General features: G+C 46.6%; 1 protein-coding gene across 8 annotated transcripts; it reads right to left on the reverse strand.

Moving 5' to 3' along the window:
• Positions 1–110,698: 110,698 nt before the first annotated feature.
• Positions 110,699–408,761, reverse strand: FLI1 (Fli-1 proto-oncogene, ETS transcription factor). Of its 8 annotated transcripts, XM_069614173.1 has the most exons (10): positions 408,524–408,761; positions 405,895–405,967; positions 207,182–207,393; positions 174,329–174,471; positions 171,016–171,219; positions 164,201–164,269; positions 122,947–123,012; positions 121,481–121,543; positions 117,428–117,475; positions 110,699–116,668 (listed from the first exon to the last, which is right to left on the reverse strand). In XM_069614173.1, the coding sequence occupies exons 2-10, from the start codon at positions 405,931–405,933 to the stop codon at positions 116,139–116,141; spliced, it is 1,374 nt and encodes a 457-aa protein (XP_069470274.1). In that variant the 5' UTR covers positions 405,934–405,967; positions 408,524–408,761; the 3' UTR covers positions 110,699–116,138. The 8 variants fall into 8 exon arrangements, with proteins under 8 accessions (XP_069470274.1, XP_069470280.1, XP_069470281.1 ...); XM_069614179.1 differs by lacking the exon at positions 408,524–408,761 and having other exon boundaries at positions 207,223–207,393; XM_069614180.1 differs by lacking the exons at positions 405,895–405,967; positions 408,524–408,761 and adding an exon at positions 351,272–351,292 and having other exon boundaries at positions 207,223–207,393.
• Between the last annotated feature and the right edge of the window lie 167,955 nt (positions 408,762–576,716).

Genomic DNA, 576,716 nt, shown 5'->3' on the forward strand with positions numbered 1-576,716 from the left:
TTTATTCTTTTCTTAAGTCAGAGTTAGAGGAAATGGGCCACGTCTCCAGGTCCTCCCACACCTGCAATCCCAATAATTGACCTACTTAAATCCTAGATTTAATATCCGGGGAATACGCCTGGGTCACGAGCGGACCATTTACATGAACCCACAAGCAACAGCGAACTTCCCTTATTTGCCGCCAGCCACTTACTTATGCTCCATTAGGCTTCCGTTGACGCCCTCATTTTACACTTGGCATTGTCTGATTCAGAAACTCCTGCAGTTGCCGGGAGGGGAGGTAGCTCCCATTGTTTGTGCAGTGCTTGACAGTGCTAAAACTAACTTCTCCCTCTCCTGTCTCAACGTCTGCCAGGCCATTGCAAACTGTAGCGCGCATCTCTGCACCCAAAGATCTTCATAGAAACAGTTTTAAAGTTCCCCTCTCGCTGCCCTGTACACCCACTGGGTACCCACATTCTGGCTCACTGCTCATGTCAGAGAGCACCTCAGGACTCCCAGTGCAGCCCTTAAAATCATATTCAGTGAAACCTTTAAGCTGTCTGCCCCAAAGCTTTTTCCCTTGACAGTTATCTCACACAAATATGGCAGACTCTTAGTCCTGGAATTGTTTGAGTTTGTGGTCTGGTCTCATGAGATTCTTGGTGATACACAAACAGGTGGATTTAATACAGCTTCCATGTGTGTGTGGTTCGTCATCCCCCGTAAAAGAAGCTAACTGTTGTCTTAGTAGCAAGTTGCCAAAATATCTAAAAATAATGACCAGGTTTCATTAGGCTTTGAAATAATATATACTATTAGAGGCAAACTGTGCACACATCCTCATTTTTAGGTTTGGTCGATCATTGTAAACTTCTTCGCATGAGGTCATTCTGGCCTCAGATCACCGCAAACTTCTTTGCATGATCCGGGAGTGCTCCACAGTGAGGTCATTCTGGCCTCAGATCATCGCAAACTTCTTTGCATGATCCGGGAGTGCTCCACAGTGAGGTCATTCTGGCTTCAGATCATCGCAAACATCTTCGCATGATCTGGGAGTGCTCCACAGCGAGGTCATTCTGGCTTCAGATCATCGCAAATTTCTTCGCATGATCCGGGAGTGCTCCACAGCGAGGTCATTCTGGCCTCAGATCATCGCAAACTTCTTCGCATGATCCGGGAGTGCACTACAGTGAGGTCATTCTGGCCTCAGATCATCGCAAACTTCTTTGCATGATCCAAACTTCTTTGCATGATCCGGGAGTGCTCCACAGCGAGGTAATTCTGGCCTCAGATCATCGCAAACTTCTTTGCATGATCCGGGAGTGCTCCACAGTGAGGTCATTCTGGCCTCAGATCATCGCAAACTTCTTCGCATGATCCGGGAGTGCTCCACAGTGAGGTCATTCTGGCCTCAGATCATCGCAAACTTCTTCAAATGATCCGGGAGTGCTCCACAGTGAGGTCATTCTGGCCTCAGATCATCGCAAACTTCTTCGCATGATCCGGGAGTGCTCCACAGTGAGGTCATTCGGGCCTCAGATCATCGCAAACTTCTTCGCATGATCCGGGAGTGCTCCACAGTGAGGTCATTCTGGCAGGAGGTCACTGTGACTATGAACCCCGTGTTAATGACAGACCTTGATTTTGACTTTCAAAGTGTGATTTTGGAGGAGAATGTTATTTTCGGAAGATTTGAGTTATCCACAAACGTGTGGGTTTTTTAGAGCTGGCCTTTTTGCTAAGAAAAGTATACTGAGAGATTGGAAAAGGGTTGTATTTCCCTCTAAGTCAGCCTGGATCGAAGGCCTATGTAAAACATCTGTGGGAGAGGGTGATTCTGTGTAGGCCGAGGACAATGAATGTATCTGAAGGAAGCTGGGGGAGGCTTTTAGAATTGGTGTGATTTCTGGAGACATCCTGTGTGCGTCTGTCCTGCTTGTTTGTTGTGTTCTATTCTAAATAAGCTAATGAAGATGTGAATAGAATATAAACCTAAGTCCTAGGATTTGTACCGGAAGGGCAGTACCAATGTTTGGATTGTGTTGATTTCAGAGTTCATATCAGTGGTATTCTTTTCTGACCGGTTTTGTGTTGATTTTGAGTTGCTCTCTCACTCTTAGCCTTTAGTTGTTGGCTAAAGTCTTCCCGCTTCAGTGTTACACCAGGAAACCTGTTGGCGTTTGTTCTTGGCCACTCTGTACTTTTCCTTTACATGACTGTGTCCCACCTGAGATATGCAAAGTGGGCGGCTTGATCCCCTGGGTCAGAAGAAAAAAAAAAAACATTGGAGCTGAGAGTGCGCAGGGTTTGGTTTTCCACTTCTGTCTCTATATCTGACTCAACAATTGTTATTTTTATGTGTCTTGATTTCTGCTATGAGCAAGACGCCATCTTTGCTATGACATCGATCGGTTCGAGGTCAGACCAGGAAACCCTATACGTTGACTTGATCTTGTTTCCTGGAAAGGTGCTGCTTTGGTTCATATAATTAAAATCTGAGCATGCCATTCTATTAGTGTTTGCCAATGATTTGAGAATCTCAGATTCTTTACCTGAGGATTATGCAATCGTTTGCCTGAAGACCCACACACCGTCAGCGCGGCATCTTGGAGAGGCTGGGCCATGCCGATGCTGCAAATGATCCTTTGTGTTTCGCCATTGAGTTGCTGAGAGCTTAGCAATTGCCTTGTGACTTGAATGAGACCACAATTCAGTTATCAAAGAATTCACCGGTGTCTAGAATTGCGTTGTATATTGTTACAATGTTAGGAGCCCATATGTACTCTGTGTTTACCCCTTGGTGTTTGCATGCCACACTTTGGGTGTCAAATGAAGTCTTCGGCAGCCCTTCTCTTTGGTCATGTGGGACATTGAACTGGTCTAACAGAGTTACCAACATCTACCCAAAGGCACAACGCCCTGAAGAGAACGATTCATAATACTTGGACCCCCGCTTGTGTCGAAGAGATGCTCCTCAATAGGTTCCCAAATTGCTATGGGTTGGGGCATGACACAGATGTTTGTGCTTGTGAGCTTTGGGTAATAATCAAAATAGAAATATCTCTTTGGTCTAAGGAAGCAGAGTAAGGATTTCTGCTGCAGCATGTTGCTATTGGGCTGCCTTAAGGAAAACTTGCAGAGTCAAATTGTTCTACTGGCAACATGTTGGTGGGGAGTGCCTGGCCTTGGGTGTGTGCTTCTGCTCGTCCTGACCCCAATACATGTGTGTGTTCGAAGCTCAGCCCAATGCCATTGATGGCAGGATTAGGTTAGTCACAGCCACCCCAATTTCCTGCTCTTGTGCAGGAGCTGAGGCCATGTCTGATGAACTGACACTGGGTCCTTAGTCCCCTGCCAGAACGTCCCCCTTCTCACTTCTCTGCTTTCTGCTAGATACCCTGCTGCCTTTCTTTGCCCCACATGCCAGAACTGGAGCTGCTGGTCACCCCGGGGGCTTCGTGCTCGGGGCCTTCAATACCACTGATTAGTACCTGGATACTGACAAGAGGATAATCGGTGAAGGAATAAGTCTTAACTGTTCAAGGTTATTTGGTTTCAGTACCAAGGGAGAAAGGGGTTGTAATGTCACTAGGCGTAGAACCAGGGGGACAGAACCACAATTGACCTGGTGCTTGAGAGGATCTTGATGCTTGACAGCGTCAAGTCTGTTCTACACAGAAGCTCAGGGTCAAGAAATGTTGTCTCTGTGCTGGTTGGTGGATCTGGAATGCTCGTCAAGGCATCTCAGATGGCTTTAGCGACTACAGCATGGCAACAGTCAACGGTGTGGCCAGTTGCAGCTCGAGGGGCTTAACCGCCTTGAAAATGTCCCGAAAAATTGGATGCTGGTTGATGCTTGTCGATGCACTCCTCATAGCTACTTCAGGGCTTGTGTCGTTCTTTAAGGCGGACGGCCCAAAGCCGAGGAGAGTGTTTCCAGGCAACAGCTTGTCATTTGGTCAGAGGCTCTCTGGCACTTCTCACCTAGGAAGCTTGCTCGCAAAACCTAGAAGGGCACATTGTGTGCTGGCTGGGTACTGGTTCTGGATCTGCTGGGTGGGCCCTTTGAGGTTGGTATCCCCCGTGTTGCCTGAGAGATGTTTAGGGGAGGGATCTTGCTTCCCTTTTGGAAATCCTGGCTGTTCTGTGTCCCCACCAACAATGTTCTGTTATGTGTGAAGTCATAACCAGAGCTCTTTGCAACAGGAAAGGGAAGGGGTAAAAACATGTACCACTAAGTCCCACCGATCTTCCTGTTTGTTGTGGATCAAAGTGTCTCTCTGCTTAATTGAGCTCTCTGTGGCTCCTGATCAAAGGACAGGTCTCCCTTGATGTTTGTGGAGAGAACAGACTTTCTGTCTCTTTCAATTCACATACTTCTTCCCTCTGAAAGGGGGTCCCCCTGCAGGGGTTGCGTACTGTAAACAGTTGTCTCAGACAGGAAATGAACTGCTCTTCATACAGAGAGGTGGGAGTTAGCTTCAAGCTGACACAATGCATATCAAAGAGATGTTGGTTTCCTGTCCCCTTTTTTTAGTTCTGCGATCAGGCCTCCCGCAGGCCTGTTTCAATTAACTCTCATCAGTATGCGCTGCCACCAGCAGAACTTTGACAATAGTCAAGTTGTATCCATGAAGCCTTTGATATTTAATTAGGCTGGCTATAGCAGGAGGAAGGTGTTTCCTTCCCCCTTGATGAGATGCTTTGATGTATACGTGGCAGTCACATTCCAGCTGAACATGACAGGAAGACTGCGCCTGTAGGCTGTGTCCCCCCATAGTACACTTGTCTATGGGCCTCATTATGAGTGTGGTGGAAAGGCAACAATGGCGCCGGTAGTGCTACCAGCGCCGTTGTTACCTCTACACCACACTAACGAGTTCTGATCGCGGGTGCCGGACTGCACGCCTGGTCTGACCAGGTGTGCATACCGGCACCCGCGAGCAGAACTCATGATTGCACCACCACCATTATTAACGGTGCCGGTGCAACCATGCTCCCCACCCCCATTCTGCCCTCTAGGGCAGAATGGGGATCGGGAGGCAGGCCATAACGGCACCCACGAATGGGCAATTACCAGGTCCGCCAAACTCGGCATGACCTGGTTATTGCCCATTCGCGGGTGCTGGAAAAAAAACAACTCCGGCGGCAGCTGTGCACTTAATAAGGACTCGGCTACCGCCAGAGTTGTAGTGAGGGCATATGTGTTTGTTGTGCGGCAAGCATAGGAACATGTGTGCAGATTAGCCCACACATCATTACAAAATTTCAAAAAGCCCGGGCGAGCGCACACTCTCCGTGCGGATGGTCGAATTTCTTCTCCCGATCCCTGGTGGTCATTTTATTTGCCTTTTTTTCTCGAGTTGAGACAGGCAGGTAGGGAGGAAAGGAAGACCAGCAGCATTAACGCCCACCCTGTGCTTTGCTGCACAGATGGTTGTCACACTGTCCCTCAGAGCATACAGCATGCAAAGATCCCATTGTAGCTTATGGAAACCACGGTGTATTATTCTGTATAGTAGCATTGTAGTGTATTGTGCCATGGCACTGAGCAGAGTCAGACGGTGAGAGGAGTGGCTGCCATCCACTTCCGCCAGCAGCCTCCCTATCCGCTCCTCTTACAGGCATAGTAAATATCCACCATGTTTGTGACATTTCTGAAAAGAATTCTGAACAATGCATTGGTGCTTTTTTGGTCACAAAGTCACCACTTCTGTGGGCACACATTGATAGATATAATAGAGGAGAATACACCATTATTGTGAGCATGAACGCTCATTAGCGTCGCTCAAGTTGAATATTCGCAGTTCCGTTCGCTCACTGGCTACCATTACAATGATCGCGTGTCCTTATTAGTGAGCAAACCCACTGTTGTTACATTACGCATAGGAGGCGCGATTGATCAGCAGTTCGTATCCAAATGTACCGTTACATTTGGTGCAAATTGAAATGAATTTTGGAATCAACTTGATTATTGCTATTTGCACAATAGTATCCGTACTTCGAAGACAAGCACTCCAGCACACCCGATCAGAAACGTGTTTGTTATGGATCACAAAAAGCAAAATGTTGAGCACATATTGACTATCATTTTGCTCATCAAACGGCCAGGTGTATATATGCAGTTCAATCAACAATTTGTTATCGGCACGCAGCAGTTGCAGGAGAAATGCACACTTTTCCAGGAACCGGGCCCTTAATCATTTTACACACGAATTTTAGGAAAATTCCAGTCAATGATCAAGCCAAGTTTAAAATCTATATAGTAAAACACTGTAAACGCATATATAAAGGGAAAGAAAGTGTTAGGGAGAATTCTCATTTATGGCTAATTTCCCTCACCTAGTGAGTCCCTCAGCAGCTTTGCTGGATTTCCCATCTTACATGTTTTACCATGTGTATTTCTACTTTTTGTGTGATCTTGTGCTCTGGAGCCACACCACTCCATGAGCACCACTTTTGTGTGCGTTACACAGCACCTTCAGTGCAGTGACACAGGGTTGTCTTCGAGACTTCCCACTGACTAAATTTTTCTGGGGCTGACTACTGTCCCCCAGAAACATGTAAAGTTACCATTAACTTTATGTAGTCTTTTTGAATCACTACCCAGTGCACCCCATCTTACATGGAGTATTGGAAAAGGTTAATTCCTACTCCTTTTTGTCTGTGCCTCTTGGAGCTTTGTTTTGCTCTCTTAACATTAAGACTTGGCTGGTGGCAGTGTTATCTACCCTAACTTTCCTACCGCGATTATACTATATAACGTGATACTGTTTTAGGCTATTATATTAGCCTCGAACTTAAACCCGCTTGACCAAATACTTTTTATTTTGGCTCCGGCCGGGTTTAGTCGCCATTTCTTTTTGTTAAGGTCCTTCTTGTGTTTTACTTTTCACGCCAAGCCATGTTTGCCTTCTTTGTTCACCGACTTTTGGCGGGCTTCTGTCCAGAAGCCCTCCTTTGGTGTCTGGGTGTCTAAGGTGGGCTGAATGTGAGGGAGGGGTTTAGTGACCCCCTGCAGAGGGTCTCCTTGGAGACCCAAGTTGCACTTTTTGTCGATTGGCTGAGGTGGTTGTCCGGGCCGGACAACCCTCCTGCTGATTGATTGACAGCCAGGCTGTGTGAATGGGTGATTTTGGCATAAAAGGCAGGACTCTTGGGCTGGAAGTCAGAGTCGCCACTGGAACTGCAAAGAACCGAAGACAAGCGGAGAAGAAGACGGCTGCTGCAACTCCCGAGTCCCGGTGAAGCCCTGCTGCAGTCCTGAGCTATCTACCCTTTAACGACCAGATAAGATCCAGTCCGGAGACTTCTTCCCTTGAGCCTGGTGTGGTCAACCAGCTCATCTTCCACTGCCAGAGGATCCTCTTCGTGGTTGAAAACTTTGCACATTGTTGTAGTAGTCCGGATAGCCATCTGAAGAGACTCTCCTGTTTTAAATGAGCGCACCTTTTATTCACCGTCGTTTCGCTGCTGCTGGCCTCATCCCTGGGTAGTGCTGATCGCTCCAGACGTCCTCCTTCTTGTCTCCACAACTGAAGCTCCAGGAACCGTGAGTCTGCAGGAAACTACCAGGAACAACTGCTGTGGCACCAGCTTTCTTCAACGAATAAGGTACTGTGTCCGAGGAATTGGGGTGAAACCTCCTTCCTCACCAAAGGCTTCTCCTTTTATCCTTCCCTCTTATAACTTTTGCTTCCCCTTTGTGACAATATCTAAGTACTCCTGGAAATCTTGAAATGTACTAACCGTGTGATCCTCGGCAACAGGAATCCTGTTAAACTTGATACTGGCGCAGGCCTATTGACTTTTACTCACTGGTAGGAAAGTGCCCTCTGATTCGATCTGCCTTGACAAAAGTATTGCCTATGATTATTATCCCCAATTTTCGTGTGTGAATTCATGTGCTAAGTGTGTTCGACTACGGTTACATTTCTTCCCGCGGGTACGCTTATCTCTAGTAAGACCGAACTGTCATTACTGTAAAAAAGTGATCGCATGTGTACTCCCGGTAACATCTTTGTTTCCCAACACCGGTCTGTCAAATCCTAAGGTACTTACCTTGAATTGTTCTGCACAAGAGGAATTGGTTGTGTGTAGTATATTTGAAGTGTGGTTTTATTTTACTAGAAGTGAAGTGTTTTGTGAACAGATGGTTTAAAAATAAATATTCTTATATTTTTTAACCAGAAACCTTGAGTCAGTGTTTGTTTGAGTCACAGTAATTGTAGTCCTTTGTGTAATCTCTACTACTGCTCATTTGCTCTTGAGATAAGTCTGGCTGCTCAGCCATTGCTACCACTCTTTCTGTGTAGTACATGCTTGTACCAAAGATGAAATTGTATTACCTCTTGTAGTCTTAATTGTGTGCAGTGGTCCCTAATGGCACTGCACAGGATTCTGCCTAACAGAAAGAAAAACAATGAAGGAAAAAGTCGGGGTGGAAGAGGATTGGTCAGGATTTCACAGTCACTCATTAAAGTGGTTTTAGTGCCACTCCCCACAGGATGGAGGAAATCGTTCTCTTGACATAGTTCTAACCTGTCAGGCTCTCCAGAGATTAGTCAATGATTTGGAAGGCACTAGAGGAGCGGAGGGACTTTTGTCAGAGGTCTACATTTCCTGAATATTTCATAATACCTCATCTTTCTGGGCAGGATTGTCCATTTCAATCTACTGGCTGCTCCTTCCCATACACAAAAACACCTGTGATTTTCAGGAGTGTCCCTCTCCCCAGCAGGGAATTTAAGCGGGCCATAGTGTGACAACATTCCACATGTAAACTGTGGCTCAGTGATGAATATTTTGCTCAAGGTATAACTACCTTCCCTGTGCTTCCTTAGCCACAAAATATACCGGCAGCTTGGGGCTGATGGCTGCCTGGGTCCGCACCCAAGTTCAACCATTTACCAAAAGAGCAACTTGGCTTTTGATACAGGGTTCCGGCTTCCTACATCAATTGTTTGCACACTTCCAGTTTCAGAAACCAGGTTTTTGCAGCCTTGATTTGAGAGGCTACCTCCTTTCCCTCAAGTTTAACCAACATTTGCAGGTGGGACATGTAAACAGACCTTTCACTTGCTGTCGATCATTTTCATAGTGCACCCATATCACACATTTTCAGCAAGTCCAACACCTTTCCTATGAGAACATTTGGAAATAAAATAAGTTCCCACCCAAAGGAGGCCCAGGGTGCAGAGGCCTACTGGGACATCTCTAGAGTCTCCTATAGGCCAGTCCACCACTGCCCAGGGTGCAGAGGCCTAAGGGGAAATCTCCAGAGTCTGCTATAGGCAAGTCCAGCCCAGAGACTCCTATAGGCCAGTCCAGCCCAGCCCAGGGTGCAAAGGCCTACCAGGAAATCTCCAGAGTCTCCTATAGGCCAGTCCAGCCCTGTCCAGGGTACAGAGGCCTACCAGGAAATCTCCAGAGTCTCCTGTAGGTGACTCCAGCCCAGAGTCTCCTATAGGCCAGTCCAGCCCTGCCCAAGGTGCAGAGGCCTACCTGGAAATCTCCAGATTCACCTATAGGCCAGTCCACCCCAGCCCAAGGTGCAGAGGCCTACTGGGAAATCTCCAGAGTCTCGTATAGGCCAGTCCAACCCTGGATGCGGGCCATGATTTCACTCATATTTTGAGCCATTAAGGCCGTTGCCCATTATTTGAGGAGTGAAGCAAGCATTTCTGTAAGCAAATGATAATATGATGACTGTGTCTTGCCTATGAATACTGACCTACCATTCCCATCTGAAATGGCCCACATTTTAATTCAAGAGATGTTAAGCACAGATAACACAATGGGCATGATCTGCGAAACGTTTTTCAATGGAATTGCAACATTGTAAACCAGGCGTAGTGTGACCTAATTTTAATTGAACACTACTTTAATCACACAGGTGTTAATTATGTTATACTTAAGTCTACCATCACCTGTGTCAGTAAGTAAACACACATTTATCTCGGATTAATATTATCAATGACCGAAAATTAGCAACGTTTTGGATACGTTCATGGCCATTTTTTCGAATGCTAATTCGCACTTACTGAGGACACATGGCAGCATTGCTGTGGCCATTATTTCTTAGCATGACCTGGCCATGCAATTAACCATTATTAAGGACCGTTTCCAAGCATCATTTCGGTGGTATACAGACAATTGCTGGGGGCACAATCTACACGATTTTCATTGGTTTAAATTGACACGCTTACCGGGCACCAATCGACCATAATGTGCGGGTGTACATGGATCCTAAAAGTGTATATATATATATATATATATATATATATATATATATATATATATATATATATATATATATATATATATATATATATATATATATATATATATATATATATATATATATATATTGGTAATTACTTATAGTGCACATTAAGAAATCATTCTTGCATACACATGGTTTTATTTTAGAGACCAACTGACCTTTGTTCTTGACAATAACTGGACATTACGAATGAATTCATCAATATTTTGTCACAATCTTACCATGAATTTTGTATGGTGAGTATGTTATGAACAATGAGTTCTATCGCTCACTGACGAGTAGTATGGGAACCGCATGAGCATCACTTCGGCCTTCTGGCATCCACATAGTGCTTTATACTCATTTTGTATTGGATTGGCTGAACACTGACCTACATTTTGGGTCTACTGTTGTAAAAGTTGCAACCTTTGAACCCGCCATAGCTCGATATTGGGTTGCCATGTAGCGTCTTCTTTCCACCAGTAGAGCTGATCTCTAGTATTTAGTATTTATTTTATTTATATAGCGCACCAGGCCACAGGGCATCCTACCAGGCCACCCACCAGGTCACAGCCTATCTCAAGCTAGACATTGCCATGAATGACACCAAGGAACTCCTCTGGACTCCTGTGGGATCCACCAGTATTACGCCGATCCCGATCTGTCATTTCAGCTTGACCATCAAACCAACATGGAGTGGTCATGATATCTTGACCATAATACAGCCATTTTCTGTTGGTGCTAGGAGGCCTGCAAAGCATTTGATGATTCGGGGAGTCGGGAATTTGTCAAAAATCCAAGTGCCTGGATTAGGGCAATACAGCAGACGATAATCCTTTCCCGGGTAGATTAGGGGGCCTATGCAGCAACATGAGTGTGTCGTATTAGCTCCCAGACCATCTCTGCTATTATATAACTACATTGTTTATATCCCCTGCCCAAATGCCACCCTCATCAGACACTGTGCCACGGGGTAATGGCCTCATTACATGAAGTACCTAATTTAGCGTCTGCTATTGGGGATGCTAAGAGATATTGTGCAACTTTCTCACAAGTATATACATCATCCTTGCTGTATAGATTGAGGGATACTTGTGAAACCTACAGGATTTCCATGGGTTTCATCCTATATGACGCCACCAGTTGTGCGTATTTTGAGTCGTCGTTGCTTTAATCTCGAGTATCATGCTCTACCCTATGTTTGTGTTGTTTTAATGCAAATCACTTCTTGCACATGTGTACTAGCCAGGGTACCTGCACGTGCTTTAAACCTCTGGGGGTTTTGTGGTCCTGATCTGCTGATCCTGAATCCCTCGAGTTGTGTTGTATTACAAATTGTTTTAATCCTGCCACTGTTTACTATAGTTGGAGAGATTTTGATATATAATTGCAAATCACGTAGCAGGCTTTAAAGGTGGTCTTCCAAGCAGAGGAGAGTATAGCCGAGGTACGGCGACTCTCGGAAACCCCTTAAACTCTATCGATTGACTCTTTCAATACACTCTCAATAAAGTGCGTATCTGCCAGGCGTGCTCCGTGTTCCAAGGAAAGATCATTGAAAAATTGACACAAGTAGATTCCAGTCCCATGATTTCAAGCTTTACCGGTGGATCTCAGCATTATAAATCTGGTTGTTAAGAACAAGTCCACCTGTGATTTAAGCACAAACATATATCCCCTGGCATGTTTACAACGCTGGGTCTGTGGTGTCGCCAGTGTTTATGTGTTCCGAGGACGAGTCCTCTGTTTATTACCATTAATCAGTGGGCTGCGACCCACGTGTAGGAAGGGGCGGAGCTACCGCCAGAAAGTCAGTTCGAGGCTGATGACCATGAAGTAAAGAAGTGTTGCACCCCAGCTCCTGTGTCAGTGTATCCTTGTATGAATGAGGGTGGCTGACTAGCAGCGTGGGGAGGTCCACTTGCGAGATACTACATTGGCGACGAAGCGGACACGTATCTTCCACCGTGCCCGCCACCTCAGGTCCAAAGCGCTCGTGGTGAGCAGTGAGGCACCACTGGAGCCGCAGGACATCATCCGGTCGAGGGTTCCCGGAGGCAGCGGGTTGATGCGAGAAGGCTCCCTGCCGTCGAAACAAGCCCCAGCGCAAACTCAACCAGGGCTCCAACGCGCACATCCCACGCGGGTGGAGCAGCTACAGCGGCTCCCCGCGTATCATCCGTCCGGGCGGGGGAGGAAGGGAAAACCTTTCCCGCCAACGGCAACGACGCCGGTAGGCGCATCCAATCACCTGCAGGTGGAGCAGCGGCTCCCTGTTCACATCTCCGGGCGGCTAAGGAGTACTGACCCTCCCGCCAACAGCCATGGCGAAAAACAACACTGAGAAGAGCGGCAGGGACACGGCCTCCCGAGTTGGCTCCACAAGGATAAGAAGGGTAAGATCAAAAACCCCAACGCGCACACGGCTCCAGGGCGCACCACAAAAGCTAGGCCCCACAGGCCCGTCAACACGTGGCACAGAGCCCCTCACCCCCTGGCATCCCCAGAACGGCTGTGCACAGGACAGCAGGCCTTGCGAGCCGCACAGCTAGTAGAGCGTCAAAAGATCAGCCCATGAGTGGATCGGAAGGGGAGTCACTGACAATCCCAGTGACTCCAGCTAGACCAGAACCCAGAAAGATGACAGACAGCCTTTCAGCCCAACTGCCAGCAAATTTTGACCTCACTGACACAGGCACCCTCGGATCAAGATGGAAAAGGTGGTTGAGGGACTTCGAAGTATGCCTAAAAGCGGCCAGACCACTAGAGGATGAGCAAAAACGAAAACCTCTTAATCCATGCGGTAGGATCTAACGTGCGAGACATCGTTGACGAAATATCTGAAAACACCATAGACTCCTACGCCAAACTAAAGACAATGCTCATGGAATACTTCACGCCCCACACAAATGTGGACTATGAACGGCATGTATTCCACACCACCAAGCAAATCAGAGGAGAAACCATAGACGCATTCGTCATGAGGTTAAGAGCAAAAATGAAGTACTGTGATTTCAACAACTACTCAAACGAGGAGGCCTTCAGGTCGCAGATCATAGTGGGGTGCGAAAGCGCCGACTTTCGAAAACGACTACTTCAACAGCCGACCGAGAAACCTAGAAGAAATCCTACAGCTGGCACGATCAGATGCTGTCCTCGCAGCGCAAGTAGAGGGCCTGAAGGAAATAAAAATCACACATGGTAAGCGGGAAAGCCTCAACAAGTTAGAAGGAACAGCGAGAGCCAACAGCGATCCGTTCTGCTAACGGTGTGGACACGAGTACCCCCATGAAGGAACGTGCCCCGCCATGGGCCAAACATGCTCCGCATGCGGTGGTGACAACCACTACAAGGCCGTGTGTTTGATATTCCGCAGCAAGATGAGAGGGGCAGGAAAAAGCGGGAAACCCACAACAGAACTGGAGCAAAACCCGCCCACGCTGCACCACCGGACTGCACACCAACCCCACGAACAAGGACGTCACAGACACTATGACGAACAACCGGAAAGAAGACTAGAAAGAAAAAACTGGAGGGAGAGCAAAACCACCCCATCCAGGACAAGAAGAAGACCCAGGAGATATATACGGTGCCTCATAGAACAGTCACAATCGGACAGCGTGTCAAGTGCGTCATCAGAAGAGAGAGCCCGCCAACCGGAGAAACACCAAGAAGCACCACGGAAAAAGGGGTATTTATACGCCCTTGGAAACAACACGGCAAAGGAACACAGCCCAATACTACGAATACAAATCAATCAAACTGCTGCTGAATTTTTGATAGATATGGGGGCAACCGTGAACGTAATCAGTGAGGAAGTTTATGAAAGCATACCAAACGCCCCTTGCCTATAACCGGCAAGAGCTCTCATCTACCCATACAGCTCAAAAACACCCCTGGCATGCAAGGGATTCTTCATGGCATCATGCCGATACAAGGAACATGAGAAAAGCATCCCCATGCATGTACTAGAGGCTGCCACCAAGAGCGGGTGCATACTAAGCTATCAAGCAGCCAAAGAGATGAGACTCATCCACATACTATACCGCCTCATGGTGCATAAATATTTAGACCCGACAGCAAGCATTGACCAAGTTTTCCCACCATTATTCAAAGGCCTTGGAAAACTGAAAAACAGACAGATCGAACTCCACATCAATGCCAGTGTCCCACCAGTGGCACAACACTACAGGGGCATCCCCATAAACATTCAAAAGCAAGTCGAGAATTAACTGACCAAATTGCTCGAAGCAGATATCATTGAGCCAGCAGAAGGTCCCACACCATGGGTCTCCCCTATAGTACCGGTGCCCAAAAGAGACTCCCCCGACATCCGGATATGTGTAGACATGAGGAGACCAAACGAAGCCATCCTGAGAGAACGTCATCAAGCCCCATGAATGACAGACATGGTGCATCTATTAACTGGAGCAACAGTATTCTCCAAATTGGGCCTAAACAAAGGCTACCACCAGCTGGATCTCTGCAAGAGCTCCCGCTACATAACGACTTTTGCCACCCACCTAGGTTTATTCCGTTACAAACGGCTCAGTTTTGGGGTATCCTGCGCGGCGGAAATATTCCAAGCTGAAATACACAATGTCATTAAACACGTACCCAACTGTTTGAACTATAGCAACGACATCTTGGTCTTCGGCCAGACTCAAGAGCAACACAATGACACACTAATGAGAGTCTGCATGGCCCTAGAAGAAGCCCGGCTCACTTTAAACAAGGAGAAGTGCAAGTTTCGCAAAAGGACACTCCGATTCTTTGGGCACATATTTTCAGAAAAGGGCATGACGCCAGATCCGGAGAAAGTTAGCGCACTCCGAGAAGCTGAGCCACCCACCACGACCTCAGACCTCAGATCCTTCCTAGGACTTGCAAGCTATTGCAGGAGGTACATACAAGACTTTGTGTACATCAGGGAACCGCCCAGAGCCCTCACCAAGTTAAACACTGAGTTTGTCTGGTCACCTAAATGCCAAGAGGCCTTCCAAATAATCAAAGACCGCATCTACGACGCCCGAAACATGGCATACTTTGACCCAAAGAAAACCACGGAACTCATCGTTGACGCCAGTCCCGTCGGCCTAGGTGCCATTCTCACACAACTGGACGACAGAGAAGGAAGTGGGAAGCACATAGTATCCTATGCCAGTCGAAGCCTCTCCAAAACTGAGCAAGACTGCTCTCAGGCAGAGAAGGAAGGACTAGCGGTTGTCTGGGCCTGCGAGCACTTTCACCTCTTCCTGTATGGAAAGCTTTTTGTAGTAGTAACAGACCACTAGGCACTCATATTCATCTATGGCAACCCTCAGGCGAAGATGCCACCAAGAATAGCCAGGTGGGCCCTGCGGTTACAGGACTATCAGTTTACCATCACACACAGGCCGGGGAAAGAACAGAACTCTGCAGATTTTCTCTCCCGTCATCCAAGAGAAAAGTGCGGACCAGAACCGTCCATAGCTGATCAATACATAAGATACGTCATCCACAGCAGCACACCACAAGGGCTTGACATGGATCAGATAGCACGTGAATCGAATACTGACCAAGGAATTCAAGTAATACTAAGATGCCTAGAAACAGGGCGGTGGAAGCATGCAAAGCAGATCCGTGAAACAATGACTGGTGACACAAGAGAAGACGTCACTTGCCTCCTAGCCGTAAGAGAAGAACTTGCGAAGTCGGAGGAAGGACTACTGTTAAAAGGAACCAAGGGGCATTGTATCCACAAAAAGGATGCTAAGACAAAGACTATGGTTCCCCCATCTAGACACCTCAGTAGAAGAACTACTGCAGAACTGCCCAACGTGTGCACTCGTGAAGCCACATTCATCACCTGAACCCCTAAGCTGCTGGAAGGTACATGGGAGGAAATAGCCATCGACCATTATGGGCCCATGGAAGCGGGTGAATACATACTGGTAGCTGTGGACGAATATTCAAGATACCCCGACTTGCAGATGGTTCCATCCACCTCCGCACATCACACCATCCCAGCCCTTGATCGGATGTTTGCAACCTACGAAATACCCAAGATAGTCAAGTCCGACAACGGACCTCCATTCACTGGACAAGATTTCCAAAGATTCGCCAAATATATGGGTTTTCGCCACAGAAAGGTGACACCCTTATGGTCACAGGTAAACGGAACAGTAGAACGTTTCATGAGTAACATCAAAAGCACAACACAAATCGCGCGCCTCACCGGAGAACCTGTCGAGAAGCTACTATGCCAACTCATGCGAGACTACAGAAACACCCCACACAGCACCACTGGGAAGTCACCATCCGAGGTGATGTTTGGGCGAACCATCAGAATGCGGCTGCCACATGTGGCCGCTGAGGAAGATCAGTACGAGAACGTCACTGAAATGAGAGAGAAAGACACGCTCACGAAAGAGAACATGAAGAGAGCTGCCGATGCAACTCGCAGGGCCAATAGAAGTGACCTGGCACCAGGGGACCTGGTAGTGGTCCGACAACCTCAACAGCGCAAAAACGTAGCTCCATTTAATGAAGAACCACTCATCATCATCAAGAAAAAGGGATCACTCATCACCGCAGAAGGAGACCGCAGGGTCATAACAAGAAACTCATCTCACTTCAGAAGGATGCCCGATACCACAGGTTCAGGCAACACAAACATGAATGACACGTTATCGCAATGGGACGCCCCCTATGAAGGAGACAGCGAAGCCTCCGAGGGCGACATAGCACCAGAAACACGGACAGACCTATTGGCGAAAGTGGATTGTCGACCACAGAGAACAAGAAAGAAACCACATCGCCTCATTGAAGAAATGAACTGAATGCACGACTAAATGTTTAGTAAGGGGAGGGTGTGGTGTCGCCAGTGTTTATGTGTTCCGAGGACGAGTCCTCTGTTTACTACCATTAATCAGTGTGCTGCGACCCACGTGTAGGAAGGGGCAGGACTACCGCCAGAAAGTCAGTTCAAGGCTGACGACCATTGAGTGAAGAAGTGTTGCACCCCAGCTCCTGTGTCGGTGTATCCTTGTATGAATGAGGAAGTCCAAAATCTCCCACAAGATCTAAAATAATGTGTCTACTTAAATTCGGTTTAGTGTGTTTGGATGCAAATGTGTGTAAACCAGGAATTCAGATTACAGTAAAATCCCTCAAACTGTTCATGGTTATTACCATTTTGCCATTTCCCCATACAATTGTGTGTGATTGTGAACTCATCTTCGTTTGTGCCACACATAGAGGCAATCTGCACTTATTTTCACACTTCCAATAGTGACTATATCACCCATGACCTGCCAGTGATCACATTACCCGCCTTTTCCGATTTTAGATCCCCCGAGCTTCTCCAAAATTAAGGCTCCTTGCATGCTAGAATCCCAGACAGGAAAAGAACATGTCATAAAAGGCACACATGTCCTTGTAAGGACTATGCAGCAGCTGAAAACATACAACATGTGCAGGCATGGATTGCGACTCTGCGGTGTCGTCTGTTTTCCCCCATGTCCTGCAGCCTGTTGACATTGACACCTTTCTTTTGATCCCAGCATCTCAGGAAACGTTTGTTAGACCTTCCCCTTTCTGTCCCTCTCACCACTCCTCTCGCCTGGAGTGATCACTTTCTCCATTCCTCCCATCTCACCCTCTCTACCCCACAGGCTAAGCCACTTCCATCATTGCCACCCACCTTCTCGGTCATCCGACCCATGAAGCGCGTGTCAATTGAGGCTTTTGCCACCACTTTCTCTCACCCCTCTTCCCCCTTTGGCTGACTCTCATCCTGACACAGCCCTCTCACGCTCCACTCTGCTATATCTGATACTCTTGATGCTCTTGCCCCTGTCATGAGGATCTGACTGAAGCCCAAAGCCAAGTTTAACTCCTGGTACGACTCAGATCTTGTCACCCTTAAACGCAATTGCAGGGTGGCCGAAAGGAAATGGCGTGCTTCATGTACATCCTCTGACAAACTGGCCTGCCGCCTGCTCCAAAGGCAATACCGGCTCTCTGTCCTCACCAAGATGAGAGCTCATATCCAAGCCCACGTCTCAGCGGCATCTAACAACTCGGCTGAACTCTTTAAAATCTGCAAGGAACTGGCCAACCCTGCTGCAGTCTCTACCTCTCCTGTACCTTCCCAGGGCCTCTGCACAGCACTGGCTTCTCACTTCATCTCTAAAACTCAGGACATCCTGTCATCACTCTCCTCCTCCCCCCTCCCTCCCTATACTCCCTGCTGCAGCCACCCCTCCTCGACACCCTTCCTCCCTCCTTCTCTGCCTTTCCCCTGTTCGCCGCAGACAAGGTTTCTAGACAAGTCTGATCTATGAAAGTCTCATCAAAACAGATTCACCCCTGTTCCTCCAAAACCATCAAGGACCACATTGACACCCTGGCTCCTGCCCTGGCTGACTTCTGCAGCCACTCCTTCGCCACTGCAGTCTTACCATCCCCCCTGAAGCACTCCCTTATGCACTCTCTTCTTAAGAAACCCAATCCGATCCCTCCTGCCCGGCTAACTATCGCCCATTCTCCATCACTCCCTTCCTGGGCAAGCTCCTGGAGAAACTGGCCACCTCGCAGCTTAATCTCCACACTGAATCTGTTGGTTGTCCTCACGAGCTGCTAGAAGCATGGAAACTGCTTTCCTGAACATCGGTGAAGATCTGCTCTCCAACCTTGACTCTAACACCCCCTGCGCCCTCATCTTGCTTGATCTCTCTTCTGCCTTTGACACTGTCAACCATGCCATCCTGCTCAACCGTCTCTGTGATAACCTGGGTATCACTGGTCAGGCTCTGGCGTGGCTGACTTCCTTCCCCTCTGACCGACCCTCTCAGGTCTGACTTGGGTCCTTCCTCTCTGCTATCTTTTTCTCTACCTCTGGTGTCCACCAGGGGTCTAACCTCTCTCCCTGGCTGTTCAACCAATACCTGGCATTTCTTGCCCACTGCATTGCCGCTCTCTGCACCAACTTTCAGTGCTATGCGGATGACACTCTGCTCATTTTTAGGCTACCTTTGGCCACTTCTTCTCCGTCCCTCATCTCTGACTGTCTGTCTGCTATAAAGGAATGGTGTGCCGAGAATGACCTCTGCGTTAATTCCAGTAAGACTGAGATTCTCCTCATCGGCACACCAACTCCCTCCTTTCTTATAGCTCTCTGGCCAGCCTCTCATAGCCCTCTTCCTGCTACCACCTGCAAGGCTAAAAACCTTGGGGTAATCTTCGACTCCACACTCTCCTTCCTGCCTCACATCTCTGATGCCTCTAAGAAGTCACACTACCAGCTGCACCTCCTCAGAGGTATTCTTCATTTCCTCTCCTTCCCCCATAAGCTCACTGTCTCCAGAGCTCTGGTTCTCTCTAGGTTGGACTATTGCAACAGCCTCTTTCTAAATCTGCCTGCTTCTACTCTACGCCTTCTGCAACTCATCCAGAACAGGACTGCAAAACTTGTCCTTGGCCTCAAGCCCAGGGATCGTATCTCTCCAGGACTGAAATACCTGCACTGGCTCCCAGTGGCTGCGAGGATTAAGTTCAAAACCCTCTGCATCATCCACAAGGCCTTCTGGGGCCAGGGGCCTCAATACCTTCCACTCTCTCTTCCTAACTATCTTCCCTCTCGAGCTCTTCGCTCATCAGCCTCCAACTACCTCAGGGTCAGTCGCTTCTACAAGCAACATGTTGGTGGTAGATCTCGCTCTTCAGCTGGGGCCTCCCCCTGGAACAGCCTCCCTGCCTCCCTGAAACTTGAGGAGAACCATCTTCGGTTGGAAGCACCTTAAAACCTTCATCTTTGCTTCTGCCTTCTCTCCCCCTCTCCCCTGCTGAAGTCCTGGCTGATACTGAGACTGCACTGGTTACCCGGCCACCCATCTGATCTCGAGCCCAAGCCCTGCCAGTTGCACGTCTGCACTGCCTCCTTGGCAATTCTTGCACCTGGGGACTGTTTTCTGCATCCCTACAGTCCCCCCACCAGCACTTCTGTCTGCACTCACCCTGCACTTGCCACCAGCTGTCCTTTCTTTTATTTATCTTCTTATTATTTTATTTCCCATGTACTGCACTTTCCCCTGCCCCCGCATTTTTCTTTTTTTCCCCTTCCCTTGCACTTTCGTGATCTGAATGTCACTTGGCCTAGTAAGATCGTTGTCTGTCTTCCCTCTGTTCCCCCTCCCTTGCCTCCTAGCACCTTGAAACACTGGCCTATAGGCACGTTATAAATGCCATATCATATCATATCACAATCCCATGTCCCTCCCCTATGCCGCAAGATGAAACCGTGGCAGTGTCCTGCACAAATACATGTGACCTCACTTTTAGCAGAAACTACAGACTCCCCCTAACTCCAAGTAACTTATAGGGTGTCAATAATTTCAGGGCAAAACATGTAACCTAAGGCATCCTCAATTAATGTTGCATGGTGGTATCTTGCGCTTGTCTGTACACCCAGAGTGTAGTGCATTGCCTGGCCCGCGGATAGGCCCCTGACACCCTGACTTGGTTAGCACTAGCAGAGGCAGCTTTTAGTGCCGGGGGGGGGGGGTAGAGGGTAGATAATAGGGTGCTAGAGGGAGGCTGGGGGCACACTAGGCACCAGGGAAGAGATATGGGGTTGGCTGACCCCTCTGGCCCCTCCAGCTCTGCCACTGTTGGATAGGAGATGCATTTGGATCTACGCGTAGTGGAGGGTGCTGCTTACCTCTCTTTAAGATGTTTGTAGATCACAAAATATACCTCTCTACGGTCATGCTGCAATGCCCCAATTCCCACCCAAGACTCAAAGAAGGTGACATACCACTCCACGGTCATGCTGCGATGCATCAATTCCCACCCTAGACTCAAAGAAGGTGACATACCACTCCACGGTCATGCTGCGATGCTTCGCTTCCCACTCTAGACTCAGAGAGGGTGATATACCACTCCGTGGTCATGCTGCAATGCCTCGTGACCCACCCTAGACTCAGAGAGGGTGATATACCACTCTGTGGTCATGCTGCAATGCCTCGTGTCCCACCCTAGACTCAAAGAAGGTGATATACCACTCCACGGTCATGGTGCGATGCCTCGTTTTTTGCCCTAGACTCAGAGAGAGTGATAAACCACTCTGTGGTGATGCTGCAATGCCTCCCTTCCGACCCTAGACTCAGAGAGGGTGATAAACCATTCTGCAGTGATGCTGCGATGACTCGCTTCCCATCCTGGTCTCAGAGAGAGTGATATACCACTCTGCTGTGAAGCTGCGATGCCTCGCCTCCCACCCTGGACTCAGAGAGGATGAAATACCACTCTGGTTTCATGCAGCAATGATTCTCTTCCCACCGTAGGATCAGTAATCTCAAATGTTATCCCAGGATATACCAGTCCGCAGTCATGCTGAAATGCCTCGCTTTGCACCCGTCCCTCAGAGGGGGTGATCTCTACTGTGGTTCCAGAGTGTGCCTTACCTGATGTTTATTTCATACCTAGACCACATTAGCTATATGCAATGCAAGGGGCCACATGCTGGTTTTCAGGGTCCGCCAAGGTGCATCTGACCTGAAACCATCCTTTCCATGGATGAAACTTTCCTGTAGCTGAAGGAGAAGTTAAGACTTCCTTCTGCTCACCCATCAAGGATTGTTGTCTATGCCTTCTCTTCCCTGAGTGGTCGACATCGAGCTCCCACCAGAGAGAGCTGCTCCTTGGAATTGCGGCTCACTGTCCCACTTAAAGCATAGGGCTGAAAAGCACTTAGTCATGTTGTATTCGGTTATGTTGATTTATATCGCACATCACTTCCATTTGCGTGGTCTCCAGGTGCTTACATGTTTCTGTAAAAAAAGTGCATAGGGTTGGTTAATAGAGAGGAGAGGGTAGGATAGAGTGTGTGCTCATCTGTGGATGCATGCAAAAACAGGAGAAACTGGCGTTTGTGCATCTGCGCTTTCTAGGTCTGCTAAGTTATGTATACCAGGCATCTTGTGTCCAAAAGGGTAGCATCTAGTGTCCGAGTTGTTTGTTGTCTGCAGGTATTAGGTTTGTGGTATGATTAGAGAGGGGTGTGTGGTTTACCAGTTTTTGGTGGCTTGTTTCCCTAGCCCGCTGGGCGTGTGTGGTTTGTGTGAAGTTTGAGGGTGCGGAAAAGTGAAGGGTGGTGGTAAGTTGGTTTTGGATGATCTTTGGGTTTTCGGTAGTTTTATTGTTGGTTCTTCGTCTGTATTCTCCCGTGATTTCTTTGGTGCTGGTGTATGGATTGTTGAGAAACATCTCAATTAAATCTAAACAGGTAAATCAGTACGATTCTAGTGTGGCTACATTGAAAAGCAGCGTTAACCACATGATTAGAATTCCACTGTGGCTTAATTCATAGCAGGGAGACCAAGTCAGTACAGTTCTAGTACAGCTAGATTCAACAGCAGCGTTAACTAAATCAGTACAATTCTAGTGCGGCTAAGTTCAAAAACTGCAGGAATCATCCATATTTGATTTGCTTTGCATGGCCGTGATCTAGTCAGGTTACTTCCGGAGCCTAGGAGCAGGTTCAGAACATGGCCAGGTTACTGATGGATAACAGCCGGGTGATAGCTGCAGCAGTTGCTGTCATGGAGTGTGGCCTTAAGCTCCCGTGCTAATGAGACAAGACTGGCACCGTGTATTAATGCGAGATTCCTCTTTGTGGGAAGAAATTGGCCATTATTTGTGGTGAGGATGGTAGGTTGGCAGAGGGGAGGCTGAGCAGAGAAGCTGCAGGAAGGGTGGAGTGAGTGCTGAATTCATGCACACGACTAACAGAGGATTAAGAGGTGGGACATTATGTCTGCCCTGGAGTGACCGAGGACAAAGAAAGACCAAGCGTGGTGGATACGGAGTCAAGTCCAATTAACTTTGAAATTGAAAGGACCACGGTCTCTGCTGCAGGTTCCCAGTTTGTGGCTCTCGGAAGGACCAGGGTCACTGCTACAGGTTCCCAGTTTGTGGCTCTCGGAAGGACCAGGGTCTCTGCGGCAAGTTCCCAGCTTGCGGCTCTCGGAAGGACCAGGGTCTCTGCTGCAGGTTCCCAGCTTGCGGCTCTCGGAAGGACCAGGATCCCTGCTGCAGGTTCCCAGCTTGCAGCTCTCGGAAGGACCAGGGTCTCTGCTGCAGGTTCCCAGCTTGCAGCTCTCGGAAGGACCAGGGTCTCTGCTGCAGGTTCCCAGCTTGCGGCTCTCAGAAGGACCAGGGTCTCTGCGGCAGGTTCCCAGATTGTGGCTCTCGTAAGGACCAGGGTCTCTGCTGCAGGTTCCCAGTTTATGGCTCTCAGAAGGACTAGGGTCTCTGCTGCAGGTTCCCAGTTTGCGGCTCTTTGAAGGACCAGGGTCTCTGCTGCAGGTTCCCAGTTTGCGGCTCTCGAAAGGACCAGGGTCTCTGAGGCATGTTCCCAGTTTGCGGCTCTCAGAAGGACCAGGGTCTCTACCAGGGTCTCTGCTGCAGGTTCCCAGCTTGCGGCTCTCGGAAGGACCAGGGTCTCTGCTGCAGGTTCCCAGCATGCAGCTCTCGGAAGGACCAGGGTCTCTGCTGCAGGTTCCCAGCAAGCGGCTCTCGGAAGGACCAGGATCTCTGCTGCAGGTTCCCAGCTTGCGGCCCTCGGAAGGACCAGGGTCTCTGTGGCAGGTTCCCAGATTGCGGCTCTCAGAAGGACCAGGGTCTCTGCTGCAGGTTCCCAGTTTACGGCTCTCGGAAGGACCAGGGTCTCTGCTGCAGGTTCCCAGTTTGCGGCTCTCGGAAGGACCAGGGTCTCTGCTGCAGGTTCCCAGCTTGCGGTTCTCGGAAAGACCAGGGTCTCTGCTGCAGGTTCCCAGCTTGCGGCTCTCGGAAGGAACAGGGTCTCTGCTGCAGGTTCCTAGTTTGCGGCTCTCGGAAGGACCAGGGTCTCTGCTGCAGGTTCCCAGCTTGCGGCTCTCGGAAGGACCATGGTCTCTGCTGCAGGTTCCCAGCTTGCAGCTCTCGGAAGGACCAGGGTCTCTGCTGCAGGTTCCCAGCTTGCAGCTCTCGGAAGGACCAGGGTCTCTGCTGCAGGTTCCCAGCTTGCGGCTCTCGAAAGGACCAGGGTCTCTGCGGCAGGTTCCCAGATTGTGGCTCTCGTAAGGACCAGGGTCTCTGCTGCAGGTTCCCAGTTTATGGCTCTCAGAAGGACTAGGGTCTCTGCTGCAGGTTCCCAGTTTGCGGCTCTTGGAAGGACCAGGGTCTCTGCTGCAGGTTCCCAGTTTATGGCTCTCAGAAGGACTAGGGTCTCTGCTGCAGGTTCCCAGTTTGCGGCTCTTGGAAGGACCAGGGTCTCTGCTGCAGGTTCCCAGTTTGCGGCTCTCGAAAGGACCAGGGTCTCTGAGGCATGTTCCCAGTTTGCGGCTCTCGGAAGGACCAGGGTCTCTGCTGCAGGTTCCCAGCATGCAGCTCTCGGAAGGACCAGGGTCTCTGCTGCAGGTTCCCAGCTTGCGGCTCTCGGAAGGACCAGGATCTCTGCTGCAGGTTCCCAGCTTGCGGCCCTCGGAAGGACCAGGGTCTCTGCGGCAGGTTCCCAGCATGCGGCTCTCGGAAGGACCAGGGTCTCTGCTGCAGGTTCCCAGCTTCCGGCTCTCGGAAGGAACAAGATCTCTGCTGCAGGTTCCCAGCATGTGGCTCTCGGAAGGACCAGGGTCTCTGCAGCAGGTTCCCAGCATGCGGCTCTCGGAAGGACCAGGGTCTCTGCTGCAGGTTCCCAGCATGCGGCTCTTGGAAGGACCAGGGTCTCTGCTGCAGGTTCCCAGTTTGCGGCTCTCGGAAGGACCAGGGTCTCTGCTGCAGGATCCCAGTTTGCGGCTCTCGGAAGGACCAAGGTCTCTGCGGCAGGTTCCCAGCTTGCGGGTCTCGGAAGGACCAGGGTCTCTGCTGCAGGTTCCCAGCTTGGGGCTCTCGGAAGGACCAGGGTCTCTGCTGCAGAATCCCAGTTTGCGGCTCTCAGAAGGACGAGGGTCTCTGCTGCAGGTTCCCAGCTTGCGGCTCTCGGAAGGATCAGGGTCTCTCCTGCAGGTTCCCAGCTTGCGGCTCTCAGAAGGACCAGGGTCTCTGCTGCAGGTTCCCAGCTTGCGGCTCTCAGAAGGACCAGGGTCTCTGCTGCAGGTTCCCAGCTTGGGGCTCTCGAAAGGACCAGGGTCTCTGCTGCAGGATCCCAGCTTGCGGCTCTCGGAAGGACGAGGGTCTCTGCTGCAGGTTCCCAGCTTGCGGCTCTCGGAAGGACCAGGGTCTCTGCTGCAGGTTCCCAGTTTGTGGCTCTCGGAAGGACCAGGGTCTCTGCGGCAGGTTCCCAGCATGCGGCTCTCGGAAGGACCAGGGTCTCTGCGGCAGGTTCCCAGCATGCGGCTCTCAGAAGGACATGGGTCTCTGCTGCAGGATCCCAGTTTTCGGCTCTCAGAAGGACGAGGGTCTCTGCTGCAGGTTACCAGCTTGTGGCTTTCGGAAGGACCATGGTCTCTGCTGCAGGTCCCCAGTTTGCGGCTCTCGGAAGGACCAGGGTCTCTGCTGCAGGTTCCCAGCATGCAGCTCTCGGAAGGACTAGGGTCTCTGCTGCAGGTTCCCAGCTTGCGGCTCCCGGAAGGACCAGGGTCCCCGCTGCAGGTTCCCAGTTTGCGGCTCTTGGAAGGACCAGGGTCTCTGCGGCAGGTTCCCAGCATGTGGCTCTAGGAAGGACCAGGGTCTCTGCTGCAGGTTCCCAGCTTGCAGCTCTCGGAAGGACCAGGGTCTCTGCTGCAGGTTCCCAGCTTGTAGCTCTCAGAATGACCAGAGTCTCCGCTGCAGGTTCCCAGCATGCGGCTCTCGGAAGGACATGGGTCTCTGCTGCAGGTTCCCAGTTTGTGGTTCTCAGAAGGCCAGAGTCTCTGCGGCAGGTTCCCAGCTTGCGGCTCTCGGAAGGACCAGGGTCTCTGCGGCAGATTCCCAGCATGCGGCTCACTTGAGGACACAGACATGGTCTTCTGTGATGGCGTTCAGCTAATATTGCTTTCCTTTTCAAATGGAGTGTTGATGAGGGGGAGAACGAGTGTTCACTAAGACGTCTTACAGCCCTAGCGAGCGCAGGTGGAGATTCTGGGCACACTGCCACCCAACCTGGCCTGAATAATCAAGCAAAAGGGACCAGGAAGGATGGCATTGCCTCTCTCACTAAGTGGCATGAAAGGAAGAGTAGTGATGAAACCACCTAACCTTATAATAAGTCACTGGCCTTACCTGATATGGATATGATATCCTGATTCGATAAAAGTGTACATTGGCCAGCTTTAGGCACTCAAGCAAGACAAAATAACAAAAACAACTGCCTGCGGAAAACAAACAGATTCACACAAGGCTTGCATTCACAATTGGAAACGTGACTGCACCCCATAAAATTCAGTTGAGTCCCACAATAAATTCAGTCCAGTTGTACAAATATCTCCCCCACCTTTTCCTTCTCATGCCTTCCTGTGCATTTTATCTGTCCTTTGTCCTCATCCCAACTGTCTACCCGACTTTGCTCCACTTTACCACTACTGAATGTTCCGTCATACTCCTCCCTTTGCCTCCTTCACAGGCAAAAGCGCATCGACACCATGACCTATGGCAGGAGGCACTATACAAATACAAGACAACAGAACATAATACAAAGAGAAAGGCTTTTCAATGCAACACAGGAAGCACTGTCTCGCTCACACATACACAGGGAAATGTTTAGGCTTCACAAACGCGTGGAAAAATAAAAGGGGAATGTTTTTTAAAATAATAATGTTGTAGAAATGGTATGGACTTAGACATGATGTTCTATTTATTTCTTTTTTTCGGGTTTGACTTAAAACTGTTACTTTTTTTTGTTTTAAAGGCAAGGGTGACAAATTGTCACAAAAATTTGGTAGGACAAACACAGCCAAATGGAAAAGTTTAAAATCAAAAACCTTTAATATATTTGGAATAAAATATTTATATGTATAATAAACATATTTGGGTGTGTATAGTTTTTAGGTTGTTAAAAGCTGAGGAATAGAAAACACAGAAGTAACTCAAAAACTCCCAGGAAAAAAACTACCAAAGTCCACCAAAACTCCTATTAACTCAAAGTTAAGAGTCTGTTCCTTGTGTCACTACTTTTACATCGAAGCAAAACCAACGAAAGAAAAGCAAAAGTGAGCTGGGCCTTTCAAAGGACCACCGAACCTCCCAGGACCGCCTGCAGAATCTTCCCAGAGATCACATCATTCTGATTGGCTGCTCAAGGTGGACCCGCCCGCCAGTGGGAGCGATATCTTGGCTGCCATTGAATCCTCGGGTGGCAATCTAATCCCTGTCCGTCTGATTGGCAAATTCGCACAGTCAAAATTGTGCTCAGTTTTTGAAAGAAGGCAGTGCCTTGGCCTGTTCTGTTAATTTGTACTGAGGACATTCACATTTCATAAAAACGAACACTACTCAGGTGGACGAAAACATTTCCGATCTAAGATCCAATTTAGAGTAGAATCGTTAACAATATTATATTACATAGCTGAAAGGTACGGAAAAGCAGGCTAAGCAAACGTTGCGTTCACAAATTCTAAAAGTGGCCAATAGAGGGCGAAGTCGCCTCACAGAACAAAAATACGTTTATAAAGTATTCCCTAGTACAGCGTAGAATAAAGTGACTGTGCTCCGCCTTGCTCCTTGCGTATTAATAATATCAGGTGTTAGTCAGTGCCTCATGCCAGATTGCACCAGCTTCTAAACTCTCTAATACAAGTTGCTACTATTACCCAATTTAATGGATATTAGTACCCAGCGGAAGACGATGTGGAAGCTTCTCAGCCAATGAGAAGGCTGGGAACGGGGGAATTACCAGCAGTAATCCCCCCCGCTCCGAGACGCCTCCCGGCTGGAGGCCGCCATGTGTTCGGGCAACAAGGTTTGTGTGGTTCCGCTCCCAGTCTCCCCTCTCTCCTCCGCCATACCCAGAATTCCCTCCGCCCCCTCAACCCCCACTTACCTTCTTTAAAGTCCATTTCAGGAGCAGAGGTGCTGGGAACACTTCTGTCCCCAGCATGTCCGCTCCCGATCTGTGACAGGACAGCATGGAAAGGAAAAAGGGACTACACGTAGTCCCTACTCTCCTTTCCATAGCGGTCATTTTTTTGTTGTTTATTTTTTTTAATGGGGGCCATTGAAAGAGAGAAGGGACTACATGTAGTCCCTTTTCCGATTTCCATGGTGGTCATTTTTTAAAACTTTTTTCAATGGCAACTATTGAAAGGGAAAAAGGACTTTATTTTCCCATCCCCAGTGGCCATTTTTTAAAGTTTTCTTTTTCTTTTCCGAAACACCGAAGCGTTTTGGAACAGAAACAAAAATGCTTTTAATACCCCGGTCTTATGGGCTGGGGCACTAATAGCAATAAGCCCCTCATGGGGGGGGGCATTACCACTTCAAGTAATGCCCCAGGGCCTTCCGTAAGGCCCTTGCTTTGCTCCAGCCTGAAGTGGTAGTGCCCTCCTGGTCTGGGCCAATTGCTTAAAACATTTTGTTAGGCAGAATCCTGTGCAGTGCCCTTAGGAACCACTACACACAATTAAGACTACAGGTGGAGGGGGGGGCGCTGTTGAGCAGCCAAGCAAGATGGCCGCTTAGCGCCGGAGCTCCGTCACGGCACACCTAAATCCTTGCTCCACTAGCGCTAATCTAATCCGTTGCGGCACAGAAAGCTAGCGATTCGTACAGCGGCGCTGCCCGCTCCACACTCCTGGAATCCAGAGGCGAAACGGTGCCCGAAACCCGAACTGGTGCAGACTGGGGCCGGCCGAGGCCTCTGATCGCTGATCGCCGCTGGAGGAGCTGTGTCGCCGCGGGGCCCCGGTGCCGCTGACTGTGGGCTCGCCGCCCCGGGAGCTACCTGGAGTGCCTGCCATCGGGAGGAGCTGTGGCCTCCGGTCCGCCCGCGCCACCGCCTGCTGCCGCCGGCGGGGGGCCCCCGCGGGGGAGGCCGGCCCCGCCTCGGCTGTGTCGTGCTCCTGATCGCCGCGGCTGTCGTCGCCTGGCGGGCCCGCGCTGGACAGGGCGGCGATCCTCTGGCCCTGCGGGGAGGGGCGGATCGCTCGCCCGCTCTCACTGCTAAGGGAGCCTGACATCCCGAGGACACCGTTGCTGGGCCCTCCGTCCCCCCCCGAGCCAGCCGCAAGGATCGCTGGAGGCGCTGCTGTGGCTGCAGGCCGCGCCGGACACAACGCTTCTGGAGGCCCCAGGGTAAGTGCTTGGCGCTGCCCTTCCTGACGCCTCCTGGGAGGAAAAACATAGTCTACTCCACCTGGGGGTCCTCCTCACCTCCTTCTGGGCTCGGGCCCCACCTGCCTTCCACACTCCCTGGACGTCCGGGGCCTCTGCCCCCCCACCGAACACAACGCTTCTGGAGGCCCCGGGGTAAGTGCTTGGCGCTGCCCTCCCTGACGCCTCCTGGGAGGGAAAACAGTCTACTCCACCTGGGGGTCTTTCTGGGCTCGGCCCCACCTGCCTTCCACACTCCGAATCCGGGGCCGGACCTGATACCTGGCAGCCGCGCAAATCACCTGGGCTCCCGGGACGTCCGGGGCCTCTGCCCCCCCACCGAACCCTACCATCCCACACCTCCTTGCACGCTATCACCCGCCCCCCCATCCTCCGGGCGCACGGGTGGCCCCCCTGTGCCTGCGGTCCGGTCATTGCCTCATCCACCGACCCCACGCCCGCTGCCCATCCCTGACCCGGCCGGAGCCGCTGGAACCTACCTGCCACAACAATGTCCAACAGGGCGCGGGGCGCCAACAAAGCGGGCGCAATGGACAAATTCACCAAACCAGCCCATCGGGCAGACCAGGCGTCCTCCTCTGCGACACAGGAAGATGGCGAGGCACTCCCGGATCCCCCCCAGCCTAACCTCACTACCATGATGGAGTCCATGGCCAAAAACTTTGCTTCCTTCCATGAGAAGCTGGACGATATCAATGCTAATGTCGCCTCCCTGCGCGCCCAAATTGACCAGCACGGGTCCAGGCTCACGGAAACAGAACAGCGGATAGGGACCAATGAGGACCACATTCATACCCTCCAGACCACGGTCTCAGAGCTCGTCCGGGACATGAAACAGGTCAAGGCCAAGAACGACGACCTCGAATCGAGATCACGGCGTAATAACATCCGAATAGTGGGGGTTCCCGAATCCGCACTCAAGGGCCACATGGAGACCGCGGTTGAGCAGCTCATCAAGGACCTCCTAGGCGACCCTGCGCTCTCCCCGTTCTTCACTGTTGAAAGAGCACACCGCTCCCTGGCACCCCGCCCTAAGCCTGGAGACTTCCCCAGGCCTATCATCGCTAAACTACTCAGCTACAAAGACAGGGACCATATCCTCCGCTTGGCCAGGGAGAGGGGCGAACTAAGGTTGGAATCCCAAGTCATCAGAATCTTCCCTGACTTCTCGGTGGGAGTCCAGATGGAGCGACGCCGATTCAGTGAGGTCAAGAAGATGTTAAGAGACAGGAAAATTGAATACTCCATGCTGTTCCCGGCCCGCTTGAAATTTATCCACCGCAACAAGACCTACTTTTTCACGGTCCCGGATGAGGCCGTCAAGTTCATCGAGGCTCAGGTCCCCCTGGTGAACCCACCTGAAGAACGGATGGATGGCGACTGACGCCGGCCTCCGGGGCTCCTCCCCTGACCCTGGGCGGAGATCGAGGCCTTGCAAATATTTCCCAGCCCGGGGTGCCGCCTCCCTGTGCTTCATGACCCCATGATCAACCCAGGTCTCTCCCCCGGGGTCGGGGCCGCACCGCTGCCCATGGACCCACAATGGACTTCACGTCGCCCTTGTTATACTTAATCTGCGGTTATCCGTTACCTGTAACCTCCATTTGAAGTGGTTAATAATGCTGGTGAGAATATACATGTCGACATATTGCATTATAGGTGTGCCCGACGGCAGCAGCAGCCCCCACTGCAGCTGCAAGGCCGTTGATGGCAATTAAGTTGTGCACGAGCCCCCGTTGGGCTTCTTTCCAGGCGTTGCCAAGTTGGGGATGGCACGCAGTTTTGCTTCAGGGTGGTTGCCTACACACTGCTGGGTATTGCTGGGCAGTGAGGGTGGGGGGTGGGAAAGTTGGGGTATGCTGTTTTCAAAAAGGCGGGTCGGTCGGGACCGGTGCGACAGGGCGGCAGGCCTGCTGCACTACAGTGCTTCATTTTAAGCTCAAAATGAGAATACACGCCTGGGATGTCCACTAACTCATTACCATGGCTATCAGAATACTGACATGGAATGTACGTGGGCTGACCAACTTCACTAAATCTCGCAGGATCACGGCCTATGCGCAGAGGCATGGAGTCAAGGTTCTCCTGCTGCAGGAGACTCACGCTAAGAAACTCCTGGCCTCGAACCTCGCACAATCTTGGGGCCCCAACAGGTACTATACCCAGTACTCCACACAATCCAGAGGCGTACTCACTCTCATCCATAAATCAATAAGATTCACGCTTCACACATCCCACATCGATCCCGAGGGCAGGTTCGTGATACTACATTGCTCATTGGCCGGCGAAGAATGCCTGCTTGTGAACTCATACGCTCCCAATATTGATTCTCCCGATTTCATGGACACGGTGCACGGCATTCTCATGAAATATGTTGAGGTTCCCATTGTGTGGGGGGGTGACATGAACCTCATCCTCGACACAGCCCTAGACAGGACAACCACGGCCAAGAGACCGGTAGCCCGAGCGGCCAAGCGGTTGCTGACCCACATGAGCTCCCTGAAACTGCACGATGTGTGGAGAACACTCCACCCCCGGGAAAGGGACTACACCTTTTACTCCACGGTACACGATAGCTCCTCTAGAATAGACTTATTCCTCCTGTCTAGCAGCCGGATGGGTAGGGTGTCCGAGGTCAAGATCCTAGCGCGTACACTCTCCGACCATTCCCCCGTGCTGCTCGAGATCCAGCTGGGCTTCACTGCGGGGACCCGCCCCGCATGGCGTTTCAAGTCCAACGCCCTATTAGACATAGTCTTTAAGGCAGAAATACTGGCTGACATAAACCTATTCTTTGAAACCAATAAGGCCCTCGACACGTCCGCTGGGACCCGCTGGGAGGCCTTCAAAGCCTACATCAGGGGAATGTGCATTGCCAAAGAAGCCGGGGTCCTCAAGTCCATCAGACAGGCCTTAAGCCGCTCCGAATCCAAGCTCAAAACTCTGGAGCGGGACTATGCCGCTAGGCCAGCACCCGCTACCCTAGCAAAAATTAGGACGGAACTGGAACTATTTGAGACACATGCCCTTAGTGAAGTGCGATACCATACCCGCCCTGCGGCTGCCCGCAGATACGGCGAGGCAGACAGGCCTGGCAGAACTCTGGCCAGGCTGGCCCGGGCCGAGAGAGGCGGGACTCGTATAGATAGCATTCTTGACAGTACGGGGTCCAGACAATGGGCAGACCAAGCTATCCTTGACACGTTCGCCCACTTTTATGCCACCCTGTACGGCCCCCAGCCAGAGCACACGACCCGTGACCTAGATGACCTTTTGGAATCCATCCCTATGACCCTGATCTCCCAAGACACCAGGGAACTCCTAGACGCCCCGTTCTCACTAGAGGAGATAGTCCAGGTGATCTCAGATCTCCCTAAGGGCAAAGCCCCTGGCCCCGACGGACTCACTGCTGAGTTCTACCAGGAACACGTAGCCATACTAGCGTCACCACTACACGAGGTCTGGATCGAATCACTCCGCTCACACTCCCTCCCCCCCTCCCTAAGAGAAGCACTGATCACTGTCCTCCCCAAGCCAGGGAAACCCCCAGACGAATGCGGCTCCTACAGACCCCTGTCCCTTATCAATACTGATATGAAGATCTTTGCCAAAGTAATCGCCAACAGATTCCTTCCACTAATGCCCCACCTAGTCCACGCCGACCAGAGTGGATTTGTCCCGGGCCGCTCTACAGCACTTAACATCCGGCGCCTATTTAATGTAATGTCAAGAGTCGACCCAAACGCGGATGCTGTGGCAGTCACACTAGACGCCCAAAAGGCGTTTGATATGGTCTCGTGGCAATACCTGTGGGCTGTCTTGGTGAAAATGGGAATTGGGCCGAACATGATCGCCTACATTCAGCTGTTATACACGGGACCGTCAGCTAGGGTACTAATCAACTCCGTCCCCTCTCCCCCCTTCGCGCTGCATAGGGGCACCCGACAGGGCTGCCCATTCTCCCCCATCCTTTTCGCACTCGCCATAGAACCTATGGCCGATCATGTCAGGAACCGTCACACTAATAAGGGCGTCCGCTTGCAAGACACACCGGAAATCATCTCGCTGTACGCGGACGATGTCCTCCTCTACGTCAGACAACCCTCCACACACCTGGACCCTATCATCCGAGACATAACCAAAATAGGCACCTATTCGGGCTTCGCTATCAACTACTCGAAATCCGAAATTTTCCCCTTAACTGCGACAACCCAGCAACCGACCTGCGAGTTCCCGCTGCGCTGGTCCCCGTCTGGGATTAAGTACCTCGGGGTTCAGGTGTCAAGGGATGCAGCCTCCCTGCTGGCGGACAACTACAATGCAGCGGCGCTGCTTGTTGAGACCAAGATGCTTAGGTGGCGCAGCCTCCCTCTGTCTCTAGCTGGGAGACTCTCCCTCATAAAGATGATCGCGGTACCCAAGCTACTCTACATATTTGTAAATGTGCCGATTTGGCCTGGCAAGCAGTATTTCAAAAAGCTCCACGCGTCCTTTGCCCAATTCCTCTGGTACTCGGGGGCGGTCCGTAAAAAGTGGCAACACATGACCCTCCCGTACGAGAAGGGTGGCTTTACTGCCCCCGACCTAGCGCTTTACTGGAACGCCGCGCAGGCCCAGCATGCTACCCACTGGTACACACACCCCGACCCGCCCCCACACGTCAAATTGGAAAAGATGGCGGGAGACGGCATCCACATTATGACCCTGCTACTGCACCATGGCTACCGCGCGGATGCCCCTTGGGACCCAGTAGCATCCACGATTAGGGCATGGAATAACATCCTCTCCCCGGGCCTACTACGGCGTCCGTACTATAAGTGGCTTCCCCTATGGCAATTCCCTGGCCTAACCCCCACGCATGACCGACACCTCTCCCAGCGATGGGAGAACCTGGGGTACCGCGCCCTAACAGACCTGTACCATGAGGGCTCATTCATTACCCCCCTAACACTACGCCCCGGGCACTCCGGCTCCGCTCTCGACCTATTACAGTATTACAGACTGAGGGCAGCGGTTCGGACAATGTGGCCCTCCTTCCCAGAGGAGCCCCCTGACACGCCTGAACTCCTGTACATTGCGAACTCCGCAGGTGGTAGGGGGTTAGTATCCTCCCTGTATAAGATGCAGATGGGGAAAATAGAGAATGCCTCCCAGGCGCCACGGGAGTCGTGGGCCAGAGAGCTCGAAACTGAGATAACTGATGAGATGTGGGGTGGGATGTGTGCACTCACGCGGAAGGTATCACTCAGCGCCAGGTTCCGCTGCATCCAATACAAGCTACTCAACAGACTCTACTACACCCCGTACAGAGTGGCAAAATTTACGCTTAGTTCGACACACAAATGCCCGAAATGCGAATCGAACGCAGCGGACCACGCGCACATGTTTTGGTCCTGCGTCGCGCTGCACAAGTTCTGGAGGGAGGTGACACAGGCGCTCACTGAGATAATAGATGCCCCGGTAGAGATGGACCCACTGGCCTTGCTATTCGGCATGTGGACGGGAGAGAATGTGATGAGAGTGTCGAGGTTCTTGAATGTCAGCGTTATGGTTGCCAAACGATGCATATTACAATGTTGGAAGCGCCGCACCCCCCCTACCCTCAACATGTGGCTGAACGCCCTCGCGTGGGTACAAACATGCGAGGAGGGGTACATCGGCACCCTGCCAGCTCCATCCCGACCTCCAAATATATGGATCGAATTCTGTAGCTACCTTAATGGTAAGGATGGTACCGAACAAACACTAGCCCCTTCCCCGGCACCACTTGACTCCTCCTGACATGCAACATAGGAGTACGAATCTGTCTTCTACGTAATATGCTTGCCCTACTACAAATGTACATCTTTCGCTATCACTATTGCACTGTTTTGTGATGCTGTAATACTGTTTTTTTCGGTTGTTCTCACTTACGAGATAAATGTACTGTACCTGTCTTGACCACCTGCCAATAAACAGAAGTTTAAAAAAAGACTACAGGTGGAGATACAAGTTTTACCTTTGGTACAAGCCTGTACTACTATCTCATAGCGGTAGCAGTGGCGGAGCAGCCAGGCTTATCTTAAGAGTATATGAGCAGTAGCAGAGATTACAATAAGGGACCACAACTACTGTGACTCAAGCAAACACTGACTCAAGGTTTCAGGTAGAAAAATGTAAGTACATTTATTTTTAAACCATTCGTTACAAACACAACACTTCTATTAAACTTCAATAAAAACCACGTTAAATATACTACAACTAACCAATTCACTTTGTATAGTAGGTCTCAAGGTAAGTACCCTGTGTTAGAATGAACCGGTGTTAGGCACAAACCACGTCACCGCGAATACGATTGCGATCACTTTTTGACAGGTCGGTCTACTAAAAAAATGCGTATCCGTGCCATGAATTGCTACCGGGGCAAAAACACACTTAGCACCTGAGATACCCAGAGGGAGTTGGAGGCAAAAATCACAGGCAATATTTTGGTTAGGCAGGCAGAATCAAGAAACACTCAGAGACAGGAGTTCAAAAGTCAAAGGGCCGGAGCCAGGGTCGAAAGACACCGGGGCCAGTTGCCGAAGATCACACAGTCAGACAGTTCACGATTCAACACAGCCAAAAGTACTTCTATATTGTCAATGTTCGGAAGCATAAGTTATAAGAAGGAGGAAAGACAAGGGCAAGCCTTGAAAAATGAAGAAAAGGGATTCACCCAGTTTCCTCAACAGAACACAGTACCTTGTTCCAATGGTGCAGCTGGTGCCCTGGCAGTTGTTCCTGTTGGTTTCCCGCAGACCCACGATTCATGGAGCTTCGTCAAGAAGGAGGACGTCTGAAGGGGGTCTGCACCACACAGGGATGAAGCCGGCAGCAGCGACACGTAATAAAAGGTGCACTCCTTAAAAACAGGAGAGGCTCTTCTGGTGGCTATCCGGACCACTACAGCAGTGTGCAGCGATTTCGACCACGGAAGAGGATCCTGTGGCTGTAGAAGATGAGCTGGTTATCACCACCAAGCTCAAGGGAAGAAGACTCCGGACTGGATCTTCTCTGAGTCGTTGAAGGGCAGATGGCTCAGGACTGCAGCAGGGCTTCACCGGGACGGGGTAGTTGCAGCAGCCGTTGTTCTCTCCGCTTCTCTTTGGTTCCTTGTAGTTCCAGTGGCGACTCTCTGACTTCTAGCCCAAGGGACCTGCCTTTCATGCGAAAAACCCCCATTCACGCAGCCTGGATGTCAAACACCCAGCAGGGGGGTTGTTCAGCCCGGACAACTACCCTGGCCAATCATGACAAAGTGAGACTTGGGTTTCCTAGGATACCCTGTGCAGGGGGGTGACTACACCCCTCCCTCACATTCAGCCCACCTAGACACCCAGGCGCCTTGAGGAGGGCTTCTGAGCAGAAGCCCGCCAAAAGACAGTGAACAAACAAGGCAAACCTAGTTTGCCGCACAAAGTAAAACACAAGAAGGACTTTAACAAAAAGAAATGGTGAATAAACCCAACCGGAGCCAAAAGAAAGACAATTTGGTGAAGCGAGTTTATGTTCGAGGCTAATATAATAGCCAAGAACAGAACCACGTTTATCTAATATAATCGTGGTAGAAAGGTTGTAGATACCACTGCCACCAGTCAGGTCTAAATGTTAAAAGAGCGAAACAATGTTCTCGGAGGTACAGATAAAAAGGGATACGAGTTAACCCTTTCCAGTACTCCATGGAAGATGGGGTGTACTAGATCTGTGGCAGATTGACTAAGTAAAGTTAATGGTAACTTTACCGTTTTCTGGGGGACAGTAGTCGCCTCAGAAATGGAGTCGAGGGAAGTCTCAAAGACAACTCTGTGTTACTGCACTGAAGGTGCTGTGTAACACACAAAGGAGTGGGGCTACTGAAGTGGTGTACTCCAGATTCCACAATCACAAAAACAGTCAAAATACACATGGCAAAATACAGGTAAGAGTGGGGGAAAAGCTCACACTCTTACCAGGTTAAAAAAAAAGAAACTCCAGAAATCCAGCAAAGCTGCTGAGGGACTCACTAGGTAAGGAAAGTTAGCCATTGAATGAGAATTCTCCCTAACACTCACCCCCCCCCCCCCCCCCCAGACTAAGGAACAGGAGGATTTAATCCCCTTCTGGATGGATCCCATACCTCTAGTCGGTGATAAACATCCTAGAGAGACCATCAGCGTTTTGATGGTGACTTCCTGCTCTGTGCTCAATGGAAAAATCAAACCCTTGCAGGCAGATTGACCATCTGAGTAGTTTGGGGTTTTCCCCTTTCATTTGCATCAGCCATCTCAAGGGTTGGTGGTCAGTCTGAATAATGAAGGTAGAACCATATAAATATGGCCTAAACCTCTTCAGTGACCACACAATAGCAAAACAATTACGTTCTATTGTTGCCCACCTTGTCTCAGGATCCTTTAACTTCCTGCTGATGAAGCAAATGGGATGTTCCCTACCTTTCTCATCCAGTTGACTAAGGACTCCACCTATACCTAAATTAGAAGCATCAGTTTGTACAATTAAGGGCTGGTGGTAGTCAGGGGCTCTTAGGACTGGAGCTTGACAAAGGGCTTTCTTTAGACCTTCAAAGGCTTGATTGCACTCCTCATTCCACCTGACCTTTTTAGGAAATTTGGGAGAGGCGATGACATTCAAGGGAGAAGCTATGGTCCCATAGTTCTCAATAAAGTTCCTGTAATACCCAGTGAGACATAGGAAGGCTCGCACTTGGGTTTGAGTAGTAGAGGTGGCCCAGTTTTGTACAGCTTGTACTTTGCTACGCAATGGCCTTATTGCACCTCCTCCTACCTCATGTCCAAGGTAGACCACTATACTCTGACCAATATGACACTTACTTGCCTTTATGGTCAGATGGGCCTGATCAAGAGCCTGCAATACATAACCTAGGTGTTCAATATGTTTTTTCCATGTACGGCTGAACACTGCAATGCCATCCAAGTATGCCATGCAGAAGTCCTCCACCCCATTCAGAACTTGATTGGCCATCCTCTGAAATGTAGCAGGTGCATTCTTTAATCCAAAAGGTATTACCTTAAATTGGTAGAGGCCAGCTGGGGTGGAGAATGCAGTTTTCTCCTTGGCATGGTCTGTCAGGGCTGTTTGCCAATAGCCTGACGTTAGGTCAAATGTGCTGAGGTACTTGGATGCACCAAGCTTGTCCACCAGCTCATCTTTCCTTGGCAAAGGATGGGCATCAGTCTTAGTGACTGCATTTAGAGCTCTATAGTCCACACAGAATCTCAACTCCTTGGATCCTGCCTTTGGTACAAGCACAACTGGGCTAGACCATGGGCTAGTAGAGGTCTCTATAACCCCGAGATCAAAAATCTTGTTGACCTCATTCCTTATGTGGGTCCTTACATTGTCTGACATCCTGTACCCCTGATTCTGACAGGCAAACAGACACCATTGAGGATATCATGCTGGCACCAAGGGGTCAACCCTGGTGATAGTGAGAACAGGGAGGCAAACTGATTTAACAGTAATTTGCGCTCATCCTGCTGGTCAGATGTAAGATTGGAAGAGAGATTAACTCCTTCCACTTGTTCATCTAAAGGTAAGCCTTTGAGGAGGTCAGGTAGAGGTTCACTCTCCTCCTCCTCCTCCTGAGCTGAAGCTAGGAGCAAGGCCCCTATGTCAGTTCTAGAGACATAAGCCTTTAAACGGTTGGTGTGAAAGACTCTAGGAGCCTCCTTAGGATTGCCTAAGTCCACCAGATAGTTCACCTCTCCAAGTTTACTCACAACTTTGAAGGGTCCTATCCATTTGTCCTGCAAGGTCCTCTGCCATGTGGGGACCATAACTAGAACAAGCTGGTCTTGAGTAAACTCAACCATGTTAGTCTTCTGGTCATGCCAATGTTTGACCAGAGCTTGACCAGCCTTCAAGTTATCACTTGCCTCTGCCAACATGTTTGACATTCTCCTCTGGAGACCTATCGCATAGTCAGTCACTCTGACTGGCTTGGGGGAAGGAGCACTCTCCAACCTCTCCTTAATCAGGGCCAATGAACCTCTGACTGGATGGCCATAGAGAAGTTCGAAGGGACTGTAACCTACTCCCTCCTGAGGGACTTCTCTATATGCAAAGAGAAGGCATGGCAGTAGAAGGGGTTCTTCTAAAGCACCTATCATGCTCTTCATAGTTCTGTTAAACCTCTCCACCAATCCATTGGTTTGGGGATGGTAGGCAGTAGAGAACTTGTAGGTGACTCCACAGGTTTTGCACATGGCTTGCATGTAGTGGGACATAACATTTTATCCCCTGTCTGATATCACCTCCTTAGGAAAACCTACTCTGGTAAAAATACCAAGTAGGGCCTTAGCCACAGCCGGAGCCATAATAATCCTCATAGGTATGGCTTCAGGAAACCTAGTGGCATGATCCACTACAACCAGGATAAACCTGTTACCTGAAGATGTGGGAGGGTCAAGGGGACCAACAATGTCAATCCCTACCCTCTCAAAAGGAACTCCCACCACTGGGAGAGGCACCAGGGGTGCCACGTTCTTGGCTCCACTCTTGCCAGAGGTTTGGCAAGTGTGGCAGCTCCTGCAGAATTTGTCTACTTCTGAACCCATTTTAGGCCAGTAGAAGTAAAGAGAGAGGCTTTCCCTGGTCTTCTTAAAACCTAAGTGACCAGCCAAAGGTACCTCAGGAGCTAACTGCAGAAACTAGAGTCGGTTCACTAGAGGTACTACAAGTCTTTTGCAGGGGTTGACTCAGTCGGTTCACTGTAGAAGAGGCCATCTTCACAGTGCAACCGATACTTCCTAGGCTCTGTCTCATTGAGCTGAGAAGCTGCCTGTAGATGAAGACCTTCAAGAGTAGGACACTCTCTTTGTCCTCTGCTGAAGTCTGCCATGTTGGGTCCACCTTCTGACAGTAAAGACTGCAGCTCAGGGTGGTCAACAGGGCCAAGATCTCTAGCCAGAGTAAGATCTTCTTCTAGATCTGATTCCTCAGTATCTAGTTGAACCATACAGGGTTGAACCTCACACTCAGCCTCGGCTGGTGCTGGAGTCACAGAGGTGACTTTGGACAATCTTGGGGATGTCCTTCTGGGCACAGGAGTGCTTGCTGGTTTCTTGCTGGCAGACTTGGGGGTTTCCCCTTGGTCTCTTTCTGTCTTGCAATAGCAGTAAGTAAGTCCTGTGGACTTGGGGTGATAGTTTCCTCTATCATGTCCCCGGGAGAGCCTCTCAAGGTTCTCTCCCTTGCAGACCTTGTGAGCTCCTGCTTCCTTCTGCTGGGGGGCCTGGGGGTACTAGACACAACTCCAAGAGTTTTAAGGTCATTACCAAACAGGACCCTCCCAGGTCCATTATTTTGCACACTTACAGGTATTCTGACAGTCATGTCATTACACTAGATGAGAGCTGGTAACTGGGGAACAATTTGCACAGGGCCTCCAGCTAACTTGATTAAGTGTTTGGGTGCCTTAGCAACATCCTCCACCTTGCAAAAAACATTCATCAACCAGAGTTATGCTGTTTCCAGTGTCTCTGATGGCAGGGGTCTCCTGACCATTCACAAGAACACTATCTTTGTAATACTCTTTAGTATTATCTGGGATTGAGTTATAGACATCTAAGTTCTGTTGTTCCCAAAGACCCAAGGACACTAAAGAAACACTAGCTAAGACTCTCATGGGCTCATCAGGTAGTAGCTTTAAGTGTCCACTGGCTATAGGTACTTCATCCACCTGGGAGAAGGCTGAGGACACAGTGTTGATCCCTGAAGGTTTACCCTTACACCTGGGATCTCCTTTCACATGGCCAGGTAACCCACAAACAAAGCATTTTCCAAATGCTCTCTGGAATGGGGGTTTGTTCTGACCTCCATCTGGTGTGGAACCAGGTGGTACACTAGCCTGATTCCGTTTTCCTGGTGGCTTACCCTGGTTATGTTTGGGGCCCTCTTTTGGATTGGGATTATTGGAATTATCTTTGTTGTCTTTCTTTGGCTGTTTCCCCTCATCCTTTTTCTGAGTAGCCCCAGAATCCTTGTGAGTAGCCCTGTTGGCAACCCACAAGTCAGCAGCCTTAGCTAGCTTCTTAGGATATATCTCCTTTGAATCAGCCAAGTGCTGTCTAAGCTCAGGAGAGCAGACATCAAAAATAGACTCCAACATTACAAGATTCCTCAAACCTTCATAAGTGTTCACTTTGTAACCCTTAACCCAACCATCTAAGTTCTTCAAATATTCACACACCCAGGTAGCCCAAGGGGTACCATCATGCTTTTTGAGGGTTCTAAACCTCTTAAGATACTGGGAAGGGGTCTTCCCAAACCTAGCTATTAATGCTAGTTTCACACACTCATAATCGAGTTTATCCTCCTCCCCCAACTCAATTACAGCATCACTTGCAACAGGGAGGAGCCTAGAGAAAAGCCAAAGAATCAACTGATTCCCTGAGATACCTTGAATCCCATGATTGTACTCAAACATTGCTAACCAATCCAAAATATCAAGTTTAGTCTCATACATACCAATCATTTCCTTTGGCTTACGGGGCCTCTTAGGGCTGGAAGACCTAGAAGACTCTGGGAGAGAAACATTTTCCAAAGACAATTTCTTCATTTCTAGAGCATGAGCCATCTCCATTTCTCTGAGTCTGAATTCTTGGTGTTTCATGACAGTTTTTGCTTCAATACGTTTCACTTCTAATTCAAGTCTCATTTTATCTAGTGCAATAAACTCAGGAGTGAGTGTAGGACCAGTGGGGGTCCCTGTGGTCAGAGGTTGTGGTTGCTGAGCAGGCAAGGGGTTGGTAGGAACTCCCAACAAAGGGTTATCTACCTCTTCTTCAACACTCTCAGAATCAGAAGGGTAAGTCCTTCTGACCCACTCTCCAGACTTTGTTTTCCCAATAACTTAGCAACCAGTTCAGATTTTTTTTTCCTTTACCAGAGAGTCTCCTCTCCCTACACATGGTTCTCAAAACCTCAGCAGTGTAGTTGGAGAGACCCTCTTCAGTGTAGCTTTCCATATTTGACATGATTTCTCAGTTAATAGAATGAGTGGTGTTTAGCCTTGTGGTTAGTTGAACCCAAGCATAGCAGCGCTCTAAGTGTAATTACTATACTTCCAAATCCTCACCGCTGTACACCAGTGTTAGGCAGAAACCTGCGCAGTGCCCTCAGGGACCACTACACACAATTAAGACTACAAGTGGTTTTGGTACAAGCCTGTACTACACTGTTAAAGTGGTAGCAGTAGCGGAGCAGCCAGACTTATCTCAAGAGTAAATGAGCAGTAGCAGAGATTACACAAAGGGACCACAATAACTGTGACTCAAGCAAACACTGACTCAAGGTTTCAGGTAAAAGATATAAGTACATTTATTTAAAACCATCTGTTCATAAAACACTTCACTTCTATAAATTCAAAACCACACGTAAAATACACCACACACAACCAATTCCACTTGTTCCAGTAAATTCAAGGTAAGTACATTAGGATTTGACAGACCGGTGTTATGAGACTAACGCATACCCGGATATAGAAATGCTCACAAAGTTAAAACACTCTTTGTATTTTAGAATTTTAAACAAGGGAAAAGGGGATAAAATCACAGGCAATACAAGGGAATTGGAGGACTTGTTCAAAGATACAGATTAAAGTCAATAGGCCTGCACCAGTGTCAATGTAGCAGGTGCTCAGTTGCTGAGGATCACACGTTGAACAGTTCGAGATTCAAGATGCCAAGAGTACTTAGATATTGTCAGATGGAAGGAAAAGTTATAAGAGGGAGGGAAGAAAGTATAAATCTTCGTGGAGGAAAAGGGTTCACCACGATTCTGGATGGTCAGTCGGAGAGAGCGACCAAATGTGCACAGTACCTTATTCCGTTGGAGAAAAACTGGTGCCACGGCAGTTGTTCCTGGTAGTTCCTGCAGACTCACGGTTCCTGCGGCTTCAGTCGTGGGGACAAGAAGGCGGACATCTGGAGCGATCTGCACTACCCTGGGATGAGGCAGCAGCAGCGAGAAAGACAACGATAAATAAAAGGTGTGCTCCTTTATATCAGGAGAGGGCTCTTCTGATGGCTATCCAGTCCACTGCAGCACAGCAGCGATTTCGACCAAGGAGAGGATGCTCTGACTGAAGAAAGGGTGAGCTGGTTCATCCCACCAGGCTCAAGGGAAGAAGACTCTGGACTCGATCTTCTCTTGTCGTTGAAGGGTAGATAGCTCAGGGCTTCAGCAGGGCTTCACCGGGATCTGGGATTGCAGCAGCCGTCCTCTTTCCGCTTCTCTTCGGTTCCTTGCAGTTCCAGTGGTGACTCTGCCTTCTAGTTTAAGAGTCCTGCCTTTTTTGCAAAAATCACTATTCACACAGCCTGGCTGTCAATCACTCAGCAGGGGGGTTGTACAGCCCAGACAACCACCTCAGCCAATTGACACAAAGTGTGACTTGGGTCTGCAAGGAGGCCCTGTGCAGGGGGGACTACACCCCTCCCTCACATTCAGCCCACCTAGACACTCAGACGCCAAAGGAGAGCTTCTGTTCAGATGCCTGCCAAAGGTCAGCGAACAAAGGAGGCAAACCTGGTTTGCCGCGTAAAGAAAGACCCAAGAAGGATGTTAACAAAAAGAAATGGTGATTAAACCCAACCGGAGCCAAAATAAAAAGTATTTGGGCAAGCGGGTTTAAAGTTCGAGGCTACTAAAATAGCCTAAAACATTACCACGTTATTAATATAACTGCGGTAGGAAAATTAGGGTAGGTACCACTGCTACTAGCCAAGTCTTAATGTTAAGGGAGCAAAACAATGCTCCAAGAGGCACAGACAAAAAGGGCTAAGAATGAACCCTTTGCAATACTCCATATAAGATGGGGTGTACTGGATCCGTGGTTAAAAGTGACTATGTAAAGTTAATGGCAACTTTACCCTTTTCTGGGGTACATTAGTCACCCCCAGAAAATGGAGTAGGTGGGAAGCCTAAGAGACAACCCTGTGTTACTGACTGAAGGTGCTGTGTAACACACAAAGGAGTGGGGCTACTGAAGTGGTGTACTCCAGAGTCCACAATCACAAAAACAGTCATAATAGACATGGCAAAACACAGGTAAGAGTGGGGAAAAAGCTCACACTCTTACCAGGTAAAAAGATAAACTCCAGAAATCCAGCAAATCTGCTGAGGCACTCACTAGGTAAGGGGAATTAGCCATTGAATGAGAATTCTCCCTAACAGGAAGCTAACTCCGAAGGAGGTATGACTGATCCAATTCAATATTCAGAGGGTTCTGATTTGTCAGTCATGATGGGTATATTTAACAGACTGATGCTGTCGGAACTGGGAAAACAGACAGCAGCAATTATGACCCTATCTGCTGAACTGGGGCAACTACCCTTCAGATTAAGTGACACACTCACTAAAGTACTCAAGGCTGTGCCAAAGACACTCCCTATGGAAGAGAGGACCTCTAACCTAGATAAGGAGAAGAGTGGGTTAGGACATTTTTTACCAACTGATGAGATAATAGTAATACCTACAACGTAAGAAGAGGATAGCGACCTGTCAGTAATAGATGCTGACTGGAAGAACATCATCCCACGTGAGAAGGGAAAACTTGCTAGTAATGGGAATACGGCTCAAAAACAGGTGGCTAATGATAATTTTGAATTCAAAATGTCTCAAAGACAGGGTTAAAAATTAGCCAAAATGAACAAAAAAATAACAATGAGGCCCTTAAATAATCATCTAGAAAATTTATGAGGGATCATGATTACAAACATACCATCCGAGAAGCAGCGGAGTTAAGTTTGATGCCTGAAATGATAGGTGTAAAATCAAAGACTAACATCACCAAAAACAATGAGCTTTCAGATCTTAAAGAAATGAACGATCTAGAGCTACAGAATGTATTTTCTGAGAGGGGCTTAGCTCTCTGAGATGTAATGAAAAAGAAAAGGGAAGGTATGTTTGAAATTTTCAAAAGCACAGTTCTGATACATAACAACTGTGCAATACCGAACCCCAACTTTGAAAGGGGGTTGAACAGTGATGTTGATCCTTTGGTGACCTCTGTTATGACTACAAGAAAGACTGATGCTTCTGCCAAGGCAGATGGAATTAGGGACCAGTTGACTAATTGTGTCGGAATTACTGTTAACACGGGACTTGGCCATTCAGACTGGAAAGCCCACAAGGGCATGATGGGGCCCAACTTGTTCAATGAATCCGACCTTGTACTGCTAAATACTATAAACCACGAGGTACCATCACTTAAGTAAGCAAACGAGGTACACGAAGGGTCTGATAAGGCTGCCCGAGAAACCAATGAAAAGGACTTTTGTCAACTTATTCTCAAGGTGCGCAAGAACAACTTCCCAATAGAGTACAGTTATGTTATGTTATTTTGCACTTATATAGCGCCTTATATACCATTGGTATGGTCTGAAGGCGCTGGTAGATTGAACGCCCTTGGGAACCGGAGTTCAGATCAGTAGAGAGAGTAGGGAGAGTCAAAAGTTGCGTGTGAGCACCATATATGTGTGCAGTTCGTGCGGTACTCGTGTACTAGCTGCTTTTTATCGGTAGGTGTGGTGGTTGAGAGATCAGGAGAATGTGTTCATTCTGGCAGGATTTATCCGGAACGGATGTGGCTGCGTTAGACCTGAGGAAAACGCCTGGCTGGGGATGTGAGACCAGCAGTGTTTACATAGAATGATGTGGAGTAAGCGGCGGATCTTTGTATGAGAACAGTTGTACCGAATGGTGTCATAGTATCTCTGTGTTCTAGTTGAGTGGTGATGTAAAGGAGAGAGTAAGCGTGGTGGTGTGATATGATGGGTTATATGCTTTTCAATGTGCAAACTTCTAAATGCAACTTTCCCAGAGAGGCTACTCGGCGAACTTCTAAGTACAATTTTCCACACAGAGGCTATTGGGTACACTTCTAAATTCAATTTATCAGAGAGGCTATGTGGCACACTTCTAAATGTAACTCTCACAGAGGCTATTCGGTACACTTCTAAATGCAATTTTCACAGAGCGTCTACTGGGCACACTTCTAAATTGAAGTTTCCAGAGAAGCTATTGGGCAAACTTCTAAATGCAACTTTCCAGAGTGTCTATTGGATACACTTCTATAATCAACTTTCACAGATGCTATTGGTAGCACTTCTAAATGCAACTTTCACAGCGTGGCTATTGGGCATACTTCTAAATGCAGCTTTCACAGAGGATATTGGGGCCATATCTAAATTCAATTTTCCACAGAGAGGCTATTGGGTGCAATATTAAAATCAGTTTTCCAGCGAGGCTATTGGGAACATTTCTAAATTCAATTTACCAGAGGGGCTAGTGGGCACACTTCTAAGTGTAACTTTCACAGAGTGGTTATTGGGAACACTACTAAATTCACAGCGAGCTTATTGGGCACACTTCTAAGTGCAACTTTCCAGAGTGTCTATTGGGCACACTTCTAAATGCAATTTTTACAGAGGATCTTGGACACATTTCTAAATTCCATTTACCAGAGAGGCTATTGGGCACATTTCTAAATGCAACTTTCACATGCTAACCTTCACAATTCCATCTAGATGCGAAGCAGGCCAATATTCACAATTCCATCTAGGAATGGACATGCTAACTTTCACAATTCCGTCTAGGTGCGGACATGTTAACATTTACAATTCCATCTAAGAGTGAACATGCTAACATTCACAATTCCATCTAAGAGTGGACATGCTAACATTCATAATTCTATCTAAGAGTGGACATGCTAACATTTCACAATTCCATCTAGGTGTGGACATGCTAACATTCGCAATTCCATCTAAGAGTGTACATGCTAACATTCATAATTCCATCTAAGAGTGGACATGCTAACATTCATAATTCCATCTAAGAGTGGACATGCTAACATTCACAATTCCATCTAAGAGTGGACATGCTAACATTCACAATTCCAACTGAGAGTGCACATGCTAACATTTCACAATTCCATCTAGGTGTGGACATGCTAACATTCACAATTCCATCTAAGAGTGGACATGCTAACATTCATAATTCCATCTAAGAGTGGACATGCTAATATTTCACAATTCCATCTAGGTGCGGACATGCTAACATTCACAATTCCATCTAAGAGTGGACATGCTAACATTCACAATTCCATCTAAAAGTGGACATGCTAACATTTCTCAATTCCATCTAGGTGCGGACATGCTAATATTATGGCAGTCTATGTTATTTGGAGGTAAGATAGAGTGGCATGGGCTTTCTGGAGTGGAGTGATTGCTCTACTCCCCACCCATCCCACACTCACGGTTTTGGTGGTGTCTGTTAGCCGCTGGCTTCCTTGGCGTCCCCTGCGGACACCTGCAGACACATCTTGGAGCCGCCAATAATGGAGCCGCCCTTGGCCTTGGGGCCCTAAGACGCAGGGCTGCAAAGGGAGAAGGGCTGCCCTGGGGGGACCGGTGATAAGGCTGGGGGGACCAATGACAGCGGTGCTGGGTGGGTCAGGAGATGGGAGGGGAGGGGAGGAGAGCCAGGATTGGAGGAAGCCAGTGAGCGCCTGCAGCGCGGGTCGCTAGACCCCAAACACGGACGCAACAGGGACACGCTCGGGAAGGTTTGCAGCAACTCCGACCTTCTTCCGCACCCACTACCCTGGCCACCCGCCATGGGCAACCCACCGACACCCTCCAACACAGTGAAAAATCTTGGATGCACCCTGAACACCGACCTGACACTCTCGCACCAAGTCAACAATGTCTCAAAATCCTGCCAAAGTGGTCACAGCTTCTAAGTGCAATTGGGTACACTTACTTCTAAATTCAACTTTCTCAGACAGGTTATTGGGTGCACATTTAAATCTACTCATAAATGTATAGATTAGAGATTCCAAGTGCAAATATGCTACAGCTATGATTGGATTACAGTGGTAATGCTTTGTTAGATGCATGGTTGGGTAGTATGGCGTGAGGTGATTGCCTCAGGCCCTGCCCTTCCCACACTTACTTATTGTTGGCTTCTTGCTTCTCCTGCGGAAACCTGCAGATACGGTCAGGAGCTGTCTCTGTATGAGCTGCCCTTTGTCCCAGGGTCCTTAGTCGCAGGGGGCTGCCGGGCAGAGGGCTGCCCTGGGAGGGTTTGTAATGGCTGGTGACTCAGGGCCTGCAAGCCAATCAGGGCACGGCCTGCACAGGGCTGGCCACTCAGCCAGTCACAGAGGTGGTGGGCGGGCTGGGAGGCGGGAGGGATGAGAATCAGGAAGTGGGAGCAGGGTGGGAAGGCAGGGGGAAACGACTGAAAAAGGGCCTGTGGCTGGGGGACACACGGGGCAAAAGCACAACAAAGGCACACGGATGCCTGCAGCCACGAGATTCACTCACCCACGCTCAGCTACAAAAAAAAAAAAAAGATCGTTTGGACAGACTTGGAGAGTGCAAGCCTCCCAGCTTGCAGATGGCCATGGTGTGGAGTTGTTGCTGAAAAGCCCGAAGAGCTTTGAGCATTACCAAGAGCTTCAGGAAGTTGATGGGTCTTTGGGCAGGAGCAAGTGTCCACTGTGTGGTGGAGGTAGTGCACCCCCCAACCGGTGAGTGAGGCATCTGTAGTTAAGATCACTTGGGCAAGTGGAGCTTCAAAAAGGCTTTCCTTTATGTCCTTGGACCACCAACGAAGAGCCTGAAACAGGGTTGTGTGATGCATTTGACTATCCACCTTGAGATAGTGGACTTAGAGACAAGATCCCCCTTCTCTGCCAGCTGCCACAAATGAAAAGTTGGTTAGTTTTCCTCGGTGGTTTTGTTCTTTCCAGGTAAAACGTGTGTAGGCTCCTTTCGGCAAAGTTAGTGGGGTTTTGAAAGAAAGTGGGCAGTTCCATTGATTGGTCCACGTGGAACTTGGAAATAAATGTAGGCACAAATCGAGGGGGAATGTGCAGAACCACCTCATCTCTGAAGTGTAACGAAAGGGTCTATTACTGAAAGGGCCTGTAGTTCACTAACCTTTCTAATAGAAGCGATAGTCACTAGGAAAGCCGTTTTATAGGTAAGGTCTTTTAGACTTTCCTTGTGCATAGGCTTAAAAGGGGGCCCCACGAGTCTAGTCAGCCTATCCAGGAGCTGGGTTTGAAATGGGGGGATGAATCCTCTTAACCCCTTCCATGAAAGCCTGGATAACTGGTATTTTCCACCATGACACCTTCTGCTGTGACAGTGTAGGCTGAGAGCAGCTAGTTGAACCTTTAGGGAATTAAAAACTAGGCCCGAATCCAGTAAGTAGGTCAGGTACAATACAATACGAGTAGGAGAGCAGTCAATGGGATTGATGCCCTTGGCAATACACCAGATAATAGCGTCTCCATTTACTGGAATAGCAGTATTGAGTTTTCTCTCTTCCCAGAGTATGTCCCTACATCTCTAAGGGAGTTGAAGGTGTCCGAACTCTATGACCTCAGGAGCTAGGCCGCCAAGTTCAGAGTTTGAGGGCATGGGTGCAGGGTCTCTCCCTTGTCCTGGGACATGTTGTACGGGCAGGGCAGTTTCATCGGAAGGGAGGGACATTTCCATCAGATGATGGCTCCTGGTGCATCTTGTGCACGATCTTGTGTAGTAAGGGAGTATGGGGGGAGTGGGGGCGAGGGGAGCGTAAACAAAGTAAACACATTTCCCTGCTGACCATGTTATCCAGAGCCCGTTCCCCTTGGAGCGGCTCTGTGGGCACCTGGAGGCGTAATATTGCCATTGAGCGTTCTCCAGAGTTGCAAACAAGTCAATCTCTGGGAAACCCCATTCTGTGAAAACAGAGACTACCTTTGTGTGATCGCCATTCGTAACTTGATAGACTTGATAGACTCATCGCCCCCCAACTAAGACATCAGAACGACTTTAGATAAAAACATAAGTAAGGAAACGGATGGGACAGGGAGAAATGGTCACCACGTGAATGTGAACGAATGAGGTGGTGGTAGGGATCAAATGGATTTAACACATCAGGATGCAGATTTGAGACAGCCAGTTCCCCCCGAGATACCTGGGTTAATTAGTAGATCGCTATTTAACGATACGGGTAGCATATCTTTGAATAGACCCTACATTTTATCGATATTTGCAACTATTCCGGAGCTAAGTTTAGTTACATTTACAGACATACTGTTAGTCAACTTCATACACAAATTTTGGTATGACTTTGTATGTCTGGTCATACCCTCTCCCTTGGTGAGGTCTCTTCTCTTGAAAGAGGCTGAAAAATTGCAATGTAGAGGTTTTGATATTTTTGAACAGAAGTTTACTATACACAATGCTCAAACATCTGCACCGAGGCCAATCCAATATGATAGGGGCCATCAAGAATTAAACTCAGAAAGGTCTAACGCAAAAACTGAATCCAACCTTGATAAACAAGACTGGAGGTGGCTGGCCATGTCCTCATGGGAGTCTATTGACTCGTTGCAACAGCTGGTTAAGCCCCTCTAGCTCCCGCAACAGCTTAAAAATTGATAGTTGGAATTTGAGAGGATGTTTTAATTTAATGCATAATGAGAAACAGATGTCTGACTTGGCACAGTTTGATTTTATTCTTATACAAGAAACATGGTCAACGGTTCAATTGTGTTGGGAAGGCTTTAGTATGTCATCAATTTGTGCACATGGTGTGAATAAGGGCCGCCCGAAAGGTGGTCTCATTAAAGCGGCTAAAGATTCTAATTACTTGATCAAAGTGGGAGTATGGTGCTTTTCCCATCACTTTCTTGTGGCAATTTACCTGGTGGGGTCTAATGCAGAGCGCTTTGCCTTACTTATTGCAAATGTATATTGGAATCTTAGCGAAAATTCGGATCAACAACTAATGAAAGAATTGAGTGATTTGGGTTTCTATATTGAAGTATGGTTACAAGAGAGCCCCGGAGGGGAGCTTGTCATTGCTGGGGATATGAATGCTGACTGTTTTAGCGACCGTCTGTTTGGGAATGTTATTCTTTCCAATATTGTTACAGAGGTCAAACTGGGGGGAAATTCAAAATTGGGTGGGAGAATATGGACACATTTGCAGAGGTTTGCGGTCTGGATTTGCTACATAATGACCATTATACTTGGAAAGCAAGGGGTCATGAATCAATTTTTGATGACATTTTGTTTTCTTGAGTCCTGTCGAAGTGAATCAAAAAATTTGAAATTAAGGAATCTAAGACTAGTGATCATTGCATGCTTACCATTGAAATGTCTGTAAATGTTCAAAGATCTATTAGAAATGTTTACAGTCAAGGTCTGCTGACTAATTTTAATGGTAAAGGAATCAAATGGACTCAGAAAAAAATGTTCAATTTATAGCTACTATGGTGAAATATTATGATACATGTCCTATTGTCAACGGGTGGACCACTACTCGGCCCGGAACCTTACACATTATATAGCCAACTCTATATCAAAGTTGGAGAAATGTACACGTAAAGACACAAGCCGAAACAAATCACACAATCATCATACTGATCCCGAAGATCATGATCGCAAATGTTTGCTGAGAAAAGAACTTAGACTTACACATAATTGGGGCTACCACCGTCTAGTATCTTGATACTGAAAAAGAAAATCAAACAAAGGTATAAAAACTGGATAATTCATCATAGAGGATGTCGCAATATTAAAATCCTTATGGGGTCCTAACTCCTCAAACTTTTGGAAGTTAATTAATGAGTTAGAAAGACCCCATAAGGACTCAACCTTGAATCCTATTAACGAAGAAATATGGCGGGGCCCCTCCTCCAAACTTTATTTGAACAACAAGACGAGAGAGGCAGCCAAGACCAATGTGAGACCAAATTGGTCATAGGAGTTTTCTATGCAAGACATTGTGGGCCTTATTAAAAGATTTAAAAATTCAGGACCCCCCGGGCGCGAATAATCTATCAAATAAATTATTGAAGCTCGATCTAGCCATATGGGCTAGAATTTTGTACTTACTATTTGAAACTATATTACACTGTAAACAAATCCCACAATCGTGGAGGGTCTCGATAGTCATACCAGTGTTTAAAAAAGGCTCCCGCCTCTGTCCGGCTAGTTATAGGCCGATTGCCATAGCAGATCCTGAGTCCAAACTGTTTGCCTCTCTAGGTTTACTAGATAGACTAAGATGGATCTTGGAAAAGCATATTCTAGATCTTAAGCAAATTGGATTTAAAAAGAACATTGGCACTGCCTGTGGTGGTTTAATCCTAAAGTCCATAATTGCTAAATCAATGAAAATGGGAGCAAGGCCTACCTTTGTGACATCGATGGATCCGAGTACTACCTTCGACCTAGTAGAAAGAATACTTTATGGCAATTGCTAAGAGATCTTGATATGCCCATCCGTTTACTCGATATAGTTATGGCTTTGTATTATGACAACAGGGTGAAGGTTCGACTTAATTCCGAGGGTCAGCTTTCTAAAGAATTCAAAATACCGAATGGTCTCCATCAGGGCTGCATGTTTCCCCCCACCCTCTTTAATTTATATGTGAGTGGTGCAGACACTGCCTTGACTAATAAGGGTTTAGTTAGCCCGAAACTGAATAATGTTTGTTTGTCATGGATGGCCTACGCGGATAACTTCCTATTGATGGATAACACGAAGGTAGGTCTCCATAGATTATTAAAAGCATTGTACTTAGCCTATCACTCAAAATAAATCTAACTAAAACAGTAATTGTTTGTTTTGGGAGACTGAACAAGCGAGACAGTTATTTTTCCTGGTCATGTGGAGACAAAGTGATCAAAGCTCAAACTGCTTTGAAGTATTTAGGTTATTACTTTTCTGGGGTTGATTCTAAAACTCTTATTAAGAGCCAGCTTAAATTAAAAGCGGAAGTCGCAATTAGAAAAATGAGTGCTATTGAAACAAAATGTTGGAATTTTTCTATGGTGCCCCTTAGAGAAATTTACATAACATAAGTTATACCCCGACTAGTATATGGCATGGAATTGTATTCAAATGAACTGTAGGAGTACTTGAAGTATTTAGAAGGCAATATCTGGAGTTCACTATTATTATTTCTACGAAAATCTATTCCGTTTGAATTGATAAAGTGCGAATTTGGCTTACAATAATTTTGGACGTATGCCACCTGGAAACTAATGTGTTTATGGAGAAAATGCAAAATGGCAGACGAAGGCAATTTATATGCACATGCTGAGAAGGATTCTACTAATCCTTTCATATATACTCTGCATTTGGAAACGATGCAATGACTTGGTGAATTTGGTATGTCTGCTATATCTACGCGTAATAAACCTGAAAAAAATCAAAGAAAGCCTTATGGGCTTTGACTGGCAGAAAACTACTAATAGAATCTCAGAATCCAAACTGAATAAACATGCATGCTCAACATGGAAATGGTACCCGGTTATGGAAAGGTACTTAAAGAAATGTCCTTCGAAGAGTGTATGCAATGATTATATGCGCTTTCGATTAAATGTGATCCAAACAAACGAAATTAAGAGTATCAGAAATTGAAACTCTGTGGGTTGGGTATGGTGCAGATTCTGTAAGACGGAGGGGGACGGAGGGGGACGGAGGGGGACGGAGGGGGACGGAGGGGGACGGAGGGGGACGGAGGGGGTAGTGGAATCTCTGCGCATATCCTCCTTCAATGTCCTGCACTGAAGTCTCATAGGATTAGGTATTTTGCGCAATATGTACGTACAATAGAAAATGCAAATAGAGAATGTATATGGAATAGAATGCTGCATGACAGTACTGCCAACCTAAACATACGTGTAAGTTTGTGACTTATGTTAATTATTTGAATGCGAGTAACTATCTTTTCTTCTCTGCATACTTTGGTATTACTTTCATTATCATCACTGTTTCTGAGATTCGGTAATGCTCTTGAGGTTGTTTTTTCGTGATATCTTTGCGATTTATGTTTGTTATTTGACTGTTTGACCTTGGGAAATATGCAAATCTTTAATTTTACAAATATTACGTAATTTAATGGAGTTTTGTTTGCTTGAGTTCTTTCGAATCAACATTAATGTTCCTTTGACCGGGTAAAGTTTTATAAATGTCTTCCTTTATGTGTTCTTTTTATGTTCAATATATTCCTTTTGTGTTTTTGTATTTTGTATCAATAGGCAAGACTGTTTATGTTGTTTGTGGAATGTTCTTTATACTTATTTTTGTAAAGATTTACAATAAACGAAAACAAATAAATACAAAATAAAAAAATGGGATCTAAGCGCTGACTGCGTTTTGAACCCATGCTGCTTGGCGTTGTTTTGTTTCCAAGCCAAGCTCGCTGCCCGTGAGCTAGCCTCGCAACTCATTCATGAACACTTCAGTAAAGCAGCCAGGTGGCACACAACACAGAACCATGACACAATTGTACTGGCAACGCAATAATTCTACTCAGGCCCTTGGCGCCGTCACTATGTGTGCCACCTAGAAGACGCAGAGGCATGTACAGCTTGTACCAAAGCGCAGAATGGGGCCACGCACGTTGACAGAGGTGGCAGAACGGCTGGTGAGGGGGGTGTGCCTATTCAGCGGGGGCCTCCTGCCAACCACTTCACACACAAGGACCCACCCTGCCGCACCATCACTGGCAGAGGGACGGGAAGACAGTTAATTATGTTTGTATAATATCTGGGTCTCCAGCAAAGGGGGGCTAGTCTAGAAGTTCCCTGGGGTTCTCCCACAGGAACAGGCTCTCCTCCGCGTGCTCACAAACAGGAAGAAATGAAGCATTGGTTCGGCTGGTTGGCATTTCCAATCCGCGTACTCTGGCGCCCCCTGCCGTACACGAGGTAGACCAGCATTGGAGTGTCTGAATGTATGTAAATGTGACGTGTCACTGGTGGCTTCAGGCGGGAACTGGAGGGAGAGCGGCATTGTTCTGCTTCTTTCCGCAGGAGATGGGCATGGCGTTCCTGCTTTCTGCCAGCCGTGTGGAGCGTTTGGTGGTGTGTGTGTGTGTGTGTATCCTGTTGCAGTTCACTACTTTGTATGCCACACGATGCACAGCACCTGGAATGTTTTGGTGGCAGCAAATCCATACCTGCCTACATTTGAAAATCAAAATTCCTGAGATGTATGCCCCGCCCACAAGCACACAAGACTCCGCCTATTTGCACAGGGCTCTGCACACACGCCCCGCCCACCTCTCAAAAAGGTAAAATTGGTTGTTGTAGCCTTCATTTTACTTGCTATAGCATTGAATGAATGATTTTCAGTGCTATGGAAACACATTGTGTATAGGCGCTATATAAATAAACTATTATATCAAAATGAACGCGGCGCCGCCGCCGTAATAATAGTGTTTTCCATCCAATGACATGGATTGAAAGCAATATTATTACGGCGGTCGGGGGTCGCATTGAGGGAGAAAAAATAATGAATGCTGGCCGCCAGCAGCGGCCACATACAGTGGTGCAGGCAGTGGGCACGAACATTTTGCGCCGTTCCCGAGTCCCACCCACTTCTCCACCCGATTGGCTACCAGTGGCAGCCAATCAGGTGGAGAATATGACGGGACCGGAAAGAATGTCAAAATTCCTGAGATTCAAGGGAGTTTTCCAGAGGCCCGGAGGAATGCTTAAAATTCCAGAGTCTCCGGAAATATTCCGGAGGTTATGCAGGTGCAAATCCCCTCATCCTTCTGTTATACTTGACAAGCAGTGGCAAATTCCTGCCACTGCATCAATCAGCCCAAATCTAAAAAGGCGTAATTTGGTGAGCGATACAGGTTTGGTGGAACCCCATGACGACTTACCGTGTATTCAAGCATGTACCTATGACACATCACATGTATTCCTAAAGAAGAACGCCTTGATACCTGCCCCGGCAGCTAAAGCCTTCTCTGAAATCTCAAGACAAACCCTATTGATCTGCCACATAAAACCACAACAGTGTAGGACCGGTGATGCCACTTCCAGCAATGCCAGAGTTCTGCAACCTTTGTCTCTCTTGATGTTTTGGACTGCAACTCCCATCAGCGCCAACCAGCATAGCCAATGCTGCGGGATAATGGGAGTTGTAGGCTAAAGCATTTTTAGGGGTGATTCTTCGCTAATCCTGCTGCGGTAGAAGAGTGTGCAGTCGATATGACTCCCAAATCTCTGAAGAGGAGTCAGACAATTCCCTTTAGGAAGCAGTTGGTAATGGCATGTTTTTTGGGGGTGCTTTGTTCCCCCTTTTTTAGAAGTTGCAGTGAATGCTATGGAAATAATACTATTCTAGAATGCCTTTATCACTCTCCTGCTGAAACAATGCTGATCTCGTGATTGGATGCACAGGGGAAGAGGGGATTTGGAATTCTATTTGTGTGCCATATGCATATTACGGCAAGTGGATTTTATGGGTTTCCAAGTGTCTCTCCGAGGGATTCAACATATTGGCTAAACAGGAGTGGAGGTCGGGAAGACCCTTGAGGAACTCTGTCTGTGGAAGGAGTGGGATTTGATCGATAGAAGGGCGTGGAGAAGTATGTCCTGCCAGTGAGGAAAGAGGCGAAGCAGTCCAGGACGCTGCCTGCGAGTTTCACCCTGTTTGATAGGATATTTAGGCGACTGGTGGGGTCGATGATGTTGAAAGTTGCAGAGAGGTCGAGAGGGACTAGCAGGGCTGTGTGTCTGTTGTCAGTGATATCGTGGAGGTCATCCGGATGCAAAGTGTCACAGTCTTTGTGGTGATTGGAAGCGATAGAGGAGGTTATTGGTGATAATGTGTTGTTGGAGTTGGCTTGAGAGGAAGCCATCCATGATTCTGGCGAGGTCCGTCAGGATAGTGATGGGACTGTAGTTTTCAGGGAATGTTGGGTCGAGTGATGGTTTCTTCAGGAGAAGGGAGAAGTCTCCGTTTTTCAGTTCTGTGGGGAATTTGCCAGGTGCGAGACCCGAGTTGATAATGCCAATCTAGTGTGAAGCAGTTAGATAGGGCCTAAGGTGGGCACACGTCATCCAGGATGGGTGCTGGTTTTGTTTTTTGCTCCGAGGGTGATGAGGGTGTCTTGGTTCATGGAGTGGAAAGTGTCCCATGAGTTGGAGGGGTTAGGGGTGTGGATGGAAGAAGTACGTTGGAGGAGAGGGCTATGTGATGATGTATGTTTTGGAGTTTAACTTGTCCTGGAGGGAGTTGCATACTGAGGTGGATGAAGGCAATGCTGGGATAGATGGTGGTTTGGGAGTGACATGTGATGTTTAAAAGGTTTCTCTGTGTGATTGGGTGCATGTACTATGCTTAACCCTCCAGTTATCCTATAATGTAGATAAAACAGGATCAGTCTCCTAAAAGCCTTTCAAAAAGAGTGCTTTGAACGTGTTGTTTTCTCTTTGATGTTGGCTGTGATGCACAAGCAGCACTTTGTCCCTTTAGGAGGACTTGTAAGACCTTTTGCAAGGCTTTCCTGGCAAAACCGACTGTTCTCTTCCCAACTCTAGAATGTGGCTTCCCTAAACAGTGGCAGCATACCTCATCACAGTGAGGGACCAGAGTGGAAGTCCCTCTGGCACCCGGTACTATGTTGGGGTGTAGACTACACCAGCGCTTGTGCTACCTCACAAATGAACGCATCCTAGCCAGGATAAGAAGATCTTTGGTACAACATGGAAGCTATGATATGATATGATCTTATCATATCACATCATATCAAGCATGGGTACTTCCACACTTCTATTTGAAAGAGAATGCAAGTAGGGAGACGTCCAGTCACCCTTTAATGAAGGGGGTGGTCCCATCACCAAAGACCACTATTGATGTTATGTTAGTGGGATTTACAGCACACACTGCTGCCTTTTGCATGGTCGCCAGGCAACCTGCTGGGTCCGAACATAAAAGAGGGGTTGGTTTGTTGGTGGCAAGAAAGGAAGAGTGAACAAGTGCTCTTGCTAGTTTCAGTTTGGAAAAATGGGTTTGTATGTGCGAGTTTTCTTCTAGGTGGTCTGGGTTGGTGGGCGTGCATGGCGTTTGTGTCCATATGGGACGCCTTGTGTGCCCATGGCATAAGAATGCATTAGTGCGTTGAGATTGTGTGTGTTAATGGAGGCGGTGTGGAGGTCTGCTGTTTGCTGTCAGTGTGGTGGGGTGTTATAAGAGTTGTGTTTGCATGGCATTGTTGGTTTGTGTGTGCTATGTTTGCAGGACTATCAAGGGTTTTAGTGTGGGTTAGTGGAGGAAAAGAGTGCGATCCTCATTGCATCTTGTTAAGTCACAGTTGTGCAGGGAGCGTGTTGGGAGTATGAAACCCAGTGTGCCATGGTCAGCTATGTGTGGGTTCTTTTGCCACTGTCCTGTCGCTTGCGGGTTACCTTTGCATATTAAACTGAGATAATAGGGACACCAGCCCTGCAGGTAAGCAGCGTGACCACCGGCCATGTTTACTCCTGAAAAACGGGCAAATGCCCGCAACACAGGGTGTAGAAATGATCCCCAACGAGCTTCCGCTCACACAGTGTTATGCCTACGTTAAGATCAGCGATACCGTCCCAATAGCCCCACGGGAAGGAGCACACGTGCCATTACTGCGTGACATGAAAATGAACTTTAAGATACACATGCAACTTTTATTTACATGAAGCACTGTGCAGAAAGAAGTACGGGTGGCAAAAAGATATGTGTTTTAGAGTTAAAGGGGGTCATTAACCAATCAAGTAGACTGCTACAACAAGTAAGAGTGCAGGAGCACCGCAAAGGACCGATCCCCATGGGTGACACTTCCATGGCAAATGGAAGAGTCGATCAAGGCTAGCTAGGGTTGGAGGGAAGGTGGGGGAAACAACTGGAGAAAAAGAAAGTCTCCCTTTGGAAACAGTGGCGCTGCACTGCCGCCCCTCTGCCTGCCAGGATGTGTGCGCCCACCTCAGGTTTCTGATCGATCAGAGATATTGGGCAGCAATTGCTAATGATTGCACCGACTTTTAATAGTATCTGAACTGCAGCCATGAGAGCTTTGCTAAAGGAAATGTAAACTCTACCCAGAGGACCAAAGAGATGTTAGAATGGGAATATACTCCAACCTTTTTCCAAAATCTTATGGACTCCTAAAACCGTATGGGCCGGGACCTCTACCCGCCTGTGTGGTCTTCTGTGCCCTGGTGATTTCATCTAGTGGCCAGTCTGTCCTAGCTGGCTCTGAGTTTGCGGAACAAGGCTTTGTGGTCAATATGAGGCGACTTATGGAACACAGCTTTAAAGTGGAGTGATTAATCGCGCTATTCATCACCAAGTTTATTCTGATTGAAACCAGTGCTTGCACTCAATCTACTTAACATGTTATAATAGTTTAAAAACACAATGGGGGTCGTGTTCATTTGAGGAGTAAATGCACACGGGGGGGGGGCTGCCTCCATTTGCATACAGCAGAACAGTGAGGCGTGAAAAAAAATGCAAAATCGCCTTTCTGCTAATTTTTCCACTATTTTGGTGGAAAGAGTACATGCTTTTCAGCAGTTGCAGGAAGAATTTTCCATGGATTCCTATGAAAACCACCTGCTTTTACAAGGTGGTTATTTCGGGTGGATTCCATGGGAATCCATAGCATTACCGCCAGCATGAAAGTCCATGCTGGAAACACATGGGGCCTCATTACTGGTTTGGAGGTAATAGCTCCATGGCTGCCTCCAAACCGGGCTCCTTTACCGAGTTCCTGCAATGAGGAATAACCGGGTCATTCCTCCTTGCAGGAACCCATCCCCATTCCCATTTGAGCCCCCATAGGGCTCAATGGGAATGGGGAGGGAGGTAATAACGGGCAGATTACATCTGGCCCGTTATTGCCTCCCTCTTCCCCTTGCGGGACCCGGAAAGCACGCCTGGTTTTATCAGGCGTCTGATCCGGGTCCCGCGATGGTAACTATGTAATCAGCCCTGACGGAATGAAGGGGGACGGTCCCGTAATGGCCCCCTTCATTCCGTCAGCGCAAACCTTATAATGAGGCCCATTGTGTCTGCCCGCTCCAATCATCCACCTGTCAAAGGCACAAAAAGGACACTGACCACAAAAAGTGTTTTCTGCCACTTTCTAGGATCCGTTTCACCTGCAAAGTGACCCCCAATATGTTACCGGCAGAAAATGCCCAGACGTATCCCCACCCCCTAGTCCGCAACTCACTTGTGTAGTGTGCTCCCTGCTTTTCCCTCAACGTATTTCACTCTTAAAGGGCCTGAATCATGGATTATTTTGCACTGTGCAAAGTGACTTTTCACTGCCAACAAACATCCTGATTCATGGAGCAGCGCAAAGTGTATTTTTGCAGTGCAAATTCATTTTGCACCAGTGAAAAGTCACTTTGCAGAGCGGAAATAACCCCATGAATCGGGCCCTTTGTGTGGTCTTGGCCTTGTCTGAATAGTAAATCCTCACAGAGTAGTTACTGCCAGGATAAACGGTGCCCTCCCCGGGAGAGAGTTGGTATTACATTCATATTGAGCTATTTGCTGAAACTGCAGAAGCAAGGAACACCTCACCTACTGATTTACATACCTGATGTTTTGTTGTGGATAATACAACGAATGATTAAAAATCAAACGTCAAATAAAGCTTGGAATAAAATACAATATATGTATAGATATAGAACACAGGGTAAAAAATCCTATTATAAAGCATTAGAAGGGGCTAGGATCAGAGTTTGCCAATTACATAGGCTCAGTAGCTAAGATCAGAGTTTGCCAATTACATAGGCTCAGTAGCTAGGATCAGAGTTTGCCAATTACATAGGCTCAGTAGCTAGGATCAGAGTGTGCCAGTTACATAGGCTCAGTAGCTAGGATCAGAGTGTGCCAATTACATAGGCTCAGTAGCTAGGATCAGAGTGTGCCAATAACATAGGCTCAGTAGTTAGGATCAGAGTGTGCCAGTTACATAGGCTCAGTAGTTAGGATCAGAGTGTGCCAATTACATAGGCTCAGTAGCTAGGATCAGAGTGTGCCAGTTACATAGGCTCAGTAGCTAGGATCAGAGTGTGCCAATTACATAGGCTCAGTAGCTAGGATCAGAGTGTGCCAGTTACATAGGCTCAGTAGTTAGGATCAGAGTGTGCCAATTACATAGGCTCAGTAGTTAGGATCAGAGTTTGCCAGTTGCATAAGCTCAGTAGCTAGGATCAGACTTTGCCAGTTACAAAGGCTCAGTAGCTAGGATCAGAGTTTGCCAATCAAACAGACTCAGTAGCAGTCACTGTAATACGTATATGCTAATGTGAGCAAAGATGTGTTGTGGAGTTTAGACACCGCACCATAAATAAATGGGGTCCAGATGCGGGAGCTTCATTTGCAAATCTTCAGTGATCCAAGCTCTGAACTGGCCAAGACCAGTATCCGCTAGAATGATCACACAGGCACATAATGTGGGCGAAATAAAACATGATCCTAAGCCGAGCGCATTTGCAGAACTTGACCACTTGGGAGTCCCACGCGCCAAGGATGAAACCACAAACTGGACTATGACAGTCAAGCTGTTCCAGCTCCCACATTTCCCTGTTATTTACATGTTTTTCTTTGTGCAAAAAGGATTTGCGCTATTATTCAACCTTGCAATAGTGAAAATCATCGATTCTTGCAATGCTCTTTTGCACCAGGACAGTATTTGCCAACTTTCTTTGGCGCAAGTGATGACGGTCCTCGTGGTTCGTTGGGATTGCGTAACAATATTTCATTTGATTTGTTGATGGTTTTTGTTGCTAGGGAAAGGAGGGGGTTCTGGGAATTGCTTCCTTGGTCAGAGCCTTTAGAGGGTGGGATGAAGTTACATGTCCCTCCTGGCTTCAGAAATAGAGTGGAAAGGCGAGGGCTCAGGCAGGTTCCCTTAATTAGGACTGCCGGCATCCTGCGCATGCGCCCGGCTAAATGCTTTTCAAATTGTAGAGGCCCTCACGAGGACCTGTATTTTAGGTGTGCATACTTGTCCTTTATTAGTTTACTTTCATTTTGTGCCGGGGACAACCCGAGAGAATCCTGGAGCAGAATCCTGCGGGCCCTTCTCCATGTGCGATTCAAAGTCACCCTGCTTTCAAAGAGTCTTCTCCTCTGGGCCGTGAATCCATCTCAGGAACCCGGCAACATCGCTAGAGGCCTCCTCTAGTCATGGTTAGGGTGCTTTAACATCAATGAGGGGGCCAAGGTGTTCTACTGTGGGTTAACATCATTGAGTTTCTTTGGGCAGGGGTTGCCTCCCCCACCCTCCTTAAATGGGTTACCTGTATTATAGCTGAAGGAGTCCTACACTAATGACCAGGTGGGCTTTGATGTCATAGTTTAGGCGATGTCTGACCCATGCTCACCGATGCGAGGAAAGCCTCAGTCTGCATTTCCCCCTCCACATAGGCAGGTGTTGGTGCAGTGGCCCAATCTCTTCCTCCCAAGCCATTTACTAGGGGCCTGTGACGAATCAACTTCCTGGGGAACCAGTGGGCCAGGGATGAATATCGGTTTCTAAAACCATCAATCAGCCCCACCTCTCTAGTACACCAGGGGCCAGATTACAGAAACTTTGCATCAGTGCAAGGGCAAAGTTGCCCGGTATTAGCACTAGGGCAAGCCTATTTTTTAAAACAGTGGCACACACTACAAAACTACTGCACCATGACAAGGGCAGTTTGGCATATTAAAAGCACGAGGGAAAAAATTGCCCTAGAGCAAAATAATTAAATGTTTGATGCATTTGTGCACCAGGGCAAAGTTTGCCCTAGTGCTAATACCATTCTGTATTAGCCCTAGGGCAAACTTTGCCCTGCTGCAAAAATGCAGTAGAAATGCATCTTTTTTTGAACTAGGGCAATTTTTGCCCTGGTGCTTTTAATATGCCAAACTGCCCTTGTCATGGTGCAGTAGTTTTGTAGTGTGTGCCACTGTTTTAAAAAATAGGGCAAACCTTGCCCTAGTGCTAATACCGAGCAATTTTGTTCTTGCCTTGGCGCAAAGTTTCTGTAATCTGGCTCCAGAAGGGATCTGAACAGATTTGAAACACAAGCACATTATAAACCTCCTTGTCCAATGTTGGTAACGTGGATGGAACGGCAGACTTATCTCCGCAAGGTAATGGATTGCTGGTTAGTTGCAACACAGCAAAAATACAATGATTATCCAATGATAAAGGGAATGTCCAGACAAGGTTGTATACACGTATCTACTGTATTATTATCACACCAGAAAATTTTAGCACACTACAAAATATACCCACCCTTTAAAGGAATGCAAAGGACAGGCAGTTTCAAAGAGGTGTGGGGCTGATTGACGGATTAGAAACCGATATTCATCCCTGGACCACTGGTGCCCCGGAAGTTGATTTGTCAGATTGGTGGCAGGCGGTCAGATCAAGTTGGAGCCTTGCACACAGCTTAGTCACCCGAAAAATAATAGTACTGTTGCAGCCAACGTTAAGACACTGCTCGGTATTTGTAATAATCATGGATCTTGACATAGCGACTCTGAAAGGCATGAGGAAGGATGTCCGGCATTCTCCTGCCTTTCCCACAGCATTAAGGTTAATAAACCTGAGTTGCTGACCAGCCTCCAAGCTTGGGCAGAAGCGAGTGCAGTTGAGGCGAAAACCCAGGCCTCTGCACAGTCTCTGGTCCAGTAATTGTCCCAGCTGTTAACGATGTAGTGGCTAGAAAGATCCTGTTGGAGGAGAGGACATTAGAGCTGGAGGAACAAAAACAGTGGGACACGGTCGCAATGGAGCGGGATAGGGCCACCATAGAGTTGCACAGACTGGCACTCGACGAGAAAAAGGAGGCCAATAGATACACTGTTAGCGAGAGCAGCTGTAGTGTCTCAAACTAGGGTGCCTGGGATAAACAATGGCGCCACATATCAAAGACTTAGTGCAGGCTTACAAGGTGGGGAGGGATATTTTTGAATGGTGTGAAGTGCTCAAGCTTTCTTTTCAGCTACAGGAGGTGGTGCAGGTACTGCGGGGTGCAGCCCCGATGAGTCACTTACCGACACCAGGGACTGATGGAATTCTTCAGTTAACTCCAGAAGAAAGTCCCGTTTATGAGAGCATGATGGCGGCCCTCCTCAGGACATTCTGCAAAACCCCATAACAGTATCCCAAGAGCTTTAGAAACCTCAGAAAGAAAAGCCGCAGACATTTGAAGCATTCTCACACTTGTCATTGACATATCTGAGCGGGTGGGTGGCTGGTAAAAAAGTTGACACATTTAAAGGGATGTAAAATGTGATTGTGTGTGAGCATGTATTGAAGAATTGTGAGGTTGACCTAGACCAGAATCTTGTGGACAAGACTAGCATGGACCCTAGGGAGTTTGCAAAGGCTGCCGACAGGCTTGTGAGTACTTGAATCCAGAAAAAGGCTCAGACGAGCACACCCAAGTCAGAAGAGAGATCTTTGGGCAAAAAAGTTAACACTGAAGGGAATGACAAAGGTCCAACCCAATCCTTTTCAAAGCCAGGTCCCTAACAGAATGATTGGAAAACCCAAAACTTTAGTTCAGCCCTACACCCTGAAAAGAAAAGCACAGGCATCCCTAACACTGCCACACCTGAGTTCTCACCATCCAAAGGTCGTTTTGTGTGTAAGGTGCTGGGCCATATGAAAGGGGATCCTGCTTGCAAGGGCTTACCCAAGAAAGACATAGTGAAAGTTGGCCTTGTGGAGGAGGCCATCTGTTGGGGAGAATCCCAGGTATGCCAGAAGGCCACTGGAAGGTCGCAGACTTGGAGGGCCCAACGCCATGCCCCAGGATACACAGAGGACTCAGTCAACGGCAAGTTCAAACTGCGATTTATTACAGACAAAACCAACAGGGATCAGCACAGGAACATAGAATCATTCATGCACATCTCGCAATTCCTCGGCTCGAAGGCTGTTTTTTACTCCCACATGGCATCAGCACTTCGTCACAACCTGGGCCCTTCTCCAGAAAACCTATCGGGCCAAGTGATTGGGTAATGAGCATTCTATAACCTATACAGGGCACGACAGATGTTATTCTACTGGCCCTCTCATGTCAGGTGGCTTGCCTGTCTCTGCCCCAAAATCCAACTTACTACATTGTTGCAGAGTGGTGGACCTACCATTGGTTCTTGCCCATTGCTACCCACCCCTAGGGTACTAAACTATGATTGGCTAGAGCTGACGTCCCAGGACTGGGACCCGAAATGGTTCTCAGCTCATTGTGTACCTTTTTAAGGTGATGAGAATGATTATGTGTCTGTATTGTAATTTGTGTGCATCACCTTTGCCTTATGAGTATATTCTCCTATCCAGCGCAACACTTGTTGCATACTGTTGCATACGTGTTGCAGTCTGTGTCTGGCTGCCTGGGACCGGCTATCCTTTCCCAATGCTGGTCACTGCCCATTGTCTGTTTCAGCCATGTCACGTGTTTAGAGACCACAAGCTGCAGCTCTGAATTATGAGGGTTTATTCGTATTTTCTGCAACTGGTCCCTTTGTCATCTTGGGATTGGAATGCCATCCGTATCTCTTGACCTTGGCTGCGGGTCCTATCTCACACGTCTTGCTCTCTATCCAGCCTGAATCAGCTGAACTCATCTCTTGCTCAGACGCCTGAGGCCTGCTGTCATTTTCCTAATTCTTATAATGCGGTTTCTACAGTGTCCATGCTATACTACATTTTCCATAGGTTAGTCACGCTTGACTCTGTCAGGTTCCATAGGTGCTCCTGTGGTTCCATAGGGTTATTCACGTTGAAGCATCTGCAAGTTTTGCTCAGGATCTCTTACGCCTTGCAGTTTCTGCATTGCTGCATTTGGCTATTGGTAATCATAATAAAAGTAATGACAGTATGTATATACATCTGTCCCCTAACTATACAACTGTATGCTTGTATTCTTCATGTATTCGAGTGTGTGTTTGTGTCCCAAAGTGTGGATGGCTTGTGTGCTTCATGTCTAACGCTGCTATGTCGTGGTGTCTCTATCTACATCAGCAACATGGCTTCTTAGTGCTCTAATCCAGGCTTTCCATATAGGTGTCTCTGAACATGGCCTGTAGGTCCTTCATCCACACACAGATAGATCTGTACCGCTCCGGGTCTGTATGGCTGGTTGAGGGGATATCCCTCAACGTATTTATCAATCATAGGTCTATTAGGAATTAGTTCAAAATAGAACAGATGATTGCTGTGTTTCCTGGCTTTTCGTCTGGTCATGAATTTAGACTCCCTCTTCACATCATTAGTGTGGGCCTCCTAGAGGAAGACTTCCCAATAGGCCAAAGAGTGGCCGAATATTCATTGGTTACCCCAACAGGGAATGGTACCGGATCTCCAGAAGGGATCCCAGTTCCCAATAATACCAAACTATGTTTAGAACATGTGCATACCAAGGAACACAACACCCTTGCAGCCACAGATACTGTGGCTAGCCTCACTGCGGTAAGAAGGTTGGTGATTCCCTAAAGCCACAGAAAGTTCCCTTTGATTTGGCTCACCAAATTCCTTAAGCGAGTCACTTGGGGGTAACTGAGACATCAGACCGGTTGTCTGAGCACTTTGACTGGCTGCAGTTTGGGGTAAAAGTTAAGAAATGTGCCTGGTCCTGACCAACCTGTCAGGCTTTTTCGCAAGTCAGGTGGTGCTGCAAATGTCCCCTTAATTCCACTACGCAGGGTTGGGCAGCATTTTGAAAGAATAGGCATGGATATTGTGGGTCATTTGGATCCCACAAACCAGCTCAGGGAACAGACACATCTAGGTGGTGGTAGATCATAACACAAGATACCCTGAGGCTGTCCCTCTGAGGAGCATCAAAGCCCCATGGTTGTGAAGGCTCTGATTGGGATATTCTCCAGTGGTGAATTCTCCAAGAATATTTTTTCTGACAGTGGATCAAAATTCATATCCGTGTATATGAAGGCCATGTGCACCAGACAGTCTGTCGCTGTTTACTGGGACAGTTTGCCGGTCTGTTTTCACTGACTCCAGGTCACGCAGATTGGTGAACCCATGATGTGGACACTGGAGACAGTAAGCCAGTTAAGAACAGGATACACCGGATGTCCTATATGGTCAGGGACACCATCAAGGAGGATGTTTCTAAGATGTTGTCCCTAGGTGTGAAAGAGCCATCTCAAAGCCCTTGGGCTAGCCCAGTTGTACTGGTCCCTAAAAAGACCAGCGGTGGGAAGACAGATGTTTGCTTTTGTGTGGACTACAGGGGGCTAATTTCTGTGACAAAGACAAGATGCTCACCCCATTCCTTGGGTAGATGAGCTCATTGACATGCTCAGCGCTGCCAAGTACATCAGTACCCTTGACCTCATGATAGGTTACTGGCAGGTTGGCTTGACAATGGCCTGGGAGAGAGGTCAGCATTCTCAAGGCCAGAAGGACCTTATCAGTTTACTGTGATGCCCTTTGGATTTAAGAATGCCCCCACAACATTTCATCTGATATTTAACTAGGTTTTGTCTGGTCTGGAAAACTTTAGTGTTGCCTATTTAGATGACATTGCAGTGTTCAGCCACAACTGGCAGGATCATGTATGCAACCTGAAACAAGTGCTTCAAGCGCTGCAGAATTCTGGCCTTACTATCAAGGTCACAAAGTGCCAGATAGCGCAGGGCACAGTGGCCTACTTGGGCCACCTGGTCGGTGGAGCTAAGAAACAACCTCTCAAAGTGAAGGTACAGGCTGGGAAGGAGTGGGACATCCCCACCACACAGATGCAGGTGAGAGCCTTTCTAGGTCTCACCGGATACTACCGGTCGTTCATCAGAGGGTATGGGACCATTTCCATGCCCCTGAATGATATAACGTCCAAGAAGATGCCAAAGAAGGAAACTTGCACCTCCTCCTGTCAAACCTCCTTCCAGGATTTAAAAGATGGCTTGTGCAGGGCCTCAGTTACGAAAGTGCCAGACTGTGGTCAGGAGTTCATTATCCAGACAGATTCCTGTGATTTTGGCATTGAAGTGGTGTTAGTGCAGTTGAACTCTCAAGGGGTAGAGAAACCTGTTACCTACCATTGACAGGCGATTGATAAAAAGGGGAAGGAACTGGGGCACCACTGAAAAAGAGGCTTATGCGGTAGTGTGTGCCATAAAGAAGCTTAAACCCTACATCTTTGGGTCAAACTTTACGTTCCAGACTGACAACCGGCCTCTGTGATGGCTAATGGCCATGTAAGGGGAGAACCCTAAGCTTTTGCGTTGGGCCATATCCCTACAGGGATCATGAGCCTAAGCTATTAAGCCGCGTTAAGGGTTCACTTGCAAGAAATCTTACAAATACCACATGGTAGACAGCAAGACTAAAGAGAAAGTGGAAGGTGGGGTAGATAAGGATTAAAGTAAAGAAGTTACTTAAATGTTTTGCAGAACAACAGAGATAAGACATAAGAAGAGAGGGTAAGGTACTGAAGAATGTAAGGAATGAGGAAATAAATCATTAGCTCGAAGACGGATACCGTTTTTTTCCCCCTGGTTTTTACAACCAGGAGGAGCACGTTAGCCCGAGCACTAGCAATGCCTCTCCCCAATCACCGGTTAATGAACCCGGGGTGGTGGAAGTAGAAGGTGACAAGGGGGAGGTGGAGGGAACTGATGGTCAAATGATTGAAGTTTTGCAGGAAACAGAAGCGGTGGGAGGGGAAGGAGTGGCGGGTCACTCACAGTCGTTATATGAAGAGGAAGGGGAGGGGGCCAAGCATTTGTCGTGTGGAAATGAGGAATTGAGAGAAGGGGGAAGGGTTTGGGAGAGCAGTACAATTATTTGTTAGATACCCCTCCGATATTCTCAAAAGGGGTAATATCCCAAATGGCAAGATTGGTGAAACCAATTGAGTTGGGGGAGGGGGATGAGATAGAGGTTGAAGAGGATGGGCAATATCTGAGTAATGGGAATTCAGATACAAAGTTGATACTATTGACATTGTTGGAAATGAGATCTTGGGTAAAGAAGGAACTAAAAGAACAAACAGGTTGCCTAAAACGTATTATGGAAAGGTTGATGAAAATAGAGCAAGTGATCAAATATGAAAGCAGGGACAAGTTTGAGGGGATGAAACATGGGAAGGGGAGGGTTAAAGGAGTAGAGAGTCTTTGGAAGGAGAAATGGAAGTAGGAGAGGAAGGTGATGGGGAGGTGATTGTGGTGCATGATGAAGGACATGAAAAGATAAGGAAAGAACGGGAAGATGAAGAACCCCTTTGCACCGTGGTATCAAAACATTCAAGGAAAAGGGAAAAAAGGAAAATGAGAGTGTTAAAGGCTGCAGAACTAACAAATGCAAAGGCCTCATCTCTTAAGTTTCTAGGCTAAGGGGAGGACTAAAGGGGGGTTTCAATAACAGCAGAGCCGTTGTTGGGTGGGGGGGGGGGGCTTAGGGGGCTAGAGCCCTGAGTCTTTTGGTTGTAGCCCCGCATAGAGTCTCGGGATCTACAACCAAAAGGCTAGCTAGCTGGGAGTCCTGACAATCCCGACATCATTGTATCCCCAGATCTTTTCCAGACCTAGCAACACCCCTGAACCGCAGTAAAGAATGGGAAGGGAAGGGATTACAAAGAAACTTAATAATGGAGTTTCCATTTTATTAATTAACGTATACAGGACGTGTAATCTTAATTTGCAAAAAGTGATTGATAAATGAAACCAGAAAATGGAAGAATGGTATTCTGCAAATGAGGGCGCTGAAGTGATTTTATCAGGAGACCTGAATGCTAGTTGCAATTTGGAAGATACAGAGAGAATGAACTGTCTGATGATTGACTATGAACACATAACAAGAGGTATGAAAAAAAACAAGAGGAAGAGGTTTGTGGCTTAATTTTGCATAAACATGGGGGCTGATCCGTTTACAGAATGAGAGACCAGCATGGGCGGCAAGGAGATTATCGTCGGAAATAGATTACATATTTGTGTCAGGCAATCTGTTTTCTTTTTTTTTTTTTTGCATTTTTATTTTCAAAAATGTAAACAATAACAAGATACGTAGACAATTGCAAAACAATCTGTTTTTGAGATACAAACATATGAAATTCAACAAACAGAAGTCAGTGACTATGCACAACTAAGTGTTGACATGGAGTGGGGTCCTAACTGTACAATTTTGGACTGTAACTTGAGAGATTTATGGGTTAATAATACCGACCGGTAACCGAGTGAGATGGTCACATAAGAAAGTGAGTAGATGTAATTCTATCATGCTGAGGGAATTCGACTCAAGCCCCTTGGAAGAGAAAGTGGAAAGATACTCCATAAGGGGGTTGCCAGAGTATCTAAAACCTCTTGTTGGGGAAACGATGATGGAAGGAAAGAAAAATGTTCAATTTATGTAAAAAAAAACAGGCATTTGTTTAATATAGAAGTAAAGGAAAGAAAAAAATGCATTGCATAGAGAGATAAGAAAAATCCACAAAGTTAAAGGGAATGAGTTGAATGAAGGAGAGACTATCTGGCTATTAAGACAAACGTACAAAAATTGGTGGACGTTTGAAAGTGTAAGACAGGTTCAGGTGGATGGAGAAAGAATTCTAGAAAGCATTACCGGTAGAAATTCAAGGTCTTTCAGGGAGCTAATTAATAAATTAGTGGAAAAAAATGGTTATCAGTAAGTTAACCGATAAGCGAGGGGATCTGGCTTCAATACTTAGAAGAGAGCTTCAAATGCAATGAGGATAGATATGATATTGGGGAACTGGACCAAGGGTGGTTATTAGACATATCTATGAATCACATTGAAGCAAAAATTAAGCAATCCAGCACATCTAGAGTGGCAGGGCCTAATAAACGAACCAATACAATACTAGAGCAAAACTTGGGGTTGTGGGCTAAAATTCTACGGATTGAGTTTAGTAATATATTGGACACACATAACACTCCGGATTCAAGGAAAAGAGCATATATGGTTCCAACTTTTAAGAAGGGTTCGAGATTGTTATCATACAATTATCGAATCATCTCAATAATGGACTTTGATGCTAAAATGTTTATTTCAATTGTGATGGAACACATAGAGGAATGGAGTCCGACCAATCATATACTAGACAATAGGCAAATGGGCTTCTGGAAAGACATGGCACAGATTGTGGGGGATTATTGGTGAGCTGTCTGCAGAATTTGGCCTGGTCCTCAACAAACTATGTCATATATTTGGCCTCAATCGACTTAAGCAAAGCTTTTGACACAGTTAACAGGAATCTATTGTGGAAGAAATTGTATCGTTATATATCTACACAAAGCTTCAATTGTACAGATTAGATTACATTCTGAAGGCCTCTTGACAAGGGAATGTAAAATGGGACATGGAATACAAGGGTGCATCTTCGGGCCCACACTATATAATCTTTATGTTTCGGATGTCAGCGGAGTTTTAGAGAACAATACTTTGGCTTCCCCCAAAATTGGTGCATTAAATGTAAGTTGGCCAGCGTATGCCAATTTTTTTGCTTATAGACGCCACGCCGGTGGGTCTCCAAAGTCTAATTGCAGCGTTTGGGGATTATATGTCATCTATGGAATTGAAGATCAATCCAGCTAAAACAGTAATAATGAGATAGGCCAAAGGGAAGAAAAACAGGCTACGAAAACTAAATTGGACCTGGGATAATAGTGTGCTGGAAGAAAAAGACAATTTGCAATTTCTAGGGTATCCCAATGTGGCACGATATAGAAAAATATTTTACAAAAACGACTTAAAATCCAAAGCAAGGACTGGCCACCAGGGGGCATGCGGATGTGGTCTGACTTTGCGTGAGCTCTGCTACTTTGGGTCCCTAGGAGGGATTGAGCCCCCACCTTGACGACCCCCCGAAGATTCTACACCGGTGTGCCGCCAGCTGTGGACCCCCCCCCTCCGGTCGGTAGAAAACCTGATCGAAAACGACCCCTGCAAACCTGAGATATACGTCCTTCAAAAAGATGTCACACATAACGTCTCCGCTGCCCGCTCGCAGGAAACTGCGCAATGGTCAGAGGCAGACCCTGGGCCTGACGAACGAAGAAAGCCTGAAAGAATCTGAACCCCGGCCACGGAATTCATACTCCCGACGACGTTCCTTGACACAAAGGGGACGTGACAGCCTCGGTCGAGTCAGCGGATCTTCCGAAGAGCGTGATCGGACTAGGCCTTGAGACAGCGCTGAGCGGGGGATACGGTAGGCCCATCCCAGCTACCCCATGAACAACGTGTGGTGCGCCATCACCGCGCAGCGGCAGTTCGGGCCTCTCTCACCCCAAATGTTTACCCCCACACCTCGCACAAGAGAAAAACATCCCCAAAAGGTCGGCTGACCCGGACACCGCTTAAAGGGCAACCCGGGTGACCCATATCAATTACTGTGCCGCCCATGCCCTGGGCATATCAACAAAGGCACCAGGGACACCCCTCCCAACACCTAACGAACTTCCCGAGACCACCGACGTCGGAGTGCAGAGAGTTGGGCCCCCGACCCAGTGGCGTGTGCCTCCTCTGCCCCGACCCCATCTCCCCGTCGAACAGCACCTGTGACACCACAGAACTTCGGGAGAAGCAATGGACATAAGGGAGAAACTAGCTACATTCTCCTACGTCTCGACTCCTGCCGAAAATTGTGACCATACCATGGCAAACCAAAATACCTCGGGGAGTGAATCAGCAGCTACCAAAGGGGACATTGCCGCCTTGCTGGGCGAAATAAAGAATATGGGTGCCAGCATTGGCTCCAAAATTGACAAGATCACCCAACGCCTAGATACCATGGAGGAGAGGCTCGAAGGGGTCGAGAAAGAAGTGCACCTTGCCAAAAAGAATTCCTATGATGAACGGATCTGTAACTCAAACTCTAGCATGAGAGAGCTCTTCTCCATACTGAAAGAATTAGAGTCACCAATAGCCACACCAGACTTAGTTACCAAGGATAAGACTTGGACCGCAGACATACAAAATGCGCTAGCAAATAAAATTAATACACTTCAAACCAAAATACAACAAAAAAAAGACATGCTCAATCTACAGTATTCCCCAAACACCTCAACACATAGTGACTCACCCGAGGCAAACAACAAATTTCACTTCTCCAAAACTTCCCCACTAGAAGTAGAAAAAATTATTCTCTCACTCAAACTGTCCAACTGTAAGGGCGACATCTGTCCAGCACAGTTAATAAAAGATGCTGCCAGAGACCTTTCACCATTCACTTAAAAATAAATTAATGCCTCCTTCACATCAGGCACTATCCCTGCTAATTTAAAACACTCCTGGGTGCTCCCACTTCTCAAAAATCAGACCTTAGATCCACTCATCCCGACCAACTATCCCCCCATTACCACTGTGCAATTCCTCCTCAAAATACTGGATAAAGCCGCCTATATCCAGATACAAAAACACCTTGACCTGCACAGGCTCTTAGGAACTAGACAATCTGGCTTCCGCCCACCGCATGGAACGGAGACTGCCCTAATCGATTTAAAGACGCAGATCGATGAGCTGAGAGATGGAGGGGGAACAGCACTCCTGCTCTTACTCGATCTCTCAGCCGCATTCGATTTGGTCGATCATAAGGTCCTTTGCAGGCACCTGGACTCTGCTGTCCACTTCTCTCCTGAGGCCATCAAGTGGCTAGAATCTTTCCTTAGCGAAAGAACAATGAGTGTATTTTCCCCATCGGCTGCAGCTGATCCTACCCCCATATTATGTGGCGTTCCCCAGGGATCCTGTGTCTCGCCAATCTTATACAATATCTTCACCAAACCCTTGTTCGACGATTTGGACCTTCTGGGTATCACCTACACCAACTATGCAGATGATACACAGATTCTCCTCCCACTTTCTGGGGATCATAAGAAGGACTTGGAGTGGGTGTATAGGGTATATCTCGTTGTTCAAGCATGGATGGCCACCCATGGCTTGTGCTTGAACGACGACAAGACGGAGCTGATCATCTTGGGAACACACACAAATACCAAAAAACTAGGCCAGGAATTCTCCTCCTTTAATATCGATGGAAATACCATTAGGGTCTCCAAGGAAGTAAAAACCGTTGGCTTCTACTTGGATTCCACACTTTCATTCGATAAACAGCTTAAATCCCTGGCCTCCACCACCGCCTACACCTGCAAACTGATAAGAGCAGGTAAGCCTTTCCTATCCAACAATAGCTGCATGATCCTGGCCAGAGCACTTATTCTCTCCAGGATCGACTACTGCAATGCCCTTTACAGTGGTGCCAATAAATCAACCATCCAGAAACTACAAACGCTCCAAAACAACGCCTTGCGAGCAGCGCTTGGCATAAACAAAAGAGCTCACATTTCCGCCACCAGACGCCAATACAACTGGCTATCTACAAACCATAAAATACAATTAAAAATGATCTCCCTAACTCACAAATCTCTCAATGCCGCCCCAAGCTACCTCATGAACAAAATACAAAAGAAAACCTCTATCAGACCAACCAGAGCTACCAACACCAACTGTCTAGTAGTACCTAGATTTAAACTAACCACGATTGGTGCCAATAGCTTCCCTGTGAAGGCTGCTAAAACTTGGAATCTACTACCAAACAACTTAAGAGTAGACCAACCTTACCCACTATTTAGAAGGAACGCCATCCAACATTTCATCTCCAACGACCACTAGTCACCGGTCCACCCTAGTCCCAGGTATGACACTGGTCCTTCCTCTCTCTCCTGCTGAACTATGTATAATTTGTATATTATTACTGTATCTTGTATAATTTGCATAATTTTTTTTTCTGTATCTTGCATAATTTGTAACTTTGTAAGCTTCGCATTATTCTACCTGCTGCGCCCTTCTACCTACGGGTCTGGAGCGCATTAGAAATAAAATAAACAAACAAACAAAACAAACAATCAAGCGTCCATAGACACCCTGGAAGCACAACTCGACCAGTGGATGACCGAACCGGAGCAACGAGAGGAGAGCTTCAAACTCAAGCTTGATGACTTGGAAAACCGGGAGAGGCGGAACAACCTGAGGATTTTTGGAATCCCGGAACGAGAAGGGGAGACGGAGAGCGATCTGAAGAACACCCTGCATGACATCATCAAACTCTTAGTTGCCGATGACGCGGTTGATGAACCTAAGACAGAGAGGATACACAGAGCCGGAGGGCCTCCAGGCGGACCAAGATCTGTCCTTGCTCGATTTCACCACTTTCAGGACAAAACACGGATCCTCAAGAAAGCAAGAAGCAGCGATTCAATTACCCTCCAAGGATCCCAAATCTAGATATACCAGGACCTATCATCCATGACCCTGGCACTCCGATGCATGTGCGGGACTATCACCAAACATCTGAAGGAAAAGAACATAAGATACAGGTGGGACTACCCCTTCTCTCTGTCCTTCGAATACAATGGAAACAAAATCAAGCTAAGCTCAGAAGGGGAGATCAAGGCGTACATCTCTGACCTCCTTAGACCGAGCGCAGAGGTACACAATCAGGGAGACCCACGTCGAGAAGAAAGAGGATGGCGTATACAGGGCCCCAGAAGGAAACGTGTCAAGGGATCGAGGAAATTTCGGAGAGGTAATACTCCCCCAGGGAGAGAGAACCGATGAACTGCAACACTGGTAAAATGACATATATTCTAATACATATGTCCATGGCCTGAACTGTGTAAGGATGTATAGGCTCAAAACAGACTCGAGCCATGTAACCGAAGGAGGGAGGTGAAAGGGGGCTCAATCAAGATTATGATGTTATAATAATCTTGGGGACCCGAAGTGACGGTCCCTATAGGTGGTTCGATGCAGGACCAGTGTCTTTATCTGGGTCTGCACGGACGCCGTCAATGTGGGAAGGGTGGAGGGTGGGGGGGCTGGGCAGACAAGAAATGTACAGAGGATGAAGCATTATCGGCAATACAAAGGATCACTCAAGACGACGTGAGTCCTTGTGAACAATATATCTACTTGACACGGGTCACGAATCCACAACCGAAATACTCTGATAATGGCACCAATTGAAGAGCTGAAGGGTAGGGAGTCCCTAAGGATAGGAACACTTAACGTGAAAGGCCTCAACTCGCCGACCAAGAGATCACTAGTGGCAAGGGAATCCCGTAGATCTCAAATAGACATTATCCTTCTACAAGAGACAAAGTTTGCCAAGGGGGAGGAGAGAGGCATACTAGGAAAAAGAGGGGGAAAATAATTCTGGGGCTCGGGCCCACTCAGGAAGGGAGGAGTTGGAATCCTAATCAAGAAAGGAATCAATTTCGAAGTAGATAAGCCCTGGTCCGATGTAAGCGGGCGTGCCCTCCTGATATCTGGGACAATCGCAAAGGTTAAAGTAACAGAAGCAGTAATATACTCCCCCAACGCAGAACAAGCCAAGTTCCTAGAAAAGACAATACCCAAAATAATGTTAGAAGCATCCGGCCAAGTTGTTCTCGGAGGAGACTTTAATCAATGGGCAGACCCGACCAAAGACTGGGAACCAGGCAACCCGAGATAAGAAACCAAACGAGAAGTGATCGCACTGGGCTTTCCGACATAATGGAGATATATGACCTACAAGATGTGTGGAGAATTAAACATCCTAATGAAAGAGGCTACACATTTTACTCCAATCCGCACAAAACATTCACCAGGATTGATTACTTGTACCTCACCAAGGACCTCCTTGACACCACAACGCTATCAGAAATAATTCTGATAACATGGTCAGACCATGACATGGTCCTGTCAGATATAAGATGGGCAGACTTACCCGTTTCAGGAGGGAAGTGGCGCTGTAATGAAAGCCTGTTGAAAGATACAGTATTTAAAATTGAAATGGCAACTGAAATTGAGGAATACTTCAAACTAAACAACAATGTGGAAGTCTCCAAGCAGACAATATGGGAGGCGGTTAAAGCCACCTGGAGAGGCATCCTGATACGAGAAGCATCTACCAAAAAAAGAGAGAGAAAGATCATTGAGCACATACTTAGGTCAGAAATATGCCAACTAGAAAGCGAGAACAGGGAACACCTGGGCACGGGCTGCGACATCAACATAGCACAACGTAAAAGGGAGGAACTAAGACTATTGGAGCACAAACAAATTGTGCGCAAACTTCGATTCCTCAAACAGAAATTCTATGAGAAGGGGGACAAGGCCGACGCACTATTGGCAGCCAGACTCAGAGAACAAAGGGCGGAGCAAAAAGTGAAAGAGATAATTGAATAAAACCCTATGACCCCCCCCAACCCTCCACACGATCCCAGAGAGTTTTGCCAACTTCTACGAGGCGTTGTACACCTCGGAAGTGACTCCAGGACAATCAGTTACAGATCACTATCTCTCCCAGAAAGACATGCCCAAAATGTCGTACCCTGAAACTGAGCTCTTAGAATCCCCGATATCTGAACCTGAGGTCCAAGAGGCAATTAAAAGACTAACTGTAGGCAAATCCCCAGGAGAGGACGGCTATACCGCTGGGTTTTATAAAACCTTCAGCGACCAGCTAACACCATTCTTGACGGAGCTCTTTAACGAGATATTAGAAACAAGGACAGCCCCCGACTCCTTTACGAAGGCGCTCATAACAGTGATCCCAAAGGAGGGAAGGAACCCCAAACATTGTGGTTCATACCACCCAATTTCATTGCTCAATTCAGATGCCAAAATTTACACCAGGGTACTAGCCGCCCGATTGGAAGTACTGATCCCTCACCTCATACACAATGACCAAGTCGGATTTATATTGGGTAGGCAAGGGGCCGACACCATGCACAAAACTCTCCATCTCATCCACTCATCACCAGAACTACCAGGTGACCCTGCCCTACTGTCAATAGACACAGAAAAAGCCTTTGATAGAGTGGAGTGGGAATTCCTGAGGGCAGTCCTTCGCAAGGTGGGGATAGGGCCGAGATTTAGGAAAGGAATAGAAGCAGTATACACATCCCCAAAGGCATCTATCTCTGTTAATGGGGAATATTCCAGATGGTTTGATATGGGCCGTGGTACTAGACAGTGGTGCCCCCTCTCTGCAATACTTTTTGCGCTCTCCCTAGAACCCCTGGCCCAAAAGATACGATCCGACTCTAGAATAGAAGGCATGCGATTGGGAACGAAAGAATATGAGATAGCACTCTATGCTGATGACATACTTTTACACATTACCAACCCCTCTGTATCTGTCCCTCATGCTCTCCAACTATTAGAAGAATATGGCAAACTCTCTGGGTTTAAGGTGAACAAGACTAAATCAATATTGTTCCCTTTGCAAGGAACGGAAGAGGAAAACGAAACCAAGTTCTTGCCATTAGGCCTCAAACTCGAACACTCTGCATTTAAATACTTAGGCATCCAGATCACTAAAAACATAACAGAACTATACAAAGCTAACTTCCCTTCCCTCCTCCAGAGCTTCTCGGCCGATCTATATAGGTGGGACAAACTCACGATCTCGTGGTTAGGACGGATAAACACCATTAAAATGGTATGCCTCTGCCGATTTCTGTACCCTTTCCAGATGTTACCTATCGAGATACCAAATGCGTTTTTTGAAGAGGCCAAAAAACTTATGCTTATGTTCCTCTGGCAGGGAAATAAGGCGAGGATTGCATACGACACTCTGACACTTTCCAAAGAAAAAGGAGGAGTAGGTCTCCCCGACCTGCGAGAATACTACAAAGCCTCACAACTACATATACTTATCCCTCACCTACGTGATCACAACCACCTCCAATGGGTCCACATGGACAATCATTACTTCTCGCCGGCCACTGTGTCAGAATGGCTATGGACCCCTCACAAAACAATACAATGGAAAATTAAGGGCCACCCGATACTGAGTACCATCTGGAACATCTGGCAACCAAGCAAAGCAATGAACAAGGTCACCACTTGGCCGTCCCCACTTAGCCACTTATGGTCCCCTGGCATAAACGATCACATACCCGAAGTTGGAAGATTCCAATCCTGGTACAAGGCGGGACTCGAAAGGGTAGGGCAACTTCAGAAGAAGGACAATTTCATAACCCTTCCAGACCTAACTGAAGCTTAGGGATAGGCCCATTATCCACCTTCTAATACATCCAGATAAAAGGAGTCCTCACAAAATCTGCATGGAAGGGAAAGCTGCAGAGAGAACTCACCCCATTCGAACAACTTTTGGATTCTAAGTCTGAAATGAAGGGTTTGATATCTGCAATGTACAAAGAACTTATCGAAGCAGAGACCGGGTCCACGGAACATCTCAGAAGCAGATGGGGGAAAAACTTTGGAGAGGAGATAGATCCAGACAATGGGAAATGATGTGCAAAAACGCATCCAAAACATCCTTATCCAGTCAATATAAATCAAACGCCATTAAACTCCTACATAGATGGCAATACGACCCACTCAAATTGTCCAAGATTTTTAAGACTCTGAGCCCAAAATTTTGGCGAGAATGTGGAGAAACAGCCAACTATAGGCACATGTGGTGGAGCTGCCCACGCATTAAGGTATTCTGGGAGGAAGTCCTGGCATGGATCAAAGACATAGACGGCATACAAGGAGACGTTGATCCACGTTTGGTTCTCTTCGGAATGGAAAAAGACGAGGATGAATGGACTAGGCTCAGGGGTCTTGCCCCACACCTATTACTAGCAGCCAGTGCACTGCAAGTAACAAAATGGAAATTCAAAAAGATTCCAAGTAAGAAGGAATGGATCAATTTGTCAACCAACATTTATACAATGGAATTGATCACGGCATCCCTACACAACAAAGCGTCGCAATGCGAGATCTTATGGTCAGAATTTCGAGGCAGAGACGACAGACTCCCAACCCGAGGACACTACAGGATCTTAGTTGTACCAAGAATCTCCAAAACTCTCAATACAGGACAGTTATGACCCAAGAATCAAGGAAACCTCACAATAGTGAACTGAACATTACTCGCTATGAACATGTCAACAGAGAAAAGATGCTTCAATGATGTTTGCCCAATCATGGGGAGGGAGATGGCAGGGTATGGGGTATTTTATAATGACTGTTACTACTAGAGATCGGAAACAAACACAAGGACGATCAATTGTATAATGAGACTCTAGTTTTGTTCTTTTGATGTTACAATATGCTAACAGAGTTGTAACAAGTGAAATGTTCAAATCTTTTGTTAATTTTTTGTTTCTCTTTTAATTTTTGTTTCAAATCAATAAAACCAAATTAAAAAAAAAATCCAAAGTAAGGGTAATGTTAAAGCAAATGAAGCAAATTGATCAGAATTCTGGGAAATTCTTGCTAATACCACATAGGCAATTCTATAAGAGCAAAGCTCTTCCTAGTATCTGCTATGGGCTAGAATTTTGGCCAGAATAAATGGAGGCGGAATATAGGAGAATTGAAGGTACGATATGATGATCTATTCTCTATTTTTTGCCCAAATGTGTGCCGCTGCAGGTAATTCGGCATGAGGTTTGCAATCTATTGTCAGTTTAGTTGCCTGAAAAAAACGACACCTGTTGAGAAAGGGGTCTCTTTATGAACTGCTGGGAACAAATGACACAACGGGCTTCGTGAGGGGCTAAGGGAAGAGTGTGGGATTATTCTGTGAAATCTGGGATCATCCCTGGACATATTGAAAACAAATCAAACTAAGGTAAAAAAAATAATAGGTGCATGGATTGGGAGAGGAATAGATTAGAGCTATTGGACTGTTGGAAATATGCTCAAGTAGCGTCACCCCAAAAAACTCCAGGCACAATGGAATCCTACCTGTATACATTCCCAAGTAAGAAGGTGAAAATGGCGTTCATGAGGTCTAGATTTAATGTTTTGAAAACAAATGAATTAAATGCCATCTGTAATCAGAATGACAGAGTAAATGGTATGTGCAGACCCTGCAAAAACCCACGGGAAATTGAATCAGTATTCCATTTATTGTGTTGTACCCTGAACTCTTGTCTAATAGGATGACACATTTTTAAAAATGTGTAAATACGGAATGGTTTGAAAGATATCAGTTTTGGTTAACCTTGTTACATGGGGTCTCTATGTCATTGAAATTAAGAGTTTTAGCATTTGTAAAATATTTTTGTAAAATAGAGTAGGATTAAGTTAATGGTGTTATGGTATATGGTTGTGATTAGATGGTTTGTTTTGCTATTGTGGATGTAATGCACTTGTATATATTTGTAAATATTTTGAAAATATTGTATTGTTTTTATGGTTCTTCTATTGTTTGTAAAGTTTTTTTTATAAACCTTATACAAATAAATAAATAAAAGAAGATCCCTACAGGGACTTGATATGGACATCCAGCACAGTCCTGGTGCCCAGCATGGAAATGCAGATGGCCTCAGCCGGTACATTCACCTTGATAACGAACCAGAACTTCATTATGGGGGTTGTTCACATGTTGAGGCTGGGGGGGGCATTTGATGAATTCCTCACACGGCCATCTTTGGTCTCTCCAACTTGTGCTCTTTGGTGTCATGCAGCACCACCCCACTTTGCTCCTCCTTTTGCCTGTGATCTCCCTGCCTCTCTGGGGGCTTCGTCCCCCTCTACCCGCCAACTCCAAGGTCAACACAGAATTTCACATTCCGCAGGAACTCAAGCCCTGATGTTGAAGCTTCCATTGCATTATTCTCTTCCTGCTCCACTCAGATTTTTCAACCTCCGAGTTTGGCCCAAAGTCTCTTGGCCCAAAAGGACTGCATCCAAAGGACTAGATTGTTTGCCCTCCTCCTCCTCAAGCCCCAGCTTTTGCCTCCACAGTCTCCATCTTATGCTCCTCATGCACCCCCCCCCCTATGCATGCTCTAACTCAAACTCCCTCCGTCCATCCTTAATTTCAAACATTCTCTTCTGGTTAAATTCCTCAACCTCTCACATGAACATTAAGGAATATTCCAGCTCCGAATCTTCTTCCCCAACACTTCCAACACATGAAAGGTCATGTAGCCTTTGATCTCAATGTCCGAAAAACATAACACGTGACAATGACAGACACAGGGATTAATGCAAGACTTGCATAAGAGGAAAGGGTTCTCGGAGCACACAAACAGTAGGGCAGGTTACTGACTAAAGACGTATCTGGGTCGTGCAAAGGCTTATAAACACACACATAGAAATGTATTAAACTTCTTTTGAAAAAGGAGCAGAGGAAGTAAAAGAGGAAATGTATAGTGTTTTATATGTTTGGGGTAAATTAAAGGGGAGAAGAACAAAGGAAAGTACAAGAGGGCCTTTTAAAACATGTAGAAGGGATTAAGGGATAGCTAACATACACACAAACAGACACGTGTGATGAAACAGGGCTCAAGAAACATCAAATTACAACTATGGACTATGAATGGACAATGGGGTACACACTGATCAGCAAATACCACAATCTAAAACTTCTCCCAAGCCCTTCAAAACTCTCTTAAAATTGGCAAACACATTCCAATATTCCTCCTATTTGTGAGCCTGGCCTGGCCACTGCTCATTCAGTAGCCAAACAAACCCAGAGAGAAAGCAAGAAGCAGCCGGGCCTTGTAAGCTTTTCAAACACGTGTTTTATTAATTGGCTCAAGGACTCTGATTGGCTGGTCAGAAGAGTGAAGTGCTTCCTGATTGGACCGTGGGACTCAAACTCAACCCTGACTCCTTAGGAGGTGTTCCACCCTTCAAAACACTGTGGGTGGGTTGAACCCTATAGGAAAAGCTTGGATTCCTAAGTGGAACATTTTGAGAAATTCAAGCATCATTAACAGCCAGCGTTTTGGTTCAGTCCATCCTACATTTAAGTTTTGCCTTTTTGTATCCCATATGTATAGCATCACTGCCAATTGCAGTTACTAAAATGGTAGTGGAATTTAAGACTCCCCATCATCCTGATGATATTATAAAATATCTCTCTCTCTCTCTCTCTCTCTCTCTCTGAGACCATTGGAGAGGGTTGTTTTCTTTTCTTTATTTTTGTCTGGAGGAAGGGAGAAGAAAGCCTTGAAACACTTGTGTATAGACGCGTTATAAATGCCTTATCATATCATTTCTTAGGGGTCACTAGCAAGGGTGGTCTGCTGGGTTTCTGGAGGACTTGAAAGGGGCTAGCCTGTAAGCCCACTGGGAAGGACTTGAGAGTGAGATCCTGCGCAGGTCATAGTGAGATCCGGACCTGTGTGAAGCCTAGTAGGTTGGCTGAGAAGAGGAGCAGGCAAAAAGACCCACTAATGAGGTAGGCAGTTAGTGCTACCCAGCACCCCCATGCAGAAGCTACCTCTACACATGGGAGTGGGGTGGCCGGGGCAGCCATTATGTGAGCGAGATCAATCTGAGGGCAGTCTGCGGCCAACACTGCATGGGAAGACTCCACGGTGAGTCTCGGTAATGGGCCACTGTGAAGGCAGAGAATGGAACAGTAAGTGAAAAGGCCTGGCAGCCATGGTTGGTAGGGTGATTGGCCACCCAGGATCCTAGCATGACTGGGTGGATTGCTGCAATAAGGAGCTGCCCCTGCCAAACAGATAATAGCAGGGACAGGGACGATCAGGAGAGGTTGGTGGTGGAGTGCACCGATCCTCAGCCATGTGTGAGCAGAGCATTCTGGGTGAGGGTCAAAGTCCTGGACTGTGCTGTCGGGCATCCCGGCCGAAGGGAAGAACAGGCAAGCGTGCAGGCTTCAGGACTAACCAACCAGAGAAAGTGAAGTGGACGTGGAGGGGCTGCACAACCTTTTGAAACATTGGAGTGAAATTGTCCTAATGGCCGAAAGCAGTTGCCTGAGCAAAGGTAACAAACAATCTGTGGTTTACTTTACAATTTCCAGAATTTAGTTAAAATATTTCTTCTAGGTGCTTAATAACACTAGTCCCTTGGTAGCTCGCATTTAGGGAATGTTAGTCTGGTTCAGAGGGGTGCCAACGGAGGCACGGGCTGATTTAATATAGCATATGTTATATTCTGGATGGAGGATAATCGTCATCAAAAAATGTTATTCACCCTATTAAGCCTATTCAGGCATCAAAGTGCATCCTGGGCGTTATTACATCAATTTGCGGAAAAAGGAAAAACAAAATAATGAAAGAAGCAGAGCCCTCCTTGAGTGCAACCGGACAGATCTCTATCAAAGATTCAATACCACCAACCCCATCACCTCGGGCCCAAGGGAGTAAGGTACGCCCCAGAAAGAGGTCTGTTACTATTGGGATCACCAGGGAGGGACGCAAGGTCAAAGTTGGGGGAAGAGCTGGCTATAATCTCACTACTTCGGGTCCGCCCATGGCAATTACATTTTTTCAGAAAATCCCTTGCCATGTGATCATCCCTAAAGACCAGTTCGACCGAGTCAAAATCAGTCAAAATCAGTAGACAATTTCTTGGTCAGACACAACAACACTGTCCCCTACAGAGTGCATCCAGTGAAGGCATTTGTGCAAAAGGATGTCCCTTGGTTCTCTTCTATGAATAGGTAATGTTGGGACCCCATGGAGGAACAGCATGGAGCTTCTAAGCCCTTCATGGGCCTATTGCCTATGCAGAGACCTCCCGGGGCAAGGGTTTCATGCATTACTTACCCTCCCCACTGGGCGCTTGGGTTCCCAGGACCCTCAGGGCAAGGTTCGCCAATGGTGGGGGCTCAATCAGGGTAGAGAACTTAACAGGCTCTCTCGGCATGTTTAGAATTGGAGGTCGGTCCGCTTCTGGTTGTCTCTTCGTAGTTGGGATGATGGGGGCACCAGAGGGAAGGGGGAGACTAGTGTCAACAGCTGGACCCAGGCCCCCGTACCCATCCCCTGGTGGGCCCTCTCCAGCCCTCACCATCCCTCCCTCCCCGCTTGGCCCCCGTCATCAGAGAGCACATGTTGACAGGAGAAACGTGCATATTGTTAGGTGCTGTAGGTGATGAGGTTGGCAGGCATTGATTTCCTTGGGTAGGTGGCTTAGATACCCAGAGTGAGCTTAAACGTAGGAAGGAGCTTTCCCCTGAGAGTACTGCTGACATGGACTCTCTCCAGGTACTGCAAGGAGGACTGAACTGCTTTCCCTCACAAGATCCATCCTAGCCCAGGTCCATTGGATCCACTGCCAAGGGGACAGAAGGAGACGGAAGGTGGGCTGCCTCAGCTGCCTCAGCAGCAGCCGGTGCCATCCATGGATCTGGAATCAGACGGGTAGTACCAGTGCCAGGCCTTGGTAGCAGACCATGAGGTGACTAGGCTGAAGCTGGCACCTGAGATGAGGCCGAGGGATCACAACCTCCGGTGAGTTTGGCTATGCCCAAAATGATCCTCTCACAGCCATTTCCCTGGGTGTCAAGAAGATCAGCGGTTGCCACACGATCAAGACACCCTCCAGGGGTTAGTAGATTAACATTGGGCACATGTTCAGCTAGGAATATGCTGGGCTGTGTGGAATCGGGCAGGGCGTTCAAAACAGGTCCTAGGGTAATTCCAGGTGGTCATGGGAGGGGCTCCCCTTGAAGGCTATGGGTGCTGAGGTTCTCGAATGCTGGCTCCCCATTTCCCCCCCCTGTCCCCCTGGGTCACAGATGATGTCAGTCATCAGTTGGGTGAGTGCTCCATCCACGTTAGAACCCGCAAAGCGAATTCCACTTCCCTGGCATTTCCCCAGCACTGTGCTTGGCAGCACCCCCTTTCCTTCAGCCCGCTATAAGTTTGCGATTAACCTTAAAGTCAGAGGTGCCTTGCAGATTGGATAGAAGGACAGATACAGAGAGAAAGAGCGGGGGGAGGGGAAAGGCGGTCCTCCCCTTCTGCTGCTCCAGCCATGTCTATAGCAGTGTCCCGGGCCAAGCAGACCATCCCATACAATGGAAATCAATTGAAACCAGGGGGCTCAACTCCCACATGTTTATCTCACCTCACGATCGGCCAAATCCGTCGGGCACTCTGTGGTCTGCTGCACTTTTCCTGTTGGAGCTCCACTGGTGAGTCGCAAACACCCAGGTGGGGGCAAACACCCATGCCCTTTGCTCCCGCGGGATTACACCCTTGTGAGTGAAGCCAGCTGTTTTTGTCCTGTTTGGGGCGGGGCTTTGACGCTGGCAATATGGCCAGTGAAGAGAGACTCCAAAGGCTCCCCAGGCAGAAGCAAACACCCGCACCCTTTCCTCCCGCTGGCTTACACCCTCGCGGGTGAAGCCTGCTGTATTTGTCTTGTGGGCGTGGCTTCAGCACCAGCAATGTGGCCAGTGAAGAGGGACTCGAAGGGTTCCCCAGGCGGGAGCAAACACCCGTGCCCTTTCCTCCCACGGGCTTACCGGATAATGTCTTATGGATCTTCGTTTGTATTGGACACTCCAGTTATAGTTTGGCATAAATATTAGCAAGTTATCTTCAAGTAACACCAATTTTTAGTGAATGACAAGGGTGCAGGTGTTTTTCGTTTCTGCAGTAGCTTCAGGTCTATGCTGCCCACCACGGCTACTAGCAGACTCGCTCTGGGAATAAAAAGACCCAGACAAGGGCGTGGGTGTTCGCAGTTGCTGTAGTTCCCGCAGTATCAGCAACAGCAGCCATTGAAGAGTCAGGCAGGGCACGTGCAGCTAGTCGGAGATCATTGTAGCCATGGAGCAATAACTAAGCATGGGGTTGACTTTTTAGCCAGGAGTAGGTTTAATGCTGGACTTCCTCTCTCCCCTTTCTCCTTTTCACTTCCTTGATTGACTTGGAGCGATCCCCTTCCCCTTGCACTAGGTCACCTTGTGTGATCTTGATGCAGGGGTGTTGCTAGGTCTGGAAAAGATCAGGGGCTCAGCTAATGTCAACACTGCCGGGACTCGGGGCTGGCTAGTCTTTTGGTTGTAGTCCCTGTGCTTCTATCTAGGGCTACAACTGAAAGACCCGGGGCTATAGCCCCCTAAGCCCCCTCCTAGAAACACATCTGTCTTGATGGTCTATGTCCGTCCTGCATCCAGCTCACTGCAATAATAGGGGTGAAAGGAAGGCGACCCCCCCTCCCGCTCCCCTGGAGAAAATGCAAAGAAGCTGGCAATCGGCTTTTCTGCATCATTGGTCATGAAAACCCCTCGCTGAAGGAGATTGTGTTCCCAATTCTGAGCTCGGGGGAAAAGTAGTGTTGAAAGCTGGCATTCTCCCATCCACTTACCTGCACCACCATTCTGAGGCGGGTGAAAGGGTTGGAGGGGAGCTGTCCTGTTTTCCAGCAGAAAACACTGCTAGAATCTATCCTTGAGAGGGCAGCGTGTGCACCAGTGGCAGGCCAAGAATTTAAAAAGTCTTATACAGTAATTCATAGAATTCAGCGCACAAGTGGCGCACGCGGCTGGCGCACAGTGTGCACATGCGACTTTCTGCGCCAGCCGCGTGCGCTAAAATCCATTTCTGTGCACAGCGTATTCATGGATTTTAGCTTCCAAAACCAGCCGTGGCGCAGAGTGGCGCAGTGACCCTGCAGCAGCGCCAGTTACGCCCCCAACCCCTCCCCGTGCACCATGCACAACGCACAAATCCTGTACATGGCGAACAGGCCTGAACCACGAAAACGCCAGTAAAACTCCCCGCGCACCCCTCCGAATACATGTTCACCCCGGCGCTGGGAGTTTCCCAGACGATTGGCCCTGTGCAAGTGGGTTACGTGTGTTACTGGGGTGCGCTGGAACTTTCACGCGCGATTTGCCCTGTGCGAGCGGGTTACTTGTATTACTGGGGTGCGCAGGAACTTTCACACGCGATTAGCCCTGTGCGAGCAGGTTACGTGTATTACTGGGGGGGCGGGAATTTTTACACGCGATTGGTCCGGTGCGAGCGGGGTACGTGTGTTACTGGGGTGCGTGGGAACTTTCACAAGCGATTGGCCCTGTGTGAACGGGGTACGTGTATTACTCTGGTGCACGGGAACTTTCACACGCGATTGGCCCTGTGCGAGCGGGGTACGTGTGTTACTGGGGTGCGCTGGAACTTTCACACGCGATTGGCCCTGTGCGAGCGGGGTACGTGTGTTACTGGGCTGTGCGGGAACTTTCACACGCAATTGGCCCTGTGCGAGTTTGGTATGTGTGTTACTAGGGTGCGTGGGAACTTTCACACGCGATTGGCCCTGTGTGAGCGGGGTACGTGTGTTACTGGGGTGCGTGGGAACTTTCTCACGCGATTGGCCCTGTGCGAGCGGGTTACGTGTGTTACTGGGGTGTGTAGGAACTTTCACACGCGATTTGCCCTGTGCGAGTGGGGTACGTGTGTTACTGGGGTGCGCAGGAACTTTCACACGCGAATTTGCTGTCAGAGCGGGTTACGTGTATCCAGTGTGGTGCGCGGGGAGTCCTACACGTGAAATGGCAGTGTGGGTCCTCCTAGGTGTCCCCTCTACCCCCTCCACGGCCCCTGCAGGCAGCCCACACCACAGGGGACTACCCTGCACCCCTGGACGTGTCCCGCAGGCAGCCCGTCCCCCATGGCCATGACCCCCAGCCAAGCCATATGTCACCTTGCAATATGATCACCAACTCATGTCCCCCTGCACCTCCACGCCCCATCAGTGAGGGGCACCTGCCAGCAGGCCCCCACATATGTCCCCCTGCACCCCCACCCTCCATCAGTGAAGGTCACCTGCCAGTAGGCCCCCACTCATGTCCCAAACATGTCCCCCTGAACCCCCGCCCCCCATCAGTGAGGGGCACCTGCCAGCAGGCCCCCACACATGTCCCCCTGCACCCCCACCCCATCAGTGAGGGGCACCTGCCAGCAGGCCCCCCCTCATGTCCCCCTGCACCCCAACCCCCATCGGTGAGGGGCACCTGCCAGCAGGCCCCCGCGCATGTCCCATACATGTCCCCCTGCACCCCCACCCCCCATCAGTGAGGCACACCTGCCAGCAGTCCCCCACTCATGTCCCCCCCTACATGAAATAATGATGCACAATCATGGCCCAATTCTACACCAAAATACCACACCACGCCACCCCATTACTGAGATGCAATGATTTCCCAATGAAACCCACACTGACATGCCCATCTCAAGACACAAACCAAAAGTCAACTATGTACATCAACACATGTCTGTCACACACACGCACTCGTTGGCATTGATTGTGTAAACCCACATTTTCACATGCATTAACCCAATGAGCAAATCCCACACATGGAACAAACATTTTGAAAATGTATTATGTACAAAAATAATTCAATAAAATGAAAGCATAACAAAATAGTAAACATGAAATGAAAAGAATGTGCAAAAGAAGAGTAAATGAATAGTATAACCAATACAAAGAAATCCAAAAGAAAAATAGTCCAAACTCTCCCTCCACCAACGCAAATCCAAAGGAAACGTTAAAAAAAATCCATTGATCCATGGTGAAATCAAAAGAAAAAGTTCAAAATAATACATTGTCCAACTATGTACAATCCATTGTCCAAAAGAAAAATCCATTAATACATGTACAAAATCAAAATCAATCCAATTTCCAACTATGTACAATCACATTTCCAAGGGTCCATGAGCCCAACAAAACAAATGAAACCTATCTAATAACCTACCTAACAAAAAAACTATTTACTTAAGTGTGGGGCATAGTCTAAAAGCCCCAAAATAAAGAAAAAGAAGGAAACCTAACACTATAAACTATCTACTATGGCGACGGGCAAGTCCTGCGGCTCACTCAGTGATGTTTTCGGCCAGGGCATCATCCAACTCCATGTCTATTTGCTGGAGGCGGGCCTCTGTCCTGGCCCCGAGGTCTCGCAGGGAGGCACTCATGGCCTGTTCAAACTCCCTGCGAGTTGCCTCGAGGCATTCTGCCCGCCTCAACGCCCGACGCATGGGGAACTCCGCCCTGACCATGGTGAGCCGCGCCTCTTCCGCCCGAAGCCGTTCCGCACCTATACACTGGCCCAACCGCAGCCACACGGAAGACACATCCATTCCAGGATTCTCCTGCCCACTGGCCGATGCCTGCCCCCCTGATGTTGATGGCCCGAGCCATCATTGCTCCCACCTAGAGCCTGCTGCTGTTGCTGCTGTCCATGTGCCCTGTCCGATGATGCCTGCACATCCTCCATCTGCTGGTCTCCAGTTGTTGGGCTGTCCACCCCTGCTGGACCTCTGACTCCCGACTGTGGCAGGGATGGGATCTCCACCAAGCTGGCTGTCTTGGTCAGGCCAGGTCCACATGGCGCCCTGGTGGAATCTGGGCCGGAAGACGGCCGGGAGAACGACTGGCGCATAGTCTCCACAGAGGAGGAGAGGTCTAGGAACCCACCAACCAGGGCCCCTCCCAACAGTGCCACTCGCGATGCTGCTGTTCATGATGGCGTGCGTTCTCCGCCCAGGAAGAACGCACGTCATCACGAATGTCACGCGTGCGCAACGCGACACCAATCAGGACGGAGCCCATACGTTCATTGGACCCAGCGTCCGCAGGTAGGGGAGAGGCAGATGACATGGCACTCTCCCCTACCTGCGGACAGGCCTGGGACGGGGCATCAATGCCGGTGCATGGTGGTGCAGTCACAAGGTCAAGGACAGGGACATGCACAGGCCCCTCCACGGTGACCTGTGCTGCCTCCTGACCCTGGCCCTGCACTGCACCACTTGCACCAGTGGTACTATCCCCACCAGGCCCCATGTGCGGCTCAGTAGCAGGCTCCTCCTCCTCTGTGGAGACCACCAACCTGGATGTTTCCGTACCATCTTCCGCCATTGCAAGCCCCTGTGGGGGCTCACCCGGCCCTTCCGCCACAGCCGTAGTGGCAGACGCAGCACCAGCCCTCTCGCTCCCAGATGATGGCAAGTCCTGGGAGGGTGGCTGGGCCTTGCGTCGCCGCCCAGTGGAGGCATCGCCGCCACTTGGCTCCACAGCACCGTCTCCGCCCTCTTCTTCACTTGACGCTGCGTAGAGGCAGACATAGAACATAAGCATCAGGGTACAGTACAATATTCGCCTAGACAGGAATCAATAACACATGAGTGGCAGTGTCTAACGTCACTTCCATCCGGTCCCTCCACAACACATGGGTGAATGTACGCAACACACATGCATGAACAGTCACGTTGTCTGCAATCAACATCATCATCACTGTACAAGGGTCTCTATTAATCCAAATGTTGCCTTCAAACTCAGATGCATCATGGCTCACACTGATCCCATGCACACACATCACCGGAGGGTCATGCATCATGCCTTGTACACCACAGACACATTGGATAGACACAGTGCATGCAACGGTGACCACACTGCATGAGTGAATGTACACATCATCACGGAAATGTGTCATGAATCCATGGCGTATCAAAGTCACAGACACACTTCTCAGACACACACACATGTGCACCATACATGTACATGACAGCAGCACCCATCCCTCACACCCCCACCATGTGCAAGAACAGACCCTGGCATGCTTTCATGTGTGCATTTGCCATACAGCTCCCCATGTTGCATTGGAACTCATGCACCAACCATGTGGTTCGCACATTACTGGTCTCACATGCATGAACATGATGTCCCTGCACACACACATCCATACATGGCCCATGTCACATATACAGGCAAGTATCAGACTACCAGCACACTGCAACATGCCTTGTCTCACACAACAATGCTTAGCCACTTACCGCTCAAATCCAGATGGGTCTTCCTCCGAAGGATCTGGGCGTTGAACGCTGGGCATACGTGTTCCAGGACCCTCATTTGATGTCACCCATGATGACCCGGCCCCCCTCTGCGAGGCACCGTGCTTTGTGGAGGGTCCTGGACCTGAAGTCCTCCCAGCACTTCTTGACGTGCTTGATGTCGCGGGTTGCCACCCCCTCCGCATTGATGGCAACCACTACGTCGTCCCAGATCCTCTCCCATCCTTCCTTGTTGGCGCGTGATGTTCCGGAGAGGGCATCATACTGCCCCAGGACATGCTCCACCAGGACACCAACTTCCTTCACACTGAAGCTGGTGGCCTCTGCCTCTCTGGCTGGGGGTCGCCGGTGGTCTCAGATGGTGTTTGACCCGACATGGCGACCCCCACGGCAGGCGTGGGTGGGCAACTGGGTCCTGGGGCTGGGCAGGAGCGATGGTATCCCAGTCAGGAGTCTTCTGTTCCAGCAGGAGTGGACACAGCAACTGGAACCCTGGCTGATGTGCAGGCACCAAATACCAGGGCACGTGGGCAGCAGGCAGGCAGGCAGCAGCAAATGGCAGGTGGGAGCATGCTCGGGGCTCTGGGGGGCAGTAATTCGGCCTTCTGGGCAGGAGCGTGGTCTTCCGTGTGTTGTTGCGTGGCCAGCTTGATACGGAGTGATTTAGCATGTGAAAATCTTGCACGTCAGCGTGTAATTCGAGGAAAGGCCCTTTGCGTGTGAGAGTGTCAGCACACATACGCGGTTTCGTTGGACCAAAGGCCCTTAGCGCATAAGCGCTTCTGTGATGTGACGTGCGCGGGCGTTTCCCTCGTGACGTGGGCATAGTGGTTCAGCGCGCATGAAAAAACTGCACGTCGGCGTGTGAATGCGTGTAATCCGAGGAAAGGGACTACGCGCGTAAGTGACATGACGCGGGCGGGCGTTTCCATCAACACAGGTGCATGTTCATTGTACACGTCCAAAAACTGCACGTCCGAGTGTCAGCTCGTGTAATTGGAGGAAAGGGCCTTAGCGCGTACACGCGTAAGTGAGGCTGTACCTGTGGGCCGCTTTAAAAGGTATGTGTAGGACCCCATTTCCTTGTACGTGCTTTTCGTGGAGAGCGAGTGGGTGAATTCTGTACTTCTTGTCGGTTCACACGCGATTACTTGACAGCGTTTCAAGTTCGTACTCCCTGTTACCTCTGATAGCGTTCATTTTTTTTGTTGGGCATGTTTCCTCAAACAGCGTTCACTTCTTCTTTTGTCCTGTCTCCTCAGACAGTGTGCAATTCTTCTTTTGGCGGGGGTGTTGCCAACGCGCACACGCACTTTTTTTCACATTCTTTTTCCAAGCAGACGGTGAGCTGCGCACGCATTTAGCAACTGTGCTTTCCCCGTGTGTCACGTACCCCTTCAGAGGTCATTGTAGGCTGCGTGTAACACGCGTACTCTTATTTTTGTGTTTCTGGGTGCCACAGCATAGTGCGGGTTCATTTTTCCACGTACGTGGTCTACGAGGGTTTGCGTGCACGTTACTTTTTGTTTTTGGGGTGCCTGTGCATTGCGTGACCCATCATCTTCCCCCAGGGGTAACACACAGACAGCCTTGCTACAGCACTAGGATACGAATTCCATCTAGGACCCTACCCCTTTCGCCCCCAATTGCCCAGGACAATTGTTTACTGCAACTCCCATATGCACAACAACATCAGTGCCATGGTTGGGAGGCGACCAAGCGGTAAGGGAGGCAAAGGTGGCCGACCTCCAAAAGGTGGGCGTGGTGGGCGCGGTAGGGGACATGGCGAGGATTTGCAGGGTGCCCCTAGACCCCCATGTGTGGAGGACCAATCAGGGACACCCAAGCTCCCCCACCATGGTTGAGGAAAATGTGGCTGACACCATCCCAGCTCAGCCCTTGTTGGACCAGCCCATTGTGGCACATGACCCGGCACAGGATGACTCCCAGGCTGACTTTCAGGTCAGCAAGTCTAAGCCACATGTGCCGGTGCAAGTTGGTGTCACTGGGGCAGCGATGTCATCTGCTGCCCCAAGTAGGCAGGGTGGGGAGGCTGCAGGGGCAGCTGACGCTCTATCCACCCCAGCTCTGAGTCTCCCAGCCGGGACAGTGTCCATCAAACTGGTGGTCCAGTGGTCCATCAAACTGACATTGCCCCTGCCAACATCACACTTCAGCCAATGCCTGCACCAAGACCTATGGTCATTGTGCCTTCGCACACTCCCAGTACCCAGTCCACCTACGCTTCTGCCCCTACTGACCAGAGTGGCGCAAGCCACTCAGGCTCTGCTCCACCTTTGAAAAAGAGGAAGAAGGGTGCTGTGGCACTACAGGCTGAGACCGTAGACATGGCTACACAGTCCGGCACGTCAAGGAAGCCTAGCTTTAATGACGCCGAACTTGATGCACTTGTGACTTATGTGTCGGCACATAGCCGCGAAATGGTGGTGACTGCAGGGTGCAAGACCACACCTGGTCAATGTAGGGCACACTGGCAGACCATCGCGGAGCGCATAAGTGCCCTTGGATTTGTGAGGCGCACAACTGATGATTGCTACAGGCGATGGAATGACCTGAAACGCAGAACAAAGAACAAGCTGGCCACAAATCATGCCACTACTCTGGATACTGGCGGTGGGTCTCCACCAGAGGACAACAAACTCACTGAACATGAGTCTGTTGCTGGGACCTTCGTCACAGAGGAACAGATCCAAGGCGTGGGAGACCTACCTGATTACGACACATTGTCCGGTGAGTGCCCATGCATGTGTGTGTAATCCATGTGTATGTTGTTTGGCTGACGTGTTCTGATTGAGTGCCAGGTGAGGGTGTGTACTCCTGAGTGTAATGGGTCACCCATGTGCTTCCTCCAATCCATTCATGTGCCTTTGATTTGGGTATGACAGTATCCCTTCTGCCCACAGTAGTCAATTAGCCCCACATTACTGCTGTTGCACTTGAACTATCATCTTGCAACAACATTGTTCTGATTTTTTCTGTGTTCATTCAGGCTGATTGTTTAGATTATCCCATTTTTCATATGCTTTTTTCATCCCTAATGCCACATATGTGACATGCTTCTGTCATTGTTTACACCCCACATTGTGCAACTTTAGTTACCTGGTTATGTGAATGTTTAAACCATTCAGGGGGAGGGAGTATTGGCCTGCTGAAATTTATTTTTAGGGCCTTTTTGCATGTGGAACATGATAGTTGTTTCCTGTCATGTTGAAGTGACCAACCATTGATGTGTACATCTGCCTACAATCACTGTCTTATTGTACACTGGATGTGTTGCAGTGTGCAGTACATGCATATTTTGCAACACTATTCTGCATTAATCTTCTCATCATGTCCATGTGGCATGGATGTGTGACAGTACTTATTCACTGACATATCGCTGTAGTTGTCTAATTTAGCATGTCTACGCTACATGACATCTGTGTGTTGGCATGTGTCATGTATGTGTATTGGACATGCCACTCACAGGCTGATGTGTGATGCCAGTGCTACATGACACGCTGCAAATGTGTTTCTTTTCCATCTTGGTGTCATCATTGTCTGCCTTTTTGACTCCCCTTCAAAATCATTGACAGTGCATGCATGCCAGGGTTATAGTCATGTGGGACATGTGTAGACCATGTACAGGATCTCTGTCTTGTCAGGCCTATGTGTGTGCTATGGTGCTCATGCCTGTTTCCATTTCTTGTATTTCATGTTTTTGCAGGTGACGACGCACTTGATGCTGGTGAGGTTCAGGAGATGGTGCAGACCCAGGAAGATTCTCAGCCACGACCAGGCACCAGTGAGGGACGTGGTGTGGTGGTGGGTGAAAACACTTTGGTACTGCAGACCATACTGTCGAGGGGTGCCTCTGGGTGCAGCTCCTCAGACCTCTATTCAGGTGCTGAGTCAGATGATGAGACTTATGTGCTGTCGCAGGTCACTGCTTCTGGCAGGGATTCTGTTCTGTCCAACCCACCTGCACCAGGGGTAGAACCGTCTATGGGGATGTCAGTGTTGGTAGGTCCGCCTTTGGCGGTTACAGATGCAGGGTCACACTCCACAGTATCTGATCCTGTTCCTGGGCCAGCAGATCAGAGGGGGAATGCAGTCCTGCAGCCTCAGGCAGTGCCAGCACAGCAAGGTGCAGATCGCCTTGCCTCGATCAGGTGTGGTGCCCGCCGACGCGGTGGCCGTGCGCCACCAGGCAATACTGTATGGGAAAACTCCATGTACGGTATGTCAACCCAACAGGAAGTATCAGTAGAAATGATGGCTCAGGCAATGGAGAGGGTGGCCACTTCCATTATCCCCCCTGAAAGGCAGATGGAGCAACAACAGCAGGCAACAGACTCCATTTGCCAATCACACAGGGAAGACATGTTAGCGTCCAACAGGGACCGACGGGCGGCACTGGAGACTCTGCGCAAATCCATATTAATAGAGTCACAGGGCCACAGGGAAGCCCTGAGGGTGGAACTCCATAACCTCAGGCAGAGTCTGCTTGAACTTGAGGTTTTCCGAAATGTTAGGGCTGGAGCAGCACACGTTCGCTCTCAGCTGAGCTGCAGGCAACACGTGAGGAGATCCGGGCATCCCGCGAGGCCATGCGTGCAGAAGTGCAGGCAACCCGTGACATGCTGCATGGGGATCTCCGCACTTTAATCCTCCAGAATCAGACCTTCCAGACCCGCATGCTTGCTGCCATGGAGGACCATACCAGGGCTTTGCCTGGGCTGCCTCCCATAGTGCCATCACCTCCTGATGCAGCAGCAGAGGGTGAAGAGAGCGACAGCAGTTCTCCCACAATGGCATAGCCGTGCAGGCCATGAGCGCATGGAGGTATTTATTTTTAGCAACATACACACAGGTGGGTGTTGGTGTGCACCCTGTCCTCAAACCTCCTGGGTGGCCTCAGCCCCCTCTGGCCCCCACATGGCCATTTTTGATTTTTCTTTTTTACAGTTTGTTGCCTTGTGTGGCTCCCGTGGGCATCCACTGTATTCCGGCTGGGCACATGCAGGCTTGTCCTGAGTTTGGGTTAGATGCTTGGGTTCGTGACACACGCACCCCTCCTGCTTCCCGTTTCCATGGGCTTGCAAAGGGTGTGACCAAGTGACAGTGACTTACACAGTGACATTGGGCTCCCATGAGCTGTGTGGGCAGTCTGTAGTCAATACTGTGTGTGCATCCCTAGTGGGTATTGTTGTTGTATTGTACACTGCATGGTGTATTGATATGTGCTTGTGCATCCATGTCTTCCTCCTAATTTGCAGGTTCCTTCCTCATGTCTTCACAAGGCCGTCTCCTTTGCAGATGGAGTTCATGTTGTATGCAGTACACTGACACATTTGCGTGGCAGCAACACTCTTCAGTTGGAAGGGGCCGATGTGCTGGCTTATTCTGGTTGTAAGACTACCACTACTTTGACTTAGTACTGTCATGTTTTTGCAATGTTTCATGGTGTGTTGCTGTATTGTGTTGATGGTAAGTATTTGTTCATGTGTGCTGTTTGTTATTGATTACTGGGAGCATATTGTCTGTGGGCAGTTTCCATTTGGGACAGTGCACTTTGTGACACTTGTGTCAGGTCTTGTGCATTGCTTTGTTTGCTTTCACATTGCATGACATGCCATGGTGTGTTGGGTGGCGGAGCTGGGGAGGGGTTGGGTGACATGGCGCTATTTTCATGTTGTATTTTGCAAGGGGTTAGTCATTCATGCAGCATAAATGTGTGTTTTTTTTTGTGACACAGCATTGGTTGTCTTTCGGCAGGTAGGGATGCACACAATGTAACAATTCCAGGTGACCAATCTCAGGCTGGTATGGTTGTGACAGTTGACTGTCCCTTATGTCATCATCATTGATTGTCAGCAGGTATGTGCCAGGGCTGTGTGCACTCCACAGGGGTGTGATTTTAGGTGAAGTAATTAGCCACCAGCTGCGTACGGGCTGCCTCACCACGTTCCCTTTACCCTCCTATGCGCAGCAGCTGTGCTTGTGGGTGGGGGTGTGGGGGCACCACCATGTCCACCGGCAGGCCCCGGCATGTTTCAACGTTGTGCAGGACACATGCTTCCACTATGATCCTGCACACTACTGGGGGCGCGTATAGCAGCTGCCCACCAGAGTGGTCAAGGGAGCGAAAGCGTGACTTGAGCACTCCGAATGTGCGCTCCAATATGCCCCGGGTTGCAATATGAGCTGTGTTGTATCTTACCTCGGGTGGTGTGAGGTTCCGAATTGGCATCATCATGTGGGTGCTCAGTGGGTAGGCACTGTTCCCTGGGGAGGTGATGATGGGTATCATTAGTGGGGTTGTGACATTACTCAGTATCTGACATGCATGCATGTGCAGGGGCATTTATACTCACCAAGCAGCCATGTATCGCCATGCCGACCAGCTTCTAGGTCCCGGTTTAGGGTTGACATTCTGTAAATGAAACTGTCATGGGTGGACCCTGGATAATTGGCATATACTGAGGTGATGATTCCCTTGGCATCACATACTACCTGCACGTTGATGGAATGCCAGTGCTTGCGGTTTCTGTAGATGTGCTCAGTTGCCCTGGGAGGACGTAGAGCCACATGGGTGCAGTCAATGGCACCAAGCACTTTGGGGAAGTGTGCCACCCTGTAAAAATCATGGACGACAGCCTGCCTTTCTGCAGGTGTTCTGGGCAGGTATATGTGCCTGCAGACTGATGGGCGTGCAGTCATGATGGCCAACACCTGGTGCAGGCAGCGTGACTTCGTGGCCTGTAAGACCCCCCCACTATGACAGTTGTCTGCTGAAATGAACCAGTGGCCAAGAAGTGCAGTACATTGAGCACCTTTTCCAAGGGGCTCAGCGCTTGGGAGCACAGGGTGGGTGATGTGAGGTCATCCTCCCACTCACTCACCAGGTCGAGTATTATGAGAGGTGGAAACCTGTACCTCCCATGCACCTGGTCATCAGGCATCCCAAAAGGGCTGGTTCTGGGTGTAAAATTCTGGGCCTGACTATCCTCCTCCTCCTCCTGCGGTATCCCACGACCACTGCTGCGAGGAACGGTATATTCATCTTGGCGTCTGAGCTTGTTTGTTGTTTTCGCGCACTTTTATGCTGCGCGAGTCCACGTACGCCTGCTTCCTGCTGGCGTACGTGTTTCCGGATTAGCGTGTCTTTTTTGGCGCACGCGTTAGCCCCGTTCGATTCCATGAATACGTGTTGTAGGCGCGCGTGTGGGAGTTCCGCGCATTTTCCTCCTGTACTTCCCCCGTGACGCCTACATTTTCACGCGTTGTTCCCCATTCTGCGTTTTACACCCCGTGTTACGCCTACTTTTGTTGTGTGCGCTTCGCTATGTGCCCTTTCGCTGTGCGCGTAGCGCACACTGTTTGAAGACGTGTGCGCCAGCATGCGCCACGCAGGATTTTAGTGCACATCCATGGATTTACACTCGCACAAACTTCCATGAATCGCTGTGCGCGGTATTCGCTGCGATTTTCGCACTTGCGCTGCGATTCGCACGCTTGCGCATGAATTTTCAGCGCACATTAATTCCATGAATCGGCCTGTTAACCTTTTCTCATTTATGAAAGCGTCTTTGAGCTTTTAGTAAATCAAATCAAAAGTGGTGCTGCCATCTGGCCGGGATTATAAGAGAAAAATATGTGCAGTGGATGTCAGCGGCACCTCAGAGTTGCTGTATGTTAACTCTTTTTTTACATGCAAAACCATCCTCTCGCAGCCCCTTCTTTACTGACGATTGCTAGGGCTGATTTCACATTATAATCAGAAGCCTGAAAACATGTGGGGCTCGGATGCCAGAGTGACACATTCCCTTGTTACCAGAATTTGGTGCGTGTAAGAAAAATGGACCAAGCATTTAAACTTTTACATGCATCTCAGGATAGTCACCTGAATCGCTGCTTAGGGATTTTTATGATAATTAAGAAATAAGCTCCGAGTGGGGGGGGGGCATTACCGCTTCAAGTAATGCCCCGCAGCCCATAGTTACAGGCCTGAGCGAAGCGAGGGGCTTATTGCTGTTAGTATCCCTGCACGTTGTACCGGGATACTACGTTTGTAAGTTGCATTTAACAATAAAAAAAAAAAAGATGTCAGTCACTGATCGGGGAAAAAGGACTATATGTAGTCCCTTATCCCTTTGCATGGCTGCCTTGCTGAGGTCAGGGCTGCACCGAGAACCCTACTGTTCCTGGCACAGCCAAAGGACATGGACACAGAAGATAACTGGGAGGAGGATGCCTTTTGTGTGGAAAAGGGAGCTGGGCGCTGGGATGTGGGAGCGTGGGGTAGCACACTCACCTGCAGAACCTGGTGAGGGAACATGACGGCCCCCCACTCTGAGGAGGTTAGGAGCAGGGACTGTACCTCCTGATAAAGCCCCCGCTCTGAGTCTAGTCATTGGTTGGGAGGCCGCCACTCCCACACTCCCACCCTGGTACTAATAGTGTTCTAACTGCACTGCTCCAATCGGAAGGCAGTTAACAGTGTGGGGGGGGGGGGTGTTTATTAACTAGCATAACAAGGATGATGAGGGGTACACAGCATTGTGTCCGAAAGGTGACTCAATCTTGGGTGAAACTTATCTGGAAGTGGGCTTCATCAAACACAACTTCCTTTTACACCTTGGGGGACTCTCCTAAACGATGAAAACCTCCTAGTTTTATTCTGAGCGTGTTATTTACAAGCTCTGCATATGCCGCAAGTGCATGGAATGCTCAATCCTCCGAATCACATTCTAGTGGGAGAAGCACCTATGCATCAATATTCTAGCCCACCCAATCTGCATTTCAACGCTACCGTCAGTTCCTCACCAGACGATAATGCTGAGCTTCAGTTCATTGTGCCCTGAGTATAGAATGTTATGTTACATTATTGAACCACACACCACAGTTATTTTCATGATCTCCAATTCATGGGTACTAACACTACCTACCTCTACTTGTAATCTGGCGGTAAGACCGCCGGACCAACTGACGGTAACGGTAATTTTGTTTGGTGATATCTCTGCAGCTTTACTGCTGAGATACCACCAAACTAGTAATGCGGCCCGAGGTGTTGTGCTTAGCTGTTGGTGCTTGTAGAACAAAGAGAAACTGGTGCCTTGGTGGGTATTTTTCCGTGGTGCAGAGTGATTTGAGCACTGGAGGTGTTTTGTGTCATCATCACCATCAATCAGCATGCCTTTATTTGACAGAACGTCATAAAAACAATACATCAAATACGTCATCACAAATGTATACTTAGAACCATGACCACATTACCAGGCATTTAGCTACTGGTTATATTGTGACCTCATCGCCCATCACTCCACATAAAAGCATAGCCTATACCAATGGAAAATATACAGACCCTGATGAATGTCCCGCAGAGTAAAGACGGCACAGGACAGAAACTTGTATAGGTAGAGCCTTGATAAGAGCAGTGGAAACATTGATCATTGGATCTAAGCTATGATTACAGGATTTAAATATCGCATGAAGTCAATATCCTTGCTTCATGTGTGATATGTAGGATTGAATTATTAGATGTATATAAAATGTATTGAACATCATTGGTTTATTGAATATATCATGATTTTTAATATTATTAAATACGTGTGATAAATGATGTAATAAAATTGAGCATTTATTTTTTGCAATGTATTTGGGGTATAGGTCTACATTTGTTTCAAAGACATACCTTAGGTCTTTTCCAATGTATCAGAGTGATTCACACAATTACTAGAGCTTTCATTTTGTTTAGTGATATTGTATACTCCACAGGGTAGGAAGGCTAGTTGTCCCCACTTGTGGGATTCGCCGGTTGAGAATAATGTGCCCATACATATTCATTGAAACTGCAGCAATATTTGCCAGTATTACCATGTAAAAGGCTGCTCCTGATAGCTTTCACAGTACAAAATGCTGTGCCACAGTATGCATGCTGTATGGGTGCGCAGCACGAGTGAATGTGAGAGTGGGTGAGCAGCATGAGTGTTTGTGAGAGTGGACGAAGAATGATTGATGGATGCTGTATGAATGCTGCTGCGTGTGTTTGAACGTGAGAGTGAATGGAGACTAAATTATGGTGTGTGATTGTGATGTGTGTGTGTAATGACCTGGGAGCAGGCCTCCTGGTTGTGTGGGGGGGTGTTAGGCGGAATGGAAGTGGGTGGGCAGAAGGACATCAGCTCTTACTGTGCCCGAAAACAGCTTCCTGTTACTCTGCCATATTTAACAATATTCCGTCTGTCCTGCTAGTTGAAGTTTATACCCAGTTTTGCACAATGAACCACATTGCAAGACACAGTCCTGCTGAAAGTCTACCTGAACAAGTAACAGGTTCAGGAGCATTCGGGTGGTTATTGAAGTAGAACAAAGCCATTTGCTCAGATCCATGTAATAATGTCACCGTAAAAAAGTCATCAGGTTCTGGTGACTTTTTCCTGGCCACCAAAATTCTTGCCCTAAATATTCTATGAAGGGGATAATTATATATTATTACCTCCAGTACTAGAACATTTGAGGAAAGTGTTTGATAGCTTGGAGGGTGCATCAGTGATGCATTTTATTTTTAAAGTCGCCAAACTGGTGACTTTTTTCATGGCAAAATTATGACCTGATAACATTTGGCACGAAGAAAGGCAGTTGTCATATTGTGTGACTCCAGAAAAAGCAATATCCATTGCTAAAGTGTAGTGCTTAGAGGGAGCCTTTTAGCACTGTATTTCAAACTGCTAGGAAATGTTTACAAATGTAACTGTGCAAGCACATAGATAATGTATATCATATACACAGCCCACTGGGTTGGTATTTACTAAAGTGGAGTTAAGTCTGAACACATCATCAAAAGCCAATTAACAAGATCTATCTATCTATCTATCTATCTATCTATCTATCTATCTATCTATCTATCTATCTATCTATCTATCTATCTGTGTGTCTCTGTCTATCTGTCTATCTATATATCTGTTGGTTGGTCTGTCTGTCTATCTATCATCTATCTGCCTGCATATCTATCTATCTATCTATCTATCTATCTATCTATCTATCTATCTATCTATCTATCTATCTATCTATCTATCTATCTGTGTGTCTCTGTCTATCTGTCTATCTATATATCTGTTGGTTGGTCTGTCTGTCTATCTATCATCTATCTGCCTGTCTATCTATCTATCTATCTATCTATCTATCTATCTATCTATCTATCTGTCTGTCTGTCTGTCTGTCTGTCTGTCTGTCTGTCTATCTGCCAGTCTGTTTGTCTGTTTGTCTGTCTATCTATCTATCTATCTATCTATCTATCTATCTATCTATCTATCTATCTATCTATCTATCTATCTATCTGTTGGTCAGACTGTCTGTCTATCTATCTACACACTTACCTATCTATCTGCCTATCTATCTATCTATCTATCTATCTATCTATCTATCTATCTATCTATCTATCTATCTATCTGTCTATCTATGTGTTGGTCAGACTGTCTGTCTATCTATCTACACACTTACCTATCTATCTGCCTATCTATCTATCTATCTATCTATCTATCTATCTATCTATCTATCTATCTATCTATCTATCTATCTGTCTGTCTGTCTGTCTGTCTGTCTGTCTGTCTGTCTGTCTGTCTGTCTATCTATCTACATACCTACCTATCTATCTGCCTACATATCTATCTATCTATCTATCTATCTATCTATCTATCTATCTATCTATCTATCTATCTATATCTATCCTTATACAATTCCCCACTGCTGCATCAATCAGCACAAAATTTGGCATAGTTACCTCTTGTGACCTTCCGGACATTACTGTTACCTGACATTTGTACACCACATCCCTTTCCCGGATTACAGCATTTCACGCATGAGACGGTTTGCCTGAAATTGGTGAAACATCAATGTGGTCGTAGAAGGAGCGGACAAAGCTCATTTTAAGCGTTTTGATGCAAGGAATAGAACTCAAATCGAAAACCACGTTTCAAGGCCCTAGGATGCACCGTTTCTGAGATATTTGCACCACAGCGCATTGCACCGCACAACGGTGAGGCGGCAGATGGGGAGAGTGCACAGAAGGTCCCAGTGAATTGGAACAGCGCCATACAGGATCATTGATTTTCAACAATTGATGAGTGTTATCATGTTTGCCGATAGACCCCGTGCAGAGTATGGGTACTTTTTGCTAGCAGATTTTTTATGTTGATGTCCCATTTACCTTGTTCAGACAGCGTCAGAGGCTTCAGTGTTGCTGACATGGGTCAAGCCAATTGGACAGAAGGCTGAATCATTTCGCTCGGGCAGAGCAGAGCACAACACATGCACGTGTGTTGAGAACACATGCGAATTGGTGATTGTTGAGAAATGGCGGGGCTAACTTGGTGCTGAGAAGCATTGCAGACTCGGTGGATTGCTTGATCTCGAGGTTTGTCAAGGAGCGATAAACCAGCAGAGCTCTAAGGATCTTCCTGGACAGCAATAGCCTGCGCTATGGCTCTGGATTTTAATTGCGTGACAGACTACATTGCATGCCTGAGAGTGAGGGCAGTCGGAGTGGCATCCGCGTGAGTGCGAGATAATACATCCATCAATTGAAATGGAGCATGTCACTTGAACACTGAGATGGTCTCACACATGTTATAATGTTTGTAAGGTCACAGCCAGTGGGTTTGAAACAGAACTATTTCAACCTGTTTGTGTGTGATTTGTTAGAATATGGTCTCTGCCCAGAATGTGGGACAGACTGACCTAGCTCGAATGATCGAGTAACCTACTGTGTGTTAGAGATTAGGGGCCTGGTTTACGGAAATATTTCTGTGGAAAATCAGATATTTGCGTGCCAATCTGGGTGCAAACCCCCATTTGCTGATTCATGTAACCGAATGCGCAAGACTTTTCCGGGACTTGTGAGAATTCCACGCAGTCCCAACATGTCTCTGCGATTGGAGAACCGCCTTGCGCAAGTCACCACTCAGAGCGTAGGTGTGGCATGCAGAGAGGGCGGAGAAGGGGGCGGAACACCGAAAATGGGGAAGAACATGTGAAAAAGTGGGCGTTACAAGGACGGCCAGCAGGCCATCCATCGTACGCCCACTATTGCGTGGAAGAAAATGTATTCAGGGATCCGACCGCACAGCCTCCCGGCAGGGAAATGGACATGCAAAGCCCTCATAGTATCCGCCACCCGGAGGCTGACGTACAGACACTTGCGCATAGGAATCACTGTGCACAGGTAGGATCAGGTGTCAGATTTAGGGGTGCGTGCATGCAGCTGTTGTTCCGATCTAATTTAGGGGTGCTTGTACGCAGTGTAGCAGGGTGCAAGAATGGTTTATGGGGGTTTGCATGTATATTTTCAGTCTTACCTGAGTAGCGATACATTTTTCGCATGTTGTCGGGTGCCAGTCACAGTTACGAGGGACCTTGCCAATGGTCCCCAAGATGCAGGCCTGCTTGCGTGGGACCGCACGCACTATTTTGTGGGTGCATGTATTTGCTCCCGGGGAGCAGGCAAAGGTGGCTGTTTATGGCTGTTTTTGATTTGCGTGGAGTGGTGTCGGGGGAGTTCTGGCCGCAACTTGCGTATACGGTTATTTTGCGTGAACAATTCTATGAATATGCAGAGCGCACAGAAAATTTTCTGCGCAAACGGTCACGCGGTGATGTTCTCAGTGCTCCTGCAGTGCAGGATTTCAGCACACTTTTCCATGAATAGGGCCCTAGATGTTGAGCTCCTTTTATTCATAGAAATTGGCAATTGTATTGACATGTGTGGAAGCTTCGGGAAATAGAGCACATCTAGGCTAACCTTCACTAGGTCGGTCACAGCTAGGGTGCTAGGGAATGTGCCACTCAGAGCTAGGGTCCTAGTGAATGTGCCACTCAGAGCTAGGGTCCTAGTGAATGTTGTGGGTCTAGAGTACATACTCTAGTTGTAACTTAGCAAAGAGACACTGGGGGTCATTCCGAGTTTGGAGGTAAGGGGTTACCGGTAAGGATGCCAGTGCCTGTAACCCCTTACCTCCGTATTCCGAGGTCCATGGGCCAGGGCTGGAGTGCTTCATGCCACTATGGGCCAGGGCTGGATTGCTTCATGCCACTATGGGCCAGGGCTGGAGTGCTTCATGTCACTATGGGCCAGGGCTGGAGTGCTTCATGCCACTATGGGCCAGGGCTGGAGTGCTTCATGCCACTATGGGCCAGGGCTGGAGTGCTTCATGCCACTATGGGCCAGGGCTGGAGTGCTTCATGCCACTATGGGCAGGGCTGGAGTGCTTCATGCCACTATGGGCCAGGGCTGGAGTGCTTCATGTCACTATGGGCCAGGGCTGGAGTGCTTCATGCCACTATGGGCCAGGGCTGGAGTGCTTCATGCCACTATGGGCCAGGGCTGGATTGCTTCATGTCACTATGGGCCAGGGCTGGAGTGCTTCATGCCACTATGGGCCAGGGCTGGAGTGCTTCATGCCACTATGGGCCAGGGCTGGATTGCTTCATGCCACTATGGGCCAGGGCTGGAGTGCTTCATGCCACTATGGGCAGGGCTGGAGTGCTTCATGCCACTATGGGCCAGGGCTGGATTGCTTCATGCCACTATGGGCCAGGGCTGGAGTGCTTCATGCCACTATGGGCAGGGCTGGAGTGCTTCATGTCACTATGGGCCAGGGCTGGAGTGCTTCATGCCACTATGGGCCAGGGCTGGAGTGCTTCATGCCACTATGGGCCAGGGCTGGATTGCTTCATGTCACTATGGGCCAGGGCTGGAGTGCTTCATGCCACTATGGGCCAGGGCTGGAGTGCTTCATGCCACTATGGGCCAGGGCTGGATTGCTTCATGCCACTATGGGCCAGGGCTGGAGTGCTTCATGCCACTATGGGCAGGGCTGGAGTGCTTCATGCCACTATGGGCCAGGGCTGGATTGCTTCATGCCACTATGGGCCAGGGCTGGAGTGCTTCATGCCACTATGGGCCAGGGCAGGGCTGGAGTGCTTCATGCCACTATGGGCCAGGGCTGGATTGCTTCATACCACTATGGGCCAGGGCTGGAGTGCTTAATGCCACTATGGGCCAGGGCTGGATTGCTTCATGCCACTATGGGCCAGGGCTGGATTGCTTCATGCCACTATGGGCCAGGGCTGGATTGCTTCATGCCACTATGGGCCAGGGCTGGAGTGCATCATGCCACTATGGGCCAGGGCAGGGCTGGAGTGCTTCATGCCACTATGGACCAGGGCTGGAGTGAAAGATGGATCTTGAGATTTCTTTTTTAAGAACGTTTGAGAGCCTTTTAGAATTAGAAGTATTTTAGTGCATAATATTTTCTGAACACAATGTTCTACTGTATGTGGTCCATTGATTAACAAAGCTTCCACTATCGGTGTAGGGGGGAGGGCGTGTCTGCCACCGGTGTGCATTCACCAGTAGACGAAGTTACATGTGTAGACCTATAACTGAGGTCTCTTGAAATGCCAGTGCTTTCTTGGCAATGGCAGATCTGCCGGCAATAGTGAATGCCAACACAGAGTGCAACAGGAAGGGCCTTGGGTACGATACAGAGGGGCATAAGGAACAGTCAGACTCAAGTGGTAGCGGGGCCGCTGAGCGTGATGCGTGGCTCTGTGTAACTATCACAGGGTGTTTGGTACTGAAGTCACTTGGAGTTATCAAAACCCTTTCCATTTCTTAAAGGCAAAGCAACAAAAACCACCCCCGGCCCCTTGCTCTTGTAAATAATACCCTCTTCCCCCAGGGCATTTAGACATCTCTGGAAGGTGCTAATGTGTGTAAAATGTGGTAGGAACATTACAAATTTATCTGGGGTGACATTAGATAACCGCCCCTCCATTCACTACTTTATTCATTTCAGTCTGTCAATATATGCAATATTTAAAAAATGGAGAAGAGATGAGGGAATTGACAAACAAAACAGACAGACAGACAGCAGCAGAAAAACGATTTTCCAGCAATGATCAGCCCGTCAGCATCAGACTCACCCCACACTCCTAAAATTCAGAAAATAACTCAAGACCCACCTGTTCAAGGAGTCTCTCCTCTTCAATACCTAGGCAAACACGTTGCCCCTCCTGACTTGCTAGACACTGCACGTCCCTCTTCTCCCCGCCACACAGTACAGCAGTAACGTCCTCTGTGTCCCTCTGTATCCTTCCTGCCCACTATACATCTGTTCTGTTATTACCTCTGAAAAGTGCTCCAAAAGTGCTGCGCTCCGTTATGTATCTGTATTGTTGTATACCTCTTAAAAGTGCTCCGTTATGCATCTGTACTGTTATACCTCTGTAAAGCACTCTGTTATGCATCTGTACTGTTGTATACCAATGTAAAGTGCTCCGCTAAATATCTGTACTGTTTTACACCTCTATAAAGCACTCCGTTATGCATCTGTACTGTTGTATAACTCTGTAAAGCGCTCCATTATGCATCTGTACTGCTGTAAAGTGCTCCGTTATGCACCTGTATTGTACAACTCTGTAAAGCGCTCTGTTATGCATCTGTACTGTTGTATACCTCTAAAGCACTCTGTTATGCATCTGTACAGTTATACACCTCTGTAAAGTGCTCCGTTATGCATCTGTACTGTTTTACACCTCTATAAAGCACTCCGTTATGCATCTGTACTGTTGTATACCTCTGTAAAGTGCTCCATTATGCATCTGTACTGCTGTAAAGTGCTCCGTTATGCACCTGTATTGTACAACTCTGTAAAGCGCTCTGTTATGCATCTGTACTGTTGTATACCTCTAAAGCACTCTGTTATGCATCTGTACAGTTATACACCTCTGTGAAGCGCTCTGTTATGCATCTGTAGTGTTGTACACCTCTGTAAAGTGCTCCATTATGCATCTGTACTGTTGTATACCTCTGTAAAGCACTCCATTATGCATCTGTACTGCTGTAAAGTGCTCCGTTATGCACCTGTATTGTACAACTCTGTAAAGCGCTTTTTTATGCATCTGTACTGTTGTATACCTCTAAAGCACTCTGTTATGCATCTGTACTGTTGTATACCTCTGTAAAGCGCTCCGTTATGCATCTGTACTGTTATACCTCTGTAAAGCACTCTGTTATGCATCTGTACTGTTGTACACCTCTGTAAAGTGCTCCATTATGCATCTGTACTGTTGTACACCTGTTGTACACCTCTGTAAAGTGCTCCATTATGCATCTGTACTTTTGTACAGCTCTTTAAAGCGTTCAGTTGCTTCTTGGAGCTAGGGTCTAGCTTAATAAATACAATAATTATAAGTATAGAATGAAATAGTAAAGGTCAATATTACAATCACTGCAGATGATAACAGAAAACAATTATCCGAGTTATCCGAGGAGGTTTGGCTTCACATCTCTAGGTAGGCTTGCCATGTATAATTATAATTGGCTATTTATAAATGCGCTTAATACCCAGAGGTTTCTAAGCATGGTGTTGCCCCTGAGCTATCCTCCCGAGACATTTAAGAAACACGTGAGGCACTAAGAACACCCTGTCAACCTGTCAGAATACATTTGCCTGAACAACTTAGAAATCAATAAAGAGAAAACTAAGATAATGGCCTTTGAAAAATCGACAAAAAGAAATGAAACTCTGAATTGGAATCTGGAAGGCGTGCAAATCGAAAAAAGTCCACAAATTTAAATATCTAGGAGTAACGCTAGACAGCTCACGATCTGAATCTAGAATTCAACACATCCTATGGGAAAAAACTCGACACCTTACTTCTCAAGCTCGAATGATGGACAACAAATGTGCCCGGTTTTCCCTTTTCCTGGCTTTAAAATTCTGCAAAGCAAAGGTGGCTCCTTCATTAGCCTACAGGGGGAGATGTAGTGCCAAACATCTCAAGTTAATTATGGCAAAAGCTGGAAGGCTACTTTTGGAGGTAGGTTTTAAATGTTCCCAAATCAACTTTGACTCCAGCAAAAAGAAGGGAGTTGGGTCTGCTGTCACTCTGCGCCCAGTTACCTAAGGGTTCGGTGTGCATTGCCAAATAAATAAACAAACAAACAATCAAACAAACTGAAAGCTACAGTAGAGTCAAGTGGCACGCTGCTCTTCAGAAAAACTCTGTCACCGGAAAGTCCACCGTTGTATTGTTTGATCAACAACGAAATGAAAGGCGATGCTACAAAATGTTGACCAAATGGGCCAACACAAAAAAGGCTCAGTTGGCTTCTCTACAGTGTACCGAGGAAGACCTTACCCAGAACCCTCAAAGGGTCAAAAAGAAAATGGAGGAGCTGGATTGGATCCTGACTCAAGAACTAGCGGGGAAAAAAAGCTCTACGGCCACCTCCCTTCGTTTACAAAAAAAAACAAAATCAGACAAATTCCCAAACAAAACTCTAAGACACGTCTTCCTGAGAGCACGCCTCAACCTACTGACTACAAATGAAATCTTGTTGATCAGAGGCCTTTCTAACACTAGCGTATGCAGATTATGCAGCGATCACACGCAAAAAGAGACTGTAAGACACCTACTTATGTCATGTTCAGCAACCCGACCTCTTAGAAATGCTTACTTAAAGCAGCTGACATCTCCCTTTACCCTATGTGAGGAAGAAACTTGGTGGACCCGCCTGATGAGTGGGGAGAAGACAGCATGGACAATTGCGACAGCAAACATTTTACAAAACGCCCTGGGAGAAATTGAGAAGCTTAAGAATTATTCATAACAACCAACGTTGATGTTATCCATGGACTTAACACTTCTCCTCTACTTTGTACATTTTAGAAGATTCACACTGTTTTGTATTGAAAGAAACAACACCCATCTTGTAAAAAATCTTTAATTGATTCACACAAGTAAATAAAAAAAATGGGGTTATTTGAAGGACAGACCTAAAAGGCAGAAAGGCAACGTTGTTCGGATGTTGTAGCCCAGCTGACACTGGGTGCGATTGAAATGTTGGTACCCTAAGAATGCCAAGCAAGGGAGGTGGCCACACTCTGTCCCTCTGCGATTTCTGATGCAGCAGGAGAATGCTTCTATTAATCGAGTGGGGTGAGCGACCTCTAGTGGTCAGTGGCAGCGCAAGAGCACCTCACCTGTTCATGCGCAGGGCTTCCAGGCAGGTGTTTCACTTCGGGTTGAATGGGCCCTCGCTGTATAATTCCAGTTTAATGAATGGGATAATGATGAAATATTATACAATATTTTCTTCCACAAGGATCTACTGAAAAGGGTGCCGCCATTTTAGTTGCAATTTCAATGTTTCGCAAAATACCAGTGAGAAACGCTACAGACGAGTGGGTTAAGTCAAACTCATCTCTGCCTCCCAAATAATAAATAATAATTATAATATGAAATTTCTATATAGCATTACGTGGCAGATTCCTACCACTTCTAAGCACTGCAATAACACGTGCTTTATTACCCAACTTACAGATGTTCCGTGTTTTGGATCTCGGCTGGATAAAGCGCTGCCGAGATTTTAACCTGTGACCTCCACGCTGGCCAATTGCAGGCTTCCTTATAAAAATGTCTCTGGATACATTCAATGTTGAGGACGCCTTCACTGCGGAGTCGCCAGCACATTTGTTCGCCTGCTTGGAATCCCACTACACGTAGCCTAAGGGCATCAACCAACTGCCCTCTACCAACCCGATGCCAAGAATGCCCACATATCTTCCAGATAAAAAAAAAAAACATTTATTTGGTCAAATTTTTTCCATTTTTTTACAAGATATCTCCCCTACAGCGTGTCACTTTGAAACAATACAACTTAAAAAACATTTCTGAAAGATTACTTGCAAAATTATATATATTTAATACCCAAAAAGTACATTGCATATATATATATATATATATATATATATATATATATATATATATATATATATATATATATAGTAGCACAACGATTTTATTTTTTTTTTAATTATTGCAATAATGTTACATATAGACAACCTGCAAGCACCAGAAGGCGATGAGGATTTCCAAGTCTGAAGCAGCAGTGCCTCCACTTTAAAAGTATTCCACACAATGTCTTAGGCCTATAACACGCCACTGCATTTTAAGAAGCTTTAATACAAAACCCATGGAACATATTTTCCTCGCATAGACATCATGGGGTTGATTGAATTATGACATAGCTGCCTCCCGTTTCCCTATATAATGAAAAGATGGGGTGTTGGTTATTTAAGACTTTGTGACCTCTTTAGTGTGAGTGCAGGGCAGTCACAGTGATCATTCACTCCTTGGCCCCTCTAGACTACTTCTTCCATGGGGAGCGAAGTCAAAATGCAGCATGGGTGCCATTCAGAGGGTGCAGCATTGTATAGTATCAGTGTGTGTGCCTGCCCCATCCACCCTGGAATGTGCCTGTAGCAATTTCACTTGGGAATGCGGGTGGGTGCAGTGGTCGCGCAGCCTCAGTGCAGAGCACAGTTACACCACACATGTGATTCTTGGCTTCCTTCTCAAATATTATAGAAGGTTGACATTCGTGGGATGCGGAAAGTGTAATGCTGGCAGACACAGTTCCCACCAGGCCTTCCTGATGCCCATACAGGGTTAATAGAGTTCATTATTCACCATGAAGATAACATCAACATGGGCAAACTTTGGCCTATGAGATGGGCAAGAAGGCCGCCTAAAGAAAACTGTGGTAACCAAAGCAATACTTAGCTGCACCACCAGACTATGATTGTTTGGAAAAGTGGCACCTCATGGGGCCATCCACACACCCCACACAGGCAGCTTTTGAAACTTGATGAAAGATGGTGTTGCTGTTTTTTAAGAAAAAGGGAAAAGGAAGACACATGGCTCAAGTTGCGGGCAGAGGTTTTGGCCCAAAATTCGATCCTTCATATAACTCTGGCACCACCTGAGCACTTAGAATTTCAAAATATCTGTAGGTGCAATAGTTTCGAGAACATCCGTACACTGGTCTAAGATCAAATATCAAAAATCATAAAATTGAGAGAACCCTGCACCCCACATTAAAGATCATTTAACTTCTTAGCACTTTTTACACGTAGAGATCCACAGGAAATTGATCTGAAACCGGCGCGCGAGTGAAGATGTTGCACCGGTTGAGGAATATTGTTATTTGATGGAGGAGAGCGTTTTCAATGGTGATTCCCTCCTGAAGATGGTCCTCAAACGACCCAAAATGCCGTGCAGGAGAGTATGCCTGCATCTTAACTTTGTTGATGCAAAGGTTGAATTTTGTTAAAGAATACTGAATTTTTTGAAATTTGAAAACGAGCCATGGATCAAATACAATTCATAAAAATATAATACAAATATCAGAATAATTTTTATTGTAGAGTGTGGTTTTCTGTCAGTATATTTCTATTCTGACATCATATTTCATATTTACAATGACTTCCTGGTACCCCTTCTACCAGAGAACAACGCGTCAAGAACACTAGTCATTAACCAGCAAAATGGGTTGACTTTCCAATTACTGAATGTTTCTGCGGCCACAATCTGCAACTGCCTGCCAAATTACAATGGCAGAACTTGGATGGGGTGGCGCGTATCCCTTTTTGTTGCGCGTTCTACTCATTTGTTTGTTGATATTGAATGACTGCAGTAAAGCATCTGTCATATTAACATCGGTACAACATCCATAACGGCACCTGAAACATTCTCCCCAATGTTTCAAAAATGATTAATGGGGCTATGATATTGATAATGACTGAGTATGCTATCACACGTTTTAGCTTTTCATACAGCTGTATATAACAGGTGTTGCCCTTGTCTGATGAAATCATGCTAAGTTTATCAACCTCAGGATTAAGAAAGGCGGAGTCAGCCTAGACAAGATTCGGTTCTGTTATCCGTAGGCACATTTCAGATCATCTCAGAAATCACCTAACTGAATGCTTTTCTGACTGATGTGGTTTTTAAGGCTTTTTCTGCGATCCACCAACCAAGTTCCATTCCTTGTAGATCCAGTTTTATGATAGTAAAATATTATATAGAATATGTGTACACGCCTGATGCATTTGAATTAGGGACATTTTGGTGGTCTGCATAATAAAACCAGATACCGACTACATTTTCAAAGTCTGTCCATCACCGGTGTAGTGATAGTGATAATCAGAAAGGTGGTCCAGAAGCGTGATATTGAGAAACCATTGTGTAGTGTGAACACCCAGGACGCAGTGCACAGTTTCAACCGATGGCTTTGTGCAGATTCAGATAAATAGTCCTGTCTCAGAGGCAAAGCGATTTATCGAGTGTCGATGGGTGGGAAAGGGGGACATCCTGCATAATATAGTGCCCCATTTTCTCATCATCTGAAACAGAGAAGACAGGGGAATGAGGAGTGGGCTCAGACCGTGAATAAAGGGCATGCCTGAGTGGTTTTAACATTATGCTATAAGACTGCATTGGTGTTGAGGTCCTCACGTGTGCGGTCTTTCTGTAATCTGAACTGAAGCTGCCTCTTGTCCTATCTCGGGCACATGTATGTGTATGCAGTGCTGCCTCAGCAGAGATTGAAGTTCAAGACTCATGTTTATTTCTCCAATAAGGGCTGGTTCAGCTTTCCCCTTCTGGAGCAGCCAATCCCTGGCCGCCCTCGAAACAAGCGTGCTCATTGTAATGGCGGCTTTCATACGTCTCCCCCTTTCCAAGAGGTAATGGGTTGCGACCTCCCTGGCACTCGCATAAACTGTTGACTGATTTCTGGAGACCACCTGGGTCGGCTACATCTTATATAAAAATCTGCTCCTAAATTCCAGTGCTAGCATTCCTAAAAAAAAAGAAAGGAGCAAGAAATAAATATACAATCCTGTACACAAAAAGCAAACACGGAAATAAGCCAGAGCCGTTCAGATGACTCTGCCGTATGCACTAAGACACAAGTGTGGTATAGCTTTAAAGGGCAGAACAAGACGTAACATCTCTCTTTTATTTCCTTCCACTGGTACTAGCTGAAGTCAAAGTACAATGTATGTAGCCCAAATGTACAGACTGAACAAGCAAGATGTACAAATTATATATTTTTTAAAACAAACAAAAAAAAAACGGTTCTGATAGTTAAAGCTGCATTTGTGACCGAGGTCAACTCGTTTAAGTGTCTTTTTCATATTGTAAGATATAGGAAAATAAATCTGCTTAATTTATACAGTAACTTGCTCTGTGATTGGCTGACCCTTGTTGATGGTCTAACAAACGCGCAGCGTTCGCGAATCATTACATTACAAAAGTGTGCATTCTTTTCAGGCTTTTACAAATGTTCTGGAGCCCTAGGTAGTGTCCTTTTATCCCTTGCTTGATATACTATGAAGGAGTTTGGGGTCTTGAAGCGGCTACACAACGTTGATCCTCGGACATGGGTAGAACGAAAGCATGGAGAAGGCAGGTACTGCAGACACCTGTGACTGGTGTCTGCTAAAACACGATTGTCATGCTCCTAATCTTAGTCATGTGGGGTAGACTGTGGGACTCTACAAAATCGTACACCACCTGGATGGGATCAGCTGAGGTCCTGCCTCACTGTGCCATGCACTTGGCATGGGACAGTCTAGCAAAACCGTGGTGCGTAGAGACTTTTCTCCATGTTTGCCCAAGAAACCTCTGGGAAACCTCTAATGCGTCTTACATTGTAAAAGGCAGAACTCACCAATAATAGCCCACAGATAGAATGGTGTCTTGTACTTCCGGAAACACTCTTTAAGGCTGCAGCTATATTGTGTTAATGAAGAAGACGATCAAGGCCAAGACCCTTTTGAGTTCAATGAAATCAATGCATGATATTCCAGTAGAGTCAAAACCCTCTCGACCCTGACCCCTCCACCCCACCATTCCAGTTCCCTTTTAGCTGCTTCAACTTAATGTTACATGTCAACATGAGAAGCACACAGAGCACCAGGCTATTCTTGAAATCACCTTCATCGTTCTCATGCAATCCACAGCTGTTCCCACACAATACTGAGAAATATTGTGTAAGCCAAAATGATAATAGTTGTTTTTTGAGTTTGTAAACACATGTTTACAAGGAATTCAAGGAGCAATAACAAGGAAACTTTAGAGACTTTGAACGAAACATTAACATGGTCTCTCTGCTGCCTTGCAATGGTCCATTTCCTTCTGCTGCACAACTGGATTTTAGAAACAAGAGTTTTATCAAAAATGTATCAAAATCCAGTTTATATCTGCTGCTTTTCAAAGGCCACACTTCCAGCGAAGGTCCATAGGGCATTCGGAAGTAAAGGATACCCAACTAGTCTTCAAGGCCATTGGCTTTAAGAGTTTAATAGTAACTGCCCAAATGTGAAGGCACATGGGTGTTCGGGTGTCGCGGGACATTGGGATTTTGGTAGATGTTTCCAGTTGGCGAGTTCCAATAGGGTGACGCAGCTCCAAAGAAGCTGGAGGACGTCACTGGCATAGATGGAGGGTGTGACTGCACAAAGTTCATCTTCTGCTGGTGAGCATGGTAGGAGGGCACGTACGACAGCTCTGAAGGGTATTTGTACATGGACGATTCAGTTGGGTGTGGCTGAAGAGCCTGGGCGATGCCGTGGAAGTCAAACTTGTAGGCATACCTCTTGCCATGGACTTTGGTCATAATGTTTTTGTCGTAGTAATATCTCAGAGCTCGGCTCAGCTTGTCGTAATTCATGTTGGGTTTGCTCTTGCGCTCCCCCCACCGCCGCGCCACCTCATCAGGGTCTGTCATTTTGAATTCCCCGTTGGTGCCCTCCCATGTAATGCAGCTGGCATTGCAACTGTCCGATAGCAACTCTAGGAGAAACTGCCAGAGCTGAATCTGCCCGCTTCCTGCAAGAGGAAAAGAAGATTTTAAGAAAATCCAATATCACCAAAGAGAGGAAAAATACAGGAAGCTGAGAGAAAGGGGCTAGCGGGGACCAAATCAACTGCAGAGGAGCTATGGTTAGTTGGAGAAGCAGAGTTAACTTCAATTAAAGGCAACATCACAGATAAACAATGATTGATGTTTTCTTCAGGTCTTTGCCTATAATATGATACTGTCTACAGGGTTGTTCAACTCCATTCTCGAGGTCTGGATCCATGTCAGATTTTCAGGATATCCCTCATTAATATTCACGAGATACATTTGCATACAATGGTTCTAAATATATGCACATTTTTGCACACGAATATTAATGAGGGATATCCTGAAAACCTGTCAGGTTTCCAGCCCTCGAGGCCTGGAGTTGGACCACCGTGGTTCTAGAAGGTCCTTATTATGCTGGCATCGTAGTGCCACCATGCTTCAAAGATAAATAGCAACTCACAGATCTTAGTGATACGTTTAATATTTTGGCAAATAGATATTAACTGGAGGAGGGTGCAATGGGTCCCACTGGTTTCTCAACATCACGCCCTTGATGTCGCATCACAGACTGTCGATGGGTTCCCCCACTGTAGTTTCGGTAATGTGCTAAAAGCAGGGACAGTGTGCAGACACTGTGTCGGCCCTTTCCCCACTTTTGCACAGCTTTACAGTATTGATTCCTGTAACCTACTATTAAGATTTAATACAACCTGTGCTCTTGGCTTAAATGTTGGTCTTACCTGGGTTTGCTAACCGGCTGCTCGTTGGCCCCAAAATCTGATAAGGATCTATGAAAAAGTAAGAGAACATTTTGTAAGTAAAAAAACCATTTCTTTATGGACAAACTATGATGTCCTATAACAAATGTATCCATTTAGAATCACTATAGCCTTGTTTATACTAGTTAATTACACCAGATGAATGCTGGCTATTTTCATTCCAAAGTGTGGATATCATTAAATGCATACATGCAAAGAGATTTGATAGAATATGTTTCTACAAGACAGAAGGCCAAAGGGTGAGATGCACAAAGGTGACCAAATGCATGTATAAGATACAACAAGTGCAGGTTCCTCCTGAAGGTATAACAGGTGCAAATTCCTCCAGAGGTTGCAACAGGTGTAACTTACTCCTGAAGTTACATTAGGTGAAATTTACTCCTAAAGTTACAGCAGGTGCACCTTCTTCCTGAAGTTACAACATGTGTACGTTCCTCCTGAAGTTACAACAAGTGCAAGTTCCTCCTGAAGTTACAAAAGGTGAAAGTTCCTCAGAAGTTACAACAGGTGTAAGTTACTCCTGAAGTTACCGTAGGTGCAAGTTACTCTTAAAGTTACAACAGGTGCAAGTTCATCCTGACGTTACAACAGGTGGAAGTTCCTCCTGAAATTACACCAGGTGTACGTTACTCCTAAGTGTGGTCATAACTTCCTAGTGGATAAAGTAGTCACAAATAACCATGTCCGAGACACGGGCAACTTAATCCTGTTGGAACATGCATGTGAAATGGCTTGAATTCAAAAATAAGGCATACTTACATCTGAACATGAGGGCTCACGTGCACATAATGTATGCAGTGAGTAGCTTAACTGTGTAAACACACGCAACGTTATAAAGTTTGAGTTGCTTTTTCCTTTTAGCTGCACGTGACTTTCCCGAGAGTAGTGTCAGTAACTGGTGCCCTTTTACATACTACTGGCACTACTGGCACCTACTCCTGAGTAAGTCAATGACGCAGTTAAGCTCTCAGGGAGTGTATTTGCAAATGTTTGGCAACAGCATCAAACCCACCCATTCCATCATGGCTGCCAGTGGAGAGAAGCGCATGCTCCAAGCAGAGTTTGACCAATAGAAAGTGCCTCTTTCCTGTTATCAAAATGGTGAACTTTTTAGACTCGCCGGCCAAGTGCTCCCAGCAAGCTTTGCAGCGGAATACTTCTGGGAGACTCTGCTTGGGACAGATAGGTCGTACTATGCCTGCGAATGTGCTGATTAGCACATGGAAAATGTACGTCAGTGTTTTTCCAGCAGAGCGACTGGCGCAACATTCGGGATGCCTGAACTGAACTCAGCGTGTCTTCCAGCTAGGAGGACAAATCCTCTCTGGCACCATTGCCCAGCCTAAATCAACCGGCTTGGGAACAGTGTGACCCTCCCCATCACGCCACCATTTATCAATCCACGAGGGAGGGGGCGGAGGTCTCCACATGGCCCCGCTGTTATCGGCACTGCCTGGCCATGTGCTTCCCATCCCCTGAAAGAAACTGGCCTGGTCTAGCCGAGACCTCGCGAGATCACCTTTTCCCAGCAGCTGTGTTGTGATGGGAGGTGGGGAGAGCATTCATTTTCAGAGTACTGTCCCATAAAATGACTGTAATTCTGTTCTGTAGTATTAATCACGAACAACCTGCAAAGTGTGTCTGCGAATGGGTGATGATCTCAATTGGAGGAGTGAATTCTTTGGGCAAGAAGAGCTTTATAGCTCACAGAGACCTTTACTGTCAGTGTGGTGCTGGATATGGAAAAAAAGTGGTATTTTACATGCCATATGTTTATAAAAATAGCACCTAATAGCACCTAAATAGGAGTTGCGATTGCATGATAGTTTTTTTTTTCCTTTGCGTGCACTGTGAGTACTGCACAGGGTAAATATGGGGTATTCCCCCATGCAGCACGCCGTATGCAGAACATGAGCTATCTCGTGCAATTCCAACTTATAATAAGGTGGTACTTAAAAGAAAGGTATTTAAAGGAGAATGTACTGTTACATCAGACATCTATTTTATATCTATATCTATTTGTTTATTAAGCGCCAAAAATCTGTGGGCATCAGGGCGCTAACACAGCAAACAATGAAGGACAAAGAGCAGACCAACAAATACTATGGGGGAGGGGGAGAATAGCGCCCCCTATGCAACCTTCCTAAGCAAATAGCAATGTTTTCAAACCTTTCCTAAATACGAGATGATTCTTTCAGTTTGCATGTTTCTGGGGAGCTTATTCCAGGCCTGGGCCATCAAAATGGGAAAGGAGCGTCCAATCCCTTTGGTTCTCTTGACCCGGGGGATCCAGGGCTCAGTGAATTGCAGGGCCGTAAAGCACGGGCTGGTGTATGTACTTCCAGTTTATCCTTTAAGTAGGAGGGTGCATTTCCAAAGAAGCATGTGCTAGGGTGAGTATCTTAAACTGAACCCTCTCCGCAACTGGGAGCCAGTGAAGTTCACCCCATCTTGCCGGTCAATGTTAATCGAACCGCCTCATTCTGGATCCTCTGTAATCTACGCAGGCATTCCTTGCTTGCCATTCCAAACAAGGAATTGCAGTAATCATCTACGCAGGCATTCCTTGCTTGCCCCTCCAAACAAGGAATTGCAGTAATCATCTACGCAGGCATTCCTTGCTTGCCCCTCCAAACAAGGAATTGCAGTAATCATCTACCCAGGCATTCCTTGCTTGCCTCTCCAAACAAGGAATTGCAGTAATCATCTACCCAGACATTCCTTGCTTGCCATTCCAAACAAGGAATTGCAGTAATTATCTACCCAGGCATTCCTTGCTTGCCTCTTCAAACAAGGAATTGCAGTAATCAAGCTTGACTAGGACAATGGCTCGGACCAGCTTTTTACTTTTTTGGGGCTAACCAGGGGGCAAATCTGTCTCAAAACCCCTAGGTAATAGAGTTCTTGACCACATAATTTACATGGGGATCGGTATTAAGCGATGCTTCCATGTAAATATCCAGAGTTTTTACTTCATCCACCATGGCGATACAGCCACCGTCTACACCAAAACTCTTATAGGCCGGATCCAACACTTCTCTGGCCTGTTTCGACCCATAAACCATGTTTTGGTGACATTTAAGCAAATGCTGTTCGGCTACACCTGCCGTCTTCCCGCTAAACATGGAGTCCAGACTTCTCAATTATACAGAATCCAAAACATAAGCCCACACGCCGAGGGCCGCAAGTCTCAACCTTACTTTGCATTGTTTAAAGTAGGAGACAAATGACATCACAGCCCGTGGTAGGATGGTGATGACATCAGAAGTCGAGATAACAGTTCAAGGCAGAAGGCCGATGAAACCACTGTTCAAGGTTAGGGGCCACCCCTAAAGATAAGGGGCGCTCAGCAACTTGCACACCCTAAGAGTAGGAAAGCTAGACATAGCTGCCTGTCCTGCTGCTTCCACCCACACAGCTGCCTGTGGAAGAAACTGCAATTATTACTGCCTGATCTGAACAGGTAACAGGGTATCTTCTAATGTGCATGAACAAATAACTGCAAAGCCATATTTATAACAAAAAAATTTCTGTTTTACAGTTAAAAGATTTTTTTTTTCTTTATGAAGTGGGGCCACTAGGAGTAGGGCCCACTTTTTTACTCTCTAAAAACATCATTTTACTCCCCGCTTTGGAAATTAGAGAGGAAAATACTCCCACTTCAAAATCTTATCTGGAGTGCTTTTCGTGGCAAAGGGCAACACGCGTCAGCATCGGGTCTCATCTGGTCCTGTGTCAGTGTTGGAAGCTCATGACATCACAGGACGGTGTAGGGGGTTCATGATGTCACAGTGTAAGGTGCATGTCATGCAAGAGGCCTATCGGGGTAGGTGGGAGATGACAGCACGGTTCAGTGGAACATGGCCACGGCAGAAGCGTTTAGCGTTGGGGTTTCATGACATCACAGACAGAGTACTTGATGATTGTCACAGTTTAGGGCAGGGTGCTCCGGGTGGGTTGGCCAGTTCATGACATCACACGGTTTTATGGCAACACTGCCCAGAAAGGGCTTACCTGGTTGGGGCCGCTGCTGCTCTGGTGTCTTGTTCACATTTTGTGCGACTCCCAGCGGGGGGCCTGTGGGGAAAAAAGACTAAAGATTAGCATTTCTGTCTTTAGAGTGAAACGGGATACACAGATAAGCCGAGGCTGCAGAAAATGTGCAACAATGTATCATGCGCATTGCCCTTCTCTGCTGGACGATACAGAAGGCTTAGGGCCTGATTCATGGAATTTTTAGTGTGGTGCAAAGTCACTTTGCACTGGTTCAAAGTGATTTGCACTGCCAACATACATGCTATGCTATGTCACTTGTTAAGGGCCTGCTATTTCACATATTAAGGGCCTGATTCGTGGAATTTTTAGTGTGGTGCAAAGTCAATTTTCAACTGGTGCAAAGTGACTTTGCACTGGCAACAAACACCCTGATTCACCGAATGGTGCAAAGTGTTTTTTTGCAGTGCACAGTCACTTTGCACCAGTTCAAAGTCCCTTTAGTTTGCACCGCGCTAAAAATTCCATCAGCATGGTTGGTAGGGGCATCAGTGGAGCATGGCATTGTGCCAGTATGTCATGGCATAGTGCAGAGTTGCTCCATTTAATCCCACCCTGTACATGTTTCCATTTGGGTAAACCAATTTGCGGGAATTAAACATTTTTTGGAGAAAGATAGTATACGAAACCTCGTCCCCAGGTTCCACGCCCAGCAAGTGACCAACTAGAGCACGTCTCCCAGTGCAGTGACAAGCATCCCGCAAACTAACATAGGAGAACTGACCGCAAGAATAAAAGAAACAGGCTACAAAAAACAAGAACCCAAAATCCAATGGGAACAGGCCATTAAAACATGTTTCCAAAGGATCAAGTGTTCATACAGGGATCAACTTTCTATTGGTTTACTTGCATTGATCCATCCAACAGAAGCCATAAGGACATTGGCTGCAAGGCAGAGATCTGACTGCAGCTTCCATTATCATCTGACTTTTTAAGCAGGAGAGTAGACAGAGGCGTTAGACATCAATCGCCAAGAAGGATCTTAGAAGGCCCTTCCCTTGGGACAGATGCACATTTCCAGTCTTTGAACGGCTTCTAGCCGCTACCTTCCATTCTATGTTCTGTTCTCTGCTGCACTTCTGCTCATTCCGCTCCATCTCCATCATTAAGTTGGCTTGGGCGCGGCTGTGGGTGATCTCCATGTTTCAGGAGTCGGGTTTCTCCTGCGGTGGCTCAGGTACTCCGGACTCAGAGGCAAGAGACATTTTCCGTCAGTTGTGATGTCAAGCACACGCTGCTCTGCACCCTGATGAGGCCTTTGGGGTAAAAGTGGCAATGGACTGCCTAGCGATAGGCAAACATGAAATCCCACCGTCGTCATCGAGGCTGCCACTCCCCCTGTCCTCTGCCACTCCCCTCGTCCCACGTGACCCCCTCATGCACAGAGATGGTCCTCCTTTGCAAACAAGGTTGAAGCGATGACTTACTTTTAGGGACCGCGGGGGGCATGCTATTTCCCCATCCGGATCTCCTTCCGGTGTCATACGAGGGATCTGTCAAGAGCAAGAGTAGACACATGTGAGACTGGGGCTTCTAATGAACACAACCTGAATCTTATGAAGGAACACATTTAAGACTCAATAACAACATATCTTATTGGCTGAGCGCCCTATGAGGCGAGATTATTGTCCTTGGGAGCAGTGGGGGTCCTAGGAGGTGTAGACTTTATAGACTAAGGACATTACATCCTAGGTGATTGGGCAGTTGGTTAAGGATACACGTCTCTGTGATCACGTCACCAATAGTCCAGGCAGAAACTCCAGTGGGCCTTTTAAAGATTGCATGCTTTTATTTATTTGTTGTTGGTAGGCGCCTGCTGTGAAGACGCTTGTTTTGTAGCGACCCCAAGGGAAAGGGGGAGGGGAAGTGAACACATCGTTCACCATCCCAGGTCATTAATATCTGGTAAGTGTGCGGGGTGGGGGATGGAGCCGTGAGAAAAACACATCTTACAGGCGTGTGCGTTAGCCGAGTTCATTATTTCAAAAAGGTTCCTCTTTTGTTGCCGTCTGCTATCAAGGGGGCCTGGAAGTGCTTCCGGTGGTAAGCCAGGTTTGTGGGGTTCAGGGCTGGAAGAAGAGCATTACATACACGCTTAACAGAGGTCAGAGTTCATACACTGAAAAGGCCTGGCAGGGCTTCAGCTGGTGAGTGGGGATAGTCTGGGTCTGATGGTTCGAGGATTGGGGTACCCCTCGTTGGGGCCCATAGAGGTCAAAGGGCATTCTCTCAGTGGGGTTCTAAGTGCATTGTGCTTGCTGATTACTACTTGATATAAAAATCTGATTAAAATGGCACTTGTGTATTGGACCCAGTAACATAAAAGTACACATGTCGGGGTTTTCATTCTCGTTATTGGAATGAAAACGATGCCTTCTTTCCAGTCTTCTTCTTATGCACAGAACACGAGTTTAGTCCATAGAATGGCCCGGAAATGGGAGACCCAGCAACAGGGTTTAGTGGTGGCCATATTGGAATCAGTACCTTCCCAACACTGCAAAGCAAAGTCCATTAAGAGAACACTAGGAACGGGAAGGTCTTTTTTTTTTTAAGTACGATGTTTAGAATTATATGTAGAAGCGGATATGGCTGGAAAAGTGAATCTATTGGCAGGAGCCCTCTTCGATGTTGACATGTCCCTGACTGTGTGATGTAGTTGAATTACGCAAGCACACATTTCATGAACTGATAATTATCCTGACACCGTTAATGTCGAGCTCTCCCAACATCTGCCTTTAATACAATCTCCCTCTTTGTGCGTGGAATAATAACACCACATTTCAATTAATCACTTCTCGTTGGATTCCCACTTCTAAGTGTTTTAATAATAGTTTTTATAATGACCAAAATGAATGGTTCTCATATGAGCAACCTCTGAAGGCTAAAAGGCTGATGTTTGTGGTTTCTCATAGTCAATTCCTAAATTTAGCTTTTTACAAAAAACATCACAATATTTTACATATTTAAGCATAGAACATCATTTTAGGGAAACGTCAGGAGTGTTATTTGTAATCATTTACATGGTAGGAACACCCCTTTCCCCTTGTTTTTTAGTAATTATTTGGTTTGCCATATTTGCTTTCATGGGAAAAGCAGGAGCTGTGGATCCTTAAATGTAGTCTGAAGAGCAGCTCTATCTGCTACGCGTTACCGGGGCGGACATCTTAGAATATGCAAAGAAATAATAACCAAAATGAGCCCTTTCTGCTCTAGAAGCAAGCCCAGCTTCCGTCGAGGAACATGAAAATGTCCCAGTTCCCCTAATTCCCAGCCCTGAAAGAGGAGGTCAGGTGCTTCTTCAGCTCTTCTCTTCAGTGTTAAATACTTTCCAAAAAGGCAAAAACGTGGACTTGAAAAGGGTGCGGCGCTGCGCAGAGATGAGGGCCTCATTACAAGGTGTGCAGTGTGGGGGAAGTGCAGCTAAAAGTGCTGGTAATTCAGTGACCGCAAAACTACAGGTTTGCTGGTGGAGGTCACTGATTTACCCCTAGCCAAGAACTGGAGGTAAAACAGGAACTGTTGGCAGAAAACTGCTGGTATTACCGGCCCTGAAATAGCGGGGCCGATAATACCTGCAATGGGGTGACCAGATAAAAAAAAGAAAAAACGGGATGGGTCATAGACATAGATGTAGGACTACAACAAAAAAGTAGTCCTACTTCTATGTGTCTGGCCTGTTGCGAGGGGCGTGGAGGGGGTGTGCTCACAGGCGCACGCCTCTCATTGGAGGAGAGTGCTGTGGAGGGGAAGGGGGCGGAAATGGCGTGAAAAGCGTTCAAGCCCTTATTTACATGCAGGAAGAGTCGTGCCAGGACCTGATTTCAGGATTTCGAAATTGAGAAATTGGGTCCCAGCAAAAACCAGGACGATAGCCAGCCAGCCTTCCAGTCCCTGGACGGGGTTTGGAAAATGAAAAAAAACTCCTGGGCCCCCATGATGTAGGGTGATTTCCTCGGACTGTCCAGGGAAAACCGCGACGTCTGGTCACACTACCTCTATTCCCCTCCATGGAATGGGTATTTACAGTCCTTTCCACCTGTAATATCCCAGAAATGTCAGGATATCAGGTGTCGGTAATGGTAGTTCAGTTTGCCGGTATCCCGCTGGAATTACCGGCGGGATACCGCCAAACTTATTGTGAAGCCAACAGATAGCATACATACAGATCGTGCTCAGTCTGAAGCAGCGAAGGAAAAAGGAAACTCAGCTTATAGGAAGAAGTCTGGCCTCCAGCCTGGCTTTATAAGGCTGGGTGGTATGACAACTGCCAGGGGGCTGCCAGCTGTAACACTGCAGATGTTTTGGACTGTCACTCTTGTGATCTCTCACCATGGCCTGGACTCAAACTTTGCGCTTGTCACTAGGTATTGGCCTGTGATCATTGCAACACAGCAAGCAACGTATGGCTTACTGTATGCATGTGGAGAACCGAGGTGGCAAGTAACATGTTATACCTGACTAGCAGCGTGCAACCTGACATTTTTACACATGGACTATGTTGTCTTGGGTTGATGGGAGTTGTAGTCCAAAACATCCTGAGAGTCTAAGGTTGCAAAGACACCGCAAATATCATATGGGAGAAATAACTACATGAGAAGTGGCTTGTTTTGATTTATATGTCTCTAGCACGGGCATACGTGGCAGTTTCAGAGGAGAGCCAGCCAACACCAGGTCCATTCATGACCAGAAGCAAGCAATCCTTGAACAACAACCTGCGCTGCCAATGATGCACATGACAACAGTACAACATGCAACTAAACTGCATTAAGGAAATGTCATGTTATGCTTGACATGTGCAATGCCTTTGCACTACCCCATGCCTCTTCAAATAGACTTTCATGTATTGTGTATTTAGTGAACTTGTAACCGTTCATTTCTTCTTTCAATCCATTGTTTTCTGTATCCAGTGTTTCACACCCAAATTGTACATTTTTTGTATGAAAAAAGTTTAATGTTTCACCAAGTGCATTGTTCACACTCTCATTGTCCCGGGAGGATAGCTCAGTGGCAACGTGCTCTTCTTGGAAACAAGACGACACAAAGCAGCAAAGGTTCGATCCCGGGTCCGCACTTAGAAACCTCTAGGTGTTAAGCGCGTTATAAATACGCAACTAAGAGACTTATTCCTGTAACAGCGCCTCGATGGCCCTGGGCTGTTTGAGTGCTTTAAATATTCAAATAAATGTATAAATGTGCTCTCTCCCAATGCCTCAACACACATGTACACTCTCCCCCCGAGCTTCATGAGATCCTCATATGATTCCTATGCTTGATATGTTTCTGTTTTCTGCAGAGGCAGTCATCGGACATGAATTAACTGAGCATCACACATGTGCCTGTATCGGGGAACAGGGGAAGCGATACACTGTGTGCCACTCAGATTAAAAAAGAAACATTAAAAAAGGGCTTTGTCAATTTTTGGTTTGGTATTAACTTGCAATTAAGGGGCTGGTTTCGGAGGTGCATATGTGCTGGGCTGATTTTTGCTGCGCTGTTTTGGTGTGTTTTTTTCAACAAATTCTGTTTGCACTAACCTACCTTCCTTTCTTTCTTTCTTTCTTTCTTTCTTTCTTTCTTTCTTTCTTTCTTTCTTTCTTTCTTTCTTTCTTTCTTTCTTTCTTTCTTTCTTTCTTTCTTTCCTCAATCTCTTTCTTTTATCAACATGCTTTTCCAGTTTTCTATTTAATATGCTATTTTTTCACGGTCCCTCTTTCTGTGTTTTCCTTCTTTCCCTTCCCTAATGTTCTCTTCACTCTATCGTTCTGACCCTAGAGTTCTTCCCAGCTTCTTTGATTTGGTTCTAGCATTCTCTTCAGAAAGGAACAAATGGGAAGCATCAATTGGAAAGAAAGAAAGAAAGAAAGAAAGAAAGAAAGAAAGAAAGAAAGAAAGAAAGAAAGAAAGAAAGAAAGAAAGAAAGAAAGAAAGACATGAGTGTAATGAAGGAGAGAAGGGCCGGCACAGACTGTGGGCGATGGGCTCGGTCCACAGTGTGTCTCACCTTGACCTTCCGTATCCTCCACGTGAAGTGCTCTTTACAAAAGAAATTCTGCTCTAAATAACCCAGTGAACAGTCAGTGGCGTGCGTTATGCTGCACGTATTTACTGACTGCCAAAATGTCTACTCCTCTTAAACCCGGTGTGAGATTGGCCATTGGTGTTTTAACGTCTATTTTTGGCAGACATCCAGCTCTATTTTCCATAGTGTTAACAAAACCACACCTAAAAGCGCCTTGACATGGAGTGGAGGGCGTTGGGCAGATTTGGGCGCTTCGGGGGCAGCAGCAGATGTGGAATTGCATATTTTTAGAAACGTCAAGGTAGGGCGCGCCAGGGACTGGGGCCAAATGTCTCTGCAGGAAAAGTGATCAGGCTGGGGGCGGGGGGAGAGCAGCGCCTCTGCGACTGTTCAAAGGCAGAGTTACGGTTAGGCTCTGTGGGGCAGGTCTACAAAGCTTGGAAGCAGACCACCTCCACCCCCTCGCTCTGAACCAGAGTCAAGACCAGCAGAGGGCACGCACAAGGGAGAGAGGAAGCCGCTATGAAGCCCGGCGCAGCACCATCTCAATCGCCATCTTGCCACAGGGACATCATTTGTGGGTTGCTATGGGTTGCAACTGCGACGCCTGAGGTCTCCCTTGCAACCCTGTGGTCTCCCTTGCAACCCCTAACAAAAATTAAAATGAGGAAAATAACTTCTTTATTTATATAAGCTCCTGGGCTGTGGCCAGCACCATGTGGCCCTTTGGTTCTGGAGTGGCTGGCTTTCTTGTTCAGGCTCTTCATAAAAACGGGGTTACACAAGTGTAGCACTTTGAGTAGTGACCCTAAATAAGAAAGAATAGGAATAAAAAATAATGTGTCTTTCTGGAATTCTATACAATAATTGCTAGACTCATTAAAGGTTTATTTCAGGTGCAATACAGGGGATGAGTCACTGATTTAGTAAGTTCTTAAACACCTCAACTCAGCCTTTCATCCTTCTGATGTTGATAAACGAGTACCAACACAGGTTGGGTGATGTTGTATGTATATTTGTTCTATATAAAGCGCTTAAGCGTAAGTGCTATATAATAACACATCATTATCATTTGGCCTTGGTCGTCTGCTTGCTTTCACAGTAATTTTGTAATATGGGCCTATATGCACTGATCTTAAGGATAGGAATGGTGATCCATTCTTGTATGAAATGTATATTGCCTTATAGTGATCGTAACCATATTTTTCGTAGTGTACTTAGGAACAATGCTATGTGATTCTCCTTCCTGTTTTGTCAAGGGGTGAAAGGTCGTGTTCATCACTTCTGTGATGTCACTACAGGGTTGGTTTAAAGGTCATCACTTCCTGTGATGCTATCAGACGTCAAGGGTCGTGTGATGTCACTTCCGCTACCCCTGGTATTTAGGTGAAATAACGTCCCTGTCTTGCCGCCTAGATCTATGGTGCTGGTGATTGGCTGTTGGCCAGGAACGGGGAATGTTGCCCTAACTGTGTGGCCGAGTAATGTATTTAGGCCGTAATCCTTTCACTGGTGGACATACTGGGCACTTGGGTTTATTGGCTTGAATGTAGCGAGGGCCTTTAACGAGAGTGGCCTACTATGTCCGTCCCAGTATGAACTGTCAACAAAGAGATTATTCTCATCAACACCCTGGGTGATTGACTGCAATGATAGTGGCACTTTTTGGAGGGCAAAAAAACAGTTGGTGCAGAGCACGAGCTCTTCCACAATGTTATATTATGCGTCAACAATAAGAAAACAAAAGCAGAAATAACAGGGCTGACATGGAAATGGCAGAGACGGAGTTTGGGGTGGGGGGGGAGCCCAGTGAGAGAGCTTCAAAGCGGGCAGTGCTGCTACGGACGCGGTCTGAGGCGCATTACCCAGATATGTACTGTCGCACATCTATGACGTGAATTACAGAAGCGTCATTCCGGAACGGCCACAGGCCTTCTAGAACATGAGCCCGTGCAAGGTAAAGTAGGCCTGGGTGGTCCCAGCTCGCAGTGCTGCAGCAGTGGCGCGTCAGAGCTGCATCGACAGCAGGTGCAAGCAACCTGCAGCTCTTCAGGGGCTTTGGCCGACGATGATCCTACATAATCCCTCGCCGCTGACTATGCTAGCTAAGGCTGATGGGAGTTGTGGTCCAAAGCATCTGACAAGATGCAGTTTCACAACCCCTAATTTACAGGGTCCGTTTGGGGCAGGGCGCAGTTCCTGCATCCTGCACGGGTGCTGATGTGCAGAGCAGGTAAGTCCTGCACCCCTTAATGAGAGTTGAACATAAGTACCTCTTTTTTGAAAATACATAAACCCTCCCTCCCCTGTACCTCTAGTAAGCAACCCTGGGATACACCCATCTCAAGCTCTGACGGGCACGCTGAGCCCGCGCTTCCGTAGCCACTATCTGCAAAGGTTCCGTACCCTTTTCTGGAGCTGAACTGGGAAAACGTGCATCCCATGTTATTCTCAATGTAAACCGAAGTGGCTATTAGTCAATGCACACAATTATGCAAACTGGGGAAAACATGCAATCCCCCCTATTCGAACCCAAGGAATTACAGGTAACCAACAATATTGGACACAGTATTACACCAGACAACTCCTGCTTTACACCATCAACAATGAGAGCAATATTCAATGAGCATTTGTTACTCCCATTGTCACCAGCTTAGCAGCCCCATTGCACCCCACCCCCCCCCGTGCCCCGTCAAAACAGCTTCCGTGCAGCGAGATGTTTTTACAGATCCAGCCTAATACACTCAAAAGAAACCACACACCGAGTTTCACTTTCTTAAGTGGAGAGCATACCGCAAAAACGGTATTATTGTGCACTCTGTTTATATCCCACCAACGGGGTGTGATTTAGCGTAAACAACGTTTTTAAATGTGAGTTGTGATGCATGGCAACTTATTCACTTGTGGGCCGGCACAATCGTTCCACAAATAGTCCTCCGGCATGGTGTTTGTGTGAGTTCTCCATTTCTCTGACTACCGCAACCCCTAGCAGCCCCCTCCCCCCTCCCCCGTCCCCCCCTCCCGCCACCCGCCCTGGATCTCTCGCTTGCAGAAGTGGTTACTGAGAAAGTGTCCCAGAGAAGCTGTCAGGCCGCAATGGGCGAGCTGGAGTCGTGCTGCGGTCGGCAACTGGCGGGCCCCGCGCCCCCAGCGGACCCTGGCTTCCTGCCTCCGCGCAGTTCACAGACAACGGCTCTTTGTTCCGAGCCATCGGCAGGAAAACACGGCGGGCCGCTCCTGCGCGGGGTCAGATGGAACGCAGACAAAACACGGGCTCTGGAATCTCAAACGACAACAGAGTGGAAAAGCGAGAGTGAGTGTGTGGTGCTGCACTCTGGAAGAGCGTTGTCTACTGCTAGCATGGGCGTAATTTTAGGGGGGGACAGGGGTGTTTGCTCTCCCCCCCCCAACTTTCATGGCACACCATTTTGTCCCCATTCATTTGGCTGGGGCATCTTTTCTTCAGATGTCATGTCCCCCCCCCCAACTTTTTCAGCAAAGTTACTCCACTGACTGCTAGGCCCCGCTGGCGGGACTGTTACCATCCATCTCTGCAACGGTTGCTTAAGTACCTGTTTTAGGGCAACTGGCGGGACTGTTACCATCCATCTCTGCAACGGTTGCTTAAGTACCTGTTTCAGGGCAACGCGCAATGGCGCTCATTCTAAGTCTGGTTGTTGTTAGAATGACCCACTTTTTACCGCTCTCCGCCTATGTCTTTGCAGTAACCACAATAAACAGCATGACCCGTTACTGGACTCTGAGTTACACCTAAACAAGGGGTGTATAACCTGCGGCACTCCGGGTCTTGTGGACCGCAGCTCCCCTGAACCCCTGCCATTGACTAAGCAAGCTAGGAATCATGGGAGTTGTAGTTCAAAACATCTGAAGATCCAAAGGTTGCAGAGTCGTACTCCAAGCACGTGTAATGTGGTAATTGGAAAACAATGTCCAGGGATAGAGTTACAACTTGAAGCCCTTGTGAAGCTGCATCTGATGCGGCTGGGACTCTATAGTTCACCCGCTCACAACACTCCCAGCTCCTGGTCTTGTTAAAAGTGATATTTGGAGTGTTTCGAGGTTGAAGCTATAACTGGGCTGTACATTCAAGCAGAAGGCCCCACTTTAGGAACTGTGTATATCAGAGAAACAGTTGAAAGCTACCTAGAATCACACAGATCCATTTTATCAAGATTCTCAGAGATGCTTCTAGAATATTCTTCCCCGGTGTGGCCTCTAGTTTCATTACAGAGTTAAGCCTCTGGGTCAAGGATCTCCCAGGACCAATAATCAGTGGAGCATTCAATTATTGGCCTTAATCTCTGCATGCCTAACACCAACATCTGGCAGACGGTCACCCATTAGCACCCTTGGCGGGTGCAGCAGCCAGCCATTTTGCTCCAAACCCGGGCTGAATCCAACGCTGCAAGCCCGGGTTCAGAGCAACCTGAGTGGTCACTGCACACACCCTTCACCCGGCACTGCTGTTTTCCCTCCTGCCCTGCCTCCCATCCCCAAAATACAGCTCTGCAACACCCACCCTCCACATCCAACTCCCCTTGCCGGAAAAGGGCTCCTCTGCCGGTGCCGCGACGTCTGCCTGGCTTCCTGATCAAACCATGGAAATGGAAGAGGGGCTCCGTGCGGACTGCTGCCTTACGTTTCCATAGCAATTCTGACTCTCCCCAGCCACTGCTGTGAACTAAGCAACGCTGGCGTTTTCCTTTTCTTTACAGTTGCTGTTAGCGCCTCGAGGGGGTGCTAATAGCAGTAATAACGTGTTCTGCTGTCTTCACCGGCCCAATAACGGCACCAGGGCCCCATGTTATGGACCTTGCTTCGCTCGGGCGTAGAACTTGGGCCACAGGCTTTTACTGGCTGGTGAATCCCGCAGAACACATTATTGCTTAATCAGAGCCCGATTGAGGGGCTTTCACTAATACCCTTCCCCCTGCAGACCCCCAGTATTTTGTCAGCTCTGGTTGAAGGTGGTTCCAGAGGCTTTGATTTGGGTCTTCGTGAGGAGGGTATCCCCTTGCATCTCCCACTGAAAGGTTCCTAACACCCTCTGAGGCCAACGATGCTCGTGAAGGTGAAATTTCAGCGCAAACTTGATTCACGATAAAGCACAAATGCAAACTGCCCCCGAGGTAAAGCACTTTGAGGTGGGCACATGTGGGAGATGAAGGAGAAGTGGAACTCGTGTGTCCGTGACTTCTGTTTCGGTAGCACAATGGCACGTGCTGCCCTGGGGATCTCCTGTGCGGTCTCTGAGTCAGGACATCTCTACAGTAAAGATGGGTTTATGCTGACTTCTAGGAAATGTTATCATTTCTCTTGCTCTCCGACTTTTTACTATTTTTATTTTGCTTTATAAGTGCAGGACACATAAACCTTTGATCTTGTTACAAAGCCTCACAGTTTTTTATATGCAAAGAGCTGTACAATAGTTTGAACCCCTGGATGTATGTCAGAGCCTGGAAAATGCCTACCTAATATCTGTACTCATGTCAAAACTGTCGGCCGAAACAATGATTTTTTTTTTTTCAAAAACAGGACTTCAGTGCAAGTAACATATCTGAGGAAACACATACTGCATGCAAATCAAGTGGCTGGAGGCACACTTGGTTAAGACGAAGGTATTACACAAGGGCCTAGTTGCAGCTGCAAATAAGCCATTAACTCTGAGTAGACTGCTTAGAAATAACATTGGCAGGCCAAAGTGCGGTGTCCTGCTTGATAGAGCTACTTCAAACAGATTCCAGGAGGGTGTCTTTTGGGCTGAGAGAGGCATACATTGGGTGGGAAAGGCCATAGAGATGTGCATGGCCGTGTGTGATTTGAAAGCTAAACAATGGCAGAAGCTGTCTGTCCATCTGCATATCCCATCTCCCATCTAGCAATATTACATTGCAATAGTTTTGCTCAAAGGTAGCCAGAACTAAAATTAAAATAATTCAAAAGTAAATAGATGTGTCTTTGCCTTACTCAGGAATGCACTGTTAGGGTGACTAGACGTCCTGGTTTTCCCGGGACAGTCCTGGGAAATCGCCCAGGGAGTTTTTTTAATTTTACAAACCCATCCCGGGCTTGCAAGGGTGGGCGTTTTTTGCTGGAACCCGTTTTCGAAATCCCCAAATCGGGTGCCGGTGGGTCTCTGACTGCACGGATGGGCGAGTGAAATGCTTTTCACGCCCCCATTTCCTCCCCTTCCCTTACCCGGCGCTCTCCTTCAATGAGAGGTGTGTGCCTGTGGACACACCTTCTCCCTTCCCCCCTGCCCCTGCGACTGGCCAACAACATAGAAGTAGGACTACTATTTTATTTGTATTTACTTTAGTCTTACCTCTATGTCTATGGTCTGTCCCTGATTTTTATCTGGTCACCCTATGCACTGTGCAATTGTGTGTTCATTCGACATGTTTGAGTAGGGGTAATGGTCCTCCGGTAACCTGCTCTGCATGTGCCCTTTGGTTCTCTGAACATGGCGTGTGCTTTCGGGGCCCTTCTCAGAGCTGCCGCTTGGAATCTTCCCGAAAGATCTCCAGGACCAGAACTGCCTCAAGTGCTATTGCAGGAGCAAGAGTCACCAGAAGTAACGGGCCTCGATGGAACACTGAAAAGGCAGCACCTCCTAAGTGAAGGCAGAAAGCGCTTAAACACTTCATTCATCCATGGCGCGCTTTTCCAAGCACCTACGTCACGAGGAAGTGAGTGGGTAGAGTCCAATGCCCAGTGTGTGGTGTTTTGGGGGGTCACGGAGTCTCGGAATTCACTCTCGTCTAAGGAAGGTGGGAGAAGCACGTGTTGTTCACTGGATAGCTCCTGTGTGGAGCACTACTCTCAGGCGCAGAGCCAAGCTGCACTTTACATTTTCAAATCACAGCTGGGTCGACTCAGACCTTCATCTTTGAACGGTCGCTAAGTGAAGTCACATTCAATGAGCTATTGGCACATGGAAGTCATTATTCACCTCCTCTAGGCCAATCAGAATATTGAGAATGCAGTCAATAACTATTGAAATGGACTGCATTCCAATCATTCTGATTTCAGAAGCAGACAGGACGACAACTGAAAGCAATTACGCACACGCAAGATACAGCAATGCAATGTCCAAGCAAGATTTCCTTCAATAAAGCGCTCGCTCGCTGTATCTTTTTTTCACAGCACTGTCAATGTGCCAAGCAACATCTAATTGAAATAATCAAAGTGAAAGCCAAACGATGGGCATACGCTTTTAGTTTCACAGGGATGCACCCAATGTGTGCTCATGGTAAAACCGTTCCAGCTCAAAGCTTACACTCTTAATGTGCACCCTAGAAAGAGAACCTAGACTCGATTTAGAAACGATCAAAATACCATGTCATATTTGACCATGCTCTATTTTTTTAGGGTTGTGGGAGTTATGGGCTTGAGTATCTGGGGGCTGTGTCCTGCTCACCACTGCTCTGTGCCCACGACACGGACCACAAAGAAACACACCCGTGCACAGAATACAGGTTCTTCTGAACTGCACTGCACCAACAGAGCCGCAAAGCGAACTTCTATGTTCCCTCTCTCTTCACTAACCCAACAGTCCATCCCCCCTCCCCACCTTTCAAATCTGCCAGAGCGCCGGGAGACCATGTACAGCGCTGCGGTGCGCGTACCTAACATAACCACTCCGAAACATAGCGCCATTTCCTGGGTGTGCTAATAGCACCCTAGCGTCATTGGAAGGTGTCATTAACACTCTGCATGGTGACCTCTGCCTTTTCATTGGGCCATATCTAGGAAGGTGGGTCATTATACCTTGATAATGGCCCACCCCTCATTCTATGAAGCTATATGAATATATCGCATAGAAGCGGGAGGAACCCCACATCACACACAATCTAAACACCTGATGTTATTAGACGGGAAAGGCATAGCACGCAGTGCTCTGTAGACACACCTACCCGTGTAACTTTCAGCATGGTCCAGGAGCACGATGATACAAGCCCTGAATGCACAGTGGTATCGTGGTGGGTAACATGGATCACGCGTGTTGTATGGGCTGGTGCTGCATGCTGTAGTGACGCTTGAAAGAGAACATGGGGCCTGCGAGGCAGGGGCCCCAGAGCCCTCAGTCTGCACTCTCAGCAGGCAGACTCCACCTGCTCCGGTTACAACAGACACCGCGTCTGTGAAAGACACCCATTCAGTCCAAAATAACCCTCTGGATACACAAGGCATGCTATTTCCATGCCTAAAATAACAGGTCATGCCTCCAGCGCATGAGCTCATCAGCCCTCTACTGCGCTCGCATGTTGCTCGCGGTGCCGCAGCTAACTGGAGCTGCACAGACTTACCGACCCATTCACTCATTGGCCCCCTAAAGGTGGTGACATTGCCCAGGGTGTGCGCTTGTGCCAGTGACAGCTGTGGCAACACGAGGGCCTTCGCGAGGCAGTGCATGTGCACAGCTGTATTTCACATCCCACGAGATCACCGGGGAACCTACGTGTGGGTCTATAGATCATAAGTTACTCAAAATGTTCTTCACATTTCAACTGGCCGATGCTGCCACAAGTCTTGGAATTTTCCAAAAACAACACGTTACGACACAAGCTGAATCTATCCTCGTGGCTATAATCAGGAGATCACCATTGCCAAAGTGGGGCATTCAAAGTGATGTAAACATGCTCAAGAAAAAACCTGCCACAAACAAAACAAACACAGGGACCTATGATCGAACCAAAACCATCCAATTACACATCTCCTACTCATCGGCCAAATACTAGACAGGCAGAAAGCGAAAAGCCACATAAGCACAGAGGGTGCTTTCTCTGCAGGAAATGGGGACAGAAAGATGCAGAGAGCCTTAAAAGAAATCAAGATGGTGGAATCCTTCTCTCACCCCCTGACCCTCCCTGGCTACTCTAACTCTGCCCCCCCCATGCCTGCTGACTTTAAAAGGACTCCAGTGGTGACCACTATGGTGTCAGAGTGGCTTTTGTTGTGACTCAGTGATGCGTTTGAAGCACTGGTTCCCAAGAGACCTCCCGTGGGGAGTTTCTGTGCCTTGGAGGAAGGTGTTGCCCTTCCTCTGGGAAATCAAAAGAGGCAGCAGCCTGGTCATTTTTCCACATGGCAGTAGTGGAGACAGTCTGACCATATACTAATTCACATCAGTCCTGTCATAGCTGGCCCTCCCTTAGGAGCTGCCACTAGCGTTATATAAAATGTCTGTCGCTGTATAATTGTGTGTACTTATTAGTCACCACGCCACAGCTATGCATGGTTTATTGATATTCATGGCATCAGAGTAGTAAAGGCATACAATTAATATCATTTAGATCAGAGGTGCAGAAAAAAGAAGAAAAAAACACCTGTGCCTGCAGGACCTTTTTGTTCCAGCAGCATTCTGGAATCTACATGTGACCTATCAACCTGATCTGTGTCACCACAGAGCTGGGGCTGTAGATGTCTGGGGATTGGTTACCACAAAAGCATGTGCACTATACTTTTGAAAGAGGGGGTCTGATTAGCAGACCTAACTTCAGAACACATCATTTTATATTAAGAAAGATCAGTAAGGACTTTAGCACCATGCAGATGGTAATTGTGTCCCACTTGATATTACTGCACCATCAGCCATCCACAAGTGTGCAAGATGTGCTGATGTCGAAACCGGGCTACAACAGATGAAGTCACAGCTGTTAATTATCCCAATAAGCCAATCCCTTGCACCTGAAATCCAACCACAGATCAAATTCTAGGGATGTTTCTTACTCCCTCTTTTATTGAAATGCCGAACCAATGCCCTGGTCAGGGTAAAATGGAGCAAAAGGAAAGCTTTATGAACAATCTTGACTCCTCCACGAACAAATGAACCATCTTTCCAGAAGGTGCCCTTGTTTTGACAAAACGGGTTTATACCTTCGTAATGGGCCATAGTTTGTCACTCCCAAAATATTAAAATAATTGAATCAAATCCAAACAGTCCTTAACGGGTCATAAGCGACTATGCATCTTAAACACATCTGCCTGCTGGGACTAATCGACCTCTCTGACGCTTTCGACACAGTAGACCAGCATGCGCTCACGGACACCTTACATCAGCGCATGGGGATCAGCAACCTTGTTCTACGCTGGTTCAAGCCCTACCTCGCCAACCGCCAGCAGTTTGTTCACATGGACTACTCTAGGTCGCCAATGCTGCCCATCACCTGTGGAGTCCTATAGGGTTCCACCCTCTCTGCAGTGATCTTCAATCTATACATGGAGCTGCTGGGAGCCCTCCTAGCCACACACAACATCCAAATTCACCAATACGCAACCGACACTAAGCTGACCCTCATGATCAACTCCAGTAATGAGATCCGCAGGCTCAAAACCAGGCTCTCACTGATTGAGTCTTGGATATCCAGTGCATACATGAAGCTCAACCCCTCCATGACCGAATTTGTACTCCTCACCAACAACACCGAACCCCCAGACATACAGACCTGGCCAGAACTCTGGGGGCTTCACACCCAAGCTCGCCTCCTGTGCCAAGTCCCTCATGTTCCACATCGACAAACACCTCTCCTTCAAGACACACAGCTAAGAAAACTCAGAAAGCTTGGTATCATCTCTCCCTCCTGAGAATATTCAAGCCCATCCTCCCTCCGGACAGCTTTAGATCCACTGTTTAAGCACTGGTCCTATCCCACCTGGATGGGGGCAATTCCCTCCTTAAATACCACCTGTTATCCTCTCTTGCACCCATGAGAAGTAGCATACACCGGACTACATGCATTAGCAAGGGTCTATGCAGATACAACCACATCACCCCGGACCTCATCGACCTTTACTGGCTCCTACTGCACACCATATCAGCTTCAAGTCTTGCTGCAGCATCTATAAGGCAGTTGCCCTCAAGTCACGCATCTACCTCGGGGAGAAACACAGCATCTCCGGTGGACAGCGCACCACCAGAAGCCAGGACATGTGCATGCTTGAAATCCGCCACTGCAAAAAGGAAAGGACCGGAAAGCAAGACTTCTCTGCCTACTCCCCATGACTATGGAACCTCCTTTCTGCCAGCATCAAACTTACTACTACAATTCAAAAAAGAACTCACGAGCCACCTCTTCAAGAAGTTTCTCCTCCTCAACACCTAGGCCATCACGTCACCCGCATGATGCCAACTGGCTTGCTAGACTCTCCTCCACGCCACCCAGTACAGTTCTATCCTCCTCTGTGTCCTTCTGCTTCCTTCTCCCCGCTGTCTATCTGTTCTGTTGTTACCTCTGAAAAGCGCTCATTATACATCTGTACTGTTGTACACCTCTGTTAAGCGCTTGTTGCTTCTCGAAGCTAGGTCCACGCTCAATAAATAGTATAATAATAAAATAAAGAAATAATAATAAACAGGGGCCGAGACAAATCAGAAGCCAATGCCCCACTCTGCTGAACATTGATCAATCCAAAACATCTTGAGTGCTTGATTGGTGCTCAAAGATTTCTGGAACAAATCACCCCTCTGCATGAAAACAGGTCCAGGGATCCCCCCTCGATCTACGAAATTAACAGAGATCACCAAAAAGGGAGCAAGTTTGGTGAAATAATGTTAAAAGCAAAAGGTTCAACAACCTCACACTCAGATTCAGAGAAGGCTGCCTGAGAATTAAGAGGCCTAGGTTTAGCAAGTCCACAGAACTCCCAGGAAATCCAATCCAGGACTTTGCACCCAGAGGAGCAAAAGTTCAAAACCCACCCTGATTCTCAATCGCCCGTGGTACTTCACAGCTTTCCACTCTATAAGACAGGCCATACAAGGCAGTTCGTGGCGGTAATAAGTAGAATGACGTGTGATTTTCCGCTCCCCTCTGCATGGTGTCAATACAGGAAGGATTAAAAGCCTGACCACCCCATGCCAAACATATACTCAGCTTGGGGTACAACGAATAGAGATGCCCGGGCAAATCGGAATCACTCAAAAAGCCAGCAAACAAAAATCCAGAATGGGAGATTTGGCTGAATTTCAGCCGTTCCAATATTGACCAAATCCCCCATTTGGTGTAAAGGGCTGCGGGAGTGTCCCCTGCAGCCCCTGTTTACTATATTGTGAATGGGGGTTGTGGGGGTGTCCCCTGCAGCCGATCATAAAAAGCAAAAAAAAAGGAAAGGACCCCGCGGCGCCAGTTCACGATCACAGAAGTGAAAGGGAAGAGACGTCAAAGGGACACAGCTAGTCGATGGCACAAAGCAAAGTGCTGCCGCAAGGTAAGTAGGGGTGTGGGTGTGGCCACGTTGGAAATGTTCAGGGGAGAAAAGACCGAAGGTTATTTTCGGAAAAAGAATCTTGGGTCTTTACTCCCTTCAACATTTCTGTCACAGGCTTCCAACCCGATCTGGCAAATTTGCCACCAAACTGCTAAGCATTCCCAAGCACACGCCTGAGCGCCCCACGCATCCAAAATTACCTTGTGTACTAATTCACAACTCTCAAAATCTGCCTTGCCAACACAACCCAGTAACCCCAACAGTTAAAAGAACACACACCCCTGCTCTCTTTGGCAGAACTCAGGTCCACCTGCAGGACTAAATTGCACCTGCGCTCTCACAAAGCCTACTTCCATGCAGAGTCTCTGCCTGTCTGTGTTTGTAGCATCTATTTGCCGCTTTCCCATCTTCTTATACCCCCTCACACATGTTCTCTGGTCAGTCACCTAAGGTCTGGATGCCCCTGCGTGGGGGCTACTCCACGGACAAGTCAGAATGCTCTGAAACTACTACACTGGTGATTTGCCACAACACTAGATACCTGTTAATGAAACCTAAAGGGGAGGCAATAACTATTTTTCTCTTGCACGCCTTCTTTTAAATGCACGATATATGTCTTTTTCAACGCATTCTCCCTTGTTGGCAATGGGGATGTGCCAATCCTTCAACCTGTTCTTTGCAGAATACTTGCATTTTAGTCCTCACAGTGAAATGGGGCAAGACACCAGTTAATATAACAAGTCCAGAGACCCATTATCGCCACAGAAATCTGCTGCCATGTCCTAATAGCAATATATGAATTGCTTATTAGTACCCCTTCAGGGGGCAAGGGGGCTATGTAGCAGACTCCCAGCTAATCAGGTGGATGGGCACAGGGCCCTTACCTCCTCAGAAGCGGAGGCCGCCATCTTCCCCATTGGGTAAGCAGGTACGACCGTACCACGCTCCCTTCCTTCTCCATCCCCAAATTCTCACATCTCTCACACATCTGCACCTAACCTACCTTGCGCTCCCATGACCCCTACCAGCGCAGCTCCGTCATGGCAATGACCACCATGGAAGGAGAAAAGGGACTACATGTAATTTTCTTCTCACTAATTCATGGCGGCAATCTTTGTTTGTAGTGTTTGTTTTAGGTTGAGAAATGGCAACCGTGCTATTTCTCAACTCAAACCCTCCCCCCAACTATTAGCATCCATGTAAGCATGCCAGGATGCTTAGAGCAGTAAAGCCTGAGTGGGGCGGCTTTACCGGGACAGGCCGGGCTTCTAACTGGCCCGAGTATTACCTTGCCCGGTAAAGTCCAGGCCTGTCAGGGTATATTGCTGAAGTAACAGCCCCCCACCACCCCGGAGGCCACTAAATTCTCCTATTTTGCTTCAGCACTGGATCACAGACCAATGCACCTCACAGGGGCCTCTCTCTTGTGAGGTCATAGGCCAGCCTTCAGTCGGTGGATAGGCGTTTCTCCGAGGTAACTTTTTTATCTGGTGCACTAGGCATGTTTGGGACACATACACAACTACACCAAAGCAGAAAGGGGCACATATAGAACTACACTAGTACAGGGAGTAGATGATGCAGAAATACCGAAGCGGACACGTGCAGTGTTACACGCGTGCATATGGGGATATTAGGGCATGTTTGGGACACATACAGAACTACACCAAAGCAAAAAGGGCACAGCTAGAACTACACTAGTACAGGAAGGAGCTGATGCAGAAATACAGAAGCGGTCACAGTGCTACACGATTCACTGTGAATTTATTGCAGAAATACCAGTGACATACAATTACAAAGTGTAATAAATATTGCATGAAAACATATTGACATGCCTTTTACAGTGCATGTTGTATAAATACCGATTTTCGGGGGTGGGGGACCCTCCGATCCTCACTTACCTCTTCTACCCCTAAACTCTCCTAGTCTTCCTCCCCTTTATCCCAATTTGAACCTATATTATTTCTGCGTTTAGGTATTTTCTACCCACTCGGTTATTTCTTGCAATATATTTTCTTCTTCATTCTTTATTATTTACTGCAATATTATCACTGGATACCGTGCTCCGTGTGTGCATATAGTGACACTAGTGAAAGTTTGGGACACAAACAGAACTCCATCAATGCAGAAAGAGGCACAGGTAGAACTACACTAGTGCAGGGAGGAGCTGATGCAGAAATAGAGCAGCAGACGGATGCAGCGCTCCAAATGTGCATATAAGGACACTAGTGCGCATTTGGGTCACATACACAACTACACCAAAGCAGAAATGGGCACAGCTAGAACTACACTAGTACAGGGTGGAGCTGATGCAGAAATATAGAAGCAGACACATGCAGTGCTACATGTGTGTATATAGGGACAATAGTGTATGTTTGGGACACATACAGAACTACACTGATGCAGAAAGGGGCACAGGTAGATCTACACTAATACAGGGAGGAGCTGATGCATTAATACAGAACTGGACACTTGCAGTGCTACATTCATCCCGGGAGGATAGCTCAGCGGCAGCGTGCGCGTCTTGGAAGCAATAGGACACGAAGCAACACAGGTTCGATCCCCGGTCCGCGCTTAGAAACCTCTGGGTGTTTAAGCACGTTATAAATACGTAACTAAGACAAAAAAAACACACAATTACGCAACTAAGAAAAACAAACTATTCCTGTAACAGCGCATCGATGCCTGCGGGCTGTGTGAGCGCTTTATAAATGTAAAATAAATAAATGTGTCCATATAAGGACACTAGTGCACATTTGGGACACATACAGAACAATAACAGTGATGTACTATTACAAAGTGTAATACATATTGCATGACAAAATATTGAAATGCCTTATACAGTGCATATTATAAACAAAAAAAAACTATTTGGGGGTGGGGGTGGGGGTGGGAGCCTCTCCTACTCCTAAACACTCCTTGTCTCCACCCCCTTTATCCCAATTGTAACGTTTGGGACACATAAACAACTGCACAAAGCAGAAAGTGGCACAGGTAGCACTAAACTAGTACAGGGAGGACCTGATGCAGAAATAGAGAAGCAGACACATGCAGTTCTACACGTGTCCATACAAGGACACTAGTGCATGTTTGGAACACATACAGAACAAAACCAAAGCAGAAAGGGGCACAGGTAGAAGGACACTAGTGCAGGGAGGAGCTGATGCAGAAATACAGAAGCGGACACATGCAGTGTTACACATGTGCATATAGGGACATGTGTAGCAGAACTGCACAATTACTGCATGTTTGGGAGACATACCGAAGACCGGAGACATACCGGAGACATACCGAAATACACCAAAGCAGAAAGGGGCACAGGTAGAACTACACTAGTACAGGGAGGACCTGATGCAGAAATACAGGAGCGGATACATGCAGTGCTACGCGGTTCACTGTGATTTAATTGCAGAAACAACAGTGACATACAAAGTGTAAGAAACATTGCATGGAAAAATATTGAAATGCCTTTTACAGTGCACATTGTAAAAATACCTATTTTCAGGGGGGGTTCTCCGGTCCCCCCTTAACTCTCCTTCTCCTAAACTCTCCTTGTCTCTCTCCTCTTTATCTCCATTTGACCTTAAATCTGTTTTTTACAACTAAAACCCACCCTTCTCATTACATATTCTTTTCTTTATTTCCATATTGTTTCTGCTTTTAGATATTTTTTACCCATTCTGTTATTTCTTGTAATATTTTTTCATCTTTTATAAATTAATTCTTTATTATTTCCTGCAATATTATCACTGTATGCCAGGCTACACGTGTGCATATAGGGATAATCGTACACGTTTGGGATACATGCAAAACTACACCACAGCAGAATGGGCACAGGCAGAACTACACTAGTACAGGGAGCAGATGATACAGACATACAGAAGGGGACACATGCAGTGCTACACGTGTGCATATGAGGACACTAGTGCATGCTTGGGAAATATATATAACTACAAACATGTAGATAGGGATAGATGTAGAACCAGACACGTGCAGATAGGGGCAACGTGTCTGTAATGTGCCCACGCTAATCTTTAATCTGTAATTATGTATATAGCTGTATGTTCTGAATACTTTGCATTGTACCTATAGTTTGAATTTATGTATGTTTGCTATGTAACCTGTCTAAGTTGCGCCCTGATGCCTCCGGGCCCGAGGGAGCGCGCTACAAATAAAAACAATACAATACAATAGGTCCAGATGCAGGTACAGACAGAGCTACTCAAGTACAGATAGGGACAGAAGCAGAACTGCACAATTACAGCAAGACGCAGATGCAGAACCAGACAAGTGCAGACAGGGTCGTTGGCAGAGTAGCGGGCAGAGAGAGAATTACTCAAGTACAGATGGGAGCAGGTGCAGATCACTACTCAGGGTAGTGGGAGACGCAGAACTACACACGTGCACATAGGGTCATGGGTGAAGATAGGAGCACACAGAGAGCTACGCATGTAAAGATGGGGGCAGAAGTCCCCAAGACAGAGGCAGATTAAAAACTAGGCAATCACAGATAGGGCAGGTGCTGGGCGGAATTGCATCGGTTTACATCAAAGCAGATACGGAATTGCAGGAGACAGGCGGGGGGCGGGGCCCGAGTGCAGGCGGCGAGTTACACGCAGACATGAGTGATCTTGGCCCTGCCATATAACACGTCTGTTGCCACATTGCTTGCCAAGGCCTGTAGGGGCGCAGCACCCCAGACACCCCCAGTCACCCAGACGTGCTCCATTAGTGTTCATGCTGCCTGCCCCATTCTTCAGCTAGTGCCTGGGAGATGGCTGGCAGGACTCAACGAGCACCTCAAGTGGAAGCCCCCATTCTCCGCCTGACAAAGGGTGCAGCTGCGAAGTGCAGCTTTAATGAGATGCGCGGCCTTTGAAGGTAAAGGCAGACGCGTTGTTTAAAAGGTGACCCAAACCCCTACCCCGGCCCCCAGGACTGAAGTGTTGCTTTAAAAGTGCAACGAAACAAAGCACAACGCGCAGGCAAGTGGGGTTTATTGCGGTCTTTGATACAGAAGATGGTAGCACCCCTTCAGCACTCGTTTCCGAGCCCTGCCATGTGGGGGCCCATTAAAGACCCCATCCCGCCAATCAGACTCCCAATTTGCGAAGCAAGGCTTGGCACGTCATAGCACTTCATGTATTCACTGTGCTCTCCCGGCGCGCCTCATTATAATAACACCATTCAGTAAGGGGTCTGTCCAGATAGGGCCCAGGACGGCAGCGTGCATTAACCACTCCCTCTCACGCGACCATTCTATTCCTCAGCCTCCATGTCTCCATCCCACCTCCTTCCCTCAATGTCATCGCGCATATACCAGAACATCCTGCAGTAAAAGATGGCGCGGGTCTATAGCTCAGCATATCAGCACAAATTACTGTACAACATGTCAACATCATATCATTTCATATGTCTGCACCACCACGGTAAAACATGGCAGAGGCGTGTAGCTCGGCATATAATCACAAATGACTGTACGGCACGGGACAAGCGTATCATTGCATATATCAGCACACACTGCTGTAAAACACGGCATAGGCACACACATTTAGATAGCGGCATGCACCGCTGTAGAACACAGCACAAGCACCCAACTTTAGACAGCAGCTTGCACTGCTGTAGAACACAGCACAAGCACCCAACTTTAGACAGCAGCATGCACTGCTGTAGAACACAGCACAAGCACCCAACTTTAGACAGCAGCATGCACCGCTGTAGAACACAGCACAGGCACACGACTTTAGACAGCAGCATGCACCGTTGTAGAACACAGCATAAGCACCCAACTTTAGACAGCAGCTTGCACTGCTGTAGAACACAGCACAGGCACACGACTTTAGACAGCAGCATGCACCGCTGTAGAACACGGCACAGGCACATGTGTTTAGACAGCATCATGCACCTTTGTAGAACATAGCACAGGCACCCAACTTTAAATTAGCATCATGCACCGCTGGAGAACATGATATAGACACACAACTTTAGATAGTAGTATGCAGCGGAATAGAACACGGCACAGGTACACAACTTGAGACAGCATCATGCACCGCTGGAGAACACGGCACAGGCACACAATTTTAGATAACAGCATGCACCGCTGTAGAACACGGCACAGGCGCACACATTCAGACAGCACCATTCACCGCTGTAGAACATGGCACAGGCACACAACTTCAGATCAGCAGGATACACCTCTGAAGAACACAGCACAGGCACACAACTTCAGATCAGCAGGATGCACCTCTGAAGAACACAGCACAGGCACACAACTTTAGACAGCAGCATGCACAGCTGTAGAACACGGAACAGGTACACAACTTTAGCAGCAGCTTGCACTGTTATAGAACACAGCGCAGGCACACGACTTTAGATCAGCAGCATGCAGCTCTCTAGAACGCGGCACAGCTGCACAACTTTAGACAGCTGCATGCACTGCTGTAGAACATGGCACAGGCACACAACTTTAGACAGCAGCATGCACCATTGTAGAAAACAGCAAAAGCACCCAACTTTAAATCACCATCATGCACTGCTGTACAACACAACATAGACACAAAACTTTAGATAGCAGCATGCACCACTGTAGAACATGGCATAGGCACACACATTTAGATAGCAGCATGCACCGCTGTAGAACATGGCGCAGGCACACAACTTTAGACAGCAACATGCACCATTGTAGAACACAGCACAGGCACCCAACTTTAAATCAGCATCATGCACTGATGTACAACACAACATAGACACAAAACTTTAGATAGCAGCATGCACCACTTTAGAACATGGCACAGGAACAAACATTTAGATAGCAGCATGCACCGCTGTAGAACACGGCACAGGCACACAACTTCAGATCAGCAGGATGCACCTCTGAAGAACACAGCACAGGCACACAACTTTAGACAGCAGCATGAACAGCTGTAGAACACGGAACAGGTACACAACTTTAGACAACAGCTTGCACTGTTATAGAACACAGCACAGGCACACGACTTTAGATCAGCAGCATGCAGCTCTCTAGAACGCGGCACAGCTGCACAACTTTAGATCAACAGCATGCACGTCTGTAGAACACTGCACAAAGGGAGTAATGGGCCGTAAAATGTCACTAAGGGTGCTGTAGGAGTTCTTGGTGCTCAACAGGGTTGAGTTGGTTTCAGGGCACTTTGCAGCTTCTGCAACAGAGATCAAGATGGGAGACAGCTGTGGATATCTGGCGGCAGGCAGTTCGGCGAGCGTAGATGGATGGATGGCTGCAGGCTGGACTGCACGATCAGCTCAGGGTCAGGAATCGCTGTCTCTGGGCTGGGCGGTGGTTCTGAAGCATTGATCAAGGTGTCTCGGATGGCTTTAGGGTCTGCGGTGCAAAAACAGTCAGCAGTGCAGTCGTTTGGAGCTTTAGAGGCTCGACTGGATTAAACATGTCCTTTAAGGCGAATGTCAGTAGCTGCTTGTTGATGCACTCTCCTAGCTTCATCACTGGGCTCGTGTCGTCCTTTAAGGCGGACGGCCCAAAGCTGAGGAGAGTGTTGCAGGCAGCTGCCTTGTCCTTGGTTTGGTTCAGAGACTCTCTGGAACTTCCCACCTAGGAAGCTTGCTGCAGACCTGAGCAGGGCACTCTGTGGGCTGGCTGGGTACTGGTTCTGGAGCTGCTGGTGGGCCCTCTGGATTCAGTATCTCCCTCTGTTCCCTGGGAGATGTTTAGGGGAGGGATATTGTTTCCCACTTGGAGGTCCTGGCCTTCCTTCGCTGGCGGAAGATGTAAGTCAGACTGTACCTTCAGCCAGGGTCCAAGGCTGAGGGCTTCTTTTTATTCCTTGCAAAGTTTTCAGATGATCTGCTCAAAAGAGGGGGTTTACCCTCTTGTAATCCTTGGGCCCCACCAACAATCTCCTGTATGCGCGAGGTCATAACCAGAGTGCTTGTAACAGAAAAGTTAAAGGGGTGAAGACATATAAAGCTAAGTCCCACCCATCTTCCCGTCTGTTGTGGATCAAAGGCTCTCTCCGGTTAATGGAGCTCACTCTGGTTCGTGATTAAAGCAGGAGGTCTCCCTTGATGCTCCAGTGAGGCCGGATTGTTTGGATCTGTCAAACCATATTCTCGTACCTTCTGAATGGGGTCCCCCAGTGGGGATGACTACTGTAAACACAGAGACCCAGGCATGACATTTCACTGTAAATCGATACTAAGGGCGGGAGCTGGCTTCGGGTTGACACAGTGCATGTGAAGGTTGTATACTAATTGACCTTTTCATAATTGCCCTCAGGAGGATTGACCTCGGGAGAATTGACCTAATTTAGAAGGTCAATTAGGACATATATGCGGGGGGAAACCCCCTACAACTCCCCATCCAAACCCCTTATATTATTTATAATCCAAAACCAACCCAATACATATATAAAATAACTAAAACAATATAAAGGTCAATTGTGCAGAAGGTCAATTAGGACTACTATAATTAGATCAATTGTGTGAAAGGTAAATTGTAAAATGTCAATTTGGGAAATACCCATATAAAAGGTTGTTGGGGTTTCCTGTCTCCTTTGTTAGCCTCTGCAGCCAGGCCCCACATGGGCCTGTTTGAATTAACTCCGATTAGTATGCAAATGCTGCCACCAGCTGCAAGGCTCAACACAAGTAAAGGGCGGACCCGTGGAGCCTGGGTTAGTTAATTAGGATGGCCATGGCAGGGAGAAGGTTTGGCCCTCCTCTTTCTTAGATGACAGGATGTACTCCTGGCTGTCATATCCCAACTAAATATGACTGCAGGGACTGCACCTGTAGAGTGTATCCACCCAGAGTACACAGGTCTATGGGTATGTCGGGCTGTGAGCATAGGAAAATGTGTGCAGATTAATGCTGTGCCTTCTTCTGTAGGATGACACTGCCCAGTTTAATTGGATGGTACATTATATGCAGCATGAACCGGAGGATAGCTCAGTGGGCAACGTGCTCGACACAGAGCACCACAGGTTCGATCCCGGGGTCCGCGCTTAGAAACCCCTGGGTATTTTGCGCGTTATAAATAACATATCATATCATAGCCGTCACATGAAGCAAGGGAGGGTAGGGCTTTTAGTGAGGATCCTCTGAGTCCTACTAATGGAATTCTCTATGTTTGAATCTGAATCTCTCCACAAGAGAAGCCTGAAGAGGGCGGGCAGAGCATACACACAGATCCAGGAATTGTGTTGTGTTGTTCTCTAGGCTCCAAATAAGTCAGAACGTCTAGCAATGACAACACGACTCAAGACAGGTGAGGTCCTAGCTACTGAAAGAACCACCCCTTTCCCTCGGAGGCCACCCATCCTTTGCAACATTTTTCTCTGCTGTGCCGCCACATACCACCGCAGAGTCGCATCAAGCAAAAGGTGTAAAAGCACCACATTAATACATGCGTCGAATCATGGCTACTAATGTCATGTGACTCAGGCAAATGGGCTGAACGAGTAGGGTTTTGGCATCTCAGACATCCTCAGACCCTTGACTTGGGCCATTAATGGATGTGCCAGCCCACCCGACAGGTTATAGCGGCTAAGCATATAAGGCAAAAGACATGACACCATCATATCTCTGTGCACGTCAGAACACTGCGCTGTAATCCGTGGCTCGGAAATAAACGCTTCTGTGGCCGCACACCGCTGTGAACTATAGCACAGCCCTTTAAGTGGGAATACAGTATCAGCACCCCCTGACGTATATATATTATAGAATACCACTGGCACACGAGTTGAAACACCAACACAAACCCTGCTGTAAACAATGCACGGTGTCATATACGGCGCAGGAATACACATCCTTGCTTCTTATCAAACATTGTCACTGTTGCTGGCGCTTTGATATGTTCTTTATTCGCATAGACTGGCTGGGGGGGGCAGTGGGGGAGAAGCTCTGATGAAAGGACTAAGGGAGGGCAGGAGGAGAGGGTGGTTTCAATGATTGGGAGTCATGATGTGAAAAGGAGTGGACGGGGTCAGAGGCATTGTAAATATATGGAGTGGTAGTCTGGGGGGGAGGGCACTAAGGCACAGCCAAGAAGACAGCTAGACACAGAGATGGGGATGATGGGGACGGGGTGGGGTTTAAAAAAAGTCTGGCGAGAGAGAAGAAAAAAAAGACAATGGAAAGAGGGAAAAGAGGTGGAGAGAGTGCGAGATACAGAGAGAAGAAGTGAGGGGGAGAGAAGGGGAAGTGGGCGGAGGGGACAGGGAAAGAGAGTGAGAAAGGGAGACGGGGGAGCGAGAGAGAGAGAAAGAGAGACAGGAGAAAGTAAGACAGAGAGACATAGCTAGAGAGAGAGGCGCGAGAGGGAGAGAAAGAGAGACAGGAGACAGTAAGAGAGACATAGCTAGAGAGAGATGCGAGAGGGAGAGAAAGAGAGACAGGAGAAAGTAAGAGAGACATAGCTAGAAAGAGAGACACGAGAGGGAGAGAAAGAGAGACAGGAGAAAGTAAGACAGAGACATAGCTAGAGAGAGAGGCGCGAGAGGGAGAGAAAGAGAGACAGGAGAAAGTAATAGAGACATACCTAGAGAGAGATGCGAGAGGGAGAGAAAGAGAGACAGGAGAAAGAGAGACATAGCTAGAAAGAGAGACGCGAGAGGGAGAGAAAGAGAGACAGGAGAAAGTAAGACATAGCTAGAAAGAGAGACGCGAGAGGGAGAGAAAGAGAGACAGGAGAAAGTAAGAGAGAGACATAGCTAGAGAGAGAGGCGCGAGAGGGAGAGAAAGAGAGACAGGAGAAAGAGAGAATAGCTAGAGAGAGATGCGAGAGGGAGAGAAAGAGAGACAGGAGACAGTAAGAGAGACATAACTAGAGAGAGAGATGCGAGAGGGAGAGAAAGAGAGACAGGAGAAAGTAAGGGAGACATAGCTAGAAAGAGAGATGCGAGAGGGAGAGAAAGAGAGACAGGAGAAAGTAAGACAGAGACATAGCTAGAGAGAGAGGCGCGAGAGGGAGAGAAAGAGAGACAGGAGAAAGTAAGAGAGACATAGCTAGAGAGAGATGCGAGAGGGAGAGAAAGAGAGACAGGAGAAAGTAAGAGAGACATAGCTAGAAAGAGAGACACGAGAGGGAGAGAAAGAGAGACAGGAGAAAGTAAGACAGAGACATAGCTAGAGAGAGAGGCGCGAGAGGGAGAGAAAGAGAGACAGGAGAAAGTAAGAGAGACATAGCTAGAGAGAGATGCGAGAGGGAGAGAAAGAGAGACAGGAGAAAGAGAGGCATAGCTAGAAAGAGAGACGCGAGAGGGAGAGAAAGAGAGACAGGAGAAAGTAAGACAGAGACATAGCTAGAGAGAGAGGCGCGAGAGGGAGAGAAAGAGAGACAGGAGAAAGTAAGAGAGAGACATAGCTAGAGAGAGAGGCGCGAGAGGGAGAGAAAGAGAGACAGGAGAAAGTAAGAGAGAATAGCTAGAGAGAGATGCGAGAGGGAGAGAAAGAGAGACAGGAGAAAGTAAGAGAGACATAGCTAGAGAGAGAGATGCGAGAGGGAGAGAAAGAGAGACAGGAGAAAGTAAGGGAGACATAGCTAGAAAGAGAGACACGAGAGGGAGAGAAAGAGAGACAGGAGAAAGTAAGACAGAAACATAGCTAGAGAGAGAGGCGCGAGAGGGAGAGAAAGAGAGACAGGAGAAAGTAAGAGAGACATAGCTAGAGAGAGATGCGAGAGGGAGAGAAAGAGAGACCGGAGAAAGTAAGGGAGACATAGCTAGAAAGAGAGACGCGAGAGGGAGAGCAAGAGAGACAGGAGAAAGTAAGGGAGACATAGCTAGCAAGAGAGACGCGAGAGGGAGAGAAAGAGAGACAGGAGAAAGAAAGAGAGACAGGAGAAAGTAAGAGAGACATAGCTAGAGAGTGAGATGAGAGAGGGAGAGAAAGAGAGACAGGAGAAAGTAAGGGAGACATAGCTAGAAAGAGAGACGCAAGAGGGAGAGAAAGAGAGACAGGCGAAAGTAAGAGAGACAGGAGACAGTAAGAGAGACATAGCTAGAGAGAGATACGCGAGAGGGAGAGAAAGAGAGACAGGAGAAAGTAAGGAAGACATAGCTAGAAAGAGAGACGCGAGAGGGAGAGAAAGAGAGACAGGAGAAAGTAAGGGAGACATAACTAGAAAGAGAGACGCGAGAGGGAGAGAAAGAGAGACAGGAGAAAGTAAGAGAGGCATAGCTAGAAAGAGAGATGCGGGAGGAAGAGAAAGAGAGACAGGAGAAAAAAGAGAGACAGGAGAAAGTAAGAGAGACATAGCTAAAGAGAAAGATGCAAGAGGGAGAGAAAGAGAGACAGGAGAAAGTAAGGGAGATCTAGCTAGAAAGAGAGACGCGAGAGGGAGAGAAAGAGATACAGGGGAAAGTAAGAGAGACAGGAGACAGTAAGAGAGACATAGCTAGAGAGAGAAACGCGAGAGGGAGAGAAAGAGAGACAAGAGAAAGTAAGAGAGACATAGCTAGAAAGAGAGACGCGAGAGGGAGAGAAAGAGAGACAGTAGAAAGTAAGGGAGACATAGCTAGAAAGAGAGACGCGAGAGGGAGAGAAAGAGAGACAGGAGAAAGTAAGAGAGACATAGCTAGAAAGAGAGACGCGAGAGGGAGAGAAAGAGAGACAGGAGAAAGAAAGAGAGACAGGAGAAAGTAAGAGAGACATAGCTAGAGAGAGAGACGCAAGAGGGAGAGAAAGAGAGAACGGAGAATGTAAGGGAGACATAGCTAGAAAGAGAGACGTGAGACGGAGAGAAAGAGAGACATGAGAAAGTAAGAGAGACAGGAGACAGTAAGAGAGACAAAGCTAGAGAGAGAGATGCGAGAGGGATAGAAAGAGAGACAGGAGAAAGTAAGGGAGACATAGCTAGAAAGAGAGATGCGAGAGGGAGAGAAAGAGAGACAGGAGAAAGAGAGACAGGAGAAAGTAAGAGAGACATAGCTAGAGAGAGACGCGAGAGGGAGAGAAAGAGAGACAGGAGAAAGTAAGAGAGACATAGCTAGAGAGAGAGGCGCGAGAGGGAGAGAAAGAGAGACAGGAGAAAGTAAGAGAGACATAGCTAGAAAGAGAGACGCGAGAGGGAGAGAAAGAGAGAAAGGAGAAAGTAAGAGAGACATAGCTAGAGAGAGAGACGTGAGAGGGAGAGAAAGAGAGACGGGAGAAAGTAAGAGAGACATAGCTAGAAAGAGAGACGGGAGAGGGAGAGAAAAAGAGACAGGAGAAAGAAAGAGAGACAGGAGAAAGTAAGTGAGACATAGCTAGAAAGAGAGATGCGAGAGGGAGAGAAAGAGAGACAGAAGAAAGAAAGAGAGACAGGAGAAAGTAAGAGAGACATAGCTAGAGAGAGAGATGCGAGAGGGAGAGAAAGAGAGACAGGAGAAAGTTAGAGAGACATAGCTAGAAAGAGAGACGCAAGAGGGAGAGAAAGAGAGACAGGAGAAAGAAAGAGAGACAGGAGAAAGTCAGAGAGACATAGCTAGAGAGAGAGACGTGAGAGGGAGAGAAAGAGAGACAGGAGAAAGTAAGAGAGACATAGCTAGAAAGAGATATTCGAGAGGGAGAGAAAGAGAGACAGGAGAAAGTAAGAGAGACATAGCTAGAGAGAGAGACACGAGAGGGAGAGAAAGAGAGACAGGAGAAAGTAAGAGAGACAGGAGACAGTTAGAGAGACATAGCTAGAGAGAGATACGCGAGAGGGAGAGAAAGAGAGACAGGAGAAAGTAAGGGAGACATAGCTAGAAAGAGAGACGCGAGAGGGAGAGAAAGAGAAACAGGAGAAAGTAAGGGAGGCATAGCTAGAAAGAGAGACACGAGAGGGAGAGAAAGGGAGACAGGAGAAAGTAAGAGAGGCATAGCTAGAAAGAGAGACACGAGAGGGAGAGAAAGAGAGACAGGAGAAAGAAAGAGAGACAGGAGAAAGTAAGAGAGACATAGCTAGAAAGAGAGACACGAGAGGGAGCGAAAGAGAGACAGGAGAAAGAAAGAGAGACAGGAGACAGTAAGAGAGACATAGCTAGAGAGAGAGATGCGAGAGGGAGAGAAAGAGAGACAGGAGAAAGTAAGGGAGACATAGCTAGAAAGAGAGACACGAGAGGGAGAGAAAGAGAGACAGGAGAAAGTAAGACAGAGACATAGCTAGAGAGAGAGGCACGAGAGGGAGAGAAAGAGAGACAGGAGAAAGTAAGAGAGACATAGCTAGAGAGAGATGCGAGAGGGAGAGAAAGAGAGACAGGAGAAAGTAAGAGAGACATAGCTAGAAAGAGAGACACGAGAGGGAGAGAAAGAGAGACAGGAGAAAGTAAGACAGAGACATAGCTAGAGAGAGAGGCGCGAGAGGGAGAGAAAGAGAGACAGGAGAAAGTAATAGAGACATAGCTAGAGAGAGATGCGAGAGGGAGAGAAAGAGAGACAGGAGAAAGAGAGACATAGCTAGAAAGAGAGACGCGAGAGGGAGAGAAAGAGAGACAGGAGAAAGTAAGACAGAGACATAGCTAGAGAGAGAGGCGCGAGAGGGAGAGAAAGAGAGACAGGAGAAAGTAAGAGAGAGACATAGCTAGAGAGAGAGGCGTGAGAGGGAGAGAAAGAGAGACAGGAGAAGAGAGAATAGCTAGAGAGAGATGCGAGAGGGAGAGAAAGAGAGACAGGAGACAGTAAGAGAGACATAGCTAGAGAGAGAGATGCGAGAGGGAGAGAAAGAGAGACAGGAGAAAGTAAGGGAGACATAGCTAGAAAGAGAGATGCGAGAGGGAGAGAAAGAGAGACAGGAGAAAGTAAGACAGAGACATAGCTAGAGAGAGAGGCGTGAGAGGGAGAGAAAGAGAGACAGGAGAAAGTAAGAGAGACATAGCTAGAGAGAGATGCGAGAGGGAGAGAAAGAGAGACAGGAGAAAGTAAGAGAGACATAGCTAGAAAGAGAGACACGAGAGGGAGAGAAAGAGAGACAGGAGAAAGTAAGACAGAGACATAGCTAGAGAGAGAGGCGCGAGAGGGAGAGAAAGAGAGACAGGAGAAAGTAAGAGAGACATAGATAGAGAGAGATGCGAGAGGGAGAGAAAGAGAGACAGGAGAAAGAGAGGCATAGCTAGAAAGAGAGACGCGAGAGGGAGAGAAAGAGAGACAGGAGAAATTAAGACAGAGACATAGCTAGAGAGAGAGGCGCGAGAGGGAGAGAAAGAGAGACAGGAGAAAGTAAGAGAGAGACATAGTTAGAGAGAGAGGCGCGAGAGGGAGAGAAAGAGAGACAGGAGAAAGTAAGAGAGAATAGCTAGAGAGAGATGCGAGAGGGAGAGAAAGAGAGACAGGAGAAAGTAAGAGAGACATAGCTAGAGAGAGAGATGTGAGAGGGAGAGAAAGAGAGACAGGAGAAAGTAAGGGAGACATAGCTAGAAAGAGAGACACGAGAGGGAGAGAAAGAGAGACAGGAGAAAGTAAGACAGAAACATAGCTAGAGAGAGAGGCGCGAGAGGGAGAGAAAGAGAGACAGGAGAAAGTAAGAGAGACATAGCTAGAGAGAGATGCAAGAGGGAGAGAAAGAGATACCGGAGAAAGTAAGGGAGACATAGCTAGAAAGAGAGACGCGAGAGGGAGTGCAAGAGAGACAGGAGAAAGTAAGGGAGACATAGCTAGCAAGAGAGACGCGAGAGGGAGAGAAAGAGAGACAGGAGAAAGAAAGAGAGACAGGAGAAAGTAAGAGAGACATAGCTAGAGAGTGAGACGAGAGAGGGAGAGAAAGAGAGACAGGAGAAAGTAAGGGAGACATAGCTAGAAAGAGAGACGCAAGAGGGAGAGAAAGAGAGACAGGCGAAAGTAAGAGAGACAGGAGACAGTAAGAGAGACATAGCTAGAGAGAGACGCGAGAGGGAGAGAAAGAGAGACAGGAGAAAGTAAGAGAGACATAGCTAGAGAGAGAGGCGCGAGAGGGAGAGAAAGAGAGACAGGAGAAAGTAAGAGAGACATAGCTAGAAAGAGAGACGCGAGAGGGAGAGAAAGAGAGAAAGGAGAAAGTAAGAGAGACATAGCTAGAGAGAGAGACGTGAGAGGGAGAGAAAGAGAGACGGGAGAAAGTAAGGGAGACATAGCTAGAAAGAGAGATGCGAGAGGGAGAGAAAGAGAGACAGGAGAAAGAGAGAATAGCTAGAGAGAGATGCGAGAGGGAGAGAAAGAGAGACAGGAGACAGTAAGAGAGACATAGCTAGAGAGAGAGATGCGAGAGAGAGAGAAAGAGAGACAGGAGAAAGAAAGAGAGACAGGAGAAAGTAAGAGAGACATAGCTAGAGAGTGAGACGAGAGAGGGAGAGAAAGAGAGACAGGAGAAAGTAAGGGAGACATAGCTAGAAAGAGAGACGCAAGAGGGAGAGAAAGAGAGACAGGCGAAAGTAAGAGAGACAGGAGACAGTAAGAGAGACATAGCTAGAGAGAGAAACGCGAGAGGGAGAGAAAGAGAGACAAGAGAAAGTAAGAGAGACATAGCTAGAAAGAGAGACGCGAGAGGGAGAGAAAGAGAGACAGTAGAAAGTAAGGGAGACATAGCTAGAAAGAGAGACGCGAGAGGGAGAGAAAGAGAGACAGGAGAAAGTAAGAGAGACATAGCTAGAAAGAGAGACGCGAGAGGGAGAGAAAGAGAGACAGGAGAAAGAAAGAGAGACAGGAGAAAGTAAGAGAGACATAGCTAGAGAGAGAGACGCAAGAGGGAGAGAAAGAGAGAACGGAGAATGTAAGGGAGACATAGCTAGAAAGAGAGACGTGAGACGGAGAGAAAGAGAGACATGAGAAAGTAAGAGAGACAGGAGACAGTAAGAGAGACAAAGCTAGAGAGAGAGATGCGAGAGGGATAGAAAGAGAGACAGGAGAAAGTAAGGGAGACATAGCTAGAAAGAGAGATGCGAGAGGGAGAGAAAGAGAGACAGGAGAAAGAGAGACAGGAGAAAGTAAGAGAGACATAGCTAGAGAGAGACGCGAGAGGGAGAGAAAGAGAGACAGGAGAAAGTAAGAGAGACATAGCTAGAGAGAGAGGCGCGAGAGGGAGAGAAAGAGAGACAGGAGAAAGTAAGAGAGACATAGCTAGAAAGAGAGACGCGAGAGGGAGAGAAAGAGAGAAAGGAGAAAGTAAGAGAGACATAGCTAGAGAGAGAGACGTGAGAGGGAGAGAAAGAGAGACGGGAGAAAGTAAGAGAGACATAGCTAGAAAGAGAGACGGGAGAGGGAGAGAAAAAGAGACAGGAGAAAGAAAGAGAGACAGGAGAAAGTAAGTGAGACATAGCTAGAAAGAGAGATGCGAGAGGGAGAGAAAGAGAGACAGAAGAAAGAAAGAGAGACAGGAGAAAGTAAGAGAGACATAGCTAGAGAGAGAGATGCGAGAGGGAGAGAAAGAGAGACAGGAGAAAGTTAGAGAGACATAGCTAGAAAGAGAGACGCAAGAGGGAGAGAAAGAGAGACAGGAGAAAGAAAGAGAGACAGGAGAAAGTCAGAGAGACATAGCTAGAGAGAGAGACGTGAGAGGGAGAGAAAGAGAGACAGGAGAAAGTAAGAGAGACATAGCTAGAAAGAGATATTCGAGAGGGAGAGAAAGAGAGACAGGAGAAAGTAAGAGAGACATAGCTAGAGAGAGAGACACGAGAGGGAGAGAAAGAGAGACAGGAGAAAGTAAGAGAGACAGGAGACAGTTAGAGAGACATAGCTAGAGAGAGATACGCGAGAGGGAGAGAAAGAGAGACAGGAGAAAGTAAGGGAGACATAGCTAGAAAGAGAGACGCGAGAGGGAGAGAAAGAGAAACAGGAGAAAGTAAGGGAGGCATAGCTAGAAAGAGAGACACGAGAGGGAGAGAAAGGGAGACAGGAGAAAGTAAGAGAGGCATAGCTAGAAAGAGAGACACGAGAGGGAGAGAAAGAGAGACAGGAGAAAGAAAGAGAGACAGGAGAAAGTAAGAGAGACATAGCTAGAAAGAGAGACACGAGAGGGAGCGAAAGAGAGACAGGAGAAAGAAAGAGAGACAGGAGACAGTAAGAGAGACATAGCTAGAGAGAGAGATGCGAGAGGGAGAGAAAGAGAGACAGGAGAAAGTAAGGGAGACATAGCTAGAAAGAGAGACACGAGAGGGAGAGAAAGAGAGACAGGAGAAAGTAAGACAGAGACATAGCTAGAGAGAGAGGCACGAGAGGGAGAGAAAGAGAGACAGGAGAAAGTAAGAGAGACATAGCTAGAGAGAGATGCGAGAGGGAGAGAAAGAGAGACAGGAGAAAGTAAGAGAGACATAGCTAGAAAGAGAGACACGAGAGGGAGAGAAAGAGAGACAGGAGAAAGTAAGACAGAGACATAGCTAGAGAGAGAGGCGCGAGAGGGAGAGAAAGAGAGACAGGAGAAAGTAATAGAGACATAGCTAGAGAGAGATGCGAGAGGGAGAGAAAGAGAGACAGGAGAAAGAGAGACATAGCTAGAAAGAGAGACGCGAGAGGGAGAGAAAGAGAGACAGGAGAAAGTAAGACAGAGACATAGCTAGAGAGAGAGGCGCGAGAGGGAGAGAAAGAGAGACAGGAGAAAGTAAGAGAGAGACATAGCTAGAGAGAGAGGCGCGAGAGGGAGAGAAAGAGAGACAGGAGAAGAGAGAATAGCTAGAGAGAGATGCGAGAGGGAGAGAAAGAGAGACAGGAGACAGTAAGAGAGACATAGCTAGAGAGAGAGATGCGAGAGGGAGAGAAAGAGAGACAGGAGAAAGTAAGGGAGACATAGCTAGAAAGAGAGATGCGAGAGGGAGAGAAAGAGAGACAGGAGAAAGTAAGACAGAGACATAGCTAGAGAGAGAGGCGCGAGAGGGAGAGAAAGAGAGACAGGAGAAAGTAAGAGAGACATAGCTAGAGAGAGATGCGAGAGGGAGAGAAAGAGAGACAGGAGAAAGTAAGAGAGACATAGCTAGAAAGAGAGACACGAGAGGGAGAGAAATAGAGACAGGAGAAAGTAAGACAGAGACATAGCTAGAGAGAGAGGCGCGAGAGGGAGAGAAAGAGAGACAGGAGAAAGTAAGAGAGACATAGCTAGAGAGAGATGCGAGAGGGAGAGAAAGAGAGACAGGAGAAAGAGAGGCATAGCTAGAAAGAGAGACGCGAGAGGGAGAGAAAGAGAGACAGGAGAAATTAAGACAGAGACATAGCTAGAGAGAGAGGCGCGAGAGGGAGAGAAAGAGAGACAGGAGAAAGTAAGAGAGAGACATAGCTAGAGAGAGAGGCGCGAGAGGGAGAGAAAGAGAGACAGGAGAAAGTAAGAGAGGATAGCTAGAGAGAGATGCGAGAGGGAGAGAAAGAGAGACAGGAGAAAGTAAGAGAGACATAGCTAGAGAGAGAGATGTGAGAGGGAGAGAAAGAGAGACAGGAGAAAGTAAGGGAGACATAGCTAGAAAGAGAGACACGAGAGGGAGAGAAAGAGAGACAGGAGAAAGTAAGACAGAAACATAGCTAGAGAGAGAGGCGCGAGAGGGAGAGAAAGAGAGACAGGAGAAAGTAAGAGAGACATAGCTAGAGAGAGATGCAAGAGGGAGAGAAAGAGATACCGGAGAAAGTAAGGGAGACATAGCTAGAAAGAGAGACGCGAGAGGGAGTGCAAGAGAGACAGGAGAAAGTAAGGGAGACATAGCTAGCAAGAGAGACGCGAGAGGGAGAGAAAGAGAGACAGGAGAAAGAAAGAGAGACAGGAGAAAGTAAGAGAGACATAGCTAGAGAGTGAGACGAGAGAGGGAGAGAAAGAGAGACAGGAGAAAGTAAGGGAGACATAGCTAGAAAGAGAGACGCAAGAGGGAGAGAAAGAGAGACAGGCGAAAGTAAGAGAGACAGGAGACAGTAAGAGAGACATAGCTAGAGAGAGACGCGAGAGGGAGAGAAAGAGAGACAGGAGAAAGTAAGAGAGACATAGCTAGAGAGAGAGGCGCGAGAGGGAGAGAAAGAGAGACAGGAGAAAGTAAGAGAGACATAGCTAGAAAGAGAGACGCGAGAGGGAGAGAAAGAGAGAAAGGAGAAAGTAAGAGAGACATAGCTAGAGAGAGAGACGTGAGAGGGAGAGAAAGAGAGACGGGAGAAAGTAAGGGAGACATAGCTAGAAAGAGAGATGCGAGAGGGAGAGAAAGAGAGACAGGAGAAAGAGAGAATAGCTAGAGAGAGATGCGAGAGGGAGAGAAAGAGAGACAGGAGACAGTAAGAGAGACATAGCTAGAGAGAGAGATGCGAGAGAGAGAGAAAGAGAGACAGGAGAAAGTAAGGGAGACATAGCTAGAAAGAGAGATGCGAGAGGGAGAGAAAGAGAGACAGGAGAAAGTAAGACAGAGACATAGCTAGAGAGAGAGGCGCGAGAGGGAGAGAAAGAGAGACAGGAGAAAGTAAGAGAGACATAGCTAGAGAGAGATGCGAGAGGGAGAGAAAGAGAGACAGGAGAAAGTAAGAGAGACATAGCTAGAAAGAGAGACACGAGAGGGAGAGAAAGAGAGACAGGAGAAAGTAAGACAGAGACATAGCTAGAGAGAGAGGCGCGAGAGGGAGAGAAAGAGAGACAGGAGAAAGTAAGAGAGACATAGCTAGAGAGAGATGCGAGAGGGAGAGAAAGAGAGACAGGAGAAAGAGAGGCATAGCTAGAAAGAGAGACGCGAGAGGGAGAGAAAGAGAGACAGGAGAAAGTAAGACAGAGACATAGCTAGAGAGAGAGGCGCGAGAGGGAGAGAAAGAGAGACAGGAGAAAGTAAGAGAGAGACATAGCTAGAGAGAGAGGCGCGAGAGGGAGAGAAAGAGAGACAGGAGAAAGTAAGAGAGAATAGCTAGAGAGAGATGCGAGAGGGAGAGAAAGAGAGACAGGAGAAAGTAAGAGAGACATAGCTAGAGAGAGAGATGTGAGAGGGAGAGAAAGAGAGACAGGAGAAAGTAAGGGAGACATAGCTAGAAAGAGAGACACGAGAGGGAGAGAAAGAGAGACAGGAGAAAGTAAGACAGAAACATAGCTAGAGAGAGAGGCGCGAGAGGGAGAGAAAGAGAGACAGGAGAAAGTAAGAGAGACATAGCTAGAGAGAGATGCGAGAGGGAGAGAAAGAGAGACCGGAGAAAGTAAGGGAGACATAGCTAGAAAGAGAGACGCGAGAGGGAGTGCAAGAGAGACAGGAGAAAGTAAGGGAGACATAGCTAGCAAGAGAGACGCGAGAGGGAGAGAAAGAGAGACAGGAGAAAGAAAGAGAGACAGGAGAAAGTAAGAGAGACATAGCTAGAGAGTGAGACGAGAGAGGGAGAGAAAGAGAGACAGGAGAAAGTAAGGGAGACATAGCTAGAAAGAGAGACGCAAGAGGGAGAGAAAGAGAGACAGGCGAAAGTAAGAGAGACAGGAGACAGTAAGAGAGACATAGCTAGAGAGAGATACGCGAGAGGGAGAGAAAGAGAGACAGGAGAAAGTAAGGAAGACATAGCTAGAAAGAGAGACGCAAGAGGGAGAGAAAGAGAGACAGGAGAAAGTAAGGGAGACATAGCTAGAAAGAGAGACGCGAGAGGGAGAGAAAGAGAGACAGGAGAAAGTAAGAGAGACATAGCTAGAAAGAGAGATGCGGGAGGAAGAGAAAGAGAGACAGGAGAAAAAAGAGAGACAGGAGAAAGTAAGAGAGACATAGCTAAAGAGAAAGATGCAAGAGGGAGAGAAAGAGAGACAGGAGAAAGTAAGGGAGATCTAGCTAGAAAGAGAGACGCGAGAGGGAGAGAAAGAGATACAGGGGAAAGTAAGAGAGACAGGAGACAGTAAGAGAGACATAGCTAGAGAGAGAAACGCGAGAGGGAGAGAAAGAGAGACAAGAGAAAGTAAGAGAGACATAGCTAGAAAGAGAGACGCGAGAGGGAGAGAAAGAGAGACAGTAGAAAGTAAGGGAGACATAGCTAGAAAGAGAGACGCGAGAGGGAGAGAAAGAGAGACAGGAGAAAGTAAGAGAGACATAGCTAGAAAGAGAGACGCGAGAGGGAGAGAAAGAGAGACAGGAGAAAGAAAGAGAGACAGGAGAAAGTAAGAGAGACATAGCTAGAGAGAGAGACGCAAGAGGGAGAGAAAGAGAGAACGGAGAATGTAAGGGAGACATAGCTAGAAAGAGAGAGGTGAGACGGAGAGAAAGAGAGACATGAGAAAGTAAGAGAGACAGGAGACAGTAAGAGAGACAAAGCTAGAGAGAGAGATGCGAGAGGGATAGAAAGAGAGACAGGAGAAAGTAAGGGAGACATAGCTAGAAAGAGAGATGCGAGAGGGAGAGAAAGAGAGACAGGAGAAAGAGAGACAGGAGAAAGTAAGAGAGACATAGCTAGAGAGAGACGCGAGAGGGAGAGAAAGAGAGACAGGAGAAAGTAAGAGAGACATAGCTAGAGAGAGAGGCGCGAGAGGGAGAGAAAGAGAGACAGGAGAAAGTAAGAGAGACATAGCTAGAAAGAGAGACGCGAGAGGGAGAGAAAGAGAGAAAGGAGAAAGTAAGAGAGACATAGCTAGAGAGAGAGACGTGAGAGGGAGAGAAAGAGAGACGGGAGAAAGTAAGAGAGACATAGCTAGAAAGAGAGAGGGGAGAGGGAGAGAAAGAGAGAGAGGAGAAAGAAAGAGAGACAGGAGAAAGTAAGTGAGACATAGCTAGAAAGAGAGATGCGAGAGGGAGAGAAAGAGAGACAGAAGAAAGAAAGAGAGACAGGAGAAAGTAAGAGAGACATAGCTAGAGAGAGAGATGCGAGAGGGAGAGAAAGAGAGACAGGAGAAAGTTAGAGAGACATAGCTAGAAAGAGAGACGCAAGAGGGAGAGAAAGAGAGACAGGAGAAAGAAAGAGAGACAGGAGAAAGTCAGAGAGACATAGCTAGAGAGAGAGACGCAAGAGGGAGAGAAAGAGAGACAGGAGAAAGTAAGAGAGACATAGCTAGAAAGAGATACTCGAGAGGGAGAGAAAGAGAGACAGGAGAAAGTAAGAGAGACATAGCTAGAGAGAGAGACACGAGAGGGAGAGAAAGAGAGACAGGAGAAAGTAAGAGAGACAGGAGACAGTTAGAGAGACATAGCTAGAGAGAGATACGCGAGAGGGAGAGAAAGAGAGACAGGAGAAAGTAAGGGAGACATAGCTAGAAAGAGAGACACGAGAGGGAGAGAAAGGGAGACAGGAGAAAGTAAGAGAGGCATAGCTAGAAAGAGAGACACGAGAGGGAGAGAAAGAGAGACAGGAGAAAGAAAGAGAGACATAGCTAGAGAGAGAGACGCGAGAGGGAGAGAAAGAGAGACAGGAGAAAGTAAGGGAGACAGGAGAAAGTAAGAGAGACATAGCTAGAATGAGAGATGCGAGAGGGAGAGAAAGAGAGACAGGAGAAAGAAAGTGAGACAGGAGAAAGAAAGAGAGACATAGCTAGAGAGAAAGACACAAGAGGGAGAGAAAGAGAGACAGGAGAAAGTAAGGGAGACATAGCTAGAAAGAGAGACACGAGAGGGAGAGAAAGGGAGACAGGAGAAAGTAAGAGAGACATAGCTAGAGAGAAAGACACAAGAGGGAGAGAAAGAGAGACAGGAGAAAGTAAGGGAGAAATAGCTAGAAAGAGAGACGCGAGAGGGAGGGAAAGAGAGAAAGGAGAAAGTAAGAGAGACAGGAGAAAGTAAGAGAGACATAGCTAGAAAGAGAGAAAGAGAGGGATAGAAAGAGAGACGGGAGAAAGTAAGAGAGACATAGCTAGAGAGAGAGACGCGAGAGGGAGCGAAAGAGAGACAGGAGATAGTAAGAGAGACAGGAGAAAGTAAGAGAGACATAGCTAGAGAGAGAGACGCGAGAGGGAGAGAAAGAGAGACAGGAGAAAGTAAGGGAGACAGGAGAAAGTAAGAGAGACATAGCTAGAATGAGAGATGCGAGAGGGAGAGAAAGAGAGACAGGAGAAAGAAAGTGAGACAGGAGAAAGAAAGAAAGACATAGCTAGAAAGAGAGACGTGAGAGGGAGAGAAAGAGAGACAGGAGAAAGTAAGAGAGACATAGCTAGAGAGAGAGACGCGAGAGGGAGAGAAAGAGAGACAGGAGAAAGTAAGAGAGACATAGCTAGAGAGAGAGGGGCAAGACGGAGAGAAAGAGAGACATGAGGATGTAAGAGAGACATAGCTTGAGAGAGAGACGCGAGAGGGAGAGAAAGAGAAAGAGAGACAGGAGAAAGTAACAGACATAGCTAGAGAGAGAGACGCGAGAGGGAGAGAAAGAGAGACAGGAGAAAGTAACAGACATAGCTAGAGAGAGAGACGCGAGAGGGAGAGAAAGAGAGACAGGAGAAAGTAAGAGAGACATAGCTAGAAAGAGAGACGCGAGAGGGAGAGAAAGAGAGAAAGGAGAAAGAAAGAGAATCATAGCCAGAGAGAGAGACGCGAGATGGAGAGAAAGAGCGACCAGAGAGATTGACAAAGGGAGAGAGAGGGAGAGAGAGGCCAGGGCACAGAGTTACATTGACTTACCTTCTTTGGAATTCAGGCGTGATGATTGGTCGGTGTGAGATGGCGTGCTGTAACCCAACGACGAGCTACCTGTGGAGGCGGGAGGACAGACACACCATCACACACATGATACTGAGCTCATATCGTTCAATACAATTCACCGTGTATTTATTTTCTGGACAGTTCTGATGATTCCAGCATCACTCAATGCATGCGCATACCGGTGTGTACGGAGTCCTGCAAAGATTGCGCACAGGTGTGCGCAGCAGCAATTCCAAATCAAGTGATGCAGGACCCGGGCTGGTAAGGGAGGTGGGGGGGGCAGGTATGGTGTGCGTGGCAGAGGATTCACAGTCTGAGGGGAGACTGAACGGTGGCGGAGGCTGTTGCCGAGGGGAGGGTTGGGTTGTGGGCCAGGGATCCGGCGAGGTACAAGAAGACGGCGTTCAGTGTGAAAACCGCTGAGAGAGATAATGCACGAGCTGTCATTCATTTGGAATTCCTGCAGAAATAGAAATGGGCAGTGACATGGAGCAGCATTGAAAAGGCAGCCTAGCGGGTGTGCACGCCACCACATTATCACAATGCAAAAATGGGGCCTAGCCCCTGTCCCGACGTATGTATTTATTTATTTAGTTTAACTGGTATAAGGCGCCACTCACCCGTAGGTGTCAGGGCGCACTTGATGGGAGTTTTACAGCAGACAGGTGGTATCAAGACTCCAGTGGCTTTTTTTATAAGGTTAAATAGTCCCCGATCATTTGGTAGGGCGTGCTACTTCTCAGGGAACCAATCGAGTCAGAGCAGCAGGAGATATGTGAGCTTTCGCCTTCGGTCAAGACACTAAAAATGCTCTGGACTGTCAGACATTGGGGAAATCCAGAGGACTAGATCATGTGATCTAACCTTTGAACCTTTGGCGTGTTTAGTTGCCATTTAAGATACGCCATGCAGTAAATGAGCAGGCTTCTTTTCAGGAGAGTATTTCAAGAAAGGTGACCGAGATGATGCAGCCAATATTTGTAATCAATATTTTTTGTAAGATATATACCACGATTTTACTAAATCATCTAGACACTTGGGTGGAAGCGAAACACATTCTGACCTCCTTAAAAGCTACTTTTTGTAGAACAGTGGGAAGAGTAGGTCACATCTTCTGCTTGGAATTGTTGGTACAAAAACATGTGACCCTGAAACCAGAATCACTACATTTCTTGCTCGTGGATTTTAAAACTTTGTCCGATACTGTGCATCAGTCAGTGTCATGCACCAGCCTTTATTCATTAAAGGTGCCTGTTCCTCTGTTCAGGGCCATGCGGGGGTGAGGCGGGTGGGGATCACAGCCCATTCAAGGTGGACGTTAGAGTCTGATTCGGCTCTGTCCTCTTACCTTTGCTGTTTCACTATATTGTTATTGTTATTTGGCATTTATATAGCGTCCTATATGTCATTGTATGACCTCAAAGCGCTTGTGGGTTGAACGCCCTTAGGGACCGCAGTCCAGGTCAATCAATGGAGCAGGATAGAAAACAGTGCTTGGGTGCACTCAATATGTGTGCAGTCAGTGTGATTGTGTTATGGTGGCTGCATACTAACACTAGGTGCGGTGGTAATGAGAGATCAGTCGAATTTGTGCAGTCAGGTGGTTGTTCTTCGAGACTGCATTCTGGCGGCATTAGGCCTTAGTAGGACTTTCTTAAAGATGTGATCAATAACATTTACAATCTTAAGGCAACAGCTCCCAAACTGAACAATACATACATCAGCACGCTACTGTATGGCCGATGAAATCACATCAATATCAAAGACCCAGTTGAAGACAGTTTCGTCTTCTCTATAAGCTGTGCGACCACAGAGGACTTGTTATTAATGCTAAGTAAAGTTACTGCAGGTTTGTCATCACAAAGGCCGAGCCATGTCTGGGGACGCTTGCGGTCTCGTGCAGAAGGGATGTGAGCAAGCACATCCCCTTGGGGTGAGGCCAAGCCTGATTTGCATATGGTCTTTGGCCTTTCTGTAATGGCCTGGCAGTGGCAGGTGAAGAGCGATGCTCTGGAAGGTTACCCAGGGTGATGCCAGAGGTAAAGCTTAAAGCTTCCAGCCATCACCACTTTGCCAAGCCCGACCAGCACGCCTGCTGCTGGCAATGTACAGAAGATGAAATACATTTCCTGTTTTTATGTCCACCGTATTTGCCCTCAGAAAAATCTGCCGAAAACCATTTTTTGTGAAATGTAATGAGAACCAATCAAAGTGTTTTAATCATTTTTTCTATCGATTGATGTTGATGACCATGAGCTGTTTTTCAATATCTTTTCTTTTTTAATTGTATCGGCATTTATCAATGAATGACGATTGCTCCGAAAGCATATTTTTAGAAATATCTGGAATGCCTCTGTTTTCTTTTGAATTTTAGTTTTTTTTTTGTTTAAAGATAAACTGAGTAGGGATGTACATGTTGAATTCTTTCTTATGTTTAAGCATGTATTGTAAGATTCATGAATGTTTCTGTTTATATTGCCATTTAGTCTTTTTTCTCTCTCTACTATAACTTAATGCATTGTGGTATTCATTGGCCGGGATGCGCACTTTTATAGCAGAAATAAAGCTTTGATTGCTTTATAGCTGTATCTGGGACTACGCCTTGGGGAAAGGATTCTCCCCACAGACAATATTTGCAGGTATACCTTTGGGTTACGAGAGCCTTTCGATGATTAGATAATTATTTGAATGCATTTATTTGTGATGTTTTAGAAAATACTTTACTGTGGTTTTTGTTTACGCATGTATCCCGATCAATGAGCATGCCAGCTGAAGTGCCAATCAACAGGCACTTTTGGGAGAAGAGGAGCGCTAGTCCCACCCCCCCTCCGCATCTGGTAATAGTGTGTTTGAATTTTTTTCACACCCCCCTTTGCTTTTGTTAGTTTCCCTTATTGTCTTTCCAGATGTGAGTGGTGTGAAGACCGCCATCGCCTTTTAAACCAGAGGAAGATGGCAAGAATTCGAGTCTGAGAGGCCACCGATGGATTTAACTTGCCAGCGCAGCACAGAGCAGGTGCTGTGCACTTTGGATCCCTGGATGTTTGGACTACAATTTCCATCAGACCTAGCCAGCACAGTCTATGGTGTGGAAACATGGGAGTCATAGTGCAAAACGTCCCGAGGGTCGCAGGTTACAGATACCTCCTGTAGAAGGACTGGGAGGTGGGGAATCCCAGAAGCCTCAGTCAAAAGGCCAGCTTCAATTCTGTGCTGTAGTCCATTTGTCTTTCTGCTAAGGGTTTATGCAAGTGGGGAAATTATTTAACACATTTGGGGCCCTGGATCCTTTTAGGGTTCACAGCCTTACCCTAACATACTGGGGAGTGCCACAAATTAAGAGAGTCAAGGAATCTTTTCGAAGCCTAAGTCATCAGACTGCTGAATTTGTGGACCCTCCAAACATATGACTATTGGTACAGCTCACACGTGACCATATAAAGATTCACCTAAGCTTGGTTGAGCGTTTCTTCATCCTGTTACACTCAATTCATTACACCATGGTTTGAATATATCTGGATGGCTGCCACTCTGCCAATTCCACCTGCTCTGGTCTCTCAAAAGCTAGAAGTCCTGTTCCACTTCTATACAGCAACTCGTAGGGATGGATATTCTCCACTTAGATCTGCCTGATAAGGACAGTGGTGAAGATGAAAAACATATAAAGGAGGATCCCACAAGCACTGGGTGGGGGCGGAGTTTGGAGGAGGGGGCGGAGTTCTGAGGAAGCAGAGTTCAGAGGAGGCGGAGCTGGCAGTTGAACTCCGCTTAAAGGAAATGTTCAAAATAATAGTTTTAAAATGGTGCACTTTCTTTCATGCTGCTTCTTTCTAATAACTACGCTGGCAAAGTATAAAAGGTGCTCACCTTTTAAACCCAGCCATCTATAGTAAAATATTGCCAGGAAAAAATAAAATATACACATATGAGACATGTGCTTTAATGACAATTTTATGTGGTCTTGTGGGTAAGCGTCAACACTGGGAACGTGACAACATGAGTTAAACCCTGGTAGCGAAACACTTGAGCAAGCTTGTCAGCCTCAAAAACACCCAAGGAGTGTTGCGTCTGCCCTCTGAAAAAAAGCGACACTGTTCACCAACATGTATCCTTTTCTTGTGCCCTGAAAAGCAGCACAGGGCCACAGTCAGGAAAAATAACTGCTCCGGTTTCCAGGACTGCAAACTCTCTTGCCACATCCTGGGCAAACATTCATGGCTCACTTGCACTCTCATCATCTCCCCTCCTCATCTCCCTGTTTGGCTTTCAACAATACTATGCTTTATAAAGATGGCTTGAAAAAGGGATGCAAGTGGGCTGGGGCCTGTGAAGAGGGGTGTGAGGGAGCTGGGGCCTAGAAAATAGGTGTGTCTGGGCTGTGGTGCAAGAAAAGAGGTGCAAGGGGGCCAGAGGTCGAGATAAGAGGTGCGAGGGGGCCGGGGTCCTCGACAAGAGTTGCAATGGGCCTGAGGGCCAAGAAAAGGAGTGAGGGGGATGGGGGCTGAGAAAAGAGGTGCACGAGGTCTGGGGTCCTAGAAAAGAGGTGCACGAGGTCTGGGTCCTAGAAAAGAGGTGCAAGTGGTCTGGGGTCCTAGAAAAGAGGTGCAAGAGGTCTGGAGTCATAGAAAAGAGGTGTGAGGGGGCTGGGGTCCTAGAAAAGAGGTGTGAGGGGGCTGTGGTCCAAGGCCGGGGTCCTAGACAAGAGTGCAATGGGCCGGAGGGCCAAGAAAAAGAGTGAGGGGGATGGGGGCTGAGAAAAAGGGTGCAAGAGGTCTGGGAGCCAAGAAATGTGGTGTAAGGGGTCCAGGAAAAGAGGTGCAAGAGGTCTGGGGTCCAGGAAAAGAGGTGCAAGAGGCCTGGGGTCCAGGAAAAGAGGTGCACGAGGTCTGGGGTCCTAGAAAAGAGGTGTGAGGGGGCTGTGGTGCAAGACAAGAGGTGCAAGGGGGCCAGAGGTCGAGATAAGAGGTGCGAGGGGGCCAGAGGTCGAGATAAGAGGTGCGAGGGGGCCGGGGTCCTCGACAAGAGATGCAATGGGCCTGAGGGCCAAGAAAAGGAATGAGGGGTATGGGGGCTGAGAAAAGAGGTGCACGAGGTCTGGGGGTCCTAGAAAAGAGGTGCACGAGGTCTGGGGTCCTATAAAAGAGGTGCAAGTGGTCTGGGATCCTAGAAAAGAGGTGCAAGAGGTCTGGGGTCCTAGAAAAGAGGTGTGAGGAGGCTGGGGTCCGAGAAAAGGAGTGAGAGGGGGCTGGGGCCGAGAAAAGGAGTGAGAGGGGGCTGGGGTTCGAGAAAAGGAGTGAGAGGGGGCTGGGGCTGAGAAAAGAGGTGCAAGGGGGCAGGAGGTCGAGATAAGAGGTGCGAGAGGGCCGGGGTCCTAGACAAGAGTTGCAATGGGCTTGAGGGCCAAGAAAAGGAGTGAGGGGTATGGGGGCTGAGAAAAGAGGTGCACGAGGTGTGGGGTCCTAGAAAAGAGGTGCATGAGGTCTGGGGTCCTAGAAAAGAGGTGCAAGTGGTCTGGGGTCCTAGAAAAGAGGTGCAAGAGGTCTGGGGTCCTAGAAAAGAGGTGTGAGGGGGCTGAGGTTCAAGAAAAGGAGTGAGAGGGGGATGTGGCCGAGAAAAGGAGTGAGAGGGGGCTGGGGTTCGAGAAAAGGAGTCAGAGGGGGCTGGGGCTGAGAAAAGAGGTGCAAGGGGGCCAGAGGTCGAGATAAGAGGTGCGAGAGGGCCGGGGTCCTAGATAAGAGTTGCAATGGGCCTGAGGGCCAAGAAAAGGAGTGAGGGGTATGGGGGCTGAGAAAAGAGGTGCACGAGGTCTGGGGTCCTAGAAAAGAGGTGCACGAGGTCTGGGGTCCTAGAAAAGAGGTGCAAGAGGTCCGGGGTCCTAGAAAAGAGGTGCACGAAGTCTGAGGTCCTAGAAAAGAAGTGTGAGGGGACTGGAGTCCAAGATGAGAAGTGTGAGGGGGCTGGGGTCCTAGAAAAGAAGTGTGAGGGGGCTTGGGGTCCGAGAAAAGCGGTGCGAGAGGTCTGGGGTCCTAGAAAACAGGTGTGAGGGGGCTGGGGTCCTAGAAAAGAGGTGTGAGGGGCCTGGGGTCCTAGAAAATAGGTGTGAGGGGGCTGGGGTCCTAGAAAAGAGGTGTGAGGGTGCTGGTGTCCTAGAAAAGAAGTGCAAGGTGGCTGGGATCATAGAAAAGGGGTGAGACGGGGGTCTGACCTGAGAAGAGTGGTTTAAGGGGGCTGGGGCCTAGAAATGATGCGCAGGGCGGCTGGGGTCCTAGAAGAGAGGTGGAAGGGGCCAACAAAAGAGGTTCAAGGTAGCTGGGGGTCGAGAAAAGGAGAGAGGCTGCCTGACTTCCTGTTGCTCCGTCCAAGCCAATCAGTGAGTGGCTGGGGCAGGATAGGAAGTCAGGCCAACACACTCCTTTTGTGTGTTTTTTAAGGAGGTTGTCAGACAGCTGGAGGGGCTCATGGCTGGCCACTTCTTTGGGCAGCCACTGACCCGAGATGAGGGGCCTGCCCGACCCCCTCCGTGCTTGCCCACCTCTAAGGCCAGGGCTGAGGTAGGTCGGGTCTGAGATCCGGGGAGACATATGGTTGCCAGATCTCAGCAAGATCCAGCCCATTGACCAGCGATGGCTAAGGAGCACTTTGGATCACACATATCTATGGAGTTATGGGATCATCTTACTGTATGACAGATCATAATACATTTATTCGAAAGGGAAGTCCATGTTTTTACAATAAATGCTTGAAGTGAAGTGCAGCGATTGATCACAATCCCAAAGGAACAGTGAGGAACTTACTTTCCCTGAGGTAATTGAGGTGCGATAGCAGGACTTCGGTGTTGTAGAGGGAGGTGGTCCGCAGGAAGTCCTCCTTGTGCAGTTTGCAGAGTTCCTTGCCATCCATGCTCTGGAAGAGGGCTGCATCAATGTCGATGAGGCCATATTCCTTGATCGCCCACTCCAGCCACTGCCGCACGTGCTCCTGGCTCCACAAGGTTGGATCTGAGGGAAGGAACCAGACACAAGAGCTAGTGACCCAGAGCAGGATTCTGTACTAATAACCAACCTACTCCCCCAATCCACCTTTCTACACCAATGTGACCAATGAAGGAAAAGTATCCCAGAAGTGGAGATGTGGCCTAAAGCCAAAAATGTAATTGAGAGAATTTGGAAGAAACAAAAATGAAACTTAACAGTTTCAGGTGAGTGAGCGACAATATTTTGAGAGTGCACTTAAAACGTTGCAATGACACTTGTTGTACATGGCACCAGCACATCGCAATGATGATCCTTAAATGGGTTAGAAAGTTTGGTTCATGTAAACTGAATAGACACTTTAGAAAAGAGATGGGATTTCTGTTCTGACAATCTCATACAAGGCTTGGCTCTAGGTGCTGCTGTTACAGTATTACCCATATCTTTGAAGATTTCACTCTTCAGTCATTGTAGGAAATATCTAATTTCTAGGCCACAAACATGGTAAATATATCACACCCATGAACTATAGGATCCAGCAGAAATAATGCAAAGGTTTTAGATTACATCTCAAAGAGCTATATTGAATTATACAACCTGAGCATCGTGCAGGAATGATTTTAGAAAATCAGTCTATTTACATGGTTTGGCATTTTAGAACGTGAAGGAATCCACATCGTAAATCTGTTACAAAAAGGAAACAGTTAAATGGAAGAGAGAAAGGCGGGGCTAGATAGCAGATGGAGGGTGCAATCTTGCGCCGCTCATGGAACCCTGAGACCTCATCATTGCTGAGGAGTGGCTCACTGGATGTGCTAACCCAAGTCCTCATCCTATCCCGTTGGGTACTAATCCACTCATACTTCTATATTGCAGCTTTAGTAAGGTTTGTGGTGTTCCACCCTAAGCACTGGGTTCACCACTGTGCAGATGAGTACAATGTACCTTTGCAATGCACCGTATGCAAACAACCAATATGAATGTTGGGTGCTGGGCTGGCAGGATTGCAGTGATGACCACTACTCAGAGGTTGAGTTAAACATCAATAAGATGAAAGAGGTGATCAAAGGGGCGACCACAGGTCAGGTGAGTAAGAAATGTGGCGGGTCCAACCATTGTGGACGTGTGGTTCTCCAATAAATGACTCACTCTGTATTCTTTAGTTAGAAACGCCTATCTGCAGTCGGCCTGGCTCACCTTCAGAGAGGTGCGTATCATATCCTTGTATACTCATTGATTAGTGTCCTCTCTCCCAACCTCTTCATTTTTCACTTTGATTTTTAATGATTTTGAAGAAAACATAACACTACTGGTTCCTTGAGCAAGGAACCAAAGGCAGTTTTTTTTTTCTTTTTCTTTTCGTTTTGGCTATTATATGGCACTTTACTTCTACTTATACAATTAAACCTATTGATATGGTAGTACAGATAGAAAGAAGATGGAGGAGGGACACAATCAATGTGCATTTTTGATTTTTTATTCACCTGCTAAGTTCCCCTTACCGTTCTCTTCCCTATGACTAGTCACACCCACCTCCTACCCGCCAGCCCAAACACACTCTCCTGAAACAATGGGCTTTTATGGGGCTGACATTGTTACTTCGAATAGACATCTGAAAGTAAATGTTTTAATTGCAGCTGTAAACTAGCTCCTTGTGTAATGAAAATGGCTTAACCATGTGTTCTTTCAGCCACTTGATTTTTAAGCAACATGCATGTCTTCACATACTTGTGAATGGAGGATAGCACAGGGGCAACATGCTGGTCTTGAAAGAAAAAACACGCAAATCAACAAAGGTTTGAATCCAGGATCCATGCTTAGAAACCAAACTCAGGTATGGTCTTTGGCACGTTATAAAATAAATATATATATATATATATATATATACAAGCAAACAAGCATTGACAAAGCCAGATGTTTTGTCTCTATTACAGGCAATAGAGTACCATTTGCCAGACATTGACATCATGTACCAATGTACTTACAACATTTACCATCTGTTGCCATTTGATGGCCAGACAGTACCATTAAGGCACAGGGCGGCCAATGCCTATCCCACGATGATCCAAAAGCCAAACCTATTGGCTTTTCCAGTTCATTTTTACCTTTGCCTCTAAATTCACTGTGCCAGACGAACACCTACACAAAATGGTACGACGTCATTCCATCAACAGTCGTTTTTCCGGCGGGTGTTACAAAAACACTTTGCCGAAAAAACTAATCGAAATTTCGAGGGGGGAGTGGGCAGAAAAGCGATTTGCGGGGTTGGGAACAATTAAACACAGGTGGGGGAAGACGGGTTTGGGGGGAACCCATCCAATAGAATGTAAACAATATTTCGATTGCTTTGTTTGGCAAAAGTTGTTGGTAAAAACACCTGTCGTAAAAATCACTGTCGATGATATGACATAGAAGCCACAAAATGGAATGACTGTCTTACAATATTGTAAATAAACGGTCAACTAAATAAGCTAAGCGGTCTGAAACCCTCATCCACACGCACCATCATTGTGCCTCTTCTTGGCTCCTCCTACCCCGTCCTTGCGGCATTCTGACCCTCCAGCATTTCCTTATCAAATATGCTTATCACACTAAAACAATTAACACTATCTTTAATGCATCCTGCTGCCCAATGATTCCCAAATTCATGCACTAGTCACTTAATCGCTATCGCAACAGACAAGACCTTATATTACCCACAATGCACTCCAGCAAGATCTTCCAGAAAGCACATCGACAGGCATTCAGTCAGTGTCCTTCCATCTGCACTGACTCCTCTATGGCTAACTAGGCCCACTCCCCTCCAATGGTGAAGGCAAGGAAATGCATGGTGTGATGGCTGCCTTCCCCACTAGGGTGCGCTCCAGGAAGGGTGGGATTCTGTTCAGAGCACCTGATTTAACAATGACTCTGAAAAACACAACTTTTGCAGGATTTGTACATAGAAAGTTGGCAAACAATGGCAAACATAGGCCCATCTAAGGCACGATGGATGGTTGTGAAACGTGGGCTTGCTGCTGGTGTCTATTACAAGAGACACAACTTTGAAACATCATCACTGAGTTTGATCCCTCCTCACTGTCCGCATGAGGGGGAAGGAGGTTACATGCATGGTCCGTTCACAGGCAGCTCTTACCTGCTGGGACTATGACCCTTCGCTCATTGGTGGTCATGTTGGGAGGAGGCGGCCCGTTCTTCTCATCCATGTAGCTGTTGTAGGCCAGCGGGTTCGAATCCAGTTTGTTGCATTTATTCAAACTGCAGTCGACTGGGGACTCCCTTTAATAGGGGCAGAGGAGAAACAGGGTTCAATACGTTTTGATGAAACGGGCGGAAAGAAGAAAACAACTGAGGAAGGTGGAAGAGAAACGACGATGAAAAAGCGAAGTAGTAAAGGTGACCTTGAGAGCCGTGGGTTTAGGGGTGCTAGGACAGATTCAGAGAAACAGAAACATGAGCAAAGGTAGAGGCAACGTGTAGAAAAAATCACGCGACAGAGAGAGAGCGTGACAAAGAGCGAGAGAGAGACAGAGAGAGAGAGAACCAGGCAGTGAGACAGATAGAAAGCGGGACAGACAGAGGCAGAGGGTGAGAAAATGAAAGAGAGAGAGAGAGGGAAAGAGAGAGAGAGAGAGAGAACCAGAGAGTGAGACAGATAGAAAGCGGGACAGACGGAGACAGAGGGTGAGAAAGTGAGAGACAGAGAGCGAGAGAGAGAAAAGGTGAGAGAGGGAGAGAGAGAAAGAGAGAGAAGGTGAGAGAGGGAGAGATAAAGTGAGATAGAGAAAGAGAGAGAGAGAAAAGAGAGAGAAGGTGAGGGAGAGAGAGGACCAGGCAGTGAGAAAGATAGAAAGCAGGACAGACAGAGGCAGAGGGTGAGAAAATAAAAGAGAGAGAGAGAGAGGGAAAGAGAGAGAGAGAGAGAACCAGAGAGTGAGACGGATAGAAAGCGGGACAGACAGAGGCAGAGGGTGAGAAAATAAAAGAGAGAGAGAGAGAGAGGGGGAAAGAGAGAGAGAGATAGAGAACCAGAGAGTAAGACAGACAGAAAGCGGGACGGACGGAGGCAGAGGGTGAGAAAGTGAGAGACAGAGAGCGAGAGAGAGAGAAAAGCTGAGAGGGATAGAGAAAGTTAGAGAGAGAAAGAGAGAGGAGGTGAGAGAGAGAGAGCTAAAGTGAGAGAGAGAGAGAGAGAGAGAGAGAGAGAAGGTGAGAGAGGGTGAGAGAGAAAAGCGAGAGAGAGGGAGAGAGAGAGCGTGACAAAGAGCGAGAGAGAGACAGAGAGAGAGAGAACCAGGCAGTGAGACAGATAGAAAGCGGGACAGACAGAGGCAGAGGGTGAGAAAATGAAAGAGAGAGAGAGAGGGAAAGAGAGAGAGAGAGCGAGAACCAGAGAGTAAGACAGACAGAAAGCGGGACGGACGGAGGCAGAGGGTGAGAAAATGAAAGAGAGAGAGAGAGGGAAAGAGAGAGAGAGAGAGAGAACCAGAGAGTGAGACAGATAGAAAGCGGGACAGACGGAGACAGAGGGTGAGAAAGTGAGAGACAGAGAGCGAGAGAGAGAGAAAAGGTGAGAGGGATAGAGAAAGTTAGAGAGAGAAAGAGAGAGAGAGAAAGAGAGAGGAGGTGAGAGAGAGAGAGCTAAAGTGAGAGAGAGAGAGAGAGAGAGAGAGAGAAGGTGAGAGAAGGTGAGAGAGGGTGAGAGAGAAAAGCGAGAGAGAGGGAGAGAGAGAGAGCGTGACAAAGAGCGAGGGAGAGACAAAGAGAGAGAGAGAGAGAGAGAGAGAGAACAAGGCAGTGAGACAGATAGAAAGCGGGACAGACAGAGGCAGAGGGTGAGAAAATGAAAGAGAGAGGGAAAAAGAGATAGAGAGAGAGAACCAGGGAGTGAGACAGATAGAAAGCGGGACAGACAGAGGCAGAGGGTGAGAAAATGAAAGAGAGGGAAAGAGAGAGAGAGAGAACCAGAGAGTGAGACAGATAGAAAGCGGGACAGACGGAGACAGAGGGTGAGAAAGTGAGAGACAGAGAGCAAGAGAGAGAAAAGGTGAGAGAGGGAGAGAGAGAAAGAGAGAGATAGAGAGAGAGAAGGTGAGAGAGGGAGAGAGAAAGTGAGATAGAGAAAGAGAGAGAGAGAAAAGAGAGAGAAGGTGAGAGAGGGTGAGAGAGAAAAAGCAAGAGAGAGAGAGAGAGAGAAAGAGGGAGAACCAGGGAGTGAGACAGATAGAAAGCGGGACAGACGGAGGCAGGGGGTGAGAAAGTGAGAGACAGAGAGAGAGAGAAAGAGAAAGAAGGTGAGAGAGGGAGAGAGAAAGAGCGAGAGAGAGAAGGAGAGAGAGAAAGAGGTGAGAAAGTGTTTGAGACAAAGTGAGAAAAATAGGAAAGTGTGGGATACATATGAAGAAAAGATAAACCAGATTATTCGAGGAACACAAAAATACAATTTCCATTCACACAGCAATTGGAGTGGCGGCCCATCTAGCGAAATACAAGGAACCTGGGACCACCCCAACTACATCTAGACACAGAGAAGGGGAAACAGCGATCGGACACCCACTGGGAGCCCAGCCACATGGTATACATGGAAGGGGCACCTGAGCAGATTATTAGGATAGAACAAGTACCCCAAAGCCCAGACAGGTGATGACCAAATACAGGGCCCGTGCCCACAGTCTGGACATTGCGCGAGGTGCCACAAGCATTCGGGGAAGGCAGAGCGAGGCCAGATCCGCCAGAACGGGCTGGTGGAAGCAACCCACACTTCACGCCACACTCCTCCAAATACGAGAAGACAAGCGCAAGATGCTAGGAGAAATTCTTCAGAACGATGAGGGGTTTCTATAAGCTCAAACAATTTGCAAAACACCAACATCCCTTCAGGATAAAATCCAAGGACAGTAAAAAAAAACTTAAAAAAAACATTGAGCTACCCGGAAACATGAAAGGTCACCAGAAACTGGAGATCCCAAGCATTATGAATTGCAGAGAAGCATGGTGAATACAGGGATGTCATTTCACCAAAATGCCGGGGGTACCGGAAGTGACATCACATGACCCTTGCCCTCTGATGACATCACAAGATTTGATGTAATTTGACCCCACCCCGAAGTGACATCATGGGGAGCGATGGAACACAACCGCTTACCCTTTGACAAGACAAGAAGTGGTTACACATAGCATTGTTTCTAAGTAAACTATGAAAAATATGGTTACAATATCAATGCAACGTGATATGCATTTCATACAATAATGGATCACCATATGTATCAGCAGAAAAAAAACATGCTATAACTGCAACTTGTGAAAAGCAAAATACATAGTCTGAAATGGATGCTTATTCTACTCTAAGTGCTTTTTGGAGGATTGTGTCTGCATTGTGAATTTGAGGTGTTTAAGAACAGACTAAATCAGGGACTCACCGCCTGAAGTGTACGTGAAATAAACCTTTAATGATTCTAGCAATTTTTGTTTAGAATTCCAGAAAGACACGTTATTTGTTATTCCTATTTGTTCTTATTTAGGGTCACTGCTCAAAGAGTTACACTTGTGGAACCCCCTGATTTTTTAAAGAAGCATGAACAAGAAAGCCAGCCACTCCAGAAACTAATGAGCCACATGGCATTGGCCACAGCCCAGGAGCTTCAATTTGTAAAAAAAAATACAAATAAAAAGAAAGATACTTTTTTTTTTTTTTTAGGGGTAGCAAGGGAGACCACAGGGCTAGCAAGGGAGACTACAGAGGGGCCGCAACTGCGACCCCTGCTGACCCCTAAATGACGTCCCGGGAATCTGCCAGCCGGGGCAGCGCATGCATCTTCACGAGGCGTGCCGCAAAAGCATAATCCCAATGGAGTGGACTGAAACAAAACCAGTAGAGGGAGAAGAAAGATCAAGGGACGTGATCTACAGCGCATGCATGGCAAGTTACCCTCGGAGCGAAAGAGGGAGAGAAAGTGCGAGAGAGGGAGGGAGAGATGAAGAGTGAGGGGGAGAAAAAAAAGGGGGAGAGAAAGAGAGGGGGGAGAGAGAGACAGAGGGGAAGGGAGAGAGAGAGAGATAGAGATGGAGAGTAAGGGGGAGAGAGAAAGAGGGGGAGGGAGACTCAGAAAGATAGAAAGCGAGAGAGAGAAAGAGGGAGAAGGAGGGAGAGATGAAGAGTGAGGGGGAGAGGGAAAGAGGGGGGAGAGAGAGACTCAGAGATATAGAAAGCGAGATAGAGAACGAGAGAGGAAGCGAAAGAGAAAGCAACAGAGAGAGAGAGGGAGAGAGATGGAGAAGGGAGATAGAGATGGAAAGAGATGAAGAGAGAGAGATGAAGAGGGGGAGAGAGAGAGAGAGAGACTCAGAGAGATGGAAAGTGAGAAAGAGATAGAAGGAGAGGGTGGGAGAGAGAGGGACAGAGGTAGAGAGAGGGGGAGAGAGAGAGAGAGAGAGGCTGAAAGAGAGAGAGGAGAGAAAGGGGGTGAGAGAGAGGGAGAGAGGCGGAGAGAGGGCGAGAGATACTGAAAGAGAGAGAGAGGGTAGAGGGGGAAAGCGAGAGAGAATGAGAGAGAACGAGAGAGAGAGCATGTTATAGAGAGAGAGAGGGGAAGGGAGAAACAGAGAGAGAGAGAAACATACAGAGAGAGAGAGGAGAGAGAGGGGAGAGAGAGGGGGAGAGGTAGATAGAGAGGGAAAGAGATGAACAGAGGGAGAGAGAGAACGAGAGAGAGAACGGGAGAGAAAGAATGCGAGAACAAAAGAGAGGGGGAGGCAGGCAGGGAGGGGTAGAGAGACAGGGAGAGGGATAGAGATGAAGAGACAGGGAGATAGAGGTCGAGAGAAAAGAGAGTGGGAGAGAGAAGGAGAGGGAGGGGAGAGAGAACACAAGAGAGAGGGAGGGGGAGGGAAAGAGGGAGGTTAGAATGGGAGAGAAAAAAGGGAAAGAGGTGAAGAGAAAGGGAGAGAGAGGGAGGGGAGAGTGACAGAGGGGGAAAAGGGGTGGGAGAGAGACAGAGAGAGAGAGATGGGGAGAGAGAGAGCGAGAGGGGTAGACAGGGAGAAGAGGAAAGAGAAATTGAGAGAGAGGATGAGAGAGGGAGAGAGAGAGGGGGAGACATAGAGAGAAAGAGAGAGAGAGAGGGGGAGAAAACAAGGGAAAGAGATGAAGAGCGAGGAGAGAGAGAGGAGGGAGAGAGCACAGAGATAAATTGGGAGAGAGAGGATGAGCGAGGGAGAGGGAAAGAGAACTAGAAAGAGGGCGAGAGAGAAAACGAGAGAAAGGTAGGGGGAGAGCGGAGGGGAGAAAGAGTGTGTGAGAAAGAGAGAGAAATGGTGGCGGGAGAGAGAGAGAGGGGGGCAGAGAGGGTGATAGAGAGGAAGAGGGAGAGAGAGAGAGGGAACGAGAGAGGAAAACGGGAGAGAGAGAAAAGGCAAGAAAGATAGCGATAGAGGGAGGGAGGGGGGACAGAGGGGGAGAGGGAAGAGAGAGAGAGTGAGAACGAGAGAGGGGAGATAGCAAACGAGAGAGAGTGAAAAAGAGAGGGGAGAGAAAGAGGGAGGGAAAGAGGGGGAGAGAGATACAGAGACGTAAAGAGACGGGGGGGGGTTTGATGGAGCTTCTTGGAATATGGGGATGGGTGAGGGAGAAAGATTGGAGAGGCACAAGTGAATTGGGCGTCAGAACTCGATTACTAAACGGGTCGTTGCAAGAGATAAACAGCGAGAAACTGCACAGAAGCGAAGAAGTGACACACGGCATATGAGAGTGTTCCTGCGTGAAAACATCACAGGGAAATGTAAAGAAAGAAAGAGAATGGGAAAGACACACATGAAGTGGGATATTATAAGAGAGAGGGGGTCAGAGAGCATATCAAGAGTGGGCGTGGCGAAGAGAAGGAAGAAAGAGGAAATGGCTATGGGGGAGCAATAATTCGTCACACATGACGCAGACAGAGATTACTTTGTAAACTGGGAAATCAAGAAAGCTTTAGCGAGAGGCCAACGAAAGGTGAATGGGCAAGAATGGCTGCTGAAAGACAAAGCAGAGTCAGAATGAAAGAAGATGGAGGAATGAGGGCAAAGATGGGTGCACCCAGAAAAGCACCAGCAGATGAGCAGGACTGAGGTGCGAGAGAAGCAATAACCCCTCCGAGAAAAGGGCAAAAGCAGGCTTGCTCAAACTGTCTCTCAAACACAGCTGCGAGTGCCCAGCAGCCCTTCCAAGTGAGCGCTGCTCGAGGGCCTCAAAGCACTACAGGACACCAGCAACGCCCCTTCTTGCCCCTGCCAGTCTCACAGCTGAACAACTTCAGAGCGGAATTCATGTATGTAGGGTTCAGCGGGAAAAACAAAAACCTGTCGCATACCCGTTTGACAATCCTACGAGCTTCCATACCAACCGCCCATATATGAAATGGCGCTTATAAATACGGCAAGTGAAAGGAAGTGGTGGGGAGGGGAAGCGAAGGTAGCACGGGGGCGTTTGGCAGGGGCCTCCCCCCATTAAGAAACAGCAAAAAAATATATAAACAAATTGTCTATTTGGCTCATTTCCAAGGAGTTTTAAAATAAATAAATAAAAAAGGCCATCACACATTTGATGTCGTTTGTTCATATGGCTCAACACGCGACTGATAAACCAGGTTCACTTGGGCCCTGTCATGCGTGGAACGGAAATGGTGCTAGCAAGAAGGGGTGCACAGAGAGAAGGCACGAGAAGCATCCATTATGAAATAGAAAAAAAATGAATACAAGCACACGATCGGGCAATTCATAATCATCGTTGTACTTCTACAGCTTGGGAAATGGAGTTGGCAAAACAAGCGGCATAACAGAGGAACTTCAAAGGAATAACCAGTTACTTTACAAAATGCCAGCAAGACTTCCCGGTAAGATGGGTTAGCGGGTAAGCACTCGTTGCTGTGATCTGTGTTTGATCTGCAGGTCGCAGTTTCAAATCCAGGCAAGGTCAACTCAGCTTTTCATACGTCCGAGGTCAGATAAAGGAGTCCATATTTCAATTGGGTGATAACAGCGATATATGGAAATATGTCCTGTGTAAAGCGCTTTAGATTAAAGCACTATATAAAACACAAGTTATTATTATGATTCGCGACGGTGGGCTGACATCAACTCCTTCCTCTTCTTGTTCCACCCCTGGTCCCCTTCCCTGCCGCCCTTCCCCCCTCATCCAGAGAGGATGACTAGGAAGAAAATGCAAGGAATTGCCTTTTTTGTGCTTAAAAAAATGCACTCTGAAGTCAACTCTGGGTGACTCCGGCGATGAACGCTCTGCCGGGACATCAAAAGTTCACCCGTAATTCCTTCCTCATGTCCTACTGGGGGCAGTGAAGAAGGAGGTGTCTGCGTCAAAATGCAGGTTTCCGTAAGTACAACTTTTTTTTTTTCAGATCTGATCTTTTCTGGGCAGAGACCCAAAAACAGCCTTTATATCCCTGAAATGGTTAACATCAAATGCTCTCACGATAAAGATGCGATAAACACTGGCGGGGGATGGGCAGCAGCAGTGAAACGCGTTCTAGACGGTCTCAGCTTGAACCCATTTACACTGATGCTCTGATCCTGAGAAAATTCCTATTTCAAATCATAAGATTTGGCGTGTTCGGAACAAGCGTGTGGTTTCAGTACATTGCAAAGCAGGCAGGTTATCAGAAGACCGCAATAGAGGTGTGAGGAATTCAAAACTCTGCACGGGGAGTGTGTGCTCGCCTGGGCTTTTTTGATTTTTTGATAATGAAAATGAATGATGGGAGATCAACCTCTGAAAATGTGTGAGGCCATTCTGCGTATATTTTCTATGCTCACTGCACCAAACGCATAGTCACGCGTACTCCAGGAGGACACAGCCTACAGTTGCCGCCCCTCCCCTGTCATGTTCAGCTGCAATGTGACAGTCACGGGTACATCAAAGCATCTCAAGAAGGGGGAAGGCACACCTTCCTCTGGCCATGGGCAGCCTCATTAAAATACTAAAGGCTAGATGGATCTCCTTTCCTATTGTTTAGTTCGGCTTGTGGCAGTGCATACTAATGGCAGATAATGGAGGCAAGCCTGGTGAAGAGGGCTTGGTTACCAACAGGCAACAGGAAAGGTGGGGCTAACACCCCTTTGATATGCAATGTGTCAACTTGAAGCTAGTTCCCACCCCTCTGTATAAAAGGCAGTGAAATGCATGTCTGGGTCCACTATTTACCATAGGCAAACCACTGTAGAGCGGAACCCTTTCAGAGGGGAGAAGTATGCGATTTGAGGGAGACAGGAAGCCTGCTTTCATCACAAACTTAGAAGGAAACCTGCGCTTTAATCAAGAGTCACAGAGGGCTCAGTTAATCAGAGCTACTTTGATCTACAACAGACAGGAAGATGGGTTGGACTTAGGTACATGTTGTCACCCCCTTACCTTTCCTGTTGCAGAGCACTCTGGTCCTGACCTCATGCATTACAGAAGATTGTTGGTGGGGCCCAGGATTGATTGATTGAGGTAGGATTCGCCTGCTGTCACGCTCACCTGATTCCCACGGAGGCGCAGGTCTGGCTTCGAGTGCTGATGCTTCTTCAATGGTGAAGCGCAGGACTCTGAAGATGGACAGGAAGGGCCCCTCTACTCTGGCTTTTCTGGCTCGCTGGAATATTCCCCTGTGCATGAAAAGAAGTATTACCTACTGACGGAATAATGCTCAAGCCTCCCATTCCCTTCCAACCCTCCACGATACCCTTCCACGATTCCCCATGAAGTCTCACCTTAGGGTCTGGAAGGATGAGTTCTCCATCCTGCTTCTGATGCAGGGGCGCGTTGAAACCCAGTTACTTCACTGGATTGAGGTTTGATGGGAGTTCAAATAAGCTTCACTATTCAGGTAAGGCGCTGTAAGAGTTCTGTAGCAAGTTCAAAAGTTCAAGCTTAATAATAATGTTCATTGTCTTATTGCAGCAAGCGCTAATGCTTATGTCTTTTTCCCCTTAGGGGCCGGGGTTCGGAATGCCGGAGATATGGCGCCGACCCGAAGTGAAACGTGCAGTTCCAGTAAATGACAGGTAAGTTCTGGATGAGCGTTCAGGTAATGTCTTTGCATTCGCTCATTCAATGTCTTTGTCTTTTTTCCCCATAGGGGCCGGGGTCTGGAATGCCAGGAAACGGCAGGACCCGAAATGAAATGGGAATGACCCAACAGGTAAGTCCTAGAAGGAAACTGAGCTTTTCCTATTTCCCTTCCTTCTCTCACCTTGTTTTCTGGTCTTTTTCTCTCTAGGCTCTGGGAAATGGGTGCGGATCCGGATGATCGCTGCTGAAGATGGAGGCGCCCAGGAAAGGTGAGTGAAATGCAGCGCTGCAGCGATCGAAGCAAAATGCTTTTAAAATGATGTCTTCCCTTTCAGGATCGTCGGTGTGATGTCTCCGTGATGCAGCTTTAGCAGGTAAGGTCTTCTTTCTCACCAATTCTCTCTTATCTCCCTTTGCAGGTGACCCAGGATGCTGACAGGCATGGCTGAAGTCCAGATTCAGGAGCTGACACGGTGAGTGTCCAGCTGCGAGGAGCAGAACAACGCGAAGCGTGAGTTGCTGATCGGGCGTGGTTTAAATAGCTTTGGAAGAAGTTCCAGGTATGTATCCTTCCACCGATCAGGTATGTATCCTTCCCCGACCACACCCTGGTGGAAAGTAGTCCCACAGGTAAAGTAGTTCCATTCAGGCCTCAAGAGGGCCTGGATGTAGCAGCATGGTCTGCATCAGGTAAGTGCACATTAAAACACTTGAACACATGTCTAGCTTTATGAGCCTGGCGCCTAAGGCGCCAGGACAGGGGTCCAACATGAGCCTGGCGCCTAAGGCGCCAGGACTGTGTCCAAAGGGCCCCAGCTTGGGCCCGCTGGCACTTCCCTGGGGGGAATGATGCCTGCCTCTGGGGTTGCTGGGTCGGACCTGGCTCCTTGGAGGTAGGCATCATGACAGTACCCCCCCTCAAGGCCCCTCCCAAGGTTGTTCCCTCCGGGGGTTTTGGCTTGTTCGGAAATCTCTGGTGGAACCTTTGTATTAATCGAGGTGCGTGAACATGGTTACTAGGCTCCCACGATCTCTCCTGAGGTCCATATCCCTTCCAGTCATCAAGATAGAAGAGTTTTGACTTTAACACCTTGGAGTCTAAAATGTCTTTAACTTCGAATTCTAATTCCCCTTCAATTTGAACTGGGTCTGGAGGCTTGGACAGTCGGGTCCCTGGTTGTACTGGCTTCAAAAGTGAAGCATGAAAAACTGGATGAATACGCATGTTAGACAGTAAATCCAGTTTAAAGGCCACGGGATTGATTATAGCCTTGATGGGATAAGGTCCTATGAATCTGGGATTGAAGGTTTGCGGGCCCTTGAGGGGTAAATGTTTCGTTGCTAGCCATACCTGGTCTCCTACTTGGTAAGGAGGAGTTTTACTTCGGTGCAAATCAGCGTTTTCTTTATACTTTTTCTTGGCTTGCTGTAAATGAGTTGCAGCTTCTTTGAAGGCTCGGGTTATTGTGGAATGCAGATGATTTACTGCGGGCATTTCCAGGGTCAGAGGTGGATCTAGGTCAGAGGTCCGAGGATGGTGACCATACAAAGTATAAAAAGGAGTTTGTCCGGTTCCAGAATGCACTGAATTGTTGTATGCGTATTCTGCGATCCAAAGGATGTTTTTCCAATTTAACCCAGATTGGTGTAACATGCACCGAAGATATTGCTCGAGAGTCTGATTGGTTCTCTCGGTTTGTCCGTCGGTCTGGAGGTGGTGGCTGGTGGATAACCGCACATCTATTTGTGCTAGTTGGCAACACTTCTTCCAAAAATGGGAGATAAATTGACTTCCACGATCCGAGACTAATATGGAAGGGAAACCATGTATGCGAACTATATTCTCCAGAAATTCCTTGGCCAAGGTGGAAGCTGAAGGCAAACCTTTTAAAGGGATAAAGTGGGCCATTTTGGAGAAGAGATCCACAATTACAAGGATAGTGTTGTAACCAGCACAAGGAGGCAGGTCAGTTATAAAGTCCATTGACAAGGTGTGCCATGGTGCCGGTGGAATATCCAAGGGTTGAAGTAGGCCGGCTGGCCTTTTCTTTTGACCCTTGTTTTGGGCGCAAATTCTGCAAGACAATACAAAAGACTTTATGTCTTTTCTCCAAGAAGGCCACCAGAAGTGGCGTTTGATTTTTTCCTCCGTTTTAGCGATACCAGGGTGTCCTTCCATTAATGATTCATGATGATGGGAAATAACAAGTTCTTGCAATTATTTACTTGGCAGAAACAACCGCTCCTGGAAGTACGGTAAATCATCCTTAACGGTGTAATGAGGACCCTTTTGACTCCATTCCAGTAAGGCTGAAGAGTCTAGAAGTTGTTTTACTTGCGTTTGGATGTCCTCAATAGTTTGCAATGAAGTTAGGCCTAAGATTCTTTGTTCAGGTATGATTGGCACAGGTTCTAAACTCGAATTGGGTTCTTCCATGCCAATCCGGGATAAGGCGTCCGCTTTACCATTCTTGCAGCCAGGGCGATAGGTAATTACAAAATCAAATTCCGCAAAGAATAGAGCCCATCGGAGTTGTCGTGAAGATTGAGCTTTGGCCGTCTTTAAATACTGTAAATTTCTGTGGTCCGTAATTACGGTGATGGTGTGTCTTGCCCCGAAAAGGTAGTGACGCCAAGCCTTGAAAGCAGATTTAATAGCCAGTAACTCTTTGTCGGTAATTGCGTAGTTGATTTCAGGAGGAGAAAATTTCCTGGACCAAAAGGCCAAAGGGTGTAGTTGGTTAGTTTCTGGGTCTCTTTGCGACAGGACAGCTCCCATGGCCGAACTGGATGCGTCGGTTTCCACAATGTAAGGGAGATCTGGGTGCGGGTGCTTCAATACAGGTGCAGAGGTGAATTTGGTTTTCAGGTCCTGAAAGGCTTGTTCGGCCTCAAGAGTCCATTCAAAGCATTTGTTTTTCTTTAGGAGAGCTGTGATGGGTTGGACTGTTCGGGAAAATTCCGGGATGAATCTTCGATAGAAATTGGCGAAGCCGAGCATGCTCTGAACTCCCTTCACCGAGCTAGGAGATGGCCATTTGAGGATGGCGTCCACCTTTCGCGAGTCCATTCGGACTCCTTGAGGTGTCAGGATGAATCCGAGAAACTCAACTTCTGTGGTATGAAAAACGCATTTTTCGAGCTTTGCAAATAGTCTGTGCTGGCGCAATTTCTCAAGAACTGCCCTAACATGTTTTCTGTGATCGGATTCTGAAGAGGAGTACACCAGGATGTCGTCAATATAAACAATGACACAGACATCGATAAGTTCCCGAAGAACATCATTCATAAAGTACTGAAAGGCGGCAGGTGCATTGCACAAACCGAAGGGCATCACTTGATATTGGAAGAGCCCAAATTTGGTGCGGAATGCAGTCTTCCATTCGTCGCCTTCTTTTATACGCACCAGGTGATAAGCTCCTCGGAGATCTAACTTGGTGTACACACAAGCGTCTTTCACCTGGTCGATAAGCTCAGGGATCAGGGGCAGAGGATAACGATTCTTAATCATTATTTGATTTAGGGCGCGATAGTCTATACATGTTCTAAGGTCGCCCTCTTTTTTCGGCACGAAGAACAGAGCTGAGGAGACAGGAGACTTGGACGGGCGAATAAAACCATTGGCTAGGTACTGATCTAAATACTGACGCAAATGCAGGTTCTCAGGTTCCGTAAGAGCATAAATCCTACTACAAGGTAGTTGAGCATTGGGTACCAGATCGATTTGGCAATCATAAGACCGATGGGGAGGTAACGTGTTAGCCTGTTCCTTCTGAAAAACGTCTTGGAATTCTTGGTATTCTGACGGTAGCTGTACAGGGGTGGAAGTTGCTGAGGCCAGACCCATAACTGGATTTCTTGGATAACAAGTTGGGTCACAATCAGGAAAACTTATCTTCTTTGCTCGCCAGTCAATTCTGGGATTATGTGTTTCTAACCAAGGAATTCCAAGAATTACTTGAAATTGTGGGGCCTTGATCACATCAAACACGATTGCATCCCGATGTCCATCCTGACCCACCAGTGTCATTTCAACAGTGGAATGCGTTACAGGCCCTGAGGCTATTTCGGTTCCATCTACTGTAGTAATGACATCTTGGGTTACTTTCGGGCGGAGAGGGAGCTTAATCCTGGAAGCCAATTCACGGTCTATGTAATTTCCAATAGCTCCACTGTCGATGTATGCTTTTATAGCATGCAACTGCTGAGGCTGTTTTGGGTCCACGAGCACCATTGGCATGACAAAATGCGAGGTCAAAGAGTTTGTTTTCAAGCTCGGCAAGCGGACCCCTACGCTTGTCGGGCTAGGTCGTTTCCCGAATCAGGTGTCAATAAATCGTTATCAGTGGCTCCAACCACCTTCTAAGTGGTTTAACCGGACAATTTCGAAGAAAGTGACCGGAAGTCCCGCAATACAGACAAAGTTGCATTTGCCACCTTCTCTCTCGTTCCTTCTGCGTTAATGGTCCTTTAACACCGCCGATTTGCATAGGTTCGGATACGTCGGTACTCTTGGAGTTAGCGTGGGTTTTGATCGGTACTCGGGTTTCATACTTGAACCGATCTGCTTTTCTATTTTGAAGTCTGTGATCAAGTTGAACCACCAAGTCTATGTAGTCTGCGCAGACCTGGGGTGGATCTACTATCTGAGCTAGAACATCCCTAAGCTCTCCGCGCAGGCCTCGATGAAACAATGTGATCCTTTTGTTTTCTGGCCATCCAGTTTCCACAACCAGTCTATTAAAGGTGGCAACGTAGGACAGGAGATCCTGATTACCTTGTCATAAGGATAGCAGTTCGTTATCAAGGGCCTGTCCTTGAGAGTGTCGAGCAAACAATCTTTCCATGCTGGCCTGGAAGCCGTGAAAATCCTGGAGAATGGGATCATCCTGATTTACCAATGGAATAGACCAATCGGCAGCACTGCCACTGAGGTAAGATAGTATAAAGGCTACCTTGGTCTGGTCGTTAGGGAAGGCCCCGGGTCTGCATAGAAAGTGTAAACGACATTGGTTCATAAAGACGGCATATTTCTTGGGATCCCCCGCAAAACGTTCAGGCGGGGCTAAAGGCATGTGTCCAGGTAGATTTATTTGTACCGGGTTATTCAAACCCATTGATGTGGAAGTACCTCCGGAATTAGGTAAAGGAGTGTGCCCTCCCTGGGCCTGTAATAACCTTTTGACCAGGTCATCTGTTCTTTCCTTGGATAGGATCAGTTCTCTTTTGAGAGCGTTAGTCTCCTGGCGGGCTGAGTGCACTTCTGCCCGTAATTCCCCCAAAAGCTGGGCATGCTGATCTGTCTCGGAAGTCTCCATAGCGCCCGGGTGGGAAATTGTGGGTTGGCTTCGCGTTCTGTCACGCTCACCTCATTCCCACGGAGGCGGAGGTCTGGCTTCGAGTGCTGATGCTTCTTCAATGGTGAAGCGCAGGACTCTGAAGATGGACAGGAAGGGCCCCTCTACTCTGGCTTTTCTGGCTCGCTGGAATATTCCCCTGTGTGTGAAAAGGAGTATTACCTACTGACGGAATAATGCTCAAGCCTCCCACTCCCTTCCAACCCTCCACGATACCCTTCCACAATTCCCCGTGAAGTCTCACCTTAGGGTCTGGAAGGATGAGTTCTCCATCCTGCTTCTGATGCAGGGGCGCGTTGAAACCCAGTTACTTCACTGGATTGAGGTTTGATGGGAGTTCAAAATAAGCTTGACTATTCAGGTGAGGCGCTGTAAGAGTTCTGTTGCAAGTTCAAAAGTTCAAGCTTAATAATAATGTTCATTGAGTTATTGCAGCAAGCGCTAATGCTTATGTCTTTTTCCCCTTAGGGGCCGGGGTTCGGAATGCCGGAGATATGGCGCCGACCCGAAGTGAAACGTGCAGTTCCAGTAAATGACAGGTAAGTTCTGGATGAGCGTTCAGGTAATGTCTTTGCATTCGCTCATTCAATGTCTTTGTCTTTTTTCCCCATAGGGGCCGGGGTCCGGAATGCCAGGAAGCGGCAGGACCCGAAATGAAATGGAAATGACCCAACAGGTAAGTCTTAGAAGGAAACTGAGCTTTTCCTATTTCCCTTCCTTCTCTCACCTTGTTTTCTTGTCTTTTTCTCTCTAGGCTCTGGGAAGTTGCTGCGGATCCGGATGATCGCTGCTGAAGATGGAGGCGCCCAGGAAAGGTGAGTGAAATGCAGCGCTGCAGCAATCGAAGCGAAATGCTTTTAAAATGATGTCTTCCCTTTCAGGATCGTCGGTGTGATGTCTCCGTGATGCAGCTTTAGCAGGTAAGGTCTTCTTTCTCACCAATTCTCTCTTATCTCCCTTTGCAGGTGACCCAGGATGCTGACAGGCGTGGCTGAAGTCCAGATGCAGGAGCTGACACGGTGAGTGTCCAGCTGCGAGGAGCAGAACAACGCGAAGCGTGAGTTGCTGATCGGGCGTGGTTTAAATATCTTTGGAAGAAGTTCCAGGTATGTATCCTTCCACCAATCAGGTATGTATCCTTCCCCGACCACACCCAGGTGGAAAGTAGTCCCACAGGTAAAGTAGTTCCATTCATGCCTCAAGAGGGCCTGGATGTAGCAGCATGGTCTGCATCAGGTAAGTGCACATTAAAACACTTGAACACATGTCTAGCTTTATGAGCCTGGCGCCTAAGGCGCCAGGACAGGGATCCAACATGAGCCTGGCGCCTAAGGCGCCAGGACTGTGTCCAAAGGGCCCCAGCTTGGGCCCGCTGGCACTTCCCTGGGGGGAATGATGCCTGCCTCTGGGGTTACTGGGTCGGACCTGGCTCCTTGGAGGTAGGCATCATGACACCTGCACCAATCGCCAGGACTCATTTGGCTTTAAAAAAGGGCTGAACCCTCAGTTAGGAGATCATCAGACGACTTTGAAAGGAGTAAGAAGAGGACTCATTTGGACCCGGGCTGAAGGTACAGTCTACCTTATATCTTCTTCCAGTGAAGGAAGGCCAGGATTTCCAAGAGGAAAGCAAAATCTCTCCCCTAAACATCTGCCAGAGAACCCGTCCAGCAACTCCAGAACCAGCACACAGCGTGCCCTGCTAAATTCTGCCAGCAAGCTTCTTAGGTGGGAAGTGACAGAGAGTATCTGAACTAAGGACTAGGCTGCAGCCTGCAAAAACTCTCCTGAAGTTTGGGCCGTCCGCCTTGAAAGGATGTCACAAGCCCCGTGAAGAAGCTAGGAGGAGTGCCACACAAGCATTGACCAGCGTCCGTCTTTTAAGGACCTTTTCGAGACCATCAAGTCCTCGAACCGCAATGGGCTGCACCGCTGACTTTGTCATGCCCCAGTCACCAGAGCCGTCTGAGACGCCTTGACCAGCATTCCCAATCCACCAACCAGCACAGAGACAATGATTATTGACCCTGAGCCACCGTATAGGTCATCCTACAGCCGTCAACCAGCCTCGCTTGCCGAACCGCCTGCCACCTGATACCCGCAGCTGCCTCCCATCTCGAACTCTGTTTTAGAAGCTGCCAAGCACCCTGGAACCGCCTCGATGCTGTCGAGCATCAAAAACCTCTTAAGCACCAGGTACATTGTGGTTCTGCCCCCCTGGTCCTTCTCCGAAGGTCCCTCCAGACAGTTGCGAAGCTTTGCCCCTTGGTGCTGAAACCAAATAACCTTCAATAATAAGAGTGATCACTTTGCCAACTATCCTCCTGTCAGTATCCAGAGTGCATCCCCTTTTCTTTGTGAAACTGCCTGTCCTCTGTGATCCTTTACATGGTGGGGTGTTTTTTGTAGTGTTGCTAGAACTGTCTGTTGTGATAATAATAAAGTAGATATATTTACACAACCTTTACTGGACAGTCCCATTTATCATTGGGTAGTAATTGTATTTTTCGCTGTGTTACAACTAAACAACGATCCACGACCTTGCAGAAATAAGCCTGAAGTTCCATCCAAGTTTCCAAAATTGGACATGGAGATTTATAATTGACGGGTGTTCCAGTCTGTTGGGATCCCTTCTGGTGTACTAGAGGTGTGGGGCTGATTGATGGTTTTGAAACTGATATTCATCCGTGGACCAGTGGTTCCCCGGATGTTGATTCATCACAAGAGGTCCATTTGCCCTTAAAATGTACACAGTTCTACCTAACTTTGCAATCTAACCTAAATGTCAAATGCCAGCATTTTAATCACTGCAAATTCTCAATTTCAATCACCCTCCCTCCCAGAATGCCACAACCATCCAGAGAGGGTTTTTTGGAATCTCTCAGTGGTACCTCTCATTTCCTTTCTTCTACCACAAGAGGCAAAGTATTTGCTCGCCAAACACGAGGCTCCACGGTTCTGGATTTTCAATGGACCTCAAACCTTGAAACTTTCCAAGGAAGTATTTTGCTGAGGAACATGGGCGCTCCCTCGACCCCGCCGGGCTTCGCTCTGATCTGCAAGCGCTCGCTTGTCGAGACAGTGCGACGGTTAGAGCTGCACTCTGGGGTCTTCCTGCTCCCTTCTCTTCCACCTGCAGACACTGTTCTCGGCTCCACACGAAGCTTCCTTTTGGTTCTAGAAAATGCGATCCCCTTTCTCTTATTCGGGTACAGTTTCACCGCTTACCTCGTTCTTTCTGCATTCTATTTAAAATGTGCTGCATCACCTTGAATGGTGCTTACCTAACATCCACCTAAATAATTGGCCAACAAATGGCACATTTCTTGTGTTGGGACTTCCTAGTGCCCATTGTCCAATAGTGGCACAGCCTTTCCTGCTCCCACCCCTAAATTCCAGAATTCTCTCGGTTTCCACTGCTCTCCGGGCCTTTATTGGATTCAATTAGCTATTATAACGTATTACTTTAGATTGACATGTCCCATCTATTATGTTTGCCTTCCTAATTAGTCTCATTTATCTTTTTTGTTTTCTTTGAGTTCTTTTTAACTTTTTTCTCGTCCCTGTTTCTATTTGTGTTATGTAAAAGTCAAAGAGATATTGCATCGTGGACGGGGGGTCATTAGTTTGGCTTTGCAGTGTTGCGCGCCTGTCTGTGTCATACACAATTTACTTGATGTGTAAGCGCCATACAAATGTACAATAAAATAAATAAATTACATTTGCCGCACAGGTCCGGTAGTGACATACCACAATTCCTTAACTGCCAGACTATTATGCAAGTCTATGCAAAAAGGACACGCGTACTCGTCCCTGGCACTTAAGCGGTTAATATATGCCAAGGCTAGCAAGAGTAAGATGGGTGAGTCGGGGTGCCCTGAGGTGGTGCTGGAAACTATTACTGTGGCTAGTTGTGCTGGCATGGGCTGCAGGCGGGCAGTGCGTGTATTGGCTGCCGCAGCATTGGACAGGAGTCAGGTATGGTGTTCCTTGCATCCCCCTGTGTGTGGGGGGCGATACCCCTCTGGCAGAGTCCCACCGAACTCTTGGTTTGACTGTATGATTTACGTAGTTGTAAGGGTATCAATAGGTTGTGCATGCCAGGGGTGATGCATGCCATGTGCACCATGCGTGAGGCATGCGTTAAGCATGCGTGGCAGTCACTGCAGCTCCTACAGAGAGTAAAAGTGAATTGGAGATTTCTTAATGTTAACATACATGTGAGGTGTTAGAGACGTTCAAAACTAAACTGCAGAGGAGTCATGCGATCCAGGGTTCACACTGTACAGTGGATTGTGCTAGCTGAACATCACTGCAACGTGTGTGTGTGTGTGCAGTCCCCTTTCTGTTGGGGTTCCCCTGCTCCCCTCTCTGTAAGCACTTACAAAAGCTTTGCAAGATATGTGTGTAATTGAACATTTCCTGATACGGGGTAAGAACTGACCACCTTTACGCTGTCTTCTTCTTTGTGCGTATCTTGAGCTATATCAAGTTACACCTCTCATCTTTTTCATCATTATAATATCACATTTCTTAATAGTTTGTATTTTTTATTGGAAACTGTACTTTTGATATATTGTGCAGGTTATATTACTAAACAGTGCCTGCTGCCTTTGTTGGCAGAGGGCCCATTCACAATGTTATAAATGACTACATAACAAGAGGCAGGCTGTGCTCATAGAAACCCTGCATGTATGAGTCTGTAGTCAAACCACCATGGCTGATGTGCCATAGAAGTGTCACAGCACAGCATTTGTGTCACAGGGATGTTACTGCACAGTTCCGTGTGATAAATATGAGAATATTACTGCACAGGTAGTGAAAGTTGTAGAATTATTGCTACAGGCAGCTTTGTCTATCTTTATGCGAGTGACTACAAAGGAGGGGCGGGGGTTAACCAGTTCATTAATTTATTTATTAATTGACCTGTTTTGTATAGTGCTACAAATTACCTTCCAGAGACTTCATAGCACGCATCTGCTTTGTTGACTTATCAGGGTGGATGTCTATCATCATTTGTTGAATGACTTTCTGATTGGCCCGTGGATTATGTCACCTAGTGTTTAAGGAGGATCCTCCAATTGCTGGGGCAGAGTCCTTCAGCCGAGGGTGGGGTGAAAGTGGGGCGTTGGTTCCCCTTCTGCCAGAGGTGTAGAGAGGGTAGGGCTTGATAGGGCACAGCCCACCCAAAAGCTGTATGCCCACTCAGCATCGCTGTGTGGGAATTTACAGATGTTTAAGTCACTGTGGTGGTTCCAACTACATTAGCTTCAGGCCCCACTTGCAAGTCAATCCTGGCTATGTCTCTGCTTCCTGCAAAACTAAGATATAGAACAAACTACCGGTCCCACCAGAAGGCAGCAATGTCAGCCCTCCACTAGTCTTATGTGTGTGTTGACATACGTCTCTTGACAGCTCATGGTAGCTCAGTTTGGATACAAATGGCGAAGTAGGGCTCTGGTAGCATCCACAGGAAATCGGACCAAACACCTTTCTACTCACTCATTTCAGCACACACTGCTACTAACAGTCAGGCTCCACAGGCAGGAAACCTGGGTGGAACTAAGGGCAGCCCAAATGAGGATGGGGTTTGAACTCTGCCTCCTCTTGGAATACCGACCTCACTCAACCAATCTGTCTGAAAGCTCTTGAGGCCTTCTAGGCTTTTGGTGCTGGCTTCCAAGGAGTGGGAGTCTGGGCTTGAAGAGGGGGACCAAAACATTGTCCCTGCTGTACCTATCCTGCTCTCAGCCCGTCGACAGAGAAATGAGAGATGTACATCAGTCAATACCCCCTCCTCCCCTTCATCGATGATGTAACACATGTGTGAGAGATGCTATTCACTCAGACAGCCATTCAGACTGTATCGTGACACGAGCCTGAACTCTATAGAGCAAGTCAACTGACTGCAGCCCCATCGAGCTGCTGATGTCACGACTAACTTCATGACATAGATGGGTCAGACATCAAGCACATATGCATTCCTTCACGAAGCTACACAGACATGTTAGTTTATTGCTGATAGACACAAAGCATATGCTTATGACCCACATGGGAATGAAGACAGACACGCACATACGTTTCGCCAAGCAGAAAACCACAATACGCATACAAGTACATATGGACATCTTGCTGAAGCTCAATGCAGCTAACATGGACAGCCATGCAAATAAAGATGGACGACATAGGCACATTGCAGTGAATGGGAGAGGCTTTGAGAATTCGAGACACAGAGAAAGCTGATAGGCTGATCCGGCTGAATCCGACAAAGCAGGCTTCCCGTGCAATTACGTGCACCAATAGCCAAGGACACAGTGGGAAGGAACATTCCCAGATAAGCAGAAACAATAGGGCACCTGCAAGAAGGTAACGCAGAAAACCCTCATAATTACAGAAAAAAGCGAGCCATTTCGTGGTCCTTGCACACTTGACCTGAACATGGTGGACATTGCCTATTCATTCGAGCTAAGTAGAGATTGCTCCTCCAACTGGACTAAATACAGGGAGATACAAATGTAGCAAAGGTTCAAAGACAAATGTTCCATTTCACGGCACAGGAGATTGGGAAGGTAACTTATTGGGAACATACAGTATCTTCGGAGTCATTCCCACTTCCTTGAGTATTACACATGGCCTGCGTCCAAGGCTCCAAAGCTGAGAAGACCCTGAATGTCCAATCCCTATTCACCTTCTCCGATGAGTCTATACAACGTTGCACTGGCTAACCACCTTTCACTAACCTGTAACTTTGTATTTGATACTTTTTGGAGGTGGTCTCAGGAGAAGTTACCAGATATGGTTACCCAAGGGGTGCACTAACACATATAGAAAACTTTATATAGTTCACCTTACTAACCTATCCCGGTGCACATTCGGTTTTTGGGATGTAACTGCATTTGTGACATCATTAGTGAATAAAACCAGCTGACAACCGCCTAGACACTGAGAGTGAGCATGGAGAATTTCACGTTGTTCATATTGCAATACCTGTTATTTGAATGCGTTACAAAGACAGTTGAACTTTGCTCGATGGCTGGGTCTTCCGTTCTTGGTGCAGGCGATTTCCACGGCCTAGTTCCTCTTGCCTTTACATCGGGAGGCTGCTAATAGTCCCGGAACTGCTTTTACAAGCTCTTCTGGGAGCAGCGTGATGTGCACAACACAGCCCTTTCTACAATTCTCTTCCTGGACCCCACTTACTTTATCTTCTTAAAAGCAGGCAGATAGCCGATTGAGGAATTTTTGTGTTGCCATTTTATTTATTTAAATTTAATGTTGTTACGTGTTATCATCATTTTTGCAAAGCAACCTGTGTACCTATGTGGGTTAGGTGTTGCAAAGATTTCAGATTTAAGGTTGTATATTAACCCATAGATTAAAGAGAAAACAGATTTTTCTCTTCTAAGTTGTTTTCTTCGGCAAGCAATGCAAATCCCCTCACCGCCACGCCTCCACAACTGCACAAGGTAATCGATTAGTAATGATGTTGGTTGGGAGGAATGGTGCTTACTAAATTTAAGAATGTTGACTAAGGAAATCATATAATCATTGGGAATACTTGGATTTCAAAAAATAAAGATTACCGAGCGTTGAGTGGTCTGTGAATTATTAGGTTTCACTGGAATCTTCAACAAGACATTTGGTGATCAGTATCCTGGCCTTTTGGTATGATCAAGTTGGGCGCTCTGTGTAGAGACACCAACATTTTTCATCAATGGCGAGTAGGATTTGAAATGGTCCTACAGGGTCAGAAAATGTCCCGATGACAGTAGATGTGTCCCTCGCTGGTAATGTTGATTTTCACATGTGGGTAGTTCATAGGACTCGCTGGAGGGATGAGTGTCCTCATATAGAAACAAGAGTTGTGTGTGGGCTGGAGGAATGGTCAATGACCTGGCCATTTCCAGTCTTAGCTTTTCCAAGACACATCAGCGAAGCGACGTAATGTTGAGGGAGATCTCAAGTCAAGCTCAAAAGTCAAGAGAAAGGAAAAGAGCCCAGCAGGACATTTTGACGAGCGTTCAAGATTTGGCCGATGAGGTCTTAGACGGGTTTAACACCGAGCTGTACGTGTGCAACACAATGATCATCTAATTTGCACCCTCAAGACATCATGATATTTTCTCTGGAGCTGGTCCGACCCTTGATCTTTGCAATACTGATGAGCGTTAAGCAGTGGTTGCAGAAGAGACACTGAATGGAGGAGTGTGCCTTCTTTTCTGTCAGGTTTGTACCAGATGTGATGGACATATGGTGCGCAGAGTTTGATTGCAGCTTACATGTCGGCTTGCGTGGTCTTCTTCTTGGACTGACCTTTCAGATGTCCAATCGTACAATGTAGCGGCCAACAGAACCATGTGGCGACTCTATATCCAACCCTGTCTTTCAGTCTCGAGGGGCAGAATGTGTCATTACCACACCAGATGGCCTTTCATGGTCAGATTACACGCGGCCTATTTACCCTACAATTAGAGTTTCTAGGAACGAGCTGACAGGCGTGATCCATAATGCGAAGAGCAGCCAGTCCCTCCTCATTGAGTAAGTGTCACTCTTTGCGAGTGACACTTATGTCTGTTGATCATAAAACATCCATCATCATATTTTCCTTTCCTAACGAATCCCGGCATTAATTATATAAGATGCTGCCCAAACAAACACACACACACACAAGCAGAAACACACACACACACACACACACACACACCCTTAGTCACACACATTCACACACACGCACAAACGTATGTGCACACACACACACACACAACTTGTGAAATGGCTCGCCAGCGAGGCAGGTGGAGGTTTCTACGTAGGTGAGTCAAGAGGCAGCTGGGACCACTTGAGAGCTATCAGGGCGAGGACAAGTGTATTGCTCAGCCTGCCTGCGTCCTGGCTTCACCTGCGCTGAAGTGTGTGTTTCTGCCCCGCGTTGAGGGCATAAGTGGTGTGCTCAGAAGGAGTTGACAGCAGAGGCAGGTGACAAGTGGAGCCTGGAACCAGCTTCCTCAGTGCCTTCTCGTGTTCCAATGGGGAGAAATGCCACACGTGTTTCATCACTTGGATAACACAAAAGGTGAAACCTGGTAATTAGAATATAGAAACTGGAGGTGGGGTCAGCTTCTGTGATTAGAGGAGATCAGCCAAGCCTTTGCTAAGGGTCTTTCAAAGAATTATAATGCACAAAATCAATTAATTCATTAATACAAACCCTCCAACATACATGAAGCAGCTGCTGCCCCAGGGAAAAAGCTTCAAAGCCCTGTAACTAGTCAGTGTTATCCCAACTCCGTTGTATTTTAAGCAGCAACCTTGATGTCCGTGATCTTCAACACCAGGATATGCCTTTAAATCATTTTGTAAAAAAGAAAAATAAATATGGCAATATTACACAAAACCGTGCCTTATGTCTGTTTCCATGAGCAGGAATGAGGGCCAGGGACATTCCAGCCCTTTTAAATGCATGCTATGCTCTGTGCATGCATTGCACACTTTCAATATGCATCACTCGCATAAGATTAGGGGCCGGATACAAGCAGTTAACAAGCTAGGGTGTCTGCTGGCTGAGCTCCTGTAAAGTCAAACTAAAGCTTCATTTCTTGTGGAGACTTCCAGGCCTCACTGCCACCCACAAAGTGCTTTCCTGGAATTGGAAAAAACACACTTCAATGAAACTATGATAGTACGATCTTCCAAGTAAGTCTGAGGTCGTCATTTCCTGCACTCGGGGTGACATCAGAGGCCACGTGGCAAAGAGACTGCGTGGGCGAGAGTATGAGGACACATCTGACACGGCTCCAAAGTCCCAAGTTTGTGTCCGCAGTTGTCATCCTTTCTGCTTCTAAGACCTCGGATTCCTTCACTGCTCTGGCAGGCCTCGCATTAAACCCTGTTCGTGAATTTATGGATCTGGGGATTTTGAAGGTTTCTCGTGAAAGTGTGACCTTGTTCTTCCACGATTCCTTATTGGAAACTAAGATGAATACATCTCTGAATCCCAGTTGGGAGTCAAGCCCATTCCAGAGGCCCCTGCCGTAACGGTGACACAAGCGCTGCCCAAAGCAGAGGAAAGCCCAGCCCTGCTCCCTAGCCATGCCCAGGCTCCTTGGAAGTAAGCTGCTCTGGACCACGGCCTCTCTCGTGGCTGCTCTGGAACCAGGGCCCTGACACAAGAGGTGAAGGACACCCTGTAGGTGCCAGCCAGGCTCCTTGGATTGGGAGATCATCAAAAGGACTCAACTAACTTGTACGTAGGGGCCGCTGGATTTTGACTAACAGCGACCAGAAAGCTCAAGAGCACTTCCAATCCTGTCTGCAATGTTTTGGGTCGCATTAGAGCAACATTCCACGCCCTTAGAAACAACACAGAACCCTTTGCTTTAAGCACTTCACGACTTCAAACTGCTATTCTGCACCTTCAAGCTGGCTCAACACTCACACTAGCAGTTTTCTTTGCCGCATCGAATTGAACGCCGGTCCACTGCTGTAGAAACCTTCCACTCACCGCATCTTGAGCAACACATTCAACCAACAGAACCTCACCCTGACTCGAACGTTGGTTTGAACCTCTTGAAGCCACTGTGGCTGTCACATGCTGACTTGACACAGCGGTAGCATTGTCTCAAACTGACTTGACCGCCGATCCAAAACCCTTGGACCTTTCGAACTGCACCATATCGAACTCTGACTCAAACTGCACAGGCCTCTGTATCAATGCTGACTCTATGCCGACTCGCTACCAAGATCAATGGGACTCGTCAGTTCTCAAACCCAGTTCAACCACAAGGAAAGCAAAGAGAAGCCAATGTGGGGCTGTTGAGCCACCCAAAAGCATGAACGAGCTACTGTTAAGAGGCCTTGTCCCACGTGTTCACTTTATGGATCACAGTGACTTATAAACCCCGCCCACCCATGTTTAATCCTTTTTTGACAGACATATCTTTTGGCCAGTGACATTGCTGCAACTGCTTCCTTATCACCCATTAGTGCTATTCTATACTGCATCTGCATGTTCTGTGTTCTCTACACAGGGCTGTTTTTTATTTTTTGTTAGTGTTTTTGGTTAGTTGTTTGCATTTTTGATTGTTGAATTAAAGTATATATATTTGTATAGAACCTTGATTTGACATTCTTTTATTTTGCAGTGTTTGTACCATTGCTGTTTGGGTTGTGACTATTATCACTTTGCACACCTCCCGAGAGTATAGACTGCCCTTCGCCCACATTGCCACAAAAGGTGAAGAAGGTATACCCATTGAACTGTTTCTGTTTCACTTTTGTGATTTGGATCACTTCTGGTTTATTAATAGTGTGCACTTGTGAAAAATCTACTTCCAGGGCACCAGTGGTCCAGGGATGAATATCGGTTTCTAAACCATCAATCAGCCCCCCCACCTCTAGTACACCAGAAGGGATCTGAACAGATTGGAAACACAAGCAAATTATAAACCTCCTTGTCCAATTTTGGTAACGTGGACGGAACGGCAGGCCTATCTCTGTAAGGTCGTGGATCGTTGCTTAGCTGCAACACAGCAAAAATACAATTATTACCAAATGCTAAAAGTGACTGTCCAGTCAAGTTTGTATACAAATATCGACTTTATTATTATCACAACAGTTCTAGCACACTACAAAATACAACCCACCATGTAAAGGAATGCGGAGGACGGATTCAAGAAGGAAAAGGGATGCACTCTGGTTACTGACAGGAGGGTAGTCAGTAAAGTCTTTAATCAAAATCGTTCAAGGATACTTGGTTTCAACACAAAGGTATCAATGGGTCTAAAATGTTCCTATGGCGCTTCGCCAAAGGACCAGGGGGACAGAACCATAATATACCTTGTGCTTGTAGAAGTCCTGGGTGCTGGACAGCGTTGCATCGCTTTGCATCTACTGCAACAGAGTTCAAGATGGGAGACAGCTGCCGGTATCAGGTGGCAGGAAGTTCGGCAAGCAAGGCTAGACAGAGAGCTGCAGGCTGGCCTACACAGCGCCTCAGGGTCAGGAATCGTTGCCTCAGTACTGGGCGGCTGGTCTGAGGCACTGGTCAAGGCATCTCGGACGGATTTAGGGACTGCGAGCTTAACAACAGTCAGCTGTGCCGTCGGTTGCACCACGTGGGGCTCGGCAAGCTCAAAAATGTCCTTTGAGGTGGACGCTGGTTGATGCTTGTCGATGTACTCCTCCTAGTTTCTTCACTGGGCTTGTGTCGTCCTTTAAGGCGGACAGCCCAAAGCTGAGAAGTGTGTTGCTGGCAACGGCTTTGTCCTTGGTTTGGCTCAGAGACTCTGTGGCACTGCCCACCTAGGAAGCTTGCTGCAGAGCCTAGCAGGGCATGCTGTGTGCTGGCTGGGTACTGTTTCTGGAGCTGCTGGAGGGTTCTCTGGATTCAGTATCTCCCTCTGTTCCCTGGGAGATGTTTAGGGGAGGGATCTTGCTTTTCTCTTGGAAAGGGTTACTCCAACATGATTCTCACCCCTAAGACACGAAGGGTCCATGCTGGGGGGTCAAGCGTTCCCATAATGGCTGCTACACATTCGAATGCCCTTCCTCCTCATCTCAGATTGATTGAGTTTCAACAAGCATTCCACAAAGCAATCAAAACAAAGCTTTTTGTATGAATTTCTGTGGTAGATGACTGACCTCTATGTAAAACCCATGTATGCACCTGTTTCATTTGTAATCATGCCTGTTACGAAGAGACCTCTTTGGTCACCTGTAAACCGCTTAATCAAAATCTCTTAAAAAAATGTCATGTAACAGCGCCTCAATTCTTCTGGGCTGTAAGTGAGCTATACAAATACAAATAAATAAATAAAATAAATGCTGGCCTTCCTTCACTGGTGGAACCTGTAAGGCAGACTGCACCTTCATCCAGGGTCCAAATTATTTCTTCTTGTTACTCCTTGCGAAGTCTTCAGATGATCTGCCAAAATAGGGCCTCAAATCTCTTTAAAGGCAAATGGGCCCCAGGGATTGGTGTAGGCTAAGTCTTAATTAATGAACCAATCCTGGGTCCCCACCAACAGTCTCCTTTATGCGTGAAGTCATAACCAGAGTGCTTTGAAACAGAAAACGTAAACGGGTTAAAACATGTAATAGTAAGTGCCACCCATCTTCCTGTCTGTTGTGTATCAAAGGTTCTCTCTGGTTAATTGAGCTCTCTGTGGTTCCTGATTAAAGCGGCAGCTGTGGCAAGACCAGGCTTTTGATCATCGCCACCAAACCACATCTCGTACCTTCTGAATAGGGTTCCCCTGCAGGGATGACCACTGTTAAATATATAGTCCCAGAAATGACAGGTCATTGCCCATGATACTGAGAGGTGGGGGCTGGCTTCAGGTTGACACTGTGCATATCAAAGGTTGTTGGGGTTTTCCTATCCTTTGTTAGTATTAACTCTGATCAGTACACAAAGCTGCCACCATCTGCAGAGGGTAAACAAACAGACAGGGTGGTTCCATGGAGGATTTATTAGTTAATTTGGCTAGCCATCGCAGGAGGAAGGTTTTGCCTTCCCAATTTTGAGATGCCTGATGTACTCTTGGCTGTCATATTCCAACTAAATATGATGGGGACGTCGCCTATCGGCTTTGTCCACCCAGATTATGCAGATCTATGTGTATGTCGTGCAGTGAGCATAGGGAAAAGTGTGTGGATTAACCCCACACATTTTCCAGAGGTTGATCTACCATCATTCAATTTCATTTAAAGTTTCAAAAAAGCACAGGCGACCGCACACCCATCATGCAGATGGTGGTATTCCTCACGCTGACTGAGTAGGCGACTTAGCTGCTACTCATCCATGCATACTCCTGCACAACATTAGTCCTTTCATCACAAGTCCACACAGAACCTCACAGCACCTTCCATTGCATGGGGGAGGCAGGGACCAGAAAGGTTTTAACACTGTGGTTCAATTTGTTCAGGCACTCCTCCTCTTAATCTCATAAAGTAGGGCGTGCTAGCAAAATTAACCCTTACAAACAACAATAAAGGGGACTCTCACATTACAGATGGACATGTATTTCAAATTCACATCACACCCAGGGCCGGAGATTAAACCACACATTATACCCATGCAAGGAGAATAACAGTCATATTAACCAAGACTAGGAGAATTCATCTCAAATTACACCCAGGCCAGGAGAATACAATTCACATTAGACCCAGGCCTGGGGAATACATCTCTCATTAGCACCGTCGCAGGGAGAGCCAGTCAATCAGATGAAAGCCTGCGTTCCATGCTGCCTGACGGCCAGCTCCCCCACCACGATCTTACCTCCCATCATCTGTCACCTTTATTTTTTGTATTTTTCATTTACCAACGCCCCCCTACTTACCTTACAGCCACTCCTTCCACTTGGCTCGCTCAGGCTGCCATGGAAAGGGAAGAGGCGTTCTGTATGGAGCCCCACCTTCCCTTTCTATGGTGGCCATCTTAAGACAGTATTTTCAGTCATTGACCGGGACGCATGAGGCGTACCGTTCAGTGACTGAAGATATTTTTTTTTAGCACCACAGGTTACCGTTTTCGTAGCCTGGGGTGCTAATGGATTTAAGCCCCCATTTGAATTGCTGGAATGGGGGTAATGGCCGGACCCCTGGTTAATGGCCCTCGCCATTAACTTGGGCTGCTGGGCCGTTACCCCCCCGTTCCAGCTCTTGGAACAGGGGCTTAATGCCACATTAAACCCATCGAAGGAGAATGTAATTCATATTCGACTGCGTCCTGGAGAACAAATCTCACTTTAAACCCAGGCCAGGAGAATAACTCTCACATTACACCTGGGCCAGCAGAAGTCATCTCACGTTAAAAAAGCCCAGGCAAGGGGAATACATGTCATTTTATAACAAGGCAAGGAGAATACATCTTACATCACAACCAAGCCACGGGAATAAAAATCACTTTACACCCAAGCCATGAGAATAAATGTTACATTATATCCAGGCCACGGGAATATCACTGATATTACACCCAGGCCAGGAAAATACATTTCACATGCCTCCCAGGCCAGGGCAACACATCATCTCCATTACACACAGACTAGGAACATTAATCTTACATTACACCAAGACCAGGAAAATACCCCCACATTACACCAAGGCCAGAGAACAAATGTCACATGACCCCCTTGCCAGGAGAAGGTAACGTAAATGATGCCAAGGCTAGGAGAAGAAACCTCAAATTACACCCTGGCCAGGAGAATATATTTCACATTACACCCTGGCTAGGAGAGGAAATCTCACGTTACAGCATGGTGAGAGAATAAATCTCACTTTACACCCTGGCCAGACAATAAATCTCACATCATAGTCAGCCCAGGAGAAGAAATCTCACATTACACCTTGGCCAGGAGAAGACATCTCATATTACACCCAAGCTAGGAGAATACATCTCAAATTACATCGTGGCCAGAGAATACATCTTACATTACACCCTGGCCAGAGAATAAATGTCACATTATACCCAGGATAGTATAAGACATATCACATTACACCCTTGCAAGGAGAAGAAAACTCACAGTATACCCTGGTCACGAGAACAAATCTCACATCATACTCAGGCCAGGAGAATACATCTCACATTACACCCTGGTCAGAGAATAAATCTCACTTTACACCCTGGCCAGAAAATAAATCTCACATCATACTCAGGCCAGGAAAATAAACCTCACATTACACCTTGGCTAGGAGAATAAATCTCACATTCCACCCACGCCAGGAGAATACATCTTACATTACACCCTGGCCAGAGAATAAATCCCACATTATACCCAGGATAGTATAAGACATATCACATTCAACCCTTGCAGGGAGAAGAAAACTCACAGTATACCCTGGTCACGAGAACAAATCTCACATCATACTCAGGCCAGGAGAATACATCTCACATTACACCATGGCCTGTAGAAGAAATTTTACGTAAAGCCCAGGCATGGGGAATACATATCACGTTATACCCAGGCCAGGAGAATACCACTCACATTACATCGAGGCCAGGAGAATACATCTCTCATTACACCCAAGCCATTTAATTTAAATCACATTACATCCAGGCAATGAGAATAAATGTTACATTATACCCAGGCCATGGGGATATCACTGATATTACACCCAGGCCAGGGAAATACATTTCACATTATATCCATGTCAGGAATGTCAACCTTACGTTACACCCAGGCTGAGCGAATAATCCTTACATTTACACACAAGGTAGGAGATTATGCCTCTCCTTACATCCAGGCCAGGAGAACAAATGTCAACGTACCCTCAGGCCATGTGACTACCACTCACATAACACCCAGCAACATAAATTCCACATTACACCCGAGCCAGGAGAATACAAGAATCACATCATACCCAGGTCAGGAGAACAACAAGGAATGACATTTCAGCCAGGTCAGGACAATCAATATCACATCAGTCCCAGGCCGGAAAAAAGAGATCACATCACAGCAAGAAATGAGAGACATCCAGGTGAGGAGAACAGACATCAACTTACACCGCGACGATGAGAGCAACGTGTGCAGGTTATCTCGAGGAAGGAAGCAGGAGGGAAATTGCATGAATGGGATGAGTTATGAAATGATAGGAGGCATACAGAGACTTAAGCAAAGACAAAGGAGAGAATTCCAAGGAAGATGGTGGGGGGCTAGAATGTGGGAGAAGGTGGGGATGGAGTAGAAGGAAGGAAGAAACACGAAACAGGTGACAGATGAATGGAGGGAGTGTTCTGATCGAGAGGGCAAGAGTGAAGAAGAGCACGTGGAAACAGTGAGGAGGGGAACAACATCCCAAAACGCATAGAGGGCAGACATAAGGAATAAAGCAATGGATGAAGAAAACAAGGAGGGAGCGCAATCTGAACGATTCATTGATGCATTCAGTGAAGGGCCGAGGAAAGGGCTAAATAAGGGCATGCAATGAAGGGCTGAGGAAAGAGCACATACAAGATAAAGCCATACAATGAAGGTTGAGGAAAGGGCACATAGAAGATGGGGCCATGCAAAGAAGGGCTGAGAAAAGGGGACATACAAGATAGGGCCATGCAATGAAGGGCCGAGGAAAGGGCTAAATAAGGGCATGCAATGAAGGGCTGAGGAAAGAGCACATACAAGATGGGGCCATGCAATCAAGGGGTGAGGAAAGGGCACATACAAGATAGGGCATGCAATCAAGGGCTGAGGAAAGGGCACAAACAAGATAAGGCCATATAATGAAGGACTTAGAAAGGGCACATAGAAGATGGGGCCAGGCAAAGAAGGGCTGAGAAAAGGGGACATACAAGATAGGGCCATGCAATGAAGGGCTGTCGAAAGGGCACAAACAAGATAAGGTCATGCAATGAAGGGCCGGGGATAGGGCACATACAAGTTAAGACCATACAATAAAGGGTTGAGGAAAGGAAACAATAAGGGAATGCAATGAACGTCTGGGGAAAGGGCAAGATAAGAGAATAAAATCAAGGGGTGAGGAAAGGGCAAGATAAGGGCATGCCAGGAAGAGCTGAAAAAAGGGTGCATGCGAGATAAGGGCATGCGATGAAAGGCTGGGGAAAGCGGAAGGAAAGGGAATGCAATGAAAGACAGAGGAAGGGGCAAGATAAGGGAATGCATTCAAGGGCTGAGGGGAGGGCACAATGAAGACAAAGCCATGCAATAAAAGACTGAGGAAAGGGGGCGAGATAAGGGCATGCAATGAAGGGTAGAAGAAAGGGCAAGATAAGGGAATGTAATCAAGGGATGAGGAAAAGGCACACTAAGGTCATGCAATGAAAGGCACAGGAAAGGGCAAGATAAGGGCATACGGGCAAGATAAGGGCATACTATGAAGGGCTGAGGAAAGGGCAAGATAAGAGAATGCAATGAAGGCCTGAGGAAAGGGCAAGCAATGCAGTGGTGAGGAAAGGGCAAGGTAAGGGAATGCAATTTGGGGCTGAGGAAAGGGCAACCCAAGGGCATGCAATGAAGGGCTGAGTAAATGGCACAATAAGGGAATGCAATCAAGGGATGAGGAGAGGGCAAGATAAGAGAATGCAATGAAGGGCTGAGTAAAGTGTTAATGGGGAATAAGGGCATTCAATGAAGGGTTGATGCAAGGGCAAGAAAAGGAAATGTGATGAAGGGCTGTGCAAAGGGTGCATGGAAGACAAAGTCATGAAATGAAGGGCTGAGAAAATGGTGGATAAGGGCATGCAATCAAGGGATGAGGAAAGAGCAAGATAAGGGAATGCAATCAAGGGATGAGGAAAGCGTGCATGGAAGATAAGGGCATGCAATCAAGGGCAGATGAAAGGGCAAGACAAGGGAATGCAATGAAAGGTTAAGGAAAGGGCAACATTATGGAATGCAATTAAAGGTTGAGGAAAGAGCAAGATTATGGAATGCAATTAAAGGTTGAGGAAAGAGCAAGATTATGGAATGCAGTGAAGGGCTGAGGAAAGGGCACATGGAAGAAAATGGCAGAAGCAAAGGGCTAAGGAAAGGGCAAGGTAAGGGAATGCAATGAAGGGCAGAGGAAAGGGTTTATGGAAGAGAAGGGCAAACACAAAGGACAGAAGCGTGCATCAGTGCCTAGGACTTCACATCCCTACCTGGATCCATTCATGTGGTCATACTCCCTCTTGATATTCACCCGAGCAGGCTGATTGATCCACTCTTGCTGAGGGGGCAAAGGGGCAATCTTATGAGGGTGCCCATAGTCAGGGTTCCCCGAAGCAGTCATGTCAGTCTTCGGAATGTGGGCTGCTGCTCCGTATGTGGAGTCGAAGAGTGACTGGTCGTCACTCACCACCGACAGCGCCTCCTGGGAAAAAAGAGAAAGAGGCAAACAGAAAGACATTAGCGCCATAGGCTCTCTTCTGGTGACATCATGTCTCCAAGAAGCTGCAAACAAGCTACTCCAGAAAGGGAGAAGGGAGGAGAGAAGAGAGAAAGAAGGCCAGAGACAGAGAGAGACAGGGGAAGAAAGGGGAGGTCGGGAGGGGGCGAGTGAGAGAGCTACAGAGTGAGGGAAAGAGAGGGAGACAGAGACAGAAAGAGTGTGCACGTAAGAGAAATACAGAGAGGGAGAGAGAGAGGGTGATGAGGGAGAGGAAGAGAGAGGGACAGAGAGAGAGAGAGAGAGAAAGAGAGGGGGAGGCATTGTAGGAGAGAAAGAGTGTGTGTGTGAGCAAGAGAAAACAGAGAGAAAGAGTGGAGAGAGAGTAAGAGAGGGTGGGAGCAAGAGGAATACAAGAATACAAAGAGAGAGAGAAGAGAAAAAGGGGAGAGACAAGAGAGAGTGAGGTAATGTGTATGTGTCTGAAAGTGAGAGAGAGAGAGAGAGAAAGAGAGAGAAAGAGAGAGAGAGGGGGATGAGGGAGATAAGGGGGAGACCTAGGCAAACTTGAAAGAACATATCATAAATGACCAAGTTGAAGTTAAAAGGTTAAGAATTGGTGTGTCACCAAAATAAACAAACTGAAAATAGTTGTTATAGACCTGACTAGGAAAATATTTTCGGTCCAGAAGGAGCTCAAGGTAATCAGGACTGCATTATACACGAATGTTGCAACTACCCCCGCTTAGGGAGGCACACAGGACTGGTAAAGGCCCACCAGTCAGATCCTAGCTAGAAGCTATGTACCGTGGGGGCGATTGCTATTCGCACCCATTCATCAGGGTTGCAAACCGTTTTGTTCTTCTTCTTTTCGGGAGACGAGCTATGCACGTGTTGTATAAGCCCAATATCCTGTAAAAAAAAAGAACAGTGAGCAGAAACAGGACGTAGTCCCCTTTCTATCTCTATTGCAGTGCTAGCCACGGGAACGAGCTCCAGGACTGGTGTACAAAGTTCCATTCCAGCAGGCAAGTGGGGAGTGAGGTGGACGAATAGTGTGTGATGTCTTGGAGGGGTAAGAGGGAGGTTGGGGGCGTAGGGAGGCAACAGGGAGAGGCTCCCTGTGGCCCCCTCATATTCAAGATGGCTGCACCCTTGGAAGAATCTCAGGAGAATGTGGATGTACCATGTGTGTTCGCGCCCTCATTTCCAACCATCGGATTTTGTGAGCTCCCTTTGCTGGGTGCGAATGTACAACCAGAGTTTCGATCTTTAAGATCATAATTACAAGAAACTAAATAGTGGTAAAATGGTTAAATGAAAAGATCCCTAAAATAAGAGAAACAATTAGCAGTGTTCATTAAGTTACAAAAGACCCGCCTCAGAACTAGATGAAAAAAAGGGAGAATGCCAAAGATCAACATTTAGACGAGACAATGGCTCAGCAAGAAGACCTTGCAGAAAAAAGGGGGCCAGTGGCAACAAAGCAAAACCCCCAAGAGGTACTGGGGAAAATCTCAGAAATGGCAGAATAAAGACACTCAGAATAAGACAGAACAAGGAAGATATCTTTACTAAGAGAGACTGAAGATGGAGCCCAAAAAGGGCATAAAACCCAGGACACAAAAACAGGATGAAATGCACCACCCATGGAGCAGCGCTGCACAAATCGAGAGACCCATCAAGCCATGAGATGGAATGGTGCACAGTCCTGTCTTAGACTTCTCTGGGAGGTATTCAGATGGATATATATAATCCAGAGGGGAAAAGCCTGGAAAGTCTCACATCGAAACATTGACAAGGCAAACTACATCATCACCGAACCCACAACTGAGAACCCAGAAGAGATACTCACAGAGGCAAAGATGATCTGTTCAATGAAGAAACAAGATCATTGAAGCAACACAGGTCTTGCTTGGATTAACTTGGAGCCACCACTCAACAAGCGAGAAACTCCTTTCTGCCCTCCTTTCAAGACTTGGCAAAGATATTGATGATATCAACAGGAACTTAGCCGGGGGTCTGCTCCAAAATCGCTGACCCAAGGCTAGTGTAGCATCTGCAAATAAACGGTGGCAAATAACTTGGAAATATGGTCGCCTCAACAACATGGGACTGAGATAATCCATAGAGAAACTTGCAGGCACAGAGAGAGAATGCCAAACACCAGGATGGGCCCAGAACCCCAATGATATGCACAGTACACCCCAATACAGAACCAATCATTAGACCCTGATGCCACCAAGAAGAGCAGACTGACAGATGGCAGAGAAGCTGAGCATGGTACAACAGGGTGTAGGGGGGCTGAAAGGAAGTGGAGGGCTTCGGGTGCATCCTCTGATAAACTGACCTGCTGCCTGCTCCAAAGGCCATACACACTCTCTGTCCTCTCGAAGAAGATAGTCTATATCCAATCCTACATCTCTGCAGCCTCTAACAACACAGCCAAACTCTTTAAAACATGCAAGGAGCTGGTTAATCCTTCCAGTCTCCACCTCTCCTTTTTCCTACCAGGCCCTCTGTAAGGCGCTGCCCCCCTCATTTCACCACTAAACTCAAGACATCCAATCCTCACTCTCCTCTTCCTCTCTCTCTACTTCACACAGGTCCCCTCTGGCTGCCTCTCCCTGTCCTCCTTTTTCCTCCTTCTCACCGACAACACATGATAATGTTTCTACACAAGTCCGATCTATGAAAGTGTTGTCTAAAGATGTGCTCTCCTGCTCTTCCAGAACCAGCAAGGACCACATTGCCACCCTCGCTCCAGCCTTGGCCGATTTCTGCATTCTTTCGCTATTGGATCTCTCCCCTCTCTCCTCAGGCACTCCCTTGTGCATGCCCTCCTCAAAAAGCTTTCTGCCGACCTACCTGTCTGGCAAACCATCGCCCAATTTCTATCACTCCTTTTCTGTGGAAACGTACTCTCCACACTAAATCTGTTGGTTGTCTCCATGACCATCAGTCTGGCTTCAGAGCTGCCAGAAGCACGGAAACTGCTCTCCTGAACACCCATAAAGACCTGCTCTCAAATCTTGACTCCAGCTTTCCGTCCGTCCTCATCCTCCTTGACCTTTCCTCTGCCTTTGGCACAGTCAATCATGCCACCCACATCAATCGACTCTGTGAGAACCTGGGCATCATGGATCAGGCCCTGGCTTGGCTGACCTCCTTCCTCCTGGACCGACACTCCCAGGTCCAACTTGCGTCCTTTGTCTCCACCACCACTCTCTCCACATGTGATATCCCTCAGGGCTCTATCCGCTCACCCTGGCTCTTCAATGTCTATCTGGCCCCTTTGGCCCGCTTGATCTCCACCTTCTCCGCTAACTTTCAGTGTTATGTGGAAGACACTCAGCTCTCTTTCAGGCTTCCCTCGGCTTCCTCGCCTCCCTCACTCATTCCTGACTCTCTATCTGCAATTCAGGACTGGTGCACCTCCAACGATCTTTGCCTCAATGCCAGTAAGGCTGAGATCCTTCTCATTGAGAGCCCTACTCCCGCTTTCCCTTTTTCACTCTGGCTGCCCTCCTTGGGCTCTCTACCTTTGCCTTCATGTGAGGTAAAAAACCTTTGTGTCATCTTCAACTCCACTCTCTCCGTCTTTCCTCACATCACAGACCTCTCTAAGAAGTCTGACTTCCAACTGCACTTCCTCCGAGGTATTCTACCTTTTCTCACTTTCCCCCAGAGGCTCACTGTCTCCAGAGCTCTGGTCCTCTCCAGGCTGGACTACGGCAACAGCCTCTTTCTCAATCTGCCCAACTCTACCCTCCGCCCTCTGTAACTAATCCAGAACATGACTGCAAGACTTATCCTTGGCCTCAAGCACAGTGACCGATTCTCTCTAGCCCTGAAATCTCTCCACTGACTACAGGCGGATACAAGGATGAAGTTCAAGACCCTCTGCATCATCCACAAGGCTTTTGGGGGCTGGGGCCCGCACTAAATCCAACTCTCTCTTTCAAAATACCTTCCTTCTCGAGACTTTTGCTCAGCTACCTCCAACTCTTTCAGGGTCAAATGCTTCTCCAAGTAGAGAATGGGTGGCAGATCTCTCTCTTCTGCATGTGCCTCCATCTGGAATGGCCTTCCTGCCCCTCTCAGACTTGAGCCATACCTTCTAAAGTTCTGGAAACAGCTGAAGACCCTCCTTTTCTCCTTTGCAGTTTTAACAGTGCAAGATGGTGGTGTGAGTTATCGTTGTTTAGCTTATCCTAACTGGAGAATTTCTGAGGTTTTTCAGGTTTACTTGTGACCATAACGTCCCTTTAACAAAGATTTTTCATTGAATACATATATTGTTACGCATGAAATAAATCAGTGTAACATGGCCATGCATCTTGCTAAACTCTGCACTAATGAAGATTTAGAATCAAGGGCTCATCTAGAATTTGCTGTTTCAGTCAATCAAGTGCAAGGACTGGGGGTGTTATTTGTTGATATGATTCTTGCGTCCGTTGTTAAATCAGAGTGAATTGTGTGTGTCATGAGGCTCTTTCACTATTGAATTCCCCTGGCCACAGGTGTAGGCACAGCACTGCACACTTCAGGCCCTCGGATTTATAATGTATTCTTAATGGTAAGACTTCTAAAAAAGTGTGCAATATTTTCATTACACAATCTAATGCAATATTGCTGTATTTCTGCGTTATGCAGCACACATGTAAACAAGTAAAGAATCCAATTAGTGAGTGCAATATCTATCATGATCTAATGATGTCTGTGCATTGGAGACTGGGGATGTAGCCGGCCTCACTTGCGCAGGCATGAGGCCTGAGTCCCAGGCTCTTCTCTTCTGAAATTCTGCACTCATCCAAGTCCTGAGGCTGCCTGAATGTGTATATATGGCTCATAGTTACCAACAATTTAATATAAGGCTAAGTGTTGTGAGAAATAAAAGGAGCACCAGGCCCAGTGTGCATTATGCACTTCATAATTAAAGCATGTAACTGGTGTAGCACAGGCAAATCTGTCAAATGCAACGATCAGTGGCCATTCTCATGCTTCCAACATGCTCTTGCATATTATGCAGTGGAGCGGTGAGCCCCCATTGGTGCTATTTGACTCCTTCCCCTTTCTAATTGGCATATTTAGAAAGAGTTCAGGATGTGTTTACCAGACTGCACATCTTAGAATGATAGGCAATATGTAAAAGTAAGGCAGGTGTAACATTTTTATTTTTACTAGAATATATGCTCAAAGTGCCCATTAGAAATGAACATTGTACATGTTCAAAAAAGAGACATCTTGCAATGTTATTACACTTAAATACTTTCCCTTTTTAATACATTCTTTGGCACAAATATGCACCATTTTCTGCTTAAACATATCTATCTTTCTTGGAAAACGTCACACTTTGTTGAAAACAATATATTGTATATTGTATTTCTGTGAGCACCGTGGCAATGATTAATGTTGAGTTCTGGCCACCAACTGGCTGGTACTGTTGCTGAGCCCACACATTTGAAAGTATGCACACAGTAATATTCAACAATAACATAGAAAATAAAATTGAATGGTAGGCCTTGCAGCCTGGTCCTCTGATCCCTTACAAGGTCTGTCAGAACCCAGGGAGGTGAGAGAGGCTTCAGGGGCGGGGGAAGGGGGGTGTTGGGGGTTGCCATCCCCTGTATGGGATCAGGTTCCAAAATTGCATTTAATGTTTGTGCCTACTTGTACAGACATGTGGGTTTTAGAACGTTGTGAGGCAATCATTGGCCAACATGCCACATGGAAGACTGCCTTGGTGCCCACAGAAGAGACATGCCATGGCTGTGATTCTGAGCGCCACTCTCTCCGGTATGGAAGGACCTTTTGGGAGATGGAGTGGGGTGAAGCTCTGCATAAGCCTTCTCATGTGCAAATAGTTCTTTAGGTCGGCAGAGCAGCATCTCGAAGCTGCCCCGGGGTTCCAGATTGTCTTAGTTTTCCGGGGAAGGGGTCATGGCATTTCCCCATCCTCACAATAACTACATCTAATTCCTCGGTTTCTTTTAATTAATGGGTACCACCAGACACATACACCTGTAGTCCTTTTTTGAAAAATTCTCTGGATTATTTTTCTATAATAGAACCCTGTAGCTATCAGACATATTTAATGGTGTGTATACTCCATCATAGGATGAAGTACAGATATTCCTATTAGTTTCTTGATATCAAATATTTATTTATATAAGGTGATGATGGGGAAAGTGCAGGGTCGATTACAGAGGAAGACTTGTGATGACCGCCTAACTAAACATTCTTTTCACGCTATATATGGATGTAAGGTTTCGTCTTATCGCAGTTACTACTGTACCTGCTATTTATTTTGTTTACAGAAGAGCACTGCCAGTGGTAATAGCCACCAGTACTAGTCACTTCACAATATCAATGAATGTGAGTGTAAACATCCGAGAGGTCATTATATACCTAATGCACACATGTTATGTTTGAAGATATACCCCACGAACAGTTATTAATAGGTGTTCTTTTTGATTTTAGATATAACACATTTAAACAAAAAAAAGATCATTTTATCATCGGGACCAAGTAGACACGCGGGCTATTTCACTCCTGGGACCTCCAAAATAAGAATTCGGAGCAGATGTTCATGTTTCTGCAGAAACAGAAAATTGATTTGGACAACGAATGTATTGTCATTTGTAGAAACCTTGTACACTATAGTATTTTCTGAGCATGGGGTCTCTTTATGTGCTGTAATTAGGTGCACACTGCGCGCAGTATTAAACTATAGGTTTTAAAGAAATCCTTGAGGTTGGTTGGAGTTTATGGGCCTCTTCACGGGTCGGGTGCCCACCCTGCCGGTGCTACCGGCGGGTTGCTGCTGGACCCGTAAAAAATGACCAGCGCCTGACTTCCCGGTGCCATCGGGCTATTCAGAGTCCGGTGGCCGGGAAGTCAGGTGCCAGTCATTTTGTTAGTCCCCGTTCCCATGGAGTACCTTACGACTCCATGCGAATGGGGACATGGGAGCATCGGCCCCGTTAACAACGGCGCCGGTGCTCCTCTGCGAGCGGGTGCCGTTCTGCCCGGCAGATCTGACCATGGCGGTCGGGACAGCACCCGCCCGCAGAGTTGTAGCGTGCCAGTCTGGAAACAACGGTTTCGGTGGGCTTCCCAGCACCTGTGTTTCCGGACCAGCCCCGTTGTAATGAGGCACAATGTATCTCATGGATTTTTATATGTGTGACAAGAAGAGTGTGTTATATATTTGTAATATAGATGTTAAACAAATGAAACCCTCTTTATCATTTATTTATTTATTGAACATTTGTATGGCGCCTATAGAGCAAAAAGTGTTTCCAGGCACCACAAGGCAAACGGGTGGGGGGGCAGGGGAGAAAATAACAATGGTCCTACTAGGCCTGGTGACATTCGGATCGTGCAAGTGCAGTAACGGGAAGTGCAGAGGATCAGGGCGAAGGGATGGGATAGGGAGAAGGAAAGAGGGAGAAGTGCAAGAGGGAGCCCCAGGGGCTGAGAAAGTGCTGAGGGGGGCCCAGGTGGGGAAGTGCTTGGGGAAACCAGCGATGGGTGTCAACAAGTGGGAGGGAAGGGGGTGGACCAGACTCAGTAGGCTAGTCAGGAGGGGGGCCCGATGGCAAGTGCTGGTACAGGGGGTGAGTGGGAAGACGGGCTCTCTTTTAATAGGTGACACTATGTGATTGTTAACAGTGTTCCTCTGCCTCCTTTGGAGGGCACAGCTATGTATTTTTCCAGTTTTAGGAGGCACACACTGATTTCTCGGTTACCTATAGTGTGTAGGGGAACTTAATATACTTAAACCCTGGACAGGACAAGACACACAACAGGCAGTAGTCAGAGGGGAGTGGCAGTGTACTGGGACTTACATGCTGTATGTACAGGGATGGGGCAGACAGGGAGGAGTAGGAGGGATGTGCCGTTGAGTTAAGAGAGCAGCTTCTAGGCACAGGGGGCAGAGCTTCAGTGTGGACTTGAAGGAGTGGATGATAATCATCTTCTCACTTGTATAGCGCAAACAAATCACTAGAGGCATCGAGGCGCTAAACTATAGTAGTGTTTTGATGTGGGAGAGGCGAGCATTCTAGTGCTGAGGAGCAAGGAAGTTGAAGGATCAAAAGCGAGATGATGAGGAGGGTATTCAGGAGAGCCTGACATAAAAAAGGGCATTGAAGAGGATGGTGCAGGGAGGAGAGTAGCAAGACATAGTGTGTGCCTGGTGGGGGGAGGGTGGAGCAGCAGCGAGGCCCTGTATGGATTTAAAGACAAGCAATGGGAATGTGAAGGGGGACCGGCTTCTCATGCAGAGCCAGCGTACATAAGGACCGGGCTCGGTAGTGAGAGTAGGGGTGGGTGATCATGGGGGTGGGGGAGGGTGCAGTGAAGCCGCATATTTTGCGCGGTTGGGAGAGGGAAGGCTAAGCCGTAGGTCAGCACACTAGTCAGGCTCAAGGGTTTGTAAGCGAGTTTTGCCACAGTGGTAGAATGGAGCGAGGCCTGCCCTGATGCTCAGCACATTCACCCTGCCACTGCAGGACGTGGAGGAAATCAAGTGGTGGGGGCTGAGATGGGTTAGGCCAAAATAACGGAGGCCAAAAGGACCGAGTTACAAAAGTCTGGCCCCCATTTGTTTGCATATGTATATGTGTGGGGGTAAATATAATACAAATTGCATAGGCATAAGGTGGAGGGGCTATGGGGGGTCTCCCCCCACACATATATATGCGATCAAATGGAAGAAAAAAGAAAAAAATGGACCTTTGTTAGTCAGACTTTTCAACTCGGTCATTTCACGCAGATCCGGCTGAGATCACTGTCACAAAGGACCCCAAGTGTGCAGACCAGAGAGGAAGCACTGAGCAGACCAGAGGGACATGAGAAAGGTGAAAGGAGGAGGGGGGGGGGGCATTGGAGAGTGTGAGGTAAATGACTTCAGACTTTGAGAAGTTCAGCATCAGACACCAAATTGCCACACAACAGCGAATTGCTGAGAGGCAGTCGGACATGCATGTGGAGTGGCCAAGAGGGAGAGTGGAGAAACAGATGAAGACTTGAAGATATGAGAACCCCATAGAGGGGGTGATCTGGCTAAGAGAGGAACAGCAAATGGTAAAGAGCTAAAACAGAGCCTTGGGGGGTCCCCGGCAGGAAGGAAGGTTAGGTCAGTGGTGGCATGTTCTGCACGATGGAGAACATACGATGGGAGTGATAGGAGGTGACCAAGTGGAGAGCTGTATCCTGAATAGCAGGGTCAGCAGAGATGTGAAGGAGGCCATGGCAAAGGCAGCAGGTCGGTCAAGAGGGATTAGCCCAGAGGAGAGCGTCTAATGGTGAAGGAATTGGAGCGAGGAGTGAGTCCAGCTTCAGTAGAATCTCACTGCAGAAGCTTAACTGAAGAAGCTCGTAGAGTTTGTTAGTGTCAAGGTCTGTGGAGGTCCCGCTAAAGTCAAGCCTTTTGACGGATTTTAGAATAGTGAGGAAGGAGGGATACAAGGCGTTGGCTCAGATGATGTGGACTCAGGAAGGAAAGACTTCAAGAGAAAGGAACAAGAAACCTGGAGGGAGGGAGGATGGAGGAGTTTAGAGGTGGACATGTGTTGGCCATCTGTGGTGCAAACCAGTCAACATGTCCACAAGAAGAGTTGGTAGTCCCCAGGATGGGATCAAGATCGGTGGAAGAAGTTGGGGCAAAGGCTGGTGTGTGGGAAGTGACGGGGATAGACGTGGAGACAGGATAGGAGAATGGTGAGACTACCCTGAATGTTATAGACACTGTAAGAAACCTATTGGCCATGTCTTTATTACAAAGTGAAGAGGAGACAGCACACGGTCACCAAGGAGCTAGAGTGGTTTGGAGTCTACCTTACATCTTTTACCAGTGAAGGAAGGCCAGGAGTTCCAAGAGGGAAGTAAGATCCCTCCCCTAACCATCTCCCAGGGAACAGAGGGAGATACCAGACACAGAGGACCCGTCCAGCAGCTCCAGAACTAGTACCCACCCAGCACACAGCGTACCCTGCTAGGATCCGACAGCAAGCTTCCTAGGTGGGAAGTGCCAGAGAGTCTCTGGACAAAGGACACGGCCATTGTCTGCTAACCCCATCCTGATATTTGGGGCATCCACCTTGAAAGGATATGAGCCCTGCGAAGAAGGTAAGAGGAGTGCCACTCAAACATCATCCAGTGTCCATCTTTTTAAGGACAATTTTGAGACAGTCGAGTCCTCGAACCGCATCCAGCTGCACCTCTGACTGTTGTCATGCCACAGTCACCAGAGCCGTCTGAGACGCCTCGACCAGCGTTCCAGATCCACCAACCATAACAGAGACACTGATTCTTGGCCCTGAGCCGTCACACCAGACAACCTGCAGACATCCATCCAGCCTCACTTGCCAAACTGCCTGCTGACCGGTACCGTAGCTGTCTCCCACCACTAACTATGTCTCGTGGGCTGCAAAGCACCCTGGAACCGCCTCAATGCTGTTGAGTACCAAGAACTTCTTCAGCACTAAGTACATTGTGGTTCTGGCCCTGGTCCTTCTCTGAAGACCCTTAGAGACTGTTACGACGCCTTTCCTCTTTGGTGCTGAAACAAAATAACCTTGAACTATAAAACTGATTACTTTACCAACTACCCTCCTGTCAGTATCCAGAGTGCATCCCTTTCCTTCGTGAAACGGTCTGTCCTCTGTGTTCCTTTACAGTGGGGGTTGTAATTGTAGTGTGCTAAAACTGTCTGTTGTAGTGATAATAAAGTCAATACTTTTACACAACCTTTACTGGACAATCCCTTTTACAATTCGGCAATAATTGAATTTTTCGCTGTGTTGCAACTAACCAACGATCCACGACCTTGTGGAGCTAAGTCTGCCGTTCTGTCCACGGTACCAAAATTGGACAAGGAGGTTTATAATTCACTTGCATTCCCATCTATTCGGATCCCTTCTGGTGTAATAGAGGTGTGGGGCTGATTGATGGTTAAGAAACCGATATTCATCTCTGGACCACTGGTGCCCCGGAAGTTGATTTGTCACACCCATGCATGTACATATCCGAGGTCTGGAGACAGTGAGTGCTACGTGAATTCACCAAACAGGTGAAGCATTACTAGTCCCTTTGTAGGTCACTAGTGATCATTTCAGAAGTTACTAGCATGTTCTGGTGCTTCAGTGGTATGTTCCAGGACATATTGATTGAATTAAGTGTCACAATTCACTGTGTAATTAATTCCACAATGGCAATGCTTGGTCAATCCGTACTTTAAAATCCACATTCTTGCCACTAGATGGCAGGGTTGCTCAATGGTTTGTTCATGCCAGAGTTGGAAGTGGAAGCTCATCAACCAGGGGTCTAATGATTTGACTCAACCCTGGGCTGCATGCTAGCAAAGGAGTCGGGATAGGATATACCGCCACCTAGTCTTTTTCAGGCGGTAATCCATACTTTTCTTTCTGAAGGTCCCAATATCTGTTATCGGCCTCTGCCTTGAAATATACCTTTTTGGGCCTAAGACCAGCCCGCTGGGCACACTAAGAGGGATGGGAGAAAGCCTGTTGTACCATTAAACACTATGGGCCCCATTCATGGAATTATCTTTGCAGAAAATCGTGACTTTGTGCACCAAACCACGCGTGAAATCCCATCTGTCGATTCTGAAATTAGCTCGGCAGGACTTTTTTGCACTTTGCGTGGACTTCACGCAGGCTCTGCATATTACAGCTAGAGGCCGAGTGCCTTGCGCGAGACACCACGCAGAGCATGGGCGTGGCTTGTGCAGAGGTCAGGGTAGGGGCGAAACGTGGAAAATGAGGAAGAACAAGGGAAATGTGGGTGTTATGAAGGACGGCTCGCAGGCAATCCATCACATGCCACTATTGCATGGAAAGATACCTATTCAGGGATCAGACCGCGCAACCTCTCGGCAGGGAAATGGCCACACAAAGCACTCATCCGATCCACCACCCCAAAGCCGGCATACAGACACTTGTGCATGCGAATCACTGCGCAGCAGTAAGATCGGGTGTTGGATTTAGCTGTGTGTCTATGCAGCCAGGGTTCCAAACTAACTTAGGGGTGCGCGTACACAGTGTAGTGCGAGCAGGAATGGTTTACCGGGATCCACACACAGATTTTCCAAGTTTTACCCGAGTTACGTTAAATTGTACACGAGTTGTCGGGGTGCCGGTATCAGTAGGGGGGACTCCGCACAGGGTCCCCGAGATGCAGGCCCACTTGCGGGGGACCCCATGCACTGTTTGAAGGATGCATGTATTCACGCCCGGGGAAGCACACAAAGATAGCTGTTCAGGCTGTTTTTACTTTGCATGTGGGCGTTCCGGCCACGACTTGCGTATACGGTTACTTTCCGCAGAAAATTCCGTGAATGCACGGGCGCACATTTTTTATTCTGCGCACAGGCTCACGCAGTGTCATTCTCGGCGTGCAGTCTGTGTGCTATAAATGCACACTTTTCCATGAATCGACCCCTATGACTCAAATTTTTACAAAAAATGTTAAACTCTGGAATGTATTTGCAATGTGTCAGAAAGTGGGCATGTTGTCGCTATAGAATTTCTTAGTAATATCAGATAATCTGGCTTTCGATCTTCCACTGGCACTTTTCGTATCTACCCTTGTATCTATAAAAACATAAATGCGGTAAATTCCACAAGGAAATGACATGATTATTTATTGAACAATATGGGCGGAATGCTTAAAAAATATCTTTATTTTTGGCTACCCAGTGGTTGTAACAACATTAGAGAAAGCCAATTTCTTGACACTAATTACACAAATGTGCATAGCGACCATGCGTGCATATGGTTGTTAGGAAAAGGTACTTCAAGTTAAGTAAAAAAAGGAAGGGAAAAAGGAAAAAAAGCAAAGGGAGAAGAGGGAAGTGTAAGGGTGTGTTCAAACAGTGGTATAGGGGTTGAAACCACATTGATAAATTTGAAAAGGAAAAATAGTCAATGAAAATAGGCCATTCAGAATCCTGCCCTAAAACCTTAGGTAGGTGACTGTAAGGTATGTCTCTGGCATCGTCGGGTCATGCAAAGATGAGTTTGCACAGGTGTGCTTCTGCATGTGGCTTCAACAGGATGTAATCAAGCATTTACAATGACCACATGTGTGTTTCTAAAGCCTGTCTGGCACCACAGTTTTACGTGTGCGCCTCAATAGCTGCTCCATTCTGTGAACCCTGTTCTACCTACCTTACTGTATTCACCAACCGAACTGGTCTCAAGGCAACTGGCAGAGGTTAATACTGATTGGCGTTTAACATACATCTTAATATCTAGATTCAAATGGGGTGAGCAAGACTTAAGCCATCGGGGCGCACTGAACCCAGAGAGAAGTCTCTGGCAAGCACCTTGAAAAGAAGGTTCTCACAAGTCAAGACATGTTTGCAGCTCAACGCTCACTCTGAAGACCTCTCTGTGTGCTGGCAGCATCTCTAGGTGCTATTTTGTGTGCATGTCCACTTCCAGAAGGAACAATACTTCATTCTGATTTCCTCGGATGTTGCATTCTGTGTTGGTGGATTCAAGAGCTTGTGAGAACTTTAGGGGCCAACGGGCAGTGTTCGGTTCTCCCAAGTTACTTTGAACCCCACACTAATGTAATCTGTACCTTTCCTTATAGACCGGTTGCGATCTGTACTCCTTTAATTAACATTCTGATTTTATTTCCATTAATTATTTTACTATGCGCTAGCAGCCCGAAAGCTGTCAAAGTGCAGCGATTCCAAAAATCAGATAGGCGGACCGACTCTAGAACGGCTGAACTTTAATCAAGTCTATGCACCTAAGGGCTTAAGGGAAGACATTCAATTTAATTTCTTAAGGTAATCAAATCGTTGATATGTCAAACCTCCTCTTGCAGGACGCTCCAGTGTTTGGCCGCCAATACTCTGAATGAGCGGCCTAAAGCCCATGACCGTTTAAGATCGGGAATGACCATGATGCATTTGGTTTTAGGGCTTAGACAGGAAGCTGGAAAGCAACATTCAAAGCACATGCGGATATAGACATGGGTGAAGTCATATATGGCCAAATGGACCACGATATGGGCTGATGCCAAGGGGCCACTGCCTCTGCTCCGGCGGCAGCTGAATTCCACGCCTGAAGCTGCTCAGGATGTGTTGCAAGGCTCCACGGAAGAGTGTCTCGCAATAATCAAACTTCATGTCAATAATTCCATACTCTCTGATGGCACAATGTTATTTTGAACTCAAAGGTCTAAGGGCCTGATTCACTGAATTATCTGCGCAGAAAATCACAACTTTGTGTGCCAAACTGCGTGCAAAATCCCATTGGTCGATTCATGTTATCAACTGCGCTGCACTTATTTGTACTTTGCGGTGACGTGGCGCAGGCTCGGCACGTCACTGCGAGAGGCCAAGTGCCTTGCTCGAGACACCATGCAGAGCATGAGCGTGTCTTGTGCAGAGGGCAGGGTAGCGGGCGGAACACGGAAAATGAGGAAGAACAAGGCAAAATGTGGGCGTTACGAGGGACAGCCCGCAGGCAGTCCGTTGCTCGCCCACTATAGCGTGGAACGATATGCATTAATGGATCTGAACGTGCAACCTCTCTGTGAGGAAATGGCAACACAAAGCCCTCATACTATCTGGTGCCAGAAGGCAGGCGTACAGACACTTGCGCATAGCATTCACTGCACAGAGGTAAGATCGGGTGTCGGATTTAGGGATGCGTGTATGCAGCCGTGGTTCTGATCTTAATTAGGGGTGCACATGTGCAGTGTAGCAGGGTGCAGGAACGGTTTATGGGGGTTCACACTCAGATTTTCTGAATTTTCCCTGAGTTGAATAGTGTATGTATTTGTCCCTGGGGAGCATGCAAAGGTAGCTGTTATGGCTGTTTTTGCTTTGAGTGGGGGCGTGTTAGAGGGTTGCGGCTGCAACTTGTGTATACGGTTACTTGACGCAAACAATTCCATGGATCTGCAGAGCAGGCAGAATAATTTCTGAGCGCATGTTCTACTGTCATTCTTGGTGCACGGCCTTTGCAGGTTAAATGCACACTTTTCCATGAATCGGGCCCTTAATTGATGCAAAACACTCAATGATCGTTAAGGTGGATGTGTTGTTAAACTGAGAGATCATAGAAAGAGAAGAGTCCAGGAAGACAGCAAGTGGGGGCCATCCCTAGAATAGAGGGGGTTTCATCAGTGATTGAGAAATTAGGTTATTAAAAGTTGGCATGAAGACAGGGATGCCTGGTTGAAATGATTAGAAGCCCAGCTTTGGATGAATTAAGGAGAGCCAGTACTTTTCCATTCAAACTTCGATTCTGCTAAAAAGCTTTTGCAGCTTTAGGCTATCATCTCTCAGCACAGTTCCAGCAGAAAGACAATGGGGTGCCATCATCGTGGTTATGGATCCCCCCAACTTGCTCTATAGGGAGATCACGAAAACGCGAGAAGCAGAAAGTGCTACTTTCCTTTTCGACTCCTATCTACAACTCATTTTTCCACCAATGGCCCGGATCAAAGTGAATTATGGAAACATAACACATCATTAATGAGGATTTCACAGGGCCTTATCTTAAGTTAATTTTCCACTGAGGAGCAAATTAATTCTGGGCAACAGCCCTCAGGGTCCAAACGCACCATGTATATTGAGCCAGGCACACATGTTACATGTGATGAAAACATCCTGCAAATGAAAGAGTAATACATTCTACGGCATCCCAAAAATGTATCCCTCAAACATGGGCAGCGGCACTGTAACAAATAATTCTCCCAATCACTACGTCACCTCATTGGCACACATTGTCCTTTTTCCATCTTTACTGTGGACGGTGGGATACATCTTGCTGTGAAAAACCTCTTGGCTTCATTATTGGTTCCTTTCAAGGACCCAAGTTACAATAATTACATTCCCCACTATAAAAGCACATGTGGTGTGGTGACATATGGTGTTATATGCCGACCCTAAATGCAAACTCAGAGGTGACCTTTCGACTGGTTGGTTCAGTAAGCACGAGGCGCCCACATAATGAAGGGAGGGTGCACTGTCACCCCTAGGATGGAACAGCACCACCTCAATGTAAGTTGTCCCGGAGGCATCACCGATATCAGAATTGGCAAAGCTTTCACTAAGAGAGGCATGATAGAGCAAGGTGCTTAGTTGCCAAGTGACCTCGAGACGTGTGTGACATCTTCATCTAATCCTCAGGTGTTTCTGCATCAGTGGTGATAATGCCAGATCAGGGGAGTTGCTAGGTCTGGAAAAGACCTGGGGCTAAGCTGATGTCGGAACTGTTGGGACTGGGGGCTAGCTAGTCTTTTGGCTGTAGCTCCTGAGATTCTATCCGGGGCTACAACCAAAAGATCAGGGGCTATAGCCCCTTAGCCACCCCCTAGCAACGCCCCTGTGCCAGATGGTAGCAGCCCTCCCGCGGCCCTCGCCCTCGGCTTGCCCACACTGAGCCCCCGTTTGATGGGCGCAGTTTTTTACTGCTTCCTGTATTTTAATGCACTTCCGGTTCCCCTGTCTTGTAGCACCCTTTTCTATTTCTTGCTTTTTGTAATTACATCAACCGGGTCTCTCTGGTGCTGCAAATGCTCAGATCTCTATCACCCTGTTTCCGGTCGACTATGGGGTGCTCCACAATGACACTGTTGCACTTTGCACTTGGTTGCTATGCAAGACTGGCGGAAGGTGGCAGGGGGTCAGTTGGCATCCATGAAGGTGGACGTTTCTTTACCCAGCAGCCTCCTCTATAACTTGCCGATTGCACAACACCTCACGGCACGTGGCTGGGCCCAGTGTGGAGGAAATGTTTCACGAGGCATCGCCTCATTGCAATAACGAGGACCTGTGTGTGTCCTTCTAACAGTGTTTACAAAGACGATACACACTAGGGACTGCTTGCGCATGTTTTGCACATCTGTGTGACAGACAAACTGAGGTTGGTATGCAAATGGCATTCCATTGTAATGGCACACATATGTGAAAATGGAGCACGCAGTCACTGGTTTCTAACCACAATGACGCGAGACATGATGTTTGCCTTTTTGCAATGGACGGATAGAGTTTGGAGTTTGCGTTCAAATGTTTTACTCTGGGGATGGATATTGCTTCCTGGTTGCGGCGTAAGGCACAGTCACAGCTTTGTGACATATGGCGACGGAAGAGTAAGGTGGCAGTCCTGTCCTACATGCAGAGAGGGACTGGCCCTGATTCACAAAAGGGTGTATGCATGAAGTACAACAGGCATGTTGCGTGTGCCATGAAACTCCAAACACAAACTGAGGTCAATATTGAACCAGTACAAGTGCAATTATCACCAGGAGAAAAATAGGTCTAATGCAAAAAAATATTCTTTCAATGCATTTTTGCACTAGTGCAAAAGACTGCAACAAATGCAAACGTTTCCCTCACTCGTGTTTTTTTTGTTTTTGCGCTAGGGCACCTGTAGTGGTGCAAAGTCTCTGTAACAGTTTCCCTGACACATACACGCACAGGTGTGCACACAGGCTTTGAGACTGTACTTTTGGCCTTATTCTCAAGGTGTTTTCTAATGGAGTTTTTCCCATTGGAAAACGCTTTTGTAATTCAGGCCCATAGAGCAAAAGTCACCTTAGCGAAGCACACCCTGCCGGCTGTTTCGTCTACATCTGCCCTTCCTCAGGTGAGGCATCGCGTAAAGCATAACTGAGAGGGGGGCTTAGTAGACCCCTGCTTCCTGCGCCCCATAAGGAAACCATCAAACAAATCCTATGAAACACGAGGGCTGGTCATTATTTTTCACATGTCCAGCCTTAAAACTATAGGAGAAACACAGAGCATTGACGGTACCTGTCCCTTGACGGCCCATCACTGCCCATGCGCACCCCGCACCCTCGGCGACCAGCCTCCACCCACATGTGTGACACGTATGCTGTGGGAGGGGAGGTGCTGCAGGGGCTCTGGTCTCAAGGCTCTCTTCTTCAGCACTATATCATAACATTCTCACAAAAGTCTCCAAGACAGCAGCTGGAATAATAAAATGCTTCTTCTTAGAATATTTAAGGGGCGGGGCTAAGGTTAGGTAAGAGCCAATCCTTGAAGAGGAGGGGTGGGAGCTCCTGACTGATCTGTAGAAGCGATGGGGAGAGTCTGATGTTGACTGGGAGGATCGCGAGAAGAGTGCTGCATGATTTCAGGATGAGTGCCACCGCAGGGTGTGCAGCACCACTGCCTTCAGAAATTGCCCTGTGGATTTTTGCATATCATGAGTCTGAGCGTCTTGCTTGGATTTTTTCTACTTCCAATGGACCATCAAAAAACACTAAGGAAATAAAGAAATCCGGGAGATAGACATGTACTGGCTTCTACATGTCAACTTTAAAAGCCCAGGTCCATCCAATACACGATCGAGCTCTAGAGGAATTACCTGTGATCAGGGTCCTGGTGCACACTTTATGCACCTGTGATCAGGTTACCAGTGAACACCTCATGCACCTGTGATCACTTCATGCACCTGTGATCAGGGTCCCGGTGCACACCTCATGCACCTGTGATCACTTCATGCACCTGTGATCAGGGTCCTGGTTCTCACCTCATGCACCTGGGATCAGGGTCTCGGTGCACACCTCATGCACCTGGGATCAGGGTCCTGGTTCTCACCTCATGCACCTGGGATCAGGATCCCGGTGCAAACCTCATGCCCCTGTAATCAGGGTCCCAGTGCAAACTTCATACACCTGTGATCAGGGTCCAAGTGAACTCTTCATGCACCTGTGATCAGGGTCCTGGTGCACACTTCATGCACCTGTGATCAGGGTCCTAGTTCTCACCTCATGCACCTGGGATCAGGGTCCTGGTTCTCACCTCATGCACCTGGGATCAGGATCCTGGTGCAAACCTCATGCACCTGTGATCAGGGTCCAAGTGAACTCTTCATGCACCTGTGATCAGGGTCCTGGTTCTCACCTCATGCACCTGGGATCAGGGTCCCAGTGCACACTTCATGCACCTGTGATCAGGGTCCGAGGTCTCACCTCATGCTCCTGGGATAAGGGTCCTGGTTCTCACCTCATGCAACTGGGATCAGGGTCCCGGTGCATACCTCATGCACCCGGGATCAGGGTCCCGGTGCGCACCTCATGCACCTGGGATCAGGGTCCCGGTTCTCACCTCATGCACCTGGGATCAGGGTCCCGGTGCACACTTCATGCACCTGTGATCAGGGTCCCAGTTCTCACCTCATGCACCTGGGATCAGGGTCCTGGTTCTCACCTCATGCACCTGGGATCAGGGTCCCGGTGCACACTTCATGCACCTGTGATCATGGTCCAAGTGAACACTTCATGCACCTGTGATCAGGGTCCTGGTTCTCATCTCATGCACCCGGGATCAGGGTCCTGGTTCTGACCTCATGCACCTGGGATCAGGTTCCTGGTTGCGACCTCATGCACCTGTGATCAGGGTCCCGGTGCACACTTCATGCACCTGTGATCAGGGTCCCGGTGCACACTTCATGCACCTGTGATCAGGGTCCCGGTGCACACTTCATGCACCTGTGATCAGGGTCCCGGTGCACACTTCATGCACCTGGGATCAGGGTCCTGGTCTCACCTCATGCACCTGTGATCAGGGTCCTGGTTCTCACCTCATGCACCTGGGATGAGGGTCCCGGTTCTCACCTCATGCACCTGGGATCAGTTTCCTGGTGCACACCTCATGCACCCGGGATCAGGGTTGCGGTGCACACCTCATGCCACTGTAATCAGGATCCCGGTGCAAACTTCATGCACCTGTAATCAGGGTCCTGGATCTCACCTCATGCACCTGGGATCAGGGTCCCGGTGCACACCTCATGCACCTGGGATCAGGGTCCAAGTGAACACCTCATGCATCTGGGATCAGGGTCCTGGTTCTCACCTCATGCACCTGGGATCAGGGTCCAAGTGAACACCTCATGCACCTGGGATCAGGGTCCTGGTTCTCACCTCATGCCCCTGGGATCAGGGTCCCGGTAAACACCTCATGCACCTGGGATCAGGGTCCAAGTGAACACCTCATGCACCTGGGATCAGGGTCCTGGTTCTCACCTCATGCACCTGGGATCATGGTCCCGGTGCACACCTCATGCACCTGTGATCAGGTTCCAAGTGAACACCTCATGCACCTGGGATCAGGGTCCTGGTTCTCACCTCATGCACCTGGGATCAGGGTCCAAGTGAACACCTCATGCACCTTGGATCAGGGTCCTGGTTCTCACCTCATGCACCTGGGATCAGGGTCCAAGTGAACACCTCATGACCTGGGATCAGGGTCCTGGTTCTCACCTCATGCCCCTGTAATCAGGATCCCGGTGCAAACTTCATGCACCTGTGATCAGGGTCCCGGTTCTCACCTCATGCACCTGGGATCAGGGTCCCGGTTCTCACCTCATGCACCTGGGATCAGGGTCCCGGTTCTCACTTCATGCACCTTTGATCAGGGTCCTGGTTCTCACCTCATGCACCTGGGATCAGGGTCCCGGTGCACACTTCATGCACCTGGGATCAGGGTCCCGGTGCACACCTCATGCACCTGGGATCAGGGTTCCGGTGCACACTTCATGCACCTGGGGTCAGGGTCCCGGTTCTCACCTCATGCACCTGGGATCAGGGTCCCGGTTCTCACCTCATGCACCTGGGATCAGGGTCCCGGTTCTCACCTCATGCACCTGGGATCAGGGTCCCGGTTCTCACCTCATGCACCTGGGACCAGGCTCCTGGTTCTCACCTCATGCACCTGGGATCAGGGTCCCGGTTCTCACCTCATGCACCTGGGATCAGGGTCCCGGTGCACACTTCATTCCATGTATGGCACTTTCAGACAGCCCTGGCATTGTGCCTGAGAAGGCTTGCCTTCATGGGCTGTTTAGTTTCACTTTTTCCATTCTATGGACAACTCTACCTGGCAGAAACGATCACCAGCTACAGCTGCATCCAACGCAAGACGGGGAACAAGCTAGGAAGCCACCCTGTGTCTGTAGCAGGTTGTCAACCTGGGCCCCTCCACCCTGCACTTCGGCAAAGACCTGGAGACCGTTTCCCTTCCAATGACATCTCGCCAATCCCTGATTGCTTCACTCATCCCTACTTCTCCCGGTCCCCATCTCTGCATCTCCCGAGCTTCGCCCCCCTGCACCCTTAGCTGTGACCCCCTGTCTGCTTCCGCTATGAACAGTGCTCTATTGCTCCACAGCTAGGCTTACACTTTATACAACCTATACATATATACATGCATACATAGGCATGTGCCAGATAGACTCAGCAAGCCAAGTGCGGCTGGCGAAACATCCTGCTTCCTGATGCCGCGTGGCTGTGATCGTTTGGCAAATGTAGCTCCAGTCATCAGCCTCCTCCCCAGCTATGCTTTTTACACCACCCCCTGCAGTCTCTCAGAGCCTTCCCTGTTTATTTCCCATCCACCATCTCCAAGCCTCAGTTTGAAGCCTGTCTTGCTGCTTCGTGAGGCATTAAGATGTGCACAATTTGCTAATGTTGAGCCTCCGGTGGACCTTGGGCAAGGGCCACCTCTCCTTTGCTCCCAGTGTGAGTGCTACTTCCCCTCGTGGTTCACCTTAACCTCCCCTCCCTTGTCCCTGTCCCTTCACCCCTGGAAGGAAATATCATGCCAGCAGTGAGACGAAAGGGCTACTGCTTTGCAAGACTACAGGAATGAGCAGGGACCAAAGTGCCTACCCAGGCCCACACTACTTCTAAACCAGCAGTGATCCCAATGATAAAGGTGAAGAAAGGCACAGCATGAATGCCACACCTCCACTGCCTTCTACTGGAGCACAGGCAGAGGGCTGGCTATGCTCTTCAGAAGGCATGTGAGCTAGCACAGAGGCTTTCAAGACAATAGTACTGCGCTACCAACATAAAAGAAGTAGCCAATCAAGGCTCTATAAAAGTATAACATTCAAGTAAACTAAACATAAACACAACTCAGAACCACAGTAGTAACCCACCCCTGTAAAGGAAAACAGGAAGGCAAGGCAGGCAAGGGGGCAGGACCACGCCAAGTAACGTTGGTTCTTGGTCTGGGGGCTCAAGGGTGCTGAGCCAACCTAATCTGTGTTGCTAGAGGCAGTGATTTGGCGTTGGGTTGGTGAGCTGGTTGGCTGGGTCCTACACACACTATCATTCAAGCAGCAGCGGCACGTGGCACGAAAAAAGCATGGGGCAGGCTATGTATGGGTGTGAGTAACTCACAAGCAGTTTGAGGCAAGAACCAGGGGCTGGTGCTGTTCCCCAACTTCTGGGTTGCTGGGAGACCCATTCCAGTGTCTCCACGGATAAGATGAATGGTCTGCCTTCTAGCCCAGGAATTTGCCAGAGAGCTCTTGAGGGCCTGCTTCCACCCAGCCTTCACCTAAAGTGGTCGCCAGGGGTGGCTGAGGAAAGGAACTCGCTTCCTTCTTGGAGCTGATACTCTTAGCTTTGTGGCAGAGGACTCCGGAATAGACAGTACTTCCAACCATGTTCCAGAGAATGCTTCTTCTTCTAATCAGTGTCCAATGATTAATCGACTCATGGGAGGGCCTAACCTTTATATAGGAACAATGCTACATTGGATCACCTATCACCCGTCCAGAGCATCCCACTGTGTTGCCCTTTTCTCCCCCTCCCCTGCCTCACCCGCTCCTCCTGCTCCATCTCCCCCTCCATGTTATTGGCCCCACTATTAATGGCCGCAGAGCAAATTTGGAGATTCCATGACCTCAGCTGCAATTGTCAACTGACTCCTTCCTGGGTCAGGGGTCTTTTTAGGAGCTAGTTTACAATAGCAGTAGCTGCTGACAGGGACCAGTCATTTCTGAGGAGGTACCGCAGAGAAGTCCAGTATTTGAGGGTCCTGAAGCAAAGACAAACGTGCTATTCCAGCTGATGGCCATACTTCAATACACCTTCAACTTGGACTATTTATTGCTGGGCCCTCAACTCTGGCTCGGGCCCGCAGGCAGCTTCTCCCATGTATCGCAGACAGCTTCTCCCATGTATTACTTATCCATGGGTTTTATCTCCCATAGACAATATAGCTCAGTTACTAGCAGCACCCGGAGTGGAGCGTTCATGTCTAGCCATCTGATCAGAATGTGGGCCTTCGAGGAAGCATTCTCTATTCTACTTCTCTCTTTTTCTCCTCCACTCAGAACCATCTCAACTCTCCCCATCCCTATCATCTCTTCTCCTTGACACCACCTCTCTTCTCGTTCCACCACTCTCGCTATTCCTAAAACCTACTCCAAACCTAACTTCCACTAAACTTTCTCGCCTTGCATCTACCCGCAGTGCCTCTTTATTTCTCAGACTCCTTGCTCTGCTTCTACATCCCAAGCTCTCTCTCTATTGCTCTTTGGAATGCACGGCCTGTCTGCAATAAAACCTCCTTTATGTCTGACTTCTTCGATTCTAATTCTCGTTTTCTTGACTGCATTACCTTTACTGAAACCCGCATCTCTCCCTCTGACTCTGCAACCCTTGATGCCCTTCATGACCCTGCCTACACCTTCAATCCCTCTACCAGCCCCACTGGCAGGGGCGGGGGTGGTATAGGACTGTTTTCATCCTCCAAACTTCCTATTTCTCCCACTCTCCTATCTCCCGCTAATTATCCCTCATTCAAAATCACTATCTCCACAATAACTTCCTCCTATGGCATATATATATTATTGCACTCTACTGGCCACCCGGTCTTGTAGGTCAATTCTTTGACCACATCTCCCAACTAATTGACTCTCTTCCTCCTGATGCCCACCTCATTGTCACTGGTGATTCAAATCCCTTCCCTTTTTGCTACTCTATACGCTGACTTTAACTCACTTCTACATAAACACCCACTCTCCTGTGTCCACTCTCTGCCCACCGAATCAAATGAAAACTCCCTTGACCTTTCTCTCTTCTCATCACATATCTCTGCCTCTAATATCTCCACAGCTCCTTCTTTTTTTGATTACTCTATCGTTTTATCCTCAATCTACACTCCTGCTTCTTCCTCACTCTCTCCACCTACTACTACTATTCCATGTCCTCATTCACCCCATCCCTCAATCTGAAGTTGCCTTCCTCCTTTCAAAAACTCATCCCACTGCCTCTCCCTCTGACCCCATTCCCACCTCCCTCATCCCTAAAATCTACCCCGTCCTCATACCATATCTTACCTCCTTTTTCAACATCTGTTTATCCACATCCTCCTTCCCCACTCCTTTCAAGCACGCTACCATCATACCCATTCTCAAAAAACCTTCAGCTAATCCCCTTCTTGCCTCCAGCTATCGCCCCATCTCTCTTCTTCCCTTCCTATCTAAACTTCTTGAGCGCATTGTCTATTCTCAACTTTCCACCTTCATCTCCAACCATTCTCTCCTCCCCTCCACCCAATCTGGCTTCCGCCCTCACCACTCCACGGAAACCGCTCTCATCTCTGTCCACAACTCTCTCCTTTCTGCCCGCTACTCCAAGCATTCCTCTATCCTTATCCTCCTTGACCTCTCTGCTGCCTTTGATACCGTTGACCATCCTCTACTCCTTAGCTCTCTCTATTCTTCTGGCCTTAAAGACTCTGTACTTAATTGGCTCTCCTCCTATCTTTCTAACGCTCCTTCTCAGTCTTCTGGGGTGGCCACACCTCCCCTAGCTTTCCTCTCAACCACGGTGTTCTCCAAGGTTCTGTCCTTGGCCCGTTTCTCTTCTCTCTCTAAATTTCCTTCTTGGCTCCCATTATCTCCTCCTTTGGTGTTTCACACCATTTCTTTGCTGACAATACCATGCTCTTCCTCTCTTTCTCCTCCTTCTCTCCTGACATCCACCATAAGCTTTCCTCTTGCCTCTCTGCTATTAAATCTTGGATGTCCTCTCACTTCCTTAATCTTAATTCTGACAAAACCGAAATCCTGTTCTTCCCAGCCAACACTCTTCCTGCTCCCTCCCATACTCCTTTTCTTCTCTTCCCCCCATCCCAACTCCCCTTCTTTCCCAACGCCCGCAACCTACGTCTCCACATTGACCCCCACCTCTCCCTCTCTCGCCACATTTCTCTCACTGCCAGATCTTGCCGTTTCCACCTCCATAACATTCGTAAAGTTCGCCCCTTTCTAGCCTTTCACGCTACTAAACTCTTCGTCACCTCCCTTATCTTCTCCTGACTCTTCTACTGCTCCATTCTTTTCTTTGGACTCCCCTCCTCTCACCTCTCCCCACTCAAATCCATCTGCCACTCTGCCATCCGCTCCCTCTGCCTTCTCTCTCCTCATGATTCCATCTCCTCTTCTCTCAACTCACTAGGCTGGTTCTCTTTTCACTCACAGCTTAAATTTAATTTCCTCTATCTAGTCTTCAAATCCCTCTATGCCCTTGCCCCCCTCTACCTATCCTCCCTTCTCACTTTTTATACTCCTTCTCATTCACTCCGTTCTGCGGATCTCTTTCTTCTCTCTCCTCCTCCTCCACCCTGTGCCCCTTCCTGCTTCCGCTCCTTCTAACTTCTCGCTCCTTTCCATTAGAACCGCCTATCCCTCCCCATCCGCTCTATTACCTCCTACCCCTCATTCCGCACTTCTCTAAAATCCTATCTCTTCCACTCACCCCCCTAGCTTCATTTTTTCCTCTCTCACTACTGCCGCTACCTCTTCCCACTCCTCCCACCCCCTCCCTCACTTAGCCCCTCTCCTTCAGCACCTTTCCTATCAATGATGTAAATTGTTCCTTGTACTGTTCTCTGGTTCAGATTCAATTGCCATGCATTGCTTGTCGTATTATGCTTGTTCCTCTTGTTAAGCGCTTTGGATTAAAGCACTATATAAATAAAAATAAATACAAATACTACAACTATTACTATGCGCAGGTTTCCCTCTTCCAAACTGCCCGGCTAACTCTCTAACCAACACTACTCTCTCTCATCCGACGCTGAACTCACCTGCCCATTCACTGATAAACCCTTCACTTACTTTAACAGTACTTTTTATGCTCCCTTCTCCTCTCACTACCTTCTTACTACACTCACTCCTAAATCCTCACCTCCATAGGCCGGGATTACACCACCTATCTGCACCTTGAAAACATCAATGCAGAGAAAGCTTCACACAAAGGCCAAGACACTCCTCTGATCTCCAACTCTATCTCATTGCTCTTCAAAACTATTCCCCTATTCTCGACTCTGCCAAACATGGCTTCTATATCTCTCTCATTTCATCTCAATGTTCCCAACCTAGGTGCCTCCGAAAGATCTATCAATTCAATTCTCTCACCTCCTAAACCCACCTCCATCTCCTCTACTCCTTCTACATATGAGCTTGCTCTGTACCTAACTCCCAGAATGTCTACCATTCACAACACCCTCACTATTTACCTTCTATCCTCTCCTCCTGCTCACGTTTCTCCACTCCTACCCCTCTCTCCCACTACTATGTCTTCTTTTGCCCCCACCAACCTTGATGAGATTGCTTGCCTACTCCTCAAGGCTAACCCGTCCTGTACCCCCACCAACCCACTGTCCCAGCACAAGGTGAAGCACATGGCTACCAGTGTTGCTCCACATCTTGCTTCCGTCTTTAACTCATCTCACGGGAGGAAAGCTCAAAGGCAACGTGCTTGCCTTGGAAGCAAGACGACACAAAGCAACACAGGTTTGATCCCCGGGTCTGCGCTTAGAACCCTCTGGGTGTTAAGCGCATTATAAATAACCTACTATATCATATCTCTGTGGACAATGCCACTTTTCCCTCATCCTATATGATAGCTACTGTATTTCTTCTCCTTAAGAAACTTGGTTGAAATCCTAAAGGTCCTGCCAACCTTAGCCCTGCCTCTCGTCTACACACTATTCCAAAATCCTAGTGCAAGTAGTATTCAATTGACTCACTGAGTTCCTTAATACTCACAATCTCTGTGACCCTCTTCAATCTGGCTTCGGACCTCTGTGTTCTACTGCAATAGCTTAGCTCAATGTCAGCAACTTCATCTCCTCCTCTCTGACTGCAAACCTTTCATTTATTCTTATTCTTCTTGACCTCTCTGCTGTCTTCAACACTGTCAACCATTCTGACCTTCTCTCTACATTATCTCTTCTTGGCATCAGAGATAAAACCTTCACTTGGTTTGCATCATACCTTGCCCCTCGACACATTCAGGTATCCAGGACCAGCCTTATATCCCTGATTTACCGCCCTTACGGCTGGAGCTTCCCAAAGGTCTGTCCATGGTCCACTTCTCAATCACTCATGCTCAAATGAACTCAGACTGAAGTTCTCTACTCCCAGCCAAACAGACCACCTCTTACTCACCCCTCTTCTTCTCTCCTGGCTACCTTCCTTACTCTGCTTCTGCTCGTAGCCTTGATGTCATCTTCGACCCTTCACACAACTTCTCACTCTTAATCTGCCACTGAAGCCAGACTCAACTTCCTCAACATAAGAAACATCTGTCATTGTCTTCCTTTCAATACTGCCTAATCTCCTGCTTAGTCCTTTCTAGATCTGACTGTGTCAGACTCCTCTATGGCCTTCCCAACTATATCTTTTCACCTCTGGACAAATTCCTCAACTTCGCGGTCTCCACACTTTACAACCTGTCTCGCTTTATCTCTAGCTCCTCTGCCCATCACCAGATTGGCTGGCTATCCATGAAACAAAAGGCTATGTATAAATTTCTACTCATCATCTTCAAAACTGTCCAAGGACTCGCCCCATCCTATATATCTTCTCATTTTAGTCCCTACTCTCCTTCTCGCTCGTTAAGATCCTTCTCGGCTCAGCTCCTTGCCACCACTCAAGCCCCCTGCGCTCCCTCTCGTGTCCGCTCTCTCTCTCTCATCACTCCCCTACTCTAGAATGCTGGATAGTTCTTCCTCTCTCTGTCCATAGTGCTACAACTCTACCACTATTTACACACCTCAAAGATCTCCTTCTTGAAGAACCTGTTTCCATGCCTTCTACACTACTGCACCACCCTAATTTCCTCTCTTCTTACCCTTTATGGACAAGCGCACAGCATTTTTACATCACCCCGCCATCCTTAATTCAGCACTTCCTCCACCATCCCGTTCCTGTGTCCTTCTGACCTGCCCTCATCCCTGGTTTATGATTCCACCTTCCCCTGCAACATCTGGTCTTCAAGTCACATTCTCTCACCCCATTGAAAAGGACCTGTGTCCACCGCTCTGTTAGCGATGGTAAATTCTGCACGTGTTTTTGGGTCAAAAATGCATTGCTTTCCTACCCTGTGATTAAAAAAAAATATATATATATATATATATATATATGCTCCCTCTATTTAACTTTTACTGGCTACTCTGCATCGGCTCAGGCACTCTCAGCTCCCCTTTTAGCTTTGGGGATCTGGGGTTCATGGAAATAACAAGGGCCTAGAGACCCCTACCGTACCAGGAATATGTCATTTACTTATACTCCATAGGATAGCAGAGGGGTAACGTGCTCGCCTCGCCTTGGAAACAAGACGACACAGAGCACCACAGGTTCGATCCCCGGGTCCGTGCTTAGAAATCTCTGGGTATTAAGCGCGTTATAAACAACCTATCACATCATTTGCTTGCAGACTGCCTTGGGATCATTTTTCTGGAACCGGAGAACGCATTCTGGCAGAACTCCCCCATTCAAGTTCCGAGGTTGTGGGATTGTCAGAGTGATGTGAGTGGGCCAAGAGAGGCGGGGCTAAGTGTAGGATAATGTAGGAGGTTCAGGATGTTGGCTGCTTTGAACTAACTGTTGTAGTTATGGTAAGTTGCTGGGTAGAGAGCGGCTTTGGGCATATTTCACCCGGGCGGTCGACCCGGGCGCCACTCAAGTGAAATGTGCCCGGTCTTGTGCTGGCGCTAGGTATTCCATCATGGGAGCGGGGTGCTTTTTATTACAATAGGGTGCTGCTGCTAACCCAGCATAGGGGATGTGGCTACCAAGAAGAAACTTTCCCTGCCAGGCTTTGGCCGGGCTACGCCCCAGGCACAGCTTTGAACTGACCCTGGCGGTGCAGGGAACCTAACCCACAATACTGCACTGCCATGGGGTTTGGCACAGATGGCAACACTGCAGTCTGCTTCCTCTGGCATTCCCCAGCACCCTCTGCCGCATCAGGCCCCTGGGCGGGAATTAATTTGGGCGGTAATGCCCTCCAGAGAGGTCCAACAATAACAGCACAGCCTGAAGACGCCCAGATAGCGCTCCCCAATCTCTCTTCAGATATGTGCGCGAGGCGCGCAAAATCTATGCGCGGCCTATCCCAGGAGGACAGGGGTTACCAGATAGTGTCCCGTGCAGAGACCAGTGCAGGGCTTATCTGGAAGGTGCACTCGTGGGCCGGCCCTGGCAAACGCCTGCAATCTCGAGGTGCAGGAGTTTACTCGGGGTGCTTGTGTCCGGACGGATGCGTTGTAAGAAACCCGGATTGTGCAAAGCCTCCTGCCACGCCCCCAGAGGGCAGGCCAGCGCATGCGAATGTGCTTAAAAGGGATAGCATTTGCAAATCAGAGGTGCTCTTCAATGACTAGTGTTCTGCAGGCGTACAGGGATGAGCAGTGTCTAGAAGGACTTCTCAGCACCACACCTCAGCAGAGCCCGCGTGACCCCATTCATGAAGGTCAACCGTGCACAGCCTGGCGGTCGTTCGGCACGCGATTAGCTGGTTCTAGGGTGGGCACTTCGTCCTGATGGCGGAACTTTGCACTGTCCCTAACCTTAATTGGGGTTGTGCATTATTTGTGATATGCAACTTCTTTTTCCAAAATTACTCAAAGCACCAGTGTTGTCAGTGTGCCCTTCCGTCTGGCTGAGATGCCCCCCGCCTCCCCGGCCCCGGCAGAGAAGCGTATGTCTTTCCTGTACCAGAGGAAGGGGCGCCGATTCCCCTTCCCCTTACCAGCTCTTGCGAGATGCCCCTAGCTTTCACCAAAGAAATACCCCTTAGATGGCATGAAAGCCAGACTGCACCACTCTCGCCCCCTCTCCCCCCCCTCTCCCGCTAATTTTCCTAACAAGCCGCGGCCCCGATGCCACGCATGTGAGCACTGGAGGACACTACACGGAAACACATCCTTGCAACATGCCACGACCCAGCTCGGCGCCACGACAGTTCCTCGTCTTTAAGAACTTTCATTTCATGCAAAGAATTCAGGAAGCCGGATCATAACTCATAATCCGCGCGCTCAACTCTATTCAGATGCCATGACCCCCTCCCACACCACGATTTAAGGAGGAGAAGCGTTTCCGTCGCAATACATGTGTGTATGTCACGATTCTCTACTCACCGTCTGGTTAGCAACACTGCATAGTGCACAATCGAGACCCCGCCTCTTTCACAGTTCTCATTAGAGGTCGTGACCCTGGAGTGGGCAACTAAGGGTACTTTTGATAAGAGAGGAAAGGAAGGAAGGAAGGAAGGAAGGAAGGAAGGAAGGAAGGAAGGAAGGAAGGAAGGAAGGAAGGAAGGAAGGAAGGAAGGAAGGAAGGAAGGAAGGAAGGAAGGAAGGAAGGAAGGAAGGAAGGAAGGAAGGAAGGAAGGAAGGAAGGAAGGAAGGAAGGAAGGAAGGAAGGAAGGAAGGGAGGGAGGGAGGGAGGGAGGGAGGGAGGGAGGGAGGGAGGGAGGGAGGGAGGGAGGGAGGGAGGGAGGGAGGGAGGGAGGGAGGGAGGGAGGAATGAGGGCCCACTGAAGAGCGAAAGGGAGGGAGGATAGTTATCATTTGGTCTTGAGCACGAGTTTCATCAAATTGTACATAAGAATGTCTTTCTTACCACCTAACGAAATTCCTGGCATTCTGATTTGCTGACTATAAAGCTTTGTTATTTTGTCATGTGTAATAACATGTAAATACAGTTGATGTCAGGGCAAATGGGACACGCGTAGCAACTTGCACAGGCCACAGGCATGTTCTACGATTCACGCTATAAACACTTTCTCGGCAACCTTCACTGGACTATGTTCCCGGCGAATTCTGATTTTTTGCTTTCTTATATGTTGTTTGGTTTAGTCAGCTATGGTGTTGTATCGATGCCCAGATTGCCATGGGTAGAGTTAAATCATTTTCCAAATAAAATACATTTCCACTTGCGACTTTCCAGTTTTCAATTTTTATATTTTCTTGGGTACAATTAAGATTTAGCCTTGCCACAATTCCGCTTGTCACTTGTCCACTGGCGCCGGTGTAGAAGATTGAAAGTGACAAGCGGATCACTTCAAAAAGTGACAAGCGGATTACTTCAAAAAGTGACAGGATCACTTCAAAAAGTGACAAGGGGATCATTTCAAAAAGTGACAAGCGGATCACTTCAAAAAGTGACAAGCGGATCACCACACACAAAAATTAAGGGTTAATACACGAAAAGGAAATAGAAGTAAAGTCAAAGGAAGCGCCTAAAAATAAATGATTGAATTGTGGCAAGGCTAAATCTTCATTGGCACTCAAGAAAATATAAAAATTGAAAACTGGAAAGTCGCAAGTGGAAATGTATTTTATTTGGAAAATGATGTTCTACGATTCAGTGTCACGGGCTGGCGGCTTCGCGGGGCTGCTGTGTGGGCGGTGGGCTTCTTTAGAAGGACCTCAATATTGAGCCGGTGGTGAGTTAGTTCAGTGGGTTCAGTGAGCGTGTCGTCCATCACAGCTCTTTCTGTCATCAAAGTGCTAGTCACAGGTCCAAATCCTGACTGCGCGCCTGTGGTTGATTAAAGGACAGCCAATGAACTGTGCGTTAGGGAGACGAACATTTAAGCAGGCGCAGATGAGAGAGGGCGTGAGTTGCACGTTTCTTATTATTCGATCTTTAAGAGGAAGGTCTCGTGCCTTGACCCTACAGGGGTGAGTGACCCTTCAGACAGGCCCCGTTTCCCATATATAAATAGCATTACATGGCATTGCCTCCATGATGGGAAGGCAAGACCCTTGTGGGGGAACGTGTCCTGGTCACGTGTCTCCATGAAGAGGGAGGCGAGAGCATGGAGCGAGGCCAGTCTTTACCACGCCCCCCCCCCCCAATGCACACTACAACACACAAGGTGATCTCTTGGCAGCGCCCCCGCCCCTCAGTGAGAGCAGAGGCCTGCCAGGCGGCCCTATTAAGCGTCTGATGCCCACATCTGCCCGCCAGACTCCTCTCTTGGGCTGGTCGTCACTCCGCCCCAGTGACATCCTAGCGGTTCTGGGGGAACACAAAGGCTCCCATTCAGCGGGGAAACACGTCTCCTCCTGCAACGCGTTACAACAACATCCTCAAAAGCAGTGTCCCCTGGGGCAGCTGGGAGCGATCCGTCACCAGGAAGCTGACACTGACAGGCGGCAAGGGCTGGGGAAGCGTCAGTCACATCATCATGATGGAAGAAGCCGGACAACTCCGCCACAGTCCTGCCCATGCCTGCCTTTCAGCTGCACGCCTCCCCCCAGAGACTCGCAATTAAATACTATCCTCTAACCCCCTGCCATGCTCTAACACAAGACACCTACCTCTGCCTAGCGGACACAAAGAACCAAGAGGCACGCTCAGCAAGTCTAATGAATTATAAGGCCATGAGCAAAATATAGCACAGGGAGTTCCCGTTCAAGCGAACAGGTACATTAACAATTACTATAGCTTGAGAAAGTGCGTTAAAGAGCCAATCTTTCGTACATTCACAGCCCGAGAAGGCTGAATTACTGGTGGAGTGAGGTGCCACGCTGGGTGGCGTTATACATGCATAGAAGCAGGGAAAGGCTGAATGACTGGTAGAGTGAGGTGCCACGCTGGGTGGCGTTATACATGCATAGAAGCAGGGAAAGGCTGAATGACTGGTAGAGTGAGGTGCCACGCTGGGTGGCGTTATACATGCATAGAAGCAGGGAAAGGCTGAATGACTGGTAGAGTGAGGTGCCACGCTGGGTGGCGTTATACACTGGGCGGAAAGGCTGAATGACTGGTAGAGTGAGGTGCCGCGCTGGGTGGCGTTATACATGCACAGAAGCAGGGAAAGGCTGAATGACTGGTAGAGTGAGGTGCCACGCTGGGTGGCGTTATACATGCACAGAAGCAGGGAAAGGCTGAATGACTGGTAGAGTGAGGTGCCGCGCTGGCTGGCGTTATACATGCACAGAAGCAGGGAAAGGCTGAATGACTGGTAGAGTGAGGTGCCACGCTGGGTGGCGTTATACATGCACAGAAGCAGGGAAAGGCTGAATGACTGGTAGAGTGAGGTGCCGCGCTGGGTGGCGTTATACATGCACAGAAGCAGGGAAAGGCTGAATGACTGGTAGAGTGAGGTGCCACGCTGGGTGGCGTTATACATGCACAGAAGCAGGGAAAGGCTGAATGACTGGTAGAGTGAGGTGCCACGCTGGGTGGCGTTATACACTGGGCGGAAAGGCTGAATGACTGGTAGAGTGAGGTGCCGCGCTGGGTGGCGTTATACATGCATAGAAGCAGGGAAAGGCTGAATGACTGGTAGAGTGAGGTGCCACGCTGGGTGGCGTTATACACTGGGCGGAAAGGCTGAATGACTGGTAGAGTGAGGTGCCGCGCTGGGTGGCGTTATACATGCATAGAAGCAGGGAAAGGCTGAATGACTGGTAGAGTGAGGTGCCACGCTGGGTGGCGTTATACACTGGGCGGAAAGGCTGAATGACTGGTAGAGTGAGGTGCCGCGCTGGGTGGCGTTATACATGCATAGAAGCAGGGAAAGGCTGAATGACTGGTAGAGTGAGGTGCCACGCTGGGTGGCGTTATACACTGGGCGGAAAGGCTGAATGACTGGTAGAGTGAGGTGCCGCGCTGGGTGGCGTTATACATGCACAGAAGCAGGGAAAGGCTGAATGGCTGGTAGAGTGAGGTGCCACGCTGGGTGGCGTTATACATGCACAGAAGCAGGGAAAGGCTGAATGACTGGTAGATTGAGGTGCCACGCTGGGTGGCGTTATACATGCACAGAAGCAGGGAAAGGCTGAATGACTGGTAGAGTGAGGTGCCACGCTGGCTGGCGTTATACATGCACAGAAGCAGGGAAAGGCTGAATGACTGGTAGAGTGAGGTGCCACGCTGGGTGGCGTTATACATGCACAGAAGCAGGGAAAGGCTGAATGACTGGTAGAGTGAGGTGCCACGCTGGGTGGCGTTATACATGCACAGAAGCAGGGAAAGGCTGAATGACTGGTAGAGTGAGGTGCCACGCTGGGTGGCGTTATACATGCACAGAAGCAGGGAAAGGCTGAATGACTAGTAGAGTGAGGTGCCACGCTGGGTGGCGTTATACATGCATAGAAGCAGGGAAAGGTTGAAGGAGGGAAGGAGGCCAAGCAGACTTTAGATCCAGTCTACACACGCAAGTCTCTCTTAGAGGAGGGGGCCTGTCAGGAAACTGGGAACTGTCACTGTGGCACAATGACTACTGCCCTGCAGGAGTACAAGGTTGAGTAGTGGTAAACCTCCTACTCAGCCCCCCACTACTACTAAAGTAGCATTGACCCCAGTCAGAAAGGTGAAACAGACACAGCTCGATGTGTATTCCTTCTACACCTTGGGCCTCATTACGACCCAGGCGGTAATCTTCCGTCATTATCGCCATGGCATAATGAGCGTTTACGCCGTGGGCCGATGGCGTAAAGAGCGCCACATTATGACCCATCGCGCACGAGCGTTATGCCATGGCGGTAATGCAATTAACGCCATGGCGGAAAAGGCCCCTACCGGCATCGTAAAGCGAGCAAGGCGCACTTCCGCCACCGTAAGTAGCGGCCACCGTAATTAGCGGCCACCGTAATTAGCGACCACCGTAATTAGCGGCCACCGTAATTTGCAGTGCCCGTAAAAAGCAGGACCGGAAATAGCGTCATCGCGCCGGAACGGGAAACAGCACGTCGGCCATCTTTAAAAACATAATCCATTGCCATCCTACCGAACAACACCAGATCCAACCCTGACACATGTCCCAACCAATCACCCACCCATCCAACTACCCAAAAATGCCTAAAGCTGTTAAGAAGGCATGTGACCGCCAGCGCCAGGAAAGATTCAGCTAGGAGGAACTCTGCATGCTTGCGGGGACCCTGCAAGACAACACAGCTGTCATTTTCTCCCCTGAAATGACCAGGACAACGATAGGGAAAAAGAAGGCCATCTGGGTCCTGGTGGCCGAGCGCGTCAGCGCGGTGGGGACCGTACCCCGCACCCCACAGCAGTGCAGGAAGCGCTGGGACGACCTCCGCATACGGGTCAGAGCGGTCATCTCTGCGAACCGCAACCTTGCAATGGGTACCGGTGGAGGGTCGGAATCCCCACTAAAACTCCAACCGTGGGAGGAGATTTGTGCAACCACGATTGGCATGGAAGCCATTGAAGGCGTCGGAGGGATGGAAAGGGGAGCTCCGACATCAGGCGATGAAGGTAGGTGCCTCAAACAAGACATGCCATAGTCACTGCAGTCCATTCATGTGTAGCACAAGGTTGCCCTAGAGTGTAAATGCAACACATTTCCACACTGCCCCTAGCCACATGCGAGCACCACCCTGTATACACTGCTGGCACCCGCATACCTGCATCCACATTCCACACTAAAAGGAGACAACCTGCATGGCCCTGCCTGAAATCTGCCTCATCTACTGACCAGAATAATGTCTATCATTGTCATTCCAAAGTCCGCAGACCCATCAATAACGCCCTCCCTCCTTTGCTCCACCACAGGCACAGATTCACACCCCGAGGACCAGGACACCCCTGCGACGAAGAGAGCCAAGAAGTCCAATTATACCGTCCCCGCACCCTCGACCTCAGCTGCAGTGAGGCAGACCCCACAACAAGCAGGACCCACTGCAAGCATACCGGACGTCCCACCGGCAACCACCCCTGTAGTCAGCAGGCCAGCAGCAGCTGCTCCACCTCTACCAAAATTGCCTGCCACAGAAGGCACCGGGTCAGCGGCCAGCAGCAACATGGGTGAGACAGCTGCAATAGCTGTATGTTCAGACTCAGACATTGAGGAGCACGAAGTCAGAAGCCCCACTGACCTACTACATTCCCCCTGTTTGTCAGACGCCAGCCCCCATGAGGATCACACACAAGGGCACACAGAGGTAGAGGAGTGGCCTTCTACCCCATGCCCAGTCCTCAGTCCACAGGAGGGGAGCAGCCCCTCCATCACACCACCAGCACTGTCCATGGGCCAGCAGGGGCAGCAGTCCCTCGAGGACATCACAGAACGGCAGCAACAACTGTCCACGATGCTGGCTGAGCATGCCGCGGAATGTGTGGGGGCTAGGGCAACCATTGAAAAGGCCACGGAGACCCTAAGGGCCGAAGTTGCGCAGAGCACTGCCACCCTGAGGGATGCCATGCAGGCCATGTCCAGGGACATCTGTGCTGAACTTGCCGGCTTGCGTCGTGCGCTCACTGAGCTCACCCACACCCTACAGGACGTGCATGCACGGGGGCAGGCAGGGACATCCTCCACTGCCAGTTCTGCACAGAGCAGCCCCGTCCGACGTTCTGGACGTAACCTGCGCTCCACAGCTAGGGGTGCCCCGGGGGCCGGGAGAGGGGGCTTGTAACAGCCTGTGCCCACTGTCACAGGCATCTGTTGACACCTACATGGGGTGTGTTGGGGTGTGCAGGGGGGAGGGGGGAGGGGGTGTGTTGAGGTGTGCAGGGGGGAGGGGGGAGGGGGTGTGTTGGGGTGTGCAGGGGGGAGGGGGGAGGGGGTGTGTTGGGGTGTTCAGGGGGGAGGGGGGAAGTGGTGTGTTGGGGTGTGCAGGGGGGAGGGGGGAGGGGGTGTGTCACGACATTTCATAGTTTAAATACACTTTTTTCTTTCCCAAAATGAAATGTGTGGACATTTTCATTGCGTATGTGTGCTTTATTGGTGTACACTCCACAGTGTGCATGTCCTAGAGACACACAGTGCCCCAAGTGCAGTCTCCATGTGATACACACCAGCCGTGTGTGCTAGAAGCAGTGGTCGATGATACTTTGGCGCATTGCACGCCCCTCCTGTGTGTCGCCTCCTCCATGGGGTTCCGCCCCATCTGCACCCTCCTCATCCTCATCGTCAGGTGGTTGCAGTTCTGCGTCAGGGGGCAGGGGCACATTCCGTCTGACGCACATATTGTGTAGCATGACACATGCCATGACGATCTTTGCCACCTTCTCATGGCGGTACAGGAGTGCCCCACCAGACTTGCTGAGGCTTCGGAACTGTGCCTTCAATAGGCCGAATGTCTGCTCTATGACCACACGGATACGTGTATGTGCACGGTTGAAGTCCTCCTCGTGCTGGTTCTGCGGGTTCCGGACTGGTGTAGGGAGCCACCTCTTCAGGGGATAGCCTGCATCACCTGTATGTAGGCGAGAATGTATGTATCAGTCATGACGTCTGATCAAGAACATGATGTTGGGCAAGACCAAACAACTAATGATATTTTTGTTAACCATGGTCCTGTTCACTTAGGCACAGGTGGAAAAGCTGGTCTGATGCAGGGAAGGAGGGAGGGGAGGGCAACCAGCACAATGATGTGGGGGAGTGCGAGAGGGGAATTAAATCTCGGATTCTTAAATCTAAGCAGCTAGCCGTCACAAGTGCAGAGATTGAGGCATCGGAATAGTCATGTAATTTTTATTTTAGCATTGATAACTGGAAGGTTCCTTGCAAAAGGGTGGTTGCCCAGAGGGTGGGTGAGGTGATATCAAAATATCACTAAAATATGCACTGTCCCACTTGTTATGGGATGGGAAAACCCATGTTGTTGTGGGGTTTTCTCTCAATTACATGCAGTAACCCCTGTTGGTATTGGGGGTATCATAAAATGTTGTGGTGAGGCCACAACAGGTGAGGTCGACCGGTTTCGATGGTTCAAGGGTGATTACCGACCATCTTCTTCAGGACAAGATCGATTTTCATATGCTGCTGAGTAGCGACTGTCCTCTTAGTAGGGCAGCAATAACAGGCTGCAAAGGGATCCTGCAAAGAAGGGTTTAGCCTCCTCAGTGGGCAATTATTGTTTAAACTCCGTGCTGGCTGCCATCTCCAGGCTCGCGTGAATGCAATGATTGCTGTTTTGCGTAGAGTGGGGGAACGTGCACGAGTAAGACGCAGGCGTTGGTGCGCTGCTGCGTGTTGGCAACGTGCAGCAGGTTTTGTGGGTTTATAAATGGCTCTACCCTGTGCGCACATCTGTGTGTATGAATGTGATTACAAGTTACTTAAACGAGCCTTGCTGTGGGTGGGCAGCAAGCTTCTATGCAGCTAACGATATAAGCTGAGTGGAGCACTTCGGGACAAGGCAGAATGTATACTAAAGGGAAAGCTAAAGTGGCGCAGGGATACTCAGGAGATGGCAGCCAGCACGGAGTTTAAACAATAATTGCCCACTGAGGAGGCTAAACCCTTCTTTGCAGGATCCCTTTGCAGCCTGTTATTGCTGCCCTACTAAGAGGACAGTCGCTACTCAGCAGCATATGAAAATCGATCTTGTCCTGAAGAAGATGGTCGGTAATCACCCTTGAACCATCGAAACCGGTCGACCTCACCTGTTGTGGCCTCACCACAACATTTTATGATACCCCCAATACCAACAGGGGTTACTGCATGTAATTGAGAGAAAACCCCACAACAACATGGGTTTTCCCATCCCATAACAAGTGGGACAGTGCATATTTTAGTGATATTTTGATATCACCTCACCCACCCTCTGGGCAACCACCCTTTTGCAAGGAACCTTCCAGTTATCAATGCTAAAATAAAAATTACATGACTATTCCGATGCCTCAATCTCTGCACTTGTGACGGCTAGCTGCTTAGATTTAAGAATCCGAGATTTAATTCCCCTCTCGCACTCCCCCACATCATTGTGCTGGTTGCCCTCCCCTCCCTCCTTCCCTGCATCAGACCAGCTTTTCCACCTGTGCCTAAGTGAACAGGACCATGGTTAACAAAAATATCATTAGTTGTTTGGTCTTGCCCTCACCGGCAAGTTGATGAATCTTTTTCCCCAGAAAACCGTTCCCTGTGTATCAGTATTTCCCTACGGTTTGGGAAGGCAATTGCCACTCTGGCTCTTCGAGCCTTAATTTACCCTGTTGTTTTTTTCAAGAACATGATGTGCCACCATGGCTTGCATCCAACTGTTACTTTGGCTCACTTCTACATGCACTAATTGATTCACACAATGCAACCAGTATATGCTCATGGCTCCCATGGCCTGTTTTGCATGCCAACACCCAATGTATGCAGAGGGGTGGAGTGCATTGTGAGTGCCCATCCTCTGTCTCCGTTCTCTGTGTTACTCACAGCCAGGTGGAGTATGCATCATTCCCCCCCCCTTCAGCCAGGTGGAGTATGCATCACCCCCCCCTTTCAGCCAGGTGGAGTATGCATCACCCCCCCCCCTTTCAGCCGGGTGGAGTATGCATCATCCGCCCCCTTTCAGCCAGGTGGAGTATGCATCATTCCCCCCCCCTTTCAGCCAGGTGGAGTATGCATCACCCCCCCCCCTTTCAGCCAGGTGGAGTATGCATCACCCCCCCCCCTTTCAGCCAGGTGGAGTATGCATCACCCCCCCTTTCAGCCAGGTTGAGTATGCATCATTCCCCCCCTCCCTATCAGCCAGGTGGAGTATGCATCATCCCCCCCTATCAGCCAGGTGGAGTATGCATCATCCCCCCCCCTATCAGCCAGGTGGAGTATGCATCACCCCCCCCCTTTCAGCCAGGTGGAGTATGCATCATTCCCCCCCCCCCTTTCAGCCAGGTGGAGTATGCATCATTCCCCCCCCCCTTTCAGCCAGGTGGAGTATGCATCATTCCCCCCCCCCCCTATCAGCCAGGTGGAGTATGCATCGGTACGTCATTCACCTGCCCACTTCCATGACATTGGACTCACCGAGTAGCCAGGATCTTGGGCCTGCATGTCGCTCCATGTAGCGTGGTAATGTGGAGTTTCTCAGGACCATAGAATCATGGGTTGATCCGGGGAATCGGGCACAACAATGTGTGATAATCTTGTTGGAGTCACAGAACATTTGCACGTTGATTGAGTGGAACTGTTTCCGGTTGCGGTACGGTACCTCCATGGCACGTGGAACCACCAATTCCACAAGGGTGCAGTCGATGGCACCAATGCAACCGGGTATGCCGGCTAGTGCATGGAAACCCACTTTGGTGTTTGCAATGTCCTGGGCAGTCCGTGGTAATGAGATGTGGTCGTCTGTGTGCTTGAGGAGGGCATCGAGCACTTGGATGAGTGTTCGTGAGAATAATGGTTGTGAAATGCCATGCAAGTGCCCCACTGTGTGCTGGTAGGTGCCTGTGGCCAGGAAGTGGAGTACAGACACTACCTTCAGTAGGGGGGGGATGGCGGTTGGAGTGTTTATCATGCTGACGATGTCGTTGTGTATCATGTCTACGATGGCCGTGATGGTGTCCCGGTCCAAACGGTACAGGGTGTGGATCTGCTCAGCAGTGAGGTTGAATGGATTGGCTCTGATGCGTGGGATTGGGGGCTGCCTGTGTGGTGGCACTGGTTGTGCTGGTGGGGCTTGCTGGGCCTGCCTTGCCCTCCTTCTCCTCCTGCGTCTCCTCTGTGCTGCCTGTTGTTGTTGTTGCTGTTGTAGCACATGCATTGCTATCAGGTCCTCCAGCCCCAACATTGCTAGTCGTATTGGTATCATTGTGGAGTGTGACTGGGTGTGGGAAGGGGTGGGGTGTGCTCTTTTTGTACTTCCTGAGTCTGTATTGCCTTCACCTGTGCTGTTTCTGTGCACCTGTGGCAGCTGCATTCACTTTACATGGCCCTTTACGGTTGGTTCGCGATGGCGTAATTAGCACCATGGCGGTAAGGTACTTAACGGGCTGGGTGATGGCGTTAGGTGCATGTCCGCTTGGGTCGGCATTTGCGTACCTTTCCGCCATGGCGCTAAGTACGGTGTGGCCGGTCGCGTGCGCGCACACTTAGCGCAGTTAGCGGCAGCGTTAACTACGATGCCGCTAATGGCATCGTAGTTAACGGTTACGGGTCATGATCGGACCTGGCGGAAAACGATGGCGGTAACCATTTACCGCCATTGTTTTTCACTTAGCGCCAGGGTCGTAATGAGGCCCCTTGTGTGCTAATGTGGGCCGAGGGCAGGCTATGCTCTCAGGAGTGTGACTTGATAACAGAAGTGCCCAAACAGCAAACGTGCGCAGACTTCAAAATAAGAGACTGTGCGATCAAGATTCTATTAAATTAGGGACTTTTAAGTAATTTAGCATTTATCTAGCAATACGAACCCTCAGGTATCTGAGCCCTGCTTATTATTACCTACGGTGTGTGGTGCTCATTTATCGACCTTGGAAGGATGAAAGGTTGAGTTTGGCCCTGCCGGGATTCGAATCTGCGTCAGCAGGCTCTGCACGGATATCAAAGCAGGTGCTCTACTCGCTGTGCTATCTGACCGGCTGACCAACCTGACTATACAATACAAACACATATGGTTAGGCAGACAAAACAGGCAGAAACCCACCCCTGCAAGAGTACGCAGAAGATGTAGAACTTGTACAGAATAGCACCCTGGGTACTTCGGCAGGGGTGATCAGGTAAGAATTGCTGCAAAATTTAGGAGTGCGGCCCACACCGATGGCTATTTAGCCTAGGTCCTTTCTTTTTCAAGAATTGCTGCAATGCCACTGTTTAAAGCATATGTCTTTAAAGAAAAAAAATTAAAAACCGGACGTATAAATGACTATGGTCCCCAAAAGTGCACCAGGAGGACTGTGTTCTTTACAGTACCCCATTCTTCTCTTTGGGGGCTCAATGGCATTGAGCAATGCTTCTTAGAGCTTCCCAAGGTGCTGATTCAGGGTTAGGCTGCTGAGCTGCTCGACTGGATCCAACCCATGGTGCGGTCCAATCAGCAAGGACACGTGGCTTGTGGACGCTCCAGACAGGCAGGCAATGCCTGGGTCGAAGGCCGCTCACAAGTGGTTAATTGTGGGAATCAGGGGCCAGAACTGTGCCTTGATTTCTGGGTTGCCGGGAAGTCCACTCCAGGGTCTCCAGGGACAACGTGGGTACTTATGGTCTGCATTCCCGCTCCACCGAACGTGTCTGGCACCTGCAAGGGATCCTTCACCTCATTTGAACAGGTGCATGCTTTCAGTGCAGCCTGCAGAAATGCCTTGGTACAGCCATAGTCACTCCCACTGTTCCCTGGGGATGTTAGGGGACAAAGCTCCTCTCCTCTGCCTTGGATACCTTCTGTCTTCACCTGAATGGCAGAAGTCTTTGGCAAAGGTGCCCATAAATGTGTCCTTCTTCTTCTCCTGGTGGTCCAACGATTAATCAAGAATGGAGTGGAAAACCCCTTCCTTAAAAAAGAAAGATTATCCTGGGGATTGGGAAAAAGCAAATCTCTTGTAAGGGGTTCAATCTCCAGCTGAAATATGTGACCCTTCACTTATTTCATCATACCCAGAGTGGAATGTCCTACAAGAAATGTAGGGGACACGAAGGGAAAGCATAATGAGCGGACCCCTTCAAAGCACCAGTTTTCCTTCTCTGGCTAGTCTAACACTGCTCCCTCCCCATGTCTGAGAACTTCTAAGGCCCTCTACGGTGCAGCACTACAGTGTGAGGCTGACCTCTGTGATGTGAGAGCCTCTTTTAAACAGCGTTCCCAGGAGATATCCTGGTGAGAGCTCCTGTGCATGAGGGGAGGTGTAACCATCCCTTCAGGGAATCAAAGGAAGACAACATCCTGGCCATTGTCTCACTGGGAGCAGCATAGACACCCAAGCTAGCTATGAATACACATTGCATTGACATCACTGACCTGGGCTCACAGGTCTGACAAATGTATGATGTCAAATTGTTGTGACTTTAGTAATTGTGTGCTCTTCTAAGTCATCGCACCATAACTAGGTTTGGCTTATTCTTAGAGATGACCCTTCCACCAGACTGATAAGGCAACAATGATTACATTTTAGTTCATAAGTGCAGAAGTTACAATGCTACCTCTGTCTGCAGTGATTTGTGTCACAGCAGCTGTCAGGATGCATATGTGACCTTTGAACATGCCCTATGCCACTTGAGAGTAAGGGCTGCAGATATTAGGGTGCTGGTGCAACAAAGGTGCATGGATGGACTATGGTTTTGGCATGGAGCTTTATGAAAGGTTTTCTGATTAACAAACTCCCCCTTCAGAAACAGAATTACCTGCATCATTGTATTTATTAGTAATAATAAAAAAGATTAGGCTTTCACACCCTTACAGATGGTAATCCATCACATTCCTATAAAGGGCGATAGCCTCAGGCAGCATTAATTCAGGCCTTTCAAGAAGGAGCTTGGTGTGGAGAGGGCATATGGGTGTAATGCTGTTTCGTGTGCCCACCATACATTTCTTGCAATGTCAGTCCAATGTCCACCATAGTACTGGGATTTTCCCATCGCAACTTAACCAACTCTGCACTTGTTGTGCTCCAAATAAATATTTTAGCAGAATAGACCCAGACTCCAATTTACAAAATGCCTTTTCAATCCTCCAGTTTTGTAAAAGGATACACACCAGAGTACTTTTGGGTAAATCGTGAGCTGGTTCATTTTCCTGGATACTGTATATGATCGAATCACTCCAGAAACCATCTCCACATCAGCTGGTTCATATCAGGCTTCCGTTGAAAGCTGTAAAGGTCTTATGTGGAGTTCTCGTGCCAGGGGCATCTAATCCCAAAATAGCATGGCCTAGTGGCACCTCTGAGAGTCTGGCAAATCAACCGGTTAGTCCTCTGTGTAGTCGCCAAGGGCTCTGGGATCAGTGTCTTTCCAGGACCACCTTCTGATACTAATGGAGCATGGATAAGCAGAGCCTACCAAACTCTAGCAAATACACCGGTTAGTCTTCTGTGTAGTCGCCAAAGGCTCTGGGATCAGTGTCTTTCCAGGACCACCTTCTGATACTAATGGAGCATGGATAAGCAGAGCCTACCAAACTCTAGCAAATACACTGGTTAGTCTTCAGTGCAGTCATCAAAGGCTCTGGGGCTCATCATCTCTCTGGGACCACCCTCAGATGCTAGCTGAGCATGGCTTAGCTGAGCCTACTAAACTCTAGCAAATACACTGGTTAGTCTTCAGTGCAGTCACCAAAGGCTCTGGGGCTCATCATCTCTCTGGGACCACCCTCAGATGCTAGCTGAGCATGGCTTAGCTGAGCCTACTAAACTCTAGCAAATACACTGCTTAGTCTTCAGTGCAGTCACCAAAGGCTCTGGGGCTCATCATCTCTCTGGGACCACCCTCAGATGCTAGCTGAGCATGGCTTAGCTGAGCCTACTAAACTCTAGCAAATACACTGGTTAGTCTTCAGTGCAGTCACCAAAGGCTCTGGGGCTCATCATCTCTCTGGGACCACCCTCTGATGCTAGCTGAGCATGGCTTAGCTGAGCCTACTAAACTCTAGCAAATACACTGCTTAGTCTTCAGTGCAGTCACCAAAGGCTCTGGGGCTCATCATCTCTCTGGGACCACCCTCTGATGCTAGCTGAGCATGGCTTAGCTGATCCTACTAAACTCTAGCAAATACACTGCTTAGTCTTCAAAATAATCACCCAGGAGTCTGGGTCAACATTTTTCCAGATCAGTAGGCTTGCAGCCCTACCGTAATGCCTTTTGGAATGAGCAAGCCATGTGAGCTATCAGAGGCTTCTGGAAACATCCACGAGCTTGCCTGTTTCTTCATTTGGAAAATAATCCTTCTCTAGTTCACCCACCACCCCAGGTCTTCATCACATCCCTCCCACCATTTCATTTCTCAGAGCCCATGCTCTCCACTCACTCATAACATCTATAAAGCACTCTATGGTCTGGCCTTGATCAATAATAATAATAATAATAATAATAATAATAATAATAATAATAATAATAATAATAATAATATCAATAATAAAAGATTGCTACTTCTACAACAAGTAACATGACTAGTACTAAAATACGAATACCACTAATATTACTAATAATAATGGTGGTTACATTACTAGTACTACAAATGATAATAATAACACACATCATCAACATACAGTATTATTACAACTAATACTACCACAAATAAGAAAACTATTACTACAACCACCACTATTTTAATATGTCCAGATGTTATTATTTGTACTATTATTATTATTATTATTATTATTATTATTATTATTATTATTATTATTATTATTATTATTATTGGTAATAATCCAATATTATATTATTGATGGACCTGGGAGTATAGCTCAGGGGAAAATACAATGCAGAGCAACACAGGTTTGAATCCCAGACCTGAGCGTAGAGACTAGTCTCCAGTATTAAGCGTGTTATAAAATATTAATCAATTTACTAACAATAACACCAGTGTTAATAATAAAAAGTAGTAGTCATAAATACTTCTCCTTTAACTTCTACTGCTTCGCATACTTTTAATATTACTACTAGCACTGCTTCTACGACTACTAGTACTACTACTAATAGTAACACTACTACAGCTAATAATAATACTGTTGTTTCTACACCAACAACGAATAATAATAACAATAATAATACTAATAATAATATAATGTTATTACATCTATTACTACTATACATGAATAACACTATCAATACAACTGCCCATTATCTGACCTAAATCCTATAATTAGTGCTATTATCATTATTAGTGTCATTATTATTATTAATAATAATATTATTGTTTTTGTTGTATAATATTGTTAATACCGACACCAATAATAATGACACTAATAATAACAATATGTTTGTATTCCAACTATTAATACTATATAATATTAACATTATTTGTGCAACCACCCACAGCTAATAGTTATCCTGCGAAATCCTGGAATCATTATTATTATTATTATTATACTAATTATTATAATAATTATAGTACTGCATATAACAATAATGGCACATTGTGTTTTCCTTTTTCTTACATCTCTTTGATTAGGTGCAATGGATGACGTGTGGCGTAGAGTGTGAATATTTGTGTTTGAAACTAAGTGACTAGAGTTCTAATTTCCAGTTAGCACACTCTACTAAATAGTGCGACCCTTTAAAAATAGGGTCTCCCAAGGATCAGTCCCACTACCTGCAAAGATGACTGCACTCAAAGGCAGCCGACCCCAAATCTGTCCCACCATATCGGTTTCAACAGTCTTCTCCACACATGTGTCTGCTAAGTAAATGCACAGGCATGCACACATAAAAGAATGTATACACACCCACATACATATATGCATGCATGCATACTATATACGGGAACGGGATGTAAATCTCTGTAAAGCACTAAGTGATATTTTAGCATCAAGCCCCCGGTATCAGAACTCCCAGGCCGGCACATACTACACAAGCGCACCCACTTCACTCAAATCAATGCAGAAGGGTCCTTCTCTCTTTTAAAATACATAACTTTATTCTCAGAGCCCCATGAAACGCTTCCGGCTGGCTGTGCGCACTATACCTTCACATGCATACATGTACATAGATACATGTGTGCACCGTAGTTTCAGATTTGCTGTTTTAGAGTCCGACCAATAAGCAGATTTGCCCTTCCGTGTTAAATAGTTGGACGAATGCGAAAATGCTCACATGTTCAGGCCGCTCAGCTTTTTCTGTGTGCATTGGCGAAGGTGGGTCAACCACTGTGCCCTTATGCCACTTTAAGCTGGCACGAGTGAACTGTGCAGAGGCCAGCCCTTAATTTGTAGGCGGCAGTATTCTTGGGAAATCTTTCAGGCCAGTGTAGTCAGGGTAGAGATTATTCGGTCGGGCACAGAGCATAGGATAAGCAGGGTCAATGAGCATGATCAACGCCTACCATCAAGTCAACCATCTGACACTAACTCAAAGATTACAAGTCCAGGTGGCAATAGATGGTTCTGCCATAAATAGAACCACCAACTAACTAGATGGTCTGTAAAACCAAGATTATTCTCTTAGGGGATCCCAGCCACGGCAACACCTCCATTCCACTGGCCATCCTTCATGGTTACGGTACAGACCCCATCGGACAAGATGAAGAATCTTGGTATTATGTCCAACAGCCAACTCTCTACAACCACAAATAGACTTGTTAGCCCAAAATTCACATTTCCAGCTCCACGTCCTTAAGAACATTGGCCCCTAATGAAATGATATAACAATATCGACGTGAGCAGAGCCTTTGTCCTCTCTTGCTTAGCCTACTGCACTATTCCCTATTTAGGACTAAACAGAACCCAACTAAACCAACTGCAACTTATCCAAGATAAAGCAGCTACTCATGTGTTGGCCCTCAAGCTCTAGAACCGCGTCTCACAAGGCCATACAAACCCTCAACCGGCCCTTCTTGCAAAGAGAATAACGCAAACAGCCTGCTGTATTATTTTCCAAATCCTGCAGAACTTTGCTCCTAAATACCCAAAATCATACACAAAAGCAGATAAACTGCAAGACCACGAAGATCATCACAGCTTAACAAACCTAACACACCCATGATCAAAAGACAAACACAGAGGGAAACCCCTCACAGAATTGGGTCCAACATTCTGGAACAACCTCCCCACAACCCTGAAAACAGAATACACCTTCAAGAGGTTCAAAAGACATGTGAACATCCAGCTCCATGAACAGAAGATTTAACTCTGACAAGCCCCCGTACATTAACCAAATAACTATCCCTCCCCCAATGATTCCCATACATGACTCTAGCAGACTAACACTGGATGTTTGAGAGTTTGAAGGCTGCAGACAACATGGTTCCTTGGTATCTTGAGTAGCGCCTTTCATTTCCTAGATCTCGAAGTGTGGAGTTGACTACATGGCTCCTTAGAGTCTACAGGGTGTTACGTTTTCGAGAGTTAAAAGGCTAGAACAGACAGCATGACTCATTACAACCTTCAGTAGTAGACTGGATTTCCGAGAGCATGGCTGTTTAGAACTTTCCCTATATTGTGTTTTCGAGAGCTGGAGGGCCAGAGTAGGCAACAAGTCTTGGAACCTAAAAGAGTGAGTTGAGTCTTTGTGAACTCAAGGGCCAGAATAGACTATATGGCTCCTTGGAGCCTTCAGCAGTCGGTTCCTTCTTAAGCAGCTCGAAGGCCAGAGTCGTGTACACGACTCCTGACGACTTTCCTTAGCAGATTGAGTGTCCTAGGTCTCAAAGGCCAGAGTAGACCCCATAGCACCTTGTAACCTCCAGTGGGCTATGTCTTTGGGAGTTTCAAGGCCCGAGGAGACTACATGGCTCCTTGCAACCTTCACTAGTGGGTTAAGTCTTCGAAAGCTCAGAGTAGGCATTGGCCACATTGCTCCTTGCAACCTTCATTAGTGGGTTAAGTCTTCGAAAGCTCAGAGCAGGCATTGGCCACAGGGCTCCTTGCAACCTTCACTAGTGGGTTAAATCTTCGAAAGCTCAGAGCAGGCATTGGCCACATGGCTCCTTGTAACCTTCACTAGTGGGTTAAGTCTTCGAAAGCTCAGAGCAGGCATTGGCTATATGGTTCTTTGCAACCTTCACTAGCGGATTAAGTCTTTAAAAGCTCAGAGCAGGCATTGGGTACATGGCTCCTTGGAGCCTCCTATGTGTTGCGTCAACTTCACAGTCTCTTTTTAGATCTCAACTAAGGCACAATGGACATCATTTTGAATTTGCGCATTGACTCCATAAAGCTTGGATATCTGATTCGGAGACGTTACTTTTAGCTAACAATACTTGATTTCTCTTCAGCTGTAGTCTGACCCCTACCCCGGAACTGGTAATTGCACTTTAGTTGAGAGCTGAATAATCAGAGGTCAATGTTGTAGGCGCTTGGATGCGTCAGTTGTGGAGTGCATTTTGGGAAAGGGTCGCACTTACAAGTCGTCTAGCGTAAGCAGACAATTGCGAGCCAGTGGTTTGGCTTGCATCCAAGAGACAGAGCGGAAGCAACGCCAGTGACTGCGTCAGAGTTTAAGCATGCACCAGGAGTATTTAAAAAATACAGAATATTCAAAGGTCCAAGCAGGAAGCCAGTGATACTAATAGTCTTAGTGTATTGCATTACCAAATGTGCGCATTCAGATACAGTGATGTAAATGGCCGATTCGTGTTCAGGGGCGCCATTTAGGCATCGCCAGGGGTCGCAATTGCGACCACTGAGGTCTCCCTTGCTACCCCCTTTTTTTTTTTTTTTTTTTATTACAAATTGAACTCCTGGGCTATGGCAAATGCCATGTGGGTCTTTGTTTCTGGAGTGGCTGGCTTTCTTGTTGAGGCTTCTTAACAAAAAAAAAAAAACAAAAGAGAGGGTTCCACAAGTTTATGACTTTGAGCATTGACCCTAAATAAGAAGGAATAGGAGTAACAAATAGTTTGTCTTTCTGGAATTCTATACAGTAATTGTTAGACTCATTAAAGTTTTATTTTAGGCAAACTTCAGGTGGTGAGTTACCGATTTAGTATGTTCTTAAACACCTCAAATTCACAATGCAGGCAAAATACTCCAAAAAGCATTAAGAGTAGACTAAGCATTCATTTCGGACTATGCATTTTGCTTTTTACAATTTACATTTATAGAATGTGATCCATTCTTGTGTGACATGTTTATCACGTTACAGTGATATTGTAACCATTTTTTTCACAGTGTACTTAGGAACAATGCTATGTGATGACACTTTCTGTTTTGTCAAGGGGTAAAAGGTCGCTTCTTGTGATGTCACTTTGGGGTGGGATCAAACTACATCACTTCCTGTCATGTCATCAGAAATCAAGAGGCATGTGATTTCACTTCCGCAACCACAGGCATTTTGGTGAAATGATGTCCCTGATTGTGTTGCAATTAAATCACTTTATACTGAAAATCAGTATTGACTGAGGATGACCCTCACAGACACACAAAATGTTCCTCACGACACCCTCACACTTTCACTGGCTCTGCTTCAGACCTCCTTGTAATGTTATCATTTAAAAACTCGGATCATTTAATCTATAGGTCTGCAACCTTTAGCTCCCTGTATGTTTTGGACTACATTTACCATCAGCCCTATCAAGCATAGTCAACTGTGATGGATCATGAGAATTGTAGTCCAGAGCTTTGGTTGCCGATCCCCAGTGTTTTAATCCAATTTGTCACGGTTATTTTGATGTGCTTTTAAGTATATACATTTGCCTGATTGTGCAAACTAGAAATTGTAATTGTACTGCTTGCATTCACTTTAGAAGAGGAAACCGAAAGAGTCCCTAGTCACTTTCTAGAAAGAAATCTCTCTATTGCCGTTCCATAGATTATGCTACAAATGTTCTAGATTGATAGTGTGATGGCTGGTGAAAATGGAAGAAGGAACAGAGTGAACGACGCCAATGGCTCTGCGCTCTCAGAGCACTGTCAGTTTAGGATCTCAGAACACTTTCCTGCATTGGGTGCTATTTCTGGAGATTATTCAGAATTCTGCCTTTCGTGCATATATGAAAGTGTCACATACAGCACTGGCACAGCGTGGTTTCTATGGTGATTCCAAGAGGATCAATTCTGTCCTATCTCTTCTCACCTCTGGTGGAGTGGAGTGCTCCTCTCCCCCAGATGTCATCCATTTTCTCACCACACCACGATATATCCATGTAAGTCTCTGGCTTTTGTTTGGTGAATTGTTTCTAATCCGTGTGTAACCCTTGGCCCAAATGTGGCCTGGTTAGGTAAAGGCTCCATACTCTATGGACATTTGAAATAAAAAAAAATAAAAAAAACAATGAAAAAATCCCACTATCCATTTTTGTGATATTTTAATATATTTATTGCATGTGTAAATGTATATTCACTTTGATACAGCACTTACCTTGCAGAAGGAATCTACCACTCGCTTTAGGGGAGTTCGCGGGGAATGGAGAGGGTAACCTCTCAGGTAGCCAAGTGCAGTGGACTGGGTCTGGCGCCCAGAAGAAGAACTTATTGAAACGGTAAAATAGAGGGGGAGAGTGAGAAGGAAGGAGAAAGTACGAGCAGGGCACACTTTCCTTTGGGGGACTCCCACCTCCAGCAAAGAAGACATTGGGTACCAAAGTGCCAGTAAGCAAGTGGGTAAGAAGGAGGGCCCCATGCGCACAGACAGTTGAACCCCTTTGGACAGTGGCAGAATGCAGGTGCCAGGGGGTGGACTGATAGTGACATATATGATTATAATCAAAGATCCACCCGTAGATTGGGAGAAGGATGTGTTGGGAACAGCCGGTTCCCTGATCATCCGCAGAGGGTGGACTTCAGCCTACGGTCAGCTATGTGGATTGGGATGCCCTGGTATTAAGGGGCATCTATATGCACAGGGTGCTCAGAGGGTGTGGCCTGAAATGAGGGCACTGCTGTTACTATGGGCCAGTTAATCTATATATATATTGAAGAAGAAGTCCTGACTGACTGACGAACACATCAACGCCCAGCTCAAACCGTTTAACCTATGAACGTGACGTTTGGACGGTAGATTCTTTTCATGACGTAGGCACTGTTGTGGGCTGCCTCCGGTCTCCGGGGCAGCCCACAGATGCTGTCGGGATCACGCGACTGGATACCCACACCGGCGGGCAACCGGCGAATCCTGAGTAAGGTGGCACCCTACGTCGCCCGGAACACCAAGCGCAATGTCAGGAGTGCGGGGGTGTCACCCCCTCTCACAAGCAGCCGCAGCTCCGAGGGCACTCGGGCCGCGCTGCACACACATTGCCCGACCAGGGGCAGTCCTCAGACACAAGGAACACAGACACGAGTTGCCACTTCCTGGGGCTCTGCTGCTCTGCCCTCCCAGCGCCAGCAGGGCCCCTTTTATTAAATGGGCACATGGGCGTCATGACGCAGTCATGGCGCTCACGTTGCCAAACAACTAGACCCCCACACAACATCCCTCCTTTATTATAAACAAACAAAATCAAATAACACCCCACCACAAAACTTTGGTGCATTCCAGTCAGCGCACCACCTAACAGCTACTAAAACTCAAACATATTTGACACTGCAAAACAAACAGGTGTGTTCCAGTCCTCACAACATGGGGCAAGCCTCTAACGGGCCCCTCCAACTCAGAAAATCCCGGGATCAATCTGGCCCCCGGCGCCGCTGCAGGACAAGAAGAATACATTCTATTCGTACTCCTCTTCCCCCATATCATACAGTGCTTCTCGGGGACTCTCCGCCACCTGGACCGCCGCCACCTTGGGGGTCTTTCTTCCCTTCGCCTCACTCCCACCTGATGCCCCCACCATGCCGGCTGGGGCTGGAGCGAGACATACTCGTGCGAAGTGATCTCCTTTCCTGCACCTCCCACAGATTTGTCCTATCACCGGGCAGTCCTGCGGGTGTGGAAGATCCAACCCACATTGATGACACATTGTGGCATTGGGGTCTCTCTTCGGCCAGTCTCCCCTCCTCATCACTCTTCCTCCTGGCCACCTGCCAACAGCCGCCACCTCCTCAACCTTCACCCGCTGCATGGGGGCCTCCATCTTTAGGTGGTGTCTAGAGGAGTCCATGACCGAGGCCCGCACCTCCGCCAGTTCCTGGGCCCGGCCAAGCTCCAGTATTTGATCGAGGGTCTGCGCTGGGTCCCTCAGAACCTGTTTGCGCAGTTTGGTGGAGCTGCAGCCATAGATGATTTGCGCCCGTATCTCATCCTCCTCGAAATTCCCCAGGTCACAGGACAGTGCAATACCGCGCAGCTTCCCATGGAATGCATCAAGGCTTTCTCCTTCCTCCTCCCTCGCACACCTCATCCTGAACCTTTCATAGTCCCTGTTGATCATGGGTCTGAAGTACTCGTTCAGGGCTGCGACAGCTGCGCCGTACGATTGATCTCGGGGCCTTAATGTCTTGAATAGTCTCTGGACGGCCAGCCCGGCAGAGTACAGGGGTGTCGGGCGTTTGGCTGTGTCTTTGATCTCCATTGCAGCGAAGTACAACTCCAGGTTCTCCACCCAGGCCACCCACCGGGCCCCCAGGCTTGCCGGCGCATCCAGGACATCAAAATGGGGTATTGGTGCCAGCTGTCCCCGACATAATCCTTCGTCGTCCGACATGCTGGGTACGGGTGAGGACGTCATGTGCAAATCACCTGTGTTGATGGGCGCCTGCCGTGGCTGGTAACACGCAGGGTGCCCCCACCACAATGTTCACCCCTCTTAGTGCCCATGTTCTTCCTGCCCAGGGGCGCACGAGCACTCCAGGTGGAGCCGCAACCCCTCGGGCCCTATTGGGTACTACTGTGGGGGTTTGGACGACACCCCTCTTCTCTGTCCATGGGGCTGGGCCAGCGCTGGGGCCACGCCCCTTACTTGTTGTTAGCCGCCGCTGGGCCAGGCCCCTTTCCGGAGCAACCTCCGGTGTGTTCTCCGGCCAGGTATTAGAAAAAAAAGGGTTTTTTTTGTAAAAAAAAAAATGTCTTCCTTCCCTTGGTCCGGATGTTGATTGGGACCCCCGTTCACTGTGGACCATGGCAGGCTCCTCCCCAACGCGGCCCTGATGCCGGAATGTTTCCCCCATACCCCACGGGTGAGGCGGAGATGTAACACCGCCCCGCTCCTTTTGTTCGGGGCCTCAGAGAGGGCACGCCCCTTTTCCGGGCTGATTTCTAGTGTCTCTTCCGCCTGGGGCACACGTTGCTGGACTTCGCCCCACCCCCTTTCTTTGTTCAGGGGCCGGGGACTTGCGCTTCTCCGCCACAGTGTTTTTCTTCCACCGCCGGGCCCGGGTCTGCATGGGCTACGCCCACCGCCCTTTCTTCAGGGCTGCGACGATCCTCCGCGGGCACCAGGCGACCTGTGCCGTTCAGCAGCGCCAGGTCCCTCGGCCAACTGTCACGCGGCGACCACCCAACACGTGGGTTCCTCGCCTCGCCTCCACCGCACCAGCGCCGGAATCTCCTGCGGGCTCGCACTCCGACGTGCACATGCAGCGAGTCCTCCTCGTCGCCAGTGTTGTGGGCTGCCTCCGGTCTCCGGGGCAGCCCACAGATGCTGTCGGGATCACCCGACTGGATACCCACACCGGTGGGCAACCGGCAAATCCTCAGTAGGGTGGAACCCTACGGCGCCCAGAACACCGAGCGCAATGTCAGTAGTGCGGGGGTCACCCCCGCTCACAAGCAGCTGCGGCTCCGAGGGCACTCGGACCGCGCTGCACACACAATGCCCCGACCAGGGGCAGGCCTCAGACACAAGGAACACAGACACGAGTTGCCACTTCTTGGGGCTCTGCTGCTCTGCCCTCGCATCGCCAGCAGGGCCCCTTTTATTAAATGGGCACCTGGGCGTCATGACGCAGTCACGGCGCTCACGTTGCCAAACAACTAGACCCCCACACAACAGGCACCCACTAAGGAAGGATTTTCTGAAATTCAATCCTTAAGGGGGTAAAATGTGGGGGGGAGGGAGTCCATGTTCATACCACGTATACCTCTTATACCTTCAGAATATCTGTTTCAATTCAAAAGACTTCAGTTCCCCTTAAAGGTTTGTTTCGGCCATGACTATCAACAAATCTCAGGGGAAGACTTGAAAGGTAGCGGGGATTGACCGAAGGGAAGACTGCTTCTTGCATGGGCAGTTTTACGTGGCCTGTTCCAGAGAGAGCTCACCCAACTCTCTGGTAATCCTAGCACCTGAAGGGAGAACCACTAATGTAGCTTACAAAGAAGTACTCAAATAGTCTTTTTTAGTAGGTTGCAGATGCCAAATAAGTAATTTTCATTTTATTGTCTGTTTCATTGTCTGTTTGTAATTACAACACAAAAACATTTCTGGACGCACAGCAATGGAACACATATCTTTGTTTTGTAACCAATATGCCCCGACTAAGGTCTGCAAGGAACATTGCTTATTACGTTAAGACATCAACCTGTACATTATATTTTGTACAGTTTAAACAAAAAACTCATGTGTCTTTTGAAAACAATTGTAGCAAATCCCCAAAACCACGCGGGCGAATCCACGAGCAACAGCTAGCGTGTTATGATATAATTGCCCACGGGACTCAGAATACCCCTTCATTCGATATATTTCCTGAAATAGTAGAAGGGTGTTAGGAAGTCAGGCTTGTAGCCCATCTCCTGGTAACCATGCGGGTCTATTGCAGGTCGCTTAAAATACTATTCTATCGACAGCGAGTCTGGGGGTGGGAATAGGTTGTGCTGCTCCCGCCCTGTCCGGGTGGCCATGGCCAAGTCAATTTCTAATTCTGATCTAAATTTGGGAGGGCCGTCTTTGTCATGACAGGATACATACGTGTTGCCAAAGGTCTTGCACGGCAGAGGACTAAGAGCAATGCCCCATACTGCATTTCCACAATTATCGGCTGACACCCGGCTGCTGTGTCTGCAAGACCCCACTGAGCTGCAGTTTCAGAGTCACTGCAACCTAACCCTTCTGCACATGCGCATTTAGACATGGCGTGTAGAGAGGGCTTGCCTGTTGGGACCTTTAGCTCCGCCCTCGGCCTGTCTTATGGTGGGATAACAAAAAGGGGGCTGACAGGAAGTGCAGAAGGAAGGCCTACCGTGCAGCACTCTTTCCTGCGGGTGCATGTGGCCTGTGTCCATGAGTCCACTGTTTGCATGATACACTAGTCAAGTGTTAAAAGTGCGTGTCTTTGGACAGCGTGTGTCTTCTCGCTGTGCACCAAAGAGTGTGCAGCGGGTATTCTGTCTATGTAGCGGAGAGAGGCACATAAGGGACACATCAAAGCGAAAGGCAGCACAGCTCTGACATATTGGCTTCCTCAGCATTTTGTTATTTGCTTTTTGTGTCCAGTGGTTTTTGACAACACCAGCAGTGATCACAAAAGTTCTGCTCTGGCACGTGCTACAAGACGTATGGGCAGAATTATACAAACCTTGGAGGCTTGGGGATGAGAGAATCGTTTATTAGTTTTTTTGTTAAAAAAATATATAGAATAGTTATGTTTATATCAGAGGGAGATATGCTAACAGGAGGAACACATTGGGTCTCATTCCGAGGTTGGCGGTAAGGGGTTAACGGCGCCAGTAAGGGTGCCGGTTCCCTTTACCCCTTACCGCGCATTACGAGGTCCTTTAGCGGGTCCCGCTAAGGGTGGCTGGCTTTACCAGGCGCCCTTAGTGGGAGCTGCTAAAGGACCAGGGAGCTAATAACGGGCCCGTTATTAATGGGCCCGTCCCCATTCCCATCGAGACCTATGGGGGCTCGAATGGGAATGGGGATGGGATCCCTGAATGGGGAAATACTGGGTCCTCCAAGGTTGGAATGGCCTGGTATTTCCCCATTCAGGACACCCGGACCCGGTATGCGGTAAGGGGGTAGCCATGGCGCTAATAGCACCATGGCTACCGCCATACTCGTAATGACCCCATTGTCTGCTAACTTCTCCCATTCATGCAGTAAAAAAAAAAACAACACAAAAAAAACTCAATTGGCGAATCTAGGGTGCGTGTATAATTCCTGTAGAACCTCAAGCGAAAGGAGCAGTAAACAGAAACAGGGCGCAGACAGATTGGCTGTTAAGAAAGCGGCCACATCTGGCAATCTTGTGTGTACAGGGTGGCATAGAGTAGCAACACATGGGCCAGCACCCTGCAGATCTCCTGCTATGTAGGACTACAACTCCCATGATCCCTCCCCATTGTGTTGGGTTGGGCTGGTATGAGCTGTAGTTCAAAACATCTGGAAAGCCAGGTTTTGCAGTCCTCTGCTTTAACATAATTCATACCTGCATTTAAGGGTGACCACCCTGTGGGAATTCTCCAAGTATGTATATATTTCAGAATGAGAAACCATATGAGGAACTTGTTGGGGGATATCAACTCCCAGGCCCCTGCACCCTATATTTCCTTTGTAGTTCAAATGACGTGTTTCTGAAGTGATAAACAAAGACATGAGTCCCTCTGCTCTGTTTCCCTAAGAAAATATCACTTGTCTTCACCCTTGTTCATGCCCCACAAGAAGTCCACTTGATACTGAATTACTGTTGTATCCAACACAAAGTTTTATTTTTGAGTGATGATCATGTATTGTAATGCACCCTCTGTGATAACACGTGTTTCGGCATACACTATGCTTTTGTCAAATGAGGGCAAATCTCAAAATGAACCCCAGTTCTTTTCCATTTTTCTCATCTTATTTATGTTTTTAGAGCATAGGCTTGGCCTCGTCATGGGTTAAATCCCTCCGGTATCCATGGGCCCATGGTACCACGGTAGCGCTGCCCACATTGAATTGTGCACATGTAAAAGTGCTGAATTTAAAAGCAAGTGGGGAATTAACAGTTAAGCCACAGAGTACAGGGAGTAAACACTGTGACTGTACAAAGTTGTGGAGCTAAATTATATTTCTCATCAGTGGCAACTGCAGTGCAACTGCTAAGTCCATTATATTTACAGGTTATTTAACTATAATCCCCAATGATGTACCACCTTTCAACGAACATGGCAGAACAAGTTGAATCAAGATGGCAGGCAGCCACACAGGTACATTTTACAGGAAACATCTCTACAGTTAATAAAAATGCTTCTACCTCTTCTACTTCTTTGTCAGTAGGACTGGCTACACAACAAAAAATGGACAAACTAAATAAACAAAAAAAATGAGATGTGAGTAAGTTGTGGGAAGCCATGACAGTACAAACTTACATAGAAGCAAGCAGAATTCCTAGAGATGTCAGAATCCTCACAATACCAACATATGCAGATGCTGATCCTGCTCTGCTTGAAGAATGGCCAGAACATACCAATGGTTGTTCATTTGGTATGATGTCAACATTGGTCAAATCTGCAAAAAAAACGGATCGAGGAAAATTGATCACAGAGATCGAAACAATGGAAGAACAACTCTTCAATTCCTCAGAAGGGGATGAACATAAAAAGCGAATGGGGAGATTGGAAGAAAATCTAGAGAGGGTTGAAGGTGAAAGTAGGCTACGCAAGCAACAAAGGTTCCAACAGCACATAGAGGATTATGACCAGGGCCAAATCTACACCTTTGCCAAAAGAATTGCTGATGCCATCAAACAAAGACTAAATAAAACTAGCCCAGCCCCCTATACCAGTATTGTCTTCAGAAGACCCCACCAGTTCTGAAGTCGAATCCACTGACAGTGAAGCAAGGCCAGTGCGTTTAAAATTCTTGGAGGAGTTCAAACTCCTCATATGGACAACAGGATAGAGAGAAAAGCAAGGGGCAGATCACCCAAAAGAGGAAGAGGAAATATAACAAGAAAATCACAAAAAGAGTCAAACGATCTACTGCAAGACCAAACATCAAATCTCATGACTCGATTTGAGAGCGGCCAAAGAACCGGGCCAAGAGGGCAATGGCAGAAGACCTACAAAGCCAAAATGATCAATGTATCGCATAGGACTATCACATCGACAGAACAGTCTGTGTTATGTTTGGGACTTTCTTTGTCACCTGTGGCCCCCTTCGACTATACAGAATTGAGGACAGACCTTTTCAAATTTGTGAGAAAGCTGAAACTGGCTAAATTTCATATCACAAAAATTGACAAAGGATTATCCAAATCTCGAATTGAGAGGAAACAAGTTTGGCCCCTATCAGTGGGATATTTAACAGCACTTACTTGTTTGGATAGTCTTCAAAATGATGACTTGGAAATCTCTATCTGAGTGCAGAGAATATGCTGGAAAGATATGAGATACATAGTGACTTAAATACAGAAAGTCAACTAAAATCTAAATCTACATTTTGTCCCAATATCATAAACAAAAGCACAACATTCTATTCACAATGACAGCTAGCATTCTGGAACTGTTTTTTCTGTATAACAGTTTTAAAGTAGTCAATAATACAAGTATATCTGAACTATACAGAAAAGCTACAGCATCCAATTCCATACTGCACGCTCATAGACATCATCCCAAAGCACTAAAATCGAGCATACCTCATGGTGAACTATTAAGAGCCAAACAAATCTGTTCTAATAATTTAATCTTTAAAGTTACAGCTAAAATGATAGGTAATTGATTTTTAGCAAGCAGGTATTCCCATAAAACAATAGACCAAGAATATCAGAAAACGGAATATAAAACAAGACAGAATCTGCTTAACCCCCAAGTGAAATCAGTCAATAAATCTAAAACCATCAGGTTTATTACACAATTCAACGCACAGGCTTCTAAATTCAAGCAGATTTATAGGAAACACTGGTCTATTTTGAAAAATGATAAAGATCTAATCAAAATCCTGGCAATTAATCATCAGATAACATTTTCCAAAGCTCCATCCTTAAAGGATAAACGGGCACCTAGTGTGTTACTACAAGATCCAGTGCACGATTTGTGGCCTAGGCCCAGTAATCCGGCATTATGCAAAGGTGTTGTGCCTTGCAATAAATGCAAGATTTGCATTTTAGCCCAGTGGATTAAAACTGGTAAATTTGGTAATCATCAAACATGCTACATAAAAGAAATGATCACATGTACAACTAATGTTGTAGTCTATTACTTAGACTGACCTTGCAAAATGAGTTATATAGGTTCCACTACGGTTACTTTGAAATTAAGGATACTCCAACATTATACCGAAATCAAAACCTTAGACACCAACTATCCACTGGCAGTTCATTTCATAGCAATCATAAAAGTGAAGTCAACCTCACGAGATTTGGAGCATTGGCAAACATGAAGACACAGATTTGTAAAGGTGACAGGGAAAACAAATGGAGATGTCTAGAATCTAGGCTAATCACCAAGATGGAAACTTTAACACACGAAGGCCTTAAAAGAGATGCGGAACTGCATGTGTTTTTGAAACAATATCTCTTTGAACTTTTTGTTAAATGTAACTTAGTAGGTTTGTTTACATGTGTTTCATGTCACTCTCTAATCAGAGAATCTTGCAGTCACTATCAATTATCTATTCTTTACTGCATAAAATAGATACAACCTTTAAGGTCTTTCTATATGTGGAGATTATAAAACGTAGAGCAAACTGGGGCTGGAATTCAATAAGAAAAATGTAATTCCAATATGTGTGTGTAGCCTCTAATGTGTAGATTCATTGGTCAACTCAGTTGGGCAGTCATTGTGACTGCACATCCAGCACATATTCATCAATAATATACTGATCCTCTGTGATATATACAATTAGATCTATTGATATGTTTGGCAACAGATAGCTAAGCACACAGCTATCTGCAATAATTGCTATTTAGAACTTCTCAAGCTGAATGAAAATGAAATCCACCAAGAATGCAATACAACGCTGAATGAAAATGATATCCACTAAGGATGCAATACAATGGGGAATGAAAACGATATCTACTAAGGATGCAATACAACGCTGAATGAAAATGATATCCACTAAGGATGCAATGCAATGGGGAATGAAAACGATATCTACTAAGGATGCAATACAACGCTGAATGAAAATGATATCCACTGAAGATACAATACAACAGTGAATTAAAATGATATCCACCAAGGATGCAATACAATGGGGAATGAAAGTTATATCCACTGAGGATGCAATACAACAGTGAATGAAAATGATATCCACTAAGGATGTGATACAATGCTGAATGAAAATGATATCCACTAATGATGCAATACAACAGTGAATGAAAATGATATCCACTGAGGATGTAATACAACGATAAACTGATTGTACATCTACTGGATGTGACTGTAATTATTAGACATGATAGACATGCTGTTGAAACTGTATGGGGGCAGTCCTACATTTCTGATATACTTATAGATAACACACATTCGGAGATATGAATAAAAGCTCGATACAAAATGTTTGTAATGTTTACATGCATTGTGTTAATAATAGGCATCTATACCTGCTGCTGTTTGATCGTAGTTGCTTCGAACACCAGAAAATGTTGAATGTTTAAGCATTCACAGTGTTTTTAATCATTTTTGCACTAAACTCTTCACTCAGCCAAAAAGATATTATGTTTGTAAAATGGAACTCCTTGAAAAAAAAGCAGTCACATATAATAATAGATTCAGTATATATGGCATAAAGTGAGACATATTATTTTAAAAGCAATTGAAACTTCCATTCAGTTCAGTACATCACGGAACCAGGCCAAGATGGTCGCCATGCTTTTATGACTCCTCCAATAGTCTGCTATTTAGAAACATGTGACTAACATGTGACTTGTACAAAGTTTTGGAGGTTAATGATATTTCTCCATCAGTGGAAACTGCAATGCAACTCCTACGTCCATTATATTTATGGGAAGATAAATACAAAGTACCACTGTATGCACTGCCCAAATTGAATTGTGCACATGTGTAAGTGCTGAATTTAAAAGCAAGTGGGGAATTAACAGTTAAGCCACAGAGTACAGGGAGTAAACACTGTGACTGTATGGGTTATTTAACTATAATCCCCAGTGATGTACCACCTTTCAATGAACATGGCAGAGCAAGTTGAAGCAAGACGGCAGGCAGCCGCACAGGTGCATTTTAGAGGAGACATCACTACAGTTAATAAAGAGGCTTCTACTTCTTCTACCTCTTTGTGAGTAGGACTGGCTACACAACAAAAAATAGACAAACTAGAGAAACTCAAAAAATGAGATGTGAGTAAGTTGTGGGAAGCCATGACACTACAAACTTACTTAGAAGCAAGGAGAATTCCTAGAGAGCTTAGAATCCTGAGAATACCGACACATGAAGATGCGAACCCCTCTGCTTGAAGAATAGTCAGAACATACCAATGGTTGTTAATTTGGTATGATGCCAACATGTGACTGCCTTTGAAATGCAGGGACTACTGTTCTAAATATAGACACTGAGTCTTTGCTTGTAGACAATAGCCTGCGGATGTCCCTTACGTGATGACATGCGTTGCCAATTTTTACCCATTTCCATGGGTGTTTTAAATTGTTTGTGTCCATGTGGGTATTGATGAACTTGGTTATTCAGCCTTTTGTTACTCATAAATAAACTTGTTTTGCACTTTCTTAATTGGAGTGCCGGGTTTCTCATTTTTCAACTTACATGATTCCCTGCTATCTTTGAGGGATGGCAAAGCAGTTGGACTCTGTGTATGTACTTACTCTATAACCCTTGGCACCCCCGGCTATGCAGAAGGCTGGGCGCTGAAGAGGACTTAAGCAGTTTTTGGGGGGGTATATAGATTGATTTTCAGCCAAAGCCGCCATAACTTAATAATACAATTAAAATAAATGAAATAAAAAGAGGAACATGTTATACCAATTTGAGCCAAGTTCAGCTCCAAAGTGTTCATTGCTATCAATGTATCAACTCTGAAATGATGAAAGGCTGAGTTGGCTGTGCATGCCTTTGAGTCTGAGATTTTACAGTGAGATCACAGATCTCGGTAACCTTTAACTCATCAGCCTCGCTAGCAGGAAACTTTAGATGCATTGGTTTTAATATGTTAAAAGATGTGCCCCTGCAGGCATGTGGAATTACTTTGGCAACACTGTCATGATGCCCGCACCCGGGGAGCCGGTTCAAGCCCTGCGTCCCCGAAAGCGGACATCCAGTCCTCAAGGAAGGACCCAGCAACCCCATATAGGGGCCCTTTGGACAGTGTCCTGGCGCCTATGGCGCCAGGCTCATAAGACATCAGCCCTGGCGCCATAGGCGCCAGGCTCATTATGGGAGTGATTGGGTGCACTTACCTGATGCAGACCATGCTGCAGAATCCCGGCCTCCTTGAGGCCTGAAAGGAACTACTTTACCTGTGGGACTAATTTACCATCCGGGCGTGGTCGGGGAAGGATACATACCTGATTGGAGGAAGGATACATACCTGGAACTTCTTCCAAGACTATTTAAACCCCACCCGAACAGCCACACGTGCTTCGCGTTGTTCTGCATCTAGCAGCTGGACGCTCGCCGTGTCTGCCCCTGCATCCTGACTTCTGCCACGCCTGCCAGCATCCTGGATCACCTGCAAAGGAAGAGAAGAAGAGAACAGAAGAAGGAAAATTCCTTACCTGCTAAATCCGCATCCCGGAGACATCTCGCCGGCAATCCTGAAAAGGAAGACTTTTATTTAAAAGTTCATCGCGTCGATCGCTGCAGCGCCGCATTCCACTCACCTTTACAGGGCACCTCCATGTTCAGCAGCGATCATCCGGAATCGCAGTCACACCCCAGTGCCTAGGGAGAAAAAGACCAGAACAAAAGGTGAGAGAGAGAAGGGAATAAGGAAAGCTAAATCTCCATGTCAAGAGTTACCTGTTGATTCATTCCCTCTTCATTTCGGGTCCGCGCCGCATCCTGGCATTTCCGGACCCCGGCCCCTAAGGGAAAAAAAAAAAGACATCAGCGTTAATGAGCGAATGAAAAGACATTACCAAAAAACGCTCATTAAAGACTTACCTGATTTCTCCAAGGATTTCACCTCTCATCTCGGGTCGGTGCCTGTTCCCCGGCATTCCGTACCCCGGCCCCTATGGGGAAAAAGACACTAGCATTAGTACATTAATGCATGGACACAAGGGGAACCTCTTATCAAAAAACTTACCTGGAAGCCAAGCAAGTTTAGTTCTCACCAATCCGAAAATCCAGTGAAGTAACTGGATACCAACGCGCCCCTGCATCAGAAGCAGGATGGAGAGCTCATCCTTCCAGACCCTAAGGTGAGACGCTACGAGGAATCACAGAAGGGTTTCGAGGAGGGTGAGAGGGGAAAGTGGCAGGCCGATTGCATTACCCCGCAGACAGTTAATCCCCTATTTTCGCCTACAGAAGGATACTTCTGCGAGCCAGACAAGCCAGATTTGGGGGTCCGGTCCAGTCCGTCTTCCGAACCCTGCGCATCACCTTAGAAGAGGTCACAGCAGCGCGAACCAGGCCAGCGCCTCCGTGGGAGTCAGGTGAGCGTTACAAACACCAGATCATTTGAAAGATCCAGAGCAGGGACTGAAATCTGCAGCTCTCCACACGTTTTGGACTATGACTCCCATGATCCCTCACCATTGGCAATGTTGGCTGGGGCTGAAGGAAGTTGTAATATTACACATCTGTAGAGCCAAGGGATGCTCACCGCTGATCTAGAATAGAAGATGTTGACAATTGGATATTGCTAAAGCTTCGATACAGGTGCCACTTGGCGTTTGAAGAACCGCGTATGACTCGGCACGCCTCTTAGAGGGCGGTGAAGGCTCTGGGTGAAGGAATGAATGGGGAAGGGTCAGTGATGGGGGAATTATCTACGTTGGATGCTGGTTTATAAGCATTTAATAGCTGGTTCGCTGGCTCTCAGTATCACCACTCACCACCAACGTAACGTTATGGTGTAAGATCATTCTTTAATATTGCGATGAATCACCACTGCAGTAGCTTCAACTTGCTGAATCCATGTCTGAAGTGGATTATTCCTCTGCCCAAGATCACACACCGTAGTCTGCTTGGAAGGGTCGCATGAACAATGGTGAAGAGGGAGGATAAGTAGGGATGGAGTTAGGCAGGGCTAAACGCTTACTTTAGTGTGGCTGCGTGTTCACCCATTATATATGGGCTTTCTACTATAGAGAAGTGACACGGAAGAGTATGCTCGGAGCTAATATAGGTGCTGGGATTTCCAGGCCGTTATGGGGTGTTATAAGCTGGAGCTTGTGAAGTGTTGGGCTAGTATGGGACCGTTCTGGGCGTGCCCGGCATGTGGTGTAGGCTTAGCATACCTGCTCTGTCCATGTGTGGCACTGCAGGTCCATTCCTGAAGGATAATTCTGGGGCTGCCAAACTAAGGTAGACAGCAGCCTGTAGTGCAATTAAGCAGAGTCTCCAGCCTAAAGCCAAAGGCATGGGGTTCCAGTTCATTTTGTGGCAAAGATTTTTTAAAAAAAAACCTTATTTCAGTTTTGCCACAAATTATTTTTAACAAAAAGAAATCAAATGGCACGAATCAAATCTATTTCCTATTAAAATAATTTGGAAATAATGTATTCTACAGGCAACTGGCGTAAATTCTTCGTGAGGGGCAGGAGGAGACGTCTACAGTTTTTGCCGTCACCAAACGTGAAACACCTACCTAGATTTTTGATAGACACTTTTCCAACTAATACCACATGGCACAGAAGCACAGCCTGATCCTTACTGTAGGAGGCGAGGGTGTAGGGTGAGGGGTACACTACCCCATGGCCAATTTTAAAGCAAGGTGACAATCCCGCTTTATTCCTGAAAGCATAGACCCCATAGGTTATTATTGGAAGGAAGCAAGACTTATTAAGCACCCTTCTTCAAAGCAGCATGCTTCCTGGTTTCACAAGGAGATGATCAAACTTTCTATGTTAATGTTATGGAAAGGGACTCTTGGGAAGGGAGGGAGACAGGTCAAGCTTCCGACTTGGAAGGTAGAGCGACAGGAACCAGCTTCGTATTCGAACTGCACAGGGACACAGGTGACTTGCTTAGTGACCCGGGAGGGAGACTGGCTCAGCTTCTACTGCAAGTGGACATGGCGACTGGTCCAATTTGCTAGTAGAAGGGGGTAAAGAGTTGCCCTTCATCCCACCGAGAGTCCCTTTTATCCTGCCCAGATTCTCATCACTAGTGTGCCCTGTTCCTTACTACAATGTGAAGTGGTCTGTGCCCGCTGTTCTCAACTAGAGAGCGACACAGGCGGCTTAGACTCTGACAAGTACTCAGGGGACTGGCAGAGTGCTCTATACCTGGATGAATAGCACACATTGCAATGAAGGCAGGAGGCTGCCTGTGTCCAAACACCACTGAAGAGTAGGCTGACCAGATAAAAAAAATAAAAAAAACGGGACAGGCCATAGACATAGAAGTAGGACTAAAGTAAACACAAATAATAAAAACCGGGACGTCTGGTCACCCTACGAGGCTAGCATATATGTAGTCTTAACAGGGCTGTACCCCGAGTCAGGTAAACTGGTCGACAGGCAGGGGCATCTACAGGGAAGTGGCACAGTGAGACTGCTGCCAACTCTGCTCAGGTAACTTAGAGAAGGGCCAAACTCATGCGCAGAGTAGCAGGGGGACAGGAGGGCACTACACCAAGGTACTCAATTCCAACTGTCTGCCTGATTAGAGAGGCGGTCCTAAGCAGAAACACTTGGGAATGTGCTGGTCCCTATTTGACCCCATGGGAGCCATCTCCCACATTCTGCGGCACAGTGTCCTTCTCTGGATCTGACTGTTTTCTGCTGGAAAGTTTATACACATTTAGACTCAATAAAAAGTAAAGACCTTGACTCAATCTTAAAACCAGCAGTCCATGCCCACCTCTTGTGTTTATAATTGCATTTATGTTGGTAAATGATCAGAATTACAACAAACAGCACTTGCCTCTATTAAACAGTAATAGGAGCAGGTGACTTCATTACACATATATAGCCCAGAGAATAGGTTGCAGACCTCCCGAGCTACCCCATGGAAGGCATGAGATGCAATGTGACTCCTGGCTTTGAGCCCCCCCTCACCCCATAACTTTGCATTGTGGTACTTGTAGTTCTGAGGCGACCTTAAATGTCAGGAACGCAAGGACATCCCAGTTGTGATGGGACACCATCGAAGCTTTGTTTCTGCATATTTCTGAAAAACAAACGTAAATAAGCAGCACTCCCAAGGGATTAACAGCGAGTCCACCCCTTGTTCTCAGCTGTTCAGACTATTAGGATGCTTGGGAGGGAGGGAAGGAGAAGCACGCGGCGTGTGTTGCTCAGCGTAAATACAGTCTGAAGCCATGGACCCATCCTACTCTTTGTCCCATCTCCCTCACTCTCCGGGCTGTAAGATGGGGTGGAGGGGAGGGTGAGTGGTACTACTTCCCTGTGATGGCGCGTTGGCTGGGTGATGAAACACTGCAATTTAAGAATGCCACCCGCACCGGCCCACCTATAGAGAAGCCAGAGGTTGGCACCAGGGATGTTGCTAGGTCTGGAAAAGATCAGGGGCTACGCTAATGTCGGGACTGGCGGGATTCGGGGCTAGCTATATCCTTTTGGTTGTAGCCCCTGAGCTTCTATCTGGGGCTACAACCAAAAGACCCGGGGCTATAGCCCCCTCAGCAACGCCTCTGGTTGGCACCCAGGGCAGGCTACTGTTTCATGTCTCGCAACTATGCACAAAACATCGCCCGCTCATCCCAAACTAAGGGGGCAGAAGAAGGATGGGGCGTAGGGTGGGGTGTCTGCAGCATATGGAATTCCCAAGGAGGATGGGGCGTCACAGCACCCGGAAATTCCCAAGGTGGATGGGGCGTCACAGCACTCGGAAATTCAAAGGAAGGATGGGGCGTCTGCAGCATATGGAATTCCCAAGGAAGGATGGGGCGTCTGCAGCATATGGAATTCCCAGGGAGGATGGTGCGTCACAGCACCCGAAAATTCCATGGAAGGATGGGGCGTCTGCAGCATATGGAATTTCCAAGGAAGGCTGGGGCGTCTGCAGCATCTGTGGCATCTGCAGCATATGGAATTCCCAAGGAAGAATGGGTCGTCTGCAGCATATGGAATTTCCAAGGAAGGCAGGGGCGTCTGCAGCATATGGAATTTCCAAGGAAGGCAGGGGCGTCTGCAGAATTTGGAATTCCAGACTATGCAACCACAAAACCCAGGCCCAAAGCCAGGCCTCCCCACCCATTGAACCTGGGCTACGTGCTCTTGCTGAAGAGTCCTCATTGCGGTTCCCCAGAACCAGTTCAGTGGCCTGCTTCAAGGAGCTTAGTGGCAGGCCCATAGAGGTTCAGTGGGGGCCTGCAGGAGCTACTGCAGGAGTTGAGTTGGGGACCACTAAGACCTGCGCTGGGTGCTTGCATGAGTGGGCTAATGGACGTGCAGAGGGTCCCTTTGGTGTCTGTAGCCACTCAGCAGTCTACCTGCAGAATCTCAGAGCAGTCCCTGCAGGAGTTCATGGTAGTCCCTGCAGAAGCTCAGGGCAATGCCTGCGGGAGTTCAAGGTAGTGCCCACAGAAGTTTAGGGTAATCCATGCGGGAGTTCAAGGTAGTCCCTGCAGAAACTCAGTGCAATCCCTGCATGAGTTCATGGTAGTGCCTCAAGAAGCTCGGGGCAATTCCTGCCGGCGTTCAAGGTAGTGCCCTCAGAAGCTCAGGGTAATCCCTGCATGAGTTCAAGGTAGTCCGCTCAGAAATTCAAGGCAATCCCTGCAGGCGTTTAAGGTATTCCCCACAGAAGCTCGGTGCAATCCCTGCAGGAGGTCAAGTTAGTGCCTGCAGAAGCTTGGTGCAATCCCGGCAGGTGTTCAAGGTAGTCCGCCCAGAAGTTTAAGGCAATCCCTGCAGGCGTTCAAGGTATTCCCCACAGAAGCTCAGGGCAATCCCTGCAGGAGTTCAAGGTAGTCCGCCCAGAAGTTCAGGGCAATCCCTGCAGGAGTTCATGTTAGTCCCTGCAGAAGCTCGGTGCAATCCCTGCAGGAGGTCAAGGTAGTGCCTGCAGAAGTTTAGTGCAATCCCTACAGGAGTTCTAGGTAGTCCCTGCAAGAGCATAGTGCAATCGCTGCAGCAGTTCCAGATAGTCCCTGCAGAAGCTCAAAGCAATCCCTGCAGCTGTTCAGGGTAGTGCCTGCAGAAGCTTAGTGCACTCTCTCTGGGAGATCCAGAAAGTTCCTGCAGAATCTAAATGCAATTCCTGCATGAGTTCCAGGCAGTGCATGCAGAAGCTCAATGCATTCCCTGAAGGAGTTCCAGCTAGTCCCTGCAGTAGCGTAGTGCACTCCCTTTGGGAGTTCCAGGAGTCCCTGCAGAAGCTTAGTGCAATCCCTGCGGGAGTTCCAGTTAGTCCCTGCAGAAACTTAGTGCACTACTACATGAGTTCAAGGTAGTGCCTGCAGAAGCTCAGTGCAATCCCTGCAGGAGTTCCAGGTAGTCCCTGCAGAAACTTAGTGCACTCCCTGCATGAGTTCCAGGTAATGCCTGCAAAAGGTCAATTCCAATCCTGCAGGAGTTCCAGGTAGTCCATGCGGAAGCTTAGTGCACTCCTTTTGGGAGTTCCAGGAGTCCCTACAGAAGCTTAGTGCACTCCCTTCAGGAGTTCCCGGTAGTTCCTGCGGCAGCCCTGTGTTGCAACTACAGGTGCTCATCCCTATTCCTTCAAGAGGTCACGGTGGTACCTAAAGAACATCTGGTGCTGTCTGCAGAAGCTCCATTGTCCACCAGCAGGAGCTACATGGACCCACAGGTACCTGCAGAAGCTGCGCTGAATGCCCGCAGGAGATCAGTGGTGTGTCTCGAGGACCTCCATTAGATGTCTGGAGGAACAAGGGGTGGGAACTGTTGGAGGGCCTTATTTGGTTGCAAGTGGCCTGCAGGCTACCTACAGGAACCCTGTGGGCTGCATGCTTAAGACAACTGAGATGTCACGAGGAGGTCGCAAATTGACTAGTTTAATGACTAAACACAGCTCAACTGCACTCGCGCTGCAAAGATTGGGCAGGAGCATGCCTCGATTTCCAACCATTTTAGTCATTTCAAAGAGTTTGTGGGGAGAGCGAGAATTAAATGGGTTGAGATAAAGTTGCGGGACACGTGGGAGAGGAAGTGAAAAGCGAAAGCAGCTATAGCACAATATTCCCTCCACTATGCTACACGGCGCAGTGGCCTCCGGCTGGCTGCTGATGTCACAGCCTGAGGTTTGTCTGTGCTGCCCTCCAGATGGGAGTCTTCAAGTCGGCCATTCACAGCTGCTGCGCAGAATCATAACAGGAAGTGCGGCCCAGTATTTATAGAGCAGGGCCGTTTCTTTCCAGGGGTAACGGCAGGCAGAGGAGCGGCGAGTGGAGTGCAGGGGGCGCGCCGCTGACACACTGGGTCTGAGTCATGCGCGCATTCTGTCAGAGAAACCTCCAAGTGGCCACGCAAGTGGGTGTGCTGATTTACAAAACAAAACTACATGCGCAAACAGCATCTGCGGCAGGAGTGGCCGGCTGGCGCACCCCCAACCACGCCCCCGCGGGCCCTGCTTCACAGAGGGAGGGGGTGAAGGAAGCAGAGGGAGGTGTCCCCTATTGGAGGCCAAGAGCAGGGCAAACTCCTTTTCAGCCCCCAAACACAAACTCACAAGTTTGGCAACAGTACTTCTATTTTCCTTAACATTCGGGCCCTGTGAGGCAGAGGAGCAGATAGTCAAATGGCCTTGACAGTGGTGAACCCTCTATACTTAACTGAGGGAGTGGGCGGAGCCTACTATGACTCCTTGTGGGAATTCAGGACAAACATTCTCACGCATAGCACGTAAGGGGGGAATGATGGCCGGGCAGTGAGAATGTGTGTTATGTTATGTTAAAAGGCTTCTATATGGCACCAAACCACAGCAGTAGCAGCATCTGAGCACCAGGGCTTAATCATGGAGTGGCGTACTGCGCCCTCGCCACGTAGGGTGACCAGACGTCCTGGTTTTCCCAGGACAGTCTGGGGCAATCGCCCTCTGTCCCGGGGTTCAGAGAGTTTTTTCTTTCATAAACCACGTCCCGGGATTGGATGGGCGGGTGGCTGCAGTCCCGTTTTTTGCCGGGAACCGATTCAGAAGTTAAGATATGGCAGGCCCTGGCGCGACTTCCTGTGCGTGAAGGCTTTTCACGCCCCCTTGCCTCCCCTTCCCATCACAGGCCGCTCTCCCCCAATGAGAGGCTTGTGCCTGTGAACAACCCCCTGCAACAGGCCAGTGACATAGAAGTAGGATTTATCGGAGTCCTGTTTGTGTTTTCTGTAGTCCTACTTCTTTGTCTATGGCCTGTCCTGTTTTTTTATCTGGTCACCCTCTCGCCAGGGATATCCTTAGTCTATTGGAGGAAAGAAAATGAGCGAGGGGAAGATGGACGGGAAAGTGGGAAAAGATGCTGCAAGCACAGGGAGTGGGGGATGCACAGGGCGGGGGAGATGCTTTGTGATCGCATGGATGTAAGTCAGTCCGGTTACGTGGAGAATAGTCTGCACAGAAGCAGAATGTGAGAGCAAGGAGCCACACTGACTGCCCAAATGTGGTCATTTGGGAATTAGCCAGAAGTGCGCTTCGATGCCTTCAGCATGCAGGCATGAACAGTGTAAAATAGTGATAGGCCTCGCCATCTGGGGCGGGCACGGCCAGTAATAGCCTGCTAGCCGAGCCAGGTAGGCCTGAGTGCAGCGTGGGTCTCGCGAGCTGCCTCGGCTGTTAAAACCCCTGTGCAACACAGAACGGGGAGATCGTCCGTGTTATTATCCGGGGCTAAAAGTATTTTTGGGATGGAAATTGCAGCTGTGTGGAAAGTGCGTGACCAATATCGCTTTTAAAAGAATTAACGCCATAGGAAAGAGCAAAGGGACTAATCATCACTTCAAAGTCACTTTGAACTATGCAAAAAAATCCATGAATCGGGCCCTTAGACACCACGTGCAGTTGCACTTTCACTCCTATGCAATGGATCTGTGCATGCATAGCCACTGTAACGCAGACTATGCAGACGAACTCTACTACACACTCAGACCCCTGTGCAGTTACAACTCTATATCACATACCCGTATCTCCACTTGATTTCGACTTTCTCTTACATCTGGCCTGTACCTTACCATCAGTAAAGAACTCTTACTCTCTGCAGGGGCTGCACTGGCTGCCGTGCATGTCCCTAATGGCTGGCATGCAGAGTGTCCATTGGCTGCAATGCATGTCCCTAATGGCTGCCGTGCATGTCCCTAATGGCTGGCATGCAGAGTGCCTATTGGCTGCAATGCATGTCCCTAATGACAGCCATGCATGTCCTAATGGCTGCAATGCATGTCCCTAATGGCTTCCGTGCATGTCCCTAATGGCTGGCATGCAGAGTCCCTAATGGCTGCAATGCAGACTCCATCTGCTGCATCACCCCTCCCACGCACCACCTGGCAGGAACCCATGGCTCGACCAGTGATCCATGGGGTGGCGCCGTGGCAGTGTCTAAAAACTTCTCTTGAGCCATGGCACTCCCAGGGCTCCCTTAGCCACCCACAGATATGCACCAGAGGCAATTCCTCGTTTGGCAAATCAGAAGCTTGCAAATGCACCCTAGACGATGTAGCTGAGAATTACAGGGGTCGAGGTCGATTTAAAAGCCGAGAAAGGAATGCGTTTTGGGCAGTCGTCCTCTGCAGAAGCTGTCCACACGCGAGTATATGGTCCATGGTTTGCACGCTTTATACAGAGAGGGCGACTGTTGTGACACAAGGATTGCATGCTCAGCAGGTGTGCACGCTTAACTCACTGTCACAGACATATCGGTCAAACATAACCTCTGATCATTTTTATGTTTCCCAAAATGCTGTTTGATTTTATGGAAATCAGCCAACAGCCCACATTGGTACTGTCTGTCCCCCACCCTTTCATGCATTTGAATTATTTAGAGGTTGGGTGAAATCGATTATATACTGAGTGAGGGGTGATTAATTTATAGGCTAGACAGCAATTTATTTCCAAACAGAGCAAACAAGAGGTGTATTTACAAGGTGCAGACTGGGTGCAAACAAGTCTCCCTGAGACCTCGTTAAGAGACCCACAATCAGCATTTGCGAGGCCTCATGCTGTATTGTATGGGTTGGGAGGCCCTTGCCTAAGCCTCCTGCCCCCCTTTCCCATGTGAGCCATGCTCAGCACTCAGACCATGCCCTGTTGTTAGCACCCCCCGCCCCTCGCCCGTCAATCTCTCATCCCACTTCTATCACCGCAGACGCGTCTAAATCTAAGTAACCCTACCCCCCCCCCCCTGTACCCAGGATGGTGTCTGTTGGGCGGGTGTTGATCAGCTCCTACGTAAGAATGCAGCTAGTGCAGTTCATTCAAGAGCTCTGGCCAACACACTACCTGGCATCTCACAAACTTCTTGCCTCACATCCTAGCGCTGAGCTTTCTAGCTGCAGCTGCAAACTTGCAGCGCTATTTTGGGGCACCTCCCTTACCCGCGTGCCTTCCTGCTAGTCATACATACAGACAATCAGTATTATTAAAAGAACCTTTAAACCAGACACCAGACTGAGGTCAGTCGTCTTGCCTGGCCCGGGACTGCAGTTTTGCACTAGGACACACAGTGTTGCACTAGAATCCTGCAGTTTTGCACTAGGATAGAGCAGTGTTGCACTAGAATCCTGCAGTTTTGCACTAGGATACAGCACTTTTGCACTAGGATAAAGCAGTGTTGCACTAGGATCCTGCAGTTTTGCACTAGGATACAGCAGTGTTGCACTAGCGTCCTGTAGTTTTGCACTGGGATGCAGCAGTGTTGCACTAGGATACAACGGTGTTGCACTAGGATCCTGCAGTTGTGCACTAGGATACAGCAGTGTTGCACTGGGATCCTGCAATGTTGCACTAGGATACAGCAGTTTTGCACAAGGATCCTGCAGTTGTGCACTAGGATATAGAAGTGTTGTATTAGAATCCTGCAGTTTTGCACTAGGTTACAGCAGTGTTGCACTAGGATCCTGCAATTTCGCACTAGGATACAGCAGTGTTGCACTAGGATACAGCAGTTTTGCACTAGGATACAGCAGTTTTGCACTGGGATGCAGCAGTGTTGCACTAGGATCCTGCAGTTTTGCACTAGGATCCTGCAGTTTTGCAGTAGGATAAAGCAGTGTTGCACTAGGATGCTGCAGTTTTGCACTAGGATACAGCAGTGTTGCACTAGGATCCTGCGGTTTCGCACTAGATACAGCACCACAGAGTTATGTCCTTCACAGCTGTGCACCAGAGAACTCATTGTACTGCGGTCGTCACATAAAGGGCCATGGTTGTGGCAGGAGGACTGGGTTCTAGAGGGAAGGGATGGTGGCAGGTGGCCATGGTGGGTGATGTCTGATTCCCACAGTGGCAGCATGGAGTGGTGGCCAGCGACATTGGCAAGAGCTGTTGCGGCATGGTAGTCCAGCCAAAGGGTGATCGTGGCAGCGCTAGGGCGTGGTGGCGCCACAATGGGAAATGATATGGTGGCAAGCAGTGGACTGCTGAATGGTGACGATTACCACGTTATGCTGCGTTACCAGGATTTACCCAGCACCCCACCCCACTGCCATGTGCCTGATCTCTTGCCGTTCTGGCGGATTTGAAAGGGGGGGGGCAGTGATATGGTAGCAATATGTGGATGTAATGTGATCCTGGTGAACCGGTGTGATGGGCTAATGGTGCGCATGAGTAGTGCAGGCTGTGGCTCCAGTGACGTTTCTGGGTGATGGCAAGGGACAGGGTTGAGAATTTAGCAGTGTTAAGGCGATTATTTTTTTTAACAAAAAAGCGATTTTGACAAATACTTGCAAGGCAGTGTGTAACAAAATGGGCTGCACGCCAGACCAAAAAAAAAATACATTAAAAGAGTATCTTTGTTTTAAATCAGAATAAAAAACAAAACATCAGCAACACGCGACACAGAGGATTGGCTGACAGCCGCTGGGGGGTGGGGGGGCTCTTTGTGCCCCTTTGCGTTCCCACCATCTGGATTCATCACCTTTGTTATCCCTTTAAAGTGCTATTCCTCATCAGTTTCTTAAAGTGTCCAATACATATTATGGGAGCAAGACTGTAGTCTTTCTTCTCTTTCTATATAGCTGTCATTACCATCGCCCAGAGCCTCTCTGAAAGTCTTTCTTCAGAATCAATCGCATTACAACGAGCGATCAATACTGCTGTTTCATTTATTGTAGGACATCATCACCTTCTAAGGTTCATGCAATGGTCACAACTTTAAAACAGCAAAGCACACCATGGTTTTAACTAGGTGTGATGTTCGGGTGTTCTTATTGACGTAAACAATGTACACTGTGCAACAGTACAAGAAGCCAATTCCAATTTGATAAGTAAGTTTACAATTCCCAAATTCTAAAACCTATGCACTGTGCACAGTGATATTTGATTCCGATTTAAATTTGAAACACATCAGCGTGCACCATTACTGGAATTAAATGCCACGTGCCAAGCATCTAATGTGTTCTAGGCCTTGTAGTATTTCATAGTACAATTGCATAACATGCCGCACTGTAAAAGGGCTTAAAGTGCGCAGCGCTGCTTACGTTCTCCAACATGTAATCCATTCTGGACTCAATTCCAACATGTACTTTGATTCATCTGAAAACATGTATAAGGCCCAGACATTAAATGTTGTATTTAGTGATGACATAGAACACAGAAGCCGCACAATGCTGCAGTTGGGCCTATCTGGATCCCAGGCCCAGACATTAGATTTTGTATTTAGTGATGACATAGAACACAGAAGCCGCACAATGCTGCAGTTGGGCCTATCTGGATCCCAGGCCCAGACATTATATTTTGTATTTAGTGATGACATAGAACACAGAAGCCGCACAATGCTGCCGTTGGGCCTATCTGGATCCCAGGCCCAGACATTAGATTTTGTATTTAGTGATGACACCGAACACAGAAGCCGCACAATGCTGCAGTTGGGCCTATCTGGATCCCAGGCCCAGACATTAGATATTGTATTTGGTAATGACACAGAAGCTGCACCAACTAACCAGATTCCACTGGCGACAAGAATACTGCCACCCGGAGCTCACCTATAACCCTGAATGCTCCAAGATTTATGACACTAGGGGAATGTGCTTAACCACAAAACCATGGGACAAAACAATACCTACATGGCACCCCAAGAAATACCTATCTAACTGTGCCACCAACAAATTGGACAACATAACAACCCGTGTCATAACAAAACACCCAAATCCAACTCCAATTCCACTCCTCCCTCTACAAACACAACAATGAGGAACCCAATGCAGTCTAATAAGGGCTAACTTCTCCCATAAACAGAACTGAAAATACCTTCGAGAAACAAAAACAATAACCTAAGCACTTAAACCTGTTCCAAGCTGCGCCTTGGAACCTAGGACCTGCCACGACCCAGCGTTCAAACAGACAAACTACCTAACACGCCAAACACTCAGTGCACAAACAACCTTCCGCCCTAGTCTGCCCCCTAGGACACCAGGGCTGCCACCCCCGGGCACGAACCCAGCTCAACAAGAGCAACAACAAGTACACCTTCCAAGATCAGTCCACAATAGCACCCCCACAGGGCACCCCAACACAACAAGAACACTTTGGAAAAACAACCACCCTAAACCAACACAACACGACTATACCTCAACCTAGGACCCCTAGTCCAGCCAACTGCACAACCGCAGCACACTCACTAACTCCACGGACCCCTGGTCCAGCCAACTGCAAAACCGCAGTTCAACCACTAACACACGGACCCCTGGTCCAGCCAACTGCTAAACCGCAGCACACTCACTACCACCACGGACCCGTGGTCCAGCCAAATGCACAACCGCAGCACACTCACACACACCACGGACCCCTGGTCCATCCAACTGCACCACCGCAGCACACTCACTAACACCATGGACCCCTAGTCCAGCCAATTGTGTGACCGCAGGACACACCACACCACCACTGAGGACACCAAGTCACCACCACCTACACCAACGCTGGACGCCAGAATATTATTAAAGACCCCAGTCCAACACACTTCATGCAATTTTCACCTCACATACATATGCACACCTGCAATACAAGATAGGTGGGCATAGACACAGAACTTTGGCATACAGAACTTTGGCATAACTGCGCAAATACCAAGACATAAGTACCCAAAAACGTGCATAATAATTTGTCACATAAAAATCCTTTTGGCACAAAAATAAAATGCTGTCTTTAGTAAGGCATTTCAACCCGCGAGTGCCCCCACCCACGAGTCCGTCCAAACCCCAAAGCGCAAAACCTGACCTGCAAGAAAGCATCGTTAGGCATTTAACACTTTCCTTTAGCACATTATGTTGAGTAAAAAACCACAGGTCTTTACAGGTGAGTACCCCCACACACGAGTCCAAAACCCCAAAAGTTCAGTCCACCTGCAAGAAATGTATATTTCACAAGAAAACACAATGCAATTTATGGCATATTAATGCAGCATACTCAAACAACACCTCACCAGCACATGAAATTGCAATCTATAAACACGACACAAAACCACAGATCCAAACACACTCATACACATTTTTCAGCGCGCGCATCCACTCACTCACACGGGCCCATGCAACACGCAGACACACTACACCCATACACAGCCGGCAACTAAACATATGAATCTCACTAGTGAACAATGTTCTCCATGAACAGAAACTTTCTCCTCCTCGCAGCGGACCACAGTGATTCAAAACTCGACTTCTCCCGGGCCCGCGCAGCACCACAGCTCCAATCACAGGGCGCAGGCAACTCCTCCACTGTACCTGCCCTGATGGACCTGCAGTGTAAAACATCCTCCTTGCCGCGTTTCTTTAACACGAGATCCATACACCCAACACAGATCATGCAGGTGTCCACATTACACACATCTGTGTTGTCGTCAACGTCCCTTACAGGGTAAAACCCGCGCTCCACCAATGCGCATATGCAGATGTCCCTGTTACCCCAGACATAACTTTTGGGGAGCGCCTGCGGCTGCCTTCCTCCGACCGGAAGTGTTGTTTCAGCACATACACTGCGCTCACCACTAGCAGCGTAAAGCAAACCATCTTTGTGTTCCAGCGGCCCACGCTGGAACGCACGTTGCAACAAAGGCAGCGCATTAACAACTACACATTTGGTCACGCCCCCATGAACTCGTCTGCCTTCCAGCTTGTCTCGCTGCGCAAATGACCAAGGTTCACAATGTAGCACTTCCTGATGATACGTTACGTCACCATTGTCTCTGCAGACGCGCAACAAAGGCAACGCGTTAACAACTACATGTTTGGTCACGCCCCCATGAACGCGTCTGCCTTCCAGCTTGTCTCGCTGCGGACATGATCAACGTTCGCAATGTAGCACTTCCTGATGATACATTACGTTACCATTGTCTCTGCAGACACCGCAGGGCTCGCATCTCCTGCACTCCTCCATCTGACAACACGTTTGGGGGTTCACTACTACGGAGAGCGCAAGACCAGCACCCATGGACTCAGGCACCACCGGCTGCTCTCCGGGCCCCAGACGGGTGAGGTCCCCAACTGCCCGCATACCAGCTGGACCACCCGGCCTCCAACCAGCACGCAGGGACACGCTCACCTCCTTGTGTTGCAATGCTCACGAACTGCCCAGAGAGGTACACTGTCTGCAGCACAGCCTATGCGTCAAAAGCCTCCTCGTACAAACGTTCCTCCGCTTCTTGTGGACACTCCTCAGCCAGCATCTAGCAGATCCTGAACACCGATCGGAGCTGGCTAAGAGCGCAGCCCGATGCTCCGGGGCTCAACAGCTGGAACACAAGAAATACCCAAAGAGGCACCGCACACCGACCAATGTGCCGAACAAAACCTGCAGCACCCACCGTCCACTGGGATCTGGGGGTCCCTAGAGTTGCTGTGCCAACCTGCAATGCACACCGACCTGTGTGCCGACTGGGCTCCTCAACTCAGCACCACCCTGTCTGCTGAAAAGGATACATGGCCCAGTCAAAACAACTCTGGGCCCTAAACCTGCTGACGACTTCTTCATCGGACATGGGTTCAATGGAGGGCAATGTTTCCTGGATCTGGACTGTCCCCTCCGCAACAGCATCCCACCTTCGTTGCCAGTGTAGTAACTAGGTACCTGAAGCAACACCCGAACCAGCAGGTAAATTACAAGTAGGTTTATTGTAGTATAGTTGCCAGGAACAACATTGGCATGTCCCCTCAAGCCAGCATATCTCTCAACTGTAAAACATAGAACCCAGCTTCAGAGCATAACATCCCAACACTCCACTCACTCTGACATCACGACATTCCATGTAACAGTGATGTCACCACCTCACCTAAGATACACATTACAACAGATTGCTTGGATTGCATTGCTTTGATTGTATTGCTAGGACTGAATTGTGTGGATTGGATTGCTTGGACTGGACTGCTTGGATTGATTGGACTGGATTGCTTGGATTGTATTGCTTGGACTGGATTGCTTGGACTGGATTGCTTGGACTGGATTGCTTGGATTTTATTGCTTGGACTGGATTGCTTGGACTGGATTGCTTGGATTGGTTTCTCATACACTCAAAAGTGACCCAAAAATATTACTCTGTCACAGTTCTCTTGTATAGGTCATCTGGGAAGAGTGGTAGATCCGTAGTTTGGGTTTGTCTTGGATTACCTCTGAGGTAAACTGTATAGCTTGTTGTTAGTAACACCTATTACTACTTTGGCTACAAGCAGCAGGAGTCTGGCATGAAGCGCTGTAAAAACTTGGTATTATGATGTAAACTCACAGGCTTCCAAGATGTGTATTACTGATCGCTTTCCAAAAGTCGGAGAGTAACCATAACTTCTCCAAAGTGAAAAGTAAACACATTATATTAATTTAAATAAGATTGTAGATACACATGATCAGGAAAATCGGTGCATAGTAGGATGTGGCCAGGCTTATTAATGGAAATGTATTGAACACCAGCGAGCAGTTGTGGTGCTAAACCACAGGAAAATTCCTTGCCACTGGTACAGTGTTCAGGCCATAATATAGATAATAAAACGTAGAGTATTGTTGCTGACCTGTCATCACTACTCATGAGTGATGTTAAGTTCTGTTATTTTACACAGCTTCATATTCCACTTCAGATAGGGTGATCAGATTTCCAAAAGAAAAAAAACGGGAAAGGTCACTGACATAGATGTAGGACTACGGGTTTGGTGGTGATAAACACAAAAGAAGGAATAAAATGCAAACAGGACGCCGATAAAATTTGTAGTCCTCCTTTTATGTCGGTGGCATGTCTCTTTCATGTTGGGGGCACTGAATCCTGATTGGAAGAGAGAGTATCTGTAGGATTGGATTTTGCAATCATGTGTTATCTTATGTTAGGTTATGTTGATTTATACCGCGCACCGCTACCACCCAAGAGCAGTCTCCAGTCGCTGAGTGTGGCAAAAAACTAGAACACTCTCCACCCGAACCCACAAATCCCAGGACAGGGTTTTTAAACTGAAAAAAGCCTCAGGACTCCAGGATGGAGGGGCAAATACCAAAACAGTCCCGGCAAAACGGGGACGTCTGGTCACCCTAACTTTAGAGCTACTAGCATGGTTTCTTGGTGCTCTAGCAGATCTAAACATGTGTGGAGAGTGTTTATTAGTGGGTAAATGCATGACGTTTTGCTGTTGTGTTGATTCACGTAGATTTGGTCCTGTGTGTGGGCCTGTGTATTGGTGATGAGAGCACCCGAGGCACATGTGTCCAGAGGGGAGCATCTTGTGCCCGTAGCGTGGGGGTGTGTAGGTTGGATCTGAGATATAAGCGTTGGAGAAGTGTGTTGTTCTGATGTTTGGTATGGGTTGGAAGGGCTGTGAATTTTCCAGGTATTGGCTGAGTTGGTATGCACAGTTTTAGGAATCATAGAATGTGAGTGTTCTAGTGTTAGGAGCAGGCAGTGGAGACCCTGGGGGGCATTTCAAGCATCAATCTGCTAGAGATGCACCTCAGGTAGGGTAATTATGTGGGAAAGTCCTGAGGCATCCGGGTATTCTTGCCAAAGGACAGTGTGCAATGCTTGGTCGTGGAACGTGAGTGGCAGTAGCGTTCCACATTTGCACAGGAGTGCATTGTGGGAAATGTTTTTTTAGAATATGTAGAAAATCCAAATCCCCATACTCAGCCCAGCCCTGTCTGCTGGTCCCTCTTCGGGTGCATCATCCACAAGGGGTGCCCTGAGGCTTAACAACAGTGCACGTTAACAGGGCCAATGTACAAGGATTTGGGACTTATAGGGCTTATGTTATTTTATGCCATGCTAAAACACATTTATGCTGTGCTCATCACAATGCTAGTGGTTTTACTCTGTAAAACCTTCTGCAAAAGGTGCGTATTGCGCCCCCCACCTGGGGAGCACCAGACCGTGGTCTGTGGAAGAAAGGAGAAGTGGTGTAGTCATATGTCCATTACCAATACCCAGGATACATTGAGAGAGATCAACTCTCAACTGGATCAATTCGGAACCGCGACTCTGAACAAGAAAACAAAAAAGGGACTAAGGACACCAGAGAGTTCACGGTGGAAAATGTTTACCCATATTTATCCGAAAACGACTTGGAGGGTAGGAATTATGATACGCGCTCCTCCACATCTGAGAGGGGCAGAACATGACGCCGGATGGTTACATTTTCGGACATATAATTCAGATTTCATGGGTGAAGAGTCACCAGACTTTAGTAACAGGCTTGGACTGGCTTATAGGGCATTAGGCCCATGGCCGAACCAAAAACACAAAATACTGACCTGGGTCCCTTTTTTTAGTCAAAGCGGGACACGTTTTTGGCCAATATGGGCCAGTTTGATGAGTTACTTCATTATGCAGCCATCACGTTTAAATTCTGCCTCTAGCCTTTGCAAAGTGGACATACCAATGACAACAAAGGACACACAACAATGCCAACAGTGACATATGACACAATCACAGGGGAGTTGCTAGGTCTGGAAAAGACCCGGGGCTAAGCTGATGTCGGAACTGTTGGGACTGGGGGCTAGCTAGTCTTTTGGCTGTAGCTCCTGAGATTCTATCCGGGGCTACAACCAAAAGATCAGGGGCTATAGCCCCCTTGCCCCCCCAGCAACGCCCCTGCACAATCAGCAAAAAGTCTTCCACGCCCTCACCTGTTCGTTAACAATTCTCTCTTTCCTTAAATATTGAACCCTTATATTTAAAGAAAATCCCCCGTAGTACCCCCTATCACCTCGGCCTCCTCGCCCTGGGGGGAGACGATGGAGGGGGGGAAGCAGACGAATGACACCCACATCCAAATGAAAAACGCCTTTGAAACATAACCTTACACCCCCACCCGCCATTAATTATTATTTGATATTTTGTGCTGTAAGGTCCCAAGATCTGACAAACTAATAAAAGAAATTGATTTCACTTATTTTTTAGGGATGTTAGATCTATTTTTAGATTATCTCATCTTCATCTCATTCTTCAGTTATTTTATATATGTATGTAATTTATAAAGCAGAAACCTGGCTGGAAAGCAACAGAGCGCTGTACATGGAGGACGCATCCAGGGGGTTACAAGTAGGGTGCGGGGGTGGCAGAGGAACTGGGAGAGTATGGGACGGTGGGATTATTTTAGGATTGTGATAGTCATGCCAGCAGATGAAGATGATTGATTAGAGTATTATAAACCCTACTCCACAGGCACACTTCTCAGCAGAACATTCTTAACACCCCCATAGATGGCTTCTGCTATGTGGGCCACTGTAATGTTGTTTTCTCTTTGTCTCCAATGCCTCTTAAAGAACGACAGCATGTTGAGGCATTATGACGCCCTCTGGGGGATTTGGGCATATCATTCCCTCAGTCCTTTCCTGCAAAGGGCAATGGTGAAGAACCATGGGGCGTGTAGTTCCCCACGGGTCGTGTGTAACCTCGTGTGTAGACACCTACCAGTGGGAAGAGCAATAAGCAGTCTGGATCGACATGTTGGTGTTTTGTTGCTACACAGTCTCACGTGTCTGTTTGTTGTGTGACAGTGACAGTGGCAGAAAGTACTCACATGACAAGGCTCTACACATACTCTTGCTAGAAATCCGTTGCAAAATTGTTACACTGAGCCTCCAGCGCCAAACACGCCAGCATCGGCACGGTGTGGTGATGTTTGGTCGCAAGGTGTCCAAGTGCAGTGGGCCTCTGCATTCAGAGGATTTTGGGAAGGAGTCTCCTTTCCGTTGCAGGCCTCTGCATTCAGAGGATTCTGGGAAGGAGTCTCCTTTCCTTTTCAGGCCTCTGCATTCAGAGAATTCTGGGAAGGAGTCTCTTTTCCTTTGCAGGTCTCTACATCCAGAGGATTCTGGGAAGAGGTCTCCTTTCCGTTGCAGGTCTCTACATCCAGAGGATTCTGGGAAGTGTTCTCCTTTCCGTTGCAGGACTCTGCATCCAGAGGATTCTGGGAAGGAATCCCCTTTCCGTTGCAGGCCTCTGCATTCAGAGGATTCTGGGAAGGAGTCTCCTTTACGTTGCAGGCCTCTGCATTCAGAGGATTCTGGGAAGGAGTCTCCTTTCCCCTGCAGGCCTCTGCACGCAGAGGATTCTGGGGAGGAGTCTCCTTTCCGTTGCAGGCCTCTGCATTTATAGGATTCTGGGAAGGAGTCTCCTGTTCTTGCAGGCTTCTGAATTTCGAGGATTCTGGGAAGGAGTCTCCTTTCTGTTGCAGGACTCTGCATTTAGAGGATTCTGGGAAGGCGTCTCCTTTCCGTTGCAGGCCTCTGCATTCAGAAGATTCTGGGAAGGAGTCTCTTTTCCATTGCAGGTCTCTGCATTCAGAGGATTCTGGGAAGGAGTCTCCTGTTCTTGCAGGCTTCTGAATTTAGAGGATTCTGGGAAGGAGTCTCATTTCTGTTGCAGGCCTCTGCATTTAGAGGATTCTGGGAAGGCGTCTCCTTTCCGTTGCAGGTCTCTGCATTCAGGGGATTCTGGGAAGGAGCCTCCTTTCCCATGCAGGCCTCTGCACGCAGAGGATTCTGGGAAGGAGTCTCCTTTCCGTTGCAGGCCTCTGCATTTATAGGATTCTGGGAAGGAGTCTCCTTTGCTTGCAGGCTTCTGAATTTAGAGGATTCTGGGAAGGAGTCTCCTTTCTGTTGCAGGCCTCTGCATGTAGAGGATTCTGGGAAGGCGTCTTCTTTCTGTTGCAGGCCTCTGCATTCAGAAGATTCTGGGAAGGAGTCTCTTTTTCATTGCAGGCCTCTGCATCCAGAGGATTCTGGGAAGAAGTCTCCTTTCCGTTGCAGGTCTCTGCATTCAGGGGATTCTGGGAAGGAGTCTCCTTTCCGTTTCAGGTCTCTGCATTCAGAGGACTCTGGGAAGGAGTTTCCTTTCCTTTGCAGTCCTCTGCACGCAGAGGATTCTGGGAAGGTGTCTCCTTTCCCCTGCAGGCCTCTGCACGCAGAGGATTCTGGGAAGGAGTCTCCTTTCCCCTGCAGGCCTCTGCATTCAGAGGATTCTGGGACTGAGTCTCCTTTCCGTTGCAGGCTTCTGAATTTAGAGGATTCTGGGAAGGAGTCTCCTTTCTGTTGCAGGCCTCTGCATTTAGAGGATTCTGGGAAGGTGTCTCCTGTCCTTGCAGGCTTCTGAATTTAGAGGATTCTGGGAAGGAGTCGCCTTTCTGTTGCAGGCCTCTGCATTTATAGGATTCTGGGAAGGAGTCTCCTGTCCTTGCAGGCTTCTGAATTTAGAGGATTCTGGGAAGGAGTCTCCTTTCTGTTGCAGGCCTCTGCATTTATAGGATTCTGGGAAGGAGTCTCCTGTCCTTGCAGACTTCTGAATTTAGAGGATTCTGGGAAGGCGTCTCCTGTCCTTGCAGGCCTCTGAATTCAGATCATTCTGGGAAGGAGTCTCCTGTCCATTGCAGGCCTCTGAATTCAGATCATTCTGGGAAGGAGTCTGCTTTCCGTTGCAGACCTCTGCACGCAGAGGATTCTGGGAAGAAGTCTCCTTTCCGTTGCAGACCTCTGCACGCAGAGGATTCTGGGAAGGAGTCTCCTTTCCCTTGCAGTCCTCTGCATTCAGAGGATTCTGGGACGAAGGGCCTCATTACACGGATGGCGGAGAACCATGGCGCTATTAGCGCCATGGTTCATGCCGGTAAAATACCGGCACCGCCTTGGTGGAAAGGGGAATTACCGCCCCATTCCAAGGTTGGCGGGGCGGTAATTCCCCCTTCCACCATTGCCCTTCCCCATTCCCATTTTTGGCCCATAGGGCTCAATGGGAATGGGGAAGGCGCTAATTACGGTACCGCAAGTTGCGTTACCGTAATTAGCTCCCTAGGTCCCTTTGCAGGTTGGTTTTTAACGCCTGCAAAAAGCAGGCGTTAAATTCTCCAACCCGCAAAGGGACCTCGTAGTAAGGCGGTAAGGATTTACTGGTACCGGTGAATCCTTACCGCCATCCGTGTAATGAGGCCCCAAGTCTCCTTTCCCTATCAGTCCATGTTTGTGGATATTTTAGATGACCAGGTAGAGCAGCAGCGTCTCTGAACCTTCTCGTGCCTAGTGCTCATTTTCAAACCCTGCTGCCCTTCTGCCCTCTCACCTTTCTCTAAGGCTGCTGTGCTGGGCATATCAAAGGGCTTACATTGCACAAAGACCTGCTCGGATATTCTCCTCAGACATGGCACAGAGAGCCAAGCATCCTCGTGGGAGGGTTACAGGCAGCGTCGAGCAAACCAGATGCCTCCCGATCATTCTGGGTTGCAGAGTCCTCGCTTTGGTGCTTCACACTTGCTGGGTTCCATGTTATCTGGCTTGGTGAAGCATTTGCCCCCTTGGCCACTTCCCACTGCTGTCACCCAAGCAACCGGAAGCACAAGTCTGCTTAGGAGACACTTGCCTGGCATTTCCACCTGCAAGGCTCTGGGGACCTGGATCGGATTGACAACCCCGGGTACAGCAGAGAGGCCTCGTGCATGGTTGGGCTACGGCGCCTGTCCCTGCGTACAGCAGAGAGGCCTCGTGCATGGTTGGGCTACAGCGCCTGTCGCTGCGTACAGCAGAGAGGCCTCGTGCATGTTTGGGCTACGGCGCCTGTCCATGCGTACAGCAGAGAGGCCTCGTGCATGGTTGGGCTACAGCGCCTGTCCCTGCGTACAGCAGAGAGGCCTCGTGCATGGTTGAGGTCCTCGTGAAAGGACTCCAGCGCCTGTCCCTGGGTACAGCAGAGAGGCCTCGTGCATGGTTGGGCTACGGCGCCTGTCCCTGCGTACAGCAGAGAGGCCTCGTGCATGGTTGGGCTAGAGCGCCTGTCCCTGCGTACAGCAGAGAGGCCTTGTGCATGGTTGAGGTCCTCGTAAAAGGGCTAAAGCGCCAGTCCCCGGGTACAGCAGAGAGGCCTCGTGCATGGTTGGGCTACAGCACCTGTCCCTGGGTACAGCAGAGTGGCCTTGTGCATGGTTGAGGTCCTTGTGAAAGGGCTCCAACGCCTGTCCCTGGGTACAGCAGAGAGGCCTCGTGCATGGTTGAGGTTCTCGTAAAAGGGCTAAAGCGCCAGTCCCCGGGTACAGCAGAGGGGCCTCGTGCATGGTTGAGGTCCTCGTGAAAGGGCTACGGCGCCTGTCCCTGGGTACAGCAGAGAGGCCTCGTGCATGGTTGAGGTCCTCGTGAAAGGTCTACGGCGCCTGTCCCTGGGTACAGCAGAGGGCCTCGTGCATGGTTGAGGTCCTTGTGAAAGGGCTCCAACGCCTGTCCCTGGGTACAGCAGAGAGGCCTCGTGCATGGTTGGGCTACAGCGCCTGTCCCTGCGTACAGCAGAGAGGCCTCGTGCATGGTTGAGGTCCTCGTGAAAGGGCTACGGCGCTGTCCCTGCGTACAGCAGAGTGGCCTTGTGCATGGTTGAGGTCCTCGTGAAAGGACTCCAGCGCCAGTCCCCGGGTACAGCAGAGAGGCCTCGTGCATGGTTGAGGTCCTCGTGAAAGGGCTACGGCGCTGTCCCTGGGTACAGCAGAGAGGCCTCGTGCATGGTTGAGGTCCTCGTAAAAGGGCTAAAGCGCCAGTCCCCGGGTACAGCAGAGGGGCCTCGTGCATGGTTGAGGTCCTCGTGAAAGGGCTAAAGCGCCAGTCCCTGGGTACAGCAGAGGGGCCTCGTGCATGGTTGAGGTCCTCGTGAAAGGGCTACGGCGCTGTCCCTGGGTACAGCAGAGAGACCTCGTGCATGGTTGAGGTCCTCGTGAAAGGGCTACGGCGCTGTCCCTGGGTACTGCAGAGAGGCCTCGTGCATGGTTGGGCTACAGCGCCTGTCCTTGCGTACAGCAGAGTGGCCTTGTGTATGGTTGAGGTCCTCGTGAAAGGGCTACGGCGCTGTCCCTGGGTACAGCAGAGTGGCCTTGTGCATGGTTGAGGTCCTCGTGAAAGGGCTACGGCGCTGTCCCTGGGTACAGCAGAGAGGCCTCGTGCATGGTTGAGGTCCTCGTGAAAGGGCTACGGCGCTGTCCCTGGGTACAGCAGAGAGGCCTCGTGCATGGTTGAGGTCCTCGTGAAAGGGCTACGGCGCCTGTCCCTGGGTACAGCAGAGAGGCCTCGTGCATGGTTGAGGTCCTCGTGAAAGGGCTACAGCGCCTGTCCCTGCGTACAGCAGAGAGGCCTCGTGCATGGTTGGGCTACAGCGCCTGTCCCTGCGTACAGCAGAGTAGCCTTGTGCATGGTTGGGCTAAAGCGCCTGTCCCTGGGTACAGCAGAGAGGCGTCGTGCATGGTTGAGGTCCTCGTGAAAGGGCTACGGCGCTGTCCCTGGGTACAGCAGAGAGGCCTCGTGCATGGTTGAGGTCCTCGTGAAAGGACTCCAGCGCCAGTCCCCGGGTACAGCAGAGAGGCCTCGTGCATGGTTGAGGTCCTCGTGAAAGGGCTACGGCGCTGTCCCTGGGTACAGCAGAGAGGCCTCGTGCATGGTTGAGGTCCTCGTAAAAGGGCTAAAGCGTCAGTCCCCGGGTACAGCAGAGGGGCCTCGTGCATGGTTAAGGTCCTCGTGAAAGGGCTAAAGCGCCAGTCCCCGGGTACAGCAGAGGGGCCTCGTGCATGGTTGAGGTCCTCGTGAAAGGGCTACGGCGCTGTCCCTGGGTACAGCAGAGAGGCCTCGTGCATGGTTGAGGTCCTCGTGAAAGGGCTACGGCGCTGTCCCTGGGAACAGCAGAGAGGCCTCGTGCATGGTTGGGCTACAGCGCCTGTCCCTGCGTACAGCAGAGTGGCCTTGTGCATGGTTGAGGTCCTCGTGAAAGGGCTACGGCGCTGTCCCTGGGTACAGCAGAGTGGCCTTGTGCATGGTTGAGGTCCTCGTGAAAGGGCTACGGCGCTGTCCCTGGGTACAGCAGAGAGGCCTCGTGCATGGTTGAGGTCCTCGTGAAAGGGCTACGGCGCTGTCCCTGGGTACAGCAGAGAGGCCTCGTGCATGGTTGAGGTCCTCGTGAAAGGGCCACGGCGCCTGTCCCTGGGTACAGCAGAGAGGCCTCGTGCATGGTTGAGGTCCTCGTGAAAGGGCTACGGCGCTGTCCCTGGGTACAGCAGAGAGGCCTCGTGCATGGTTGAGGTCCTCGTGAAAGGGCTACGGCGCTGTCCCTGCGTACAGCAGAGAGGCCTCGTGCATGGTTGGGCTACAGCGCCTGTCCCTGCGTACAGCAGAGTGGCATTGTGCATGGTTGAGGTCCTCGTGAAAGGGCTACGGCGCTGTCCCTGGGTACAGCAGAGTGGCCTTGTGCATGGTTGAGGTAAACGTGAAAGGGCTACGGCGCTGTCCCTGGGTACAGCAGAGAGGCCTCGTGCATGGTTGAGGTCCTCGTGAAAGGGCTACGGCGCCTGTCCCTGGGTACAGCAGAGAGGCCTCGTGCATGGTTGAGGTCCTCGTGAAAGGGCTACGGCGCTGTCCCTGGGTACAGCAGAGAGGCCTCGTGCATGGTTGAGGTCCTCGTGAAAGGGCTCCGGCGCTGTCCCTGGGTACAGCAGAGAGGCCTCGTGCATGGTTGGGCTACAGCGCCTGTCCCTGTGTACAGCAGAGTGGCCTTGTGCATGGTTGAGGTCCTCGTGAAAGGGCTACGGTGCTGTCCCTGGGTACAGCAGAGTGGCCTTGTGCATGGTTGAGGTCCTCGTGAAAGGGCTACAGCGCTGTCCCTGGGTACAGCAGAGAGGCCTCGTGCATGGTTGAGGTCCTCGTGAAAGGGCTACGGCGCTGTCCCTGGGTACAGCAGAGAGGCCTCGTGCATGGTTGAGGTCCTCGTGAAAGGGCTACGGCGCCTGTCCCTGGGTACAGCAGAGAGGCCTCGTGCATGGTTGAGGTCCTCGTGAAAGGGCTACGGCGCTGTCCCTGGGTACTGCAGAGAGGCCTTGTGCATGGTTGAGGTCCTCGTGAAAGGGCTACGGCGCTGTCCCTGGGTACAGCAGAGAGGCCTTGTGCATGGTTGGGCTACAGCGCCTGTCCCTGTGTACAGCAGAGTGGCCTTGTGCATGGTTGAGGTCCTCGTAAAAGGGCTAAATCGCCAGTCCCCGGGTACAGCAGAGGGGCCTCGTGCATGGTTGAGGTCCTTGTAAAAGGGTTACGGCGCTGTCCCTGGGTACAGCAGAGAGGCCTCGTGCATGGTTGAGGTCCTCGTGAAAAGGCTACGGCGCTGTCCCTGGGTACAGCAGAGAGGCCTCGTGCATGGTTGAGGTCCTCGTGAAAGGGCTACGGCGCCTGTCCCTGGGTACAGCAGAGAGGCCTCGTGCATGGTTGAGGTCCTCGTGAAAGGGCTACGGCGCTGTCCCTGGGTACAGCAGAGAGGCCTCGTGCATGGTTGAGGTCCTCGTGAAAGGGCTACGGCGCTGTCCCTGGGTACAGCAGAGAGGCCTCGTGCATGGTTGGGCTACAGCGCCTGTCCCTGCGTACAGCAGAGTGGCCTTGTGCATGGTTGAGGTCCTCGTAAAAGGGCTAAAGCGCCAGTCCCCGGGTACAGCAGAGGGGCCTCGTGCATGGTTGAGGTCCTTGTAAAAGGGTTACGGCGCCTGTCCCTGGGTACAGCAGAGAGGCCTCGTGCATGGTTGAGGTCCTCGGGGCTACGGCGCCTGTCCCTGGGTACAGCAGAGAGGCCTCGTGCATGGTTGAGGTCCTTGTGAAAGGGCTCCAACGCCTGTCCCTGGGTACAGCAGAGAGGCCTCGTGCATGGTTGAGGTCCTCGTAAAAGGGCTAAAGCGCCAGTCCCCGGGTACAGCAGAGGGGCCTCGTGCATGGTTGAGGTCATCGTGAAAGGGCTACAGCGCCTGTCCCTGCGTACAGCAGAGTGGCCTTGTAAATGGTTGAGGTCCTCGTGAAAGGACTCCAGCGCCTGTCCCTGGGTACAGAAGAGAGGCCTCGTGCATGGTTGAGGTCCTCGTGAAAGGGCAACAGCGCCTGTCCCTGCGTACAGCAGAGTGGCCTTGTGCATGGTTGAGGTCCTCGTGAAAGGACTCCAGCGCCTGTCCCTGGGTACAGCAGAGAGGCCTCGTGCATGGTTGGGGTCCTCGTGAAAGGGCTACGGTGCCTGTCCCTGGGTACAGCAGAGAGGCCTCGTGCATGGTTGAGGTCCTTGTGAAAGGGCTCCAACGCCTGTCCCTGGGCACAGCAGAGAGGCCTCGTGCATGGTTGGGCTACAGCGCCTGTCCCTGCGTACAGCAGAGTGGCCTCGTGCATGGTTGAGGTCCTCGTGAAAGGGCTACGGCGCTGTCCCTGGGTACAGCAGAGAGGCCTCGTGCATGGTTGAGGTCCTCGTGAAAGGGCTACGGCGCTGTCCCTGGGTACAGCAGAGAGGCCTCGTGCATGGTTGGGCTACAGCGCCTGTCCCTGCGTACAGCAGAGTGGCCTTGTGCATGGTTTAGGTCCTCGTGAAAGGGCTACGGCGCTGTCCCTGGGTACAGCAGAGAAGCCTCGTTCATGGTTGAGGTCCTCGCGAAAGTGCTACGGCGCTGTCCCTGGGTACAGCAGAGAGGCCTCGTGCATGGTTGGGCTACAGCACCTCTCCCTGCGTACAGCAGAGTGGCCTCGTGCATGGTTGAGGTCCTCGTGAAAGGGCTACGGCGCTGTCCCTGGGTACAGCAGAGAGGCCTCGTGCATGGTTGGGCTACAGCGCCTCTCCCTGCGTACAGCAGAGTGGCCTCGTGCATGGTTGAGGTCCTCGTGAAAGGGCTACGGCGCCTGTCCCTGGGTACAGCAGAAAGGCCTCGTGCATGGTTGAGGTCCTCGTGAAAGGGCTACGGCGCTGTCCCTGGGTACAGCAGAGAGGCCTCGTGCATGGTTGAGGTCCTCGTGAAAGGGCTACGGCGCTGTCCCTAGGTACAGCAGAGAGGCCTCGTGCATGGTTGGGCTACAGCGCCTGTCCCTGCGTACAGCAGAGTGGCCTTGTGCATGGTTGAGGTCCTCGTAAAAGGGCTAAAGCGCCAGTCCCCGGGTACAGCAGAGGGGCCTCGTGCATGGTTGAGGTCCTTGTAAAAGGGTTACGGTGCCTGTCCCTGGGTACAGCAGAGAGGCCTCGTGCATGGTTGAGGTCCTCGTGAAAGGGCTACGGCGCCTGTCCCTGGGTACAGCAGAGAGGCCTCGTGCATGGTTGAGGTCCTTGTGAAAGGGCTCCAACGCCTGTCCCTGGGTACAGCAGAGAGGACTCGTGCATGGTTGAGGTCCTCGTAAAAGGGCTAAAGCGCCAGTCCCCGGGTACAGCAGAGGGGCCTCGTGCATGGTTGAGGTCATCGTGAAAGGGCTACAGCGCCTGTCCCTGCGTACAGCAGAGTGGCCTTGTAAATGGTTGAGGTCCTCGTGAAAGGACTCCAGCGCCTGTCCCTGGGTACAGCAGAGAGGCCTCGTGCATGGTTGAGGTCCTCGTGAAAGGGCTACAGCGCCTGTCCCTGCGTACAGCAGAGTGGCCTTGTGCATGGTTGAGGTCCTCGTGAAAGGACTCCAGCGCCTGTCCCTGGGTACAGCAGAGAGGCCTCGTGCATGGTTGAGGTCCTCGTGAAAGGGCTACGGCGCCTGTCCCTGTGTACAGCAGAGAGGCCTCGTGCATGGTTGAGGTCCTTGTGAAAGGGCTCCAACGCCTGTCCCTGGGTACAGCAGAGAGGCCTCGTGCATGGTTGGGCTACAGCGCCTGTCCCTGCGTACAGCAGAGTGGCCTCGTGCATGGTTGAGGTCCTCGTGAAAGGGCTACGGCGCTGTCCCTGGGTACAGCAGAGAGGCCTCGTGCATGGTTGAGGTCCTCGTGAAAGGGCTACGGCGCTGTCCCTGGGTACAGCAGAGAGGCCTCGTGCATGGTTGGGCTACAGCGCCTCTCCCTGCGTACAGCAGAGTGGCCTCGTGCATGGTTGAGGTCCTCGTGAAAGGGCTACGGCGCTGTCCCTGGGTACAGCAGAGAGGCCTCGTGCATGGTTGGGCTACAGCGCCTGTCCCTGCGTACAGCAGAGTGGCCTTGTGCATGGTTTAGGTCCTCGTAAAAGGGCTACAGCGCCTGTCCCTGCGTACAGCAGAGAGGCCTCGTGCATGGTTGAGGTCCTCGTGAAAGGGCTACGGCGCCTGTCCCTGGGTACAGCAGAGAGGCCTCGTGCATGGTTGAGGTCCTTGTGAAAGGGCTCCAACGCCTGTCCCTGGGTACAGCAGAGAGGCCTCGTGCATGGTTGAGGTCCTCGTAAAAGGGCTAAAGCGCCAGTCCCCGGCTACAGCAGAGGGGCCTCGTGCATGGTTGAGGTCATCGTGAAAGGGCTACAGCGCCTGTCCCTGCATACAGCAGAGTGGCCTTGTGCATGGTTGAGGTCCTTGTGAAAGGACTCCAGCGCCTGTCCCTGGGTACAGCAGAGAGGCCTCGTGCATGGTTGAGGTCCTTGTGAAAGGGCTACGGTGCCTGTCCCTGGGTACAGCAGAGAGGCCTCGTGCATGGTTGAGGTCTTCGTGAAAGGGCTATGGTGCCTGTCCCTGGGTACAGCAGAGAGGCCTCGTGCATGGTTGAGGTCCTCGTGAAAGGGCTATGGCGCCTGTCCCTGGGTACAGCAGAGAGGCCTCGTGCATGGTTGAGGTCCTTGTAAAAGGGCTACGGCGCCTGTCTCTGGGTACAGCAGGGAGGCCTCGTGCATGGTTGAGGTCCTCGTGAAAGGGCTACGGCGCCATTTCCCGGGTACAGCAGAGAGGCCTCGTGCATGGCCCTGATTCCTGTTTGTTTACAGTCCCCCAGTTATAGCTACCTTACCCCTCCCTCCTTCACTAACACCCCTGTTTGAGAGGGTGAAAGAGACTGGCAGCCCATGCAGCCACCAGCCTTCAGACCACCGCACCTCGCTTGTCCACATTGAAGGGTCAGCACCCTTGCTTCCACTTTAGACTAACCACATAGGCAGAGTGGGGCTAGGAGTCCTTTTTAAATTTGACTTGGTGATCCAGGCATCGCTGCATTTTGTTAAAGGGTGGGAGCGGGGACAGGCATCTATCTCCACGACTCCATCCTCCAGCAGTGTCTGCGCACCTGAATTCACAGTGGGCACAGTACATGCAAACCCTAAGCAAAAGAAGTAGAGGAGCACCGCTCCCGACCGCTCCCGCCCACTTCGACCACTGCACGCCTCCCGGTTTGCATTGTAGCATCTGCTTATTTTGGCATTTGTGAATGGCGACGTGCGACAGCTAAGTCATTGCAGTGAACGGAACTCATCGGTGTAAAACGTGAACCATGTAAGTGTGAATATCAGAAGGGAGAGAGGGAAGGAGGGAGGGAGGAAGGGATCGAGGGAGGGAGGAAGGGAAGGAGGGAGAGAGGAAGGGGGCGAGGAAGGGAGCGAGGGAGGGAGGGAAGAAGGAAAATAAACAGTTCAGTTCAATCTAGCTTTATTCGACGTTAATCTTTATCAATATATAGGCAGTCTGTATTTGAAATATTGGCCAATCGTATGAAAACGAGCCGTATAACCAAATGCAGTATGACTTTGATTAGGAGAAATGTGGCAATATTAATATAACTATGAAACTGTTTTAACTCCTGGGTTTTACACTTCATAGCATGTTGTCCTACTACTGCGTCTACGCCACTACTACTAGGCCGCAGGTGGTGTGTGCTGACTGTGCTTCCTGCACTCAGGTTCTCGTGCTGCGGCCTTGTGTGCTCTCAGTAGTTCGCCTGATCTCTCCTTCCCCCTGTACCTCACATTGTGAATATGTAGAAAGTAAAAACTCAAAAACCGCCTCCACAGGCGACGCCCATCGTAACAGGAGTCTTGTGCAATCTGAGGGTGTGGGCCGGCGCCTTCAAGAAGCCTTCAAAGGTGGGCCCACAGGTGCTATGGCTGGGTTGATGCCATTGGCCAATATTCAGTGCTGGTCATTGGGCCGGCTCTCGGCAGATCCGAGATCCGGCACCAGATATGGAGCCGGATCTCGGGATCCGGCCAGAATCAGCCGCCTAAAACCATGAACCGCGATAGAATAGTAAAAAAAAAACGCATGCGGCGGCTTTTTACCGCCGGCTTTGGCACTGGTGAGTAATGCACAATGATTGCTCCATGTACAACTGATTGTACATGTAGCAAGCATTGTGCATTACACGCCAGTGCCAAAAGCGAGCATTGTGCATTACACACCAGTGCCAAAAGCGAGCATTGTGCATTACACGCCAGTGCCAAAAGCGAGCATTGTGCATTACACACCAGTGCCAAAAGCGAGCATTGTGCATTACACACCAGTGCCAAAGCCGGCGGTAAAAAGCAATGCTGCCGTCGCGGCCGTTTTTTTTTACGAATTCCAGGCCACGCCCCCTCGGGCCCCGCCCTCCGCCCTCCCACTCAAACTCCTCCGCCCTTGTGTTGTGGGACTCCCCCACCACATTGTTTCCATTTCCACCAGTGCCAAAATCACGGTCACTCACCCAGCAAGTCATTGTCAGTTTTGTTTTACATACAAAGATTAAATATTAGCAACCTGCCCTGTGAGGCCTCGTACACACTATAGTTTTGAGGCACTCGCCTTAAAAAGGCAACATTACTGTGGTTTCAATCATAGCAACCTGCTGAGTTATCTTGCGCCTTGCAGAACACTAACCCGGCCGTCTTGCCTTGTGTCTAGGCCGGTCGGAGGCTCCCAGCGAGGGCCCCACTGGTGCGTGCAACAGCAGCTGCTGCTTTCCTGAGGTTGTGGTCTGTGGCTTGAGTAGTGTTTGTCACATGACTTGAAGGCGGTTCCTTTCCTCAACAGAAAAACAGGGCCGAGCGACGGAGAAAGCAGAGTCAGAGCAAAGGCCGAAAGAAAAGGAGAGTAGTGCGAGATAACAGGAGGTGGAAGAAAAGGCAGCCGCAGCGGGAGAGAAAGGTCCAGCATGAGAGGCGATAGAGGACTTGCCTGCAGTTTAGTGTGTTGGTTCTCACCCGGTGACCTTCCCCTCATACACACAGGATTTGATAGCGTATTAATACCCAGAGGTTTCTAAGCGCAGACCCAGGGATCGAACCCGTTTTCTCCGCCATGTCTTGCTTCCAAGGCGAGCACGTTGCCCCTGAGCTATCCTCCCGAGAGAAAGGGCACTCAATGTCCAGGTTGCAGGGTACTTTAGCTGGTGCAACACCCAGCGTGTTGAGTATATGTACACATCTGTGTGTCGCTTGCATGTCACAGGTTCTACCTTTTCCCACCAATCGCGACAGAAATGGCCCTGACTATACCAAGCAGTAGTGTTATGAACTAAGCTCACCCTTTCCATCGAGGCGGTGGCGGGCCTCTTGAACAGATACAGGGAGTAGTGTCATAGACACCAGTGTTTTTCGAGCGCTATGTTCTAGAGAGCAGTGATATTGGGCAAGCAAAAGAAGCGGGTGCCCACCACTGTAGGATGAGGCCAAAGGGTGTGCTTTGCAAGGAGGCCACCATTACTGCAACGGGCGAGTTTAACGTCTTCCCTTCAGGCATTAGCAACGTTTTCCTACCTTCTGCACAGCGCAGAAAGGCTCAGTATCCGAGTCCAGCATCCAGGAAGGGATGTCTTCTGCAGTCTAGAAGTCTGCATGCAGGTGCCATGCCAGAAGATGGGTAACCCCCATTTCACCTAGTGCTGAAAACAGGCAGGCTCTTGGATGCCAGGCAAACACTGCCCTTTGTAGCAGATCCTGCCATGCGTAGGCACTAAGGCCAATGACGTAGGTTCTACCAATATGCAAGATGAGGCAGGGGCCGGGCCCTGGGCAGGAGACTTCATCTTCCATCTTGTATCTGCTGCGAGCGCTACTTGGAAAGCAAAGCTAGAGTCAACGAGAAGGGGTATCACACGCACTGCAATGGAAATGTACATTGTTGTAAAAAGATTTTTTATGACACCCCTGATACTGGGAGTTGGGTTGTTTCTAAGAGAGAACAACATTGGAAAAGAAGGGAACCGACGCTCTCCTCCCTTACAGCAAACCACACATCTAATAGACCTACGCGTATAGGACATAAAGCATCACATAGGAAGTCAATCCTAAACCCCTATGAAAACCTTTCTGCATAATTACTCCACGGCTGCTCTGGACGAGGCTTCACAGAGTGCAAGGCGTGGCAGCTGAAAAGCTCAACCACTGCACAGCTTGGACTTCTCTGGTGTGTAACTGCTGTTTCCTCGGGTGGCGATGATATCGAGCATCTGAAGTAATGACATGATGATGACAATGGCAGGGATGGTAATGGTGGTGAGGGGATGCTGTTGATGATGACTATGATGATGATGATGGTGTTGATGATGATGGTTGTGGGATGGTACCAATGCTGCTGATGATGATGATGATGATGATGGAGGTGATGGTGGTGGTTCTGATGATGGTGGTATGTGGGTGCTGCTGATGATGCATCTGATGACAATGGTGATGGTGCTGATGATGATGATAGTAATGATGATGGTGCTGATTCAGGTAGTGATGATGATGATGCTTGTGGGGTGGTGCCAATGCTGCTGTTTCTGATGTTAATGATGGAGGTGCTGGTGATGATGGTGGTGGTATGTGGTTGCTGCTGCTGATGATGATGATGATGACGCGATGGTGCTGATGATGATGGTGGGGGTAATTATGGTGTTGGTGGTGTTGATGATGATGGTTGTGGGATGGTACCAATGCTGATGATGATTATGATGATGGATGTGACGGTGGTGGTTCTGATGATGGTGGTATGTGGGTGCTGCTGATGATGATGACGATGACGCGATGGTGCTGATGATGATGGTGGTGGTAATGATGGTGTTGGTGCTGCTGATGATGATGATGATGACGCGATGGTACTGATGATGATGGTGGTGGTATGTGGTTGCTGCTGCTGATGATGATGACGCGATGGTGCTGATGATGATGGTGGTGGTAATGATGGTGTTGGTGCTGCTGCTGATGATGGTGGTGGTAATGATGATGATGGTGGTGGTGCTGATGATGATGATGGTGCTGGTAATGATAGTGTGCTGCTTCTGATGTTAATGATGGTGGTGCTGATGATGATGGTGGTGGTAATGATAGTGGTGGTGGTGCTGATGATGGTGGTGGTGGTAATGATAGTGGTGGTCGTGCTGATGATTATGATGGTGGTAATGATAGTGGTGGTGGTGCTGATGATGATGGTGGTGGTAATGATAGTGGTGGTGGTGCTGATGATGGTGGTGGTGGTAATGATAGTGGTGGTGGTGCTGATGATGATGGTAATGATGGTGCTGGTGGTGGTGCTGATGATGATGATGGTGGTGGTAATGATGGTGCTGGTGGTGGTGCTGATGATGATGATGGTGGTAATGATAGTGGTGGTGGTGCTGATGATGATGGTGGTGGTAATGATAGTGGTGGTGGTGCTGATGATGGTGGTGGTGGTAATGATAGTGGTTGTGGTGCTGATGATGATGGTAATGATGGTGTTGCAGGTGGTGCTGATGATGATGATGGTGGTGGTAATGATGGTGCTGGTGGTGGTGCTGATGATGATGATGGTGGTGGTAATGATGGTGGTGGTGGTGCTGATGATTATGATGGTGGTAATGATAGTGGTGGTGCTGATGATGGTGGTGGTGGTAATGATAGTGGTGGTGGTGCTGATGATGATGGTAATGATGGTGTTGCAGGTGGTGCTGATGATGATGATGGTGGTGGTAATGATGGTGCTGGTGGTGCTGATGATGATGATGATGATGATGATGATGATGGTGCTGGTGGTGGTGCTGATGATGATGATGGTGGTGGTAATGATGGTGCTGGTGGTGGTGCTGATGATGTTGATGGTGGTGCTAATGATGGTGCTGGTGGTGGTGCTGATGATGTTGATGGTGGTGCTAATGATGGTGCTGGTGGTGCTGACGATGATGATGATGATGATGGTGATTATGCTCTACACATCTAAGCAAATGAAAGTGCTTTCGCGATAGCAAGGTCCTCTCTTGGGGGTTTCAGAGAAATGCCAGTCATGCAGAAATAAACCTACACGTTGCTCTGGGATTAGCACTTAGTCACATTATCTGCCTGCACACATAACTACTCATGTGTGCAGTCTCTTCAGCCAATCAGACCTAAGCATACGAATACTAGTAGCCGCCGACCTCATCAGCAACGTAGAACTCATCTCCTTTCCATGCTCTGCATTTTTGTAGCCACTAAAGTTGGGCAGTGCAAGGCCTCTAATAACTCACGCAAGTGGATGCTGTGAAGATACAGAACTTGGCAAAACGCTGCTGCCTTTATGCTGTTTGTGTTTGGACAAAGGGTGCGCCTTCCTTTCAGAGCAATATCCCATGTTTTAAGAACCCTACTTCCTCTGCCTCTTTCTACGTCTTCATATCATCTTCACATATGGCACACATGGAGGTGAGCAGCACATACACTATCCACGCAAAGCGACACACGTGCTAGGCCACCCTCATCATCAATGCCTGCCAAAGTGAATGGAGGCTGCTGGGTGCAGACCTGGAATGTGAACACAGAAAACAGATATGTTACCCCGTTTCCTCGGTTGTTCTCTAAGTTGGTTTTCCGCAGATGAAAGGTCACATAAATGGCGCCTTATCTCCCGCGCCTGTCCGTCTCAGATCCCGGGACACCAGGACAGGATCTTGTGGAGGCCGGCAGCCTTGAGCTTCTCTCTGTTCTGTCACAGGAACCAGGAAGTAGAGCAGGAAGCCACAGGGAAGGAAACAGGAAGACGCGCATGCTTAGATAAAAGGAGTCCGTGTGAGGCAGGCTCCGGTGTTTGCTTGAAATAACACGAGCTATTATTCAGAAATAAATGTGGATACAGAATAGTTGTCACGTGTGCCTCTCCCCATGGTCTCTGTTTTAGCATGATAGGATGTTTTGACTCTTCATTTCCTCAAAGAATATTGGATATTATTGCAAACAATACAAAGGCTGATGGAAAAATGCGGAAAGAAAGAGAGAGAGAGAGAGAGAGAGAAAGAAGGAAAGAAAGAAAGAAAGAAAGAAGGAAAGAAAGAAAGAAAGAAAGAAAGAAAGAAAGAAAGAAAGAAAGAAAGAAAGAAAGAAAGAAAGAAAGAAAGAAAGAAAGAAAGAAAGAAAGAAAGAAAGAAAGAAAGAAAGAAAGAAAGAAAGAAAGAAAGAAAGAAAGAGCAACATTGACCAACACGATTAAATAGCCTAAAGTTTGACTGGTGAATTATATCAAATAGAGAAGAAAAGCAACTAAGGGCCTGATTCATGGAAAGTGGCTTTGCACTTCCAACATGATTCACAGAGTGGTGCAACATGAGTGTGCACTGGTGCAAAAGTAGTGCAAAGTCACTGCAAAAATACACTTTGTACCGCTCTGTGAATCAGGGTGTTTGTTGGCAATGCAAAGTGATTTTCTAAAAGTTCTTAAAGTTCCATGAATCAGGCCCAAAGTGTGTACATTCTGGGAAAGAATAGCCACAGAGCTATACGTGCAGTCACAGAGACCAAGAGAGGGCTAGAGAGGTTCTCTCTTTTCATTTCTTGTGTTCTGCTTTTACAACACCCCTGCACTTATATTAATATTGAAAACATTTCGAAATCGAAAGAAAGAAACTAAAAGATAACAATATAACAAGGGGTTAAATTATTGTAGATGAATCACGTGAAAGACTCTCACTGTGAAGCCGCCTAGCGGTGTAACATTTTTGTTTACATTAAAAATAGAGAAATACGAGTGTGCGCATTACTGTTTTTATTTAAGAACCTTCTGCATTTTACGCGGCAGTTTAGCAACTTGGTGATCGTCGGCTAACCGGTCCACCTATGAAAGAGGAAACGTTTGCTATGACGGAACCCTGAATTTCCGTCACTCTGTCAGAGCAAGCATTGGCAAAGCACACTTGCCCTCCCCAACCCTCGACCAACAGCGTGCAGTGGCTCTGCACCAAATGTCTGAGTGTGGGGGGCAAGGGGAAGAGGAATAATCCAGAAAAGGAACATTTCGGGGACCAAATATTTAAACGGAATGTCCACACATGCCCTCAATGTCAGCTTTGGCAGTTAGGTAGATATTGGCATCGGAAGTGAAGAGGGGCCCACACTTTGCCTGAGGGGGTGTTTGACTTTTTACCCAGACATTGAACTTTCATTGCCATGCTACTCCCTTTCCATTCCACCTACCCCACACCCCATCCAAAACACATGCACGCCACCTGGGATCTCTTTCCGCTAGCTCTGTGCTTTTAAGGCTGTGCACATGTTATTGCTTAGCAGCCTGCTGAGAGGTGATGCCTTCATTGCAGCTGTAAACCAGCTCCCGGTGTAATAGACGTGCCCTAATCAGAGATGCATTCAGTAGTTTGATTTGTAGGCATTTTCTGTGCTCCAGCATCTGTACATGGAACTCAATTCCTGCTAAAATTAAGCATTGACAAAGCCTACAGTTCAGCAATTCTGCAAACATTAGATCGATATTTGCCAGGCACTGCTATAATGTACCCAGATACTAACACCATTTGCCACTTGGTGCCGTGCCAGTTCCTGCCAATGGTTCTCCGAATCCTACAAAAAGAGCAAATCTGCTGGCTTTGCCAATGCTTGTTTCCTTTGAACAACTGTTGGAAATGATCCACAGCAATAATGTTAATCTTTTGCAATTGAGAGTGAGTGATCGCTCTTGTGCAAGTTCTCAGGGATCACCTTAGATCACAGTGGCACCCCGTTCTGTGAGAGATCTCAGAGCGTGACCTTTCGCCTCCTTGTACTCCCCTGGAGAAAGCCTGCAAGTTATCCATGATGCTGCCATTGAGTCATCAGCCCATTGCCCACTGTGATATGAGTCTTTATGATATGAACACTTTGGCTACAGGAAAACTGTAACAAATCCTGAAAAGATGGTGCCTCCAATTATCTGAGAGGTCTGAGGCAGAACCAGTCATGTTTCAAGACTCTTTGGTGCTTGGATGGGTTTCCCTAAATCTTCTCCAATACATTGTCGCCAGTGGTTCATCAAGTCCTACAATGCATTAATAGGCAAGAGTTGTAATTGTATGTCCTTTTTTTTACTCGTTTTCTGGAGAAACACATGAACTGCACATTCTCAATGTGAGGAATTCGACCATCCGTACGGGGAGTGTTCCCTCGCCTGGGCTTCTAGATTTATAAAAATGAAATTGAATGATGGGAGATCAACCTCTGAAAATGTGTGAGGCCATTCCGCACGCATTTTCCCTGCTCACGGCACCAAACGCATAGTCACATGTACTCTAGGAGGACACAGCCTACATGTCCCATCCTCCCCTGTCATGTTCAGCTGCAATGTGACTGCCACGGGTACATCAAAGCATCTCAAGAAGTGGGAAGGCACACCTTCCTCCGCCATGGGCAGCTTAATTAAAATATCAAAGGCCTAGTTTGGCTGGTGGCAGTGCATACTAATGAGAAATAAATAAAGCAAGCCTGTAAAGGGGATTGTTCGCAGGACTGTCAACAAGAAGGTGAGGCTAACACCTCTTTGATATGCAATGTGTCAACTTGAAGCTAGTTCGCACCCCTCTGTATGAAGGACAGTGAATGGCATGTCTGGGTCCACTTGTACCGTAGGCAACCCCTGCAGAGTGGACCCCTTTCAGAGTGAGAAGTATGCAATTTAAGGGAGACAGGAAGTCTTCTCTCATTACAAACTTCAAGGAGACCTGTGCTTTGATCAAGAGTCACAGAGGGCTCATTTGACAAGATATACACTTTGATCTACAACAGACAGGAAGAGGGGTGGGAGTATATGTTGTCACCCCTTACCTTTCCTGTTGCAGAGCACTCTGATTCTGACCTCACCCATAACAGAAAATAGTTGGTGGGGACCCAGGATTGGTTCATTAAGGTAGGCTTAGCCTGCACCAATCACTGGGCCCATTTGGCTTTAAAAGAGGGCTGAACTCCGCACTTAGCAGATTGTCTGAAGGCTTCACCAGAAGCAGGTAAGACGAAATCAGCATTGGACCCTGGTTGAAGATACAGTCTACCGTACATCTTCAGCCAGTGAAAAACGGCCAGGATTTCCAAGAGCGGAGCAAGATCCCTCCCCTAAACATCTCCCAGTGAACAGAGGGAGATACCGGACTCAGAGGACCCATCAAGCAGCTCCAGAACCTGTACCCAGCCAGCACACAGGGTGCCATGCTAGGTTCTGCCAGAAAACTTCCTAGGTGGGAAGTGCCAGAGAGTCTCTGGACAAAGGACAAGGCCGTTGCCTGAAAAACTCTCCTCAGTTGTGGGCCATCCACCTTGAAAGGATGCCAAAAGCCCTGCGAAGAAGCTAGGAGGAGTGCCAGACAAGCATCAACCAGCATCCATCTTTAAAGGACAGTTTTGAGGCTATCGAGCCCTCGTACCGCGACAGGCTGTACCGTTGACTGTTGTCACGCTGTAGTCACTAACGTCATCCGAGATACCTCGATCAGCGTTCCAGATTCGCCAACCAGCACAGAGACAATGATTCTTGACCCCACGGCACTGTGCAGGCCACCCTGCAGCCGTTCGTCCAGCCTTGCTTGCCATACTGCCTGCCGCCTAATACCAGCAGCTGTCTCCCATCTTGAACTCTGTCGCAGAAGTTGCAAAGTGTCCTGGAACCTACTCGACGCTTTTGAGCATCAAAATCATCTCAAGCACCAAGTACATTGTGGGTCTGTCCCACTGGTCCTTCTCGAAGGCCCCTAGTGACATTTATAACCCCTTGCTCCCTTGGTGCTGAAACCAAATAACCTTGAACAGTTAAGACTGATAGCTTTACCGACTACCCTCCTGTCAGTTCTCATAGTACATCCCTTTCCTTTGTGAAACTGTCTGTCCTCTGTGTTCCTTTACCTGGTGGGTTGTATTTTGTAGTATGCAAGTACTGTCTGTTGTAATAATAATAAAGTAGACATTGTTATACAACCTTGACTGGGCAGTCCCTTTTAACATTGGATAATAATTGTATTTTCGTGGTGTTGCAACTAACCAACAAGCTTGCAGAGATAGGCCTGCTGTTCCATCCACATTACCAACATTGGACAAGGAGGTTTATAATGTACTTGTGCTCCAATCTGTTCGGATACCGTATAGTGTACTAGAGGTGTGGGGCTGATTGGTGGTTTATAAACCGTTATTCATCCCTGGACCAGTAATACCCTGGAAGTTGATTTTTCACACTCACAGCATAGAGGACATGTCTATCTAGCCTCTAATAGATTTAGGGCCCAATTCATGGAATACATTGCTAGGTAAATAGGGACTTTGCCTGCCAAATTGCATGCAAAACCCGTTTGTCGATTCATGGAATCGACTGCGCGGAACTCATTTGTAGACTTCAGGGATTTCGCGTAGGCTCGGCACATCTATGCAAGCGGCCAACTGCCTTGCGCGAGATACCTCGCAGAGCATGGGCGGGGCCTGCGCACAGACCGGAGTAGAGGTCGGAACGAGCAAAATGAGGAAGAACAAGGGAACATGTAGGCGTTATGAGGGATGGTCTGTGCAAGAAGATCGCACGCCCACAACTGCTCAGGTAAAATCGTATTCATGGATCTGACCGCGCAAACTCACGTGGGAGAAATGACCACACAAAGCTCTTTATTTAACTGCCACCCGAAGGCAGGCGTACAGATACTTGCGCATAGGATTCACTGCGCAGAGGTGTGATTTCATGGTGGATTTAGGGGTGCGTGCACACGGTCCGGGTTCTGATAGAAATTAGGGGTGCATGTAAGCAGTGTAGCAGGGGCTGGAACAGTTTACAGGGGTTCGCATGCAGATTTCCCCAAGTTTTGCCAGAGTTACCAAAATTTGTTTGCATGTTGTCGGGGTGCCAGTAATAGTTACACGAGACCCCATGCAGTGGCAGTGGCCCCGAGGTGCAGGCCTGGTTGCGGGGGACCCCACATACTGTTTCAAAGGTGCATGTGTTCATGCCTGAGGAGCACGCAAAGCTCTTTTTGCTTTGCGTGGGTGGCGTGTCAGGGTTTTTCCGACAGTGGCTTGCTTGAATGGTCAATTTGCACAAACAATTGCATGAATATGAGAAGAGCGCACAATACATTCTGGGTGCAGGCTCACACAGTGTCGTTCTTGGCAGGTGGGCTTTGCGTGATCTCTGTGCACTTTCCCATGAATCGGGCCCTCAGAGTATTACATGCAATACTGTTTTTGGCTGTACCTCTTTGCTTTTATTAGGTGGAAACATAAAATGCCTGACCAGGCCACAGTGAAGGAAGTATTTCACCACAAGCGGTGTGTCCAGAATAAATTGGGCTATCCTCAAAGAGTTTTTACACTTAGGGAGTAGAACTAGATTTTACATATGTCAAAGGAGACTGAGATTATATGTGAAAAGGGTTTTTATATATCTCAGAAATAAACACCTTTTGTAGAAGATTTCAGGAACTGTTGTTGCTTTAAGGAATTTCACGGTGTGGTTCATTGTGCAGAGGGACGTTGAGTCCTTAGACAGACCGTGGCAAATAAACACATATTGAAGATTAAATGAACGTCCCTTCCATATAGGACTGCTAATGACGTAGGTGGTCTTCAACAAGCTTAAACACAGTAAGTTTGAAGATTGAGTGTTTTGGGTTAACAGCAAAATGGGCAACTATTGTTCTGTCGTGGAAGGGGAAAATAGGTTGAAGTTTAAAATCTGGGTGGATTTGGTCCAGTGTCCCTTCGTACCCAACATGCTCTTGTTTGACTCCACAATCACTGAAAATCCTTAAGAAGTTAAGCTTGGATCAATTTTGGAATAATTGTGGGTACATTCTTTAAGAAATTAATTAATTAGGTAAAACATTCCAGATGCCTGGGGATCAGGGAGAGATGTTTAAAGTCCTCACAGACTCCTTGCTGCAGGGTCCTGCAACATTTAGCTCCCCAGATATTTATTACTACATGAACATGAAGATTAGCATGCAGCACATCTAGATAGAATTGTGATGATAAACTTGTGTCACATCTAGATAGAATATGGGAGATTAGCATGCATTACATCTAGATAGAACTGTGAAGATTAGCATGAGTCGCATCTAGAAAGAATTTTGGAGATTAGCATGCGTCACATCTAGATCAAATTGTGAATATAATCTTGCGTCACATATAGATAGAATTGTGGAGATTAGCCTGACTCGCATCTAGATAGAATTTTGGAGATTAGCATGCAGCACATCTAGATAGAATTGTGAAATTAACGTGCATCAAATCTAGATAGAATATGGGAGATTAGAATATGTCACTTCTAGATAGAACTGTGAAGGTTAGCATGAGTCGCATCTAGATAGAATTTTGGAGATTAACATGTGTCACATCTAGATAGAATTTTGGAGATTAACATGTGTCACATAAGGATAGATCTGTGAAGATAATCTTGCATCACATCTAGATATAATTGTGAAATTAACGTGCATCAAATCTAGATAGAATATGGGAGATTAGAATGCATCACATCTAGATAGAACTATGAAGATTAGCATATGTCACTTCTAGATAGAACTGTGAAGGTTAGCATGAGTCGCATCTAGATAGAATTTTGGAGATTAGCATGCGTTACATCTAGATCAAATTGTGAATATAATCTTGCGTCACATCTAGATAGAATTTTTGAGATTAACATGTGTCACATAAGGATAGATCTGTGAAGATAATCTTGCATCACATCTAGATATAATTGTGAAGATAACTTTGCATCACATCTAGAGAGAATTTTTGAAAATTAGCATGCGTCACGTCTAGATAGAATTGGGAAGTATAGCATTTTCCGCACATAGATAGTGATGCCATTAACCAACCCTGCTAAAAATCTCGCCCCTCTGCATAACCTCTCAGACTCAAGCCAAACACAACCATTCCTCCAAGCAGAACAAACTGCATGCACTTCACTACACCGCAACAACAAAACAAACCACACACCATCTCTAACACAACAGCACATGGCAGCAAGCAACTGAAAAAAAGCACACTTAAGCTCAGCGGACAGTGTTAACCAAAATGATGTTGCCAACAGCACATCACAGCTCTCTTGCTCTAATCCCGTTCAATCCTACGAACCCACCTCCCCACCCCCTCTTTTCTTTTCAGATCTGCTAGAGCACCAGGGGTCCACTCTGTTGGTGATAATGCACGGTATAAATATCCTTTAACATTGACATCTCCCATCATGCTTAGTAGCAAAGTCTATGGTTAAGGATCATGGGAGTCGTAGTCCAGAACATCTGGCAACCCTGTCCCTTTGGGGTGACCAAAGAATACTGTGAGGTGGAAATTGATCTCAAATCTCAGACATGTGCTCTAATTTGGTAGATCGGAGGTGTGATGAATATTGACATCACTTGGATATCCTTGTGGGTATGTAACCTGCTTCCACATTATTTGTTCTTCTACAACTATTTTAGGAGCCCCGGGAATCAAAACAAACCACGAGACATGATGCCACTTATCAGTAGTAATCAGTAACACCTGTACTAATGCTGCTGTACATTTTGTAAACAAAACCTTGTAGCAAAAGGTAAACAGTGCACATTCTAAAATGGTGCCTCTTGTAAATAATGAATGACTAGTACTTCTAATGGATGCCATACTGTGCACTTATTGAGTGATGGAATATTTATTGACTGCCACTGAATAATATAGCCATAATGATGAGTCACCTGGTCTGTACCGAGTGGTAACGGCCCACAGCCGGAGTTAATGAGGATCCAGGGACGTTACCCCCTGGGACAGCCCAGGTAACTCACCATTATAGCTATTAGAATGCTGGATTTACATCCCCGGGTGCTAATAGGCATGTATTTTCTTGAAAAAAACATGCCATGACAAGCATGTCACCCGTCCTTTCAAAGAAATACCAATCTAACATGGCCTCCATGGAAATGGAAGTGAGGCTTCAATTGGAGCCCCTCTTCCATTTTCATGGCAGCTGTCGGACTTTAAAGGGGTTGCACTGTGCTGCTCCTGTGGCACAACATCTATAGGTAAGCGGGAGCTGGGATCTTTACAATCCTACCACAAGCTTCTTTGCCAGGGCTTGCAGCCCCAGAAGTGTCCACGCCGCTCCAACCTCCGCAATGCTGCAGTCACTCAAAATCCAATTGTGAATGACGATTCAAAACTGCTGCCACAAATCACAAAATGTTCCACGGATACCTCCATGGGCTCAATTAAACCCAAGAAAAGGAGGTCACCACAGGTGCTCCTGTGGGCACAAGATGATGGTGGAACATCACTTGACTATGTACCGTAGTGTACGCTCTGTCCTTCCCTCCTACGTTTAACAGCGCCGTGAAACGTACGGCTCTGGGCCGTGCCATCGATGCAATAAATAGAGAAATAGATAAATTACATGCACACAGGAATCAATTCTGGGTCACAAGAACCGTGTGTTCAGAATACCTTCTCTTATGCTCTCCACCAAATTCCTTAAAAATACCCATAAAAAAGGTTGCTTCCTGAGTAATGCTGCAAAACACCACCCACAAAAACATCAAACTTTAAACAAAAAATGATATTGGTGCTTGCAGATCGAAGGGTTTAAATGGTGTCTACGTTGACAAAGCCGTGGTGGAGAATGGCCAATAAAGAGCAGGTGGACCAGGACAGTGAACCAGCTTAATTGCTGGGCATTCATTTTGAGGAAAGTTATACAATTGTCTAAACTGGATTAAGGATGGGGGAACCACCTTGAAAAATATGGGGTTCCACTCGCCTCGAAAGCATTGAACTATTTGGAGCTGAGCTCAAAACAGTTTGAAACATTCAAACTGGAATTGGAGCCCCTCGTATTTGATGGTAGGGCCGGGCTCGTGTACAGTTCCTTGGTGATACTCTGGTTCTAGGGTAATGGGCCAGCATCGCTGTATTCAGTATCGCTGGTAGCTAAGGAAAGGATACAACCGGGACACACAAATTACGCAGATTTAAAAAAGCACAGCGGACTTGCCTTTTTCATTTGAATTCAATTTAGAATTGCACCTGCAACCTTATCCTCAAAGGTGACCTGCACATTTCAGAGGGTCTGTGTGGCAGCGCCAGTGATGCACCGTGCACCCCCCCACCCCCTCTTGCTCCTATTCCAGATAGGTTCAGGGGAACTAGAGCATTTTAGGAACATTTCAAACAGCATCCGCTTGGTGTATTTGGGAACGCTTTGAAATGCATTCAACATCCCCAGTCGCAAATGTGCAAAGGGGCTGGGGGGCATCTTCATATGGGCACCTGTGAGCCGGTATTCAGACACCCTTTGAGAATAGGGCACACACTTTTTGGGTGACACATTTTAATGTCCGTCTTATTGAATACCAAGGGAGGGCTGTTTATGTGTCCATCCAGGGTAGACATGGAGACCAACTTTGCCCAGGAGCAGCCGGGGCAAGATTGTGCAATCAGTGAGGTGTACAAGCATCACTGTTGAATTCTCAGATCCACCTGCATGGGGGAGCGGTGGGCACGGGTTAAAGCTTATTAACGCATTATAATGTCAAGACTGGTGGCATATATCGCCATATTCTGCAATCTTTTACTCTGTCCTTTCAGGAGCATGGTATAAAGAAAACAAGACTGGAATGGTGACCATTGAACCTTGCCTGATATTGGGGTGTTTTCATTAAATTTAAGCACATCAACATGATGACTTTAATCAAAGCCTTGTCCATCTTGTCTTGAAATCCCTCAATCAATGTTTTATGTTGGCATTGCAATTGAGAATGATGTCTTGTTTTTGCCAGAGAGAGAACCTTGCAGTTCCCACTTGTTACTGCTACTCCTGTTCAAAGTTTGCTGACGTTCCCATGCAAGCAGTCTCCACTACACTTGCATCTAAGCAGTCCCGCCACACGTGCAACTAAGCAGTCACGCCACACGTGCATCTAAGCAGGCTCACCACATTTGCATCTAAGCAGAAGCAGTCTCCATCACACTTACATTTAAGCTGTCCCGCCACACGTGCATCTAAGCAGTCTCCACCACACTTGCAACTAAGCAAAAGCAGTCTCCACCACACTTGTATCTAAGCAGTCGCATCACATTTGCATCCAAGCAGTCCCACAACACTTTCATCTAAGCAGTCTCCACCACACGTGCATCTAAGCAGTCCCACCACACTTGAATATCTAAGCAGTCCCACCACACTTCCATGTAAGCAGTTCCACCAAACTTCCCTGTAAGCAGTTCCACCGCACTTCCATGTTAGCAGTCGCCACCACACTTCCATGTAAGCAGTCACCACCACATGTCCACGTAAGCAGTTCCACCAAACTTCCATGTAAGCAGTCCCACCAAACTTCCATGTAAGCAGTACCGCCAATTTCCATGTAAGCAGTCACCACGACACTTCCATGTAAGCAGTCCCACCAAACCTTCATAATAGCATACTCACCAAACGTCAATGAAAGCAGTCACCACCACACTTTCATGTTAGCAGTTGCTGACTACCACAGACGATCAAGCCTGACCAAGCCTAGAAAGTAGTAGCTGACTATCACAGACGATCAACACTGACCAAGTCGAGAAAGTAGTAGCTGACTACCACAGACGATCAAGCCTGACCAAGCATAGAAAGTAGTAGCTGACCGCCACAGATGATCAAGCCTGACCAAGCCTTGAAAGCAGTAGCTGCCTGCCACAGACGATCAACACTGACCAAGTCTAGATATTAGTAGCTGACAACCAGAGACGATCAAGCCTGGCCAAGTCTAGAAAGTAGTAGCTGACTACGACAGATGATCAACACTGACCAAGTCTGCAAAGTTGTAGCTATCACAGACAATCAACACTGACCAAGTGTAGAAAGTAGTAGCTGACTACCACAGACGATCAACCCTGGCCAAGTCTAGATATTAGTAGCTAACAACCACAGACAATCAAGCCAGACCAAGTCTAGAAATTGGTAGCTGCCTACAACAGATGATCAACACTGACCAAGTCTGCAAAGTTGTAGCTGACTATCACAGACAATCAACACTAACCAAGTCTAGAAAGTAGTAGCTGACTACCACAGATGATCAAGCCTGATCAAGCATAGAAAGTAGTAGCTGACTACCACAGACAATCAAGCCTGACCAAGTCTAGAGTGTAGTAGCTGACAACCACAGACTATCAAGCCTCACCAAGTCTAGAAAGTAGTAGCTGACTACCACAGACGATCAACACTGACCAAGTCGAGAAAGTAGTAGCTGACTACCACAGACGATCAAGACTGACCAAGCATAGAAAGTAGTAGGTGACTACCACAAACGATCAAGCTTGACCAAGTCTAGAAAGTAGTAGCTGACTGCCACAAATGATCAAGCCTGACCAACCCTTGAAAGCAGTAGCTGCCTGCAACAGACGATCAACACTGACCAAGTCTAGATATTAGTAGCTGACAACCAGAGACGATCAAGCCTGGCCAAGTCTAGAAAGTAGTAGCTGACTACGACAGATGATCAACACTGACCAAGTCTGCAAAGTTGTAGCTGACTATCACAGACAATCAACACTGACCAAGTCTAGAAAGTAGTAGCTGACTACCACAGACAATCAACCCTGGCCAAGTCTAGATATTAGTAGCTAACAACCACAGATGATCAAGCCTGACCAAGTCTAGAAAGTAGTAGCTGACTACGACAGATGATCAACACTGACCAAGTCTGCAAAGTTGTAGCTGACTATCACAGACAATCAACACTGAGCAAGTCTAGAAAGTAGTAGATGACTACCACAGACGATCAAGCCTGACCAAGGATAGAAAGTAGTAGCTGACTACCACAGACGATCAAGCCTGACCAAGTCTAGAAAGTAGTAGCTGACTACGACAGACGATCAACACTGATGAAGTCTAGAAAGTAGTAGCTGACTACCACAGACGATCAAGCCTGACCAAGTCTAGAAAGTAGTAGCTGACTACGACAGACGATCAACACTGACCAAGTCTAGAAAGTAGTAGCTGACTACCACAGACGATCAAGCTTGACCAAGTCTAGAGAGTAGTAGCTGACTACCACAGTTGATCAACAATGACCAAGTCTAGAAAGTATTAGCTGACTACCACAGACGATCAAGCCTGACCAAGCATAGAAAGTAGTAGCTAACGACCACAGACCATCAAGCCTGACCAAACATAGAAAGTAGTAGCTGACTACGACAGACAATCAACACTGACAAAGTCTAGAAAGTAGTAGCTGACTATCACAGATGATCAAGCCTGGCCAAGTCTAGAAATTAGTAGCTGACTACCACAGACTATCAAGCCTGACCAAGTCTAGAAAGTAGTAGCTGACTACCATAGACGATCACCCTTGGCCAAGTCTAGATATTAGTAGCTAACAACCACAGACAATCAAGCCTGACCAAGTCTAGAAATTAGTAGCTGCCTACAACAGATGATCAACACTGACCAAGTCTGCAAAGTTGTAGCTGACTATCACAGACAATCAACACTGAGCAAGTCTAGAAAGTAGTAGATGACTACCACAGACGATCAAGCCTGACCAAGGATAGAAAGTAGTAGCTGACTACCACAGACGATCAAGCCTGACCAAGTCTAGAAAGTAGTAGCTGACTACGACAGACGATCAACACTGATGAAGTCTAGAAAGTAGTAGCTGACTACCACAGACGATCAAGCCTGACCAAGTCTAGAAAGTAGTAGCTGACTACGACAGACGATCAACACTGACCAAGTCTAGAAAGTAGTAGCTGACTACCACAGACGATCAAGCTTGACCAAGTCTAGAGAGTAGTAGCTGACTACCACAGTTGATCAACAATGACCAAGTCTAGAAAGTATTAGCTGACTACCACAGACGATCAAGCCTGACCAAGCATAGAAAGTAGTAGCTAACGACCACAGACCATCAAGCCTGACCAAACATAGAAAGTAGTAGCTGACTACGACAGACAATCAACACTGACAAAGTCTAGAAAGTAGTAGCTGACTATCACAGATGATCAAGCCTGGCCAAGTCTAGAAATTAGTAGCTGACTACCACAGACTATCAAGCCTGACCAAGTCTAGAAAGTAGTAGCTGACTATGACAGACGATCAACACTGACGAAGTCTAGAAAGTAGTAGCTGACTACCACAGACGATCAGGCCTGACCAGGTCTAGAAAGTAGTAGCTGACTACGACAGACGATCAACACTGACCAAGTCTAGAAAGTAGTAGCCGACTACCACAGACGATGAAGCCTGACCAAATCTAGAAAGTAGTAGCTGACTACCACAGTTGATCAGCAATGACCAAGTCTAGAAAGTAGTAGCTGACTACCACAGACGATCAAGCCTGACCAAGCATAGAAAGTAGTAGCTGACCGCCACAGATGATCAAGCCTGACCAAGCCTTGAAAGCAGTAGCTGCCTGCCACAGACGATCAACACTGACCAAGTCTAGATATTAGTAGCTGACAACCAGAGACGATCAAGCCTGGCCAAGTCTAGAAAGTAGTAGCTGACTTCGACATATGATCAACACTGACCAAGTCTGCAAAGTTGTAGCTATCACAGACAATCAACACTGACCAAGTCTAGAAAGTAGTAGCTGACTACCATAGACGATCACCCTTGGCCAAGTCTAGATATTAGTAGCTAACAACCACAGACAATCAAGCCTGACCAAGTCTAGAAATTAGTAGCTGCCTACAACAGATGATCAACACTGACCAAGTCTGCAAAGTTGTAGCTGACTATCACAGACAATCAACACTGACCAAGTCTAGAAAGTAGTAGCTGACTACCACAGATGATCAAGCCTGACCAAGCATAGAAAGTAGTAGCTGACTACCACAGACGATCAAGCCTGACCAAGTCTAGAGTGTAGTAGCTGACTACCACAGACTATCAAGCCTGACCAAGTCTAGAAAGTAGTAGCTGACTACCACAGACGATCAACACTGACCAAGTCGAGAAAGTAGTAGCTGACTACCACAGACGATCAAGACTGACCAAGCATAGAAAGTAGTAGGTGACTACCACAAACGATCAAGCTTGACCAAGTCTAGAAAGTAGTAGCTGACTGCCACAGATGATCAAGCCTGACCAACCCTTGAAAGCAGTAGCTGCCTGCAACAGACGATCAACACTGACCACGTCTAGATATTAGTAGCTGACAACCAGAGACGATCAAGCCTGGCCAAGTCTAGAAAGTAGTAGCTGACTACGACAGATGATCAACACTGACCAAGTCTGCAAAGTTGTAGCTGACTATCACAGACAATCAACACTGACCAAGTCTAGAAAGTAGTAGCTGACTACGACAGACGATCAACACTGACCAAGTCTAGAAAGTAGTAGCTGACTACCACAGTCGATCAAGCCTGACCAAATCTAGAAAGTAGTAGCTGACTACCACAGTTGATCAGCAATGACCAAGTCTAGAAAGTAGTAGCTGACTACCACAGACGATCAAGCCTGACCAAGCATAGAAAGTAGTAGCTGACCGCCACAGATGATCAAGCCTGACCAAGCCTTGAAAGCAGTAGCTGACTACCACAGACGATCAAGCCTGACCAAGCATAGAAAGTAGTAGCTGACCTAGAAGCTGAACTTTCTGCAACAAACGTGCATCCATTAACACAATGAACTTGCTGTACAAGCTGTAATCATGGAATGACCACAAACATATGACACTCCCCAAAAGCTTCCAGTGAGTGCGCCAGTCAAGAGGCCAAGTAAACTGGTGTTACCACAACATGTTTGTATAAAACAGGAAACTGGTGCTTATTGTCGGACGATGGCAACTTAAGAAGAAAAGACACGTGACTCATGCGCAAAATTGGAAGCGTCAATGCGAATGCAGTGGTCTAGAGAGAAGTCGCCACTGTTTGGAGTGTGTGTAGGAAGTCCGCTTTCCACCCGTCCCTGACATCCGGTTCCTACGACAAACGCAGCTGATGAGCAAATTCCATTGTCCTTTGACACAAATATAGCTGTTTCCCATGGCTTTCTCCAGATTTGGAGACAGCTGTGGTCTCAACCTCAAGCAATCATTCTAAGCAGTGGTCGAAGTGTATGAAAAGAAGTAGTGGAACTATTAGGGTGACCAAATTTTCAAAACTGAAAAACAGGACGACCAACAACATAAAAGAGGGACTACCCCATTGCAGCCAACCAATGACTGCCCCTCCCCAACATGCCCCCACCACCACCACCTAATCATATTTCCAGCACTTCTCCTTTCTATAAACTATATATGATCTCATTTGTGCAGTTTTGTCTGTGAATCTTGGCATGTTAATTCAAAACAAGCGTTAGTTCTGATTGCTATTACATGGCTTGCTGTACAACAATTTCCACGTCAGTCTCTGTGGCACAGTCAGTAAGTGTTGTGGCTTGTACCTGAAAGGTTGGGGGTTCAAGCCAAACCTCCAACTTCGAAAGTCTGTAAGCTTTGTGAAAAACCATTACGATTTAATTATGATCCCAACTGGCCTGCCCTGCTCCCCACAAACCCCTTTGCCACACCCCCTCCCACGCACAACACAAACCTCCAAACACATGTGCCCGTTAAGGGGACGTTCAGTGCCGTGCACTAAAAGTGCAAGTCTCAACTTCTTCCTACATTTTTATATTTTAAAACGAAACCATTCCGGAACAGTTTAAAAAAATAAAGAAAAGTATTCGAACAGTAAAACTTAATTTAAAAAAGTAGAGGAGCACCGATCCCAACCGCTCCCGCCCACTTTGACCACTGATTCTAACCCTGAGGGAACGTGTAAGTGTTTGGAAGATGTGGCATACTGCTCAGGGATAGCTAGGGGGGATAGCTCAGGGGCAACGCGCTTGTCTTGGAGCAAGGCAACGTAACACAGGTTCGAATCCCAATCCTGCGCTTAGAAATCAATTTCTTGTATTAAGCGTGTTATAAAGGAACAATTATAATTATATATATATATATATATATATATTCTGCTACCCTGCTCTCCCATTGGACAATGAGGATGTCACTTGCTAACAGATCACTCTATTCAGAAACACTCAGAGTAAGGAGCGCAGACACTTTGGGCCTCATTACACGGATGGCGGTGCCGGTAAAATACTGGCACCGCCTTGGTGGAAAGGGGAATTACCGCCCTATTCCAAGGTTGGTGGGTACCGCAAATTGCGGTACCGTGATTAGCTCCCTGGTCCCTTTGCGGGTTGGTTTTTAACACCTGAAAAAAGCAGGCGTTAAATTCCCCAACCCGCAAAGGGACCTCGTAGTAAGGCGGTAAGGGTTTACCGGTACCGGTAAAATACCGGTACCGGTAAACCCTTATCGCCCCCGTGTAATGAGGCCCTTTGAATTAAATGAACTCGCTCATCCAGTAGACTAAGGTCAGGATGGTACCAAACACAGCAGGGAAGTCGGGGTGCTCTAATACTACTGCGCTGGTGAAATAGCACAGTACAGGAACATTTGCCAGGACATAACCTTGGCACACTACCGAGGATGTCTAACATAACATACAGTTCACTGCATTGCGTCAGATGCCATTCACTTCTGTTTCTTGAAAGGGTCCTCTGGGCCACCAGGCAGCTGGTGCATAGACAGGGTGCATTAAGGGTGTGACTCCTTCTCAGAGCCCTTCTCAGAGTCCTGGGGCCAGGGCACAGTCCCGGGGTGCACTAAAGCCTCTCTGCAGTCTTTATGAATGTGTGTATGTTCTTTCCTGGGCTTTGCAGCCTGCTGAAGTATCTCCTAGCACAAAACGTTAGTGCTGAAATAACACAAAAAATAATCCAATACGAGAGAGACCGCATTTATAGAAGCCAACGGAAGTTCCAAAGAATGAGATGTGGTTCCTTTGCCAAAAAGGGCCCACCTCTGCCTTCCTGTTGCCAGGTGAGATGGCACCTCTTAATGAAAGAACAATTTGCCCCATGTTAGAAAGAAGGGGGGGCAGCAGAGCCCTCTTCCCTTTCAGCCCTGGAGCCGGGCCTACAAAGAAAGTGTGGCATTCACATACTGACTGCAGACCAAGAGGCAACACAAACTATAACTCCTTATTGGACTGGAGAAATGTGCCAGCCAGAAAGAACCCCCTGTCATCTTGAAGGTAGTCAAGCGCCAGAACAGCAGCAGACTTCATAGCTGCGAGTGCTGAGTCTGGGTCAGGTTGTGTGTGTGTGTGTGTGTGTGTGTGTGTATGAGGGAGAGGAAGTCTGGATCAGTGTGTGGGTGGAGTTTGGGGGGCTAAGCTACGGCCTGTTTTTGTTATGTAGCTGCTCCATGCCATCTTGTATATGCTTTGAAATGCTACACTCGCTTAGGTTTGCTATTCTACGCTATGTTATGTTATGACAATCAATTTCTTATTTTTAAGTTGTAGGAACATGTTGTGTTGTGTTTGTCTCTTACGATCTACGTGTTTCGTTTCCAATCCAAAGTGCCTAAATGCACGTTTACTGGAATCTGCCTGGGTTTGGATAGTTTTTCACTTGTATTTTTTGAATGTCTTCGTCTTTGTTTTTTTTGTGGGGCGAACTATTGGATTGTGTTTATACTCACTGGTTAAGGCATGTTATACCAGGTGATTTAATGTGAGGTCTCGTTATGTTATTTTGCATGAGTGCCTTGTGGTCAAGCACCTTGAAACAGCCATAAGGTGCCAGGTAGAACTGTCTAAACATCCAACTAAAGAGAAACACACAGGTGCCGCACTCAGTTTATGCACAGAGTGCCATAACTCCTAACATAGACTGGGATTGTAATCTAGTAAACAGATTCTACAGCCCTGCAGTGTCTAAAATGCATATGCTGCCCTCTATTAACAGGACAAGGTACTGCAGCCCGGGTGAGCTCAACACTTTTACAAGAGCCAGTTTTTAGCCTTCCAGCCTTTCCCCGGCAGTGTTTTACCTCTCCATCCACCAGTGGTTTCTCCAGACGAATTGTTTTCCATCCCAACCTTAGTGACCCACGGGTACCAGTAAAGTTATACACTTTGGAAAGGAAAAAACAGTTGACCTGCCCTGCAGGTTGTACCTACTCTCTAGATCAAGCAGCCCCAAGATCTAATCCACACCTTGTTGAACGTTGCTCAACCGTCTGGAGAATACCATTTTTTATTTTCTGTTTTCTCCCCCTTTTTTGGACAATATGTGTCTGTCACTGGACACAGCCACCAGTATAGAAGGTTGAGGGACATCTCTCTCCTCTATATCTATTTAGTAGGCGATACACCACGCGCTACCCAGGGAGAGACACCCCCGCCAGGGCTAGGGTGTTCTTCCTTAGGGACAGGTACGCCGAGTTGGGTGGCCCCCCTATTTCTCTGAGTTTGAATGTGAGCACCCCATTTGACCAATGTGTTAGAATACTTATGATGCACCTAAAAAGTCTACCTTCCTAATATAACCATTGTTGTTGTGTTACCATAACTCCCACAAGAGCCAATCCTCAGACTAAAGGGATTGCTGCTTCATACACCTCTATAAGCATCCCCAGTATGCTGCTAGCTGGCCTAAAGAACGCCCAGAAGCCTGGTCTCGGACCTTGCTACCAGGAAAGCCATGGTTGAAAATCCATCTTCATTTAAAAGGGCCCATCTTTCCTTCCAGCTTCCCTCTCTGTAGAACCTGTCCACTTGTGGCTGTTCAGGCCCTGGCAGAGTAAGTAGAAGGTCGTTGAGCTCTGCGTTCTCTTGGGCATGAGTTCCACATGCCTAGGCTCACCATGACATCAGAACGCTGCGGAAGGCTTACAGACCTGACCACTGCTGAGCCAAGCATCCATCTTCTCGAACATTTTGCACAAACGGACATGCCTATGTTGCTTTGAATCTACTGCAGTGGTAGTGACTTGGTGCAGTATAGCACATTTACTGTTAAAATAATGTAAAGGAAAAACAAAACAAAAAACATGTTTCAGGGAGTCGCACAACTTGGCTTATTCACATTTCTGACATACAACCCCTTTGGAATGTTGCTATTGAAGAGAAGTCCATGTGTACACGCTGACCAGGCCGCTATTTCTCTTGCTTGTGGGTCCATTTGGGGAAAATGCACTTCTCTTTCATGTCCTTTCGCTCCACATTGCTGGCTGGCTGAAGGGGGTGTTGATCTTTGCCCACCCTGGTGCTCCTGATTGTTGGCTTGTGGCCTGAAAGCTACCTTCCTTGCTCCTCAGTCTTGTGAGGTGGCCTTACTGTGGCATAAAGGGTCGTACACCCACACAGAGCATGCCAAAGCCGTGTAGTAACAGTCCAGGCAAAGTAGCATATCACAAGAGTAGTGTGTCAGTTTGTCACTGCACTCAAAGGCACAAACATCTGGCCTTCTCCCCAACCTACCCTGTTTGGTGACAAAGCAACTTCATTTCACATAGGCTAATGAGCACTTCTTGCATAGGCTGACCAGGCTATAAGTCCTCACTATAAAAGGCTTAGTATTACTATATGTTGTGAGCCTACTTCAAAGTAAGGCACTGCCTTGTCTCACTGTGAAATAAAACCAAGTCTAGCATGACATGATATGGAGAAGAATAGCCTTTTTCTTTAACTGTACCGTTCCACCACTCTGTTCCTTTACCTTCTGATACCAAGAGCAGGCACCTTTAAACACAGTCTATTCTTAACTATGCCCCTTTTAGCTCAGGCTACCAGTCTGAGGATTAACTTCAGGAGTTTGACCTGTGGTACAAAGTACAGAGTTACCCAGGCAAATAAGCCATCAAAACACCAGGATTGCCTGAGCACGCTCTTGGGCCACTCGTGAATGCAACAAGGAATTCAGTCATTACACTTCTCCCACTCTGAGCTGGAACACAACCCAGTTATCACAACACTTTAGAACATATCCTCTTCCCGCCGTTTGCAGAACTGTGATCCATCTGGCAGGAGGATACATACCCATGCTATCACAAGGCATTCTTCACCCGCTGCATCCCTCCCTCTGTGTCCGTAGCATCTGTACCACACTTTCCCGTTCTATCTTCCCCTCGTTCCTTTTCTTTCCTCCAGAAGACTACGCACTGGCTACCCTGGCGAGGGCACGGATAACCTAAGCACCCTGATACTATGACAGTGATGATTTGGTGCAGTATACAAGCATATTAACATAACATCATGTATTTTATATGTCAATGGTCTTATGGTCAACTGGAACTCACGACCGTTTCCATTAGAATTTAAGATGTGTCCAATCACATCCTACTCCAAGAACGCGCCAAAGGAGGCAGTGTGAGACCTCCTAAATGCACACAATGGTCTAAATATTAGTTGTGTATCCATCTCGTCAAAGGTGATCACTGCCACCAGTGGTTCGTTTCATGTACGGACGGGCTGGGCTCAGAAGATCCCAGAGATTTCCACTGGAGTTACTGCTGTGCATGGACTCCGTCACTCTGTCCAATCGATGGACAGACTGATTTCAGAAGACCATAAACAAGGATTTGCCGAGCCTTTTGCAAACAAGATACTTCACCATTCTGTTGAATCGATTGACGGGGTGAGCATAGAAGATGTTAAACTGATCAGAATGAGTGCATTCCATGAACTCCATCACTCTGTTTGATCGATTGATGGGGTGAGTTCAGATAATGGCAGCCCGTGGACTGCATCGTTCTGCCCCATTTATTGACAGGATCAACTTGGACGAAAGAGGTATTCACAGGAGATGGGTGCAGCCCAGATGCCATTGCCCTGTTTAATTGACTGATGGGGTGAGTTCTGGAGATTCTATGCAGGTACTGGGCAGAGTTAGTGCAGTACTTGGAATCCATCACTCTGATTAATTGATTGACATGGTGAGTTCTGGATATTCTATGCAGCTACTAGGCTGAGTTCGTGTAGCACTTGGACTCCATCACTCTTTGAAGTGGTTTAAAGGGTCAGTTCTGGAGATTCTAAGCAGGTTCTCAGCAGAGTTAGTGCCGCTCTTGGACTCCATCGCTCTGTTGAAGTGGTTTAAAGGGTGAGTTCTGGAGATTCCAAGCAGGTACTCGCTGTCAATGGCTGCAGGTCATGCACTCCATCGCTGCATTTGACTAATGGGTTATATTTTGAACATTTAAAACGTATTCATCACGTAGTGCTTCCCATGAGCTCCATCACTCTGTTCAGGTGAATGTCGGGATGAGGTCAGAAGAACCGAAACAGACGTGACTGGAGTTCATGCAGTCCGCAGACTCAATCGCTTGGTGAATGTGCTTGACGGGCGAAGTTCTAGGCTTTCTAAGCAGGTTCTCAGTGAAGATGGCTGCGGTCCGTAGCCTCCATTGCTCCATTCGAGTGACTCGTGGCTTCTGTAGCATGTTAAACAGGTTCTCACCAGGGTTAGTGGGGCCCTTGGACTCCATCACTCTGTTGAATGAGTTCTGGAGATTCAATGCAGGCACTCATAGTCAATGGCTGCAGGTCATAGACTCCATCATTCGGTTGAAGTGGTTTAAAGGGTGAGTTCTGGAGATTCTATGCAGGCACTCACAGTCAATGGCTGCAGGTCATAGACTCCATCACTCGGTTGAAGTGGTTTAAAGGATGAGTTCTGGAGATTCTATGCAGGCACTCACAGTCAATGGCTGCAGGTCATAGACTCCATCACTCGGTTGAAGTGGTTTAAAGGGTGAGTTCTGGAGATTCTATGCAGGCACTCACAGTCAATGGCTGCAGGTCATAAACTCCATCACTCTGGTGAAGTGGTTTAAAGGATGAGGTCTGGAGATTGTAAGCAGGTACTCGCCAGAGTTAGTGGGGATTTATTGACGGGGTAAGTACAGGAGACTCTAAGCAAGTATTCACCCAAGCGGAGTGCAGGTCTCTGAAGCAAAGACTGAGGAAACTCAACCAGGGTAGGTCCCAAAAAGTGAGAGCGCTCCATCATTTCGGGGTTCTGCCCGGACCCATGTTCCAGAGTGTGAACCTGCCTGGCCTTGCACGCTCCTCCCAAGCGCTTTCTAGGTGCACATACTTAGGAATTGGTGTGTAGGTGCAAGCCCGCGTGCATTCTTGCTTGTCCCATAGTGGTGCACACGCAGGGCCGCGTGGGGCGAGGCTGTCCAATGGCTGAGCAGAGATGGGAAAGCGGGGGGGGGCGGGTAGGGGGCTCCCTCCCGCCCTCTGTGCAGCTCGCACCGTGCACCGCCCTGGCGCGTGTTTATAGCGGAACCGGATGGTCGGCCCTGGCACTCACTGAAGCAGGTGAAACGGTGGTCCCGGGGGCCTGGACGTAGCGCGTGCTTTCCACTGGAATCTCTGTATTCCAGGCTGTGTTCACGTTCATTAGCGTCGCTCTCCCACTTTCTCTGTCCTTTGAGTTTTCTTTCTCGAATTCTTCCTTTCCGCGTACATGTTCTTGCGTATGTCTGCGTGCGTGCGTGTGTGTTTGCGTGCGTGCGTGTGTTTGCCATAGCTTTTTTTTTTCTTTCTACTTTGAAACGTTGCCATTATTTTCTTTTCCTTTCGTCTGGGTATTTTCACCGCATCTTCTTTTTGCTCTCTGCTTATTTGCCCGGGTGTTTATATTTCCCTTTGCCCTCATCCCTTCTCTCTCTTTCTCACCCAATTTTCACTTATTTGACACAGCGTTTGCATTTCCCATGTTTCCTGTTTTCTGACATGTGTGTCCTCCTCGTCCTTTCGTTCTTAGTTCCCTCGTTTGCATCTTTTCTTCCCATGTTCTCGTTACTGCATCATGTCATGCTTTATCCTCGGCAGCACGCACGCCCACCTCCCCCACCCCAGTTTCTGCCGCAGCCCCCCCCCCCCCCGCACTCGCCAGCCCCGTATCTTACGCCGCCACTTGTCGCAGTTTGTCGCCTAATCATGAGATGTCGCTTTGCGACGAACCCCCGCTGCCTGTCTCCCCCTCCATCTCTTCAGATCAGTGGGTCTCATCGGGGCCCAGTCAGATGAAAACCTTTAACTAACTCCCCTGGGGTGGGGGGGGGGGCAGGGCGTGGATAGTGATGGAGGCAGAGATAGAGAGCGAGAGACACGCTCCAGGGCGTGGGGGGTAGAATCGGCACTGAGGAGAGATGGGGGGGGGAAGAGAGGGAGGGAAGACGACGGCGCGGGAGACAGGGGGAGAGAGAAAGATGTTGAGAAAGAGGGAGAGGGGAGAAAGAGAGTGCAAGAGAGAGAGAGAGAGAGAGAGAGAGAAGACAACGTGGCAGACAGAAAGAGGGAGAGGGAGAAAACGTTTGAGAGAGAGGGGTGAGATCGAGCGAGGGGGAGAGAGTGTGAAGTACAGTGGGAGAAGTACAGAGGGAGAAGTGTAGAGAGAGAGAGAAGACAACGTGGCAGACAAAAAGAGAGAGAGAGGGAAAGAGTTTGAGAGAGAGGGGTGAGATCGAACGAGGGGGAGAGAGTGTGTAGTACAGAGGGAGAAGGAGAGAGGGAGAAGGAGAGAGAGCGCTGGTGTAATAGTGTCAGAAGCAGGAGGGTCTGAGAAGAGGGGGGGCGAGGGATAGAGATGTATTCATGTCTTTTTCCCGGTGCCCCTGGGCTAGTGTGGGGGACTTCTCCGCATCCCACTACTACACTATTCGGCGTGCATCCCCCCCCCCCCCCCCCGCCTCTTAACACAGTCATGTGCCCAGCTGGCGGAAGGTACCACCTGGAAAGGTCACCTACTGGCCTCCGCTGGAAGGGCCAAGGGGCTTCAACCCCTGATCGGTTCATACTTCCCAATGGTTGGCATGTGTGTGTTTGGCTGCGGGGGGGGGCGGAGGAGGGGGGGCTTCGGGTCATTATATAAGGGAAGAACGCCTTGAGCACGTACAATCCGTGATGTTTTCACCATTAACGTCATTGTTATCAAGTAACGTCATTTTAGTTTTTCTCTAACTGTTCAAGGTGGCATCGGGAGCGCCCAGAAGGTGTTGCCATGTTGACGCTTCGTCCAGAACGCAGCGCGTTTCCCAGCTTCTCGTTTCCTGTGAGGCTTGAAAAGAAGCAATGCTCACAGCTTCAAAAGCAGCGTGCGCCCCTGCGTGTGTCTGGGCGCCCACATCACACCGCAGCGCCTGGCGCTCCCAGCATCACGTGTGGGTGTTTGTGTGATTCTAATCACACCTAGAGATCACTTTCCCCGTTAATCGCACGCAGATGAACTCGTGCTTAGGCAGTACACGGGCCCAGAAAACCCGGTGCACCCGCACTGTGTATAGAGGGGGCGCGGGGGTGGGGTGGGGGGGGGGTGCTTGCGGTCAATATCGTATTGCCAGAAATTTAGCGCTCAGAGTCATCATTAACGCTGCCATTATCGGAATAACAGGAGAGCTATTAGAAGCAGCCCAAGGGTGCGTGTGGCCTCGAGGCACTATATATGTGTATTCTTGTCGCTGGGCATCCCCGCTACCCTCCTTTGCATTTGCACAGGGGGAAGGGGGATGGCACACCCCGGACCTTTTGAGCCACAGCCCACACACGCATGCACAGCCCTGCGCTGTGACTTTAGTTTATACCCATGCAGCCCAGAAATCGACGTTACAAAAGGCGCACAATTCACAAGTAACACAACGGCCCCATGGCTGAACGCGCTATACAAATAAACAAAATACAAACAATATATATATATATATATATATATATATATATATATATATATATATATATATATATATATATATATATTAAAGGGTTCGACAAATCCCGCCACAAGCAGCCTGGAACGGTCCCTTTCTGCCTAAATGAGGGTGCGCATTTCATCCAAATGGTGACGAAAACGAGGCAGTCGGCCTTCCTTCAAACACACAAACACACGCCCGCCCACTCGCTCACGCACACACTGACACATAAACCATCTAAAGCTGGCAGCTGGTCCATTAACCCATTTTACCAAGTTTGGGGCGATCTGCCCAACAAGTGATTAACTAAAAGTATATTGCAGTAGCGCAAATAAATAAATAAATACATAAACAAAAAAGACACCAGAACAGGGCTCGGGCTCCTTGCATTTCAAGCGCTGCAAACACTCGCGCTGACTTGACATGCGAGTAAATCTTAGAGCAGCAGAGAAGGGCAGGCGCGCTCGAGACAGAAGATAAACAAGCGGGTTTCACACGGAAATAGCGCCCACCGTGGGCATGGCCGTGCCAAGGAGCTAAGGCGCAGAGAAAGCGAACAACAAGCACCCCATCGAGTGTTTAACATTCTGGACTACATTTGGGACCTACCCACCGCGATCCTCACCACAGAAGCTCCTCTTGCCCTCACCTTAATCGTCCCGTCCATCTGGAGAAGCCAGCCAGTTGCCCCCACATTGAGTCCGTCTGGGGCGGGGGGCAGCAGCAGCAGCCTCCTCGGGGCCCCTCGCTCCGGCCCCTTCCAGCTTGTAGCGACTCTCCCTCTTGTGACAGAGCGGACGGGCCCGGGGCAGTCCACCGGATAAGAGCGTCCTCTTTCTCTCTCTCTCTCTCTGCTAAATTTGGGAAGTGAAGTCACCGAGGCTGAGAAGGAGGAAATTGTCTGGTCCGCCTTCGGTCCTCGCGCAGATAGGTCTGCACACAGGATATATGGCCCGGCAGATAAGGGGGGACACAATGGAGCGGCCCGGCCCGCCCGCCGCTCTTTCCAGCGCTCCTGATGAGGGCTCGACAGGATGCTTTCGACAGGATGTCTCTGCTTTCAAACTTCCCTTTCGGCTTTTTTTTCTCTTCACTGCGCATATTTTGCAATAGTTGCCGGCCCAGCTGCACGGCCCTGAGTCACTCACTTTCCGCGCGGCCCCCAAATGTCCGAATTCAGGATCTTTCCAGTAAAAAGATGGAGTGTTGAAAAGAGACACTTAGGAGGAGTTTAACTTGCAAGGGCCTCCTGTATGCATGTTTATATTTTTATTTAAAAGAACTCGTTTGATTGTGTTCCTTTAAGGAACATCTGTTATTTACAGCGCTAATGCTACGTCAATGAGCGCTATCTTTTGTGTTGTATTCGTTATTTATATAGCGCGCTTTCCTCAACTGTATGGCCTCAATGCGCTTTGTAGAACGCCCAACTAAAATATCACCATCATTATAATTATTACAATTACCAGTAAGAATAATACTGATAAAATACTACAGCTAATAGTAATATAATTAAATAACCGTCGTTGTAATAACAGAAGAAAATACGTGTAATGCATTCCCATTAATAAAAAGTCTGTGCACGTGCCTTGTGCCTCGGGTATTTGCCATGTTTGGCAGACTGGTCGCCTATGAAATAAGCGCGATATTGCCCGCCTCTGTGGCTCCAATATCTATAATAGTGGCTGAACAGGCTCATGGCCCGGAGCAGAGCGTTAGGGCGAGGCGGCCCTCCTCTGCGGGAGAGGCAGCGCTGTGCTGGCAGGGCACGCAGTAGCAAGAAGGTGCTACGTGATGTGGAAAGGAGAGGGCGCTACGTAGTGCCACTTCCAGGGAGAGAGACGGCACACCTGTGTTTAATAGCGACTCCATCAATTGCCATTAAGGGGGGGGGTGCGTCCCATTAAGCAGCTTTACCACTGCCCGCCACCCCCCTCAGAGGAGAAAACCCGCTGCCAAAGAGAAAGCACACCTGCACGCCCCCAGCACCCCCCCCCCCCCACACCACCCCCCAGGAGCTTACCTTCTCCAGGATGGGTCCGTCCAGCCTCATCCGAGCGCCCCAAAAGCTTCGAGTGCTGTAAGAAATAAGCCCGGCTTGTCCTTGTTACTCCACAGGTGTAATCACACTGCTCCCCCAAAATCCCCAGCCAGAGGGGGGCCTGTGGGCCGCGATCCGCGAACCCACGAGCTCCGTTTTCATACGTTTTCCCCAGAAGATATCCTTCAGAATGAGGGGTGCCCCCGGAGTCTCCTCGCAGTTGTCTCTTTCGTTTTCCTCCTGTCTTCCGTCCACTCCTTTTCTCATCCCCTCGTTGCCTCCTTCCTGCGAACCGTCCTCCTTTTCTCCGTCATTCCTACTTCTTCTGCCTTCTCCTTCTCTATGTAGTTTTCCGTTCTTGCCCCCCTTCCCGCTCTCCCCCTCCCCTCTGCGTCTTTCCCTATTCCAACCCTTCTCCCCCCTGCCGTCCCTCTCCCCTTCCCTCCCCCCTCGCTCTTACATGTATAACCCTTCCCTCTCCCCTCGTCCCTGGCTCAACCCCTCATCCCCGCTCTCGCACCCGCCATGGTACACTTCAGACACTTCTCTTTAACACCTCCCCTTCCCCGATCGTTCTCTCTTCCCACCGTCTTTAAGACGCCCCCTTCCTTTCTCTGCCTTCCTTTGCTTTTCTTTCTCGCTCAGCTCTTTCTTCTCCTCTGCCAACCTCTATTATTCCCACCCTCTGCCCTTCACTCGCTCCCTCCCTCTCGCCCCTCCCCACCTCACTTGTTTTTCTTCTTTTTCCCCTTTCTCTCTCTCCCTCTCTCACTTTCTCTCTTTCTCCCTCTCCCCTCGCTCTCTCCCCGTGCTGCCTTCCTCTCTTTCACACGTTCGCCTCCGTGTTTTCTTGTTCCCTTCCTCCCTCACACCTACTTCCCATCTGCCATCCTCTACTATTGCCTACATTATCCCCCCGCCCCCTCGCTCCCCTCGCTCGTTCTCTCTGTCTCTCTGTGTCTCTCATTGCTTTCTCTCTATGTCCTTTTCTTTCTCCATTCTTTTCCCACTTACCCTCTCCCTGTCTCTTTCGCTCTATCCGTTCTCTCTCTCTCCCTCTCTGTCATGTTTCTATCCTTTCTTTTTATCTCTATCACTCTCCCTCCTTTTCTCCCACTCCCTCTCTCTATATACCTCTATCTCTCCTTCCACCCCCTTCTCTCTCTCGCTGTCTCTTTCTCTCTCCTTTCTTGTAATCTCTCACCCTCTTCTTACCTTTTCTCCCACTCCCTCTCTCTATATGCCTCTATCTCTCATTCTTTCTTCCTCTCTCTCTCTCTCTCTCTCCCTCTCTCTCTCGCTGTCTCTTTCTCTCTCCTTTCTTGTAATCTCTCACCCTCTCCTTACCTTTTCTCCCACTTCCTCTCTCTATATGCCTCTATCTCTCATTCTTCCTCTCTCTCTCTCTCTCGCTGTCTCTTTCTCTCTCTTTTCTTGTAATCTCTCACCCTCTCCTTACCTTTTCTCCCACTCCCTCTCTCTATATGCCTCTATCTCTCATTCTTTCTTCCTCTCTCTCTCTCTCTCCCTCTCTCTCTCTCTCGCTGTCTCTTTCTCTCTCCTTTCTTGTAATCTCTCACCCTCTCCTTACCTTTTCTCCCACTTCCTCTCTCTATATGCCTCTATCTCTCATTCTTCCTCTCTCTCTCTCTCTCGCTGTCTCTTTCTCTCTCTTTTCTTGTAATCTCTCACCCTCTCCTTACCTTTTCTCCCACTTCCTCTCTCTATATGCCTCTATCTCTCATTCTTCTTCTCTCTCTCTCTCTCTCTCTCTCGCTGTTTCTTTCTCTCTCCTTTCTTGTAATCTCTCACCCTCTTCCTACCTTTTCTCCCGCTCACTCTCTATATCTCTATTTCTCTCTCTGTGTCCGTTTTTCTCTTCTTTCTTTTTCTGCCGCACCCTCGCTCCCTCTCTCCCTCGCCCTCCCTTTTCTCTCGCCTGTTCACTCTCTCTCTTGTTTCGCTCTTTTATTGTATCCTCTTTCTCCTGTGCTTCTCTTTACCCCCTACCACCTGATATTCCCGGCTGCGTTATTCCTTTACGTCATACCGTCCTCTGGGCCCCTCTTGTCTCACCACCCCCTTGTGGAGCCGCTTTTTTCTCGCATGCCCTCTCCTCCCCGTTTCGCCCTCTAACCCCCCCCCTCCTCACCCTCCTCCACCCTCTAATATTCGCAACATTAGCCCCAACTCTCTATAGCACATACTCCCCTTCCCTCATTTTCGCCCCCCCTCCCCTCTGAAATTACCCTCATCAATTCAGGTCCAATTTGCAGGGCAGATGTAGACAGGGGCTGGACGTGACCAGACCCGGGGCCCGGGCTGCTGGTAGACGGGAGGGGCGGGGGGGTCAATCTCAACCCCATTCAGCCCCCACCACCCCAGCCCCCTGTCTGTCTTCCTACAATCCAGGGGTCTGCTCTGGTCCCCGCGGACCTGCACATCTGGATGCAGCTAGCCGGGGTCAGGTCCCCCTTTGCCGGGGGCCACTAAGACTGGAACTCAATTAAAATACATGTGGGTTAACCCCTTACTGCCCGGCAGTGTTTCCCTCCCCCCTGGTCCCTGCCTGTCTCTTTAATGCTGTTGTGTAGGCTTGGAGGACGAGTGCCTGGAGAAGAGACGAGAGTCGGGATAATAAACGGAGTCCTTCCCAACGCAAATGCGCTCTGTCTTTCCAAACTGGATGAAATCAGGAGACCTTGTAGGCTTGGAGGACGAGTGCCTGGAGAAGAGACGAGAGTCGGGATAATAAACGGAGTCCTTCCCAACGCAAATGCGCTCTGTCTTTCCAAACTGGATGAAATCAGGAGACCTTGGGATCCGCTCAAGGCACGTCGCTCCTCCCCCAGCACATGGTCTCTGCTGTTTATGCGCCATGGCTCTGCAACGTCCCCCCAGTCTCACTGGCATTGAAATGACCACATAATGATCGAGTTGTTCTGGGTGACTGGAGGTTCCAAAAATGTTTCCGAGACTCTTTCAAAGAAAACGTAGACATTGCGACAAAAGACAGGGGATGGCCGAGTTATTGCTTGGGTGCCCTTTTAGAGCACCAAGAACAGTGCGGGTTTATCCTACCCACCTTCCGTGGGCATGTGAGGCCTCGGTTTAGATGTTGGTGTGTCTGGGGCACACGTAGGCACGGGGCGGCTGGATATCGGGGGACTGGCGGTCATGGAAGAGGCTGGGGTAGCTGGATTCACTCCCTGATGTAGGTTTGGCAATGGAACCCAGTCTGGTTTTGGAATCATAAGCTTTTGTTTGCAGTATGGCTTATGTCTTGGATGCATTGGAGAATGATTCGCCCTCGAGAAGTTTTGGACTACAGCTCCCATGATCCTTTGCCACCGATTATGCTGACTAAGGATCATGTTCAAGTCCAAAACATCCGGATTGCCATATAATGAGATTCCAAGCGTGGGCTGCCTCGGTCCTGGGCCTTGCTTGTGGTGTCAACGCGATGCTTGAAGAGAAAGCATGATTGTCCTGATGAGCCGGGGGTTCATTTTAAGCTCAGGGAAATATGGGTACGGAGTTTGGTTTGCTTGGGTGGTCACCCATCTCCAGTTCCGGAAGCACCTCCAGACCTTCCTCTTTGCTTCTGCCTTCGCCCCCCCCCCTCTGCTGATCTGCTCTCTCTTGGCACTGTGCACCTGACCACCCTCTGTTCACCCTGCCACCCTCCTGCACTGCCTCCTGGCCACCCCTTGCACTAGGGACTGTATCTGTCCCCATACAGCCCCACACCCCTCCATTTTTCTCTTTTTTGCACTTATTCAGTCTTACTCAGTCTGCTGCTCTAAACGCAGCACTTGCCCCTTGCTGGCTGCAATACCACTGTTTATTGCCTCTATTATATATTTATTTTTATTTATTATTATGTATCTGTTCTGCTCTGCCCCGCACTTCCCACTCTCCCCCTTCCATGCACTTTTCCCCTCCCGCTCGCCCATGCACTTGCGCTTTCTCAATGGCACTGGGCCTAGTAAGATCGCTGTTTTGTCCTCCCTTGTTCCCCCTCCCTTGCCTCGCCGCGCTCTGAAACACTTGTGTATGAGCGTCATACAAATAAATGATTATATCATATCATATACCCTGGGGATGTTATTTTGAATATGTGTTAGTCATAAAGCAGTTCTTTTTTGTTTCCAGAATATTTGAAACACATTTGGTCCACAATAGGAGTTGTTCCTGCTAAAAGTGAGACCGAACCTCTACAAATGTCCCAGGATGTACCTAAATAGGAGTGTGTAGACCTGTGCACCCCCCGTGGATAGTCCAAGGTTTCCAAATGAGAGTAGGACAGAGCTCTGCTCAGATTGGCCATCAAGCAAGGGGGCAGCCAGCCCTCCCCCCCACAATGAGAATCAAGCAAGTGCTCAGCTGCCGCCGGACCCCAGCCCCTGGAACATCACACAAGGGCACAGCTGGAACCCAGCCTGGAGGAAGCCCGTCTCCCAAACCCGGGAGACATCTTCTGAGCGAATGAGTCGTCTCATAAAACGGCGTTTCACATGCGCCAAAGTGCCCCGCGATGCCCGAGGACGATGAGGACTTCTGAGGCCTTCAATTCCTAAGGCTGGGAAGAGCCAGGAAGAGATCCAGAGGTGGCATGGGGGGCGGCAGTGCTGGGATCGTCCTGTTTCTTCCAGTGGATGTCCCTCTGCATGTGTTGCCCCCTAAACCATGGAAGTTGTTAGGTGTGTGCCCCCCACCCTTTTGTTTGGGAGTTTTAAACATGATGCCCCTGGCATTGTGCAGGAGCCCCTACTGGGAACTTATTTGGCATCATGCCCTTGATGGCAACATAAACATATATATTCATAAAGCAACATAAAAGATAAACATTAAAAAAGCAATGGAGGGACTTCCTGCTGAACGTATCCTATCAGGAGATATAAAGCAACGCCAACCAAAAGCTCAAAAGATCACACATACATTGCTCACCTAGTATGTGTGAGTGCAAAAAAAAGAGGACACGTCTTTCCCCAGACTGGTTCCCTCTTTATATATCCTGCCCGGGATGGCGTGGCGTAGCACCCAACGCTCGCTGATACAGTGCTGCCATAGCATGCCAACATGGCAGCAAGGCCGCATTTGTGATGCATTCTGCACGTTAAATTATCTTGCATTTGTATAGCGCCTTCTGCCACAGATTATGGCGTCAAAGAGCCTTTGGCAGTCAGAGAGGCAAAGGAGGAGTATGATAGAACATTCACATGTCAGCAAGTGCTCGGTCTATCCACGCTATGCATGCAGGCATGCTGAGGGAGCAATGGCCATGGTGGCTGAGGTTCATCAGTAGTGAAATCGTACTTCAAAGACACCACAGATGCTATTAGAAAATGTGAAAACCGAGAAGTCAACTCCAATACTTCGCTGTTGATGGGCCTTGACATAATCTCACTATACACCAATATCCCACAACAAGCCACGGTGGGGACAGTAGAAGAGACACTTCTTAACAGAACAGATGATGACCCAGTCCCTACATCCTTTATAATGTGGTGCATAGATGTAGCGCTCAAGAGGAACTACTTCAAATTCGAAGGAACCTGTTCCCAGTAATGTGAAAGAACAGCGATGGGAGCAATCATGGCTCCCATCCTTTCTAATCTTTACGTTGAATCCTTCGAGAAAAGCAATATATACCACAACACTAACCCCTTCAAAGAAAACATAAAAGTCTGTACTAGGTATATGAATGATATACTGATTATCTGGGAGGGATCTAAAGAAACAGCAAATGAGTTGTTCGCATGGTTGAATACATTGAACCCACATCTAAAATTCACCAAGACTCTGAATGACCAAACGACCGACTTCCTAGATCTCACACTATTTTATCAAAACGGGAAACTGTTGGTTAAACTGTTCCACAAGCCTACAGATAAAAACACACTTCTCGACTACACCAGTCATCATGTGAAACACCTGTGCAACAATCTCCTTTTCTGTTAATTTTTGCGTTTGAAAAGAAACAGTTCCCAAAATACAGCTTCTGAAGAGGAAGCCAAGAAGCCTGCATCCAAATTAAGGAAAAGAGGCTGTCCGAAAAAGCTGATGAGAAAAGCAGCCATAAGGGCAGATAATAATATCAGTGAAGCGCTCTTGGAGGAAAAGAGGGAAAAAAACAATAGAAGAATGAATAGTGAGTGTCAACACTTTCAGCAACCAAAGTTTGAAAATAAGAAACATCATACAAAAGCACTGGAGAATCTTCGAAGCTTCAAAAGCTCCACACGAATCTCCATTATCCCCATACAAAAAAAAAACCCACATCCATCGGCAACAGGGTGAGCAGTAGCAAACTGAAAATCATTTCCAACCAAACTCCAAGCATCACTACACTACGGGGTATGGATCGCCCAAAAGGACATCACTCGTGTGGCAATTGCAGAGTGTGCAAACTCACCACTAAAATCAAAGAAGTGGACATAGGTAGACACAGAAAATGGCAACAAAAAGACTTTTCCAACGGCAACATGGACCATTATGTGAACTATATTAAATGCCCCTGTGGTCTACCATATATTGGAACAACCAACAGAAAAAATAAAACACAGATAAGTGAACATCGCAGCTGCCTGCGGAACAAGACTGATAAAGCACCAATGGTGAAACACTTCACTCTGGTGAACCATGGGTATGAAAAATGTACATGGACTGTTCTACAAGTCATAAAAGGTGAGAACACACTGCGAATCGAAGAAAGATTGTTCAGAAAGGAACAAGAAATGATATATATCATAAAAAGTGATGCCAAAGGACTTAATGAGAACATCGAGGGGGACACAATCAAAAATTGAACCCTCAGAGTGACCCCCTTAGGCACACAAGACAGAAGCCCCTTTATCTTGATGAGAATTTATTATCACAGACTGAGTACCAGCAACAAAGAGAAACTGTCAAGGAATTGCAGAGATAGAGATGTTATCCCTGGTTCCCACACTTCTAATACATAATCTCCGCCTCAGTCAGAATATAGAGGGATATTCAGTACATTTTTGTAATAACTTGGACATCCTAAGATGGCCTGTCGCGCCACGACAACCCGATAAACATCAAGAAAGGACTACACCGCTACAAAGGTTTATGATCACCTAGGCAACCGTCCTCTGGTACCGCGGAACACGCTACCTGCAGTAACGCAGCGACTTCGCTGGATCGGAAGCACAAATGGACAACTTGATGTGCGGGAGCAATACGGACTCAGCGGACACCCGATCCCTGCAGAGCCATGTATGAAATACACTTTTGTTAAGGTAATTACGACCATTCGGCATGTTATAATTCCAGAACTGTCACATCTCTAATAGTCATCCACACGCAAGAACAAACGATGACACGCATTTTTACATCTTTACAACAACTTCCGGCGTGTGGCAGATTTTTTGAATTTGAACACACTATGATCAGAAGAGCGTTCTGACAATGGAGAATGGATGCATTGGCTCACCACTACCCTCTAAAGGTAATCTCCATTTTTGCATGCTTGAAACCGCAATGTGAGCTCACCTATACAATGAGGGGCTCAACATTTATTGAGATACATCGATAATGTCACCCGCCAAGCACCCTCCTAAGAGAGATACCACCCCTTCTGGAAGACAGGCCAACCAGAAGGCACCCAGGACAGAACACATCAGCTAACTGGAACACCCCATGGGTGCAAGTGTTTTAGAGCTGCAATCCTTTAACCCAAACATAAGGTATGGAATTCTGAACCTCCCCCGCAGACATTTTGTGAATCCCGACCAAAGTCTGGTGGCTTCCTCCGAAGTAGCTAGGAGAATGCTAAAGCAATTCATTATGCTTTACTCGCAGTGGGCAACTAGCAGACCATCCTCTTGTCCTCCAACAACTCTCCACAGTGTTGTGCGCCTCCACAGAACAAGTACCGGTTACCTGTTTATTGTTCACTGTTAATTAATAGAACTAAGGTAGATTTACAGCAATAACAGCTTACACTACGTTCATTTGTTTTTCATCTTGACAGGTCTATGACATTTACAAGAAGCATTGCTAGTAAATAACCGGTAGCATTACAACATTAGGAACTAGATGGGTGAAATACTCCTGAAGAATGTTCAACTATTGAGTAGACCAGAACAGAAACATGTTGTGATCCTAACTTGTGTAATAACAAACAAGGGATAGACTAAGAAAGTACTAAGCAGTAATATGACCATTCATCCCTGATATTGTTGAAACAAGCTCTCTACTATGCCTACCGCGTGTTGACCGAACCAACTATTTGATTTCACCCCCACATACCATTGTACCAACACCTACGCTTTGTAATTTTAAATTAAATTGTGTGTGTATTATAATATTTTTTGTGATGTAGAATAAATTAATTTTATGGAAACTGATGAATTAGCAACAACCCCATGAGTATCTTGAACTGTCAACAGTTAGTCTCTATCACAATGTGATTTTGTTGCATCAATAGTGACCACCATTACAGATCTTCAGTGCTGCACAAGACTTGGATACACAGTAACGGTGCAGCCTGGAGCTGGCCAGGCATTATGACGAGCACAGCATGCACAATGCTGCTGTCAGTTCATTGCTGAGGGCACATCTTTTGGTTTGCCATGCATCCAGCGCATAACCATACCATCCATTCTTCCGCTAACGTAGGTCATCGACTTTAAAGGCGATTAATCGACGATGCACATATACTAAGAATATGGATCAATACTGCTTGCAGCACAGCTTTCCTCTGAAAGGTGATGGAATGACTCCATTAGCCAGCAGAACATTGAACCCCCTCGAGTGGAGAAAGAGCTGAAGATCACACATGGAGTTATCAGAGAGGTTCGGAGAAGTAGCATGGATAGTGCCGTACCCGTCACCACAGCTTAATAACAAGACAGACCGAGCAAACATATGCAAGCCAAAGGCAAGCTGGCATGTACCCACTGAACCCACTTTAATAGGTCCTGCCGCCTAGTCCCAGAGAGAGAGCGAGAGAGGGAGAGAAATACATAGATATAGAGACATGTAGGGAGAGATACACAGCTGAAGCTCACCATGGACCGCGTAGAGCTTACCTCTACCCTATACCACCTTCTAGGCCACACAATCAAGCTTCTTTTCACACAAGCCATGGGATCTCGGTTGTCAACACCACACCAATCACCTGGTCTGAGCACCGTGCCATCCCTTTTAAACTCCTCCTCCACTACACGACTCCTAACTCTCTGAGAAACCCCTTTTCCCTCAAACTCTGACTGTGGAAAAATGTAGTTAGTGAAAAAACCTCAAAACTTCCAGCTAACCAATGCTCAACACTATCAATTCTTGGCTGATTTCCGCACTTAATGACCACAGTCCCTTCAAAAGCATTCTCACTGGCCTAAAACACCTGCAAGCAAAATGGCTCAATTCAGACCTCAAAATCATCCACAATAGGACATTCAGTGCCAGGGAAAGTTGCTAGCAGAAAACCTGCCTTCCCCAAGACAAATGTGCTTACCTATCTAGCCTCAAATTCTACTAAGCCTCAGTACACTAGGCAAGACAATCATGTTATTCCAAGAAAATCGTTGATGGCAAAAGCTTCAAACAGAGATCTTCGAGGTTTAAGTTGAAATATAGAAGGCTGCAGATCCAAAAACCGTACATGTGCCATCACGAAAACTCTGCAGCAACCTGGCCTCCTTCTTCAAATCAAGATCCTGACCATCAGACTAAATTATGCTGGTAGCAACACCACACCAGCTCCCACAAGTGCCTTTAACTCCACCATGTCCCACTGAACCAGAACACATTCCATCTTCTAATTTTCCTCCCTCTTCATCTGCCAACTAGAGTCTCTCCAAGCCAAAAGTAAGTTCTAGAGATCCCCTTTCGACCACAGCCCTCATATCACCATAGCCTGTATCTGGTGAACTACTCCCTAACTTCAAGTTTGGTTCCCCCTGCTCCTGAAGGAATCAGCTCCCACCCCCTTCTGCAGAAGATAAACCTGTACCCTCCTTACCTGGCCAACCATAGGTCCCTTTAGAATCTCATATTCCTTATCATGTGCACACAACAACACGGATACGTTGAGAACACCCCCCTCCTTGTCTCACAGCAAGCAAGCTTCCATCTGAGGAGGGGCATCAAATCTGCCCTTATCTACTTGCTTGATGATCTCTGCATGGCAGCAGACATCAGTGGCACCAGTGCCTTGAACCTCCTAGATCCCTCTACAGTCATTAACTCAGTTGACCATGAGATCACCCTAGAGTGTGTCCAGTCCATCTCTGGGATCCAAGACCCATGCCTTGCTCCGATTTACATCTTTCCACTAAGACAGATCTTAATGTGCCAACATCTCCCACCAATTCTCTGAGCTTTTGCCCCAAAAATGTGGTGTACCCCAAGGTTCTGATTTCTTCCACTCTCCTATTCAATCTTCAGCTACACCTCCCTGCCCCCCCACCCCTCGCCAACACACAATGTTCTTTTGGTTTAAACCTTTACTCATGGCTTGTGATAGATAGATCCTTTTAGGCCTAGTGAAAAATACTCTCACAAGGACCCATATGGATGGAATCACCCAGCTCCATCAACTCCAGAGGGTGCCGAATGCTGCAGCCGCACTTCAGCTTTTCCTAAATGGGAGCGCCCACAGCTCACCAGCGCTAGTGTTCCTCCATTGGTGCACTGTCTTGAAAATAATTAAAAACAAGTGCACATGGATAATCCACAAAGCGCTCAACAGCAGCAGCCCACCATTTCTCTGCTTGAAATCCACCCACCTCTCAGCAGGTGGGACTCCAATGCTGGCCACCCACATGTCCAAAACATCAAGAAGACTAGTAGGTCCCTTGACATAGCACAACACTCTAGAACTCTCTTTCCATTGCTCTCAACCTGCAACCCTTCACAGATACAGAAAGGATCTCAAAACTTCCTGTTCCCTCTGTAACCTTACTCATCAGAGTTGTCCACTCTACGAAGGTGTCCCCCAAACAGGTCTCTCCCTGTTCTTCCAAAACTATTAAGGACAATATTGGCTCTCTTGCCCCCGCACTTGCTGATTTCTGCAGTCACTGTTTTGCTCCTGGGTCTTTCCCCTCCTCCCTCAAGCACTCTCTTGTGCACCCCCTGCTGAAAAAACTCTCTGCAGACCCGTCTTGTCCGGCTAGCTACCATCTCTCTTGCCCCCTTAATTGGGAAACTCTTGGAGAAGCTGGTCATCCCCCAACTGACCCGCTGAACTGAGATTGTTGGTTGTTTTCACAGCCATAAATCTGCATTCCGAGCATCCATAGTCATGGAAACTGCTCTCCCGAACACCCATGAAGAACTGCTCACATCTCTTGATTCCGACTCTCCAGCTGTTCTCATTCTACTTGATCTCTCCTCGGCAATTGACACAGTCAACCACTCCAACCTCATAAAACGGCTCCACAAAACCCTAGGTATCTTGGAGCAGGCACTGGACTGGCTGACCTCCTTCCTCACTGACCATCCCTCCCAGGTTATCCTGGGCTCTTTCTCCTCTCCCACCTCTATTTCCACCTGTGGCATCCCCCAGGGCTCCAATCTTTTGGCTCTTTAACATCTATATTGCTACGTTGGCACACCTAATATTCACCTTCTCCCCTAACTTCCGGTGTTATGCAGATGACATACAATTCTTCTTCAAACTTCCCTCTGAACCTCTCTTCACTTCCTCCATCATTCCCGACTGCCTAGCTGCCCTCCAGTCATGGTGTGCCTCCAATGATCTTTACCTCAATGCCAGCAAGACTGATATTGTTCCCAATGGGACTCCTGCTCCCTCTTTCTTCCCCTCACTTTGGCCACCCTGTATGGGTTCTCCCCCCTCCTTCATCTGAAGCCAAAAACTTGGAGTCATCTTCAACTCCTCTATTTCAATCCTCCCTCACATCCGGGACCTTGCCAAGAAACCCAAGTTTCAGCTTCACCTCCTCAAAGGAATCTTTCCTTTCCTCACCTTTCACCAGAAGCTCAATGTCTCTAGAGCTCTAGTACTCTCTAGGCTTGACTACTGCAATAGCCTCGTCTGTAATCTACACTCTTCGTCTCTCCGACCCCTCCAGATAATCCAGAATAGGGCTCTGAGATGTATCCTTGGCCTCAAGCCCAGGGACCGCATCTCTCCAGCACTAAAGTCCCTCCACTGGCTCCCGGATGCTGCAAGGATCACATTCAAAATTCTCTTCATCATCCATGAGGCTGCCTGTGGCCGGGGACCATTCTATCTACAACGGACTCGCACTAAATACACTCCCTCCAAATCGTTGCGTTCCTCTGGCACCAACTCTCTGCATGTCAAGCACTTCCCTACACAGCGAGCTGGTGGTCGATTTCTTTCCTCGGCTGGCTCCCCCATATGGACCAGCCTCCCCCTCCTTCTTTGTCTTGAGCTGGATCTCCTCGAATTCCAGAAGCTCCTCAAGACATTCCTTTTCACCTCCCACTTCCCCCCTCCCTCCTATGCTTAAACCTCACAGTGGCTGAGATTGGTGACCAGGGCCCATATGTATACATCTGGGCCCTGGCCTCCCACCCCCATTTGCCTTCAGCCTCCGCTCACTCCCGGCACTTGCCTTTGGGCACCCACTGGCCTGTGCCACCACAGGCCTGCACTTATTTATTGGCAGTTGACCACTCTTACCAAGCGATTTCTGCCATTCACTTAACAGTTGCCTGCAACTTAATCCCTAGCACTTCTTCTGTGTAACTCCCAGCACCCTCATCCCTCTCCCTCTCTGCACTTGTACCTTCTGAATCCTCACAAGGCCTCTCTCTTTCATTGTTATGTTTGCCTCTCATTCCCATATTGCCTCCCTGTTGCCCTGTGGGTGCATTGAAACACAATTCACTTAATGTATGAACACCTTACACATGCACAATAAATAATACAAATAAATAAATAAATAAAACATTACAATCCCCTGATTCTTTAAGACAACCCTGCAAGTAAGTGAGTAGAGATGGAGCAAGCACAACATTATAGGGTGTTGGTCACCACCATGTAGTGAACTCCATAGGAAATCGAAAAAAAATAATTGCTAATAACTTTTAACTCGTGTCACTGAACTTGCAGACAATTTTGTATGAAGGGGCCCCACGCAGAATGGAAAGTTTGGGAAGATTTGTTAAAAAATTAGAAAGCTATTTAGAAAACAAAAAAAATACCTTCGGTCTAGTCCCCATTCGTTTTTCAATAGACAAAAAAGGTCAATTTTAGCTCCATTGCACAACCCATACCACTGGATGAATTTGGACCAGGTCTGAAAAAACGTGGACATGAAACGTTGACTCGAGAGCCTTTTGTGGTTTGGGGTTATTCTGTCCAGTAGTTTTTTAAATATTTGAAGGAGAACTGGGTGCCCCCTTCTCCAAAAATTACAGCTATATCCCCACAATCGATTGCAGCATGAGGGGTTTCAGAAAGGCAAAAGTGCCCATCTTGTTTTTTCCGATGCGAGAGATAGCCACGGCTATACCTGAGGGTATCAGAAAAATAGGCAAAAAATGCCATTTGCAGGGAATAAACAAGAACATGCCATTAGGCAAGAGGTGGGGCGGAAGCAAGAGGACATTAAGCTCCATTTGGGAGTTGGAGGTGGGCTGGGGACAGAGCTTGCAACATAAACCCTCCAGTATTTGATCATCAAAAGAGTAATAATTTGAGGAACCTACTAGTGAATACTAGAAGTGGAGTACAAACTGCTATTAAAGATAACCAACAGGATACTTTTCCGTGCGTGAACTGTGGAAACTGCAATAATGTCATCAAAGGACTGATGGTGTTTCAGCCAAGGAAAGGATAAAGAATCAAACTGAAGAAATATGCAATCTGACTAACAGAAAATGATGTGATTTATTGTATAAAATGCCCCTGCTGTATATATTATGTGGGTGAGACTGCAAGAAAGATCGGGATAAGAATTAACTGACATGCGTCCTTTATCAGGAATACCAACATGACCTCTGCAGTGGCAAGCCACTTTCAAGAAAAAGGCCACAGCATAGCCCAATTAAAGTTTCAGGTTTTAGAGATCATGAAGGCACAGGGTCGGAAAGAAGATGTTAAGAGTCGAAGAGCACAAGGTGAAGCATACTGGATCGATCAACTGGACTCATTAACACCAAATGGAATGAATGAAGAATGGAATTTGAATTGCTTTTTGTTATTACTTTTCAAAAATGTCTTTTTAGGTTACCTTTCTCTCATCAGCACGTTCAGATAATTAGATAAGAGGGATACAACCATTATTGACCAAAGAGTACTTTCTATTTCAGTATTGTCTATAGTGTTCTGATGTCAATATGTATGTTTATTTGTTTGATTTTCATTTTTATGTTTATTTCTACTTTTTCATTTTTATGATAATTTCTACTTTTTACGTATTATTTATTGTTATTTTCTTCTTGACTTTGATTGCAAGGTTATTTTGATGTTTAGGCATGTTGCGTATATGACCGACCAGAGATACACAGATTAACCATTAGCATTTACATTCTGGGACCCAAACATTCATAATCCAGTGATCACTGTGATGTCATACAGAGGCATATATTGTAGACAACATGACATGACCAACCACTATTCTCTGCTCTCTTCCAACTGTAGATAAGCAAGGGTTCCTGTGGAATACATTCGGACTTAATTGTTAACTATTGCCAGAAAGATGGCGAGAATCACCAATTTAGCACATTCACACCATCCTTGGTCAAGTTACAGTTTTGACTATTCGAGTGGCAATATACGTAACTGTTATGAATTATCATAGAAGAATTGGCCTTTCCAAGATGGCTGATACCGTTGAAAACTACCCAGTTTACACCACACTAAAGTGACGTATCACTACCCTGGTACCGATGCAGGGGTTTCCCTAGCAACGGCTAAGTTGACATATTAGCAGGGAGTTGCAAGCGCTTCCGCTTTCACCACAATGCGGTGGTGTGATGTACAGAATTTGTCTCTATCTGACCCAGCAGACTAGCTCTTTTTTGTTCACATCAACTCTAGACTTATGTTTGATCCTATTACTGGTTCTGATTACAGATGCTATCTTTCAGATTAGAGATTCGCCGGCCCTCCAGGGTCGGACCCGTTCCTGACTCTGCACGAGTCCTGGAGGTCAGAAACAGCATTATAGTTCACATCACAGTTCCGAGCACCTACCAACTCTAAATAGATCTACACTAACCACTATAGTGTTTGGCCAATAAGCGCAGTGCCAGGGGGACGTGACACATAACATTAGCCACGAATCATGGTATTCACAGGTTTGTCATATAGCTCCCATATTTGATGGTTCACAATATTCCTGGCATGCACACTAAGTGGCTGCATGCACACAGCTGCATAATTTAAGGAATAATACACGATTGTCTACTTCTTTGGTGAAGAATTGGAGCTAAATGATGTTTTCTCTTATGTGTTCTCTTTATATGTCGTCTTTCGGTTGGAATTTGTTTGTATCTCTTATGGCCAAATGCACAATGATGTTCTGACTTTGAATGTATTTAATTGTCAACCTTTGTCATGGGGAATACCCCAATGCCGTTATTGTTTGATCATACAAATTTGTGATCTATTATCTTTGAAGGGTTTTCATATTTGACCTACATATGGCCCCAATTGTTGGTACAACATACTTTCATCGGTGGAGGTTTTTTCGCTGGGTTTTTTACTGTGAATTCTTTGCCAAAAAAACTCATCAAATTTTGGGGGGTGGGGCTTAGGAAAATATATAAATTGGGTGTTGGTGTTCTGGAATATATAAAACATTAATGGGGATGGGTGGGTTGGGGGGAAATCCCCAAAAATAAAAATAAAATAAATTAGATTCGTTTTTTTCATTAAAAAAACTGCGGCAAAAACCCCACAAAAAAACTTCCCGCAATGAAATGCCATGGAACCCAATTGTTATCTGATGTACTTGTTTTCCCTATGGATTGCATTTGGGGATATTGTTGTGATAACTTGACTTCACCCAATCTTATTAACTGTAATTGATTTGTCACACTGAGTTGTGTTATCACTGATCAGATGACTATATCACGCACTGAAGATGGATAGTCCGAAATGCATCAGCGATTGATGCATCTGCACTTACATCAGAATTTTTAAAAAACTCAAGCCACTTTTTGGCAAATAAGAGTGTGAAGAACATTACTTTCTAATATGAAGCCCTTATAAGAGATATGGCAATGCAACTTGACTCTACTTTCTACTGAACCTCACAGTGGATGTTATGGCCTGCAGCCCACACTGAAGGCTAGATAGGTTTGGTGCTCTCTTCCAGTTTTACCCTTTCTGTCACACTTGTGATGATATTCCTGATGGCGTGCACTGTTAGTGTGTACATTAGAGTAGGGTTGTAGTCTCACCAACTTTAACAAAATGATGGTGCAGGAGGTCCACAGTTATACTGGTCTTCGTTGGAGAAAGTGCCTTTGAAGTGCAGGCTGTCCTGATCATTACAATACATTTGAGGCATCAGAAAGTCCACAATACAAGTGTGGTGGTTATAAGCATCTGCTGCTTGAACATTTTGGCTATTTTCAATTTGGCTGTCAACATCCTAAGATAGCCTAAATGTCCAAAGTGTGGTGATCTTCTGATATCGGACCATCTAAAATTCAGAAAACCATCAAAAACCTGACTCTTCAATTCAGAACAGGATGAAAACAAACAAACAACACCTATGCCCCATGGAATGAACACACAACTAGAAAAGATGGGGGACTAGGACAGACCACAGCAAAATGCAGGGAAGTAGAGATTCCTCTGAATGAGAGGGAGACCCAGGTGAAACCGTTCCAATATAGGGGCCCTACTAGAAGCAATGCAGAGAGATCGGAGTGACCTGATCAAAGCACAGATAGAGGGCATTAGAATTAAAGGGGAGAGAATGGTGACCAAATAGATGGACCACAGGGCACCAGGTGCTTAAGGCCACACTGGGATGTGGTGGGGGGGGGGGGTAAAGTGATGTGGACATCCATTAGTCTGAAAACAGGGGTTGGAGACGGTACCACCACTAAATAGCCCTGTGAACGACCCACACCCCTGCACAGTAAATAGAAATGGGAATTGAAGTGCACCACAACGTACAACATTGGAAGGGATATGTGCCGGAGGAAGCCAAAACTGAGGGTGGTATGACAAGATACCACCACTAACCAACTTGATACCTCTGCATACACCTCTCAAACTCTGAACTAAACATAACCATACCTCTACAGCACTACAAACTGCACACACCTCACTACACAGCAACAAACCACCCTTAGCCTCACACAACAGCACATGATGGCTACCGACCGAAAATTCACCCCTACGCTCAGCGAACGGTGTGAACTGAACTGAAGCTGCCAACAGCACATTGCAGGCCTCTATAGCTCTTTTGTCCCGCTCAGTCCTATTAACTTACCCCCACACCTTACCCTCTTGCTTAACAGATCTGTCAGAGCACTAGCAGACCACACAGGTGGTGATAGTGTGCGGTATAAGAAAACGTTAACATAACATCCTACAGCGCTAATTCATTGCACAAAGTAACTGTATTTGAATTGGGCAGTACCGCCCTAGGGAATACTGCCAAGCAAAAATATAGCACTTTGTCTTTACCTCCAGAGGTAACAGTACCAAATGTGTAATGCGGCTATATGCGCGCAGGGTTCTGGAAATCAGATAGCTCAGTCAGTTGCAAATGTCTTATGCCATAGCCGGCAGATTCTACAAAAGCCCTTGATGAAGACAGCGCTGGTCATTGGGCCGGCTCTCGCCGGATCCGAGATCCAGCACCAGATGTGTAGCTGGATCTCGGGACCCGGCCAGAGTCAGCCGCCCCAAATCCCTGCTCTGTGCTGGGGAGAAGGGAAAAAAAAGCTCCCGCGAACAAACTGTAACTTCCTCTGATGACCCCATGAAAGAGGTCACAAGAGGAAGTTACAGTCCTCAGCCACAACCCATTTTATTTATTTATGCAATGTTTGTCGGATACATGGACCCAGATTATTTATTTATGTATGCAATGTTTGTTGGATACCTATATCTGACAAACATTGCATAAATAAAAAAATAAATATGCAGGTATCGGACAAATATTGCATAGATAAATACCCCTATAAAAACGATTGCACAAGATGCAGCCACCCGACTGCTTTCAGAGGGGAGCTGCAGGAGCTGTGCTGGGTGTGGTTCAAGTAAAAGAAAACATTGCTTATGGGGAACAGAAATCGCCCTGTTTGAATAGTACCCAAGGGGAAGTTTTTTTAATACAATGGGATGAAAATTGTGCATTTTAAAGAATATATACTCAGCAACACTGGTCAAAACTATTATTCACATAGAGAAGTAACTCATCACCAGTGCCATGGAAGTGGTTTAAAGTGGAATTGATATTTAGTTGGGAAAAGAAGCAGCATGAAAGAAATAGTGCCGTTTTAAACTGTTATTTTGGACATTTTGTTTGATTGGAGGTCAACTGCCAGCTCCGCCCCCCTAAATGTCCATCCCCCAAACTCCTCCCCCACCCCTACCCTTGTGGGATCCCCCACCAATTTATTTTCCATTTCCACCACTGGATAAAGACAACCTGTCACCCCCATCTTAAAAATCTTTTACTCACCTGGGAAGCAGGATGCATTTCAAGATTCCATTCCTCGCCGAATGTACCTCACCAAGTCTTCCCCTCACCTATCTCCTGATAAGCGTCTCCCGGCGCAGCACACAGATTGGGAAACCTCTAAAAAGCCAACCGGTCCTGATGCGCGAACATTGGCTGCGGGGACAAACACATTCTCTGTCCATATCCTGAAACTCTGGCACAAACTTACAAGACACACCAGAAACGGAGTGAACCTTATCAATTTCAAGTTCAGGAAAAACCTCACAGGGATGTTATGTTAGGTTATATTAACAATTACAAATCATTGGTACAAATGTTGTCAAAATTGATGTCCCTACACACAGGAGTAAATACAGGACCAGTTATTGTGAATATTTCCAAGAACTACAGTGGGAGGCAAAAATGAATTTGTGTGGCTATTTTCCTGCTATCAAAAAAGCATTCAAATCCAAAGCAAAGAGAATCGATTGGAAGATGAATTTTACTCGTCTGAATTGAGAAATGTTAAATATATTGAATGGATTGTACATGAGTACTATAAACCTCAAAGATATTTAATATGTTGCCCAGACCCGTTGGTACGGAATTTTAGATTATTAATGCGAACTAACCAACTTCCGGTGAAATCTACCTTTGGTCATCAATGGAAGATCTTGTAAAAAGATAGATACTGCCGAATGTGCCTGAACGTTGATGAATTAGAAACTGTTAGGCACGTATTAAGCTCATGTCCTGAAAGACGAAATCACTATATGTTGTATTATGGTCGATTTGTCCATGATATGAATTGTGTACAATCAATGGAATTCTGGAGATGGTGTCTGAATGTGCAATCTGAGGCTGTATATATTGCTTTATATATAACAATCCCGCCTAGAAATATTGAAAGTTTTTAATACAAATTGGCCATTGACATGTAATAAAGTATTAAGGAAATGTTCAGTAGCCTTTTAAGTATTGTATGAATTGCTGTTCTATATTATGTATTTTTGTATGAATGATTGAGTATTTATTCCTTTTTCTATTTTTATACATATAATTAATCTTGAGATAGTATGTATGAATGTAAAAGTTGTAAAGTTTTATGAACTGAAAGACAACTTAATAATAAATTGATAATAATATATTAACAATGAAAGGTCGGAGAAGGTATTTGTCCAGGTCCTGTTCTGGCAAACTAGTAATTGCTGGTGTCCACAATGCCACAGCGAGTGGCACTTCTATGATCGATCCCTGCCAGAACACCCTACCATTGAGCAAACACTTGGATTACCGTTTGTGACAAGCCTCTACACATTTCTCTATGATGAGCTGTTAAGTTTATGGATTGTTTTCAGTATTATAATTTAACAGAAATCACAGTCTCATTCTCTCACAATCTCTTAGGAGTAGCCAACATGTTTTTCGAGCTATAAGCTCTTCTTCAAGGCTGTAAAAAGTCTTGTGTGCCTAATGTTCTTATGTTTTTTAGGTTCATTCTAAGTGCACCTCCAATTATTAGTGGATCCAAAGTATTTTCCTTATGCCATTAGTTCTCCCATTATGGTAAGATGTGTCTACATTATCTAGAATTGCATCTATTTTTCACTCTAGGATATTAGGCTCTCACGTGGCATGAAACATCGGAGAGAAAAAATCGGGATTCTAGAAACAAGAGGAGGAAACCTGAGAGCCTAATACTATACATTGAAAATTAGATGCAATGTTAGATAATTAATAAATATGTCACCAAAAAGAGAGAACCAATATTATGATTAAAATAATGTTGGTGCATGGCCTTTAAGTCGTTCTGCTTCACCTGTCAATCCATGCATCTAACTCTGACACTTAAGCCCTGTTTATCGTATGTCTTTTTATATTTATATTTTTTTTACACTAATCACCAAACTTCCCCTGGCAGATCCACCCAGTGCTCGAACTACACACAGTTTTCTCTGGGATTTCCACCATCCTTTGTGAAGGGTGGAGTAGATGGAGTGGAGTGATCAGAATAATGAGGTCACGGCTGCTGGGCAGACCTGCAGTCCTGCCAATCTCCTCAAAGAACCAAACCAAGTGCAGCAGTGGGGCACCGGCAGGCGGGACCGAGTCTTGGTGATTTGCATAAAAGCAAAGAGCATTTTGGGAACATAAGAATGACCACAGAATGTTATATTTGAAATATGTCTGTGATAGTTTTGTTTGTTTGTTTGTTTGTTTGTTTGTTTATTTATTTATAATGCGCTCCAGACCCAAAGGTTACCGGGCGCAGCAAAGAAGTATATGCGAAGCTTACAATGTTACATGAATAAAATTTACAATGAATAAAATTTACAGTATTGAATAAAATTTACAATATTACATAAATGCATAGTTACAAACTTTCAGTGTGTTAAGTAGTTACCATGTACACTCAGAAATGTGCAGGGGTATACATACAATGTTAAAACAGTTATAGGTATAATGAAGGTAGCTGATAGTATCTATGTGCAATTGAGAGAGGTTAGGCTTACAGTGGAGTGGAATCATATACAGTGTCTAGGCATTGTTAGAATTAATGTGTTTAATGAAGTTCCTTCTGAGGTGTGAGAAAGGTTGGTCTGCTCTTAGGTTAGGTGGCAAAGCATTCCAGTGGTTGGCAGCTCTAACAGGGAAGCTGGTACCACCAATGTTGGCAAGTCTGAATCTGGGTACTGCCAGGCAGTTGGAATTTTTATTTTGTCCGTCAAGTAACTGGGGGCAGCATTGTTGAGAGCCTTATGAGTTAAGGAGATCATTTTTAGATGGATTTTATTGTCGGTAGAGAGCCATTTGTGTTGCCGCCTAATAGGGGAGATATGCTCCCTTTTCTTTATGCCGAGTGCAGCTCTAAGAGCATTATTTTGTAATGTTTGGAGTCTTTGGGTAGTGGCTTTGTTGGCACCACTATAGAGGGCATTGCAGTAATCGAGTCAGGAAAGTATTAGGGCTCTCGCCAGGATTAGACAACTGTTATTGGATAAGAAGGGCTTACCTGCTCTTATCAGTTTGCAGGTGTAGGCTGTGGTAGAGGCAAGGGAGTTAACCTGTTTAGTGAAAGACATGGTAGAATCGAGGTAAAAACCAAGTGTTTTTACTTCCCTCGAGACTTTGATCACATTTCCATCAATACTGAAAGCAGAGTAGTCCGGGCCCAGTTTGTTAATGTTGGCTTGTGTGCCCAGAATGATCATCTCTGTCTTATCATCACTCAGGCAGAGACCATGGATTGCCATCCACGCCTGAATGATAAGATACACTCTGTTCACCAACTCCCCGTCCTTGCTATGATCCCCAGAAAGTGGGACGAGAATCTGTGTATCATCTGCATAGTTGGTGAAAATATTGTATAGGGTAGGGGAGACGCAGGATCCCTGAGGGACTCCACATGTGATAGGTATATGGTCTGCTGCTGCCGATGGGGAAAAACTCTCATAGTTCTCTCACTCAGAAAGGATTCTATCCAACTGATGGCTTGGGTCATTCAAGCAGGAAACCCTCCTGAGCAAGTAATGCACACTGGGCTCGCCACTCATTTCGTTTGTCGGAATTCTCACTCTAACAGTAAAATGTCTGTGAACGACAAGTCCTATATATGCATTTGGACAGTGCGTGCCTATAGATGTGAGGCTTTCGTTGTTCTGCTTGAGCGCACATTGCCCAGTTTCCTTAAATGCCTCACAAAGCTTGAAGTTTAATCACTTAGTTTGTGTGGGCTGATTTTGAAGACTTAGCCCTATTGGGGTTTCGGCGTCCCGGTGCTCCTTCAGGACAGATTGTTCTAGAAAGCACCTCTGGTTTTTTTATTCCTATTCCTCCAGTAATTTTGCCCACCACTTGCCGCCAAATGTACCTGGCCACAATGTTGCAAAGTTGTAAAGATCTCATCTCCCCCCCCCCACCGTGTCCCCCATCCTTCTCCTTTCCTCTTGGGGCATTGTGAAGGGATTACGTTGATAGCCGGTTCCATTTTAATACTCAGCACATTAATAGTTCAAAGCATGCTCGAATCAATTTAGATATCGGATGCATGGGGTTTCCGAAACCTGAAAGATTGAATACTGCTAAAAGGCTTGTCAAAGAAAATAAATTGTGCTCACTAAACTAATGGTAGGAAAATACGCGTTAAAAATGAAATGAAAAGTCCTTGAGTGATGTACTCCACTGAACTAGATCACGAGTGAGAGAATTAGTGAATCTGCCTTTTATTTCTTCTTTGTAAATGTTTACTTTGAGGCTTCTTTCTGATGGCTTTAGTGTCTTCACTCAGCATTAAATGCAAATAAATCATACACACAGAGATAGTGGCAACAAGGTGCCTATCCCTTCTAGTGAACAAATAAGGGTTTTTTAAAAAACGAATTTCATGTCACTCTCTATTGATTGTGCTGTTGCACTTCAGCTGGCCGTCATTATCTTATATTTTTGTTTTGGGCCTGACTTTTTACTGAAAGATTTTTACACCAGGCCAATTCCTTTGACGACCTTTGGACTTTATAATTTGAATCCACATTTAAAAAACAAATGCACATTGGTCCAATGATATGTCCTTCATGAAATGCATTTTGAAAGTGCATGAAAAAAGTGCTTCTAAACACAGTTGCCTGTAGCACCCTCATGCTAAGCCATCCATGTAAACAGGAGGCCAAACAAAGGTCGGGGGGGCTCAATGACGCACACCTTGATGGATTCACACCTCAGTTGACCACATGTGCCAAAACACTCAGATCCATTACTGACCGCAGTCTCTCCTTCCAGCATCACATCAAAGAAGCCCACACAACCTGGTATCAAACAGTACTCCTCTGGAAGATAAACCACTCCCTACTCCCCTTCTTATCCACTGATAGACCCACACCACTATGGAGAGAACACACTTCTCCTCAGCTTCCCAGACAAACACCTGGTCCTCCTAGGAGCTGCCCAGCATGCTGTTGCACGCCTGATAAGGGGGAACTAAGACTTTTGACCATACCGCCCCAATCTTAAGACATTACAGTGATTTCACATCCCAGCCAGGAAACTCTTAAAAACTGCCTGCACCCCATCCACATATGAGACAACTCCCGCCTGAACACCAGCCTACCTAGCCACAAAACCTGCACGCTTGTGTGACATGTGCTCCTCTAGGTTCCAGACTATCATGAGGCTCAACACTGAACTTACACTCAAGAGAAAGCCAGGAAGCAGCCCTACTCTTGCTATGGTCCAACATACTGGAACACCATCCAACGCTCCTGCAGTACAGGAAGGAACTCAAGACCCAGCTCTTTGGGGACCACCAACCAATCACTTATGACTTGCTACTCCTTAGTGTACACTACCCCTCGGGGCACCTAAGCTACTACAACCTCTAACCTCCCATTCCATTGACCTCTGTTAACTGCAGAATACTTGTAGAGAACTCTGCTGCGTCCTAAGTGTGTTCAAGCTGTGTAAACTCAAATGTCAATAGAACTACATGCAAGACACTAGGGGCCCGATTCATGGACTGTATTGCACTGTTCAAAGTGACTTTGCACTGTTGAAAAGTGACTTTGCACTGCCGACAGTCAGCCCAGAGCCAGTGAGACAGGGTGGGGGAACATGGGAGAAACACGTGTAGTGCTGAATAACTGGACAGTGCTGGTAAAATAGTTAAGAAGGTGAAGCAGAAGACTGGAGTATCCAGGCTGGCTCTGAAAGAGAAGGACGTTTCTTCCTCGTAGAGATGGAGAGAGGGCGAGATCCAGGGCAACAGGGCAGAGGAGATCCTCCGGGCACTATTTGGAAACAGCTACAGCGGGAACCGCTTTTGCCTTTTGCTTTGAGGCTTCTATGAAGTCCTCTGCAACACTGCAAGCATTCAAAAATGTAACACAATAAAAGCAATATCATGGAAAACACACACAGACACACACAACACACAAACACACTTTAGTTGGCATGTGGGTGGAAGTAAAGGGGCTTGTTCCTTCCTCTGGCTTACTGAGTAAAATACATTGATTTATGGAAAAGGAAAGGTTAAAAGTGGCTTGAAAATGTAAGCTGCATCAAAGGTTACAGCCAACATTCTGGCAGCCAACGGTTCGACAGTGGGATTCCGGCGAAAAGGGCATATCGGACTCACAACTTATTCAAGGATTCCAGCAAGCCACTCAGGTATGCATTTATTGCAACGTTTCCTAAAGTACATGATTGCAGAATCCATGACTGCAGGTGGCATATAATGGCAGCAGCTGCACATATTGAGTCATGCCTTATGGTATAATTGGGGCATTCGAGGCTGGAGTTAACACCTGGGGCCTGATTCATGGAACTTTTAGAGCGGTGGAAAGTGACTTTGCACTGCCAACCAACACCCTGATTCACAGTGCTGTACAAGACATATTTTTGTAGTGCAAAGTCACTTCGCACTGCAAAAGTACTCTTTGCACTGTGAATGAAGCCCATTTAGCATGGTAAAAGTGTACTTTTGCTGTGCAAGATGACTTTGCACTGCTAAAATACACTTTTCACTACTCTTTGAATCAGGGTGTTTGTTAGCAGTGCAAAGTGACTTTGCACCAGTGCATGGTCACTTTGCACCACGCTAAAACTTCCATGAATCACGCCCCTGGCATCTAAAACCTATGTGCTTTGCCAATGCTGGTGAAGTGTGTGCTCCCCCTATAGCCCCTGCAACCCAGCCCTCGTCATGTGTTCGATTGCCAGGAAGGGGCAATTGCAGCAGGCATGCAGCAGTATATAAAATGCACGGATCTCTTGCTATTTAGCAACATGCGTACATGCTTGTTCCATTGTTGGCAGGGAACTGTGCAATAACTGCGGCTGCAAGGATCCCTTTTATCGCATTGTGCAGGCGAATCACCTCCTGCTCTGTTGACATGTTGATGCCTATGCACAGAAGCATTTTCATTTATTTGACACTATCCCAAAGACGTGCAATTTGCTATTTTTGTAAAGGAGCTATGGGATGGGTGGTGTGTATGTACGCTATCCGACATACTCCTAGCGCTTTGCCGGAAGGTGATCTGTTTTTAAGCTGGCATGCCAAGGTTCTCGATATGAACATTGAGCGCTCTTCCATCTTCATGAAATCTTTATGGGGGTTTTTGTTGTATAAGTGCAAATTGAATGCAGGGGACCACCGACCTTAGCACGTAGGTTCTGTGTCCTCCCAGAATGCACTGTTCCTCTTCAGAATGCAAAGTGCAAATGGAAAGAGTAAATAATAGCAACATCACCTCCACTGTTTGCTTTTACTCTCTGAATTCTAAAAAAATGTGAATTCCATCTGCAAATTGTGCTTTGCAGACAACATTTACAATGAATTCCTATGGAATCTGCCTGCTTTTAGCAGGTGCATAATGCAGGCGGATTCCATAGGCATCCATGGAAAATGCAGGTGGATTCCCAAGGCATCCATGCACAATGAAGCAGATTCCATAGGAATCCATTAGTTTCACCCCAGCATGACAATCTGAAACTAGCCTAAAATGCTGCTGGAGGAAGGGGGGGTCTGAGGAGTGAACACACCTCCCACCCCCCTCTCCCACTCAACACATAGAGCATTTGGACAATCACACTGCATGGAACAGCGAGGAGTAAACTGCTTTACTGCACTGGTCCGCCCTTTATAAAAAAAAAAGTGCCTCCTAGTCTTTCTGAGAATATGTGAGTTTACCTGCGTCTGGAAGAAGCGTGAAACAAAAGGGCCAGCAATCGGGGCCGAGATGATGGCGCCTTCGCTTGCACCCAAAAGCCAAGGTATGAGATGAGCCAATGAGAGCTTGGCTCAAGCTTTGCCGAGAAAGCCATTCCACCAGTCCACATCTGAGTACCCAAGCAGTCAAGCCATTCCACCAGTCCACATCTGAGTACCCAAACAGTCAAGCCATTCCAGCAGTCCACATCTGAGTACCCAAGCAGTGAAGCAATTCCGCCAGTCCACATCTGAGTACCCAAGCAGTCAAGCCATTCCACCAGTCCACATCTGAGTACCCAAGCAGTGAAGCCATTCCGCCAGTCCACATCTGAGTACCCAAGCAGTCAAGCCATTCCACCAGTCCACATCTGAGTACCCAAACAGTCAAGCCATTCCAGCAGTCCACATCTGAGTACCCAAGCAGTGAAGCCATTCCGCCAGTCCACATCTGAGTACCCAAGCAGTCAAGCCATTCCACCAGTCCACATCTGAGTACCCAAGCAGGGAAGCCATTCCACCAGTCCACATCTGAGAACCCAAGCAGTCAAGTCATTCCAGCAGTCCACATCTGAGTACCCAAGCAGTGAAGCCATTCCACCAGTCCACATCGCAGTACTCAAGCAGTCAAGACATTACACCAGTGCACATCTGAGTACCCAAACAGTCAAGCCATTCCACCAGTCCACATCTGAGTTCCCAAGCAGTCAAGCCATTCCACCAGTCCACATCTGAGTTCCCAAGCAGTCATGCCATTCCACCAGTCCACATCTGAGTACCCAAGCAGTCAAGTAATTCCAGCAGTCCACATCTGAGTACCCAAGCAGTGAAGCCATTCCACCAGTCCACATCTGAGTACCTAAGCAGTGAAGCCATTCCACCAGTCCACATCTGACTTCCCAAGCAGTCAAGCCATTCCACCAGTCCACATCTGAGTTCCCAAGCAGTCAAGCCATTCCACCAGTCCACATCTGAGTACCCAAGCAGTCAAGCCATTCGGGCAGTCCACATCTGGGTACCCAAGCAGTGAAGCCATTCCACCAGTCCACATCTGAGTACCCAAGCAGTCAAGCCATTCCACCAGTCCACATCTGAGTACCCAAGCAGTCAAGCCATTCCACCAGTCCACATCTGAGTACCCAAGCAGTCAAGCCATTCCACCAGTCCACATCTGAGTACCCAAGCCGTGAAGCCATTACACAGTCCACATCTGAGTACCCAAGCAGTCAAGCCATTCCACCAGTCCACAACTAAGTACCCAAGCAGTGAAGCCATTCCACCAGTCCACATCTGAGTACCCAAGAAGTCAAGCCATTCCACCAGTCCACATCTGAGTACACAAGCAGTGAAGCCATTCCACCAGTCCACATCTGAGTACCCAAGCAGTCAAGCCATTCCACCAGTCCACATCTGAGTACCCAAGCAGTGAAGACATTCCACAGTCCACATCTGAGTACCCAAGCAGTCAAGCCATTACACCAGTGCACATCTGAGTACCCAAGCAGTGAAGCCATTACACAGTCCACATCTGAGTACCCAAGCAGTCAAGCCATTACACCAGTGCACATCTGAGTACACAAGCAGTGAAGCCATTACACCAGTCCACATCTGAGTACCCAAGCAGTCAAGCCATTACACCAGTCCACATCTGAGTACACAAGCAGTCAAGCCATTCCACCAGTCCACATCTGAGTACCCAAGCAGTGAAGCCATTACACAGTCCACATCTGAGTACCCAAGCAGTCAAGCCATTCCACAGTCCACATCTGAGTACCCAAGCAGTGAAGCCATTCCACCAGTCCACATCTGAGTACCCAAGCAGTCAAGCCATTCCACCAGTCCACATCTGAGTACCCAAGCAGTCAAGCTATCCCACCAGTCCACATCTGAGTACCCAAGCAGTCAAGCCATTCCACCAGTCCACATCTGAGTACCCAAGCAGTGAAGCCATTACACAGTCCACATCTGAGTACCCAAGCAGTCAAGCCATTCCACCAGTCCACAACTGAGTACCCAAGCAGTGAAGCCATTCCACCAGTCCACATCTGAGTACCCAAGCAGTCAAGCCATTACACCAGTGCACATCTGAGTACACAAGCAGTGAAGCCATTACACCAGTCCACATCTGAGTACCCAAGCAGTCAAGCCATTACACCAGTCCACATCTGAGTACACAAGCAGTGAAGCCATTACACCAGTCCACATCTGAGTACCCAAGCAGTGAAGCCATTCCGCCAGTCCACATCTGAGTACCCAAGCAGTCAAGCCATTCCACCAGTCCACATCTGAGTACCCAAGCAGTCAAGCCATTCCACCAGTCCACATCTGAGTACCCAAACAGTCAAGCCATTCCAGCAGTCCACATCTGAGTACCCAAGCTGTGAAGCCATTCCGCCAATCCACATCTGAGTACCCAAGTAGTCAAGCCATTCCACCAGTCCACATCTGAGTACCCAAACAGTCAAGCCATTCCACCAGTCCACATCTGAGTACCCAAGCAGTGAAGCCATTCCACCAGTCCACATCTGAGTACCCAAGCAGTCAAGTCATTCCAGCAGTCCACATCTGAGTACCCAAGCAGTGAAGCCATTCCACCAGTCCACATCTGAGAACTCAGGCAGTCAAGCCATTACACCAGTGCACATCTGAGTACCCAAACAGTCAAGCCATTACACCAGTCCACATCTGAGTTCCCAAGCAGTCAAGCCATTCCACCAGTCCACATCTGAGTACCCAGGCAGTCAAGCCATTCCACCAGTCCACATCTGAGTTTCCAAGCAGTCAAGCCATTCTACCAGTCCACATCTGAGTACCCAAGCAGTCAAGTCATTCCAGCAGTCCACATCTGAGTACCCAAGCAGTGAAGCCATTCCACCAGTCCACATCTGAGTTCCCAAGCAGTCAAGCCATTCCACCAGTCCACATCTGAGTTCCCAAGCAGTCAAGCCATTCCACCAGTCCACATCTGAGTACCCAAGCAGTCAAGCCATTCGGGCAGTCCACATCTGAGTACCCAAGCAGTGAAGCCATTTCACCAGTCCACATCTGAGTACCCAAGCAGTCAAGCCATTCCACCAGTCCACATCTGAGTACCCAAGCAGTCAAGCCATTCCACCAGTCCACATCTGAGTACCCAAGCAGTCAAGCCATTCCACCAGTCCACATCTGAGTACCCAAGCAGTGAAGCCATTACACAGTCCACATCTGAGTACCCAAGCAGTCAAGCTATTCCACCAGTCCACAACTAAGTACCCAAGCAGTGAAGCCATTCCACCAGTCCACATCTGAGTACCCAAGAAGTCAAGCCATTCCACCAGTCCACATCTGAGTACACAAGCAGTGAAGCCATTCCACCAGTCCACATCTGAGTACCCAAGCAGTGAAGCCATTCCACAGTCCGCATCTGAGTACCCAAGCAGTCAAGCCATTACACCAGTGCACATCTGAGTACCCAAGCAGTGAAGGCATTACACAGTCCACATCTGAGTACCCAAGCAGTCAAGCCATTACACCAGTGCAAATCTGAGTACACAAGCAGTGAAGCCATTACACCAGTCCACATCTGAGTACCCAAGCAGTCAAGACATTGCACCAGTCCACATCTGAGTACACAAGAAGTCAAGCCATTCCACCAGTCCACATCTGAGTACCCAAGCAGTGAAGCCATTACACAGTCCACATCTGAGTACCCAAGCAGTCAAGCCATTACACAGTCCACATCTGAGTACCCAAGCAGTGAAGCCATTCCACCAGTCTACATCTGAGTACCCAAGCAGTCAAGCCATTCCACCAGTCCACTTCTGAGTACCCAAGCAGTCAAGCCATCCCACCAGTCCACATCTGAGGACCCAAGCAGTCAAGCCATTCCACCAGTCCACATCTGAGTACCCAAGCAGTGAAGCCATTACACAGTCCACATCTGAGTACCCAAGCAGTGAAGCCATTCCACCAGTCCACATCTGAGTACCCAAGCAGTCAAGCCATTCCACCAGTCCACAACTGAGTACCCAAGCAGTGAAGCCATTCCACCAGTCCACATCTGAGTACCCAAGCAGTCAAGCCATTACACCAGTGCACATCTGAGTACACACGCAGTCAAGCCATTACACCAGTGCACATCTGAGTACACAAGCAGTGAAGCCATTACACCAGTCCACATCTGAGTACCCAAGCAGTCAAGCCATTACACCAGTCCACATCTGAGTACACAAGCAGTCAAGCCATTCCACCAGTCCACATCTGAGTACACAAGCAGTCAAGCCATTCCACCAGTCCACATCTGAGTACCCAAGCAGTCAAGCCATTACACCAGTGCACATCTGAGTACACAAGCAGTCAAGCCATTACACAGTCCACATCTGAGTACCCAAGCAGTGAAGCAATTACACAGTCCACATCTGAGTACCCAAGCAGTGAAGCCATTCCACCAGTCCACATCTGAGTACCCAAGCAGTCAAGCCATTCCACCAGTCCACATCTGAGTACCCAAGCAGTCAAGCCATCCCACCAGTCCACATCTGAGTACCCAAGCAGTGAAGCCATTCCACCAGTCCACATCTGAGTACCCAAGCAGTGAAGCCATTACACAGTCCACATCTGAGTACCCAAGCAGTCAAGCCATTCCACCAGTCCACAACTGAGTACCCAAGCAGTGAAGCCATTCCACCAGTCCACATCTGAGTACCCAAGCAGTCAAGTCATTACACCAGTTCACATCTGAGTACACAAGCAGTCAAGCCATTACACCAGTGCACATCTGAGTACACAAACAGTGAAGCCATTACACCAGTGCACATCTGAGTACACAAGCAGTCAAGCCATTACACCAGTGCACATCTGAGTACACAAGCAGTGAAGCCATTACACCAGTCCACATCTGAGTACCCAAGCAGTCAAGCCATTACACCAGTCCACATCTGAGTACACAAGCAGTGAAGCCATTACACCAGTCCACATCTGAGTACCCAAACAGTCAAGCCATTCCAGCAGTCCACATCTGAGTACCCAAGCAGTGAAGCCATTCCGCCAGTCCACATCTGAGTACCCAAGCAGTCAAGCCATTCCACCAGTCCACATCTAAGTACCCAAGCAGTCAAGCCATTACACAGTCCACATCTGAGTACCCAAGCAGTCAAGCCATTCCACCAGTCCACAACTGAGTACCCAAGCAGTGAAGCCATTCCACCAGTCCACATCTGAGTACCCAAGCAGTCAAGCCATTCCAGCAGTCCACATCTGAGTACCCAAGCAGTGAAGCCATTCCGCCAATCCACATCTGAGTACCCAAGTAGTCAAGCCATTCCACCAGTCCACATCTGAGTACACAAGCAGTGAGCACAACGCATAGTGTCTGAACCGAGTGAACTCTGTGCATTGCCTCTCCCAGAGCCATTTAAAAAAAAAGTGAACATTGAAAAGGAGGATGGGCAATGTGTGTGTACACCTGCGTGCACTGCAGACCCGTCCATGCACTTTTCATTGTTTGCACTTCAAATTGCAAACATTGCACTAAAACCAGTTTAAATCGAGTTTACGTGCATTTTTTGCACTATGAAGTGCACTCAATCCACGTAAACTCGGTTTCGACAGATTTTTCCATGCACGGCTTGCACTTCAGATTGTAAAGAACGTAAAGTGCACGGAAGAGATTGCAGCGCACGGGCGTGTGCACATCGACGACCCCCTGCTCAATATGGGCCTTTTTTTCAAAAAGTCGGAAAAAGGTCATTGATCGTTAATTCCTGACGGGACGTAAGGAATCGCGTTAATGGCCCGGGATTTTGGACCAAAGTTCCGCAAGAACCTGTGATTGATCTACATGACTAAGTGGCTTTTTCCTGGGGAGTGTCAGGCAATGGCGGCCCCCCACTACAGGCGGGTGGGCGCCGCTCTCCTGATTAGCAGGCCACCAGCTCACCTGAGTGGCAGGTCGCCACCTCACCTGATTGCCAAGCAGCTCAGTCGCCACACTTTATTTGCACTGGGAATTGTGATACCTTCCTCTCAGCAGGAACGTGCCCCCCACAACGCAATTCTTTTTTTCGTTTGATTGCAGAACCCTTCGGACTCTGTATCAAAAGTAACACAAAAGAATGAGAAGTGGCATAGCGGAAGACTGGCCCGCCTCTCATTTTTTTCGCTGGCAGTGTAGACATACTTACTGGCAGGAGAGGAGTCCTCTCCTGTTTGTCATCGTGTTCACGAGTGTGGAGGGTTTATACAGGAAGTTTAAGTGTTTTTTTTTTAATGTGTGTGTGTGTATGTATGCATGTATAGATTGTATTCTTGTATGTATGCATGTTGGTGTGTTTGTTTTTATGAATGCATGCATGCAAGGAGTTGTATGAATGATGTGTAAATACACGGGTCGAGGTGTTTATTGTGTGTGTGTGTATGTGTGTGTGTGTGTGTGTTGTGTGTGTGTGTGTGTGTGTCTCAGCCCCTACCCCTAAATGTTGTGGTTCTGCTCAGTGGGGCCCCTAATGTTAGGGGTGGGAGCTGCTGGAGGAATGGCATTATTTTTTGCTTTTCCCTTTATGCACAGTACCATGCATAAAGGGTAAAATAAACATAAGTGAAGTCTTGTTACATTGCTAGACTGGCCTGCATTGAATGTAAGGCCAGGCTATCCGCATCATAACACTTATCATTGCTTTAACCTCGATGCACTATTACTGTGTATTGAGGGTGAACAATGATAAGTGGAAGGGCAAGATAGGAGAGACAGCGAGAGAGAGATGGGAGGGCCAGAGAGGAGAGAGAGACAGACAGAGAGAGAGAGAGAGAGAGAGGTGGGAGGACCAGAGAGGAGAGAGAGAGAGATGGGAGGGCCAGAGAGGAGAGACAGAGAGCGAGAGAGACAGCGAGAGAGAGAGAGATGGGAGGGCCAGAGAGGAGAGACAGAGAGCAAGAGAGACAGGGAGAAAGAGAGAGAGAGGTAGGAGGACCAGAGAGGAGAGAGAGAGAGAGATGGGAGGGCAAGAGAGGAGAGAGAGGGAGAGAGAGAGAGAGAGAGAGAGAGAAAGAGAGAGAGAGAGATGGGAGGGCGAGAGAGAGATGGGAGGGCAGAGGGGAGAGAGAGACAGACAGATGGAGGAGTGAATATATAGAATATTGGGTAAAACGAGGGGATTTATGGCCGAGGAACTTTAGAAAGATATGTAAAACAGGGATCCAAAGGAAAGGGATGAAGGTCGCTTTCACATGGATCCACAGGAAGGGGAGGAAGGTCGCTTTTAGGGGCAAAGGGGAAGAAACAATGAATGGGTGATGCCACAAGAGGAAACCTGGCAGATACAATGTCAGCCTCTTAGCATCATAGAAAGAGCGGGAGAGAAAGTGAGTGGAGACTCGCAAACACATAGCAGTTTGGATCCCAGGCCTGCTCCACTCAGCCATTCCCACAATTCTTTTAAATTCCACTTGGAAAAACAAAAGCAGCGAAGCCAAGAAAGGCAGAGCGGCGCTGCAGAAGGCCGGCCCGTCTGGCCCCTCGCTCGAGACCATAATTGATTTGCGATTTATTTTTACTGCAGAACCTCAGTCTCGTGTGACCTTAGGAAAACAAGGCTGCCGCCCAGCCTGCGATGCGCCTCGATGGGGAACAGGTCTCTCTCGCCCCTTTGCTAGCCCCCCTGTCCCCAACCCTCAGTCCCCCAAAATGTAGGGGTTCCCAGAGTGGGGGCAGGGAGGGGTTATCAGGCTGCCGCTCCCTCGGCACAAGCAGAGGCCTTTTTACGCAACAGGACCACCAAATGATATTTGGAAAACTCTAGGCCAACTCTGAGCCGGCACGGTCTCGACTTACATCTTACCCTGCCAGAAATCCAGACTAAACACACATTTGAAGTTTGTGAACGCCCCTCTTATTTTAAGCACCAATTCAATTGCTACAAAGATGGCAAGTGACCCTTAGGCTCCTTTATCACCTGTACCAAGTCTTTGATTTGTACCCTACACCACTTTGCATGCTGGTACTTGTAGGCCCACCTAACCTAGAGTTCTCCATGTACAGAGACACCTTCTCCGAGATTCACACGAACGGCGTGCTAGGACGCGCCTTCTTCTGGTCAATCAGGCTTTAGCTTCTTGAGTAGGATTTCAGGAATGTGTCCAAGGACCAATCGTCTTTCAGTTGGGCGGTGTCAACACACCTCACGGGTGTTCCTGACACCCAACAGCCCACAACACCAAATGTTTGTAGGCGCATCACACCATTCCTGCATCACCTTCAAGGCAACATGTATCACCAAAAAGACACGACCACTAAGATCCATGCTCACCTTAATGGCAAACTTACGAACTCTGGAGACAACAGAGGACCAGGAGAGTGGCCATTGCCAGCTTGAAAACCAAGAGCAGCACAAAAGAACATTCTCCAGCTATGCACAGGGAGCATTGAACACCATTCCTCCTGACATCAGTCTGGCCCCATCTCTCTTGCAATTTCGAACAGGCATTGGCAATGCCAACAGTTTGGGCTTTTGTGTAGGCCTGAGAAAAGCATTTGCCAGGCACAACTCTAGTGGTATTAACTGGCCATTGATGGCAACAGGTGCAACTTCGTGCCAATGCGTGTTTTAGCCAGACTTCAGTGAAGGAAAACCATAGTGCTTCTACATCGAGTTGCTGAAGGCAGACCTGGTTAAGGCCTTTTTATTACATGAGTAGTGAGTTTACTTCTCCAATTAAGTAATTAACTCTCAGAAGACTGATTTAAAAAAAAAAAAAACAGTGGCAGGCACATCCAGTGCAAAATCTGGTGGTGAGGCTTGAATAAAGAGAGCTCAAGGAGTTCTCAGGTGGAGGTGTTTTGGGCGGGTAAGGGCAGGGACCGGGTGGGAATGTCCAAAGGGATTAACATGGCCATGGGCAGACAATGAGTGGGCAAATAACCAAACCACATCTACAGGCTTGGTGTCCCTCCTCATATGCAATTTCTTCCTGTCTGTGCTCTAATGCAATACGTTCAGCTTATAGGTAGCGCATACGCCACATAACAGCCCAAACTAAAAAGGACTGAAGATGCGCCATTTGAAAAATTATCTCATGGAAACCTAATCTCTGGAGTCAACTTGCCATGGACTGGGATCACTTTTATCTCCTTCATCCGGCACCTATAACTCTCTGAATCCTCCAAACTGTACTCTTAATATTCTCTCTTTGCAATGCTATGCATGTCATTGTATCCTATCACTGTAAGTCTGTGTGTGCAGGACTCCCCCTCCTTCCTGCTAGGTGTCTGTTATATGAAACCCAATCCAAACACTCACAGATACACAGTTCCCCAAGAGGTAGCTTTATCCACGCCTGCAAACTTCACATTGGACATCGATTTGCTGCTGAGGCAGCTAAGTGGTTTGCTTACTAGCTGCCGAGATATGACATCACAGATCTGGTTTCAGACAGGAGAAACTCAGCCTTTTATCCATCCAGGGCCCATAAAATGTGTATCAATTAGTTGGGTGAAAATACTACCCATTCATTGTAAGCTAAAATGGAGAACGCAGATTATGTCGTGTGCTATTTGCATGGTCCATATGATCAAAATGACAAGGCCCAGCACAGCATTCATGGACTTGGTGGTTCTCGCCAACCGAAATATATGGGTCAGCTTGGATGGCCCTTTAGTCGTCCTCTTTGTTATTTGTTCCTTAAGAGATTATTGGCCTTCCATGAAGTAGAGCAATGGGAAACCAGTGGTTGGTGTTATTTATTTATTTAACATTTGTAAAGCATGCCAAACCCTTAGGCATCAGACCGCTGGTTGCAGTAGCATATAAAATATACAGTACATCATAATTTCAAAAACGACAGACAGGAAGAAGACAGGATCCAGTGGCAGCGGGCCTGATGGTCTTAGAGAAAGGAATTCGAAGGTGGGGCATCCTGGGTGAATAGCAGTGCCTTGGGGTGCATACGGAAGACCCAGAGTGATTGTTCAGCTCGAGTTAGTAGTTTTTTTTTAATATGACCACATTGAAAACATCCATTTCCACCCCCTGTATTATCTTGTATTCCCAGCCATCATCCTCTCTTCTTTACTCTACCCTGAAGGCACCTTTCTGCTGTTGTGACCTGCAATAAAACCAACGTAGCACAACACAACTCAACACTGACCAGCAAGGATGCAAACTTCCTGATCAACACTGCTCATATTGCTTTTCAGTCACCTCGTGTAGCCTTGTGGTGCTGAAGAAAATATCAAGCAACTATTACACAAATCCTTAAAGCGATGGATGGTGACGCCAGCGGATGCGGGCAGAAAGCCATCATGTGGTCATCAGAGACCAGATAAAACCATTGCAGGTCCTAACCATCACACCAAGATTGTGAATGGAGATATCACAATGCTGACAACTTGAACTATTATAGGAAAATGGCAAAGCCAATGGAAATATTAAAAGTTGACAACGTTTTTAAGAAGGTAGAGGCCACACGTCGTGTCCACTTGTGTTGTGTCTTAGCAACATTGCATTTAAACAACCCTTGGATCCGAGGCTTTTGATTGGAAGATGATGTTGTGAGGCACGTTGGCAGACCTTATTGGGTTGAACTTCATGAAAATGTATCCAATGTACCCAATGGACCCAACAGTGCCCCTTCGCTCAACACCTGATATGAAGACACTCAGAATCATACGCGTGTCAGTATTTTTTATGGTCAAAAGTTTTAGCAGATGTTTGTGGCATAAGAGCAAGTGGATTCCATGACAACAGTCTCTGTTCGCAAGAATAATGGCACGACGTGTGAGTGTTGTCAGAAAAGGGGTGATAATCTGGGCAAGTCAAAGATGGTAATTTGATGAGCGGCACATGTGTAGATGTGATGTTTACAGGCATGCTTGTGATCGAAGTGATTTCAGAATGCATTTATCCCCCGGGTGGGTGAAGGTGCTTTCATCACCGGGGTGGGTGAAGGTGCTTTCATCACCAGGGTGGGTGAAGGTGCTTTCATCACTTGGGTGGGTGACTGTGTTCTAAGAGGGTGGCCAATGGAAGGGATAGATCACCAGTTTATCGTCTATCACTTCCTTAGTTACCAGTAAAGTCAGAGCGTGTTTCAGTTTAAGAGCAAGGTCAGAGTTCCTAATATTGGAATAGTCTAATACAGAGATTTTCCATCTGTTTATTGACATGGCCTCATTTTCTCTGAAAACCGAAATTCAATAGTATTTTGACTCTGTAGCTCTTGACCCACTGTTTTCTGCTAGAGTGGCAGGTGCGCTTGCCTGTGTATCACCGTCCACTACTCACAATCAGGCACCCTTCACCAGCACTAAAGTCACGACCAAGTGGCAACAAGTGATTGAGTTCTCACCACACCATTGCAATCATTTATTTTAATTTTCTTTAGCCCTGGGCCTACCCAGCGGGCCTCGGAGCGCCTTACATGGATCAAATATTGAAAAGTTGGGAGTTGAAAAAGAAGCTACAGATTGTTTTCAGAAAAGGATAGGAGGATTAGGATAGATGCAATAGCAGTGGAGGGGGGCAGGGTTATGTGTGGGGAACAGGCATGTCTTGAGGCTCTTTCTGAATGTGTTGACAGAGGATGCAGCGCGCATGTGAAGAGCTGGGGAGTTCTCTGCCCTGGATGTCCAGTGGATACATGCTTGTTTTTGTCTGCATGTGACTTTGCAGAGTAGAACGTGTAGAAGGTGTTGGCTAGTGTTGGTGTGGGTGATGGGTTTTAGTTTGTCATGAAGGTAAGATGGAGTTTTGAGGTGCATGGAGTTGAATGCAACACTTACTTCTCTTGCCGTACCATCATTATTTCTCCCTTCTAGTCCCTCATCTATTTTTCTTTGCCTCCTCTGCTCCCCGATTCCTATTTTCCGTCTAACTTCACGTCTAAGGGAAGGGAATGGAAGCTCCTCAATTTCTAAATCTTCGCATGACCTCTATCAATGCGCCTCCAACTGGTCAACCTTCTTCTTGTTCCTCTTCCAACACCTCCCACACCCTCTCACTTGGCTACTCAATCTCCACTTTTTAGTCTCTCCTTCTCTTTGCAACCTGTCCTCAAACCTTGTACATACTCTCGCATTGCCGTCCTCTCTTTAGCAGTCTCTTCATACCAGTGACCCATAATCCTATATATCTGTTTTGGTAGTTGTTTTTCGTAGCCCCTGGCAAGGAAATGCAGCTAAAACAAAGTAATCACTAACCCACCTTGTGTTTGTAGTTGCATCATGTTATTCATATTTTTGGGGGATTTATAAAGCGCGTTCACATATACTACTGATTGTGGTAGGTTAGTGTGGGTTAACCAGAGGATGAGTACATTTGATAACTGGTGTTTCGCTGTGAGTTGAGGGAGGATTCTACTCTCCCCCATTACAGTTGATTGTTTGACAAAGGCTGGTTTGGTCACGACCCCTTGAGGACATTCCAAATATTAGACACTTTAATTATGATTTCAGTTGTGTCTTAGGGTTGTGAAGTGATCTCTATGGACCCACCCAACTTTCACTGTTTGAACTTCGACTCATGGACTTTCATTGTGTTCTTCTACTGTAGGTTTCCGGTCGTGTCCTTATGGGCAGAGAAGGGACCTACCTCATCAGGATACCTAAGGGTTTGGGCGAGTAACAAATGTAATAATAAAATAAAATAATAAAATAAAAACATGTATTTCCTGTGTAATGATATATTTAGAGACTACTCACAACATGGGGAGTTCAACCCCCAATTAAAGTGCCACACAATATATCATGTGTTTGATTCAGTTGTGCCCTGCCTATGATTCATAGTGATCCACATAGATCCCGGATTGTAAAAGGGGGAAAGGGGGGGTCCTCTTTTGTATTTATAGAGGGGCCTGGATCTGGAGGAAGGATATATTGCAAAAAAGGGGGGTGGATTCAGGCTACCTCTTCCTCTGAGATAATTACAGGTGTGGCAGAACTATGGATGTAACAGATTCTATTACATAAAACCTGTATATTTTTTATATAATAGAGCACAGATTTATTGTCAAGTGTACAACATGGTTTATTTACACATAGGGGATGACATACTTTTTTTGACATATACACATATACATCTAAATTTCAAGTACTTGTTCATTATATTGTGTCATCATATAATGTAACAGTGAGACAAAATTAATACATAGTAACTAAGAGTGCAATGTTACTGAAACATGCACATATCGAGTCAGTCGACACTCAAATGTGTTTCCAGCTACGGACAACAACACGTGTAGATGATGTAGTGTCCTATAGCTTTCCTCAGGACTTGTATTGCCGAGTGTTGTGGGAAGAAATTCCACCCGTGGCTCGTAGTATCAGTAGGAACTGTGGGAACATAAAGGGAGAGGGGAGTGTGTTTAGAAAAAATCGTCTGTGCGTGGGGATAACTGCCACTACACGTAGTGGTGCCATAACATACCTGTTGCAAGTGTTTTGGAGTCTCAGGGCAGATAATTTGGAATGGCGTCTCTGGGTTTGCCAAAAGAAGATGGAGTCCTTAAACTCTAGTTGCATACGTAATGTATATGCTGCAACAAAAAAGACAACAGAAATGTTGTTGTTTACTAATCTGTCGTCATATGTGACAGAAAAACCACGAGCCCGTGTGATATTGTTAAAAAGGGGCACACCAGTGAACACTAGCTGAGTGACTGCCTGTATGCTGCCTGTGAATTAAAAATGCACCTCGTGTCACTCAAGATTGTCGTAGTTTAAGCAGGAAGAACGGGTGTCCTTTACCTCGAGTGCTTGTTCAAGTATAAATACGGGGATGTATCGTACCTTCCACCGTAGGGCTGTACTGCCTGCAGGAACCTCCGGACGTCCAATGCACATGCGTGGTAGTGTGCAGAAGGACGTGCTGGAACTTAACAAGCAAAAAGATCTGCGCATGTGATAAGTATTACTGCTGCTGTGCATGCGCACTAACACAAATGGGAATGAACGCTTGCCGGCATATTATTATTATTATTATAGATCCTGCCTAAAAAATGCGGTTGAGGATAAGCCAATGGTAGCACATTTCAGTAAATTAAAACATAAACACACAGAATTCCAGTGGTCCATCATTCAAACCATTAGTGAAAAAGAACTAGGAGGAGACAGAGATCTGGCACTGAAAAAACTGGAACAAAAATGGATCCACAGATTGGACACAGTGAGAAACGGACTCAATGTTTGTATAGAATGGAATCTGTTCTTCTGATGTCATCACTTTTCCTACTTTGCCATCCTTTACAACCATGTAGCTATCCTCGACACATCCTTTAGACGCCTCATTTAGTAAATGGGCCCGAAATTAAAAAACAGTCTAATAGCCGTTGTCCAAATGGAGTGATACCAATAAGCTATATTTACGTGTCTGCATTCATGCCACACAACCACGGGACACTACCACGCATGTGCATTGGACGTCCGGAGGTTCCTGCAGGCAGTACAGCCCTACGGTGGAAGGTACGATACATCCCCATATTTATACTTGAACAAGCACTCGAGGTAAAGGACACCCGTTCTTCCTGCTTAAACTACGACAATCTTGAGTGACACGAGGTGCATTTTTAATTCACAGGCAGCATACAGGCAGTCACTCAGCTAGTGTTCACTGGTGTGCCCCTTTTTAACAATATCACACGGGCTCGTGGTTTTTCTGTCACATATGACGACAGATTAGTAAACAACAACATTTCTGTTGTCTTTTTTGTTGCAGCATATACATTACGTATGCAACTAGAGTTTAAGGACTCCATCTTCTTTTGGCAAACCCAGAGACGCCATTCCAAATTATCTGCCCTGAGACTCCAAAACACTTGCAACAGGTATGTTATGGCACCACTACGTGTAGTGGCAGTTATCCCCACGCACAGACGATTTTTTCTAAACACACTCCCCTCTCCCTTTATGTTCCCACAGTTCCTACTGATACTACGAGCCACGGGTGGAATTTCTTCCCACAACACTCGGCAATACAAGTCCTGAGGAAAGCTATAGGACACTACATCATCTACACGTGTTGTTGTCCGTAGCTGGAAACACATTTGAGTGTCGACTGACTCGATATGTGCATGTTTCAGTAACATTGCACTCTTAGTTACTATGTATTAATTTTGTCTCACTGTTACATTATATGATGACACAATATAATGAACAAGTACTTGAAATTTAGATGTATATGTGTATATGTCAAAAAAAGTATGTCATCCCCTATGTGTAAATAAACCATGTTGTACACTTGACAATAAATCTGTGCTCTATTATATAAAAAATATACAGGTTTTATGTAATAGAATCTGTTACATCCATAGTTCTGCCACACCTGTAATTATCTCAGAGGAAGAGGTAGCCTGAATCCACCCCCCTTTTTTGCAATATATCCTTCCTCCAGATCCAGGCCCCTCTATAAATACAAAAGAGGACCCCCCCTTTCCCCCTTTTACAATCCTAGTTTGGACAACCGTACGGTTGGTGGAAAAAATAATTACGAATATCCAATGGAGAATGTAAACATAGTATCATTCACAGACGATTTATATCGGAAATTATTGGAAAAACCCTCGCTGTTGGGACACACACCACAAACAGCACCAGCAGAAAAGGAAGCCTCTACCATAGACACAGAGACCCTACTGCAAAAAAAGAAAAAACTGGTACGCACAGAATCGCATGGACTTCTTATGTTAGAGTACTTAAAAAATGGAGTCATCCCAGAAGGTTTACAAATAAAGAATATACCAAGAGTCTTTTTAGATAACCCTAAATTCCAGGCAAAATTCAGCGGCGTAGGGAACAAATGTTCGAGAGATTGGATAATACTGATAATAGAAACGGCAGAAGAGGAGGCGCAAAAACAGACAGAGGAACTAAAAACACTTGAAGCTAAGATCATTGAAGAGTCAGTTATTCCTGACATCAAGGCCCAACTGGAAAAAATAGAAGAAGAAATAAAAAAATTTAAAGAGTTCACTCTGGACAAGAAAATTTGGAAACTTAAAAAGGATATTCAGAATTACCAAGAAGAGAAAACATATCCATATCTTGTCCCAGGCTTCTTTCAACAGCAAAATTCAGGCAATCTCCCCAGAGGGGGTAATCAACAACGATTCCCCAAAAAATACGTATCCTTTTCAAATTCCTCAAACAGCAGTGGATCAGACTCCTCTATAAGTGGCCCATCTACATCAGGTACAGGTCAAAAAAGAGGACAGTTTTTTCAAGGACGTGGGAAACAAGGACGAACACGCCAACAGGGTTATCACGGAATGAGAACACGTCAATGGATGCCACCACCCCCACAGCAAAATTGGTAATACCCATCTTTAATTTAAGTGATTACATCCTTACTCCTGATGACATCAATATACTTAGCAAAGGGCTGAGTTTTGTACCTACCAATAGAGCAGACCGTTTTTCCACAGAGGTGGAAGTAAGAAAGTTCTTTAGAATGATACGTCTGAAGTATTTCTTTCGGAACTCAAAACAAGATAAACCTCCAGACCCCACTACCACGGGACTAAAACCAAAATCCACCTTTACGCCTACTTCATCTATGATGTGCCCAGAAATACTTGCCTTTGAGAATAAAGTCCTAAGAGAAATGGAAACTATTTTCAAAACAAAAAACCATCAAAGAGACAATCTCACTAAAGAAGAAAGAAATGCACTGAAACACCTAGAAGAACAGCAAGCCTTCTGTATAAAACCAGCAGATAAGGGAGGCGGAATAGTACTATGGGGTACCAAACTATATGAAGATGAATTACAAAAACATCTCCAAGACACACGGTTCTATAAAAAATTGGAAAGAAACCCAACAGAACGCCTAATGGATGAGATCAAAAGCCTGATGATCTTTGCAGAATCCCAGGGATGGATTGATGCAGACGAGAAATCTTTCCTTACTAAAGAACATCCGACCACCCCGGCTTTCTATTGTATCCCAAAAATACACAAAAATACTACAAAACCCCCGGGAAGACCTATAGTTTCTGGAATAGGCTCGCTGCTGGAGCCTTTATCTATATACACTGATGTGTTCCTACGACCTTTTGTTAAAAAAATGCAATCATATACGCAAGATACGACAGCAATGATACACCATCTCAACAGAATCAAAACAGAACCAGACGACATTCTAGTCACGTTTGACGTGGAAGCGTTATACACCAGCATTCCACAGAGAGACTGTCTACAAATACTGAAAGTCTATTTAGACACAAGACCAGACCAAACAACACCGACATCTTTCATATTGGAATGTATACGGATAGCACTCACGGAGAATTTCTTCATGTGCCAAGGAAAGTTTTTTCAGCAAATAAGAGGGACCAGTATGGGCTCCACTTTTGCCCCGGACTTAGCAAACCTTTATATGGACCACCTAGAAATCAACAACATCTATAATGAAGACAACAGATATAAAGAAAAAATAATCGGATGGGTCAGATACATCGATGATGTCTTCACCATCTGGAGAGGCACCCAACAACAGCTAGAAGAGTTCCACACATGGCTCAACACCATAGATTCATGTATTAAATTCACCATACATTCAGACAAATTCAGCATTCCTTTTTTAGACCTCAATATCCAGACCACCAATGAGGGAGCTCTGATGACTAGCCTGTACAGAAAACCAACAGACAAGAACACACTGCTTAACTTCAGAAGCTTCCATCCCCAAGCTCTCAGAGAGAACCTGCCATATGGTCAGTTCTTAAGGATACGCAGAAATTGCACAACTCTATCAGACTATGACCTTAATGGAAAAGAACTTGAGTCTCGTTTAAAAGCAAGAGGATACCCGTCTCAAATCATCAGAAAAGCCTGTAAAACGGCAAGGAATACCAACAGGGACAACTGTCTCACAAAAAACCCTAGAGTGGAACACACTGACAAAATGACATGTGTCACTACATTCTCACCCATAAGTAACAACATCCGAAAAACTGTCCTATCCAATTAGAACCTCTTAATAACAGATGACTTCAGTCCGGAAAAACCAAGATTTGTATTTAAACGGAGCCACAACCTGAGAGACCGGCTAGTCCATACGTACCCAGATACATCCCAGATACCTCGACAAGCAAGCCTGTGGAACCTACCCCCTGTGATTGGACATTTCAGATGTGGAAAATGCTCAGTGTGCAGCCAAACGAAAGACCAAAAAGAAATCTTACTAAATGGGTTCAAATGGCAATATAAATCATTTTCAAACTGTCGGACAAAATGGAGCATTTATGTCATACGCTGCCCCTGTAACCTCCTCTACGTAGGTAAGAGTAAACGGGAGGTTAGACAACGCATTTGCGAGCATAGATCCTGCCTAAAAAATGCGGTTGAGGATAAGCCAATGGTAGCACATTTCAGTAAATTAAAACATAAACACACAGAATTCCAGTGGTCCATCATTCAAACCATTAGTGAAAAAGAACGAGGAGGAGACAGAGATCTGGCACTGAAAAAACTGGAACAAAAATGGATCCACAGATTGGACACAGTGAGAAACGGACTCAATGTTTGTATAGAATGGAATCTGTTCTTCTGGTGTCATCACTTTTCCTACTTTGCCATCCTTTACAACCATGTAGCTATCCTCGACACATCCCTTAGACGCCTCATTTAGTAAATGGGCCCGAAATTAAAAAACAGTCTAATAGCCGTTGTCCAAATGGAGTGATACCAATAAGCTATATTTACGTGTCTGCATTCATGCCACACAAGACATCCTTGTAATTTCTTCAACTATAACATGAGACCAATATGCTTTTTGTCTAACTGTGTGTAAAAGTAGGCTTGTACTAAGGTATTAACACAAGACATTATTGCATCAGCACATGAACGACACTCCGCACAGCGCATATACTTAGCAGTACACGAGGTGTTTAGTGCTAACTAATCTAACAATCTGGGTGTTTTTACATCTGGTAATCACGCATCCACGACATCTACTGGGTCTTCATAGCAAACAGATTACACAAACGATGTCATATTAAAATTGTGGTCCCCAGATACGTCCTTTTTATGAAAATACTGTTCTTAACAAAATAAGAAAAATTTGAAAATGTGTTACTATAAGTGTTTTTGAAATGTTTGTGCATATGCTGGCAAAATTGTATTCACACAAAAAAAATGTGTTTCTATATTTAGGTTTCACATTGTTAGACACCAAGGTTTTTTTCGAAAAATTAGCACTTCCGGTATCAAAACAAGGATGTATGCCTTTCAGCCTGACACAATATGCCGGCAAGCGTTCATTCCCATTTGTGTTATTGCGCATGCACAGCAGCAGTAATACTTATCACATGCGCAGATCCTTTTGCTTGTTAAGTTCCAGCACGTCCTTCTGCACACTACCACGCATGTGCATTGGACGTCCGGAGGTTCCTGCAGGCAGTACAGCCCTACGGTGGAAGATACGATACATCCCCGTATTTATACTTGAACAAGCACTCGAGGTAAAGGACACCCGTTCTTCCTGCTTAAACTACGACAATCTTGAGTGACACGAGGTGCATTTTTAATTCACAGGCAGCATACAGGCAGTCACTCAGCTAGTGTTCACTGGTGTGCCCCTTTTTAACAATATCACACGGGCTCGTGGTTTTTCTGTCACATATGACGACAGATTAGTAAACAACAACATTTCTGTTGTCTTTTTTGTTGCAGCATATACATTACGTATGCAACTAGAGTTTAAGGACTCCATCTTCTTTTGGCAAACCCAGAGACGCCATTCCAAATTATCTGCCCTGAGACTCCAAAACACTTGCAACAGGTATGTTATGGCACCACTACGTGTAGTGGCAGTTATCCCCACGCACAGACGATTTTTTCTAAACACACTCCCCTCTCCCTTTATGTTCCCACAGTTCCTACTGATACTACGAGCCACGGGTGGAATTTCTTCCCACAACACTCGGCAATACAAGTCCTGAGGAAAGCTATAGGACACTACATCATCTACACGTGTTGTTGTCCGTAGCTGGAAACACATTTGAGTGTCGACTGACTCGATATGTGCATGTTTCAGTAACATTGCACTCTTAGCTACTATGTATTAATTTTGTCTCACTGTTACATTATATGATGACACAATATAATGAACAAGTACTTGAAATTTAGATGTATATGTGTATATGTCAAAAAAAGTATGTCATCCCCTATGTGTAAATAAACCATGTTGTACACTTGACAATAAATCTGTGCTCTATTATATAAAAAAATATACAGGTTTTATGTAATAGAATCTGTTACATCCATAGTTCTGCCACACCTGTAATTATCTCAGAGGAAGAGGTAGCCTGAATCCACCCCCCTTTTTTGCAATATATCCACATATATCCCTCCAGCCGTGCCACCAATAAGCCAAGAACCAGGCCTTGGTACAGAAAGAAAATATATTTATTTAATAATATGTTCAATGAATATTTGCACCAAATTATTATACGTGCCACCTCTGTATCACAGAATAGAGCTTCAAAACAAAACTCACTTTTTGGGACTTCACTTTTGGGTCTCAGTTACATGGAAGACAGGCCAAATAAACGATCCAACCCTCCTGTCCCACAAACAACCCTGAATGTCAAAATTAAACAATACTGTGGAACGTTACTAAATCATGAACTTGGTAATCCTTTTCTTAAGTTGAATTTAGATCACAGCGCCATTGTTAGTTTGTCCATTTCTCCCACGCAGTGCGCTTGACTTATAACCTCCCTGCGCATTTGTAAAAACGAACAATGTGGAAGTACATCAAACATTGAAAAACAGCACATTTATCACACATGGGATCTTTTCCTGCTTCACTGTGAAGCAGACACAATCTCTCTTCTATTAGTACTTGATCCTTGAGGAACCTTTCACAAGGGTACAAACCAGTGATTAATAATATTCCGAATGGAGAATATGTAAGAGCACAAAGGAATTGCACGGAACAAGAACGCTTTGACAAAGTGTGTCAATTATTAACTACCAGATTTGCAGCCAGAGGATATGGCAAGAAAATTATAGCCAAAGAACGAGAAAAAGCAAAAAACTAAATAGAGATAACACTTTGACTTCCAAAACAGGGGCAGGTGTTAAATCTGAGAGAATACGTTTTATCACCACATACTGTGCTAACAATGCAATTTTGAGAAGAATTTTGAAGAGATACCAGCACCTTCTAAAACTGGACCCACATGTCAAAGATCTTATTGAAGAAAGTCCATCTGTTATCTACAGACGACCAAGAACAATTAAGAACATTCAAAGCCCTTCCTTGCTCCCGGAAATGAGAACTTCAAATACTTCTACATGGCTACCACAACTACCAAGAGGTTTTGGAAAATGCAGCTCATGCTCTATGTGCAAGCATGCACTAGACAATACAGAAGTGTTCAAAGACAAGTATGACACTGCGCACAAAATCACTGATTTCGTCAATTGCAGAACTAAATTTGCAATGTACGCCATTATATGTCATTTTGAAAAAAATTACATAGAAAGCACCATCAGAGAATTCCGATAATGAGATGTCCTCTTTTTTTATAAATGAGCTTTTGACTATATCAGGTAATACTTAGAATGAGGTTTCATGTAATAGTGAGATGAGCGAAGAATAAGCTACCAACTGAGAATTACGACTTTTAATGATTGGAACCATCCGTTAAAATACTAGTGCCGAACAAGTAAGCCATACAATTGTCCAATTTTATTATATATGAATACAGCTTCAAAATAGGGTGTTATCAGCATTGAAATGACCAGATTTGTGCTACATTCGAAAAACGTACAAATACGACTTCAGGTAATTTGAGAACACTGATCATTTAAGGAAAATAGTGCAAAACAACACTCATCATATACCGGTAAACAATGAAGGCGTAACCAATTAAGAGGCTTACAATTATCATGTGATACTTTTTTAGGTAATATCACATTCATCAGACTCATTATGCCAATTTTCAATAAGGTGTTTGAATTGTAAAGTTAGATTGGTGTATGACCTATTAACTGGTGTAGTGCCTTAGAATAGAAATGCACTATCACTTTTGTGACCATCCCGTAGGTTGGGAAGCTCATATTTCAGCCCAAAAGATGGCGGCCGGCATAAACAGCAAAAAGAACTTCGTTGGTTGCTCAGCAACCACATGAACAACAAAATGGCTCTGTTTCAGTCCATGAGATGAACGCGGACTGAAACACACGGACAAGAAAAGCACGCACGTTTCTGGTAAAACCTTGCTACAGGCAATACAAATGGAACAGTACCTTAGCCGCAAAAGAAGCCACGTGTGACATTTCTTGGAGAAATTCAATAACTGTGATTATATGCGAGTTAGCAATACTCACGGTGGGTGTCAAATCAGTGCAAACTGGTCAGCGCTCACACAGACCTTAACTGAAATTCTTGAACTCGCATAGAACACTTGTTTATTAACAATATCCGAACTCGCTCCACTCTTAAGCAACCATAACCCTGAAATGGTTAGTTCACATGAATTAGTCATTATAATTAATGAAAATAATCAAAACAAATGGAAACGCAGTACTTAAGGCATTTTGAAAATTTGGCAGAGTAGGAACAATGCAAGTAAAGTGCTAATATATATATTTTCATATATTAGGTGGGGATTTAACCCATGACTTGGCACACAAGCTGTAAGAATATTGACATGGACAAGCAAAACTATTTGGGTAAGCTCAAACCCGACATAAGAAAAGCAATGTGTCATAACAAGAGGAGATTCAATAAGATGTGTCCAACATTCATTAATGAAGATGTTTTCTCTCTTTCTCTTTTTCTCTCACTATACCCTTAACCTTCCTACCCCTTAACCTTACACTTCCCTCCATGTCAAGTTAACCTTGGAAAATGTACATTTAACATTTTGAAAATGTGACTAAGCAAATTGAATTATCAGCATTCTAAACAATACGGGTGACTGTTTATGGTGTATGTCATGCAACCCACGGTTCAGTTTTTTCTTTTGTTTTATATATATATATTATATATATATATATATATATATATATATATATATATATATTTTTCTTTGTTTTATGGATGGAACTATTGAAGCCCTCATTTGAAAAAGACGGTGGTAACCGTCAAAACACGTGTCATCACGTAGGGCAAATGTCAAATTAATACAAAATCTATGATCACTAAGAATTGAGTCACTTTTTCTTTCTTTTTGGCGCATGAATACAATTAAGAGTAACCATAGTTACACTACACTCTCTTCTATTAGGGTCACATTCTCATTCTCACTCGAGAGTGTTCATTTTTCAATTAAGAACTACACTTTGTTTAATATAGCAAAGCATTTCTCCCCCCAGCACCAAAAACCCAGACATTCAGTTACATTCAACATCCCTCTGCTTAAAAGCCAGGTCTGAGGAATAATGACAGTTAGGAATTTCGTTTTTAGTCATGGACACCCCTTCCCTTTAGGGAATTCTGGGATTTACAAGATAAATAGGTGTAACAGATTACATTAACAGACTATAGTTTTTATTCACACTGGGTGTGAGTTTCATTTTGAATGATAGCAAATTCACCCCATGTCCTTTGGGTATAGGGGAGATAATTGAATTATTATTTATCAAGATAAACCAAGGGTCTACTTCCATACACCTCACCCAACAATTAAGGGGATGGTATTAACTCAAACATACCCCCCACACCCTTTGCTCTGTTTCATTGAACACTCTGTGTTTGGTGCACAGAAAAGACATCAGCATTTCAGGACCCCCTCTTGGGGAAGCACATGAATCTGGTCAGGCATGTCAGTCATGGAAAGCCACTAGCATTCATCCCTCTATTTTGCTCTCTTTGTAAAGATCCCAGTCTCTTCAGTCTTTTTCAATTGCTCTCTCCCAGACAATGTTATCTCTGCAGCATCTGTTAACTAGTTGCACCCAGATGATGTTTAGGCTGCTCCCATGCAAGGTTAAATTCTGCAACCCTCTTTCAGTATTCACACAGATGATTGTAGGCCGCTCTCCCCCTCTCGGGCTTGTGTGTCCTCTTTATAACCTCTAAACTATACCTCCACAAACAATTCAATTAGAAGGTGCTAGCTTATTAGTCCATCATTTTAATTGGACCCCTTCGTTCCTTTCAACCCCAAAGCCCTTACCATCTATTTGGATAGACTCCCAGAGTTATGTGGTTGAAATGATGGATCCTTTTACACTCCATTTTTCACCTAAAAAGTCACCACATGGCAAATTTAATTATTTCATAAACCTAACAACATACATATTTTTGGGTTCCTCTAATAATGCCACTTGCAATGAACCAACTCCCGTCTCGGCAGGAGGTTGCAGGTACGAATAGCAATTGTTTGTAGTTTATACAAAAATTATAATATTATGAACAAGACATTTTCTACCAAGAAATTTAATTTATTAAGTTATCACATCCCTAATTTCTGCTTTGTGACATTTTCTGAGGAGTTAAGAACTCATTTTAGGTTGTAACTCTTGTCCCCAAGGCCGACGTTTGATAAGGGTTACTTCAATAGATAGGCCTATTGAGCAGCTTTTTTGTGATACTTGAACCATTATGGTGTGACATATGTTTTGTGACAAAATTAACAAACTATGATCATCCATTTAAAAGAATGGGAATCTTCAAACATGTATGCAGATCCCGACTTTCCTTTCGCAGTTAAGTTTAATTTCTCCTCTGAACAGGGCATCTACTCCGTTGTTGACTTTTGCTTGGTGTCAGGTCAGCAGCCTTTCTTCTCCCTTTTTTCTTTCTTTTTGCCCATCTCAGAGAACAGGCCCCAATACAATTTCTTCCTGGTCACTCCTTGAGTGTTCTGAATAGAAACTGAGCCCTTCTCATGAACTAGAAAGTTAAAGTCATGCCTCTAGAAACAGAAACTTATGTTTGTGAAGGTTACATTTCCTTGGGCACATGAGGCTGTTCGTTATTTTTAATATAACTGTGTCTTTCCGCCACTTCATTTTTCCATCATTAAGTACCATAATAATGATATGTTCATTTTGGCAAAGGAAATTTGAACTCCATGTGTTTATTATTTCAGCTGCAATATACACCCACTTCCATGATCACAGTTTCGGTGTTTGCAAATGTTATGCTTTCTATGTAGAATAAGCCTTACATTTTTATTGGCTTTATCAATCACATGTAAGGCCCACTCAGTACATGGATTGCTCTTTCTTTGAGACATCATTTTTAATGTAGCAGATCCAAATGAAATATTGCCTTTTGCTTTCGGCATTCATCTCAGCATGTTTTCAATACCCTGCATTTAGGTACAACATGGCTAAATGCAGTTTCCTTCTTTTCGGGCAAAATATATATCATGCCTGTTTGTAGCTTGGTAACATATTCTGGAAAGACTTCTCTATGGTAGATTTTGTTTTCAGTTTTATTGTATACTGTACTTGGAAACCTGCAAGAGCTTTAATGCCAGGTTCTGTGCACTCTATTCATTTCATGATTACTTGGTCTGGCCAATTTTGGGGTCTTTGTAACTTGGCATAAAACGTTCTTCGGGGAGATCCCTTTTTAGGTTATGTTCTAGTGACTTAGATGTGACATCTCTCACAGGCTTCTAGAATCTCCCTATCGGCTGCTTTGTGACCACAGAAGAAAGTTTCAGCACTTTGGTTCCTGGAAAATGGTTTCCTTTATCCCTTGTTATTTTAGGGGCAAGATATATAATAAATGTGAATCTGATGCCCCAGTTCACTAATTTTTAAGCTTGGGTTGGAATGCTCGAGGGAATTTGGGCACATGAACAATATCGTACTTTTGCATGCCTCAATGAGACAGAACGCAGCATTTCGGATTGGTTTACCACTGACAGCCTTCCTTCATTAACAATGGACATTGCTTAGGATTCCATGTCAGTCACCAAGTTCCTGGTCATTTCTTCTAAGTGACTGTCCACTGTAGGTCATGTGTGTCCAGTTTGAATTGCAGGTAGCTTTCACAGATCCCCTGTCCCTTGAGACACATATACATTTTAAGAAGGAAAAGCCCACAATTAACCCTATGATCTGATGATTATGAGTTAACAGCCTTCTTGGCCCTTCAATTATGTCTTTTGTTGTGAAATGGTGCCGCGTCTCTGTGTACTCTAATGAGCTCCTGACCCCTATATGATTGTTTAGTTAAATGGAACCCACTCGTAGGGCCCCGCCTGTTTTATGTGGTCAGCAGAGAAATACTAGTTATATTTGTGTTGTTTTTTGCTCATGGTTTACAAGATTAAGAGCCATGTGAATGCATCCACACTTAAGATTTACAGATTATTCGGGGGAATTCAGTTTTCAAAAACACAACACAGTTCTTGAGTGAAGTGCTCACCCAAACAGACTGCTATCAAACGATTTTTGGGAGGAAACCAAATATTTATATTGAGGTGTTGAAGAGACCGCTCTGCACTTCTTTCATGGCTGGTAACGTTCATTATATCAAAACTTGAATAAATGGTGTGCTTTTGTAAAATTTAGCATAGCCATAATTTCATTTGACCTTCATAAAGTGTACGATAAATGAAATGCCACTGCGCCAATCCTTGTTTGTCAGCTCTGATTTGCGCTGGGATAGTATTATTCAAGCAATGAGAGTGAACGTCTTTTGCAACTGTCGTGGAGTCTCTCAGTCAGAGTGTTGGATTCTGTGGAGAGGTGACCATGTGCAAGTGCAGTAGGTTTGCCAACAGTGGGACCAAGGTTTAGGCGCTCCCTGAAACTCACCATAGTTGCCTCAGTTCCACTGGTGTGTGTGAATAGCAAGTGGCATTCCACTGGTACCACATCCTCAGGACTTTCTCTGTGTGCCTCATCATCCAGAACGAGAATCTCCACCTTTGGCCCACAGGCACTCACTACACGGCATGTTTTCTAGATAGCCACATAGAAAATACATGAATACAGTTAATCTCAGTAAGAGCTATTTGCATAGTCAGTGGTTGCCCTCAACAGCTGGTGTGGCTGGGCATCTTTAGAACCAGACACGTGAACTCCTGTCAAGGTACTTTGTTAGATTGTGGAAGAGTTGGGCTGAGGCCACCATTGGCAGAAGCTTCTCAGTAAGTGTGTTTTCCCTGAGGATTGTGACTCATATTAAGGATGGGATACTTTTGGAAGCACAAAAGCAACAGGACATAGCAGGGAGAAGTACCTGCTGGTGATGGAAGCCTTGATGCAACCTGCTGGGGATGGTAGCCTTGATGCAACCTGCTGGGGATGGTAGCCTTAATGCAACCTGCTGGGGATGGTAGCGTTGATACAACCTGCTGGCGATGGTAGCCTTGGTACAACCTGCTGATGATGGTAGCCTTGGTACGACCTTCTGGTGATGGTAGCCTTGATGCAATCTGCTGGTGATGGTAGCCTTGATGTAACCTTCTGGTGGGGGTAATTATGCAATCTGCTGGTGATGGTAGCTTTGGTGCATCCTGCTGGGGGTGGTAGCCTTGATGCAACCCGCTAGCGGGTGTAATGATGCAATCTGCTGGTGATGGTAGCCTTGGTACAACCTCCTGGTGATGGTAGCCTTGATGCAATCTGTTGGTGATGGTAGCCTTGATGTAACCTTCTGGTGGGGGTAATTATGCAATCTGCTGGTGATGGTAGCTTTGATGCAGCCTGCTGGGGGTGGTAGCCTTGATGCAACCCGCTAGTGGGTGCAATGATGCAATCTGCTGGTGATGGTAGCCTTGGTACAACCTGCTGGTGATGGTAGCCTTGATGCAATCTGCTGGTGATGGTAGCCTTGATGCAATCTGCTGGGGATGGTAGCCTTGATGCAACCTGCTGGGGATGGTAGCGTTGATACAACCTGCTGGTGATGGTAGCCTTGGTACAACCATCTGGTGACGGTAGCCTTGGTACAACCTTCTGGTGATGGTAGCCTTGATGCAATCTGCTGGTGATGGTAACCTTGATGTAACCTTCTGGTGGGGGTAATTATGCAATCTGCTGGTGATGGTAGCTTTGATGCATCCTGCTGGGGGTTGTAGGCTTGATGCAACCCACTAGTGGGTGTAATGATGCAATCTGCTGGTGATGGTAGCCTTGGTACAACCTTCTGGTGATGGTGGCCTTGATGCAATCTGCTGGTGATGGTAGCCTTGATGTAACCTTCTGGTGGGGGTAATTATGCAATCTGCTGGTGATGGTAGCCTTAGTGCATCCTGCTGGGGTGGTAGCCTTGATGCAACCCGCTAGTGGGTGTAATGATGCAATCTGCTGGTGATGGTAGCCTTGGTACAACCTGCTGGTGATGGTAGCCTTGTGCAACCTGCTGGGGATGGTAGGCTTGATGCAACCTGCTGGGGATGGTAGGCTTGATGCAACCTGCTGGTGGGTGCAATGATGCAATCTGCTGATGATGGTAGCCTTGGTGCAACCTGCTGGTGATCGTAGCCTTGTGCAACCTGCTGGGGATGGTAGGCTTGATGCAACCTGCTGGGGATGTTAGGCTTGATGCAACCTGCTGGTAGGTGCAATGATGCAATCTGCTGCTGATGGTATGAAATGATATGATATGGTATGTATAATGTGCCTATACACAGGTGTTTCAAGCAGCGATGAGACAGGGAGGGGGAACAAAGGGAGGACAGACAACGATCCTACTAGGCCAGGTATCATTCAGATTGCACAAGTGCGTGGGAAGGGGGGAAGGGACAGTGCCGTACAAGGTAATAGATAATAACAATAATTAAAAGGAATAGCCAGAAGTCTCACGTGCAGGGGTAAGTGCATACATAAGGTGTCAGGTGCTGGTAGGGGGCATGTGGGGATACAGAAAAAATCCCCAAGTGTGGGGGTTGCCAGCAGGCAGTGCAAGTGTGTGAGACTGGCGGGGGAGAGACCTGGGCCCGAGATCAGAGGGTGTCCAGGTAACCAGTGCAGTTCAGGTTACAGCCAGGTGGTCAGCAGGGGAGAGGAGGACAAAAAGCAGAAGCAAAAAGAAAGGTTTTGAGGTGTTTCTGGAACCAGAGATGGTTCTCCTCAAGTTTAAGGGAGGCAGGGAGGCTGTTCCAGAGGGAGGCCCCAGTCAAAGAAAGAGATCTACCACCAACTCTTTGCTTGGAGAAGCGACTGACCCCGAGGGAGTTGGAGGCAGATGAGTGGAGAGTTTGAGAAGAAGATATTTAGGAAGAGAGAGTTGAAGGTATTGGGGCCCCATGCCCCAGAAGACCTTGTGGACAATGCATGGGGTTTTGAATTTACTCCTCGCAGCCACTGGGAGCCAGTGCAGAGATTTCAGTCCTGGGAAGATACGATCCCTGGGCTTGAGGCCAAGGACAAGTCTCGCAGTCCTGTTCTGGATGAGTTGCAAGGGGCAGAGAGTAGAGGCAGGAAGATTTAGAAAGAGGCTGTTGCAACAAACAAGCCTAGAGAGAACCAGAGCTCTGGAGACAGTGAGCTTCTGGGGGAAGGAGAGAAAAGGAAGAATACCTCTGAGGAGGTGCAGCTGGTAGTGTGACTTCTTAGAGATGTCAGAGATTTGAGGAGAGAAGAAGAGTGTGGAGTCAAAGATGACCCTGAGGTTTTTGGAGGGAGTGTGTGTGTCTATGAGGAGAATCTCAGTCTTACTGGCATTAAGGCAGAGGTAATTGGCGGCACACCACTCCTGGATAGCAGACAGACAGTCAGAGATGAGGGAGGGGGAAGAGGTGGCCGAAAGGTAGCCTGAAAATGAGCTGGGTGTCAACCGTATAGCACTGGAAGTTGGGGCAGAGAGCAGTAATGCAGTGGGCAAGGAGTGCCAGGTATTGGTTGAACAGCCAGGGAGAGAGGTTAGACCCCTGAGGGACACCACAGGTAGAGAAAAGATAGCAGAGAGGAAGGACCCAAGTTGGACCTGGGAGGGTCGATCAGAGAAGAAAGAAGTCAGCCATGCCAGGGCCTGACCAGTGATACCCAGGTTATCACAGAGACAGTTGAGCAGGATGGCATGGTTGACAGTGTCAAAGGCAGAAGAGAGATAAAGCAGGATGAGGAAACAGGGGGTGTTAGAATCGAGGTTGGAGAGCAGGTCTTCACAGATCTTCAGGAGTTCTGTGCTTCTGGCAGCTCTGAAGCCAGACTGATGGTCATGAAGACTACCAACAGATTCAGTGTGGAAATTAAGCTGGGAGATGGCCAGTTTCTCCAGGAGCTTGCCCAGGAAGGGAGTAATGGAGATTGGGTGATAGTTAGCCGGACACGAGAGGTCGGTAGAGGGTTTCTTAAGAAGAGGATGCACAAGGGAATGCTTCAGGTGGGATGGGAATACTCCAGTGGTGAGCGAGTGGTTGAAGAAGTCAGTTAGGGCAGGAGCCTTGGAGTCGATGTGGTCCTTGATGGTTTTGGAGGAACAGGGGTGAACCTGTTTTGACGAGACTTTCATAGATCGGACTTGTCTAGAAACCTTGTCTGCGGTGAACAGGGGAAAGACCGAGAACGAGGGAGGAGAGGTGGCTGCAGAAGGTCCAGAGGAAGAGCAGGGAGTAGAGGGAGGGAGGGGAGAGGAGGAGAGTGAGGACAGGATGTCCTGAGTTTTAGAGATGAAGTGAGAAGCCAATGCTCAGCAGAGGGCCTGGGAGGGGGTAGGAGAGGTAGAGACTGTGGCAGGATTGGCCAGCTCCTTACAGATTGTAAAGAGTTCAGTTGAGTTGTTAGAAGCCACAGAGATGCGGGCTTGGATATGAGCTCTCTTCTTGGTTAGGACAGAGAGCTGGTATTGCCTTTGGAGCAGGCGGCAGGCCAGTTTGTCAGAGGATGCACATGAAGCACGCCATTTCCTCTCGGCCACCCTGCACTTGCGTTTTAGGGTGACGAGGTCTAAGTCGTACTAGGATCTGCACTTGGCTTTGCGCTTCAGGCGGATTCTCATGACAGGGGCAAGGATATCAAGAGTATCAGATACAGCAGAGTGGACCGGTGAAATGGCTTTGTCAAGGTGTGAGTCAGCCGAAGGGGGATGTGGGGGTGAGAAGGTGGCGGCGAAAGCCTCAACTGACATGCGCTTCATGGGTCGGATGACCAAGAAGGTGGGTGGCAGTGATGGAAGTGGCTTGGTCTGAGGGGTAGGGAGGGTGAGAAGGGAGGGGAGGAGAAAGCGGTCACTCCAGGAGAGAGGAGTGGAGAGAGGGACAGAAAGGGGAAGGTCTGAGGAGATCAGAACATCCAGAGTGTGTCCTTCAGAGTGAGTCGGGCCAGAGGGGAGAATGAAGAGTGAGAGAGAGTCGCAAAGGTTGCAAAAGAGTCCAGAGGGGAGATGGCATCCAGTTGGATGTTGAAGTCTCCAAGAAGGAGGAGTTGAGTAGTCGAGACCAAGAGGGAGGAGGAGAGGTCCACCCACTCAGAGAGGAAGCTGGAGATCTGACCAGGTGGTGATAGATCGTAGCCACAGTAAGGGAATGGATAGGGGAGAGAAAGAGCCTGCAGACGAGGCATTCAAAAGAGGAGCAGGCCTGCGTAGGAATGGCAGAGGCAGGAATCCACTCGGGGAAGATCAGGGCTACACCCCCACAGGAGAGATTGGATCTCGGCACGGAGAGAATCTTTTAGCCATCAGGGAGGAGCGTGTCAAAGCTTGTGACAGATCTGGCCATGTCTCGGTGAGACCGAGGACATCAAGGTCAAGTTCTTCCAGAAGGAGGCAGATGTTGGAGGAGTGTTTGGCAGCTGAACGTGAGTTAAGTGTGGCAATGTGAAGAAGGTTGCTGTCCTTGAAGGACTTCCGGGGAGGGGTACAGATCAGAGGTACATCCTATGGAGGTGTAGAAGGTATTAGAATTAGAGGGGGCAAAGAGGGAAGTAGAAGGCAATGGAGCCAGGGAAGAGGCAGCAGGGGGAGGCGAGGAAGCCGAGGAGGGTGGACAGGGGTCAGCAGGAGAAGAAAGGAAATTGATGAGGTGCGGGAAGCATCTATCAAAGAGGTGAAGGTTGGCCTGAGGGCCTTGGACCAGAACGGTCCCATTCGAGTAAACAGTAATGATGACCTTAGAGGAATGGAAGGAGACCAGGAGGGCCTCCCACCAGGTTTCACCATTAATGGGAGAAGAAAAGGGAGAAAGTACAGAGACCATGTGTAGGGTTCATAGGTCTGGTGAAGGAACGACAAAGAGGATGTCGGTGAGAGTTTCCTTGGAGGAGGCACTGGTGTAGGTGTCAGCGATAGGGAGGCCTGGGTTGGAGACCAGGATGTCCTTTTTAAACTTCTTCCTACCAGATTTAGTGAGAAGAGCAGGATAGTCAATAGAGAAGCAGTTAGAAAAGATAGGAGAGACAGAGAGCACCGTAGAATAGGAGGGGAGAGGAGAGAGGTGGGAGGGAGAAGGGGAAACACTAGAGAAGGACACAAGGGCGCGGTGCAGGCAGACATGACAGGCACAGTTTCACAATGCAATTCTAAATACTTATACAGTGCATATTATAAAACAGGGGGAAAACACACCTGAGTTTGAGAATCACAGGTGCCATGATGCAACGTACTGGTGGGTGTAATGATGCAATCTGCTTGTGATGGTAGCCTTGATGCATCCTGCTTGTGATGGTAGCCTTGATGTAACCTGCTAGTAGGTGTAATATTGTCATCTACTGTTGTTTGTAGCCTTGATGCAACCTGCTGGTGATGGTAGCCTTGGTGTAACCTGCTAGTCGGTGTAATATTGTCATCTACTGTTGTTTGTAGCCTTGACGCAACCTGCTGGTGATGGTAGCCTTGGTGTAACCTGCTGGTGGGTGTAATGATGCAATCTGCTGGCGATGGTAGCCTTAGTGCATCCTGCTTGTGATGGTGGCCTTGATGCATCCTGCTGGTGATGGTAGCCTTGATGTAACCTGCTAGTGGGTGTAATATTGTCATCTACTGTTGTTTGTAACCTTGATGCAACCTGCTGGTGATGGTAGCCTTGGTGTAACCTGCTAGTGGGTGTAATACTGTCATCTACTGTTGTTTGTAGCCTTGATGCAACCTGCTGGTGATGGTAGCCTTGGTGTAACCTGCTGGTGGGTGTAATGATGAAATCTGCTGGCGATGGTAGCCTTAGTGCATCCTGCTTCTCATGGTAGCCTTGATGCATCCTGCTTGTGATGGTGGCCTTGATGCATCCTGCTTGTGATGGTAGCCTTGGTGTAACCTGCTGGTGGGTGTAATGATGCAATCTGCTGGCGATGGTAGCCTTAGTGCATCCTGCTTCTGATGGTAGCCTTGATGCAACTTGCTAGTGGGTGTATTGATGTCATCTGCTGGTGTTTGTAGCCTTGATGCAACCTACTGGTGATGGTAACCGTGATGCAGCCTGCTGGAGAAGGTAACCTTGGGGCAACCTACTGCTGATGGTAACCTTGATGCAGCCTGCTGGAGAAGGTAACCTTGAGGCAACCTACTGCTGATGGTAACCTTGATGCAGCCTGCTGGAGAAGGTAACCCTGAGGCAACCTACTGCTGATGGTAACCTTGATGCAGCCTGCTGGAGAAGGTATTCTTGATGAAACCTGCAGGTGATGGTAACCTTGATGCAGCCTGCTGGATAAGGTAACCTTGAGGCAACCTACTGCTGATGGTAACCTTGATGCAGCCTGCTGGAGAAGGTACCTTGATGCAGCCTGCTGGAGAAGGTAACCTTGAGGCAACCTGCAGGTGCAGCCTGCTGGAGAAGGTATTCTTGATGAAACCTGCAGGTGATGGTAACCTTGATGCATCCTGCTGTATAAGGTAACCTTGAGGCAACCTGCAGGTGATGATAACCTTTATGCAGCCTGCTGGAGAAGGCAACCTTGAGACAACCTGCTGGTGATAGTAACCTTGATGCATCCTGCTGTATAAGGTAACCTTGAGGAAACCTGCAGGTGATGATAACCTTTGATAACCTGATAGGTAACCTTGAGGCTAACCTTGATGCAGCCTGCTGGAGAAGGTATTCTTGATGAAACCTGCAGGTGATGGTAACCTTGATGCATCCTGCTGTATAAGGTAACCTTGAGGCAACCTGCAGGTGATGATAACCTTTATGCAGCCTGCTGGAGAAGGTAACCTTGAGACAACCTGCTGGTGATAGTAACCTTTATGCAGCCTGCTGGAGAAGGTAACCTTGAGGCAACCTACTGCTGATGGTAACCTTGATGCAGCCTGCTGGAGAAGGTAACCTTGAGGCAACCTACTGCTGATGGTAACCTTGATGCAGCCTGCTGGAGAAGGTACCTTGATGCAGCCTGCTGGAGAAGGTAACCTTGAGGCAACCTGCAGGTGATGCTAACCTTGATGCAGCCTGCTGGAGAAGGTAACCTTGAGGCAACCTGCTGGTGATGGTAACCTTGATGCAGCCTGCTGGAGAAGGTATCCTTGAGACAACCTGCTGGTGATAGTAACCTTGACGCAGCTTGCTGGAGAACTTAAACTTGAGGCAACCTGCAGGTGATGGTAACCTTGATGCAGCCTGCTGGAGAAGGTAACCTTGAGGCAACCTACTGCTGATGGTAACCTTGATGCAGCCTGCTGGAGAAGGTAACCTTGAGGCAACCTACTGCTGATGGTAGCCTTGATGCAGCCTGCTGGAGAAGGTAACTTTGAGGCAACCTACTGCTGATGGTAACCTTGATGCAGCCTGCTGGAGAAGGTAACCCTGAGGCAACCTGCTGGTGATGGTAGCTTTGATGCAACCTGCTGGTGATGCTCCTGCTGGCAGCTTGAATACCTTTCAGTTAACAGCAGCATTCATAACATATCGTGCGGGGATTAGAATGATGTAACCGGATGGTTAATTAGGGATCAGGGGATTTGAAGTTATTTTTGTTTTACATTTTAGCAATATGTCTTCAAAGTTGTGAAAGTGTCTGTCCTCTCTCCCCCTCCCTTCATACTTACACTTCCTCGTTATCTGTGTGCTTCTTTTCCAAGTCTTATCAGCTCTGCGACTGTATCCCACCCATGTTGCTCCTTCCCTGTGTTTCTTATTTTAAACATTCTTTGTTGTATTGTGTAACATATTACAAGTGATGGCGTGGCAATGGTAACCAGCACAAAGCCCTGGGCGTGCCCTCTGTGAAGCTCAGCTCCTATAGGTCAGGGCTGGGTATAGCGCCTGCTCCTTGCGGATCCAGCAGTTCAGGATCACCTGGGGTCAGACGATACGTCCATGGTCAGCTTTCAAGTCGGTCTCTTGCGGAAACGATTTTACTAGCTTGTGAAGAATTCAAATCGTACTAATTGTTCTCCAAAAACATGTTACCCACAAACATGTGGCATCCAGGACTGCATGTTGCTAATGCTATGATCCCTTCAAGCTTCTGACAGGTCAAAATGTCAAAGGGGAAACAATTACTCCTGAAATTGCCAGCCCCGCCGGGCATCCAGTGAAATCCAACCTTGAAAAAGACACATCCAGTTTTACGAGTCTTCCCCACAACTCCTTTCCCAGCTGCGGCCTGTGTGTGCCTCACCACTGACCTTTTACAGGCCATTGTCCTTGTCATTTCACTATTCATTATTTGGTCAATTAGAACTATCCTTTCTCATAACCGAGTTGCATTGTACTTCAGATTTCAAGTGTGCTTTCGGCAGCCATGTTGTATACACAGTGTGCGCTCTAGAGCAGGGAAGCAGCCAATCAGGATGCTCGGATCGTGGCCCGTCTTCCGAGTAAGCAGCGTATTCCCTGATCTGCCCAATTCATGCGTGTTGCCTTCTCCTGTTACCCATTTCCAGAGCTTTAAGTGGGCCGGGGCGGGACACATTACCCAGCCACAGCCGCAGCCGCGACGGGAGGTGCACCTCCCATTTAGTCAGGCAAGCTGACATAATGCCTGCGGAATACTGCGGAATACTTTGGCCGCGCTTCATGCAATATTTGCCCTGTTCAAAGTAAATTTGCATTGTTGAAAAGTGACTTTGCACCGCTGACACAAACCCTGATTCATGGAATTTTGCAAAATGTATTTTTGCAGTGCAAAGTCCGGGCAAACTCAGCGCATTGACATTTTTGCAGTACAAATAACTTTGCCCAGACTTTGCGCGGCAAAAATACACTTTGCCCAGTTCCATGAATCAGGGTCTGTGTCAGCAGTGCCAAGTCACCTTTCAGCAGTGCAAAGTCACTTTGAACAGGGCAAATATTTAATGAATCGGGCCCAAAGTATTCAGCACGGATAGAGCGCATGTCAGAAATATGACTGCTTGTCTTTCGAGGAGATTGTGATCAGCAGTTGTTGTGATTTACAGAAACCTGGAGATAAGGGTCATTTAGGAGTTCTCCAATATACTTGTGAGAACTAAGCCATAGAGTGCACGGCCAGCACCTTGTGGTCACTGGTACAACATGTGGCATACTGTATGACTCGTGGCACAACACTGCAGCTATCTGCTTTTGTGTAGCAATGTGGATTGTGAGAACATATGACTACCACAGTAGCAGTGTGTTCATTGAACATATAAGCACAACAATGCAGCATGTTAGACACTGGGCAAAGAGGTACATTGTGGAGACTAGTGAAGCATTCTGGGGGCATTATGCAAACTCAGCCATATATTACTATAGGAATAGTATGTTTCGTCATTGCATTTTGATTCGTGCAGTGTAAGCAGTCATTATATGTGGAAGTACTGTGCAAAACATACGATTTGCCCTTATGATTTGCAGCAATTATCTTCTAAATAATTGGTCTGCAATCTTTGACCCCCCTGGATGGTTTGCACTGCAACTTCCATCAGCCCTAGCCATCATGGGGACTGGTGAGTAATCATGGGAGCCGCAGTCCAAAACATTCGGAGAGCCACACGTTGCAGACCCTTATGCTAACAGATCTGGCTGTAGAACAAACATTAATAACCCTTCTATATGTGTCCAACTGACAATGTGTTCATGCTTCACGGTCCCCTCAGATGAGGTGTGTGTGGGGCTGGGGGTGGAGCTGCAAGAGTTGATCTTGTGCTTCCTTTTCTCACAAACCTCTATAGATGTCTCCTGAGGCCCTTGCGTTGAGGCCCCCACTTCGGTGCTGGGACCTGCAAGCAGTGCTTATGCACAACCCACGTCAGCCTGTGGGGCTGCACGTTTTGCTCTCAAATTAAAACTTCAGATCTCTTTACTGCCAAAACCTTTCAGAGAAACAAACCAAGATTGTTCCGCTGTCCCTGGACAGTTCCCCCCTCCATGAATGCCCCTCTGTGTGGCAACACAACCGTTAGGATTGTATGAAGATCCATTTTTAACAGGAACCACACGCCGGGTCTTGCCCTCTCGCTGCCCTTGAATCGGTCTAAGATCATATTTTTGCACTGGGCTCAAAGGTCTGCATTTTCCGTCCTTCTCCCTGAGCCTGGGATGGTGATGCAGCCCCTCCTTTCTATTGGTGCACTGACTCGGATAGTTGGGGAATGCACCCAGCAGAGAAAGAATAAAGCACTGTGCAGGAAAGGATAGCATGTTAGCAGGACCAACAATGATATGATATAATTGGTTATTTATAACGTGCTTAATACCCAGAGTTTTCCAAGCGCGGTTTGGGGAATCGAACCTGTGTTGCTCCATGTCGTCTTGCTTCCAAGGTGAGCATGTTGCCCCTGAGCTATCCTCCCGAGACGATGGGCACCTTAGCTGCTATTAAAGGACGCTTGCTTCTCTTGTCTTGGACACCTATACACTCTATAAAACCCCCGATTCTTTATTTTCCCAGTTGGGTTTGCCCAGTGTGCACGTGTGTGGGGCAGAAAACATGCACATGCATGTGACCGAAGCTGTACAAATGACCCTGACTGAGCATGTGCCTTGGTGCAAGGAATTTCTGGCCACCTACACGACGCACCCCTTATGACGTGTCGCTGGAGTGACATAACACATCTCAGTCCCAGTGTACGCTAAAAACTATAGCCTGTAATGTCATTGGCAAATCCTATTTTCCTGTTGACCTCGACCTCTTTAAGGAGAGCAGTGTCCTTATCCCTACACTAATAATGCCAAAACGTGTCTACATCCCCCAACACAGGCCTTTAAGTGAAGTGGGGTCAGAAATCCCCAAGTTCCTAAATCATCCCCATTGTACTGTCCAATTTCCCAAACCCAGGCCTTTAAGTGAAGGGGTGTCGTCTGAAAATCCAAAATTCCTAATCAACCTCTATTTTTCTCTGTCCAACCTCCCCCAATACAGGTCTTTGAGTGAGGGGTGTGGGGGGGTGTGGGGTTCTGAAAATCCCAAATTCCTAATCATCCCCATTTTTCTCTGTCCAACCTCCCCCAATACAGGCCTTTGAGTGAGGGGTTGGGGGTCTGAAAAACATACTTTTAAACTGCCCCCACTCCTTAGACCTGGTCTTTGAATAGAAGGGTGCTGAGTGTAATTGATGCTTGGGTTTTTGGGGCTTTGGGGGGGCACTTTGTGTCTTGCTTTACATTCACCCTGTGTTTATTTTGAAGCAACGTTGTTGGTGATATAATAATTCTCTCTACACCGACCTGGATCTTGGCTCATTGGTGGCACAGGGGTGGTGGGGGAGTCCAAGTGGCACCTTGATTGGGGTGTGGGCAGAACAGCCCCCGATGTTGAGGGGCGGCTCTCAATAAACCGTTACAGAATTGAAGTCAGGAATTAGTTAAGATCAATAATGTTCATAACGACCCTCTCTGCTCATACTCAGGAGGTGTGTAACTCACCTGGAAATGAACTCATAATCAACCTTCCAGATATCTGTACTCAAGGTGCCCCTCAGCCCTCAATCCTGCAGGAGTGTCTGAGGCTTCCTGGCATCCACATTTGGACTTTGAGGTGCTTTGCATTCATGTGTGGCCTGGGAGAGTAATTTCTCGGGTGAGTAACATTCCAGGTTCGGTACCCCTACCGAACCTGGAAGCTCAACCCAAGACTTCACCCAACGGCTTGAAGGCTGCTCATAAAGAGATGGTCCTCCTTCTGCTCTGAAGGACGCCCTGATTATTACACTGTTAAAAAGTACTCATTCCGAAAACTAGCAGCATATCCGCGGTCAATTTCCACCTGCACACTCTTTCCAAAATGTGCCCATGGTTAGTGCATACTATTAGAACTGCCAAGTTCTATTACAAGCGGAGGTCTTGCATTGTGCCCAATAGTGAGGCGCTGTCACCTTGAGCCTAAGAACCCAGTAGCCAGTCCTCATGCAGAGTCATTCAGATACTATTTGTCATGAAAAAATTGACCCCTAGTCTCAATCGTGCTTCTGTGTTTTTGCCGGAGTGTTTTGCCTCTTCTGGGAAATGATCCATGCCCCCCCCCTCACCGACCCTGCAATCATGGCCCCACCACTCAGATCTCTTGGGTCCAATTGTGACCCTAGGCTCAAGGTTGCTCCCTTTATGCTATGCAGTTTTGCTAGGAAATCTTGTTGAATACTGTGTAACCAACTTCTGAAATGACACACATCCCTAAGAGGCATCGGCGGGCTCACCGTATTTAAATGCCTCTTAACCTATTATTTGCATTTCATCACGGCCCGCTTGTTTGGAATAAATCTGTATTTTATGTCATCTTATTTTTGGGCAACTTATTTATATGCTCTACTATTTAGTTACTGTTGCCCCATATGTGGTTTCATGTATCACGTGGTTAGTTTGACCACAATCACTTCGGGCACGGGTTGGTCAAGTCTTGTCGTGAGTAGGTCATGCATATATGAATGTATGTTTGGTCAGTATATGCGTGGGGTGGGAGCGGGTGGGGTAGGGGGTTAGGGGGTAGGGAGATCAGATGTTCAGCCCCAAAGAAACGGGGAAGGCCACCAACATGGGCGTAGGGCTGAAATGTGAGAGTGCCTACAAGGACTACTGTGAGCTGGTGAGTGCAGGGGCGTGAGGTTGTGAAATCCAGACACTCAGCTGGATATGTATGAACTGTGTGAGTTGGCTGTGACAGTAAGCATGTTACATTAAAAAGAAAGCGAGCTCTGGGATTTCTATAAGAGTCCTGCTACCAACATCGGTGGCACAATCAATTAATACACAGGAATGCAATGTGAAAGGTTGGGGGTTCGGGCCCTGCCACTGGATGGAAAAGATGTTGTTTCGAGTGACATTGTAGAAATGTTACCTGATACGGTTAATTTTTGCTAAATGAACATTGCGGATCGAGCTCACCCGCTCCCCAAATCCGGGACAGAATTCCAAATGAAAATCAAATCTCTTGGGATGGGGTGAAAGAGACCCAATAGCAGGCCAGTCCTGGCAAAACCAGGAGGTCTGATCACCCTAACCACAAAGAAACCCAAAGGAAATAAAGAAAAGTGTGCGTGCTACTCGATTCGACCATGGCGTGGTCGAAGTAAACACGTGGAACGGTTTTTTTTTCAGTGCAATGAATCTGTTTAAACTGAAGTTGCAGTATTTTATATTTTATAAATGATACATTCATATTTTATAGATTGGGTCTTATATGTAGTGCAGACCTAGGTAGGACGCAACAGAATGCTGTGCATGTTGTGCAGTGTAACAGACACAACAAAACAATGTCAGGACATGCACACAAAGCAGCATGTGAAATGCACACACAGCTCCAGGCATGAGCAGCTGGGGGCTGCCTGACCTACACTAAATAATGACTGCATTCAGAAGGTAGGGGGAGCTTCATCTGCCTCTAGGTTTCTGAGCCATCCCTACGACACATGTGAAAGTGCAACGAAATCATGTGTGCAGTCTTACAAAGTAATGTGTGCAGTCTTACAAAGTAAGGTGTGCAGTCTTACAAAGTAATGTGTGCAGTCTTACAAAGTAATGTGTGCAGTCTTACAAAGTAATGTAGTCCTACAAAGTAATGTGTGCAGTCTTACAAAGTAATGTGTGCAGTCTTACAAAGTAATGTAGTCTTACAAAGTAATGTGTGCAGTCTTACAAAGTAATGTGTGCAGTCTTACAAAGTAATGTAGTCTTACAAAGTAATGTGTGCAGTCTTACAAAGTAATGTGTGCAGTCTTACAAAGTAATGTAGTCTTACAAAGTAATGTGTGCAGTCTTACAAAGTAATGTAGTCTTACAAAGTAATGTGTGCAGTCTTACAAAGTAAGGTGTGCAGTCTTACAAAGTAATGTGTGCAGTCTTACAAAGTAATGTAGTCTTACAAAGTAATGTGTGCAGTCTTACAAAGTAATGTGTGCAGTCTTACAAAGTAATGTAGTCTTACAAAGTAATGTGTGCAGTCTTACAAAGTAATGTAGTCTTACAAAGTAATGTGTGCAGTCTTACAAAGTAATGTGTGCAGTCTTACAAAGTAATGTAGTCTTACAAAGTAATGTGTGCAGTCTTACAAAGTAATGCAGTCTTACAAAGTAATGTGTGCAGTCTTACAAAGTAATGCAGTCTTACAAAGTAATGTGTGCAGTCTTACAAAGTAATGTGTGCAGTCTTAAAAAGTAATGTGTGCAGTCTTACAAAGTAATGTAGTCTTACAAAGTAATGTGTGCAGTCTTACCGAGTAATGCAGTCTTACAAAGTAATGTGTGCAGTCTTACCAAGTAATGCAGTCTTACAAAGTAATGTGTGCAGTCTTACAAAGTAATGTGTGCAGTTTTACAAAGTAATGTAGTCTTACAAAGTAATGTGTGCAGTCTTACAAAGTAATGCAGTCTTACAAATTAAGGTGTACAGTCTTACAAAGTAATGTAGTCTTACAAAGTTATGTGTGCAGTCTTACAAAGTAATGTGTGCAGTCTTTCAAAGTAATGTGTGCAGTCTTACAAAGTAATGTAGTCTTGTGCAGTCTTTCAAAGTAATGTAGTCTTACAAAGTAATGTGTGCAGCCTTACAAAGTAATGTAGTCTTACAAAGTAATGTGTGCAGTCTTACAAAGTAATGTAGTCTTACAAAGTAATGTGTGCAGTCTTACAAAGTAATGTGTGCAGGCTAGCAAAATAATGTGTGCAGTCCTACAAAGTAATGTGTGCAGTTTTACAAAGTAATATAGTCTTACAAAGTAATGTGTGCTGTCTTACAAAGTAATGTAGTCTTACAAAGTAATGTGTGCAGTCTTACAAAGTAATGTGTTCAGTCTTTCAAAGTAATGTGTGCAGTATTACAAAATAATGCATTCTTACAAAGTAATGTGTGCAGTCTTACAAAGAAATGTAGTCTTACAAAGTAATGTGTGCAGTCTTTCAAAGTAATGTGTGCAGTCTTACAAAGTAATGCAGTCTTACAAAGTAATGCGTGCAGTCTTACAAAGTAATGCGTGCAGTCCTACAAAGTAATGCGTGCAGTCCTACAAAGTAATGCGTGCAGTCTTAAAGATGTAAAAGGCAAGGCCCTGGCCAAAGCCTTTTGGTGTTTTGTCCCAAGTTAACCTTTTAAGTGCGGCTCTTCAGTGATTTCATGTAAATTATAATGATTATATAATTAAATACCAATAGGAAAAAATAAGAACTTCCCTTTATTTTCAACAGGATGATATAGCAAAGTAACCAACATTCTGGAGGGAACGCCAAGCATAAAATGTGAGCACAGATTCGTCTCCTTCTTAATACAGAAGAGATTACCATGATGTCCCAGTTCTGTTTTGGATTTGCTGCCTCTCTTTCAAGTCCATTCCTTTACACCTCACGAGCCTCTCAAAGCAGCCGGGTCTTAGTAGTCCAGTCAGTATTTGGAAGAGCAATGCAGAAATGATATCATTCTTTCAAGGTGAGACACACTCACACCCTGAGTACACTCCTCGGACAGCCAAGAGCCAGAACGATACACAGTGTGTGCATAACAGACAAGGGGCGGGCGTGCAGCACTGCGTGAGCGCCCACTATGCTGTTATTCTCGGGATGATGGCAAATTGGGTGCCATTGATTGAGCCGGGGTGAACTCGTTCATTGGAATCGCGAATCAAATCAAGCGAATTTCCAGATGATTTGACTTCCGCTGAATCGTCGCATTTTTCGGTGTTTGGGTGATAAAATCTTTGAGCAGAAGCTTTCTTTGTGGATCAGCCAGTACCACCCCCTTACAGAATCCTAAATAATAATAAAAATTATCATTTAAAAAAATCTCACCAACCGCTGTTCTGTCCACTCTACTTCTCCTCCCCTCAACCTCCCTTCGGGATCCTCGGCTACACACTCCACTTGTGTGTTCCGTCTTTAACGAGCACATGGCTCCCCATGGCAAGTAGCCATGCTAGCTACCCTTAAGACTAGGTTCCTCGAGGTATGTTGCCCCACAGAGGCCGGCAAATAAAATACAAACCGAGCTAGCAAGACGTTAGTACAGAGATTTGGAACCTTGGTTCTTCAGATGCTTTGGACTACGGCTCCCATCCGCATCAGCCAGCATAGTCAATGGTGAGGGATCGTAGGACTCCTAGACCAACATATCTGGAGGGCCACACATTCCAACTCGCTGGGTTAGCACATCACTATTGTGAAACCAACTGTATTCAGTGCTCCCCTCCCCCACCCCCATTCAACCAACAGATAGGGTTAAGATGACTTCTGGCGGTGCATATTACATCTAAATCATTGTCCAGCGGGCTTTCAACACATGATCATGGCCAACTTGGAAATAACAGCAAAGAACCAAATGCAATTTTTCCCACATTCTCATTAGGGTCCACAGTACCTCACAGTGCACTGACCTCTGGGCTGGTGGGGTTTGCTGCTGGTTGCTGCATCTCGGAGTGGTAAGAGGTGCCTTTTCTCCATCAAACATTTCTATCTCAGGCTTTCGACCCCGCTCCCCTGAAAGGGGTGTCTTGCTATATAAAATCTAGTACTTGACAAGCAAGTTCTTCTTTCTCCCCTCTCTTGAGCGCCAGCACAGCCCTTCCAGCCATTGCTTAGCGACAATGCTCTCTTGGTGAGCGCTTTACTCTGTGTCAAGGAAGACTTTGGCCATCCCAGACCTGCCAATCCTTTTCAAGAGGTTCTTAGGTCCAATGTTTCTCATTAGGGTTACCCCAGGCTTGAAATCCCAGATTGCCTTATTTTGGTAAATAAACCCCCAGCAAGGGCTTCCCGGGGTCCTGGAATCACCACTGCAGATATCAGGCATACTATATATTGATCGACTTGACAATAGTTTGAATTTATGAATCAGGTGCACTTGCCAAGATCACAAACAGTGTGTCTTCTAGGGATTGCACTAGATGACAGCACACATTGTTCCAAAAAGATTTGCAGATAGATCAGGACACTGAGAAATGCAAAATTAACACCGCGAGGAGACTTGTGTGCCAATAAGGAAACTTGGAATGTTGGCATTGCCTCACGGCATCAGCCCGCCTCCCAAGCCCCCTGAGCAGCAAAAAGGCGTCATCTTGCCTCCCAGAGCTCGGCATGCTTTGCCACTCATCCCTGTCCACCCCACATTCCCCCTCACTGCCTCCCTGCGGTCTCCACTGCAAACTCCATCACCTCACCTCCTTAACCTCTCGTAGATGCCCCTGTGCGGTCTCTGTTCATCCAGCTGGCCTACCGGTCCCCTCGTCCTACAATGGCCACCATGGAAAGGAAGAAAGGACTATAAGAAGTACAGTTTCCATTTCAATTGGGGCCAGCTTATTGTCATGTTTTTATCATGTGAAGTGGACGCTGCGTCATTTCAGAACTTTAAGAAATGTTATTGGCACCCTGGACACCATGGCAGGATGCTAACAGCTATAGTGCCCTCAGCGTGCAATATTACTGCCTGTTAGCCATGCGGGCCCACTTTAAGGGCTGTGCTTCACTTATGCCTGTAACTGAGGTCGCAGGCTATCGGCAGGTGTTCAATCCTCCACCTGATTGGGCATTGCCTCTCTGGTGGCCATTAGGCAACATGTATAGGACCCTATTTTCCTGACTGCGCCTTTTCAGTGTGGTTTGGGCCTTGGGCTCTCTGACAGATATTCACGGGTCACGTGTAAGGATGTTTGTATGGTGTTACTTTTGAGTTAGTTGATAATGACACCGTTTATAAGGGTGCTTAGAAGCAGGAAGAATTTGGCATGAAGCACTATATAGAAATGTACTAATAAGACAGCCAAATGGTAGCTCAGCAAGCTAAGTGCTTGCCAGAGGTTTCTGAGAGGAATCGTTGTCAGAGGTTAGGATCCCAGCAGTGCTGACGAAGCTCTCTACACACCTGAAGTACCTCCCACTAAGATACGAATTCCAGGGCAGAGCATGGACTGGCAGGAGGGCAATAATAGCTGACGTAAGCCCTATTCTTTTCCGAGTTTTAAACAGAACATTCTATCCCTATTGGGTGGAATCTTCTAACATCAATAATGCCCTCCTTCTCAAGTCATTACCAGGCGGTAACATTGTTTGGCCTTTGTTCAACGCCCTCATTTTGGTCGGGACTTTAACTTGGGCCAAGGGCCGTTACCACATGGTAATGCCCTCTGAATGCATCAATATTGCTTAAATAACAAAAATGATAACATAATTTAAACGATGAAGGAATCCGGCGTGATGCACTGTATACAAATAAATATATTATTATTGATATTACAACTGGGTGTTGCTCTGAAACCGCGTCACCTCATGCGCAGCGTACACACACATCAGACTGGTACAAGCAACGCCCTGTGTGATTTACGCCCTAACGAGCTCAGGGCTCCAATTCAGTTATAGGGCTGCAACCCAGATGTGCGCCCGCCCACCCCTTTGTTTACATTCTTCGGAGTTATTGAGGGGAAAAAAACTCAGTATGATGTCAAATATAATTTAGTGGTAAAAGTGAAGACGGGCCACGACGAGCACCCATTGCTGGCACTAGTTTCGGAATAAACGCATATCTCATAATGCGGGAGGCCAGGCCCAGATGTGTGTAAAGGAAAGTGCAGCTGCTCAATTTTCAATGGGTGGCAAGGTAGCTTCTCTCCTCCCCCTCAAACCGTGGTACCCACCTCAACCCCCCCCCCCCACACACACACACACAAAGCATGCATCTCGTGCCCACAAAACACAGCCTCTCCATCCTCCCACCCTCACAAAACCGTGGCATGTCCTCCCCCCTCAGCAGACGCGTCGCTAGCGAGGGGCTGAGGGGGCCTAAAGCCCCGGCTGTTTTGGCTGGAGCCCCGGATAGAAGCTCAGGGGCTACAACCAAGAGGCTAGCTAGCCCGAGACCCGATATTAGTGTAGCCCTAGATCTTTTCCCGGCCCAGCTGCACCCCTGGCTCCCCTCACCCTACCACAACGTGCGCCCTAGCAGACGTGTGCCTCTCCAGTAAGCCCCTGCTCCGGCCCCCTCCCCACCCGCCACCCCCACAACAACTCGAAGATCGAAAAACAAAGTCGAAGCAAGCGGTCACTTTCTGCCACAAATGCGTCACCCCAGATGTCCTGCACAACATTTTAACGGCATTGCCCACATATTGTTCTAGGACAGTGCACAGCTCGCCTCTAAAAATAGCATTTTTTTTAACACGCTGTTTTCTCAAAGATAGATTGTTGTGAAGGGATTGGCAGTCATAATGTTTGCTAAGCAGCCAAGCATTAAACGCTAAAGCAGGGCCGCTAACAGGAAGCCGCCAGAAGTAAACACTCTTCTATATTAAGCGGAGGCAGAGGACAACACGTATAAATGCATTTTTATAATGACGGGTTGAGTTGCTCACTGTAGGCCCTCGGGCCTGTGGCGAAATCAAGTCCAGGGCACTTGGGTAAAAATGTCCACTCACATTGGAGGGAAAACACGTATTCACAATGGTCATATAAGCTTTCAAAATACACCCGAATTCGAATAAGTATTGCTGTTCCCTATAAACAATGTTCACTTATTTTTTTAAGCAAAGCAAGCGGCGAGGAATACATTAATTGTCGTTCTTGTATTGACTATAGTCACACTATCTTGTGTTGCCCTCAAATATTAAACTTCACAAACACACTTGCATTTATCTATTCAACCCATACCAGGGGGCCATCGGCCCCGTTTTTTTTGTTTAACCTCTGTGTTGCCAAAGCCGTTGCCACTTGGAGGGGCTGTCCACATATCAGGGTGTCCGCGGAGCGTATGGGGCGCCGGCCTCGACGGGACACTAGCCCGTTTGTTTAACGAAGTGCTCGGGCCTTACCTTGACGTAGGATGAGGTGTCCGGGACGGTTTGGAACATTCTCGGCTGCTGCACGGTTTTCCCAAAAATTGACCTAAAATTAAACGGAAGGGGTTAGGGGTTGGGAAAAACAGTGCAAACGCAATCTTTAGTGTGTTCATTTTATTTACTGGTTTGATATAGCGCTGGCCTAGTTCCTAGAAGCCGAGGGGCGCTTTACAAAGACAGTTATTGCTGTAGCAGTACCTACACGAAGCGGTGTATTTATAGCAGGGTGGCGCGTGGGGGTCAGCAGACTAAAGGAGATTGATAGTGGGGTGGGGCGAGGGGGGTATGGGGTGCACATTTGAGGCAGGAGTTCATGGCTCACTCAACAGCTGTGTTGAACATGCCTCAGTCATACAATGGTGGCATGACTCACAGCGTATGCACAACCTCTCACACTGTTTCTTTAAAATGTTGGTGCCCGCCTGCAGGTGAAAAGGTCGGGAGTTAAGTCACCAGACCACAGCCACTCCCCTCTACAGCGTCCCGCGTCACTGGTGATGCTCTAGGCGAGTGCTGGAGCGGCACTTAAGCGCTACACGGCTCCTCCGCTCGGCACTTCACGGCCAGTGCCGAGCACGGTTCTTTCACGGTGCTCTGCGTGGGCACCTTCCAGGGTGTAGGACCCAGAACGTGTTTGTGTTGGACCAGACCGGCTTTATTTGCCCTGGCTCCAGTCTGGGGGCCACGAAAAGGCGCACAGAAGCGCGGCGCCTCTTCGCGAGCTCGCAGATGACATCTGCGGGTTCACAGCCTGTCCTTCCGGGGTTAAGACGGAGTGAACGCGCCTGCTGATTGCACTGCAATGCGGGGACGACGTGTGTTTCGAATTATTCGCGTCTGGAGCAAAACCTGGCTGCAATGTGGCTAATTAAAACACAAATAAGCCCTGCTTTTAACTTCTGTAGCAAGCGGGGCATGGCCTGTCGAAATAGCCCCAGGCGCTGGGACGCGTTATTTTTTTATTAGCAGAAATGCGCAATTTAGGGTCAACTGCAGGAGACAAAGCGGGAAGAAGCAGCCGAGGAGGAAGAAACCCCTTTGTGAGTTAGGCTCCTCGCACCCGCTCTGTGTCAGTCCCACCGACCCCTCTCCCCCTCTGACTGTAACCAGCGCTCTGTTGCCCTCGTGCTTGGCGCGCTCCTATACATGCTTAAAATAAATAAATAAATAAATAAATGCAAATAAATGAATAAATGAACTCAAGGGGTCCTCGTCGGACAGGCTGAAGTGACGGACGGACGGGGCGTGGGCACATCTCTCCTCAGTGTCCCTGGCATCGGTGCGCCCAGAGTCTGAGCTCCCCCCCCCCCCCAGTTCTAGGTCTGAAGGGCCTGCATTTTACCACTGCAATGAAAAAGAAACGATTTAAACCGCGACTACTTTTCTTGCACGTTCGTTGTAATAATTTCGGACCATTTTAACCTGAATGCCTTGTTTATTTTCGCCGACTTCCCCTACCCCCCACCTCCCTCACCTGCGGTACTGCTTTAAATGAGTGCAAACGGAAACTGCACGTCCGATTTATTAATTTTAAAGAAAGGCCCCGTGGCCGCCCGCCGCCCTGAATAGTGACTACTTATAGGTTATCGGGTCCCTACGCCTGGCACGCTACAGATTTGCCCTACTTTTTAAAATAGCATTGCCGATATTTTATGCAAACTGATAAATACACGGCCGGTGTTTACGTCTTTCCCACGTGACTGCAGCTGGCATCCCTTTACAGTAGAGTTGATAAAATGCCCGTACAATTTCAAATAATAAACATTACATTTTCAATTATGGATGAAGAAGTATTCCTTCAATCGATTTAGTTTGTGTGTTATTTTGTAACGAACGCACTTTGCAAGTGTCGTGAAACAGGAACTCGCTTTTAGAGGAAGAACACATGCCCGTCCTTTCCCGTTTTATAGGACAATGGGACTCGTTTTTCTCCCTTCGCCCTGGGGCTGGAGGCGCGGGGGCCTTATTTGCGCCCCGCCCCCATATCTGCAAGGGGTCACCCCGCCATCCATCGGCTGCTCCGCGCTCAGGGGGGCCCAGTGGACGGAAATCCGTGTATTACGTGGCGGCGGCCCCGCGCAGGGGACCCGCCGCTGCCCTGAACCTCCAATGTGTTCCCGATAAGACCTCGCTTTTTTTGCACCTAACAGATTCCAGCTTTTTAAGCTTCTGAACTGGCAGCGACACCCAGAAGACATATATATTATCCCTTGTAACCCGCATTTTATAAATTCACAAAACCGCTGCAAAAAGAGTGTCTTAACAAGCTCCCCAAACTCAAGCTCCTGATTTCATCCAAACATATGTACGGAAGCGTTTTATGGTGGAAATTATTCGTTTTTGCTTATGACTTGACACGCCGGCATAAAACAGCAGCCCCCTCAGCCCCCAATACCCTCCACCCCCACTCCATCAGACTTGAGTTCACTAAGTCATTAATTATTTTCAATAAAGCACCATTAAAAGTTTGAACGTTGCGTGTGCGGAGGTAGAAACCTGTTACTGTGGGTGGAGGCGGGGGCCACGCAGAGTAAGGGGGTGTTTCCTGCCCCCTCCGAGTTCTGTGCCCTGTAGAAAGCTATCAGTCTAGTTGTGCACTTACCTCCTGCCACCGGTTCACTGGCACCAGTGCCCCGCCCCTGCTCTGCCCACGACTCCCCCACGGACGGTGGACGGTGACCACGCACAGAGACCCGCGTCCGGCCACATCCGAGGAGCGGCTTCACGGAAACAGTTTTACTTTCTTTGCAGTCGGTCCAGATGGGCTGTGAGAGCTGAGCGCCCAGGGGAGACGGAGCGAGCAATGGGTGCGCGCGCCAGACAGTGTGCAAGTGTGTGTGTGTGTGTGTGTGTGTGTGTGTGCGTGCGTGCGTGCGTGCGTGTGCGTGCGTGCGTGCGTTTTCACTTCTTTCTCCCGTTCACGCGGGTGCTTCCTAAATACTACCACTGGCATCAATTTCCTGTTGACTTATCGACTGCTCAGCTCTTGATTCTCCATCACCTGCGTCGACTCCTCGTCCCGTTTAGAAATGCGCAGAGTGGACGCGTGTGCCCCTGCAACCACTGTAAGAGAAAGGAAATGACACGTGCCCAGACATGTGTTATGCTCCACGACTGATCAACAGCAGACACAACATAACCTCCCGCCAATGCTCGTCAATACAATAATAATGCTTTAAAACGTGTTTTTCTCAATTTCCGAACAATATTTTGTGCTCTCTTTATATATATATATATATATATATATATATATATATATATTTCCCAATGGAAAAACCTTGTTAAGGTTCAGATAAATTGCACAGATTTAAAGCAACAAAACCCTTGAAATTTGTGGGAAGTCATGACCGGTTAACTTGGAGCGTTCCCAGCGATGTCCCCCATAATGTTAGGTTTTAGGTCATCGTGAATCCCTTCTCTTACAATATGTATGTGCTCATGGGCTTTGCAACGGGACTGTGTCAAGTTAACTGGTTATGACTTCCAAAATCTGCAGAATTTCAAGAGTTTTGTTGTGTTAAATCTGTGCCGCTCAACTGCACCTTATGTAAGGTTTTTTCATCGAAATTTAAGGTTTTTGTTATACCATAGTTTTTCTACGGGCCACTACCCATGACCTTCACCCATGGCCAGTGGCCATGGACTTTCTGCTGTGTACACTGTAAGTGTACCCACAATAATCACGGTAACTAACACAATCTTATGAAACTATGTATGACAATCTCTTGGAACTAAGACAATCATGTGTAACAGCGCCTCGATGCCCGTGGGCTGCTAGTGCACCATACAAATAAATAAATAAATATGTTTCTTTTGGACCCACTTGGTGGCTGTGTTCTCTATACATGTCTTTCGGGCCCAATAACCAAGACCTTCGGCCGTGGCAGCTATACACGTGGCCACTATTCCTATCTTTTAGGCCTGCTAGCCAGGGCCTTCGGTCCTGCCCACTGCACATCTTCCCCCAATAGGTTTCATTTGGATGCACTAGGAGGCCACGGCCTCAGCGTGGTCCCTATACATGCCTTTCGTTTCGGTCCACTATCCAGATCCTTCGGCCCTGGTCAGTGAGCACAGCCTTCAGCCTTATCCACTGTATATTTTAAAACAGTACTGGGCCACTAGCCAAAAGGCCATGGCCAGTGGCCACAGCCAAAGGCTGTGTCCACTATACATGTTCCCACAATATGTTTCTTATGGACCCACTAGGTGACCACAGCCTTTTTTATGTATTTCAGGCCCGCTAACCACGGTCTTTGGCCCTGGCAAGTGAGCATGGCCTTTGGCCGTGCCCACTTTATATTTAAAAAATGCCAAGGACAGTGGCCACAGCTTTTGGCCGTGTCTGCTGCACATGTTCCCCCAATATGTTTCTTTGGAACCCTCTAAACCAGTGGTCTTCAAACTTTTTAGGCCTGCGTCCACCCCAAACACAATGTAGGTAGGCCGGGGCCCCCCAAAAAATGCCAACTGGACAGTAAGTCCAAATGGCTATGAACTATTGCGCACATTCGCTGCACCCTACTCCCAGTATATGCCTGGTCTCCCCCACCTGTTCCCAGCACAGTCTCTGGGCTCCATCATCCCACTCCTACCTAGTCCCTGTGCTCTCCCAACCCCACCACAGACCTTGGGCTCTCCCCATCCTGCTCCCACCACTATCCCATGGCTTCCGCCCATCCTGCTCCTACCACAGTCCCTGGGTTCCATCACACCGCTCCCAGCACAATTCCAGGGGCAGTGGCGGCTGGTAAATTGTTTAAGTAGAGGGGCATAAATATTTCCCCCAGATATGCCATAGCGACCAAATGTAGCGAGGGAGCCCAAATCAATCAAGGGGGATTCAGGTGGTTAACTCCCGGTATTTTTAAAAAAAATAATTGGTTAAAACGTTGCATTTTAGAGCATAATATAAAAAAATTGGGTAAAAAGGCATACAGTTTGCTATTGGTGCTGGAGGGTCCAGGGGGAAGGCATTGTATTTTTGACTGGACATCTATGATAGACGTCCAGTAAAAAAATACCATCCCTGTCCCCTGGGCTCTACAGCGCCTCAGAAGGAGAGCTGATTTTGGCAGGTGGGTAAGGGGAGTGTGCAACAAAGACAGTTTAAAAATGCCTTTGTTGTACAACCCCCTCCCCATTCGCCAAAAGCATCTCCACGGACCAACACAAACACACACACATTCATACAGCATTCACACAGCAAGCACTTTATCATTCACGCAAGCACCCATCATCATACACTCACTCATTACACAACCATACATGCATCCATACAGATATTTAAATAAAAAATACAAGAACATAAACTTTCCATGAGCATTAAAGCCCTTTTGGTAGCACGCATGCATGGATGGGATGCAGAATAACTCTAGCACCAAATAATAGAACAAACTCAGGAAGATGGCAAAGTACTTTTCTGCTTTAATATCAAGTGTCTAAAACAGGGAGTTACAACGGACATCAACGGACGTCACACAAGCGATCTCGAAGCATTTCATAAAAAATTAGACTCTTATAGCAAAAACATGTCATACGTGACATCATCCTACATGGCAAATGAAAACAAATCTGCAAGGAGTTGTGATAGGCTCCAGGGGAAGATCTAAGTATACTTACTACAAGGGGTTGGGTTGTAATTGGATATCTACTCTCAGGTGGCCGACTTATGCCCACCTCTAGTGCAAGTCATTCTTCATCATTATTAAGTACAAGGTATATGATTGTCTCTCAAACCATACAGCCCTTAGTTATATGGCCCTCAACAATTGGTTGGCACGCTTGTGCCAGTCTGGAACACTCAGTTCACTAGCAGCATGTAAACTCATACAGCAGGTGCCAGAAGGTGGACTTAACTTTACCTCCCCACCCAATTAGCCCAACATCTCTCATCACCCATGCCTTCTGCCATGAAGATTGTCTTTGAACTTGGCCTTGCAATGTATTCTCGTCAATAGGAATAGAAGAGAGTGTGGAACCAAGAAATAATGGGGCACACCAATTTTCAAATGAAATGTTATACACAATGTAGTCACTCGATTAATAAAGTTTTAAGGTGCAGGGGAGGAACTATGGACCTGGCACAGAACCACCACACAATACAGACGAAAAAGAAGATCCAAAGGTAGGATCCTCCTGTCCCCTGCACACTTTGAAATAGTGTACTAGACAGTTAGCAGACAGGTTTACAGACTCTCCACCTATTGATTCAATAAACAACTGGCTTGCTTGGAACAGAAGGGTGGGTTTGGTGCCCAATATACTTATAGACCTGATAGTGGGAGTACTTTAAGTGATTGAATAGGGATACATCCAGATGGTTTCATGAATGCACAATGTGATTATAATAACTGGCTCACTGTTTACCTTGGTACGCACTGAACAACATATTGTTGTGCTCATTAGTTGTATAGACTGTATACTACTTTTCTTGAATTTCTACATTTACTGAATCAACACTTGACATGTCCTTATGTGTGATATTTTTTCAGCAGTCCATAAGGCTCAGAAAGAAGAGGCGCAGACCTCGAAACGTGTCAGCCAAAGACACTGGACATGCCGATTGTTTTGCCTAATATTATCTGCAATTAAATTATGTTCCTTTACAAAAATCGGTATAAACATGCCTCGTGGTTTTGTTTATTGAATCAATAGGTGGAGAGCCTGTAAACCTGTCTGCTAACTGTCTTGTACAGTATTTCAAAGTGTTAAGGGGACAGGAGGGTTCTACCTTTGGATCTTCTTTTTCTTCAATAGACGAGAGTGTGAGCACCCGCTATCATAGTTCTGGAACCACATGCCCAAGACGATTTCCCTCCATGGCTCACGTGACGGAGACCATAATTCGGCCTATTTTGCAGCATTTAATTGTCTTGAATGAATATAACTTGTCATTCGCGGTATTCTTTCTTTGCACCTTAACAAGGGATGATTTAGCGTCTCACGGTTACTGCCTTTAAGAATAGATAACCAGTCTTGGCTGCTTCAGCCTTGACACCAGACCAGACAGCCCTTCCTCGATCTGGGCTAATTCTTTGCCGCAACACAGCTTTCAATCTTTCTCTCATGGGTTTGAACGTACTATATTTGTGACACCGGTGTCGAGCTTCTATACAATGGTGGCTCTGCCTTCAGTCTATTCACTACGTATAGCCAGCTTCTATGATCACTTAATCTACTTGTGTTACTGCATCTTTACAGTTATCAAACATTTTGCATTTTCTGCAGTGCTCTTAACATGTGCAACCTTCTTTTCGCATATGAATTTTCACACAATTCTTTATTTCATCATCAGATTCTATAGGGCCAATACATTTTCTTCAGCCAGTCTTCTCTGTGTGTCACCCTCACTTCTTGTGACGTCACCAGCTCCTCTTTCTCTCATTTTCATATTCCTCCCGGGTGCTCCTCCATAAGATTGTCTTCTCTTCAGGAATACATTTGATACGGCTTTCTCAATGGGTACCTTTTCTCAAATACTCGCTGTGGAATGGTCAAAACTGCTGCTGTCAAGCATGGCACCATTTCAGGCTCCCAGAATGTAGGCAGTAGGGGGGCGGGACTTCCTGCACAGGCATGTGGCTGCTCCTCTAGGCTCCCCCCTCTGGTCGAGTCATCAACCACACCTTCACTGGTTTCCACATCTTGATATCTCCTTTTGTAGAAGTGTTTCTTCGGGGTCCAGATCTACATCACTCCCTTCAGGGAACCTGCTGATTTGACATGTTCATCCACACTTCAAGTCATGTAACTGCACTGTCCATTCGGATTACCATTGTCCCACATACTTCTTGTGATTCTTTCGATACAGGAACTTATTTCCTTCAGCTAGTTTGATGCTGGCCTCTATGTATTTCCAGAAGTCTTCACCAGTCAACTCTTTGGGTCCAGACCCTGATCCAACATCAGTCACGATCTTCATTCCTACTGCTTTCTTTGCTGCCTTCTTACACTGGGTGATTATTATCTTGATTATACAGAAACCGAACATCACCCTGAGCAATAGTGCTCCAAGGAACTTGAAGATGTTTGCCATCCACTGCGGAATCCATGAGAATATAGACTCAAACCAGTTGTCATCTATAATGTCCTCTGACTCATCTTTCATCTTGGTATGCAGGTTTGTTAGTAACATTATGACCTCTGTCAAGGTCCCATTCTCGTCATCATGAGAAGGTATGAACATGCAAGATGATGGCCCGGTTTTGGCACAAACGCCTCCTTCCATTGCAGTGATCATGTCAAGGGCATATCTGATCTGCAGGGTCATCAGTCTTGTATGGCCCTCACATCTTCCTTGATAGCATTGAATCCCTTTATGGTGGTGTTAATTGTGTGCAGAAGCTCCCATCTGGTAATTTGTAACTATTTGGCATTGGCCATCGTCTGGATCCCAGCATGAAGATAGTTGAAAATATTGAAGCAGTCTGGCTAAACAACTTGTGTTCGCAGGGAATGACTTCAAAGGCTTCAATTGATTTTGCTGAGACATAGATCTCTTCTGGTTCAATTGAGAAATGTAAGTGCTCCTCTCTTCCTCAAATGGGAATCCACCTTTGGAAATTCTCCAATGTTCAGGTCATTCTTAGGAATCAGTAATTCTGGAACATGGATGAGGGCCAAGGAACATGCCCCCGCCCCAAACCTTGGGCAGCTTCATGTAGAACCTGTGCCTACAAGCCCAGTATTGATCCATCAAGATGGCTGTCCCTGCTCCCGTTGTGGAGACATCAACTGTAGTTGTTACGCTCACCTGGTATCCACAGGGATGCCACCCAGCTGTGGGGACTCTGTTGCCCTTCTCAGCCACTCCCAGGTATAATCAGCGGGGAAGTTCTGCCTGGAAAACAGGTGGGCAATGTTCAAGACTGGGCAACTGGGGTAAGAGCCTCCCAACACCCCGTACGCCCGCAGCCCCTCCCCGGACCTTTCCTCACCTTGTTATGGGTTTTGGCATGCTCTCCATCCTGCCTTCTTGGGAGGGGCGTGTTGTCCTTTGTGGGTGATTGCGATCTAGTTACTTCACTGATGCAGGCCCTTTAGAGTCTTTCAGGTAGGTCTTATTTCTGTTATACTATATGCCTTTCTTGGATTTCAATAATGTCTTTTCTTTCTCCTTAGGTGCGCGGAAGTTCACTGTGGAACGTTGGCTGAATTGGGACTCACTGGCAGGTGATGGTGCTTCGAGAGAGCCTTGATGCAGTAAGTAGGCACTATGTGCAGCGCTATGATGCCTTGCCTTTGCTAACCGGTTGTCTTTTGTTCCCGTAGGTTGCGGTGCTCACCCGGAGCAAGAAGTCCCAAGGCAGTGCTGGTCGATGGGCGACTCGAGAGGTAAGCTGCTGGCACAATTGTAAAATGTCTAATGTCTTGTTTCTCTCCTTTTGCAGATCCGATGGTCCGGGAGGCTCGCTGTTCCTTAGATGCTGTTTGCAGGAGCAGAGGGCAGCTAGCAGTGGAATCACAGGTAACTGCTGCTATTAACGGTGTCCTTTTGTTTTTTCAGGTGCTGTTCTTCCGAGGTTCGCAGATGCAGCTGAACACGATGAGGATCACATTGGAAAGTAACGTGAAGCATGTTATCCAAGTCGGGTGTGGTTTAAATAGCATCAAGAAAGTAGTCCAGGTAAAATAGGCCCTAAGCTACCATACCCAAAACACTATACCGCATAGCTTGGTTCCAAGGAGGCAAGCTATGTGGATGCCTCCATGTTGACTATCACTGAAATAAAGTAGTTCCCAAGCACAAGTCTTCATTAAGTATAAGCCTGGCGCCAAAGGCGCCAGGACTGGCCTCAAGAGGGCCTAGGCAAAGAATGACTAAGCTTTTTGGGGGCCCGAGCCAAGACCCCTCCTGGCCCATGGACCTGCCAGGGGGGTTTCAGGAAGTGGATCGTGACAGTAGTTTTACAGCCTTTGTTATCTCCTACACAAATTCTTCCTTCTCTTCGGAAACACAATGTTTCATTCACCAATGGAATCACCATCATTGGACCAGATTAATTTTCTACCCATGTCAGCAGTTTGGCATGTTTCACAGATAACATCAAAAACCCATTCTTCACTCTTTGTATTTCCTGCACATATTCTATCTTCAATAGGTGAGCTTCATAGGACATAATTCCTGCTTCCCATCCCTTCTTGGATTTTACTTGTCTATAGACTAAGACTTGTGTTTGTTCCCAAATTCCAGGTGATCCAGCTCTCTCTGTTGTGTCAGGGCATTCCATTGTCTTCATGTCTTTCCCGACTACTTCTTCCTGCCCATTTGCAGCACACACACGCATCTTGCTCTCCCACCCTGGTTGCTTCTCCATTTGTGATGTCTTGATATAATCACCCTGGAACGGAAATGCCCATTTCGATCTCCATCGCATAGTAGCCCAAACTCCCTGAAATTGTTATCGATTAATGCATGCTACAAGATGAGCAAGGAATCTGGCATTGTGTTGTGGAACTTCTCTGCAGATTAAAGTTTGTGCTGCATTCATGGCATAGAGTATGAGAGCGCTTGTGTAGCAACGTTCCTTAGATGTTCTTTCCCCCCACATTTTTCATGTGCTGGTAAAAGCTGTTATTACCACATGAGCTGAATTGTCAAGGTAAACATTTATCCGCTCATTATCTTCCTCTGCACTTCTCTTATGTCTACCATATGCGTAAGTTGTTTAATACGCCCAAAGAACATCAAAAGTAATTCTTCCCTTGGAGAAAACCTTAGGAACCTCTATACTAGTGGAAGCAACTAAATCAAGAGCAGTTAATGTGGTAGGAGGAACCATGAGGGCTTCTATCTAAGGGCCTCATTACACGAATGGCGGAGAACCATGGCGCTATTAGCGCCATGGTTCATGCCGGTAAAATACTGGCACCGCCTTGGCGGAAAGGGGAATTACCGCCCCATTCCAAGGTTGGCGGGGCGGTAATTCCCCCTTCCACCATTGCCCTTCCCCATTCCCATTTTTGCCCCATAGGGCTCAATGGGAATGGGGAAGGCGCTAATTACGGTACCGCAAATTGCGGTACCGTAATTAGCTCCCTGGGTCCCTTTGCGGGTTGGTTTTTAACGCCTGCAAAAAGCAGGCGTTAAATCCCCCAACCCGCAAAGGGACCTCGTAGTAAGGCGGTAAGGATTTACCGGTACCGGTATTTTACCGGTACCGGTAAATCCTTACCGCCATCCGTGTAATGAGGCCCTTACTGCGTATTAATGCAATAGAGACTGTGAAAGAGGAGAAACAGACAGATAAAGAGTGTGATTGTGCAGGCATACGTTACAAAACCAAAACATAAGTAACCACCTATTGTGACATGTCTGTCTTTGTGGTTCCTCCTCTAGAACTGTGCCAGCTTCCAAATTTCTCATCTTTATAATACAATGTTACTACATTTCCTTAGTTTGGTAACTGCAGTACTTGTTCAATAAGTGCAGTAAGCAGCCTCCTAATCACAGGGCCATTTTTAGGATCCTGTAAAAAAAGTGTGAATTTCAACATATTTTCTGACAAGAGCAGGATAAGCTTGAAGGATAAATACAAAAACAGGAAACACAAGCCTATGCACATCCCTGTCAGTTAATACAATGGGATTACCGTTTAGAACAGGTTTGCACCAAGAAATGAATCTGGATACTGAGCACATTTCCAGTTCTTAGTCAGAAACTGGCATTTAGGCATCACTTTGATACATCAGCAATTTCTAAAGTTCAGGTTTCAAAAGAAAGATTCCCAAGGCTCTCAGCAAAGGTTTGCACTCCCGCTATAATATCTATAAGGAGTGACCGATTGAACCATAGTCCAAAGAATTTTTTCTTCACACTGGGTATATCATCATAACATTCAACAACATAATTGCCACAGTCATGCACTTGATCTCCTTCTGCTATAGGCTCAGCTATAAACGTGGCAGGATTCACTATTTTACATTTGACCATTTTAATTGCTGGGTTTTAAATCATTACTTCATAGGCAGAAGCTCTCTGAGATGTCAATGTAATATTTCTAAAATGGCAAACAGAGCATGCTCCTCGGAAAGGGTCATAGAGCTGCCCATTACAATCCTTGTAGACTTCTCAATTGCAAACGTGGTGGCTGCCAATGACTGTTCGCAAGGAAAGTGTTCTCTCATAACTGGGTTTAAAATCCCACTGCAATATTCTAGAGGCTTTTACCACAATGTAGTTCTCTGCATAAGCACTGCTGTCATAACTGTCCCATTCGTGTCCCATTCGTGTGTGAGAACAAGAAAAGTCTTGTCTGCACCAATCTTCTGTAGTGCTACAAATTAAAATGTCATCTATATATTGTATCACCACACTCTTAAGAACAATATTGCCTAAGTCCACCTGGAGAACTTTGTTAAAGATTAATAGTGACTCACAGTACCCCTGGGGCAAACAAGTGTGTTTTAGATGAGTTTGGCAAACGTAAAGGAAGTCAGGTTTTTTGAGTCCTTGTGCAATGGTATCGATAAAAACGCATTTTTCAAATCGATCATCGTAAAATATCAAGCTTCCACTCGGATACTGCATGGTATTGTTGCCGGGTTAGGAACTAAAGGAAACTCACATGTCTTGTATAAATATCCACAACCCTCCCTTTGATTTTTTGATAGGATACACCGGGGTATTGCACAAAGATTCTGATGGCACCAAAATACCTATTTCATCAGTGCTGAAATGGTCTTAAATATACCCTCATCAGCCTCTCAAGACATGGGGTACTGTCTTTCTCAAGGTAAAATGCCCTTAGCTTCAGCTTTATTTTGACTTCCCTATCCCCTTTAACAATCCTACATCATAAATGCCTGTAGTCCATAGGACGCTGGGGACCTTTTCTAAGACCTCCTAAAAAAATGCTGGACGTTGCCGCATTATTGCCATTTGCAGTGGGATTTCTCTCTTCTCTATTCTTATCCAATATGTGATGCTCATAAACAACACTACTTCATCATCTGTTTGGTCTTCTCTAAACATGTCATCATCTGTAATGCCCGTCAACCTGTACCTTCTTCGAGAGCTATTACTGACCTCCATGGTCTACCCTCATCATCCGTTCCTTCGAGCATAGCCATTTCTGTTCATACTATGGCTGCTTTGAAACTCTATAGGGATTGTCTGTTCCCCATCTTCCGCCTTAGGTATTTGTGGTCTAAACAAAACTCATCAGGTATTTTCACTGTTTTAGCCACTAAGCCAGATAGCCATGTTAGTAGAATGCTCACCCTCTGGCTCTATTGGAACGCCTTGCAGAACCACTTGCCCGGTGAATGCTAGTATAAACTCACCCACATTTAAGTAGTGTATTCCTGGAGTGGAACACACTATCCCTTGGTCAGTAAATGAAATCGTCATTTTAAGTTTTGTCATCAAATCCCTTTCCAAAATGTTAACTGGTGTCTTTCGTGAATATAACAAAGGAACAGGCATGTCACATTCTCCTATAGAGACTGGCAATTCATCAGTAAAAGGAACTCGACTTGTAGCTCCAGAAAACCCTTGAGCATTCATGGCAATCCCCGGCACTGGATATTTACCTTCTCATATACAAGAACGAGTAGACGCAGTGTCTACTAGAAAAGAAAAACATTTGCCTCCTATCATCACATCAACCCTTGGTTCCTCTTGGGAGTCTGGTGTCACAGATAGCACTAAACACATCAAGTCACCCTGTGAGCTGTCCTATTGTGGGTACAGGCATATCCCTGTACCTGTAAAAGGATTGCTTCCTACCACAGTGGTACCTCCTATCTTAGGTATCAATAATTGTCCCGTATTTGCATACTGTTGTGTCTGCATGGGGTCCTATTGCGACTGCCCTTGCAGTGGATTCATCTGCACTTGCTGTGGCTGCTGCACCTGCTGCACTTGCAGCGCTTGCATCTGATATACTGTGTGATCTTGGGCAAACCCTTTTCTAGTTTGTATGCTGTATGTTGGAGAATAAGCTGTACCCCTTCTTGAGAATTGTCCATTCTGCAAATTCCCTTGGCTCCTGCATGTGTGCACAATGTGTCCTGTCATCCCACAAGTCCAACATACGGGGGGAGGCCAGGCCGCCTTGGTTGAATCCTTCTTGCGCATTCAGATTCTCATTCTGCGCATTTTGAAACCCACCTTGATTGTTTAGGAATCAAGTCCTTCCTCTATAGCCCATATCTCTGCCCCGTGGCATGAATCCATTCCCTCCTTGGTCCATCGGGCGTTGATTATTCACCTGCGATGTGCCCACTGCTTGCTGCATTCCCACTCCTTCTACGCTTGTCAATACCGCCCCTTTTATGGCAAATGTTGACAATTTATTCTGAACTAATTTGTCTTCCTCAATTTTCCTAGTCTCATCTTTCTTATTATTTTTCTCCTGTAAGAGCCGACAGTGATGTTCTATTTTCAGCTGTATCTCAGCCCACGGCTTTGCTTCCATTCCCACTTGCTTCTTCATTTGCCTCTGCACTGGCTCAGGCAACCCTTGACATAAAATGTGGTAGAATAATGCCACTGTTTTTCCCCACAGCTCGTGCTTTTCATGTTGCCATCACTCTTGATTATCCGAAATGTATGCAATAGGTGTCAATGCAAAGGGATACAGGGGACTCAACCCCCTCTCCCGAACCACAGAAGCTGAATAGATCGACCCTCCCACCGCGGTTGGCACGGGCGCCTGAAGTGAACAACACAGGGAACCACATGACAGCCAATGGGGGAAGAAGGAGTTAGGGAAAGGGGGTGGCATGACATAGGAAAGAAGGGGAAAAAACATGCAGATACATAAGCATAACAAACATTAATAACCACTCCTCCTATACCTGTACCCTTAATCCTGAAAACCTGACCTGACCTCCCAATACCAGAAATGTACCTTTTGCATGCAAATCTTAATGAGAGGTGTAACTTCTAAGAGCATAGCATACCCATGAGTTTTGCCCTGAAAGACATCACATAGGCACATAGAACATTGTGTTAGATACTCGTACCGAACATAGTACTAAACAAACATTTGCATGTTTTCCTTGGTAAACATAGCATTGCAACAATCATGATGGCACAAACAAAGGGGTTAACCCTTGCATGACACACAAGACTCATGGCCCACTGGGCACATTGAAGCGACAAACAAATATGGCAAAGAGAGTACACAAAAGCACATGCCCCTTTCCAGAGGTTCACCATGTAATTGTCCAAAGTAACCTAAACTAAATCTTGTTCCATATTCTCCTGAAATACTTCACGAACAAATAGAATCAGGGCTGGGGGGATTCTGAGGCGTAATTGAGCCCCAAGTAATTACTTGGCGTGTTTCCTCACACGCCTATGCAAAGTCAATAGCAACAGAAAAAGTAGCGTAATACAAAATGTCTCTACCGTGGCATACAACAGGGTAGGTTCACTTATCTGTTGGTCTGGGCGCCTCACGAGGACACCCGGACCCTGAAGACTGGAGCAAAATGAGGTAAACCACTCAGAAAACACTGCTGCGGCCCAGGCTCCTAGAAATGCATAGTCGCCGCCTGCCCATGTTCACCGCCATGGCCCGGACTGCAGTGCAACCGACCTCTGGCGTCCAAGGCTTCCAAGCTCCTCACGTCCTCCCGCGTCGCCACCCGTGCTGATAATCAGGAATTATCTGCACCGGAGCACGGGCGGCAGAGGGCTTAAGAGGTTCTTAATTTCCCAGCTGACACTCCACGCGAAACCTAAAGGACTACACACAGTTCCACAGCATGCTGGGAAGTGTAGTCTTTTTCCATGTGAACCTGGTTTCTGAAAGACTGAGCGCCTTCCTTTGCCCCAAACCTTATTTCTGACAGTAGGGTCTTCATCTTCCTTCATCTTAGATGTCATAATTGCACCCATATCTGATGTATCGGGATACTGCCCCCTGATAGCCCTCCAAACATCTGCTCTGCAATTATTAACCGGCGCCCGGTCATGCGCTGTGTTTTGTGCTGTTATCCTTGAATACCCTGCTCTCCTCCATTTGTCATCAGCTCTTTACCCTAGAATAGCTGCCAGGAGACCCTTGATGTCCCCTATGGCCAATGTATTTCCTCCTGTCATTTTCTCTAACTCGTAGATCTATTTCCAAGTGCCCGACATCAAACTTGGGAGCTTACACCTTAAATTGTTCTTGTCCATCTGTGGCCATGGGATATACTGTGGTCTCTCTCCCCGTTTATCCAATAAGGGTAACTGTGTAAACCCCAACCCGCCGTCGGCTACCATTGTTAGCCTATCCATAGCCGGGACAATCATCCCTGACCATCTCTTTGTTGATAGAGATCTTAACCTGCTCACATATGGAGGTGATTCTCCTTTTTCACTATATGATTGCCCTCAGGGACGCTTTGGATATGGTATAGGATCTGGCGTCCTATCCTTAGGTTGTTCCAGATCAGACCATCTTACTTCTTTATCCAATTACAGGCTACCTTCAAGGGCTCACACGCTCCCTCCTTTTCCCCCAATGAAGTATTCTCTTTCCTCGTCTGACATTTCTTGTCCCTAAGAAGTATGACTATCATCCCCTTCACCCATGTCCAGGTTCAGTTTACTTAAGGACAATGCTTGTGACTGAGCAGGCTTCCTTCCTCCCTCTGTGCTCGAAGGTATCAGGGATCGATCATCGTTCCCTCGGGTTTCACACTCAGTATGTCGCCTCACCTTGTGGGATATTTTGACCCACTCAGCTATGCTTACTACATCATGTTGCTGCATTGGGGAAAGAAACAGCACAAAATGGCTGCGCCAAAATCTTGAAGCTGTGTTTTGTAATAACCAGAAAATGGCTGCACCGCCCTGCCAACACACATTTCAGGTGGAGTGGAACAGAGTACTAACTGCAGGAGTATGCCAGTGTGCTCTGCAACATTTAACATAGAGTGAAAGGAAAGAAGCAGCATTACTGTGCTGTACACCCAAAATGCCTCTTTAAAATCAAATGTCACCTTTGCAACCTTCAAAGTGCTGTTTGGTGGTAAATTCATCAATTCCTCCTGAACCACTATGATCAAAAAGGCCCTGCAATGCCCAGGATCAGTCTTGAGTATCAGAGGAACCAGGCCTCATTTGAATGACAGCTACTGACAAATGTATCCATGAGAAATCAACCAGGGGCTGTGTTTTTCATGTTACACGGGAAACACAGCTATTTCTTTGCAACAAGTATCAAGAATTTGCTGTCCAGAGAAAGACTCTAAACAGATGCATGATACATGTATCTATGCTGCAAACAACGCTAGCACTTAAGGAAAGGAATAGAGCTGCCCAAAGTGTATATTTGCTGCAGAGGAAAACTGAATTTAAAGACATAAGTTAAATGTGCTTTTTCCTGAATGAAGAGCAAAATCACCTATTTTTAAAGTATATTAGTGTGTATAGGCTTGATTATTTAAGAATGTAAAACAATTTGCTACAGTTAAAAATCCACCTATAAACTATTTTTATTCTATAGGTTTAAAGTCAAGATTTAAAATATGAAAATCAAAGCTAAAATCCAGGCTGAGTTGGTAAACTATATATTAAAAAAAAAACTGCTCTGCAAGTTGTTAGCCCAGAGAAAGGGTGACACTCAAACTGCTGGCTCAGGAAAGGCTAATTGCTAGCTTGGAGGCTTTCAATACCCAAGACAATGCGACTTCCCAGTAGTCATCAGACATTTGTCTTTGCCCCAGAATGAGACAATAGCAGGCTAAGACACTCACCCTTCAAGTGGGAGGGGCAGGAAACATCAGTCAAGAGAGAGAGGCCTCATTCTGCTTCAAAGAAATTGACACATGCGTACAGTTGAAAGAAAGAAAAAAAAACCTGCTTAAGGACAATAGACTTCCTTTTGGGTTTAAAATGGCTATTTTGTAACTGAACTTTCAAGACATTTAACGTTGCCACAAGAAGGAGGAACAATATGAAAGTGTGAAGTTTTAAATCTAATTTTATGCTACTCATTTGAAGACTTGGTAGGATTCAGTACTGCATAAGGAACAGAAGTTATGAAAAATGACTGATTGCGCAGAAAGTCTTAATATTGAGAACTTAACATTTTATACACATAAGCTAGGGGTAAATGCGCATATATGTACAAAGTTGTGAAATTTTAGGCCAAATCTTTCATGGTTAAAATTGCCAAAATGTAGCAGAAAGGCAAAACCAGGTCCCACAGACTTTGGGTTTGGATTGAAATGTGACCCACAAAATATGTAACCTGTGCATCTGATTTTCTCAGAGGGGATAACTACATAAATATGTATTTGTGGGGAAATTAGATTTTGGTTCTAGGAGCTCGAGGAGGTTTCTAGACACGGTAAAAGTAACACCATAAACATGACATCCTTTTCTGTGATCCAATCTGTGAAAAGCAAGGCAAGACTGTGCTCTTGCCCTATCCTAGCATTAGGGTATGAACAGTAAGCCTGCACCTGCCCTATACTTTAGTGATGTCATTTGGCACGATAAATAAGGGAACCTGACAACACACAGGCACACACTGATTCCTGACTTCTTCCTGATTTTCTGCGTGGCATCCTGTTCCTGATTTCTTCATCTTTGTTCCTGATTCCTGATTTTCATTGTAAAGCCAAGGCCTATGCATTGCTGAACTCTTTTTCAGCAGGACCTCTGTGCTCCGGGACAACCAACTGGCCCATAGAGTCAGGGTTTCCCCAGAAGCACTTTAAGGCAATATAGCAGCACCCTTGAGATGGATGGGGGTGCAGATTAATACTCAACACCAAATCAATAATGACAACTTGACGGTTTGGCAAAGGGAGTCCATTTAATGACAAGTGCAAAAAACAGGGAGTCTCATGAATATCAGCGGATGCGGGATCTTCTCTCTCGCTTCACAACTCCAACGAATTTCATAAAAACCATAACATTTATACTGAAAACTTGTCATAAATGATGTTTAATGCTTAAAAGTTGGCATGCACTTCTATTGGTTCAGGAAAGGTAACTTTAATATAGGTAGCGGGTAACGGAGTAAGGGGATTGGTAAACACTGTCAGGTGGAGCATCTAAGCCCGTCCTTCAAAATGGCTACTGTAGATGTCACTAAAAGTACGACGTCCCATTGGTCCTACTAAATATAGGACCCTAGATTTCCTGGTCCATTGTGATTGGCTTGGCACCAACCCCACTCATACTTTTCAACTTTGCTTAGCAGCACATAGAATGGTCGGCCAGGTGCAGAGTGCCCCTTAGCTCCTCTGGTCTATTTCTAATTATTGTTACAATCAATCATCACTTTAGTGGCCATGTGTCAATTATTTCACTGTGGTTAGCCTCGAGACTGCATCTCCTGTCTGGAAAAGTTCTGATATCTTCGCCTGGCCTGCTGCCATGCGTAGGTGTGAAAGTCTCACTTCTTCTTGTTCGGCTGGTCACGTGATTCAGACACCGTGAATTTGCCTCTTCTTCATGTAATTTGTGTATTTGATTTTCGTTTCACCCACCACCTGCCTCCAGTTTCTTATCTTGACCTTGCTGAGGCAGGATATTCTGTTCTTAGCTTCAATTAATTATAGCTACTTTTTGTCTATTCTACTGATACGACCTTGGTTTTCCTGGCACAGTTTGCCTCTGCTGAGTTTCGTTTCTGTCGCTTATTCTTGATTTAGCTAAATATGAAGTGCTCCTTGTGTGGCCTTTAGTAACCTTTGGTTAATTCTGCTTCTTGTGCAAAGTGGAAGTATACTTATATGACATGCTTCCTTTGAGGTAGATATGTATAGGTGGCACTTGCTGCACTATCTTTCTACTAAGCATAGCGACCCGCACAATTTTCTTAGCTTTCTTGTGGTTCCAAGCATATGTACATGCGTAAACCGGTTGAATATCTTCATCATGCTCATGGCTTAAGCTTCTTACATTTGACATCGTCCTTTCACCTTAGGTTCACAATATCCCTGGCCCATGGCGTTCCGTCTCTTTACGTCATTCTCTGGTTGTCATTTCTTCTATATGTGAGTCATACCGGGTTCTCGTGTCATCACCATTCGTCTTCCATTAAGACCTTTTTGGTTTCTTCAGGGACTGTACTTAGACAATCTTCATTTCGTTTCATTTGTTGATATGGTTTTCTCAATGGGTACCTTACTGTCCATGGTTCCCTTGGTATCGGTACTTCAATAGGTGTTTTTCTTCTGATAGGTACTGGACAGAGCCCCACTGCTGCTCTCTGCTGGTTTATTTGCTCATCACACGTCACATATTTCAGCGTGAACATTCCTGGTACTTCGAAATGGATGGTTGGAGTGCAGGCTATACTTGGGACCTCCTCTACACTCCCCCCTCTGGGCAATGCATCAACCACTTTCACCTCTTTCTTTGGATCCATCTTCTTTGGTTCCTCTGTATTCGCCTTCATTTCATTGCCTGGGTCCATTCTTTCTTCATCTCCTGGGTCTATACATGATAGTCTGAAGAGATGTCTGTTTGGGGTCCATATCTTCATTACTCCTTTTAAACCTCCTGCTGTTCTCACGTGTTCGTCCTTGATCCACGTCATCAGTTGACACTGTCCATTTGGGCTACAGTAAACCCATCTTCCAACATAATTTCTATGCTTCCTGGGATAACAAAACTTTGTTCCTTCTGGTGCATGAATTCTGGCCTTCACAAAATCTCTTATTTCTTTGTCAGTCAGGTCTTTGGGCTTCGATCCTAGCTCAACATCAATCATGATCTTCATCCCTATGTTTTTTTTCACAGTTTTCTGGCACTGAGAGATTATTATCTTGATAACACAGAATCCTAGCAATATCATCACTACCAGGGCTCATAAGAACTTGAATGCATCTGCCATCCATTGTGGAACCCATGAGAATAGTGATCCAAACCAGCTGTCATTATGAACTTCATCAGTTTCATCAATCATCTGATTCTGTAGCTTTGTCATCATACCTATGGCCTCTGTTAGAGTTCCATTTTCTTCATCGTGAGATGGTATAAATGTGCAACATGATTCTCCAATTTTTGCACAAACACCTCCATCCATAGCTTTGATCATGTCAAGTACATATCTGTTCTGGAGAGTCATCAGTCGGACTGCCCTTAACTCTTCCTTGATTGTGTTGAATCTCTTTAGGGTTGTGTAGATGGTCTGCAGTAACTCCCATCTGGTTATCTGCAACCATTTAGTATTTGCTCCAACATGAAATCTTGGCATGAAAATTGTTGTGAACACTAATGAGGTGAGGCTGAACAGCCTGTGTTCATATGGGATCGCATGAAAAGCTTCTTCTGATTTGGCAGAAAAGTAATTCTCTCTCTTCATTCGAGTCAGCAGTTCCACAGATCTCTTCTTCCTTACGTGAGCATCTGCTTTTGGGAAACTGTCAATGTTCAGGTCACTTTTCGGGATCACCAACGCTGGAATGTGGACATTCACTATTGTGCATATACCTCCCCAGTTTCTCGGCAGTCAGATGTATGCTTTGGATCCACATGCCCAATAATGATGCATATTTAGTGCAGTTCCATGCACCATTCCTGGAGCATCAAAAATGTGTCCACAATTCTGATTCTCTCCCATCTTTCTTGTGCCATTATTCCTGAAGTAGAATTTTGGGCTTTCCAGTGGCACTATCTGCAAGGGTCTTCCTCCGTCTTCAACCCATGATAACATCTTTGCAAGCCTTGGCCACAATGGCTTGCATCTGTTCTGTACTATGTCAATGGTGCCTTGGAAACGACCAGTGACCATCCAGGCTCTAGAAATTACTACTCCTTTCTCCCATCCGTCTAGTGAAAGCACTGTTCCCTAAATCTGCATTTGGCCTCTGTTTTTCCAACTTCAAGCCTCTTCTGGAGTTTTTCCTTGGACATTTAGCTTCTGGTTTGCTTCTCTTCTGATTTCTGCTCCTTTAACTACAGGCTTCTCATATCTGATCACAATTTGTTTCATTTTCCATTGTTTCTTGTCTTTATGTCCTGGACATAATCGTCTTCATTTGGATCGGTTGCTTCAGTTGCCCATTTCAGTGAGGCATCACAACCCATGAACTGGCCTCTGGTCATCCGCAGTGCTACGTGTGAAAGACAGTGTGCTGTCTGGACATCAATTTCTAGAGCTACGAAGATCTTGGACTTCCCCATGCTGTACGGTAGGAGTGCACAAACAAAACATTCCCCTTCTGAACTTCGTCTTCCAACTTCTTTCATATGCTGGTACCAGATGTTGTTTCCCAAGTAAGCTGTGCTGTCCAAATAGTCTTTTAGTTGACTGTCATCGCCTTGTATGCTTCTCTTGATCCTTAAGGTTCTCATGTAGTTTGCTATAACTATATCCCTGAATGCATCTGTATGGCTTCTTCTTGCTGGAGGATTCTCGGGTATCCTGGTCCATGGTGCAGGCCTCTGCATCTGTACCATTTGAGTAGACAAAAGTCTGGCAGTTCTTTCCTTGTCCTCTTGCTTCCTTTTTCTTCTGGTTAGAAATTTCCATATCATCCACTCTGGCAATGGTCCCGAATATGGCTGTATTGTAGGACTTGTACTCGTCCCCTTCATTGGATCATGTGTGCTTGTTAATGTTGTCTCTGGTGGCTTATTCTCCGACTGCTCTTGTCTCTTCAAGAGTTCAGCTTTTTCAATTTGTCTTTTCATCTCACTTGTAGTGGAACTTCTCATAGTAGGCAGTCTCTCCTTCTCCCATGCTTCGGATTGAGGTTCTGCAGTTATTGACACTAGGCCTGGCGTGTGTGTATTCAATGCTTGTGTGCGTATGGTTGTCAGTAACCTTTTTACATTCACACTCTGCCGAACCTTTTTCCGGCTTTTCGATTTGCTTGTTACCACAAGTGTGGGTTTGTCATTGCTATTCACATCCATCTCAAGTTCACTCACTCATTATCAGATCTTCTTGGGACTGGAATGACTATGTAAGGTCTGGGTGCCTTCGTAGGCCTCTTGTGAGTAATATCCAGTGGGTGCACTGGGATTGGAACGCTTTGTGCACCAACAAAAAATGCAGTTCTGATCATCAGTGACAGTAAAACAATGATGAATATAATGCATAAATACTTAATACCCCTGTAGGTCAATCTACAGCATTTACTTCCAGAAAAGTACGTCTGAGGGAGGATGAGATTGCTGCTCTGGATCCCCATCTCGATCATCCGTTGAAATATGCTAACTTTTAATACAACTTTTCAACAATATTATCTCTGGATTCTGTTGGTTCTGTTGGTTTGTGAGCTGCAGGTACTGAAACAATTGTCCCCCTTTGTCTGAACACTGGATTGTCTATTATTTCTGGACACAGTTCTCTTGCTGGGCTATGGGAAGTGTCCAAATCAGGCAATGATTCAGCAAGTCTCTCTATTGTGCATGTTCAAAATATATTAGTTCCCAATCTATGCCTCTGATCTGCTTCATTCCCGAAGACCTGCTGTGTCCGTCTCAGTATAAAAATAAAAAAATGAAATCTCTGGTACTACTCTCTCGATCTGTCCCTCGGCGGAAAGTTTAAAATCTTCTCAAATAATTCTGTTGATGGTTAGAAAGTTCGACTTGCATTAGGATACCATGCAAGAGCATGCTCATCTGCATAGAATTAGCTGGGTCTCTGATGAATGTGAGGACATCAACATCGACAGGTCTCCCCACAAGCTCTGGAAAGTCCTCGATTAGGCGAAAGAAAATATTACTCACCAACTTGCTGTCTTCTGGTGACAGGGACATTTGTCCTGCCTTTGCTGAAGTTTGGACCTGTTGGCTCTCACTTACTGTGAACAGTTTCTGCAATTTCGGTGTGCGTGAAGACCAACTTGAATAACAATTCCGTTTAGGATTACACTTAGACTTTCTGTATTTGCTGGATCTCGAAGAAATGTCAATACGTCTGTAGCTCTTCCGACAAGATCTGGACAGTCTTCAATTAGGCGAAAGAACAGCACATTAATAAGCCCATTTGCTTCTTTCTCCGCTTGGGACATTTAGTTTTACCTCGCTGTATTCTGGAAGTAGGAGAAACTGTTCGGCAATTACAGTAAGCAGCCTTCTTATAGTCTTTTCATTTTCAGGATCTTGAAGAAAGTCAATGATACTGGTGAGCCTTCCCACCAATGACAGGTACAATCTAGATCGAAATATGTTACTGCATCTCTAGTGATGTCGCTACTGTTGGACACCATAAGTGATTCCGAACAAGGTCTCTTTGTGGAAAGAATCTGGATACTGTATTTTCTTCCAATTTATGTGTCCTAAATTAAAATTTGGCATATTCTTTTCTAATCAAGGCTTCAGTGTGCTTCAGTGCTTCAGTCCAAATTTCAAAGTCAACAGACTATGTTGTGGCTTATAAGTGCAATGTTCTTCTTCACCCTGCAACTAGGATGCACAGAGTGTTCGTTTTTAGGTCCTTATCCCCTTTTTTGCTCAGAGGAATGTCCAAAATGAAGCCACAACTTTTGCACAAATGTTCCTTGTCTTTGCTTTGCTGCTGGTCATGGGTCCTTCTTCTTCATCATGGATCACGTCTGCACATGCTGTGGTTCTTCCCTGTCATCCGTAGTCTCTTCACGGTGGGGTGCAGGCAGGGTGCCTTCTCCGATGTATGGCTTGATGTCACCCAAAAAGATCCAAGCTCTTCTTCCTTGCAGCTTCACTGCAGAGGGAGTGCAGTCTTCCACTGTAAAGAGACCGTTAAACCTTGGCTCGTCCCACCTTTTCCTCGTATGATTCATTACCAGGACGGTATCTCCAGGGAAGATTGATGGAAGAAGTAGTCCTTGAGCTGTGTCTGCAGTATTATCTCCTTCTGTGTTCTGTGCTGCCCTGCACCCTTTTTGTGTTTGCTGCAGCTGGCCTGAAATGACAGTAAAACAGGATGTCATGCAATTCAAGTCATTTTGCATTTCAGACCCTAAGATTGCTCTTGTTGGCTAGGCATACTCTCTAGCTCTGTCTCAGGGTGTCAGGGGAGTGTGCATTCTTCTTCCGGTGGCTATTTTGTGTGGCATAAGATGATGGTCAGAACCGGGTTGGTTCCTGAGTGCATACAGTGCCAAAGGAAGGCAGTGTAACCATCCCTTTTTTAAAGTAAACTTCAACTTGGCTATCCTCTCCTTTAATAGGCCATTGAGCTTCTCACATATACCGTTAACTTTCAGGTGATACATTGATGAGAACTTGTGCTTTAAACCAAGCAACAAGCTAATATTTTCGAAAACTTCATTTACAAAAGGAGTCCAGTTATCTGATCTCATGACTTCACATAACCCCCACCTGGGAAATAAGTCTCTCACTAGAAATTTGGCCACATAGGTAGAGTCTGGGTGTGCACATGGACCTGCTTCTATCCATCTATAGAATGGACACATGACAACAATTAGATACCTGTACCCGTTACATACTTGAATCATATCGACGTAATTGACATGCAAGTGCTGAAAAGGTCCATTTGGCCTTGGGATGACTCCTCTTATTACTCTTAGTGTATGCCCAGCCATGAACTGTTGGAAAATTATACAGTTCACCATAAAAAATGCAACGTGCTCTGCTAAATTCAGTATGAACCAGTTTTCAGTGAGTGTTGCCGCTAGATTCTCTTTTGTCATGTGTGCTGGATAGTGTAACTGCTCCAATGCTATTTTTAACAGGGCTGTAGGCATTACTGGTTTAGAAGTGCTGTCCTGTCGAAACAAGCTTTCGGAGGGGTTAATAGACCACCCTTGCCACTTCCAGAGGTTTTTCTCCTCCTGTGGTACCTCCCCTTGTAGTACTATTAACTGAGTGTAACGCTCACCTGGTATCCACGGGGACGCCACTCAGCCTGTCTGGACTTCCTACCACCTCGAACTCTTCCCTGGAATCTGCTCGACCGAAGACTGGGACTGAAACATAGGATTGCCAAAGTTTAACTCTCTATGGGTCTGCTTGCTTGACCCCCTCTTCCTTGGGTCCAAACCTTCCCCCCGGTCCACTCCTCACCTTGATTTCTTGTGTAATGCGCTCTCCGTCCTGCTTTCGGTGCAGGGGTGTGTGGACTGATGCGGGCTCGATGCTGCCTAGTTGCTTCACTGGAAATGGCCCAAAGGACTGGGATTGCTGTGACTTCAGCCTGACCGGTAAGTAGAATGAGCCTTATGAACAGTTCTGTTGGCTCTTGTCTCTTTTATAATGTGTCTTTCCTTCCTTAGGTGATGGAGGGGGTTGAGGATGGCAACGCGCTGCTGAGGTGAGTAGAACCAACGGTGAGTGAGAGCGCAGAGCGCAATGCTAATCACTCTTATTTGCATTAACCAATGTTCATTTTTGTGTCCTTTTAGGTGCCGCAATAACCCAGCGTGGATGCCAGCTGAGGAGATGAGATGTGGTGAGTAAGCGTGATGTGTGGCGCCTCTTAAAGCTTTCCACGCTAACCTGGTATGTCTTTTCCCCTCTGCTGGTGTACGGGATGCTCTGGAGCTGAAGTTACCCCCATCGGCGGGAGTTCAGGTAAGCGTTTAAGTCTTCTTACAGTTTTCGAGCAAGCTAAGATATGCAGAATGCTTACTAATGTCTTCTCTTATGTTCTTTTATCCTTTCGTAGGATGTGGCATGCCAAGATGGAGATGACACCGCCGTAGCATCCCGCAAGACCGGAGGAGAGATGGATAGAAGCTGGATGCTCTTAAAGGTAAGGGTATTATTAATGGTGTTCTTGTTCTTGCAGGGGCGCCGGGCACGGAAGAAAGAAGAAGGCCTCTTGGCGAGAGATCCGAGCATGGTGAGTGTCACGCTGCAGGTGCAGAGAAAATCAAATCGTGTTTCTCGGTCCGGCCGTGGTTTAAATAATCTTTCGGTAACCCAGGTATCCCTGGGCTCAACAACACCCAAAAGGCTAGACTGCCCACTCAGTTCAAGCAACTAAATTACATGGGGGCATCCATCTTGCCCATAATACATTGCAAGTCCAATGCTAAGTGGATTTTAGGGCTGTGTGTGAGATTGGCGACACAGGCGCCAGGTCTCACTCCAAGTGGGTCTCTGGGAGGATGGAGAGGCCCTTAGGGGCCAAGTAGGTGACCGTGGCCTGGCTCCAGCCAGATATCTCAGAGGGCTGAGGGCAGGAATCGTGACACTGTGTTTGTCCCATATTATTGTAGCTCTCAGGTTCACTCCGTGCTACAATCATCTTTTCATTTACATTTGTGACTTCTACTTCCATGACCGTTTCGCTCTTGGATGCCATACGCTTGGCTTCTGTGTCTGCTGCTTGATTTCCACTTGAGATCAAATCTGTCCCCTTCTTGTGGGCGGCGCATTTCACAACTGCTATGCCCAGTGCCTTAATCAGCCTATCCAATAGGGCTGCGTAGTGTACTGGTGTTCCATCTGCTTGGAGGTAGCCCCTCCTTTTCCAGTGTGCTAAGCCTGCGTGCACAGTGGACGTCACACAGGGGGAGGCACTGTACACCATTACTTCCTGGTCTGCGTGATTCTCAATCGCAAGTATCAATGCTAATGATTCTGCAGCCTGTGCTGAATAATGAGATGGTAATCGTGCACTACGAAGCACTCAAAATTCTCCATTTGCTGTGTGTTTCATTACAGCAGTACCTGTATATCTTTGTCCATCGCTTTGATCGATCCTTGAGGACCCGTCAACTAAGACAATTTCACCTGCTGCCAATGCATTTTCTTTTACTCTGGGAATGTCATCATACAATTCTTCATAATTTGCACAATCATGTATTTGCTCTCCTTCAGTGACTGGTTCTGCTATGAACATAGCCTGGTTGACTATTTTGCATCTGACTATTTTAATCAATGTATTTGATATGATCACTTCATAAGCAGAAGCTCTCTGAGATGTCAGTGTGCCCTTCGGTTTCTCTAGAATAGCAAATAGCGTGTGCTCGACGTACAACGTCATTGAGCATCCCATCACAATGTTTGTAGCCTTCTCGATGGCAAACGCTGCAGCAGCTAAAATATGTTTGCAAGAGAAATGACCTCTCATCACTGGGTCTAAATTTCCACTATAATATGCCAGGGGCTTGTACCCCAATGCGGTTCTCTGTGTGAACACTGCCGTCATAACACTGCCATTCGTGCATGGCAAAATTCTTCTGCATAATTGGGAATCCCTAAAACTGGTGCCATGCAAATGGCTCTTTTGAGTTTAGAAAACCCTTCCTCCATGGTCTCAGACCATTCAATCTTTTTTGTTTTTACTTGTGCCTTCTTTAGAGCCTGTAGCAAAGACTTGGTATATGAGCTGTAGTCGAAGACCCATGCCCTGACATAATTGCAAAGGCCTAAAAAGCTCTGCATCTGCTTTATCGTGTGTGGCTTAGTCGTGTTCAGTATGGCTTCAGCCCTTTCTGTGGTAACTCTTTTCCCCTCATGTGAGATTAGCTGGCCTATTTAAAACACTTCTTGTTGAAAATATTGTACCTTCTCTTTGTCAACCTTATATACTTTTTCAGCCAACATAGTTAATACCTGAACAGAATCGTGTCTGCATCTTTCTTCTGTCGTGCTGCAAATTAAGATGTCATCCACGTATTGTAAGATAACACTTTCTAGTGCAATATTGCTTAGGTTCATCTGCAGGACTCTGTTGAAAATAGAAGGAGACTCACAGTACCCTTGGGTAGCCTTGTGCTTTTCAGACGCATTTGTTTGAACGTAAATGACGTCAGATCTTGCGAGTCTCGGTGCAATGGGATTGAGAAAAAGACATTTTTCAAGTCAATCACCATAAAATATTTTGCCTCAACGTGTATATTACATAGAATTGTAGCCAGGTTAGGGACTACATAGAACTCGGCCTCAACAATATCATTTATTGGGCGTAAATCCTGAATTAAACGCCAAGACCCTCCCTTTGATTTTTTGATAGGGTAAACTGCAGTATTGCATGACGACTCTGACGTCACTAAGATGCCATGCTCCATCATAGCCGAAATTGTCTTAAAAATGACTTAATCTGCCTCCCTGGACATGGGGTATTGTCATGCTTTTGGTAGAATTGCTCCTGGCTTCAGTTTAATTTTCAATTCTCCGACTCCTTTGAATAAGCCTACATCATAGGGGCATGTGGTCCACACTGAGACAGGCACCTAGGCCATGTCGTCCTTGAAATATTCAGGACGGTTCTGTGCCAACATCATTCTCTGAGGCACTTCTCTTTTGATCATTTTCACCCAAAAAGTGAGGTTTATCTCATCTGCTGTTTCTCCCCCATCTGCTTGCTCGTCAAACAGATCGTCATCAGTGACGTCAGTCAATCTGTACCCTTCTTCAATGACTATTACTGTGCGCCATTGTCGGCCTTCATCATCACAACCGTCAATCAAAGCCATTTTCCCTCGTATTGCAGCTGTGTGTATCACCAAGGGAAAAACGTGTCCCTTTTCCTCGTGCATAGGTATTCTTGGCCTAAATAAAAATACATCTGGGGTCCTCATGGTTTTCTCAGCAAGGCCTGGCAGCCCTGCCATTAGCACACGTATTCCATACTTGAATTTTTCGGGCTCCAATGGTACAGCCCTCTTAGCAGTGTGTCCTGCGTATGCTCTAATCATTTCGCATACGTTCAAAAAATGCATTCCTGGAGTTGAACATACTATACCCTCCTCCTTGAATGAGATTGTCATGTTTAACTTCGTCATTAGATCTCGACCCAAGATATTTACTGGGGTTTGTCGCAAATATAGTACACTCATCTCACTGGAGACTGGATTTGCGTCTGTAAAAGGAACACGACTTGTAGCTCCTGTGAAGCTCTGAGTATTTATAGCATTGCCGGACAAGGAAAACTTGCCTTCTCGTATACACAAATGTGTTGCACCCGTGTCAACTAAGAAGGAATATTCTTTATCCCCTATAACGACATCCACCCTTGGTTCCTGTTGAGGGTTCAGTGTCACTGATAGTATAGAACACATCAGGGTTCCCAGTGAGCTGTCCTAGTCCATATATAATTTTGTCCCACCCTGTGTGAATGGACTACCCCAATCACCAGTGCTACCCTTCATTCCAGGGTTCGCAGCCTGTCCTGCACTTACATTCTGTGACAGTTGCATCAGCGACTGTTGAGATTGTCCTTGTGGAAAACTCATCGAATTCTGAGATTGCAAGCTTTGTTGTGCTCCGGGCGTTTGTTGTTGCACCGTGTGATTCCGTGCAACTGCATTTCCTCCCTGCTGTAAAAACACAGGTTGATTTACCATACCTGCTCTTGTTCCTTGGTCGTTTTGCATCATTTCTTGATTTCTGCATGTGCGTGCTAGATGCCCTGTCATCCCACACAACCAATATACTGGCTGTGGTCTGATTATTTGCCCATTTGACATATCTTGGTTGCCATTTTGCATGTTTTGAAAGTCTCTTTGATTATTCTGAAAACCTCCCTGATTACTCTGCCATCCTCTTCCTCTGAATCCTCTTCCCCTGGGGTAAAACCCTGTATTGCCCTGATTATCCTGCTGTGGATTTGTGGCTTGTTGCATGTTCGATCCGTCTGTGCTAGTTATCATTGCTCCTTCAAGGGCATATTTTGAGAATTTTTTCTGCACTCATTTTGCCTCTTCATCGCAAGCTCCAATCCTGTTTTTGCACAAAATTGTAAATCTTCTATTTTACTCAATAAACATCAGTTTGTATTCTAAAATATTTCAAGTATCCAATCGCGTAATTTTTATTCTAGTTCCTCGAAGGAAACATTGTCTAGTCTGTGAACGTCTGTTTTATGTGTTATTTGTTGTGACATCATAGGACAGACCTCTGTCACAGACCTCTGGCTCCACTATTACCCTGACCCTCATCCCTTTCACGAGCGTCTTTAACGGCCGTGGTGACCTATTTATTCCTCTTTATTCAGGACTGTGGATGCAAGTTTCTTCTAGCCGCTACATTAAAGCGTAGCACTTAGGCGAATCCTCTCTCTAATTAGGTTTTCCCCCCGGGTATCCTCTCTCTTCTCGGGTGTCCTCCCCTGTATCCTCTTTTACTACTTGTATTCCCCCTTTAAGTCACTATTTCCTATTTCCTTCCCTATATATATTTCATTGTTCATAATCTGGAAAGGTACTGCAAAAGGTTGGTTGGATTTTGTTGAAAGACTGAATGAAAATTCTAAAAATCTAAGATTCACCGAAACCCACAGCAGGACATTTATTACCTTCCTAGACGTGAATGTAAGAATAGTGAACAACAAAATCACATGTGAACTACATAGAAAAAAAGTGGGTTCCAATACCCCATTACACGCACAAAGTGGACACCCCAAGAGTTTGATCTGGAGTGTCCCCTATGGGGAATTTGTACGACTCAGAAGGAACAATACCACCTTAGAAGTATATGACAGAGAGAGTAAAATCACAGCAGCTGGTTTTCAACGTCAAATGTATCCTAAACAAGTCATAGAAAGGGCTTTTCTGAAAGCTAGACAACTAGAAAGACAAACTCTACTAACAAGTAGTCATAGCAAAAAAGAAAAAACAGAAGAAGAGAAGAATAACACGAGAATCATCCTCACTTTTGACAGCGAAGCCAAATCTATAAGACACATCTTGCAAAAATACTGGAACATTCTCTTAGCTGACCCAGACCTCGCCAAAAGTCTTCATAAACACCCACAGATAAGTTTCAGGAGAAACAGATCTTTTAAAGATATTCTGGTCCAGAGCTTCATGTCCAAAGACGAATCCAAAAGACAAATTAATTGGCTAACTGTAAAAAAGAAGGGGTTTCATAAATGCACAAGATGTAACATCTGTAGGTATGCAACAAACTGCGAAACATTCATACATCCGATAACAGATCAAAAAACATGGATCACACAATGGATAACATGCGAATCAGACCATGTGGTGTATGTGTTAACGTGCCCTTGCCAGAAATGGTATATTGGCAGCACAAAATGTAAGCTGAAAATTCGCATCCAACAACATGTGCGTGCAATCCTGCATAAGGATGCCAATTACCCCATGGCCAAACACTTTTCTGACTGTCATCAAAGCAACATTGATCAATTGGGTTTCTTTGGAATACACAAAATAGAAATGGGTCCCAGAGGAGGAGACAAAGAGAAACTCCTAAGACAAAAAGAAACTCGTTGCATCCTAGATTTCGAAAGTAAACAACCTAACGGACACAACATCGATGAAGAGTTGTATACTTTTCTGGGGTGCTAAATTAGATTTCTGATAAACTCCCATGTTTCACCATCACACTACAAGTGAAGAGGCGTATAATGTTTAGAGCTAATGCATTATAGAGTTTTCCCCCCCCCCCCTTTTTTTTTTTTTTTTTTTTTTTTTTTCTCCTGAGTAAACTTCTGATTCCCCAACATTAGAACTAAAATGTCAGCAAGAGCAAACGTAGATGTAGTAATTAGAAGAGTATTAATTCTAAAAATGTTTTAATTGAGTGATGGTTTTAATAGTTTTTAATTTTATAATGCTTTTTAGGTGATTGTTTCTTATTTTTGCACTAACGCCTAACATATAATATACAATAGGTTTCGGAAAGAGGGGTCACAACAAGGGACCATATAAAACATGTAATGAATTGGGCTTCATGCAGTAGAAAATAGGGAGTATGGGAGCTTAATAACGTTGAGGGCCTTCTGAGATAGGGATGGCACTATGATGACAATGTCGCGCACTATGCACTTTATAAGCATTCAGTCATTGGAAGAAACGAGACTGAGTCATAATGATGAATCAAAGACAATCCTTTGCTGTTTAAGCACAATGCACTTGTAAGAAAAAATCGGATTGATCCGAGAGAAGGTATAATTCTATGGTTTTAGGTTGTTGGCACTATACACCTTATGTTCTTTAAGGGTTGCCCGGTATTAACTGGATAATAAAGAGACGGTAAGGAGCACTAAGCATCCCAATAATTTCAGAACACTGCTGCTAATGCACTAAGCACTCTATTCAGCAAAAAACAATCGCCCAAATATATGGGGGTTTGGTTATTTGTTTCCGCATGATATAGTTAGCCAACCCGTAAATAAGAAAAACTGTCTTACAGACATTTGTTCAGCCTCTGTTTTTAGACATAATAGACAAACTATGCCTCAACTCCCACGAAATATTGCAAAAGACAAATAAAACTCGAAGGTACCCACGTTTATCTACAATATGCCATGTGTATTTAGAAATGGATTGAAATTTTGTACCATATAGATCACGAAATGGCATATGCAAAAGGTGGCAATTGCTGGGTATTCGGGAAAAACACAGGGCCAATATGGCCGACATATAAACTGTGTGTTCGAATCAACTTTAGCAATAAGTCCCTTTTTTGTGTTTATATCCAAACCGTGTGGGTAGTCTCTCTTTCATGTTTCCTCTTTTAAATGTTTGGCTGACAATGAGGCAAACTGTTGTGAACAAGCGGCGAGTTGGCCGCGGAACGCGTGAACGCCTCAGCAAATTATTTGTTGCACTTGGGAGGACCCATGTATTTTGGTCGTTTGAATTTTAAAGGATTACCATGTGTTTGGTGAAGATTACAATTTTCCCTGTTAAAAAATAAAGGAAGGTTATTTTGGAAAACGAAGTGTGGACTTGGACGTAAACATTTTTTCCAATTTGGATTTGATTGGTGCCTCACCAACACTGTGGAGAGTGCAGCTCAAACTTTCTGGCATGAGAATGGCAGCATTTTGAACATATATATATATATATATATATATATATATATATATATATATAGGAAAACATTTGTCTGCCCCTAAACTGCGCTCTGCCTCATTAATGAGCTGGTGCTATTGGGCTAGAGCGGACAGGGCTCTAAAATGTGCAGAAGAATGTCAGCAAAAAGATACAGGTAGGCAGATAAACAACACCTCCAACTTGATACCAAACTTGCCCAAGCACTCACGACCATTTACTAAGTTAAAAAAAAATGTCTATAATTAATCAAATGTTGTGCAAAATGTTATAAAAAGCATACATGGCAATACCTGGTCAGACCAGGCACAAGGCACCACTCACCCCAACGGGTGGAAAGATGCCACGCGTTCCGCTCGACTCGCGAGCTTCCTCAGGCTTGTAGTATAGTGTAGTACAAGCCTGAGGAAGCTCGCGAGTCGAGCGGGACGCGTGGCGTCTTTCCACCCGTTGGGGTGAGTGGTGCCTTGTGCCTGGTCTGACCAGGTATTGCCATGTAGGCTTTTTATAACATTTTGCACAACTTTTGATTAATTATAGACATTTTTTTTTAACTTAGTAAATGGTCGTGAGTGCTTGGGCAGGTTTGGTATTAATTGGAGGTGTTGTTTATCTGCCTACCTGTATCTTTTTGCTGACATTCTTCTGCATATATATATATATTTTTTTTTTACACAGTTATGGTTAAGTTGCTGTTTTCATAGGAAGAGCACTTTTTGGGCGGCTTATAACTTTGCTACCCCTGGACGAATCATCAACAAACTTTGCAAAGAAAGTAGGTGGGCCACTCTGAATTTGTTTGCAAAGCTTGGAGATGTTTGGTCCAGGGGGGCAAAAGTTATAGGGGGGTCCCAAAACGTCTTTTTTTCCCCATAGACTGAATGGGGGAAATACTTTGCGCACGGCTACAGTTCAAACAGCTGGACGGATTTTCACGAAATCTGCGGCAGGTACAGGGGCTTGGTCCAGAAAGCGTGCTTTTGTAAATTTGATGACCCTTTGTGAGTACTTTTCTTTAAAATGATCAAAATGTAGGTCTGAAAAAATGAGTGATATCTATGTCCGCTTCGCGGTCACACTTCCCTGTTCGGTCCACGGACAAGATACCGATTGGCTAAGGGGCTGGCGTCATGACAGCGGATACGCAACGTCTCTTCCCATTGGCTGTTGAGAGATATGTTCTGCGTCAGATTGTTTGGATGTGGCCGACATCTTGGATCCGCCGAAAGCGGAGCAAGAACCAGCGTACATATGCTGTATTTATAAAACTGTTTTGCTGTGTCACAGACCGTTGGGAAAGGCTCAGACAGTAAGACATGGGTGATCAATGCATTTGTTCTGGGTGTAGGCCTTCATGATGTACTTTCCATGGACAGATTGTACGCACAGAAAATGAGGGGTTTAATAAAGATAGCATTTCAGTCCATGCAGTGGACAGGAAACTTCTAACTGTTGAAAGCACACGCTTGGATGCAAGGCCGTCGGCCGGAGGCTAAGGGCCTTACTTCGAAGACTGTAGGCTCTGGCCACAACCCCTGCAGCATGTCACACCCATGGATACACTCGTAGTATTGCGTTTCGATTGGCAAGTTGTGGGTAGTGCGTGAAGTCTTGCCTGTTTGTGGGGAGTGTGTACACTCTTGGGTGCAAGGCTGAAGGCCATGCCCCCAAGAACAAAGCTATAACCTCGTCACTTACAAGTCCACATGGGTTTCATGTAGTGCGGTGGTTGTGGACAAGATGTGTACTCTTGGGTGCATGGTTGCAGGCTGTTTGCCATACACCCAAGCATGCACCCAACAGGAAACGTGTAAGCACTGCAGTTATAAGACACTTCACAACCATATATTGCAATATATGGCCATACACCTACAAATTTAGGCCCTGCGCACAAACAGTGCAGCATTCCAGAGCTACAGAGACACCCCTAGTATTGAATATCAGTCAAGTGGCCGTGGGGAGAGTCTGCAGTCATGAGTGCATGGACGCAGGCAATGCACCCAACAGCACAGTTATATGTAGTATCATTGATGACATCACTGATGACATCACATGTAAAAATAATGTTGATGAAAAGTCCCTACCTACAAGGGGTTCTTTCTATTATGTTGGTAGCAAGATGCCAGGGGTGATTGTGTAATGTTAAACATGTTTAACATGTAATAACTAGCGAACAATTCAAGACTTAATACACACTTCTGCTAGTACAAACAATACACATGAAGACCCAATGCATATAAATCAGAGGCACATACAGGGAAACTGAAGAAAGGAAGAAACAGCATCATCAGAAAGATTATCTTCCTGTAGACAAATTAATTGTGTGTTTGAGGCCTGCTATTGCCCCAGGCATGTGCATTATGTGCTGAGACCAGACCCTAAGGAAAGTACTTTAAGAACACACGACAAGGGTAACGTTTTGATATAGAGCACCTTTTCAATTTTCATATTGTGATGGTCAGTGAATGACACTACCAGGCCTACATTTTTCAATGCACCAAAATAAGTGAGGCAGACATGTGATGTCATCAGTGATGTCATCAATTATATTTGTGATGTCATCTTTGATGTCCTGGGTGTTAGTCTTAGCAATGCACGTAGATGGTGGGAGTTATGGTTGCTTAGCTTACCATAATGGGGGAATTTGCAGTGGTGTTTGGTTTCACTGTGAAGTATAACATTCCTTTAACAAAGTACATATATATATATATACAGCAGGGAACGAAAACAAAGGAGCTAAACATGTGATGTCGTCAGTGATGTCATCAGTGACATTTGAGATGACATCTTTCATGGTCTGGGTGTTAGTGTTAGCAGTGCACACTGATGGTGGCAGGTTTGGGGGCTTAGTTTACCATAACTGTCGAATTGCAGGGGTTTTTCGGTTTTAAGTTGAAGCATGAAGGGGAGGGTGAAATTATTTTTTTTAGTGAAGTGCAGAGGTCTTTGGTAGGGCAACTTAACCATAACGTCCCCTCAACAAAGTTCTTTTTTGTAGTGAATATATACATATACATCCTACTCTACTTCTGACTATATTTTGTTTTACCGCCTCCATCCGTTACCTTTCCCCCACTTGTTCTAAAGCATGCACTTTTGCCAAAACATTTAGGGCCTCATTACACGGATGGCGGTAAGGATTTACCGGTACCAGTAAAATACCGGTACCGGTAAATCCTTACCGGCTTACTACGAGGTCCCTTTGCGGGTTGGGGGATTTAACGCCTGCTTTTTGCAGGCGTTAATAACCAACCCGCAAAGGGACCCAAGCAGCTAATTACGGTACCGCAATTTGCGGTACCATAATTAGCGCCTTCCCCATTCCCATTGAGCCCTATGGGGCAAAAATAGGAATGGGGAAAGGCAATGGTGGAAGGGGGAATTACCGCCCCGCCAACCTTGGAATGGGGCGGTAATTCCCCTTTCCGCCTAGGCGGTGCCGGTATTTTACCGGCATGAACCATGGCGCTAATAGTGCCATGGTTCTCTGCCATCCGTGAAATGAGGTCCTAAGTCATTTTCACTCACTGTTCGCATGTTTCCTGTCTGGGTGTTCGGGATCACCACCTTTGTCACCACCTCTCCTGCTGTACGCTCACTCAGCTGCCCGTAGGAGTGGGAAAGGGTTATGTGGGGAAACACTGGACCCTTCAGACCTCTCTCTGCAAATTCTACTTTTTACTCTAACCACTGTCTACCGGAAGCTTCACGGTCTACTCACCCAGATGGCAATGGACTTGTGATATTGCCGAGGACCTAGAGTTACTTTATGTCGACGGTCAATGGGTGTCTTATCTAATCGATAAGCGATAACCATCCGATCTCTGCTACCAAGTTTGCTCCGGGACCCCCAACCGGCCCATAGAGTCGGGGTTTGCCCAAAAGCACTTTAAGACAAGATAGCAGCACCCTTGAGAAGGATGGGGGTGCAGATTAATACTCAACACCAAATCAATAATGACAACTCAACAGTTTTGCAAAGGGAGTCCTTTTAATGACAAGTATGAAAAATGGGGAGTCTCGTGAATATCAGCGGATGCGTGATCTCCTCTCTCGCTTCACAACTGCAACGAACTTCATAAAAACCATAACATTTATACTGAAATCTAATCATCATTGACATTTAACGCTTAAAAGTTGGCATGCACTTCTATTGGTTCAGGAAAGGTAACTTTAATATAGGTACTATATCTGTATGTGGTAACGGAGTAAGGGGATTGGGTAAACACTGTCAGGTGGGGCATCTAAGCCCGTCCTTCAAAATGGCTACTGTCCACATCACTAAAAGTATGATGTCCCATTGGTTCTACTAAATATAGGACCCTGGATTACTTGGTCCATTGTGATTGGTTTTGCACCAACCCCACTCATACTTTTCCACTTTGCTTTGCAGCACACAGAATGGCCATGTGTCAACTATTTCACTGTGGTTGGCCTCGAGACTGCATCTCCTGTCAAAAAAAGTTCTGATATCTTCGCCTGGCCTGCTGCCATGCGTAGGTGTGAAAGTCTCACTTCTTCTTGCTCGGCTGGTCACGTGATTCAGACACTGTGAATTTGCCTCTTCTTCATGTAATTCATGTACTTTATTTTAGTTTCACCCACCACCTGCCTCCAGTTTCTTATCTTGACCTTTCTGAAGCAGGATATTCTTTTCTTAGCTTCAATTAATTGTAGCTACTGTTCGCCTATTCTACTGATACAACCTTGGTTTTCCTGGCACAGTTTGCCTCTGCTGAGTTTCGTTTCTGTCACTTATTCTTGATTTTGCTAAATATGAAGCTCTCCTCATGTGGCCTTTAGTAACCTTTGGTTAATTCTGCTTCTTGCACAAAGTGGATGTATACTTATATATCGTGCTTCCTTTGAGGTAGATATGTATAGGTGGCGCTTGCCGCACTATCTTTCTACTAAGCATAGCGACCCGCACGCTTTTCTTAGCTTTCGTGCGGTTCCAAGCTTATGTACATGTGTAAACTGGTCGAATATCTTCATCATGCTCATGGCTTAAGCTTCTTACATTTGACATCGTCCTTTCAATTTAGGTTCACAATATCCCAGGCCCATGACGTTTCATCTCTTTACGTCATTCTCTGGTCGTCATTTCTTCTACATTTGAGTCAGTCCGGGTTATCGTGTCGTCACCTTTTGTCTTCCATTAAGACCTTTTTGGTTTCTTCAGGGACTGTACTTAGACGATCTTCATTTCGTTTCATTTGTTGATATCGTTTTCTCAATGGGTACTTTACTGTCCATGGTTTCCTTGGTATTGGTACTGTTCTTCTGATAGGTACTAAACAGAGCCCCACTGCGGCTCTCTGCTGGTTTATTTGCTCATCAAACGTCACATATTTTGGTGTGAATGTTCCTGGTACTTCGAAATGAATGGTTGGAGTGCGGGCTATACTTGGGACTTCCTCTACACCTCAAATTCTAAACGAATCCCAAAAACCCAAGGGAAGCATATTGATCCAGTCAGGCTTGCTACTACTAAATGCATGCCTGCTGCAAACTCGCCATCCCACTGATCTCCAGTCTCCAGTAACCAGTGCAGTCCAGTGCAATCCAGTGACCAGAACCGCCCAGCTGATCATATCCCACCAAATGTGCCCTGCTGTCCTTGGTAAGACCCGATCCGTGTGATGACCAGAACCCTTGACGGTCCAAAATCCTAAATTAAAGTGGACTGTAAGTATTAATAGGAAGCATAGAAACTCATAGCATACCTTGCCTTGCTTAGTTCCATCCCAATCTCTAAGTCATCCAATCCTTATCCTGATCACTGTAATATTGTCACAACCATTCTTGAGACCTTGCCGTTGATTCCTTGCGCTAGAGCTAACTTCTTTAAATTATTTTGTCTTGTGAAATCCTAAACCCTTAATCCTCCTTTGGGTAATTGGACTGGGTCCGTGCCGTGGATCAACTCTAGAGCTTCCTGTGTTTTAATCTGGTAACCTCGCCTGAATGCCCCAGTGTAGAGCATAACTATCCTTATAAAAATGGATCTCTGTTTTCTTTTTTGCACCTTTATTTTCCAGAAAATGCCTCTCATTCAACATTGCATAACTCACTCAATTTAACAGCTAGAGACTTGATTTCACCCGTTTCTTCAAAAAAACGTTTGGTCAATTTTAGGCAGGAATCCACATTTCTGCAAAGTTTTACACGTGTGATTTTCAATTTCAATTGTTTTCAAACTTCCATTCAAATTCAAAGTGTGTACTTTTGCTCAAAATATAGCTCATGATTGTTAGCATATTTTCAATGTTGCTCCCATAGAAATGTGTAGTGATTTAAGGATTTTTGCACACTTTTCATTGTTTTACTAAGTCTTTTTCGAATGTCATTTTAAAAGTGTAAGATTTCCAACCCGTTTTCTCTCTTGTTTGGGGAGGGAAGGTTATGTTCACATTCTGTTTACTGTTCTTTATTCCTGAATACCTGCTGCTTTCTTATATCTAGTATGAATTGCTTATTTGTGGGTTGAGGAATATTGCAGGGGGAAATTCTAACTTTAATGCCATCTTTCCAAACAAGCCAAAAGTGTTCTTTTCTCTGATGTTTTATATTTGGTGTTGCTAAAAGTGAATTTAACTACTTTACGTGCCTTCTTATCTGTTGTTGTCACCACATTAGTTATTGCTGCTCCCTATTACAAAGTATATGTTTGATTTGAATTTTAAATAAATAAAGAAATATTACCTTTGCCAACTAGCCTGATTCCTGGTCCATTGTGACCTGGGTTATTTTGAGAAGGGGTGTGATATGAGAGGTATAGCACTCAGAATATTGAACCTATACACATGATAAAATAAGCATTTCAGCTGTGGGTTGCAAACTAGGCTGAGACCAGGGTGTATCGCCTGATTGAAATACTTAACAACCTGTTGATGAACCTTATCAATCCTTTCCCGACGTTCTCTGCATCAAATCATTCTTCTTCCAGTACTACTCTAGACGCCCCTGGTGTTGCTTCCTTTATTATAAGGAACTCTTCTATTTTGTCCCATCGTATTGCTGGGATTGGCCCTACTTGTTCTTTCCAAATAACACTAGCATCAGGACCCTGCTGCCTCGTTCTTCGTTAATTTCTTCATCTAATTCTCTTCGCTTTCTTGCCTCCCATTTAATTCTATCTTCCTCTTGTCTTCGTTCTTCCCTTCCTACTCCGTTCCTCCTTTCTTGCTCCTCTCTTCGTTTCTATATCCTTTTGACCCTTCATTTTTGCGCTTCCTTCTCCTCTTTCTTCCTTTCTCTTGTATCCCTGTCTTCCATCGCTCTATGTCTAATGTTATATTTTCTTTGCTCCTCCGCTCTTTCTTCTTTCTGTTGGTGCTACTCCTGATACATCTGCTCTCGTCGCTCCCTGGTCTTTCTTTTATGCTCATCTTCTTTCAATCTCTTCTCCCATTCCTTGTCATTTCTATCTTGCTCATCCTTATCCTCCTTTTGCCTGACTTCCTCGATACTTTCGCCATCCAATTTGAGTAATATTTGTCCACCAATCAATTTGTTCTGCATGACTGATACCTCGTCAGCTTTCTCATTTTCTCCTTCCCATCTCTCAATCTCTCTTTCTATCTCTGTCGATACTTTCTACTGCTCACTATTCTCTTCTTTGTCTTGTATGATCCTAAAGATATCCTCTTTTCTCTTATTCTCCTCTGGACTATCGTCACTGCTATAAGCGTGCAGTTCGTATATTGGATTACTATACCCCGTCGCCACTTTCAGATCCTTTAAAGGATACAACCTTACTTCTTCTGTGCTATCATCTTTTACCTCGGATGAGATAAGGGGCACTGAGGGCTCAAAACCTTCCTCTTTACGCTGACTAAACATCTACTCCTCAGGTGGCAGGTGTTCCCTCTCTTCGTTATACATTTTCCAGAGCTCTAGAATTGCTAATCTTTTCTCCAATTTCTTCCCTGTGTACGCAGCGTGCACGTATGTGGTCATGTGTTGCAATACCGCTTTTGACAGGGATCCTCCTTGTGGCCACGGCATGAACTACACTGTTTGAGCTTGGGCATGTGCTTTTGCAGTGTCTTGTACTGACTGTCAATACCAGATTCTATAAAACACTTTCACCACTTTTTTCAATACTTTTTAAAACAACAAATATGAATGCGCCCCACCAATCACCGCTCAAGCCTCTACTTTCTCAATCACCTCTGTCTACCTTTGGATTGGTACCAACCACTTTACTAAGGCAGTTAATTGAACTTTTCTACTCTTCTACTAATAACTTCACATGTTCTAACACTTCTTCAATATTTCTTCTCAACAAATAAACAGACAAACTAGTCAGCCTTTCACATTTAATAAAAACACCCTGTGATCACCTTTTTTCTCCTCGCCTCTATTTTAATACCCTGTCACAGGGTTTAAAACGTCTCCTTTTGCGAACCTGTTCGCATGCAGCCTATTTTACTCCTATTGGAGTGTGAGACGCCTCCTTCTGAAACTCCTTGAGTCAGGCCTCTAGGCGCTACTATCTCTTCACACAATATTTCCCTGTTACTTAATATGATCACAACCCTGTCGCCTTAGTTTGCCATTCCCCATTCTCTCGTTAATCAACAAAATGCCTTTGGTGTCGTGTCCTCAACCGACAACTTCACCTTCCATCTGCAGAGCCCCTTTGGAAACCGGGCAGGGATTTCCTCAAAGGGGGGGCCTGCCCACCATCTTGATTCTACTTGCACTTTTTCTATTCCGCCGCTCTCCACAGGAAACCCTGCAATCTACCGGGTAGATGGCGGAGGATGCCCAATCGTCCGAAAGACTGGTGACAAACTAGTTTGGATCTTTTTTAACCATCCGCAATGCTACCATGTGAGCGTTAAAGCCCTTTTGGTAGCACGCATGCATGGATGGGATGCATAATAACTCTTACACCAAATAATCGAACCAACTCAAGAAGATGGCAAAGTACTTTTCTGTTTTAATATCAATTGTCTAAAACTGAGAATTACAATGGAAATCAACAAACGTTGCACAAGTGTTCTCGAAGCATTTCATAAGAAATGTAACTCTTATAGGAAAAAGTCATCATATGTGATGACAGAGGGGCCTGTTGTTAGCATCCTGGTCTCCTCGCGGGACCCGCTAAGGAAGCCTGGTAAAACCAGGCATCCTTAGCGGGTCCAGCGAGGAGAACTCGTAAGGGGGTGGTAGAGGGATAACGGAGCCGGCATCCCTACTGGCCCCCTTATCCCTCTACCGCATACCTCGTAATGAGGCCCATGGTGTTCTCTACTTCAGTCATGGCTAATTCTGCCTCATTTGCTAGGAGTGGCTGTCCAAATGATTCTTGGCTTCCTGTCAGAGAAATTTGACTGCTCTCAGGTGTGTCTACATTTAGTTGTGCTTGAAGTTCTTCTTGTTGGCGTTCATTGTCCAACATGTTTTTTACTGCGTACATTTTATATCTGTTATGGTGCTTTCATTTGCATTGAAGCATCTTCATAGGAGGCATGGGTGACTAATAAATCTTCTTCTTTTCTCCATGGTTTAAAAAGTTGCAGTAGGTCCATGTAGTACAGTTCTTTGTGTTGAGGAGTTTTTAATGACAGCTTCATATGATTAATCAGGCTGCGTTTGCTAAGTTTCACCAGGCTGCCCTCACAACTTTTGACTATGTATTTACCTTTTTTCTCATCTGGTTTAACTTTATTTTTGTATGAGAAGTTTTGGGCTATGGTTTCTAAAGCAGTACTCCTGTTTGGGTAGTATGTGTCCAATAAGTTGTTTTTCAAAATTTCCTGTCTGTTGGGATCGTTTTCTGGCTATTGTTTCTATGTCTTGGTACGATTTGAGAACTATTTTTCTGGATGCAGCTGGACCAAGGCTTAGCCAGACTATGTTTTCAGATTTCCCATAAAAGGTGGTGCCGTTTAAACCGTCTGCAGCTTCATAGCAGCTGTTGTTCTCCTGTACATGTGGAGTTTGTGCCTGGCTGCTGACCATTCCATTAGGTAGGTGCACTTTCTGTGCATTACTGCGCCTCCAGGGGAATTATTGAACCTGAAAAATCAAAATTTGAAAAAAAAGAAGAAAGAAAAAAGAGGAAATTTGCATAAAATTGTTGGAAAGGACTATTTTATTTGGCATTTTCATTGTGCAGCCATTTTTTGAGCTTTTTAGTACCTTGAGCTGCCTTGCTATTTTGAAAGCACAAGTTTTTCCCTACTATTGCTGCTTATTTGACTGTTTTTGGCCTTTCCAAGATGGCCGGCATGGTTTTCTTTGTTGTGTAGGCAGGCTGTGCTGAACCACCTCTCCCTGTGCTGCACTCCCATTGGTTGCCGAGTGTTTTCTTCCATCCAATCAGGGACCAGCAGGCTTCAGCCGGCCCTCTCAGCAAAGGCCCACTTCCAAGGCCCCTGTCTGCTCCCTGCCCGCTTCCGGAACGCGAATTGGGTCCTCCCTGCACCTTAACCACAATGATACTGCCACCTCACTCCTCTAAGAAATCCGGACTGCCTTGACTTTGCCACCTCCAGAACTATGGGTTAGTTCCCTCCTTATGGACTCACTCCTACTGCCTTTGACTATCACTGTTCTTTCTGCTTGTTGCTTCCTAAAACCTTTTGCTAACATCCGATTCCAAGATTGAAAAAGTAAAATCTTGCTGTTTTGCTTTGTTCTAAAAAGTCAAATCTTGCCGTTTTTGCTATGTGCTAAAAAGACAAATCTTGCTGTTTTTGCTTTGTGCTAAAAAGACACATCTTGCAGGTTTTGCTTTGTTCTAAAAAGTCAAATCTTGCTGTTTTTGCTTGGTGCTAAAAAGACAAATCTAGCTGTTTTTGCTTTGTTCTAAAAAGTCAAATCTTGCTGACCATTGAAAAATGTCTGTATTTTATTTGTATACTGTTTCTTCTCTGTAACTTCCCAGCCCAGTGACCTCACCACACTCTTTTGTCCCACACCTACCTGCCTTAGCCCCCCCCAGTATCTCCATCCTCTCCTCACTTCCGCCCCAATGGCGCTTTCTGTTTCTCCTATCTTTTCCAATTGCTTCTCCATTGACTATCCTTCCCTTCTCACTAAGTCTGGTAGGAAAAAGTTCAAAAAGGATATCTTGGCCTCTAAACCTGGTCTTCCTATTGCCGACACCTACTCCAATGCTTCTGCCAGACAGACCCTTACCGATATCCTCTTTTGTCGTTCCTTCGCCAGATCTATGGACTCCTCATATGGTCTCTGTGCTCTGCCCTATCTCCTCCTCTCCCATTAATGGTGGCACTCTTTGGGAAGTTCTCATGGCTTCCTTCGACTCCTCTAAAGTCATCATTAATGTCTACCTAAATGGCACTGTCATGGTCCAAGGCCCTCAGGCTAATCTCCTCCTCTTTGATAGGTGCTTCCCTCGCCTCATCAATTTCCTCTCATCTCCTGCTGTCCCCTCCTCTTCCCCCTTGGCTACCTGGCCCTCACTCTCCTCCTCCTCCTTTGCCCCTCCTAGGGCTCTTTTTCCTCCGCAGGGTGTACCTCTGATCTGTACCCCTCCCCCGAAGGTCATTATGGCTGGCAACTTTCTACATATTGCCACTCTCAACTCTCGCTCTGTCACAAGCTTTGACACGCTCCTCCCTGATGGCTACAAGATCCTCTCAGCACCTAGATCCTCCCAGTCTGGTGAGGGCTTAGCCCTGATCTTTCCTGAGTGGATTTCTGCTTCTATCATTCCTACTCAGACCTACTCCTCTTTTGAATGCCTTGTCTGTAGGCTTTCTCTCTCGCCTACCCATTCTCTTAATGTGGTACCCATCAACCGGTCTCCTGGTCAAATCACCTAATTTCTCTCTGAGTGGACAGACCTCTCCTCCTCCCTCCTGGCCTCTACCACTCAACTCCTCCTCCTTGGTGACCTAAATATACATTTAGACTCTCCTTGCTCCTCCTCTGTACTCTTCCGTGACCTCTGTGACTCCCTCTCCCTGTCCATCCTCCCCTCTGGCCCGACTCACTCTGCAGGGCACACACTCGATGTCTTGATCTCCTCTGACCTCCCCCTCTCCATCCCTCTGACCACTCATCTCTCCTGGAGCGATCACTCCCTCCTCTCGTCTCATCTCTCCCTCTCTTCCCCCCAAGCCAAGCCTACCCCAACACTGCCACCTACCTTCTCGGACATCCGCTCCATGAAGCGTGTGTCAGTTGGGGCTTTTGCCGCCACTTTCTCTCCCCCCCTCCACCTTTGGCTGTCTCACATCCTGACACAGCCCTGTCTCTGCTCTACTCTTCAATTTCTGATACGCTTGATTCTCTTCGCCCTGTCATGAGGATCTGTTTGAAGTCCAAAGCCAAGTGCAATTCCTGGTATGACTCTGACCTAGCTACACTTAAATGTAAGTGTAGGGTAGCTGAGAGGAAATGGAGAACTTCCTGTTCATCCTCTGACAAACTGGCCTGTTGCCTGCTACAAAGGCAATACCGACTCTCTGTCCTCACCAAGAAGAGAGTCCACATTCAAGCTTGTGTCTCTGCGGCATCTAACAACTCAGTCAAACTCTTTAAAATCTGCAAGGAGCTGGCCAACCCTGCTGCAGTCTCTACCCCTCCTGTTGCCTCCCAGGCTCTTTGAAAATCCCTTGCCTCTCACTTCATTTCAAAAACTCAGGACATCCTGTCCACCCTCTCCACCCACACCCCCCTCTCCCCTCTCCATCTGTGCTTGCTGACCCTCCTTTAGCCACGCTCCCACCATCCTTCTCATCCTTTCCTCTTTTCACCCCTGACGAGGTCGCTAGACAAGTCCGATCTATGAAAACCTCAAAACAGGTTCATCCCTGTTCCTCTAAAATCATCAAGGACCACATTGATACCCTCGCTCTGGCCCTTGCTGATTTTTGCAACCACTCCTTTGCCTCGGGATCCTTCCCCTCAACGCTGAAGCACTCCATTGTGCATCCTCTTCTCAAGAAACCCACAGCTGATCCTTCTTGTTCAGCTAACTATCCCCCAAATTCCATTACTCCCTTTCTTGGCAAACTCCTGAAAAAGTTGGCCATCTCTCACCTTAACCTTCATTCCAATTCTGTTAGCTGTCTCCATGACCACCAGTCTGGCTTCAGAGCTGCCAGAAGCACGGAAACTGCTCTCCTGAACATCCGTGAAGATCTGCTCTCCAACCTTGACTCTAACATTCCCTCTGTCCTCATCTTCCTCGATCTCTCTTCTGCCTTCGACACGGTCAACCATGCCATCCTGCTCAACCGTCTTTGTGAAAACCTGGGTATCACTGATCAGGCTCTGGCCTGGCTGACCTCTTTCCTCTCAGATCGATTCTCCCAGGTCCAACTTGGGTCCTTCCTTTCATCTATCTTCCACTCTACATGTGGTGTTCCCCAGGGGTCTAACCTGTCGCCCTGGCTTTTCAACCAATACCTGGCAACTCTTCCCCACTGCATTGCCACTTTCTGCTCAAATTTCCAGTGCTACGCTGACGACACTCAACTCATTTTCAGGCTGCCCTCTGCCACCTCCTCTCCCTCTCTCATCTCTGATTGCCTAACTGCCATTCAAGATTGGTGTTCGGCCAATGATCTTTGTCTGAATGCCAGCAAGACGGAGATCCTCCTCATCGGAACACCTTCACCATCCTTTCCCCTCACTCTCTGGCCAGCCTCCCTTGGCCCTCCTCCTACCCCCACCTGCGAGGCTAAGAACCTTGGGGTCATCTTTGACTTCACCCTTTCCTTCTCCGCCCACATCTCTGAGGTCTCTAAAAAGTCAAATTTCCGACTGCACCTCCTCAGAGGTACTCTGCCTTTCCTCTCCTTCTCCCAGAAGCTCATGGTATCCCAAACTCGGGTTCTCTCTAGCTTGGACCATTGTAACAGCCTCTTTCTAAATCTACCTGCCACTACTCTCTGCCCTCTGCAACTAATCCGGAACAGGACTGCAAGACTTGTCCTTGGGATCGTATCTCTCCAGCTCTGAAATCTCTCCACTGGCTCCCAGTGGATGCAGGGATTACATTCAAAACCCTCTGCAATTTCCACAAGGCTTTCTGGGGCCTGGGTCCAAAATACCTTCAACTATCCCTCCGCAAATACCTCCCCTCTCGAGCTCTTCGCTCCTCTACCTCCAACTCCCTCACTGTCAGTCGTTTTTCAAAGAAACGAGCTGGGGGTAGATCTCTGTCTTCGGCTGGGGTCTCCCTCTGGAATAGCCTCCCTGCCACTCTAAAACTTGAGGAGTACCATCTCCGGTCCCGGAAGCACCTCAAGACCTTCCTCTTTTCTTCTGCCTTCACCCCCCCTGTCCCCTGCTGATCTGTTCTCTCTTGGCACCATGCACCTGGCCACCCTCTGTCATACGGGCCTAGGTACCGGCTCACCCTGCCACCCTCCCGCACTGCCTCCAGACCACTCCTTGCACTGGGGTCTGTATCTGTACCCATACAGCCCCCTCCTTTTTCTTCCTGCACTTATCAGACCTACTCTGTCTGCTGCCTTAAACCTAGCAGTTGCACATTTCTGGCTACACTACAACTGTTTGTTGCCTTTATTATGTATGTATTGTTATTTATCTGTTTCTCCTCTGCTTCGCACTTTCAACTTCTCCCCCCTTCCATGCACTTTTCCCCTCCCCCTCTCCAATGCACTTGCGCATTCTCAATGTCACTGGGCATAGTAAGATCGTTGTTTTGTTCTCTCCTGTTCTCCTCCCTTGCCTTGTCACGCTCTCAAACACTTGTGTACGAGCGCGATAGAAATATAATATCAATCAGTCAATCAACATTCTCTATGGGAGAGCATTTTTATGCCTAAGCTGTACAATTTCTGTGACAGTGTTTTATCTGATGATATGTCATCCCAGAGATCTTTCAGCTCTGTTTTCACTGCTTTGGTTAAGTAGGCTGTGACATATCGTGCAACTGCAGTGGAATTGTCTGCAATTTACTGCACATCTATATTTGCATTCCATAGGAGGGCAATGATTGCACTGTAATCATTGATGTACTTTGATGGTTCAGTTCTTTTTATGCAGTATGTGCTCTTAGGAGATTTGCCTTTTACACTGTGTCTAACTGAAGACATGGAGCTGTTTACTTGTCCTGTTGCTGAAACTGGTCTAGGGAAACCAAAGTGGGGTTTGGTGTAGTATTTGCCTTTGTTTCTATATTTGCGCCGACAATACTAGCCACACTAGTGTCTTTGAAACTGCAAAATGTGTGCATGTAGGTCGCTATGTTTACTTTCTGAAGGGACTTTGCAAGTAACATATTTGTGAATGAAAGGCAAAATAGTTGCATCACTGTCCAGACCAAATTTAGGAGCATGTTTAATCCACAAAAGCATGCGGATGTGTGGAGCTCCTCTGGCTTGATATTCTTTTATTCGAGGAGAGGAAGTATTTTATTACAAATGAAGTGTAGCATGGTGATAAAGCGATGATGGAAGTACCTTGATATATTTACAGGATCAAGAGAGCAGAGTTCTCCTGGTGTTTTCATGTCTATACCTGTTTTGTTTTTGTCTGCTATGCGTAGGAAAGTGTACAAGTCTTCCCATGCATAGTCTTCAAAACTTAAAGTGACAAACCATGTGGGCGTGCCAAGGTTGCGTAGCATACACCACACATCTGTGTGCCGTCTGAACCAGTATTTTTTTGTACCATGCATGTTTTCCAAGAGATTTGCAATACTTGACTATAAAACCTTGTCTTTCTCTTGCACCCTTTGAAGTAGCTGTGTATCAGACATGTTTTGAAAATTGGAACCGGTTTTCAATGTGTGTGTGCAACTCCATAACATAGAGTTGCTAGTTCACTTTCAAAGCGGAGGTGGAATATGTATCCCACATTTTGTCTGAATCTAGGGTCTTCAGAACACATTCATCAAGAGCGGTATTCTGATGCTGTCATTTGTGTGCATCTTTCATCATATTTTACACCTTTTCCAGTGCGGAAAAGTAGAGGAAAGGCTTGTGCTTCTACACTTTTTTCCCATATACTGATTGGAGATCCTTTGGCTTGCCGCATTTGATATGTTTCCAGTTTATCGTCTATGGTGTCTTTGGAGTGCAGTGGGTGAATTGTGTAGTGGTCTAAAATATTGGAGGCTGCAGTAGGATCTAGAAGTTCAAATTGCTGACGAGTCCTGAATTATTTCGGTCATTTCTCTCAGGTTTTCTTCAATGTTTATTTCTTTGTAGTATTCATTGTTGTCTTTAAGATATTGCAGGGCTTATCTAAATTTTTTAAGTCCACTAGTTGCTGCCAATTATTTTTTGTCTTTTGTCGGTACACTATTCACAAGGATAATCAAAGATTGTTCTATTGGCCATTGCACTCCTAGAATGTCTACATTTGTTTTGAGATCTAATGGCAAATACTCTACTTTGCCACGAATGCCTCTCAGTAATTCAGTGGGAGTAAATTTAGCAGTTTTTGGTTGTAGTTGTATTATTGCTTGAAATGGGTGTACTGTTTGGATTATAATGATCTCATAGAAATTAGCTGCTGGAGTGCTTTTGGTAGTGGGGCTATTTCCAAATTATTACTGATAGCCCGTGAAGGCATTTGGTTATTGTCATCTTTTGCAGTGCAGTATGTGCACAGTATTGAGGGGTTAGTAATTTTGTATTTGTTTTCTGCTATAAGGCAGAGATCTCATTGGAACCATTGGGATTCCTCATTGTCTTCTATTTTGTACATTATATTGATAGTTTTCATGCTCTTTGTATAAAAAGGTCTGCGACAGCAGACACATACTTGGGTTGGTACTTCAGCAGATATGCTTTTGAAATTGGCTAATTTTATTTTATATGTGTGTAATAGAAAGTTGACATATGTGAGGTTGTTGCTACTGTTTTATGAAGTTACTGGATATTGTAAGTGCTCTTGAGTTCCAAAATATTTGCTTTGGATGTGGTCTATTTGTTCGAGCAGTTAGGCTGTACCGTGTAGGAGAATGCCATTTAAATGCCCCAGTGCTAAAGAAGGACTTTTTGCATAGTACAGTTTGTGAATGAGATTTCTTACAGTAGAATGGTGTGTTGCTAACATTTTGATATGGTGGGAGGTGCTTTTGCAAGCAGGTCCAGAAATGCAGGCTAATGAATGTCCTCGTACTCTTGTGCATTTGCACACTGGACAGGAGTCCATAGTTTGTAGTATTTTCATTTTTCTTTTGTCATTGGCTTTCACATAGTGATTGAAGAACTGCTGCAAAGATTTGATAGAGTTTTGGCGTACATTACACATTGATGTGCATGGCCATTTGTAGATGGGGTGTATTGGTTCGGTGGAATGGAGAGTTGATTCAAAGTTTGATGGGAATATTTGTGAAAGCAGTGTTTTTTCTTCCATTATGGTATTGTCTACCTTTTCATACCATAGCCCACTGCTTTGTATGGCAATTTGGTTTGTTTTCTCTTGTTTGTATGATTCTTTATTGACATATGGCTCTGTGCTAGTGATGTGACTCCAGTCACCTGTACAGATGTTGCCAAAGGTATCTATGCTGATATTGTGATTGTACTGGTTGTAGTTTACCAATTAATTTTGTTAGTGGTTTCATTCTGTTTAAAATTAATATAACAAATTTCCTTTTGACAAGCATTGCACTGTCTACAAGAGTTTCCAGGATCAGTTTTCTGCGGTACGTTTGAAAGGATTGAGCATGATTATTCCCCTGTATTTATATGTTTCTGACAAACTCTGAGGTGGAACATTATTTGTGATGATTTAATTTTTTGGAATGCTTATTTGTGGCTAAGTTAACATTTGTATGTTCTCTGTTAGAAGTAGAGGTAGTTGCAATCTTTTTAGTACATTTCATTTTATTTTTACATTTTGAAAGAGGAGTTACAGTTTGTTTCCTGTTAGGTGCTTCCGTTTTCGTTAGTGACTGTATTAGCTGCTTTGTTTGAACTTGCTGTACAAATTCTGCTCGAGGTGGATGGCTATTTGGTATGCTTTTAGGTTGATCTGCTCTATTTCTGCATTGGTTTCTACAGAGTTGCTTTTTGATAGGCATTTTGTGGTATCTGTTGGAAAAAAAGGAAAGTGTGGGTGTGCTGGTTGTGTGATGTATATGTGTGTGCTGTACATGAGTGTTTGAATATGATGGTAGGTATACACATAGAGGTGCGTGATTGTGTAATGAGTTATCACTTTAGGTTGGGAAGGCTGTATTGGCATCTGTGTGTTAATATAATGGCAGTCAGATGACAATAGGAAGTGGGCATTTGTTGAGGTGCAATCAGTAAGAATCAAGCAAATACTGTTGGGCTGATGGGATTGTGTATCATACAATACAAAAACACTGCCCTGTCTGAGTAAGAGGCAGAACACTACGAAAGTATTCAACTTACTTTGTTGGATGTTGAGACTGGTTTCTTCTAGGTTGTATTTTCCATTTGAGATGCCACTGGCTTTCAGGAGAGAGTGTTCACTGCAACTGCGAAAGGAGGAAGTAAGAACATATATTTGTTAATGGCATAGGGATTTCATTTGGAGAATACATTATTTAAAATTGAAGGAGGATGTCTTGGCAGGAATAGTTAGTGTGTGTGTGAAGTTGGATAGCTTTGTATATGAATGGGGACTTGGGAGCATCAGCATTTTTGGTAAGGGGTCAGTGGTTTATTTATAAGTGTGCCATATGAGGTGTACTTTAGCAAATGTGTGTGTTGCTGTAGGACTATTTACTTTGGAAATTGATTAGTGCAAGTTGAAGTAGGGTGAGAAAAAGATTCGGAAAGATGTACAGATTGGAAAGGAGAATGTTTTCGTGTGTATAATTCCATTAACTTTTCTGCAGATATATCCTTGCTACATGAGTGGAACAGCCATTTCAGTTGTTTGATTTATTCATCCACATTTATAAAGGTACTGCTCTCAATGCACAGATATTTATTTTGCTTTTTAAGTAATGGTGCATTCTGCAAACTGTGCAAGGTAAGTGGCAGGCACCCTGTTGATATTCATGCAAAGTATGTACTTGGTATGCTTTGGTAAGATACATTCTGATTTCCTTTTCTGTGTGCATTTTAGTAATTTTATAGAAGGTGTGTTAGTGGGGGAAGAGGATGTAAAAATGACAGAAGGAAAGAAGAGAATAACAGTTTCCACATTAGAATGGGTGACATGGGTAAATTAAAACTATAAAAGCATATAGCATTGTAAGTGCCACTTGATGATAGGTGATAGGACAGATGACAGTATGTTTTTTGAGTAGGTCATGGCGGATAAGTGGCAGGTACCCTGTTCACAGGCACTTATAAAAGAGTTGCAAATGTACTGTACAAAAAATATTCATACCTGTAGTGTGTGTTGATGGATTGAGATGGGGATGAATCTGGGAGCAGAAATCTTGCATAGTTTTAACATACTTTTTGCTGGAGGAGCTTTGCAATAACAGGAGACCTGTTCTAAGAGTGTTTAACTGTAAATCTGAAGTGTTGAACAGAGATGATAAAGTTGGATGTAGAGGTCTTAGATGTGATTGGCGGGTGGCTGTGTGACTGCCTACCAGTAGCCAATGAGATAGTGTTGTAAAGTGTAAGTGGAAAGGGAAAAAGGACTGCTCCTGTTTTACGAGATCTATGGATCTCGTAAGACAGGTTGTAGATCGTATCTGCTGCATCCGGGGCTTGGTAGCATGATTGGCATGGAAATGGGAGTTTACTATGGGGATTATCCAATCATGTGCTCAGGGTATGCTTAACAGGAAAGCATGGCAATACTTTGTTTCATTGCTGTGTTGGTTGTGTAGTGAAGATGGCTGGAGTTATTGTATGGATAGTGGGAGATTCCTTTGTATGTGATCTGGAGAGTTATGTAAAGGCAAGTAGGTTTTCTGCAGATCTCGGTTTTTCACACGTGGAGGCTTTATGGTGCAGTGTGCCTGGCCGCAATTTGCAGGCACTGCTTGCTGTTTGTAGAAACATGGCTACTAAGGTTATCTTGATGTTTTGGTGGTGCACTCTGGACGAGAGCATTTGGGCTACAACAGTGCCCCAGGTTTGGTTCCTGTGTTGAAGTTGTTTGTGGAAGAGCTAATTGTGCTTTACCCTAATGCAAAGGTGCGATTTTCTCAAATAATACCAAGAACACTGTGGAACGATCCCAATGTCTTCAATCCCCAGCAAAATGTTGCAAGGTGCCTTGTTAATAGCGGCATGGATGTGTTTTTGGGGAGTGCTGAGATGTTTGTTTTCTCCAATGAGAACATTGATTCCCTTAGTGTGCACTACTTTACTGGAGATGGTGTTTTGTTGTCCTTCCTTGGAAATGCTCATTTTTATGGACATCTAAGGGATGCTTTGTAGAAGTTGATGTAAGGCAGTAAGGAGGAAAAGAAGAGAACAAAACCCTGAAAGAACTCGAAAATAAAAGGTGTTTCTTCAAAGCACCTAAAAAAAGAAAATAAGAAAGGCTCTTTTCAGAGCCACCCTAAAGAGGAAATCCCCTACCCTGGTTGAAATGTTTTTCCCCCATCCCTGCACAAAGCACGAAATGTCTGTGGACACTGTGGCAGTTCGAGGATCGTACGTGCCACATCTGGGGCTTTTGAGGATGGCGGGCATGGAAATGGGAGTGTGGAGGCCAGGGGATTGGTCAATAAGGTTTCCTGGGTGTGGAGTGTAAGGAGAGACTGTGGCAGAAGGTCTGTTTGCAGAGAGGAGTGCAGATGGCTATGGTTATAGCTGTGTCATTCAGGAGGCAGAGTGTATGGATTTTGGGGGGGACTTCTGGATACGTTGGTTGGAAGTGCATGCAGAACACTGTGGAGTGGCTGCACATCTTGGATTCCATCATGTGAATGTGTACTGGTATGTAGTGCGTGAAATGAGTGGCTGAATTTGGTTCCTCTTTATGCCACTTTGGTGACGCTCGATCATCTAGATATTATTATTATTATTATTATTATTCATTGTGGAGGTGACAGTTTAGGACATGTTACTGGAATTTCTCTGTAGTTTGTGATGAAGGAGGCACTTGGGCAAGTCGGGGATATGTTTATGAACTCCCGAGTAATTTTTTCTCGCATTGACCAGAGACAGATTTGGCTGCGTTCTTCTTCCTTTGGTGCGCAAATGGAGAAAGCGAGGTGCAATGTCAACAAGGTTGTTTGTGCCTTTTTGAGGGGTGTTGGCATGTCCTCCTTCCAAAATGAAAATATTACATTTCATAGCACAAACATTTTTCACAGAGATGGAGTCCATCTTACTGATGCTGGCAATCAGCTTTTTCTGCAAAATATCCAAATGCATTGTATTCCTTTTTGCAAGTATAGGAAGCGTTTTCCGGTAGGTATTGGCCACTTCAACCCTTCCATAACAAACCAACACCACAAAAAGGCTCTTTTCAGAGCCACCACTTTCTCCCAGAAAAGAGTGCAATGTTTGTGATGGAGCCACCCCTCGCATTATTTTAGATGTTCGCGGACTACCACTCTCTCCATGGACCTTGAATGCTGTGCAGGGGCCTGCATCATTTCATTGGCAATTCTATTTTTGAACTGTGAAAGGTAGCCCTGAAAATAGTATTTATTTGTTATTTTATGTTGTTTTGTATTTTTTTTTTTTACACACAACATACAAGGAAAGGAAGGGAAAGGAGGGTAGGGAAGGGGCACCAACCACAGGGATAAAAAAAGGCAAGTGGATAAAAGAAGATGTTGGGTGGGCCTCACTTAGGTAGGGGGCACTGCTTTACATGCCCCAGACTGAAGCCTCGAAAGCACTTCAAAGTTGCTCCCACCTGCAGAGTACCACGTCACAGTACATGCATAATACAGTGACCTTCAAAAGGTAGGGGTCTGCTGCAGTGCATATGGCCTGAATGGCTGGTTCAGGGATCCACTGTCCTGCAGGAATGTCCCTTGTGGCGGCAGGAACAGATACAGAGGATGCTGCAGAGGAACTCAACCTACTGCCTTGTTTGAAGGGGACGCCCCTCCGAACTGCCGCCTTTTGGTTTGGCGTCAGGAGTCACCACATGGAGGTGGTGCTGTAGATGTACAAGCCTGGTTTGCTGCGACTGAGCACCATCTGGCACTCAGTGCATTGAACCTTGCTTGCACAAGCTTTGGGCACATCTCCAATGGTGGTAAAGAGCCTCCACAACCAAGACTCATGCTGGTTGCAAGCAATGGGGAATTCCTCTACCTCATCCTCACTTTCCTTTTGATCCCTCTCTACATCACCATGCCTCTTCCCCTCCCCCAGCCCTTGGGAAAGTGGTGATGGTGGTGAGGGTGAGGATGCGGGTGTTCCTGAGGCAGAGGCAGAAGCAGCAGTCATGGTTGCCATTAGCTCCAAAGGTATTACAGCACAGTAGAATTGAGCAGAAAGCAATTCTAGCAAGGAGCAATCTCGAACACTGTTCTGGCACAGCAGCAAAAAGAGCACATCAGAGCAGATTTCGGCAAAAAAGAATTGCAGCAGCGAGGAGCAATCTGGACCACTACAAGGTCCGGACAGCCAAAAAACTAATGAGGAACAGCTCTTGGGTGTGGCCTTTTATATGGGTACTGGGGAGTGTTTCGTACCCAAAAGCGGCCCTAAAAAGTTCACAAAAGTTTCCAGATCTCCAGGGACATAGTGTGGGACCTCTCTAAGGGTGTAGTTTCACAGTAAAACACCTTGGCTTGCCCAAAAAAGCACTTTTCCGATGTCCGGGGGTCTGGATCATGTCAGCAAGTAAGGGTCGATTCTCAGCGTGTGTGCAGTCACATGGTGACGTTGCGAACGTTCTCGAATGGGACTGCTGGCCACATGACACATATTGTGCGGTATACATTGTGTGCATGTGTAAAGTTGTCCAATAAATAGGGTTGGGCTCCACGAACTAAGTAAAAGTGCGACACATGTGTGGCGTACATTTCAAACAGGCACAGTATTCGTAGTATCCAGAAGGTGGGATGTGCATGTGCCCAGGTGTCCGTCAGACATTGGAGGGCGCCTCAAACTAATCAAAGTACAGCACAACTTTTCTCGGACATGCCGGACATGGGTGGTGTTTCCAGGACACAGAAGATGAGATACGCATGCGCGTAGGTGTGCGCTGGACAGGCATGGGCTTCCTCAAGTAATTAAAGGTGCCTCACAAGTTTGCAGACATGCAGACAGGCGTGGCGGCCTATGGACACCTCCATTTCTTTTTGATCGCAGACAGGCCGGACAGACTAGGTGACCATAGGACACCTCCATTTTGCTTAATTGCGGGCATCCCGGACAGTACCACACTTTATTTGCACACATACATAGACACAATTAGGAAAGGGAAGGGTTAACAGAAATGGAGACATATGGGAATTGGGTTTTGTACAGGTACATCAGGGGAGTAAAGTATTGAGGTCTCATCATAAAATCTGTCTTTAAAGGGAATTTGTGCGGATGGTTGGCTGTTAAAGGGAAAAGGGGTACAGGTGCAGGTGGGGCAGTGGTATTTTATTTTTTCCTTAATATGTCCTTGTACAAAATCTTTTAAGTTGGCAAAATTGTTCAGCAATTGCTCCATGTTTTCGTCCAGGCTGTCTAGTTTTTTTATTTACAGAGTCTGTTTCATTTTCTTTGCGCGTATGCCATTGTGGAAGAGGTGCTGCTTCTGTTGCATTTTCTTCATTTCCTGTATGTATTGTTAAAGAAAAGAATATTTGTCAGGTATACGTGAAGCAATGTGTATTAACTGTCTTACTTTTCAGACTGTGTTGTGTACCAATGGGGTTACTATCTTCACTCATTTCGCCATTAGAGAAATTCTCTTCCAGCCATTCTAGGATCCTTGTCATTTCTGAGTTAAAAAAGAAAAATATTTTTTCTACTATTGTACACTGAACAAACTATGCAATTATAAGAAAAAATGTAGTGTACCTACCACAGAGTAGTGCAGTTCTGCTCTCAGTACTTTGCAGATCTTCTGCTAACAGTTCCTTCTTCGTTTCTGTGTAAAGCAGAAGTGAGGTAATATTGCTGGAAGCAGATGTTATTTCTCTTGTTGGTGCATTCCTTTATGGTGCATACTCTATGCATTTGTTCTGTTCCTTTCATAAGTACAGAGTTTGTAGATCTACTGTATTTTTCAATGTAATTCACATATGTGGTGCTGTTTGTATATGTTCAGTGTCTTTGCTGCATGGTACAATAATGTAAGAGAACCCCTGACCTTTTCAGCAATTTGGATGCTACCGGATGTCCGCGAAGAGACGCATAGTCCAGGGACTCAGGGGCTATCAGTATGGGGGCAGGGGGTTCCGTATGTTGTATGGTACATCGATACAAATTAAGGGTATTCTGGAAAAAACTATGAAATTCAGTGAAAGAAAAAGTGTTAAATGGACATTATGGTTATGTTGTGCTACTAAAAACCTACCAAATCCAGTGCTAAAACATTTTGGACGTTTTGGATGACTGCTGGTCTCTTTGCAACTCTGGGTCCAGTGTGGAATCACCACGTGGGTTCGTTTTCTGGAGTGCACTCCAACAGCCTTATACTGTGGTACAAGGCTATTATACATATATATATATATATATCAGTGAAAGAATTTGCTAGAGGGACGTTATGGTTAAGTTGCGCTGCTAAAAACATATGCAATTCAGTAAATAAAACGTTGTTAAAGGGACGTTATGGTTCCAAGTAAAACCGAAAACCCCCTGAAATTCGCCAGTTATGGTAAGCTAAGCAACCAAAACTCGCGCCACCACTGTGCACTGCTAAGACTAACACGCAGGACATCAAAGATGACATCACAAATGTCATTGATGACATCACTGATAACATCACATGTCTGGCTCCCCCTTTTTCCTTTACTGACATATCTAGGCCACATGGTTTTCTTCAGTAATAGTCAGAAACTAAAAATTGAAAAGGTACTATATTTGTAGACTTATCCTTCAAGTGTGTTCTTACAGTAATTCCCTTAGAGTCCAGTCACATCATATGAAACATATACATAGGGGAAGACACAGGCTTGAAAGACAGCAATTCTTTCTGTGCATGAAGATAATCAGTAGGGTTATCAGCACTTTCTGATAGTTCTGTTGGTTTTTTTATGGCTGTACTTTCCCTGTATATGGTCATATTTGTATACATTGTACTCACACTCCTTTCCTTAGGGTCCAGTCACATCATGTGATACATATACATATAAGTAGCAGCTTTGAAACAGAGCAATCATTTCTCTGCATAAAGATAATCAGTTAGGTTATGAACACTTTCTGCTACTACTGCTTCTTTTTTGCTTACTTCACTTTCTCTGTATATGCTCATATTTGTATGTGTTGTTGTCTCTTTGTGTTTTGTCTGGAATAATGCAATTATGTAGTACGTGGGTTTTATTAGCTACTTATCACATGTTTCACAGTATGCAAAACTGTAATAAGAAAGCAGTTATCATTTCACTATTCAACATGGCAAGATTATGAATATTGCACCTCCATCATCTATGCTGCACACAATGCCTATGTTTCTACATGAGTAGCTTAGTATACTGGATAGAACTTCATAATAGAATGGTATTTATATCAATGCATTGCTTAATGCACTAATTAGCACATAATATTTAGTCCAATGATCCTTCTCACTTTATTGTCAACATTATAATAAGAATCCCTTGTACAGAATGTTCATGAAAAGTAAATGCACATGTGATGTCATCAGTGATGTCATCAATGACATTTGTGATGTCATCTTTGATGTTCTGGGTGTTAGTCTTAGCAGTGCACAGTGGTGGCATGAGTTTTGGTTGCTTAGCTGACCATAACTTGCGAATTTCAGGGGGTTTTCGGTTTTACTTGGAACCATAACGTCCCTTTAACAAAGTTTTTTTACTGAATTGCAAAGGTTTTTAGTAGCGCACCTAACCATAACGTCCCTTTAACAAAGTTTTTTTACTGATTTTCATAGGTTTTTATTAGCGCAACTTAACCATAAGGTCTACGAACATACAACTTCATTGCACACCTTCCGGAGAATGCCACATGACCATATGTTGGCGCAGAGCATGATGACGTGTCCGAGAACCCATACGCACTTCACAATAACACCTGTGCTTCGTGGACAGTTTGGAACTACATTTTCTACTGATGTAGGAACGTGCAAATTCAACATTTCCCTTGCACAGCTCCAGCACCTATTCATACTCATACATTAACAATCTAGTACACAGTACATACTTTTAGCAAAACTGCTATTTATGTTAAAATGACATCAGCTAAGGCCATCCCTCCTCCCCAAGAGACACCACCACTGCTGTAATCAAAGAGCATGAGAAACACTGCCCTCTACCTTAGAAATAATACACGCGGAACATTTCCGCCTTTGCACCTGCCCCTCCATATTAGTGTTTGGTGCCTCTTCCCTCATTTCCCTCCCCATCTTTTGTTCTTAGCCCTCCTGCTAAAAAAAATCCATACAAAAACAAAATAAATGTTCCTTTAGGAACCACCTTTCACAGTTAAAACATGGAACTAAAAAAATAAAATGCATAGACTCCATCTACTTTGTATTTCTCAGTAGAAATACATAGGGCCTCATTCCCAGGTTGGTGCTAGTTATGGGGCTATTAGCGCCATGACTAGCACCAATACCGGTACCGTGTCCGCCCTGGTTCGATGGGGACTTACCGGTCTAGTCCGACCTTTGCGGGACCAACAAGTCCCCATTGAAAATGTCAATCCCCATTCCCATTTCAGCCCCCATAGGGCTCAATGGGAATGGGGAGGGTGCTAATAATGGTACCTTTATTAGCTCTGAAGTCCCTTTGCGTATCCCGTCCATAACGCCTGGTAAAAGCAGGCATTAAGGACGGGGCTGCAATGGGACCTCGTAGTAGGGCGCAAAGGGATTACCAGCACTGATGTCCTTAACTGTGCCCGTTATCCCTTTGCGCCCTACTCGGAATGAGGCCCATAGGCTCAATAAGATTTTCCAACATTTCCATTTGCATTTTGTGTTATACTAATGGGAATATTGTAGCTTCATGCGCCATTCCAGGGACTGGAACGGTGGATAACGGCCCATTAGCCCAAGTTATCAACCCAAGCGAAGTGACGGTGGATAACGAGGTCTCTGGACCATTACCCCCATTTCAGTCCCTAAAATGGGGGATGAACGCCATTAGCAGCCTAGGTTTCCAAAGCGGTAACCCCTGCTACTAAAACAGAGGATTTGTCGTCCTATAGGTAGGAAATCCTTTTCCAAGATGGTCACCATGGAAAGGGAAAGTGCCAGTTCCATACAGGGCCCCTCTTCGCTTTCCATGGCAGCCTCCAAAAGGCAAAAAGAAATCTCTCTAACCATATTAACATGAGCACATTTTTCTTCCCTTTCAAATCTATCCTAATTGAGAATACCACAAAGCCAGTCCCAGGTGGACATGACCGCTTTAATCCTACATTTTGTCCCTTCTGGTCATGGCTAGTAGCCACATTGTCTGGATCATGACCTTATACCATGACCCCAACATTCTGGCCACTACCCATGGCTACAGCCTACCCCTCAGGCACTAAAGCTATACCGCTATTGTTTTTTAGAAAACACTGCCACATTTGCAAAACCATGCTTTTTGATCCTCGCCAATGAGCCTTACGCAAAATTGCTGCAAATCCACCCACGTTTTATTTTTTCAAAACTGTCAAAAGAAAGCACAAATTATTCATCATATAAGCTGTGCACAAAATCCCAACAAGCTTTGTAAACTCATTCAAAATCACGCCAGAAATATCCCACCCATCATCATCTCCCCTCACCTCCTCAAACATTATTGCATAAGTACAATGCTCAGAAAATATTATTGTCCCGAGGGTTAGACCATGTATTTTTGTAGTTTCACAAAGGTAGCGGGCGCCCCTCTCTCGCAAGAACAGACATGATAACCTGTTCAGTGGTTATTAACCACTTGAGAGTTCGCAGCCACTGCTTTTACTCACTGTGCCTTTCACAGATGGGAAATATCCATTTGCATATCAGTCTTTGTCCTGCCCAGGGGCAGTCCAGCACCGAAATACAATGGCAATTCCAATCTGAACGAGAGTACCACCAGCAACCCCATACACGTGTTTCACCCTTGTTGGGGATCATCAGTGAGGTGAAGCTGATGCCTCTCTAAGCACAGTGAGAGGGAGACCCCGTCTGGTTGCCCCCAGGAGACCTAGGGTTACCAATCCCAGGTTCCTTAACAAATAGTTTCACAAAGGTAGCGGGCGCCCCTCTCTCGCAAGAACAGACATGATAACCTGTTCAGTGGTTATTAACCACTTGAGAGTTCGCAGCCACTGCTTTTACTCACTGTGCCTTTCACAGATGGGAAATATCCATTTGCATATCAGTCTTTGTCCTGCCCAGGGGCAGTCCAGCACCGAAATACAATGGCAATTCCAATCTGAACGAGAGTACCACCAGCAACCCCATACACGTGTTTCACCCTTGTTGGGGATCATCAGTGAGGTGAAGCTGATGCCTCTCTAAGCACAGTGAGAGGGAGACCACGTCTGGTTGCCCCCAGGAGACCTAGGGTTACCAATCCCAGGTTCCTTAACAAATAGTTTCACAAAGGTAGCGGGCGCCCCTCTCTCGCAAGAACAGACATGATAACCTGTTCAGTGGTTATTAACCACTTGAGAGTTCGCAGCCACTGCTTTTACTCACTGTGCCTTTCACAGATGGGAAATATCCATTTGCATATCAGTCTTTGTCCTGCCCAGGGGCAGTCCAGCACCGAAATACAATGGCAATTCCAATCTGAACGAGAGTACCACCAGCAACCCCATACACGTGTTTCACCCTTGTTGGGGATCATCAGTGAGGTGAAGCTGATGCCTCTCTAAGCACAGTGAGAGGGAGACCACGTCTGGTTGCCCCCAGGAGACCTAGGGTTACCAATCCCAGGTTCCTTAACAAATAGTTTCACAAAGGTAGCGGGCGCCCCTCTCTCGCAAGAACAGACATGATAACCTGTTCAGTGGTTATTAACCACTTGAGAGTTCGCAGCCACTGCTTTTACTCACTGTGCCTTTCACAGATGGGAAATATCCATTTGCATATCAGTCTTTGTCCTGCCCAGGGGCAGTCCAGCACCGAAATACAATGGCAATTCCAATCTGAACGAGAGTACCACCAGCAACCTCATACACGTGTTTCACCCTTGTTGGGGATCATCAGTGAGGTGAAGCTGATGCCTCTCTAAGCACAGTGAGAGGGAGACCACGTCTGGTTGCCCCCAGGAGACCTAGGGTTACCAATCACAGGTTCCTTAACAAATAGTTTCACAAAGGTAGCGGGCGCCCCTCTCTCGCAAACGTTGGTCTATCGCAAACATTTCCAATTCGCCTTACCTCTTTTTTCCACTTTTAGAAACATACGAAATCTGGCAGCAGGATGCGTCCATCTTGTGATATTGTTATCCATTGCTGCATCTGCCTAAGGTAAACTGGCCTGACATCACTAAATCATATGCCCCGCCCCTCACCCTCACATAACCAACTCTAGTGATATTCAACACCTTTCTCAGTGACGTTCCTCTTCAGCGTAGCCAAATGCGCCCATAATCACGTACGTGACATGACACAGAACCCGAAAATCAACAAACATCGACTAACAACATAGCATGTCACAATTCAAAATATTAAACCGGTCTTTAAAAGAAAACAATAACACTGTACAATTTGTAAAGTACTGTTATTTCACAATAAACTCTCTGAGAACATCCGACTATTCCCATATTCAATCAAATTGCAAATTAGTTTCTTCGCTCGTGATCGAAAATATTAATCATGAGGCAAACGTTCTTTTTCCATTCACAAAGTGTTCGTTTTCGATAAAGGAACCGCTTGGTTGCACAGTGAATTCCAGGGCATCTGCATCAACTTGGGCCTAGACCACCATAAAAGATGTTATGTTACTCCTAATCACTAGTGCAGCGTACGGGCACATGGGCTCTGGGCGATCGTCCCACAAAACAGTCACGGTGATCCAGCCGTTGACGACAATGTGCACCTGGCAAATGAAGAAGCCATCAGTTGGCATCTGGAATCCATGGCAATCGCAGTAAGGCAGCATGTAGGTATTTGGAAAACATAACAGAAAATATGTATCAATACTCGACCTTTATTACAATATATCTATGCTTTTCTTAATTCGGCATAGAGTTTAAACTAACGATTAGCGCACACATCAAACAATCTGAAAAAAGACAAAAAGAACCTGGAAACTGATACACAATTCCATATGGTCATACATAACATTTTAAAGAAATATTAGTGTTGAACCTGGGTGAATCTAGTGATAGTCTACATACACCTAGATTCTGCACTCCCCATAACCACATAAAAAAGACAACCCCACAGAAAAATAGTACCTGAGTTACATTGCCAAAATCAATCTTCAGATAATAATAAGTTAAAGTTTGTTCCGGTGTATAGTTGTCAAAAGCAAACTTACATGATATTCACCGTCTCCAGTCTCTTTGCGTAACTCAGACCGTAATGCGCAATGCGCTCGCACCAAAGAATCTTCATGAACTGATTTTACATGTTCCTTACACACTTTTGGAATGCATAACCTTATCAAATGTTCATTATTACAAACCTCCTCTCACTGATTCCTCATGGAACATTCCCTTTCTCTCAAGGTCAAAAAACAATTGACCCTTCTAGTTTCTGTCCCATGCGTGGGCTTCCGTAGCTCGCAACGAAAATATCAAAGCTGGTGACCTTCACTCAGAATCTAAATACATTCTCACTTTGCAACAACATGGCTCAACACATTCATGAGAACTGGAACTCGCATACACGTGCAGGGCCGCTGTTTCCATCAAACACTGCAGGTGGCTGCCTCAGATGCCACACTCTAGGAGGCACCAGTCTGACTCCAATATTATTTTAAATGCATTGTAACACAGACACATTAGACCTTTGCCTGTACTTTACGCACATTATATTGAGGAACACCTCCAAATAGGGTGGACAACTTTGTCAGATCCCTTTGCGGGAAAAAAGGTGGTGATGATGTCACGGCGTCATTCACCTGGCAGAATCCATGCATTGCTCCCGCAGCTGCTGACATGACCAGCCTGCAGGCCTGTCACGTCAGTAGCTGTGGTTGCAATGCAATAGTATTCTTATTTACAGATTAGCTGCCACTTGCCAGCCACTGTTATTCCCATTTGCAGGAAATGTATGTATATGAACCCCTCCCCGCTCCTATTATAGGAGCGGGGAGGGGTTCATATACATACATTTTCCACGAATTAGAATAACAGTGGCTGGCAAGTGGCAGCTAGTCTGTAAGACAGGAATGGCTGCACAGCAATTAGCTGTGACCTGTGCGCCCTGCAGGGGATGGCCCCAACCCCAAGCATGACTAATTGTGACTCCTGACTTACTCTGTTCGATCACAAATTGTGCTTGAACAGAGCAAGTCAGGACAACCTCCGCAGACAGTATTTGATAGGTTTAACAAGTGCAATGTTGTGTTTTTTTAAATGTTTTTGCAGCGATGTCCGCGGACACCAAAACACGGATCAAAGATGGCGGGCGCATCAGAACAATCTGACGCACTTCACACTCTTCACCATCCAATGGGCGAACGCGTCACATGTCCGCGGACATTACGCGCCCGATTAGCCAATAGTTATCTTGTCCGAGGAGCGAACAGGGAAGTGTGTCCACGGAGCGGCCATAGATATCACTAATTTTTTTAGACCTACTTTTTGATTGTTTAAAAAAAAACTACTGGATGAATTTTCACCACATTTACAAAAGCACACTTTCAGGACCAAACCGCTGCTCCTGCCGCAAATTTGGTGAAAATCCGTCCAGCGGTTTGATCTGTAGCCGTGCACAAAGTTTTTCCCCCATTCAGTCTATGGGAAAAAAGAAGAAGAAGTTTTGGCACCCCCCTATAACTTTGCCCCCCCGGCCCAAACCTCACCAAAAAATTCAGAATGGGCCATATACATTTTTTTTTGCAAAGTTTGGTGAGGATTCGTCCAGGGGGAGCGAAGTTATAAGCCACCCAAAAAGTGCTCTTCCTATGGAAACAGCAACTTAACCATAACTACACAGCCACTACTGAATATATATTCACTAAAAAAACGTTGTTAAGGGGACATTATTGTTAAGTTGCGCTACAAAAAATCTGTCAAATTCACTAAAAAAACCTTTATAAACGTGACATTATGGTTCGAAGTAAAACCGAAAAACCCCTGAAACTCGCCAGTTATGGTAGGCTAAGCAACCATAACTGCCCGCACCACTGTGCACTGCTAACACTAACACCCAGGACATCAAAGATGACATCACAAATGTCATTGATGACATCACTGATGACATCACGTGTGTAGCCCCTTCGTTTTTGTTCACTGCCATATCTAGGCCAGGTGGGTTTATTTACTGACAGGCAGAACGTTAACTTTCAAAAGGTATTATATTTATAGATATTGCTATTCTCAGATGTTCTTACAATACTTTCCTTGGAATGTAATTGCATTTTATGATGTACATAAATAGGGGAAGAGGCCGGCCTGAAACACAGCAATAATTTTTGCGCGTGAATCCAATCATGTAAATTACACACATTTGCTAATGATGCTGCCTCTTATTTGCTTACTTTACTTTCTACATATAAGCCCCATATTTGTTTGCATTGTATTATATTTATGTTTCTGTGTTTATTAGTAGAAATATGTAGTAAGTGATGTATTATTAGCTATTTAGTACATGTCTCACAGTACAGAAAAGTCTGATACAGAAGCTTTCAAGTTTTTTTTATATAACTTTGGAACATTACAAATGTAGCTCCTCTGTGGTGTATGCTGCAGCCAATACCTACATTCTGTATGAGTAGGTTCCTGCACTAGAAAGAACACTGCAATGGAATGTTCTTTAGAACACTACATTGCATAATGAAGTATGTTGTTTATTACACATCTCCCAATAATCCCTGATACTTTTTTTGCCAAAATTAATTCACAACCCCATGTCTAAAAGTAAATGCACATGTGATGTCATCAGTGATGTCATCAATGACATTTGTGATGTCATCTTTGATGTCCTGGGTGTTAGTGTTAGCAGTGCACAGTGGTGCGGGCAGTATTGTTACTTAGCCTACCATAACTGGGGAATTTCAGGGGTTTTTCGGTTTTACTTCGAACCATAATGTCAAGTTTATAAAGTTTTTTTTAGTGAATTTGACAGATTTTTAGTAGCACAACTTAACCATAACGTCCCCTTAACAAAGTTTTTTGTGTGAATTGTACGGGATTTTAGTAGGGCAACCTAACCATAACGTCCCTTTAACAAAGTTTTTTTTACTGAATTGCACAGATTTTCAGTAGAGCAAGTTAACCATACCGTCCCTTTACCAAGGTTTTTTTGCTAAAGAGCATCGCTTATAGTAGTGGCGCATAACCATAATGCAAAGTAACTTCTGACTTATTTACACACCTTGCGGAGAATACCATATGACAACATTCTGGTTACAGCACGGTGACGTGTCCGAGAATCCGTAAACACTTAACAGTAAGATGTATGCCTCGTGGACAGTGTGGAAACAGATTTTATATTGAAGTAGGAACGTCCACCTGCAACATTTCCCTTGCACAGTGCCAACACTTATTGGTAGTCAGACATTAACAATGTAGTGCACATTACAGACTTTTAGGAAAAGTTCTAGTTATCTGAAATTGACATGAGCTAAGCCATCCCTCCTCCCCAAAAAACAGCAGCACTGCTGTAATGAAGGAGCATGACAAACACTGCACCTACCTTACAAATAACAAACTCACAATATTTTTGCGCCGTCCACCTACTCCCCTATATTTCCATTTGGTGCCTCTTTCCTTATTTCCATTCGCAAATTGCCTTATTACCTGTTCTACCAAAAAAAGAAATCCATCCGTTAGCAAAGTAAATGTTCCGTTAAGAACCACCTTTCACAGTGTAAGTATAATAAAAAAATATATATATCATACACTCCATGTACTTTATATTTCTCAGCAAAGGACATAGACGCAATATGATTTGCCAGTAATAGTATAGATTTGCAAAGCAATAACATGAGCTATGGAAAAATAGGATTTCTGGTTATAAACCAGCCCGTCTGCGGTGGGCCGGATTACAAAGCACAATCCTTTTTCAAGATGGCCGCCATAGAAAGGGAAAGCGGTTGTTCCATACATGGCCCCTCTTTGCTTTCCATGGCAGCCTGCAAAAAGCAAAAGTATGTGCCGTGACGCAGAACCTGTAAATAAACATACAGCGACGTACAACGTAGTACATTACATTTTGAAATGATATAATGGATTTTTAAAAGAAAACGTTAACATTTTAGAATTTGTAAAGTAGTTTTATTTAACAAACAACTGTCAGAGACCATCGCACTAATCCCATTTTCAATTACATTGTAACAATGCTTCTAAGGGCGTCATTGAAAATGTTCATGGCGAGGCACACGTAATTATTTTCCCATACGCACAATATGCGTTTTTGTTAAAGCACCCTCTTTGTTTGCACAGTGATTTCCAAGACAGCGCCATGATCCTTGCCCTACACCACCATAAATTATGTTTTGTTACTCCTTATAGCTGGTTCAGCATAGGGACAAAGGGGGCCTGGCCGGTCATCCCACAACATTGTAATGGACATGCAGCCAGTCACAAGCAGTTGCATTTGGCGTGCAAAGAAGCTGTCACTCGGCATCTGGAATCCATGACACGCACAGTACGGCAAGATGTAGCTAGGCCTGACAGGCCCATAGATCAGTGCACACCCTCTAGTACTTGTAAGACAAGATAGCTGCACCATGTGAGGACTGGGGGTGCAGGATTCACTTATTCCAACACGACTCAATAATGAGGACTCAGAAGGTTGGTCAAAGGGAAGTCCGTTTAATGACAAGTACATCAAACAAAGAAATAAAAGGAAATCAGCAGCATTGCGATCACCTTTCTCGCTCCGTCTTCCTCGAACTTCAGTTGAACAGCAATTCTTATAGGCAATATTCGTCATCATTGACGTCTAACTCTACAAAACTTGACATGAAATATGATTGGTTAGGAAAGGTAACTTAAGTATAGGTGCTATATCTGTATATGATAATAGAGCATGCGGATTGGATAATTCTTATTGGGTGGGCGTCTACGCCCATCCCACTACATCACACGTGATTGACATCACTACAAGTACGACGTCCTATTGGTTCTTCTATCTATAGGACTCCAGATAACTTGGCCCATTGTGATTCAGCAGGTAACACCCCTAGACATAAATCCCCATTTTAATTAGCTGCATGCAGAATGGACACCCATGTGCCTGCTGTCCCAAGTTTCACCCTGCCTCCCTTCCATCAATCAGTATCTTAGGGCTATGTGTCAATTAGTTGGCTGGGTATGGCCTCGAAACTGTAGCCTCTTATCGGGAAAAGTTATGGCATCCTCGGGTCCTGGATGACATCAGGCGGTGGTACTTCTTCGCGCCTGGCTGGTCACGTGTTAGTTCACCATGAATCTCCTTCAGTTTCCAGCTTTTAGTGCATTTAATTCTATTTCAGCCTCGCCACCTGCATGGGCCCCCTTATCTTGACCTTTATGGGGCAGGCTGGTATGCTCTGAAGTTTGAGTCTTGTTAGCTGACACTCTTCTCCCTTCCTCTGGATGACCTCGATTTCCTAGGCATGAGCCGCTCTTTGTTGAGTTTCGATTCTGCTCCTTCTCTTGCCTCTTCCTGGGTTACGAAACTTGGTCTGTCAGGCCTCTGGCAACCTGGGTACATTTCTGCTTTTACAAAATTGAGTCGCACTTGTAGAATGTGCCTTATTGAGGTAGATATATAGTTGGCGCTTGCTGCTCTAATCTTCTACTAAGCATAGCAAGCAGTATCGTTTCTTTAGCCTCTTGCATTTCAAGCCTATTTACGCACGTTTAACAGGTCGGTTGCTTCCATCTTGTCTCGTAGCAACGTCTCCTCACGTTTTAACATCGTCCCTTCTCTATGTCCATTACAATTATTTTCGTAGTTACTCGCACTGGCGTGCTTGTCTTTTATAGCTGCTTTTGTTCATTCATAAGTCTGTTCAGGCCATTGTGTCATTTCCACTGGCCTTCCATTAGGGCTCTTTTGGTCTCTTCATGGACCGTCTGTAGGTACTCTTTGTTTCGTATCAGCGGTTGGTACGGCTGTCTGATGGGGTACCATGCTGCCCAGGGTTGTCTGGTTATGGGCGCTTCAACAGGTATGGATCTTCTGATGTATACTGGGCAGAGTCCCAGTGCAACTCTTTGTTGATTAATTTGCTCCTCATACGTCACATACCTTGGCGAGTATGCTCCTGGTACCTCGAGCTGAGGGGATAGGGTTGCAGTCCATATCCGGGACCTCCTCTACACCACCACAAAGCACAGCAGAATTCCCGATGCACCTGCAGCACTTCATTAAAGCAGTGACAAGCTTTACGCATAACTTTCGATCTTCTAGACCCAGTATGCACAAAAACCTCCATAAATAGGTTATGCTGACATTGGCATTGATATACCACAAAAGGAAAATGTTGTATATTTTGGGTCAATGTGCATCCATACTAAGACTAAACATTGCCACTCCACACCCTGCATCCACCCCCTGTTCTGTAACTTCCATTCCCATTTCCCCACCTCGTATCCTCCATTCCATCATGTTCTTTCCTCCAGTGGACTACGGTCTGGCTACTCCTGGCAGGAGAACTGTGATTTGCCACCTGACAGACAAGGCTTGGTGTTTTGAAAGTATACAGCACGGATTTGGCACAATACAAAAGCGTACTAAGATCAAATATTTGAACTATATTTTTCAATATGTTTCTGCTGTAAAGACTATGGGCCTCATTCCGAGTTTGGAGGTAGCCATGGTGCTATTAGCGCCATGGCTGCCTCCAAAATCGGTCTGGGTTCCTTGAATGGGGATTTACCGGGTCATTCCAACCTTTGAGGACCCGGTAAATCCCCATTCAAAATACCCATCCCCAATCCCATTTGAGCCCCCATAGGGCTCAATGGGAATGTGGATGAGCTAATAACCGGCCCGCTAATAGTGGGCCGGTTATTAGCTCCCTGGTCCCTTAGAGGGACCCACTAAGGGACCTCGGAATGCGGCGGTAAGGGGTTAACGGCACTGGCATCCTCACCAGCGCTGTTAACCCCTTACCGCCACACTCGTAATGAGGCCCTGTATCATTCACACTGTGACATCACAGCCAGCACCAACATTAAATAAGCTTTTATGATCACACACTCCCCAATAAAAAATCATAGATGCAAGCTAGGGAGAAGATGTTCAGTGAGATTACTGTAATTTTGTGACATAATGGCCATCTGTTGAGTACCAGATAGCCCAATCATTTTGATTTTTATTGATTTGATTTTTTATTGATATAAAATGATGCACATTCTGTTTCCTAAAGGGAGGTCTGCTAATCAGACCCCCTTTCTTAAATGCACCATTCCAAAATTATAGTGCAAACAAGTGCCTTTGCTAAGGTAGCTCTCACAGCCCCTACCCCGCAGTGGCGCAGGGAAGGATAAAAGTCAGGTGTGCATTCCTGACAGCTGCTGTTAAACCAAGTTTCTTTATGCATAGATGGATTTGTAATCTTCTGCATCTCTGATACATAACCTAATATTTGTATGTCTTATGCATGCTGGTGGAAAATACACCCTTAACTGTAAACCATGCCTGGCTTTGGCATGGTTGCTGCTACAAACACTCAAATATACAGCCACATACATAGTGTTGTTTCTGTGAGAAGGGCCAAGCCATGAAAGGTCTGATGGCTATTGGTGTCTGGTCTGTCTTCACAATTGCCATGTGAAACACTGGCAAGGATTCTGCCCCTTGATCCACCAGAGGTAGGCAAAACCCATATCCCCAAGGTGCAAGAATAACCCCACAAGGTCTCCAGGTAACCAGTCCTCCAAATACAGCACTCACAATACAAATCCACATTCACATAAATGTGCTGACCACTGACATCCTTTGAAGTCAGCATACATGGGAAGGGGCAGAGTTCAAGGATATGGAAGTAATGTGGGCTGAGAGAGAGTTTTCATTTAGAGACCTCTGCCTTTTGATGCCCCCTCCATTTTGTGTAGGGAAGGCACTATGGCTGTGACATCAGAAGGCACAAGGCACTTGCTACAATAACCTGGATTAGACCTCTTACAGCAGGCTTGCTTTGGACCAATTTCTTGTGACATTTTGCCTTTATAGGGAGATGCATTTTATCCTTCTTTGATTACTCTCTGAGAATTCACTGTACCTCTTTTGGAGACACAGACTATCCCAAAGTCCTCTGCCAGGGAGGTAAAGGCATAAGGCATCCAAAGTAGAGGCGAGCTCTGCCCCTCAAACATCCCCGGGAAATGTGCGGGCAAACTGCTGTTTACCAACGTCTTTCTACAGGCTGCACTGGAACCAGGATCCTGTACTGGAGGTGAAAGAAACCCTCTAGTTGCCAGCCAACTTTCTAAACTGGGAGTGTGGAATTGAAGGACTCACCCTTCTATGAAAACACTGAATTGGGTGTCCCAGCCACCAGGAAGCCTGAAGCAGATGGAATCCTCCTTTGTCACCTCAAAACACCTTTGAGCCAGGTTGACACTGCTCAACACCCTTGGAGCTTCCAGGAGATCCTACTTAATGCTTTTGGCCCCCGATGCAAACCTCAAAACCACTTGCTGCACTTGGAGCCATTCAGAAGCTGGCTCAATCCATTGGAGCAGATCGTCTTGATCAACTCAATTTCTGGTTTAACCGTGCTGGAGGAGGTGGCTTGAGTGCCATCTTGCCTCTCTGAAGCCATCTTGCCTCTTGCCCACTGCATCACTGCTCTCTGTTCCAACCTTCAGTTGTATGATAATAACACCCAGCTCTCTGTCATGATCCCCTCGGTCGCCTCTACTCCTTCTCTCATTCCAGACTGTCTCTCCGCAATTCAGGACTGGTGTGCTGCTAATGATCTCTGCCTTAATCCTTAATGCTGCTAAGATGAAGATCCTGCTCTCCAGCTTCTTCCTTTCCTCTCTATCTCTCTCTCTCTCTCTCTCTCTCTCTCTCTCACTCTCTCTCTCTATCTGTCTGCCCACTCTGGACCCTCTTCCTGCTCCTACCTGTGAGGCTAAGAATCTTGGGGTCATCTTTGACTCCACTCTCTACTTCTCTCCTCACACCTTTGACATCTCTAAGACGTCAAACTATAAGCTGGACTGCCTCAGAGGTATTCTTCCTTTCCTCACTTTTCCCCTGAGGCTCACTGTCTCCAGAGCTCTGGTCCTCTCTGGGCTGGACTACTGCAACACCCTCTTTCTAAATCGTCTTGCCTATACGCTCTGTCCTGTACAACTTATCCAAAACAGGACTGTGAGACTTGTCCTTGGCCTCAAGCCCAGGCATCGTATCTCTCCAGCTCTGAAATCTCTTAATTGGCTCCGAATGGCAGCAAGGATCAAGACCATCTGCATCATCCACAAGGCTTTCTGGGTCCTGGGACTGTACTAGCTCTGATTCTCTCTTCATAAACATCTCCCTTCTCGAGCTCTCCGCTCATCCACTTCCAATCCTATGAAGGTCAGTCGCTCCTCCAACCAGGGAGTTGGGGGCAGATTTCTATCTTTGGCTGGGGCCTCCTGCTGAAACAGCCTACCTGCCACTCTCAAACTTGAGCAGAACCACCTCCGGTGCTGGAAGCAACTCAAGACCTTCCTCTTAGCTTCCACTTTCTCTCTTCCTCTCCCCTGCTGATGTCCCAACTGCTCCACTCACAGGTCACCTGGCTACCCTCTGAACTTGGGCCCAGGCTCCTGCATATTCAGTTTCACTTTGCACTGCCTCCCGGCTCTCCCCACACTTATGGTCTGTATCTGCAACCCTACAGTCCCTTCTCTCTGCTCTTATGAGCCACGCGTTGGCTGCACTTTTTTGAGTTAACACCACTGAGCCACATTCTAGCTGCTTTTTTGAGTTACCTGCACTTCTCCCTCTCCCCCTCGGCACTGCTCCCCTTCACCTTCCCTGCACTTGTGCGGTCTGAATGACACAGGCCCTGTTCTCCCTCTGTTTCCCACTCCTTGTCTTGTATCGCCTAGAAACACTTGTGTACAGGCACGTTATAAATGACATATCATATCATATCATAAGGTGGACATCGGTAGATGCTTGTCGATGCACTCCTCCTAGCTTCTTTACTGGGCTTGTGTCGTCCTTTAAGGTGGACAGCCCAAAGCTGAGGAGAGCATTGCAGGCAGCTGCCTTGTCCTTGGTTTTGTTCAGAGACTCTCTGGGCTTTCCCACCTAGGGAGCTTGCTTCAGAGCCTAGAGAGGCATGCTGCATGCTGGTTGGGTACTGGTTCTGGAGCTGATGGAGGGTCCTCTGGGTTTGGTAAATCCCTCTGTTCCCTGGGAGATATTTAGGGGAGGGATCTTGCTTCCCTCTTGGAGGTCCTGGTCTTCCTTCACTGGTGGAAGATTTAAGGCAGATTACACCTTTAGCCAGGATCAAATAATGAGTTTGTCCTTCTGCTTCTGGCAATGTCTTTGGATGATCTACAAAAAGAAGGGATTGGCTCTCTTTTAAAGCCACAGGGATTGGTGGAGGCTAAGCCCACCGTAATGAAATAAATCCTGGGTCTCCACAAACAATTTCCTCTATGCATGATGTCATAACCAGAGTGTTTTGCAACAGAAAAGGTAAATGGTTCAAAACATGTACTCTAAGTCCCACCCATCTTCTTATTTATTGTGGATGAAAGGGTCTCTCTGGTTAATGGAGCTCAATGTGGTTCCTGATTAAAGCACCAGGTCTCCCTTGAAGTTGCAGCGAGACCAGACTCTCTGACTCCCCCAAACCTCATTCTCGTACCTTCTCAATGGGTCCCCCTGCCAGGATGACTACTGTAATACACACAGTCTCAGACATGACATTTCACTGTCAATCAACACTGTGGGCAGGAGCAAGCTTCAGTTGACACAGTGCATATGAAAGTATGTTGGGGGTCTCCTGTCTCTTTTGTTAGACTCTGCAGCCAGTCCCCATGTGGGCCAGTTTGATTTAAACTCTGATTAATGCACATATTCTGCCATGAGCTACAGAGCTCAACAAAAGACACGGTGCATCCATGGAGCCTTTGTTAGTTAATTAGGCTGACCATGGCAGGGGGAATGTTTAGTCCTCCCCTTCTCGAGATGCATTGTATACTCCACCTGTCAGATCCCAAATAAATATGACAGGGGGCTGCTGTGACCGTAGGCAGTGTCCACCCAGAGTACTTGGTTTATGCACATGTCGTATAGTGAGCATATGAAAATGTGTGTGGATTAGCCCCATACATTTTCTGGAGGTTGATCTACCATCATTCAATTTCATTTAAAATTTCAAAAAAGCCCAGGTGAGCACACACCCACCGTGTAGATGTTTGAATTCATCACCTATGCACTTGAAACCAGTTCATCATATGCACATGGCAGCCTGCCTTTGCACATTTGGTAAAATAGGTAATAGGGTGTGTGTTTTCTGCTCTGTCAAGTAAGGCAAGAGAGATCAATGAGGCTTTCAGGAAAATTGCCTGTAGCAAGCGGACGGCTCAAGAGTTCAGATTGAAATTTGGCTTATAAACCATACATTACAGGTAATGGATGATTTGTTTAGATTTAAACTATTCAATGGTTGGTATAATGGAAGGGAAACCTAGCCACAAAATTGATTATTTCAAGATGAAGCACACATGCAAGTTATCAATTAAAGAACATAATTAATGTTTTTTCCACAATGTCTGGTTAATTACCTATGATCTTAAAGTATACACCTCACAAACTCAGAGATCTAGTAATATTATGAGCCTGTAATTAAACACAAAGAAAAAATGGCCAATGTAAAAGTGACATTTACCTATAAAAAAATGGATAACTCAATTATGATATGCCCTTGAAAATGATGAAGTTTAATCCATAAACAATGTCATTAGAACATTGTAAAATCATATTCTTATGATAATTAACACGTTTCAATAACGTCAGTTTTCTGTGGCTTGTAGAAATCAGGGACATTTTGCTGGAATCAGCACACAATAACAAAGAATATAAAGGTTTTTAGCACAATGTCAAACATACGGAAATTATGTTATACACAAAACAACATATTTTAAATAAATAACAAGTCTCTCCCATGGTTGGGTTCAAATAAAAGTTAGAAATTCTACACCTTTAAACAATATGGCTTAGGCAGTGAACTCTTCTGATATTCATTAATGACATCAGGATAATTGAAGGGTAAATAAATCCAATGGAGATTGTTACATTCGGTTATTCTGATTTTCGAGGAGGACAATGAGTATACAGAGTCATAACCCTAGAGCCAGTGGAAATATCATTTAATTCTTACAAGACAATAATCCAGATAATTTGACAGAAGAAATTCATGCTAATTTGTTGGTAGGGAGCTGAGATAGCAAAACTAAAGGTGTGATGGCTGGAAGGTGTTGAATTAATCTTAACCTATGCATTGCTCTGGGCAACCCTCCAGACCATCATTCTTTTCCTGTCAAGCCATTACAAATAGGAAAGACCACAGGCAAATCAGGCTTGGTCCTACCCCAGAAGGGGCAGTCCAGCCAGAATGCATGGTCACATCCCTTCTGCACGAGATAACAAGCATCCCCAGACATGTTTTGCCCTTATTGGGCCTCATCAGTGAGGAGTAGCTTGGGTCTCTATTCCCAGCAGGCATGGTACCCATGTCTAGGCATAGCCGTCCCACTCGGGGTGACTATAGCAAAACAAAGGGTTGTGATGATTGGCCAGTTTAGATTTCATCTTAACCTCTGGCATTGCTGTGGGCAACCCTCCAGACCACCATGATTTGCCTGCCAAGCCATTACAGAAGGGGAAGACCATATGTAAATCAGGCTTAGTCCAACTCCAAAAGGGCCAGGCCAGCCCAAACTGCTTGCTCACATCCCTTATGCACAAGACACAACGCATCCCCAAGCATTTTTCGGCCTCCTTGGGCCTCACCAGTGAGGAGTAGCTTGGGTCCTAGGCCCAGAAGGCACTGGACCGACGTCTTGCCTGGGAGCTGAGATACCCATGAAAACAGGAGGATTCATTTGAAGGGCTAGGAGGGACTGAGATCAAGATACCTTCTCACTTTGATGTGATGGCTGAGAAGGGAAGTCAGATAACACATGGTCTATTGATGTTTCTGCTCCATCTAGTACAGAAGTGGAAAGCAGCAGCCAGTGGTTCCAGAAAGGTTCATGCATGAGGCAGACCCTTGCACAAAAAATGTACATTCAGAAATAGACAAAGGTTGTGCAAACCAATGCCCCTTTTAAGTACTAAGATATGATGCAATCATTTCAAATTTGAATATCAAAGAGTAGATATCCTAGGCAGCAAAAATGTATCATTTGATTTCCCTGGTTTGTTTCAGAAGCAAAGGCCTCCTCGAATGTGTGACTTCTTAATTCAAAATAATATACATAGATGTGTCAAAGGAATTTAAAGACAGTGGGCCTCATTACACGTTGTGCGGTAAAAAACGGCATTTACCGGCATGGCGCTATTAGCGTTTCCGCCCTCGCAAGAGGGCGCTAATTGCATACCATTACGAGTACGCGGACACGAGCATAGCGCCATGCTGGTAATGACCCTCCCCCATGCCGTAGAAGTCCCCAAAAAGTCCCTTACCGGCTTCGACCAAAGTGCTAATAGCACCTCTGCCCTCACGCTACATGCAATTTGCGTTCACCGCTATTAGCGGTCACCGCCATTAGCGGTCACCGTTAAAAAGCGGAACCGGAAATAGCGTCATCGCACAGGAACGGGAAAGAGCATGGCGCCATCTTTAAAAACACAATCCATTTCCATCCTCTGCATCCAGGACCTCTTTCCAGGAAACTCGAACACAAATCCATCCCGGATAGCCCGAAGATGCCCAAGGCCATGAAAAAAGCTGCTGATCGCCAGCGAAAAGAAAAATTCAGCAATGAGGAGCTGATCATGCTCACTGAGACACTTGCAGCAAATGCTAATGTAGTCTTCAGCAATGACATGCGGCGGGAGACCCTCCTCAAAGAAAAGGCCATCTGGGCAGAGGTTGCCCACAAAGTCAGTGCGTTGGGCACCACCACCTGCACAGTCAAGGAGTGCCGTAAGAGGTGGGACGACCTCTGGGTCCGTGTCAGAAACATACTGTCAGTGAATCGCAAGCTGGCAATGGGCACAGGAGGTGGCGCCGATTGCCCTCTGAAACTCCAGGAGTGGGAGGAGATCTGCGCCTCCACAATTGGTGTGGAATCGGTAGAGGGTGTTGGAGACATGGAGCATGGTGTGGCCACTTCATCCGATGGAGGTGAGTGTATACATCAAACAATGCACAGTGAAGGGTGAGGGGTCCCCCAAATATGTGTCCATATTCAGGCCATGGATCCAGCCACAAACATACATGCATGCATCACCACATACACGTGCAACACAGACCCATTCATGCATGACCCACCCGACATCCCCATTACCGGAATCCAAAATAAAGAGTCCCCAATGCATAGAGAGGCATGATGTGAACATTCTGCATAAGGCATGTTGAACCATAAACGATGATATTCCCTATTTTTGACCCCTACAGGATCACAGACAGACACTGAAGACCCACACACTGCGACACCTGCTCCCCCAGCAAAGAAAACGCCCAGGAGAGATGAGACAGGGGACACCGCCACCATCTCAAGGGGAACCGGGAGGAGTGTTCAGCAGCAGAGGGCCAAAGGCAGTAAGAGCACCACTTCGACGCAGCCTGAGGCCCGGCTGCTGCTATTGTTGCACCCACGGCAGTGTGTCCCATGAAATGTGAAATCAGTACGGAGGGCACGCACTCTACTGCCACCAGTTCAACTGGTGAGGCAGAAGCCACTGCACCACTTTCGGACGTGGAGGAGGCAATTGACGTTCTGGATCGAAGCCAGACCCCCAGCCCAACATGGTCCATTGAGCCCAGCCCTAGGCCATCATCAGGATCAGGTAGCCATGGAGGATCAGCCACCCACACCTGATGCCAGAGGCATGGACCAGGGCGCAGCAGCCACCCCAACAGCTCGTAGCACGCAACATGACCTTGCATCCATCAGCCAGAGGAAGGTAGAAATCACTGCGCTGGTTGGGCAGCATGTGGCTGAGGCAGCCCGTCTGAGGGATGACCTCAGTATGTATGCAAGCCAGACAAGGGAGGGCATGGAGGCCTGCACAAACAGGATTTGCGAGGAAATGGCCCAACTCAGGCAGGCCATGACACGTATTGCGAATGCCATTGTGTGCCAATACCCACCCCCAACACAGGATCAACCGGGTACCTCCTCCTCTGTTCCCAGCAAACAAGCCCCCTGCGCCGCTCTCTGCGCAACTTGAGGTGCACAACATTCCAACCACCCAATGGCGGAGGAGGCACTGAGGATTAGGGCCAGCAAGGACTGGGTGGCACATGTGGAGCAGGACACGTACACACCATTAGGCTCACATGGGGGTGTTGTGAGGGGAGGGGGTAAAGGGTGTTTTTGGGAGTGTTGTGAGGGAAAGGGGGAAAGGGTGTTTTTGGGAGTGTTGTGGGGGAGGGGGGAAAGGGTGTTTTTGGGAGTGTTGTGGGGGAGGGGGAAAGGGTGTTTTGGGAGTGTTGTGGGGGAAGGGGGAAAGGTTGTTTGCACAGTTGGGGCCATGCACTTTTTGTTCACATTCTGATCACAATGAAACTGTTGAGAAGTTGAAACACAGGCTTGGTCTTCCTCATTGTGTATGTGTACTTGGTAGAGGGTTCTTTGTGGGCCTCACCACATGCATCAGGGCAACAATACCCATCTCCATCCATAATAGTTCTCCCTTGTATCTCATGAAATTTGATACATCACATGCAGACGCACATCGTGTCCCTCCTGGCCATCGCCTCTTGCACGTCCTGGCGGCCCATTTCACCCATCCTCATCCCCATCAACATCATCCTCATCTGGTGGTTGCATGTCAATGTCAGGTGGCATAGGCACATTCCGTCTGATGCACATTTTGTGCTGCATTACACATGCCATGGTTATCTTCGGCACTTTGTCATGGCCGTACAGGAGAGCCTCACACGGCTCACTTAGGCACCAGGGCTGTGTCTTCGAAAGGCCAAATGCCTGCTCTATAACGACACGGGTATGTGCAATATTGTAGTCCTCTTCCTGCTGGTTCTGTGGGTTCCTTATAGGGGTTAGGAGCCACCTCCTCAGGGGATAGGCGGCGTCGCCTGTATGGGGTGATGAATGGGTACCTGTTACCGATCACCTCTGGTGCGGCCTGTACATGTCACACAAATCGTCTTTGCATTGTGATTGTAAATCACAACTACCAGCATGCATGCAGATGAACTGCGTGACTGCAATGTGCAAAGCTGAGCTCGACCCTCCAAGTGGACATGCCCGAATCATGCCTCCGACAGTAATAGAAATGTCCTGGGTGAGGCCAGGTCTCATGTGTCCCTGGGCACAGGCAAATATAGTACCAAACTGCCAGTGTACTGCCATTCCGACATCCATGTTGCCATGCTGTGAAGCATCACTTCAGTGGTGCTACAGGTGTGTGGTTCGATGCTATGGCTAGGGGTGATCCCTTTGCATGCATTCAAGGGCACATTGCTGTATTGATGTTGTGCTGCCCTAATTCTGTATGACTGTCTTGAGGGCATGTTGCTGATTTGTGTATTATGTGGTGTGGCATGATGTGCAATGTGGGTGTGGATGGATGTGTAATCTTTTGAAACATGGTTTTCTTAAATGTTGTGCAGCTTCAAATTGCAGGTGGTGTCTTCTCAAGTACATTGTGGCCTTCCCTGATGCACATCTGTATATCCATTTGTCCTATGCACGACAGTCAACACCCAGTTGGAGTATGTATCTCTCCCCCCCCCCCAATCACACTGCCATGTGCATGCCCTGCTACTCACAAAGTTGCCACGATCGTTGCCCGGCTTGTCGCTCCATGTTGCGTGGTATGGTTGAGTTCTGCTGGACCATTGAATCATGGGTTGATCCGGGATATCTGGCACAACAATGTGTGATCATCTTGTTTGCGTCACATGCCATTTTGAAAATGATGGAGTGGAATTGTTTTCTGTTTCGGCAGACTACTTCATTGTGATGTGGGACCACCAATTCCACATGGGTACAGTTGATAGCCCCGATGCTACTTGGGATGCCTGCCATTGAATAGAAGGCAACCTTGGTGTTTGCGATCTCCTGGGCAGTCCGTGGCAGGAATATGTGTTCATGTGCAAGCTTCAGGAGGGCATCGAGTACCTGGTTCAGCGTGCGTGTGAATACTGGTTGTGAGATGCCATGCATCTGCCCCACAGCATGCTGCTAGGAGCCTGTGGCCAGGAAGTGGAGCACAGTCACCACCTTCAGTAGAGGGGAGATTGCAGTTCTGATGTCTATGAGGCTAATAATGTCGTCATGTATCTCATCCATGATGCTGGTGATGGTATCCCGGTCCAGACGGTACAGGGTATGTATCTGCTCAGGTGTTGGGTTAAATGGACTGGCTTGGATCCTGGGGATTGTTGGCTGCCTCTGTGGTATTTCTGGGTGCCCTGGTGGTGCTTGCTGCACCTGTCTTGCCCTCCTCCTACTCCTCCTCCTCCTCCTGCATCTCCTCTGTGCTGCCTGTTGTTGTTGGTGCTGCACTGCAATCATGTCCTCCAGCCCATGTAATGATGCAAGTATTGAAACCATCTTGGTGTGGGAAGGGGTGTGGTGTGCTCTGTTGTGCTGCCAGTCTCCATTGCCTCCACCTGTGCTGATTGTGTCCACCTGTGGCAGGTGGGAACACTGCTCAGGTCTCTTTACAGGTGGTTTGTGATGCCGGTATTAGCGCCATGCCGGTAAGGGGTTTTTGGGTCTTTACCATGCCACTATTGCCATGTCCGCATGGCTTGTGATGGCGTGCTATTAGCGACATGGCGCTATTTCCGACCTGGGAGTCGCGCGCCCATGGACTTGCCGCTATTAGTGGCACCGTACTTACCGGTTCCGCTAATAGCGGCAAGTCCGGGTCGTAATTGGCTAGGGAATTTAGCGGTACCGGTAATCCCTTATCGGTACCGTAATTCCCCCACTGCACAACGTGTAACGAGGCCCAGTATATTGTTTGCTCTTTAACAGCTTTAGTCAATTAATATCCCAAAATTAAAATCTCTTTTTCTAGTGTGCAGGACAGCAGACAGGTGCTTTGTTAAGGAAATATGATCTCCTAAATCTATCATTGGTGTACAACAAAGCATAGTTTAGTAACTCACAATGTGTTCAAAGTTACAATTTTTCAACTACTTTTGTTTAATATGCCATTTCACGTCCAATTTTAAAGTGAAGAATTTTCAATAACCAATAGAAAAGGTATGTGCAGTAGCGGTAAGAGTATTTTCCATGACTCTAATTACTTGGTTGGATATTAAGTGGTTTTTGGTAGCACGGGTTTCTTCTCTTCTTCTTCTGTTTTAAGCACATATGCAGTGCATGATGATATCAAACTTATGATTTTGTCTATCAGGTCAAGCACTCCTGGTGGCAATGCCTAGTGGGTTTATTTAGTTTTTCTGTTTTCCTGTTACACAGGGTCTATCTACCATATCGCAATAGAATGATGCCCAACACTATTTTCCTACTTCAGGAACATTCATTTATTTTGTCATTCACATAAGTGTTTCAGACCCGATCACTCTGGGTTGGTAAAATTGGTGTATTGTGAACCATAATTTCATTTGGACCTCTACTTATTGTACGTATTCTTCCTTTGGATAACATTTTATGGTTTTTGACCTTCATTCATTTGAACCCGCCCCTGCTACAGCTGGTATGTGGTTTTTGTTTTGTTATTGGATTAATAATGTTCATGCTATGCATTATTTATTTTACATGTTATTTTACTTAAGAATTGGGCAACTTTTTTATTTGATTTTTCATGTCTAATTGTGTCCAATAATGTATACATTTGGGATGTGGGGACCATACAGCCTTGATTATACATCATGTTTGATGACTTCCCCCACTGTGAGGTGTGCACCACCTGCATATAGATGTATATTATTCTTAATAAGTTAAAGCAAAATGCAGTGTCTGTCTTGTCCCAGAAGGAGAGGTGGACATGTGGCCGTAGAGGTTATTAAATTGGTGATAGGCTCACCGTTAAAGTACAAGACTCAAATAATTGTAGGAATTTTAATTTTGTAGTGGGCTGTTAAATTGTCCTGAGGTGAGTGTCACACAAGTAAATGTCAGCAACACAGAAGGAAAATGGCCATAACAGAAGTCGCCGATTTCTCTTTCTCAACATGTTCAGTATTAGCGCTGAACCAGCAATTTCTGGGTATCTTTAATCCACAGAATTTCAGGCAGGTGGAGGTCCAGTGAATTTTGTAACTTTTCCAGAGATTCACTAGGAAACATGAATTGCCATTCTGGGATCAACATTTGGTGCTCTGTCAGAGAAGTTGGGCAGCTGCCACACCTCACCCGACATTTCAACAAGCCACATTGTTCTGCTGGTGCCTGACACGCGGATGCAATACAATTCAGTGTGATAAACATCTTTTCCATTTTGCAATGAAAATGGAAAAAACCTGTTTAGTGATTAGGTGGCAGCAGGGTCAGAGGGGGGTGGAAACATAAGGAGCAGAAGGGAGCATAGGGGTGCGTTAAAACAATGGATGCAGCATGGGTGACCCCAAGATTGACTTATGGATAGTCACAGGTGCCTTTTTTGGGGGGGCACAACGTAGCTTGTTGACCTTGAAATTACTAAATAGATTGTCAAGTTTCCAAACAAACCACAACTGTCTGCACAGCAAGTCCAATGGTACTGTGAGACCTATTGAGTCATGTAGTCATTTGAAAGTGAAAGAAGCAAAACAACATGTTAACACTTCACTGTAACTAGCAGAGACGTTTTATTTTCTAGTACACCTTCATGTTTACATATAGAAATAGACTACCTTTCTTGCCGGTTAGTGGACTGTGGACTCTAAGATGTGACTTTGCAAGAAGTTATCCTTCTACTTTCGGTTTTCCAGATGGCCATGCCTCAGGGGTTTTGCCTTGATCCTTTGGAAGCTGAGGCTGAGTTTGAAGCTCTACTTCATGAAATACATATTTGGTGCACAGGTGTGGCTCTTGTCGAATCTTGAGGACCTGCCCCAGTACAGTGACGGACTTGCTATCTTTGGATTAGTCACCATTTTAGTTAAGTGCAAAGTTGTCCTTTTCTCAAAGAACCCAGGTCTAACACATCCACCCTCCCCCTACTCCATCTCTCAGGGAGTTTGGACTTGTGATTCCTAACAGAGTGGAAATGATGGTTGGCGATTTAGGATCGATTTCTGAGATTCAACTTCATGCCCAACATGAAAAAACGGTCTCTTTTAACTTGCGATGCACTATTTGAGAAATGTTTGAGATTGTGTTCCTGTCCCTGTTGGCTAGGATGGAAATGCTCATGGGGTAGAGGTTCAGGGAAAATTGGCGACACGCGCCAAGAGGCTCCATTCTGTGCCTTGCTCATCAAGCGGGTGAAAATACCAGCGTCTGTGCCTGTTGTGGTCTCAGAATGGAAAGGTCACAGCAGTGCAGACTTCCCTTACAGGAAAATATGTTTCCAACAAGCTGGTGGTGAGGGGTGTTGGGGATATACTTCACTACCTCTGGGTGGACGGGCCATACATAGGGCCTCATTGCGACCCGTGCGGTGTCGGAATGAAGGGGGCCGGTACGGAATCGGCCCCCTTCATTCCGACAGGGCTGATTACAAGCTTCCCATCGCGGGACCCGGATCGCACGCTGGACTCAAATTGGAATGGGGAATGGTTCCTGCCAGGAGGAATGATCGGGTCCTCCAATGTTGGAATGACCCGGTTATTCCTCATTGCAGGAACCCGGTAAACAAGCCTGGTTTGGTGGCAGCCATGGAGGTAAAAGCTCCATGGCTACCGCCAAACTCGTAATGAAGGCCATAGTCATCAATATCTCATCACGCAAAATGAATGTGGTCAGTACAGAAAGGCAGCCTTGCAAATACCGACCGTTTTTATCTTTACCACCACATTCATAATGCCACCCGCAGGTGGTCATTTCATATGGGCTGGTGCATTAAATGGAGACGTAGCAGTCAGGCATAATGCTTTCATGCCATCAAGTCACTCTCTGCGCCCTGTCCATGCTTCTGGAAGATGTAGGAGGGGAGTGAAGCGAGTTTGCATCCCTCCGCTGTGGCAGGAGAGCGCACGCGCTGTTTTACACGTGCATGAGGTTGTCATGCAGGCGTAACACCAAAGAATGTGACAGGAATACGCCTCGCGTTTGCACCTGGTAAATAGCAGGTGGATTCCATTGGAATCCATTCTAAAATGCTGCCTGCAAACCATAATTTGCAGACCACAATTTATTTCTCACAAAACATAGATCAAAGTGAAAACAAAGGGCCAAAGAATGGAATTATTTGCACGGTTCAGAGTGACTTTGCACTGCTGAAAGTGACTTTGTGACTTTGCACTGCCGACACAAACCCTGATTCATGGAACTGTGCAATTAATTTTTTTTTTTTTTTTTTTTGCAGGGCAAAGTCTGTGCAAAGTAAGTGCAACGTCATTTTTGCAGTACCACATGTCTTTGCACTGACTTTGCACTGCACAAATACTCTTTGAACCATGCAAAAGTCAAAGAATCAGGCCCTAAAGGTGACTTTGCTTTGCTTTCTTCTTCACAATTGCAATCGTGTGAGTCTTTAAAATGGCATGCAGGGGACGGCAGCATCTCCCGCGTGCAAAGACCACGTGGCATAGAAAGACCTGCGTAATGAGACCCTGAAGGCTGCTTTTCTATTGGGGGCTGCATGAAAGGAATGGGCAAAAGTGAGGCGCACTGTTTGTATGCCTCCATTGAATGCCTTGCCCCATCTCCGCCCGTGTCCCGGTGTATGCCAGTTGGCACCTCCGCTTTGCTCCCCTCTCCCATCTTTGAAGAGTGCGACTTTGCAAGCCGGCCTGATAGTCTTACAGAACGGAATGTAAAAGTGAAGAGTGCATTGCATGAAAGTGCGCTTCGTTAGTGATGGAAACTGCATGGACGTTCTAACTTTGGCAGTTGCCTGCATGCCCTTTCCTTTAAAACGACCCCCTAAATGTCGCCAGCTTTACCTGGAGGAGTTGTATTGAACGCCGCAAAGCCCCTGCTTCCAAGCGGCATCTAGAGAGACAGAGACGCCCCTCCCCCACGACATTACCCGACATTCCAACATGTTGAACCATTTTATTCTCAATAAGAGAAGCATATAAAGCGCCGAGGTGAAAGGTCAGCGAAGGGCCCATGCCTGGAGCATCGTCATCTGCAGCAGCAAATCACCGTGACCAGCTGAGGAGGGGGGGGGGGGGGGAGGCACATTTGCAATCCTTATATATCCCCAAGAAAAACATACAGCCGGCGACTGGAAAGCGTTCTGGCTGGGCTCTGTGCCAGTTACACCCATGAAGCAGTGAGTCAGATGTCAGGCTAAGAGTTAAACCATCAAACAAGTCGTCGGCAGAATAGGCCTTCTTCAAGTGTTCTGCTAAAATGTTTGCTCTTCTGCAAACAGTGGTCGGTTATGTGGGTGGAAGTCAAGCCCACCCCCTACTAAAACAGTCGAGTTTCTCCCAAAATTCCCCAGTGCCTGCAAACGTCGAATTCCCCTCCATGGCCCGCAATTGCCTAAAAGACACGAAAAGGGCAAACAACTAAACACTCTCCAGTGGGTCAGGCAAGAGTAAACAGACACACTGGCATCGCTACACAGGCCCCATAATCCACTTAGTGCTGTTAGTTAGACAGTCCATCCGTCCATGTGGTTTGTTTCAGGAGCTTTGCAGATTGGTACAAGACACGATTTAGATCAAAGCGCCGCTAACTAAAAGAAGCCAGCAATCCTCCTGGGTGCAACACTGGAGCCTTCGCCCGCGCCTACTCTTACACTACTACGAGCAATCCTCCTGGGTGCAACACTGGAGCCTTCGCCCGCGCCTACTCTGACACTACTGTGAGCAATCCTCCTGGGTGCAACACCGGAGCCTGAGCCCGCGCCTACCCTTACACTACAGTGAGCAATCCTCCTGGATGCAACACCGGAGCCTTCGCCCGCGCCTACTCTGAGACTACTTTGAGCAATCCTCCTGGGTGCAACACCGGAGCCTGAGCCCGCGCCTACTCTTACACTACTGTGAGCAATCCTCCTGGGTGCAACACCGGAGCCTTCGCCCACGCCTACTCTGACACTACTGTGAGGCCAGAAGAACCCCTCTCTCTCTGACAGAACAAACTCAAGAGCTTGCTTAGAGGGTCCGATGTCCATCGATACGCATCAGAGTGATCTCCAGCTCCCACTTTATTTTATTGCCATCACAATATTTGATTTATTTGTTTACTTTCATGTACTTGTACAGTACCAAAGAAACTTTTCACCCCCCCTCTCCCAAAAGAAAGAAACAAGATAGTTTACTCCAACCTCTGAACTTTGAAAAAACAAACTGGAAGCTAGACCAAGCACAGAGGAAGCATTCTAATCAAAAGAATAAAAATGCTGTACCAAAAACAGATTACAGCTGTATAAAGCAGAAATCCCAAAAGCAAAGAAATGGCACTAACCCGAATGCAACGTAACAGAGAGCCAAGCACAGAAAGAGGTGATCAGCATTTTCAAGCCGATACACCCGGCATCATGCAAGAACACAACCGCACAACATACAGCAAGCCATTCCCATTATGCCCAAGGACATGATCAACAACGTTATGGCCAACGCACCCGCACAAGCAAATATACACTGAACCTCTTTGCAGTGCTCCCCACAGACGCCTTTGCTAAACTAGTGAAGGAAAGCAACAAAGCTGCTCACCAGGAGACCCAGGCCCGCCAGACCTCTACAAGAGCCTTCTCAGATCCAGGGACGTCATTTCACCAAAATGCCTGGGGTAGCAGAAGTGATGTCACGTGACCCTTGACCTCGGACATCACAGGAAGTGATGTCATTTAACCCCACCCCAAAGTGACATCACAGGAAGCGATGGAACATGACCTTTTATCCCTTGACAAAACAGGTGGCGGCATCACATAGTATTGTTCTTAAGTACACTACGAAAAATATGGTTACAATATCACAGTAATGTGATATACATTTCATAAAAGAATGGATCACCATATGTATCGTTAATATCAGTGTGTATAGGCCCATATTACCAAATTACTGTGAATGCAAGCAGATGTCCAAGGCCAAATGATAATGATGTGTTATTATATAGCACTTAAGCAAGTTATAAAGAACAAATATACATACAATATCACCCAACCTGTATTGGTACTCAATTATCAACCTCAGAAGTATGAAAGGATGAGTTGGCCTTGCAAGGATTCGATCCTGCAACCTGCCGATCGCAAACACATTCCTGCAGTAAGCGCTCAACCCACTGAGCTATCATACCGGCTATAGCTATTTTACCGGCTGTAGTAAAATGAGCAATTGCATGCCTGAATGTTCTCGAAGTCAGAAAGCAAATTACTCTGTAGTGGATTCCATTAAACTGGTAACTGAGATTTAACAGCAGGCCGCCAGTTCATGTGCAGGTCTGGTGCAAAGATGCTGCATGTCAAGCCTGCGTGGATCTACTTTTCAGGCTTCAGAGGTTGGCATCCCGTACTCTGGGCACTCGTTACCTCATACATGCAAACAAACATCCTGCACAGCATGCCAGGGAGATAGGAAAGATAGACACATTACAACAATGTAGCACAAGGAAATCAAGGGCCACTTTTTGTACTATGGTCAAACATTTCTACACTGCGCACAAGCTTTTAGGCACAAGAATTTGGTCAAGTGACCGAGGACACTGAGATGGACTGTCTGATGATCATAACCGAGACAACAGCAGAAAAACATGCTATAACTGAAACTTGCAAAAAGCAAAATACACAGGGGGTTATTCTGAGTTTGGATGACACACAGTCTAGACCCTTCTGTTTTTGTTCACTGACATATCTAGGCCAGGTCAGTTTATTCACTGACAGTAAAAACTTAAAATTCAAAAGGTATTACCTTTGTAGACGTTGCTATTCTTACATGTTCTTACAGTACTTTCCTTAGATTTCAATCGCATCTTATGATGCACGGACATAGGGGAAGAGGCAGGCCTGAAACACAGCCATCATTTCTATGCGTCCAGATAATCATGTTGGTTATACACAGTGGCTCGTGGTACACTGCCTCTTGTTTACTTACTTTACTCTTGCTGTATAAGCCCCATATCTGTATCCATTGTGGTCTCTTAATGTTTTGTGTGTAGTAGTACAAGTATGTAGTGTGTGATGCATTATTACCTACTTAGCATATGTTTCACAGTACGCAAAGGTGTGATACCGAAGCATTCACCGTTTTACCGTCCAACATGGGAACATTAGAAATATTACATCTCTATGGTGTATGCTGCAGCCAATGCCTACGTTTCTGTATGAGTAGGCTCCTGTTCTAGAAACAACACTGCAATGGAATGTTCTTTGGAGCAATACATTGCATAATCAAGTATGTAGTTCATCACACTGTTTTGCCAACAATACATTCACAACCTCTTGTAGGGACTTCCTATGAAAATTAAATGCACATGTGATGTCATCAGTGATGTCATCAATCATATTTGCGATGTCATCTTTGATGTCATGGATGTTATTCTAAGCAGTGCACGGTGGTGGCGTGAGTTATGGTTGCTTAGCTTACCATAACTTGTGAATTTCAGGAGTTTTTCGGTTTTACTTATAACCATAACGTCCTTTAACAAAGTTTTTTCACTGAATTTGATAGGTTTTTAGTAGCGCAACTTAACCATAACGTCCCCTAAACAAAGTTTTTTCATTGAATATATATATATATATATATATATATATTACATGGCCTGCGGTAGCAGCCATGTAGTTATGGTTAAGTTGCTAAACCCATAGGAAGAGCACTTTTTGGCCGGCTTATAACTTCGCTCCCCCTGGACGAATTCTCACCAAACTTTGCAAAAAAAGGATATGGCCCATTCTGAATATTTTGGCAAAGTTTGGTGAGGTGTGGTCACAGGGGGGCAAAGTAATAGGGGGTCCCAATTTTTTTTCTCCCAAGGACATAATGGGAAAAAAATTTGTTCACACCTACAGCCCAAACCGATGGATGGATTTTCACCAAATTTGCGGCAGCAGCTTGGTCCCAAAAGGGTGCTTTTGTTAATTTGGTGTGTGGGGGGCACTAGGCTTGGATTGGATATGGCCATAAGAAGCCAAAAACGGGTTGTTTCACCCCCTGAAAGTCCGCAAACACTCCAGATATCCTGGAGCAGTCCTGTGGTGCTCGCGGACACTTCAGATGTCCTAGGACATCTGTTAGGACATCTGTACCTATTTTCTGCATTACAGGGTTGGGAAAAAGCAGTTTTTGGATGCCTTATAACTTTTGAGCCACTCAATGAAACTGCATGTAATCTAATCCTGAATGGTTTTGCAAAGGTTTGTGGGATTCTGTCAAGAGGGGGCAAAATTAGAGGGGGGGTCCCAAAATATTGTAAAGGCGTATAAATGTGGTGTCATTTGACGAATCTGCACAACATTCGGCAAAACTATTCTGGATCTAGATATAAATGGTTTTCTAAAGTTTGGTGGGATTTTCTCAAGAGGGGGTGAAATTAGAGGGGGGTCTCAACATTTTTAGATGCCTTATAACTTTGTTGCTATTTGACGAATGTGGACAAAAGTTTTGAGAAACATTATAGACCCAACCTTCAATGTTTGCATTAAGTGTTAAGCTCACCTGACTCCCACGGAGGCGCAGGCCTGGTTTGGAGTGCTGTTGCATCTTCTATGGTGAAGCGCAGGACTTGGAAGATGGACAGAACCGGACCTTCAAATCTGGCTTGTCTGACTCGCAGAATATCCTTCTGTGTGTGAAAAGGGAGCATCAACAATCTGCGGGATAATGTGTAAGCCTCCCACTCCCTTCTCACCCTCCACGAAACTCTTCTGCGATGCCCCGTGAAGTCTCACCTTAGGGTCTGAAAGGACGAGCTCTCCATCCTGCTTCTGATGCAGGGGCGCGTTGTAATCCAGTTACTTCACTGGATCATGGATTGTAGAGAGTTCAAGTTTGCTTGCCCTTCCCTGTAAAGTACTGTGAGAATTCTGTTTATAAGTATGAGCCCGAAATAATAATTGTCCGTTGTCTATATTTCAGGTGCAGAACAAAGATTCCGAGATGAGCAATGGAACCGACGAAGGAAACTCAGGTGAGTTGTTTGATGAGAGGTTCCTTTAGTGTCCTTGCATTAATGCACTAATGCTTGTGTCTTTTTTCCCCATAGGGGCCGGGGTTCGGAAATGCCGGAGATATGGCACCGACCCGAAGTGAAAGGTGCAGTTCCAGTAGATATCAGGTAAGTCTTTAATGAGCGTTCAGGTAATGTCTTAGCATTCGCTCACTAACGCTGATGTCTCTTTTTCCCCTTAGGGGCCGGGGTCTGGAAATGCCAGGATGCGGCACCGACCCGAAATGAAGTGGGAATGACCAAACAGGTAAGTCTTATGATGGCAAATTAAGGATTTATTATTCTCTTCCCTAGCTCACCTTTGTTCTTGTCTTTTTCTCCCTAGGCGCTGAAATGTGGTTGCGGATCCAGATGGTCGCTGATGAACATGTAGGCGCCTAGTAAAGGTGAGTGGAATGCGGCGCTGCAGCGATCGATGCAATGTGCTTTTAAAATGAATGTCTTCCTTTTCAGGATCATCGGCGAAATGTCTCTGGAATGCGGATTTAGCAGTTAAGGACTCTTCTTTCTCCTATTCTCTTCTCTTCTCCCTTTGCAGGTGTTCCAGGATGTTGGTGGGCGTGGCAGAAGTCAGGATGCAGGAGCAGACATGGTGAGCGTCCAGCTGCTAGATGCAGAACAACGCGAAGCATGAGTTGCTGCTTGGGCGTGGCTTAAATAGCCTTCAAAGTAGTTCCAGGTATGTATCCTTCCTCTCAGGTATGTTTTCTTCCTCCGGCCACACCCGTGTAGTTAAGTAGTCCCCAAAGATAAAGTAGTCCCATTCAGGCCTCTAGATGGCCCGGATGTTGCAGCATGGTCTGCATCAGGTAAGTTTACACCAAGCACCTTTAAACACAAAGTCATCTTTTACGAGCTTGGCGCCTATGGTGCCAGGACTGTTGTCCAATATGAGCCTGGCGCCAAAGGCGCCAGGACTGAGTCCAAAGGGCCCCTACTTGGGGCTGCTGAGACTTCCCTCGGGGACATGATGTCTGCCTCTCGGGTAGCTGGGCCTGGTCTGGCTCCTTGGAGGTAGGCATCATGACAGTACCCCCTCCCAAGGCCTCTCCCAAGGTTGTTCTCTCTGGGGGTTTTGGCTTGTTTGGGAATTTTCGGTAGAATTTTTGTATTAATCGCGGCGCGTGTACATGGTCGCTTGGTTCCCAAGATCTCTCCTGAGGTCCATACCCCTTCCAATCAAATAGATAGAAGAGTTTTGACTTAAACACTTTGGAATCGAATATGTCTTTAACTTCAAATTCTAATTCCCCATCAATCTGAATTAGTTCTGGTGGTTTGATCAGTCTGGTTCCTGGTTGCATCGGTTTCAACAGTGAGGCGTGAAAAACGGGATGAATTTGCACATTCGCTGGTAGATCGAGTTTAAAGGCCACCGGGTTGATTATAGCTTTGAAGGGATACGGTCCTATGTATCTGGGGTTGAAAGTCCGCGGTCCTTTGAGAGGTAAATGTTTAGTTGCTAGCCACACCTGGTCCCCTATTTGGTACGGAGGTTCTTCACTTCGATGTAAATCAGCATTTTCTTTGTACTTTCTCTTGGCTTGCTGAAGATGAGTCGTAGCTTCTTTGAAAGCTCGGGTTATCGTGGAATGTAAATGATCTACCGCAGGCATTTCCAGGTTTTGAGGAGGGTCCAGGTCTGAGGTTCGAGGATGATGACCATACAAGGTGTAAAAAAGGGTTTGTCCTGTTCCAGAATGTACAGAATTGTTATATGCATATTCTGCGATCCAAAGAATGTCTTTCCAATTGCTTTCAGATTGGTGCAACATACACCGAAGATATTGTTCAAGGGTTTGGTTAGTTCTCTCGGTTTGGCCATCGGTTTGGGGATGGTGACTGGTGGATAATCGTACATCAATTTTTGCCAGTTGACAACATTTCCTCCAAAAATGGGAAATAAACTGGCTTCCTCGATCTGAGACTAATATGGATGGAAAACCATGCATACGAACGATGTTCTCCAGAAATTCCTTGGCCAAGATGGAGGCTGAGGGTAACCCTTTTAAAGGGATAAAATGGGCCATTCTGGAGAAGAGATCCACAATCACCAAGATAGTGTTGTATCCATAGCAAGGAGGCAGGTCGGTAATAAAGTCCATCGACAAGGTGTGCCAAGGTGCCGGTGGAATATCCAAAGGTTGTAGAAGACTGGCTGGTCTTTTCTTTTGACCTTTATTTTGGGCGCAAACTCCGCAAGAAATCACAAAAGGTTTTATGTCTTTTCTCCAGGATGGCCACCAGAATTGTCGTTTGATCTTTTCCTCAGTTTTAGCGATACCAGGATGTCCTTCCATTAATGTATCATGATAATGGGCAATAACGAGTTCTTGCAGTTCTTTGTTAGGCAGAAATAATCGCCCCTGGAAGTACGGTAAATTGTTATTAACGGAAAAGTGTGACCCCTTTTGGCTCCATTCTTGTAAGGCTGTGGAGTCTAATAGTTGTTTAACTCGAGTTTGAACGTCCTCAATAGTTTGTAAAGAGGTCAAACCCAAAATTCTCTGTTCAGGTATAATCGGTACAGGTTCTAAGCTTGAATTTGTTTCTTCCATCCCAATCCGGGATAAAGCATCCGCTTTGCCATTCTTGCAACCAGGGCGATATGTGATTACAAAATCAAATTCCGCAAAGAATAAAGCCCATCGGAGTTGACGTGATGATTGGGCTTTGGCCGTCTTTAAATATTGCAAATTTCTGGGATCTGTAATCACTGTGATGGTGTGTCTTGCGCCGAGGAGGTAATGACGCCAAGCTTTGAAGGCGGACTTAATAGCTAGTAACTCCTTGTTTGTGATTGCGTAATTAATTTCAGGAGCCGAGAATTTTCTGGACCAAAAGGCTACAGGGTGTAGTTGGTTAGTTATTGGATCCCTTTGAGACAGGACAGCTCCCATGGCTAAGCTGGATGCGTCGGTTTCAACAATGTAAGGGAGATCTGGGCGTGGATGCTTCAACACAGGTGCGGAGGTGAAAGGCCTGTTCTGCCTCTTGAGTCCATTCGAAGCGTTTATTCTTCCGTAAGAGAGCTGTGATGGGTTGGACCACTCGAGAAAATTCCGGGATGAATCTTCGATAAAAATTGGCAAAACCAAGCATGCTCTGAACCCCCTTCGCAAAGCTAGGAGATGGCCATTTGAGGATGGCGTCCACCTTTCGCAAGTCCATTCGGACTCCTTTAGGAGTCAGGATGAATCCGAGAAACTCGACTTCTGTGGTATGAAAAACGCATTTTTCGAGTTTTGCAAACAGTTTGTGCTGGCACAATTTTTCAAGAACTGCCCTGACATGTTTTCTGTGATCGGATTCCGAAGAGGAGTACACCAGAATGTCGTCGATATATACGATGACACAAACATCGATAAGTTCCCGAAGAACATCATTCATAAAGTATTGAAAGGCGGCAGGTGCATTGCACAATCCGAAGGGCATCACCTGATATTCAAAGAGCCCATATTTGGTGCGGAATGCAGTCTTCCATTCATCGCCTTCTTTTGTACGCACCAGGTGATAAGCTCCCCGGAGATCTAACTTGGTGTACATACAAGCATCTTTTACCTGGTCGAGAAGTTCAGGGATCAGGGGCAGAGGATAACAATTCTTAATCGTTATTTGATTTAGGGCACGGTAGTCAATACATGTTCTAAGGTCGCCTTTTTTTTCGGCACGAAGAACAGAGCTGAGGAAGCAGGAGACTTTGACGGGCGAATAAAACCATTGGCAAGGTACTGATCTAAATACTGACGCAAATGAAGGTTCTCAGGTTCAGTTAGAGCATAAATCCTACTGCAAGGCGGTTGATCATTGGGTACCAGATCGATTTGACAATCGTACGACCGGTGGGGAGGTAACGTGTTGGACTGTTCTTTTTGGAAAACGTCTTGGAATTCTTGGTACTCAGCCGGTAGTTGTATAGTGGCGGAAGTTACTGAGGCCAGGCCCATATTTGGATTTCTTGGATAACAAGTTTGTTCACAATCAGGAAAGGTTATTCTCTTTGCTCGCCAGTCTATTCGAGGATTATGTGTTTCTAACCAAGGAATTCCTAGAATTACTTGAAACTGTGGGGCCTTGATTACGTCAAACACAATAGCTTCCCGATGTCCATCCTGACCCACTAGTGTCACTTCTGTAGTGGAATGAGTTACCGGCCCTGAGGCTATTTCGGTTCCATCAACTGTAGTAATGACATCCTTGTTAGTTTTCGGACGGAGAGGGAGATTAATCCTGGAGGCCAATTCACGATCTACATAGTTTCCAATAGCTCCACTGTCGATGTATGCCTTTATAGCATGCAACCGCCGAGGCTGTTTCGGATCCACGAGGACCATTGGCATGATGAAATGCGAGGTCAAAGAGTTTTTTTTCAAGCTCGGCAAGCGGACCTCTACGCTTGTCGGGCTTGGTCGTTTCCCGAATCAGGTTCTGTTAAATTGTTGTCAGTGGCTCCAACCACCTTCTTACGTGGTTTTACTGGACAATCTCATAGAAAGTGACCAGAAGCTCCGCAATAGAGGCATAATTGCTTTTGCCGTCTTCTCTCCCGTTCCTTCTGCGTTAACGGTCCTTTAACTCCACCGATTTGCATAGGTTCTGAAACATCAGTACTCTTGAAGTTAGCATGAGTTTTGATCAACACTCTGGTTTCAAACTTGGATCGATCTGCTTTTCTATTCTGAAGTCTGTGATCAAGTTGGACCACAAAGTCTATGTACTCTGCGCAGACTTGGGGTGGATTTACTATTTGGGCTAGCACGTCTTTAAGTTCTCTGCGCAGACCTCGATGAAATAATGTGATCCTTTTATTCTCTGGCCATCCAGTTTCCACAACCAACCTATTAAAGGTGGCGATGTAAGATAAGAGATCCTGGTTACCTTGTCGTAAGGATAGCAGTTCGTTGTCTAGGGCCTGTCCGTGAGAGTGTCGAGCAAATAATCTTTCCATGCTTGCCTGGAAGCCTTGAAAATCCTGGAGAATTGGGTCATCTTGATTTACCAAAGGAACTGACCAATCGGCAGCACTGCCGCTGAGATAAGATAATACAAAAGCTACCTTGGTCTGGTCATTAGGGAAGGCCCCAGGTCTGCATAGGAAGTGTAAGCGACATTGGTTCATAAAAATGGCATATTTCTTGGGGTCCCCAGCAAAACGTTCAGGCGGGGCCAAAGGCATGCTTCCAGGTAGATTGATTTGTACCGGGTTATTCGAAATCATAGAAGTGGGATTACCCCCGGAACTAGGTAAAGGAGTTTGTCCTGCCTGACCCTGCAACAACCGTTTGGCCAGGTCATCAGTTCTTTCCTTAGATAGGATCAGTTCTCTTTTGAGAGCGTTAGTCTCCTGGCGGGCGGAGTGTACTTCTGCCCGTAATTCCCCCAAAAGCTGGGCCAGCTGGTCTGTCTCAGAAGTTTCCATAGTGCCCGCGTTCTGTTACGCTCACCTGACTCCCACGGAGGCGCAGGCCTGGTTTGGAGGGCTGTTGCCTCTTCTATGGTGAAGCGCAGGACTCGGAACATGGACAGGACCGGACCTTCAAATCTGGCTTGTCTGACTCGCAGAATATCCTTCTGTGTGTGAAAAGGGAGTATCAACAATCTGCGGGATAATGTGTAAGCCTCCCACTCCCTTCTCACCCTCCACGAAACCCTTCTGCGATGCCCCGTGAAGTCTCACCTTGGGGTCTGAAAGGACGAGCTTTCCATCCTGCTTCTGATGCAGGGGTGCGTTGTAATCCAGTTACTTCACTGGATCATGGATTGTAGAGAGTTCAAGTTTGCTTGACCTTCCCTGTAAAGTACTGTGAGAATTCTGTTTATAAGTATGAGCCCGAAATAATAATTGTCCGTTGTCTATATTTCAGGTGCAGAACAAAGATTCCGAGATGAGCAATGGAACCGACGAAGGAAACTCAGGTGAGTTGTTTGATGAGAGGTTCCTTTAGTGTCCTTGCATTAATGCACTAATGCTTGTGTCTTTTTTCCCCATAGGGGCCGGGGTTCGGAAATGCCGGAGATATGGCACCGACCCGAAGTGAAAGGTGCAGTTCCAGTAGATATCAGGTAAGTCTTTAATGAGCGTTCAGGTAATGTCTTAGCATTCGCTCACTAACGCTGATGTCTCTTTTTCCCCTTAGGGGCCGGGGTCCGGAAATGCCAGGATGCGGAACCGACCCGAAATTAAGTGGGAATGACCCAACAGGTAAGTCTTATGATGGCAAATTAAGGTTTTCGTATTCTCTTCCCTAGCTCACCTTTGTTCTTGTCTTTTTCTCCCTAGGCGCTGAAATGTGGTTGTGGATCCAGATGGTCGCTGATGAACATGTAGGCGCCTAGTAAAGGTGAGTGGAATGCGGCGCTGCAGCGATCGATGCGATGTGCTTTTAAAATGAATGTGTTCCTTTTCAGGATCGTCGGCGAAATGTCTCCGGAATGTGGTTTTTGGCAGGTAAGGACTCTTCTTTCTCCTATTCTCTTCTCTTCTCCCTTTGTAGGTGTTCCAGGATGTTGGTGGGCGTGGCAGAAGTCAGGATGCAGGAGCAGACACGGTGAGCGTCCAGCTGCTAGATGCAGAACAACGCAAAGCGTGAGTTGCTGCTTGGGTGTGGCTTAAATATCCTTCAAAGTAGTTCCAGGTATGTATCCTTCCTCTCAGGTATGTATTCTTCCTCCAGCCACACCCGTGTGGTTAAGTAGTCCCCAAAGATAAGTAGTCCCATTCAGGCCTCTAGATGGCCCGGATGTTGCAGCATAGTCTGCATCAGGTAAGTTTACACCAAGCACCTTTAAACACAAAGTCATCTTTTATGAGCCTGGCGCCTGTGGAGCCAGGACTGTTGTCCAATATGAGCCTGGCGCCAAAGGCGCCAGGACTTCGTCCAAAGGGCCCCTACTTGGGGCTGCTGAGACTTCCCTCGGGGACCTGATGTCTGCCTCTGGGGTAGCTGGGCCTGGTCTGGCTCCTTGGAGGTAGGCATCATGACATTAAGACTGAATGGATTTTGTCAAGTGGGGGCTAAGTTATATGACTATTGTATGTACATACATGTTGACACTTTAAAAAATAAAACATGGGCGGATTTCGAGCAAGCTCGTGAGGAGCATTGGCAAGGACATTAAAGCATGGTTTTGCAAATGTGCCCGTGTTTTATTTTTTCACAAGTGTAATAATGTAGGTACAAAAAATAGTCAAATACCTTTGGTGACGGAGGTATAGCCTGTGGCCATGCGCAGTAGCCAGATTGTCTGGGTCATGGCATAAGGTCATGACACAGACAATCTGGCTACTGGCCATTACCGCTAGGGACGCAAAATGGTGTTAAAGTGGCTATGTTTACCTTGGACCGGCTATGTGGTAAAGATATTTGAAGGGAGGATAGGTTTGAAAGGGAAAAAAGTGCTTGTGGTAATATGTTCGTAGGGTTTTGCAGGCTGCCATGGCAAGGGAAGAGGGGCTCTTGCGGAGCCCCACCTTCTCTTTCCATAGAGATGATGATATTTGTGATGTCATCTTTGATGTCATGGGTGTTAGTCTTAGCAGTGCACGGTGGTGGTGTGAGTTATGGTTGCTTAGCTTACCATAACTGGTGAATTTCAGGTTTTTTTGATTTTACTTGTAACCATAACGTCCTTTTAACAATTTTTTTTTCATTGAATTTCAGAGGTTTTTATTAGTGCAACTTAACCATAACGTCCCTTTAACAATGTTTTTTCATTGAAATATATATATATATATATATTTTACAGGGCCTGCGCTTAAGTTACTCAACCCATGGTAAGACCACTTTTTGGGTGGCTTTTATATATATACAGAAAACCCCCAGAAATGTGCCAGTTATGGTAAGCTAAGCAACCACAACTCTCACCATCACTGTGCACGGTGTGACCTACACCCAGGACATCAAAGATGACATCACAAATGCCATTGATTGACATTTAAAACTCCCATGGACACCGCACCAGAGTTTTCACAAATTTACAGAACTTAAGGAAGTCCTGCTCAAGTCTCAGAGGAGCAGGGAGGACACCAGCCAAAGTGAGAGACCTGCCTCCTGCTCTCTGTATGGAGTTAGAGGATTGGAGGGCTATACCAGGAGAGGATTTAGGGAGAGAAGATGGAGAAAGCATGGTCTGAACCCCAGAAAGCCATTAGTACAGGGGGTCTTCAATTTCATCCTTGCGGCCACCAGGAGCCAGTGTAAAGTGTTTTAGGGCTCCATAGATACGATCCCTGGGCATGAGGTCAAGGATAGGTCTTGTAGCCCTATTCTGGATCAGCAGAAGGGGCCGTAGGGAACAAAGGGGGAGGTTGGGGAAGAAACTGTTGCAGTAGTTCAGCCTAAACAGAGCCAGGACTCTAGAGACGTTCAGCTACTAGGGGAGGGTGAGAAAAGTTAGAATGCCTGTAAGGAGGTAACGCTGAAAGTGGGTCTTCTTTCCAAGGTCCAAGATGTAAGGCGTGAAGGAGAGAAAGAGTAGTTAAAGATGACCCAAATGTTTTGGGCCTTAACAGATAGTGAAGGTAGAGGGCTCAAGGAGGGTGGCCAGAGGGTAGGAGGGAAACAGGGCACAGGTGTCACAATAAGAACAATCTCCATTTTACTGGCATTGACACAGAGATCGTTAGCCGCACACAATGTCTGGATGGCGGCCAGACAATTGGAGATGAAAGACAGGGAGCAGAAAGTACTACAGGGAAGCCTCAAGGAAAGCTGTGTGTCATCAGCATAACACTGGAAATAAGGAGAGATGGGGAGATCAGATGAGCCAGAGGGACAAGGTAGAAATTGAAGAGCCACAGCAATATTATAGAACCCTGCTGGATGCTGCAGGTAGAGAGTGAGGTGGCGGAGGAGAAGCAGCCCAGTTGCTGCTGGAAAGGGCAGTTTTTGAACAAACAGGTCAGGTAGCCTAGTGCCTGGCGTGTGACGCCAAAGGTATCATGTCGCCGTTTATGAGGTTTTTCAGTAAAGTCACTTGGCAAACATGCGCGGTACAAAAGAATACTTTTTCCGACGTCACGCTGATGCACGTTGTATGCTAAGGAAACTAGGCGCACCCACAAGGTTTAAGTTGTGCAGAATATGCATAGGATAATCTATGCACTGCAAGCCAAAACAAAGAGGGAATAGATTAAAAAAAACCAGGAGAACTCTGTTCTCCTGACTCAGTCAATGTATCAAGGTACTTTCCCCATTGCTTCATTTCCATGCTGTGCTTCATCTGTGATTAACGTACCCCTCCATGCGCAGAAGAGGAACAATTGTTTTGAAGAAAAGAATATCAATCTAGAGGAGCACCACACATTAATGTGCTTTTGTGGATAAATATTTTTCCCAAATTTGGCCATGACAGTGATGTCAATGTTTTGCAGTTGAATGGAAAATATATAGTGACCTACGTACACAAATTGTACGTGTGGAAAACAGTGCCAACATAGATATAAAAACATATGTAATTACTAGACCAAATTTTGCTTTGGCTTCCCTAGCCTAGTTTGTGCAAAAGGACAAGTAAATAGCTTGACGTCTTCTGTTAGACACAATGTGAAAGGCACATCCACTAAAAACACATAGAACATTAAAAGGGACAAAGCATCCAACTACATCAATGATTACAATGCAATCATTGCCCTCGTGTGGAATGCAAAAAGAGACATACAATACATTGCAGACAATTCCACTATGGTTGCAAGATCATAGCCTATCTCACCAAAACTGTGAAAACAAAGCTAAAAGACCTCTGGGATGGCATATCATCTGACAAAACACTGTCACAAAAATTGTACAGCTTTCGTATAAAAATGCTATCCCATAGAAACTGCAGGTGCTACGAAGCTGCAGACCATTTAACAGGTACAGCCTTATATGGCAAATCTGAACACATTGTCTGGCTAAACCTTGGTCCAATTTAATCCCAAAAAAGAGTACTAAAATCCTTCCAGAAAATTGAAACAATAGCTACAAATGATCCCAACAGCCAGGACATTTTAAAAAAACAATTTCATTCACACATACTATCCAGACAGAAGTACTGCTTTGGAAAGCATGTGCCTGTACAACATAGCCCAAAATTACTCTATAAAAACAATGTCAACCCAGATGAGACATCTCCCAACAATATTTTGTTTCAACTTGTGAAGGAAGCCTATTGAAACTTACCAAACCCAGCCTAATTAATCATATAAAGTTATAATTTAAATCTCTGCAACATAGAGAAATTTATTACATGGCCCTTCTGCAACCTTTTAAACCTTGCAAAAAAGAAGAAGCATTATTAGCTGACCATGACCCATTTGTAGCTGCATTCAAAGCAAAAATGAAAGCAGTATAACAAATGTCAATTTCAAACAATGCAAAGTATTGTTGGACAATGAACGCCAACAAGAGTAAGACATTGCAGTTCTACTAGATAAAGACACTCCTGAGGGAAGTCAACCTTCCCTTACAGGGAGCCAAGAACCACTTGGAGAACGACTCAATATAACTAAAGCAGAAATAGCCATGATTGAGGTAGAATATGCCATGTATCAATCTAAACAATCCGAAGAAGTCTTGTCAGTGCTCAAATCACAGCTAAATGGTGAACAACTCACCATTTATCTAGATGTCACTGAAGAAACTGAACATGGTTTTAAGCATGAAACTAAAACTTGTAGCTGTAAAAGCTACATATCTCTGCTCCTGTATATAAGTGGTGAAGCTGGTTCTGGTAAAATATTCTCAATTAAAAAGATCAGCACATTTCTACGAGACTTAGCAAACAAAAACCTTTCATCTGTTGTAAAAGCCCCCACAAGTTTAGCGGCCTACATCATTGGATGTGTCACTTTACACCAAATACTGCTCCTCCTAGTAGAACACCAAAACAAATTAGAATACTACACATTATCAGCAGAAGCTGCTAATGAAGTACGCAGAAGTCTGAAACAAATGAAAGTGCACCTGATAGATGAAGTAAGCATGGTTTCCAACCATATGTTGGCTTTAATTCATCTCAGAATTGAAGAAGTGCTAAAAAATGACTATGAAGAACTGTTTGAAGAAAAATATGTTATTGTTTTCGGATACCTCTTACAGTTAACACCAGTAAAAGGTCAACCTATTTTCAAAACATTAAGACACAAGCAATGCCGTAACACACTTGGCAGCATTGGAAATGTAAATTTGTGGCAACATGTTTGCTACAGAGAACAAACTCAAAACTTATGTCAGTGTGCAAATCTCACCTAGGCTTACATTTTAAAAAGCATTAGTACTGGTCTGCTTACAACACATGTAAAATCCATCTTAAATACTAGACTAATTCCTGAGTTATATTGGCAAAGCACATCTGCTCCTGATATCATGGAACAATTAACTCAAAAAATATAAAATGCATGTCCTTAATGCCGACACTTGCAAGCTGTAGTCAATTCAACGATACACTGTTGAAAAAAGAAATGCAAACCATACTGCATATCAGCTCCAGAGTCAAACTAGAAGTGCACATCATGACACTCCTTATGTGTCACCAAGCAGCAGCTTAGAAAAGTGCATATCCAACACAGCTGGATTTGAACATGTATTAACTCGGTGTCTAAACTGCAGAGTAATTCTAAAACATAACCTTGACGTAGAACAAGGTTTAATCAATGGAGCAATTGGTACAGTTGTTGGCTTCCAAACATATTCACATGACAGCATTCAGTTTGACAACATCCATTTTGACAAACTTGCAGAAGTTAAAGAAATATGCAGCATAATAGCACGTTTCCTACATTACATATTCAGAGAACAATTCTCTCTATCTCTTGCATACTCTGAAACTATTCACAAATTGCAAGGTCTAACCTAGATCACGCATTGATTGACGTTGGCAGCACATTCTTTAAAGAAGGTGTGAGTTATGTTGCACTTTCGCATCTGCCTGCACTCAATGGTCTATTACTAGTTAACGTTGATGCAAAGTGTTAGGGAGAATTCTCCAGAATGGCTATTTTCTTTTTTTTTCTTTTTATTTGTTTATAGTTACATAGTAACTTTTACAAAAGAAATTTCTTTGTGATTTAAAACAACACGTAATAGTACAGAGGTTACATAAAACGTAGTTCCTCCATACAGAAATTCACAATTACCAAATACATTTTCAGTTCATTTTCCAATTGGTAACAAATACATCAATATACAATTTAAAAAATACATTTAAAAAGAATTCATTTACCCGAGATGTAAATCTCCCTCACAAGGAAGCAAAATACACTCAATTCTTAGTAAGGGGACTTAATACTTAAACAACGTCCTCTTATTTCACATTAGATTTAAGACGGATATAGTGCTTCAGGAACCTGACAACCGCAATCTGTAAATTAACACGTTTACCGTGCATCATGTCTAACCACAGCATATCCAGATCCACGCAATCAGTGTTTGGAACATATTTACTGAAATGACTGATGTGTTCATTCCTTAAACCATCACACTCAGTCAATAAATGCTGCAAAGTCTCTTGCTTCCCCCTTTGCTTACAAAATATACAAAAGGAGGATCCATGACTCTGTCCACTTCTAATATCAAGTATTTGTCCCGTGCTCAACACATTAAAGCGGAATCACATATATTCCTGCCTCCACGTTTTGTCAGGGAATTTAATTAGGTATGGTTCCAGTTCCCCCATCTGTTTACAATCAGAGACAATGTGGTTATATAATGTAGACATTTTGACCTCTTGAACTGTTAAATTCCTGTCAGCATGAAGCAGTATTTTTTTTTACTTTCATAGGGTTTTCAATAAGCATATCTCTAGGGACCCCCAAGTTGTCAAGAACATTGTTTGCTTCTTCCAACATGTCCCTAAGATACTTAGATGTAGGAGCACCACTCCTGATACCCCTACCCATAATGTCATATAAGGTGGTATCTTTACTGGTTAACAGTTTCCCGCATAGGGCCATTATTCGCCATTCGATAGTACTTCTAATTGAGTGTAGTCTAAGCTCATATCTTATTGCCACCAATGGTACACACTTCGGCAGCCATTTCACCATAGATTTTATAATTTTGGATTCATACACAGCCACCTCCTTTCTGCACCATAGCGGAGCAAGTTCTAGACCATAGAAGAGTTGGGGCACTAATCTGTTTTTATACCAGCGGATGCCCGGTATTAATGAGAATTTACCATACTTTATGTCAATTTTACGTAATTGGGCTTTCATTGGGGCAATTCTCGCTTCCATTAAAGCCCGGAAGTTTACCTTGTTCTTATTTCCAAAGACTGGGTAGCCCAAGTATCTTATTGCTGACTTTGTTGGTAATTTCTCATGATTTAGGAACAGTGCATTTATTTTTTTATTTTTCTTGTGGGCCAAACATAATATCACTGTTTTAGAATAATTGATTTTGAGGGCATTTGTAAGGATATATTCTTTAAAAGCAGTTAGAAGTCGTTGAAGGCCTATGGAGGTATGATCATAAAGAGTTACATTGTCAGCATAGGCGGTCCACTGTACCTTGATGCCCTCCACTTTAGGTGAGTTTGTGATTAATTTTCTGAAACATGCTCCCATATCGGAGAAATATAAATTGAATAATGTCGGGGCGTATATGCACCCTTGCCGCAGACTGTTGTTTACATCAATTTCGTGTGCCAAATTTCCCTCCATGCTGATCCGAACCTTTAATCTAGAGTTTTGGTGCATGTTATGTGTAATTGATAGAAGCGAAGCATGCATCCCGAGATTAGCTAATTTGTTCCACAAAATTGATCTATCCACTAAATCGAAAGCGGATGTAAGATCAATTGATGCTAAATATATGGGAAGATTTCCCGGGATCCAAGCTGCTTTTTGCATAACGTTAATTAGCAAACCACCTGCGTCAGTACCCACGTTCTTTCTAAAACCAAACTGAAGGGGCGACAGTATTTTATGTTGGTCCATCCAGCACCGAATATGCTCTAGAACGAGGCTGGCAAATATTTTGGAGTCACCGTCCAACAGGGCTATAGGTCTATAGCTAGTGGGAAGGGGCCTGACCCCTTTCTTATAGATTGGTATAATATAGGACATTCTCCAACTGTTTGGAAGAAGATATATCTTTACAATGTCTTTAAATAAAATAAATAGTATTTTTTGGCCTATAGATTTACATTCCCCTTCAAAACCCTGTTGCAGAGCAGATTCGGTCCTGGTGCTCTAGAAGGTGAGCTCTTCACAATAATGTCTTCAATTTCTTTTACGCCAAATGGGATATTCCATGTAGCGGTTCCGATAACTGACGGGGCAACCCATACCACACTGGGTGGCCAATAAAGACTCGAAAAATGCCCTTCCCATTTCTCTGAGTTTATTCAAGATGGTTGGGACTTAGTCTGATAATGCCCACCATTGTTGACCAGAATCCAGAATCTGCGGGTAGTTGATTCACACAACGAGCTTAGCATAGATTCTGCATCTCCCTGATAGAGCTTTGCACGCAAAGATCTTGACTTATTTTTCCATTTATTTTTTATTGCATGAAATTCCTGTGCTTCCCCTTCTGTAAGTAAGATTGCATGGCGTCTGCGGAATCCACAAATTTCACGATTTCTACCCTGCTTGAGTGTTTTCATTTCTTCAGAGTATGTGTGTTTGTGTCGTTCGTTATTTTTTAGCCTTTGTCTTTATTCCGGCTTTTCCTCTAATTACAGATTCGACATAATTCTCAAAGGAATCATGACAATACATCTTTTTTTTCCCGGCGTATACATTATTTTGAAAGTCGGCCTGAAAGAGTGTATTAACTTTCTCAATATTCTTTTTGTGCCAAGAAATTCTGTTTGAATGGACATTCGCTGTAACCTGAATATTCAGCTTTGTGCCTCTCCCCTGTCCATATCTACCAATAGTGACATCTTTAACATTTTGTGATCGCTTTCCTTCGTGGCCAGCAGGCCAAAATCATGGACAAGGTCAAAAGTGTTTGTGCAGACAAAAATGTAATCTATGGTGGAAGACCATCTTCCATTGAACCATGTTGATTTGTCCGTGGAGTCATCCAAAAGTTCATTCACACCGTGCATACCCCAACCGCCCAAAAAGAAGGCCCATGTATCCCCCGATGACATTTCCTCTGGTCGATTCTTTCACCGATCAGTCATCTAAATTTACATTCATTTGTGCCTTCCTCTAGGCATATTTCAGAGTTAAAATCCCCAGACATAATTCTATATAAATCCTTATTCATATCCTGATATTCTTGGATTACAGAGTCTATTGCATCAATGTTTGCATTTAGGTCACATTCGGGTTGCCAGTAGATGTTTATAATTAGTAGTAGCATTGGGGAACTCTTGCGATCTATTTCCAATAAAACGGCTAAACACCCTTTATTTATGTGAAACTCTTTTTGAGTTGTGAAAAGTATGTTATTCTTAATCGCAATTAATAGCCCACCCAACGGTCTCCCCTTTGATTTTTTTGTGGTGGGATTCTGAAAAGTAGTAAAACCATCCAATACAATTTCGGTCTCTGCCCACGTTTCTTGTGTACATAGAAACAAATGAGTAGCGAGTTCCGCACACGTATCAAGAGAATACAATAGAGCACGTGATCCCCTCGAGTTCCATGATAAGAGTGAAAGTTTCATGGAACTCTAGGATGAAACCTTTCATGCCTTGAATCTTGGATATAGATTCCCTCAAGGTTGAAGCCAGCTATCTCAACTCCACCACCTCATCTGAGTGTATCTCAACATTCTTGTCTCTTACTCCATCTTGGTCATTTCACAACTGCATCTCTCTAGGGTGCCCTCCCCTCTCTCCTCCCTGTTGTTTCCTTGCACCTTGACTAAAATTCACTATATCATACCCAAATCGTTGCAGAGCCACTCCTTCTGTGAGGGCAAGTTCGTATGTAGCCCTGGAGTGAAACACAATCCTGACACAGTCATATCTTGTTGGGTGAATGTAATCGATGAGCTTAATGTCACTTGATGTAATTAGAGAGAGCCGGGGTATCTCATTAAACAGTGACAAGATCCGTCCTCTATTTAAGGTTGGAGCCCCTCCTATTGTGAGCATAAAGTTTAGTATGACACTGGGGTCGTCCACAAATTTCGGTTCCCTTCAGTCTCTTTGATCTTCTGGCCAGGCACTCGATAGCATTGGGTCTTGTCCCCCTGCCCTCGAGAATCCACCTATCTCCCACTCCCTGTTTTCTCCTCTCTCGTTGTCCCTCTTCCATTTCTTGTTTCGTTTGTAGTCTCTGCTTTGTTCGAGATCCTGCTTTATATTCCACATTTCGGCTATCTCCTGTATCCTCTCTTCAAAGCCCATCCCCTCAGTTTGGGGTTTATTTATTGTTGTCCCCCATCCTTACATTCCTCTCTCCTATCCCTCACACTATCCTGTGTGGTTATGGAGGCGGGCCCTGGTCTATGAACACTCTCCCGAGTATCTTTGTCTTCTTTATTTGTTTGAACTTTCAATCTCTGTTCAATCTGTTTTTTTTTCTGTTTCTATCTCTTCGGTTTCCTCAACCATTGTAGATCTGTGCTGTTCTCCCTCGAGCCCTTTTTCATCAGATGATAGTGTTCTAGGTGGTAGAGAGTGGCCGTACTTAGAGGGAATTTGGAGTATTTTAATAACTGCCTCTTGAACTAGTTTTTTGATATCTTCACTAGGTATTATTGGTGGCACACTACTGTTAAACGCCTCAATCTCGGGCACTCCCTCTGGTTCTGCTTCCTCGTGCTGCCTTGAACTACTGCATTTATTGGGGCTGTCTTCTTCCTGAAGTGCTGTTGTATCATCTTCTACTTGCTCTACAGTTTCCTGCACCTTGTCCACTATTAACTTTTGCTTGTTGTTTGTACCCAAAAATTGCTGGATACTCCTTTCCTCCTTGTATCCTTCTAATTTGCTTCCCTTCAGCTTCTTAGAGTCTTTTTTCTTGTTTGTTTCAATTATTCTACATTTAGAATGTCCCTTGCCCGTTTTGCCTTTGTGGTTCATTGCTTCTGAAAGGGTATTCTTAGCTTCTCCATATTCCTTGCCATTTGTCTCCAGTATGTTTCCTTCTATACTGTCTGTGTCCTCCTTCTTAATTTTTCCTTGTCTATCCGACACTTCCTTCACTTCCAGAGCTATTTTGCTTTCTTCGTTTAGCTGGGTGAAGTCTAAGTGACCTCCCTCTACTGATAGACTACATATGTCTTTGAAATTTACATTAGTGTTTTCATCTTGGGAGAAGGTTGATTTTTGAGTTTTTTGGCTTCCATTATGTTAGCTCCCTTCTCACTCTTTGCTCTTCTTTTAAGTGCCCTTGCCCGCATTTTCTTTTCTCTTCAGTGATAACGTACACAAACGGGGTCTCCTCTTCCAGGGTTGATTCTCCCCCAGCTTTCTGCTTCTGATGCTGCGTTTTGGCTTCCTCATTTTCCATCGCTTCCAGAAGTGCCGATGGACTGTCCGGCTTGTTCCCTACTGACTGCTCTGAGGTAATTAATGTAGAGTTTTCCAGTTTCCCTAATTTGTTTTCATTTTGATTTTCTGCTTTTTTAATTTTTTCCTGATTAATTAAAATCAGTCTTTTTAGTTCATTTGCATTTTCCCAAGTTAATTCCCCTTCTTTCTCACATAATTCGTTCCCTGTTTGGGAACCTTGATTAAGGGTCATTGTTTTATCCGTTGGAGGAGTTATGGGGATTTCTTTTATGCTTAAAGCATGTACAAAGCCTTCTAGCCTACTTAATGTGTCTATGCATTCAACCATCATGCATCTTAATTCCTGTAACTCCCCATGCGTCCTTTCATGACCTTTGTCTAGGAGATTCAAGATCCTAGTTAATACTGGAAATGACTCTGGTTCTAGCATGTTATCATCCACCTCAATTTCCTTACTATGCTGGTTGCGCATGCTTTCCTCGAACTCTCCTCTCCCAGGGGGGACAGGTTGAGTCAGACTGGAACATTTGTTTACAGTTATCTTATGTTCTCCCATTTGGCTACCTCCAAACAAGTCCATCAGAGGGCCCTTAGTGTATTCACAGAGATTCTCCCTACTTTCCTTAATGGATTTATGTAGGTGGACATTTTCAAGACCTCCTCCCCTAGCCCTTGCTGGTGTTGAGGGGCCCATTGAGAGCCTCACCCTCCTATCTAGTTCAGCAGACACCACAGGTTCCAAAAGGGACGTGTCTAGCAGAGGTGTAGTGGGCATGGAGTCATCCATGTTTAAGGCTGAGGGTCTTACGGGTATTTCTTGGACACTTAGAAAACATTTCTGCGCAATTTCTTCAACGAGATCCATCTTCTGGAAAGACTCCATTTGGGCCTTTATCCTATCACTTACAACATTGGGGAGGGGCGGGAAATCAATTCCACTTAAGTCCCACTTTTCTGTCTCCCCCACCGCCAGCGTGTCCCTAATATCTTTATCGTTCATTTTGGGGGAATGGGGGTTTGTCGTTGGGGTCTTAATTGTTTGTGTAAACACAAAAGTCCCACTTGCAATAATTGTATTATTCCGCTCAGATTTGTCTCTTTTGTTTTGCCGCTTGGGATATTTTTGGGTCTCACTCAGTGTTGGTATCGTGCCACTCCTTGGGGTTCCCACCATACTCCAAGTGCGGGATATCCCTCTCACTTAAAGACCAGGTCGCATTTGCCTTTTTTGGCCCCCTCCAGAGACCAGCACAATAGTCTCTGCGCTCCCCTTTCTAGCTACTGAGCGATGCAGTCAAGTGCAGGTTTGCAGATTTTAACTTACCCTGCAATATTCGGCCTTGACTTCTGAAGTCTTTACAAAAATACCACAAAATCTAGTGGGTCACCACCATTCTTTACCACCTTAACTCTGACCCTCCGACCACACACAAGAGTGTAAAACATATGTGCTTAATGTTTTAGATAACCAAATGTGGCTGTGCACAATTGCGGAATAACCACCCGCGTCTGATCCTTGAAGAATAAAGCTACATATGACACACAGCAACTGCATCACCGTCCACTGAATCGTGCATACAAAACCAAGATCCTAGGTACAGACACTCACTAAATCATCCAGATAATAGTTAGAGAATGGAACAGCACCCTATCTGAAAAACAGTGCTCAATATACACACAAATAGCCCCCTCAAAAGATCCTGCTAAATGCAGCCCCCATGATTGTGGGAATCCACTTACCGCTGTCTACGTTGTGTCAGGTGAATTTCCAAGAGTACTCGAAGTGCCCACATAACCATTCTCCCCCAGGGCTGTAACTAAGGCAAAAAAAAAATCTAAAGTGTTGCCCTTTCAAGAATTAGTGGGCCCAGCGCCCCCGTGCACCGTGAACAGTAAACAGTACTTCTATGTACTTCACGGTGCGCGCCCAGATGCGCTGGGGCCACTTGTTTTGAAGCACCAGGAGAGGCGTCACCACGCCAGGGGGGCAGGGCCGCGTGCAGAAGGCACACCCTAAGGGGAAAAGAAAAAAAAGAGGCGTGTAAGAGCTAAGTAATTACTAGCAGAGGGTTTAACAAAGGGGCGTGACGGATACAGCCACGAAGGCACTGCGTGTAAATTCAATTAGCACAACGTGCGTGTGTCAAGTAAGATCAAGAAATAAAGCGTTCTATGGTAATGGACACAACATGCGTGTGTCACGTAGAATCAAGAATTAAAGCGTTCTATTGCAATGGGCACAACGTGCGTATATACAGAAACAAAGTCTATGGCAGTGATCCACTCGTGACCTCCAATGAGAGACAGTCACCTCTTTTCCCTTGTCCAAGGACAGGCAATAGGTGTAGCAAATAAAGACGTCCTTCTAGGCTTTCCAGGAGCAGAGTTGAAATACGGCAGACCCAGAAAGTTGCAAGCACACTTGCAGAATGGGAGACACGACTCCAGCAGCACCCGCCCGCAGTAAACAGTTCTTCTATGTACTTCACGGTAGCTATTTTCCCTTACCTACTGAGTCCCTCAGCAGCTTTGCTGGATTTCTAGGATTTATTTTTTTCACCTGGTAAGAGTGTGAATGGGGAAAAACTGCATAGAAAGCAGGTCTCTGGGACTTGGAAGGCAGAGTTGCCACTGGATCGAGAGAACCGAAGAGAAGCTGAAGGAAGAGGACTACTGCAACTACTGAAACTCCTGGTGAAGCCCTGCTGCGGGCTCCGAATCTCCTAAACTTCGCCGACAGAAAAGATCTGCAAGGAATCTTCTTCCCTTGAGCTGGTGGGACCAACCAGTTCACCAAACACCAAGCAAGGCCTCCCTCCCCTGGTCGAATTTGCTGTGCACCGCTGCAGTGAACCGGATAGCCAGAAGGACCGGGCCCTGTTTGGGTTTTAAAGAGCACACCTTTTATTTGTTGCTTTGCTCTGCTGCTGGTTTCTTCCCTGGGCTGTGCAGGACCCTCCAGTCTTCCTCCTTCTTGTCAGTTCGACAGTCGCTTCAGGAACCGTGAGCCTGCAGGAACAGCCAGGAACTTCTGCCTCAGCTACAGCCTTCTTCTTCTACTAAGGTACTGTTTAAATCTGGTTGTTCGTTCCATCCGACCACAGTGAAAGTGTTTTAAATATTTCACCAATTTGAGGGCTTGTCCTTCTCTACTCTTGGCAAAGACTTAACCACAAACAACTCTGAACTGTGTGATCCTTTGCAAAGACTCTGAACCATCAACATTGGCCCAGGCCTATTGATTTGAATTCTAGTTGTAGTAAGCCTTTTCTAGATTGGCCTGCCTACTTCCTTGTTGGTGCTCCTTGATTTTGAATAACCTTGTCTTTCCCTCCCTTTTTAAATTGCTGGAGTGCCATTTTGCTCACACTTCATTTTGAGCTTAACTTGTCCAGAAGTCATTGGGTGATGTGTAGCGTATTAAGATTTTGATTTTCTGCCACTTTATAATAGTGAATTGTTTTACAACTGATGGTGTAAATAAATGTATATTCTTTTACTCAGAAACCTTGAGTCATTGAGATTCATTACGACCCGGGTGCAAAGGGATACCTGGCACCAGTAATGACACCGGTGCTGGTAATCCATTTGTGCTATTCCGAGGTCCCTTTGCGGGTCCTTCCCTTAACGCCTGGTTTTAGCAGGCGTTAAGGACGGGACGCGCAAAGGGATACCGGGGTCAATAACGGTACTGTATTTGTGGTACTGTTATTACCGCCTTCCCCCTTCTGATTGAGCCCTCTGGGTTCTCAAATGGGAATGGGGAATGGCATTTCAAATGGGGACTTACCGGTCCCGCAAAGGGCGGAATGGGACGGTAAGTCCCCATACTGCCACGTTGGTGGCGGTACCGGTATTGGTGCTAGTCATGGCGCTACTAGCGCCATGACTAGCACCAACGTCGGAATGAGGGCCAGTGTTTGTTTGAACCATAGCAATTGCTGTCCTTTGTGTAACTTCTGATACTGCTTACTTTACTGTTGAGATAAGTCTGGCTGCTCAGCCATCGCTACCACTTTACTGTGTAGTACAGGCTTGTACCAAAGGTGAATTTGTACTTACGCTTGTAGTCTTAATTGTAAGTGGTGTTCCCAAAGGGTACTGCATATGATTCTGCCTAACAATGGTCGAAGCGGTCGGATAAAGTATAGTGATTACACTTAGAGTGCTGCTATTACCTTAGCTCAACTAACCACAAGGCCAAACACCATTAAAAGCTAATTTTAGTCATGTCTGATATAGAAAGCTACAGCCAGGAGACCCTCCTTAGTTACACTGTTGATTATCTGAAAAATCTGTGTAGAGAAAGGAATCTCTCTGTTAATGGCAAAAAGTCAGAATTAATTGAAAGGTTTTTAGTGAAACAAAGTCTGGAGAGTGGGTCTGATATCCCTAACCCTCCAGCAAATGTGGAAAATAATGAGGATGTCATATGTCAATTATTATGGATGAGTTAGATGAGGCAGATGTGTCCCGCAATGTAGGCCTTACTGCTCTTCTACCTGCTCAACAACCTCAACCTTTGTCCACTGGGATCCCTATAGGTCCTTCCTTCAATCAGTCCTGAATTCATTGCTATAGAAAAGATGAGGCTTGAATTAGAATTCAAACGTATTCATGCTCAAACTGAACAAAAGCATAAAGTACTTAAGCTCAGAGAAATGGAGATGAACCATGCCTTACAAATGAAAAAGTTGTCTATTGAAAATGCTTCTCTTCCAGAGTCTTCTAGGTCTTTCAGTCCTAAGAAACCCTGTATGCCTAAAGAAATTGTTGGTATGTATGAGGCTAAGCTTGATATTTTGGAATGGTTGGCAATGTTTGAGTATAACCATGGGATCCAACACTTTACTTGCATGGCTTCCTTGGCTCTTCTTTAGGCTACCCACTGTTGCATCTGATGTTGTGATGGAGTTGGGGGAGATGGATAGGATGGATTATGAGTGTATGAAGCTAGCTTTATTTGCTAGATTTGTGAAGACCCCTTCCCAGTACATTAAGAGGTTTAGGACTCTTAAAATTCATGATGGTACCCCTTGGGCTACCTGGGTATGTGAATGCTTGAAAAACGTAGATGGTTGGGTTAAGGGTTACAGTGTAAACACTTATGATGGTATGAGAAATCTTGTTATGTTGGAGTCAATTTATAATGCCTGCTCTCCTGAGCTCAGACAGCACTTGGCTAATTCTAAGGAGATAGATCCAAAGAAGTTTGCTAAGGCTGCTGACTTGTGGGTTGCCAACAGTGCTACTCACAATGATTCTGGGGCAACTCAGAAGAAGGATGAGAGGAACAGCCAAAGAAAGATAACAAGGAAAATTCAAATACCTCCAATCCAAGAGAGGGCCTCAAACAAAACAATAAGGGTAAGCCACAAGGGAAACCGAATCAGGCTTGTGCGCCATCTGGACCCAAACCAGATGGGGGTCAGAACAAGTCCCCATTCATCAAAACATTTGGGAAATGTTATGTTTGTTGGTCAACTGACCATGTGAAAGGGGATCCTAGATGTAAGGGTAAACCTGCAGGGGTCCACGCTGTCTCCTTAGCCTTCTCCCCAGAGGAAGAAGTACCTATGGCAAGTGGAAACCTTCACCTACTGGCTGATGAGCCCATGAGAGTGTCAGCTAGTGTTTCTTTAGTGTCCCTGGGTTTGTGGGAACAACAGAATTTAGATGTCTATAATTCCATCCCAGATAATACTAAAGAGTATTATAAAGATAGTGTTCTTGTGAATGGCCAGGAGACCCCTGCCATCAGAGACACTGGAGCCAGCTTAACTGTGGTTGATGAATACTTTGTCAAGGTAGAGGATGTTGCTTAGGCACCCAAACACCTAACCAAGTTAGCTGGAAGCCCTGCGCAAATGGTTCCCCAGTTACCAGCTCTCATCCAGTGCAATTACATGACTGTCAGGATGCCTGATAGTGTGCAGAGTAAAGTGCCTGGGAGAGTCTTGTTGGATAATGACCTAAACACTCTTGGAGTTGTGTCCAGTGCCCCCAGGCTTCCCAGTAGGAGGAGACAGGAGCTCACTAGGCCTGCAAGGGAGAGGACATTGAGAGGCTCTACAGGGGAATTGATAGGGGAAACTATCACCCCCAGTCCACAGGAATTGCTCACTGCTATTTCAGGAAAGAAAGATGCAAAGGGGAAACCCTAGACCTCCAAGAAGAAAAAAGATAGCACCCTGTGCTACCAACAAGGACATCCCCAAGACTGTCCAAGGTCACACCTCTGACTCCTCCACCTGCTGAGACTGAGTGTGAGGTACAACCCTGTGTGGTTGAGCCAGCTTCTGAAGAATCAGATCTGGAAGAAGGCATTACTCTAGTTGCAGATCTGGATCCTGTTGACCATCCTGAGCTGCAGTATTTACTGGCAGAAGGTGGACCCAACAGGGCAGACTTCAGCAGAGGACAAAGAGAGTGTCCTACTCTTGAAGGTCTTCACCTACAGGCAGCTTCTGAGCTTGATGGGCAAGAGCCTGGGAAGCATAGGTTGCGCTGGGAAGATGGCCCTTTGTACAGTGAACTGACTGAGTCTATCCCTGAGAACTGCAAAAGACTTGTAGTGCCCCTAGAAGGCTCCGGTTCCTACAGTTGGCCCATGAGATACCTTTGGCTGGTCATTTGAGTTTCAAAAATAACAAGGAAAGGCTCTCTTTATACTTCTACTGGCCTAAGATGGGTTCAGAAGTTGACAAATTCTGTAGAAGCTGACACACTTGCCAAACCTCTGGCAAGAGTGGTGCCAAGAATGTGGCACCACTGGTGCCTCTCCTAGTGGTGGAAGCTCCTTTTGAGAGGGTTGGCATCAACATTGTTGGTCCCCTTGACCCTCCCACGTCTTCAGGAAAAAGGTTTATCCTGGTTGTTGTAGACCATGCTACTAGATATCCTGAGGCAATACTTATGAGGACTGTTACGGCTCAGGCTGTGGCTAAGGCTCTACTTGGTATTTTTACCAGAGTAGGGTTTCCTAAGGAAGTGATATCCGACAGGTGATCCAATTTGATGTCCCACTACATGCAAGCCATGTGGAAAAACTGTGGTGTCACTTACAAGTTCTCTACAGCCTACCATCCACAGACAAATGGACTGGTAGAGAGGTTTAATCGTACTATGAAGAGCATGATAGGTGCTTTAGAAGAACCCCTTAAAAGAAAGTGGGAGCTTCTTCTTCCATGCCTTCTCTTTGCTTATAGAGAAGTCCCTCAGGAAGGAGTTGAATACAGTCCCTTTGAGCTTCTCTATGGCCATCCAGTTAGAGGTCATTTTTCCCTGATTAAGCAGGGGTTGGAGAGTGCCCCTTCCCCCAAGCCTGTCAGGGTGACTGACTATGTGATAGGTCTCCGGAGGAGAATGTCACACATGATCGCAGAAGTTAGTGATAACTTAAAAGCAGGTCAGGCCTTGGTCAAACTTTGGCATGACCAGAAGGCCAACATGGTTGAGTTTACTCAAGACCAGCTTGTACTAGTTATGATGCCAACAGGGCAGAGGGCCTTGCAGGACAAATGGATAGGAGCCTTCAAGGTTGTGGGCAAACTTGGAGAGGTGAACTATCTGGTGGAATTAGGGAGACCTAAGGAGGCTCCCAGAGTCTTTCACACCAACCGTTTAAAGGCATATGTCTTTAGACCAGAAGTGGGAGCTTTGCTTCTAGCTTCAGCTCAAGAGGAGGAGGAGTGTGAACCTCTACCTAACCTACTCAGAGGCCAATCTTTAGATGAGAAGATAGAAGGAGTTAATCTCTCTTCTAATCTGACATCTGAACAACAGGATGAGTGCAAGTTCCTGTTAAATCAGTTTGCCTCCCTGTTTTCACTTTCATCAGGCTTGACCCCTTGGGGCCAGCATGAAATTATAACTGGTGACTGTTTACCTGTGAAAAGCAGAGGTTACAGAATGTCAGAACATGTAAGAACCCGCGTGAAGGAAGAGGTCAACAAAATGCTTGATCTCGGGGTTATAAAGCCATCTACAAGTCCATGGTCTAGTCCAGTTGTACTAGTACCAAAGGCAGGATCCAAGGAGTTGAGATTCTGTCTGGAATATCGAGCTCTAAATGCAGTCACTAAGACTGATGCCCATCCTTTACCCAGGACAGATGAACTGGTGGATAAACTTGGTGCAGCCAAGTACCTCAGTACATTTGATCTGACGTCAGACTTTTGGCAAATAGCCCTGACAGACCATGCCAAGGAGGAAACTGCATTTTCAACCCCAGCAGGCCTCTATCAGTTTAAAGTTATGTCTTTTGGATTAAAGAATGCACCTGCTACATTCCAAAGGATGGTCAATCAAGTTCTGAATGGGATGGAGGACTTATGTATGGCATACTTGGATGACATTGCAGTGTTCAGCCCTACTTGGAAAGAACATGTTGATCACTTAGGATATGTTTTGCAGGCTCTTGAGCAGGCCCATCTGACCATAAAGGCAAGCAAATGTCAAATTGGTCAGATCAAAGTGGCTACCTTGGTCATGAGGTAGGATTAGGTGAAATAAGACCATTGCCTAGCAAAATACAAGCCGTACAAAACTGGGCCACCCCTACTACTCAAACCTAGGTGAGAGCCTTCCTAGGTCTCACTGGGTACTACAGGAAGTTCATAGAGAACTATGGGACCATAGCTTCTCCCTTGAATGTAGTCTCCTCTCCAAAATTCCCTAAAAAGTTTAGATGGAATGAGGAGTGCACTCAAGCCTTTGAAAAACTTAAGAAATCCCTTTGTCAAGATCCAGTCCTTAGAGCTCCTGATTATCACCAACCTTTCATTGTGCAGACAGATGCATCCAATACATGTGTAGGTGCAATCCTTAGTCAAGTGGGTGAGAAAGGTAGGAAGCACCCCATTTGCCTCATCAGTAGGAAACTGAAGGAACCAGAAACAAGGTGGGCAACTGTAGAGCGTGCATGCTTTGCAATTGTGTGGTCTCTGAAGAAGTTTAAACCATACTTGTATAGATCTACCTTTGTGATTCAGACAGACCACCAACAGACCACCAACCCTTGAGATGGTTAATGCAAATTAAAGGGGAGAACCCAAAACTACTAAGATGGTCAATCTGCCTGCAAGGGTTTTATTTCACCATTGAGTACAGGCAGGATGTCATCACCAAAATGTTGATGGTCTCACAAGGATGTTTATAACTGACTAGAGTGAAGAGATTCATCCAGGAGTGGATTAAATCCTCTTGTCCCTTAGTCGATGGGATGGGGGAGGGGCAAGAGTTAGGGAGAATTCTCCAGAATGGCTAATTTCCCTTACCTACTGAGTCCCTCAGCAGATTTGCTGGATTTCTAGGATTTATTATTTTCACCTGGTAAGAGTGTTACCCTTTTTTCCCACTCTTACGTGTGTTTTGCTGTGTGTTTTACATTTGTTGTGTTCATACACTGAGGAGTCTCACCTACTCCATAGGCGTCATCTTTTTACTGTGTGTCACACAGCACCTTTAGTGCAGTGACACAGGGTTGTCTTTTTCAGACTTCCCACTTTAAACTCCATTTTTGGGACTGACTACTGTCCCCCAGAAGATGTAAAGTTGCCATTGACTTTATTAGTCTTCTTAAATCCACAGACCCAGTACAAACTATCTTCCATAGTGTACCGGAAAGGGTTAATAGTTATCCCCTTTTGTCTGTCTCTCATGGAACATTATTTCGTTCCCCTTTCTTTAAAATTGTATTTGGTTCCGGCTGGGTTTATGTACCATTTCTTTTTGTAAAGGTCTTTCTCGTGTTTTACTCTGTGGGCCAAACCAGGTTTGGTTCCTTTGTTCGCCGTCCTTTGGCGGGCTTCTGCATACCCTGCTATGTGATTGACAGCCAGGCTGTGTGAATGGGGGAAAACTGCATAAAAAGCAGGTCTCTGGGACTTGAAAGGCAGAGTCGCCACTGGATCGAGAGAACCGAAGAGAAGCTGAAGGATGAGGACTGCTGCAACTACTGAACCACCCGTGAAGCCCTGCTGTGGGTCGAATCTCCTAAACTTCGACGACAGTGAAGATCTGCAAGGAATCTTCTTCCCTTGAGCTGGTGGGACCACCAGTTCGACAAACACCAAGCAAGGCCACTCTTCCCTGGTCAAATTTTCTGTGCACCGGTGCAGTGAACCGGATAGTCAGGAGGACCGGACCCTGTTTGGGTTTTAAGGAGCGCACCTTTTATTCATTGCTTTGCTCTGCTCCTGGTTTCTTCCCTGGACAGTGCAGGACCCTCCAGTCTTCCTCCTTCTTGTCAGTCTGACAGTCACTCCAGGAACCGTGAGACTGCAGGACCTGCCAGATACTTCTGCCTCAGCTACAGCATTCTTCTTCTACTAAGGTACTGTTCAAATCCGGTCGTTCCATCCGACCATGGTGAAAGTGTTTTAAATCTTTCACCAATTCAAGGGCTTGTCCTTCTCTACTCTTTTAAATAACTTTTTTGCCGACCAACTTCATTTCGAACTAGTGGCAAAGACTTTGCACCATGGCTACCTCCAAACTCGTAATGAGGCCTAATGTCTCATTTATAAGACAGGAATAAAAGTACTGTAAAGGAATGGTAACATTCACCATAAACACACAGGAAGATCCACAAGAATTAGTAATGTACTTACTAAAAGTACTGGAAACCAAAAACATCTCTGTAAATGAAATCTTGCAGATTCCATGCACTTGTAAACATAAATGCACTCTTTGCAACCATGTTTCACAAGAATACATACCTAATGAACGATTTGTGTCAGTATCCATACCAAATTCTGAATCCATTCCATTTCACCTGCTTCTGCAGAATGTAACTCATGGTATATTGTGATCTTTTTGTAATTCAGACAATCGTTCCAACATACAAATAAACTCACGTGGCCAATATGAGATACTAATCCTTCTAAGGTACAATGCAGATTGTACCAAAAACAGATGTAAGCTTACTAACTTCACACATGGCCAAGTATCTCTTGGCAAGAAAACCTTCACAATAGTGTGCATAGTCTATCACGCTGTTGCAACAACCACTTCAGGCCACTATACTGCATATGTCAAAACAATAAGTGAATGTAATGACACCTCTGTTACTCCAAAACATAGGTTACCAGCAAATCTAACAAATGCCTAATTAATATTTCTTAAACCCAAATGTAGTCACTAAACCATAGCACAATAAACAGTGAGAATACACCAGTACTTTTAAAAGCAAAGATAGCTAGAATATGCCAACAGGTATCTTACTACTTTAAAAACACCCTTCATTGCAATGCACTTCAAATATGCCATACCCGTTCTTGTTACTTGTCCCGGAGGATAGCTCAGCAGCAACGTGTTCGCCTTGGATGCCTGGGAAGCAATTCGACACGAAGCAACACCGCTTCAATACCTGGATCCGCGCTTCCTCTTGGTATTTAAGTGCATTAAAAATATGCAACTAAGACAAAAGAAAAACAATTGCGCAACTGAAAAAGAAAAACAATTCCTGTAACAGCACCTTGATGCCTGCGTGCATTGAAAATGCAAATAAATAAATAAACTGCAATACTTCTTGTAAAATCCACTATAATTTTAATACGCCCACGTCACCAAACAATCTAAGAAATGCCTACTTAATATTCCTTTGCTTTTACAAACTGAATAAGAAAACATTTCACTTAACTTCAATATTTCTTCTCACTTTTACAAAAACTGCTTCAACGCATTTTGAATGTTTTTCACAGAAATCTGATTAACCACATCAGTTCGATGGATTCCATATCACCAAATACTGTTTACCCTATCAAATTTAATGTTCTCATTATGGAACAATGTCATGCCAACATCTCGAACAAAAGCACGCACAGCTTTATTGTTGTTGCGCCTCGCTTTTTCCATTTGCAGACCAAATGAACTGGAACGCATCCCCATCTGTCTCTGGGCAATGTGTGAAAAATGAATTTTCAAATTAGGGAACTTTTGCTTCAACTTTCCCAATATCTCCTTCATCACAAACTGCAATGAAATTCAGGTCAAGCTCCCCAAACTGTTCCCTCCACAATGAACAATAATAATGTTTGGATGTTTAAATTCAACCAAATTTGCACAAAATGGGAGCAAGCCCACCTTCTTCATGACTCACACTCCATACCAGAACACTTCAAGTTCAGGGAATCCAAGATCTGTGGCTATTCCACAATGCTCAGCATACACCTTCAACCAATGAACCCATAAGTCCCCCAAAATCCAAACACTCTGCCTGCTGATACAAATTGCCATGGTCATTTTCAATCCTCTCACAACTCCTACTAGCAAAACTCCTGGTACCCTCTCTTCCTGTACACCACACCCAGGAAACCTGATTGGCTGATTCTCGATGTCCATGGACATCCACAACTGTCCTCGTTTTCCACAGTCCTCTTTCCATGCCAGGCATCCTCAAAAACCCAGATGTGGCACATGCCATCCACAGACTACTGCAGGGTCCACAGACGTTGCAGCCTCTCAAAGGGGTGTGTGGGAAAATTAAACTCAATTTAAGATATGGTGGATCTGAATAGAACCTTTTTTGAGGGGGGGGGGGTGTTAACAAACACCTTGTTTTCATTGTTTTGCTTTTATGTACATTAGTACTGTACACTCGACATCTTCCTTTACAATTTTCTTAAGCAACTTTTTCAATGCATTCCTAACAATGTAAATGAAAATTGCATCTCTGACATCTGTTAAGTGAACTCCTTCTTGTCAAAAAAAAAACTTACCATCAGAACTGTCAAAAGATAACATTACTGCAACATATAAAGAAGCCAATACAGCTTTATTTACAAGCTTCCTTGATTCTTCAATTTGTGTACTGAAAACGTTTGTTGGACATCTCCATGTTTGCCTCTGATTTATTTCAGAAAAACAAATCCTAGCAGCAGGAAACAGTTGCATTAGGCTTTAAGGAAATACTTCAGGGCAACACGCAAAGACACTGAAGTCACAAACCCCAAACTGTCCCCTCCACAATGCATAATCACAATGTCTGGACATTTAAAGTGAGCCATACTCTGACAGAATGAAAACAAGCTTGCCCAGTTTAAGCCACAAACTGCATGCCACAAACCTTCCACTTCTGCCAATCCAATATTTCTAAGGATGTCATGATTTTCAGCATACACCTTCAATGACACAACTCGTGCAAACAAAACTCCTGCAACCCTCTCTTCCTGTACACCACACCCTGCAAGCCTGATTGGCTAATCTTCACAGTCCCCTTTCCATGCCAGGCATCCATAAAAGACATGCAAATGGCATGTGCCATCCGTGGACCAGCGCAGTGTCCATGGACCCCATAGCACAAGGGCAGCCCTTTTACTGTTCTCACTGCCACGTTCTCAACATTCCCTGATTGGCTGCTTTCAAAGAGTCACACATACATCCACCAATCACATCCAAAACCTCTACACCTAACTATGTAATCTCACTTCAACACTTCAGATGTACGCTTGAACTCTCAGAGTACCTATCTCCTGCTAATGAAAGGGATCTGCATCAAAAACTACTGTGCAACTGTCCAAGAATTATATTTCCAGATTCAACAAGATCTGCATCTAACAAAATATAGTACATGTGTGTTTATATTTAAAAAACTGTTTTCTTCAACTCTTTCCAAATATATATATATATATATATATAAAGGGTTAGTGCTACTTACCCTGTAATAAGTGTTTCAATAAGCATATTCTCCTTGTTAACCACTCTTGCAAATGCCAGGCATTGCAGCATTCAGCATCTGCTCACACGAAGCAGCAAACTAGTACAATGCTCTGCACTCCAAAAAAATTCTATTTACAATCATTGTGATGAAAGTTAAAATAATGCATCTGTGCATATATATCAGCATTCTGTCACTGTTTCATAAAATAAAGGAAACGCACATACAGTAGATCTTCAAACCATTTTTGAGTGGCACTTAGTGTTTACCAGGTTAATATGTTGGCACCAGATGCATACATCCCAACATCACCCATTCCAATCTATTTGTGCTTATTAAGTCTTTATGTTTTCCATTGCATTCTGTCACTTCAAATTAACTTCACTCATTATAAAACTCAAACTACAAGTCCCAGAATGAAAAGAAAAAACACGACGTGCCTTCAACATTCAAAACGGTGACATGTATATCAAATTAAAATATACAATGGTGTTTTCAAAAATATTTTTTTGAGAAGCATTTTGAAGAAAGTTCAAAAATGCATATCTGCATTCACAATAGCACCTTGGCACTGTTTCATAACAGAATGTAAAAGTGGATAAAATAGTAATTTGTATTTGACACTCAGTGTGCGTGAGTGTTACGCTCACCTGGCTCCCACAGAGGCATCGATCTGAACTGGACAGCTGCAGTCTCCACCAATGTGACGCGTAGGGCCGGGATGACGGACTGGACTGGCCAACCTAGCTTCGTTTGCTTGGCCCGCTGGAATATTCTTCTGCAAATGGAGAAAGGGAATTAACCACCCGTGGAGTTGAGTGTAAATCTCCCCACCCTCGCTGTTCTCCCCACTGATCACCTTTGATGTCCCCTCTTATAGTCTCACCTGATGGTTTGAAAAGATGAGCTCTCCATCCTGCATTGAGCGCAGGGGCGCGTTGATAACCAGTTGCTTCACTGGCTCGAAGGAATTGGTGAGTTCCAGAACAATATTGACTCCGAAAAGTATGTAGTTCGTAAAAGTTCAAATGCCTGAGTTTCACTCTTGTCCGATTCCTTGAAGATTGCAGCTTGACCCTAGTGAAGAGTTCCTCGTGGCAACTGGTAATATTCTGGTAAGGATTTGTATTTCCAACACAGTTCGATAAATAATGTCAATATGTAACCTGTTGCTTTCTCCCTTATTCAGGCGCTGAGAGAAAGTATGAAGTCTCGGGGAATAATACCTCCGGCGGTAAAATCAGGTAAGTCTATTGTGGTGAGAAGGGTTCCCCTTGATAGTGCCTTTGTTTCACCTTGCTGTCCTTTTGTTTCTCCTTAGGGGCTTAGGGTTCGGCGAAGATGCAGTGGAAGCTGCGCCGACCCGTGAAGAGGAATAGTACCCCCGGTGGTAAAATCAGGTAGGTCTATGGGGGGGGTAACTAATATTCCTCTGTGTATTCCCTTGGCTCACCTTGCTGTTCTTGTCTACTCCTTAGGTGCCGGAATGCTGCGGGAACATGCATGTGAAGATGCTGCGAAGGCCGGTGAGACCCGCGCGGCGCTGCAGCAGGCGAGGCGACGCGCATAAAATAACTTCTTTCTTCCAGCTCGAAGGCGCGATGGATTGGGAATTCAGGTAAGGATCAAAAGTATTGCTCTTGTTCTAACCTTTTCTCCTTCTTTCTCCCTTTTTCTAGGAGCTCCAAACTCGAGGCGGGCGTGGCAGAAGACTGGATGCAGACTTGCAGGCACGGTGAGCGTTACGCTGCTGGATGCAGAATAATGCGAAGCGTGTGCTGCTCTTCGGGCATGGTTTAAATAGCCTCCAAAGTAGTCCCAGGTAAGTATTCCTCCCCAGCCCCCCCGAGTAAAAAAATAGACCCTAGGTAAAATAGTCCCTTCCAAGCCTCATTTGGCTTGGAGCTCTTGCAGCATGGTCTGCATCAGGTAAGCTTGCAGCATGGTCTGCATCAGGTAAGTTCTACTCTATGAGCCAGACTGACTCTCCATATGAGCCTGGCGCCATAGGTGCCAAGACCGCACCCAAACAGCCCCTAGCAGGGGTTTTTGGGCTTGCTCAAAATAACTTGATGCCTGCTTCCGGGGTTGCTGGACCTGGTCTGGGTCCCTGGGGGTAGGCATCATGACAGTGAGTTTAATATATTGACAGTACATATATACTTCCTAACATAACCCATTCCAATCTTCAACTGCCCATGCAGTCGTCCTATTTTCTCTAGATTCTGCGACTTGTACGCTAACTTTCACAATGGGAAAAGTGGAACTACAAGTCCCAGAAGGCACAAACAAAAAATCTAGGACTACATAAACACCTACAGATTAGAATGTATCATGTTGGAAGGTATGCATCAACTCCTAACATATTAAACTTACACACACAAACTGCCATATAAAAGTCTTCTGCAAATCTTTTCTAATAATTTTTCTTCTCTTTTACACAATGTTACAGAGCTTCTACAAATTAACATACGCATTTCTTAACTTTCATGAAAATGCTCCTAAATGCACCAATTTTTAACTGTCCACCAATTGTATCAACTGTTTTTCCCCATCACTCCTCCTTCCTTCATAAATATAGATCTTGCTTACTAAAAGTACTTCACCATTACCAAACATGCCCACTAACTTTCTTTTACAATTACAGGAAAGAAGCACATTACCGAAGACAACACCCGAAAAACAAATACCAGTCTCATTAAACAAAGTAAGTACTTCAATGTACCATGAATATGTATCTAATTACAGCAGCACTGTTCCATGTTTTGAAACAAATATTGGTTTCTACCTATTTTCCAACCAACATTTCTTTCACTCTAGGCCATTATATTCCACCATTCACACTTTTACTATTACCTTATACACACCACCATTGCAACACCTGCTCTGCTGCTCAAAACTGCACAATCACCCTACACACTCTATCACACCACCACTCCCTTACTCACTAACCCAACAGCATCACACCTCTGCAGACTCTTACTCTCACAACCTTCCCAACCACACCTCACATACCACCTCAAAATCAAACAGCCCCCATGCATCTCTATAATCACAACCACAAACCGACACACCATACATGCATATACATTGCACAACTTTCCAATGCAAACTTTCTCTTTTCTCAACAGACACAACAAAATGCCATCTAAAAATCAACTCCACAGGAAAAAAAGAGCAGACAAGAATATAACTGCACCACATAGTCATCCACCTCTAATACAATGTATAGAAAACATTAAAACAAAAGAGCTAGTGACCTCACTCAATAGACTAAAAAAGGTAAGGCCCCTCTTGAAAAAACTAAAAGTAAACAATGATGTGCAAGGAAAAGCAGACCTACTAACGAACCAAACCCTCTATCTACTAGTGTTAATTTAGTCGCAGCAAAGCAATCCAAAACATGTATGTTACAGAACATGTTCCACTGTAGAGTTCTTCACAATCTCATAAAAAGAGCTGAAAAGTCACAATCAACCCTTAAAAACTACCACAGGAGACTAATCCTGCAAGCTCTAATTGACAGCGCTTTTCTATTAAAGAGAACATTGTTTGTATTGATTTTAATCAGAATGAAACCACTAACTAAATGAATCAATACATTACAAAAACACTTCTAAACATACTCAGTGTCAATATACAAACATGTTCAAACTTCTGTAATGGTAAATGGATTCACACAAGCAGCACAGAACCATATTTCAATGAAGAAGCTTATAAACAAGAAAAACAACAAAAAATTACCATAGACAATAAAGGTCGCGAACACAGCCATTGGCAAGAGAAACCCTTATAGAAAAAAAGTCCTCAACAATCTTTGAACCAAATGTTCTTTTCACTCAAACAAACCGCCCAGTGAAAAAATGGACATCTAGCTCAATGTGTAATGTATGGCAACAATCCTTTTAATCTTTAAAACAATTCCTCAATCACTATGTGAAACTAATAGATAAAAGTAAAATGAAAACTTTACAAACTGTAGACTCCTGTCCAGTGTGCAGCCACACTGGACTGCAAGGACATTCATTAGCCTGCATTTTAGGAACTGCTTTCAAAAGTAATTTCCAACACATCAAAATGTTACCGACACACAATTCTACTATACAGAATCTTGTGCATCACAAAGCTTGACAATATCCAAATGCTATCATGTACTATCACTAATAACTTAAAAATATTCTCACTTCCGAAAGCTCTCCAACAGCTCAACTTGTACGAGAGGATTATTATACAAACAGTGCACCCGTTTCAAGCTATAATAAGCCTTCAACCAAAATAACCAAAAATACCTCCATCCGAGATATTAAAGGGCATCCGTGGCAAAGTAGTATATTTGCCATTAGATCTAAATGAAAAATGTACAAACTCTAGGAGTAGAACGACCAACTAGTTAATGGTTTAACTAGTTAAATTGAACTAAACATGTGGCAACAACTAGTCGACTTAAACAAAGTTGGACAAGCCCTACAATATCTAAAAGAAAACAATGAATACTACAAAGATATAAACATAGAGGAAAACTTAAGAGAAACCACCTACATTATTCAAGACTCACCAGTAACTAACTCATTTGAACGTGTAGATCCTGTTTCTTCAGCCAACATTTTAGACAAGTATACAATTCACCCACTGCACTCCAAAGACACAATTGACAATGCATTGGAAATACATCAAATGCATCAAGCCAAAGGATCCGCAATGAGCATATGGGAAAAAAGTGTAGAAGCACAATCTTGTCCTCTACTCTTTCTTACAGGAAAAGGAGGAAGATATGATGAAACGTCCACGCAAATTAGTGTATCAGAATATCAGTCTTTAGGAATGTATTCTGAAGACCCCAGATTCACACACAATGTTGAATACATTTTCTACCTCCTCTTCAAAAGTAAACTAGCAACTCTATGTTATGGAGTTGCACACACATTAAAAACAGGCTCTAACGTTTTAGACATCTCCGCTACCCAACTGCTTCAATAAATAGAAGACAACGATTAGGTTTTACAATCAAGTATCTAATACTCTTGGCAAACATGCGTGGTACAAAAGCATACTGGTTCCGATGTCACGCTGATGTATGTCGTATGCTAAGGAACCTAGGTCCAAACACATGGTTTGTTACTTTAAGTTGTGAAGAGTATGCATGGGATGACTGTACAACTTCTTACACACTGTAAACCAAAATAAAGATGGAATAGATATAAAACCACCAGGAAATCTCTGTTCTCTTGACCATGTCAATGTATCAAAGTACCTTCACCATTGCTTCATTGCCATGCTGCATTTTATCTGCAATAAAACTACCCATCCGCTCAGAGAAGTCCAACACTTCTCTTGGAGAAAAGAATGTCAATCCAGATGAACACCACACATCTACATGTCTTTGTCAATAAAAGATGCTCCCAAATTTGGCCATGATAGCGCTTTGGATTAAGGTGCCATATAAATAACACATCATTTTCATTATCATAGTGACACCACTGTTTTACAGTTTATTGAAAACTACTTTACCTTCAACATCCCTTCAGAAACCACAGATAGTGATCTACATACACAAGTTGTACGCTTCCAAAAACATAAGTGTGGCAAATACTGTCGGCGTAGATGTTAAATCAAAGGCAAATACTAAACCAAATGTTGCTTTGGCTTCCCTAGACCAGTTTGCAAAAAAGGACAAGTAAATAGCTACATGTCTTCTATTAGATACAGCATAAAAGTCAAATCCCCTAAAAATACATACAACTTTAAAAGGGACAAAGCATCCAAGTACATCAATGATTACAATTCAATCATTGCCCTCTTGTGGAATGCAAGCATAGACATACAATACATTGCAGGCAATTCCATTGCAGTTGCAAGATACACAGCCTATCTCACCAAAGCTGAGAGAACAGAGCAAGAAGACCCCTGGGATGACACATCATCTGACAAAACACTATCACAAAACTTGTACAGCTTTGGTATAGAAAAGCTCTCCCATAGAGAATGCGGGTGCTACAAAGCTGCAGACCGTTTAACAGCTGCAGCCTTATATTGCAAATCTGAACACATTGGGCCTCATTACACGGTAGGTGGTAAGGGATTACCGGCACCAGTGCCGGTAATCCCTTACCGCCCTACTACGAGGTTCCTTAGCGGGTCCGGTCCCTAATGCCTGGTTTTACCAGGCATTATGGAAGGGACCCATTGAGGGACATCAGAGATAATAACGGTACTGCAAATTGCGGTACCGTTATTAGCTCCATCCCCATTCCCATTGAGCCCTATGGGGGCTCGAATGGGAATGGGTATTGGTTCCTGGAATGGGGACTTACCGGGTCCTCCAAGGTCGGAATGACCTGGTAAGTCTCTATTCCGGGAACACGGACCCGGAATGCGGTAAAGGGGCAGCCATGGCGCTAACAGCGCCATGACTACCGCCTACCGTGTAATGAGGCCCATTGTCTGGCTGAACCTTGGACTAGCTTCATCCCAAAAAAGAGTACTAAAATCCGACCAAGAGATAGAAAACATAGCCACAAATGATCCCAGGGCATTTTAAAAAACAATTTAACTGACACATAAAACCCAAACAATATTACTGCTTTGGAAAACATGTGTCTGTATGACATTGCCCAAAACTACACCTGCAAAAACAATGTCACATCAAATGTGACAACTTGCAAATATTCAGTCTCAACATGTGAAGGTAGCCTAGTGAACCTCAACAAACCCAGTCTAATTAATCATATGAAGTTATCATTTAAATGTCCACAACATGGAGAACTGTATTACATGGCCCTATACCAACTTTTTAAACCTCGGAGAAAAGATAAAGAAATATGCCATGATTCCTGCCCCTCATGTCCCCAGCCCTCCAAGATGTCAGGCTGGAGCCAGGCCACGATCACCTACATGGCCTTCAAGGGCCTCTCCATCCCTTCAAAGACCCACTTGGAGTCAGACTTGGCGCTTGTGGCACCAGACACACTCCCTCCCATGGGATAACATTGGGGATTGGACTTGTAGTGCATTGATGGGGACAAGATGGATGCCCCCACATATTTCGGTTCCCAGAACTGCATGTGCAGTTTAGTCTTTTGGGTGTGGTTCAGCCCAGAGACACCTGGGATACCCAGAGACTATTTAAGCCACACCCAGGCTGAGAAACATGCTTTGTGTTTTCTGCACCTGCAGCATGACACTCACCGTGTTCGGATCGGTCTCCAGTAGGCCTGCATCTTTCTTCTGCACTCAGCTCCTGCAAGAACAAGAACACCATTAGGAATAGCCTTACCTTGCGGCGCTTCTGCCCATCATTCATCGATCATTCTATTCTGCGGGCATCTTCGGCGGTGTCATTCCCATCCCAGCACGCCGCTTCCTAAGGAAAAGGGAAAAGAACAGAAAAAAAGGCATTAGTAAGCATTCAGCAAATCTTTGCTTATTTTTAAATACAGTACGAGCTTCAAACGCTTACCTGAATCCCAGCCGCTCTGGGGGAACTCTGTCTCCGGAACTTCTCGTCCATCTGCAAGAGGGAAAAGACACTCCAGGTTAGCGTGGAAACATCTAGAGGCGCCGCATACCAGGCTTACTCACCGCATTTCTTCTTCATAACCGGCATCCACGCTGAAAATGTTGCGGCACCTAAAAGACACAGAAAAAGAACTCAGTTCAATACAAATACGAAAGGGTTGCATCGCGCATCGTGCTCTCACTCACCTTCAGCGCTACTCATGTCAGCAGCAAGTCACTGACATGAGCATCGTTCGTTCCTTTCCTTCCCCGGACGCTGCCCATCATCTAAGGAAGGAAAGGAACGAAGTTAGAGAACTGTTCAAAAGACTCATTATACTTACCTGTCAGACTCTTGCTAGTGAAGTAACTAGGCAGCAACGAGCCTGCATCAATCAACGCGCCCCTGCGCTGAAAGCAGGACGGAGAGCACACTTTCCAAGAAAACACGGTGAGCTGTGGATCAAAGGGAAGGGTTGGAACCCGGGGAAGAAGGGGTTCAAGCACACAAGACAATAGGGAGTTCAACTCTACCAATCCTGTTTTTCAGGCCCAGTCTCCAGTCGAGTAGACTCCAGGGAAGGGTTTGAGGTCATAAGAGGTCAGAACAGGCTGAGTGACGTCCCCGTGGATACCAGGTGAGCGTTACAAAATATTAGGTGACTACAACTCATTTGAAGCTACATTCAAAGCAAATGAAAGCAGTATAACAAATGACAATTTCAAACAATACAAACAAATATTGGACAATGAATGCCGGAAAGAGGAAGAAATTGAAGCTCCACTAGACAAAGACACTCCTGAGGGCCGTCAACCTTCCCTTACAGGAAGCCAAGAACCATGTGGAGAACCACTCACTCTAAATGAAGCAGAAATAGCCATGACTGAGGTAGAAAACACCAGGCATCATTATAAAAATTCTGAGCAAGACTTCTCAGTGCTGGAATCACAGCTAAATGATGAACAAATCACCATTTATCTAGAAGTCACTCATCAAATTGAACATGGTTTTAAACATGAAAGTAAACCCTGTAGCTTTAAGCATTATAACCCCTCTGTTCCTGTATGTAAGTGGTGAAGCTGCTTCTGGTAAAACATTCTTAATTAAAATAATCAGAAAAGCTCTACATAACTTAACACACAACAACCTTTCAGCTGTAGTAACAGCCCCCACAGGTTTTGCTGCCTACACTCTAGGAGGTGTAACTTTAAACTGACTATGGCTCCTCCCCGTAGAACACCAAAGAAAATTAGAATACTACAAAGTATTAGCAGAACCTGCTACTGAAGTACGCACAATTCTTAAACAAATAAATGTGCTGCTGATACCTGAAGTAAGAATGGTTTCCAACCTCATGTTGGCTTTAATTCATCGCCGAATGCAAGAAGTAGTTGAAATCAACCACAAAGAACTGTTTGGAGGAAACTATGTCAATGTTTTCTGAGACCTGTCTACAGTTAACACCACCAAAAGGTCTACCTTTTTTCAAAACATTAGGACAGAAACAATGCTGCAATTTCCTCGTCAGCATTGGAAATATAAATCTCTGGCAACATTTACACTAGAGAGGCCTAACTCAAAAAATGCACCAGTCCACAGACCTCACCTAGGCTAACATTTAAAAAAAGCATTAGAACTGATCAGCTTAGTTAAGATGCAAAATCCATCTTAAATAGTAGACTAATCCATGAGCTATATGGACAAAACACATCTGCTCCTGATGTCATGGAAAAATTAACTCAACAAAATCAAAAATGTATGTCCTTAATGCCAACCCTTGCAGGCTGTAGTCAATTCAACGAGACAATGTTGAAAAAATAAATGCAACCGATACTGCATATCAGTTCCACAGAGACACTAGGAGTGTATGGCATGAAACTTCCTATGTGTCAACAAGCAACAGCATGAATACATAGCTTAGAAAAATGGATCACCAATCCATCAGGAATGGAGAAATGATTGACTTTGTGTCTAAACTGCAGGGGAATTCTAAAATGTAACCTTGATGCAGAACAAGGTTTAGTCATTGGAGCAATTGGTACAGTTGTTGGATTCGAAACATATCCACATGACAACAACATTCAGTTTGTCAACATCCTCTTTGACAAACTTGCAGAAATTAATCAAATTGGCAAGGCAATAGCATGTTTCCTACTTTTCAAAGAAATGTACATACACAGAGAGCAATTTTCTCTATCTCTTACATATGCTGTCACTATTCACAAATCACAAGGTCTAACCCTAGATCAAGCATTGAATGACATTGGCAGTACAGTCTTTAATGAAGGTATGGGTTAAGCAGCACTTTTACATCTGCGTTCACACGATGGTCTATTGCTAATTAACTTTGATGCAAACAAAGTAAACACTGACATGCTTTGCATCCTGGAACATAACTGGCTACAGGTACTACACTCCCCACATCTAGATATGTACCTTGTACCTCAAAAAAATAAATCTTTAAAAAGACAAGTAATAAAAACGGAAGCTACAGCAGATCTCCCAACAATGACCAACTCCTTCTCCATCAAACAATACAAACACAAACCTGCCTGCTACAAATTCAACTGCATGTCCGTCAGAAAAGAAAGACGCACATGTCTCTTCTCCAGAAAGATCTGCAGACCCATCAGACGATCCACAAATAGAACTGTCTGGTCCATTTAAATTCAGCAACACAAATGGAGTAAATTGTTATGCGAATGTGACAATGCCTCCTCTTTCAATTGCCACCAATTGTTCACAACATTTACTTAAACGTCTCTGACCAGTTGTGTTTGCAAATGCTTATCCTTTACAGAAATGCCACAAATAATCCTGACAACACTTATAGTATCTCAGGTATAAGGCAAGAATTGTACTAATGTGCAGGAATGGTAACATTTACTATAAACACACACAAACATCCACAAGAATTCCTAATGTACTTACTACAAGTACTGGTAACCAAAAGCATCCCTATGAATGGAATATTCCAGATTTCATACACATGGAAACATACATGCACTCTATGCAACCATGTTTCACAAGACCACCTCCCTAATCAACGATTTGTATAAGTATCCATACCAAATTCTAAATCCATTCCATTTCACCAGCTTCTGCAGAATGTAAATAATGGCATATTATGCACTTTTTGCAACTCAGACAATGGTTTAAGCATACAAATAAACTCACATAGCCAATATTACATATTGGCTATGTGAGTAGCCTTCTAAGGTACAGTGCAGATGGTACCAATAAATAATGTAAGCTTACAGGCTTCACACACGGCCAAGTATCTCTTGGAAGGAAAACCTCCACAACGATAGGTACATTATATGACACTGGTGCCACAACCACTTCAGGGTACTACATTGCATATGTCCAAAAAAGAAGGGGTTGGTTTCAATCTAACAATACCTCATTTACTCTAAAACATAGGTCACCAGCACATTTAACAAATGCCTACCTAATATTCTGTCATCCCAAATTTAGTCAATAAACTATAAGCACAATTAACAGTTAGAATACACCAGCAGGTATTTAACTACATCCATAATACTACAATTGTACTTTTGAAAGTCAATCTAGTTGGAATATGCCATCAGGTATCTAACGACTTCAAAAAAACCTTCCTTCCAAAACACTTCAAATACGCCATCTCAATTCTTATACGACAAAACATCTTCTAACCTCTAATGTAGTTAGAATACGCCAACAGGTATCTAACTGCTTCAAGCATTCCCTTAATCACAGCATACTTCAAACAAACATACTATCACCCTTACACTGGCGTAACTGTAATATTTTCTTTTTAATCCAGTACAGATTTTCTTTTCAATAACCCAATGATTATTTTATGTTGAAACAACAGCAGTGTGCCATACACTAATGTTGTACCAAACATAGTACTTACAATGTACTGTTTATGAGGGTCTAAAAATGTATATGTAAAATTTTATGCAACTACAGCTTTTAAACTATCCTGCTTAACTAATTGCACTGTTTTTTCCAATTAAAATAAACCAGAGATTCCAGCAACATAACGCTGTAAAACTAAGTAACCATAGCAATTATAAACAAATACATATTCTACAAGCACTATCCTCAATTGTACTACAATCATAAATACCATATACAGTTCAGTTACATCATTCCTCCATATTACAAACATGTTGTACTCCATATTACTACTATGGTGATTCTGGCCATTCTCCTACTACATTACCTATAACTGATATACATATATTACTACTGTGGTGGGTGTGGCCAGTGGACATATTCTTGGGACCATGGCCTGTGGCCATTCACCACAGAATCTGGCCTCAATCACCACAATACAATTAACTATGTAAGCAGTACGTGCCATACACCGTCAACTAATAAAACTCACCCTGACCCCCCTGCAATCAAAATGATGTTCGCGGACACCGAAATTGACCGTGGACTCGGCAGCATTTCCAAACCGATTTTCACCTATAAAAACAGCTCCACATTACCTTTGTAGAGGAGCAGCTGAATGCCCCTGCAGGAAGTCCCACTCATATTCTGCGTATTAGTTGCAAACTGTAAATTGTGACTTGTGCAGCGCTAGCAATGGTGCCGATTACAAAAAGAGCCTTTGAGACGAGGTATCCACTGAGAAATTCCTTTATGATGTATCCCTGAAGAGATAAAGGTCTCCTGAGAGAGATCCCCGAAGAAGTGTGAAGATGTGTAAAGGAAAGACTTGTGACATCACAAAAATTTAGGCTGAAGCACTGAGAAGGATGGCCGAAGAAGAACATGCATAGACCTTGTAGAATCTGATGGCGAAGTAAAGAATTGAGAAGACCTTCATTTGCGGAATGAAGATTGCACGTGTGAAGAGGCACTGCAGAAAATGCAAGTCGTTTTATAACTGTACATATGCTGTAACACAAGTAGACTAATTAATTGTAAAGGCTGGCTATATACGTAGTGAATAGACTGCAGGCGGTGCCGCCAATATAAATATATAGAATTTGGATATTTGGTGTCACAATTTTAGTAAGCTCATCCCGTGAAGAAAGGAGGATTGATAGCTAAGTGTGTGTTGCGGCAAAGAGATAAAGTGAAGCTCGAAGATGGACCAAAGAAAATCTGTTTGGCCTGGTGTCAAAGGCTAGGGCAGCCAAAACGGGTTATCGGTCCTTGAAGAACAACAAATGTGCGATGCTGAGGCATCTCTTGTTAAGTTGCAAAGAGAGAACACCATGAGTGCCAACTTTCTTTATTAGAGAAAATTAAATGCTATAGTATGGGCCGATTCACAGTCTCCTGTCACGTAAGTTCAGGATGGAAATAGATGTGGGCATACAGACTTGAACCTTGATAAGAACATGCTCACACTCCCTTATATTCTCAGACAACAAAAGCTACTACAAGGCCAAGTTCAAAGACAATCTGTATGGCAGAAGGCATGAGTGATGAGAGATGTTGGGCTAATTGGGTTTGGAAATATGTTGAAGTCCACCCATCAGCACCTGGGGAACCAGTTTATGTGCTGCTAGTGAATCGAATGATCCAGAAGGGTACAAGCATGGCAACCAATTGTAGAGGGTCATATAACGAAGAGCCTTATAGTTTCAGTGCCAATGGTGTATCGTGTTTCTAATAACTGTTGAAGATGACTTGCACTAAGGGTGGGCATGAGTTGTCCACCTGACTATAGAGACCCAATCACAATCCAATCCCTTACAGAAAGTATACTTAGATATTCTCCATATGATATGATATGATATGATATGATATGATATGATTGGTTATTTATAGTGTGCTTAATACCCAGAGGTTTCTAAGCGGGGATCCGGGGATTGAACCTGTGTTGCTCTGTGTCATCTTGCTTCCAAGGTGATCATCTTGCCCCTGAGCTATCATCCCAAGCCTCAACCACTCACAATCTTACATAGGTTTTCTTAGTTTGCCAAGTAGTATGATGTCACGTATGACACATTTTTGTTATATAAGAATGCTTTTTTATGAAATGCTGTGAGACTATGCTGTGCAACGTCCGTTGGTGTTCATTGTAACTCCCTGTTTTAGATCAATGATAATAAAACAGAGACATTTTGCCAATTTCCTGAGTTGGTTTTATTATTTGGTGAAAGAGTTATTCTGCATTCCATCCATCGTACGATGTGTTGCCTCGATTAAAAGGACCATAAGGATTCACTTGGTAGTATGTCGCATGGTTTGGAATTAAGACCCATCGACCAGTAGGCTCCAGTATATTGGATGACCGGGCACCCTACGCCACCTAGCCAGAAGATTGCACGGTTTCCTGTGTAGAGCGGCCGATATAGAATTCTTGCAAGAAAATCAAGACAGTGGGACAGGTCCCTTTTTGACGGAATCCCTCCTGTTTTTCTCAGGTGCTTTACAGACGGAAGGCGAAAGTGGTTGATTGGAGGAGGGACTCAATACCGAAGGCATTGAGCTGAATGAACGAATGGTGAGTAGACTAAGGGGAATGGCAAACTCAGCGGATGGGATTGTGGTAATTTACAAAGTAACGGGGAAAGTTACGAGTGATTTAGAATGTAATGAGGAAAGTAACTGGAGATTTCTTTGGTGTAACAAGAGAGAGAGAGAGAGAGAGAGAGAGAGAGAGAGAGAGAGAGAGCCCGAGAGTCATAAACCAAGTGGGTTCAGAAGAAATTGTTGTACACTTCAGTTCAAATAAAATAGGCTACGTATAGGACAGGTCCATGTAAGATAACAATTTAAATACCATAAACAGGGTATTATTAGGGGCAGAGATAAAGCATGATCAGTAAGGATTAATGTGAAGAGTCGACTAGTCTGTGTGTTTGTGTATTTATGGTCAATTAAGGTGTCGAAGAGGGACAATTGTGTAAGGAAAAGTGAGACAAGGTCAAGGAGGCATAGTGTCTATCCAGAGAAACTGTCGGTAGTCAATTGAGTCTTGTTCCAATGGGAGGCATTACTCCTCTGATGCATTTATGTAAGACATTGCGAAAACACATGCCCAAGCTCAAACAGTACAGTGCAGAATGGGTGAAAGGCACGGCAGATAAGATGTTCATGCCATGGCCTCAAGGAGGATCATTTTCGAAAGCAGTATTGCAACACGTGACCACATACGTGTACGCTGTGTACATGGGAAAGAAATTGGAGAAAAGGTTAGCTATTGTAGAACTTTGGAAAATTTATCAAGAAGAGAGAGAGGATCTGCATACTGAGGAGTGGATGCTTAACCAGTGTAAGGAGGAAGGTGTTGAACCTTCTGCTCCCCTTGCCTTGTCTGAGGTAAAAGGCAATATTACAGAAAACATAGGATTGTATAAGTTAAAGGAACTGAAAGCGTCAATGAGGTATAGTAATCCGATATACGAACCACCTGCTTATAGTAGTGATGATATTCCAGAGGAGACTAAGAGAAAAGAGAAGATATTTAAGGTCTAACAAAACAGGGAAGAGAAAAGTGAGTGATTAAATGTATCAAAAGACATAGAACGAGAGATCAACAGATGGAAAGGAGAGAAGGATAAAACTGATGAAGTGACGCTAGTACACAATGAATGGATGGGAGGACTGATATTACTCAAGCTAGATGGGAAGAGCATTGAGCAAGTCACGCAAACGGAAGATCAAGACAAACAGGATAGGAAAGACAGGGAGTGAGAAACGAGATAAAAAGAAGATGAGCATAAAAGGAAGAGCAGAGAGTGGCGAGAACAGATGTATCAGGAGCAGCAACAAAAGAAAGAAGAAAGGGCAGAGGAGCAAAGGAAGTATGATAACAGACAGAGAGCAAAAGAGAAATGGTATAAGCAAGAAAGGATGAGAGAAGAGGAGGACGAGCAGAAATTGAGGGACAAAAGAATCCAGAGATGAAGAGAAGAAGAAGTGAGAAGAACAGGGGTAAGGAGCGAAGAGATAAGACAAGAAGAGGAAAGAGTTAGATGGAAGCAAAAAAGCGAAGAGAAGTAGATGAAGAATTAGAACGAGAGAAGAGAGAGCGGAGCACGATAATGACCGCATTCCAAAGGAATTAATGGAGCCAAGCCCAGTAATACAATGGGGCAGTATAGAAGAGTGCCTCCTGTTACAGGGAACAATGTCCGGGCCATCTAGAATAACTTTAAAAGAGAACTTTGATATAGGAAGTATCGGAGATAGGATTGATAAAGCCTTTCAGGATTTAAGAGAAGGTGGCAAATGGGGAAGCTAAAGGAAGGGAGATCAAGCCCTAGTCTTCCAATCACGAAGCAAAGAGAATAATCCATTCAGTCTTGAGCATAGAGCCTTGTCTTTAAGTAGACTGACCTTAGATAAGGGTGAAGGCGATGAGAGTCACACTGGTTGGGGACTAGATATGTCAGACGAAGAGAGAGAGAATCCTTCAGTGGAGAAGGAGGAGGTGCATGTGCGCCTGAGGGAGGCCTGCAGGCAGACAAGGAGGTAAGATGGCCTGATCTAGAGCAACCTAAGGAAAGGACCCCAGATCCTATAGCATCCAGAGCGCCCTAAAGGGCGATTGTATGGCCAGAAGAGAGAATCACTGCTACATGTGAGTAGGTTAAGATTATTGCCATCAAGAAGGCGATCAGGAACCATTGTTCCCAATATGGATAGGCAGATGATGGGAGCCGATTACGGATCACGATTACGCAGTTTCAACAAGACCACAGTATATTCGATGGCCTCAGATGGATAAGTATAATTTAAGGTGCAAACTCCCCAGTTTAATGGTGGGTGCAAGAAAATTGATTTATGAGTTATAAAAAATGACAGGAGGAAATACATTAACAATTGGGAATATTAAGGGTCTCCTAGCAGCCATTCTTGTGGAAAGAGCTGATGACATTTGGACGAGTAGGCTATTCAAGTGGCATGGCACAAAATACAGCACACGATGCAGCGCCATTTAATAATTGTAGGGCATATGTCTGGAGAGCTCTCAGGGTGCAGTACCCTGAGACATCAGAAATGAGTGCAATTATGACATCTAAGATGCAGGAGGACAAGGATCTAATTGCTTACATTCAGGACATTCGGGAACACTGGACTCTTGAAACATGCGAGCCGTGGGGAAAAACAGTGGCAGTATTTTACCACATTTTATGTCAGGGATTGCCTGGGCAGGTACAGATGCAACTCAAGATGCAAGTGGGAATGGAAGCAAAGCCATGGGCTGAAATACAGTTGACTAAAGTGCATCATTGTCGGTTGTTACAGGAGTAAAATAAGAAGAAAGACGATGCTAGAAAAATTGAGGAAGCCAAGTTAGTTCAGAAGAAATTGTCAGAATATGCCTTAGAAAGAGCGGTATTGACAAGCAGAGAAGGACTAGTAGTACAGCAAGCACTGGGTACATCGCAGGTGAGTAATCAGCATCTGAAGAACCGAGGAGGGAATGGGTTTGTACAATGAGGTAGAGGCAAGGGATACAGTGGAAGGGGTGGATTTCAAAGCAAATAAAGTGGGTTTCAGAACACACAGAATGAGAATCAGAATGTGCAAGGAGGGTTCAAGCAAGGGGGACTACTCAGACGAGGTCCTCCTATATGTTGGACATGTGGTATGACAGGGCACATTGTGCGTGTATGCGGAGCCATAATCGCTAATTCTCAAGAGGGGGGACAGCTTATCTTTCAGCATATAGCTCACAGGCTAGGGAAGGGTCCACCCAAGATCAGGCAGTGTATCAGGCACAAGCGCCACAAATTCAACAAGCACAGCAACCTCAGCAGGCACCATTGAATCCACCACAAGGGCAGTCACAGTATGTCCTCATGCAGATATAGCAGAATAGCAGAATGCAAACACAGGACAATTATTTACACCTAGAATAGGGTGGGTCACTGTCTTTGGAAGGAATCCTTTCCCGGGTATAGGGGTATGCCTGTATCCACAACAGGACAGCTCATAGGGTGATTTGATGTGTTCAGTACTATCTGTGACACCAGACCCCCAAGAGCAACCAATGGTTGATGTGACGATAAGAGTCAAATCCTTTTCGTTTCCAGTAGACACTGGTGCAACTCATTCATATATACGAGAGGGAAAATATCCAATTTCGGGAATTGCCATGAATGCTCAAGGGTTCTCTGAAGCTACGAGTCGAGTTCCTTTTACTGATGAATTACCAATCTCTATAGGAGAGTGTGACATGTCTGTTCCATTGTTGTATTCACGACAGACACCAGTCAATATTTTGGGAAGAGACTGACAGGCCGATTCATGGAATGAACGTGCGCCAAAAAAACGGCGCACGCGTGCGAAAACGTGCGATTCGCAGTGAAATAGCGAAAATCGCAGTGCAAGTGCGATTATGGCACAGAAAACATCGCACATCTATTCATGGAAGTCCGTGCACGTGCAAAATGTGGGATTTGCGCTGAAAAAGTGCGCGGCGCACGCTGGCCCACGCTGGCGCACAGGTCATCGAACGCCGTGCGATAAGGCCACAGCGAATTCACACATAGCGCGGCGCACATAACAAAAGTAGGCGTAACACGGGGCGTTACAAGCAGAATGTGGAACAACTCGTGAAAATGTGGGCGTCACGGGGGAAGTACAGGAGGCAGTGCGCAGAACGCCCACACGCTCGCCTACAACACGTATTCATGGAATCGAATAGGGAAAAACAGTGCACGGCCAAAGACACGCACAGGCCCATACATGTCCGCCACACGAAAGCAGGCGGTAGCGTCCCTGCGCAGGAAAAAAATGTGCGTGTATTTCAGGGGTACGTGAGAAGTTTCACACGCGATCGGGCCTGGGGGAGCGTGCGTGTGTATTTCAGGGGTGCGTGAGAAGTTCCACACGCGATCAGGCCTGGGGGAGCGTGTGCGTGTATTTCAGGGGTGCGCGAGAAGTCTCACACGCAATTGGCCTGGGTGCGTGTATTTCAGGGGCTCGCGGGTGTTTTCACATGCGATTGTCCTGGGCGCATGTATTTCAGGGGTGCACGAGAAGTTTCACACGCGATTGGCCTCGGTGCGTGTATTTCAGGGGTGCGCGAGAAGTTTCACACGCGATTGGCCTGGGCGCGTGTATTCCAGGGGTGCACGAGAAGTTCCACACGCGATTGGCCTGTGTACATGATTCCATTGGACCAAAGGCCCTGACAGCGCAGGCGCGTCTGTGACGTGACACGCGCGGGCGTGTCCCTGTACCCGGGGGAATGTTACAAGACCAAAAACTGCACGTCCGAGTGTCAGCCCGCGTAATTGGAGGATAGTGCCTCAGTGCATATACGCGAAAGTGACGTTGGACGTGTGGTGCGATTTAAAAGGTGCGTGTAGTACGTCATTTCCTTGTACGTGCTTCCCGTGGAGAGCAAGTGGGTGAAATCTGTACTTCTTGTCGGTTCACACGCGATTTACTTCACAGCGTTTCTAGTTCGTACTCCCTGTTACCTCTGTCAGTATTTTTCTGATTTTCTCTTCGACCTGTTTCCTCAAACAGCGTTGACTTCTCCTTTTGTCCTGTCTCCTCAGACAGTGTACAATTCTTCTTTTGTCGGGGGTTTTGCCAACGCGCACACGCGCGTATTTTTCACGCTCTTTTCCCAGGCAGACGGTGAGTCGCGCACGTATTTACCAACTGTGCTAGCCCCGTGTGTAGCGTAACCCTTCAGAGGTCATTGTAGGCTGCGTGTGACACGCATACGTTCATTTTTGTGTTTCTGGGTGCCACAGCGTAGTGCAGGTTCCTTTTCCCACGCACGTGGTCTACGAGGGGTCGCGTGCACGTCATTTTCTGTTTTAGGGGTGCCTGTGCGTTGCGTGACCCGTCATCTTTCCCCAGGGGTTACATACAGCCTTGCTAGAGCACTTGGGTACGAATTCCATCTAGTACCCTACCCCTTTGATCCCCAATTGCCCAGGACAATTGTCCACTGCAACTCCCATACGCACAACTCCATCAGTGCCATGGCTGGGAGGCGAGCAAGTGGTAAGGGTGGCAAAGGTGGCCGAGCCTCAAGAGGTGGGCGTGGTGGGCGCGGTAGGGGATGTGGCCAGGATTTGCAGACTCCCCCATCCCCCCCCATGATTGAGGGAAACGTGGCTGACACCATCCCTGCTCAGCCCTTGTTGGACCGGCCCGTTGTGGCACCTGACCTAGCACAGGGTGACTCCCAGGCTGACTTCCAGGTCGCCAAGTCTAGGCCACGGGTGGCGGCGCAAGCCAGTGTCACCAGGCCACGTGGTACAGGGGCAGCCATGTCATCTGCTGCCCCGAGTAGGCGGGGTGGGGAGGCTGCAGGGGCAGCTGCAGCTCCGTCCACCCCAGCTCTGACTCCCCCAGCAAGGACAGTGTTGGTCCCGGTACATCAGACTGAGGTTCCCCCTGCCATCATCACACTTCAGCTAATGTCTGCAGAAAGTCATGTGGTCAGTGTGCCATCGCACACTACTACTACACAGTCCACCGGTGCTCCTGCCTCTAGTGTCCAGAGCGGCGTAGGGCACTCCGGATCCCCACCACCCACAAAAAGAAAGAGGAAGAGTGCTCGTCCAGTACAGGCTGATGACCCCGACACGGCTACACGGTCCGGCACGCCAAGGAAGCCTAGCTTCAATGATGACGAACTGGATGCACTTGTGCAGTATATTTCCGAACATGACGCCGAAATGTTGATCACTTCAGGGTGTAGGATTACACCTGCTCGACGTCAGGCACACTGGCAGTCCATCGCGGACAGCATAAGTGCCCTTGGGTTTATGAGGCACACAGCTGTTGAGTGCTACAAGCGCTGGAACGACCTTAAGCGTAGGGCAAAGAAAAAGCTGGCCTCAAGTCATGCCGCAACTCTGGTGACTGGAGGTGGGTCTCCACAAGAGGACATAGAACTCACTCTACATGAGCATGTTGCTGGGACCTACGTCACAGAGGAGCAGATCCAAGGTGTGGGAGAACTGCCAGATTTCGAGGCATTGTCCGGTGAGTGCACATGCATGTGTGTGTGATCCATGTGTATGTAGTTTGTGGGAGGGGTTCTGGTTGAGTGCCAGGTCAGGGTGTGTGTGCCTGAGTGTTTAGTCCCACCAATGTGCTTCATCCAATGCATACTGCGCCCCGGGATACGGGTATTACAGTATCCCTTCTGGCCACAGTAGGCGTATTGCACTACATTGCGCCAGTTGCCCTTGAAGTGGCATCTTGCTACCACATTGTTCCGTATTTAGCTGTGTTCATTCAGGCTGATTGTAGGAATTCACCTGGTTCTACTGCGTATCACTCTGCCCTATTGTCACATATATGACATGCCCATGATACATGCCATCTGTGTGATGGCATGTGTCATGTATGTGTATTGGACATGCCACTCACAGGCCAATGTGTGATGGCACTGCTAGCCAGCATGCAGCTGATGTGTTTCTCTCCCATCTTGGTGTCATCAGTGTCTGACATTTTCCTCCCCTTCCAACTCATGGACAGTGCATGCATGGAAGGGTTATAGTCATGTGGGACATGTGTAAATCAAGTACTGGTACTGTAGCTTGTCTGGCCTAATAGCGTGCCATGGTGCTAATGCCTGTTTCAATTTTTTGTCTTTCTTGTTTTTGCAGAGGATGACGCACCTGATGCTGTTGAGGGAGAGGAGATGGTGCAGGCCCAGGAGGGATCTGAAGCACGACCAGGCACCAGTGGGGGACGTGGTTTGGTGGTTGGGGAGAACCCTCTCTTGCTGCAGGCCATACTGTCCCGGGGTGTCCCTGGCTGCACCTCCCCAGAACTCTTTTCAGGTGTTGATTCGGATGAGGCCTATGTGGATTCTCAGGTATGTGTTCATGGAAGGGATACTGTTCTGTCCGACCCACCTGCACCAGGGGTAGAGCCCACTATGGGGATGTCAGTGTTAGTAGGTGCGCCTGTGGTGGTTACGGATGCAGGGCCACACTCCGCAACATCTGATCCTGTTTCTGGGCCAGCAGTTCAGAGGGGGAATGCAGTCCTGCAGCCTCAGGCAGTGCCGACACAGCAAGGCGCAGTTCGCCTTGCCCCAGACAGGTGTGGTGCCCGCCAACGCGGTGGCCGTCTGCCACCAGGCAATACCGCATGGGAGCAATCCATTTACGGTATGGCCAACCAACAGGCAGCATCATCCGAAATGATTGCTCAAGCCATGGAGAGGGTGGCCACTTCCATTGTCCCCCCAGAAAGGAAGATGGAGCTACTACAGCAGGCAACAGACTCCATTTGCCAATTAGTCAGGGAGGACATGTTGGCGTCCAACAGGGACAGACAGGCGGCCCTGGACAATCTGAGGGAATCAATTTCTATAGATGCCCAGGGACAGAGGGAAGCCCTGAGGGGAGAGGTCCGGCACCTCAGGCAGACTCTTGTGGACCTTGAGGCTTCCACTGTCACCAGGACGGAACAGCTGCTGGAGCGCGTCACCTATACACTCTCAGCAGAGATGCAGGCAACTCGGGCGGAGGTCCGGGCAACACGTCGGGTGTTGCATGGGGATCTCTGCACCATATCCCTCCAGAACGAGGCCTTCCAGGCCCGCATGCTTGCTGCCATGGAGGACCAAACTAGGGCATTGCGTGGGCTGCCTCCCATGGCACCACCACCTCCTGTGGCAGCAGAAGCAGAGGTTGAGGAGAGCAAATCCAGCAGTGAATCTCCCACTATTTAGTAGCCGTGCAGGCCGTGAGCCCATGGAGGTGTTTTTTTTCTCGCAACATTCACGCAGGTGGCTGTTGGTGGGCACCCTGTCCTCGGACCTCCTGGGTGGCCTCCCCCAGCCCACCTGACCCACACATGGCCATTTTTGATTTTTGATTTTTTGTTGCAGTGTGTTGCCTTGTGTGGCTCCCGTGGGCATCCACTGTATTCCGGCTGGGCACATGCAGGCTTGTCCTGAGTTTGGGTTAGATGCTTGGGTCAGTGAGACACACACCCCTCCTGCTTCCCGTTTCCATGGGCTTGCAAAGGGTGTGCCCAAGTGACAGTGAATTACACAGTGACGTTGGACTCCCATGAGCTGTGTGGGCAGTCTGTAGTCAATACTGTGTATACATTCCTAGTGCATAATGTTGTTGTATTGTGCACTGTATGGTGTATTGATGTGTGCTTGTGCATCCATGTCTCCCTCCTGATTTGCAGGTTCATTCCTCATGTCTTCACAAGGCCGTCCACTTTGGAGATGGAGCTCATGTTGTGAGCAGTGGACTTCCAGATGTGCGTGGCAACAACACTGTACAGTTGGAGGTGGTGGATGTGCTGGCATTCTCATGTTGTAAGACTACGTATCCTTTGCCTTAGTACTGTCATGTTTATGCTATGTCGATTGTATTGTGGTAAGTATTTGGTCATGTGTGTTGTTGTTTCTACATTCATGTGGGCATATTGTGTGTGGCCAGTTTCCATTAGGGACACTGTACTTTGTGACACGTGTCATGTTTGGGGGATGACTTTGTTTGCTCTCACATGGCATGTCATGCCATGGTGTGTTGGGTGGCGGTGCTGGGGAGGGGTTGGGTGACATGGCACTGTTGTCATGTTGTGTCTTGCAAGGGGGTAATGATTTTAGCAGCATAGAAGTGTGTCTTTTGAACACAGCATTGGTGCTGTTTGTGTAGGTTGGGAAGCACACAATGGAACACTTCCAGATGTACAATCTCAGGCTGGTATGGTTGTGACAGTTGACTGTCCATTGACACATCATAATTGTCAGTAACAATCATCATTGATTGTCAGCTGGTATGTGCCAGGGCTGTGTGCACTCCACAGGGGTGTGATTTTATGTGAAGTAATTAGCCACAAGCTGCGTACGGGCTGCCTCACCCCGTGCGCTTTCCCCTCCCATGCGCAGTGGGCATGCATGTGGTTGGGGATGTGGGGGCACCACCATGTCCACGGCCAGGCCCCGGCGTGTTGCAACATTGTGCAGGACACATGCTGCCACTATGATCCTGCACACTACTGGGGGAGCGTATAACAGCTGCCCGCCAGAACGGTCAAGGGAGCGGAAGCGTGACTTGAGCACTCCGAATGTGCGCTCCACGATGCCCCGGGTTGCAATGTGGGCTGTGTTGTATCTTACCTGGGGTGGCGTGGTGGGGTTCCGAATTGGCGTCATCATGTGGGTGCTGAGAGGGTAGGCACTGTCCCCTGGGGAGGTGGTGATGGGTATCATCAGTGGGGTTGTGACATTACTCAGTATCTGACATGCATGCATGCGCAGTTGCATTTATACTCACCGAGCAGCCATGTATCGCCATGCTGCCCAGCTCGTATGTCCCGGTTTAGGGTAGACATTCTGTAGATGAAACTGTCGTGGGTGGAGCCTGGATAGTTGGTGTATACTGAGGTGATGATTCCCTTGGCATCACAGACTACCTGGGGGTTGATGGAATGCCAGTGCTTGCGGTTTCTATAGATGCGCTCAGTTGCCCTGGGGGACGTAGAGCCACATGGGTGCAATCAATGGCACCTAGCACTTTGGGGAATTGTGCCACTCTGTAGAAGTCCTGGGCAACTGCCTGCCTTTCTGCAGGTGTTCTGGGCAGGTATATGTGCCTGCGGACTGATGGGCGTGCAGTGATGATGGCCAAGACCTGGTGTAGGCAGCATGACTGCATGGCCTGTGACACCCCCCCCACTATGGCACCTGTCCGCTGAAATGATCCAGTAGCCATGAAGTGCAGTACATTGAGGACCTTCTCCAGGGGGCTGAGTGCTTGGGAGCACAGGGTGGTTGATGTGAGGTCATCCTCCCACTCACTGACCAGGTCGAGTATTATGTGAGGTGGAAACCTGTACCTCCCATACACATGGTCATCAGGCATCCCAAAAAGGCTGATTCTGGGTGTAAAAATTCTGGCCCAGACTATCCTCCTCCTCCTCCTGCGCTATCCCACAGCCACTGCTTCTAGGAACGGTATGTTCATCCTGGCGTCTGAGCTTGTTTGTTGTTTGTGTGCACTTTTATGCTGTGCGGGTGGACGTACGCCTACTTCCTGCTGGCGTACGTGTTTCCGGATTGGCCACGTTCGTGTCCATGAATACGTGTTGTAGGCGAGCGTGTAAAACTTCCCGCGCAGCCCTGGAATACCCGCACCCAGCCCAATTGCGTGTGGTACTTCTCACGCACCCCTGAAATACACATACCTCGCTCCCCCAGGCCCGATCGCGTGTGAAACCACCCGCGAGCCCCTGAAATACACGCGCCCAGGCCAATCGCGTGTGGAACTTCTCGCGCACCCCTGAAATACACGTACCCCGCTCCCCCAGGCCCGATCGCGTGTAAAACCACCCGCGAGCCCCGGAAATACACATACCCCGCTCCCCCAGGCCCGATCGCGTGTAAAACCACCCGCGAGCCCTGGAAATACACGTACCCCGCTCCCCCAGGCCCGATCGCGTGTGAAACCACCCGCGAGCCCCTGAAATACACGCGCCCAGGCCAATCGCGTGTGGAACTTCCCGCGCACCCTTGAAATACACGCACCCAGGCCATTCGCGTGTAATACTTCTTGTGCACCCCTGAAATACACGCACACGCTCCCCCAGGCCCGATCGCGTGTGAAACCACCCGCGAGCCCCTGCAATACACGCACCCAGGCCAATCGCGTGTGGAACTTCTCGCGCACCCCTGAAATACACGTACACGCTCCCCCAGGCCCGATCGCGTGTGAAACCACCTGCGAGCCCCTGAAATACACGCGCCCAGGCCAATCGCGTGTGGAACTTCTCACGCACCCCTGAAATACACGCACATGCTCCCCCACGCCCGATCGTGTGTGAAACCACCCGCGAGCCCCTGAAATACACGCGCCCATGCCAATCGCGTGTGGAACTTCTCGCGCACCCCTGAAATACACGCACACGCTCCCCCAGGCCCGATCGCGTGTGAAACCACCCGCGAGTCCCTGAAATACACGCCATTCGCGTGTAATACTTCTCGCGCACCCCTGAAATACACGCACACGCTCCCCCAGGCCCGTTCGCGTGTGAAACCACCCGCAAGCCCCTGAAATACACGCGCCCAGGCCAATCGCGTGTGGAACTTCTCGCGCACCCCTGAAATACACGCACCCAGGTCATTCGGGTGTAATACTTCTCGCGCACCCCTGAAATACACGCACACGCTCCCCCAGGCCCGTTCGCATGTGAAACCACCCGCGAGCCCCTGAAATACACGCGCCCAGGCCAATCGCGTGTGGAACTTCTCGCGCACCCCTGAAATACACGCACCCAGACCATTCGCGTGTAATACTTCTCGCGCACCCCTGAAATACACGCACACGCTCCCCCAGGCCAGGTCGCGTGTGAAACTTCTTGCGCACGCGTGTTCCCGACACCGTAATACGCGTTCCCCGCTTTGCGTTTGCTGTTTGCCAGTCCGGTAAACTGGTACAGGGTTGGCGCAGCCCTTTGCGATGATTTTGCGATCTTGATGGCTTTTCCTTGCGCGAGGGCGTTCTTGGGGGCGTAACTGGAGCTGCTGCAGTGTCGCTGCGCCACTCTGCGCCACGTCTGCTTTTGGAGGTGGGAATCCATGAATACGCTGTGCACGGAAATTGATTTTATCGCACGCGGCTGGCACAGACATTCGCACGGGCACGCTGTGCTCCAGCCGCGTGCGACACTTTTGAGAGGAATTACATGAATCGGCCTGTAGATGACAAATCTTAACATGATGATTTATTTTACTGACAAAGGTATAGTGTGCTTCACTCTTGGGATACACTATATAAATGTGGGCAAATTTATATTGGCATTTACAGGGCAAATGGCTCTGCGAGGTGTTCCAATAGAACCTGAATTAGATGCAGCCATAGTACGAGGGGAAATGGCAATACTCGAAGGAACGGGTGATGAGGGTAGGCCACGGAGAACAGTGATTGCCATTGGGGAACGGTGCAGGTTGACCTACGTCATTGACAATTACATGTTTTTAGTTGATCCATCATATGATGAAGTAGTGTTCTATATGAGCATTACATATTAGATTAGAATAGAAGAAAGGGAGATCCCATAGCTCATGGGGCTAATGTGGCAGCGCCCAACATTTTTTGACAAAGACTTGGAGAAAGTGCCAAGTGCTTTATGGACTTCAGGCCCATATGATGTAGGCCTATTGAAGGGAGTATGGGAAGTTAAAATAAAGCTGAAACCAGGAGCGATCTTACCTTGAGCAAGACATTACCCCATGTCTTGAGAGGCAGATGAGGGCATTTCTTAGACTATTTCAGCACTGATGGAGCAAGGTATTCTGGTACCATCAGAATCATTGTGTAATACTGTGGTTTACCCAGTGAAAAAATCAGGGTCATGGAGATTTATACAAGATAAGAGAACGATCAACCATATTGTAGAGGCAGAGTTTCCTTTAGTTCCTAATCCAGCAACAATACTATGCAGTATACCAGTAGAAGTGAGATATTTCAAAGTGATTGATTTGAAGAATGTGTTTTTCTCAATCCTGTTGCACACGGACTCACAAGACCTGACTTCATTACATAACGTCAAATCCATCTAAAACACACTTGTTTGCTCTGAGGGTACACTGAGTCCCCATAAATCTTTAACAGAGTCCTACTGATTGACCTAAGCAATATTGATTTGAAAAGCACAGTGATACAATACGTAGATGACATTTTGATCCGTGCACAACAGAAGATGAGTGCAGACAAGACTTGATTCCGTTAATGACTATTCTAGCAGACAAAGGATACAAAGTAGACAAAGAGATGTTACAGTATTGTCAAGAAGAGGTGTTGTACATGTTGCAGTTGATCTCACATTAGGGAAGGAGGGTAACACCTGTAAGAGTTTAAGCAATCATGAAAACTCCAATACCGCACATGGCGAAACAGATGCAACAGGCTGTTGCCTAGTATGCAGGTTCAAACACAGTGAACCCGCATACCAGGCAACAGCCTTAGGACCTCCATTGAGGATCTTAAAAATTGCCACGCAGCATTTTTGAACAAGTTGGGAATCGTCCCATGGATCAAACCCACTTGCCTTGATAAAGACCCTTCGGGGTTGAAACACATGTCAGCTGACCATCCTCTCTAGACCAACTGTCTATAACATGGATAATAAAACCACACAATGAAACACAGCAATCTGTGTGAGATCCTTTTTTATCTACAAGGGTCAAATACCTTTTCTAACTGCAAGGTAACCAGGAACTTTCTGCAAAATGTTCTTTGAGAAGCATTGGGTTTGCTTCTCCCACCCTGTGACCTTGGAAAGGAAAAGTTGAAAACATCCTAGAAATACACAGAGCTCAGCACAGGAGTGTTCAGGCTCTAGAACCCACTCTTTACCCCGTATCAAAATTTAAGTAAGCTTAACCAGTGGAGAAAGGGTGATTGATAGCTATATATGTGTTGCAGCAAAGAAATAAGCCTAAGCTCGAAGATGGACCAAAGAAAGGCTGTTTGGCCTGCTGTCATAGGCTAAGGCAGCCAAAACTGGATATCAGTCCTTGAAGAACAGTGAATGTGAGACACAGGGGAATCTCTTTTTAAGTTGCACAGAGAGAACACCATGAGTGCCCAGTTTCTTTATTTGAGACAATTAAATGCTATAATATGGGCCGGCCGATTCCCGGTCTCCTGTCACGTGAGTTCAGGATGGAAATAGATGTGGGCATTCAGACTTGAAACTTGATAAGAACATGCTCACACTCCCTTATATTCCCAGAGAAGAAAAGCTACTACAAGGCCAAGTTCAAAGGCAAATTGAATGGCAGAAGGCGTGAGAGATGTTGGACTAATTGGATGGGGAGGTACAATCAAGTCCACCCATCAGCACCTGGGTTACCAGCTTACGTGCTGCTAGTGAATATAATGTTCCAGAAGGGTACATGTGTGACAACCAATTGTAGAGGGCCATATCACGAAGAGCATTGTAAGTTGAGAGCCAATGATATACCATGTTTCTAATAACTGTTGAAGATGACTTGCACTAAGGGACGGCATGAGTTGTCCACCTGACTATAGAGACCCAATCACAACCCAATCCCTTATTAAAGGTATACTTAGATATTCCCCTTGAACCAACCATAATCTCACGCAGGTTTTCTTAGTTTGCCACATAGTATGACGTTACGTACCACACATTTTTGTTATATAAGAATGCTTTTTTATTAAATGCTTTGAGACTATGCTGTGCAACGACTGTTGATGTCTGTTGTAACTCCCTGTTTTAGATAATTGAGAATAAAACAGAGAAATTTTGCCAACTTCCAGAGTCTGTCTTATTATTTGGTGTAAGAGTTATTCTGCATCCCATCCATTGTACAATGTGTTGCCTCGATTAAAAGGACCAAAAGGGTTCACCTTTATTCCACTTCCCTACCATTTCTACATCCTCTTTCAGCCATCAAATAACGCCAAATGTCTTTTCCAAGCCGCCCATTCACGGCACAGTCCGCGAACTGCTGCGGTGTCCTCAGACAGCTATGATACCTGCCCAACCTTTTTCCACCTACAAACATATCCCCATATCATCTTTTTTCCACTCCCCTACCCTTCACAGCCCCTCTTTCTGCTACCAAATAACCCCAAATGTGTTTTCCAGACTTTTCCCACATCGCGCTGTCCACGGACAGCCGCCGGTGTATACGGATCCAACATGACAGGCGTTTCCAAAAATATGACGCACCTCACACTTTTCAGCATCCAATCAGCAGGCACGTCCAATGTCCTTGGACCTCAAGTCGTCCTCTGGACCAATCAAATGCCCATCTGCGGACCGAACAGGGAAGTGAGTCCACGGACTATAGCCAGATATCAGTAATTGCTTTGTACCTAATTTGAGGCTGTTTAAAAAAAATACTGGACAGATTTACACCGAATTTATAAAAGCACACTTTCGGGACGAAGCCACCATTCCTGTCAAAAATTTGGTGAAAATCCATCCAGCGTTTTGGGCTATAGACATGAGCACATTTTATTTCCATAGCGTTGATGGGAAAAACAACACATTTTGGGACACCCTTATAACTTTGCTGCCCCTTGACGAAACCTCACCAAACTTTGCAGAATCAATCGGACAGGGCGTATTCTTTTTTTTTGCAAGGTTTTGTGCGGATTCGTCCAGGGGGGCCAAAGTTATAGGCTGCCCAAAAAATGCTCTTCCTATTGGTTGAGCAAGTTAACCATAACTACGGATCTGCTACCGCAGGCCCTCTCATAAATATACTTGTTTCTCTTGAAAATAGAGCAATTATTGTACTTACATTTCTTTAGGACTCTTCAATATTGTTTAGCTAAACTGGTCCACCTATAAGGCACAGGTAAAGAAGCAGTTTTTCCGAACAACACCGTAAAAGAACTTTACCCTGCAAAGTAAAATAGCTTTGGAGTAACGCTGCAGTTGACAAGTAAAGAGGCGCTATGCTATGGACTTCAGCGCGTACATTTGTGCAGTGTGCTTTAGTAACACAAAAGTGGTGAATATTATAACACGTGCTGGGTCATACAAGATGCACCAAGACGGATAACATGATTGTGTTTGGTTTCTGGGGTGCTGTCTACATACCTGTGCAATTAGTTTAGGTATGTGAGTAACCTCAAATCAATAGACGCAAGCTGTGCCCTGGTAGAAGGGTTTCTTAACACTGTTACAATGAAGCAGGCCTTCATCAGGACTTTTTCAATAATTGGTAAAATCACTTGCTTCGGGATCTACTTCACATGTGCCATGTTTTTTGCTGAGTATTATCTATGTATAAAAAGCCATACTTGTGAAATGTACGCCACCTCTGGCCCACTGCATGTTTTAAAATGAGAGAATAAAACGTATTTTATTCATTCAATTGTGAGCTGCTCCATGAAAGCGTGTAAAGTGTCTCCTTAGTGGCGGCTTTTAATGATTATGTTTAAAAAGCCATTCATCTAGCAATGCCAGACATTTCTTTTTATATCTTAAGATAATGAATTCTCTGGTGCCTCGCAGTTTAGAATTAGTTGGCAGAGATCACGTGACAAAGCATCATTTCTGGGTGCATCATTCAAGAAATTGCCTGGCAAAACAGGTGGTGTTAATAGCATTTTTCCTGATGATCTAAAAGAGGGGGGCCCTAATACCCAGGAACCTCGGCTTCTTCTAAGCTGGATGTGAGCAGTGAGTCTGCGTCAAGTACTAGAAAGTTCACTGATGCAGCCACCTAATTACAATCACGCTGGTGGTGGCCATCAGCGTGCACCATGGCGGGGTGCCCGCCCTCCGATTACACAAGGGACGGATCGCCAATGTGCACTCACCTCGCAGTCTAGTGGTTCAAACCCCGATGGACGCAGTGACACTGGCATAATAACAGGGGTGGGGTGAACCAATTCCCGGGGCTCTCTGATCCCTAAGCGCCCCCCACCATGCCAGGCACGAGGCATGTGTGGACCCAAGGGTAGTGTCAGCACTCTGGCCGCCCTCTCACCCTGAGCTGTGTTCCCAAGAAGGACCCATGTCGGAATAAAACTGGGGACACGGACCACTGGCATAAACCCTGGGGTAAGTGGTCCTGACCCACATCCACCTGTAAGGGGAACCGCTCACTCTACCATCACCGAGGCACCAGTGCTACTGTCTGTGGGTGGGAGCAGTGGAGTAACTTTGCTGAAAATATTGCTGGGGACATGGCATCTGAAGAAAAGGTGCCCCAACCAAATGAATTGGGACAAAATAGTGTGCCATGAAAGTTGGGGGGGGGGGGGCAAACACCCATGTCCCCCCAAAAATTACGCCCATGAGTGGGAGAAAATCCCGTTAGCCCCTATGGACCGCGTATCCCCAAAGGATACACACGAGGGCACAATGGCATCCGTTGCCCCCACAGCGGGGGTGGCGCAGGCAACCTCCCTCGCGCGCCTCCACTTCCTACAGGGGACACACATCCTCTGCGAGTCGGACAGCAGGATTCCTGAGGATTTAATGAATGAACGAAGCTGGCGAGGAGAAGAGGAGAACTCCCCCCGCCCCCTGCGAGAGCTGAAGGAAAACGGGCCTACTGTTTCCATTTTATTTGTAAGGCAACTGCATCCATCCTCCGAGGCCCCGTGCCCTCCGAACTTTTCCTAAGTCCAAACAAGCAAAGAGCTTGTGAAGTCATCAGTCAGCTTTCCTGGCCAAAAGAAAATTGAAGCCAAATTAAAAACAGATGCAGTCTGCGTGCACCTCCCCCCCCGCTGCAGCCCCCCCGCCTCCTCCATCCCTCCCCCAGCAGTGAAAGTCAGACAGAGTCGCGTTTATGTTCAGTGAGAGCGCCGCGTGCAGCTTCCACCCCAGACCCTCTGCACTGCAGACCCCTCGGCAGGGCCTGCCATGACATCTGTATTTTGGGAACTTGGAAGAAGGCGGCTGCGTTTGTTTTGGGAGCTGTACAAGATGCCACTGCTTATAAACAACCCGTTGTAGACCACAACAAGCGCGCCTCCTGCCCGCAGGGGCGCATATATCCGAGGCGTTTGTGCATATTAACAGGGTGTTTCTCATGCAAACCATGCTTCGGTTCTATGCACATTATTGCGCCCTGGAATGCACGCGATTCGGTTGCGTGGTCCAGGAAAAAAAGGGTTGATTGGACTAATGGGGAGCGCAGAGTTGCCAACTGGCCCGTTGTCAAGAGTAGAGCCTTCATCCGCTCTTTGCAAACAGGGCTTTGCCTGCTGGCCTTTGTAGGCTAACAGAGAATGCTTTAAGTCGGCCGGGACTATGCAGGCGGAACCCCGGTAGTATTAAACAAACTGCTCCCGGGCAATGCTCTCTCTGTCCCACACTGGTAAGCACCAGCCACAATGTATGTTGTTCACGGGACAATGCAAGGACCGATTGTGACGAAATGACTACTGCTTTGAAAGATTACAGGACCGAGTAGTGGCGAAACCGCCTACTTGGTGGCACACAGCTACTAAACCAGCAGTGATAACAACCATAAAGGTGACTCAGACGCAGCCTGACGGGTATACCCACTTCCCCCTTTGTGGTAACGCGGTCGGAAGGCAGGTTATACACTCAGTAGGAGTAGTAGTAATCCAGACAACAATCGCACAAAGACTCCAACACAAAATAATGTCCAACCAAGAGTCTATAAAAATATGCTTTGATGAAACAATAGAAATGCAATCAACTAACAAAAAACACTAGTACAATCCTGTCTCTGTAAAGAGAACATAGAACACGAAGGCTGGTGTAGTGTGGCACTCTGCGGAAACCAGCAGCAAGAATTTGCAACAATGTTGTTGTTCAAAAAGGTTCTGGGCCTCATTACATGGTAGGCGGTAACCATGGCGCTATTAGCGCCATGGTTGCCGCCTCTATTTTACCGTGTCCGCCTTGGTGGATGGCGGAATAACCTCCCTACTCCAAGGTGAGCGGGGGCGGTAATTCCCCATTCACCAAGGCACTTCCCCATTCCCATTTTTGCCCGCATAGGGCATAATGGGAATGGGGAAGGCGCTAATTACGGTACCGCAAATTGCGGTACCGTAATTAGCTTCAAGGTCCTTTGCGGCACCCTACTTTAACGGCTGATAAAACCTGCCGTTAAAGTCGGGTCCCGCAAAGGGAACTCGTAGTAAGGCGGTAAGGGTTTACCGGTATCGGTGCCCTTACCGGTACCGGTAAACCCTTACCGCCTACCATGTAATGAGGCCCTATGTCTTGAGAAGAAAGTGGAAAGCGAGCTTAAAAGTCACTGTGATCCCAGAGAGTTGACCAAGTAGACAGAGCCTTTTAATAGTGTAGTGCCTTATTCTTGTCTATGGAGGCTCAATGGCTTCCAGCTGGGCTTCTTAGCACTTTAGCCGTGGCCAAACCGATGTCAAGGTAGATTGAGTTGTTGGGTTGACGCCAAGTCGGTTTGATGTTGCAGGGTCAAGTCGGCGTTCGAGATGGCGAGACAATCACGACCAATGGTTCGAGCAGCGGTTGAGTCAGCAGCGAGGGGATGGTAGCTGCTGGGTCGAGTTAGCGCTCATAATAGTGATTTTGATAGCTTACAGCAGGTCAAGTTAGCACTCTAGTTGATTGCTTCCGTGAAGCTTGAGCCTGCAATCAGCTTGATGAAGATGGTTCATGGCAATGCTTCAAGCCGGCACCTGCATTTCTTGAAATGCAGGGAGAGGGTCACAATTTGGGTGAAGTGCCAAAAGCACCACCAGGGATACTGTGTCGGCTCGAAGACCGTCGAACACAGTCAAAGCGGTTCCAAGATGGTTTGAAGGGGTCAAACAGGCTTCAAGCTGCTCTTTGACTTTCAGGTTGCTGGGAGAACCAATGCAGTGGCTCCGGGACAAGGTGAATCCGTGTTGCTGTGTAGTCCCCATCCAGGAAGTTTGGCTGGCAACTGCAGGGGCTCATTCCCCTCTAGTGAAGAGCCTGGTTCAGTGCATTTAGCCCCACTTTTCCCCAGAGATGGTTATGGGGCAGAGCCTCCCTCTGCCTTGGATGCCTTCTGTCTTCACCTCGATGGCCGAGGTCTCTGTATTGCACTGCGCTCTAAACTGAGGTCCAAAGATGTAAATGTCTTCCAAAGACGAATCAAGGAAGAGGTGGGTAACTACTTCCTACTAAAGGCAAAACATCACAGGGGATTGGCAGGTAACAGGTGAGATATAAGCAGGTGCATCCTTGTTTCTTTTATAACAATTGATCCTTGTCTTGTGACATTATACCCAGAGTGCCTTGTCCTGCAGGAAATGGGGGAAACAGGAAGGAGGGGAGCATTGACAGAAAACCAAGATAGTGGGACCTCTTCACAGGTGCCAACCACTGACCATGCCTACTGTTTCTCAGGACCTCTGGTGTGTTGTACCCGGGTGTGAGCTGTCTTTCCTATGTCAGTGTTGACTTTGAAGCACTGACTCCTAGGAAATCTTCTACTGGGAGGTCCTGGGCCTTGAATGGAAGTGTTACCTTTCCTTCCTGGCATTCACTAAAGGCAGTATCATGGCCACTGTCTTGCTTAGCTGAGTGGACAGAGCAAAGCTAGCCAGGTATACACATTGCCCTAAAATAGCTTGGACCTGGACTCACAGAGCTGATGTTTGCAGGATATCAAATTGGTAAGGCTTTCATCATTTTGTGCTCTTATCAATAACTACACCACAGAGAGGCATATTTAGAGATTACCCTGCCACCCAGCTGATTAATGCAGACAACTATTATATTTGAGCTCAGTGGTGCAGAAGCTTAAATCCTACCTCTGTCTGCAGGGGCTTGGTGTTCTAGCTGCTGTTAGGACTGCACATGTGACCGTTGAAACTGCCCTGTGCCACTGAAGAGCAGGAGCGGCAGATGTCAGGAGAGTGGTGCAGCAAATGAATATGGATGCATGTTCATTTGCCATTGAACATTTGTGAAAGAGGAGGTCTGTTTAGCAGTCTTCATTTTCAGAAACACAGTTACCCACATCATTTTATTTCATGTTTATATATATAAAAGTCAAAAGTTGTGTGTGGGGGTTTTTGGCAAAGCGTTGTTCCTTATACAATTCCACACTGTTTCACCAATCTGCACCAAATATTGCACAGTTACCTGTTAGAACCCCCTGGGTATTACTGGCTATATGGCATTTGGACACCCTACCCCCTTCTCCAGATTTCGGCACAAGTCAACATTTGTTTTGTGGGTTGGTAGCTTGGCAAAGCGTTGTTCCTTATAAAATTCCACATTGTTTCACCAATCTGCACCACAGTTTTTCATAGTTGCTTGTTAGGACTCACTGGCTTCATGACATTTGGACACCCCACCCCTTTTCCCGGATTTCAGCAAAACTCTGAATTTGTGGGTGTGTGGCTTGGCATGCGTTGTTCCTTATACAATTCCACACTGTTTCACCAATCTGGACCAAATGTTGCATAGTTACGTGTTAGGACCCTCCGGACATGACTGGCTACATAACATTTGGACACCCCACCCCTTTACTCGGATTTCAGCTCCTTTATACATGAGACAGTTGCCTGAAATCGTCAAAAATTCAATGTGGTCGTAGAAGGACCTGTCTCAACACTAGGAACAAAACTCAAGGTCCATGTTTCAAAGCCCTAAGATGCACGGTTTCCAAGATATTTGCACTGCTGTGCACCACAACGCACTGTGCCACGCTAGGGTGAGGCAACAGGTGGGGAGAGAACACAGAGGTCCCAGTATGCAGCAGCACACCAACTCTCACCTCCCCCAACGTCTGCTCCGAGATATGCCAGCCAGCCACACATGCCCATTCTTAGGGCAGTTTACTTCAGAGTGCAAAGCTCATCAAGCGATAAGTGAATCGGAACAGTGGCCTACAGGATCATTGATTTTCAACAATTGATGAGAGTGTAATCATGTCTATCTACAGAACCCATTCGGAGAACGGGTACTTTTAGTAGTTTATTAATGCAAAAGGTCAGGGCTTTCATACTCTTGGAGATGGCAATCCATCACACAATGTGATGGACTTGCAAGCCACGAAAGCATTTAGGAACATAAGAAGTGATCCCCTAGCAGGACAGCCCAAGGAGCCGACCTCAAAGCTAAGGATATTCAAATTAGTATTTATGTTTGGTTGTTACAGACAAGTTACTGTAAGGGTAAGTGTTGTGATACATTAAATGAGTACCAAGCCTAATGTCCATTACATGTTCGGAAGGGTTGCATGCTTGAATCACAATCACTTACATAATTGTCAAATATAAAAGTCTTTGATCATTCTCATATTCTGAAAATTACCTTTTGGATTTAAGAAAAGCAGCCAGTAACCCACATTGGTGTTATTTTTCCCACTACTTTTCTACTAGGCAATGTATATAAATGATATGGATGATTTACTCACTACCTGAATTGTTAATATATTGAGTGAAAAAGTGCTTAATGTACAGACAGCAATTTATTTACATACCAAGCTGGAGAGAGGTTAATTTACAATATGCAGAGTGAATGCAAATATGGCCACCTGAGAGCAAGCTGAGTTACCCAAAATATATGTGTTTTCAGAGTCTCATGATATATTGATTAGGGCAGGTCTCTCCCTTCACGATACACAAAGCATTTAGGCCACACCCCATTTTGAGATCCCCCATCCTTGTTTCTTCTCCCATTTAAAGTGCTGCTCAAAAGCATGATGAAAAAAAAAGAAACTATCACTTCAAGCATGCAAAGTGGTTTTGGTTAAAAGGACGGACTCTAAAGAACTTCTGCAAAAAGGCTTTAATTGGGCCAGGGCCCACAAGGCTCTGTTCCAGCATAATCTATACATTGCTTTCAAGCCAGGGGCATCCTAAGGCGCTGCCAAGCTGTTTGCCTGTGTTTAAACATGAAAGGAAAGATGATTAGTGACAATACTCATGTAACAATCACCAATGTGTAGCATCATACCACAACTTTCATGTATTTTAAGTCCATATATTTGTTTTGTAATACTCTGTAGTGAAAATATGATATACAAAAGGAATTGATTTTTTCCACGGGTAATTATTATTAAGTCTTCCATTGCAATGATTGAGAAAAAATAACCAATACTTAAGAATTCTGAATTTCCTTCAAAGGACCTGATGGGCTGGAACCTGGATTGACCATTTCAGATTTACTTTTGTGAATACTTTCATTAATTTCATCCTGTGATTACTTATTTATTATATGTTATTCCTCATTCCTTTTTAAATGGATTTCTGTCCCCTTCAAGCCAGGTATGAACCTTCAGCCATGTCTGCTGGCGGCTGCTGCATTCGCTGCCCCAGCCAGGAGTCTTTTAAAGGTCCTTATCTACGTGTCATGCTTAGGCCAGTCAAGTGCTTCATCAGTCACACCCACTAATTAAGCAATCATCCCCCAATTTGTACCCTGGTCTTGCGAGCTGGGGTACTAATAGCAATAAGCCCCTCACCGCAGGGGCATTACCGAGTTAGGTAATGCCCCAGAGCCTATAGTTACAGGCCCGAGCAACGCAAGGGCCTTAACGAAGGCCCCGGTGCATAACCTGACTCGGTAATGCCTCCGGGGCGAGGGGCTTATTGCTATTAGTATCTCAGCTCGCAAGACCAGGGTACAAATAGTATTGTTTTTGTGTTCCGAAACGCTGTGGCGTTTCGGAACAGAAAAAATAAACAAAAATACGTTTAAAAAAATGCCCGCTGGGAACGGAAAACGGAGTCCGTTTTCTCTTTCCATGGCGGCCATCGGTAGCAGACACGCTGGGGACAGAAGTGTTCCCAGCGTGTTCGCTCCCGAAAAGAAGGTAAGTGGGGTTGGGAGGGCAGGGAAGGGATTGTTTGGAGGGTGGGGTGGGGAGAGGGGAAAACACTTACCTGAATCGCCGGCGGGGGAGAATGGCAGCCTCCAGCCGTGTGGAGGCTCAGAGCAGGGATTGCCCCGTATCGAGCCTCCTCATTAGCCCTGTTGCTGCCGCTCCCCCCACCGGGAACAAAGGAAAGGAATCCCAGGCGAAGGATTCTCGGTCAGGTAAAGACCCGGTGAGGGCCAATCGATAGTTTGTTACATTCTGATTGACCGTCGCCGGGTACTAATATCGTTTTGTGACTGACTTGACCCCTATAACCTCCGTTTCTTATCCCACTTAACCCAGTGGATGGTCCTGACGTCAGGAGACAGTCGGCACATATACAGGGCTGCTGATAAGTAGGTCTTCACTCCACTGGGCAATGGGGGAGAGAGTTGCCCAGTGGGACCTGTACGAATTCTACAGGTGAGTTTAGTGCCCCCAAAACGGGGTTCATTTCTGTGCTCATTATCTGAAAGAAGACAGTTATCGGCCATCAGCGATCACGAACTGCACCTGCCACAGCGCTTTACGATTCCTTAAAAGTTGGATTACATCTTTTTTAACTAGAACATATATTTTTTCCCCTCATTGCAAAGCAGTTTTTCTTTTGCATCTTTTTAAATCTTGTGTTTAAATAGTTGTGACAGCACTAACAAAAAAAAATACCGAACCAGCCCTTTGTGAATCCGATTTCTGTTTACAAATTCCCACCATTTAACTTCAGCATATTTTTGGGAATGTTGGCTCCAAGTCGAGGAATCTTTCTGCAAATGAATCACTTGCCAGAAATCCTCACTGCCCTGATCCGCCTCTTCCCCGTCTCACTATTTAGGAGAAGCAGGTGTGGGTGCCCCAGAGGGGGTACTTATCCTGCTGCCACGGACACACATTTGGTAGCTGCCCTCCTGATCCTTGGTGGTCCATGTAGGACCAGCCTTGCACCATCCCTGCAGTGTCAGTGACTCAGCCCATGCGTGCAAAGGGGTTACGATTGGTGGAGCAGATGAGAGGCAGTGGTCAAGGACTGGGACAAACAAGAGCTGGGTAAAATAATGAGGATTGCTAGTGAGTAATACAAGCATCAGCCTCCCTCCCTCTTCTTCCACCCGATCCTTTCAGCGATAAGGAAATGCCCAAGAAGTGCTTTTAACCCGGGTTATCACGAGTATAGTGGTACCCTGTTGATGTAACAAATGTGCCCCCTTATTGACATTGAAGAGGTCAGGCTTGCTAAATCATATAGACCACATGTATCCCATATTTTAATTCTTCCCTCATCTACCATATGAAGCACACAATGGAAGATGAAGGTAGAACGCCTTGACCCGGCCGGTTCCCTGTAAATGCACGAGAAAGCCTCCCCCAGCACCCCAGGACAGGATGCAGCCAATACCATAGTGGACCTTGTCTGAATCTTTGCAGGAAGATCTATATGCATTGGCCTTGGAACCCACTGCTGCGGCTATCTGCTAAAATGAGAAGAGGAAGGCTTGCAACCTCTTCCTACACATTGGTCTTGGAACCCACTGCTCTGGGCTATCTGCTAAAAAGAGTATATGATAGCATGCAACCTCCTCCTACACATTGTCCTTGGAACCCACTGCTCTGTGCTATCTACTAAAACAAGCAGATGAAGGCTTGCAACCTCCTCCTACACATTGGCCTTGTAATATGCTTCTCTGGACTATCTTCTAAAATTAATAGATGATAGCTTGCAACCACCTCCTATGCACTGGCCTTGGAACCCACGGCTCTAGGTGACCTGCTAAAATTAGAAGATGAAAGCTTGCAAACTCCTCCAACGCATTGACCTTCAAACCCACTTCTCTGGGCTAGCTTGTTAAAGGACCAGACGATAGCTTGAGACCTGCCCCTACGCATTCTTCTTGGAACCCAATGCTCTGGGTTATCTGCTAAAAGGCGCAAATGATAGCTTGCAACCTACTCCTATGCATTTGCTTTGTAACCAATTTCTCTGGGCTATCTGATATCAATCAACCTGTGGATGAAATGAAATGTCAAAGATTATGTGGAGCTAATCAATGAAGTGCTACTACACACATATATTGCACCAATTGTTTGGTCCAAATTTTTATTGTGAATGAATGAGGTTGATTGATTTGAGGTACAAATTATGGTTTGATTGTTGAAGAATGTTGGTTGTGTTAGGTTGTTTTAGAATCTGGTGTACCATGCTCTCCTGCAACATTTATGTAATTTAATGTGTATATTAATAGATGATTAATTCATTGAAAAAATAATGTATCTTAGTAAATAAAATGTGATACCTTTATAAAATAAAAAAAACCTCTGGACACATTTTTCAGTATACCCTGTTACCTAATACCCTGGTCCAGGGTGTGGGGTGTTCCTGCGCCTTTCAGTACGCGCATAGGCATAGCCAGCCAGGGACTCAGTTTTGGGCATACACCATCACTCTTGGTAGACTTATAAAAAGTGATACATGTAAACCTTTAAATTAATTAAATCTGTTGATACGTTATTTGGTCAGCATTCTGTGGTATTTTCAGTTCAATTTCACTGTCTTGTGATCTTCAAACCCATGTGAGCAGGTCCTGTCCCTCATTCCTGGCCTACGTGAGGTATGTGCACTCTGTGCCCACCTGTGCCCTTCCATTGTTTTCTGTTTTTCTGCCTCTTTCCATTTTTTCCAGCCTTTCCTCTCTGCCCCTGTACCTGACTTCCCTCCCGACCCACCCCTCCCAATCCCTCTTCCTGCCCTTTTCTCACCTCTCCTACCCGTGATTGGTTGCTTCTCATACGGAAGCTGCCTTCATAACAAAGGTTCCCAGGGCAGCATTGCCTGGGCATCCAGCTAAGGGCCACAAGGCAAAGGGCAGCTGCTTCTGGGCAGTTCATCTCCCTGTTTGCTCCTGTTTGCCCATGGAAGGCCGAAGAAGCACCCTGCCATTACAACTAAGGTAAGGTGGCACGGGCGGGGAACACAGCCATTACTGTGCTCAATTGAAACCCTGCCACCTCTAAATTACCCCATCATATTATAACACTGTATAGATTACCTGCTGTGCCCCCTATATGGTCAGTATTGGGAGTTATCTGTGTACTGCACTTAGCTGTACTTTGGGGGTAGAAAATGTGTTGCACTTAGATAGATTGTTGGGGGTAGCAAACGTGACATACTTAGATGGATTGTTGGGGGTAGGACATGTGACATACCTAGATGGATTGTTGGGGGTAGCAAATGTGACATACCTAGATGGATTGTTGGGAGTAGGAAATGTGATGCACTTAGATGGGTTATTGGGGGTAGGAAATATGGCACATTTAGATGGATTGTTGAGGTAGGAAATGTGATGCACTTAGATGGGTTATTGGGGGTAGGAAATATGGCACATTTAGATGGATTGTTGAGGTAGGAAATGTGTTGCACAAGATGGATTGATGGGGGTAAGAAATGTGGCACATTTAGATGGATTGTTGGGGTAGGAAATGTGGCACATTTCGATGGATTTTCTTTTTTTCATCATAATCTTTTTATTAAAGTTTTTCAAGACATACAAAGATAATCATAGCATAGAACAACTTGGCAGCCCAAGGACACAAGGAAATAGAAAAACAAAGGGTAAAATCACGTGTGGTATTCATAGCCTGGGCATTTGACATCATCAGGAATTAGTCAGAGTCATTCTCCGGGAGCGTTTTTCTGCCCAACGGGCTAGGCTGTCTCTGTTAAGCACTCCCACTTGGAGGCAAACGTTCTGTGCCACAGGCTGATCCATGTGAACCATCGAGACACAGGGGGTTAATTAGTTAGTGCTGGGAATCTCTCTGCGTATTCCATGAAGGGTGACCAAATGTATTGAGATTTCATAGTTTCCCCCAGTCGTACGGCCGTAATCTTTTCAGGTACCACCATGTCCAAGCAGTATAACCACCAGATTGCTAGGGATGGGCCACGAGGGTGCTTCCATAAGCGGGCTACCACATTTTTTGCAGCTGTGAGAAGGAGCATGATCAATTTGGCCAGACCCCCTTACCATGGGAATACACCCTCCTTGGAATCTCCCAGTAGTACCATGCCTGGATCCCATGGGACTTCCAGCCCCGTAATCAATCTGATCTGTTCCAGTACTGCCCGCCAGAAGGTGGAGAACTTGGGACATTGTAGAGGAGGTCCCAGACAAAGCCTGCACCCCTCCCCTCTTTTCGAGGTACCAGGAGCGTGCTCACCAAGGTATGTGATGTATGAAGAGCAAATGAACCTACAAAGAGCTGCACTGGGACTCTGGCAGTATACATCAGCTCCTTACCGGTTGAAGCACCCATAACCAGACAACCCTGGGCAGCACGTTACCCTATCAAACAGACATACCAGCCACAGATACGAAATGAGGAGTACCTACACACGGTTCACAAAGAGACCCCAAAAGCCTTAATGGAAGGCCAGTGGAAATGACACAAGGGTCTGAAGAGATCCGTGAATGAACAAAAGCAGCTATCGAAGATAACACGCCAGTGCGAGTAACTATGAAATTGAATGGAATAGGCACAGAGAGGAGACAATGTTACAACATGAGGAAACAGTGTTATGAGACAAGAGGGAAGCAACCGTCCTGTTAAACGTGTGTAAATAGGCTTGAAATGCAAGATGCTAAGAAATCGATACTGCTTGCAATGCTTAGTAGAGGATAGAGTGGCAAGCGCCAACCATATATCTACCTCAATAAGGCACATTATACAACTGTGACTCCATTTTGTAAAAGCAGAAAGGTACCCAGGCGGCCAAAGGCCTGACAGGCCAAGTTTCGGAACCCAGCCAAAGGCAAGAAAAGGAGCGAAATCGAAACTCAATAAAGAGCGGCTCAAGCCTAGGAAATCGAGGTCAACCAGAGAAGGAGAGGAGAGCGTCAGCTCACAAGACTCCAACTTCAGAGCATACCAGCCTGCCTCATGAAGGTCAAGATAAGGGGGGCCCATGCAGGTGGCTAGGCCGACACAGAATTAAATGCACTAAAAGCTGGAAACTGAAGCAGATTCATGGTGAACTAACATGTGACCAGGCAGGCGCGAAGAAGTACCATCACCTGATGTCATCCAGGACCCGAGGATGCCATAACTTTTTCTGATAAGAGACTTCAGTTTCGAGGCCATCTTTAGCCAACTAATTGACACGTCACCCTAAAACACTGATTGATGGAAAGGAGGCAGGGTGAAACTTGGGACACCAGGCACAGGGGTGTCCATTCTGCATGCTGCTAATTAAAAGTGGAAATGTATGTCTAGGGGTGTAACCTGCCCAATCACAATGGACCAAGTTATCTGGAGTCCTATAGATATTGTAACCAATAGGACTTTGTAGTTTTAGTGAAGTCCATCACTTGTGATGTAGAGGGATTGGCGTAGACGCCCACCCGATAAGAGTTATCCAATCCACATGCCCTATTATCATATACAGATATAACACCTATACTTAAGTTACCTTTCCTAACCAATTATATTGCATAATGATTTTTTATAGAAATTAGACATCAGTAATGATGATTTTTGCCTATAAGAAATGCTGTCCGACAGTAGTTCGAGGAAGTCGGAGCGAGACAGGCGATCGCAGTACAGCTCATTCCCATTTGTTTCCCTGTTTGATGTATGTATCATTAAACAGACTTCCCTTTGCCAAACTGCTGAGTCCTCGTTGTTGAGTCGTGTCGGAGTAAGTGAATCCTGCACCCCCTGTCCCCACATGGTGCAGCTATCTTGTCTTACAAGTTCTAGAGGGTGAGTGCTGACCAATGGGCCCGTCAGCGAATTCCTCTCCTCCAGAACACTTGGTAGCGTGAGGATGGTTCCGGCCATCGATTATAGATTATCGATTGATATAGTGTAAGACACCCTTCGACCGAAGACACAAAGTAACTCTAGGCCTTCGATAAGATCACGAGTCCTTTTGCCATTCCAGCTGAGTAGACTGAGAAGCTTCCCGTGGACAATGATAGAGTAACATTTCAAAAAAACTGCAGTGGGTCTGAAGGAACCCACCTTTCCAAGCATAACCCTTCTCATTCCCACGGGCAGCGGATCGGTCAAAAATCTTAAACGCAGGATGAGGAAGGGTCAGTGATCCCAAAGCTCCGGAGAGGAAAAGATGCGATCGGTGAGTAAAACAACAGACTCGTTACTTTGGCAAATGTCGTGTAGGCATTAGAGTAAGTCAGGGAAAAGTAATAGAGGGTGGTGGAGAAACAATAAAATAGTTAGAAGTAGAGAAGACTGTATATATATGGGGGTAATGACACGAGCATAAGAAATAAAACGTAAGGAATATGAGGGGGGCACCTGAAATAAAACGTAAGGAATATCATGGGGGCACCTGAAGTAAAACGTAAGGAATACCAGAGGGGCACCCGAGAAGAATAAAACGTAAGGAATACCAGGGGGGCATCTGAGCAAAAACGTAAAGATTCGCCTTGTTCCTGCGCTTTAAAGAGTGGTCAAAAGGAACGTGAACCCAGAGCCCACAGTGGGGGGGTCAATTTAGGCTACGATGACATTTAAAGACGTCATTAAGGGGGTTCCTTCAAATCCCATGACGGGGTATTGATTAGAAGGCAGGTATATGTGTGACCAGCTGGTGTCTGTCTAGTCTGTCAAACGTCTGTCATATGTGTTCTGTTGTATGTCAAATGTAAAATAATTGCATAGACGATTGTTTGAAATGCATTTTGTTTTACGCGATTCTGTAACTAAGAGGGAATCGCCACTGAATTGATGAGTTTTGAGTAAATTGCTGGTATAAAAGTTTGCGGGAAAAAGATTGGATTGGAGCTTGCGTATTTGGTGCTCGCTCATACTATTGAAAGAGTGAAAGAATTGTATAATTATTGTTGGTGACGAAATTAAGAATGGAGGAAGTTACCCCGCTTGTACATTTATGCAAGCAACTGCCCAAGCATGCAACAAGGCTGAAGAAATATAGCCAGGAGTGGGTTAAGGGCACCGCAAATAAGATGTTTATGCCGTGGCCCCAGAACAGGTCACTCTCTAAGGCTATTTTACAGCACATGACCACCTTCCTACATGCCACATATACTGGCAAAAAGCTAGAGAAACGTCTTGCTGTGCTGGAAAATGTGGAAAATGTTTGAAGAAACAAAGGTGGAAGAACCACCCGCAGTTTGGATATTAAATGTATGTACATAGGGGGGTGAGACGCCCACCGCGCCACCTTCCCCACCTGAACCAGTGATCGAAGGGAGTAAGTCAGAGGGTCTTTACCTGCTAAGAGAACTTAAGGCAGCCACGGGGTACAGCAACTCGGCATATGAGTCGCCTGCATGCAGTGGTGACGACATCAAAGAAAAAGAGCAGGAAAGTAATCTTGCCTCCGTAGTCCCGAGGCACAAGGAGAGATGCAGAGATGAAGGAAAGGATCAGGCACAGAGTAGTGCATCTCTCTCGAGAGAGGGAAAGAAGGAGAAAGGAAGTAGCGAGTTAGCATTCGCAAAGGACGAGTGGATGGGAGATCAGATATTGCTAAAACCTGATGGTAAAGGGAGTGATGACATAAGACCGAGGGAATGGTTTGATGAGGTGCTGAGAAAGGAAAAGGAGAAAGAAAAGGAAATAAGAGACGAGAGGGTAAGAAAGAAGGATAGGTTAAGGCGAGAACAACTGTATCGCGAAGAGCAAGGAATACCGCTCAGTCACTCACAATGCGCAGCGTACGAGAAGTACAGGCAGAACATGCTAAAGCTAGAGGAAGAAAGGAGAGTGCAAGAAAGGAAAGTAAAGAAGCGAGAAGATGAGGAAAGTAGATGGGCAAAGGAACGTAGAAAGGAAAGGATGAGGGAAGCAGATAAGGCTAGAGAAGAAGCAAAGAAGCAAAAGGAAATAGATGAGGAAGCAGAACGTAAGTACAGACAGAGGGTACGAGATCTAGAATATTTACAACGGGAAGTTAGAAAACCCAATCCTGTTGTAGAATGGGAAGACATGGAAGAATTCTTTCTTGCAAGCGATGCGGTACCAGGTACAAGCGGGACAAATATTGAAGATGACTTCGACACCAGAAGCATCAGGGAAACGATTGATAAAATTTATGATGAGATGGGGCTAGAACTAATTTCCTAAGGGGGAAGGGAGGATGAGCGCTTAGAGAGCACTCAGCTATATGACACTGAGGATGTCACCCGAAGTAGTGGGAGCAGGGGACTGTGCCTAGATAGGCTAGAGATTGGGCAGAACAAAGAAGATGCAAGAAGTTGTGTAAACTGGGAGTATTCATGATCTGACTCTGGTGAGGAAACGGAGGAAGTGGCACATGATGAAGGGAGACGGTGCGAAAAACAGCTCCCAAGGGACTGAGAGGTACGATGGTCGGATGCTAGAGGTTTCACAAGTAGGGCACCGAAGTCCGCTGGACAATCCAACCGACATGAAGAAACACCCCACAGTCAGAGGGGGGCGTTGGCGCCTGCCTATGCAGACAGGTTAAGGGCATTGCCAGGTAGATGGAAAGGCGGGAACGTAACCCCGGCGATAGACCAGAGAACTATGGGGAAAGAGAAAGTGGACTGTGCATTCCAATTCCCATTACTAGAAAAGGGGGGAGCAAGACCACAATATATTCCATGGCCACACATGGACCGAGAAAATCTTAAAAATAAGCTTTCAATGCTGACATCGGGAGCCGGAAAGTGGATACATGAGTTAGAGAAAATTACGGGGGCTGTCACCCTAGCCATAGGGGACATTAAAGGTCTCCTAATCGCCATACTTGATGAAAGAGCCGATGATGTATGGAAACGGGCAGGCTACCCTAGGGTAACCCTAACTAACACCTCCCATGATGGAGCACCATTTAATAACTGTAGGGCAGCAGTGTGGAAAGCGCTGCGTACACTATATCCAGACACTTCTGATATGGGAGCTATAGTGACATGAAAAATGAAGGAATCTGAGGATCCGTTGATTTATATCCAAAATGTTCAAGACGCGTGGGTACTCGAAACGCATGAGTCTTGGACGAATCTATCCCTGTATTCTACCATATATTGTGACAAGGGTTACCAGAACCGGTGCAAAAACAGCTCAAGAAATTGGTAGGAATAGAAGCTAAACCATGGGCCGTAATACAATTGACAATCGCGCACCATTGTAGATTGTTACAAGAAAAAACTGGAAAAAGGAGGCAACCCGTAAGGGAGAGGAGGCAAAGCTGGTGCAAAAGAAGCTCTCGAAGTATGCTCTCGAGGGAGCCATGCTCACCAGCCCAGCTGAACCAAGAGCACAGCAAGCGACTAACCCATTGCAAAATAATCAGGGTAACACAGGATTTTACCCGAGGGGAAGAGGTTTTGGAGGAAGAGGTTGGCAAAATAATCAGGGAGGGTTTTGAGATAACCAAGGAGGTTTTCAGAATGTTCAAGGTGACTTCCAGAATGCACAGATGGGCAATCCAACTACGCCAGATGGACAGATGGCCCGACCACTGCCAGTATGTTGGCTGTGTGGAATGACTGGACACGTGGTGCGCATGTGCAGAAGTCATGGCATGTGGCAAAATAACCAAGGGATGGGGGCAGGCATGGAGAATCAACCTGCCATCCCGCAACAGGGCGGTGCACAAAATTACATGTGTGCAGCAGCAGGCGGCAGGCTTGCAGCAAGGTGCACAGCAAGTGGTTCAACCACCGAACCTGGGGAATTTGCTGCAGGGACAACCCCAGCAGGCACCACCGCAGAAAGCTCAGGGCAATAATACCAGAGGGGGAATTAACTCTGGAAATGGGGGAAACCCACAAGTGTACAGTGGACCAAACCTATATATAAAATAGGACCGCTCACGGAAGACTCTGATGTGTTCTATCCTATCAGTGACACTAGACCCTAATAGGGAACCTAGGGTGAATGTCCCCAGAGGGGCTAAAGAATATTCCTTCCTAGTTGACACGGGTGCAATGCGTTTGTGCATACGAGAAGGCAAATTTGCCTTGTCCAGCGAGGCCATAGATACCCAGAGTTTCACTGGAGCTCATAGTAGAGTTCCCTTTACAGATGCACTCCCAGTCTCAGTGGGAGAGCGCAAAATGAATGTACTTCTATTATATTCACGCCAGACCCCAGTAAATATTCTGGGTCGGGACCTGATGACTAAATTAAACATGACCCTCTCATTTACCGAGGATGGTATAGTATGCTCCACCCCAGGAATGCATTATTCAAACGTGTGTGAAATGATCAGAGCATACTCAGGACGTATAGCTATGAGAGCTATACCGTTAGAACCAGAAGTCTTTGCATATGGCGTGCGGGTGCTCATGGCGGGATTGCCAGGCCTCACAGACAAAACTATGAGAACCCCTGATGAGTTTCTATTCAGACCAAGAATACCAATGCATGAAGAGGAGGGACAAGTATTTCCCTTGGTAATACAATCTGCCGCAGTGCGAGGAAAAGTGGTATTGGTTGAAGGATATGACGATGAAGGCAGACAATGGTGTGCGATTATTGCCATTGAAGAAGGGTATCGAGTGACTGACGTTACGGATGACGATCTGTTCGAAGAACACCCTGACCTAGAAGAGACATGGGTGGAGGTGAGTCTCATATTTTGGGCCAAAATGATAAAATGAGAGGTGCCACAGAGAATAATGTTGGCACTGGTACACCCAGAATACTTTGAGGACCACATGGCCCAAGTGCCTGCCGCAGTATGGACTACAGGGCCCTATGATGTAGGTCTCCTGAAAGGGGCGGGTGAAGTGAAAATCAAACTGAAACCAGGAGCAATTTTACCACAAGCGCGACAATATCCCATGCCCAGAGAGGCAGATGAAGGAATCGCGAAGACAATCTCCGCCATGATGGAGCAGGGCATCCTAGTAATATCAGAATCACCTTGCAACATGGTGATTTACCCTGTCAAAAAGGAGGGTCTTGGCGTTTAATCCAAGATTTACGAGCATTAAACGATATAGTTGAAGCCAAATTCCCTCTAGTCCCTAATCCATCCGCAATTCTGTGTAACATACCCACTGAGGCAAAATATTTCACGGTGATCGATTTG

Source organism: Ambystoma mexicanum, chromosome 9 (genome assembly GCF_040938575.1).
Source record: "Ambystoma mexicanum isolate Mex_15411 chromosome 9, UKY_AmexF1_1, whole genome shotgun sequence".
Taxonomy (NCBI): domain Eukaryota; kingdom Metazoa; phylum Chordata; class Amphibia; order Caudata; family Ambystomatidae; genus Ambystoma; species Ambystoma mexicanum.

Excerpts from the sequence above, each read along its gene's own strand:
- FLI1 (XM_069614173.1), bottom strand. The coding sequence starts at position 405,933 with ATGTTCCAAACCGTCCCGGACACCTCATCCTACGTCAAG. Across the intron at positions 174,472-207,181 it reads GACCACATGAATGGATCCAG|GGAGTCCCCAGTCGACTGCA; the intron begins GTAGGGATGTGA and ends CCCCTATTAAAG. Across the intron at positions 171,220-174,328 it reads AAGGGTCATAGTCCCAGCAG|ATCCAACCTTGTGGAGCCAG; the intron begins GTAAGAGCTGCC and ends TCCTTCCCTCAG.